At 51.2% G+C, this 543556-nt stretch overlaps 148 protein-coding genes and 3 pseudogenes across 151 annotated transcripts, besides 3 other annotated features; 78 read left to right on the top strand and 73 right to left on the bottom strand.

The window, feature by feature from the left end:
* Nucleotides 1-3203: 3203 nt before the first annotated feature.
* On the bottom strand, nt 3204-6156 carry NCS57_01251400 (Importin N-terminal domain-containing protein; the record flags this gene model as incomplete). Its single annotated transcript, XM_053062186.1, has 3 exons — nt 3204-3305; nt 3360-5987; nt 6055-6156. 3 exons carry the CDS (start codon nt 6154-6156, stop codon nt 3204-3206), a joined length of 2832 nt encoding a protein of 943 aa, XP_052908714.1.
* Nucleotides 6157-8162: 2006 nt separating this feature from the next.
* On the bottom strand, nt 8163-8633 carry NCS57_01251300 (uncharacterized protein; the record flags this gene model as incomplete). Its single annotated transcript, XM_053062185.1, has 2 exons — nt 8163-8408; nt 8460-8633. 2 exons carry the CDS (start codon nt 8631-8633, stop codon nt 8163-8165), a joined length of 420 nt encoding a protein of 139 aa, XP_052908713.1.
* A 610-nt stretch (nt 8634-9243) lies between these two features.
* On the top strand, nt 9244-10644 carry NCS57_01251200 (uncharacterized protein; the record flags this gene model as incomplete). The annotated part of the gene is made up of 2 exons (XM_053062184.1): nt 9244-9371; nt 9501-10644. 2 exons carry the CDS (start codon nt 9244-9246, stop codon nt 10642-10644), a joined length of 1272 nt encoding a protein of 423 aa, XP_052908712.1.
* Nucleotides 10645-10761: 117 nt separating this feature from the next.
* Nucleotides 10762-11680, bottom strand: NCS57_01251100 (uncharacterized protein; the record flags this gene model as incomplete). Its single annotated transcript, XM_053062183.1, has 2 exons — nt 10762-11515; nt 11574-11680. The coding sequence occupies 2 exons, from the start codon at nt 11678-11680 to the stop codon at nt 10762-10764; spliced, it is 861 nt and encodes a 286-aa protein (XP_052908711.1).
* Nucleotides 11681-12989: 1309 nt separating this feature from the next.
* On the bottom strand, nt 12990-14696 carry NCS57_01251000 (uncharacterized protein; the record flags this gene model as incomplete). The annotated part of the gene is made up of 9 exons (XM_053062182.1): nt 12990-13320; nt 13372-13556; nt 13608-13648; nt 13703-13792; nt 13847-13957; nt 14011-14061; nt 14112-14291; nt 14400-14531; nt 14603-14696. 9 exons carry the CDS (start codon nt 14694-14696, stop codon nt 12990-12992), a joined length of 1215 nt encoding a protein of 404 aa, XP_052908710.1.
* A 2733-nt stretch (nt 14697-17429) lies between these two features.
* On the top strand, nt 17430-19775 carry NCS57_01250900 (uncharacterized protein; the record flags this gene model as incomplete). The annotated part of the gene is made up of 1 exon (XM_053062181.1): nt 17430-19775. The coding sequence occupies one exon, from the start codon at nt 17430-17432 to the stop codon at nt 19773-19775; it is 2346 nt and encodes a 781-aa protein (XP_052908709.1).
* Nucleotides 19776-22487: 2712 nt separating this feature from the next.
* On the bottom strand, nt 22488-23366 carry NCS57_01250800 (uncharacterized protein; the record flags this gene model as incomplete). The annotated part of the gene is made up of 1 exon (XM_053062180.1): nt 22488-23366. One exon carries the CDS (start codon nt 23364-23366, stop codon nt 22488-22490), a length of 879 nt encoding a protein of 292 aa, XP_052908708.1.
* Nucleotides 23367-24158: 792 nt separating this feature from the next.
* NCS57_01250700 (uncharacterized protein) lies at nt 24159-24623 on the bottom strand (the record flags this gene model as incomplete). Its single annotated transcript, XM_053062179.1, has 1 exon — nt 24159-24623. The coding sequence occupies one exon, from the start codon at nt 24621-24623 to the stop codon at nt 24159-24161; it is 465 nt and encodes a 154-aa protein (XP_052908707.1).
* A 986-nt stretch (nt 24624-25609) lies between these two features.
* On the top strand, nt 25610-26578 carry NCS57_01250600 (uncharacterized protein; the record flags this gene model as incomplete). The annotated part of the gene is made up of 4 exons (XM_053062178.1): nt 25610-25691; nt 25754-26083; nt 26129-26200; nt 26247-26578. Exons 1-4 carry the CDS (start codon nt 25628-25630, stop codon nt 26576-26578), a joined length of 798 nt encoding a protein of 265 aa, XP_052908706.1. The 5' UTR covers nt 25610-25627.
* A 3213-nt stretch (nt 26579-29791) lies between these two features.
* On the top strand, nt 29792-31060 carry NCS57_01250500 (uncharacterized protein; the record flags this gene model as incomplete). Its single annotated transcript, XM_053062177.1, has 4 exons — nt 29792-30026; nt 30086-30415; nt 30471-30566; nt 30615-31060. 4 exons carry the CDS (start codon nt 29792-29794, stop codon nt 31058-31060), a joined length of 1107 nt encoding a protein of 368 aa, XP_052908705.1.
* A 579-nt stretch (nt 31061-31639) lies between these two features.
* Nucleotides 31640-32668, top strand: NCS57_01250400 (annotated as a pseudogene). The gene is made up of 4 exons: nt 31640-31775; nt 31829-32170; nt 32220-32285; nt 32340-32668.
* Nucleotides 31640-32668: a sequence feature.
* Nucleotides 32669-37763: 5095 nt separating this feature from the next.
* NCS57_01250300 (uncharacterized protein) lies at nt 37764-39219 on the top strand (the record flags this gene model as incomplete). Its single annotated transcript, XM_053062176.1, has 3 exons — nt 37764-38029; nt 38076-38342; nt 38391-39219. The coding sequence occupies 3 exons, from the start codon at nt 37764-37766 to the stop codon at nt 39217-39219; spliced, it is 1362 nt and encodes a 453-aa protein (XP_052908704.1).
* A 2778-nt stretch (nt 39220-41997) lies between these two features.
* NCS57_01250200 (uncharacterized protein) lies at nt 41998-44867 on the top strand (the record flags this gene model as incomplete). The annotated part of the gene is made up of 5 exons (XM_053062175.1): nt 41998-42126; nt 42185-42480; nt 42537-43263; nt 43315-43400; nt 43454-44867. 5 exons carry the CDS (start codon nt 41998-42000, stop codon nt 44865-44867), a joined length of 2652 nt encoding a protein of 883 aa, XP_052908703.1.
* Nucleotides 44868-45379: 512 nt separating this feature from the next.
* On the bottom strand, nt 45380-47167 carry NCS57_01250100 (uncharacterized protein; the record flags this gene model as incomplete). The annotated part of the gene is made up of 3 exons (XM_053062174.1): nt 45380-46089; nt 46140-46615; nt 46662-47167. 3 exons carry the CDS (start codon nt 47165-47167, stop codon nt 45380-45382), a joined length of 1692 nt encoding a protein of 563 aa, XP_052908702.1.
* Nucleotides 47168-48533: 1366 nt separating this feature from the next.
* On the top strand, nt 48534-50788 carry NCS57_01250000 (uncharacterized protein; the record flags this gene model as incomplete). Its single annotated transcript, XM_053062173.1, has 7 exons — nt 48534-48836; nt 48884-48980; nt 49028-49121; nt 49176-49533; nt 49581-49690; nt 49738-50218; nt 50267-50788. 7 exons carry the CDS (start codon nt 48534-48536, stop codon nt 50786-50788), a joined length of 1965 nt encoding a protein of 654 aa, XP_052908701.1.
* Nucleotides 50789-51262: 474 nt separating this feature from the next.
* Nucleotides 51263-52510, bottom strand: NCS57_01249900 (Ubiquitin carboxyl-terminal hydrolase; the record flags this gene model as incomplete). The annotated part of the gene is made up of 3 exons (XM_053062172.1): nt 52327-52510; nt 52257-52270; nt 51263-52201 (listed from the first exon to the last, which is right to left on the bottom strand). Exons 1-3 carry the CDS (start codon nt 52346-52348, stop codon nt 51263-51265), a joined length of 975 nt encoding a protein of 324 aa, XP_052908700.1. The 5' UTR covers nt 52349-52510.
* Nucleotides 52511-53188: 678 nt separating this feature from the next.
* On the bottom strand, nt 53189-55571 carry NCS57_01249800 (uncharacterized protein; the record flags this gene model as incomplete). The annotated part of the gene is made up of 2 exons (XM_053062171.1): nt 53189-55201; nt 55275-55571. The coding sequence occupies 2 exons, from the start codon at nt 55569-55571 to the stop codon at nt 53189-53191; spliced, it is 2310 nt and encodes a 769-aa protein (XP_052908699.1).
* Nucleotides 55572-56617: 1046 nt separating this feature from the next.
* On the top strand, nt 56618-58368 carry NCS57_01249700 (Phosphatidylserine decarboxylase proenzyme 1, mitochondrial; the record flags this gene model as incomplete). The annotated part of the gene is made up of 3 exons (XM_053062170.1): nt 56618-57030; nt 57094-57225; nt 57279-58368. The coding sequence occupies 3 exons, from the start codon at nt 56618-56620 to the stop codon at nt 58366-58368; spliced, it is 1635 nt and encodes a 544-aa protein (XP_052908698.1).
* A 362-nt stretch (nt 58369-58730) lies between these two features.
* On the bottom strand, nt 58731-59348 carry NCS57_01249600 (Nitroreductase domain-containing protein; the record flags this gene model as incomplete). The annotated part of the gene is made up of 1 exon (XM_053062169.1): nt 58731-59348. One exon carries the CDS (start codon nt 59346-59348, stop codon nt 58731-58733), a length of 618 nt encoding a protein of 205 aa, XP_052908697.1.
* Nucleotides 59349-61188: 1840 nt separating this feature from the next.
* On the bottom strand, nt 61189-63036 carry NCS57_01249500 (FAD-binding FR-type domain-containing protein; the record flags this gene model as incomplete). Its single annotated transcript, XM_053062168.1, has 1 exon — nt 61189-63036. The coding sequence occupies one exon, from the start codon at nt 63034-63036 to the stop codon at nt 61189-61191; it is 1848 nt and encodes a 615-aa protein (XP_052908696.1).
* A 5970-nt stretch (nt 63037-69006) lies between these two features.
* Nucleotides 69007-71498, bottom strand: NCS57_01249400 (C2 domain-containing protein; the record flags this gene model as incomplete). The annotated part of the gene is made up of 5 exons (XM_053062167.1): nt 69007-69367; nt 69523-70812; nt 70860-71164; nt 71214-71351; nt 71397-71498. The coding sequence occupies 5 exons, from the start codon at nt 71496-71498 to the stop codon at nt 69007-69009; spliced, it is 2196 nt and encodes a 731-aa protein (XP_052908695.1).
* A 2480-nt stretch (nt 71499-73978) lies between these two features.
* NCS57_01249300 (uncharacterized protein) lies at nt 73979-75701 on the top strand (the record flags this gene model as incomplete). The annotated part of the gene is made up of 4 exons (XM_053062166.1): nt 73979-74230; nt 74283-74408; nt 74462-75227; nt 75277-75701. The coding sequence occupies 4 exons, from the start codon at nt 73979-73981 to the stop codon at nt 75699-75701; spliced, it is 1569 nt and encodes a 522-aa protein (XP_052908694.1).
* Nucleotides 75702-76403: 702 nt separating this feature from the next.
* Nucleotides 76404-77611, bottom strand: NCS57_01249200 (RRNA 2'-O-methyltransferase fibrillarin; the record flags this gene model as incomplete). The annotated part of the gene is made up of 5 exons (XM_053062165.1): nt 76404-76462; nt 76513-77176; nt 77243-77313; nt 77369-77416; nt 77485-77611. The coding sequence occupies 5 exons, from the start codon at nt 77609-77611 to the stop codon at nt 76404-76406; spliced, it is 969 nt and encodes a 322-aa protein (XP_052908693.1).
* A 685-nt stretch (nt 77612-78296) lies between these two features.
* Nucleotides 78297-79240, top strand: NCS57_01249100 (60S ribosomal protein L17; the record flags this gene model as incomplete). The annotated part of the gene is made up of 4 exons (XM_053062164.1): nt 78297-78299; nt 78503-78716; nt 78845-79032; nt 79085-79240. The coding sequence occupies 4 exons, from the start codon at nt 78297-78299 to the stop codon at nt 79238-79240; spliced, it is 561 nt and encodes a 186-aa protein (XP_052908692.1).
* A 1011-nt stretch (nt 79241-80251) lies between these two features.
* Nucleotides 80252-82972, bottom strand: NCS57_01249000 (F-box domain-containing protein; the record flags this gene model as incomplete). Its single annotated transcript, XM_053062163.1, has 1 exon — nt 80252-82972. One exon carries the CDS (start codon nt 82970-82972, stop codon nt 80252-80254), a length of 2721 nt encoding a protein of 906 aa, XP_052908691.1.
* Nucleotides 82973-84449: 1477 nt separating this feature from the next.
* NCS57_01248900 (uncharacterized protein) lies at nt 84450-85356 on the bottom strand (the record flags this gene model as incomplete). Its single annotated transcript, XM_053062162.1, has 3 exons — nt 84450-84492; nt 84548-85085; nt 85143-85356. The coding sequence occupies 3 exons, from the start codon at nt 85354-85356 to the stop codon at nt 84450-84452; spliced, it is 795 nt and encodes a 264-aa protein (XP_052908690.1).
* Nucleotides 85357-86907: 1551 nt separating this feature from the next.
* Nucleotides 86908-89175, bottom strand: NCS57_01248800 (Protein CASP; the record flags this gene model as incomplete). Its single annotated transcript, XM_053062161.1, has 3 exons — nt 86908-88796; nt 88844-89011; nt 89067-89175. The coding sequence occupies 3 exons, from the start codon at nt 89173-89175 to the stop codon at nt 86908-86910; spliced, it is 2166 nt and encodes a 721-aa protein (XP_052908689.1).
* Nucleotides 89176-89577: 402 nt separating this feature from the next.
* Nucleotides 89578-93360, top strand: NCS57_01248700 (uncharacterized protein; the record flags this gene model as incomplete). Its single annotated transcript, XM_053062160.1, has 3 exons — nt 89578-89827; nt 89886-90310; nt 90361-93360. Exons 1-3 carry the CDS (start codon nt 89668-89670, stop codon nt 93358-93360), a joined length of 3585 nt encoding a protein of 1194 aa, XP_052908688.1. The 5' UTR covers nt 89578-89667.
* Nucleotides 93361-93898: 538 nt separating this feature from the next.
* Nucleotides 93899-94804, bottom strand: NCS57_01248600 (uncharacterized protein; the record flags this gene model as incomplete). The annotated part of the gene is made up of 1 exon (XM_053062159.1): nt 93899-94804. One exon carries the CDS (start codon nt 94802-94804, stop codon nt 93899-93901), a length of 906 nt encoding a protein of 301 aa, XP_052908687.1.
* Nucleotides 94805-95390: 586 nt separating this feature from the next.
* On the bottom strand, nt 95391-97013 carry NCS57_01248500 (Aa-trans domain-containing protein; the record flags this gene model as incomplete). Its single annotated transcript, XM_053062158.1, has 5 exons — nt 95391-95816; nt 95867-96268; nt 96338-96507; nt 96556-96817; nt 96867-97013. The coding sequence occupies 5 exons, from the start codon at nt 97011-97013 to the stop codon at nt 95391-95393; spliced, it is 1407 nt and encodes a 468-aa protein (XP_052908686.1).
* A 1691-nt stretch (nt 97014-98704) lies between these two features.
* On the bottom strand, nt 98705-101362 carry NCS57_01248400 (uncharacterized protein; the record flags this gene model as incomplete). Its single annotated transcript, XM_053062157.1, has 2 exons — nt 98705-100071; nt 100837-101362. The coding sequence occupies 2 exons, from the start codon at nt 101360-101362 to the stop codon at nt 98705-98707; spliced, it is 1893 nt and encodes a 630-aa protein (XP_052908685.1).
* A 13627-nt stretch (nt 101363-114989) lies between these two features.
* On the bottom strand, nt 114990-115871 carry NCS57_01248300 (uncharacterized protein; the record flags this gene model as incomplete). Its single annotated transcript, XM_053062156.1, has 3 exons — nt 114990-115166; nt 115237-115554; nt 115608-115871. The coding sequence occupies 3 exons, from the start codon at nt 115869-115871 to the stop codon at nt 114990-114992; spliced, it is 759 nt and encodes a 252-aa protein (XP_052908684.1).
* A 539-nt stretch (nt 115872-116410) lies between these two features.
* Nucleotides 116411-119245, top strand: NCS57_01248200 (RING-type domain-containing protein; the record flags this gene model as incomplete). The annotated part of the gene is made up of 4 exons (XM_053062155.1): nt 116411-116446; nt 116542-116646; nt 116727-117420; nt 117468-119245. 4 exons carry the CDS (start codon nt 116411-116413, stop codon nt 119243-119245), a joined length of 2613 nt encoding a protein of 870 aa, XP_052908683.1.
* A 1105-nt stretch (nt 119246-120350) lies between these two features.
* NCS57_01248100 (uncharacterized protein) lies at nt 120351-123282 on the bottom strand (the record flags this gene model as incomplete). The annotated part of the gene is made up of 7 exons (XM_053062154.1): nt 120351-120767; nt 120843-121785; nt 121841-122262; nt 122321-122905; nt 122965-123071; nt 123134-123161; nt 123241-123282. 7 exons carry the CDS (start codon nt 123280-123282, stop codon nt 120351-120353), a joined length of 2544 nt encoding a protein of 847 aa, XP_052908682.1.
* A 1915-nt stretch (nt 123283-125197) lies between these two features.
* On the bottom strand, nt 125198-126562 carry NCS57_01248000 (ZT-dimer domain-containing protein; the record flags this gene model as incomplete). The annotated part of the gene is made up of 1 exon (XM_053062153.1): nt 125198-126562. The coding sequence occupies one exon, from the start codon at nt 126560-126562 to the stop codon at nt 125198-125200; it is 1365 nt and encodes a 454-aa protein (XP_052908681.1).
* A 1444-nt stretch (nt 126563-128006) lies between these two features.
* On the bottom strand, nt 128007-128962 carry NCS57_01247900 (Hydrolase-4 domain-containing protein; the record flags this gene model as incomplete). The annotated part of the gene is made up of 2 exons (XM_053062152.1): nt 128007-128837; nt 128897-128962. The coding sequence occupies 2 exons, from the start codon at nt 128960-128962 to the stop codon at nt 128007-128009; spliced, it is 897 nt and encodes a 298-aa protein (XP_052908680.1).
* A 796-nt stretch (nt 128963-129758) lies between these two features.
* On the bottom strand, nt 129759-132176 carry NCS57_01247800 (uncharacterized protein; the record flags this gene model as incomplete). The annotated part of the gene is made up of 1 exon (XM_053062151.1): nt 129759-132176. The coding sequence occupies one exon, from the start codon at nt 132174-132176 to the stop codon at nt 129759-129761; it is 2418 nt and encodes an 805-aa protein (XP_052908679.1).
* A 747-nt stretch (nt 132177-132923) lies between these two features.
* Nucleotides 132924-134264, bottom strand: NCS57_01247700 (CID domain-containing protein; the record flags this gene model as incomplete). Its single annotated transcript, XM_053062150.1, has 4 exons — nt 132924-133705; nt 133757-133957; nt 134016-134107; nt 134167-134264. 4 exons carry the CDS (start codon nt 134262-134264, stop codon nt 132924-132926), a joined length of 1173 nt encoding a protein of 390 aa, XP_052908678.1.
* A 546-nt stretch (nt 134265-134810) lies between these two features.
* On the top strand, nt 134811-135756 carry NCS57_01247600 (Clathrin light chain; the record flags this gene model as incomplete). Its single annotated transcript, XM_053062149.1, has 3 exons — nt 134811-134970; nt 135027-135238; nt 135298-135756. The coding sequence occupies exons 1-3, from the start codon at nt 134928-134930 to the stop codon at nt 135754-135756; spliced, it is 714 nt and encodes a 237-aa protein (XP_052908677.1). The 5' UTR covers nt 134811-134927.
* Nucleotides 135757-136077: 321 nt separating this feature from the next.
* Nucleotides 136078-136540, bottom strand: NCS57_01247500 (uncharacterized protein; the record flags this gene model as incomplete). The annotated part of the gene is made up of 4 exons (XM_053062148.1): nt 136078-136130; nt 136199-136259; nt 136319-136403; nt 136536-136540. The coding sequence occupies 4 exons, from the start codon at nt 136538-136540 to the stop codon at nt 136078-136080; spliced, it is 204 nt and encodes a 67-aa protein (XP_052908676.1).
* Nucleotides 136541-137343: 803 nt separating this feature from the next.
* Nucleotides 137344-139518, top strand: NCS57_01247400 (uncharacterized protein; the record flags this gene model as incomplete). The annotated part of the gene is made up of 1 exon (XM_053062147.1): nt 137344-139518. One exon carries the CDS (start codon nt 137344-137346, stop codon nt 139516-139518), a length of 2175 nt encoding a protein of 724 aa, XP_052908675.1.
* A 249-nt stretch (nt 139519-139767) lies between these two features.
* Nucleotides 139768-140923, bottom strand: NCS57_01247300 (uncharacterized protein; the record flags this gene model as incomplete). Its single annotated transcript, XM_053062146.1, has 3 exons — nt 139768-140231; nt 140282-140829; nt 140901-140923. The coding sequence occupies 3 exons, from the start codon at nt 140921-140923 to the stop codon at nt 139768-139770; spliced, it is 1035 nt and encodes a 344-aa protein (XP_052908674.1).
* Nucleotides 140924-141556: 633 nt separating this feature from the next.
* NCS57_01247200 (calmodulin) lies at nt 141557-142750 on the top strand (the record flags this gene model as incomplete). Its single annotated transcript, XM_053062145.1, has 7 exons — nt 141557-141715; nt 141905-141961; nt 142033-142048; nt 142201-142326; nt 142383-142453; nt 142505-142646; nt 142716-142750. Exons 1-7 carry the CDS (start codon nt 141713-141715, stop codon nt 142748-142750), a joined length of 450 nt encoding a protein of 149 aa, XP_052908673.1. The 5' UTR covers nt 141557-141712.
* Nucleotides 142751-144301: 1551 nt separating this feature from the next.
* On the top strand, nt 144302-149604 carry NCS57_01247100 (Alpha-1,2-Mannosidase; the record flags this gene model as incomplete). The annotated part of the gene is made up of 6 exons (XM_053062144.1): nt 144302-144993; nt 145045-146181; nt 146796-147056; nt 147135-147323; nt 147380-149462; nt 149518-149604. 6 exons carry the CDS (start codon nt 144302-144304, stop codon nt 149602-149604), a joined length of 4449 nt encoding a protein of 1482 aa, XP_052908672.1.
* Nucleotides 149605-149972: 368 nt separating this feature from the next.
* On the top strand, nt 149973-150992 carry NCS57_01247000 (FAD-binding FR-type domain-containing protein; the record flags this gene model as incomplete). Its single annotated transcript, XM_053062143.1, has 3 exons — nt 149973-150119; nt 150170-150256; nt 150312-150992. 3 exons carry the CDS (start codon nt 149973-149975, stop codon nt 150990-150992), a joined length of 915 nt encoding a protein of 304 aa, XP_052908671.1.
* Nucleotides 150993-151316: 324 nt separating this feature from the next.
* On the bottom strand, nt 151317-152601 carry NCS57_01246900 (uncharacterized protein; the record flags this gene model as incomplete). The annotated part of the gene is made up of 2 exons (XM_053062142.1): nt 151317-152459; nt 152518-152601. The coding sequence occupies 2 exons, from the start codon at nt 152599-152601 to the stop codon at nt 151317-151319; spliced, it is 1227 nt and encodes a 408-aa protein (XP_052908670.1).
* A 1875-nt stretch (nt 152602-154476) lies between these two features.
* NCS57_01246800 (uncharacterized protein) lies at nt 154477-155910 on the bottom strand (the record flags this gene model as incomplete). The annotated part of the gene is made up of 1 exon (XM_053062141.1): nt 154477-155910. The coding sequence occupies one exon, from the start codon at nt 155908-155910 to the stop codon at nt 154477-154479; it is 1434 nt and encodes a 477-aa protein (XP_052908669.1).
* Nucleotides 155911-158183: 2273 nt separating this feature from the next.
* Nucleotides 158184-159112, top strand: NCS57_01246700 (uncharacterized protein; the record flags this gene model as incomplete). The annotated part of the gene is made up of 2 exons (XM_053062140.1): nt 158184-158445; nt 158508-159112. Exons 1-2 carry the CDS (start codon nt 158232-158234, stop codon nt 159110-159112), a joined length of 819 nt encoding a protein of 272 aa, XP_052908668.1. The 5' UTR covers nt 158184-158231.
* Nucleotides 159113-159552: 440 nt separating this feature from the next.
* NCS57_01246600 (Signal recognition particle subunit SRP72) lies at nt 159553-161535 on the top strand (the record flags this gene model as incomplete). The annotated part of the gene is made up of 2 exons (XM_053062139.1): nt 159553-160292; nt 160350-161535. 2 exons carry the CDS (start codon nt 159553-159555, stop codon nt 161533-161535), a joined length of 1926 nt encoding a protein of 641 aa, XP_052908667.1.
* A 545-nt stretch (nt 161536-162080) lies between these two features.
* NCS57_01246500 (uncharacterized protein) lies at nt 162081-166316 on the bottom strand (the record flags this gene model as incomplete). Its single annotated transcript, XM_053062138.1, has 2 exons — nt 162081-165907; nt 165965-166316. 2 exons carry the CDS (start codon nt 166314-166316, stop codon nt 162081-162083), a joined length of 4179 nt encoding a protein of 1392 aa, XP_052908666.1.
* Nucleotides 166317-167512: 1196 nt separating this feature from the next.
* Nucleotides 167513-169168, top strand: NCS57_01246400 (uncharacterized protein; the record flags this gene model as incomplete). The annotated part of the gene is made up of 1 exon (XM_053062137.1): nt 167513-169168. One exon carries the CDS (start codon nt 167513-167515, stop codon nt 169166-169168), a length of 1656 nt encoding a protein of 551 aa, XP_052908665.1.
* A 258-nt stretch (nt 169169-169426) lies between these two features.
* On the bottom strand, nt 169427-169990 carry NCS57_01246300 (uncharacterized protein; the record flags this gene model as incomplete). Its single annotated transcript, XM_053062136.1, has 3 exons — nt 169427-169683; nt 169742-169899; nt 169956-169990. The coding sequence occupies 3 exons, from the start codon at nt 169988-169990 to the stop codon at nt 169427-169429; spliced, it is 450 nt and encodes a 149-aa protein (XP_052908664.1).
* A 979-nt stretch (nt 169991-170969) lies between these two features.
* On the bottom strand, nt 170970-172837 carry NCS57_01246200 (DNA polymerase; the record flags this gene model as incomplete). Its single annotated transcript, XM_053062135.1, has 3 exons — nt 170970-171715; nt 171772-171951; nt 172000-172837. 3 exons carry the CDS (start codon nt 172835-172837, stop codon nt 170970-170972), a joined length of 1764 nt encoding a protein of 587 aa, XP_052908663.1.
* A 5012-nt stretch (nt 172838-177849) lies between these two features.
* NCS57_01246100 (HTH TFE/IIEalpha-type domain-containing protein) lies at nt 177850-179205 on the bottom strand (the record flags this gene model as incomplete). The annotated part of the gene is made up of 3 exons (XM_053062134.1): nt 177850-178906; nt 178959-179054; nt 179111-179205. The coding sequence occupies 3 exons, from the start codon at nt 179203-179205 to the stop codon at nt 177850-177852; spliced, it is 1248 nt and encodes a 415-aa protein (XP_052908662.1).
* Nucleotides 179206-179987: 782 nt separating this feature from the next.
* Nucleotides 179988-183974, bottom strand: NCS57_01246000 (Structural maintenance of chromosomes protein; the record flags this gene model as incomplete). Its single annotated transcript, XM_053062133.1, has 5 exons — nt 179988-180005; nt 180061-180738; nt 180789-183726; nt 183779-183872; nt 183944-183974. The coding sequence occupies 5 exons, from the start codon at nt 183972-183974 to the stop codon at nt 179988-179990; spliced, it is 3759 nt and encodes a 1252-aa protein (XP_052908661.1).
* Nucleotides 183975-185812: 1838 nt separating this feature from the next.
* On the top strand, nt 185813-187528 carry NCS57_01245900 (Glycerophosphocholine acyltransferase 1; the record flags this gene model as incomplete). Its single annotated transcript, XM_053062132.1, has 1 exon — nt 185813-187528. One exon carries the CDS (start codon nt 185813-185815, stop codon nt 187526-187528), a length of 1716 nt encoding a protein of 571 aa, XP_052908660.1.
* Nucleotides 187529-188553: 1025 nt separating this feature from the next.
* Nucleotides 188554-190496, bottom strand: NCS57_01245800 (ANAPC4-WD40 domain-containing protein; the record flags this gene model as incomplete). The annotated part of the gene is made up of 3 exons (XM_053062131.1): nt 188554-189926; nt 189982-190109; nt 190162-190496. 3 exons carry the CDS (start codon nt 190494-190496, stop codon nt 188554-188556), a joined length of 1836 nt encoding a protein of 611 aa, XP_052908659.1.
* Nucleotides 190497-193417: 2921 nt separating this feature from the next.
* On the bottom strand, nt 193418-194609 carry NCS57_01245700 (uncharacterized protein; the record flags this gene model as incomplete). The annotated part of the gene is made up of 2 exons (XM_053062130.1): nt 193418-193922; nt 193981-194609. The coding sequence occupies 2 exons, from the start codon at nt 194607-194609 to the stop codon at nt 193418-193420; spliced, it is 1134 nt and encodes a 377-aa protein (XP_052908658.1).
* Nucleotides 194610-195402: 793 nt separating this feature from the next.
* NCS57_01245600 (uncharacterized protein) lies at nt 195403-196179 on the top strand (the record flags this gene model as incomplete). The annotated part of the gene is made up of 2 exons (XM_053062129.1): nt 195403-195718; nt 195776-196179. The coding sequence occupies exons 1-2, from the start codon at nt 195550-195552 to the stop codon at nt 196177-196179; spliced, it is 573 nt and encodes a 190-aa protein (XP_052908657.1). The 5' UTR covers nt 195403-195549.
* A 131-nt stretch (nt 196180-196310) lies between these two features.
* On the bottom strand, nt 196311-197122 carry NCS57_01245500 (uncharacterized protein; the record flags this gene model as incomplete). The annotated part of the gene is made up of 2 exons (XM_053062128.1): nt 196311-196621; nt 196678-197122. The coding sequence occupies 2 exons, from the start codon at nt 197120-197122 to the stop codon at nt 196311-196313; spliced, it is 756 nt and encodes a 251-aa protein (XP_052908656.1).
* A 1148-nt stretch (nt 197123-198270) lies between these two features.
* On the top strand, nt 198271-199926 carry NCS57_01245400 (RRM domain-containing protein; the record flags this gene model as incomplete). The annotated part of the gene is made up of 5 exons (XM_053062127.1): nt 198271-198634; nt 198803-198911; nt 198985-199331; nt 199385-199849; nt 199901-199926. The coding sequence occupies exons 1-5, from the start codon at nt 198583-198585 to the stop codon at nt 199924-199926; spliced, it is 999 nt and encodes a 332-aa protein (XP_052908655.1). The 5' UTR covers nt 198271-198582.
* Nucleotides 199927-201702: 1776 nt separating this feature from the next.
* NCS57_01245300 (Sec39 domain-containing protein) lies at nt 201703-204576 on the bottom strand (the record flags this gene model as incomplete). Its single annotated transcript, XM_053062126.1, has 3 exons — nt 201703-202804; nt 202854-203010; nt 203064-204576. 3 exons carry the CDS (start codon nt 204574-204576, stop codon nt 201703-201705), a joined length of 2772 nt encoding a protein of 923 aa, XP_052908654.1.
* A 448-nt stretch (nt 204577-205024) lies between these two features.
* On the top strand, nt 205025-205550 carry NCS57_01245200 (uncharacterized protein; the record flags this gene model as incomplete). Its single annotated transcript, XM_053062125.1, has 2 exons — nt 205025-205121; nt 205195-205550. Exons 1-2 carry the CDS (start codon nt 205094-205096, stop codon nt 205548-205550), a joined length of 384 nt encoding a protein of 127 aa, XP_052908653.1. The 5' UTR covers nt 205025-205093.
* A 1085-nt stretch (nt 205551-206635) lies between these two features.
* Nucleotides 206636-207859, top strand: NCS57_01245100 (uncharacterized protein; the record flags this gene model as incomplete). The annotated part of the gene is made up of 2 exons (XM_053062124.1): nt 206636-206928; nt 206980-207859. 2 exons carry the CDS (start codon nt 206636-206638, stop codon nt 207857-207859), a joined length of 1173 nt encoding a protein of 390 aa, XP_052908652.1.
* Nucleotides 207860-208322: 463 nt separating this feature from the next.
* NCS57_01245000 (uncharacterized protein) lies at nt 208323-209824 on the top strand (the record flags this gene model as incomplete). The annotated part of the gene is made up of 3 exons (XM_053062123.1): nt 208323-209025; nt 209086-209160; nt 209223-209824. 3 exons carry the CDS (start codon nt 208323-208325, stop codon nt 209822-209824), a joined length of 1380 nt encoding a protein of 459 aa, XP_052908651.1.
* A 7894-nt stretch (nt 209825-217718) lies between these two features.
* NCS57_01244900 (uncharacterized protein) lies at nt 217719-218720 on the bottom strand (the record flags this gene model as incomplete). Its single annotated transcript, XM_053062122.1, has 1 exon — nt 217719-218720. Exon 1 carries the CDS (start codon nt 218547-218549, stop codon nt 217719-217721), a length of 831 nt encoding a protein of 276 aa, XP_052908650.1. The 5' UTR covers nt 218550-218720.
* A 4521-nt stretch (nt 218721-223241) lies between these two features.
* On the bottom strand, nt 223242-228022 carry NCS57_01244800 (uncharacterized protein; the record flags this gene model as incomplete). The annotated part of the gene is made up of 4 exons (XM_053062121.1): nt 223242-223877; nt 223928-224537; nt 224600-226558; nt 226620-228022. 4 exons carry the CDS (start codon nt 228020-228022, stop codon nt 223242-223244), a joined length of 4608 nt encoding a protein of 1535 aa, XP_052908649.1.
* A 1675-nt stretch (nt 228023-229697) lies between these two features.
* Nucleotides 229698-230406, bottom strand: NCS57_01244700 (60S ribosomal protein L12; the record flags this gene model as incomplete). The annotated part of the gene is made up of 5 exons (XM_053062120.1): nt 229698-229711; nt 229760-230084; nt 230136-230256; nt 230313-230346; nt 230403-230406. The coding sequence occupies 5 exons, from the start codon at nt 230404-230406 to the stop codon at nt 229698-229700; spliced, it is 498 nt and encodes a 165-aa protein (XP_052908648.1).
* Nucleotides 230407-230988: 582 nt separating this feature from the next.
* On the bottom strand, nt 230989-233765 carry NCS57_01244600 (Protein transport protein SEC23; the record flags this gene model as incomplete). Its single annotated transcript, XM_053062119.1, has 7 exons — nt 233535-233765; nt 233355-233485; nt 233003-233297; nt 232475-232951; nt 231323-232417; nt 231073-231272; nt 230989-231013 (listed from the first exon to the last, which is right to left on the bottom strand). Exons 1-7 carry the CDS (start codon nt 233625-233627, stop codon nt 230989-230991), a joined length of 2316 nt encoding a protein of 771 aa, XP_052908647.1. The 5' UTR covers nt 233628-233765.
* Nucleotides 233766-272569: 38804 nt separating this feature from the next.
* NCS57_01244500 (uncharacterized protein) lies at nt 272570-273589 on the top strand (the record flags this gene model as incomplete). Its single annotated transcript, XM_053062118.1, has 1 exon — nt 272570-273589. One exon carries the CDS (start codon nt 272570-272572, stop codon nt 273587-273589), a length of 1020 nt encoding a protein of 339 aa, XP_052908646.1.
* A 1194-nt stretch (nt 273590-274783) lies between these two features.
* Nucleotides 274784-278515, top strand: NCS57_01244400 (Polynucleotide adenylyltransferase; the record flags this gene model as incomplete). Its single annotated transcript, XM_053062117.1, has 3 exons — nt 274784-276960; nt 277017-277723; nt 277776-278515. The coding sequence occupies 3 exons, from the start codon at nt 274784-274786 to the stop codon at nt 278513-278515; spliced, it is 3624 nt and encodes a 1207-aa protein (XP_052908645.1).
* Nucleotides 278516-280156: 1641 nt separating this feature from the next.
* On the bottom strand, nt 280157-282150 carry NCS57_01244300 (Exocyst complex protein EXO70; the record flags this gene model as incomplete). The annotated part of the gene is made up of 2 exons (XM_053062116.1): nt 281898-282150; nt 280157-281847 (listed from the first exon to the last, which is right to left on the bottom strand). The coding sequence occupies exons 1-2, from the start codon at nt 282109-282111 to the stop codon at nt 280157-280159; spliced, it is 1905 nt and encodes a 634-aa protein (XP_052908644.1). The 5' UTR covers nt 282112-282150.
* Nucleotides 282151-282500: 350 nt separating this feature from the next.
* On the top strand, nt 282501-285300 carry NCS57_01244200 (DNA replication licensing factor MCM3; the record flags this gene model as incomplete). Its single annotated transcript, XM_053062115.1, has 3 exons — nt 282501-282573; nt 282654-285210; nt 285267-285300. 3 exons carry the CDS (start codon nt 282501-282503, stop codon nt 285298-285300), a joined length of 2664 nt encoding a protein of 887 aa, XP_052908643.1.
* A 236-nt stretch (nt 285301-285536) lies between these two features.
* Nucleotides 285537-287011, bottom strand: NCS57_01244100 (PfkB domain-containing protein; the record flags this gene model as incomplete). The annotated part of the gene is made up of 2 exons (XM_053062114.1): nt 285537-286675; nt 286771-287011. The coding sequence occupies 2 exons, from the start codon at nt 287009-287011 to the stop codon at nt 285537-285539; spliced, it is 1380 nt and encodes a 459-aa protein (XP_052908642.1).
* A 1385-nt stretch (nt 287012-288396) lies between these two features.
* NCS57_01244000 (Adenylyl cyclase-associated protein) lies at nt 288397-290234 on the top strand (the record flags this gene model as incomplete). Its single annotated transcript, XM_053062113.1, has 5 exons — nt 288397-288443; nt 288500-288776; nt 288845-289167; nt 289219-289738; nt 289791-290234. 5 exons carry the CDS (start codon nt 288397-288399, stop codon nt 290232-290234), a joined length of 1611 nt encoding a protein of 536 aa, XP_052908641.1.
* A 305-nt stretch (nt 290235-290539) lies between these two features.
* Nucleotides 290540-293044, bottom strand: NCS57_01243900 (Carn-acyltransf domain-containing protein; the record flags this gene model as incomplete). The annotated part of the gene is made up of 5 exons (XM_053062112.1): nt 290540-290579; nt 290663-290785; nt 290840-292502; nt 292571-292625; nt 292979-293044. 5 exons carry the CDS (start codon nt 293042-293044, stop codon nt 290540-290542), a joined length of 1947 nt encoding a protein of 648 aa, XP_052908640.1.
* A 1648-nt stretch (nt 293045-294692) lies between these two features.
* Nucleotides 294693-296867, bottom strand: NCS57_01243800 (uncharacterized protein; the record flags this gene model as incomplete). The annotated part of the gene is made up of 4 exons (XM_053062111.1): nt 294693-296111; nt 296163-296575; nt 296624-296692; nt 296756-296867. The coding sequence occupies 4 exons, from the start codon at nt 296865-296867 to the stop codon at nt 294693-294695; spliced, it is 2013 nt and encodes a 670-aa protein (XP_052908639.1).
* A 576-nt stretch (nt 296868-297443) lies between these two features.
* On the top strand, nt 297444-298550 carry NCS57_01243700 (putative electron transfer flavoprotein subunit alpha, mitochondrial; the record flags this gene model as incomplete). The annotated part of the gene is made up of 2 exons (XM_053062110.1): nt 297444-297743; nt 297804-298550. 2 exons carry the CDS (start codon nt 297444-297446, stop codon nt 298548-298550), a joined length of 1047 nt encoding a protein of 348 aa, XP_052908638.1.
* Nucleotides 298551-298609: 59 nt separating this feature from the next.
* Nucleotides 298610-300304, bottom strand: NCS57_01243600 (NADPH:adrenodoxin oxidoreductase, mitochondrial; the record flags this gene model as incomplete). The annotated part of the gene is made up of 3 exons (XM_053062109.1): nt 298610-299431; nt 299496-299954; nt 300014-300304. 3 exons carry the CDS (start codon nt 300302-300304, stop codon nt 298610-298612), a joined length of 1572 nt encoding a protein of 523 aa, XP_052908637.1.
* Nucleotides 300305-300691: 387 nt separating this feature from the next.
* NCS57_01243500 (uncharacterized protein) lies at nt 300692-302583 on the top strand (the record flags this gene model as incomplete). Its single annotated transcript, XM_053062108.1, has 3 exons — nt 300692-300858; nt 300920-301115; nt 301168-302583. 3 exons carry the CDS (start codon nt 300692-300694, stop codon nt 302581-302583), a joined length of 1779 nt encoding a protein of 592 aa, XP_052908636.1.
* A 308-nt stretch (nt 302584-302891) lies between these two features.
* NCS57_01243400 (uncharacterized protein) lies at nt 302892-306096 on the bottom strand (the record flags this gene model as incomplete). Its single annotated transcript, XM_053062107.1, has 3 exons — nt 302892-305824; nt 305906-306002; nt 306064-306096. 3 exons carry the CDS (start codon nt 306094-306096, stop codon nt 302892-302894), a joined length of 3063 nt encoding a protein of 1020 aa, XP_052908635.1.
* Nucleotides 306097-308461: 2365 nt separating this feature from the next.
* NCS57_01243300 (GPI inositol-deacylase) lies at nt 308462-311927 on the top strand (the record flags this gene model as incomplete). Its single annotated transcript, XM_053062106.1, has 2 exons — nt 308462-308989; nt 309084-311927. 2 exons carry the CDS (start codon nt 308462-308464, stop codon nt 311925-311927), a joined length of 3372 nt encoding a protein of 1123 aa, XP_052908634.1.
* Nucleotides 311928-312733: 806 nt separating this feature from the next.
* NCS57_01243200 (Nodulin-like domain-containing protein) lies at nt 312734-314619 on the bottom strand (the record flags this gene model as incomplete). Its single annotated transcript, XM_053062105.1, has 4 exons — nt 312734-313215; nt 313269-313402; nt 313456-314462; nt 314530-314619. 4 exons carry the CDS (start codon nt 314617-314619, stop codon nt 312734-312736), a joined length of 1713 nt encoding a protein of 570 aa, XP_052908633.1.
* Nucleotides 314620-315486: 867 nt separating this feature from the next.
* Nucleotides 315487-316971, top strand: NCS57_01243100 (uncharacterized protein; the record flags this gene model as incomplete). The annotated part of the gene is made up of 2 exons (XM_053062104.1): nt 315487-315537; nt 315592-316971. 2 exons carry the CDS (start codon nt 315487-315489, stop codon nt 316969-316971), a joined length of 1431 nt encoding a protein of 476 aa, XP_052908632.1.
* A 2001-nt stretch (nt 316972-318972) lies between these two features.
* NCS57_01243000 (Cystathionine beta-lyase) lies at nt 318973-320539 on the bottom strand (the record flags this gene model as incomplete). The annotated part of the gene is made up of 2 exons (XM_053062103.1): nt 319121-320539; nt 318973-319068 (listed from the first exon to the last, which is right to left on the bottom strand). The coding sequence occupies exons 1-2, from the start codon at nt 320363-320365 to the stop codon at nt 318973-318975; spliced, it is 1341 nt and encodes a 446-aa protein (XP_052908631.1). The 5' UTR covers nt 320366-320539.
* A 973-nt stretch (nt 320540-321512) lies between these two features.
* On the bottom strand, nt 321513-322903 carry NCS57_01242900 (AAA domain-containing protein; the record flags this gene model as incomplete). Its single annotated transcript, XM_053062102.1, has 4 exons — nt 321513-321999; nt 322047-322419; nt 322472-322736; nt 322802-322903. 4 exons carry the CDS (start codon nt 322901-322903, stop codon nt 321513-321515), a joined length of 1227 nt encoding a protein of 408 aa, XP_052908630.1.
* Nucleotides 322904-323754: 851 nt separating this feature from the next.
* Nucleotides 323755-325282, top strand: NCS57_01242800 (Csm1 domain-containing protein; the record flags this gene model as incomplete). The annotated part of the gene is made up of 3 exons (XM_053062101.1): nt 323755-324544; nt 324595-325014; nt 325068-325282. The coding sequence occupies 3 exons, from the start codon at nt 323755-323757 to the stop codon at nt 325280-325282; spliced, it is 1425 nt and encodes a 474-aa protein (XP_052908629.1).
* An 884-nt stretch (nt 325283-326166) lies between these two features.
* On the top strand, nt 326167-329384 carry NCS57_01242700 (GPI ethanolamine phosphate transferase 1; the record flags this gene model as incomplete). Its single annotated transcript, XM_053062100.1, has 6 exons — nt 326167-326353; nt 326414-327969; nt 328016-328203; nt 328254-328389; nt 328441-328549; nt 328603-329384. The coding sequence occupies exons 1-6, from the start codon at nt 326176-326178 to the stop codon at nt 329382-329384; spliced, it is 2949 nt and encodes a 982-aa protein (XP_052908628.1). The 5' UTR covers nt 326167-326175.
* Nucleotides 329385-331677: 2293 nt separating this feature from the next.
* NCS57_01242600 (Cutinase transcription factor 1 alpha) lies at nt 331678-334909 on the top strand (the record flags this gene model as incomplete). Its single annotated transcript, XM_053062099.1, has 6 exons — nt 331678-331847; nt 331909-331933; nt 332149-332166; nt 332273-332406; nt 332463-334784; nt 334843-334909. 6 exons carry the CDS (start codon nt 331678-331680, stop codon nt 334907-334909), a joined length of 2736 nt encoding a protein of 911 aa, XP_052908627.1.
* A 1533-nt stretch (nt 334910-336442) lies between these two features.
* NCS57_01242500 (uncharacterized protein) lies at nt 336443-338347 on the top strand (the record flags this gene model as incomplete). The annotated part of the gene is made up of 1 exon (XM_053062098.1): nt 336443-338347. One exon carries the CDS (start codon nt 336443-336445, stop codon nt 338345-338347), a length of 1905 nt encoding a protein of 634 aa, XP_052908626.1.
* A 361-nt stretch (nt 338348-338708) lies between these two features.
* Nucleotides 338709-340019, top strand: NCS57_01242400 (Protein ARV; the record flags this gene model as incomplete). The annotated part of the gene is made up of 4 exons (XM_053062097.1): nt 338709-338751; nt 338936-339183; nt 339344-339500; nt 339556-340019. 4 exons carry the CDS (start codon nt 338709-338711, stop codon nt 340017-340019), a joined length of 912 nt encoding a protein of 303 aa, XP_052908625.1.
* Nucleotides 340020-340294: 275 nt separating this feature from the next.
* On the bottom strand, nt 340295-340831 carry NCS57_01242300 (uncharacterized protein; the record flags this gene model as incomplete). Its single annotated transcript, XM_053062096.1, has 3 exons — nt 340686-340831; nt 340510-340593; nt 340295-340427 (listed from the first exon to the last, which is right to left on the bottom strand). Exons 1-3 carry the CDS (start codon nt 340694-340696, stop codon nt 340295-340297), a joined length of 228 nt encoding a protein of 75 aa, XP_052908624.1. The 5' UTR covers nt 340697-340831.
* Nucleotides 340832-341341: 510 nt separating this feature from the next.
* On the bottom strand, nt 341342-342311 carry NCS57_01242200 (uncharacterized protein; the record flags this gene model as incomplete). Its single annotated transcript, XM_053062095.1, has 2 exons — nt 341342-342214; nt 342267-342311. The coding sequence occupies 2 exons, from the start codon at nt 342309-342311 to the stop codon at nt 341342-341344; spliced, it is 918 nt and encodes a 305-aa protein (XP_052908623.1).
* Nucleotides 342312-343795: 1484 nt separating this feature from the next.
* Nucleotides 343796-345802, top strand: NCS57_01242100 (Amino-acid acetyltransferase, mitochondrial; the record flags this gene model as incomplete). The annotated part of the gene is made up of 2 exons (XM_053062094.1): nt 343796-344020; nt 344072-345802. 2 exons carry the CDS (start codon nt 343796-343798, stop codon nt 345800-345802), a joined length of 1956 nt encoding a protein of 651 aa, XP_052908622.1.
* A 1161-nt stretch (nt 345803-346963) lies between these two features.
* NCS57_01242000 (BAR domain-containing protein) lies at nt 346964-348309 on the top strand (the record flags this gene model as incomplete). Its single annotated transcript, XM_053062093.1, has 6 exons — nt 346964-347007; nt 347117-347198; nt 347263-347345; nt 347421-348021; nt 348077-348208; nt 348274-348309. The coding sequence occupies 6 exons, from the start codon at nt 346964-346966 to the stop codon at nt 348307-348309; spliced, it is 978 nt and encodes a 325-aa protein (XP_052908621.1).
* Nucleotides 348310-348843: 534 nt separating this feature from the next.
* Nucleotides 348844-349784, top strand: NCS57_01241900 (uncharacterized protein; the record flags this gene model as incomplete). The annotated part of the gene is made up of 3 exons (XM_053062092.1): nt 348844-349484; nt 349559-349663; nt 349721-349784. The coding sequence occupies 3 exons, from the start codon at nt 348844-348846 to the stop codon at nt 349782-349784; spliced, it is 810 nt and encodes a 269-aa protein (XP_052908620.1).
* A 406-nt stretch (nt 349785-350190) lies between these two features.
* On the top strand, nt 350191-351417 carry NCS57_01241800 (uncharacterized protein; the record flags this gene model as incomplete). Its single annotated transcript, XM_053062091.1, has 1 exon — nt 350191-351417. The coding sequence occupies one exon, from the start codon at nt 350191-350193 to the stop codon at nt 351415-351417; it is 1227 nt and encodes a 408-aa protein (XP_052908619.1).
* An 8-nt stretch (nt 351418-351425) lies between these two features.
* On the bottom strand, nt 351426-353500 carry NCS57_01241700 (uncharacterized protein; the record flags this gene model as incomplete). Its single annotated transcript, XM_053062090.1, has 10 exons — nt 351426-352242; nt 352289-352389; nt 352437-352496; nt 352561-352722; nt 352785-352805; nt 352861-352986; nt 353051-353128; nt 353182-353300; nt 353345-353381; nt 353438-353500. The coding sequence occupies 10 exons, from the start codon at nt 353498-353500 to the stop codon at nt 351426-351428; spliced, it is 1584 nt and encodes a 527-aa protein (XP_052908618.1).
* Nucleotides 353501-358317: 4817 nt separating this feature from the next.
* On the top strand, nt 358318-360425 carry NCS57_01241600 (PAS domain-containing protein; the record flags this gene model as incomplete). Its single annotated transcript, XM_053062089.1, has 3 exons — nt 358318-358345; nt 358409-358705; nt 358780-360425. The coding sequence occupies 3 exons, from the start codon at nt 358318-358320 to the stop codon at nt 360423-360425; spliced, it is 1971 nt and encodes a 656-aa protein (XP_052908617.1).
* Nucleotides 360426-361375: 950 nt separating this feature from the next.
* On the top strand, nt 361376-362419 carry NCS57_01241500 (Protein YIP; the record flags this gene model as incomplete). The annotated part of the gene is made up of 3 exons (XM_053062088.1): nt 361376-361457; nt 361540-362110; nt 362170-362419. The coding sequence occupies 3 exons, from the start codon at nt 361376-361378 to the stop codon at nt 362417-362419; spliced, it is 903 nt and encodes a 300-aa protein (XP_052908616.1).
* A 1208-nt stretch (nt 362420-363627) lies between these two features.
* Nucleotides 363628-365211, top strand: NCS57_01241400 (RanBD1 domain-containing protein; the record flags this gene model as incomplete). Its single annotated transcript, XM_053062087.1, has 4 exons — nt 363628-363990; nt 364048-364633; nt 364683-365080; nt 365140-365211. 4 exons carry the CDS (start codon nt 363628-363630, stop codon nt 365209-365211), a joined length of 1419 nt encoding a protein of 472 aa, XP_052908615.1.
* A 708-nt stretch (nt 365212-365919) lies between these two features.
* Nucleotides 365920-369488, top strand: NCS57_01241300 (uncharacterized protein; the record flags this gene model as incomplete). Its single annotated transcript, XM_053062086.1, has 2 exons — nt 365920-367414; nt 367471-369488. The coding sequence occupies 2 exons, from the start codon at nt 365920-365922 to the stop codon at nt 369486-369488; spliced, it is 3513 nt and encodes a 1170-aa protein (XP_052908614.1).
* Nucleotides 369489-370765: 1277 nt separating this feature from the next.
* Nucleotides 370766-372336, top strand: NCS57_01241200 (Vacuolar calcium ion transporter; the record flags this gene model as incomplete). The annotated part of the gene is made up of 4 exons (XM_053062085.1): nt 370766-371069; nt 371124-371262; nt 371312-371518; nt 371577-372336. The coding sequence occupies 4 exons, from the start codon at nt 370766-370768 to the stop codon at nt 372334-372336; spliced, it is 1410 nt and encodes a 469-aa protein (XP_052908613.1).
* A 356-nt stretch (nt 372337-372692) lies between these two features.
* On the bottom strand, nt 372693-375437 carry NCS57_01241100 (Nitrate reductase; the record flags this gene model as incomplete). Its single annotated transcript, XM_053062084.1, has 2 exons — nt 372693-373597; nt 373649-375437. 2 exons carry the CDS (start codon nt 375435-375437, stop codon nt 372693-372695), a joined length of 2694 nt encoding a protein of 897 aa, XP_052908612.1.
* Nucleotides 375438-376644: 1207 nt separating this feature from the next.
* Nucleotides 376645-380461, top strand: NCS57_01241000 (uncharacterized protein; the record flags this gene model as incomplete). The annotated part of the gene is made up of 9 exons (XM_053062083.1): nt 376645-376663; nt 376719-376763; nt 376834-378869; nt 378917-379208; nt 379260-379414; nt 379466-379750; nt 379802-380101; nt 380157-380298; nt 380358-380461. The coding sequence occupies 9 exons, from the start codon at nt 376645-376647 to the stop codon at nt 380459-380461; spliced, it is 3378 nt and encodes a 1125-aa protein (XP_052908611.1).
* A 1333-nt stretch (nt 380462-381794) lies between these two features.
* On the top strand, nt 381795-384243 carry NCS57_01240900 (Chitin synthase; the record flags this gene model as incomplete). Its single annotated transcript, XM_053062082.1, has 3 exons — nt 381795-381827; nt 381893-382059; nt 382113-384243. The coding sequence occupies 3 exons, from the start codon at nt 381795-381797 to the stop codon at nt 384241-384243; spliced, it is 2331 nt and encodes a 776-aa protein (XP_052908610.1).
* A 1875-nt stretch (nt 384244-386118) lies between these two features.
* On the top strand, nt 386119-388911 carry NCS57_01240800 (uncharacterized protein; the record flags this gene model as incomplete). Its single annotated transcript, XM_053062081.1, has 5 exons — nt 386119-386131; nt 386289-386350; nt 386466-386497; nt 386595-388572; nt 388639-388911. The coding sequence occupies 5 exons, from the start codon at nt 386119-386121 to the stop codon at nt 388909-388911; spliced, it is 2358 nt and encodes a 785-aa protein (XP_052908609.1).
* A 924-nt stretch (nt 388912-389835) lies between these two features.
* On the bottom strand, nt 389836-393160 carry NCS57_01240700 (Eukaryotic translation initiation factor 5B; the record flags this gene model as incomplete). The annotated part of the gene is made up of 4 exons (XM_053062080.1): nt 389836-390082; nt 390137-392097; nt 392150-392656; nt 392711-393160. 4 exons carry the CDS (start codon nt 393158-393160, stop codon nt 389836-389838), a joined length of 3165 nt encoding a protein of 1054 aa, XP_052908608.1.
* A 902-nt stretch (nt 393161-394062) lies between these two features.
* On the bottom strand, nt 394063-398485 carry NCS57_01240600 (MMS1-N domain-containing protein; the record flags this gene model as incomplete). The annotated part of the gene is made up of 5 exons (XM_053062079.1): nt 394063-395879; nt 395935-396251; nt 396312-396838; nt 396894-398024; nt 398258-398485. 5 exons carry the CDS (start codon nt 398483-398485, stop codon nt 394063-394065), a joined length of 4020 nt encoding a protein of 1339 aa, XP_052908607.1.
* Nucleotides 398486-402867: 4382 nt separating this feature from the next.
* NCS57_01240500 (Rab-GAP TBC domain-containing protein) lies at nt 402868-404318 on the top strand (the record flags this gene model as incomplete). The annotated part of the gene is made up of 3 exons (XM_053062078.1): nt 402868-403168; nt 403245-403400; nt 403465-404318. The coding sequence occupies 3 exons, from the start codon at nt 402868-402870 to the stop codon at nt 404316-404318; spliced, it is 1311 nt and encodes a 436-aa protein (XP_052908606.1).
* Nucleotides 404319-404635: 317 nt separating this feature from the next.
* Nucleotides 404636-406734, bottom strand: NCS57_01240400 (uncharacterized protein; the record flags this gene model as incomplete). The annotated part of the gene is made up of 3 exons (XM_053062077.1): nt 404636-405775; nt 405827-406221; nt 406272-406734. 3 exons carry the CDS (start codon nt 406732-406734, stop codon nt 404636-404638), a joined length of 1998 nt encoding a protein of 665 aa, XP_052908605.1.
* Nucleotides 406735-408366: 1632 nt separating this feature from the next.
* Nucleotides 408367-409405, top strand: NCS57_01240300 (Eukaryotic translation initiation factor 5A; the record flags this gene model as incomplete). Its single annotated transcript, XM_053062076.1, has 4 exons — nt 408367-408492; nt 408750-409019; nt 409147-409279; nt 409335-409405. The coding sequence occupies exons 1-4, from the start codon at nt 408481-408483 to the stop codon at nt 409403-409405; spliced, it is 486 nt and encodes a 161-aa protein (XP_052908604.1). The 5' UTR covers nt 408367-408480.
* Nucleotides 409406-410186: 781 nt separating this feature from the next.
* NCS57_01240200 (polymerase i core factor subunit) lies at nt 410187-412984 on the top strand (the record flags this gene model as incomplete). The annotated part of the gene is made up of 9 exons (XM_053062075.1): nt 410187-410306; nt 410362-410877; nt 410929-411142; nt 411191-411559; nt 411609-411851; nt 412387-412393; nt 412466-412646; nt 412734-412844; nt 412898-412984. The coding sequence occupies 9 exons, from the start codon at nt 410187-410189 to the stop codon at nt 412982-412984; spliced, it is 1848 nt and encodes a 615-aa protein (XP_052908603.1).
* Nucleotides 412985-413682: 698 nt separating this feature from the next.
* NCS57_01240100 (Protein YIP) lies at nt 413683-414702 on the top strand (the record flags this gene model as incomplete). The annotated part of the gene is made up of 3 exons (XM_053062074.1): nt 413683-413727; nt 413840-414239; nt 414299-414702. 3 exons carry the CDS (start codon nt 413683-413685, stop codon nt 414700-414702), a joined length of 849 nt encoding a protein of 282 aa, XP_052908602.1.
* A 282-nt stretch (nt 414703-414984) lies between these two features.
* On the bottom strand, nt 414985-415629 carry NCS57_01240000 (Rhodanese domain-containing protein; the record flags this gene model as incomplete). Its single annotated transcript, XM_053062073.1, has 2 exons — nt 414985-415310; nt 415371-415629. The coding sequence occupies 2 exons, from the start codon at nt 415627-415629 to the stop codon at nt 414985-414987; spliced, it is 585 nt and encodes a 194-aa protein (XP_052908601.1).
* Nucleotides 415630-416542: 913 nt separating this feature from the next.
* Nucleotides 416543-418413, bottom strand: NCS57_01239900 (uncharacterized protein; the record flags this gene model as incomplete). Its single annotated transcript, XM_053062072.1, has 5 exons — nt 416543-416581; nt 416633-416916; nt 416990-417954; nt 418033-418183; nt 418245-418413. The coding sequence occupies 5 exons, from the start codon at nt 418411-418413 to the stop codon at nt 416543-416545; spliced, it is 1608 nt and encodes a 535-aa protein (XP_052908600.1).
* A 4391-nt stretch (nt 418414-422804) lies between these two features.
* Nucleotides 422805-423386, top strand: NCS57_01239800 (uncharacterized protein; the record flags this gene model as incomplete). Its single annotated transcript, XM_053062071.1, has 4 exons — nt 422805-422990; nt 423054-423094; nt 423154-423222; nt 423296-423386. 4 exons carry the CDS (start codon nt 422805-422807, stop codon nt 423384-423386), a joined length of 387 nt encoding a protein of 128 aa, XP_052908599.1.
* A 555-nt stretch (nt 423387-423941) lies between these two features.
* On the top strand, nt 423942-425470 carry NCS57_01239700 (Protein-serine/threonine kinase; the record flags this gene model as incomplete). The annotated part of the gene is made up of 2 exons (XM_053062070.1): nt 423942-424210; nt 424270-425470. 2 exons carry the CDS (start codon nt 423942-423944, stop codon nt 425468-425470), a joined length of 1470 nt encoding a protein of 489 aa, XP_052908598.1.
* An 819-nt stretch (nt 425471-426289) lies between these two features.
* NCS57_01239600 (Chitin synthase) lies at nt 426290-431753 on the bottom strand (the record flags this gene model as incomplete). Its single annotated transcript, XM_053062069.1, has 3 exons — nt 426290-427661; nt 427715-431434; nt 431488-431753. 3 exons carry the CDS (start codon nt 431751-431753, stop codon nt 426290-426292), a joined length of 5358 nt encoding a protein of 1785 aa, XP_052908597.1.
* Nucleotides 431754-435836: 4083 nt separating this feature from the next.
* On the top strand, nt 435837-441531 carry NCS57_01239500 (Chitin synthase; the record flags this gene model as incomplete). The annotated part of the gene is made up of 3 exons (XM_053062068.1): nt 435837-436144; nt 436205-441444; nt 441500-441531. The coding sequence occupies 3 exons, from the start codon at nt 435837-435839 to the stop codon at nt 441529-441531; spliced, it is 5580 nt and encodes a 1859-aa protein (XP_052908596.1).
* Nucleotides 441532-442467: 936 nt separating this feature from the next.
* NCS57_01239400 (uncharacterized protein) lies at nt 442468-445930 on the bottom strand (the record flags this gene model as incomplete). Its single annotated transcript, XM_053062067.1, has 2 exons — nt 445756-445930; nt 442468-445700 (listed from the first exon to the last, which is right to left on the bottom strand). Exons 1-2 carry the CDS (start codon nt 445910-445912, stop codon nt 442468-442470), a joined length of 3390 nt encoding a protein of 1129 aa, XP_052908595.1. The 5' UTR covers nt 445913-445930.
* A 973-nt stretch (nt 445931-446903) lies between these two features.
* NCS57_01239300 lies at nt 446904-447876 on the top strand (annotated as a pseudogene). The gene is made up of 3 exons: nt 446904-447156; nt 447212-447480; nt 447631-447876.
* Nucleotides 446904-447876: a sequence feature.
* A 2918-nt stretch (nt 447877-450794) lies between these two features.
* On the top strand, nt 450795-452315 carry NCS57_01239200 (uncharacterized protein; the record flags this gene model as incomplete). Its single annotated transcript, XM_053062066.1, has 1 exon — nt 450795-452315. The coding sequence occupies one exon, from the start codon at nt 450795-450797 to the stop codon at nt 452313-452315; it is 1521 nt and encodes a 506-aa protein (XP_052908594.1).
* Nucleotides 452316-453208: 893 nt separating this feature from the next.
* NCS57_01239100 (3-phytase) lies at nt 453209-454863 on the top strand (the record flags this gene model as incomplete). Its single annotated transcript, XM_053062065.1, has 2 exons — nt 453209-453492; nt 453546-454863. 2 exons carry the CDS (start codon nt 453209-453211, stop codon nt 454861-454863), a joined length of 1602 nt encoding a protein of 533 aa, XP_052908593.1.
* An 838-nt stretch (nt 454864-455701) lies between these two features.
* Nucleotides 455702-456555, top strand: NCS57_01239000 (uncharacterized protein; the record flags this gene model as incomplete). Its single annotated transcript, XM_053062064.1, has 2 exons — nt 455702-455806; nt 455962-456555. 2 exons carry the CDS (start codon nt 455702-455704, stop codon nt 456553-456555), a joined length of 699 nt encoding a protein of 232 aa, XP_052908592.1.
* Nucleotides 456556-457288: 733 nt separating this feature from the next.
* NCS57_01238900 (Inositol-1-monophosphatase) lies at nt 457289-458231 on the top strand (the record flags this gene model as incomplete). Its single annotated transcript, XM_053062063.1, has 2 exons — nt 457289-457406; nt 457456-458231. 2 exons carry the CDS (start codon nt 457289-457291, stop codon nt 458229-458231), a joined length of 894 nt encoding a protein of 297 aa, XP_052908591.1.
* A 368-nt stretch (nt 458232-458599) lies between these two features.
* NCS57_01238800 (uncharacterized protein) lies at nt 458600-459930 on the bottom strand (the record flags this gene model as incomplete). Its single annotated transcript, XM_053062062.1, has 3 exons — nt 458600-458726; nt 458776-459599; nt 459652-459930. 3 exons carry the CDS (start codon nt 459928-459930, stop codon nt 458600-458602), a joined length of 1230 nt encoding a protein of 409 aa, XP_052908590.1.
* Nucleotides 459931-461183: 1253 nt separating this feature from the next.
* NCS57_01238700 (Lysophospholipase) lies at nt 461184-463667 on the top strand (the record flags this gene model as incomplete). Its single annotated transcript, XM_053062061.1, has 1 exon — nt 461184-463667. One exon carries the CDS (start codon nt 461184-461186, stop codon nt 463665-463667), a length of 2484 nt encoding a protein of 827 aa, XP_052908589.1.
* Nucleotides 463668-464052: 385 nt separating this feature from the next.
* On the bottom strand, nt 464053-465189 carry NCS57_01238600 (RNase III domain-containing protein; the record flags this gene model as incomplete). Its single annotated transcript, XM_053062060.1, has 1 exon — nt 464053-465189. The coding sequence occupies one exon, from the start codon at nt 465187-465189 to the stop codon at nt 464053-464055; it is 1137 nt and encodes a 378-aa protein (XP_052908588.1).
* A 412-nt stretch (nt 465190-465601) lies between these two features.
* Nucleotides 465602-466061, top strand: NCS57_01238500 (uncharacterized protein; the record flags this gene model as incomplete). The annotated part of the gene is made up of 4 exons (XM_053062059.1): nt 465602-465604; nt 465657-465676; nt 465742-465924; nt 465998-466061. 4 exons carry the CDS (start codon nt 465602-465604, stop codon nt 466059-466061), a joined length of 270 nt encoding a protein of 89 aa, XP_052908587.1.
* A 2516-nt stretch (nt 466062-468577) lies between these two features.
* NCS57_01238400 (RING-type domain-containing protein) lies at nt 468578-470362 on the top strand (the record flags this gene model as incomplete). The annotated part of the gene is made up of 3 exons (XM_053062058.1): nt 468578-468721; nt 468773-469230; nt 469324-470362. 3 exons carry the CDS (start codon nt 468578-468580, stop codon nt 470360-470362), a joined length of 1641 nt encoding a protein of 546 aa, XP_052908586.1.
* Nucleotides 470363-472190: 1828 nt separating this feature from the next.
* Nucleotides 472191-472646, top strand: NCS57_01238300 (uncharacterized protein; the record flags this gene model as incomplete). Its single annotated transcript, XM_053062057.1, has 1 exon — nt 472191-472646. The coding sequence occupies one exon, from the start codon at nt 472191-472193 to the stop codon at nt 472644-472646; it is 456 nt and encodes a 151-aa protein (XP_052908585.1).
* Nucleotides 472647-473654: 1008 nt separating this feature from the next.
* NCS57_01238200 (Bifunctional cytochrome P450/NADPH--P450 reductase) lies at nt 473655-477127 on the top strand (the record flags this gene model as incomplete). Its single annotated transcript, XM_053062056.1, has 6 exons — nt 473655-473766; nt 473826-473944; nt 473997-474719; nt 474770-476149; nt 476201-476397; nt 476449-477127. The coding sequence occupies 6 exons, from the start codon at nt 473655-473657 to the stop codon at nt 477125-477127; spliced, it is 3210 nt and encodes a 1069-aa protein (XP_052908584.1).
* Nucleotides 477128-477762: 635 nt separating this feature from the next.
* On the top strand, nt 477763-480437 carry NCS57_01238100 (GMP synthase [glutamine-hydrolyzing]; the record flags this gene model as incomplete). The annotated part of the gene is made up of 19 exons (XM_053062055.1): nt 477763-477807; nt 477932-478079; nt 478132-478164; nt 478215-478254; nt 478313-478321; nt 478381-478445; nt 478497-478694; nt 478749-478777; nt 478830-479217; nt 479267-479375; nt 479431-479474; nt 479526-479569; nt 479627-479638; nt 479701-479727; nt 479785-479858; nt 479912-480026; nt 480080-480232; nt 480285-480343; nt 480401-480437. 19 exons carry the CDS (start codon nt 477763-477765, stop codon nt 480435-480437), a joined length of 1629 nt encoding a protein of 542 aa, XP_052908583.1.
* A 573-nt stretch (nt 480438-481010) lies between these two features.
* NCS57_01238000 (Amidase) lies at nt 481011-482956 on the bottom strand (the record flags this gene model as incomplete). The annotated part of the gene is made up of 6 exons (XM_053062054.1): nt 481011-481150; nt 481208-481295; nt 481364-482230; nt 482289-482441; nt 482494-482616; nt 482669-482956. 6 exons carry the CDS (start codon nt 482954-482956, stop codon nt 481011-481013), a joined length of 1659 nt encoding a protein of 552 aa, XP_052908582.1.
* A 929-nt stretch (nt 482957-483885) lies between these two features.
* NCS57_01237900 (Zn(2)-C6 fungal-type domain-containing protein) lies at nt 483886-485572 on the bottom strand (the record flags this gene model as incomplete). Its single annotated transcript, XM_053062053.1, has 3 exons — nt 483886-484677; nt 484755-485023; nt 485083-485572. The coding sequence occupies 3 exons, from the start codon at nt 485570-485572 to the stop codon at nt 483886-483888; spliced, it is 1551 nt and encodes a 516-aa protein (XP_052908581.1).
* A 570-nt stretch (nt 485573-486142) lies between these two features.
* NCS57_01237800 (Phospholipase) lies at nt 486143-489307 on the bottom strand (the record flags this gene model as incomplete). The annotated part of the gene is made up of 6 exons (XM_053062052.1): nt 488973-489307; nt 488893-488920; nt 488394-488776; nt 488260-488342; nt 486413-488134; nt 486143-486357 (listed from the first exon to the last, which is right to left on the bottom strand). Exons 1-6 carry the CDS (start codon nt 489092-489094, stop codon nt 486143-486145), a joined length of 2553 nt encoding a protein of 850 aa, XP_052908580.1. The 5' UTR covers nt 489095-489307.
* Nucleotides 489308-490911: 1604 nt separating this feature from the next.
* Nucleotides 490912-491859, top strand: NCS57_01237700 (GLTP domain-containing protein; the record flags this gene model as incomplete). The annotated part of the gene is made up of 4 exons (XM_053062051.1): nt 490912-491176; nt 491231-491289; nt 491387-491505; nt 491565-491859. The coding sequence occupies exons 1-4, from the start codon at nt 491029-491031 to the stop codon at nt 491857-491859; spliced, it is 621 nt and encodes a 206-aa protein (XP_052908579.1). The 5' UTR covers nt 490912-491028.
* A 2082-nt stretch (nt 491860-493941) lies between these two features.
* On the bottom strand, nt 493942-495108 carry NCS57_01237600 (Abhydrolase-3 domain-containing protein; the record flags this gene model as incomplete). The annotated part of the gene is made up of 1 exon (XM_053062050.1): nt 493942-495108. The coding sequence occupies one exon, from the start codon at nt 495106-495108 to the stop codon at nt 493942-493944; it is 1167 nt and encodes a 388-aa protein (XP_052908578.1).
* A 2207-nt stretch (nt 495109-497315) lies between these two features.
* NCS57_01237500 (Aspartate--tRNA ligase) lies at nt 497316-500150 on the top strand (the record flags this gene model as incomplete). Its single annotated transcript, XM_053062049.1, has 1 exon — nt 497316-500150. One exon carries the CDS (start codon nt 497316-497318, stop codon nt 500148-500150), a length of 2835 nt encoding a protein of 944 aa, XP_052908577.1.
* Nucleotides 500151-500907: 757 nt separating this feature from the next.
* Nucleotides 500908-502039, bottom strand: NCS57_01237400 (uncharacterized protein; the record flags this gene model as incomplete). The annotated part of the gene is made up of 2 exons (XM_053062048.1): nt 500908-500945; nt 500998-502039. The coding sequence occupies 2 exons, from the start codon at nt 502037-502039 to the stop codon at nt 500908-500910; spliced, it is 1080 nt and encodes a 359-aa protein (XP_052908576.1).
* A 4729-nt stretch (nt 502040-506768) lies between these two features.
* On the top strand, nt 506769-509893 carry NCS57_01237300 (Vacuolar protein-sorting protein BRO1; the record flags this gene model as incomplete). The annotated part of the gene is made up of 4 exons (XM_053062047.1): nt 506769-507046; nt 507109-507538; nt 507585-508733; nt 508784-509893. 4 exons carry the CDS (start codon nt 506769-506771, stop codon nt 509891-509893), a joined length of 2967 nt encoding a protein of 988 aa, XP_052908575.1.
* Nucleotides 509894-510846: 953 nt separating this feature from the next.
* Nucleotides 510847-512545, top strand: NCS57_01237200 (uncharacterized protein; the record flags this gene model as incomplete). Its single annotated transcript, XM_053062046.1, has 5 exons — nt 510847-510912; nt 510973-511006; nt 511062-511099; nt 511151-511426; nt 511478-512545. 5 exons carry the CDS (start codon nt 510847-510849, stop codon nt 512543-512545), a joined length of 1482 nt encoding a protein of 493 aa, XP_052908574.1.
* A 156-nt stretch (nt 512546-512701) lies between these two features.
* NCS57_01237100 (AAA domain-containing protein) lies at nt 512702-515655 on the bottom strand (the record flags this gene model as incomplete). The annotated part of the gene is made up of 2 exons (XM_053062045.1): nt 512702-513140; nt 513191-515655. The coding sequence occupies 2 exons, from the start codon at nt 515653-515655 to the stop codon at nt 512702-512704; spliced, it is 2904 nt and encodes a 967-aa protein (XP_052908573.1).
* A 323-nt stretch (nt 515656-515978) lies between these two features.
* Nucleotides 515979-517715, top strand: NCS57_01237000 (S4 domain-containing protein; the record flags this gene model as incomplete). The annotated part of the gene is made up of 3 exons (XM_053062044.1): nt 515979-516062; nt 516162-516707; nt 516765-517715. The coding sequence occupies exons 1-3, from the start codon at nt 516024-516026 to the stop codon at nt 517713-517715; spliced, it is 1536 nt and encodes a 511-aa protein (XP_052908572.1). The 5' UTR covers nt 515979-516023.
* Nucleotides 517716-520075: 2360 nt separating this feature from the next.
* Nucleotides 520076-522767, top strand: NCS57_01236900 (Zn(2)-C6 fungal-type domain-containing protein; the record flags this gene model as incomplete). The annotated part of the gene is made up of 2 exons (XM_053062043.1): nt 520076-521640; nt 521687-522767. The coding sequence occupies 2 exons, from the start codon at nt 520076-520078 to the stop codon at nt 522765-522767; spliced, it is 2646 nt and encodes an 881-aa protein (XP_052908571.1).
* A 3590-nt stretch (nt 522768-526357) lies between these two features.
* Nucleotides 526358-529257, top strand: NCS57_01236800 (Xylanolytic transcriptional activator xlnR; the record flags this gene model as incomplete). The annotated part of the gene is made up of 3 exons (XM_053062042.1): nt 526358-526703; nt 526750-529061; nt 529114-529257. 3 exons carry the CDS (start codon nt 526358-526360, stop codon nt 529255-529257), a joined length of 2802 nt encoding a protein of 933 aa, XP_052908570.1.
* A 1996-nt stretch (nt 529258-531253) lies between these two features.
* NCS57_01236700 (uncharacterized protein) lies at nt 531254-532530 on the top strand (the record flags this gene model as incomplete). The annotated part of the gene is made up of 2 exons (XM_053062041.1): nt 531254-532294; nt 532348-532530. 2 exons carry the CDS (start codon nt 531254-531256, stop codon nt 532528-532530), a joined length of 1224 nt encoding a protein of 407 aa, XP_052908569.1.
* A 709-nt stretch (nt 532531-533239) lies between these two features.
* Nucleotides 533240-533937, bottom strand: NCS57_01236600 (uncharacterized protein; the record flags this gene model as incomplete). The annotated part of the gene is made up of 3 exons (XM_053062040.1): nt 533240-533384; nt 533434-533687; nt 533737-533937. 3 exons carry the CDS (start codon nt 533935-533937, stop codon nt 533240-533242), a joined length of 600 nt encoding a protein of 199 aa, XP_052908568.1.
* Nucleotides 533938-534775: 838 nt separating this feature from the next.
* NCS57_01236500 lies at nt 534776-536249 on the bottom strand (annotated as a pseudogene). The gene is made up of 2 exons: nt 535979-536249; nt 534776-535926 (listed from the first exon to the last, which is right to left on the bottom strand).
* Nucleotides 534776-536249: a sequence feature.
* A 667-nt stretch (nt 536250-536916) lies between these two features.
* NCS57_01236400 (uncharacterized protein) lies at nt 536917-543290 on the bottom strand (the record flags this gene model as incomplete). The annotated part of the gene is made up of 2 exons (XM_053062039.1): nt 536917-538037; nt 538094-543290. The coding sequence occupies 2 exons, from the start codon at nt 543288-543290 to the stop codon at nt 536917-536919; spliced, it is 6318 nt and encodes a 2105-aa protein (XP_052908567.1).
* Between the last annotated feature and the right edge of the window lie 266 nt (nt 543291-543556).

Raw genomic sequence — 543556 nt, 5'->3', positions numbered from 1 at the left:
CAGAAGCTTCTCGGGGCCTCCGTTTGGCTGTCACTTCGTCTCATCGGCGTATTGACCCGCGCCCTGGAATTAGGATCGCCTCAGCCTTTGTGTTTGAGGTCTCGATATGGTTCCAGTACCCCAACTTTTTTGTCACAGATTTGAGGGAACATGCTAATACCATGCATGCATCTGGTCCGAAGTGTGCCATATGCCTGACGTCTGCTTTGCTTCACTTCACACCTCTGGTCCCTCTGCGACTGCGACTGGAGTATGTCATTCGCGCCCTAAGTTTCACTTTTCCTATTTTTCCGGCTCCTGAATTACTCGCCATGTCTTTACCCCTTGGGATTGAATCATTAATTGCTCAAAGTCATTCCCCTTGCAAAGGGGTTCGTGAAGTTATTCCCCGCCGCGATGGGTCTCGTCTATGGAGGTGACGACAACTCGTCACTTACACCATCAACAATGCCCATTACCCCTTTTCATCTTTCCAATTGTGGTTGGACATGTTCCACGTTGCAAGAATACTAATTCAATATGTCTGTTACTATACGACTCTTGCTGATGTTCGTATAGACTACGGCGCTTATCAACCTTGGTAGCTAAACGAGTGGTTGGCAGTGTTTGATATCCTCGGCCCCTTTTCCAGTCGCCAGACTGCTCAGCGCGACTGTTGAGGCTTAGCTGCCTCTCTCGATGTGTTGGTCCAATATCGCGAGCGTGCTAAGCGCCAGCGGTTGCTGTCGCTGCGAGTTGGTTTGTTGCAGAGGTCCAACGTCTGGAGATGCATGATTGAAACTCCACAACCAGACTTTTGCCTTGGAAACGCGGTTCTACTTTTATCGAGCTTTACGCGCTTGTTTTGGTGTGTTTTGCATATTTCTGTGGGATTTTTGGCCCGTCTAGGCCAGTTTGATGAAAACCTCGTATTCCTATTCAAACCATCGCCAGCCACGTCCACACCTTCAGGAATAGCTCTGCGATTCAAGTGAGATTGCTACAAACTGACAAGTGACGGGACTAAAAGACGTCATTAACGTATGTTCTCAGAGACAGGACCAACGGATTCTTTTCCGCGTCTTTTGATAGCTTCATGTTGGGCTTCTTTTGGTGCGCTGGTTTTGGGCGCGCGTCTGCAAGGATTGACGATCACAATGGGCTACAAGTATTGGATGGATGGACTCTTTCAGTGGGTTCTATTGCGATTTTCGAGTCAGTCGTCTCTTTTACTTGTGCGGATGTGATCAAGATTGCATTAGGTTGATGTGATGGCGTGGTTCCGCGTGGGTGATGTCGTCGTCGTTCCTTGGTCAACCGGTTACTCCCAGGGGGCTAGAAGCACCATGAGGATTGACAGAGGGTTGACAGGCTCGGATGTGCTGGAAATTGGCAAAAGATGATTAATCTGCGTTTCTTTCATCTTAGAAATCAGGTTTTGATGCCGTTGATGTGATGATATTAGCGTTCCTTGCTCCTGTGCCTGGCACTCTAGACGAGAAAGGGGGAATGGGCAACTATAGCCGACAAAGACAAATGGAAAATCGGTCTCAGGCTTGAATAAATTTCAATCTCGGCTCTACTGTGAATTTCTATGGGCTACATTCCCCCTGGTGTGTTCACTAGAAGCTTATCTCCTTTGTTGGTCTTGACCGTCACTTCATAGCTTGACAGACGTTCCAGTGTCTTGACGGTCGTTTTGATGGAATTTAGCATAAAGACTAATTATTTATCGGTCTTTATGTATTTAAATAACAAATAGAATATCTCGTGGAGGCTAGGTAGCCCTGTTGCCTGGTTGGGACGTAAATCTTGATGTTTCGGCGTTGATCATCCTTACGGCTTCATGAGGCTACTAGCCACAATAACGAAGAAGGTAGACCGATGGCCGTTTCAATAGAGTTTTTTTATTCTCCATATGGCTTTTAGCATTGAAATAACAAATATCTAATGTCCCAGGGGAGCTAGGTGGCTTTATTGTCTGGTTGGGATCTTAATCTTGGTGTTGCAGTATTGATCATTTTCACGGCTTCAAGAGAGGCCACTGGCTACAATAACGAAGAAGACGGGCGAGCCTTCTACTAAAGGCAGAAGAAAGGCTGAAAAAGGGCCACTGTGTTAGCATCGGGATATGATGCTATGATGTGTTGCTAATGTGTTCTTTGTTATAGTTGAAGCCCGGCCCTTGATGGGTTAACTGAGTCAGAAGACCGAAGAAGATGGACTCTCGGTTGTTATGATAAGATCCAGAATGAAGATTCATTCATTGTAGGGCTTTATGTATTAGAATAATTAAATGTGTAATTCCTCAAGGGGTGCAGGCAGTCTCAACGTCTGGTTGCAATGTGAATCTTGGTATTTTGGTATTGACTGTTATTACAGCTTCGAAAGAGGCAACCAGTCACAACAACAAAGAATACAGGCACAGGCACACAGTGGGATTCAAACAGAGTCGCAAGACACCATAACCTAGATATCATTACCCTTCTGCGGTTGCAGCTATGGAGTGAATCTGGGTTGCAGTGTTTTGCTCGGTTACCCTATACCCCACGAGATTGTTCCGTTTGCGCCTGAACAGACAACCGGTATCATCAATTTTGAACTATCGGATCAATAAGAGTAATAAGGATACAAAGACCGTCAAGTTCAACTCGAGAGCAGATTAATATCCTTGTGGTGATAACCCTGTGGTGCCGCCCCAGGTCAAAAACACCATCCGTCACCATCACCAACCCCGTATCATCCATGAATGGCAACGCTTGCAACTCGCATCAACAACTACCCTAACCCTATCTATCTAGCTGGATCCCAATGAAATGAATGCCCATCGACTCCTCCCATGAATCACACCCCCCCCGAGTTTTCTATCTACTTTGCAAACGAGATGCGTTTCCTTCAGTTCAGTCCCAAGCCTTCCAGGTATAGTTATTTTCCTCCCCTCCCCAATAATGATTGCATTGCCTTGCTTGCCTTGCAGCCCTCCCATCATCAATTCATCCCGTCGTATCGGCATCAAATCCATCCATCCCCAGAATTTTGGTCAGCCTGCTCAAACTTCGCCATGCAACCCATACCATGTCATGCCATGCTACCTACTGCGGTTGAAATCAGTGCTATCTATAACTATGTAATAAATTTCGATCGAGCCTCCTGCTCCCACCACATCCTCCACCTCGACGGCATTCATTCACCCGCACACGGAAGCGACCGTCTGTCCTCGCTACCTATAGAGAGTAGTGTGCTTCCAGAGCCTGTCGGTCTCGCGGCTGCATCTGGTTGATAAAGTCGCCAAACTGGGGGATTATTTGCTTATAAATGTTGATGACCTGAGTAAATGTCAGTAGTTGAACAAGAACAAAGCGTTAATAGCCAAGACTCACGTTCTGGAAGACATCGTGCAACTCTTGCCTGATGGGGCTCTTCAGGCTCATATCACGATATCGGGCAATCGCCGTAAAGTAGTCGAGCAACACCTTCTCCATGGCCTGGGGGTTTCGTCCAACAATCATCGAGAACCCCTTAAAGGCCGTCGCCTTCTCTTCGGTTGCCTCAACCTCGTCCATGAGGCTGATCCACTCCTCGGAGAATGTTCCCAGAGCAGGACCCAGCTGTTCCGAGTTATCCAGACCAAGTCGACCCAGAGCCATCGCGGCATTTTCGCTCAAGCCCTTGGGCACGCGAGGGTTGGTGATGATCTCGACAAATCTCTGGAGAAGCTCCTGCACCCAGGGTCCCATGTTCGACTTGTGCTGCATGGCAATCTCGCCCACCGACCAACAGGCATTGTTAACCACGCCGAATCCACTGTCAATGTCCTCGTCCAGGACGTTATCCAGTTCGAGCTGCTTGAGCAGGATGGGGATGATGGTGGGAAGGTAGCTCTGGAGCAAGGGGTAAACGTATCTGGCGCAGTCACCCAGCAGAGCATATGCAGACTGTCGGACCTGGTCGGCAGGGTTCTCCATGCAGAAGCTGAGCAGTTCAAAGAACGACTGTTGCGAACTCTTGACAAGCGTGGCTGCCTTGTCGTCATCGAGAGCCTGAACGACAGCGCTCAGCAGATCCAGACTCGTCACGAGGAAGTCCTTGTCAGGCTGGTCGAGGGCCGGGTTGCTGGCGGCGGCCAGCGTCTGTTCCAGGTTGACGTGGATGATGTTGACGCATCGCAGGAACGTGGGCTCGGCGTAGGGAGCAAACGCATCGCCAAGTGCCATCGCCACATAAGAAAGGCACTCTAGCAGAGGGAAGAGCTCCCGGGACTGGTCGGATACGCGGTTGTATCGGTCGATAAGGGCGGGCATCAGCTGGCCTGACAGCTCAGGGGTTGCCAGAGCAGGTCCGATGAACTCAGCCAAGGTCTGAACACAGTCGTAGAGGATGTACATGTTGCGATCCTTGTACTTGCCAAAGCATCGGACGAACTGCTGGATGATGGGGCCGCAGTAAGGCTCGAGGATCTTGCCGGCCGTCTCCTCGAGGTTAGCAAACGCGGATGCGGCCGCCTCTTGGACCTTCTTGTTCTTGTCCAGCATGTGACGCAGGATGCCATCCATCACAGGAACAAAGTACTGGTCCTTCTCCTGATCCTCCAAGTTGGCAGCCCATGACGAGTATCGACCAAGGGTCCAGCAGGTGATCTGTCTCACCACGGGCTCAGGGTCCTCGAGCAGTGAGATAAGGTATGGTACTAGCTCACGAAGGTGAGGGACCACCACCTCCATGCAGCCCTCGGCCACGGCGCCAAGAGCCAGGACAGCAGCCTCTCGGTGAGGCCAGTCGTCATGCTTAAGGTTCTGGGACAGGTAGGGGAAGATGGCCTCGAAGACGGGGTTTCGGAAATCGCGGGCGAAAACGTCCAGGGCGGCGGCAGAGCACTTGCGAACGGTCCACCTCTCGTCGGGGTTGGCATCATCGCCGTCGTCGTAGTCGTCGTCGATCTCTCCCTCCTCAAGATCCTCATCCATGTCACCAAGCTTCTCATAACCTTCGCCGTTCTGGGACTGGCCCGCAGTTTCGGAAGTTTCACCATTGGCCTTTCGCGCAAGGGCCTTTCTGGCGAAGGCGGGGCGGATATCCTCCTCGCGATCCTCCTCCTCCTCATCATCTGACTGACCACCAAGTAGCGCAATATCCTCGCCGCTGTACACCATACACTCAAGCAAGACTGGGATGATCTTGTTGAGGTAGGGCTGTAGCGCGTTCCAGAGGTTCTCATGCTCGCCTACGGCCAACCAGAACTCAACAGCTTCACAAGCCAAGTCCTCGTCGTCGCTCTTTTGCTGAGAAATGATGTAGTCGACGAGTCCGCTCATGTGCGGCTGGAGCTTGTCGGGTCGGGCCTCGACGAGTCGAACGAACGCACGGCAAACTTGTCGTCGAACATCAGTGTTTTCATCGCTGGCCAGGACAAACAAGTGCTGAAGAAGGTCGTCGATCGAGTTGAGCATGGCCTGCGATTTTCGAGGGGTGAAGACGTTGATTGCCGTCAGAGCACTAGCTCTCACCTTGGGCAACGGGCTCTTGGTGGCAGCAATAAACTGGGGAAGCACATAGTTGAGAGGCCTCTGGCCATTGACCTCCTTGGTCAGCTGGCCGAGGTTGTCCTCGCAGATCTTGGCCAGAGCGGACATGGCACCCTCCTGCGCCTCGTTGGAGGTCTGCCCTGAAGTGTTGCCAACCAGGTCGAGAAGCTGAGGTAGCAGCTCGGGCCAGCCCAAGAGAGTACCGCAGCGGATAACCTCTGTGGCGATGTTTCCAGCAAAGTTGCGAATCTGCGAGTTCTTATCCTGGAGACACATGGGAACGGCCATCTTGATGAGCTGGAGGCTGGATTCGGGAATCTTCTTCCACTCGGTCCGGACATTGTTCTTGAGCATGATGCCAGCGGCGGACCGCACCAGGTGAAAGTCTTGCTCGGAGAATTGGAGGCCATCGGGAGGCGAGGAGCTGGAGAAGAGGTATGCGAGGTAGTTGTTAATGTCAGGCGAGTTCTTGGCCTGCTGGAGCATCTGCGGAGAGAAACATGGTCAGCCCTAGGGTCGGCGCAACAATTGCGACAGGTACGGGTCGTCTCACCAAGTCGGCCTGCTTCTGGGCATTCTTGTCGAAGCCGCTGAGGGAGTCCTTGAGGCACGCAGCAAGCTGCTGCAGCGACTCGGGTGCGGGTTGCCAGGACATGGCTGCTGAGGCGTCGTTCGGTTCGGGCAGGATCTTTGTTTGAGGTTCGCAAAAGAAAAAGGTGGTTGTAGCGAAGTGGAGGCGCGCAGAAGCGGGATGGCGAGTTCGAGATCGACTTTCACATCAGCCAAGGTCCGCAGCTTCTACGGTTCGAGGGTCAGCAATGCGCAGAGCTCAGCAGGACAATGAGGCTCTGGAGGCGGACAGAGGCTTTGGAGGAGGCCGAGCGGTGGGCTATGGGATAATGGGATATGGGATATGGCTGGGATGGTAGTGGGCGAGAAGCGAAGGTGCCCCTCAGGTGCAGGGATGTGCAAAGGTCGTGGGGCCACACGCTGATGGGAGCTCGACTCGAACGTACCCGACTCTCTCCTAGGTTGCTGCTGGATTTTGTCAAGTCTGCGGTTGATGCCGGGGACTGATAGAGGGCGTGAGAGTCCCCGCTGCGACTGCGACTGGGTCGGCGACGATCGCGACGGTGGGAGGAAGAGAAGCAAGGAAAGAAGATGGATGGAGAGAAAGAGGCGATTGCTCCAGCGAACCTAGGTCGAGATGAAGAAGCACAGTAGAGCACAGCACAAGCTGCCCACCAAAAGAAGGAGGTTTTGGTGTACGCAGTAATAAAGTGGGAGGACAGCCCAGGCCCAGCCAAAGCCAGACCAGGCGAAGGAGGGGGGAACGGAGACCGGTGGGCGGCAGCGACTTGCTAGATTGGGGTTAGCCGTGGCGAGATGGAAGAAGCACGGTCCATCTGGCACCATGCAGGAACAGCCAAATGCAACCTGAAACAAACATCCGAGCTGTTGGAGCACGGTGCCAAACGACCCGAGAAGAGGAGAAAAGGGAAAGAAGGGGAAAAAAAATTATTCAGTGGCGGGGTGCGATAACGATAACCCGCCTGGGTCGAGCGGGTCAGAAGGTCTCTATTTTTTTTTTCTTTGAATGCGGGGGTCGCCGCTGATGCCCTTCAAGATCAGGTCTTTTGTTTGTAGGTCCAGTATCATGATTATTGGCCGGGCTGATTCTAAACGACGAGATGCTGCTCGTTTGCCTGTCCGTTTAAATCCGGAAATGGAATATTTAACCCGTTTGACCGTGAATCGTTTCAACTCATCTCCCAAGTTATCCGCTCCTGCAACGTTCCGTAGCTACGTGGAGACAAAGTAGACCCCCAACAACATTCTCCTCTTTGTTGGCAACAGTGCGAGCTCGACAACAACCGCCAAGAGATCATGAAATTCAATCGATATTGACTCCTCCCTGCAGTGTGGCTAGCCGCGTGTGAAAAGCTGCCTGAAGCAGGGGGCCTTTCTCTTTCATCTCAACCCGTCGCACTCTGCATTTATCCTAGCAGCAGGACTTGTTCACAGCAATGCATCACTGCCAGCACACGACTGGCTTGAGTGCCACTCGATGCGTTGTTGCACCACTCTTCATTTCATATATCACAAATGTGACACAATCTCTGGCGGTGGCCATTTTCAAGCCTTTAACCTAGCAAGCCAAGTTCCGTCGATTAGCAAGAGTGGGCGTAGACATTGAAGCTATGGTGCCCAACAAAGGTCCGCTACCATCTCGAGGCCGAGCGAGAAGCGTAATGCATTGTCTGGTCCGGACTAGACACCTAATCTATCAAGGCGTAGTCTTAAGCCGAATAATCTACCATCGCCCGTCTCGACCAACAAAGGCATCATTGTGCTACACGCGCGTTCCCGTGGGATGACAAACATCTTGTCTCAAGCCACCCATCTCTGCGTGTATAACGGCGGAATCGTCCGGAGCTGTACATCGGCCATGCTGTAATCGTTCAATATCGCCCTGACAGCTCTGTCGTAAGCGAGGTGATCATGTCAAACGTCCGAGAAGTTATGCTTCTGAATCGCACAATGTCGCTCCGGCTTCTCCTGCTAAAGCTGGGTCCTTGAGTTGGGGCTCCCGCAAGAAGTCCGGGTGTCTAGTCAAGTGCTGGTAAATACAGCATTTTGAATTCCATGCTCGGCCTCAACTCAAGCCGTAGTCGATTTGGCACTGGGCTGCAGCTTCTCCAAGACAATCTGAACAATGGTCTTGAAGGCCTCCATCTCCTCCTCTATCGTGCCACCCATGCCGGCATCGGCAAAGCTCATTGAGTTGCTCACGTAAACCGGGAGCTGCGTTCTCCGGGCCAGCAACTTAGCCAGACGGGTCGTGAACTCGACTGACGACTCTGACGAGTAGAGCGTCGTGGATAGTGGCTGCACAGGGTCGAGCCTCTGACATTCTGTCAGCAACTGGATGCCAGATGAACAAAATGTTGCACTCACGTTGGGCAGGGCATAGACGAATGAGCCCATGGACGTTGGGGTAGCGAGCTCGTCTTGTGAAGCCGTCGTCAGGTTGAGCAAGACTGACTTGGCTTTTGTGGATAGGCGGAGGTAGATGCGGGTGTCCAGAGAGCGGGGAAGGGGCACCGAAAGCTCAACTGTGTCTGTAGCCATGGCGATGGAGTGAATCAGGCTAAGTATTAGTGAGGCTGAAGTGAGATCAAGGTGTGCCTTCTATTGGTGGTGTAGTTGACGAGGTGAGTGTGTAGGAGAGCTTTATCAGATCGAGGTTGGAGGCTGAAGGATGTAGGTGGCGGGGTGCTCTTTGATCGTTCGAGGAAGCACCACAGAAGGTCGATCACGTTCAAAATAATAATTATTAATCAGAAACAAGTAAACAGAGCTTCTTGAAAAATTTAGGCATAAATAGAAGCTCCTGCAGCTGTCGTCGCTATCGCAGAGTCTGCAGGTTGATTGTCGAGCTTTCCCAAATCACATGATCTGGCCAAAACCCCACGGAAATGGCAAATGGTCATTCCAGCTCCGCAAAAATGACTGTTCGAGTTGGCGGGAGGGGATGGAGCATGAGTTGAACATTATTTTCATCATATTCTTCTTCATATCAACTTTCTTCCAAATATCTGCCAGGATCGGCTTCTTTTTGAGACAAAAGGTCTTGCACAGATATCGTCATAGCCATCTCCTACTTCTACCCCGCCATGAGCCCTTCCTGAGACAACATACACACATAACATCAACACACACACGAGCATATTTCTAAGCCATGGCTGGATCCGAAGATGGCCATCACATCGAGATAGTCCCAGATGACAGCGCCTGGGGTGGAGTAGAGGACAGCATGGAGGACCCTGAGGAGGTTCGCGTCATCTTTTGCGCCTTGGATTCATTCTTGTGAGTATGGGGCGAGACCTGCGGCCACGAGGGGCGATTCACCATCAGAAAAACGTATTCAATCAGATTGAGTTCTCTTCTTGAGAGCTGCTCTATTTCGAATGTTTCCTTATGCTGAGAGATTCACAGCCAATACGCCAAAGTCTCTCACTTCAACATCACCCACCTCCGTCGCCAGTCCTTCTACGCACTTCCCCAGAACCACTGGAAACTCCTTGCAGGACCTCCCTTCAACTTTCTCGACACCCTTGAGAAGGTGGACGACGCCGTCGATGAGAATGCCGAGTTTGCTCGCACCATCGCTCGCTATGGACTCCAGTCCTTCCGGGCGATCGCAGCCGACCCCGAAGGAGGAGAGCCTAGCATGCCTCCGGAGTGGAATGGAGTAGCTAAGCACTCTGACGTCGACAAGGCTAGGAGCACCATCCGCCAGTTCTACCGCGACTGGACTGAAGCTGGAGCTGCTGAGAGACAGGCTAGTTACGGCCCCATCATGAAGGCTCTTGAAACAGAGAAGCAAAAGCATCCCGAGCAAACGTCCTTGAAGGTGCTGGTGCCAGGTGCAGGGCTGGGCCGACTAGTGTTTGACCTTTGTGTGAATGGCTACACAGCCGAGGGAAACGAAATCTCGTACCATCAGCTCCTGGCATCTTCCTACATCCTCAACAGCTGTCCCGCAGCTAAGCATCATACTATCTACCCCTGGGTTCACTCCTTCTCAAACCACCTCACCCGGGCCAACCACCTCCGAAGCTACCAGGTCCCAGACGTCCACCCGGCTTCGGTTCTGGCTGCCACCCCGAATACCGGGGAAATGTCCATGTGTGCTGCCGACTTCCTCTGCCTCTACTCAGACGAAGATCACAAGGAGCAGTATGACGCTGTCGCCAGCGTCTTCTTCCTCGACACAGCACCAAACCTGATCCGATACCTCGAAGTCATCCGACACTGCCTCCGACCCGGAGGTGTACTCATCAACGTTGGCCCCTTGTTGTGGCACTTTGAGAATAACGCCCCCGGGAACCACGGCCTGGGCGATGGAGAAGACGGCGAACACGACCACAACGCCTCATCGGGTATTGCTGACCCGGGAAGCTTTGAGCTGTCGGATGATGAGGTCATTGCTCTTCTTGAGAAGATGGGGTTCGTTGTCGAGTGGCATCAGACTGGTATCGAGGCACCATACATACATGACAGCGAGAGTCTACTACAAACGATATATAAGGCGAGCACTTGGGTGGCTCGCAAACCAGCTGATGCAGGTAGCTCATGAGGCAAAGGAAAGACTAGAATAGATGCATAAAGCAAAATGGAAGCATCAATAAACTCATTGAATGTAACTACAAACTGCCCCAACTCTATGTCTATCATACATTACCAAATACCATGACTACAGCTTCGAATCTGCTGCCATGAGCTCTCCCCGCTGCCATAGCGAACCACCGTCAATAGCAATCGACTCTCCATTCACGTGAGCACCCGCCCTGCTCGCAAGGTACACCACAACACCCGCGATATCCTCGGGCTGGCCCAGCCTTCTCATGGGGTTCGCCTTTCCAATCTGCTCGGCGCCGCCCGACATCTCCAGGAGTCCGTTGGACATCTTGCTAGGGAAGAAGCCTGGGCAGATGGAGTTGACGGTAATGGCTCGGGGACCCAGCTCCATGGCCAGGTTGCGGCCGAGGTGCAGAACTGCCGCCTTGCTGGCAGAGTAGCCGTACGTGCCCTGCTTGCCGATGGTGCCGACACCTAGACCCGCGGTGCTCGAGGTGATGATGACGCGGCTGGGGTCCTTGATAGAAGCGCTCTTCTCAAGCAGAGGGGTGAACAGCCGGATCGTGTTGAAGACAGCCTTGACGTTGAGATCCATGACCTTGGCAAAGGCCGAGTCCGGGTGCGTGTCGAAGCGCTCGCCCCACGTGGCGCCGGCGTTGGCAAAGAGGATGTCGACGCGGTCAGTGTGCTTCTTGACCTGCGCGAGGAGACTCTCGACGCCCTCAATTGTGGAGGAGTCGGCAGGCGCCGAGATGGCGACCGCGCCGGGTGAGCGGTTGGGCAGGGCGTTGAGAGCCTTGCATGCCTCCTCACAGGCCTTGGCCTTTCGGGAAGAGATGAAGACCTTGGAAGCTCCAGCCTGGAGGAACCTGTGGGGGGTATGATGTCAGCAGGGCGATGGGCGAAGAGAGAAGGTGTTCAACATACGCGGATGCAGCGTGGAGGCCTAGACCACGAGAGCCGCCGGTGATGACGGCGACCTTGCCCTTGAGGGAGAAGAGTGAGGGAAAGTCTTCAAGGTGAGATTCGGCCATTGTGTAGTCGTTTGCTATTGATGTTGAAGAAGAGAAAAGAAGATGACAGCTGGAGGGCTAGAATTGGAGATGGAAGTTGTGGTTGCTTGTTGACACGACTGAGACAGCTCACTCTCAAAGTAATACCAACGCTAAAGTCGATCCACAAGTTCAATTTGGGGGTTCAATTCTTGGTCCCAGAGATGAAGGATCCAAATCCTATATACCAAAACCAGCGGCAAATCCCCCCCTTCCATGGCCTCGGAGCTTCCTCTGAGGGCGCGACTGGGGTCGGTCTCGGACGCGTTGCGGGGAACAAGATGCCGAGGCACAGGATCCACCGAGTGGGTCTCCTCTCGGTAAGCTCCTTATTTGGGCCTGGATCGTCAAGGACGACTCGGCCGAAAAAAAGAGAGCGGTTGGAGCACATGTGCCGGGGTTCTTTTTTGCGGGGGATTATCTGGTCGTCGTGTGTCATGACGGCGTTGAGTTGTTGCTTGGGCTTGATGAAGCATGTCTACGTGGGTGCTAGGGGCTAGGGGAGCAATACATCACTAACGCCCATCTCACTTAACTACAAGACAACACTACAAAGACTTGCACCAAGAAGTTTGCTCAACGGAAAGACAGCTTTGACTAGTGAATCGGTATCTGATTGACTTTAACGAGAGTAAAGGTGTCATAACATCTCATGATATCCATTCCGAACAATCTGCCCATAGATCTTTCATCCTCCTTGCTCGTACTTTGCTCATAAGCCAACGTGCAAAAGCAGACATCCACCAACATGACCCAAATAACAACATAGAAAAATAGTAGAGATTCTGAAACATCCATTCCAAAAGCCTCTGGTTCGCCTGTGAGGCACTGTACTTGTTTGGTGAGTCCTGTTACACCTAACTTTCCTGCCGTATCCAAGTGAAATGTGGCGATGCCCCGGCGTGAATTCGTATCCAAGGAAAACGTCTCAATCTCGTGTGTACCAAATATTAGACTCAAACATTGTAAAAAGAGAGTGCGTAGAAGGTCATGTGTCGTGTTCTCTCAAGGCGTACGACTATCAGCCCCAGCGTCTGACTGACGCAGGCGGGCTTCGGTCGACGCACTCAGAAAGCTACCTGGGTATTCAGGTAGCATCGGCCATAGTCGAGGCTCCTCCCCAGCTGGACTCGATGATAACAAAATCACTTGGTCCAATTTCGCAGATATGCCGGTGGACAGGACCACCGGCCTCTGGTGAACGTATTTATGCTAGTGCCGTTCATGACACCGTGAAGTCGGGGCCCGTTTGGGTCCCGTGAACGTGTTGTTGAGGCGAGGTGTAGGCAGGCTACTGCCTGCGATGCCTCCTGGTATGGGTCTTCTTGAGCCAACAGGCATCGACCGCGTCTTTGGCGATTGGTAGGTCCTCAGGTATCACTCGGCCGACGAAGAGTACTTTGACATTGTGCTCGACAGTCGTCAGCTTGGCGTAGTTGACCCGGGATTCCTTGGAAATCTTTTCGCTCGGGTCCGTGATTTCGACTCGAACCGGACTGTACCCAAGCTCAGGCTCGTTTGCCAGATAATGTGGCCTTGACCTCATGTCATGGACGATACCGTGTTGCGAGGGCTTGGCGCCGCTCTTGGTACAGCCCTTTTTGCCGTACGTTGAGATGGGCCTGGGCAGTTAGCTCGTTTCTTATCAAGTGAGTGCGTGATGGATGCCTTACACGCACTGGCAGTGCCCCTGATCATTTGCGATCACGATGAAGCGGCGGAAGTGAGCAAAGATCTGGCCGCCATATTGATCAGCGTAAATCGCTACACTGGGTGCGCCTCTTGTTGATTCAGGGTAAGACGCCGCGCTGGGTGCGGATCTTGATCCCACTGGCTCAGGCCACAGGACCTTGAAAACCTGCAAAAGTTGTTAGCGATGTGTAGGAGTACGACCAACGGATATACGCACCTCGCCAGGTTGGAAGTAACTCGAATGCACAACCTGATACCCTGAAATGTAATTAGCTAGGACTGAACCACGTTAACAAGAAACACAAGACTTACGAGGGTCTAGCGGCTCGTATTCACCCGCAGTGCCTGCGATATGCTCTTCAGCGCGAGCTGGCGTCTCTTCAGGTTCAGCGGGTTCATAGGCTGTGTTCCCATGTATCAGTTGGCAAGCTCGTAGTTGAGGACTAGACAACATACCTGCGGGTCCACCGGCAGAGTATTGATCCCTGCTATATTTGCGGCTTTCATGATAGGCTGCCTCGAGAGCTGCATCATCACCATCCCCAGCACCATGATATCCTCCTGGATCTATCATGTATAGGTAAGTACTCGGCCAACTGTCGCATTTCAGCCAAACGCACCTTGTTCGTTCCCTGGATAAGGTAGGTATTGTCCGGTCTCATGATCGAGATCTGTTTCAGTTAGTCAGACTCGGGATGAACATGGTTTTATAAATACTCACAGTAGCGACTGGCCTGGCCGGGATTCGGCTCTTCTTCTTCTTCATCATCATCTTGGGCACGGCTCTTTCCCTTTCGATGCGATGATTTGGACTTGGATTTTGAACTCTTCGACTCCTTTTTGGATGATTTGTGAGACTTGGACTTGGACTTGTTTTTTGACGAGGCTTCTGTAGTATAATCTATCGCGGCTCGACGTTAGCCAAGACTGGCTTTGGGATGGAAGCGTCGGATAGTCACGCGTATAGCAGTGGTCTCGCCAAAAGCTTGCCTGGGATGGTATTACGTACTGGCTGGGTCGCCGTCGCCCGGAGACGGGGGATCTTGGAGAGTAAGCGTCGATACGTCCGGGACCTCGTCAGTTTCGCGAGGCGTGGAAGGGTCATTGGCGACTTCAGATTCCCATTGAATCAGGGCCTCGCCTATGGGCGTCATGATTAGTTGAGTATCCTCTCGGAACAAAAGGAGGTTGACTAGGAGAAGGATCACGCACCATTGGCATCTGTACCCTGGCGAAAGTGCTGGCCATAGGTTGGATCATAGACCCATTCGGACCATTGAACATTGCTTGATGGATACATAGACATGATGGCATTGTGCGCGGGGACTCATGTATCAAGATTCCGTAGCACCGAGCGCTAAATCGAACAGGATATCGACCGACGTAACGATAAAGTAACCAGAACAAACAGATGGGAAACAATATAGTTGGCTCGTGCAACAGTTAAAAAAGTCGCCCAAGTATAAAGATGGAGCAACTGAAAAGATCCACCAGCGTGGTGGGAGTAGACGTCAACGTTGAAACTGCTCAAGGTGACGACTGGGCAAATATCGAAACGCAAAGCCTGGCGCCAACACCTCGAAAGGCTCCAAGGCTTTGTAAACGTGCAGGATTCGAGGTTCCGGAATTCTGGGTTTAAGGCTGGAAGTGTAAAAGCACCAACATGAAGATGGTGGGTTGGGGGCTTATGTAGAAATAGGCCAACGACTGGAAGTAGGAAGAGCAGAGAGGGCAGAGAGGAGAGCCTGAATAGCACCAGGTCTTGCGGCTCAGCTGTTCCCCAAAGGTGCGAGCCGGACCTGGGAACTGCGGCTTGGTTGCACGGGGACGAAGGTCGGGGTTCCCGTTGGTCCCTGTCGTGGATGTGCTGGCGACGTATCGAGACGGAGGGGGAGTGGTGTAAATGACTGCACTTGGCGAATGCCGCGGGGAAGTTGTCTTGCTTTTGTTTCAAAGCCGGAATGGGACTTGTTGCGTATTTCTCCTGTCAACTCAGTTGAGGTGGAAGCGGTGTCCCTATGCATGCAAGCCGGTGGGATGTCAGAGTATCTGCAAAGACTAGGATGACCACTTGAAGACGCATAAGATATGCTGGAGGGCGTCAGCTAGTGGTGGTCTTTTGATATCCTAGAGCAGCTGGGGTTGGTGGTTGATGGTGGACTGTTCGAAGGTGTGGTGGTGGTGGAACAAGGCATCGGCATCTGCTCGTGATGGTCGCAGGAAGGGCTGAGCAATGAGCAGCTGCAGAAACAGCCGCAGAAGCAGCAGCGGTAGCTGTAGCTGTAGCTATAGCTGTGGGAGTTGTTGTACTGCGTCAAGAAGACAGACGGCTGTGATGTAGACTGAAGTCAACGGGCTCCAGCCAGAACAAGTCTCACGAGTCCCGCCAGCCCGAGGAGGTTATCGGACGAGACAGAGGGACAAAACCGGACGGCCGAGAGAAGAGTGCACAGCAGAGCGGCAGCCGTAGCTTATCAGTTGCTTTTTACAATGCAGCCCAGCATCTCTTATGTCGCGCATCACCCAGCGAGTAATAGAACGGGGGACAAGTGGGGATAGAAGAAGTGGAGGAGGTGGACTCAGGGAGGGGACTGAGGAGTCAACATGCAGGCTCGCATGACGACTTCTAGCCATTCTCTGTGGGAGAACCAGAGAAGGAGGAAGCGAGAGAAGTAAAACCAGCCAAGGTTGAGATAAACCCGGCGCTCGCTGGAGAACACCACACACTGGCGCCCATCTGGGGACGCTCCGAAGAGAGGGACCGACGGGTGAAGGCACACGCCCCTCCAGATGGAGCCAGCGCGCGGGAAGACATGGACGAAACACACAGAGGAGCAGAGTGATTGGACCAAGGCGAAGTGGAGGGGAGTGAGCGATTTTGAGGCATCGGGAACGCGTGCAGCTTGAAGCTGTTAGGTGACCATGTAGAGTTACAACGTCGACGAGGCTCTGGGATGGAGCAAGATGAGTGGTCAAAAATTAGCACAGTGCGGGAGAGGCACCAGTCAAAGCTCGTACGGTGGCTGCTCCAGCTTGTCCAGCTTCCTTCCAGTGATAACGCTACACAGTCCACGGCAGCTGCAGGCCTCGTGGGCCTCAAATCGCAGCCACAGAGCCTCAAGAGTCATCTCGAGATGACGGTGGACGAGTCGAAGCACGAAGCGGCCGAGTCGGTGAAGTGGACCTACCTATTCATGGCTCCAGCTCCGAGGAGGAGTGGTGCCCCGGAGGAGGGGGTCCCGCAGCCCCGTTTTCGGCGGCATCGACGGGGGACCGTTGGCCATCAAACTGCTTGGATGCATGCCCGTGCCGCTCCTTGGCCAGAGCAGGCCAGGGATGACCTCCAGTGGGCTTGACGGGCTATTTATGCAGCCCGGCAGGCTTGCGTCCACCTCACACAGTATCTCGGAGGTGTCATGGCTTGGCCCTCTCACATGAGACGCCATGTTTCCACTTGATAGGCAGGAGATTGTCCATGAATAAACTTGGGGTCTAAGCTGTTGATTGTGTTGCTCCTCGGTGAATCAGAGCAGGCCATCCAGGAACCGGGGCAAGCTTCCCCGAAAACAGGGCTAGCACTTCGCTAGGATCTACTACGTTAGTGGCCGGTCCCCCCAGACACGGGCCCTCCCTTAGTGTCACCGTTATCTCGTCTCTCCCGTCCTCTCCGGCGATTCGATTAGTGAAGGGAGAGAAGGGGAAAAAGTAACGGAGGGCCACCTAGCCTGCCTGGAAATTGGACGATCTCGCGTCGGAGCTCCAGCTGTCAAATCTCCAGCTCCCAAACTCGGAAAGTTGAGCCTGCTCCCTTCCTTCTCTCTCTTTTCATCCCCGCAAAGCTGCAGAGCCGCACTGTCATTCATTGCCTCGACTTTTGATCGCCCGCCTCTTGCCTCCTCGGCTCCCAGTTCCAGCTCCAGCTCCATCCATCCATCACACTCTCGTCATCACCCATCTATCGATGCCACCTTGGGATAGGTATGGACGAGCCGCCCCCATGAGGTCTTCTCCCTTGCCATAGCCATCTTGATCATCGTCCATGGATGCTGCGTTGGTACGCGATATCCACCAGAGCTTCACGAAACCCTTCCAAGGTCCTCATCCCCATTACGCTCAATCCTCGCCCCGTCCTGTGCCTTTGCCTGGGACTGATGCGTATCCTCGAACCCGGGTCCGGGTCGAGGGCGAGGCTCATGACTCGGTCCAAGATGCTCCGTTGCCATCGTTGCCATCCTCCAGAAGCACATCCGTATCTGGATACTCCATGCCACTCGACAGTGTTGCTTCACTCTCCAGCTTCCAGCCCGCTAGCTTCCCAATCACCAAGCCGGAAGACGCTGTCGTGTCGCGTTCCACTCCAGCGCCCACGGCCTCGGTTTCACCAACACCACATCGCCCACCAACTTCCTTGTCCCGATCGTCTTCGCAGAAACTAACATCTCGTCCTGTTCGTCAACATTCCCTTCCGCCAGTATCAAAGAGCCACGAGTCCCTTCGTCCGACATTCCTGTCCACGTCGCTGCCGTCTTTTCGACAACTCTTCGATCCGTTTCGGCCCCAGCAAGCTACGCTTCCGGGCCCCGCTCCGCCGTCACCGCCTCCTCGGTCACCGGCCGCCTCGACGCCGGGAGACTCCGGGGCTTCGGCAACGAAATCCCTGGCACATACTTCGACGCCCCACGAAAGATCCATCGAGCTGGCTGACGGTAGTCCGTCGAGGGGTCGGAGCCCCAACCCTGTTGATCGGACTGCTCATTCTGACTCGGACTCTGCATCTGATTTGGGCTCGGAATCATGGTCGGGGTCTTCCCTCGATGCCGGGTCAGAGCTAGAGCATATTGAACCCTCTGGAACCCGACAATTTCCACCTCTGCCTCCCTCAGCGCCTCTTGTTACCCCAGGAGCCCCAGGAGTGATCCGCCGCAAGGCGTCCATGACCAACCGGATCACGACATGGATCTCTCAATACGAAAGGAGCCGTACTCCGCGGCGTTGGTCCGGTACTGACACGCGGGTTGATCCTGTACCAGAGGTGAATGATGCCAGCAAAAGCAATGTCTCCAAGGCATCTGCACCCCCGGAGGATGCAGTGGAGCTACTCTGGACCAAGCTCAAAGATCAAAGGGCCAAATTAAATGATATCAAGTCTCAGATGTCGAGAAAAAGAAAAAGGCTCAAAGAGTTGCGGGGTGCCAGAGATCAGGCTGACAATGCCTTCATGGCTGTCATACGGCCTGTGCTTGTCGATCCAAATGGTTCACTTCCGACGTTGCGTGGCAGTGTTGATCGTGTTGATCGTCGTCTGGCAGAGATGCAGCGCTTGAGGACCGAATATCAGGCCTTGGAGCGTGATTACGAGGATCAAGAAATGACTCTGGACGAAGAAGAGGAAGAACTCAACAAATTGGAAACCAACTTCTTCAGCTTGCTCGCGGTGGGCAATACCATATCCATACGGCCACCTAACGAACCTGAACCAAAGCAGGACACGCCAGAGTTGCTCAGGGGCATTTCTCCCAATGGTCCTACGGATGACCCTCACCCACTGTTCCAAGAGCTCATGTCGGCTGTGGGCGATCTTCAAAATGCCAAGGAGGACCTCGATGAACTATTGTTCCTGAAGGGAGAGCACGAGAAGGAGCTGAAGATGAAAACTACGGCAAACATGGAGTTGACGATAGCCGAGAAGGAATTCTTGGCCGACTTCCCAGCGGACCAAGAGCGAATGACCGATAGCGTGTCCAAGCTACAGGATAAGGTGACGCAGCTCCGGCAACTGTGCGAGGAGAAAGGGGTAATGCAGAAGCACCTGTCGTCACAAGTGGCTTATCTTCTGTACCCTCAACAAGGGTACGAGGACATCGACCTTGATTCTGAGGACGAGTCTACCCACAGCCTCGCCCATGCCAGATTCTCGGTGCTGCTAAGCCAGCCGGAGCATCTCTTGGGGGAAGTGCCGACAACGGCTGGTGGAGCGCTGAAGGCTGCAGCCAAGCTGCCAGACAGCGACCCGAGCAAGCGAGCACGGATGCAGCTCGCGTCAAAGGAGTATTCCATCGACCGGCTCATCATTGCGCACAACGAAGGTGGCAAGACGGACTTTGTCAATCGGTGGCTTCTGCATCAGCTCAGGCTGTCACCTCTGAAGGCGCTGCTGCTCTACGTGACTTTTACCACCAGCCAAGGACTCAAGATTCGCGACCTTCTGCGGTGGCAACGCGATGTGTTGCACTATTGGTGGATTGGCGAGCGGCGAGACTCGAATCGAGCAACGAGTGAGAGCTCAGATTATCAGTCAAAATTCAGGACAAGCCAGCAGTCGAGGAGGACATCGGACGTGGGCAGTGGAGTCGGCTCACCATCAGAAGGGTGGCACCCACACTGATGTTGGGTCGGCGATGTCGCCACATGCTGCTACTGGCACCGGGTGGTTTGTGTTTTTGTTGTTTGTTTTCGCTTCTTTTATCTTGTTTTTATTGATCTGCTTGTCTGTTAAAAGATGGGGGCTGTGGCCATGGTTAGTTGGGGATGGATGGCAGAGGAGGAGAGCCATGGATACGTTATGCGGAACCAGACCGGAACCAGAACCAGACTGGTCGCAACAGGACCTGGGTCGAGCCTAGGGTGTCAACGACTTTTCTTTCTTGAAGCGTTTTTTATGGGATTTAGGGATGGATCTTTTTTGTATTTTTTTGGTCGATATTTTTGTGTGTGCGAAAGGCAAGGCGTCGTGGGTGCAAAACCTGATACCCCAAGGGCTCAATTTGTTTCCGCCCCTCTGAACGGGGGCTCAGAGGATTGGATTCGTGTGCTGTCTGTTTTGTTCCATATAGGATGTGACGAGGAAAATAAATGATATGGATTTTGGCGCTGGGAACACCTGCTCGACTGGAGACTGAAGTGGACTGGTCTGGGCTGGGCCGGGCTGGACGATGGATGGGCTGCGGATACGTTCATCCACTGAACTGAACTGATCAGATCAATACTAGGGGGGGGTTCTTTATAGCCAGCCATACCCGACATGTCCCCATTGCTTAGCTGCAGGCAGGCGGTCTTTATAGTACCCATCACGTCGTTGAATGAGAAGCAGCTGTCACATATGACGGGACGGTCAGAGTGGCGCCGTGGGCAGGATCCGTCTAAAGACCATGCCATGCCATGGATGGACGGATGTCCAGAATGGAAGTTGGCCGACCTTGTCCGTCGAGTCCCGTTCCCCCCTCCCCGGGATCGATCTCCCCTCGGGTTGTGATTGCCATGCGCTTCGTCTCGAACTATTTCTCCACTTGAACCGCTAAAAGAGCGAGCGTTAGCTCCCGTCGAGCGGCGGGGGGGGGGCCTTGAGAAAAAACGTGCCCGTTGTGGAGGGTGTCGTCTCGTCCTTTCTTGGAGGGGAGGGGGGGCTTCGGGACGAGCCTTTCACGCGGGGATCCACCAGCGGGGGGTCGGAGAGAGAGTGTGTGTGAGATCCTTGGGAAGTACCGGTACTCGAGAGACCATCTTGGAGGGTCCTCGGTTCGCCAGAAGGGTAGGGGGGAGTGTGCAGCAGCCGTGGGTCCTGCGGGAAAGGTTAGGTCCTCTGCAGCCGGGCATGTGACTGTGATTTTGTTTCGTTTTAACTGGAGCTCTTATTGTTATTGTGTGTTTTCGCGGCTTCTCTTTTGCCGGGGGGGGGGGTGTGTGTGTTGCGTTGCCGCCCGTATGGATCCATAGTCCTCTCTCTCTTCTGTTCTTGTGATTTTCTCATCGCGTAAGAAGGCGACATCATCATGCCACAAGCCATTTTGCAAATTCCAAAATAATGTTCAGGAGACACTTGCATATCATTTTGGGCTGAATGCACTTTGAGCCGGAAATACAATTGCCTAGTGTGATATGAAGGGGGGGGGGACGGGGATGTAAGTAAGCAAGGCTGTGGGAGGATTTGTTGCATTTTTGTGATTTCGGGAAGGGGGTGAGTCACTCTAAAGATGGTGTTGAAAAGTGCAGAGAGTGACACGGCAGATGACGACAGTAAAGATGTATATTTATGCGTAGGCAAGAAGACATGATACTCGAGCCATGGGGTGATGAGAATACATGGATATCCCTAGCTAGAGCAGCTATCTAGACGGCTCCGGATACGGCGTGCTACAGAAACAAGGTGTTTCAAGCCATCACTCAATACCCCAGATTTATCATCCCATGCCATCAAAGTTTCCGCGGGAGCCACATGTCAGAGAAACCACACACACCGTGGGGGATCTTCACGACGCGGGACGTCATGCGCCCATAGGCAACGACCATGCATCTTGTGGGAAATCACAAAAGCGCCGGCGCCAGCTTCACATTTGACAACCTAAGATGCTGTGAGACCCGGGGCCACGGGGAAACCGACCCGGGCTGCATGTGCACATTCTACATTTTCCCATCGTCGATCAAATCAAAAGCGGAAATTATTGAGGCTCTGCTCTTTTTTTACTTGTTCTCTTGAGAAACCAAAGTCTTGTTGACTGTTCACCGTAAGTTTACGCCACCCAGCGTTGAAATGTGAGGTTATCCGCATTGGCGTTCAGCCGTTTGAAAGGAGGGGAGGGGGAAAAGCCATGTGTGCAAGCCTGTGATGTCACCATCAACCAGAGGGCTGAGTCTTGGGTTCTACACCATGTTTGTTTTGCTTTTTATCTCACTTATCGAGGGTGGTCATCATCTTGTGGGAAAGGGTTGAGCCGACTGAACCCATCATGGTGGTTCAGCATTCTCAGGTTGTACCTTTGATACCCGACGAGCATAGATAGGGGATGATTCAATTCATAATAATGAGACTAATCCTTAGTCAACTAGTTTCTTGATGATAAGGTAGACGGTGCCGTTTATACCGTGCCAATGGTTTCACACTGCTCACTCGCCGTTCCCGTCTCAGAGAGAGGAGTGTAGGCAACGAGAAAGGAGGGCATATTCAGGTTAATAGGAGTAAAATACTTGACCTACTCTGTAGTGAAATGGATATTGCTCTGGGTAAACAAGAAAGAGTGGTCATCCTTCAACAACATTCATTGTCCCTGCCCGTAACAACCGATGACCCAGCCGGTGCTGATCTAGTACCAAGTCCATCTACTCAGTATTCCCGCTCGAATAGTTCCTTCAAAGCCTTTGGTGATTGAACGGGTAGAGACTCGCCGCCGAGCCACTCTAGCATACCGGGTCTTGATTCTGGTCGAACCGTCATCTCAGGTTCCTTGTTCTTTGGCACGTTGTAGACATCATGATGCTCTGGCTCGACAGGATCCTTCTCCTTCTTCTTACCCCACCACCACTTCCATTTCTTCTTCTTCTTCACCTTGAGCACTGTAGGATTAGGGATCTTCTCTTCAAGTCGGTCGTGCTCCCTCGCCTTGGCCAACCCCATACTCTGGCTGATCCGGTGCCAGGACATGTCGTTGTTCTTCGATTTGACCGCCACCACCTTGCTTTGGACTAGCCCGGGAAACTTGATATCTTTGGGAACGCTGCTGGAGTACTGGAACTGCTTTGTCTGTGGATCGTACCGCTGGTGCAAATGGTGACAATGAGGAGTGTGGTGCGCATGATGCAGATGATGAGGATCAGGGACGCAAAGGTGTGCTTGATGTGGGTGATGGCAGTGTTTCTGGTGATCAATAGATCGCCTGCGAGCCTCCTCGGAGTGTCTGACTTCGTTGTGTCTTCTGCGATGACCGTGTGTACCTTCGTCCTCGACCGAGGACCTCCTCCCAACAGCAGAAGACTCGCGGGCGTGGGCATGCGAAGACGGCTCGACCCGAGGATGCTGCTCGTCGGTCGAAGTTCTCTTTCTTGAGCGTACCGACGGTGGGTAAGAAGGATGAGACAAGGCCGAGTGCCTTGATGCCTCGCGGGAGTGGGCGGCCTGCTGTGAGGTAAGGGCTCCGTAACTGTAGCCGTAGCTTCCAGAGTAACCGCACGTTCCTGAGACACCATAGGAGAATCTACTCGTCATGATTGTAATGTAGCCAAATTCGGGAGAGGGGAGAAAAAAAGTGAAACTGCTAAATGGGAGCATCCATTGCTGGCGACAGCTGATGAGGAGAGTCGGTGTAGGGCTGGTTTTGGTGGTGATGAGTTATAGGAGAATTGTAGGATGCTAGATTGACTGGCCGAGCAAGAGGTCTGAGGATCATGTTTACCTAGGTGCACTTGCACGTGGTTCTTGAGATGGTTGATGTTGTCGAGGGAAGGAGTGGCAGATGGCAACTACCTTCTCTGTTCCATTGTATGCCTCCTCGCTGAGCCAACCTCTCACCTTTGCATGTTTACCAAATAATATCTTCTAAATTGGGGAGAAGTACAAATCTTTGCCCTAAGGTCATTCAAGTGTATTTATTTTCGTACTATCGTTGATACGTTCTTCCCGCGACACGGATTCAAGGTATGTTTGAACTCACCCATGAGCAGCTGATTCAAGCGGCGAACGCAGCACTTAGTTTATGAGCTCATTGAATAAATTAGTTCTCTTCGTATACAATGTACTAATCCAAATGCCCAATCATCAGGTAACAAACTAGGGGCGGTATCGTACTCCGGGAGCTGGCACCGGTATAGCTCTCCTGTCCAACAACACAAAACGCCAACTCTCGTCAACCACAAAGATCCCAATCACCCACCACTTTTTCCTCCCTCAAGATCCAAATACATCAAATATCAATCTCAGATCATCTCTCATATTCAACAACTCACAAACTGACCCTCATGGTCAGCGCACGCTTCAGGTCTTGAAGGCCTGCAGTCCCTTTCAATGTCTGCGGACTTTTCCATCCGGATAACATGGCATCTCGCTCCACAGCACCAGATACACAGGTCTAGGCGGTTCTGGCTGCCAGTCCATGTAGTCGTTCATCTTGCTCCCCATGCCAAACTCCTCAACGCACTCTTTGATAATGGACGTGACGGCCGTGCGGAGTCTCTGGAGATCAAATGGTCCAGGTCGGTCGAGATCCATCTTCTCCTGGCTGGTGTTTCGGTGCGAGATATCTTGCTCAGACTCTGCGTCAGACTCGGAAATAGCGTCTATGTCACCGTCGCTGTCAACAGTTGGCTCTCGCATACGGTTTCGCGCCTGGTTCCGCTTTGCTTCGCGGCGATCGCGACGTTTCTGCTTCTTGATTTGTTTGGCGGACTTTGGGATTGCCAACTGGCTCTCAGTGGTACGGCTTGTGGGCTTTGCGGAACGTGCCCGGCGGTTGTTTCTGCGAGACATGTTGTAGATGGATGTCGGCGATGGATGTATCTCCAAGACAATTGTGGTGATGTGATCAAGGTAGCCAGGGTGGATTCCCGTGGACCAATGTCATGATCCCCGCTGGGAGGTAGGTGTTTCGGAGAGTTTATTGCTGTCATGTCGTCTTCTTGCTGATCTTTTGAGTACAAAGAGTAGAATCCTCCGAGTTGAGAGTGAATGGTGAGGAAAAGGTAGGCAGGATGTGAAGGCCTCGCTAGGCACATCAAACAGCAGTCACTAGATATACTGGGACAGTGACTGATGCCTTGATATTTCATGGTGTTTCTGACTTCACTGCACAATAGGCAACGTCCCTCGGTGAAGTAGTGCTTGGAGGGCTGGTCTTGATCGAGCAAACATCAGGACTTGCAGCGCAAAGAAGCCATGTTCTTTGAAAAGAAAGGCGCCAGCAAGCCACACATAGACAGAGAAAACAGAGAGGTGATAAGGAAGACCAATTGGGTCATTGGCAATCTTTCAAGAAATTCGCGCGTGACATGGCTTGCATCTTCACCTGAAGATCCCAGTTCTCAGCTAGGGTCAACGCCAAAGGCTTCGATAGTTCCCAGATTGATTCACTCTATGAAGCGACATGATATCTATGCGAAGAATCCTACAGCCTAAAATCTGTGGGTTTGATGTATATACTGCATAGCCTGTCTGACAGCTATTTCTTGACAGACTTGTAACATGCCTCATCTAACTCCCCCCAAAGAAACAACAGTTAGATTAAGCTCTAAACATGCAGTGTCGGTTAATAGCTTCCGTTTCATCACCCCTTCACATTGCCGAGGCATGCAGCAAATCAGGATCGCGCTCAACTCTCAGCTGAACAGCTTGCAGTCTTGGCATTTTTGCATCCCTGACACGCCAGAGCGATAGTCAAAAACGTCCAAGACCCCCGGGTGCCAGCGTTTTTGTTTTGTTTGCATTGCCTTTCTTTTCAAATTGTTTGGCTGCGGGTATTGGCGTCTCGAGAAGTCATGGCTGGCGACATATTGACGCTGGTCCGTCGGCAAAGTACTCCACTGCAATGTTATTACTGCGGTAGGCCGAAGATCCTCACTGGACTGTTTGTATTGGAATTACTAATTCGAATGATAACGCAGAGTATGCATATCAGTATGCACGCTTGGCTGGACGGACTGAAGCGTTGTGCGAAGACAACGGTTTTTACGATTTGTATCAGACCTGCGCAAATTGTATCGAGGATGAGACCAACTCGGACAATGCCAGAAAATACATCGAGCCAAAGCTGGGACGGTTCGTCGACTATTGCGCCAGCTTTACATCGTTGACGAACTGGGCGACTATGGGTACAGCTTCTGCCACTTTGGCTACTGCCGCGGAGGATGAGCAAAGTTCTGCTACAGAGGCGGCGAGCACTAATCATGCGGATGATTCGACTTCGAGAAATGCGCCAGCTGTCACTTCAAATAGTAAGTATTGGATTCTCGCTCCTTGTCTTTGACTAACTGGAGTAGATGCTCCTTCAGTAACGGGCGAGTTAGATGGATTGGATCTACCAACTTCGAGCAACGCTTCAGAGGCAAAGGGTATGTTGACAACGCTTCTTCCGTACACTATCTGACCCTTGTCCAGACAGCTCAGGCCGGAACCAGGCCTGGATTGCCGGGCCCATTGTCGGCTCAGTCGTGGCCGTGTTGATCCTCGCAGGCGTTGGCCTCTGGTGGTACAGACGGCGCAAGAGGACACCCAAACCTCCTTCAAGTCCTCAAGATATCCAGGAGTCGGTCCATTTTGACAAGCCTCAGCTACATTCGGAGTGTATTCCTCGACCCAGCCCCGGACAAGTAGTTACAACATTGCCTGTCGACCAAGGCCAGGCTCATTCGTATTCTTATGGCGAGATGCCAGCCAATGAGGCACCCGCTTACGAGCTATCGGCTGAAGGTAGACGAAGAATGGGGTAGAGAGACTGGATCCATGCCAACCGCAGGATTCTGTTTGTCTGGCGTGACGATGTTTGATGACGGCTGCATCCAACCGTGCCGGAGCCACCTGGGTTGGCAAGGTAGCCAATTGAACATGAGAATGGATGCTGGGCGTCTCTTTGCCTGTGCTGCGTTGGTGTTGGAGGTTAAAACTTCATCTCCGGCTTCTTTTTAATTCCCATTTCTTTCCTCCATCATCCTCGTTTCGTGAGATCCTCCAGACCAAGCCTACCCCTGTCGTGTCTACATTCCGTCTTGCCATGGCTCATGATGAATCCGATAAGCCGATTGATTTCACACTCTCTTGGTGTATTCCACAATGCATGTTGTGCAAATTCGGCTTTGTTGAAGGCGAGAAGATCGTCGCGTGTAAGTGCTTGCTATGGACGCCCGATACTTCGGCTGACTGGGGCATCTGGGTATCTCTTGATCTCTCTAAAGACTGCTTCTCCGAGGAGTTTGTCTTCCACAAAGTCAGAAGCCAATACAGTATCAAGACAGCGAACAAACCTCACACGTGTGCCCCCGAAGTCTTTTGCTGGAGGAACGAGCGGGTTGGAAGGTGTTTGCATCTTCAATGTTACCGACGCAGCGCTTCCTTGGATCTCTACCCGAGGAATGTTGATGAAAACCTACGCGGATTTACGCCTTCAGCTAGCTACTAGAGACGCAGGGCTCGTTATCTTGGGGAACTTCTATCCAGTAAGCTGCTCTACCATGAAAGCTGACCACGACAGCTCCCCTGTGAGGTCTGGTGGATGATTGCCAGTTACCTTGTCCGGGAGACTGCAATCACTGTAGCACTGGGGCGAGAAAAGGTGTCCCCTCTAGGCCTATATCGGTTTTCTTATGACCCAAGTCGTCCTACGTACGTCTCTTTCATCAAGGTTGATGGTCGACACTACATCCAGAAGATACAGTCATCGCCCAGAGGCATCAGCGCCCCGCTAAACTCTTCGAGGAATGCTTCAGACAAGTCTCAGTTTATATGCCGGTTGCCGGTACTTGATGGGGCAAAAGATTGCTTTGTCGCGGCTGATTCATCGGGGATTCTGCAGATGTTCCCAGTCTACCCCCATCAGCGAGAAGCATGGTGTCGCAACTATCCTGCCATACCAGGTGCTTGGTGGTATCTCAAACCTGATCTTCCAACAACGGCCGGCGGCTGTCTACACATAATTTACTGGAAGATTCCAATGGCAAATCCTCCCACAATCATCGACCTTGGCACAATGCAGGAACCGCGTGTAAAACAGGATCTTAATGTTCGAATGCGCTGCTTCGAGTGCAACTCGCCCGATATCGTCGGCTACTCTATGGCACTCGATCATCGGGGGAATCTTCTAACCGTCTTTTCCCATAGATGGGATCAAGGGTTGAACCAGCCGAGTCTGCCTATAGTGCCGGGCTTGGAAGACATGACTGACCCCGCCGAGTTGTCTTTGGCCTTCATGCCTTTGCACCAGGGCGAACAAATCTCCGAGGTATATATAATTAACAGGAAATACCATAGACCTAACAGGAGACCCCCCTTCCCCGGGGCGACTGGAATATTGGTACGACCACAAAGCTCTCCCTGTTGTCGCGCATGACTAACAGCCATCCTTCATAGTTTTACACTGACAAAGGGCGAACTCTTGCTTTTGGGACATCCGAAGCTGGGGCTTTCAACATCCAACGCCTTGTTACAGTGCCTCCCAAGCCATGCCGTGTCTTTATTAATGAACTAGAGCATACGATGAAGATATCCAATCTCCAGTTCATTGCTTTCGAAGGAGACAGCAATCACCCCTTTCCTGCTCCTCAAGACGCTCTGCTAACTCAACCAGCGTCCCGCTTGCTGCCGTCACTCAGGAACATCGACAAATGGAAGTATTGGTATACATCATGCTCCATGAAAGATGCATCCAAAGTTTACCCCTGTATCGATGGGGTTGTCAATAGCCGTTGGTACCAAACCCTCACCGGTCTGCTTGTCGAGTTTGCCGACGGCCATCGCGATTCTGTGGGATAGGTCCGTCTAGACTGGCTCACTGAACCGATCTCACTTGATGCAAGGGGCAACATATATATTCGTCGCACAGGGAAACATATCTTCTTTGAGGGGGTCACATTTGAGACGCAAAAGCCAGCAATACGCGGAAACGAGGGGAGACTGGAAGTCAGGCAATTCGACACACTGGAATGGTGCCTTTGTATCAAACCTCGACGCAACTTTTTGTCCAATGGGCGGGATGACCTAGGCTGGCATTGATTCCTGTTGGGAAAATGATGCCACATGTGGTTTGGGTAAGCATAGTTTTGTGTTGTCGAATGGGTTCGTGGACAATAATACAACGATCAACTTGAGGCGATGGGGATTTCATGGGTTGGAGGTTCTCTTGATCCAGTCCAGGATTCAGAGTAAATTTTGGGTATGAGAGAAGGCATCAGTTGGAGATTGTAATAGCTCAACCACCATAGTTCTCAGTTGGCAAAGATTGATATGGAGTGTCAAGCACATTTCTCAACCGATTACAGGCGCCCAGCCCTTGGTATGTCTCCAGCCTTGAGCAAAGTATATTTAGCAGCAATGAGCTATCTATTTGTTTATTAGGCAATCCGAAAAATCTGTTGTCTGTGGCCGAGGCAACCCCCAAGTCAAAAGGGCGATGCCACCCAAAACCAAAGGAATACTGGCTCTACTGGGCATGGACCGAATTAACCTATGCCTGAAATTGGCAGCGTATTACACTCAAGCTTATCAAGTCATGCCACCTTCGGTCCAAGCTTGACAAAAGGCCAGGGCAGACACGAGCAACATGTGCCCACTCGAGGCTCCCCGCCGTGCATATGCAAGCGCTGCGCCCCTGCCACAAGGCTGAATACCGTTGTGAGACAACCACAACAAGTACGATAAGAAAGTCGCAAATGAGATCACGGCTAAGCTCTCATGTTCGAGATTAGTACTTTCTAAACCTCTTTAACTTACCAGTATGCGCCCTTTGGGCCTTGTATTAGATGAAGCATGCTTTATCTTGATATCCCTGCGGTTTCCCCCGCCATCTCAGGAGAGGCTCAAATCAGGCTGCGTAGGATTCAGCTGAAAAGCGATTGGGCTGTACAACACCAGATGGGAGCGACTTGCAGGATACCAGTACCAGGGTATGTCTGCAATCGCCTGTTGGCTGCTCGGTTGTTTAAAAACAGAAGATGCGTCGGCGGCAGCCTTTTTCCTTCGCGTTCCCCCCCATCTACCACGTCCGACAGGAAAGACCTTTTTGTTCAAGGTATATTTGTCTTCTTCTTTTTGGAATTGGCTTGAATATGGAATCTCGACTATGGCCGATCCGACGAGCACTTCAGGGAGTTTCGCCGGTTTGGAAGAATGCTCCTTCGGGCCTCCTTCGCCGAGACACTGCACCGGCGGTGTGCTTCGATGACTGCGGTGAGTCTGAAAGCCTTATAATCGGCGTAAGAACATGATTGACGGTCATTTCTGTATAGATGGCGCTTACAAGGTCGCCTTGTCGATCGGGAAATCCGACAAGCTGTGCGCTTCTGGAGGCTCGTTTATGGGCTTATACCAGGCCTGCAGATCATGCATCGAGGAAAATTCCGAAGGCTCCAGTCAGGACATAAATAGTTACCTGGAGCCCAAATTCGCCCAATTCGTCGCCTATTGCGAAGGAGGGGATGCAGATGCGAGTGGAGGGATCGGTGACGGAACCACGGCTTGTGATGAATGCATCACGACGGCCTTGGAGGATTACAGAGGATCTACCGTCATGATAGTTTTGGGTACCAAGACGGTGCCAACATCGTCGCTTCTTGACAGTAAGCTACAGGGTCTTCCTCGCGTTGCTTGGGCCAGGGCTAACAGTGGGACAAGAGTCGGTCTTCAGGTATGTAACAGTCAAGCAGACGGTTACGTATCACGAAACTGGGCAAGCATCGTCGACTGCCACTTCAGGGACAGATCGCAACGGTGTGTATGCACGTTATCCCTTCTCAGCATGTACTAACCTGATTCCAGAGCCAGACAGTCCACCTGGTCCTGACATTGCCACCATCGTTGGCCCCGTCGCCCCCTCGGTCGTACTCCTCATCGTCCTCATATTCCTCGGCTTTCGATGGTACAAGAAGAGAGAAAGGATAAAGGATCAAGAAGCCCAGATCGAACCGGACGAAGAACCCAAGGTGGAAAAGGCCCAGCTACACTCGGATTGCATATCTCGACCCACGTACGAGTTGGAGGGTTCAACACCCTTCATTCCAGATCCGATTCCTCCGGACGGGGCTGAGATGGCTGCAAACGAGGTTGCTGCTCATGAGATGCCGACAGACAAGAAGCTGGGGGAGAGAAGAGCTGAGGGGGGCGAGGATCAGGTTAAGACGGAAGAAAGCAAGGGCGCGGAGAGCAAGCCGGACGAAAGAAATGTAGGGAATGGAGGCAACGACACAGCAGGCGCTTCCAAGTAAAGTTGAGGTTGAGAGAGCGGCGGGTTGGCGATGCTTGTTATTCTTTTACACGTGCTCTTACAGTCTGAAACCCAAGCACATCAGCCTTGATACCCCAGAAATGTCATTTACAATACATAATTCGCCAAGCCCAAGGTTTCTCACGTTGCACTCTCCCATTTTACAACGTTGCCAAAAAAGGGTCACGTTCAAGCCTCAATGATCGACAACCATAACGTCAAGCGTGCCCACAAGGCTGATCGACATCAGCGCTAGGAACTCGGGCGAATCCTTTCAAAAAGAGACGTCTTTTGCTGGATGTTTGGACTCTCCGTTCAGTGGCGGTACTGTACGAGATCATCGACGCCACTGAATAAATCGCACAGGCTGTGTTGCTGGTTGGAGATGATCAAGGCGGTGTTTTTTGTTGGAAAACTTGGCCTTGCGATCGACAATCTTTGAAGAGGATGCTTACAATAAGTAAAAGGGAGGGGATTACCGACGAGCCGAAAAATAGTCATCTTTTGCCTCTTTGCATTTCCCTCTTATATCCTTACTTTGGTTGCTTGACATCTCCAAACATCACTTATACGATTGAAGATGGATTTTCTACTCCAATATGCAGGACGGACATGGAAGTCCATGTTCCAGCCTCAAGTCTCTGTGCAGAGTAACCCTATTGGACATCTTCATCTTCGACGAGACACAACTCCTGCAGTATGCTACGATGACTGCAGTACGGCACCTCTCTCTGACTATAACTACCCGGCAGCTGATCCATGAATCTAGACAATGCATACAAGATTGGTCTCTCGGATGGAGACAAGACCGATAGACTATGTGCCGAGAACGGTTCCTTCATGCAGGTTTACAACATCTGCATAGACTGCGTAAAAGAAAACAGCGATTCAACCAGAGACACCGTAAACGCCGACATCCAAAACGAGTTCAAGCAGTTTCTCGACAAGTGCAAAGACGCTGAGAGCGCATCCACCATAGCACCCAACAATAACGTCATACAGACAACTTCGTGTGCCGGGTGCGCGACCACGGTCTTGACAGATTACACGGGAGGGGTTATCACGGTCGTTTTGGGCACTAAGACAGGAGCGGCGACGGCTTCTTTGAGTAGTATGTTGAGATCACCAAGTCTCTGGGATAAGAGCTCATCGTGAACAAGACTTTTTTACGGTGACACGCACCCTCAAGGTCACTCAGACGGCTGACACAGGCTCTGACTCAAATGGTATGTCTAATACATCACCTTCCAATGAATAATGGCGAACTAACTGAGAACCAGACAACTCTTCAAATGCCAACATACCCATCATCGTTGGATCAGTCATTCCATCCTTTGTCTTCCTCGCATGCGCCGCCTTCTTCGGCGTCTGGTGGTGGAAGCGACGACAGAAGCAGCCCAAGGAGTCGAAACTTGCCCACGTCGAGGGTGGCAGCTCAGAAAAGCCAGAAGTCGATTACAAGGCACAGCTACCCTCAGACTGCGTTCCTCGTCCCACGTATGAGCTAGAAGGGTCAGCGCCAATAGCTCCAGGCTCTTCTTTACCCGACACGGCCGTTGAAGCTGAGATGCCGGCGAATGAAGTGCCTGCTCAGGAGATGCCGACCGAGGTGAATAATACAAGACACCAGCCGGGGAATGAAAGCTCGGATAGATAGGGTTGGGGGCTATCTCTCGAGTCAAACTTGAGATGCGTCTGCAAGGTACGGTCGAGGTAAGACGCCAGCCATATGCCCGGCCGCGAAATAACGTTGACAAGCCCAAGCCCAGGAACGAGCTAGGGGAGAAGACTCTTCCATAGGCCAGCTGGCTGTTGCGAGAAGTGACAGCTCGACTCGACATTGACTCGTGTCCAGCATGAGGGAACCGTCTTGGCCTATCTCCAACAAATAGCATCAACGACCCCCATCCCCCAAGCTCGTTCTAGAACCAGACCATCATGTTCAGTCGATTAATTCCCGGGAATAGCTCCGGAAAACGACTCCCAACTGAGGCTAAGCCGGTGAGACCTTGGGGGCGGAGCGCCGGACTTTGCGCTCAATCTGAAGCTATTCAGGGGCTACCAGGTTAGCGTACGAAACGGCTCGACAAGGCACAGCAAGGGGTCTGGGGCTGGTCTTGCTATGGTTTTAGTGTGACTGGCTCTATCTTGGTTGTTTGATAGTCCGACCTCGATAACCTAGAAGAGGGGCGTTGGAATGATACTCTGAACTCTCAGTCAATGACTGGCCCATCTGAGCATGAGCGTAGCTCGTATTCTGTAATACAACACAACAGGCATCTCAAAAGATCACGCGACAGGAGACAATACGCCGCTCGGATACGCCGTCGGGATCTGACAAATATTAACGGTACAGGGTCCAAGATTGTCGATGCAGCCGTGGTTTTCGACAATCTAGGTTCGCCAAGGTGTCAGGGGACCCTGTTTCCAGGCAGACGGTTTATGCTAGGAGGACCGAGCTCTCGTTCAGACAACTCGGGCGTAGTTTCCCCTGCCCTGCAAGGACTAGGGGAAAGGGACAGGGCATGGGATGGATAATTATCAGGATCTAGACAATGGCACGTGCGGCGACGATGACTCTGTTGAAGCCATGGTGCCATTGCCAAGAGCGAAGGTCTGGCGCGGGGTTGGTGATGACTTCGTTGGCGGCGGGGATTAGCTGTGGCAACAATCAGTCCGGGATAGCAAATGGTGTCGGACTCGAGCTTAGAAAAGTGGCCAATGGCTCTTGACCAGCTAGTTCTCCTTTGTTCTCTTGTCTCAGATGATGTTGGGTCAATTATCAAGATTCACTGTACAGCACAGTTAGCTTCAGAGTGTGGGCGCGGGCTAACAGAAACCCGACCACTCGGGCTACCCTCCATTTCCAGGTGCTGAAGGATGCGCCAAGTGACGACGCCATTGGCGATGCCTTGGTGGTGGTGATGGAAGTCCGCGGGGCCGGGTACTAAACTGGCTGGTGTGGCCCGACGATGAGGATTCGCTGGGACGAGAATTCGCAATCATTCCATCTGCCAAGAGCCGCGGTTCTTATTCCATCGAGTCGCAGCTTGTCCATCGTGAGCAGAGATGGCTACTCAGCAGACCAAGAATACCCCAGATCTCTCCGTCTTTACCCCAGAATCGCCCAGGCCCGGGGAAAATCTGGGGTTTGCGAGATTTTCTGGGTTCACAATGGGATCTGATCACTCGGCGTCGAGATAGTCGAACGAGTGGCATCACGAGAAGCTGGGGAAGCTGGCATCATGACGCTTCCCATGGGCCTGGTGTTGCAGAAGCGAGGCCCAAGATTGGGTGACTGTGCCGTCAGTGTGCATCGACATGGCACCACCATGGCTTTTTGTGCTCGGCAGCAGCAGCATCTGTAATGGATGCATGTACCAGATATGCATAAGCCAAAAACCTTCAAGGGCCGTCGACCAAGCCCAGACCGTTGCATCCTGCATCCAACAAACGTGGCATATAACACCGCTCAAGAGAGTGACGGTCTCAGGTCGTTTCCGCTGCGTATGTGGCGTCTATCGGTGCAAGGCAGAGGAGCAGACCGCCCCAAGAGATGTGACACGATACTGGTGGCATCGTGAGCCCGGTCTCCCGCGTGGCATCCAGAGTAAAGTAGCCCTCGTGGGAAATGATTTGCGGTCAACACACGTGGCCAAGACGACGGCGCGAACATGGTCGATAAAGATGGACTGAAACCTCGATGGACACTTCATTTGTCGCAGTATCAATCAAGCCGCAGGGTTTCAGTGACGGCGCCAAACGTGGACTCGAGTTACGGAAGAGGCGGCAGTCGATCCCGTAAGCAGAGCCGCCCGCAAAGAGAAAGGGGCCTGGTTCTAAGAGGCAATCTGGATATACCACCGGAGCCGCTTCTTCTACCACATGTTCCATCGCGCCAGGACGAGAGACGGCGTGTGATGAGGCGCGCCGGCGATTGCTACCACAAGCTCCGGCGAAGAAGACGACGCAAGCCCTAACGACAACAGCGCAGTTGGCGTCTGGGGTTGGACAGCCACGGCTTGAGCGCTTTGACTTCGACACGGGTTTAAGAGGGAACAAGGCGGCAAGTTGAGTCGTGGAACTGCTTGGCGGAGGGGGGCAAGACGCTGAAGAAAGGTTCCACTTGGGCTTTGTGAGCGCTGACGGATCATAGGTCCGCGTGCTTCTGGATGATGAAAAGGAGATGCTGTGTACGGCCTGTGAGGTCAGTGAAGCTTATCAGGAAGCGGTGAGAAAAGCATATCGTCTGGATACGAGAGAGATGGTGTTGAACAGGACAAGGCAAGACGCCTCCATCAACTGCTGACCTTTGCTGAATATTCCCCGGATCCTCTCCATCTGCCGTCCCCATCGCCCCTCTCTACCCGTGCCTTTTCCTCTCGCTCTTTTTCCTTTTCCCCCAGATGCCAAGCCCCGTCATACAGCAGGGGTCCCATGGGCTGGGCGTGGCTGGCCAAGAGCTGTCGTGGCGAAGAAAAACCCCGCGCCAAGCAAAGACATGGGAAAGACCAAGACAACGCGGTCAATTGGATGCTCCTTTTCTGCAGCGGGCGCTGTCGAGCTGAGAGGGAAAAAAGCTGGGGGAGGGTCACGATGGGCTTGGCTCTGGGGAAATTGGGAAAAGGGAGGGAGGTGAGCAACAGGCACCCACGTGAAGATGAAGAGCAAAACTCGAGGGATGCCGATTCCGAAGTTGCGACTTATACCGAGGCCTACACAAGACGAATTTTAATTAAAATCGATAGCTCTGTCTCGGGAGGGCGAAGATCATTGCTGTCAACTGTCTCGCGGCCGAGTTTCTCGGGGCATTTGTCATTGAATCGACGGCATCCAGTGCCGAGTCTGACAGTTAAAGGAAAAGCTTGGTAGGAGATGAAGCTCCTGGCTGGCCAGCTCAGGGGCCAACGACGACATGCAACGTAAGAATAGGGCCGTAAGGAGGGCGCCGTTCCTGGCACTATGACGGCAAAGAGAAGGCGGATCAGGAGCTTTGAGTAATGAGATAATGAGATGAAGCCAGGGACCACTCAATGTCAGCAGTAAAGAGTCAGTGCTTCTTCAACAGAGTCAGTGCTCTCCAGGGGATCTGTTTTACGTGCCGCTGGTTGCTCAGAGGAGGCCATTCCAGGGCCATTCCAGTGGGCCTGCGCCACCTGCCCACTCCTTCAGCAAGGTCTCCACTGCACTTTCTGCATCAACGGGCTACAGACGGGGGAAGGCGCGGGCTGACCAACCCCAAGATCCTCAGGCATGCGGCGGGCACCGTGGGCTTTGCTCACCAGGTTTCTCCACAAACTCCACACACATCATCTCTGCCTTCACACCTCCATCAGACAGACACACACCCACCATCGACGCCCATTATCGGCCACCCATTGGAAATGCATAGCACAGCACAACAGGCCCGCTGGCCCGTCGCCGCGTCCAACTGCCCAGCTGCTCCCTTCTCCAACGCCATTGATTCGTCGCCACCTTCTGCTCTCCGTGCCATTCTCCATCCGCGTTCCTACCTCGACGACAAGGCCCTAGAGAGCTTGGCCGAGCTGTCTAGGCCACAACGGGTCTCGACTGGCGGACGCTGCCTGTCTGTGGTAGAGCAGATACAGCCCTAATGCGAGATGGATGGCCATGCCTCTGGCTGCCATCGCCCATTGTTCCCCGTGCCATCTGCTGTCCAGTTTGACTTTGAGGCTTAATCGTCCTCCCGCTGTCGTGTTCAAGGCCGTTTCTTCTTTTTCCTGACTTTTGTCATACCAAATTACGCCACTCCGCTGCTTCGACCACCGAGATATCCGTCGACACCCGTCGACACAGCTACCCTCGATCTCTGTTACGTCAAAGCCAACCAACCCTGTGGAGCTCCATCTCGAGTCTCTCAGTTCTCCCTGTGCCTGTGGACACCTTGGAGTCTCCCTGCCCTGTTCCCCGGGGCCCCATTAATGATGCGTCCGACAGGAAGCCCACTCGCATCTCCAGCGCATCAAGCTAGCCGTCCATGCTCGCAGGGGCACCCTCGTCAACGGTTTCCGTGACCTAGACCCTTCCTTTTCCCTCCTCACCTGTCCTCTTATCCCCCTCTCTGTCGTAGCCTCTGTTCTAGCTCTTCTAGTTCCCCCTCCTCTGTTGCAGTAGCAGCAGCCTCATCTTCCTCTTTAGGATCGTCCCTCGAACCATTCGAATCCTGTTCCTGCCCCTCCCTGCAACACCCATCTACACACACCTCTTGTCTTCCTTTGTGCCGGGTTCTTGGCTGCTTCTGGGCAAGACTACTTGTATCTTGTCTTTCCCACCACACCCACCATCATCGTCCCCTCCATATTCCTTCTTTGCCATCCTGCCATGATGATCTGCGTCCTCCCCTCATTTACTCTCGCCTGTCCGTCATCACGCTAGAGTACATCATAATCACCCTGGCCTGTTTTGACTCGGTTGCCTTTTGTTCCTGGTTTTATACTTCAAGACTGGGTTGGACCTGCCTTCGTCTCTAATAGCAACCTCACAAGACTTGCCACAAGCCGGCCACGTCTCGAACAGCTATTCCAACTCTTCAAAGGATCGAATTGTGTTAACGAGAATGATACTTTATCGGTGAGAAGACATCGCCTGCTCTCACCCCGACTTAACGACCCAATTACACGACGCCCACGATACTATTACTACAACAATCATCACCCTAGGCCTCGTGCTTCTACTCCGTCGCCATGTCGTCGTCAGAGATCCTCACACCGTCGCAACTCAATTCGATAAGCATCATCGAACGAGTATGCTCGGTGTTTTCGCTGCTAGGCTCCCTCTTCGTCATTGGCACGTTTGTGTCATCCAAGGCGTTTCATAAACCCATCAACCGTCTCGTCTTTTACGCCTCGTTTGGAAACATGATGACCAATGTTGGAACATTAATGTCGAGGCAATACCTGGGTTCCCCTCACTCCGTGGGCTGCCAGTTCCAAGCCTTCTTGATCCAGATGTATGTGCCTTTCGGAATACTCCTCGACAGACACTAACATGTGCAGGTTCATGCCCGCAGACGCATTCTGGACTCTTTCCATGGCTATCAATGTGTACCTGACGTTTTACTTCAAGTTTGACGCTCGAAGACTACGCAAGATGGAAATCCCCTACCTCGTCGGCTGCTATGGAATCCCGTTCATTCCTGCCTTTGTTTACATCTTCATCAAGAACCGGGAGGGCGAGCGAATGTACGGTGATGCAACCCTGTGGTGCTGGGTGAGTCCTGAGTGGGATATCTGGCGCATCATTACCTTCTACGGTCCTATCTGGTAAGCAGCACCCAAGCCGGAATCAAAAGCCAATGCTGACATTCACAGGGTCGTCATTGCCATTACTTTCTTCATCTATATCCGCGCTGGTCACACCATCTATCGCAAGCGAAGGGACCTCGACAACTTCAGCTCGACTGATCAGGATCTCACCTCCCTTGGAGATGCCCTCGCTACTATTAAGACTACTGAGGTTTCGGTGACGACCGAGGTGATGGCCCCAAATGCAATCCACCTTCAGCCCATGGGCCGCCGAGCTCCGGACGTCAACAGCCCGCAGGACACAAACGGAGCCTACTCGGTCACTATCTCGGCAGATACTAGCTCCGGGGATATTGCCGATGTAGTACTCCCGATCCAGCAGCAGCAGACGCGGACCAGCATGCAGGTGCCCCCCGTTCAGCGCAACCCAGCTCGACGACGAAATCGCGAGCTCAACAACGCAGCATGGCAATACACCAAGTGTGCCCTCCTCTTCTTCACGGCCATCCTTATCACCTGGATCCCGTCGAGCGCCAACCGTGTGTATGCTGTGTTCCACACCAAGCACTCGTCAGTGCCGCTCGAGTTCATGAGCGCTTTTGTGCTTCCACTACAGGGCTTTTGGAACGCGCTCATCTACATGGTCACATCGTGGGGTGCATGCAAGAGCCTGCTGAGCGACCTACGCATGGGTCGACGACCAGACGTGACCGAGTTGGTGGGTGGCATGGCGCCTGAGATCGGCGTGCACCATCATCACCACCACCGACATAATCTTAGCCAGTTCCGGGCCAACACACGCTCAAATAAGTACGAGACGGAAAGTATGACGGAACTGGCCAACGAGAGCAGGCCAAACTCGGACGACGGACGGCGAGATAACATACACGTATGAGGCCAGCGTGTATGATTGGAGGAGTGGATTTTACATACTTTTCTTTTGTATCACCTTGTATAATGAAGACACAGCTTCCATGGATGGACTGCGTCTTGGATAGCGACACATTAAAGGACGGCATAGGAGGATTGGCCGGACGGATATGACGGATACCCCAGTTTCGTGTCGCGACTGATATATGTTTACGGAAAAGCCTAGGGGCTTGAATTGGGCATCTGATGGATGCTAGTTGAAGATGAATGCGAGCTAGTACATAGGAGATCAGGGAGTTGACGGTACATACATTTACTTGCACAAGCGTCTGAATAGATTCTGAGTGTATATTTTGGCATTCATCGGAAAACATCTGCTCAACATGAAGATTTCGTCAGGCTTTGCAACGCAAACTTGAGCGCCATCAAATCCATCTAAGCTTATCGGGAGAGCATTGCTTTTGCTCATCAAGTCCCCTTGTCAAATCGATGCGTCACATTTTGGTTGTTTTTTCTTTCCTCTTGCTTTTTCCATGAAACATGCAACCCGCCTCTCCTTTTTACTTTTGCTGTCGAATTCATGCGAGCGATTAACGAAGCGAAGGAACCGAGAATCCTTGACCGCCACATGCGGTGGTTGGAGAGAAGCAAAGAGGTCTGCAGAGTTTTTGAAAGGGTCTAGATGCACAAGGAAGAATGCACAGAACTTTTCCTCGTGGACTGCATACAATTTACGCTTGGACCTCCTTCACGCTGAGGGCTTTTATCCGGTACACGAGGAGAAAACGTGGTGTTCTGTAAACCACGCGGTAGGCAGGGGATGGGATGGGAGCCATGCGCGTTCTGTCACATAAAGGGGGCGTGTAGCCGCTTGTCCGGAGGGAGTGATGATAGAATGAAGGATTTTGGAGAAATTAGGCATTTCTGATATGTTTGTTGGAGAAGAGAGAGGGGGGAGATATTTTGTGCAAAAAGGGCGGAGAAGAGGGGGATGTGGATGATGAGAAAAATGAGGTGGTTGTGAACAGCAAAAACAAGAGCACATGAGCAAATCTGGGGAAAATCCGGGGATGGGCATATCAGTGGGCCATTTTTTTTCTCTTTCATTTTTCTTTCCTTTTTTTGTTTTTTTTTTTTACCGACCCCCTTTTTTTCAAGAGATGTACAGGCAGATCAGATCCTGGGGAAGAAGATTGACGAAGCGGCAATTCAAATGGTCTCTCCCAAAGTGGAGTTGGACCACGGTCTTGAGCTTCCTCTTTTGGACAGCATGCCCGGGGATATTCATTACATGGAGATCATGTGTACGAGGTTTTAATAGAATAGACTTTTTGGTCTTTTGAAACGGGAGCGAGAGCTTCTAGGCCTTGGGAGATGCAGGTCGTGAGGGGGGCACAGCACAAACCTGTGATGCCCTTTTCCGTGGGGAGTCCAAGTGGTGGTCTTATCACCTCCGACTCTCTATTCCGCTTTAGCTGCCGCCAAACGGACATGGTCAGAGAAAGAGCGTGACCAAGGACAGGGTCAGGGGATCCGGCTCTCTGCCAAGACAAAGACCAAAATGCGGGGGAAAAGAAGAGAAGCGAGATGGCTGGCTGGCTAAAGCTCTGTTTTGCGGGGGGAGGAAAGCTTGGCCTTTGAAGCCATCTTCTAAAAAGACCATCCATTTTTTTTTCTCCTCACCAACAAGCCACCTGCGGGAAGAGGTGATGGTTCTCCCGTCCATCCGATCGCTTGGGACCTCGGTTCACGGCTATGTGTTAGGCGGTTTGTTCGGTAAACTTGGGATGAACTAGTAATGATTGTCGTGGTCCGAGTGTGCAGGACTGGCACAGGCTGGTGAGTGAGTTGACGTCTTTTATTTTATGAATCCTTTATTAATCACTGTGATATCATAATCATTATGCGGGGCAGTTCATGGTGATATCGATCTCACGGAGATGTCATCTGGAGCGTCATGTCTTGATGGCTTCATCAAGTTCCAGCATTGAGTGAGTCCACCAGGTCTGCACAAAACAATGCATAGTTCACTATGAGTAACTTGTGCAGATGAGCAATTTATGCTATCGCCAAGACTACTCCCAGCTTCAAGAGGGAATGGCTGCCTCAAAGCCTTGTTCACTCACGGACGCGTTCCATGGTGTTGAAGGACGCACAAGCACGCACCGCGCTTAGCTAGGGAGCAGGTAGGCCCCTTGTGTGAGCAGGAGGCAGCCGACTCATGAACCCGCCAAGATAGAGGAAACAAGGATAAGGTTATCCCTATCCCAGGAGTTGAACTCTAATCAAGACTGGTGGTTGCTCTCGCCAAGATCCTAGGTATAGAGAAGCTTGAGCTCACGTGAGTCGGCTGGTGCTAGGTGAGGGCCCAGTGAGTTATTTCCTGCTCAAGTTCCCGTCCCCACCGAGAATAGTGGAGGTGGAGAGAGCGGCAAGTGGGCTGTGGCTTAAACATCGTCAATTAATCAAGAGCATTCGTTTCTCAGTCTCAACAACAAAAAAGCATATACAGATCTTCTCCCTGAAACAGCTTCAGCCGCAATAATAATAGCAGAGGCATCCAAACTCAGCCTACATCACCAGCGAGGCAGACTTCCGTCATGGCAGATTCTCCCTGCACCGCCTCTCACTGCGCTCTACGCGCTGAGGCTGTGTCTCCTCGCCATCTGATTGGCCTCTCAGCCCTCACCAAGAACCCCTTCTATGGCTTCGCTGCCTGCGTGAGCTGACGGACCCGTTGGTTCTCTCAATCTCCCCATTCTCCTCGCGTAATACAACCTTTGCAGCCACTGCATGTCCGAAAATGGAGGTACTCGGCGCTGTCGCCAGTGGCATCGCCGTCGTGCAGGCTCTGGAAGCCGTCCGTAAGACAGTCAGCCTGATACGCGAGATTCCTGAGATACAAGGCGATTTCGATGGCCTTATAAAAGAGGTATATTCTTATTCCTTTGCTTGGCGGTGGGAACGAGCGTCTGACTCAATTGCTCTAGTTGAACTTGACCGAGGCCATGGCCAAGGTCGCTCAGCAGATCCCGTCCAACTCGCCAATGCAGGACTTTTTGGCCAAGGCAACCGAGCAGGTCAACGAGGTGACGACTGAGCTGAACAAGGTCCTTGAGAGCTGTGCTCGCGGGACCGACGAGGCCGACAAGAAGCTATGGAAGGCGAAGAAGAGAAAGTGGCTTCTGGAGGAGCAGAGGATTCTTAAGCTCGAACGCAAGTTGCAGAACGCAAAGGGCACTCTGCATCTCGCAATGACGTCGCATGGGATATCCAGTGAAGCCGAGTCAGCCACTACCCACGAGTTTCGCCAAGACCACCCCTCGCTGATGCTAAAAGCAGATTCCGAGCTCGGTTCCAGATGTTTATGGACCTTTTCATGCTTGAGTCGACAACTAAAGCATTGGGGGTTCAGGCTGAACTGCCAGGACCTCAACCAGCTGAGGAGCTACCACCATCCTATGCCCTAACATCAGAGCCAGAGGAACTCGACGACGATCGTGTGGAGGACCTCGACAGCGATTCAGACTATCTCGGAGAAAAGTCCATCGGTCTAGTACCCACTCATGCCCGAGGAATTGTCCATCCTCCAGGATCCAAAGAAGACGAATATTCAACGCCATGGACATACAACAACTCAGTACAGTTAAGATCCGCCATGCCAGCTCGAAGAATGACTTATACACACACATGCCAGTGTCGATGTCACTTTAAGGAAAGCAGTTATCAGAGCGCACCTTGGACGCGGTCCTTGGTAGGCTCGTGGCTTCTCCGTAGCAACGACTCGAAGCAGTGCACGAACCCGAACTGCTGTCGACAGAAACGCTCGCCGCGCCTCCAGTTCCAGTATCAGGTTCCCACATGGTTCTTCTCCGGGGCTCTGAGCTTTCAGGCAGCTTATAGCCAGTTCTCAGGGCTCAACTGGTCGTTGCGGCCGCTAACCTTGATTGAGTTTACTCACGATATCTGGGGTGATCTTAGGGCTGGTATTCATATCACCCAAAAGACTTTAACCAAGGCACCTTTTTACCCGAATGACCATGATGTTTCTGGTGAAGGGCTTATGGAGGTTAGTGATGAGCCTCAAACTGTGTGACCGTTGTGTTGACAACTCTCATAGTATGCAATCCGCCGTCGACTTTACAATGGCGTTGAGGCTCTCCTTTGTCAATGGGCAAGTGTCTTGCCAGAGTCTGGACTTCCCAGGTAGGTGTTTATTATGCTCTCCTCGCATAAAAGGCAACTCTAACCTGGCCTAGGAATGTTTTATACGAGGCAAATGCCGCTCTTCAGCATCAGTTCCTCACTGACCACGAGATTTACATCCTCAACAAGGTCAAGTCTTTCGTCAAAGATCAGCCCGAGACGACAACCACCCAGGTTCATACTGCCGTCCGCCAGGGATGGGGCCTGAAACAGGCCCTCGAGGAAGAGCCTTGGGCCATCGACACCTTTGACAGCACCGGCTCCACCCCCCTTCACTTGGCAGCCCGGATGAACCGCACTAGAGATGCTGAAATGCTTGTCAACGCGGGCGCCGATGTTGACATCAAGGCTTACCACGGCCGGACGGCCCTCATGTTTGCTGCCAACTGTGGTGATGTTGACACGGTCAAGGTCATCCTCAAAGCCGGCTGCAACCCGAACATAACTGAAAACGACGGTGCTGCAGCCCTCCACTTTGCTGTACGTCGCCACTATCCCGAGATGGTGGCACAACTCCTGGCTGCTGGTGCCGATGCCATGGGGTGTGATGAGCGAAACAGCACACCGCTTCACCACCTGGCTCAGGGGTCAGCTTGCACTTTTGACGACCTCGCAAAGGTCATTGATATGCTTCTCTTGGCCAAGGCCGACATCGAGTTCCCTGATGACCTGGGCTTTACTCCGCTGCTCGATGCCCTCATGTATGATCAAGTGTCAGGCCTGAGGTGTCTGATCAATGCAGGTGCTTCCCTGTCCGTCATTGACTATGATTCACGAAACATTCTACATTTTGCCGCAGAATTCTCCTCCCTGCCGGCCTTGGAACTTCTTAACGAGCTGGACCTCCCAAATCTCAACCCCTACCGCGGTAACGAGGGTGGCTACACTCCTTGGGACTGCTTTGTCTGGATCAGCCATGCCCCGTACTGGCTAGACATTGGGTCGAAGCGTCTCCCGAGTTATGAGGAGCAGAGCTCATTCATGAGGCTCTATGGGGGTATTCGAGATCGAAACCTGCGTGATGACATTGAGACCCTTGAGAAAGTGTCGGGCTTTCTCAAGGCACGAGACGGCCCCATGGCGCGAGTGCGTCTGGTGCCCCTGATCAAGAAGGAGGAAGAGTGGGAGCGCGAGAACTATGTTGCTTGGGCTAAGGCTGTTGATAAGAGGATACAGCACGAGGAGTGGCAGCTCGCTATGGATGATGTCGAGGACTATCTCGAGGATCTGAGGGAAGAGCTGGCCACCCCTGTGTGGAAGACACCGTCAAAGTATGGTTATCTGTATGACGATGAGGTAGTGTCGAGCGAGGAAGAAGAGGAAGACGAGGAGAAGGATGACGCTGTGGAAGCCGACAGCTCAGACGATGACAAGTCAACTGCTGGTGAGGAGCAAGCTTCTGATGCAGAGTCCGACGTTGAGGAGATTCCAAGGCTGATGGATGGGATATCCATCTCGATGCGGTAACTCTTCAAGCAGCCATGATACATGGAAACTGTCGCTTCAAGGCGACTCATGAAAAGTACAGGATTGTTCATATCCAGACTACACTTGGATTATCTAGTTTAGCGCACACGAGAGCTTTCACGGTAGGCGTTTGGATATTGATTCGATAATATGGCCAACCAGCTGCAATATGATAGGTACTATATAGCTGCAAATACTTGTTATGACAAGTTATTACCATTATCCTCGGCATTTCTGCTACGTTCTAAATTTTACAAGTGATATCTCATACTATAAACAGCCAATACAAAGCCTTGGAACAGAAACTCGTGACAGCATCTCGTCGTACAGTTCAACCAAGCAACAACTCTTCCACAGCCATTCATCAGAAACAAAGTATTCTTCTCCAGCCCAGTCTCTCTCTGTACATGAAAGGCCAAGCGCCTATCTTCTCTTGGGGTATGAAGCCATTCTTCGCGCGTCTAAAGAGAAAAAGAGACCAAATCTACCATGGTCTACCTCTCTCTCTCTCTCTAGATGTCCTTGTCTTTAAAGCCCTCAATCATCTTATACTCCCAAAAAGTACCCAACTCGAGGCACTCCTTGACACAGTCTTCTTCCTCCCACCACCACGTGTCGCCGGTGACATAATCTCCCCAGACCTCCATCCACAGCATCCGCCCGACGAGGCACCTAAGCTCCGCCTTGACCTCGTTGTCATCTCGCACCCTGTCGATGAAGGGGTCGCTGCTCTCCTCGGATGATCGGCTCTTCTTGACGCTCTCGGACACCGCGTAGAATCTTGTTGATGTGATGGTGCTGCCGTAGCCGCGGAGGGAGGCTTCGCCCATCCAGTCTCCGAATAGCTTGCTTGGGTTCGTGCAGCGAAAGTTGCGCTCAAGATTGAGAAGGAGATGCTCTTCAAGCCATGTGCGCATGCGGTTTCCGAGAACCTTGGCGCAGGGGAGAGGATCGATGAGCGTCAGGTGTAGAGAGCCTCCTTGGCGTAGACACTTGCTGATGTTCTTAAGCACGGCGGGTATGTCTGACGATGGGCACAGAGCGGGAAGAGAGAGCGAGTAGACGGTTTCAAAGAGGTTCGGCGCAACGGGGAAAGCTGATGGAGATACCGATGGGACCAGCACGGGGTTGACATTTGGGAATTTGGCGTTCGAGAGCGGTGTTGCTGAGAGATGATAGATTTTCTTGCTTGGATAAAGCGCTGCGAGATATGAAGCCATAGCTATAGATGTTAGCATCTGGTCTTGTTGCTTCTTATGGTGTTTTCTTTACCTTGAGATTCGTATAGAGCCAGGATCTTGACGCTTCCGGCATCACGACTAGGTGGTAGAGAGCGAACAGGGCTCTGCGGAATAGGATCGAGGTGAAGCAGAGTAGATAGCATCCATAGCTTCTTCTCCATGACGAGCTCCCCATGGAGACTCTCGTCAACAGTGCTCCAAACCTCTTTAATCCGCGAGAGGACGACGGAGGCGTTTGCAGCTGCCATACGCTTGACCTCTCTGTGCAGCGTCTCCAAGTCTGTGCCAATATCATGACTCGTCTTTATCAGAGCTTGTGTTGGCGTCTTCATGTCTTCACTGGGGTCCTTTTCGGAGAGACATGCCCACTCTTCGGGTGGACGCCAGTTGTCTGCGCCGTTGGACTTGAACGTGATCATCATGGGTACCTTTGTTCGAGCAGCGAATCTAACGCCGGGGACAGCGTTTGATGGAGAATCAGGTCGAAGAAGCGACCCTGGGAAGGTTCTATTTCCTATCAGTGGCAGTTCTTCAGAAGGGTTGGGTAGCTTACCTATCTTCCTCGGGCGGCGTCACAGGCTGGTCGGAATCCGCCTCAGATGAGATACAGACCTCGGAAGACAAGTCATGATTGTCAGATCCAGAAGTCCGAGGGACAGACGATACTTCTGTTTGCCTTGTGACGTACGAAGCTGGTCCCAAAGGCTGAACGAGCTTCGAAGTCTCTGGCTTCGAAGTTTCCTGGCCCGAACACCTCTTTGCCCTCGTCGCCTGAAGACCAACATTAGAAATGTCATTCGACAAACCCGAGTTGCGATGGCTAGCAGTGTTTGAATCCTTGGAGCGTATGCTGTTCTTGTCCTTCTTTGAACCCCGGCCCAGGAGGAAACCAAAGGGATGGTCAGATGAGGATCGGCCGCTGTGAACAGATTGAGAACGTCTGACGATGGATTTTTCTCTTTCTTTCTGCTTTTGCTTTTGTTCGCGCTTCTTTTCCTTTCTTGCGCGGTGCTCTCCCACGAGCTCGCGGTCGGGATCGGTCCATATGACGTCGAACATGGCTGCGGTGAGGCTATCGCGAGGATGCCAGAAGAGATTTAAGGAGTGGAAATCTCGTGTGGTCTAGAAGTAGGTTCAAAATGAAATGGAACGAGTGGAAGAGTGCTGAGGTGTCTATTCTCGTAGGTGGTGCTTGAAGTGGTGAAGAAAGAAGAGAGGTTTTTGCAAATGATGAAGTTGTGGAGATCACGTCAGGCATCTACCACAAGGGACAGTATTTCTCAGCACCGTTCGGCTCGTCTAGTTGACGGCCGTTGCCAGCTGCCAACACTGGCAGACCCTTCTAGTGCACATCCGCACACAACGTGCAACGTCAGTGATGATCAATGGGCCGAGGCATGTCTCCCCCAGCATATTCCATACAAAGAGCCAAGCATGAAGGCCAAGAATGCGTTGGCATGATGGGATATAAAGAACGGAGGAATAGTCTCATCAGGTCAAGCGTAGTCACACAGATATATAACCATCACGACCTGACCCAATAGTAAAAACTCACCCTCTTCTAGAATAGTGGCTTCACCCCTCTTTGGATATGTACAGCTGGATTCGGATGCGCCATTGGACGCCTTCTCGCTTGATAAAGGCCGGGGAGGTGCAGGTCGTGTCACAGGTTCGTGCTACTTGAGGGTCGTGAACTATCTGGGTTTTAGGGATAGGTTCGTGTGTTGGTGGAGATTTATGATAAGGGACGAGTAATTAAAGGGTTGGATGTATGTTGCGATATCATCTACATGTTGATAGACCTTGACATCTCCTGACATGGTCATTACGAACAGTAAGCGTAGACATACATATTAATCTCCAGCTGCTTTATCCTCTTCACGATGGTGATACACAGCCGGCCCGCACAAACACCACCCTCCCCTTTGTAACTCCAACAAAGAAACCTCTCCCAGGGAAAAAAAAACACTCGACGTTACCTCTTCCCACGAGATGCCCCCCCCCCTTTTGGAGGGCAAACTTCACGTCGTGCCTGTGCCTCGCAACTTGGACTCGAGAAAGCACTCGAGTATCTCTTTTGCACACAAGAACCGTTTGTTCGGTAACTATGCCCCTAGTCTGAGGTCATCGACAGTTTCGCAGCTGGCTGCCAGGTGTCGGCCACTCGAGGTGCATATCACCTTGCACTTTTTCCCTCTTCCCCTCTTCTCTGACCTGATTCTTCCTCTTTATTTCATTTCCTAGAGTCACACTCTTCCCCTCTCGTTCAGTGTCACCCTCATCCTCTCCACGGCGTTTATTGGCGTCACCAGCCAAGCCTCTCTACCTCCTTTCCCCCTTCAACTCTACTTCTTTTTCTTTTCACGATCAAGAATCCTTCAATCTCTTCACCTGCAGGTCATTCACCGCGACGAAGAACCTAGCGATGGCCTCCTCTCCTCCCCCTCACGGCATGATAGACGCCAACCGTGATCAAGGCGCACCCTCGTCGTCTCGCTTCTGCGGCGCCCGCAATCTTCTCAACAAGGTCGACGGCTACATCAGTTCTTCGCGCCTGGGCTACTTCTTTCGTCTCTCTGGAAGCGGACACGCAAGTAGCCCCTCCTCTCTCCTTGATTCTGGTCTAACCACCCTTCAGCCCGACGAGATCGCTGGGTCTACCTTTTTTCGAGAGATTCGCGCTGGTTTGACTACTTTTGCGACCATGGCATACATCATTGCCGTCAACGCATGTCCCCTTTCACCTACACATCTGATTCTAGCTAACGTTTGAAGGCGGCTCTTCTTTCTCAGACTGGCGGTACTTGCGTCTGCGACTTGACCGACAGACAGGCCTGTGACAAGATTGACGAATACGTCGCCTGCAAGGAAGGCAAGTCAATAGTAGAGTCTCAGAGAACATTACTAACAAAGAGTCAGATGTTCGACGAGACCTTGTCACCGCTACCGCCGCCGTCGCTGGAATGGCAAGCTTCATGTTTGGCCTCCTCACAAACCTCCCCGTTGCCATCGCGTACGTCTCCTCCTATCATCTCCTTCAGTCCCTTGTATACTAACCCCATCACAGCCCCGGAATGGGTCTCAACGCCTACTTCACCTTCCAGGTGGTCGGCTACAACGCCAGCGGCCCTATCCCCTACCGTCTCGCCCTCACCGCCGTCTTTGTCGAAGGTCTCATCTTTGTCTTCCTCGCCCTCACGGGTATGCGACAGTGGCTCGTCAAGCTTATACCCGCCACCATCAAGACTGCTACCGGTGTTGGTATCGGCTTTTTCCTCACCGAGATTGGTCTCTCGTACTCCGCAGGTATTGGTGCCATCACTGGTGGCTGGACAGCTACGCCGTTGGCTTTGGGTGGTTGTCCTATCGAGATGATTGATGAAGTGACGGGCATGTGTGCTGGGGGTCAAATGTCCAGCCCCAAGGTGAGTTGTTCCCTATATCCAAGCAATGTCAATACTGACAATACCAGCTCTGGGTCGCCGTCTTCTGCGGTGGCATCGTCACCGCGTTTCTCATGGCCTTCCGCATCAAGTATGCCCTCATCATCGGCATCGCCCTCGTCTCCATGCTCTCGTGGCCGTAAGTCTACTCCCCTATTGTCTTCCCCACACTCTAACCTCCATCAGCCGCAACACTCCTATCACCTACTTCCCTCACTCCTCCGAGGGCGACTCCCGCTTTGACTTTTTCAAGCAAATCGTCGTGTTCCACCCCATGGAAAAGACTCTCAACAAGCTCGACTGGGCCTTTGAAGCTCCGGCCTCGCAGTTCGCTCTCGCTCTGTTCACCTTCCTTTACGTCGACATCATCGATGCCACTGCGACTCTCTACTCGATGGTCCGTTTCTGCGGCGTCGTGAGGGACAGTGACGGCGACTTTCCTCGCTCCACCATCGCCTACTGCACTGATGCTGCCTTTATCTCTATTAGTGCCTTGTTTGGGAGTTCTCCTGTCACGGCCTTCATCGAGAGCGGTGCCGGCATCGCAGAGGGGGGGAGAACAGGACTGACTGCCATGGTCACCGGGCTTTGCTTCGTCGTCTCTGTGTTTCTCGCCCCCATCTTTGCGTCTGTTCCTCCATGGGCCACTGGCTGTACCCTCATCTTGGTAGGTTCCCTTCGTCTTGGGCTTCTGCCTAGAGCTAACTCTTCCCAGGTCGGCTGCATGATGATCCGTCAAATCACCCAGATCAACTGGCGATACATCGGCGACGTCCTCCCCTCGTTTGTCGTCATGACCTTTATCCCCTTCAGCTACAGCGTCGCCTACGGTCTCATCGCGCAAGCTCCCCCCTATCCTCCCTCTCAGGTCCCAGCTAACAATACTCTCAGCGGCGTCTTTGTCTACACCGTCCTCAATGGCCTCATTGCCCTCGTCGTCTGCCTCTCCCGCGGCCAGCTCGAGCCCCGCGAGTACGACCTCAAGGAGTACTGGACCTGGAAGGGATCCGGCCGTGCCCCCTGGTTCGTCCGCGCCATCCGCCGCCGTGTCAGCGATGATGACAGTGACGACGATGACGACGACGATGACGACCGTCAGAGCCGATCCGACATTGCCATGGACTACATCGACCGTCCTGGTCACAGCAGCTCCGAGACCGCCGTCTCCTCGGGCAAGGAAGAGACCGTCACCAAGGCTGGACGTCCCGCTTCTCCTCCTGGCCACTGGTTGAACTAGCTCCATGCTTGAATGTCCTTCGCATCTACCTATGTAAGCAGTCGTTTCAGGGGAGACTACATCTCATTTTGGCTTTGCGAGAGGCAGATTTTACTCTGCATAATGATGATATATACAAGCTGTTGAGCGGCTCGGAAGAAGGGGTCGTCATGTCAACGGAATAGAATCCACTCAGATAGAGAGACAGACGGCACACCAGAGAGGCAGAGAGAGCTAGATGAGATGAGGCGACTGGCGGGGTTTATAGATGCCGTGTAGTAATGTAACTGGTTTAGAAATGAGAAATCAAAATCATGTACGCCTTGTTGAATGCTTTGCTCAAGTGTCATGATCCATACAACTCCCTGTTTCTTCGCGTCTAAAAGGCACCGCGTCAGCCGTTAAAACATCCATCATGGACAAGTGGTATCAGAAAGCTCTAGCTTGCCCTTCACCGGCCGCGAGACATGGTATCTTAATCCTCATTGCCATCACTTAAACTCCCATATCAACATCACCGTCACCATCGCCACCTCCCCCTCCTCGGCCTCTCAAGGCTTGCTCAGCAGCTTTTCTTCTCTCCAAACTCTCCTTCACCCACTTCTCACAAGCCTCGTCACCTCCCTCGGCGATCTTGCCTCGCACAACCCCCTTGAGAACCTCGCCTGCAAAGCCCACAAAGTTGTGCCTCCGCAGCGCATTCTCAAATGCCCAGTCTCGCCGCTTGCGCTCTTCTCGTGCCAGCAGCTCCTCGTCGCCAAAGTCACGAGCGCGCTGTCGCAGATCCCGACACATGGCAAGGAGGTTGAAGCGGATCTCAGTAGCGTCGTAACGGGCAATACGGCGCTGTAGCACTTCGACCACGCGGCTGGCAAAGTTGTCCGACGTACAGGCACCGTGCGAGATGGGAGCCGGTTGAAGGCCGTCCAGTTCATACAGGGTGCCGTTGATGGGCGTATAGGCGATAAAGTGGAACGCGTCCTCGGCCTCGGCGCCCGTCTTGTCTGTCTCATCGGCAAAGGGACTGCTACGGGCGAAGCTGTTGTGCACCTCGCGAATAAGGTCCGAGTTACTGAGAGCTTCACCACGGAACTCGGGCGGCAGCACCATAGTAAACTCTCTAAACTCGCCCAGCTTCTCGCCAATCTCGACGTCGTCCGTCTTGTTGAGCAGCACACTCAGCAGCGCTTGCGTGGCGCACGCATTCTGGATCGTCTGGGCGGCGAAAAAGATGTTCTCTGAAGCCGAGTGGTCAAAGGAGCCGTCGCGGGGGCCCTCGGGTGTCGCATAGGGCTGGTCGGTCGGATACTTGAACAGGAAGATGACGCCGTAGACGGGCTGGAGGGTGAGGAGCTCGGAGGGGTCGAGTGTTAGGAGTTCCTCGAACTGAACGTCTTTGACGCCGAGATTTTCGATGAGCGAGGTGAAGACGCCCTAGAAGCTTGCAGTCAGCTCTAGCACACGTCTAGGAGATATATCTATGCCGTACCGCATCGGACTCAACTGCCAAGGTTCAAGTTAGCGCAAGGTTCAGCATAAGAGGCAAGGAAAGTACTGACTGGTGTTCCATCCACCACTCATGATTGCGACAGGCCTAGCGGTGACCAGTAATTCCAAGCCAGCGCTGGCAGATTCTGATGAGAAATTCCTTTGTAGGAAACTATATGCCGAAAAGAAAGGGATAGTATAGGCCCAGTCGCTCAACTTGCCTGTTGCGTGACAAATTGACACGAGGTTGACGAGGTGAATGACGAAAGTTGAAGCTCGGAGCAAAGACGGAGCTCGCAGCCACGTTCTGATATCATCCGCCACTTTGTCTACTGATAAGATAAGCCGCCCCTCGAGGCAGCAGCAACAACTACGACGACGACAGCTCTCAACAAGGAACAGGGGTTGACATGACAATGACAATGACAATGGAAGCAAGCTAAAATACCATGTATTCGATCTTGAACAAAGAGTTGATGCAGATGCACCGCTGGTAACTGTCTAAATACGCCCTGGACATGGCCACGCAGAGAGCACTAATAAGTCGACTCAACCCAGCTCGACCATCAACCCAAACAAAGCAAAGCTCGCATCTGATTGCGTCGCTTCTGGTTAATCAATACAAGGGCCTGCGCCCAGCTTCCTTCTGAGGAAAGCGTCTTGCAAATGAAGAAGAATAAAAATAATACTGTACCCCTTGAAGAATATTGCCCCAAGATGAGAAACACCCCCAACTCCCTGACCCTTCCATCCTTTCGACGCTTGCCGTGGCAAAGCTGCCCATGCTAAACTTTTCCGCTCATACCAACATCATCTCGCTTGAATCCATCCATACCTACCTACGCGTCGCATCGCATCGCATCGCATTCATCCATATTCATTCCCCTTTTACCATATCCTCCTCCCAAGACCAAAGCGGAACACGCCCGGTACCTAGACCGCGACAAGCTGTTCAACCACTGGTTCGTTCGCCTCATTATTTTCCGGAACTCCTCGTTCTTCACGTATTTCATCACCTCCCTGCCCCTCTGCCTGTTCGCCACCTTGTCCCGTTCCCGTATCGGCATTTTCTCCTTGGGCTGATGCCTCCTCCTGGTTTTCGTTGTTTTCATTCTCCTGTGCTGCTGCTGCTTCCGCTGCTGCTGCCGCCGCCGCCGCCGCCGCTTCGGCCTCTCTACGTTCTCTCTCAGCTCGCGCTGCCGCCTCTAGGTTGGCAATGTGTCTCTCTGCAACACCCGGGGCAATACTGGCAAGAAACAAGAGACCGGCTCGCTCCAGCCGTCTCACCTGCGAGATAATCCAACTCTCTGGACCCTGATGCTGCGCCACTAGTCTTCTAGCCATGTCCTCTGGGTTTGGCTCTTGTCGAGCCCGGCCATTCTGGTCACCGCCTCTCTGTGGAGCTCCTTGCGGGTCTGCGCGTGGGCGCCTTGGTTGCTCCATGGGAATCAGATTCTCCAAATGCCGTCCCAGAGGTCGCCAAATATGATCCGGAATACCATTCAAAACACCTGTGCTGATAACAAAGATGAGCACTGCAATGGTAATGATGGTGAACCATCTCGACCAACTTGCAGTGGGAGAAGTGAAGAACCAGACAAATAGGGTGAGCCGGAACAGAAGCCACATCTGCGGCCAAAGCTGCATTAGCAGAGGTGGAAGCGCTGCTGCAGGAGGGTTGCCACGATGCATCAAGGGGGCCACAGCTGCCATTTGGTCCTGTTGAACTTGTGCCTGATTTTGGCCTTGGTCCTGGCGCGCTTGGTCCTGCTGAGGAGGAGGCACATATTGTTGTTGCTGCTGTTGTTGAAGCTGCGGCTGGGGTTGAGGCGGCACTTGAGGCTGGATTTGAGACAGTGGCTGTGGTGCCGCATGAGGACGCAGATGATGGTGATGATGGTGGTGGTGATGCCTTGCTCGCATCTGATTTTGAACATCGTGAATAGCACTAAGTGTAGAAGGGGTTCGAAGTTGCGGGAAACTCGCTTGACCTCGAAGCCGCGGAGTATAGTAAGTCTCAGCCCCCGCGTTGTTGAAGAGCAATGCTCGTGGTCCTTCAGGCGATGACAGGATGTATACTTCGGAACCTGGTCTTGACTGTGAGCTTCCAGGAGCCCCAGTGGTGAGTCGAGCAGCCGACTGGTCCGGAGTTCCTCTTCCGCTACCAGCCATTGAGCTGGGGGTAGGGTAAACTGGCGTGGTCACACCAGGTTGTGCCAAAGAGCGGTTGTAAAGAGAGGTGCTTGAAGCGCTGCGCTGCATTGCGCTCGTCATTGCCAGTGTTGCTTGATTGACATCGGCATTTCGAATGATGTTCTGAACATCTGCCGGAGTCATAGCTCCACCTGCATTGCCTTGTCCCGAGGTGCGAACGACAGTCTCAACTTGGTAAGTGTGTCCGTTGGGTCCTACATGCTCGCGGTATATGGTGTGACCTGGAGCAGGGCTCGCTCGACCGCTATTGTCGCCTGCAGGAGCATTCCCAGCTGCGGTGTCCCCAACGCCGCGCATGCCCATCTGAGCTCTGGTCCGCTGATTCTGATTCAATGCCCTCGCCATAGCTTCTCGCTGGATATTGTTCAACCACTGAGTCATGTTCTGGTGATGATGTTGAAAGGCCGCGGCTTGCTCGGGCGTGTGAGACGGTGACGGCGACGGCATGCGCGGCTGAGGAAACGGGTTTGAGGTCGGGGGCATCGAATGTCTCCAAGTGAAACCTGGCGCAGTCTGGTACCCAAAGGCATGGCCGTGGGCATGTTGAACATGCTGGCGGGGGACGTTTGTTGGGGGAGCGGAAGCAGCCGGGCTGGGGCCGCGAGCTGGAGCTGGAGCTGGAGCGGGAGCGGGAGCGGGAGCGGTGACGGGAGGCACTGTCGGAGTAGATGATTGACTATCTCGGGTATCCCTAATGACAAGATGAATGGTCTGTTGTTCGGGGGTACGGAGCTGCAAAGACGAGGTGCCAGTTAGCAAAAGTGTAGATGGGGGGCAATTGAAGTCCGGTATCGAAGCAACTTACCGCATCGGCACCGAAGATGTCCAACAAGGTATCTGACTCGCGAACAATAGCACGTCCACGATGAATGAGTCGCTGATGTTCGTCCGGAGGTCGCAAGGGCAGAGTCTGGCGAATCCTTTCCTTGAGTTGCTTAACGGTGGTGTTGGCAGCGATACCGGGGAACAGCAAAGGTCGATTCACGCCGACCGAAGGCGACACGACCTGCAGGTTGACGGTCTGGTCGTCTACTGAGGAGCCTGAAGAGGCATCATCCGGTCCCTCGTCGTTGGGACGAGCAGTGGGGGGCTTGGAAGCCATGATGGGCAAGCTGCGAGCATGCCACACCAGGCTATAGCTTCGGGGTTGGTAAGCACGGGGAGGAAGAGCTTCGGGGGCGAAGAGTTGAAGGATCAGGGATGACGAAGATGAAGCAAGGAGATGGATAATTCGGTTATCGAGAGTTGGGTGCTTGGAGTCCCCGCCCTTGCCGTGGCTGCGGCTGCGGCTACGTATGAAGGTGTTCGCGTCAAGCTTGGTTGAGAAAAAGCACCGACTTGTTGACTGACGTCGGGTCGCAGAGGTATCGTCTTACTAACACGGGTCGGGTCGCATGTCCAACAAATGGATCTGGAGACGGATACAAAAGCAATGGGGTATATTGGACAAGGGCGCGAAAAAGGAATGAGACGAAGCTGAAGCAAGTGCCAGAGACTCGATATATGCCCCTGGAGAGGCGATAAAATCGATGGGAGAAGGAAAGAGAGGTGAAAGATGTGATACTCCCCCCGTTCATCAACATGGACGGACGTCGGTGGTCAGGGTAGGTGGCCTTTTGGAGCCTTGTAATGGATGGAGCCAGTGCTGCCAACCTGCGACAGGCACAGTTGCGGTGTCGGTACGTACCTTTTTTTTCAGGTGTTCTTTCTGTCCTTCTGTGCAGTCGCTTCTGAGCTCTGGCCACCTTCCCGTTGATGGGGCGGGCTCATGATTGGCCCAGGCTGGGATCGGCCCCTGCGGTCCTGCCCGTTTGTGCTCGTCCCTTCCTTCCGTCTCCCGCTTGTCCCCAAAGTCCAGAGTCCAACGTTTGAGTGAGAGAGTGACAGAGCTCAACTCCTCCCTCGGGATATCGGCGCCTCTTGCATCCGAAGCTGCAGCCCGCCCACCCACGAGACAAAGCTGAGGGTGCGGCTAACGGCTGAACAGGAACAGCCTCAACTCAGCGTCATTGTCCTCTTGACGTCAATCCTGAGTCCATCTCATCTAGAAGAGGGCCTTTTATCCCCCCTATCAACCGCATCGCGCATTGCGCAATCAAAGCGTGCAATTAAAGAACGGGATCCGTCCGTTCGTTCGCCGCCGCCGCCATGGCACCAACCCTTGGGCCTGGCTCCTCCCAGGTCGGCAGTCACATGCTCCGCTGCTCGTTCTACGCGCGCTCTCGCTGCGCAAACTGCTTCTCACCGTCTGCCTCTCGACACATGTTTCTCAACTCGACGACAAGGTCGCGATGCCTGCCAAGGCCCTCACTATCCTCCATCCGCACCTTTGCCTCCAATTCGGGCAAGAGACCGAGATTTTCACAGCGCCTCGGCGAGGCCATGCGAAACACCAAAATCCAATGGTACCGGATCCCTGTCGGTCTGGGTATCGGATTTCTAGGCCTCGTCCAGTTCTATAAGGTCTCTTCTAGAGAGAAGGAGCGGCGAGAGATTGAGGATGGCCAGGAGAGCACCAAAGCCCCCAAGAGGCGGCCTAGAGTGCGTCCTGATGGTCCTTGGTACGCAATTCCCATCACCGCCCCTATCCCACCTCGATGCCCTCAATGCTAATTCGGCTCCAGGCAAGTCCAGGTCATGTCGACTCTGCCTCTCAAGGCTATCTCCAGGCTTTGGGGCAGGTTCAATGAATTGACCCTTCCCTATTATCTTCGAGTTCCCGGCTTCAAGCTTTATTCGCTCGTCTTTGGTGTAAAGTCGGTCTCCCATATCGGCCCATATCTTGCAAAACTTATACTGACGTGTACAGCCTCGACGAAGTTGCCGAACCCGACCTTCACGTATATCCCAACCTCGCATCCTTCTTCTACCGTCGTCTCAAGCCCGGTGCTCGTCCTCTCGACCCTAACCCCCACACCCTGCTCTGCCCGTCCGACGGAAAGGTTCTTCAATTTGGCCAAATCGAAGGCGGTGACATTGAGCAGGTCAAGGGTATGACCTATAGTATCGACGCTCTTCTTGGAAAGAACACACCTGCCCCCAGCATCTCGAGCCTGTCGTCTTCGTCGTCTTCGTCGTCTTCGGACGACGAACGAACACTCACCGAAATTTCGGACAGCGAAGAACTTGTGAAGCAGGATGAGGAGTTTGCCCAGGTCAATGGAATCGCGTACACACTGCCTGACCTTCTCTCTGGTGCCGGAAAGCAGGGCCCCTCAGACAAGGACCAGGCTATGCCCGCATCTCCTGGTGTTGAGTCCGAGGTTCGGGCTGAACTTGCCCTGGGTGAGCGGCCCTGGTACGATGTCCTCTCCCACGACAAGGCAACTTCTCTCTACTATGCAGTCATCTACTTGGCTCCCGGCGACTACCACCGATTCCACTCTCCCACCAACTGGGTTGTTGACCGACGTCGTCACTTTGCCGGAGAGCTGTACAGTGTGTCCCCTTATCTTCAGCGAACCCTCCCTGGTCTCTTCACTCTCAACGAACGTGTGGTGCTTCTGGGTCGGTGGCGCTGGGGTTTCTTCAGCTACGTCCCAGTTGGTGCAACCAATGTGGGTTCCATTGTCATCAACTTTGACAAGGAACTTCGGACAAACAGCCTGTTGACGGACACGGCGGCCGACCGGGCAGCTGAGGAGGCGGCCAAGCGTGGTGAACCCTATCTGGGCTTTGCTGAGGCAACTTACGAGGCAGCCAGTCCCGTTCTCCGAGGCCACGCACTTCGACGTGGTGAGGAGATGGGTGGTTTCCAATTAGGAAGCACGATTGTACTAGTATTTGAGGCACCAGCAGAAAAGACGGATGAGCACAAGGAGCGAAGAGGCTGGGCATGGGCTGTAGAGAAGGGACAGACGGTCAAGATGGGCCAAGCACTAGGACGAGTGATTGAGTGAGACATTGTATAAACAAAAGTAAAAGGCGGCACATGATGTCAGCATTGGATATCTAGAAATGTATAATTGTATTACAATTTGGTGCCAAGTCAATTGCTTATGTTGAATAAGTGCTTATGGTCGATGGGACTTGCGAGAGCTAGTTGGTAGCCGTCTAGTAAACAGCCAGTTAGCAAGCTCGATAGTAAGACAGATATATCGCACTTATGCACAGGTATAGTTCTTAATGGTTTATTCGTAAAGTCTAGACTATGCAATGCCGGCTCATTTCAAGCTTCTAGTAGTCTACCGCTAAATGCAATTCCAAAAACGCTTTCTCCCATGATTAATCATAGCTTCATGGCTCTCTGGTCCGGGCGTATTCAGGCACCAAAGACCTTGACACGCTCCTCGACAGGAGCATACTCCTTCTCACCAGCCTCGCCGGCCTTGGCGCCGAAGACGAGCTGGGCGTTGAGCTGCCAGGTGGCGGGCAGCTTCCAGGCCTCGGTGACCTTCTCGTCGATCAGGGGGTTGTAGTGCTGGAGGTTGGCGCCCAGACCCTCGGCCTCGAGGGCAGTCCAGAGGAGGTACTGCTGGATGGCGTTGGTCTGCTGGGCCCAGGGGGGGAAGCGGTCGGCGTAGATGGCGAACTTGGCCTGGAAGCTCTCCTGGACGGTGAGGTCGGTGAAGAAGAGGACGGTTCCGGCGGCGCCCTTGAAGCCGGCGATGCGGTTGGCGGTGGTCTCCCAGGCTTCAGGGGGGACGATGGCCTTGAGGGAGTCAGAGGTGATGTCCCAGAGCTTGTCGTGCTCGGCGCCGAAGAGGACGACGAGGCGGTTGGTCTGGGAGTTGAAGGCGGAGGGGGTCTGGAGGGTGGTCTCCTTGACAATCTCCTGGATGCGCTGGGCAGTCACGGGGAGGTCCTTGGAGAGGGCGTAGTAGGTGCGGCGGTTCTTGGCCAGCTGGAGGAGGAGGTCGGCGGAGAGCTTGGCAGCCATTGTGAAGGTTGGTTTGTGGTTTTGGAGTTGAAGGTGTAAGTAGTAGAAGCTTTGTAGAAGTTGAATGAGTCTGTCGAGAGAGAAAAGAGAAGCAATTCAAGAGGAAACACGTCGAATATATACCAATCTCTCCACCGACTCGTTCACCAACAAACCCCTCCTCCAGCCCCGCCAAATGTCACAACACATCAAGACCCTGACGGAATGTCGCAAAGCAAAGGACCCCCCACCTTGACTTTTTTGCAAAGACCTGACTAATGCAGGTCTCGGGAGAATTGCGAGCGTCGCGCGCGGTTACTCGGCCCTGGTTTGTCATGCTAGCGCGGGCATTGCCCGGAGTGTAGACAGGCTCCGTGCCTTACCGCCGCCGTGAAATTTGTGTCGACCGGCGATGAAGTGGGGCTCCCGGCCGCTTGTGTCAGGATTGATCAGCGAAAGAAATGCGGATGTTAAGTTCCGAATCAGGTTAGAGTTCCGGACGTTACCCTAGAGAAGAGAGCGAAATCTCGGAATTGCGGAAATAGATGGAAAGAACTGCTGCCATTCGACGGGTTATCCGTCTCGGATTAGTTGATCTGTGACAATTAATGTCTACGGCTTCAATAGTTGATACAGCGGTGTGTTGCTCTGTGGAATCTTTGCTGTATCTTGCATTATGCCTCCAACATCATTGCATCTGCAGTATCCCACCGTATCCCGTTCAAATGCCGACAGCACAAATCCAACCTCGCAACTCTGCACCCCAATGGCACGACCTATTTCATCTTTTGCCCCAACATGATACGATCCCAATGCACTACCCTATAATTCCCCTCAAAGACAAACCGGCTTCGCTACCAACAGCGCGCACGTGCTCTGCGCTACAAGTGGTGCCATGTCGATTACATGCCGCTGATTCAGAGCGGGTCGGCCCCACGGGAAGGTACGTACCCTCTTTTTTCTTACCCCTCCAGTTTCTGATGTATCGTGAAACCGCGCGCGGGAGCTCGCAATGATTGATAACAACGAGACGCTGATTATGTATGTGCCTCGCTCGCGTAAATCAACGTTACGTATTACAGGGCTGACCTGGCATGTGAGAGCTAGACCCGGAAACGGAAACGTCATGTCTTGTTTCGTTTCAGCTCTCCTGCGCGTCATTACCCCCGATCTGTGTGTGTGCCAAGTGTGATAATGCGGAGTGATTCCAAAGTGTCAGCGATGGAGCACGTACTTAGAAAGAGATGCAGAGGTGTGATTCCAAAGTGATATCCATATTAATGGATCTACAGCCTATTGCACATAGCCCGACTGTGCGGTGCCAATCAAATATCGTGAAATATTAATATCGAGTTGCTTGTACGGTGTAGTGGAATCTCTACCATCACCACCAAACTCAGCCAATCACACAACACGTCACAACGTTAAAGAGCCAATATTGTGAACAGATATATATCATTCAACTCAACTTCCCAGCCTGGACAGAGCAAGTCCTCAATGGTCATGGTCCGTCTCAAATCGCCGCTGGGGTATTTTCCATATAAGAAACCCGTCCACTTGCGAGGTGCCAATGGGCTTTTCCATCGCTCAACAGACATAAAAACAAACCCATATAAAATGCTTCATCCTCTCAACGCCTTGTTCCATGTTCCCAATGCTCCTCTCATCTCAAACAAATGCAAATGCTTATCCCTCTTGCTTGCGCCGCGGCCATCTAGAATGCGTCGGCTTATGTCCCTCCCCTCGTACAATGCTCATCCCCTCGCGTAGAAAACACCAGTTTTGTCCACCCGTCAATGTAACTTTTCGAGTTCCATTTGATCGTTTCGTCGTCGTCATTTCCATCCCGGAAGGCAGGCATCTACCATGTCTCGGCAATGTATCTGCCCTCCTCCTTCTTGAGTTGCCAGAACTTGTGAGCCTCGTCGCGCTCCAGGTTACCCTTCTCCATGGCGACGTCGCAGAGGGCCTCCTCAACACCCTCGCCCATACCCTTGCTGCTACCGCAAACAAAGATGCGTCCGTCGATGGAGTTGTTGATGATGTACCAGACGAGATCGGCCTGGTTTCGCACCTCCTCCTGCACATACTTGCCAGTGCCCACTCGGCTCTGCACAACGCGCTTGACCTCCTCCTCGTGGACACCCCACTCGCCGTTGTAGATCTCGTCCACGAGAGAGTCACGGATGCCCTGGAGGACCCAGACCTTGTTGGCGCAGTTGGCCTGCTTCAGACGACGCTGGACAAAGCCTCGGAAGGGAGCAATGCCAACACCAGCACCGATCAGCAGCATGGGGCCGTCAGAGTTGAACTGCTTGGCCAGGGGGTTCGCCATCAAACCCTTGAACATGGGGATGAAGACCTGGGGAGCCTTCTCACCGGCGGCCTGGGCTCGCATAAACTTGTGAGCCTGACGCTCAAAGAAGCCGGAGCCGACACCAGCACGGCAACCACGCCGCCAGTCCATAGAGTCGTGGACAGTGACGGCAATCTCAATCAGGCGACGCTGAGAGTGGTCACGAAGGGCGTATGACTCTGTGGGGTCATTGGACAGGGAGTAGAATCGGGGCATGAGCTGAGGCTGGACCGAGAGGAGTTCGTCCAGAGGAGGGTGAGAGCTGGGGAAGGCGTTGAGGATCTGGGAGAGGGTGACGTGGGGACCTCCGCGGAAGTCAGAGAAGATGCTAGCTCCCTCGTTCGAGCAGAGGTACATGAGGATCTTCTTCTCATTGGCAGCCGAGGCGTGCTCAGCAATGATACGGAGAAGCTCCTTGGTTGGGGCATATGACTGAATGTCTGTGGTCCAAGTGAGGAGCTCACGTCGGGTGGTGATGAGCTCACGAGCCTTCTCGTCACCCCAGACGGTAGGCCAGCGACCCTTGGTGGTCTTCATGAGAACGGGCTTGTCTCGCTGGAAGCGAGGAATCATGAGAGTGTCAAGGATCTCATCGACCGAGATCTCATCGTTGGGCGCCATGACACCAATGGCACCACCGACTCTGAAGTCGAAAATCTCTTCAGGAGGGTAGTCAGTGACGTCAAGGTCGAAGTGGTAGGTGCGCTTCTCAGCACCAGGCCCGGTCAACTCGCGAGTGTTGTGGATCTTGGCGGGGTAGACATGGTGAGGAGGATGAGGCTGAACGAACTGAGGAGGCTGAATTGTGGTGTCGACGGCCTCATAGCCAGGTCCGGGGGTGAGGAACTTGGTGTTGGGGGAGGAGGGCTCAGCGTCAGAGCCGAGGGAGATGGCCGAGTCTGTGGGAGAAGAGACTGGTCTGGGAATTGAGGTGAAAGAGACAGTCTTCTCAGGCATCTCAATGACGCCAGTCAGATGAGCGGGAATGTTCCCAAGTCGAAGTCCAAGAGACTTGTAGGCATCGTTGTCGGGAAGGGGAACGTCCTCATACTCGACGTTGGCCCTGTCACCCATGCAGCAGGCGCCGCCACAGCAGCGTCCCACAAACTCGGCCCTCGACTCTCCAGTGATTCGCTGGATGTCACGGGCGTTCTGGGCAATCAGGCGTGTAGATGCGCGACGGCGGCGCTCGAGGGGGATGACGGGCTCATCTTCTTGGTCATCGGATTCGTCCGAGTAGGTCAGGGAGGGAGCAATTGAGGGAGTGCCCTCGGTGATGGCCAGCTCGGCGGGGTTTGGTGCGGCGGGGTTGACGATGCCGTCAATGTGGATGGGAGAGGCGGCGGCAATCATGATGGGCCAGAGATGTGTGTTGGTCACACGGAGAAGGTGGTTGTTGAGCGAATTGAGGGTCGGGTGAAGGTATTGGTATGCCCGTCGAATTGGGAGGATCGTGGCGGTAGTTTTTCTTGGTAGAGGTGGGAATCGACGTCAGAACCTGAAGGGCATATCGCAGGGACCCAATTCAGCAAGGATGATGCTATACCCTGGATAGGATGGATGAAACTTCAAAAAACGAGTCAACGGAGAGAAGGACAGGAGACGCGATTGATAAGATCCTGTAGGCACGATAACAAGGTTTTGAAGGTTTGTGTGGGAAGGAGGAAGTGAAGGAAGGTTGGAGGGGGCAAAGACTCAAATAATACCTTAGCCCGGCCGATGGCGGGAGGTTATAAAAAATGGAAGGAACGCGCCCCCGATGCGGGTTGGGGATATTCGGCGGGGCTTCCTGGAGGGAGTGGTGTGTGCATCGGCCAAAGGGGGGTGTGGACCTATACGGGCGAGGATTTGCTGGAAGGGAAAAACGAAGGTATCTTTGCGGTAGCACTCCTGTGCCAGGATTCTTTTTTCCTTTTTCCCCGTCTATTCACTAATTAATTCTGGCATTAACACACGGGTAGGTGTGGAAAATATGCCAGGCAAGGCCTAGGGTCTACTCGTCCGGGTTCGTGTCTTGAGTTTCAATGCCTTGATTGTTTTTCCTGAACCTCGGCTGGCCGAACTCTGCAGTCGGAATCCCGAAGAATGCCCACTGGCTGCTTTGTAGCTACGACTAAGCTGTGAATAAGAACCCAAGCAGCACATGCAAGGATAGGGCTGCTGCTGCTGCTGCTGCTGCTTCTTCTTTTCTGCCAGGGAGAATGAGAAACCCGAATTCGAGGAGCAGGCGACGACACCCCCTCCCCTTGTCGACCGGCTTCAAACACGCATTCATGCGGAGTCATGTTCGCTCTGCTGCTTTTGCTTCCATGACTGACTGAGGAGCTCCTCCCCCTCTCCTCTCCATGGCCTGGCCTGGCCCCGGGGAGAAGGCCATTCGTCGCTCTTCTCCGCTCAGCTAAGCCGGGCCCCAGGTCCAGCCCCAAGCCCACCTCGAAACATTGGACCGAAGGGAGGTGGATGTGGACCCACGCACACACACGATTCGCGCAAATGCCCAACGGCTGGGATCGAGGATGGAAGCTGATGAGTGAAGGATGGGTAATTGATTGGGGATGCTGATGATGATTGAGAAAGGGGCGCGCGCGGTTGCTTGGGAATGTTTGGCCCTTCCCTTGGACACGCCTCCTGGGGTCCGTGTCCGAGACAGGAGCCTTGTTGGGTTGTCATTATCGCAATCTCGTTATCAATCAATGACTTAATCAATCGAATCAAATCAATCGTGGCACTTAATCAATCTATGCACGTGGACAAGGGAAGCCGCCTCTCGGTTTCTCCTTCCATTCTCCGGATAACCTCTGAGCTTCCCCCCCTCTCACAAGCAAACATTGTTGTCTTAGAGTTGTGCGCCAATGCATTGCTTGCTATCTGCTTCCATATCAAGCAAATCTTCTCTTTTCCCCCTTCAATGACGGCGGATGATCTAATGATTTGCCGATCCAGTGACCGGACGCCTGCCACCGGGCGTTGGACGGCCCTGACGCTCCCGTCATGTGATTGGCCACCCTGTTTATCAATCAACCACTCACCGACCGCCGCTTTGTCGTGGCACGTCCAGTCAAGGCAGGACAAATCATTGTCTGCTAAACTCCTCGGTACATGCCCTCGGCAGTACCCACAAAACGTCACCAGGTCTCGGCGCAAATCAAGAGGCAGCACCAAAAATGGGGAAGGGAAGGGGAAGCCCTCACGAGGAGTTTTGCCAACACAGACAGACAGGAATTGCTCCTCCATTCGGCTTCTCTTTCCTAGCTCTTGTGCATCTTCTGGTCAGCAGGACAACTCTCTCTTTTGTTTCCTCGCAACGTGACCTACCACCGTCAGCAGAAGAAAGGAATATCCGCCGCCACTAACCGCCACCGTCAATGTCCAACATTTTACCAAGTAAACAATTCCTTTTTTTTTTCATCAGTAAAAAAATGCGCAAATCGTACCTACCGGCCCGCCCGAGGGTGATGAGCGATCCTACACTGCACCAGTCTTCGTTCACGTGCTTTACCGTAACCGGACTACCGGTATGGACGGTGCCCTGTCTACACAGTAAGGCGCCCGGCTATCGGCCACGGTCTTCTAGCCCAGCAGCCCGCCAGAGCTCAGGCGTTTCGTGGTTGTCAGCACTGTAACACGATGCTAGATAGACGCACACCTCCCGCAGTATCAGCGAATTTCCATCCATTGTGTAAAAGGCACACGTGGGTCGCACAGGCTAATCGAGTCTCGTTCCGGTGCGCCTTCGGAGACCAATCCTTGCTGTCGATTAATCAATCAATTGGCAAGCAACGACTCCTTATTTCACGGTTTCATCCTGTTCTGTTGGGCAGCGGTGAGTCTCTCCATGAGGCTCTGCCAGAAGGAAAAAGGGACACCATGTCACCCATCATCACAATCATGGTCTCTCCAAGGGGAAAACCCGCAGGGGTTCGGTCGGGTCCATCAACCGACCACTAACCGTCTCCGTTTCCGAGTCAAGGCGTGCTCAGGTCAGGCCACTCGCGGCAGTCTCACGTCCCGGCTAGCCTCACGGTTTTCGAAGGCGCCGTCTATTCCCGCGATTGTGGCCTTTTCTTTGCTCCCAACAACCGGAAGCCCTTGATCCTTTTACCCCTGATGCTCACCGAGTCCCCAATGACGAGGCAGGGAAAAGTCAAAGTCAGCTCACTGTCTCGTCACCGGCACGGGGACGTAATTCAACGGGTAGGTTATCCGTGTATGAATCCATGGATGTATAAGGCACAGCCGCGACCTACCTACAGGACAGGCAGGTCTCCATCCGGGGTCCAGGAAAAGAAAGAAAGGCCTTGGCCCGGATCAGCTCCGGTCCCCGAACCGAGCCTTTCCGCGGGCGCCCCGGGGAAAAGGGAATCCCAGCGCGGGCCTTCGATAAGGGCGACATTCCGTATCGCGGGCTCTGCAGCAGCATCTCCGGCTCTTGTTCGAATCCATCGAATCGAGCACTACTGTCCTTGCCGGTGCAAGCGTCCTTTGCCTCCCCCACCTCCATCCTCCCCGCATTCTCTATCTCCCACTCTCGGTTTCTGGTCCTGCGTCCGATCACCCTCCTTTCGCTTTCCGAACCCGAGCCGATGCTTCTTCATGTTGGTGTGGGATACTGGAACCTGTCACTTTTGCCATTTCATTGCCCCAAAACAGCAGTTCTCTCCTCCTTACCCCATCTTTGACGTGCTGGGCATCTACAAGCACTCAGGATGACACATGCGGGCATTGCTTCCGACCACATGTCATCATCTGATCCATTCATGCTACTGTTTACAGCAGCCAGGTGCTTCCCTGGATGTACCTCATCGCTGTGGCAGTAAATTAGTAAAAGTTTGAACAGGCAAAATATCGCTCATTCACCATGGAAGAGCTGGCCGGCTTGACCTTGAAATCCATTAAAAGCTTTCGATGTTGGTGCAGACTGCTAAGCTGGACTATGTCGTCGATTCGACCCACCCTTAACATAGTTGAGGGGAGGTCTTGAAGGCCTCCAGTAAACCAGCCAGTAACTTCCCCAAGCCCATGCACGTCTTAGGGTAAAGAGAGCTGGTGCGACTCCACTAAAGAATTTGGACAGTCTCCACGGGGTTCGAAGCAGACTAAGATGGGTATATCACCAGTGGCCCCGAGTTGTGGTATAGGTTATCTCCAGACCAGTTGATGAGTGCGGCTGTGCCTACTTTTCGAGACACTCTTGCAGTAATGATGTTAGTTTGACGAATGTATTTTCTGGGTAATCATTGAGTTTCGTGCTTGAGTTGACATATCAGAGTCTTGAATATGGCAGGTGTTGGATCCCAAGATCACAGCTGCACTATTAATTCCAGGATCATCCAAGCCCAGCGGTTGACGAAACAACCCTGCGATCGACACCAGAACCACATTAACTCACAAAAAGAAACAAAGGGAAATTCGGCCAAACTTAACGAGCCAATGGTTGTCGTTTCCAATACCCAAATAATTAACTTGCAGTAGAGCAACATCCGCTTCAAGCCAATGAGCTCGCTACCGCGACCATGTCACAAGAACTTGGCTGGAACTCACTCACGAGTCAAGGTAGACAAAATCAAGCACCAGAAATCTTCCAACCTGCCTACACCTAGTCCACATGCAAAGAAAATGTGTGCCTATTTAGAAAAAAAAAACGAATATTACCTTGAGCACCCAGACATTGACACAGTAGACCGAAGTCTTTGCCACGGTGAGCTTCCTGGCTAGCCACGGAAGAGGATCCCAGATTCGACATGCACTCCTTTCGAGTTGGAGTCCAGGCATGTAAACTAAACACGCCAAACCTTGCTACTCCCGGCTGCATGGATGGGAAACAATTTGAATCCCGGCTTCATGACATACAGGAGACTATGTTAACTAACATGCTAGTCCTTGGTAGTCTGTTCGACTACTCCCAGCTTGGAATATGAGCCGGGCAGTGAAGTACGTCCGAGGCTACTGGGCTCATGTCGCCATTGACCAAGTGCAACATGATTCTTCAGATAGCCAAGTGCTTCACCTTCTGTCCCCTTCTTCATTGACATCCTAAAAGATTTGGGTATCGAAAGCCGCTCGGAGATCGATTGGGCGGCAGACAAAGAAGTGTATCTCCGAGATCTAAAGTCTTGTCGTCTCCAGCTGCTGACCGAAATGTGCGCCGAGCTGTGGAAAAGATTCGGGATTGAGCAAACCGAGGACCCAATCCTTGGCAGACGACTCAAAAACGAAGCCGCTGGGAACATCCCCGTAATCAAGTCGCAAGCTCCAGTACAAAACGGGCGGAGCCTTGTTCTTGTTGGCATCCATCTCGTCCACACCCCCCTTGGGTCAGGTTCTCTTTTGCGTTTGCCCCATCGCCAGCGCCCGGGCGTTCTTTCCTCTTTCCCCAGGGTTCCAGTCGGTGGGCCCTGACCAATCGCATGCCTCAATTGACTCGTCTTCCTCAGCCTTGACCACCCAATTGTTTTATCAGATGCAAAGACTGGAAAAATCTTATCAATCCAATCTAATCTCGGACCTCCTCCCTGTTTCTGCTGGCTGGATGATGAGCTGCAACCTATTAATGACGACGATCCCCGTACAGTAGGGACACGTAGGCCCACCGATCTCGGAACCTGGCTCACCGTGACTCGTCTGGGATTTTTTTCGCCCAGTATTTCCTTTTGGTCTCAAAAACCAACAGCCTGTTGAGTTGCCTCGCCGGCGCTTCTGCAGCTCTGCATATAGCCATGCTGCAGCTGCGTTGTTAGGGGCGCGGCATTGGAGAGTATTGCATCCGGGGAATGCAGTCAGATAATGCCTTTCAACGCTGCCTGTGTGAGCTGGCCTGTGTCATCTCTGCGCCTCCCTGATTTACCTGTTACCCAGCCCAGGGTCAGTCAGCTTCAAGGATACCTTTCACCGACAAGCTCAGTGTTACGTCGTCCAAGGCCGCCGTCTGTTTGAGCAAGGTTAATCGAAATTGACTGCCTTTTTCAACACCCTCGACATGTCCACAGAAAAACGACGCCGGCCTCAGTCCCGGCCCAGGCCCATGGGTCAGGCAGTAAGCCACGATCTGATAAGATGGATGGAATTTTTCTTTTGTGGAGAGACGGCGCGGCTCCTCCAAGTACCGACCCCTTTGCCAGGCAGGGGTGTCTCCTGTCAAGAAATTCCCCTAGTGCAGCTATTCGATCGCTTGAGCTCTGTCTTTTTGTGGTACCCGTTGTGTACCAACCATGTACTCTTTTCTTCCTTGAATCCTCCCTGGTCAAAAGTCATGGCGTTGGGCAAACCGGACCTGAGCCACCGCTTCTTGGCTCCCTGTCATCGCAGACGCCGTCTTGTTGCCCCTTACCAGACCTGAAAATCCATCTGATGCACCCGAGCTTGCCCGTCGTCGCTCTGTTGCCGTTCCAGCCATTGTCGCTGTTGCTGCCGTTGCGCCGCCGTCGCCTTGGTCTCTGCCGCCTGCCGCTCCTCATCCTCGTTCACATCTAGGTATTGTAACCTTATGCGGATCGACCCCGTTTTCTTTCCATCGCGCCATAGGCTCTGCCATTCATCCAGGTCCGGAAGCCGGCCTTTTAGCACCAACTCACAAAGGTCAATGTGCAGTTCACCAATGAGCTCCAGCATCTGGTCTCCCCACACCGAGAGCCTCATGTGATAGAACATTGGTGAATTGTGCACTTCAAAGCGGAACTCTTCGTTCCTAGACCAACATTAGTAACCATGTGCCATTCAATCTTCCAGAAGAGCCAGGGTGGTAGGGCAGCCGGCTCCAGTCCGATCCAGCAGAAATGACAATGCAGAACCGGGGACCTCCACCGTCCGAGCGACTCGGCATCCTCAACTTAATTGACTCACCAGATCGGCTTTGGCGTCGCTCTCCTCACAAGCTGGCTTCGCTGGACATTGTGCCCGTAACAAAGCACGCAGGTCACACCCAGTTTGTCGTCATCAAAGTCTGCTTCCCTAACAGATACGATCAGACGCTTTGGTCCTCGGCTGGCAGACATGAGCCCCTGCTGCAAGCCCGAACTTGTGTTGGCCGGCACAGAGGTTGGTCGATCCGGGCCTAGAAGTTCCGTTGATGACAGCTTGTTTCGTCTACTGCCCGCTAGTACCTGGCTAGCTAGAGAACCAACCATGCCATCCGTTGTTTGCCGGGTGCGTCTCAATGCTGCCAGCGTTGCTGGCCGCGGAATACTCGAGTCGTATCCGGAATCAAGGCTGCTCAATCCCGAGGTCGATTTCAGCGGAGAAACGCAATCAAAGGGATCGACTGCCTGGTCTCGAGCCGAGTGTTTGGTAATAGGGATTGGCGTAGCTGCCCGGTCCTGCATCACCTCCCTCGGCACGAGATTGCGGGACTTGACGTATCCCACAAATTGCGTTGCTGGATGATCTGGTAGCAAGTCCCACAAAACGACGGGCACAGACAGCAGCAGAAGTGTTGAGTAACTGCGATAGACGCCCTCAACACTCACGTACTTTGCCAAAAGTGGAAACTGCTTCAGCCATCGAGCGCAGCTCGCGGCATCGAGCACCTGGTCCTCCTCCAGCGCAACTGTTAGGAGAACATGTGGAGCCGCTCTCTGTCCCTTATCGTCCACCGCCATTAGGGCCTGGATGCGGTCCTCACTCGAGACGTAACTGTCTGACTGCACCTTCTCTGAGAGGTTTCCGGGAATGGATCCGGGTACGGCTTGAGATGATGAGAGAGAATAAGACTCTTCTTCAAACATGCGGCCCAAGGTAATGGAGGCGGTATGCGGGTCGGGCGTTGAGACGATGTAAGCTGGTGTTTTCTTCGACTCAACCAATGCTCCCTGAGATGACCGGTGAGGCGGCGCATGCTTGAGTCGAGTCAGGATCTCACTATGCAGCATGGCGGCGGAGAAAGGGAGCTGCGAGGCCCACTCCTTCATCACTTCGATCAATGTATGAGTGAACGACTGCGCCCCGGGGCGTGGTGTCCATGTTTCGAACCCACAGGCTGCGATTGTTTCTTTGATGTTGGTCGGCCGCTCAGTAAGCGGAGCCGCACTGGCACCAGCACAGCAGTCGAGGAGCAGGAGGACGTCGCACTTTGCCATTTCGAACAAGGTCTGGATGGCAGACCATTCTACCGTTGCATAAGTCTTGTCCCGTTTGCTATGCAACAGTTAGCTCTTGCCATTGATGATGGATTTTTCTCTTACCAAGACCAGGTCGACTGTCTAGCTTTGTTGATGACTCCATGTCCACCATAGTATACGATCAAAAGAGTGTCCTCGTTCTCGTGCTCTTCGACGAACCTCAAAGCTTTGAGGTTGAGTTTCCGGTGGGAGTTTTGACTTGGAATGAGAAACTGCTCAGTCGAAAACCCATACAGGTCACGGAAGATCTTGTGTAACTCGTTGAGTTCCCATTCCACTTCGAGTTCGTCTTCCTCCCATCGAATCAACAGCACCTCGACCCCCTTGTATCGAGAATAGGCAGAGTTGGGAAACGCCCTCTTCGCGGACTGATACATGTAAGTAATCTATTTTTCTTGAAATCAAAGCTGCCATTACCGATTGGAGATCTTCAACAAAGCGTTCGAGGTGGTCCATGTGATGGTGCGACCTTGTAGTATCGTGAGTCGTGGGAGCGGGAAGACAGACGTTGGAAGTGAGGGATAGCGAAGTGTGCGAGGATGCATCGGAAGCCTGCTGCTCGAGTGAGAGGCGAGACAATACAGATGCTCACAGCCTTACCACAAATGGACTTGGGCTTGAAGTGCTACCAGTCACAGAGCTCTGGAAGCCCTGAGCATCTGGCTCTTCGAACTTCGCACCGAGCCCCTGGAAATCCGACATTTTCAGAGTTTTGGATAAGGAGTGGGCAAGTCAAGTGACGTCGGGAGAATAAAGAGGAGTTCTGGTAAGACACATGTAGAGGTGCATGCTCTCACATATAAACCCGCCATCCTCAACACTTAGGTAGGCAATGATAACAGCCACCTCGATTATCACAGCCCCTGAAGGAAAGAGAAAATTTTGCACTCTGCAGCTGGTTCCCTCTCATTTTTCCCAGTGTTGATCATCCTCGCAACGCAGCCAAGCACCGCCCGATTGGCCTTGCAGTCGACATACGTTGATTCGGTTGCCTTTCTTGAGGTGGTCCCATTATCTGGCAAGGCAGACACAGGTGATCATGAACTCGAGTCAGCCAAAGAGGAGGCTCAGAGGATCTTTGATAGCAGGGTTCCCCAAGCATGATGCGAAAACTTTTTCGACAACGGGCGTCTGGGGTAAGCATTGGCAGATATGATTGGTGTCTGGAGATTGCTTTGGGTTGAAACTGCAGATGTGCCAGGAACCGTGTGGGGGTACAGCGGGATGAGAACGGATCGGATCGTGGAACAGTCATGCCAAGCGGGCGAACCGTTCAGCATTGTTCGCCTGGGTTGTGTTACCTGAGTTGATGGGGCTTGCTGCAGCTAGCATTTGGACTTGAGAAGTCATCAGACTTGTTGACTGTCTGATACGAGATCTGGCTGGAAAATGACGAAGGTGAGTGGTCAGAACCAACTGTGTTGTCCTTCGATACTGAAACTTCGATCATGACTAGAATTTGAGGCCTCGCAATGCCGCCCTGAAAAACTTGTCGACAATCTGCACTTGATGATCATAAGGCATCGAAGCTTATGTATCATGAAGCATACGTGTAATGAGGCTAATCAAACGAGCCTCTCGTGATGGTGGCCCGACGAGGAAGTGGAAAAACTCGAGCGGTGAGGTTTGGGGCTTAGGTCTGGGCCTTTCTCAACACGAACTGAGACAGCTGCTGGCATTTGGTATCCGGGGCAGAGTTTTCAAGTTGAATCAAATATTGGACTAGACGCTTGCCATCTGGTGACGTTGTTTGCTGATGTCGGTGGGCAACCATGATGTAAATGCCATCGGCTCTCGAACAGTAACTGCTGACAACGGCGAGCTCTTGAAGGGTGATTCAGGAGCGATTGCGGTAACAGTGGGCGCCACAAACTTGTTGCGTCCAGTGCGTCGCAATGGATCCTGCAGGGAGCTGGATCAAGTCTCATGTCTGAGGCTGGGGGCTGCCGCACTGCCGAGGGGTTCTAGGAGGAGAGCCAACCGCATGGCTGGCTGGAGCGTTGAAGGCGCACAAGCCGGCAAGCTGAGGGGTCAGAGGTGGTAATCAGGAGCTGTGCGGCCTGTCGTTGGTCGCAAGGTAGATCCAAATGTCCCAGACGCGCAGACCTCTGACGGAAGACGATGTTTCCGCTGCTGGACAATGGCGCTAGTGAATGGAAGGCCTGACTTCCGAGAGACTAGAGGGCAGCTGGAGGAATTCGCGATTGGCACCAAATACGGATTCGCGCTGAAGGATTGCCATGTTACCGACATGGATCTCGACCAGTCTGTGCATATTGAGGTCGGTGAGGCGTCTGTTGGTGTTTCTTGGACAATTCTGCTGGTTTTCTAGATGCATTTGGTGAAGTTTCTGCCCTTCGGGGTCGCTCCTTCCTCTGAAAACGGCACTTGGTGATTCCAAGGCAGGTGCCGATGTGTAAGCAGATCGCCTCCCGTCTGACGAAAAGCATGGCCTTTTTTCACCCGTCTAACGCATCTCGTCAAGACAACTGTTCATCAATCCCATCTTTCATTCCATCGGCAATCAAGATCGTCGTAGATAGGGCGGGCAATCCTGCATGTACTTTGTACGCCATGGTACGACGTTCACACGCTACCTGTACCCCAGCGGCAGGCTAAGATCCGGAGGTGGCACATCCCGAGCGCTGTTCTGGGAACCAATTTGTTTCAGACGGCACCACACAGACGGACTTCCAACAAATCCTCCGTCAGCATGGAGCGTGCTCCGGAGCATCGAAGCCTTCTACAGGTTGGTCTCAAAAAGCAGGCCGTCCCTCGCGCACTTGATGGCTCCCGTGATGTAACTTGAGGTCATCTGTACGGCTTGGTGCAGTTGCTCTACCTCTACCCTTTCAGCCCTGCCCTACACAACCAACTCGATCCTTCTCTCCGATTGGGATCGGGTATTTTCCTGTCTCGTGCTGTGTTATTAGCCACGAGTCTCGCCGAACCGGTCGATCCTTGACGAATCATTGGGTTTCACTAGGGCCCTTTCCTGACGCTGCAGAGACACGGTCTAATACACGACACTGCCCTGCCCTGTTGTCGGATACGGAGACGACTTATAACCCGCTACGACCACGGGTTACTTTGTCAATCTAGAAAACGCCAAATCTTTGAAGGGTCTTTGATTTCCACGGATCCTTCCATCTTTTTAATCCATCACCACCCGATTTCCCTCCATGTCGTCGACCGTCATGGAAAACGTATCGAGCCTCCTCGCTTCACCTATAAGCGTCGATGTCCAATTACCTCAAGTTGTCACTGGAGGGAAGCGTGCCAGCTATTACCTCACCATCGCCATCGTCCTCCTAGCCGTATGGTTGATACGGTCAAGAAGAAAACCTTCGGAACTAGAGTTCCCCTTCTACAAAGCCCCCAAGACGAAATGGATCTTCGATGCCGAGACGTTGATCAAGGATAGTTACACAAAGGTTTGTTGGAAAAGAGTATGACGTTACACCACACGTGCTTATACTGTGTTAGTTCCGCGATCGAGTATACCAGATCAAGGCCACCGAGGGAGTACAAGTATTGGTACCAGCACGGCTTGTTGGCGAGCTCAAGGTGTTACCAGAGGATGTCCTGAGTGCCACCGAAGCTGTATCAGATGTAATATCTACCCCCATGCAGCCACGCCATAACGAATACTGATCCTTCAGCAGGCTCTCCAAACCAAGTACACCAAGTTCACACCCGGCCACAATGGCGACATGCTCGCGCTGTTAGTGCGGACAAAGCTGACGCAGAACCTCACCCGAGTCATGCCTCAGTTGAAGCAAGAGTTGGAATACATTCTTGCCACTGAGTTCCCATCTTGCGAGGACTGGACGCCAGTGAAATGGCAGCCCTTCGGCCTCCGCGCCGTCGCCCGTATGAGTGGCAGAGCCTTTGTCGGACCCTCCATCAGCCGAGATGAGAAGTGGATGAACACTACCATCAATTTTGCTATTCATGTCTTCACGGCCTGCGTGAAGCTTCAGCTCTTCCCCGAATGGGCTCGACCCATTGGCCAACATTTTGTTTCGGAACTGGGCCAGATTCGCAACGATATCAAGACGGCCAAGGGGATGCTCTTACCCATCCTCGAGGAGCGGCTACGAGACATGGACATGCCTGGATGTGAGGATGCCCCAGACGATATGATCCAGTGGCTCATTGAAGGGCTGCCCGAAGAGGAGAAGGCCGACGTTACGGTTCAGGCCGAACTGCAGTTAATTCTTGCCGCGGCATCCATCCACTCGACCAACAACCTGCTCTGCGAATGCCTCTGCGACTTGGCAGCATACCCCGAGGTGCAAGAGGAGCTACGCGAAGAGGCGTATCGTATTCTAGAAGTGGAGAAGGGGTGGGAGAAAAAGGAGAACATGGCCAAGCTGAAGAAGATGGACAGTTTCATGAGGGAAGTCCAGCGCCTTCGTGGAAACATCAGTGAGTTTCAAGTTCTGCCTCATATTTCCGCTTAGCTAACCAAACTCAGCATCCTTCATCCGAAAAGTCATGAAACCGATCTCACTCTCCGACGGCACCCAGCTTCCCCCTGGAACCAAGGTGCTCGCTCCCCAAGCTGGCATCTCCGTTGATGAGAGATATTTCCCCAACCCCGAACGCTTCGATGCCCTGCGTTTTTACAATCTTCGCCAGGAATCGGATGAGGCCAGCAACCGATGGCAATTCACATCCCTCAACGACACAAACATCAATTTTGGCGCAGGAAAGCATGCTTGTCCTGGGCGCTTCTTTGCTGGCAATGAGATCAAGCTTGTGCTGGCACATTTGCTGATCAACTACGACATTCGTCTCAAGAAGGGCGAGGATCGCCCAATGCCCATGGCGATGGTCATGACCAAGGCGCCTTCTCCAGATGCAGAGCTTGAGTTTCGACGCCGGTCACTGGCAGTATGAGCGGAACAGAAATAGACCTTGATGACACTAGTATATACCCTGTTGCTGTAGATAGATAAACATCACGATAATAGATGAATACATGAACAAATGAGCTTAAACGGCTCCCAGCCCTATCAATCTATGTTCCGTTGATTCTAATAACAGCGTCACTCTCAACACAATACTCCATTGCAGTCATTTGACTTTGAGGTAAACTGTCAAAACATTACAAATTGCATTCCTAAACTATCCTCTATAAACAAGACACAACACAGGGACGCCAGGCGTGGCCATCGTATGGGGTATCATGAAGTCGTAGGCCGGGCAGACGTGTACCAGACTGCTTGCTTGGCCACATAAGCATCCATCGTCTGTCTGATCCCGTGCCATATTCGTCTCCGATCGCTCAATCAAGGACGTCCCCCCGGGGTGGCGTTGGTGCTAATTGTTGTGATCAACTGTTTATAGATTTCTTGGAGCCGTGAAACACCAAAAAAATGATTTGGGACAACATTTGATATGTATACAGATCCAACCCACCCGGAACGCCCCTCGCCGTTTGTTGAAGAAAAGCCGTCAACCATTTTTCCCTGATGCAAGCTGAAGACGCGCAAGAAATGTCTACCGGGGATCGTGAGAAACCTGGGAAACCGCATGACAAAGCAGACCATCTCTTCTCATCTTGATTCCAAGCGAAAACTCCGTAGCCGCCAAGGTCATTTAGGACTTGTAGCGCTGGTACTCGCCGGCAACCAAACAATGGTCACGCTCGAAGGGTTCTGAGGACATGTTAGTCGAGCTTCATGACTGCTGTGAGAGAAAAACTTACCCAGGGTGAGCTGGAACTTGGGCTTGATGGACTCCGCTCGCATCTTCTGGACCTCGTTGGCAAAGACCTCGGCGGCAGGCGCAGTGCTGTCGATACAGTTGGCCTTGATGGAGATGAGGACACCACCGCCAACCTTGAGGAACCAGTTGGCGTTCATGGCGACAATACGGGCCTGGTCGGGCTGGGCAACATCGGCAAAGATGACATCGACCATGGGGACAATCATGCGGTAGCGGGCAGGCTGACGGGCGTCCTCGACAATGGGGACAACGTTGGGTCGCTTGGAAGCCATGGTGATGAGATCACGGCCGGATCGCGAAGAGAACTCGACGGCGTAGACGTAGCCGGTGGGACCGACAAGGTCGGCGACGTGGGAGACGGAGGTACCAGAGGCACCACCGAGGTAGAGGACGCGGGAGCCGGGCTTGATGTAGATCTCATCGGCACCACCAGCGATGGCAGCGCAAAGCTTGCTTCGGAAGGGGTTCCACATGCGGTACTCGATCTTGGTGGTGGTGGTGGTACCATCGTCGTTCTGGACCGTCTCGTCGACAGAGATGCGCTTCTCGCCGTAGACGGACTCGCCAGGGGTCAGGTTGCGAGTCGCAAGACCATCCTCCTTACCGCCGCGGACGACAAAGACACCGGGGTGGCGGTGAGGCTCCTAGATAAGGTGTTAGATCGCAAAACTTTCAACTTTGATAAAGGCCGGGATCGCGTCTCAACGTACAACAATGACCTTGGCACCGCCCTTCTGGCCAGGCTTGCCACCGAAGCCGCCGCGACCGCCGCCACGACCACCTTTTCAGATTGTCAGTTTCCATTCAAGAGTGTAGATAGTAGGAGTCATTCATACCTCGAGCACCACCGCGGGGACCGCCACGGGGAGCACCACGGCCACCACCTTTTGCGAACAGTCAGTCTCGACATTCAGAACACGACAGCGACGCGCGAAAGCGCAATTCTTCTTACCTCGGCCACCTCGCGCACCGCCACGGCCACCGAAGCCGCCGCGATCACCACCGAAACCACCACGGCCTCCTCCGCGAGCGCCGCCACGGCCACCACGGGCGCCTCCTCGAGGGGTGAAAGGTGCCATGATATCGGATTGATTTGAAGTTCCCTGGGGGAGAATTGAAAGGGACTGAAGAAACTAGGGACGACAGAGAGCCGTGTTCGAGGAGGAATCCAAGCGAGGAGTGATCGTCGAGAGAAGGCGGACGTGGATCAGAGTCCAATCTTGTCTTTTGTGTAGCCTTGCCTGGGGGAACGCTGGGCGTTTGGGGGACTTGTCGAGAAAGAATTTTTTGAAGCTCTTGAAGCTTAGATCCACTTTGCTGCAGCAAGTTTCTCCGGTTCCGAGAGTGGGGAGTGGCTCCGGGGATGGGACGGACGAGGCAAGGTGTAAAGCTAGAAATCACGTGCAGGTGGATGGCAGAGTCAGGTGATCGGGTGCACATCAGTCTGAATTTGATATTCCCTTTGTGCAAGACACAGGAAGAGATAAAAATATTCCAAACTCATTCTGAAGGTTAAATAGAGTCTAGGTACTCTTTTTAGACTCTTTCAGAATTTTTGCGATTTTATTACGATTTACTACGTCTTTTTTCGCACCTTACACCAGCAGGGCAGCCAAACCCTAAGACCTCTCACCACCCAAATTGAGTAAGCGAGTTTGTGGTCCCTCCCGACCTGTTAGGGCAAAAGTTCAGAATTTCTCAACTTCAGCCCGCCCGAACCCACGTCGTCGTCGATAACCGTCACTCACCACCCAAGTCGCCGAGATGGTGAGTACCAATGCGCCCCCCGTCGATCGCGATGAATAGAAAGAGGAGGAATACACGCGCGAGACGGCACGAATTGTTGCTTCCGACGACCATGTCGTCGGGAGCGAGTTTTCGTGCTGTGTGCTAGCAGCGTCCTTTTTTCTCGTGATGGGAAGATTTTTGGAACATGCCACGGCTGACTGGCTTTTTTCTTCGCAACACAGGTTCGATACGCTGCCACCGAGATTCAGTCCTCGAAGTCGGCCCGCGCCCGCGGTGCCTACCTCCGAGTGTCCTTCAAGAACACTCGCGAGACCGCCCAGGCCATCAACGGCTGGAAGCTTCAGCGCGCTGTTGCTTTCCTCGAGAACGTTAAGGAGCACAAGGAGGCCGTCCCCATGCGACGATATGCCGGCAGCACTGGCCGAACCGCCCAAGGTACGACCCTCGAGATTCCCCCCGCATGCGAAGCAGTTTGGACGAGATGGAGAGATGGAGAGTGTGAATCATGGGATCACGTCTCGGTCATTACGTTGGGAACAAGATGCTGATGGATTTTCCAACAGGAAAGCAGTTCGGTGTCTCCAAGGCTCGATGGCCCGTCAAGTCCGCCGAGTTCCTCCTCGGCCTCCTCAAGAACGCCGAGTCCAACGCTGATGCCAAGGGTCTCGACACCGGTGCCCTGATCGTCAAGCACATCCAGGTCAACCAGGCCCCCAAGCAGCGACGACGGACGTACCGTGCCCACGGTCGTGTATGTTAACCTCAAGCCAGATGACATGTTTGTCAAGTACTGACCAAGACAGATCAACCCCTACATGTCCAACCCCTGCCACATCGAGCTCATCCTCACCGAGGCTGAGGAGGTCGTCCAGAAGTCCGATGCCGTCGCCGAGCGTGACCAGCACCTCAGCTCGCGACAGCGCGGTGCCCGTCTCCGCAAGGCCATCACCGCCGCTTAAGTAGAGGTCTTCCAATTTCCTCTTGGGAGCTCTCAATAGACAAAAATTGTTAAGCGCTGGTCGAGACTGGTTATTTCGGGGAACCTCTTGTGACGTGAACAAGGCACAACACAAAGCACTCCACAATGTTTTAAGGGTTTTTGCGGGGGCGGTTCGTGGCTTTTCATCTCCTGGTGTATGGCAGGCTACGGTGAGCATGGCTTTTAAAGGGAAACGCATGCAAAAATTCGCAAGGCTTTCTTGACGAAATAAAATCAATCAAGTCCTCATGAATGTTGGTTTGCGATGTGAATGTGATGGAGATAAGAGACCAGGTTATGCTAGCCCATGATGAGCACTGGCATAGAGCAGCTCCTCCATTGGTGATGACGATACAAAGCAAACCAGTTCAGGGTTCACGACTACCTATTGACGTCCAATGCTTCTTGCCATGAAGATTGACTACACGGCAAGTTATACAAGCCAGTCAATGCCAATGATGCTAGACAAGCTCATGTCATGAACTCGCCCTCCCACCACCACCTTCATAAGTTTCACCTTCACAAGCTTCACAATCGCTTCATGCCAAAGTCATAAGATCATTGCATTTCACATCGTCTTGTGCTCAAGGCTACCAGACCATCTAAGTAAGCTATTCAGCGCGAGCCTTTACTGTACTCCAACATCAATGCTGTCCAACAACAATTGACAAACACATATAAACATGGGCTCTCCCGAGCCGGTATCGTAATCCATGTAAACCCAAGCCCATCCATCCATCCGTCATCATTTGCGTGTCCAGTGCGAGGTTGTACAGTCCTGTTTTGCCCAATATCATGTCCTCGAGCCCTTCCTTTACGAAATAAAAGGAGAATAATTAAAAGCAACACCATCAACTTGCTGCTCGTCCTCAGAATCACTCTCAACGTCCATGTCTGCGTCCTCGACCTCAGCCGCACCTTGGTCCTCCGTGTTAGTCATGTCTTCATCTTCATCTTCTTCCTCCATGGAACCCATATCTTCATCCTCGTCCTATGAGAACGAGCCCAGACCTTCCATGTTGGAAAGGTTGCCCAAGTGCCCAGTTGTACCTCGAACTTCCGCATAGTCGGCATCTATTGTCCCCGAGAAGCGACCTCTCCCAGGGCTCTCGACGCCGTCAGCCACAGCATCAGAGATCGTCTTGCCATCATAGACATTCTCCCAGCCGATGTCCATGCCAAAGGCGTTGATGAGCTGGAACAGCTCGCGGCTTGAGATGTAGGGCGAAATACGGCCGAGCATCTTATCACGGCATCGTTGCATGAGAGCAGTCAGATCTTGGTTGTGGGGGTTAGCGTTACCGCTAAGTCCCTGGGCGCCATGAGGAAGAATGCCTCTCGTGTTGAGGAAGGGTGCGTCGACCGACACGTAGCCACATGACTTGAATGAGAGGCACTTCAGGGAATACGTCATCTCATCAATCTCGAGGGCGTTTACCCATGGCAGGTATTGATCCAAGTGAACCAACTCGTCGAACCACGAGTCTTCATTTGTCGCACCAGTCGAGGCCGTCTGTTCTGCCAGGATATCGCGAATCTTGATGCTGGGAGAGAAATGCTCAATGATGCCTGCCCAAGACAGCCACTCGGGTTGGTGGAGCGTCTCCATTGGCGCAGGCATCGAGTCCGGGATCAAGGTGTTGAGTTGGCTCAGCAAGTTGAGTGGGGGTATTTGCTGTGCATCTTGCTGGTCATCTTGCTGCTGTTCATCTTGCTGTTGTGGCTGTACAAGGGGCTGCATATTTTGGATCATGTTTGCAGCCCAGTTTCCGCCTGGATGAGCCCCAATGCCAATATCACCCAAGGCCGGCTGCAGTGGGTTGTGTAGCTGCAGTTGCGGTTGCGGTTGCGGGTGCGCTGGCAGCAGCGTCTGATCGGCGGGTCCATGATGCACTTGTTGGAATAGATTTAGCAAGTTTGCGGCGTTCGGGTTTGGGCCCATTCCGCCTTGAAGAAGAGGAGCCTGGGTCTGGTTTGTGGGAGGACCCGAGAGCGATACTGACTCAAGCTCTAGCTTCTCAAGTGAGGAGAGCGCCATGAAGCGTAGCATGTGCAGAAGCACATGTGGGGATGACCAGCAGTTCTTGAGCGACAAGTGCTTGACAAAGGGAAGGCTCAGAATAGAATCTCCGTGAGTCTTGGGGCTGTCCGTCGCACTCATAAGATAGGTCATTGGGAGAAAAGGGGCTGGGAGGATATAGTGGTTTCGCTGGTATGTTCCAGGCGCAAATTCTCCACCGCAAATCCATTCAAAGTGAAGACTCTCGATGTTCTGCTGGGCTCCGATGTAGGTGTTGAGGAGCTGATACACCTTCTCAACCGCCTCGACGGGGGAAACAGGTCTGTCCTCGACACAACCAGGAGCTGGTTTGGAGACTCGTCGCCAATCCGCAATCACTCCCAACGAGACGTTGTTGAGGGTTGGGAGGTTTTGCCAGAGGTCATGGCGGTTGAAAATGTACACATGGCTGCTAGGGATTTTGGCAATCGTAAGAGTTGTCAGGTTCTGGAAGCAACCGTCGCGAGCATTGTCAATCAAGCCAATAACGTAAGACTGAATCATGGCTCGGTGTGCCCACTCGAGCTCAAGGAGCATCTCTTTCTGCGCCGTCGTCAGGCTAGAGGGGATCAGTGGGTATTTCGTAGTGTCCGAGGAGGGCTCAAAATCAGCCAGCAGTCTGTTAGGCGAGAATGGCCGTCGTCCCTCAAAGTTATTGAGCATTGACGCTCTCTCGTCGAAATCAATCGCGGCCAGGTTGGAGTCCTCTGTCTCCAGGATCATGCGCACCGCCTCGTTAATTTGAGTGCCTTGGAACCCAGCATCGGTGACCATCTTCTGTAGAACAGTTTTCTTAAAGCTGATTGGGTTTTCAAAGACTGGCTTTTTCATGGCTTTGACGAGATCAGTCACCTCACCCACGGTGACGATGGGACGCTTCCGCTGATCCGGCTCCGAACCCGCGCGGCGCCAGTTTTGAGTTGCAAAGACGGGATGGAGAGTGGTTGCATTGCGAGCAATGTGATCGGGTCCTGAGAGAAAACCGAGGCCGGCGTCGCAGCAAAGCCCAAGATTTCTGACCTTGGACAAGCATTTGAGAGCATCCTTCATAGCCCCGGTTTCATCGGCGGTTTGTTCGAGTCCCTCGAGGTCTGAGTACCGGTGATAAGTGGTGTGTGGCCAACGATACACACCCCAGAAGGCCGGGACGGCTTCTTGTGTAGGCTTTATAGGCGGGTAAGCCAAGGCATCCTCGTCAAGCTCGAGCGACAGAGCAAAGCGCCAGATGTGAGGGCCAAAAGATTCAAAGATCCGCATGCCATTTGAAAGCAGAGCTGACGATGTGCGGTTGAGAACGCCGTTTCTATCGTGGCCCAGGGTACTGTAGAGCTCCGACTTGAAAGGTACAACGACATTTCGAAAATACTGCGCCGACACCTTGGCTTCGAATTCCCTGCACACGAGTCGTAGGCTTCTGACTTCGAACCTGGTGAGATGGGTAGTGATGATCTCGAAGATTTCGACGGGCAGCCGGTCGCGAGGCCAGACAATTGAGGGAGCGTCGTAGGGCCAAGCTTGAAGGTCAGAGGCATCAGCGTTTGTGGAAGCGTCGTCGTCGCAGGATGGCGGCGCCGTTTCTGGAGTCCGTTGATCCGCCTCAAAGTCGGGCGGATCAGCCAGACCAGCGGCATCGGCCATCATCATATCGGGCATGATTATGGCAGGGAAACTGAGTTTTTGTCGAGAAGTGACGGTTCAACCAATGCGGCAGCGCAGCTGACTGGTTCAGTTCGTAGGCATTCGTTCGGTCGGACGGAGTTGATGAGTTTATCGATCCGGGGAACAGCGGCGGGCGGGGAAGAAGTCGCCGAGTTAAAATAGTCGATGAGTATGCGAGAAGAGGCTCAAAGTCTAATTAAGCAGAGTCGACAAGGCGATGATTCGCAGAAAATTGGTCTGAAAAAGTCGTAGAGAGGTTGGTCGCGAAGTCCGGAAGTAACAGCAGCCAGGCTGCAGAGTGATGCAGGGTGAATGGGCGGGTTGGATCGGGTCGACGCGGCGAGTTGTGGCGAGCTCTGGGGAAGTAGAAACAGAGGTAGAAACAGGTTCGCGGACGGCGGGGAACGGGGACAGAGACGGGAGGCCCGCGTCTCCCACTGCTTGGTAGCGTCCTCCTGCTGCCGCTCTCAGCGTGTGCGTCGGGTCTAATTGGGCGACGTGATATTAGTTGTTGTCTGATTGCGGCTCCGACGTGACAAGAAGGAGGATCCAACGGGGGGGTTAAAATGATGCGTGCGGGCTGCAGTGATGGATGTTGGAGATGGCTAAGGTTGAGTTTGGAGAAGGCCCACGCTTGGGACCGAAAGACGGAGAGTGAGGGAAGTGGTTGCGCGGGGGAAAGGCAAGGTACGGTCATGTTCCGTCCCGCAATGGATGGAAGTGTACTTCCGTGGCACCTACGCTACGGCGGGAGTCCAAGTACCTCTTCGGTGCCTGCAGGGCCTGCTAAATGTAAGCAGTCGCGGTGAGTGGCATGACCCCAGCTTCAGTGGGAGTCAGCGCTGAGGAGCCTAAAAGATAGTGGGGACGGTCCTGAAAGTTTTTTGTTTATTTCCAGCTGAAAGAAACGGGCTGGAAGTCGATTTCTTTCAGCATCCGTCAAAGACAACCCACGACACAACGTGCCATGCCCAGATTCCATCCCAGATCTCAGCATCCATCTATCTATCACCGCTTCTCATGACAGGCAGCTACCCATCTCTGTTTCCCCAGTCCCAGAATAAGCGAGTGCTACGGGCATCTGGGACTCCAAGGGTCTCCTGCTGGGGCCAGCCCTGTGTCCCCGTGGGGGAACGGGACCCCCGAAGACGCGGAGAAGCTCGGGGTGTTGCGGGCGTCGGTGAGGTGATGTTTGATGGGGATCAAGGGTTGATGCGCCATGCCGAGGATCCGCACTTGAAGACCTGATCTATGGCAAGACATGACACGACTTCAATGGAAACTGTCGTAAAGGTAGGTAGGTACGGACAAAGGTCGAATTAATGAACCTACAGTACAGAGCGCTAACAACAACATGATGGGGATATTACGTGACGAACCATACTACTACGTGTATCATGAGCTTTGCTTCCATCCCCCAACAACGCCGACCAGATCGTGACTTGCTTCCCTTTCAGTTCCTCCCTTATCCTTACTCTTCATCCTCTTCAATGTCGCCAGCCCAGAACCAGTATCTAATCAACACGTCAGTTCTCAACGTCGGTATCACTCAACAAAAGGTTCACTTACACTGTCGAATATTCAACCTGGAACTGCGCATCCATTCCTTCGCAAGTGGCAGGAGGGCTACCGCCAGCCGTTGTGAGACGGTACACCTGCTTGATGTTGTGGGTGGCGCCCTCAATGGTGTCGAGCTTAAGCCAAGGCACGGCAGCCTCTCCCTTCTGTCCCACCGAGGCGCTTGACGGCGCGGGAGCTGAGTCGTTCTTCGCGCAGGGAGCCTCGCCAATGTCGTGACCCGGTGTGCGGATGTCGAAGAAGGGCACTCCGTCGGCGGTGAAGTAGTGGTGGCCCGACACGGGCAGCTCAGCCGGGCCAAGCCTGGATGAATTCGTCAGGGGGAAGTGGACGGCCATGCCAGGGATGCGCTCGAGGAGGTCAGGGTATAGGGCCGCGACACAGCTGGCGTTAAACAGGGTAGCCACGGCACCGGTGGCCTTGGGGGCAACTGAGGGCTCCTTGGGGTCGCAGGTATAATTCTGAGTGCCGCGACCAACAGCAACATGCTTGAGGGTGAGACCTTTGGCGGGATCGGCCAGGGCTCCGTCTTTGGCCACAGGTTAGTACTTGGACTTCCGGGAACAGGGCTGAAAGTTGGACATACTCAGAGGCATCCTGGCTTGTGACAGGTCGCAGACGGGAACCTCTCCAGAAACCTTGGCCGCCTTGACTTTGTATGCCAGAGAGTTGAAGTAGTCGGACAAGGAGCCTAGAGAGTCGATGGCCGAACGGGCATCCTTTGCCTTGACTTCGGGGTATGTGGGCGCCGCAGAAACAATCGCCACCAGGGCAGATACGAGCAATGTTGACAATTGCATCTTGAAGTCGTGCGGGCTAAAGATGATTGAGGTGATTGGTTTCGGGGATGTGTCGATATCGTCGTAACTCAAGAAGCCCAAGAACCACAGAAAACAGTGTCCAGATACACGGAGTAATTCGACTGGAGAGCGTGATAACAGCAAACACGAATATTCGAGTACTCAAGGAAATAAGGAAACACAGAAGAAAAAGATAAAAAGGAAAAAGAACGCCCAGCGTCCCGAAAGTCTACTATTGAGATTGGATTGCCTTTTCCTGCCTCTTCACTTTCAACAAGAAGACGGGGCGGCGACGAACCGTCTCTTATTATAACCAGCCTTCCCCCCCCTCCATCAAGCAAGCCCTTGTCATACGCGTTCTCTTTCGGCTGCGCAAGTTCGGCGGCAACTTGGTCCGCAACATCTAGAAACGCAAACATTGATTGGTTTGATGACGCCGACACACACATTAAACGGGTACGTCTGCGAGAACAACACCAACCCCCCTTCGCTTGCTCTCTGTGACTGAGAAGCAGATGGATGAGCAATATCCAATGATCGACGAGATGGTAGGGGTCTGCTGGGTTGTGATTGGTGGCATGGGGGAGATTTAAGCGCCTGTCTCGGGCGTCGGCATATGCATGGGCGTTTATGGATGGGCGCTGCCAGGAAGAGAGTTGTATGCGTGCGCAGGTTGTTTCGGTCGTTGCCATGTGGGATCTGGGTCCTCGTTAAACAAAAAGGGTCCATTAATGGACGAGACCGCAATCATCTGCTCATCAGCCATTGAGGCATTTAGACTGATTGTTACATTGCTGGGTTTGCTTGACCAGGACCAGGTGTAAACGGCCTTTCAGTTGCTCAATTGTACATTCTAAAAACGTCTCGCTCACCCTCCAATCTCTCGTACCGCCCGTCTTAACCCATCGGCCAAGACCCGGATCAAGATCCCAAGATATCTCGGCGCACTCCCGCGAACCAACCGATCAAGAAGCCAAGCTTCGCCGAGACGAGAAACAAAGTTTCTCCGCGGCAACGAGCCAGCAATGTCCAAAACGTCCAAAGCGATGGAGTCCAGGGTCCTTGTTCATCTTGCCGCCCGTCAGTGATGCTGTGATTGGACACCGCGGGTCTTGTCATGCGCCTCTTGACGGGCCGCGAGAAGCGGCCAGCGGCTGCAGAAAATAGCATCGACTGGACCCGCGCGTCCAATGACGCTTCTGATTGGGACGGGCTATTCGGGCACCCTAGAGCCAAGCTTCCGTCCCATCATGACTTGCATCTGTAGTGGAAGGTCGAGAGATAGCCGCGAGTCCTTCTTCACATGTTGGTTCTTTGACTGACGTGTCTGTCAAGTTCATTTTGACAAGCAAATACCTTGCAGGCAACATGTATTTTATAGGTGAACCCATTGATTCCATAGCGCAAAGTTCCCGAGCTGTCATCTCCTCTACTTTCAAACCAAACCCTTCCAAGCTTACGGTGGTATTACAAGACATATATTCCCATACCCTTCTTGAACCCTATACGCAGTATACGCAAAACACACCCAAAACGGGTCTCGCCTCTCGGCTACTTGGCAGGATCCTTGGGAGCTCCATCCATTGGGCTGCCAAGTCCACCACCGGCCACACCTGCTGCTGCCGCCGCCGCTGCAGACTCCAGGTGAGCGGCTCGGTCGACATCTGACGAACTGAGCCAGTACATGGATAGGAAGACCAGCAGGTGGAGCATTACGCAGTATGCTGCGAACAGGTTTCGGCTGGTTCGCGAGGCGAGAACCATACGCGTCAGCGAGTACACCACCCGCTCCGGAAGGCTCATCCGTCTGTACGCTCGAGCAGATTCTCTGCCGCGGAATGCCGCGAATGGAGAAATGTTGGACTCGTATGCCTTGCGATACCTGTCCAGGGCGATGCCAGGGTTTCCTGTCTCGCCAATCGACACTGTTGAGGGGTTCGGGTTTGCCCCGTATGCGGAGGACGTAGCTGCGCCGCCACCTCGGTTGTAGGTCGACACATATCTCGTCTTCTCGTACAGATTCAGGTTGTCCTTTTGCAAAGCTGCAACTTCCTGGCGCAGCTGCGAGACTGTCCGGTGCGTGTCTGAAAGCTCTTGTTCCAGCTCCGTATTCTTCTTCTTGTAGCGGTCACGCTGGGCCGTGACCATGGGCAGCATGCCTGAGCCACCTCCGTATACTCGCTCGCCTGGCTCACCACCCATGCGGGGGTCCATGCCGCTGATAATGGACGAGGTCGGCGAAATTCTGCCGCTCTTGCGGCCAATTGTTCGGGTGACATATGTGCCAGCCACAGAGGCTCCTGACGGGAAAGCATTGGCGCCCTCCTCCTGGAGATTCTCCAGATCACTCTCCAACTTTTGGTTGAGGTTCTGAGACCGTTCTAGCTCAGCATTTGTCCTGGACAACTCCTCCTGGAGGTTCTCCAGGCGACTCTGTAGGTCATTGTGTGAAACACGAAGAACCGTCAACTCATCGCCAAGCTTCTTGTTTCGAGCCAAGAGAAGCCTCTCTAGCGAGTTGCCCTCCGCATCCCCTGACTCAAGTTGCTCTCGTACTTCATCGTCGTCGCCCGTGGAGAACTCGATGCTCTTGAGGACTTCAAGCTCCTGCTTGATTTCATCATAGTCGCCCCACTTCTGGACCTTGGCCTTGAGAGAGTCCCTCTCGCCCTTCAACTTGTTCACTTCCCTCTCAATGGATCGTAGTTTACCATCCAAGTCTCGCTTGAGACCTTCCTTCTCCACGCGTGCAGCTTCCAGCTTGCGAATCATGGACTGGTTCTCCGACCTCATGCGCATATAGCTGGGGTCATCCTCGAGAGAGGCCTCGGGCTGTGATTGAACTGAAGACTTGGCTTGCGCCAGCTCCAGTCTCATCTGCTCATTTCGGGCCTCAACTTCGGCAAGACGAGAGCTCGTGCGATCAAGGTCGGCATGAAGCATATCAAGCTCGGCGCTTGAGACCTGGCTACGCTGAGCCTCCTGGTCATCGCCATTCTTGCCCAATCGCTGGTTGACCTCGTAGCTTGCCCGCATCTCAGTCAACAATCGTTCCTGCTTCTCCAGCTTATCTTCCAAAGCCTTCTCCTTGGCCTCCCAGTTGTCCGTCTTTTCCTCTAGCACGGCGGTCCATGATGACTCTACCTCCTTCACTCGGCTGTCGAGGTTCTCCTCCAGTTCCTTTCGGGCAGATCGTTCGGTCTGTAGTCTTGATTCGGTCTCCTCTAACTGGGAAGTGAGATTTGTGACACTTTCCTGCAAACGCTGGTTCTCCTCGGTAATTTTTGGCAAGGTGTCCTCAGAGAGGAGCATCGAGTCGACCGAAGCCTCGAGGAGTGGATATGGATCGGGAGCGTCAGAGAACGAGGTATATGTCTGCAAGAATGCCGAGTTGACCGACTTGGAGTGGTTCGTAAGAAGGTCAATGAAGGTTTGGTAGGCTGCATCCAGTCAGAATAATCCCATTATGCGGGTGTATCGATCGTACACTTTAGCAGGCCCTTGATCTCCGTAAGCTTGGTGGCATCGTCGAGCTTGCGAAACTCCTTGGTCTTTTGCGCTAGTTCTTTGCGTTGTACCGTCGAGTCTCGCTGATAGGCTACAATGTCGGATGCCGTGTTGTCTAGGTTGGAGACGAGGGTGGTGAGGTCGATGGCTGTCAGCAGAGTTAGTATCATGCATTGTGTGTTGAGGACTCCCTAGTGTCGTACTCCTCCATGCTGAAATAGCATGCTGGAATTTGTTCTCCCCTTCGAAAGTAGGAGCCGCGGGGACTTCGTTGGAAGTTGCCAGGGCGGCTTCTACGGCTGCGTCCGTCATGGCGTTGTCTGTCGTGGAGAATCAGGGGCGGCGCAGAGAGTGAATGGCCTTTACCGCCACGATGCTATGAGAACGAGTGTGTCGCAGTTGGTGCTTCCAGTAACTAGTTGTTAGGAGTCGCCGTTGACGTGGTCAAACTGGATCCATGAGATGGTGATTCCGGTGACGAGCTGAAGGAATGTGTTCCCTTGAACTTGGGGCCAGGTTGCTGGCGCGTCATCAAATGTCATTGGCTGAGCAAGCTGTCAGGCTGAGAATGCCAAGGCCGACGCCACAGGGGTACGTTTAATCCCGCCACAGCCTTGCAGTTCAGCCACTTCTTGTCACTCCACTTCCAGAAGCTCAGCAGCTGCAGCTACGTACTGTATCCACTCATGTCAACTTACGCCAGCCTAGAGTGGGCAGCTTGGACTCGCATCTTGTCTACGCAACAAGTCAGCTTGTTTGTTACCTCGAGTTTGTTCAGATGATGCTGCCGACAAGACCGCCGCTATGACATCCGATGGCCCAGGCGACGGGCCTCCAGCTTCCAGCCTGGCGCTGAACACCCGCGAAGATGGACCCTACGTTCTGCGGACCTTACTTGATGAGGTACCGCTCTCCGCGGATGGCTCCCAGGACGACATCAAGATCAACTGCGTCGACTACCTAGGTGGGTGCTCATGCTACCCGTTCTTGTCGCATCTCCCTGCTAATTCAATCGTACATAGACTCGAACTTGTACGTCGGCACATCGGCCTCGGAGCTGCTTCACTTCGTCCAGATTCCTCCCGACCCCAAAGACAAGTCCGGACAACCCGTTTACATCCTAGCCTCCCGACTATGCCCCCAATATGTGGAAACTCCAGGCACGCCAGCCTCGCGACCCGGTGTTCAGCAGATCTTGTTGTTGCCGCGCGTCGGCAAGGCATGCATCCTATGCAACTGGACCGTCACCTTCTACTCCCTCCCCGAGTTGAGCCCCGTTTTTGGATCGACGTTGGTTAAGAACTGTAGCTGGATTGGTGGTATCGACTTGAACGAACCTTTGCTTGATGATGGAAGCTCGGAAAGGAGCTCAGGAGTCACCATCCTCCTCTCTCTTATGCGGAAAATCCAAGTCGTTCGCGTTGGCGAAGACGCTCGTGCTTTCAAGGTGCGTTTATGTGGTTCGTGTCTGACATTGGCTCTGCTGACATGTGCTAGAAAATTGACTTCTCGGGGAGCACTCTGTCAGTGCGCCGAGATTCGATCGCATGTGTGGCAGACTCCAAATCTTATGCGCTCATCGATGTGGAGCAACAACTCAAGATCCCCCTAATGAGTATCTCGTCGCTCGAAGAGACGACCCCACCCAGTGAAATCGGACATGCCCAGAGCATTGCCGCAGATACATCAAGCGGGATCCTTCGTAGCTCTTCTGCCGCCAGTCGCCCATCATCAGAGGCACCAGGTCATAGTCGGAGCACGAGTTTGGGAGGCTCAATTCTGGGGAGCATACGCCGGCAAGATCAACGCGGCAATGAGAGTGAGGATCCAATTGCTCGCAATGCTTCACCGCAGCCATCGACGAGTCCTAGACCCCCTATTGAAAGGACTTCTTCGCCAAACCCTCCGTCACTAGATAAACCCCTACCTGCTGCGCCTTCGCCTTCAGGCACTCCTGTCCCGCAAGCAGATCCGAGACCCAAACCGGGTTCAGTCTTCTTGAAGCCTCATATCACCTCTCCGACCCCAGACGAGTTTCTCATCGTCACCGGAACTAGTCCTCTGGAACCTGGAATTGGCATGTTTGTCAATCTCGATGGCGACCCTACCCGCCCAACACTCGAGTTTGCTAGATACCCAAGGGAAATTGTCGTTGATAGCCCGCCAACAGACTTGACATCGTCACAGTCAGGTCTGCCGCCACAAGAAGAAGGTTATGTTTTGGCCTCAATGACTAAAGAACTCGACCACGATCTGCACCACGGACTCGAAATTCAGCGACTTGATGCGGGCTCGGCGACACATCCACAGAAGCATTGGCTCACAGCCACCCAAGCCGGTCACGATGCGGTGTATGGCATCCGTTCGCTAGCTGGCAGCGAAGAGACACGGTTTGAAGAGATCGTAGACAGGTTATGTCAGAGGAGATACACTCCTTTCTCTGTCTCTCCGTCGACCCCTGACCCGGCTTCAGCCTCCATCAAGTCTGTGGACTCGAGGACAGCATTATCGATAGAACAGCTGTCCAAAGAGAAGGAGCTTTTCGAAAGAAATATCGACTCTCAAGATGAAGAATCGCTACCAGAAGAGTGGGAAGCAAACCGCAACTCAGAAGGCGAAGAGTTTACCCGGCAACTCGCGAAATCTGAAGCAAGAATAGCCGTCTGGAGTGGGAGTCGAATTTGGTGGGCGATCCGCAACCCTCTGCTCATTCAACTTGATGCTGCTCTAGAGGCAGCATGCCCAGGAAAGGTTCTCAGCCCGTGTGACTTGGATAGGCGAGCTATTTTTGTTGCTCTCAATCAGATCAGGGGACAGGAAGCCCGGACCGAATTGGAGTTTCTGACTTTGGGATACATACGACAAAAGGCCGGGATCCTACTTCTAGTGAACATGCTCAAGTCTCCTGATGACAAGAAGTTTACAGAGTCAGAGATCAAGGCGCTTGAGGAGGTCCTGGTTGAGAGCAGCCTTGACCCGAGAGTGGTATTATCGCTGATCCCTAGCATCCGGAACGAAATCATCGAAGGCCAGCGTGGAATCTGGATCTGTGGCGGTGTGAGAAAGACAGCAGATGCCTACCTACGAAGCAGAGATTTCGAGGTGACAGCTAAGGACGGCATTGGAACTCTGGAACCTATGACGATGCACTTCCTCCGACGATACCTCGGTACGTGGCGAAAGCGAAAGGGATTTGGTAGCGTTGCCGATGAGCGAGAGGTGTTTCACACAGTTGACGCTGCCTTGTTACTCGTCCTGCTCGAGATCGATCAACATTCTCCCAAGGGACTGGGCAAAGGCGGCGTTGTCCGTTCGGAGCTGTACGAAGTGGTGGACAAGGGCGTCGACTGCTTCGACCGTGCCGTGGGCCTGCTTGAGTCCTACCGCCGCCTGTTCGTCCTCAGCCGACTGTACCAGAGCCGCAAGATGTCCAGCGATGTGCTGGCTACATGGAGGCGAATCATCGAAGGGGAGACAGACGTTGGTCAGGAACTCCGCGACGGCGAGCAACGAGTTCGTGAATATCTTACCAAGATCAGTAACCAGGCTCTCGTCCAAGAGTATGGTGTATGGCTGGCCAACCGCAACCCAAAGCTTGGCGTTCAGGTCTTTGCCGAGGACAAGGGGCGAGCACCCAAGTTTGAGCCGGCACAAGCAGTTGAGATTCTACGGGAAGAAGCGCCAGAAGCAGTCAAGTACTACCTTGAACATTTGGTATTTGGCAAGGGGCATACCACCTACATCAACGACCTCATGGCCTACTACCTCGACGTCGTCGTGACGGACCTTGAGTCGTCGTCTGTCAGCCGAGACATCGTGAGGGCAACGTACGCGGCATACCGGGCGCTCCAAGCCCCGAAGCCTTCGTACAGCCACTTCCTTCGGGATAATGCCCCGGATGACAATGAGGTTTGGCACAGCCGTCTGCGGCTGCTACAACTTCTGGGAGATGCGCATGATTATGATGCTGCGGCAATCAGAGATCGCATCTCTAGTCTACCAGATGACCTGCTTGTTCCCGAGACCATCATCCTCGCTGGCCGCGAACAGAAACATGACGACGCCCTCCGTCTCTTGATCCACAACCTTGGCGATTACGACACAGCCGTCTCGTACTGCCTCCGAGGCGGAGCTAAAACTTCGGGCGCCGCCCCTGCTGAGCGACCCTCGATTGAGGAGCAACACCGCCTCTTCCACGTTGTACTACGCGAGTTCCTCGCGATAGAAGATGCCAGCGACCGTGTAGAACAGACGGGTGCACTGCTGGAGCGCTTCGGTGGGTGGTTTGAGATCGACGAGGTCCTGGGACTCATCCCGGACGACTGGTCGGTCGACATCGTTGCAGGCTTCCTTGTTGGAGCACTCAAGCGTCTTGTCGGCGAGCGACGCGAGACTATGCTTACGAGAGCGCTCAGCGGGGCAGAGAACTTGCGAGTGAATTATGATCTTGTGGTCAAGATAGAGGAGAAGGGGCCAAGTGTTGAGGCGCCCAATTGACGAGCCAATTGCAGAGAACTGGGCAGCCATTTTAATATAGATGATATGATGTGATGGGTGGAAGAGAAGGATTTCTTGGCGGATTTGTGTACATTCGAGGTATATTCAACCCATTCAACGGCCATGTCCAGCTATGATGATGTTTGCTTTGACCTCTTACGATACATTGACCGTTATGTTCAGGTCTAGCTACAATCCTACACCGTCTTTCTACCTCTGTTACATGGCCCATTTGCTATGCTTAGTCTAACTCCTCCGTCGATCCATGGCGTCTTGTGCTCTGGGTCAATCTTACGCCCCCTCACCACCGCCATGCTCCGCCCCAATGCTGCGGGCGGTAGTGAGACGGGCAAGCGGGCAGAGAACCAATCATCCAGGGCTAACAAAACAGAGGCCGTACGGCATTGTCTTGCTCCGCCACGGGTGATACCGAGGGTTCCGGGTGTTGCGAGGGGTCTGCGGTCGTGGGTATAAATGAGCCTCTCAACCCCCCTTTTTCCCTTCTCGCTATTCCACCTCTTGACGAACCGAGTCTCCCTCACGATGTCGAAATCCACTTGAGCGAGGCGACGACAAGCCATCTCTTCCTCACGGTGACGTCGTCTTCTCTGTCGGTATCCCACGGTCTCTCCTCGCCGTTGCAGTCCCTCTCCCAGATCCTCTCGACCTCGAGCCCGACCTCCTTCAACGCTTCCGCAGCGTAAAAACCACGCATCTTTTCCCGACCCGTATGGAAGCCAGCGACGACCCAGCAACGAGCACCAGGTGTACGCCGTAGGAAGAAGGCGATGGAGCGGTGGAGGTTGGCGTGCTGCCAGGGCATCCAGAGACAGTCGGCGACAATAACACGGTCGAAAGCGTGTTGGTTGGAAGAGCTTAGGGAATCTGTCAACTCGCCCCACGAATGGCCCTCGACGACGATGGACGATGTTGGTGTTACTAGTTCGGGGGATGGTGAGAAGGGGGGTTGGATGTTACGGGCGACGTTTGTGCGGAGGGTCTTGAGGACGGGTTCAGCTGGATAATCGGTCACGACGACTCTCTTGGCGCCCAACAACCCTCCCATGATGCTAGGAAGCGCAGTTCCAGCACCGAGCTCGAGCGTATCCAACCCCTTGACATCAAACGAAAGACTATCCTGCGCCTCGCGGGGTTTTTCGAGGGGAACACCCAACGAGTCAGCCTCGATGAACTCGGCGAGCAGGAGAGATGCGTTCCAGAGGTAGTGAGAGAAGAGCTTGCGGTCATCCTCCTTGACGGGGTCGGCGAGGTCGATGAGGAGAGTCTTGGGGAGGTGCGGCGATGCATACGAGAGGGAGTGCTCTGCGTCGCCGTGCTGGTTGGTGATGTCGTCGGGGAAGATGACGCCGAGGGCCGTGGAGAGGTAGTCCTCTGGCTGGTCGGCGGTTTCCCCCTTGAGGGATATTCTCCAGGTGAGGGACATTTTTTTTTTTTGGGGTGATGAGTGCCTTGTGTGTATCTCTTGTATGAGATGTGATGTTTTTGGTGTTGATGCCTAACCAGCTCACGCGAGCACCCTGATGACTCTTCAAGAACCACTTGGTCTCATAAAACAGGCTTTAGAATGAATATGTAAGTCCGTCTAGTGTGATGAGACAGGAATTTTCAAAGAGAGATGAGTTGCAACTGTTGAAGTGCAAGAGTTGAGTGAGTGAGCGACAGCGCAGTATGGGCAGATATCTAGTTATCGATCGATCTGGTGGGGCAAACGCAACCTTTCCATCGATGGAACTAGAAAATTTGCCAAGTCCGACCGCTTTCACTGAGTAACACGGATGCCAACATGAGTCGGGGCCACGAGTTTCTCTTTAATTAAGGGTTTGAAATTATTATCATGTTTTGGCGTCTCTCTTGAGTGAGTAAACATGTTGTTTGCGTAGGCAACGTCCCGTCTTCAGAGTCCAAACCACCCTTGATATCCAAACTCGACGGGCAACTAAAGCAATCGTGACCAACCCTTTCCTCTAGAAATCTCGTAATATAGGTCCTCTAACAGTAGTATACATACCTTATACAGAGTTGGAGTTGTCGGCACACGACCAAGCCGCCGCCCCTTTCGTCTCCTTGAAAGCCTTGATGACCCCAACAACAGTCCCATACGTCCCAGCAACTGTGAGAAACATTCCCGAGACGACGACAAACACAGCAACACAGGCCTGGACAGTCCATCCGAGGGTCCTCTTCCCGGAACGGCCCCTGCTCCAGTTGTCGTACAGCCACATGCACCCCATCGGCTGGAAGCACATGAGCGTGCCTAGGAGGGCTCCCACGAGCGACACGAGGGCGTGGAAGATGGGGATACCGCTTGCAATGGCGTAGGCGCTTAGGGAGACTGTGAATGTGCAGCCGAGCCAGCATGCCCAGTGGGTGAATGTGTTGGCGGTTAGATGCCTCGATCCGCGGAGGAAGCGGATAAACGGGTACTTGCTTGCGGCCTATGACTCTTAGCAATCCCCCCCTTATAAGTTGACTCTTGTTTACTTACGTGGGCATTGATGGTTGCACCAGCAAGAAGACCAGGGAGAGCAAGTCCATAAGCAATCTTCTTAATAACAGGCCCCGCAGAACCCAGAGCCGGCGAAGCAACATAAGAACCACAGTAGTAATACACCATGATGCCGATGATGATGTACGTAGCTGTGACGGTCGACTGGCAGAGTACCAACGCCTTGGTGTACTGCCGCGGATCTCGCATCTCAGCCGCGGTGGGGAAGAAGAGCGGCGTGCCGGCGTAGGCAAACACAAAGGTGCAGATGGCAGAGATGGCGTCGGCAAAGCTGGGGTTGTTGGAGAGCTTGTAGTCGGACACCCAGACTCCCTCCTGGGGGGCTTCTGAAGGACGGTCTTGGACTGCTGCGGCGATGGTGACGATGTAGACTGACGAGTTCTAGTTGGCATAGGTGTATCAAGGGGTTACGGTTGGGGTTTACTTGCCTGCGATAGTGAGGGAGATTACGCCGCCCCAGGCAAGCCAGCTTATATTTGCCAGTGTTCGGATACTGCTGCAGGCAAAGACTGCGATGGAGGACACGGCGACGAAGACCGCGGTGCAGGCTCCGTGAGTCGACATGGCGTTTAAACTGATCGAGATGCCAAGAATCCCCGACGCAGCAACAAAGATGGTATCTACGCTTCATCAGTAAGTCATCCCATTGATGAAGATCTCTGACTCACATAGAACAAACGCAACGCCGAGGAACTCTTGCCCAACTTTACCAAACATGAGCCCAGCGGCATCATCAATGCCCCAGATCTCTCGATGCCTCAGCTTAAACATGCCAATCACATAGTCCGACCAGCTCGTCAGTGCTGCAACGGTTAAGAGACAGATGATGCCCGGGATGATGCCCAGCGCGTCAAACGCGGAGGGGATCGAGAGGACGCCGAGGCCGATCTGGGACTTCATCATGAGGGCAGCCGAGCCAAGCCATCCGACCTATTTATAATTAGTTCTTGTTAAGGGATAGTAAATATGGGATATTCACGTCGCGGTAGTTGGGTCCTTTCTCGGTAATGTTGCCAAAGACTGCATCGTGGGCGAGTGTAGGATCGTTGTCGACTTCCCCCGCTCCGGAAGGCAGAGTGGCGAGTCCCTCCTCTGTGTCTTCTTTTCCACCTCGTCTTGTTGTCATTTTGCCGACAGTATCATGTAGTAAAAGGTTGTTCTACGGTACGGAAACTTGGTGTTGTGGTCTGGACACATGTATTAAGGGATAGCAGATTATCAAGACTCGATTAAGGAAGCGTAGTCGTATGACAGACATGACAGCAAACGGCAGGCATGAATGTTTTATACCTGGGTCTTATCATTCAAAGGCCATATCCGAAGGGATTCAGTTGCATCACCATGCACGCCCATTACCGCCTCAACGAACCTTGTTCCACAATCTCCTATGCTTTCCCCTATAATGGATAAGAAGGGGCCCTTATCATGTGCCTCCTCCTGATTGAGAGGAGGGGACATGCAGGTTCGAAAGTTTACATTGAACCCCCAGTCAACTATACTCCTCGTCGACTCCGCGTTCCAGCGTTTCCCTTCTTCATACCCCAGATTCTCTGAACAAGGTATCTCCTATATCTTTGAGGGGCTTGGGAAGAGTTGATCATAGAGATTTTGTAGTGCCTAGCCAGCAAGTGCGCCAGTTGGTATACAATTACATGTTCTCGGCGAAATTAGCCGTCCCATGGTCACGCGACAGAGACTTGTTCTCTGTTAGCAGGGCCAACGACCATAAACTCTAAGCTTGCCAGGTGACGCCTACAATATGCGCCTCTTATCACGTGGAAACTATTCTCTGAGGGGATGATCCATCTGGAAGACCAGGAATTGCTTGAACAGCATAGTCGAAGAGGACTGTTTTGTGCTGGTGTCTTTCAGGGGTCAGATATGGCTTCACTTCGCCTAGGCACGTTCATGCATACGCAACTAAGCTGGTGTGAATGGAGACGAAACTAGAGCCTCGAGGCAATTGGATTAAACGATCTAGTTGCTTATGAAATTCCAAAAGATCTACTAGAGGTCAAGACCATCAGGAGGCCCGTATACAAAGTCAATAAAGCATCACCTGCTTTGCCTCGGTTCACCAACAAGCATAGTTTACCTTGAGAACCTCAAGCTCAACAATACATCTACACTCAGTTTAAGTATCCTCAACAATCACATTGAAAGAACCAAATTGTGTTGAGCATTGTACATTATCATTCATCACTATATCAGGTTGATGTTTCCTCCAATATGTGGTCCCCTTTCCATCACAACTCCTTTGCAAGTCCTCCTCCATTAATATACACCACCCCCATATTGCGTTCCAGCTCTGCCGAGCAATGCGTAAAAACTAGTCATGTCAGACAAGCCCCGAGAAGCCATGTAGACAACATATGCAAAACAAAGATCCAGGTCCATTCAGAAAGTGATTTGTCAAAAATCGTCCATTATCATCAAGCCATCAGATCGGGTTGTCGGGAGATGCCAGTCCCAAAAGAAAGAAAAAGTCCAAAAGACAAGAACGAATAAAACAGGGGTATCGATGCGTCAACTCCCGGCGCAGCAAACAAAAGCCCAATAATCCAAAGGGAGTGTTTTCCCTTTCCTGTCGTCCCATCCCGATTGTCATGAATAAAAATGTGTCCCGATCCAGAACCCGTCATAAATAGTAGTAGTCCGTACCCGTCCGGATATTCCTTTGCTCTAGTACAGTTCGCGTGCGCCGCCCTTGCCATGCCTTGCCTAGCCTAGCCTTTTTTTGTAAACAGTTTTCTGTTGCGTGTGCTTAAAGAAAGGGAGTGTTGGTTTCATAAGGTAGATGTTGATGTGTCGAGGTCATTAAACGGTCGTGGTGCTGCTGGCAAGCATCTGCTGCATCTCGTTGAGTTGCTCGGCAGTAGGGTCGTCAGAGATCCAGGGGCCCTTCTCCTCATCCGTGGCACCGTGGAAGCCGGCGGCTCGCTTGAGGGTCTGGACATCGAGATCCGTGACGTAGGACTTGCCATCAGACAAGGGGATGCGCACCTCGTGGTCGGTGGAGAGCATCATGTCGTCCTTGGCAAGGCGACGGGGACCATCAAAGACGGCCATGACTCGCTTCTTCATGGTCATCTGGCCCTTATCGAAGCCCCATGAAGAAGGATAATCGCGACGGTTCTTGCGGCTACGTGTCTTGGTCGTCAGGGTAACACCACCTCGAGAGTGGGTGACGCCCCGAGACTTCTGAACACCGTTGGGAGGGTTGCCCTTCTTGCGGGTGGTGGGAGACGTGTTGGTTCGTGGTGAGTTATCCTCGTCCTCATCACCAGTGTCGGCCTCCTCATCGTCATCTTGAGTCATGGTGGCCTCGGTAGTAGTGGGGAGGTTGTTCTTCTCCAGAGTCATGTGGACATCCTTGTCGTTCTCAACCTCAGCCAGGCGCTTGGCGTTGATAGCCTCGGCAGGATCCTCCTGCTGGACAATGCGCAGGACACAGTCGTCAAGATGCTCGTAAAAGTCCTGAGCGTTGGAGAAGGTCTGAGAGCAAGTGCTACACTTGCCAGTGGCATCGGGAGCATAGCCAGTGAGCTTCTTGGCAGCATTGACACCAGTCGAAGACTTCTTGCGGCTGTTGGGGGGAGTCTGCTCAACACCGTGAACAGCAGTCAGGTGGCGCTTGAAGACGTCGGCGCGGTTGAACGACTTCTCCGCGGCTGATCCGGATCCAGGGCAGAAGCCGCAGACCATGGTGCCTTTGTAGTGAGTAAGAGTGTGGCGGTTCTTGTCGTACTTGCGAGCAAAGCCCTTGGTGTGGTACTCGCAGGTCTGAATGGGGCACTTCTCGGGGCGCTCGTTCTGGTGTGTGAGCATGTGCGCCTTGAGGTCCTTGAAGGTCTTGCCACAGTCGGGCCAGGTGCATCGCTGCTTCTCCTTGGACTCATTGTCGCTGTACTCGCCAGGCGTCGGGGGGACAAACTGGCTCATGCTAGGGGCGCGGACGTGGTTGTCGATGGGGGCACCGTAGGGGCTGCTGGGGAAGGCGGATTGGAAGGTGCCGTTGTGGAGGAAGGGCGAGGAGCTGTTGGTCCTCATCATATGAGGCTGAGGGGACGAGGAGGACACAGAGGGAGAGGTGGGATAGGTGTGGTTGGGCTGTTGGAAGTGAGTATCATAGGAAGGGATTCCCATGGGAGGGCGGGTAATCTCAGGCTGAATGAGAGTAGGATCTATCATGGAAGGTGCATGGTCAGCAAGCAAAGTCCAAGTCTGAGTGTGAGACCGAGAAACAGTTGTGGTGGAGTTGTTGATGTGAAAGCGAGAGCGAGAGTGGGAGAGGGGGGACGGTGACAGCTGCAGCACCCTGGACTGGGAACCATTGGAGCTAAGCCCAAACGAGGTTTCCAGCTGGCCACTGCCGTGAGAAAAGCAAGCAATGTCGCGTATCGATGGCGGCGGAGGGGGACAGTCAAGTGCCGATTGGGTTGATGGGTGAAATGTCTCAGTTGGACAACCAGGCGACGGGCTAAGCCGCCGTCGCTTGCAAGACGAGGCCAGGTACGGAGAAGACGTTGACACTGGCACCGACAATGATGTGACCAAGGTGGATGTGGACGTGGATGTGGGCGTGGATGTGGACGTGGATGTGGATGCTGCAGTGGAGGGGACGGGGCTGGAAGAGGCAGGGGACGACACGGCCAAGAGACAGGATGAGGAAAGGGCAAGATGGGGATCGACACCCTTCAGCTCGCCTTGCACCGCTTGGAGAGCCGACGACGTGGTAGAGACAGACGCAGTTCGACACGTCGACCCGGCATGTCCAAGAGAGCAGGGATCTGAGGGAGCTAGGGCATGGTGGTGGTGGGGAACATGAGGCCTCGGGCTGGGGCTCTGCCTGTGCCTGTGCCTCTTGCTCTGCCAATGCCCTTGCGAGGCAGGGAAACGGGAGCGCCGAGCGCCTCCAAGCGAGGAATTGGACAATGATAGTAACTTACCGACGAAGCCCTTTGCCGCAGGGAAGTCAAAGTTGAGCTCCTCCATGCCGGGCCCAGCAAACGAAGCGAAATCGGCCCCGGTCATGAAGTCGCTGCCCACAATAGCTGGTTGAACTCCGAGGCCCTGGGGCGCCCACTCGGGCACAGCACCCATCTGGCCGTGGTTGGACTGGGGCGATCCAATCGCCGAAGATGCGGCCGAGGGAGCAGAGGCCGTTGAATGGCTAGACGAAGAGAGTCTCATGTCCGACTCGTCCGTGTACATGCCCGGCGAAGCCCGGCTGTTAAGCATGTAATTGGGAGCCTCGGCGTACAGAGGCTGTTCGACATAGCCCATCGATGAGGCGAATGCGTCCTGGCCGGCAGTCTGCTGAAAGCTAAAGGCATCCGCGGGGATGCTAACGTCCATGGGGCCCGTGGTGAAGACGGCCTGGGCACCAGAGTGGTCCGGATACCGGCCAAACTCGTCCGAGGAGTCGGTTTGGTGAGCAAACATGGCGAAGGGTTGCTCTGTCAAGGATGTCATGGTGTGTTGGTCGAAGAGGCGAGATAGAGAAGCGTAGGGATAGGCGAAGGACCCGGTGTGGGTTTGTTCGAGGCGAAGGCGAAGACGGGCTTGAAGCGACGGAAGCTCAAGCTCGGGATGCGATCACCTTTATCTAGAGTCGCAGCACCAGGCAAATGTCAGATTCGGAGCTCCAGGCAGAGCAGAAGAGGATATGTTGCAGGTGTCCAGAGTATGGATCAGATGTCATATTCCCGGGGAAGCTCACCTGCACTTCGCATTCCAGAGACGGAGTGAGGCTTGGTGTGAGTCGACGTCTCGCAGGGTCCAAGATGTTTCTGGTGGATGTGGACGCGGACGTGGACACAACGGACAAGGTACCTATTATGGTCGACTGATGGGACTTTTATCCAGTTGACGACCTTGGCGGTTTGGAATCCTGTTGCTCAAACCAAAGTGAATAGGTGAGCAATACTGTGTATGTCTGCGCTGGTGAGGGCGAAGCGTGGTGTCGGTGGTGGTGGGTAGGCGAGAGGAACACTGATGGTGAGGGAACCTCTTTTATCTCTTGTTGTCGTCAAGACGTGCAAGAGTCAAGAGACAGTGTTGTTCGTAGAGAACAATGTCGTGATGATAGGACCGGTAGAGGTTATAGAGCAACGAACTCTTCTTGGACCCAAGGAACGGGTTGGGGGCTGCCAAAGTAGATATAGACAAGGCACCACTGCAACCTGCATCCGGGCCCCGTCCGCAACGGATCGGCTCTCTCCAGTGGGAGTGACGGAGACGAGCTTGAGCCCACGACAAGAGGAGGCTGCTGGGGTAGACGAGCCCAGAGGAGAGGCGGACAGGCCTGGTACATTGGTACACTGGTAGGGCAGGGCCTAGTGGAAGTAGGGGCCAGGGGGGGAGGGTGAGCCCACGCCCCATTCGCCAGACAGCCAAAGCCCATCTGCCCTGGAGACGAGGGTGTGTATGAGTGCATGTGTGTGTGTGGTTGCAGGGGCACAGCCGTGTCAATAATAGAGTTGTGTGGGTGACTTGAGTGAGAAGACAAGGCCAAAAACTAAGGTCAAAGTGGTGGCAGAGGGCCAGCGCCAGACAGCGCCAGCCTCGAAATAGGAACCAGGGTATCCGTACAGAGACATTTAGTTGCAGAAAAAAGTTACTCACGAGAATGTCATGCCGTGCCTTCAAGTCAGTTCCAGACTCGGTATTGAATGGCAGCAGTGTCTGGGGGTCCTTGACATGGGTTTCGGGAGAATCATGGAGGGGGGAGAGACAGAGGTTGAGGCGTGTCGCCTCCCGTCTGTCTGTCGTCTGTCTGATGAGACTCGTGAGATCAACTGGTCCTGTCGAGACATGGCAACCCGTCTGCCAGGACAGCAAGTTCCTGCGCCGCCGGCCTACTTCTGGCGACTCGACGTCCGGCTGAGGCCATTCCAAAGGGGAGCATCTCGAAAAAGGCGGATGTTACAGAGCATCGCGAGGTAAGAGAAGAGAAACCCACGGATACGGAGACGGGGTGTGTGCTCTGACGGCCGAGGCGTGCGCCGCGGACACAATTGATCTGCCCATGGAGGGTGGACTAACCTGGCTCTGAAGTACCGATACAAGACAAGCAGGCCTCCCGGCATGCCAGGGTCGCAGCTTGGCTCTCCGACAGGGCAACTCGCAGGGATTCACAGAGGCAATGGCTCTGACCGGGGGCGCTCTGCCAAAGTCTCAATACAAAAAAGCAAGTACTCCTAAGAGGCGGACCAGGGGGACGCACAGCAAATCCTCGCCCAAATCGATTGTCAGTGGGACTGCCTCCATCCGCAGTCGATGGTCCCACAGCCGCCTCTCCCATCTTCAGGGGTCCCCAAGTCAATCCCGCGTCACGGGCGGCCCAATCTGTATAGCAGGTACCTGGCCGTCGAGCGACTGGTACCTCTCGTCTCCTGCCGGCCCAGGTCTTCCGCCTTCCGTGGGTGTGCGTGTTGCGGGATGAAGTTGTCTCTCAAGCTCATTCATGGCACTGTTTGTATGCTGGTAAACGGCCAGAATAACCGCCATATCAAGGGAAATTCGAGTATTTGGCCCAGTCGAGTTAGGATAGAAGCTTAACCCAAATCAAAAGAATGAAGAAAGGACGGGATGGAGCTCAAACCTTAAGGACCTTCTCCCCTCGTCCGCCCTCCATGGTCCGCCATGATCCGCCTGATGCTTGCTGCTTGCCTTGCCTGGTGTTTGCCTTTGTTGACCCCTCCTCCTCCTCACCGTCATCATCAACCATCATCGTCTTCCATTCCCCTCCCTGCCCTCCCTTCTGCTGCCCCCCATCCCAATGCAACCTCTAACTAGCCCCCCGTCGGTTGTCCATGGACTATCTGTCTAATCTGACATGGACCAGCCCGTCGGTGAGCGCCAGGTATCGAGTCTTGAATTGATGAAATTGACTTTTCAATGTCCGCGACGCTGCATCCATTGCCGTCTGCACCGGCCAACCGTTCAAGTATGGCGTTGCGAGTGTGTCGCCGCCACGAGGCCAGTCTGTACTGTAGTCCCAGGTACTGTGGCCTGACGTTAGCCACGCACAACGTTTTCTCCCATTCTCTGACCGCGCTGCTTCCAACGTCACATGCGCAGCATTCCTCACTCTCCCGAAATCAACTTACACATACATAATTCTAATCGGCTTCAGGGTAAGTATCAGGCATCCCGCGTCTGCAAGCCCCCTCCCCAGAACGTGGTGAAGGAGGCTTTGCCCACCAAGTGGTGGAGGCTCTGATGCCCTAGCTCGAGGGGATATTTTTATCCATGGATCCCAAGTTATGTAGCCCCCTGTCCTAGGGCTCGAAGGGTGCGTTGTGCTGCTGCGGTGTGCTGTGCTGTGCCTCTCGTCCTTGCCGATATGCAGGCGCGGGTGCTGTGCAAGATGTCTCCCATCGCTGGGACCAATCCGATGCCTCGGTTGCAGGATGCCCAAATCGGCCCCGAGCTCCAGAGGCACAGCCCGGCCTCGCCCGTCTTGCCCCTGTCCTGTCTGCTTCCTCTTGCCCCCATCCCCCCTGTCGAAACGTTTCCTGATCACCGTTGCTCGTGGCCGCCTGGTCGCTGCTTGTTTCTCGTTGGCTCTCAGTCGAATCTCCCGGGGAAAGCGTCTCGGGCATCTCATTCATCCCTCTGCTATTCCCAATTTGGTCACTCGTGTCTGGGGCCTTGCGCTCCCGGAAGATCACTGATGTCAATGACTGCCCCATATGAATCTCTTGCACTTTGATGACGGTCGACATGCTTGTCAATCTCCTTGCGCTTAGCCCAACTAGTCGAACGCCCCCAGATCTCTATCAACATCCAACGTCTTTGCTTTGTGGTTGTTGCTGTTGGCGCGTGTTTCATCCCGAACTATTGTCCCCATCATCCCCATCTCACCATCTCACTCCAGAAGCTCTGTCGAACAAAATTGTCCGGCCACCTAGCATGACGCCGACATGCGTTCTCCACATGGCGCCGACTCAACTCGGCGCGCAACGAGAAAAATATCGGAATCCCAACGGCCGAGGCGGTGGAGACGGGCCATTGAGGGCTCCATGATGGGAATAATCAGAGAAATGGGCTCCAAATATCTGCATTTCCGAGCCTTTCTGTGCTCTTGTCGGTGGGAAGACCGCTCAGTGAGATCCTCCACGGCACGACTGGGTTGCGCACTCGCCCTCTGGTGCTAGAAGAGCGGCTCACACCGTGGTGGTTCACATATCGACCTCCGGCCCAGATTGCAAAAAGAGCAGTGACTGTTTGACCAAAGGCGTATCGTTTCGCCAGAGTCATCCGAGGGAACTACCCTAGTGAATGTGACACGGAGCACAAGAGTGAGTGCTGGCAGTTAAGTCAAGCTTGTTCTCACAGGCGGCCGCCCATATTACCAAGGCCCCAGAAGATAGAAGGTAGAGGCCACATTCCATGCCTCGCAGCAAACCCTGGACGCAATAGGAGTTGCCAATGCTGAGATATCGACTTGTTGGCTCTCAGACAGCAATTAGATGATGCAAATCCTCTCGCCCGGAGACCCTTGTGGCGCCGGGGCTTACACCGGTTGAGGTTGGAGATGCCCCCGCCTCCAAGCGCCATGTCCGGCACTGCGTGCTGGAGCTCGAGGTGAAACGGTAAAAGACGCCTTGAGAAGGTTGAATCCCAAGCCTCATCCCCCACCAGGTCCTCCCACCGCATGTTGTGCAGAGTTCCTGCGTTTGGCGGCGGCGGTGATGGTTCGAGTCTCGGAGCCGCAACCGGTCTAGCGCGGGCTGAGCCATTGTCGACGGGCATGTGCCTCTTGTTGGATGCCGTGCGCCAACACCCCTCGCCCACTGGGCATCCACCCAATCATAGAGGGCCTGTCAGTCAAGTGGTTGAGGTTTAAAAAAAGAAGCGGGATGGCTGTGCAACGCATGTCTGGTTGCTCAATCATTCCTCGATAATACCTATGCAGCGCACCCAAGAGAGGACTCCAACCATGAAAGCATTAGGCAAGTTCATGTAGGAAGAATGATGGGCGTCAGTAACATCCTGCCGAGAGTGTTCTTATTGCCAGCCGTTCATGGATGCCTTCCTCTCTCCCAGCGAGTCAGGAGGTACCGGATGTATGGATGTAATGAAATCCATGGCCTGGCAGCATTTGCGGTCGCCTTGTCGTCGCATCTCATCGTATCGCACTTCCGCTTAAGCATTTCCATTAGCGCTTGTCATATCGAGCGCCTGTGAAAGATTCAACGTCATAGGCGGTAGGTAGTGCGCAGGCCAGTGCTCGGTACATGGAGCACAAGAAAGGCGTAGTAAGGGATAGGCAGTTCACCTACCCAACTGGGCAACCTTTCTCGACGATTCAAATGCTGCCGTCGGGCAAGGCAGCCGTCTCTCCGATGCAGACTCGGCTGCCGACCTAGGTAGGTCACATCGGGATTGCTGCCTGGGTACGGAGTATGGTTCCATTGAGATCCCAGGATTGAGCAGTGCACAGTCTCTCGGTCAGTGGTTGGGAGTACCACCTTGCTGATCAGAGAGTCATTGAATTGAATGGGCAATGGCGTATGGCTTCTGCCGCGGTGTTGGTGTATCCAATAAGGTGACCAGAACCAGGTGGTCAGTCTTTGGTTCCCACGGCAAGGAGGTCGCGACTCGAATTGACTGTCCCCTATTACATGCAGGCTCTTCGACGCCGTGGTGAAGGTTGATAAACGGGGAGATGATGATGATTTCGGGGACTGATGTGGGCGCCTTGTCACCATCGGGGACCATTCGGGCACTGGCATCCAATCGTTTCAGATTAGCTCCTGAGCCTGATACGTTGTGCACAACCAGACTTTGTCCATCCTTGACGTGGCTTACCCATATCGGCACGCCAAGGCTGCCAACGGCTATGCCTCCCCCGGCTTGCAGTGACACTTCCTGGGTGCCATGTCCTAGCTCACGATGATCCGACACCCTGGTACAGAGAAATCATGATATAGGCAAAGAAGTAATATCAGGGCCATAACTTGGGTAACAAGAAGCGAGAAAAAGCAACGATGCAAGGAAATACTCCGCCAACAAAAATGACATGATGAACGACGAGTTTTCTGGCTCGGAGAAATCTCCCATGGTGAACGGGAAGCGGAAGGGGCAGACATTGAAGGGCACTTGCAGGGTTTAACAAGTGGGTCACGAGAAACGAACCTCGAAATCCAACACAGCGGCCTGGCCGCTCATTTGCTGCTGCAATGATCCTTCCTTACAGTACATGCACCACCCGGACACGCAGTTCTGTTCTCGCATTCCACAATTAACCCCATACAGTACGTAGTACATCGCCTGGCTGGCATAACTTGCCCGCGGGCTCTCACATCTCACATTTTTCTCCTGCTCTTGTTGCTCCTGCGCTGTCTGATCCTCATCTCCGGGTTCGATGTCTTCTCCCCCGATCGCTTGGGGTCGAATCGAATCCTGCTGGCCGGTTCTGTGGCTGACTGAAAGACCCGTCGTCAGCATGCGTCAAGTGCATCGGTCAAGGCCGAATTAACTTATTCCAGCGATTTGGCAACCCAAGCATGCAGATGAGGGGCTCCCGAATGAGACCCTGCGCCGATGCCCTCTCACCAGCCGACGACGCACACCACGAACACGACGTTGAGCCAATAGCCACACATACCCATTGGCCGTTTATCGGCTATGCGCAGTGCACCAACCTTGCACACTGGTGCACCGCCATCGCGACGTGGCACCGAGGTACGAAATACTCAGCCCTATCAATCTTGATACCTGGCTTGCTACCTGCACTCCGTATTATGGTGGATGAGCAAATACGACCGAGGCTACTTCCTGTCTGACGGATATCATCGATACGGGACATGAATGGCCATCAAAGCATCGACAAGTCAAGCAGTAAGACGGAGAGACACCAACAGTCCGGTCGCCTGCCCCTGTCCCGTCCGAGCCGACTCTAGTGTCCGATGCCCATTGATCGTAGCATCGGGAAGAAACAGCCACAGGTTCAACAAGACCTGGGTCTGATCTATCGTCTTGTTCCCGGCGGCCGCTCGTTTTACCTCAACATTTAACGCGTGGGAGCCTCGCCTGTCTGAGTCGTGCCGTTGATGGCGGCTCAGAACTTGGGCGACCACTCGTCTCGTTGCTTAGGCGCGATTCCGCTCGTGGCTTTCCGCGGCGTTCATTTGCCCAGAGCGTTTTTGGCGAATGCGAGCGGCACGGGCCAGTAATGGACCGAGCTTGTTTCCCAAACAGTCAATGCCCAAACTCACACCCTCCGCCGACTAGTCCTATCCTGTAAAAGCGTGCTCTTTCCCCTGACCCCTGCTTGGAGGCTTGGGCGGCGGAGAGGACGACCCTGGGCATCACCAACAGAAGTCATCGAGGATCCGCCTTGGCGTCATCAAAATGTTTTCTAGTCACATTTCACATTATCCCGATGCTTTTTTCAGCGAGATTGTCCACGTTTCGTGACAAGGTCGTTATGGCCACATGGTGGCTCGTCTATGCTAGCCCATCAGATGAGGGTCTGTTGAGTTGGGGAATCAATGCCTCGTCCCAAGACACGGCACGACATTCGAGAGAGAGGTTCCAGACCACGCGGGACCAGGACATGTATCGCTCGACGACACAACGGCGCCATCATGATGCCGGCAGTTACTGGATCATGAATTTCCTGCCCGATATGGAAAGTAAAGACCGAAAACATCAACAAGGCCGATGTTTGTCTTGTAAGGGCGGAGCCACCGCTGCATTTGCTTATCTCTTGCATGAGGTTATGTGTCGTGGGCTCCCACGAGTTCTCCATCATGGAGCGATGCAATGCACATGCCTCAATGGCTAACAAAAGACATCCGCTGCAGAGACACAGCCTTCACCGTCTCTTCGCGATGGTGTTGCTCTGGCTTTGTTCTGGTGCACACTGAGTGGGTGTGGGCTGGCGGGAACGGCAACGCTAGGCGTGGCTGATGACGCTAATAATAAAGGGTCACATTTGGTGACCGGGCTCCTCACTTTGCTGGGAGCGAGCCGGTGTGTAGGGCTGAGCACAGACAGGGCGGGCAGGTATGGACGGTACATGTGGTGCCCTCTACGGTACCGCGATCTGAACAAGCCCGGCAGTACCGCTCGGTACGTACCTGCCTGCCTCCACACCTGCCCACGTCCATCTGATCCATCTGTCTCCCTGCAGTCGAACTCCCAGGCTGTGCCTACCAGCGATTCATTCACTGCTGCGACCCCATGTAACCTCCGCCATTTCCCCAAGGACTTCCCGCCCTCAGACCAGCGGCCAGCCCAAGCGTCCTCATTCAACCCTAGATGCCAAGCCCACACGGCGTCGTCCCCCGTCCGATTCATCCAGCAAGTATGCGCCTCGAAGTGGTAATGTGCAGCGCATCTGCCAACCGTCTGTCTGTCTGTCCATCTGTCTCGCGTCTGTGAGGACAGCATGCCACGGGGGTCTCTGTCGCATCACCGCCGTCACCGTAGCCGCCCGCCATTCATCGACGTCGCTTGACATTTGCCGCTATCATGAAAAAAAATCCACATAGGGCCAAGACCATGTCAGGCTGAGCAGCAACCATCACCTTGCGACCTGCGGCCTAAGCGATGATACCACGGGGTACGGAGGACCTGAGACGGTGAGTTGACTATCAAGATTGTTTACATCATTGGCGGTGCGATGATGTCGCTTGTCTGACATGCCTGTATCTCGTCAGAGTCTTCAGTCAAGACGCATTCCTCAGCTCCTAGTCGTCGCGGAGTTTCTACCAAACTCGGCGCTTGGAGGACCCTCACACCAAAGCAAGGTATGCATCCTTCAATGTCCCCGTGAAAGGCAAAGCGACGCCAGCAAAGCAAGGGAAAAAGCAAAACATGTCGATGAGGACAGTGGAAATACGGAGCTACGCAAAAGCAACATCTCCGGCATCCCAGTCACCGGTGCGCCAGACAAACACTGTTGGACAGCTTTCAGAGCCTCGGCACCCGCGCTCCTATCCCTCCACATGCACACCCACAGGAAACGCATTCCAGTGTCGGCCGCCCGAGCAAGCTCCCTGAGCGCCGTTACCCTGTCCTTTAGCGCCCTCTCATTGGACGCGGCCATCCTAGCAAATCGATAAAGTTGCCAAGCCCTTTCGGCCTCGCCGATGCGACTAACCAGCCATCAATCTGACTGCCCGCACCGTCCGGCGCCGCCATTTCCGTGGCCCGCCCTCCGCCTCGTCCTCTTTGAGAACTGACTTCATCACGGGTTCTTCCATATTGGGATTGAAGGGAGCCGAGGGACATACATCATCACCACATCACAATGGGAGGAGGCTGTTCATCAGTCCACCCTGGCGCGAGTCTGTCCCTCTTGAGCAAGACGAGGGTCGATTTCATTCAGACAGGTAGAATGACGGCCCAGCATGTCAGACAGACAACGAAATGGCCCCCACCCATAGCCGAGACAAAGTGACACCAACGATACGACACGATTCGGAAAAATCAATTATGCCAGCCCTTGAGATCTTGCGCCGTTTCTTTTAGCACTTGAGAAATCAGACCACTGCTGTCCCGCAATTCAGACTCCTCAAGGACACCACCCGTCTCATCACGGACGACGGGTGATTTGCAGATCCCCAATGACAGCGGCTAGGGGCAGAACTTGGGCGTCTGCCCTACGCGCTTTGGGAGATGCAAGGACCCGTTTAATCTCAGATATGGACTCGAGACTGCAACAACCCATCTCCGAAACTCAAAGGAATCACTGGGCGTCCTATCAAACTCGGGAACCGCTCCACCAGGAAATGCTCCGTATTTCTAAGCTGCATTGAGTATCGCCCGTGTTTATCACCACTTGTCTGAGACACAATGTCTCCGAGCTCCTGCTTCGGCAAGAATCACCATTCGTTTCCCTCGTGTTGCGCTGCCAAAGACAAAATCCTCTGTTGAATCTTGGCACCGGTTGACCGCCTGCAAGCCGACTTCCCGGGCGTGATCACCCAGGCCCAAACAGCACACCATTTCTTGGATCACAAGCCTAATGGGTTTGCAGTCGCCTCCTGAAGCGGCAGAAACAAGCTCAATAAAGGGTACTACTACATGTCAGTTAACCTTACATCACCACGCTTTACCAGCCATCCACGAGACACGGCACATTTTACGGACCCAGCATGGATTTTCCTCTGAAGCATGTGAAAAGACCGCCTCCCCATGTCTATCAGAGGATGTTACGCGAAGCAGCGGCACGATACAAGTTACGGTACTCATTCCTCGAGACAATATCCTCCCTCATCTGATAACATGCTTCCTCTCCCATGCACACCGAGGCTCCACTCGTCTGAATTTCCATAGGCTTGCTTAACTGTGCCTCCTGGGGTATTACATTCACAAGCGAGAAGGGGTTGCAAGCACGGTCAAGCTTTGTCGATCATAGGCTTCGACCTTGCTGTAAACATTTTTATGAGAGTGAGCGAGTGCCCAGAGACTGACCGTGGTGTTCCGCCTGACCCCCACTGCCCCAGCCTGATTTCGCTCGTCATATCATGAATGAAAGTCTGGACAGCGGGACAACTGATTTCCCGCAATACTCCGCTCAAAAGCCAACTCGGAGAATTAGACACGCCTCGTACTCCAAACTTCTCCCAACGGTGCTAACTCGCCCATAGCCCACCGCTTCTTTCTTGACAAAGAGTATGAGGTTTGGACTGGAGATGGGAGACCCACTGCCATCATTTTCCCGGTGTTCGGCGAGAAGAGATTCAACCTTTCGGCGCAGGAAGGCGTCGGCCCCATCCATCATGACAACACCGCAAACTCCACCAGGCCTAGGCCCCCCTTTGTGATGCATGGCCCGTGTGCAAGTTTGGTGTCTGTCGAAACGCCCGAAGATCGAGGTTGAAGCGCGATTCTGTTCAAGCTTCGACTTTGGTCTCTAGCGTTGGTCTAGGCGTTCGTCACTCAGGGGACAGCCTTGCAACATTGAAAAACCCGTTGCCGACCAACATCAACTGGACTAGCCTTACGCGAGCGCCACCAGCCTAACTGTCAGGCTAACGGGAAATCACAATCGCGTCGGAATATGATCGAGGCCTAGAACGTTGAAGAGATGGGAAAGGAACAATCGCTATTCGTAATCACCTTCTATCGGGCCGCCAGTACCGCTCTCCAGGAACTTGGGTCTCGGTCCAGATTCAACCACGACATCGTCACCTGGTCATAGTGTCACATCGTCTCCGCGCATCAAGGCTCTCGAACGATGTCCTCTTCAGGCCAGTGTTGCTTTGTTACCACGATATCTCAACGCCATCTTGGCCAAGCGACGCTTTATGGTGTGAAGGGGCAGGGGGAGGGTCGAACGCCATAAAAGCCACACCCAAATTGTCGGATGATTGAGGCAAGGCCCTGAGAAGCAAAGTGATGGAGCGAGATCCCCCCCGCGAGACAACCGCGGTTTAACGGTTCCAAATGCAGCAACGGTGTGACTGGGCTCTAATCGTGTCTTTGATGACATGCATGTCTCAGGGAAAAGGCACACGATACACGCCTGGCGAGAATTGTCAATTGTTGGCTTCTTGCCACAGTGATCCCGTTCGAAAGGTGCTCAATGAAGCACTTCGATTCCCTGCCAAAAGCTGTTTCCGCTGGTTATCGGCGACATAATTGCGGCCGCATTTAACACCGAGTGATCTACAATCTGCGACTCGGGTTCATCCTACGGGTACAAAGGCCGAATGCTACCATGCTCCATCGCGCGCGGACTGTATCTGAACTCAATGCGAGCTCGAGCCTTCAGAATGCTCAGTATCCTGAGGGCAGACTCGGCGCAAGACCATGGGCGCTGTCCTGGGTAGGCCCCGCGTGTCCACAGCGCTTGGAGAGGCGTGCGGAACTAGGCGGTAGAGGTTCGTTTCACGTCGATTCGTCGGCAGCAACCTCGTCCTGAGTGACCCGACACAGTGGGTGATGCGCGCCTTGCCGCTTCCGGTCCCCCCTGTCAAAGATAGAGCATCGGGGGGCTTGACGTGCCCGCCCCTCTTGTTGGCCCTTGGCCACGTGTAGAATCAATCGACAAGGAGATGGATGATGGGCCCCTTGGCAGCAAGAGACGCCTTGGGGGCCCTGCCGGCTTCAAACCCAGACGCTCTGGAGGCGAAAGCCGCAACAAGGCCTGCTGGTGCTGGGGGACGAGGATCCAACTACCAGGCCTTCGGAGGAGTGTAGGTCCTCTTCTAAACCCCGGCCCTGGCGATTGTCATGGCCGGCCTTTTCTGGCCATTCGCTGGTCTCAGCGAACAAAGAGAATGTGTGTGACAGCCTCGGACAGCCATGCATCCGAGATTATTGCTGCAAGTCGACGTCGGTCCAAGCCTGGTGTTTGGCTGCAGTTCAACCAGTTTATCCTAGCCTTCCTGCAGCCCAAGAGAATAATGCGACCCTTCCCCGACCAGAATGTTACGCTTCATCCTCAAATAGTCGCCATGATTGCCTCTATTGGAGGTTCCCAGTTGCCGCTTTCGCCTACGAGCAACACTATCGGGCTTCGACCAGAGTCTCAAAGAGGGTGTGGCTGGTCGGCGAGCCGTGGGGTCCAGAGCGATCCCTGCATCATGTGCTTGGTGGGTTGTTTGTCTGGTCGTCTTGAAGCGATTGAGAGGGTTGTGGTGTGGTTGGACGTCCCACTGAGTCCTTTCCTTTGACTGCGCTGCGACATGGCTCCAAGGGTCCGAGGTTCCCCACATCTAGGCTTTCTCGTCTTTGGAGTCTGAGTCTGCCCGCCCAGAGTCGGCATGACGCAAGGGGAGCCTGGGTTGCTGGACCTGGGGAGGCTCCCTTTTCGGTATCAGGAGCTCTCTGGTGTGCTGGGGTCGGCCGATCGGTGTGGTTCCGCTGTCTGCCTGCCAGAGGAATAACCCACGGACTTAGAAACAATCATACATGGACGACGACGGGGATCAAGTGATTTTGACCCAACGAGATCGACAGGACGAAGGATTCTTTCCGCGTCCCAGCTTCTCTCGCGAAAGCAATTGTTGGGGGATACGGAGTACAGATGGATACTGTACTCTCTGGTCCAGATTGTACCAAGTGCCTGGGGTACCCATCTCGACGACAGCCGACCTAGGCGCATCCGTCACCAGATGGTCAAGTCGGTGTTGTGGGGGTTCCTCTCAGTCTGATGAGATACATCCGGCAGATACAGTACAGCAGACCGTTGAGGAGAGTCTGACGTGGCGACCCGCGTCAATTCCCCAGGCGTCTTCAAGGTCGAGACTCGTCAAGCAGTGTCTCAACCCCCCGGCGGTTGAAAGTTTGCCTTTGCTTTGGCCACGGGAAGCTCCTGTCGATGAGATGTCGAGGGTCCCCTGCAGCGAACCAGCATTGAGCAGCATCAGACCAGGACCATGGTGTGCCCGAATTTGGCCATGGCTGGCCTCGATTGCCTCGAATCTGCGGGTAGCAAGCGGCATTAGACATTGGCTCGCGCCCCGGCTGCCACCCCCGGCGCCGCCCCTCTCCAACTCTCCGGCCCCCCGAACCCCGGTTCGCAAGCTCATCCTTTCCTCATTGCAGTTAACTCGTTTGGTCGATACCCTGGGCTAGGCGCGTGACCTCGGAACTCCAACGCCTGGATCTACGCGCAGGCTCGCCTAACTGCGGAACTCATTCCGTCCTCAACACCTTTGGCGAGCAGAGCCCCAACTGCCCGGGGAGCAGGGCAACTCAACTGCCATCGTTCCTCCACAGAGGGGCAGAGACACGGTCGTTTTTTTGCGGTCGCTTTGCACATGAAACGGAGCGCTATCCATCGTACGGGCCCGTATGAAGAATGGAACCCTATGCTTACTGAAGATTCTTTCCGAGTGAGTATGTACTACGTACGCAATAGGTTTCCTGGAATGGGCATTCGTGAAGTTGTTGCTTGCGATAATAAGATGGGTCATGATCGATTATGATCGACGGGAAGTTGCATGCATGACATATAACACTTCCGTTATTATCATGACACGCATCTGGGGTTGTACGCTGAACGTGACTGGCCCGGCAGTGTGGTCCGTCATGTCGATTTATGACACCCATGATGGGTGGTTCAGGGTATGTCGTATACATGCGAACAAGCCGTGGTCATGTCCAATGGTGCTTCATGTGTATGCTTCTATACTGTTGCGACTTCACTTCTCCAGCCCCATCCCCCGGTGGCATCTTCACTGAGCCTTTTCATACCAGATGCTTCACAGATCTTTATCACCACATCTCTGACTGCCCTTACTTCCTCTACGCTGGCTCCTCCGTTGAGCGCTCCCCGCAAGTGACCCTTGAGTTGAGGGTTGACCTAGGGCAGACCAGTCAGTATCGTGTCCAAGGTGGGCCAGGAGCAGTCCGATGAGATGTTTCTCACTCACGTCTTGTGGTATAAGACTAGCGATGAGCACAAATGAAGTTTCTGCTGGCGTGAGGACATCCGTGTTGCTGAGGACGTAGCCGTACGTCAGTCTCGCCATCAGGCCCAGGTCCTCTGCTCCTGAGCGGTCCATCTGTCCCATCACACGCCTGGAAATCTTGCCATATATCTGGTTGAAGAAGGTCTGGCCGCGCTCCAGCACCTCCGATGGCGATGTTTGATATACATCCTTAAACCTCGGGGAAGGTTTGTCCCCAGGAGTTGCGTCGAGGAGGTCCTCTGGCGTCACGGTCTTGAGTGTCAGCAGAGCATTGATGGTCTATGTGCGAAGTCAGTTTCCGGCTTGGCATTATGTCCTCCCGTCTTGCGTACTCTTGGCATGCCTCCAACTGCAGATGCTTTTAGGAGGGCCTCGCGAATGCGCCTCGATATGCTTAGCTGCTCATCCCGCCCTGGTATAGCCTCGGCTATGTCAGGACTTGCTTCAACAGCATGCTTGTAGACATTGGGCAGTTCGTCTGGCCGATTGAGCGCAGATAGTGTCGTGGCAGCAATAAAGTACCACGTATTTTGGGGTAGATTGGGTTGTTTCCTGATTGCCCCAAGTAATGCTGGTGTGAGAATCGGCGCTGCCATGGCGGATGTTGTATCAAGCTCTGCCAACAGAACTCACTTAGACGAAGCACAGCAGGCCGCAATCAGCAATTGAACAACTAGGCCGGATAATTCGGGCTCAACTCACATGGAAAGCCAAGTGTATGATCTAGCTTACTTCATACCAGACAATGGATTATCGGAGTATGTAAGTTGAAGTTGAAGTGTTCTGTTCAACCTGTCAGAAACTCATTCTTCGTCCCCGGCTTTAGGGTAGGCTTATCACGAGCAACCAAGTTCCCGCTGATTCTGATGACCAAGCGGGTAAACACCGGCAACCCGCGTTGCGAACTGAGAAGGTGCGATAAGCATCACGTGCCTCGGCCGCCACCCCTGCGTCATCGCTCGTGTGGCTCTGGCTCTGCTTAACGTGGCATCAAGAAGCACATTACAGCAGAGGCGCCTTTGTTACTCTTGTCGAAACACTCACCAAGCGACGCGCGGTTTTCGACAATGGGGATGCGGGAATGATCTGTTACCATTTCCAATTTTAGAGCTATCCCACTATCGCTGGAGATTCCATGCCCAACAAGATGCGGCTGGGCTGGTATGCTGGGGTAAGTAATGGATGGATCTCTTGGTGGAAGCTTGGGGAAGCTATCTGGAGCTATGGTAGATCACCCAGAACCCGCGCTGACAGTTGTGCATCCAGGCCTCGACGGCCCTCGCGGGCACCATCGTGCTCTCGGCCTTTTACCAGCGCGCCAATTTCTACTCGGCCATGGTCTATCTGGCCCAGAGCAACTCTTGTCTGCTGGTATGTGTCCCCCCGCGGTCCCGCAAACCGGAGCTCCCCTCATCGTGAGCGTAATCCCATGCTGATCTCACAACCACCAGGTATTGGTCAACTTTTCGCTGCTGCTGTACAGCAGCATCGTATACGGACTCATCCGGCTCTTCTTTGGCCCCCTCCGCGCCGTCGAGGTCGAGCAACTTACCGAACGAGCCTGGTTTGCGATAACAGAGACATGCCTGGCCATGACCATCTTCCGAGACGAGATTGGGGCCTGGTTCCTCGTCATGTTTACAGCCCTGGTTACGGGCAAGATCTGGGGATGGATCGGCGACGCACGAGTCGAGCTGCTCGAGCAGGCACCACCACCGAATCCCCGTCTCTTCCACTTGCGACTCAGCGCGTCCCTGTTGCTGAGCTTCGCTTACGACATGTTTATCCTCCGCTACACGGTCAACACGGTTATTCAGCAGGCGAAACCCAACATGATGTTTATGTTTTTGTTTGAATTTGCCATTCTGGCGACCTGCTCATGGCGGACGTCGGCTCGCTACGCACTCTCCCTGGTGGAGCACCGCATTGAAGAGACACAGAAGCACAGGCGTCTGGCTGCGCGGAGGGCCGAGGTTCAAAGGGAGCGGGATACTATCGTGCAGCAACGGGAGGCGGCGGCGGCAGCAGGCGAGGAGGTTTCTGATGAACCTCTGCCCAACCCAGACGACATCGAAGAGATGGATATTGAGGTGCCAGGATGGTCAGCCAAGGGAGAATTTGTGCTCTGGCTGGACCTCATAAGTGGTAAGAATTGTCGATTTATAATCCAAGTGCAATACTGACGAGACTAGACATGATGAAGCTGGGCATTTACGTGGCTTTCTTCTTTATGCTCCTTGCTTTCTATGGCCTCCCTATCCACATCATGAGGGACTTGTTCATGACCTCAAGGGATTTTATCAAGAGACTGGGAGCTCTGCTGCGATACCGAAAGGCCGTACAGGAGATGAATCGATATCCCGATGCTACCGAGGAGGACTTGGCAAGAGAGAACACGTGCATTATTTGCCGCGAGGACATGCAGCTCTGGGATCCCCAAAATAACCCAGACACGATTGACCGAGTCCGGCCCAAGAAGCTTCCCTGTGGGCATATTCTGCACCTTGGCTGCCTCAAGAGCTGGCTTGAACGCCAACAGGCCTGTCCTATCTGCCGTCGGCCCGTTAGCCTCAACGATAATGCCCGAGCAGCCGAGAACAGAGCAGCCGGGCTTCGAATTGAGCTTGGAGCTAGGGGCCCTGCAAACCAGCAAGCCCCAGCAGATGCTGGAAACGCCGCAGCTCAGGGGCAGCAGAACGGGGATGGAGCTGGACCTGAACAGCGCCAAGGGCCGAGAATATTCAACTTTGGCCCCATACGGATAGGATTCGGAGCCAACGGCCAGCAAGTGCGAGAGCTTGCTCAGCAGTTCGGTATGCCTCAAGCTGCCTTTAATCAGGGCCTGGCTCCTCCTACACCAGCGGCTGCTACTCCCAACCCTGCTGCCCAGACTGGTCCGGCTACTCCTCAGCCGCTCACCGGAGACAACATTCAGAATATTGGGACTCTGCTGTATCAAGCGGATATGATGATTCAACGCGAATTGCAGTCACTTCAGGTTGCACAGCAAGAATTGCAAACCGTACATCTGCTTCAGGCTGAGCTTCAACGCCTCCGTCAAAGGCACCAGCAGCCTCAAGAGCAATCGCAGGGTGGCCAGTCCCAGTCGGCACCCTCCTCTGCTCTTCCCACGACGCAATCTCCCCTGGTCCCCCATCACCATCACCACTATCAGATGCCACCTCAAGTGGCCGTGACCCAACCACCCGGTTTCCCCTCATTCCCCACTATCCCTCCACGAAACTCGAGCCCTCTCATGGCCCGGCACGGCGCACCTGCCAATGCCGTGCCTATTCCCGCTGGAAGCACCGACCTCCCAGAGGGTGTTGTCATCCCGCCTGGTTGGTCTCTGTTGCCCCTGCATAGGCTTGATGGGGGCCAGAGCTCGACTCAGCCCTCGCCTCAGGCTGGGCCTCAGGCGACAGTGGCTGATGGTAACAATGTGCCTCAACCTACGCCTACAGCCAGACAGCCGTCCCCCAGTGGAAGTGGAAGTAATGACGCCCAGGCCTCGACTGAACCCAGCTCGTCGGTTTCTGCCCCTGAGACCACCATCTCTCGTTCTTCCCAACCCTCTCAGTTCACTTCTCAGTTTATGCGCGCCGTGGACCCTCCTACTGTAGTTGCACCCAGCCCTCGCATGCCTAACTGGGGAGGATCGGCTCAGCTGTTTGGTGGCAGCGGCGCTCGTCTGGATCAGACTGATTCAGTACCTCGAAACGAGCCACATGCAACTGCGGGCCAAGCTGCTCCTGTTGACCCATCATCTCAGCTAGCCCACCCGGAGGCAGAGCCTCACCAGCAGATGCAGCAAGACGATTCGTCGGCGCAGTCAAGTGACTCGGACGACTTGCCAGAGACGAAGCCCGCCAAAGGAAAGGCTCGGGCTGTAACTGTTGAGGATGTAGATGACGAGGAGGGAATGGCCAGAAGTGAAGAGGGCACCAGCAGCGAGCGGAGGGAGGACTAGACGATGATTGAGCTGAAAAAGCTAGATGCACTTCCCCCTACCTCTCTCTCTCTACACCGGCATACCCACTGCATACATACATACATACTCAGTTGGCTCATCAATGAGCTCAAAACTCACATCTTTTACTCCAAGTAGCGACATGAACCCGGCGTTTTGGGGGAGTTTTTTTCGTTCCTTTTTCATATTGATTTTCTTTGCTTGATTGTATGGGGCCTGTTGTGTACACACATGACTAACAGTAGTCAAGATGATGGATGGGCTGTAGAAACGTGGATATTGGTTGTATCAGAGACAAGACATAGCAGAATGAGAAGCGTGATCAGGTCACCCACTCTTTTTTACCTGATGGTATTATTATCGAACAAGTATCACATATCCAGACTTGACATTATTCATGTTGGCTGATAATATACTGCAATACTCAAGAATACAAGTTTGTGACTGCCGAATCGAATATTGTACATCTTCCAACGCTGGACATGCGAAAGTAATCCGTACTATACATCAAGTCTCGACATGACCCAGAAACTCCTATGACGATGATGATGATGCCATTGGTCGTCGCAGTGACGGGATGCTGATTGATGAGTAAAAAGGAGATGATGCAGATATGGAAAGTCAGGGGGCAAGACAAACAATGCATCGGAACATACGAAAGCGAATAACAGAAACACACAGCAGAGAGATGCAGGATGCAATAAGGAAGAAGACAGGCGAGTCGGATGAATCCAAAAGGCAGCGGCTCAAAGGGAAATATGCTTTCTGCTCTTGATGACTCCTAAAGAGACGTTTCCATAGTGTCAACATTCCGAGACAAAATATACCCTCCCCTCCTTGCTGTTCCTCCACCGTTGACCATGAGCGTCGAAGCAAAGTAGAAGAAAGAAAAATAAAGGTGACCAAGGTAAGCCAAGAGCGCGATTGACAAAGAAAACCCGTATCCGCGGTACGGTTACCCAAGAATTCCGCCATACCTGTACCTGTACCTATACCTGCTCCCATGTTTGTCCGTTAAAACGGTGCGCATTAATCATTCCATCTCATCTCCGAAGGCGTCCATGTCTTCCAGTCCAAGAGTGTTAGTCGACCCCAAAATCACCTCCTATGTCTCGAGCACATCCAAGTCCTCGTCCTTGGGTGGCAATGGGGTCTCGCGCTCCAAGAACTCCTCTCCCCTCTCCCATGCTGCCCCGGGTCCTGAATAGCTCGGCTCGGGAATCGATGACGGTTTCGAAGTCGTAGTCGTGGCTTCAAGGCCGCTGCTACTGCTCATCTCCCGCAGGATGCTCGCCGACCTCTCGCCTTTCACCGGCTGGGGGCTGAGCACTCCTGGGACCGACTGCGCAACATAAGTAGGTGACCTTATATCCTCTGAACCAAAGGGCAATGGGCGTGATGGGATCTCGCGACTCACACCTCCCGCACCGCTCTCTCGCTCCTCGCCCTCGTCCCCACCACCGAGCTTCTTTAGCAACACATCGTGCTGCTTGGCCAACTTCTGAAGCTGTGCCAATGGATCCTGGTGATGCAGCACCAAGTCAGTCAACTCACACAGGCAGTCTGCAGGCCCCCATCGTCTCCCATGCACACATACCCAGTCAGACTGCGACGGCACCCCCTCAGCTTCCGGAAGCTGCCTTGCCCCTCCATGGCCCCCATGTTCCGTGTCATCTCCCGACCAGAATGACTGCCGGTGGATCGGCGCTGGTGTCACTGGCAAACTCGGACGCTCCGCTGCGCTGGGGAAATCAGTGAGCTTCATACCGCGAAGCCTCACACCACCCCGGTCATCTCTCCACGGTGCAGTTGATGGGCTCTTGATACGCCCGAGGGAGCCCGAACTCTTGCCACGTCGGTGGCCGCGCAGACCTTCAACATAACGCTCAATCTCTGGGACCTCATCCCAGGCATTGACACGCGTGAATGACGTCCAGGGATCTGATGGAATGATCTGAACGGTTGGCGTGACTGGCGTGGATGGCTCACTCTTTGCTTCGGTCGTGGACGAAGCTACTCCAGCGGATTCAGTCAGAACCTCGGTTGTTGCAGATGGTCCCATGGAAGATTCTACCGAAGATCCCACCAAAGGTTCTCTGGAGTATTCTCCAGACGGCTGTCCTGGTTGTTGTCCTGGCTGTTGTCCCGAATGTTGTACCGAATGCTGCCCTGAGGGCTGCCTTGAAGGTTCTCCCGAGGGTTGCCATGAAGGTTGGCTTGGAGGTTGGTGTGAAGGCCCTCCCGTATGCACCACCGAAGGCTGTGGCGTGGGCTCGACGACAGGCTCTGGTACAGGCTCTGGTGCAGGGGGCTCTGCAAAGCTTCTTGTCGGGGGTGGTCGGTTGCGCTCCCAAGGGAAAATCTCAGAAGGTGCCTTGGTGGGCGGAGCTGGAGGCTCTTTGGGAACCTCGTACCACATATTCTTTGGCGGACTTGGGTATCGTTCGGGCGGGACGAACGGGGTTGTGTCCTGGGACATCTCATAATGCGTTGATGGGAAGTTCATCGCTTCAGGCTTCGAGTCGGAGGGAGGCGGTTGTCTAATAAGGTCAGTAATTCACTCGGGGGCTAGAGGGCTACAAACGCTATGCCTACCTTTGAGCATCCCAGCTGTGCATCGTAATAGGGGGAGGCTCATTCTTTGGCTCTATATGTTGGTGCACATGCGGGGCCCCTTCATGGTGGTGATGCTCGGTGCCGTGGTGCTCCGAGTGGTGTTCATGCTGAGCTTGTTCGCCCTGGGGACCAGGAGCTGGAGCTCCACCGTGAGAGTCCTGGCCATGATGTTGTTCATGATGATGCCCGGAATCTTGTGGATGGTGCTGATGTCCATGATCATGCCCATCATGATGCGGTTGATGCTCAGGATGGTGCCCACCAGAAGAAGAGCCCTGTTGGTCATGGGAATGGTGCTCACCAGCAGGTGGCTGCCCGTGTGTCGGCTCAGGGTGCCATTCACCCTTGGTAAAGTACTGCACATACTCGGGAGCAGGAGGCCCCTTTTCTGGAGTAGACTCCTAGATAACTATGTTAGCAAACCCGGGTTCTGCGGCTCGCAAAATGTCAACAACCTACTTGGTGCCTATAGTGTCTGTCATAGACTGCCCACCATCGCCCTACCATGTCGTTGAAGGGATCGGCCCCGCGAGGGGCGTCTCGGCCAGTAAACCATGGCTTTTTGGCGCCAATAAAATGCACCATATTTATGCTGGACTGGAAGTGCCGATACGCTGGGACGTATTGGTAGTGGGCGGATGGAGTGACGTTGTAAGTGAAGCTGATGCGGTTGTACTGGTTGCCGAAATGCATGTTGATGAGACCTTGGTCGGCACCATCAAAGGAGATACCCCTCTCAGCCATTGCAATCATGGCATAGAAATCACCCATGTTGGGCGTCAAAACCATGACACCCGTGTTGAAGAGATCTGGCCATCCAATGTCGGGGGCGGCAGAAAAAGGGTGGGTGATATCGAAGAGCTCATCGGGAGCTCTGTATGCGACAATGTCGGCGTCGATGTAGACAATCTTTGAGAACTGCGTGAGCTTCCAAAGATTGATCTTGGTAAATGCTGAATGCAGATCGCCACGATTCATAAGGTACAAGTTGGCTGGGTTGTCATTGCGAATGCGCGGGACGGGAAAGATGTAGTCGTAAACCGCCTAGGGGGTGGTTGGTTAACATGGGCAAATCTGGAAAACGTAGGGCATTGGGAACTTACCTTTAGCTGGGTAATGGAGTCGGCAGACACAGAGTCGAGCGTGACCAAAACGGCCAGCTTGCGATGGGTTCCAGCATCGCGGAGGGAGTGTGCGAGAACCAGGGCGCCTGGAGGAGGGTCAGCGAGATGTCGAGAGGGTATGGAAGCTAATTGGAAGTAATTGACGGACCAGGGAGGTAGGAATCGCTCAGAAGAAGCTATCTCAGAGTCAGTTTGCCGATATCCAAGTCGGATGGGAGCTCCGAACAGCTCGGAGAGCGCGGATAGGGGACGAACCGTAGCATAGACTTGCTCCCCGCCTGCACCTGAAGCGGCCATTGCGACTGAGTTGACCTTGGCTGTAAGACAAACCTCGGGAGCAATCCGCCCAGGTCAGCTACAGGTTGAATATGCCGGTCAGCAACGCATGGATGGGAGCTCGAGAGGAGGAGATGCTGAGAGCGAGTCGGAAGGTGGAGGTTTGACGGGGTGTCGCGGTTAACGGACGGAGCGCGTCGAGAAGCCGAAGAGTCGTCGTCAGTCAAGGCAGAGGACGTCGGGAGCTTTGACTTGGTAAAAAAAAGCTAGCGAATTAACTAGTGCGTTTGAGAATATTGTAAAAATCCCCTCGTATCGACAGGTGGACTCTCGGAAAAGAGAGGAATAAGATTGGAAGCGAGACGTGACGTGATAACAGAGAGGATGGTAGGTAAAGAGAGCGGGAGAAGGTGCAGCAGCAGCAGCAATGGATGGATGGTGATGTGATGATCCGATGATGGCCCTGGAGGGGGAACCTGGCCAGGAACCTTGCGCCTGCTACCCGAGCGAGCTCCTGTGGGGCAGAGGCGCAGGGATTGCCGTTTTCTAGTGGAGCAGGCGGCCCCCACCAGCAGGCATGAACGCCAAACCGCTCCCTGCAATTTGGACAAGCTTCAGCGAACTTTTTCTCTCCCTCAGGGACCAGAAACTCTGCTGCAAGCCACGGCTGGCTAGCAAGGGGCGTTCTAGAAGCGCCGACGAGGTGAAAGTCTGAGGGTAGCAGTGCGTCTGTGATCAAAAATGAGCATAACGGATAGACATGTTTTTGGGGTTGCAGCGGTTGATATGTTGGTACGTAGGTACCTCCTTGGCAGGCTCGAGTCCCGGCCGAGATGGGCTTGGACCAGTGGCAGCGGCTCTAGCAAATCGCCACTAATTTCAACGGCTGCACGATGATGGAATTCCTTTCGCCTGATGTGCATGCTAATTATCCTGGATTAGACGACTTATCCATTTTCAATTCGTAAATTTGCAATTGCTCGAGGCATTTCCTAGTCCTCCATGGCCACCGGTCTGAGGCCGTCTCCTGCATTCATCCCAAACTGGTCATGTTCCCCTTGTAAGCCGCTGCAAGTATGCGACGCGCCCTAGCATCAAGCAACAAGGCTTGCCCGGTCTGGATACGCAATCTCAACCATTCCTAGCCATCTTTCCCTTGATCGATGTTGCAGATTGGATGTTAACACCGCATATACGACCACTGCGCGCTGCAGAGCCCCCTCTTCTCTTCATCCCTTATAAAGACATCCAATCTCCTCTCATATGCCAGTCGAAATGCTGTGACGTCTCTTGCTTGCAGATATTAACCCTGACGTCTTTTGCGCCACGCCTGAGATTCTCCTCTCCGAGACATCCATGTTTAATCGGGCCAAGTACATCCGAGAGGAGGCGTCTTTGCCCATGCCAATGCCAGTCCATCTCACTTCCTTCAGACAGGGAAGCCTCGTTCTCAGAACTACCCCGGACCCCAATATGCCGAGATCTGCAATGCGCCCACATACCCGCATCAAAGATATCTCGACGATGCCTGTTTCATCTACGTATTAGGTCGATCTTTGCGCATCACACGATCTTACTTGCATGGTCCACGTGAGCTTAAGTTGCATCAATGATGGTATCTCTTTCCTGCTTCCTAAAAAGTCGGTCCATGATTTACACACTTTGCCTGCTACAGTATCGAGCTGGCTTTGACTGGTTCGAGAGCTGCGTCTATTGATCTCGGTATGTCATCTCCCCATCTTACACTTGGGTTCTAGAGCTGAATCTGCCAATGTGTTCAACTGCAATGTCTCAGCTCTCCTGTCTCTCTTGGGTCATGTCTCAAGCCACCATGACCCCTTTAACTACACATTTCAACACCCAATACGAGCTTGTTAAACTCCTCAACCACTCTCAAGACGCCCTCGTCCCCTGAAAATACATTCCGCAGCTAGAACTACAGATCCTTCTTGAACTTGTGCTCTGGCTTGTGTGTCGTTTCGTAGTCAATGTGGACGTACGCTCGCTCGATATCGGGAAGATCCTCGAGCTTGAACTGCAGCGCCTCGGCCACATCGTGGCTCTCCTGCAGCGTCTGAGTTGGGTCCATGACAATGTCGACCTCGGCGATCAGACGCGGGCCCGAGTGGTATACCCGCACCGTGTCGATGCCCTGGATGGCGTCCGAGTGAGTGACACACACGTACGTGATGAGCTGCTGCATCTCGACAGAGCCCGTAACGCCGACGACGAGGAGGAACTCGCCAAAGGCGGTGCCCAGCCAGATACCAGAGATGAGCACCGACAGGAGGATGGCGCCCATTGGGTCAATCCACCAGAGGAGCTTGGCACCACCGACGGATGTCAGGATACCGAAGCCATTGATGAGAAGGTCGTTGCGGTGATCCTGCCAGAGAATGTTGATCTGACTGTACTTGTCCTTGAGCGCCCAGCAGTACAGGAAGAGGGCAAACTTGGTGGCGAAAGCGCAGCAGACGGCGACAACAGAGGGTAGGTAGAACTTCTTATCATCCTTCTCCTGAACCAACTCCTGACAAGCAAACGCAATGATAATGAGAGAGACAGCAATCATGAGGAAGCAAAAAACAATGTTGCCCACAGTTTCGAGACGGGCCTTGCCCGCGGGGAAGCGGCGGGGATCCACGCGGCGAATGGCCCGGGCAGAGAGGATGAGGGTGAGGTTGCTCAGGGGGTCGAATATGGAGTCGGCCATGGTAGTGAAGAGCGAGAGGGAGCCCGACGAGATGGCGGCGTAGAGCTGGACGGCCGACAGGACAATGTTGGCAGCAAAGGAGCCCCAGACGGCGATGCGGAACTTGAGCTGATCATCGCCATGCTCCTGGCGGGCCTCGTCGCGGTGCTCCTCGACAGACTTGAGCATGCGCTCAATGGCCGCGTTCTGGTTCTTGTAGAAGCCCTGGAGCTTGCGCGCCTTGACTTTGGAGCCCACCTGGTCGGGGATGCACTTGCGGCCAGCGGCGCCGTCGCGCTTCCGCGACGTGTTGGCTTTGATCTCGTCTAGGTCCGAGTCCGTCTTGTACGCCCGCGAGAGGCCATACGGGTCAGGGTCGAGACAGCTGGGGTGTCGGCGGCCAGTGGCTGTGACCTGGCTTTCGACATCTGTCAAGTGAGAGGGATTCCGGGCAATGGTCTCGTTGTCGTCCGCCGTCACGGGCTCAAAGGCGGTACTGGATGCATGGCGGTTGTTTGAGCTCCGCGAGCTGCTGCGAGCTACATTGAGGGACTGGAGGTGAATGGCGTGTGGGTGGTGGATGACGGTGCTGGAGTTGTCGGGAGACATGATGGGCGACTGCAGTTTTCAATCGACTTGGGAGCTGTGAGGAGGGGAATTTGAGAAGCTGCGAGGGCTCGTGAGGAGTCACGCGAGCGAATGGGACATATCCAAGTGCCGAGGATGGCGGTCAGTGAGGTGACGAGCTTGAGGGGAAGCTGTCCCAGAAGAGAAGACCGACACAATGCGGCTTCTTGATGTGGCAGGAGACCGGAAGACCGGGTAAGACAACGAGACTCCTGAAAGTGCAAACACAAAAGAAGAGAGATGGAAACACAAGAACCAAGATATTGTGGGAGGATGAACAGGTCCTAAAGAGCGGAGTAGTATTTCTCTCCTCCTCAAAGAGGCCTCTCCTAGCGTTGCGATGAGCCAAAACGATCGTCACCAATAACCAAGATCAGTCACATGGATTTCTTGGCCCTCCCTACCATTCTTACCCCAAAAGGAGAGGCGAGACTGATAGCAAAGCGATTGATAAACACCACAACAAACATACCCGGTCCGGTCTGGCCAACCAGCCATGTCTTCTGGCCCGCCCACGTGGGTTGGGCATGATTGCGAGTAGAGGAAGCGAAGACAAAGGGACTGGGTGTTTACGTCAATAGCGGCAAGGCCCTCAAAGATCCCACGCCGGGAGATGATCACCCAAAGTGTAAAAGGTCGCTTTCGACGGGCGTCTTAACAGAGGCCACGCAGGTGCACTTGCAGGAGCGATAGTGCGAAGGACGCGGGGTACTTGAGCGAGGGTCGGGCAGGGGTTAGTGAGTCCCCGCCCTGAGCGCTTGGGGCGGAGGGTCCTCTCCGAGCGGCGTGGGAGAGGTGGAAGAAATGGCTGATATTACGGTGGAAGAGAAACGGCAAAGACGACGTTGAATTAGGGAGCGGATGAGGTTCAATTATAGTCCACAACGGCGCCGAGAATGCCTCGAAAAACGGCCGGGGCTGGGTTCCGCGTCCCGTAGCTTCGGGCGTCTCGAAAACGTCCTGGGTTTCGGGCATCTTCGGAACCAGATATGGGCACCCGGGCCCGCCCCTGACGCAACGGGAAACGTTCATTCACCAGCGGAAACTCCATATCACAAATCGATAGCGTGAGAAGGGCCCAGCTGCAGCGTTTGAATCTATTGGTCTGTTGGTTGCTGCGTTGCCAAGAAACGGCAATAAATCTGGGGTAGTTGCTGGTCTAGCCATCGATAGTCAGATAGCTCAGCTCGCCACAGGGTGAAGTGCTGACGTCCATATAAAATCTCACCTCGTCGCTCTCTGAAATAAACGAAACTTCTCTGAAAATGCACGAAACAGGTATGACAGCATCAAGTGATGCTTCACTACATCGCTCACATCGTACAGGTACCCGAAACCCCAGAGCCCAGTGGCTCTTCTGTATCACAGGTTCCCCACCCTTGGCTTCGGTCAAGGTAGCACGAGAACCGTTGCCAGCGCAGCTACACTATAGCTTTGCCTCGATCTTGCCATTATCCGGGCTCCTCTCTAGGACCCAGTTGACGACATCCTTTGCAAACTCATCCTGACACAGGTCCAGGTGTAGCGCATGATACCCGCCCTTGTACGTCTTGATGACCTTGTCTGCGATGTCCTGGTTCTCTATGTACTTGATGGCCGCATCGTAGCTGCACGCCATGTCAACGTCGCCATGGCCAAGCCATAGCGCCTTCACCTCGCTGCCGAGCTTGACGGATCCCGACTGCAGAGCTGCGGTGCGGTCGAGCAGCGCCGCCAAGCACTCCAACGTGCCCGTATCGTGGCACAGCGGATCGTCCCGGAACCCCTTGCCTATCTCAGGCCTTCGCGTCAGGTTCTCTGGTGTGACGACATGCTTCAACTGGAAATGCGGGAGGAGTCTGCCCATCAGTCGTCCAGCAGCGATCTTGATCGAACTGGGGACCTCCTCAGGTGCGAAGCCGATGAACGGCGCCTCGAGTATCCAGCCGCGCACCTGGCTCACCAGCTCGGCGTACTGCGGATCAGCCGCGAGCGTGATGGCCTCGCCGCCGCCCATGGAATGGCCGAGGACAAAGACCGGCACTTCCGAGGGCAGCTTGCTCTGCAAGAAAGCGGCGATGTCGGCAGTGATCTGGGTCGTCGGGCCAGTGTTGCCCTTGTCAGAGGGCTTCCTGACACTGCGACCCCATCCGCGCTGGTCGAAGCCAAAGACTTGGATGCCGTTGGATGCCAGGACGCGGCAGACGTCGTTGTACCAGCCGATGTGGTCACTGAAGCCATGCAACAAGACGGCCTTGGCCCGGATGGGTCCCTCGGGCTATTCAAACATCAGCATCTCCTCTCTTGTCTCGACCTTACGTTCATGGCTCTACTTACCGTCCAGGTCTTTGTGTACAGGCTGGCACCCCCCACCTCAAACGTACCCTCGGTTTCGGTTGACATGGAGCTTGCTTGTCGGGGTACTTGTAACAAAGCTGAGGAAGAAGCGAAATGCAGCAAAAAATACCAGTATCTGATGTATCAGACGATGTCCAATATTGTTTTTAGCAACGAATGAAGCTGTCCAAGGAGGGAAATCGTGTTGCGCCGAAGCTCAAGGCAGCCTTGAGATTAAACTTGGCCGTTAGGTCAGGGTCATGCCGCTTGTCTTTGATCCGTTTGGGTCACATGTGACAGCCGTTGCCGAGAAACTCAACCTGCGATATAGTTATTGGCTTCACCACATGAACGAGGCTTGGATGGCGTCGCGCTAGAAGATTACCACTCAAATCTGCTTATTCTCATCATTTCGAGCATGGAGTATGGATATGGATATGCCTCGCAGTGATATTTGATGCAGGCCAACTCATATACGAATAACTGCTATGGATCCATTACTGCGTATGTCGGTTAGTTAGTTAGGCGAGGCCCCTGGCCAAGAAACACCATATTGAAACTCTGCCTTCTATTCACGCCCGCCCGCCCCCACCCCTTGATCCATTTTCTCCATTTTTTGGGATTAAATAACAGACCGGACCGACGACGCCAATGAAAGTAGGGTACCTGTCGAGTGGAGTTCTCTCTGCAGCTGCTGGCAGCAGAATCATCTGCCACAGAACCCAGACGTAGATATCGGGATATATAATGTACATGATTCGTCTAAAACCGGTTCTCCCCCCCCAAGTGGCCCAGAGTTGAGCCTGTGGTATTACATCCTTGCGACGAGAAAGGGTGCTTGCTCTATGCCATATGCGTCACTTCAGGGACGCTTCTCCTCATCCTTAGATTCCTTCTTCTCCTCCTCTTCAAAGATATCGAGATCATCCTCTTCTTCCCGCCTCTCCAGGTCATCCTCGAGCTCCTCTGCCTCGGTGATGTGTGCCCGAGAGGCAGCATTGCCCTTCTCGGGAACCTCACCACCGCTCATCTGCCACTCCATCAGCCTGCTGAACGCGCTCTCCTTGTCCGCCGCGAGCTGATGGTAGCTGCCGATCTCAGCAACCTTGCCTTCGTTGTTGAGAACGATAATCTGGTCAGATCGCTTGATGGTGGAGAGACGGTGAGCAATAGAGATGGTCGTGTTGCGTCCACGAAGGAGACCGGCCAGAGCCTCGTTGACTAGAGTTTCCGACTCGGCATCTAGAGCAGATGTAGCTTCATCAAGGATTAGGATATCAGGGTCCTTGAGGAGGGCTCGCGCAATAGCAATGCGCTGCTTCTGGCCTCCAGAGAGCTGGGAACCACGGGCACCAACCTGGGTCTCCAGGCCATCGGGCAGATCGCTAATAAAGTTGCAGTTGGCTCGTCGAGCGGCGGAGATGATCTCGAGGCGGCTCGCCCGGGGTTTTCCGTAGGCAATGTTCTCGGCAATGGTACCAGAAAAGAGCACAGGCTCTTGTGAGACCATACCGATCCGTCTTCGCAGAGACTTGATATTCATCTTGGAAATATCCTGACCATTGATGGTGATGGATCCACTCGTCGGGTTGTAGAACCGGAGGAGGAGAGAGGCCACTGTTGACTTGCCTCCTCCTGATGGACCAACAACGCAGACATTGCTGCCAGATGGAATCTCAAAGTTGATCCCGTTGAAGATCTTGACGGCCGGCCGTGTCGGATAAGCAAAAGAGACATCCGTAAACTTGATGGGACCCTGAGCCGACTTGACTCGAACACCAACGGTCTGGTGGATTCCAGGCTTGCGATCCTGGAGTTCGAATAGTCGACTGGCCGCACCAACTCCCTTCATGAGCTCTGAGTAGAAACCCGAGAGACCAAACAGACTGGAGCCTGCGAATGCTGTATACATCATGAATGAGGTCAAATCTCCAATTGACATGGACCCGTTTCGTACAAAGCTGCCTCCCACGACCAGCATGGCCAAGATAGTCATGTTACCGGCCCAGCCAGTCGAAGCAAAGAAAGTAGCGGCAATCAGAGACTCCTTCTTGCCGAGGGCAAAGATCCTTCTGATTTGTCGGTTATACCGGCCGATTTCTTGAACCTCACCAACAAAAGCCTGGCTAGTCTTGACGTTGCCAAGACGCTCCTCGGCAATCTTGGTCAGTGTACCCAGGTTCTTCTGAATGGACCTGCTGACATTCCGGATTGCTCGACCGTAGATGAAGGCTCCCACAGCGATAGGGGGAAACATGAGTAGCAACAGACCAGTGAGCTTGGGGCTCGTCCAGACCATGATAGCAAAACCGGCACCTCCGCTGAAAAGGGCTCGAAGACCGTCGCTCAGATTCTGAGTCACCGACTTGCCAACAATGACGGTATCAGAGCTCAGACGGGAGATAAGATCTCCAACTCGGTTCGCATCGAAGAATTCGGCGTCCTGAACGTATGTACGTCGGTAAAGCTGGGATCGCAGTCTAGCGACAACACGTTCGCCGACAATACGGAGAAGAACCACACGGCCAAAGTTGGCCATGGCACCCAGAGTCAGAATTGTACCGAGACCAAAGAAGAACTGGTTCATAGTCAATCCGAACAGGCGGATATCCTCAGCTTCGCCTTTGGTAGCAAGATCCAAGATTCGACCGACGGAAAAGGGAATAGACATGGTGACACTAGAGGAGATGACGAGGAAGACAAAGGCAATACCGAGCCATCGAAGCTCCGGGCGCGCGATCTTGATCAACCGCCAGATTTCGTCCAGACCGGCTTTGGCATGCACCTTGCCTTCCTTGGACAACTTGGCGGACAGATTGACCTGCGCAGCCCGAGCAGCCTTCTCGCTCTTGGTAAACTCATGCTTCTCGTGCTCTTCCGTCTGTTCTTGCTGAGCTTCTACCTCAACGGATTTCTTGACGCCCTCCTCGGCCTTGGTTTGGATCTCCCGTAGTAGACGGGGCGCCGTAGAGAATTGGCGCAAGGCATCAGTTACCGAACCATTCTGAAGAGGCCGAGTCTGCGCTTGCGTCTGGGAGAGCGGATTACGGAATTGGGTGTTGAGCGCCGATGATCGGAAGGCGGCGATAGAGAAGGGCGGCAGTGCGGTTTGGCGGGCGGAAGAGGCGTGGAAGAACCTCGCCTGGAGCGGAGAAGCGTCGGACTTGTAGGGAGAAGCTGACCATGAACTCCGCGATGCAGCGAGAGACACTTGTAAGGGCAGCGGGGAGGTCTCGGCGACGCGTGGGAGCAGCACCCGGCGTGCTACTCCCGAAACCATGGTGACGGCGGGGGATTGTTCAGACGCCCACTCAGCGGAGCATGTTCAGAGGCCACGCTGTTTGCCAGGGCAAAGGGGCAGAGCAGAGCAGAGCAGAGCAGGACCGAGCTGAGCCGTGAGGAATTCGTATGTTGGAGGGACGTAAGAGTGGAAAAATCAAAGTTGAGGAGGTTGCGATGCCGTCATCGCCGCGGCATTTCTCAGCTTCCGATGTTGCGACGGACGAAGCAAACCTCTGTCTGCTAAGACTCAAAATTTGAGTGGAGCCCTCTATCGCGCCTGTGGCGCCCCTCGGTCGGAGCTACGCGCTCACTGTTCCCGACCGATCCGACTGACCGAATGAACTCGGTTTCTGCCCGAACGTGAAGGGTATAACTCCGACTGAAGACGGCATTGACTGGGTATTACATGTTTCAATTGTTCCGCTTTCGTCAATGGGTCTCTCAGTCAATGCGTGGATAGAAAATTGGTCCATTACAAGGCGAGCACTTTGTGCTTCAACTCAATTTCTGACCCAGGATACCCCACCACAAACTACTTTACAACGACCATACCCCAATAACCATGAACCACAACGGATCCAATCTTCCTCCATTTCTTGGAAAATAGGAAATTTGTCCTTGTCCGGATATTAAGAATACAGTAAATCTTGCCAAGAAACCCGTGTATCGCCCATTAGTGTCCTCCAACTGAGCTTCAAAAGGAACTTGGAGTCATAACGCTGACTTCCCCTGAACTGATGCTGGATCATGACTTGGACTCCTCCTTGAGCATTTCAGCAACGTCAGCATCAATGCCGTCATCACCTCCCAAATCCGGAAAGTCGTCACCATCGTCGACCCGACGCCGCTTGTTGGATCCATTAGTTGAGATTGGCAGCGACTGGTAGGATGGCGCTTCATCCTCAGCTGTAGTAGCTGCAGCAGGCGGGTTACCCTCCGGAGTCAACGCCTCAGGGGTAGGCGCGCCGAAGGGTTCCATAGGAGGGGGAGTAAGTGCTTCCATCTCCGGTCTGTCAGGCTCTGGTGGTGTGCCAGAACCCTCTCCCTCTCCTGGAGTGCCGTTGCTGTCCGCCGGACCCAAGGCTCGCATGATGCCCACCTCCACCGCATGTTTCTTCTCCTCAATCTCCGTCTTTCGAGACGTCAACTGGGCCGCGGCAGTCTTGTCATGTTCCAATGCAGCACGATTGGCACCAAGCAGCTTCTCCAAGCCAGAGATAAGGTCCTCTCGTGCCTTCACACACTCGGCAACCGCGCTCTCAGCATTGGCAAGGGTCTTGAGGAGACCGTTGAGACGAGCAGCGTAGACAGGGGCCGAAGGAACTGGGGTTGAAGAGTTGGTTTGCTTCTCGTACTCCTGGTCTGCTGACGCGACCGTGGCCTTCAAGGGGATGCTCAGTTTGGTGACAGTCTGATGAGCAGTCACCAGTGGTGCAAACTCGGCTGGAATAGGAGCTGCACCACCACCACCACCAAAGGGAGAGCCCCCAAAACTGGATTTGGCTGTACCGCGAGCTTTGTCAAGCTCTATACCACAAATTAGCACTCACTCTGCTGGGTTGTTTTCGTACAACTGACCTTCGATACGAGCCTCAACAGCGGCCTGGATGGGCGATTCAAAAATTGTCCGGTCCTTCCAAACATCCACCACGCGCTTGAGTTTCGCTTGGAGCTCAGCGGGAGCACCCTTGTACGCGATAGACACAGCTTCCGCGATGATTGGAGCAAAGGCTATGATAAAGTCATCCTTATGTCGGATCTTGGACTGCTGGGCCACCTCTGTTGAATGGTTGTTAGCTGTTGTTGGAAACCTCATAATGAGCCATGTCAAACATACCGTTCGCGAGGTAGATCAAGCTTAACCTCTTGGTGCTGGACGAGTCCTTGAGGCGTTGCAACCAGAGCTGGACTGTGCGGTCTGCATGTCTCCTACCGACTTGCATTAGTCCATTGTTTCTTACCCAAGCCGTCAAGGCAAGCAGACATACCGATGAAACATGATCCATTGGGCAGCAGTGGCAATGCTGTCGTGGGTCTCAGTGAGCGATGAGAGCCGCGCCAGCACAGAATCATCATTGTAAGCCATGTTGACTGCGCTAGTCCTCCTTGTAGCGAGAGATAGAAACGGATGAGAATGGAGAGAAGCGCAGCCTCAAGCGAATAAAATAGGTGGCGTAGGGTATCAATTTAAGAGCCAACTTGGAGTCGTTGCTGTGGTACCACTTGAATCGTCTACGACAGCTACTTGCAGGGAGATTGTTCAGAGCTCGCGCCAACCGACTCCCTCACGAAAACAGCACCAGTTGGAACGGGTTGCGCTGCGCTTGACCTGAGAATGTTTGCCGTATGACTGAAAGTGATGCGTGACTGAGTTGTGCGATGAAGTGAAGTTTTCTCTGGTAAAACCAGGAGAGTTTATAGAACAGGAGCTTGGGCAAGTATCCAAATAAACATCCGCTAATGCGAAAATAGCTTCTATATGCATGGTTTCATGTGAGCATATGGTGTTATCGAATATTAGAGACCCACCCGCTAAGCTTCTTTTGGAACAAGACCACTCACCGCCCGGCAGATTCCACATCATCAGCTAGGATGGCCTATTTGGCAGGCGGTACCTGAATAGGAGGATCGCAACAACAACAGCAGTGAATCCCTGACGTCGTCGCTTCGCTCGTTACCATCCTACCTTTACTCTCCTGCAACTGCGCACATCTTCTTCGACAAGACAACACCCTCGCGCATCGATAAAATGGCCGACCGATTCCCATCTCTCGAGGACTTTGATTCGGGGGGTGAGTCCATGACGATGGAGTATGAGAGAGCTGGGAGCTAATGTGAAATGATCAAGCGCAAACCGATATCAAGGACCCATCCGCCGAGCCCTCGACTGATGACTTCCTCGCCCGCGAGAAGGCTCTTCTCGGAGACGATGCTGACCAGTTCGCGACCAACGATGACGCTGCTGCCTTTGTCGATGCCGAAGGCGATCTCCTCGGTTCCGGCGGCAATGAGCAGTCAACATTTGAGTCTCAGTTCCCTGACTTGACTCAGCCTGATGCGGTGAGTTGCTCCTTCCAAAGGGGCCGTGGATACAGATGCTGATACGTGTACGGATACAGGGTACTGGACTTGCGCCCGGCGGAACCGCTGTCACCGGACCTTCTGTCAGCTACAACTCGGGATACCAAGCTTATGCTGAGGAAGAGGAGGAGCCCGAGGTTATCAAGGAGTGGCGCGAACGCCGAGATGCCCAGATTGCGAAGCGTGTCGAACAATTTGCCGCTCAGCGAGAGGAGACCATCAAGGAGGCCCAGCAAAACATCGACGACTTTTATGACAACTATAACAACAAGAAGGAGAAGGGAATTGCCCAGACACGAAAGGAAGCTGAGGAGTTCCTGGCCAACCAGGAGGACACTGTTTCTGGCGGCACTAGCTGGGACCGTATCGCCAAGCTGGTGGATGTCAGCGGCAAGGGTACCAAGGGTGGTGCCTCTGGATCCGGCAAGGAGCGCTTCCGTGAGCTGCTCGTGAGCCTGCGCAAGGACGAGAAGGCGCCTGGCGCCACGGGCTACTAGAGTGAGCTCGCTTGTTTGTCAATCCCCCAATCTTTCAACGGACAGTTGCTGGTCGGTGCAGAGCACTAGACACCATCGTTGATATATGCCGGTTCCCGGCTTTTCCCGTGCTGTATTCTAGAATTTAGGAGTCCAGGTTTAATGGCAATCACGTGTGAATAGATGAACACGGTTCAGAGCACCAACAGAACACAGTGAAACGATGACAGCTCCGTGGGGATATCATATTGGGTCCATCTCCATCTATTGACACACTCTACTAGTCACATTGACCATCCATCGTCTCGCAAGCTATAGGACAAGTCGACCAAGCTCCATCCTTTAGAAGTAGGAGTTGTAGCCAAGGACCTTGCGGCCGGCACCGTAGACGCTGGCTGCATGTTGGTCAGCACCGGGGTTCCGAACTCCAACGCATGTCTCGGATTCAATGTAGGAAACTCACCGCCGAAGGTACCCCAGAGGAGGATGAGGTAGGGAGTGAGGAAGACGCGGCTGCGGGGGTTCTATCGGCTCGGTCAGCGGGAAGGTCGGCGGGAAGCGAGATGATCAATTCGGATCGTACAATCTTCCACAAACGGGTGTGGTTCTTGTAGGCGTTCTGGTAGAATCGCTGGTGCTGAGGCACCTGGTTCTTAGCGTCGACGAGGCTGCGAGAATGTCAGTGACGGATTCTCGTATGATGTGATGTTCGGTGCTGTCCGGGCTCGGCAATGGCCATTGGGATCGAAGGAGGCGATTCTGGTCACCGCGAGAGTCGGCTAGGGATCAATTGCACGTACCCCATTTTGAAAGAGGTTGATTGAGAGGCGTGGGAGATTCCGATGGTTGGTATCGTGTGGGGTGGTTGAGTGGTGAACGGAGGATGTCGATGTTCGGTAGAAGAAATGAGGCCATAACCTGATTGGAGCCGGAAGCAGAGCATGACTCAGCACAGCTTTCAGCGTTCCCGTTGGTGGGCACGTGCTAGCGCGACCCATGCATCCATTACCGCGAGCGAGGTCACTGATGCGCGAATCAAAAAAGTCTTGTAGCTCCGGGTAGATATGGATATCCATGCCGAATTCTTCGACGTTGCGAACTTCTATGCTTTTGCTGCTACGACCTTTACATGACCCAATGCGGTGATGTGAATCCAACTGGAGCTGGTGAACCCGACTACCGGCTATGTATCGAATGCTGAAGCGCATTCAACGCTTCCCGGATGCACCGACACCAGCACGAATTTCGTCCGTCTCAAGCCCCCGGTCTTTGAGTATCGCCGTTCGACTCCGATCCCGGTGCCCGGCTCTCGTACCCCTATTAGCGACACCAAGCTTCCCAAATTGCATCACATGTTCTTCGACTGCTGAGAATGCAATAACGCAGAGGAGATGGAGGTCGACAACGTCTGGGTCGCCGAGAATACGCCTTGAGGATGGAGCATTGGGGTCACGCGAGGCGAGAGTACCTACGCCTTTGGGTATACGGCTTCGTGGGAGCGGAAACTTGAATCTGTCTGCGCACAACCCTGTGCTGGACGAGGTATCTGACTGGGAGCGTCGAATCGTAACAACTCGTCACAGTCAGGGAGACAAAGGCGTATGGGAGATGTTCAAGGAGCTCCGAAAGGCCGGAGAGGTGCACGTTATAGCTGAACCTCGAGCAGAGTTTCTGCGTGATAATATTTTGAAAGCAGCGTTAACAGACGCAGATCGAATGGAGGAACTCTTCGCATTTGCTGAACAGCTTCGCGACGAATACGACTTCAATTGGCCTGAACTGTACATGAAGGTGGTTCACTTTTACCTCAGCCAGAGCGACTATGACGCTGCATCTCGTTGGCACCTGAAGCTGATGCCGGGCTTTCGTCCTGACCTGGATAGCTTCGGTGCTCTCCTGACCAGCTTTGTCATTGATTTCTCTCCCGAGATTCAGAGAACCCTGACGAGGATGTATATCTTCAGTCCATTTCGTGAGCTGTACGACTACGTTGTACCGGCTCTCTTTGATTCGGGTCAATCTCATCCGGCTCGAGTCTGGAGGAAAAGGTTCATTCTTTTCAACGACCATCCAACGTCGTCAAAGTCAAAGCCATTCCTCAGCTTTGCTTCACGATACTTTCCCACAATTGGTCTTGCTCAAGAGGAGCTGAAACTCCTTGGACCAGATGGTAGCGATCAAGGCGCCCTGGCAGATTCGACACCCAAGGACTCCCAAGCAGACCAACCCAAGGGCATATACAGCGACAAGTTCACGGCTCGATGGTTTGCAAGCTCATGGACTTCTTCAGAGTTTGCAATCAACCTCATGCACAAGCTTGGCTTGCGAACCATCGGGCCACTCTCACTGCAGTCTGTTGCCCTTCGAGAAGACGACGCTCGTGGCGTATTAGACCGCCTCACCCAGCTTCAGAAGCTGAGGATTGCCATTGCCCCCAAACTTTACTGCAAAGCCATCGTGTCCTTTGCTCAAGGAGGTAATGATGACTTGCTCAGGGATCTGTTACATTGTGACATTCACCCAGATGAATTCGACGACCCAGAAACACGGCAATTGCTGCTTGCGGCCGCTGCTCGACAGCAGGATCGGGGGCGAGAGCGGCTTCTTCAAGAAGTGGACGCTTTGGAGGTTTTCACGTCTCAGCAAAGATATTCTCATGCAAAACAGCTCAACAATCATCTCCGCGCAATGCTGGACAGGGAGGACCTCCACAAAGTGAGGTTGGTCCTTGATGAGATGGACACATCCCATGTTAGTCTGTGGCAAAAAAACTCGGCCGCGCTGCTACACCGAGTTTTCAAGGATATCTGGTACCACCCAAAGACCAGCAAACAAAAGTTTTACGGGCTCCAGGGAGATCCCCAACTTGACAGGGCCATCAACCTTGCCTTGCGGGTAGCACGCCACGATGTCGCTATCCCTATCAGGTACTGGCAGATGCTTCTTTACAACCTGGGGCGTCTCGGCCGCTTCAGTGAGCTCGAGGAGCTGAGCTATGAGATCTGCGAACTATACAACCCCGAGTATGGAGGCCTGATCCCAGTTCACTGGAGAGACCTGCCCCCTAAACCGGGCGTAATACAAAACAAGGAATCTGAGAAGACGGAGTTGTTGCTAGACCCCTCAGTCGAAGAACCGCAGAAAGGCAAACGAAGCCATTTCCCTGAAGAGTTTTGGAGAGCTGAGATGGGCCTCACAGAGGAAGAGCTCAAGGGCGACAAGTCCGAGCCGGACGAGAACACTTATGACGGCTGGCAAAAACGGGCCAAGAAGGTGAAAAAGGTGTTTCGCATACCGGCCGATCTACCCTTTACACACAGACAGCACCCAGTGCAAAAGATCTTTGACAACAGCCTCCAGCGCGCAATCCTGAGATGGGGTTTCGACAAGACGTTGGCTCAGGCGCCGACGACACTGTCCCTCATGAAGGTCAAGCAAGCAGGGGCTCAAGACTTTGACCTGGCGTATGGAGTTCGCCTCCTGGCCCTCCTACGTGACAGGGGCGTCTTCATTGATAAGCAGATTGTGCGGAGTGCCATCATCAAGCGCATTGCCGTGGCACATTTACCTGGACGAGCGAGAGCCAGGGCGAGGGACAATCGGGAGCTATCACCCGAGAACATGAAGCGTCTCGTGGATGAGGCATGGGGCTCTGAGATTCTCCCTGGAGTTGCTCAGCTATCGAAAGAGATCGAGAACCAGAAGCCCAAGATGTGGAAGAACTACCCCAGGCTCTTCAAGAAGACCTATGATAAAGATGGAGGTGATGATGAGGAGATATGAAAGGCCAAATAGCCCACACTGTTGGCCATGAAACGCATAATGAAAGCTGAATCTAGCCAGTGTAATATTATTAGACAAAAAAACCGTGACTCCAAGTACATCGGCGACATGACCCTCATGACCTGCTTTACATTGTATTGGTACATCCGTGTAGTAAAAGCTGCCTCCTTGAGCACCCGGATCGCTAAATGACCGCAGAGCGTCGGATGGCAGCGGGTATCCCTGACATTGTCAATCACTAGACGCCTTCTAGCCGTGCTTCTTGGGCTTGATCAGCAGCAGAATGAACATGCCAAAGATGATAAGAATTAGGAGAAGGATGATCTTTCGCTTGGTCGTCCTCCGCTGGTAGCCCGACGCGACCTTGAGTTCCGTCTCGGCAGCCTTGACATCGGTGTTCATACGCTCGACGTTGTAGTCGATGCGGTCGAGCATTGTGCCCTGGTCGATGACCATGGTTTGGAGATCGCGGAACAGGTCTGAGAGCTCAATGATGCCCTGAGCGATGTCCTCGATCTCCCGCTCGCGCTGGGCGATGGCGGCATCATTAGAGTGAAGCACCCTTTGTTGAGTAGCCTGCTGGAGGGTAGTTTGCGAGAATGAGCGGTCGGCATCGGATTCTTGGAGTGAGGGATCGAGATAGCCCGGTTGGGGAGTGCTGGATCTTTCGCCGACAGGGCTGAGAGCACCAAGGCCACCCATGCCGCGAAGCTCTGTGATACAGGGTTAGATCAAGACGAGCCAGAATACGGGTGTAACAAACTCTTTAAATATGCGCTTTGCTTCTTTCTGAAGTTGGCACTTGCTTCTTGAACTCTTGCGGCGAGGGAGATTTGGATATTCTTGGCCATCGTTTCCTCGGCCCTTGTAATGGTATTGGAGTGTTGAGACTCGCGCACCATCTGCTCAATCCGCTGGATACAGCGATGGCAATCATGGAAACCCTTGGTGATATCTTGCGTGAGCCTCTCTATCTGTGCCTCCTCCGCCCTCTTGGCGTCCTCATCGTTGAAGCCGGGTAGCACATGCTTCTGATGTAGCTTCTCGAGGTTCTGACCCTTAGTAGCGATATTGGCGAGCAAGTCTGTGATCTCATCGGAAACATCGGCCCAGCGAGGGGGAAGCAGGTCCATCTCAATCACGGCGTCGCCATCGTCTTCGAATGCGCCGGCCGAGAGAAGGCCGCGACGGTCGTCGTTCGCATAACTGGTGGTGTATGAGTCGGCAAGGGCGCTGCCGGCAGAAGCGCCGGGTCCATATGGTCTCCGCGGGGTGGGATGGTGCGCGTAAGACTGCCGGTAGGAGATGTATCTGATACCCAGAAGAATCAGCTTCCGCCCTGACAGCGAACAATGATGAGTTGACAATGGGAGCCCTCGTACAGGTTAGTGCGGTCTCGCCACATGGCGGACGCAGACGGGGATAGGAACGACCGTCAGAGCGAGCAAGAATGCGAAATTGGATCGAGCAGAGCGAGTTGCCAAGGGAGCGTCATGGGACGGTCAATGAAGGCGTCGTTGTCGTCATGAGCGAGGATCGCGAACCGAGTCGAATGCGGGTTGAGGCTGGTGGTATCTGTAGCTGGCTTTGGCTGGGAGCTGGACTGGAGCATTACGACACAGCATGGAGTCCCATTCGACAGGGGTTTCTGAGGAGTGTCCCTTTCCGTTCTGGGAGATGAGGTACGTACCGACCGACTGTCGCCTGGGTGGCTCACCTCAGACGGGAGCTTCCTTCCATGCAGCGACAGCTGAGGGAACTGCTGAAACGGAAACGAGAGGGAGCCGCACAGTGTTAGCAATCTGGAGGCTCCACACACGCCATCCCCTTCGGCAGTCCCCGCCACTACGGCGCCTCATGTGCCCCTTTCATAGAGCTCCTGCCACTGAACAGGCTCCCTGGAAGCCCCCTCAAGGCCCCTGGGGCACCTCCATCAGAGCCTCCGGACAGTGCAAAACACAGTGCATTCTCTTTCCCCTCTCCAGTTATCCTGTACTTTTTGCCTTAGGTACCTATTATTTCCCCTGACCTTGGACACTCCCCACGAAAGCTCCAAACCCGTGAAGCGAAAAGGTCCGACTTTCTTGGCTCGACAACCCCGCGACCTCAGAACTTGTCCAAGTCATCCTCCTCTCTCGTGCGATCGACACCCACACTTTTACTATCACGTCTTTTGTTATCACCTACGACCAACATGGTGAGTTGCGCTACCCATTCCGCCTGGCTGCGCGACGTAGTCGCCATCCATTGTTGTTTACCGCCTTGTCCCCTCTCCCCTTACTGCCGATGGGCATTGACCCCGCGGCGACTTGATGAGAGGGGCTCACGCTGATGGTTTTGATGCCGTATTTTCGAGACCATGGACTGACGCAAGTTGTCGTTGTAGGCCGACTCCCTCACCGAAGAGCAGGTCTCTGAGTTCAAGGAGGCCTTCTCCCTGTTCGTAAGTTACTCTCCCTGTCGCTCCTCTGAGCGGCCATCTTCTGGCGAGGCTGTCGCTAACCTCTTGCGTAGGACAAGGATGGCGATGGTGAGTGATGCTCCCTCCTGCTCGCAAAGCCCCTCGTCGGCCTCAGCCCGATTCTTTTTCCGAATTACATGATGCATCGAACCTCTATGCGCACACTGCTCTTCAGTCGATGCGAATCGTTTCGAGACGGTAAACTAAACGTTTCGCTCTAGGCCAGATCACCACCAAGGAGCTGGGCACCGTCATGCGCTCCCTCGGCCAGAACCCCTCCGAGTCTGAGCTTCAGGACATGATCAACGAGGTCGACGCCGACAACAACGGCACCATCGACTTCCCTGGTGCGTAGAACTTGACAAGCCTGGGCCGACAAAACAAGACTGACGCTAGTGTCAAGAGTTCCTTACCATGATGGCGCGCAAGATGAAGGACACTGACTCCGAGGAGGAGATCCGTGAGGCTTTCAAGGTTGGTGGGATTATGCTTCGCTGAAGTCTTGATGTGCTAACTCACCGCCAGGTCTTCGATCGTGATAACAACGGCTTCATTTCTGCTGCTGAGCTCCGACACGTTATGACCTCTATCGGCGAGAAGCTTACCGACGACGAGGTTGATGAGATGATCCGGGAGGCTGACCAGGACGGTGATGGCCGAATCGACTGTGAGTCTCTTCCGTCACTGCTGACGAGAAGTTGCCAGCGACGCTTCTCAATACTGACCACGACTATAGACAACGAGTTTGTCCAGCTCATGATGCAAAAATAAACGACCTGCTTGATACCTGAACAACCGAATCCCCAGGCATGCCATTTGCATGCCGACGCTGGCAGCGAGTGCGCATGGTCCTAGGGAACACGGGTACTCTTCTTTATTTAATAGCAAAACTGCAAGCGATTCGGAGGACATCTTCGATAGTTGGGCCAAAGTTGTGAGGAGTGACTAGCTTTCCGTGTTTACTCATGTCTCCACGGCTGTTGTTGTCCCATGGTTTTTTATCTACATGGCTCATGAATCATGACAACAGAGCAATTTTTCCACATGGTCTTTGGTCTTGATTCTTGATGTGATTGTGTGTGTGTCGCCAGGTTGAAATTGTGACACGCTGACGGCTGACATGTGCAGCCAGCCTCATGTTGCAAGACTGTTGAGGCACTCTGGTGAGGGGCGGCGAGCGGTCAGAAAGGCCGTTTTCAGCATGCACTGAGAAGGATGTCTCTCAGCCCTACAGCCCAGCCCACCCAGGCCTTCTCCGATAAGGGGCTCAGCAAATTGGCCGTATCGTCTAGGCCTAGACTTGAGTGCTTATCTCGATGTGCAATACGTCTCGACAACATCCTACGTGGCATTGAATGGCCAGTCACAGGGCGCCGTGTTCATGCTCCTGTTCAGGGGGCCAGATGAGCCCTTTGTTGAGAGGAATCTGGGGCGTCTAGTGGATGGCAGCTCGCAGCGCTCCTTGCTAAAGGGATTTGGCTAGACTCGGAGCAGGTAGCCGGGTCAGCTTACGAGGGACGCTATGCCCACACATGCTCCATGGATGCGAGTCCATGGTGCAAGGGAGGAGCTGGGATTGACCCCACAAGTACGAGTTGATCTCGTGAAGCAGGCTGTAATTACAAGGTATGCGATGGCGTCGGTCGAAGTTGAAGTTGAAGTGATTGCCACTCCAGCTGGTTGGAGGTTGACAACGCGAGCTGAGAGGGAAGAGAAGAAGCATACAGCAGTAGAAGCGTATTCTAGCTGACAACCTGTCCTCCAAATCTGTCCTACACTGCGGCATGGGTGTCTATATTAGGATGGACGCCAAGCAAGGGCAGCATGAGCGAGCATTGATGAATGGCCCTGTCGTATTTCGAAGGCGGCGCATTCCATTGCACGTGTTAGACAGCTCGTCGCAATTTGTGTTCAATAGCCACCAGCCACAGACACTGGCACATCAGACATAGCTGGCGTTGGGCGAGAACAGGCCAGAAGAGGGATGCCTGGGCTGCCCGTCCCTTCCCTTTATACGAGCTCCGGCAGGAAAAGCCGCGAGGTTCAGCCGCTACCAACTTAAGCTGCCTAGGCTCGGTTCGAGTTAGATGAGGCTGATTCTGATTCCCGTCCCTTTGCTCCTAGTCGAGACAGACACATCGCGAAAAAGCCCAAACTTTTCTGACAGCTGCAACGTCTCCGTCCCCGTCCCCGTCCCCGCGCCTCGTCTTCTTCAGCCTTTTCCCGTCTTGGGCCTGCCATGTGAGGTCCTGAATTACGCCTCCCTCTCTCTTGTTGACCCTGCGTCGCCTCTCGGGGGTTTGCCCGTGTAATTACTACAAAATGGTCGGCCCTCTGCGTCGTGGGCGCCTCTGGCTTGGTGTCGCGTGCGTCTGGATCCTGTGCTTTTGGTACCTGTCAAACTCGGGCTCCTTTACTCTATTCGGCGATGAAGATCCTCTCCAGGGCAAAGGTCCCAATGCCTGGACGCGACGGCCTGCAAAGTATCCCATCGCGACCGAGAAGCTGGCCACATTACCCAAGGGCGACGCCAATGTCAAGATCCCCCAGATCCAAGCTGTCCCGCCCACCGAGAACGCCGTCGCCAAGGAGCTTCGACTGACCCGTCTGGCTGCTGTCAAGAAGAGCTTTGAGCACAGCTGGAGTGGCTACTCAAACTACGCGTGGATGCACGATGAAGTGACCCCTCTGACCGGCAAGTCAAAGGATCCTTTTGGTGGATGGGCTGCCACCCTGGTCGACTCTCTCGACACGCTATGGATCATGGACATGAAGGATGAGTTCACAAAGGCTGTCGCCGCAGCAGACGGAATTGACTTTACAAAGAGCTCGATGAATACCATCAACATCTTTGAGACTACTATTCGTTACCTGGGAGGTTTTCTCTCAGCTTATGAACTCAGTGGCAGGACTCATGCCACTCTCTTGAAGAAGGCCATCGAGGTTGGCAACCTGATTATGTGCGCCTTTGATACTCCCAACCACATGCCCGTCACTCGATGGGAGTGGAAGAAGTAAGTTGCCCCTGCTCATGGAGTTTGTTCATCTTCTCACACCTGATTTAGGGCTGCGTATGGACAGCAGCAGTCAGCCTCACGGGAAGCTCTTGTTTCGGAGCTTGGCTCTCTGAGCCTGGAACTCACCAAACTATCTCAGCTCACCAACGACATGAGATATTACGATGCGGTGAAGCGAATTGGTGATCAGTTTGAGTCTACGCAGCTCAACACTCGTCTTCCCGGCATGTGGCCCGTCGTCATTGACGCTTACACGCCTGCCTTCCATGCGGGCACCGACTTCACCCTGGGAGGCATGTCAGACTCACTGTACGAGTATCTGCCCAAGCAGTATCTCCTCCTCAACGGCCAAGTTGACCAGCCGCGGCGACTATATGAGAGCTTCATTCCCGTCGCCATTAAGCATCTGTTCAGGAGGGCACTGACGCCTTGGGAGAAGCCTATCATCATCTCGGGTGACTACCAGGTTACAGATCTGCCTGGCGAACAGCCCAAGTATAGCTCAGTCCCCCGAGGCCAGCACCTGACCTGTTTTGCTGGAGGCATGGTGGCAATGGCTAGTCGTATCTTTAACCGCCCAGCCGATCTCGAGATTGCCACTCAGCTCACAGAAGGCTGCGTCTGGTCTTACCATGCTACGCAGACTGGACTTGGCCCTGAAATCTTCCACTTTATCCCATGCGGAAATGCCGATACACCAGCGACCAACGACTGTGTCTGGAGTGAGGAGAGATGGCTCAAGGCCGTTGAGGAGCAACATGCCTCTGAATTCAACCCCCCACCGATGAGAGCATCAGAGTGGAAGAAGCCTACCGTCGAGGATATCGTCAAGAAGCACAACATCCCCAAGGGAATGACGGGGGTGACTGACGGGCGATACATCCTCAGACCGGAGGCGATCGAGTCCATCTTCATCATGTACCGAATTACCGGTGACTCGAGCTGGATGGACAAGGCGTGGACCATGTTCGAGACGATTGAGAAGGTCACGCGAACAGATATTGCGGCATCGGCGGTGGACGATGTGACCAAGACGGAACCGGTCAAGATGGACAGCATGGAGAGTTTCTGGCTGGCCGAGACGCTCAAGTATTTCTACCTCATCTTTAGCGAGTTCGACGTAATCAGCCTGGACAAGTGGGTGCTGAACACGGAAGCACACCCGCTGAGCCGCCCAGATGTACAGTAGGCAGCGAGGAGACATGAATATCAGGAGGAGGAACATGAGTTGGGATGGATAATGAGAGGCATTGGGTTTGAGGGGAAGATGGAAACGGCCGAGATCCTGTAACAGTGGGCTTGGCGTGTAATTTAGTCTTTCTTATTCTTGTCGAAATTATGCGGTCATGAGCCATGGCATTGATTCTATTTGAGCCTTTCTATTTGACCCTATGCCCTATTCAATATGAATATTTTATTCATCGATCCGTCTTGATACCTTCATTAAGCTCATTGCGGATGACTAACAGAGGTACGTCGCCAAGGGGTTCAGGCTCGGGGGCAGTGGAGCCCGTGCCCGTGCCCCACGTTGAAAGGTGTCCGCCGCCGCAACTGGAACGCAAGCAGAAGCACAGCACAGCAGCACACACCGTCACTGACCCGTGACGGCGCAACCTACCTTGCCCTCTTTTTAAACAGCTGCCTTGAGCCAACAGCAAGGCTGCAAATAACTACCTCGTCCGCTATCCTCTTGTCGTCCTGCTCAAGGCTTCATCTGGATATTTGCTTCCTGCTGGACCTGATTGAGCTTTTGGCCACCTCCGCTACTTCTCGAACCGCTCTCTCGACCCCTGGATAAGCATCGACAAGACGGCCCAACCGCTGGGTCGTTCTCCTCAAGATGAGTTCCCGTACGGCGCCGACGTCCCTGCTCTACGAGCCATCCCCCCGCGACTTGACCGGACAAGGACTTACTTTGTGTTTCTACCTGGCGCAGTGAAACAGTTCATTCGAAACGTGCGTGCGGCCAAGACCATTGCCGACGAGCGAGCTGTCATCCAGAAGGAGAGCGCTGCAATCCGCGCCAGCTTCAGAGAGGAGAGCCATGACCATAACATTCGGTGGGTGCTGTGTGCGGCCTGGAGGACTGCCGGCTAGCAATGCTATCCTGGACCGTTGTAGTGCTGACTCTGGGATAGTCGGAACAATGTCGCAAAGCTGCTCTACCTCTTCACCCTCGGAGAGCGAACCCACTTTGGACAGATCGAATGTCTGAAGCTCCTGGCCTCGCCTCGATTCGCCGATAAGCGCCTAGGACATCTTGCTACTAGTTTGCTGTTGGATGAGAACCAGGAGGTTCTGACGCTTGTCACCAACTCACTCAAGAAGTAGGCCCATGCCGTAACCCCTGATGTAGCCAACTGGCTGCTAACCTCTGGCCCAGCGACCTCGGACACTCCAATCAATATGTTGTTGGCCTCGCGCTCTGCACGCTGGGAAACATTGCGTCGATCGAGATGTCGAGAGATCTCTTCCCCGAAATCGAAAACCTCATTTCCACCTCCAACCCATACATTCGAAGAAAGGCTGCCCTCTGCGCCATGAGGATATGTCGCAAGGTGCCGGATCTGCAGGAGCACTTCCTCGAGAAGGCGACGCAGCTTCTTGCGGATAGGAACCACGGTGTCCTGCTCTGCGGACTGACCCTGGTGACCAGCCTTTGCGAGGCAGACGAGGAGGAGGGCGGAGAGGAAGGAATCGTTGAGAAGTTCAGATCCTTTGTCCCTGGACTCGTCAGGACTCTCAAGGGCCTCGCGACTTCAGGCTACGCACCCGAGCATGATGTTACTGGCATTACGGATCCCTTCCTGCAGGTCAAGATTCTACACCTCCTGAGGGTTCTGGCTGTGGGCGATGCCGAGACCAGCGAGCAGATCAACGATATCTTAGCACAGGTCGCCACCAACACGGAATCATCCAAGAACGTCGGCAACTCAATTCTCTACGAAGCGGTCCGAACCATCCTCGACATCGAGGCCGACTCTGGTCTGAGGGTACTGGGTGTCAACATCCTGGGCAAGTTCCTTACCAACCGCGACAACAACATCCGATACGTGGCCCTCAACACCCTGATCAAGGTGGTCGCCATCGAGCCCAATGCCGTGCAGAGGCACCGAAATACGATCCTGGAATGTTTGAGAGACCCCGATATCAGCATTCGACGCCGAGCCTTGGACCTGAGCTTTACCTTGATCAACGAGACCAATGTCCGAGTCCTAATCCGGGAGCTATTGGCCTTCCTTGAGGTTGCCGATAATGAGTTTAAGCCGACCATGACTAGCCAGATTGGCATTGCTGCTGACAAGTTTGCGCCCAACAAGCGATGGCACTTTGACACAATGCTTCGTGTCTTGTCGCTGGCCGGCAACTATGTCAAGGAGCAGATCCTCTCGTCGTTTGTCCGTCTGGTCGCCACTACCCCTGAGCTCCAGACTTATGCGGTGCAAAAACTGTACATCAACCTCAAGAAGGACATTACCCAGGAGAGTCTGACACAGGCTGGCGCCTGGTGCATCGGCGAGTACGCGGATGTCCTCCTCAAGGGTGGACAGTATGAGGAGGAGGAGCTTGTTCAGGAGGTCAAGGAGCACGAGGTTGTCGACCTGTTCTCCCTGATTCTGAACAGCGCCTATGCCACGCAGGTCTCTACCGAGTACATTGTGACGGCCCTCATGAAGTTGACGACTCGATTCTCCGATGCCGCTCAGATTGAGAAGATTCGACGACTCTTGCAATATCACCAGACAAGTCTTGATGTTGAGATCCAGCAGCGAGTGGTTGAGTACAACAACCTCTTCAGCTTTGACCAGATCCGACGAGGTGTTCTCGAGAAGATGCCCATTCCCCAGATCAAGGAGGAGTCGCGAGTCCTTGGACCTGCGCCCACAAAGAAGAAGGCTGCCAACCGGAAATCACGAGTCATTAAGCCGACGGAACAGGATCTCCTTGATATCATGGACGCGCCAGCTGCCACGCCGTCCAACGCCCCCTCGACGACCAACACTGATCTCCTGGCTGACATTCTTGGCGGCACCACCTCCCCTCCTCCAAGCTCAACCTCACCACCTCCCCAGCAATCCAATGTTTCATCCATTATGGATCTATTTGGTTCTGCTCCTGGATCTTCTACCGCGTCTCCCGCACCCCCTGCATCATCAAGCTTTGACCTCATGTCTGCTGTTCCTTCCTCGACCCCTCAGCCCCAGGCCCCGGCAGCGCCTGCTGGCATCCCCTGCTACGACAACAACGATCTCAACGTGACGTTCCAGATCCAGCGCAACGCCGAAGGTCTCATCCAGGCCACTGCCAAGTTCCGCAACACATCGGGCGCGGCTAGCCTGTCCAACGTGTCGCTGCAGGCTGCCGTTCCCAAGTCCCAGAAGCTGCAGCTTCTGAGCATCTCTTCCTCGGACATTGGACCTGGAGCTGAAGCCTCCCAGATGATGAGGGTGTCTGGAAGCAAGGGGGTAAGTTCTATACAGTTCCTATATCATACTTTGAATATGCTAACAGTCTTTGTAGCCTCTGCGACTCCGTCTGAGGATCGGATATACACACCCTGCTGCCGGACAGGTCATGGAGCAGGTTAACTGGACAGAGCCTGCTTAGAATCTTAAGCATGGAGCTGTCTGTGTATATGAGTTGACGGGCACTGGATGTCGACAAGGTAATGTGGCTCGCGGGGGCCATGACTTATAGGAGCTGGAGCTTTGGGGGGGAGATAGAATCCTAAAACGGACGGTAAAGCATCAATTCTTGTTCATTGCAACAAAATTTCAATAATTAAACTCGTTTGAAATGTCGAGCACTGTTGATATTAAGAGACTAGCGTCTTTGGTGTTACTTGCCTTACTCAGCTTGACGATCTATTGGCTTTGGAGTCTATGGCTTGTGAACCCCCACAGTGAATGACACAAGACTGCATACAGACCAATTATTGTTGTTTGAACAACTATCACTTGAGACAACTTCTACTTATGCCTTTTAAGATACCGCTGTCGTATAGACGAGTGCTTTCTTTGTATCAAAGTTCAACGATTCGCCCAGCCAAGTCCTTCGTGGTAGCCATGTCGACCAACCGGACTACTCATCTCGAGCGAACGGCCCAAGAGCCTCGCGATGAGGTTGGTATGCCCGCTGCAATGGAGACTGAATGCTTACACGTGGTTGGCAGAGCCTTCTGCCTGTGAAACTCAGTAAGATAGAGCAGGCCAATGAGGCAATCCGGTCGTTCCGTCTACTACTCCCTCGACCGGTCAAGGTACGTTAAAGTCAAGCATGGGATACCCATGAAGAACGTCGCTTATGGTGTGCAGTTCTCTGCCGGCCAGTGGCTCGACACATACGTCCCCGGCGTCGACAAGCCAGGTGGCTTCACCATCACGTCCCGGCCATCAAACGCCTCCTCCGCAGACGAGCCGTACTTTGACCTTGCTGTGCAGGCGTCTCCCGAGAACCCGCCCGCCGCATGGCTGTGGCAGCCGCCATCTGAAATCCTAGGCTCGACGCTCCAGGTTAGGGTTGGGGGGAGCTTTGTCTTTCCACCGCAGGATGTGCCGATGGGTGGGATACGTCGTGTAGTGTTTGTTGCCGGGGGTGTTGGCATTAACCCGCTTGTTAGCATGATAGGACATATCGCTGATGGAGGACATGATGTTGATGTGAGGGTTCTGTATGCTAGCAAGGTGCCTAAAGGAGGACTCAAGGAGGTTATCTTCTTGGAGAGGATTGCGGGCTGGTTTGCTCAAGGGAAGCTTAGGGGTGATCTAAAGGTCTTTGCAACGGGAGGAGTGACCGAGGGAGCGAACAGCACTGGGTTTGAGGTGTTGACAAGACGGTTTAATGTTGAAGATATTAGAAAGGCGGTGGGAGACAGAACGGATGAGGGACTGGTGTATGTGTGTGGACCTCAGGGAATGACGGATGAGCTTGTTGAAGGCCTCACAGGAGAGGGAGGACTTGAAAAGAGACGAGTCCTGGTTGAGAAATGGTGGTAGAGTTGAGATCCCAAAGGGGATGAAGTCGTTTACATCGTGTCAAGGGTAACTCGAAATATCAAAATGGAAGCTATCCGTAAAAGGCAACATATTAAACACCAAGAGAAGCCGAGATCAGACGAGACAAGACGAGACAAGACGAGACAAGACGAGACAATCTGCCCAGACTATGGCTACTGATTTTATTGCGCCGTGGTATCGTATCAAAACCAATCTATTCACCAATATGCATGCGTGCACCAGCCCAGCCCAAGTCCAGCCCAGCCCAGCTCAATGCATCCGTATAGTTGACCCAAAGCCCCCATTTCCTCGCCCCCCGTCCTCCTAGGAGAAGAGATCCTCGGCCTTCTGCCGCTGCTTGGACCTTCCACCGCCAAACAGCTCCTTGCCCGCGTTGCTCCCGCCCAGCTTGGAGGGGAACAGTTCTCGAGCGTTAGCCCCCGCGGCTCCCTTGATGGAGAAGCCCTCGCCGCTGCCTTGCTGGTTCGCCATGCCGCGTATATTAAACGCGCTGCTGCCGCTGGGCTTTGTGGTCGGTACCGAGACGATCTTGGGGCGGTCCTCTTCTCTCAGGCCCGCCGATCCTATGGCTGCCTCGAGGTGGTCCAGGTTTCCTCCGCCAAACTGTTTAATAGACGATTTGACCGGGAACAGCTCCTTGGCGCCGTTGTCTGCTGATCTGCGATCCTTGAGCGCGCGCGCCCTGTGTCTGTTGCCGGAAGAACTGGCTCGCTCGCCCATGAGGTCATCGCCGTCACCGTCGCGAGCCGGCGAAGCAGACCGATCTCGCTGTGGCCTCCGGCCGGAAAAGAGCTCCTTTCCTCGGTTCTCGCGGGCATATGAGCGCGGTCGTTCATCTATCAGGTCCGAATCGCGCCTTCTCCGTTCCGGACGGGGCGCGTCGTCGTACATGCTGGCTTCATAAGTCTCTACCTCGTCGTCCGAGTTTCGTCTCCGTCTACCGCCACCGTTCCTATGATAATCACCATCGCGGTCCCTATACCTGGAACGGTTCTCCTGGTTGCGTCTGCGCCGCTCTTCGGGGTCGTGCTCCGGGTGGAGGAGGTAGTATCGACTTCGGAGGGCGGCGCCGGCCTGCTTCCTGTCGCTCACGACGGCGAAGCGGACTTGGAGAGAAATCTCTGGCTTGCCCTCAAAGGGCTTCGCGGGGAGGGATTCGCCGATGGCCAGGGCAGTCGCGTCGGCCACGGGGACGGAGCTCAGCGCGACAATGGCGTCGCGCGCCGTGGGCTCGGAGGGGAAGAGGAGGTTGGCGGACGAGTCGTCGATCCATTCGACCCTGTCGACGTCGCCGAAATGGGCCTTGACGTAGGCTTTGATGTCCGAGGTGTGCAGGGTGTCGACGCCCCGGATGTGAATCTTGTTGGGGATCAGGATCTTGGAGTCGTCGGTCGTGGCGGGCTCATCGTCGGCGACCTCACCAGGCTCTTCTGGTTCGTCGGGCTGCTGATGATGGGGGTCAATTCCGATTGTCGCGGAGGGAGGCAGAGCGGTTCGGTCTTACCAGGATGTCATCGCGACCGAGATCGGCAACGGGCGCGTCGGGGGCCGTGTCGACGGCGTCGTCCATCTCGATATCGAGATCCATGGTGGTGAGGCTGCGTGTGGATGTAGAGAGCGCGGAAGAGGAGCGAGTTGCGATTTGTGGTTGAAAAGAGGAGAGATGAACAAGTTAGAAGAGCATTGATGAGTTTCGCTCTGCCGTGATTAAATGTCGAGAGCAAATCTATTACACAGGCTGTGATTCAAGATGGAAGAAGGATGTGAAAAAGGCCAAGGTTGAGGCTGATGTCCCGTTTGGAGGTTGTCCCAAATGGGCCGATCGGAGTAAGAGCCCGGCTTCTCCGCCGCTAAGCTTCCAGGCGCCCTCCGCGCTGTAGGTACCCGCTGAGCCGCTACAACTTGGGACGTCCAAACCGTTCATACTCTAGCATCGCAAACAAACACTTCCCATTGGATCCAATGCCATGCCGTTGACGATCAAAAGATGGGATGAAAAAACCGGTTCTTGGCTTTTCAAAGATCGCCTCAACACCCTGGTCAACGTTTGTAGAGTGCAGACTGCCTTGTGACGATGCCCTCACAGGGATGCCACGTTGATCTCAGCCTCATCGTCTCTGGCTGCATGAAACAACGACAAGGCTCCCTCCCCATCTTACAAGGTTGTAGGACTTTGAACGGTTGAATTGCAGTTTGGCATGATGGGTTATTGCATATGGTGACTCGTCAGCAAACAAACTAGGCTTGATCCCGAACCAGCAAGTAATGAGTGTGAAGAGTCACCATGTCTCTCCCTTCATGGCCAGATATCATCCCCTTGAGCATACATATCTGCAGCCACACGTGACGACAAAGATTATCTAGGCGCCTCAGATGTCCAGGGCCTATCTGACATGAACGACACGCCGCGGTGTCTGGATATATTGGCATAGCCCTAATGCAAACAAACAAACATAGTGCACGCAGGTAATGTTTACGCCCGACGTCATGGCCGAGAGCAACTTCATGCCGGCAGATCCAATACAAACGGCCATAAGGCGGTCTGGGACATCAACGAAACGGGATGCCCATCCGGCTCTCCGGAACCGAGATAAGCAACACGGCAGTTTGATTAGAGTTCTTGGGTACAAAGAGACCCTGTCCAGCCTGTATACGCGACTCAAAGCCATGACCGCCTCTGTTTGAGGCTCACCGACCCCCACCACCGTGATAGGGCCCGTTTGACGGGCGGGCGGCATGGGAAAATCTCACCTTGACCCTCATGCCGCCTCAGAAAAAAAAGATCTAATCGGCCCAATGAGGCCCATTCCTGCGGTGCAGGGGTTCTATCTGACACCGGTGGCTGAGTGGAAGCGATACCACCCGGGGGCGGTATGGCGTTATCTATTGTCAAAGCATCTCAGTCAAGCTGTGTTGTTGTCGCTGTGGTGAGAGGAAACAAAGGAGACCAATATCATCCCAACACATGTCTTGGACCCGGGCAGATACACCGTCATCTCTCGTGTCATCACCAGCGAGGCTCTGCTTGTGAAACATGAAGCCCCTCGTGGCAAAATCGTTATCGTATCGTAGGTAGCAAGTAAGGGCTCAAACATGAGGAATCCTCTTCTTCCTATGTGTACATGTACAAGTATCGGGATGGATATTCCAACCTCTTTTCGTCTATGCTTCTAACCAAATCCAAATCCAAAAAAAAAACCAAATCCCTTTATTCCCAAGTCATACCATCCCGAAAAAGAGCGAGCCTTTCTTTTGTTTCAAAAGACGGGCCAGTGCAGTGCCCGAGGTATCTCAATAGTAGTTTCCCAAAAGTGTCTGAACGCCCCAATTATATGCCCAGTGCAGAGAAAACCAGTCGCTTTCATAATCCCTTGGTGTCCCTTTTCTAATGCCCGTGAGTGAAATCGCAAAATGGTGGTGTTTAGTTGTTGGTGCCGTGCTCTCGTCCCGATCCCTCCTCATCCTATCGCGCAGTCTCGACTCCGCGTCGCATCTCTAGTCGGGACGACTTGCACGTCCGTGGCAGTTTCGTGAGGGGTCCTTCTGTGTCGTCCAGGCTTGATGAGCATGACACTTCAGACATGCTACGCTTCAGCCCTTTGAAGGCTCCAACGATGTTGCCGGCAGGGGGTGACTCGTCACCCCCCTCGTCACCATAGTGATCTCTGGATGATGGGTCTTGGTCGTCCTTCTGGTCGAGCACGACGTCGTGCTCCCATGCAGATTCAAGCCCCTCGAGGTAGATGGGCGATCGCTTCAGGAAGTTCCACGACAGGGTGTCGTGCTCCATGGCAATGTACAACGAATCCATCTTGCCACTTACGTCGAGGACGGCACAGTGTTGTCGAAGGAAGGCCCTGTCGTATTGACCGTGGATGAAAGAGGGTTCCAGTTGTCGAAGCATGGGCAAGCCTTGAAGACGCTCGGCATCGCACAGCTTTGCTTGCAGAGGCATCCACGGCCGGCCTTTGAGCAGAGATTGAAAGGCCCGCGAAACGGCGGTTGTGAAGGCGTGGGCATCGTCACCTTCCACTGCGATCATTCGGTGTAAGCCACGGGAGAGACATCTCTTATATGAGGTGGTGTCCTTTTCAAATGGAAATGGTTGTTCTCTGGAGGGCATCAGGGAGACATGGATGGTCCATGGTCTCAGGGGTCCAATAGCTGGGGATCGAAAAGTCTGGTTAGGTTGTGGGGGGTTGATAGTTTGTTGGTGAGTGTTGGTAGTTGTTGGCGATAGGTGTAAGGGTTCAAAAGGTGTGTCGGCAGAGTCAATATCTTGGGGCGGTGATAGTAAGGGCTCAGCACTTTCCAGCTTCTCGATTCTCTCCTCCATCATTTCGTCGCTATCCAGTAATTCCAGCTGACGGTTGACCAACTCGTCCACCTGTATTCCCGTCTTTGTCATCTGCTCGTCATGCGATTGGACGGTTTCCTGCAGCTTCTTCACCGTCTGCTCCAACTGGGAGACAAGCTGCCATGCGGCCGAGGCATTGCGATAGGAGCCCTTGAGTTCAGCTGAAGCTTCCTCCTTGTTCTTCTCAACAGTCTCCTCCAACTCGCTGATGCGAGAGATCAAGCCTGAGAGGCGATCATGGTCGTTCCTGTCCAGGCTCTCTTCGATCTCCCGGACGCGTTGCTTGATGAGTTCAATTTCGGCCTTGTTCTTGATAGGCGAAGGCGCGTCCGCCGAAGGGACATGGAAGCAGGAGAGATGGCCGCAGTGGCATGTGGCACCGGGAAGCGATTTGTTGTGGTCAAAACCCATGCAGCCGCACCGCTGGCCCTTGAGCTCTGGGATCATGAGGATGTAGCGACATTGTCCCTTTGGTAGCTGAGACTCGTCGAGCTGCGGCGTCGAAGCCGGTGGGGGAGAGTGAGAGGGAGGCGGTGACATTGGGGTTCGTCGAACCTAGGCGTCGATGAGAGGGATCGAGGGCGAGATACGTCGTCCATGGAAAGGTCGGCGGCAGTGGGAGCCAGATATGAGATGGAGCACGGAAGGGAAAACCCACAGGGCAGCAGGCGGGCGGCTCTAATCATAAAGCAGGGCGATGTCGAGATTCGAGCCCCAGGGATGCTGGGTTGAGCGATTCCGGCCAACCGTGTTAGCAGAGTACGCGGGCCAGGTCTGCGGGTCGAGGCGACTGAATGTCGAGTCGAGGCGGACAGAGGACGACGGGAACGGCGATTGCGAGCGATTGCGAAATGCTGGGCGAGGTATCTCGCTAGCGGACCCGAAAGGGTGCTGCTGAATGGGATCCACTGCTGCGACGTTATCATCCGCTCTCGCCATCAACGTCGACGGGCAACCCACGAATCCCAGACCGGTTGCGCCCGCTGGCTGGCTGATGGCATCACAACTCCCACGTCGAGACCCGCAGGGCCATGGCACCACAGGCGACGACGAGGGTGGGGGGACGCGGCCAGGACACGGAGAGCCCAGTACGGTACGTAGCCCAGCGGAGCGCAGCCCCAGAACCCAGGCCAGGCAAGGCAAAGAAAGGCCCGCAGCAGCGAGGGACAAACGACAGGCCCACGCGAAGGGGCCCACGGCCAAGTTCACGGGGACGTGTTGGTAGGACCTTGAGGGCTTTGGAGGGCCGGGAAGGGGCCCACGGAACGCCGAGAGAACACCCACCAGAGGTTGAAGAAGGGATCTAGGGCAGGGCTAGGGGCACGGGGAACTCAGGGGATGCAGTAGAGCCCCAGCAAAGACCCAGAGGACCCAGATAGCGCAGACGTCTTGATTTGCTGCGACGCGCCAGCTCTGGTCCAAAACTGTCCCAGCCCGCAGGACCCTCAGACCCTGGGCGCGCGTGCACGCTCTGTATTGATGGGCAGAAGGGCGATAAATTTTTTTCTTCCCTCGGATGGACGCCCACCCACACCTGGCACTGATTGATAACCCGTCCACGCTTGCTTGGCTGGACCCCGGACACCCGACCCCCCTAGGCTCCCATGACTCTTTGGCCCCTTGCCGGTCCTTGGTTCTCGGTCCCTGGGTGCCTGTGTCTTGTCCCATGTGTATTCCCGTCTGTTTTGGGGGCCACAAAGGCAAGGACAATGGATGGATGGGTGGTTGTGAGCAAGTTGGGGGCGGCCACGCGGTGGTCGTGACGGGCGCAAGGGGGTTGACTTCAAAGAGCCAGGGCTCTTGCACCATGAGTTGCGATCCGTGGTCAGGATTGCGCTGGTGATTGATGGACGCTTGGGTCGAGACAAGAGACGACAAGGGCGGGCCGCTTGGAGCTGATTAGCAGACGCTCTCTGGCTGGTCCACCCCCACACCCTTTTGGCTGCCAAGATTGGCCTCGCCCTCCTACTCCTGGTGTTGACCTCTTGTGGCTCTTCCCGCACCCGCTTGCGCCTGTTGATCTCTCCGGTTCTCGCGGTCCCCGTTCCGTAGTATCGCGGGACCTGATTGACGGGAGGGCGAAGCCGTCATCGGTGTGTCACCTGTCACACTTCCCCCCAACGCCCGCCCAACTTTACTGTACCGTACCTTACTCAGGTCGCTCGTAGAGTCGGCCCTAAGGGCGTTATTTCTTGACTCTGCTTCCTTTTTAAAGTCTCCCTTCTGCCCTTCCGCCTGCACTCTTGGCTCCTTGGCTCCTCGAATGCCGCCGTTATCGACGCCATTGTTGATGCAGGGTTATCAAACAAACTTGCTCGTTTGGGCTCACGTCCGCCAAGGTTCGCATCAGCGGGTCCCTTTGGGATGCATTCCGAAGTCGGTATTGCAATGCGTACGTCGTAGTTTTGTCTCCATTCATCCATCCTTCCATGGATCCATGGCCATGGATCTCTGGAACCGGCTGGACTCGGTACGGTGTGAAATCCCCAATCTCTCTTGTGTGCGGATTCGTGGACACGAGAGCTTGGACCAAGGCCACCCGCCATCGATCATGATCCCCATCCGTGAATGCTCCGAGCGGAAGCGCAGTACGTAACGGACATCAGGGTGGGTGGCCGTGGGTGATGACTGTGGGCGGGAGTGGGAGGCTGTGGGCCGCTGACTGCCTCGTCCCTTGACACCCACAGCACGCCTCTCCTGCAAAAGAACTTGTTTGCGCCCACGTGCAGTCCCCTGTGGCGGGCCCCTTTGACGTCGTCTCGCGATTCTTATGCAATCTGGCGGAGCAGTTTCGGGTCTTGTTTTGTTGTCGCTGTTACTGTACGCCACGCCGCCGAGCCGAGTTGTTATTACACCATATCATGGGCAATTTTGGGGCCACTGTCGCCTCCTTGCTCGACACTTATACAGACTGCCTGTCTCTCCTCAAGCGTTTCCGCAGCAATCGTCATGAGGCAGCTGCCAGCGAGACCCGCTCCGAGCTGAGCAGCTCGCTTCGTTCTGACCGAGCCCGAATTCGCCGAGCATACTCCTCGCGCCTCTCGCAGAATGGTGCTCGGTTTGAAAAGGGCGATGGTGAGTCATGTCTGCGTATATTTGTGAAACCACATGAGCCGTGGATCTGAAGCATGCCCCAGCTCCTGCACGATCTGCTCTGAGACGCATCGTAAAGAAGCTCACCACCGCCCTGGCCAATGTCGTCCACGCCCTGGGAGGACATGAGCATCAGCCGGTCGACTACGAATCCCTCATGGCGTTGTCGAATGGTTCGAGCCTGGATGCCATTCGTGCCATGAACGACTTGTCGAGCAGAGTCGGCTCAACGGTAAGCTCCAGATCCCGGGGCAGCGTGGTTAGTAGGGGGAGGCAAAAGTCTCGCCGAAATGACCAGCAGAGAGAAATCAGATCTCAGAAAGGCTCAGGAGGGCGGTCCAAGCGAGACAAGACAAGGAGCAGGAAATCCGCAACCGCAAGCCGGCGGGGAATGCGGTCCGCAGATCGGCATCGCCAACAAACTCCCGGAGCCGAACGCACCCCGGAGGCTCCCGGAGACCGGAACCGCATCTCTATCGTAACCAGGTCGTCGGTTTCCACCAAGCTGGGAGAAGTCAGACGGCGCGGGTCAAGGCAGGGGCATGGCGATCAAGATGTGTGGAGGACGGCATATCTGCCTCGTTCACCCCATGCTGAAGAGGTGCAAGGCCGCAAGAAGTGGTGGAACCCGTTTAGAGGCCCATTTTAAGAAGAAATTCGGTTCAACACTTGTAAAAGACCTGTCATCTCGTCCTTGAGAAAACGCCATCAAACGAAGATTGAGGCAGGATAACCCAACTCAAGGATATATCTGAGTGGCAGTACAAATAGTAATTCACACGGTATGAGCCACACTGTCAAGGCTGCCACAGAACAGCTCGAATTGGCGAGCCCCGCAGTCCAAAAATGCCACTGAGCAATGAAAGTGCCCCGCCACGGACAGAACATCACGACAAGACATACGACACCATATTGAAGCTATCCGCGACCTACCTTTGCGCACCACTCGAAGACGGCGGTAGGCGGTGACGAAGACGACACGATCTGCAGAAGGACCACTTACTCGAGTCATCTCGACCACCTCGTCGCTGACATCGTCATCAACCTCGCTTCACTCGGACATGCATTCGTCTCTATAGCGCCGCCATCATGTCTCCAGATCCTGCCGCCGCCCTGAGCGCCTTGCTTCGCCAGGCCTCCATCGAAGACCACGATGAAATGCTCAAGGCCGCCAACGCTGCCATCAAGGCCAAAAAGGACGACGTCGTTAGCCAGCACACCCGCATTGTTGCCCTACTGAAGCTCGATCGTTTCGACGACGCCCTGCGCGCCATCGCAGAGGGCAGCACCGCCCTACTCTCTCGATGTGTCCTCGAACATGCATACGCACTCTATAAGACAGGAAAGCTCGAGGAGGCTACCGAGGTTCTGCAATCTGCCGGTATTGAGAGCAGCCGGAGCTTCAAGCATGTCGCTGCGCAAGTTGCCTATCGAGCTGAACGATTCGACGAAGCACGCTCTTTGTACAGCCGCCTTCTCGACACTGATGCTTCTGATGAGGAGAACGACCTCGGAATTAACATTCGAGCTACCTTTGCGCAATCTGACTGGTTAGGCTACTCGTCAGTGGATGCCATCACGGTTCAAGACTCTGATGGTTTCGAACTATGCTACAATGCTGCTTGTGCGCATATTGCTCGGGGCTCTCTTGAGACTGCCGCTGAGCTTTTGCAACGTGCTGCCAGGCTCTGCGACGCTTCTGATGACCTTACCCAGGAGGATAAGAAGGCTGAGATGCGTCCCATTCTCGCTCAACAGGCATTTGTTTATGCGAAACTGGGCAAGCTTAAGGAGGCCCTCGAGCTATACAATTCACTACCAGGCTCAAGGTGGGTTTTCTAAACTTGAATACGCGCCGTGAACCTAGGAACTAATCATCTCCCAAGCGACGAGGATATTGATCTCTCGTTGATCACCGAGAACAACCTGGTGGCTCTGGAGCCCAACGTCGAGAACCCCCACTTGCTTAAACGCAAGTTCTCATCAGTGGCAGCAAAAGAAGAGCACGCCAAGCTCTTCAAGCAACAGTCCAATATCCTCCGGCGCAACAAGCTGGCTATCGATCTTCAAGCATTCAAGGCCCCTGGTGTCAAGAGCCGCACCGAGGCTCTCCTTGAGAACGTGGAGCACCCTACGACATCTGCCGACGCAGGCATCCTCTCTGTCTTCAATGCTGCTGCAAGCTCTCAAGGAACCACTGGAAAGGAACTTCTACGGAATATTCACAACCTAACGAAGAAGCGACCTCTCGATGTCGGCCTCGCTTTGACTCTTGTTCAAATACAACTCAACAACGGTCACACCGGCTCGGCACTGTCGATCCTGGAGTCATTCCTGCAACGCCTCGAGAAGATCGAGACTCCTGATGCTTTAGATGCCCGGTTCAGCCCTGGCCTTGTCGCCCTGCTTGTAACACTCCTGCGAGCCCAGAGCCGAGAGTCATCCGCCAAGGCTGAGCTCGTCAAGGCGGCGACACACTGGCAGTCTCGTCACAGCACTGCTACTTCGCTACTTGAGGAGGCCGGTATCGAGCTGATGAAGTCGTCCAACGTTCAGGACCTGCAGCTTGCTGGTTCTTCGTTCCAGAGACTCATCAACGAACAACAGGCCTCAGATATTGCTGCTGCTGGTCTGGTGGCATCCCTTGCTCCCTCCAACCCTTCCCATGTTGAGCAATACCTCGGAAACCTCCCCGCAGTCGACTCTCTCATCGAAGGCATTGACGTCACTGCCCTTCTCGGTGCCGGTGTCGCCACCGCGAGCAGCAAGGCTTCGCAGTCCCTCAAGCGATCAGCTCCTGAGTCGGCCGAGAAGACACGCAAGCGCCGCAGAAAGATCCGTCTGCCCAAGAACTACGTGGAGGGCACCAAGCCTGACCCTGAGCGATGGCTGCCGCTGCGCGATCGGAGCTCATACCGACCCAAGGGCAAGAAGGGCAAGAAGAAGGCTGGCGAGACACAGGGAGGCATTGTCAAGGAGGAAGAGACGCTGGAGCTCGTAGGCGGAGGAGGCGTCAAGGTGGAAAAGGCGCCTCCCCAAAGCTCCAAGAAGAAGAAGAAGGGTAGAAAGTAGAATATCTCGTTTCAATGACTGTAATGATTTATGTTGATTCGCAACATTGTCACAATGTCAAGGGAAACAGCAAGACACCAATGAACACTCATCTTCTCGAACACTCTTTAGACTCTTGAACATCACCTTGTTTCAGCATCTCTCGATACCCAAGTATATGTAAATGCAGCAAGGGGGATAGTGATGGAATTCTAACGCTTACTTTTTATATGTGCTCCGCCAAGATAGATCATGAAGCCCGCTCAACAGTCGACAAAGCAAAACAACACGGGCTCAAGGGACACCGCAATATCTAAATACACATGAATCCTCATCATGTCGGCTCGGCGTCCACCATCTTGTGGGGACCACCGAGCCTCTGACCAAGGCCGTCTCTCCCCTGGTAATAACTTATTTTTCACCCATCTTTGTTTGAGCCCTTGGTAAACGAAGGAAAAGCTCCAAGCCAAAATGCCCCTGACAGCCCATTCCCAGAAAGAAAGAACGCTAAATACACACAAAGTACATGTCACACAAGAGCCTCCCGCTATCTCCTTTTTCTAATATCATGCGTTGACGGGCTGAATGGGCTGGCTGGATCGCTGCTCTAGGCCTTGCAGCGATTCCGCGTCCGAGCCGCGACTCTCCAGCTCGTCTCGTTTGATGCTCCGACCCCTTTCCTCACTGGTATCATCACCTTCCTCATCCGTTTCTGTTTCAATAGGGGGCAGGGGGCTTCGCCGCCCATCAGAGAAACTGACTGCAACCTCGCTTTCAGTGTCCGAGGGGATCGTCAGTCTTCCGCCAGCCGAAGTGCTTCTAGCTGCTTGTGCGGTCGAGTACTTCCTGTGAAGCTCTCGGAAGCTTCTGGCAGTAGCCGTGCTTGCACTCGCGACTGACTCTCTCCGTTCGTGTGATTCTATTGGCACACCAACAGCTGAGTAAAAGTCATCATCCTCAGGACCACTAGGCATAGGCGACAATGGCGGTTCCTGCTGCTGTGATTGCTTTCGAGCGCGGATCTTCTCGTCTTGGGACATGTTCTGTAGTCCATCACCGAAATTGATGACAGATGCCTTCTTGCCGTGGACCACAAAGCTGCCTGTGCCTCTGGATAGCTGTTGGTCCTGTCCCGACTCCTCTGCTGATCCTGCGACCTCCCTGCCTCGCCTGCTGTTGCGATGGTGCGACAGATGCCCAGCGCCCTCTCTAAGGGTTCGCTGAAGACTTCGGCGGATCTTGCTCCTGTCACCCTTGTCAATAGAAGTCCCACGCTCGACGGTTCCGTCTGCACCCGTCGACATGGTTGCCTTGTCCGAAGGGTCACGACTGGGTCGCGATTCGAGAAGGCCAGCCTGCTCCAAGAAATCTCGCTCATCAGCGTCAGGGTCGTGCTGGCTGCCGTGCTCAGACCGCCGTGAGGGCTTGCTAGCTCGTTCGTCATGCGATGACGGTGGCTTCGCTTGTGGGGTTGAGGGGAGTGATTTCACAGGGGATTGCGCAATACTCGAGATAGAGCCGTGCCTTGTGCTACCAGCTTCCGGTCGAGTGAATGTGAGATCCCGCGAGCTGTGGCGACGGCGAGTGGCGCTTTGAGGGGGCGTCTGGAACACCTGGTCCAGGGGCGAGTCCACATCCTCCGTGACTTCGGCTGGGTGGGGGATGTGGACAGCCTGAGGCTCTGTTGGCGTTCGAGGACTGGCATCGCTTGTTGAATGATGCGTTCCCCGCGATCCCCTGCGTGTAGTATTAGAGCGCGGAGTAGGCGAACCAGTCCTATGAGGAGGCCGGTTAGGCTGCTGTTGGGTTGGGGTATACTCCGGGGTCGGGTGCTCCTCTTCAAGATCCTGGATTAGAATGTCACGATGACACTTGCATTTCCAGATCTCTTGGCGAGTCCACTTCAGCTGTGCAGACATGCGAGCTGCAGCCGACAGGAGCTGCTCTCTCGTCCTCGGTTGGATAGGTGCAAGGATCTGCAGATGGCGCGCATTTCTGAGCTGATCGTCCAGTTGCTTCTGTGCCTCTTGCAGGTTCTCATTCGCCTCGGCAATCTTCTGTCGCATGACATCTCGCCTAGCAGCCGAGATATCTTCCGCCATCTTATGGTCTATCCGGCTCCGAGCGATCGAGACAGGTCCTGTCGGTGTTTGAATGAGCGTGGCAGCGTCAGAGCTGTCAAGCCGTCGCATGCCTCTTCGACCCTGTCCGTCATAATTCCCACCGATGACCCCCCGCATCTTGACTCCTGTTGTGCGGAAAGCCGCAGCGTAGTTGAGCTTGGCGAGCCAATCGTTCATCTCCTCTTCATTGTCCGCCAGGAGCACCTCTTCCAAGCCCCCCTGCCGCACGTAGACAAACGCATTCTTGTGTTTCTTGTATGTCCCGTCCTGCAGAGCAACGGCACCGTGAGTCGACATCAGTGCGTCCGGTTTGAATTCCTCCAGCGGTGGTTGGAATATTAGCGGGATGCCGTCATGGCCGGCCTTGATGTGATTCTCGTATTGGTGCATCAGAGATTTGACCCAGCCTGTATTGCGGAAGAAGTAGAGCTGCGCCCCTGTGAGAATGGCACCCCATTCTTGCCAAGGGGAGCGTGCCTTGCGCTTCTTCGCATCCTTGCGCCATAGGAGGCCAACCTTGGTCACCTTGATATCAACGATGCCAGGGTGGGCTTCTGCAGGGTTCGTCGCTGTCTGCTCCGTCATGAAAGCATCCGGACGGGATCGAGCTGACACGATCTGTAGCACACCGGTCCTGAAGAAGGTCTTTTGGAGGTCCTTGAGGTTCAGGCTGGTTGCAGTGCCTAGGTAGTTGTAGTGGTCCTCCAGGTCCATCGCGTCTTTCAGGTTTGGCCTCAGAGCATCCATGGCTCCTTCTAGAATCACTGTATATGGATCTATGGGCTCCTTGATGGCCCGTTTAGTAGGGTCGTTGCTTGTCGATGAGATCAGAGGGTTTCGCCTCGATTTGTGTGAAGCAAAGCGGTCGCCATTTACGTCCAACTCGTCTTCAACATGGATAAAGGGGGTATAAGTGATGTTGTCATAAAAGCATTCCAAAATGTCGTCAAAAATGCCTTCCCCGTGCGTGTTCTTCAAGTAATCCGCTTTTTGCATCTTGTGCTTGTTGTTCTTGTTGAAAACGTCAGTATGAAGGATGAGTAAGGAAAATGCAATGAAATAGGCCTGGTCTGGTGATGAGTAAATCCCCGGGTTGCACTCATGGTAGCGATTCGCAAAGGCTTGCAGACACCGGTCAATCTGCTGGGTCTCTTTGGGCAACTCGGCCTCCATGAGAAGCTTGCGAATCGCCATGTCCATGGGGTCGCCGAAGAAGCTGAAGCTACGCATGTAACTCCTCAAGACAGATGTCATGAACGTGTCTGCGCTTTTCGAAAGGGTAGCGGCAATGATGCCTCGGCTTGCAACATCTTCAACGCGGACGAGATACTTGGCTGCTGACTCGTCTTCTCGCCGCTCCGGAAGGACGAATGATTCTCTTGCGAGTTGCAATGAATTGTTTTTAGACCCAATCGATCCCGGAGTTGTTGGCGTCAGAGTGCCCTGGCGACTAAGCTCGGAATTCTGGCGCAAGCGGCTTAACCCAAACAAGTCGCCAAAGCTTTTTCGGCCAGTAGAAGACGATGTGCGAGTTGTCGGAGGTAGAAGATGATCATCTGTTGAGTCGCGGCCCATGGAGCTCATGGTCGAGGACCTGCCTCGCAAAAGATTACCCCTAGTTGGAGAGGAATGTCCTGACTGATCTCCCCCGGGCGCGAACAAGTTCCCCCCAGGCGACTGGGTTGGTCGATGGCTCTGTTCGCCCTTGGTGGTACTTCCCCCAGCCGTTCCGCCGCTCTGTGCGGACGCCGGGCGCGGAGTGTTGGAGATACCAAGGGAGGACACGGAGGATATCCCAGGGGGTGCCCTTCCTCTCTGTTGGAGATGCGCGAAGGGGAAGAGTGGTTCCGGTGGCTTCTTCGCCCTCCGCAATTTGAAGCGTCCAGTGGATTTTTTAGGCGTCGTCTCGGGACTTTGGTACGAGGAACTCTGGTGAGACAGGCGATCGTTGGAACTGGCATCCGATCGTGACGACTCGGATGGTCGGTTTCCCGGAGGCGTCAGCACAGTCCCGTTAGGACTGCTGTGCGTAGCCGTTGTAGAGGGTCGGGGAGACTCTGGTTCCTCCAGTGTTTCGAGCGCAGGACGGCGCCTCTCGTCTGTAAAAGATTTGCGAAGTGTCCTCTGGCGCCCTAAAGCACGGTTGGAACTGTCATCATCACGGGGTATGTCTGTCGAACGGCGAAACTTGGCGGCCAGGCTCATGCGGGACGGTTTCTTCTTAGGTCCATTGAAGTCGTTGGTAGGAGCAGTGGTGATGATCTCGGGTGCTAAGTCAACGTCAGCCAACTATATCTATATCTACCAGAGGAAGGAGGGATGGTTACGTCGCGGTAGTGGAGGGGGCTTCTCAGCCTGCTGCTTCGCTCGGAGAGACAGCTGGGAGTCGGAAGCATTGCGGAAGCGAAGGACAGAGAAGCGGCGATGCTTGCTATTCTCTTCCTGGATCGGGGGGGTATCCGGACGGCTTTCGGGACGGCTTTCTGGGCGGTTGTTGGTTGATTCGTCGGCAGGCTGGGGGTGGACATGCTGCTCGTTGGGACCGTCATCATCATCGGTCTGTTCGGGTTGGGAGGGCAGCGGAGGAGGGAGGTCGCCGGAAGTGCTGGACGCAAAGAAGGTATGACGGCGTATATCGGTTTCACTGGCCATGTTGCCGCGGCGGCGTAGGAAAGGCATGGCGGCGACTGCTCATGGTACGCGGCCAGCCCGGGCGTTGTCGAGATCGATCCAGGCGGCGTTTGGCAAGAGAGCGTGGCAGGGCGGCAGGCGTCTGACGACCTACCGAGCTAGAGTCTTGACCCAGGCGCGGCGGGTATCATTGAGGCAGCTCCGGCGCGTTGATGGCGATGATATGATGGGAAAGTGCGGATAGCAAGGGGAGAGATGACGAGTGCGGGCGGGATCGCGAGGCTCGTGGTCGTCGATGCTCCGAGTTGTCTTTGATCACTCTGGTACCCTGATGCAGCGCCTTCCCACCAAGGTCCAGGGGCTGGGCCACTTTACAGCCTCAATTGGCCCAACGCCTACTAGACTCCCATGTACAGTGCCAGCCCACTGGATCCCATGTGGCTGGGAGGTACCTGAAAGGCCCACTGTAAAAGGCTTTTGCGCGCTAGTCCCTCACGTTGTTAATGTGGCTGGTGTACAGTGCATGTGCGTCTTCGTGTCCTAGGGCGAGCGTTTTTGGGGGCCTGATGATGGCGCGTCTCCGTGCAATCTTAGCGGTTGGCAACAGTAAGCAAAGAATGCTTGGCTGGTGTTCCAAGTCGAATTCCTGTCCGCGGAATCCGACAATTTCAGTGCGTATCAGTTGCAGCATGTGGTGACATTAACGGTGCTGTTCGCCATTTTAATGAGGCTGTTGAAACTATTCGCTTAGGACTTAGCTTGCCGTGAGAGATCAGAGCAATCTTAAGTCTCGGTGATCATCCAGACATCCATTTCTTGTCACCACAACCACCACCACCTAGGTACCTAAGCGGGACAGGAAGCTGAGCCCAAGCGAGAAGCCCCCGCTCTCCGGACGACGGCATCATGCCAGTTGGTGCTCCTGAGTGGGAAACTCGCAGGAGAGAGAATGGGAGAGGACCAAGGACGGACCTAAGCGCTTACAGAGGGGCAGGTCGGCCGTGGCTCTGGTCAATCTCGCACTGTACCTATTCCACCCTTGCGCAGAGGCACCTGCTCTTGAGGCTGTGCATCCAGCGACCACGATCCATCTCTGATTCCACTACGACATCATACTTGATCATCCATCGCCTCTCATATCCAACTTATCACTCCCCTTGCCGAGGGCTCGGTAATCCTCAGCATCGGGTACTTTTATTAAGAAATATCAATCGGCTGCGCCGACTGCGCTCCCCGTGTCAAATATGAAGTTGAAGCTCCTCGCCGCAGCATTGTTGCTGTTGCAGGCCTCCGACGCCGCCGGCATCGATACTCAACGGGCCAGCCTTAATTCCCACGCCGATAAGACAAATACTCGACTGTTTCCTTTCCTCACGAAGCTTCGCGATAATGCGATCGAGTTCATATTCGGGCGACACCCCACCAAGGATAGCAACCAGCCGCCCATCCTCAACCAATTCCGCGCCCAGTATGCCAACCAGCTTGTCCTTCGTTTCAATGTCACTACTTCCCACGAGGAGGGCGCCCTCGCCGATGCCGCTGCTCGACTATTCCTTGATGTATGGGCGTTTACCGAAGACTACGTCGACATTCGAATGCACACCGATGAGGTCGGCCCTCTGCTCAGCCTACTCCCCAAGTCGCTTCACACTTCGCATTCTACTCTGATCCCCGACTTGGCCGCCGCGGTCTACAATTCTCTCCCAACCGATGGCAACCCCACGCGCTCCGACCCTCAGACCGTTGCCCCCATGGTCAAGTCTAATTTGTCGCCTGGTGACAACCTCTTTTTCCAGGATTACCAGCCGCTGGCGGTGGTGGTCCGCTGGATGCGTCTGCTTGAGGCCATGTTCCCGTCCTATGTGGAATATATGAACATTGGCAAGTCTTACGAGGGGCGCGACATTCCTGCCCTTCGTGTCGGTGTTCCAGTACTCGAACCCGATGCGCCTAAGAGGAAGACGATCATGGTTATGGGTGGCTCCCATGCCCGCGAGTGGATCTCGACCAGTACTGTCAACTATCTGGCTTGGTCTTTCATCACAAGCTACGGCAAGGAGCGGATGATCACCAAGCTACTTGACGAGTTTGACATTGTGTTTTTGCCAATCGCCAACCCTGATGGCTTCGAGTACACATGGCACATTGACCGGCTCTGGCGCAAGACGAGACAGCAGACGAACCTCCAATTTTGCCGTGGACTGGACTTGGACCGCGCTTATGGATATGAATGGGATGGCTCACGGGCTCAGCGTGACCCATGCTCGGAGAGCTATGGGGGAGAGAAGCCTTTCCAGGCTACTGAAGCTGTCCAGATTGCTGACTGGGCGCGCAATGCGTCGTGGAACAACAACGTTCGATTCGTCGGCCTGATTGATCTGCATTCTTACTCCCAGCAGATTCTGTACCCCTATTCTTATACCTGCTCGGTTGATCCACCAAACCTGGAGAACCTCGAGGAGCTCGCAGCAGGCATCGCCAAGTCGATCCGGCTATCGAACGGAGAGTCATACACAGTGACCTCAGCATGCGAGGGTGCTGTATCAGCACGAGAATCCAGCGGAGGCCGTTTCTGGTCTCGCATCGAGTCCGGTGGCGGATCCGCAGTCGACTGGTTCTACCACGAGATGAGAGCTCATTACAGCTACCAACTCAAGCTTCGGGATACAGGTAGCTACGGCTTCCTGTTGCCCAAGGAACACATTATTCCAACGGGAGAGGAGATTTTCAACGCGATGAAGTACTACGGTGATTATCTCCTCGGAAACAATGGAATCGAGTGGTTCCCGGAGGCCGAGAAGAACCACAGGGCAAAGGCGAATGAGAAACAGGCTATGCCCGCTAGCGAGGAAGATGTTCAATTTAGTCAGGAGCTCAGGAGGAGAAGGATGCGGAGATAATGGTAAGACTGAACTGAACTCTTGGTTAAGGGGAACGGATATGCAACGTATGGGTCGGAACACGGGCGGTTATAGGTCATGAACTCTCGGTTTTGTTTATATCATGCTACAAGGTACAAAGATTGGGGCGTCCATTGGTCACTACACAAGGCAGGACTTGGGGAAAATGGCGCAGGAATATTGTGGGTGGCCTATTCTTACACGGAATCAAGTAATATTGAAACAACAACACCATGCTCTCTTTGCAACAGCCCTTGCTTATTGACCCAGAGCGTAGCTGATGGAGGTGTAGGCGGCCATGAACTTGAGGATGGTGTCGCAGAGGAAGCTTCCAATGGATCCTCGCATCCTTCCTTGAGGGCCACCCGCCGAGTAGCCAACGGCATAGATGATACGGGAGAGAGCCCAACCACCGCCGATAGCAGCAGCGGCCACGGGGAAGCGTAGGCCAGAGATGAGGAGAGCACCGAGGAAGGAGATTTGGTTCTCAGTGAAGTTGGCGTGAGATCGTTGGGCTAGAGAACATCAGTAAGAGGGCTTCGGGGTGTGAGGTAAGAGTTTGCCACAACGTACCGCAGTTGAACTTGTAGGCGAGCTCATTCTTCTCGGCCAACTCATTGCTGGCGTAGGGGATGGGGTACTTGAGGCCGCTGGCCTTGCGGGCCTTGCTTGTGAGCACCACGTGGAGAGTGTTGATGAAGAAGGTGGAGGTGGCGGCGACGAGGACGTAGCTTGAGGCCGTGTTAGTTGAGTTTTGTTTGACTGTTGAAGATGAAGCTATCCTTACCCGTACTCCTCAGGAAGTTGGATGGTGAGAGGCATGATGGCGATTGATAGTTGTCGCTAGTTGGAGAAGAAGGAGGTTCTACAGGGTCAAGAGATGGGATTGATGTTTCAGAAAGTTGTGTGTACAGGTTAAACAGTCTCGAGATAGTTACGTGGTCTCCCAGCCTTAAATATTCGCCAGCTTGCAAAACTTGGGTCCGCGTGGACCAAGATCTCCCGGAGCGGGCCAGCCCCGGGAAGCTCCACCCAGAAGGGAAAGCCACAGAAAACCTATGCTACAGGGTCGGCCAATGCTCGGCTGGGAATTTACATGCACGAAACACTCTTTTTTCGCTCTACGTGTCGTATCAAAGCCTGCTCCGTGCCGCATTGGATGGTACGTCGTCGGATCGTCGCCCACGAAAAAAGGGGGTCAAAGGCGAGATGCCGACGCGAGACCCGCTCCGCCCGATGCCCCGATCATGAGTATGAGCTGAGGCTGGGGAAATAACCCCTCCTACCGATGCAAAAGAAGGCTTGTTACTCAGCTTTCATGTAAGCGGCCATTGGTCCCAAAAGGAATTCGGACGTTAGATAATCGCCAACTCCTCTCAGCTCCAGTCTCTAGCTCCAGACAACGGGGGGTTTCAAGCGCCAAGCGCCATATCCCACATGGTTGCTTCCAAATGGCCCCTGACGGAAGCGGCAAGGTTGTGCCGACGGCCTAACTGAATTCCGGCCAAGTTTCCGATTTGTTCTGTGGCGCTTGTTTTCTGTTACGCAGGCTCGACTCAAAGTCCGCAACTCCGTCCCAAAGTCCGCAACTATTCATGCCCGATTTCACGAGTCATGTACTACGTAGTAGGCACAGGACACGGGACGGATAGCATGATCTAATAGGAATGAGACAGAGGAACTGGAAACCCAAGAGTGCAGGGCAAACGTACGAGTTCAAATAGCCGCCTACATGTCTTGTGTGTCTCTTGCTGACTCCGGCCGAGTTCTCGGCGCCGGGGCCCCACACCTCCGCCCCGTATCACCCGGTGCATCTCTCCTCGGGCGGTCGCCACGTCAGCCCGAGTCCTTCAAACACCCTCCGTTCCGCAGTCTCCATATCCGGAGCTCCGTCTCCAGCGGGGCCCTTCTCCAGATCCACCCACATCCCATCAGACCTACGCCGGACGCCGCTACTATCAAATTTGAGCCCCTTCACCTTCTTACAGTATCGTCGGAGGTCTCGTTGGAACGTTGTTCCGCCGCTCCAGCCTAAAAGCGCACATCCTACTGTTTTCCATGGACTGATGATGATGTCGACTCGTCGATGTGGTGCGTCCTCTTGGCTCGGGTCTTGCCATACAACCATCGCCTTATCCAGGGTATCAAAGCCTGACCCGCTTGCGCCCTCGCCCTTCCATGACACTGGCCGCTGTCCTCGCTCGCTGTTGTGGAGCGACATTACGAGGTTGTGCGTGATAAACTGAGCTTGCTCAAGGCTCTGAATCAACGTGTTCACAACTCTCAGTGTCTTGTTTTCGTCCTGGTGGCTCAAAATGACATCAATGTCACCACACTGCAACTTGCCGCGTCGATATCCTCCCGCAATAATCATCTCAAAGCCAGCGTCAATCTCACGTGCATGCTTCAGTATAACGGCGCCGATAGATTCAACTTCGTCTCGTGGGATCTTGAGTAGAAATTCGTCATAGAACTTGACCCCAACCTGCTGGGAGCGGCTGAGCGAGTCCCAAGTAAAATCGACAAGGTCGTTTAGATCTCGCCATCCTATAGTCCGTCAGCCTTCGATTCTAATCCTCGGGAACTATGCCTTGTATGCTAACCCTTGCGGTAAAACTCGCGTGCCGTCGTGTCTCCAACTCCCCAGATGTTGTAGAAGAGTCTGAGTGCAGAGATCATAGGATCTGCGTCAGCTTTACGAACCTCCGTCAACTCCCCTGTCTCATTCCACTCACGCCAAAGCTCGGCAATCTTAGCACCGCAGCCCGGCAATCGCTCTACTTCTATAGGGTGTTCAGCTGTGCAATATTGCTTGGCAAGGTGAGACTCACCGTGTGTGTTCTGCAACTTGTGTGGATACGCCGATACAGTAGCAATAGAAGTAGAGTACGCCCTGACACCAACCTCGTCACCTTGAAGTTGACGAATGGTCCTGACCTCGATCAAGGCCTCAACGAAGGCCTTGTTAGGCGGGTTCATCGGCGTAGGCCGCTGACAAGAATAGGGCGTTTCAAGGAAATCGGGAACTAGGGGCAATGTGATATCATGCTCCGAAGTTGTCTGATGAAGCAAGCTGGGTACACGATCAGTTGAGGTTGCTGAAGTATGAGAACGATGTTTGGATCGATCACGAGGTGAATTGCTCGGTGGTTGCGCTTGTTGGTCTTGTCTGGCTCGCTCTAGTATGCTTGTTGTTGAAGAATGCTGGATTGTAGCTGATGTTGGCGTCGCATCTTTTGGGGAGACCTTCTTGCCTTGGTACAGGAGATACTTTTCAACGGGTAAAACAGTTCCATGCTCAAAAGAGTCCTTCAGCCATGCCAGCTTGACAACCTTAATAATATCACCATCATCTGGTGTCAATGGCTCAGCAACTCTTCTCCGCTTTGAGCTGGGAGCATCTTCGGGGTCCCTCTCTTGTGTGCCGGCGGTTGTGTACGTTTGCTGAGACTTGTTGTCATGTATTTGTGGGCTTTCGATGGGCACAGTCTCGAGTTTCGCCTTCCTCAGCTCGAACTTGGCGCGCTGCGCTTGCGAGATATTGCCCACCACAACGTTAGCCTCGTTGATGTCATATGTCAACGTCGGGGTTTGGTTCTCGAGCTCGTGTAACTCGTTGACGCTGAGGCGCGTCGAAAGCAAAAAGATGCGTGGAAAGTCGGGGGCCATGACAAAGCTGCTAGTGTCGCTCTGGTCGAGCTCGATGGGCGATGTAGATGAGAGCTCTGGGCGATTGATGGCGCTTGTATCAGAATGGTTAGGAACACTTTGTGGAGGGGTATGCTTGATGGCCGGCCCTTTCTCTAGACGTTTGGCTCGTTCATCGAGGGATTCACGGTACAATCTAAGCTTCAGTTTCGACTTCGCCTTTCTATCGCGCGTGCTTGGGCGCTCGCTCAGCGATGATCGCTGGCCGGTCTCTTGTTGTTCACCTGGGAGGGTTGTTTGGGCAGTAGAAGTGTCGTTGGATTCTTTGCTGTGGCTAGCTTTGTGGTGCGAACTGCTCGTCGGGTCAAGGCGGGAGGAGGAGTTGTCGCTCTCTTGAGAGAAGGTGCCCCTCTCTTGGGGTGATTGGAGATCCCCCTCTCCAGTGATGGTGTGTATCCATTCACATATCCTTTCATGGTTATGGTGCTCGACTTCGTCGCCTAAAGGGATCCCACATAATAAATAAAAGCTGGTTTCCGCCATTAATTCAGGGAATGGAAAAGAAGACGAAATGGGCGTGTAGCGTGCTTCCCACAGTGTAACCAAGAATAAGAGGCATGGCATGTGCTCACACACCAGAATGAGAAACTCGTTGGGTTGTGCAGATGCTAAAGAACCGTGGCGATCGTTGAAATAAGAAACAGACGAACCAACGGGTGTCTAGACAAAAGCAAACAATCGGCACACGCCTGGGGACGGCCTCTCACGGGTAGCAAACAGAAAGTGCAAATGCTTGGTTGGCCCATGGGAGCCTTGTCCTTTGTTGCTTGTCACATTTCCATCGCCCGCAACAAGGGTGGCTGCCGCTGTAGAGTTGGTTCCCTCTAGTAGATGTGTTTATTGCAATTGGATTGAATCACCTGAAAATTATATCGTAATAATTTGAAAAGAATATTAGAATACCTAATCTACAAAGACCGTCATTGTCGCTCCTTCACTCATATTATCTACAGTAGTCTTTGCGCCTTCTGGCGTTCATCATCCCTACCCTAGCCAGGGAATGTACTTGGTGATGTTCCAAGTCGCGCCACCCAGACCGTACCGACGTGGTTAATATATTCTTGCGTAACACCGCGGCCCTTGGCATGTATAGAGTGATTGAGAAAGTCGAGCATTTTCGATGTTGCCCCGAGGATGGTTGGCTTGGGTTAAGGAAAACAAGACACCAGGCGGCACACATGCTAGCTTATCCCCCCTGAATGCAATCAATGAGGGATGGAAAAATGGATGAAAGAGCTATAGAATATTATCACTTATTATGATATCTCTGAAGATTTCATCATATTCAATATAAATTTCCTCGGTCTATTTAAGAAGAGTTGGTTGACCCTCTTTGCTGTTTTGAGCTTGCGTGGTTTGTGAATAGGTGGGCAACCAAGTCAAGTACTGCGAGATAGAATCAGTTGGCCCATCTGGACAGTAGAACGTTTGTCATAGTATAACTGTCCAAACTATCTAATATCCCTCTTCTCTATTACACATAAAACTAGAAAGTCGGGCGGGTCCAGAGGAGAGTGCCGATGTAATCTTCCCAATTTGAATGAGAAACGGCGCTGTCACGCATAGCTCAAATCATCAGGTGCGTGACAACACAGTAGACCTGAGGTTTGGGTTCATGCGATTCACATCTTCTTGCCGCGAGCCCTCTCCCTGGCGAGGATCTTGTCCCTGAGCATTTGCTCTGAAGTAGCGCCCCTGCAGCACTACATTAGTTTTGAACACTTTGGCCTGGTAAGTACCAAGTCTAGGCAGATCACGAGCATCGAGACTGAACGAAGGGTACATACAGATGTAGTCGCTCACGGCGTAGCAGAGTGCACTGGCCATAGTTCTGTAGAGATGGCGCTGTTGTCGCGATTTAGGTTGAGGGACTTGATGTGACTAGGTATCGTGTAAGAAAGCGCTCCAGGTCACCAAGGTTTGGGACTTGTTGTTCTCTGGAGAGAAATATCAGGCTTGTATCTAGAGACATTAGAGGAGCTGACATACCTGTCGTAGGGAGTGCTTTCACAAAATCTTCTCTGCCATATCGCTCGAGCCCAGCATGGAACATAGGGCTTCTGGTGGCGAAGGGGTCTGACACAGGCTCATCAGGCTCCACATCAGATGAGTTGAATGAGAGTAGAGATTCTATTCGAAATATCAACCAAGGGGATGGGGAGAGTGAGGAAGAAGAGAAGATGAGATACAGAAGACGCGGAGATTTTGACGAACGCCTGGGAGCACCCTCCCTCCGGGGGAAGGGGGAAGAAGTGAACCGACCCAGCGCTGAATACATCGAGAGAAGCAAGTCACGAGAATTGGCATCACGACTGAGGGAGGGTTCTCCAAAGGATGGTGCGATTGTGGTATGTTTGTTCTACCTGCTTAGGTACCTATGAAGCCAACCTGCAGGGAAGCACCTGGGGTTGTTGAACGATCTGGGCCATGAGAGCTATCTTTTACTCGTCCATATCAACGCCAACGTCTCTCTCGGGAGTGGCTTCCTGATGGGTGGTGCCGGAGTCGTCCGACGACGTTATGTCTCCAGAGCCGGTTGCGTGGCAGTCTTCTGGTTCTGTCGACTCAGATTTGTTGCCGCTTGAAGACTCGGCGTCGCTGACATCTGGCGGATCGTGAACGGAACGGATCTCAGACATGCCACCAAGAGAATCTTGGTCGCTCGGGAGACTTGGTGGCAAGTCATGGCTGGTTGGAGCCACAGTTTGGTGCTCATGCTGGGTCTCATTGCGCGCTGTCTTCCGAACCTGTCCAGTGGGATACTATTGGCACTGAATAATCCGATTGTGAGCCTCGAATACGCTTGCTAAACTTGGTCTTGTTGATTCTCCGAAGGCGAGGATGAGTGCGAGGGCGCTTCTCCTCCTCATTGCGGCTGGTCACCTTGTCCGCAGCTTTTCGTGGCTAAGAAAGACGAACAGTGAGTGAGGGTTATCTGCAAACAGCCACAAGGTTTGGCTTACCGGTGTATGGCGTTGTGCTGTATTTCGGTTACGTCTCGACTCGGCTTCTGCATCCCATTGCCTGTCCTTCTCCTGAAGAGCCTGCTCTGCCATCTTTTCGACTTGCTCCCAGGACTCTAGTCCCAGTTCCTCCAAGTACTCTTCCCCCCAGATAGGAGGCATCACGAAAACAATCGAGCCGAAACAAGAGTTACTGTGGTAAGAGAAGAAGAAGCTTGAGAGGAGAAGCTTGAAGGAAGAAAAGGATGAGAGAGGAATTGCAAGAGCTTGGCAGTTATCGCCAGCTGGCAGATAACTTCAGTGATTCACTGTCGAGAACTCGACTATGAATCACTGCTGTGTGTACCCGGTGCTTTTTCAAGAAGAAGCTAGAGAAGGGGAGAAAAATATACAATGCTTCTGCACACAATCTACATATTTTCTCCTGGCATACCCCCTCCCCCCGCCTTTTGCTCACTTTCTCTTCATATCATCACAATATCAACACGAGCCAGAGATCTCGAGTGAACAAAAGCCGCTGGACACCCCAGAGAAGAGAGGTTATTCTCGTGCCCCCTATTCCTTTGCCCCCATTTACAGCTTCATCACCTGCCGGGTCTTACCGTCGCTGGTGCATCCCCTAGAATGATCGACTTGCCTGATCTCGCCTTCAGTCACCTGGCTGGGCTTCTACCGTGCTGGTGGAGAAGACAGGTGTCACAAACTGGTGATAAGCACCCGAAAGGGTGACGAATCGGCGGACAGTAAGCACGCCGTCTTGACCTTGGATGTCCATCTCGAACCCAGAGGCAGCAACACTGGAGCATTCGGGAACTCCAAGTGACATAAGTTTATCAGTATGCATCACAATCGCCAACCCAAAGCATCATTGCTAATCTGGACAGAGAGGAGCTAGTTGTTGTTGTTGTTATGGGGGAACTATTGCCCCCTGGGTTCTTCGATCTGAAGCTATGCAGCTTTGCCAATGCAGCTCCTGAGACAGTATTTATGGTCAAACAACTCAACCTATGAGATGTTGCCCCTCCCTCTTGCACAACAAGGATGGAGGGTTATACCGCAAGTCTCCGCTTACGATGAACGTCGGAGGTAGGACCTTGCACGACAGTGAGTGAACGAAAGGCATTTGTTACATATACCTAGGAAGAGAAACGAGAGACAGCTTTTCATAACGGCATCTGTACACCAAGGCATATATATATATATATTGAAGAGCACAAGGACTACTTTCTCGACCCTGCTTAGTTACCCACTCCGAAGGGTGAACAGCGTCACTCGACGGGAGATGATTCTCTCACACATTCACTGAGCGTTCGAGCTCTGGGACAAACGAGGAGAGGCAGGTCACCTAGAGCAGGTGTATGACGATGTCTTGGGGAGAGTCAACTGGGAGGAATTGCAAGGAACCGATGTGGGAGAGCCCTTCAAGATGTTACAGGAAATGATCGAGGGCCACGGGGGATTCGATATGTTAATATGACGTTCTGGAGTTTGGATAGGAACACAACATAACATCAATCTTATTAGAAATTGTAAGAGGACCGTCATAATATAATAATAAATCGCAGAGCTATTGCAAGATCATGATAGGGTTGTGTAACTATCAGTTATTCCTCTTTGAAAGCATGTTATCGTGAATAGGCAGGCTTTATGATATAGTGTGAATGGAATGCTCTGAAACCCTCATCGCACGGGTTGGCAGTCTCGTCTTGTCAAGGTGGAAGGAGGAGTTGTCGCTCCTTGATTCATATTGTCTATAGTAGTCTTTGCGCCCTCTGCCGTATCCCTGTGCAATGATATCAACACAGTATCATGTCCCTACCCTCGCGGGCTTTTAAAACCAATCTGGCTGGTTCTCTCCTGTCTCAATGGATCCATTCTCGCCAGTCCTTGAGATCCATCCATCCCCCTGAACAAATTGTTATTAAAACATCAAGCCAGCCTGCCCATGGCGAGCATTTGTAGCCTCTAGAAAGGAGAAAAAAACCATTGGCGTATGCAAATCTGCGCCTTTTATACATCCTCGAACTCAATCTCTTCTTCACTGTCCTCGTCTTCCTCTTCTTCCTTCTTGACTACCGGCTCAGGTTCGACCTTGACTCGCTTCGCTTGTCGTTCATCCGAGTTGTCTCCGTCTGCAGTCGCTTCCCGCTTGATTGCTGGTGTGACAGGAGTGTCCCGGCTGGATACATTGCCTGTTGGTGGCACGTCTTCAAACTCATCTTCGTCCTCGTCTTCTTCCTCAGATCCGAATTCGTCCTCTTCCCGAGCCCGCTCTGCAGCTTGTTCTGCTTTGAGCTTCTCAAAGATATCATCAATCTGAGTGGTAGCCTTGGTGTCAGGTGCAGCAGCAAGTGATGAGTTTGCAGCGGCCTCCTTCTTGATAGTCGTGGTAGTTCCTGGTGTAGCAGTTGCCGAGAATGACTCTCCGGTGACTGTACTGTTGGACATCCAGGATGGCAGCGCGTTTTGTTTGGCAATCTTTTCTTTGCGCGCTTGCTCCGCCGCCTTTTCAGCATCTGTTGGCCCATCAGAAGTCGAGATATTAACTGCGATAGACTGAGGCCCAGTATTTGTCAAGCCCTTAACCGCCATGGGTCGGTTTGCGCCGGCGTCCGCCGCGACGGTTTGGGCACGCTGATGTGTCGCATCTCGCTTCACTGGGCGAGCGTTGGCAAAGGCGCGATCAAAGTCACATTCGGGGATGTGGACTGCGTCGATCTTGGGCAGGAGCTCGCTGATGAACTTGAACTGGTTGTTGAGGCGAGTGGACTGCTCATGACCGGTCGAAGTTCGGTCTGCTTCAAACGTGAGTGTATGGTGGCAGCGATGGCACAGGAAACCATCCGGACCAACGTTGTCCAAGACCTCCATGGCTGTCCACTCCGCTTTGCAGAATGAGCAAAAGTATTCCTTCTTCTCGCTGGCCACTTGCGTGGTGCCCTGCACCTCCTTGTCGATCGTGTAGACGCGCCATTTGATCGCGTCAATGGTATTTCGATAATTGATGTAGTACCAAGTTCGATTGCTCGGTCTCGGGTTTCCTTCTCGCAGCTCTGATCGCGTGTGCCTGCACCAAGAGTCAGTGGCTTTGTTTCCCCTGAAGACTAGAGAAAGCATACACAGTCAAGAATCTATCTTCACGCAGCTTGCCGCAGATCTTGTGGAGGTCCTTTGTATTGATGGCCATCAGGTAGGCCAGGTCATCATCTCTCAGCCTGCCACCACACCACATTAGCAGGAGCCTCACACTTCTCCAGATCGAGAGACGTACGCCTCATGGAGGATAAGCGCATCGATGACAAGTATGTCGCGAGTTTGGTAGAAAGCCCGCATCACGGACTTGATGAGAGTGACTGCGAGATCCATGGTGTCGGTCGCGAATCGCAGGATGATCGCCACTGGAAGGATTTGCGCAGACGGAGAATAGAATGGTATCGGGGATTTCAATCGGGTCGATGGTACGATGGCAGCGTTTCGAGAGGATGAGATAGCAGGAAGGGGCTGCGCGGGTCCCGATCAGGTTGTTGCGGCTCGTCGCGACAAGAGCATGGGAATGCGATAGAGGTTGCCGTCTCGAACAAAGCGTGGCCCAACAACCATTTTATGGGCGATCGAACATGGCGATGGAGTAGGCCTAGAATATGCAGCCGATTGAGAGTCTTTCCAAGCTTCGCACGGGGGGCGCAAAGAGGTCCTAGTACGCCTTTGAATTCTTGATGGGGAAGAGTTTGGATATCTAACGTCGGGTTGGAGGAGTTTCTTTTGTCTCAAGACAGGCTGCCAGCTGCCTGGGATCTGGTGTGGCTTGGTCTGCATGGGACCCACCCGTCTTGCACGAGCCTAGCCTCATCTCCGCCCCAACTCTCAGCCTTATGCAGCTTCACCACCATCGATAGTACGAAGTCTGATTAAGTAGGTAGTAGGTAGAGAACAAGTTGCGCCTAATCAGCGTTCAATCCGCTAAGCGCTGCATGATTTACGTATTCGGTGTAATTTTACATGAATTCCCAGCGCAGTAACAACTCATAAACTCATATGTGACACAGCGCGTGCAGAGCTCGCAAGGCTCAATACTCCAAGTTGCAGCAAAAACTCTCATGAGTCCACCCATGCTCCACGAAAGAAAAGATTCAGAATTTCAGTTCTCATCATGCGTAATTTCTCAACTGTATCCAAAGTCAGCAAGCGAACGGAGAACCAAGTGGGTTGGGGGTAACTCACATCTAGAGTAAGGGTGCGTGAACTATTCACCTCCTGATCGCGGTATACACCTACGAGACTGTCACTGTCTTGGAAGAGGCCAGCCTTGAGACTGATGACAATGAACTGCATTCCAGGTCCCGAATGGTCCTGGATGTACTTCTTGATCTTGTCAACGTTGGCGTTATCCAAAGCGGCATCCACCTCGTCAAGGACGAAGAAGGGACTTGGCTGGTAGCTGTGGATAGCAAAGAGAAGCGCGAGTGCAGCCATCGTCTTCTCACCTCCCGACAGGTGTTCCATGTCTCGGAAGCGCTTCAGCGGTGGCATCGCATGATACTTGATGCCCGACAGGTATGGCATATCCGTATCCTCTTCAATGTCCAGGTACGCCTGACCACCAAGGGGGTATGCCTCTGATCGGGTAAGATCCTTGTAGACGTGCGATATTTGTTCCTGGATGTGGGTAAAGGCCTTGTTGAAGAGTTCAAACCTCTTTTGCTTGACTTCGTTGAAGGCCTCCTTGGCCTCGTGTGCTGCCGTTTTGGAGTCCTCATACTCTTGTTCCGTGAGTTTGAGTCTGGTTTCCACGTCCTCCAACCTCTGCATCGCTCGCATGTTGGGATTCAGCTTCTCCAGCTCGGAGGTCAGATTTGCAATCTTGTCTGACAGGCTCTCTTCAACACTCGCATCGTCCGACTGCATGCAATTAGTGAATTTGTCCAAACGAAACCCAGAGGGCCACTCACGGCTTTAAGCTCTTCGTCGAGGCTGTCAAAATCGATTGCAATTCCGTAGGTCGCCATTGCCATATCCATCATTTCCTCGTCCTCGTCATCTAGATCCATGGCATCTGGATCTTGACGAAGGAGATCGTCTTCGGTCGGCAGATCATCCAAGGTACCCTCCTCGAGGGGTATGCGAATTTGTTCCAGGCGACATCTTCTGAGCAGTGCTGACTTGCTGGCACTGTTCTTTTGCAGGGTCGTTTCGAGCGCGCTGATCTCCTTCAGGTTTTCATCGATGTCCTTGCTGCGTTTTTGCACCTCGACCTTGGCCTCGGACACCTTCTGGTTCTTCTCAGCAAGCTCGGCCTTGTTCTCCTCAAGAGTCTCCTGGAGAGCCTCCAACTCTTCCTGCTCATCTCGCATCGCGTTCTGAATCTCGTCCTTCTCCTTCACATACGTTTTGGCATCGTTACGGACGCGTCGAATGACGCCTTGCAGTCTGTTGATCCGGGCGATTGTGTCGTTGTTGCGGGACTGTTCCCAAGTCAATAGCCTCGACAGTTTCTGCTTCTGGACCTCAAACTGGTTGCGCTTTTCCGAAACCTCCTGCTCGAGCTTGCCTTGGGAAGCGTCGTAAGCACGGATATCACTGTAACCGAGTCGCGCGCAAAAGTCTGCGAACACCTGGTCCTCAACCTGTGCAATAGCATCTCGGAACTCCTGGCATGTCCTCTGAGTATTCTCCAGCTGTGCCGCCTGCTCTTGGTATTTGGGCTCCAGCTCCCTGAGCTGCCTCTTCTGGTTATCCAACTCACGCTTCTTACTTGCATGGTTCTTGTTGAAAGCAGCCAGCTCGTCCTTGACAGCTGCCAGGCGCCTCTCCAATCCAGCCAGATCGATTTGCAGTGATTCTTCTTGTGTGCCACGTCTGTCAGCCTTTGGCAACCGCTCAATCTCATCTTTGAGCTTGGAGGCCATCCGTTGAAGGTTCTGAACATCAGCTTCCTCGAAGCGCCTCTTGTTCTTTGACTCAGGCCCACGACCGCCTGTCATAAGACCTGCTTTATGGATGATATAACCCTCGAGCGTAACAGCCTTGACCGGAATCTTTTTGTCGTAGCAGATGTGCTTGGCGATGTCGAGGGTATCGCACACAATAGAGCTGCCGCATGCATAAGATACGGCTCGCTCAACAACCGAATCGAATTCGACAGTGTCAATGGTCAACCGGGCTCCAGAAAATCCCTTGACTGCAGTGTTCACAGCATTGACCTTGATGTTGTCCAGGGGGATGAAGGTCATTGGCGGGAACCTCTGCTCCTTGAGATACTGAACGCACTCGACACCGATCTTCTCCGTGTCGACCACAACCGAGTCAAAGTCTCTTCCAAGGGCGACAGAAATAGCTTCGTCAAACTTCTTCTGCTTCGGCTTGACAAGTTGACCGATGCGGCCATGGACACCAGGGAACATGCGCTTTAGAGCAGACACCATCTCCTTCATCCGGGTGTCTTTGGCGCTCTGCCGCCTGCCATCATCGGCCTCCCTGAGCTTCCGGGCCACGTCCTCAAGCTTCTCCTCGAGCTCGGTTCGTTTTTGACTGGTTCTGACACGCTCTGACTGAAGTTGGTTGAACTCCTTCTTCTTGGTATCAATTTCCTGTGAGAGTTCCTTGGAGGCAGTCTGTGCTGCGGTTCTCCTCTCGTCGATGCTCGTGAGCTCCGCTTCGATCTTCTCGATGCTTGCCGCAATACTGTCGACTTTTCCCTTAAGGTTGTTGACCGTAACCTCATCTGCCTTTCGCTGTCGCTCGAGATTCTCAAGCTTGGCTTGATTTGGACCAGAGCGAGACATGACCTGGGCACGAAGAGTGTTGTACTCCCTTCGGTCCTCATCGCTGACCTCTCGCCCTTGCTTCTTCATCTGCTCCTTGTAGTCGTTCTCGAAGACTTCTCGGGCTTTCTCCACATTCTCAATATCCTTCTGGATCTTGAGTACGATCTCTGCCTGCTGGTCACGCTCTTTTGTGACCTTGGCAATTTGGGCCTGTAGGCCCTCAACTTGTTGTGTTGATTCATGAATCTTTTCCTCGATCGGAACAAGACTGCTCTCCTTGTCTTCAATACTTCTCTGCTTGGCCCGGATATCCTTGTCGATGCGAGCAACCTGACGACTCGCCGAGGCTTGCTCCTTCCGGGCGGCTTCCAGACGCTTCTCAAAAGATTCGACGTTGCGGCGCAACTCCTTAAGTTCTTGTTGGTGGTCTTGTATGGCGTTAAATGAATCGTCAATAGCCTTCTGGAAATGATACAGCTTCCATAGGCTGTGTGTGACGATGGCCGCATCACGATCATCTGTTTTCTTCTGGAAGTTGTCGGCTTCTTTCTTTTGTTCGCGGAACTGTTTGATCTCGGAATTGATGCCACGTCGCTTGTGAAGCTGGTAGTTTTGGTTCTCAACCGCCTGCTCCGCCTCAGCTTGTGTCTTCTCGTAGTCTGTCTTGTACTCCAGACTGCCTGAGATCTGCTCAATCAAGCGTGTGAGGTCCTGAGGGGACTGTGACGCAATCGCTTCAACATCTCCCTGGAAGACGAGGAAGTTCCGGGCTTTGATAAGGATGTTTTCCGACTCGAGGGCTTCGTTGTACTGCTGAGCGGTGACGACACGGTCGTTGATGCGGTATTCGCTGGCGCCCTGGCTGGTGATTGAGCGCTTCCACCTCTGCTCCTCGCCAGCATCGTCCTCGTACACGGCCATGACCCAAGCGGTCTTGGGGTCACCTCGGGAAGCCTTGTCGTCTCCATCGGCATGGCCGTTTGCGTCACCATTGGTCTGAGCCGAGCCATCGTCGTTGATCTTGGCAGTTTTCAGGACTCGCCCTCGGTAGACAAGATCCTTGAGGTGGGCGGAGCGCAGGTGGGAAGATTTGATGCCCAGGACGAAGGAGATGGCGTCCATACTGGCGAGATTTAGCAAAGCGGGCGGCGCAAGGACGACTGCATACGACTTACGAGTTAGATTTCCCAGATCCATTGGGCCCGATGATGGAAGTGAAGTATGAATCGCCAAAGAGAAGGGTATGGTGGCCCTTGTAGGACTTGAAGTCTATCGCGCGCAAGTCAGCTCTGGGGTCCTTCGTCGCTTGACTCAACCTGCAGCGAGAGGGAATAACACACTGAACAACTCGAGACGAATGAGCTTGCCCATGGTGGCGTCGGTGGGCAGCAAGCCCGGGTATCGGTGGTCGAGGGGAGGTTTACGGGTGTGAGAGAAGAGAGTGAGGTTGGTTTAGAGGGGTATCACGGGTCGCGAAGCGAATGCGACGGAGGAAGAGGGCGCGTCAAGTGGCCGGGGACCCAGTGCGCCGGCGAGTCGCGCAAAGAAAAGGCAGAAAGGAAGCGCGTTAAGGCTAATCTCGGAGACCGAATAATGCTATGCCGCAAAGTCTTCCAATTCGATGTGACGAGCACGCATAGTCGACGGCGAGAATGGGTGGGTAAAGATGAATGTCGTTTGCCGTATTGCGACGCTTGAAAATGATGGATAACGCGTCGCGCGACGACCAAGGCTGGCTGGTTGGTACCTGAGGCGGGAGCCTCTTGGGGCTTCTCTCAGTGCGACGAGCTTGGGGCATGGCCCGTGCCTGTGTGCCGCCAATTTCATCCAACAAAAAACAGCGGATAAGGCACTACCGATAAGCGGTACGTACCGCCCAAGCATGGCCGCAGTCTGGCAAGAAAGCAAGACGGGGTGTACCAAAAGGCAGAAGAAGGAGAACAAATGTGTGTGCACTGTGCCTTTCAATAAACAGAGTAATCATCAGTTGTCTACAGTAAGAGAGCTAGAGTGACGTCCAAACCCTGACAACCAGTCAGAAGTCAACGACTGTACACGTACATCCCAACTTGGCAGAACGACCAATAATAGAACGGGTCTGGCCTAGGTCAAGGATTCACATGATGGGTTTGGGTATCGTGATACTCGCAGTGGATTTGGTTTTGAAACACACTTGGAACTAGAGTGCATCTGACTCCAAGGCATGAATGACATGCAGTTGCAGGCGAGGTGACGAAGCAGAGCCCGGATTCAAGGGCTTCGCTTGGTGGCCTCAGTAGGTATGATGCAAGCGATTCCTGCCTGGACGATGACAGCAAAGTTGTGCCCTGAAACGGCCCTTGATCGCCAGTCGATGGAAAGATCCAAGCTGATATCCAGGTTGTGGCGCAAATGCATGTGCCAGTGGCTACCTGGCCCCACCGACGGGGTCGAAGAGAGCTGGAGCTGGAGCTGGAGCCATGAAGTGACTTTAGTCCGTAGTTTCAGTATGAAGAAATATTCGTCAAAGAGTAGACTGGTTAATAGAAGAGATAAAGCGTTTCACAAATATCAATACCAGACAAGTGTTTCCAGCAAAATATGGACGAGAATGAGCCGCGGATCGACCAAGTACTCCATACCTACCCAGCTCTTCCGGCAGTGTGTGCCACACTACCCCAGCAAGCTTTCAGCCCGTCGCTTTCATCATAGGCAGCCTGGGTCTGGGGTCCAGCTTAGACGTGAGAGGTGTTGGGGACTTGAACATCCAGGCAATCCCACGTGGATGTTCCGTCACCGCTGGTGCTTCCCTTCACTTTCTGTCCCCTTTGTTCTTTCCTTTCTTTTTTTCTCACTTTATCTTCTTCGTCTGTCTTATTTGTCCTCTCCATTCCTAGTCACCGCTTCTTCAGGGTCTCGCAGAGCACAAATGACTTTCTAACCGCCAGGTCCCTCCCTCCCTTGTCTCTGGAGCTTGTGCAGCTGGCCTTGTATAAGTACTTGGACTCGCGCTGCGCTCCCTTACACCGTCCTTCCCCCGTCCGTGCTAGAGCAGCCCCTGCATCCCTCGCCTTGTGAGTATTTCTTCTCGTTCCTGGCAACGTTGTTTTGCCTTTCTGTTGGTTATTTATGATTGCTAACGTTCGTTCCAATAGCTAGGAGCTTAGCTACCACCTACACGGCAACCCTCGACGCGCGGATTAAGCACGACGTCAACCAAGAACGACACCATGGATGACGATACCAAGGCACCTTCGGGTGCCTCCCACGGCCTCAAATCCGACAACATCTCTACTGATAGCGATCCCGTCCTTACCCCCGGGCCCGAAGCTCCTGCCTCTCCCAACTCCTTGCCCGCCGACTCTTCCCTACTTGATACACCAATGCTAGGTGCCACGACACCCAGAAGCTCGCTTCATTCGAGAAATCCATCCTTCTCTGGCAGCAGCTCTAACCATGAAGATTGGGACGCTCTGCCACCTCTCGATCGATTGACAGTCCTCGATCTACTCGACAACTTCGCGCTGCCCCAGCAGCTTGAGAAGCTGCAAAAGGGCATCTCTGCTCAGACGGACAAAGTTAGGCGATCGAGAGAGGCGATCAAGTCCAAGACAGCGCTCGCTCGTGATCGCATGGTTGAGGAATGGCGGCGCCGCGTTCCTTCGGCTGACGAACAGCTCGATCGCTACCGCAAGCAGATGCAACGCCGTGTCGACAAGCTAGGAAAGCGTTGGAACGACACAAAGGTTATCAGCGCACGGGAAAAGGTGTCCTTCATCTTTGGCGTCATGAACATATTCGTCAGCGGATACCTCATCGGCGGATTCCCAGAGTACTTCCACCTGTGGTACACGGTGCAACTGTTGTACTTTATGCCTATCCGCTTCTTCACTTACCATCGACGCGGCTACCACTACTTCCTGGCGGATCTATGCTACTTCGTCAACTTTCTGCTCTTCCTCTCCATTTGGGTCTTCCCTAGTTCGAAGCGACTTTTCCTTGCCGCTTACTGTCTCGCGTTTGGAAACAATGCAGTTGCTATCATCATGTGGCGCAACTCACTCGTCTTTCACAGCTTCGACAAGGTCACTTCGCTCTTCATTCACATCATGCCTTGTGCAACTCTACATTGCATCGTCCACCTGTTGTCTCCGGAAACCCAGAGGGAACGATTTCCAGCGATCTGGACCGTCAAAACTTCGCCTCCAGGATCACCCACTGCATATGCGAACGTTGTCTCCATGCTGGCTTGGAGCACGATCCCGTACACTATCTGGCAGCTTTCGTACTACTTCTTCATTACGGTCCGTCGGAAGGAGAAGATTGCGGCCGGTCGGCCCACCTCGTTCACTTGGCTGCGAAAGTCGTACTCCAAGACATGGATCGGGAAGTTGGTGCTGGCACGACCTGAGCGCATGCAAGAAGCTTGTTTCATGATGATTCAGTACTCTTACGCTGTTCTCACCATGCTTCCTTGCCCTCTTTGGTTCTTGAGCCGCTGGGCCTCCACCGTGTTCCTCATCGCGGTCTTTACATGGAGCATCTACAACGGCGCCACATACTACATTGACGTGTTTGGTGTTCGGTTCCAGAAGGAATTGGAGGCTATGAAGGCGGAGGTGATTCAATGGCAGAACTCGCCAGAACACATGCCACACTCGCCTCCTTTGGGGCCTAGGCCGGAAGGATCCTCCGCTCCTGACCAGATTCACAAAGGAGCGACTGGTTCCGTGTCTACCAGCCAGATCCCATCGATGAACGAAGTAGCCCGCGAGAAAGACATGTTGGGCGACACCTCCCTACCCACAGATGAAGCCGCTCGGCCAGTGAGTGTGGATAAGATCCCTCTTCTCGACGAAACAAGGGGCTCGACCAGTACTGGAGTTGACGGGGAGCGTAATGACGCGACTCGGGAGAGGAAGTCGGGTGAGACACCCGCTGCTTGATGTTGAACTTTTGGTAGACGGTTACGTTGTCGATGTTCTGGGCCTTGTTGCGTTCTTGTTGTTCCGATGATTCCTGCAATCTCATCCTTGGCATGATGTTTGGGCGCTTATTATGATTGATTGGCTGTTTATTACTTTATTTGGCTGGAGGTGTATGGAGCGTTTCAAGTCCTGCTGGTTCTTAAGTTGATGAGAACCTACCGTTCATTACAACCAATATGCACGGAGAATACCCCTTGTTTTGCAGACACCTCGGAGAGATCAGACATGGGCAGTTTACAAGTTGTGATGTGATGTGATCTAGAACTACGTCGTGTTATGACCATCACGCTCTGCCCCAAGACCTTTGACCGGTTTCGGTCTCCTTTTGAAGGCTCATGTGTCGAATCGGTCTACATATCACGGCATGCATGGGACAAAGATGACGCTTTAACTTGAAGGAAGGGTATCAACCCGTCCATTATATTCATGTGGCATCTTTGTGCCCTAGCTAAACAGCCCCATTGCGCTATGCAGGCCAAATGACAAACAACAAAAGTGCAGATAAAGACAATTGCTGTAACTTCAGAGCTTGTTTCGCTTGCTTGCTTTGCTCTGCCTTTGCCAGCCGGACCAGCAATGCGCCCAAGATCATCATCCCTCATCAAACCCGTCCATTCATTCAAGGGGGCATATCCGCCTGCCCCTTCCAATGTCCCAAAATGTTCCCAATCAAAGCAACCCGACCAACACCACCACCCGTAAAGCCCTCCGTTAAGCCAGAGGAGAGCCTAAGTCCAGATGCGACGCCGTTTAATGCAGATGATGCGATATCCCTCAGGGTATTCTTCCATAATGCGTGAGATGCGACTTTTGAGAACCACTTGCTCTCCACGCCCAAACTTTTTGTAGATGGACGGCATGTAATAAATCGGCCGTTCAAGTGTACGGATGACACGTCGTCAACATGAAGAATCCAAACTGGCCAGAAAATTCGATGGGGTGACAACCAAATGAAAACATGTACTGCCTCCAAATACAGAAGCTCATCGAATAACAGCCCAGTCAGCAAGTCGACCTCCGTTGTCACCATCCTCTCGAGTTCCTGGCCGTCGACCAAATGTCGACCAGAATCTCAAAGTCTCGTCTCCAGCTCCAGTCACAATCGTTCGGCCATCCGGGCTCATAGCCAGGTACAGCACTCGATAGGTGTGTCCTGTCAGACTGGCCACCTGGGTCATGGAAGGGTACTTCCAGACAACGATCTGGTTCTGGCTGTAGCCGTGAGTCGAGACGATTTCGTTGGAGTTCTTTGACCAAGCAATATTGCAGACCTGGCTACCTGTGTCAATCTCGTTGATGACTGATCCCTTGACGGTGTCGTGGAAGATGATACGGCGATCAGCAGTACCACCTCCAGACGCGAGCAAGCCGCGCTGGTGAGGAGACCATGAGATAGCCTTGACGGCTGCGGTGTGGTCCGAAAACTTCCAAAGCGGAGTTTCTGAGAGCTTATCCCAGACCATGAGCTTGTTGTCGTTACCACCACTCGCCAGCTGCCCATCCTCGCAATTCCACTTGAGGCCACAAACTTCTTGCTTATGGCCAACGAGTTTCCTCAACCACTGGTCGGGAGCTCGCACGTCGCGGTGATAGATGAGTCGATCGCGCGATCCAGAGGTAAGAATGTGGGTGTTCCAGGCCAAGGATCCCACACGCGCTGTGTGACCAGTCATTGTTCGTAGTCTTCGTGCCTTTTCTGCATCCCAGATCTGCACTAGGCCCTTGCCGGTCCCTATAGCAAGGTGTGTGCCTTTTTGTATCCATGACACGCTTGTCACGGTGTCGTCCTCCAACGTGCAAAGTTTGTTTACCTTGCTGGTTTGCGCGTTCCACATGTAAACACTAGAACCCAGGCCGACACCAAGAATGTTTGCACTCCCCCAATCCACCAAGTTCAGATAGAAATCATCGGCCAGTTCGGGGGCGTCAAGGACCTTGTAGGGCACTTTGCTAACAGCCCTTGGCTGACGCCTAGGGCTGAGCAGCATCTGTTGGCTGCCAAATCGTACTGGCGATAGGCTGTATATCTCAGCTCTAGTATCCAAATTGGGGCCGTGGCGGCTTTGTGGTGTCTTCGAGGGAGTCGGGTGTCCAGCGACGTTGCTGTGGTGGCGTGGTGACATGTATGAGAAGAGGTTCTTGTGGGGTGTTGATGGCGTTAATGAAGAAGACGGCAATGAAGGCGCGGTTGCATTAGTGGGAGGTGTGTGAGCCCGAGTGCCATCGTTGGCGGGGATGTGGGAGGTTGTGGGGAGAGCTTGGTTCGGGGAGAGAGTTGGGGTTGCTGCTTGGGGTACTGAGTTCTCAAAGAGCTCAGCACGAAGCAGGTGTGAGAAAGTGCGGTTTGCCTCCTCCGCTACGATAGTTGTCAGTATATCAAGCACTTACGAAGCGATCGGAGGGGTTCATACTCTTTTGGAAGTGCAGTTCACCGTGAGGAGTACGCTTCTTTTGTTTCGAAGGGGTAGCAGGTGATCCATCCTCATGGAGAAGACTGAAGCTAGCTTGCAGGTCTTGGCCGGAACGAGTCGGGATGAATCTACGGAAGGGTAAGCAAGGGACGACATTGATGCATTGCATGGTTGACCAACCGATCACCGTTTATCCGCTGTCGCTTACGATGAGGACTGGCACCCGGTGTGCTCTCTCGCTGTGGTCGTTGGAACTCGCGTAACAAAGCGTTGTCGACGGCGTCGACATCGAACGGGCTCGCACGGGTGGCGTCGCTTTTCCTTGCGTTGCTACGAAGAGAACGATTGGATCCATTGTCGAGAGTCTGTCTGGGCTCCAAGCGGCCGCGATCTGAGCGGGGAGGAGGAGTAGATGCGCGAGGAGCGGCGGCATGGCTTTTGGATTCGTCCATGGCTCGCTTAGAGCGATGATGACTCGAGGCAGCGATGCCGGCGGCTCCAGGAAGTGCCGCCATGGTTGAGACGCGGTCGGGTTGCGACTCCTAGTACCTGATTAAAGAGATCGTGGGGGAAGCGGTGGGGAGAACGGGTCGTGACGGCGCGAGAGGATAGCGGAGGATTGCCAGGCAAGCGAAGCGACGCTTGATTGATGAGGTGAACAGGCGGCGAGGGCGGAGGGAGAGTCCAGGCGAGACGGTGAGGGCGCAATCCCAAGCACCGTCCAGCAGATCTCGGCTTTGTTTTTCGGAAGGCGTCTATCGCATCGTCTCGATCTCGCAAGGACCCAGCAACTGGGGGGGTTGTCGGGCACGGTGCTCGGCTGAGGGCGCTCGTTTGGCCAAGTGGTTGAAGTCGAAAAGAGATGAAATACGCAGCAGAGAATCCGAAGCCGCGATGAGAAGGAGAATAACCTAGAGAGGGGAGGCTCGTGGCGATGCAAGACGCGGCAGCTGGCGATGCGAGACGTGATGTGCGAGATCCAAGTAGCAGGATAGAGGTCGAGGTGGGCGGGTGCGGTACTGGGCTTTGCCGGGTTTACGCTGAGAGGAGCGCTGGGGGTGGCGGGAAAGAGGGTCGCGGGCTCAAGTTCGTGAGGGATGTTGCTGCTGGAGGGAGGTTGACCTAGGACTCAGAAGGGCGCGCTAACAGGCGCGTGGCCAATCAAAGGTCCAAGACGCCAGGATGGGACCCCCCTGCGCCCGGGCGGGCTCTGACAAGGAAGACCGCGGACGGCCAGGAAACGCGCGGGTCAATAACAACAACCACCACAATAATAGAGGACCGTGATCCCCTGTTGTTCCATGAATCGAGCCTGAGAATGGCATTGAAGGGGAATCGAGGGGCTGGATAATTTGGTTTGCATCCAGCATTGTGTGTCAAACCTTTCATTGTTTTGCCCATTCTACCTAGTTATACCTGATGCATGCACCTATCCTGTCCTCCCTCTCTGCCTCCCCCCCAATGCTTCTCCAAACCCGTTGCAAACATGGACCGATTGACGGGTTCTCGGTTTTTCCCGCACTTCACCTCCCGTTAGACCCCTACCTGCTTGGTCGCGGTCTCTGCCTCTCTACTGCCGACTTCCATTTGGAGGTAGTTCCCGCGTCCAAGAGCTCGGTAGGTGCCGGCGTGAGCACGCACATGGAACAGGGCACACTGTCTGCTTACTGGAGCGGCCCCAAGAAAGGATGGCTTCAGGTAGATAGATGTTGTGGACGTCTATTTATTACTCCCATAACAAATAAATACGGGCACCGGCCAGAGCATTTTAGCAAGTCTCAGTTGGTCTAGTGTTCTGCCAAGTGTCCCGTCCACCGCTTGTTGTGTCTTTGCGCGCCATTTTGTGGCATTGCCCGCGTGCATATTTGTTGTTTTTGATGTGAGTTGTGCATCCATCCATGCAAACCCGGTATGTGGTCGTGTAAGTGCGCGTTTGTGTGTGTGTTTTTTTGGCAGTCCGACGTACATGACCCTAACAAACCAACGATTCACCCTCTCAATCCTATTTATCTGAAGGGATTTAGTCCGGACATAGCCAGCGTCATCTACTTTCCCCAAGACTTTCGTCCTGTTACTGTTCTTCTCATCTCCTACCTCTGTACCAGCGTGAGAACCAATCTCGGGCTAAGGATGCCTCCAATCCCTTTCCTGACAAGACTGGCCAGCAACGCCTTATCAAACAGGAGCGGGACGTTCCGCAGCTAGCTCAGATTCTCAACCCGCAGCCCTGTCGTCAACACGATGTGAAATCGTCAGTGTGTGTGCGCCAATGTGCGGACGTCGGTGCGTGCCTGAGCGTGCCCAAGGGCAGCCGTCCTGCGTATTTGGACTGCGAGTCTGGTGTGATGATGCATTCGCCAGTGGGTAAGATGTTGGTCTGCGCTGCGGGCAAGGACACGCGCGTAAGGATAAACGTGATGCGCGGTACGTGGTGCGGCAGAAACAAAGCCTCACCCCTCCCGCCCAAGCCAGGCCGTCAGACTCGATTGGTTATCCAGCTGCCAGTCATCCAGTCGCTTGTTTTGGTGTCCCTTCTCTCGCTGGCCTGTCAACTCAAACTCCCTGGCGTGGAGACTCCGGCCAGCGTGTCACCAGCCAATCGGGACGAGCTGGCTATCGCGCACAGTGTCTGCTGTAATCTGCCTCCCCAGCCACACCAGCTCCCGATAGCTCCGTGCTCAGCCTGCACAGTGACACTAGAAATGGCACTGTCCTAAACACGAGGCCCTGGAGATGGGAATTGTGAGGGTCGCGTCAACGGGCGACGAAACGCCACTCAACGCGTCTCAGTCGCGCGCGTCTTCCCCCTCACTGCCCCCTTTTTGTCTCCCCCACCTGAATTCCAGTGCATGTTTTGGCCGGGTCTTGGGCCGCAGGACAAGAAACCTGGCCTGCGGCCGCTTACAAGTGGCCTCCAATCTACCTACCAAATAGTGGCCCGGGGAGAACACGGCTGCAATAACAGAGGAGCAGCAGGTCGCGATACGATGGCCTCACACACGTGTCCAATGAACTCGACCACCTGCAGGCCGTGTTGCTCTGCATTGTCGAGTCTGGACGCGAGTGTGCCTTTCGGCTCGCTCACTCACTTATGCGTATCAGACGCCCAGGATCATCCAGTCATAATTCGTTCTTGTGCTCGTTCTTTGACGATGTCTCTAAACAAGAGCTACTTCTATCTATCTATAGTTGTAGGATCATCCTCCCAATATCCATGCCTCGCTGCGGCTTTGTTCTCTCCAGCATGTGATCAAGCCGCCCCAGAAATAGACAAAAGAAATTGCAAGGGGTTGTGTGCAAGAAAAGCAAAAGAAACGAAAAGGATGATATCAGGTGTCTCCCCATAGACAAAGAAAACCAAATAATGATGGGGCACTATTGGCCACGGGTGATGTCCTGCACCGCCTAATATGAGTCCCTCAACTCATTCCGTCACCTAGGCCTGTGCTTCTGCTTGCGCCAGCAATCTCTCCCGCCATCCGTTGCAGACCTCTTCGAATCCGCCGATCACTTCTCCGCATACGCCTGCGCACTCTCTCTTCTCCAGTCGCTCCCCCCAGTTACCCCTCGTAAGCCAGCGCTCACCTTCCTCCCTAAGCTCTTCTTCTCTCCTCATCTCGGCGACGATCTCCTTTGCGCTCCTCAATCTTCTTGTTGCTGTTGTTGTTGTCTGCCGGGACATGTGCAGTGTGTCGGAGAGATAATTCAGGGTTTGTACCAAGTCAGAGGTGATTGAATGGAGGCCCGTCAACGAGTTGAATGCCGATGTCGAGGGTCGTGGCATCGTGTCCGAGAGCGATAAGAGCAGCGGGATCAAGTCGTCGATGGTCTCGGGGTCCGGGGGTGCGACAAGAGGCGATAATAGAGGAAATGTGAGGTTGTGGATTTGACGTGTTTGATGGTTCAGGTGAGTGGTCAGCGCAGAATGTGCCGTTATCAACCTGCCGTCTCTGTTAGCTTGGCCAAATTCCTCATGATCAATCGGATGGTGTTTCAAACCTTGAGGCGCTGGCCTCCACACTGGACTGGGACCCGAGATCCCGCAACGCATTTGTGACTCGCTTGAATACGTCGTCCGTTGGGCCACCGTAATTCTCTGTCCCCCGCCGGGCTAGCGACTCTACAGCGTCCATCTTGGCAACCAGTCCGGGCGGCATGCCAGGAGAGTCCAAATCAGACTCGGACCCGTACTCACTGCCATCGTAATTGCTCGTTTGTCGTTGGTGTTTCCGGCGTGGGGAGAGAATCGTCAGGTTCGCAGCTTTTAATCTGTCGCCGTTCTGCTTTGTTGGGCTACTGGCGCCCACCTTCTCCTCTTCCTCTTCAGTCGAATGCCCATGCTGGACCTCATCTCCCTCCGGGCCTAGCACCTCACTATCGCCATCTCCATCGATGTAGTCACCTTCGTCTCCCGAGTCCGAAAAGGCATCCGCGAGTTCGTCCGCCAGGTTACCCATGCCATTCCCGTTCAGCTCCAGAGCATCCTGTTGATTAAAGCTGTTGCGGAATGAAGCTGAGGGGTCCTGTGCTGACGATCTGGAGAGCCGTCGAGCTTGTGGGGAGCCCGAGAAGCTATCGAAAGCGGACGAGTTCCGAGAGTGCCTCGGCGTATGCGGTGAAGATGGCATTTTCGTATGTCGGAGCCGGGAAATGCGGATGTTGCTTCCCTGGACCTAGATGGTCTAACCTCGCGAGCCTGTGACTGCCCTGCTGAATACGATAGATGCGGTCTGGACGGCGGACAGAGGCGGACGGTATTGCTGCAATGGCTTTTTGGGATCGGCTCGATGAGGCTCGTTCGCAACGTTCGTTCGTGTATCTGTGCCGCGGGGTGGATGGTCTCCTTTCGAAATGGGGGTGTCGAGGGAGGGAGAGTCGGCGTTGCTCGAAATGATATTGGCTTGGGCGACCAGGGACCCTTTATTAGGTACTAACTATTGATGGCACCAAAATGGCGGCCAACAGTACACAAAGAACGGGGGAGCGAAAATACCGGGCTTCCGGGAGATTAAAGAGTACCCGATCTCCCCAGCCTAGGAGTCAAGTCAGAGGAACTTGTATGTGTCGACACGTGGAAAGATCATAAGAAGGGTGATATGATATGCCCCTTCATGCCATTGTCACAATGACTGAGGCGCTCAACGTTGTCGTGGCGGCGTGATGCTGGCAAGCGAAAACGGGTGGTGGGCCCCTTTAGCGCCAACATACATGACGAAAAGGTACATTAAGAGTGTGAGCTAGAAGTGCAGGGACTTGAAACTGAGGTATCGGCTTTGGCGAGGTTACCATGAGCCTGTTCCCTGAATGCCCCTGCCCATTGTGGCTTCAATGCGAACTCCGGTCGCACCGCCACATGACACAAAATAGCTCCCTAGCACATTCGCGGGGCAGCTTTTCTTTCCACTACCATCTTACAGAAGAAACACAACGGTTCCACGAAGGCACGAGGTTCAGCTTTCCAACAGCCTATACATTCCCGAGGAGCGGACTGTTCCTATACCAATACCACACTCAGTTGCTTGGGAGCACGCAGGGTTGGTCCCAAACGGCAACTCCTCCCCTGTGAAAATGGCTACATTTCGCCGATTTCGACCCGACGATGTGAACAAGTTCTCAAAGTGCAACCTCGATCCGCTCACCGAAACATACGAGCTCAACTTCTATCTTCAATATCATGCAAAATGGCCGTCACTCTTCCAGGTTTGCGAGGACATTGATGGGAATATCGTCGGATACAGTGGGATTGCTCTTGGGCGTATTAGATCGCTAGCTCGATGCTAATCTTGGTTTCCAGTCATGGGGAAGGTTGAATCCTCGCCAGATGCCTACAAATTCTCCGAGCATTACCTACCGTGGCACGCCCACATAACGGCCCTCACTGTTGCCCCAGAGGCGCGAAGATCTGGCATTGCCAAGATTTTGACCGACCAGTTGGAAGTTGCGGCTGATGCAGAAAACGCCTGGTTCGTGGATCTATTTGTCCGGAGAAGCAATGAGCGCGCCATCAAGCTTTACAAAAGTCTGGGCTATAGTGTTTTCCGCGTGGTCAGGGACTATTATGGTGACCATGCGACTGACCCTACCCAGTCAGGCGAGGATGCCTTCGACATGCGCAAGCCGATGAAGCGAGACAAGGACCATCAACACATTCGGGATGACGGAGAGAACCACGTGGTTGATCCTGAGGACGTGTGGTAAGCGCAATCCAATACTCGATATTCCGTTCCCGATATTCCAATCAGGCCCGATACGTCATTCTCCTGCCCACGACGCCAGCTTTTCCCAGGACTATCGTGAAAGTGTCGGGACGTAGCTTTCATCAAGGCGGTTCAGAGCCAAGCTCCGTCCACATCATACACACTCCCGCTCACAAATGTACTCTCCGGACCAAGGAGGAAGGCTATGACATTGGCGCATTCCTCCGAGGTTCCTTGGCGCTGGAAAGCGCTCGGCTCGTCGAACGCAGCGTCATCTGGTCGACTGTGGATGTCCCAGGCCTTCTTCATCAATGGTGTATAGATAGCACCAGGGGCGACAGCGTTGACGCGCACTTCCCTGTGGCCATTCTCCTTTGCAGCCGCTTTTGTCAGCCCAATTACGCCGTGCTTACTGGCATCGTAGGCGCCATGCTTGGCGAATCCTGTTCACTCTAGGTCAGAGAGAGACAGATATTGTCTGGCGGCTGGTATGGCGTACCCTTGGTACCGTGGATAGATGAGACATTGACAATGGATCCTCCATCCACTATCCTGCGCAGCTGCGCTCGCAGGCAATACATCGTTCCAGTCAGATTTATGTTGATGATCTTGTGCCACTCGTCATCCTCAAGGTCAGATACAGGTCGCACGCCGTGATGCTTGCCAATGACACCAGCCACATTAGCTGCACCGTCAAGTCTCCCGTACTTTTTGAGAGTATCGTCTAGCCAGTCTTCGACCTCGGCTCGCTGAGATATGTCAACCCGGGTAGCTGAGAAAGGGGTCCCTTGCTTTCTGAAGTACGAGGCTGCGCTCTCTCTGGCATCGGGGTCGATGTCAGCGATGCTCACAGTAGCACCTCGTTGCGCGAGGACCTTGGCCGTTGCGAGGCCAATGCCACTGGCTCCACCAGTGATTGCATAGACCTTCCCTATGAGCGACATGGAGTACGATACCGTTGAGGGTTGTGGTGTCCTTGTTGTAAAATACGCTCGTTGGTAGTCAAGGTGGGAGGCGAGATGTGCAGGATGGCTTCCCTCTATTCGGTCTTATATGCGGCCGGGGGTTCGTGGGTCGGGCCCTTGGTACCCGAGCTGCCACCCCCGCAGGAATAAATGAAGGTTGATTGGGGGGTAGAAGATGGATAATATGGACGCATTGCCGGTCTCCGTCACACACGGCACATGATAGTTCTCATCGGCGATATTGAAGGAAACGGTTGGTCTGCCCCTAGCTCGTGGCTAGCTGGATGACGGTTCCTTGTCTAGACAGGAGGCACCTAGACCCATATGCTGCAGTACTTGGCGACAACGTTTGGCTATTTGGTAGATCATATATTTTCGTGAGGCGATTCGCAGCTTGTTATTACTGTGCCGTTTCCCTTGTGGTCTAGGTTGGTAGTTGATATTAGGCTAATCACTATGTCTCTCTAGGGTAGGCATGACGAGTTCTATGGAAGCCGACACAAGCACGACCTGGTTGAATTCACATCATCTTCTCTCCTGGAATGTATGCTATAACTTCTGAACGATCACCCCTGGCTTCTTTCATTTTATAAAAGTTGCGGGCTTAAAGGTGAGAAATGCCCTACCACGAGCAATCTGTAAGTTAACAAGCCAACAACGGTGTCAAGGAATCGAAGACAAGCCCACCCATACACAGATTAGTATCCGAAACGAAGAGGGACTTCATCAGCAATGGGTCAAGGATAGGCTTTGGACCAAAGCTGAGTGATATAGAATTCGAGGCAGTCATCAACCAGGCTGCCAGTTAATCCGTAGCATGGAAGCTCGTCACCGAGATACAGAGTGGCACAGCCACCTTGGCACTAGCCACAGCACTGACGGTTGGCTGGCCCTAGCACCTGTGTTGACTGGAGACACCATGCGGGTCAGTCCTGAGCATATCCTGCGTAGCTGGTACCTACAGTGCAGTGCAGCCCCCACATATCCTCAGGTACCATTACAGAGTCGCCTCGCTGACGGCACCAACGAAATAATTCGCCAGTTGTCTGCCTGTTTCCCCAGGCGGCCGTCATCATCCAACCCTTCATCCTCCTCCCCCATGCCCCATTTCGAGCTTTCTCTTCGCCATCCGTCATCACCTGGCCCTTAACTGTGTGCCTTTCAGGTTTTCTTTGTTCTCTCAACGCGCCCGCTCATTTAGAAAGCAACCGGCGAGCTTCTTTGTTACCGCGCGCTCACGCCCTTTAATATTAGGCTTGCTGCACCTTCCCGAGCCGTTCCTTTTCCCCTTCTCCCCAGCGCCGACTTTTTTTTTCTCCCTTCTTCTTTCAACCTCACTCCCACCACACGGCTTGCGATTGAGCTATCGTCAGCCACCGCACCTAACCCATATTCGGCTCGATCTTCCACCTGGCTCATCTCCAAGAACATCTGTCGAGATGGCTACCACCGCTATGGACTACGAGGCTGCTAATGGCGATCGATACGAAGGTTCGTTGCCGTCCCTGCAGCGCGTTGCGGCGACGCGTCCGCACCACACAACCGTCGCCTGCCCATCTTGCATCACCGCCACCCATCGCTCATCATTTCGATCCTTCCTCACATCTCATCGACCAACCAGCTTCGCCATGATTCACAAATAGCTGACCCAAGATTCAGATGAGGCACCTCGCTACGAGCGCGACAACCGAAGCGCTTCGCCCCGTCCCCGTGACGACAACGAGGGAAGCCGCCGTCGCTCTGCATCGCCCGGCGGCCATGGCGACAGGTTAGTTCCCGCGCTCCTCTCGACCAACACATCAACGCCTGCTGACAGTAATGTTTTTTTTTTTTTCTCACAGCAACATGAAGGATGTTTCCGCTCCCCGAGACGATGATGATGGTGCTGTAAACCCTGGCTCTAACCTCTTCGTCACCGGCATCCACCCCAAGCTCACCGAGGCCGAGGTCTCCAAGATGTTTGAGAAGTACGGCGATGTCGAGAAGTGCCAGATCATGCGCGACCCTCACACCAAGGAATCCCGTGGTTTCGGATTCGTCAAGATGGTCACCTCCGAGCAGGCCGAGGCTGCCAAGGAAGGCCTCCAGGGCGAGCAGATCGAGGGCCGAACATTGAGCATCGAGAAGGCCCGTCGAGCTCGTCCTCGCACCCCGACTCCTGGCAAGTACTTTGGTCCACCCAAGCGAGGTTCGTAACACTGCAAAGCTACCTTTCGTTACATTCTGTTGACTTGATACCAGAGCCCCGTCCCCGATACGACGACCGCCGACGTGGTGGCTACGGTGGCGGCGGCGGCTACGGCCGCGACGATCAGTACCGCTACCGTGGTTACGAGCGCAACTACGAGCGACGATACGAAGACCGTGGTGGCAACTACGGCGGCCGCGACTACGACCGTGGCTACCGTGAAGAGCGACGCTACGAAGACCGTGCCGGTGGCTATGGCGGCCGTGACTACGACCGCGGCTATGAGCGCCGCGACCGCGATGAAGGTTATGGCCGGGACCGATATGCCGGCCGCGAGGATCGGGATCGCTACGGCCCCCGTGGAGCTCCTGGCGGCTCCTCAGGTGGTTACGAACGTGAGCGATACGACCGCCAAGGCGACCGCGACGCCCCCCGAACTCGAGACCCAGCTGCCGGCGCTGGAGCTGCCGGGTACAGCGAGTCTGCCTCTCGTTCCGAGACGCGTGACGCCTACGGAGGTTCGGGCTACTACTGAGTGCTGCCTTCTATGTATCCGCTAATCCTGCCAGGCGCCCCCGACCGCAACATCCAGTGATCGCATCACCGGCCTTTACTATTGCCTGACTGATCGATCAGTCGTCGGAGTCACGACTCCTCTCCTTACCTCTCCTAACCTCCCTGTTTTGCTCGTGCGCTTTCTTCTGTTTCACTGTTTTCGTTTTTCTTTTCCTTCCATGGACGACAGCAGATCTAAAATCAAGCTCTGCTTACACAGGAGTTTCGTGTGATTGCGACAGTTAAGGGATTGGAATCAAAAAATGGGTACTCGGCCTGCGTCACTTGAGTTTCTTGTTGCTGGTCAGTCTTGCGGCGACGAGGTCACAGAAGGACCACATTTGGCAGCTTCCGGATCATTGCAAAATCAAACACTTCATCAGTCATCCATCGCGTCTATCGACGACTACTTGATAGCATTGGCAGCACAGCATCAACCAGATGTCGACGTCGGCCTCATCGGTGAATCCCATGGATCTATAAACACAACATACATCGAATGCGGTTTCCGTTACTCGCAGCCCCCCGTGCCGTCTTCAAAACACACAAGAATGGGCTCTGCGAGTCGTCGCGACGGCGCAACTCTGAGCGGGTTCTGGCTCTGGATGCTGCCCTGCTCGCCTTGACTGACATCCTCTTTTTGTCTCAGACATACCCGTAAATATGTCGCCCATCGCCAATCAATCACCTATCGCTGTAATCAACTTGACGCCATGCAACCTTAAAATACTTTTGAACAACGCCATAGCTGGAGTCATTCGTCGGTGAGGGTAAAATGCGAAAGGGGCGAGTCCGTTATTGTTATGCTCGTGGGCTTCCCAACAACTCTACGTCACCGAGGCCCGCTGAAGCATTCCTGCGCTGGATCTTGACATACACCGGACCTCCCTTGAAGCACCCCATCGAGATGCAGCTGGAAACATGTCAATTGGTAAGGTCTGCAGGCCGGGGACTCTACTGACTTTAGTGGCAGGGAGAATCCCTTGACAGCGATGCCGAAACAGTGCGGTCCTTTCACGATTCACCCCATATGGTGGACTTGGACATGGCGATTACTTGACCGGTTCGTTGGGCATTTCTTCACCCTCCATCGCTCAGAGGAAGTCGTGGTAGACCTTGCTTCCTGAATTAGGCGGCGTCATGTACTTCCACCTGCTTGTTGTCTTGAGTGTTTGGTTGCAGTAGCTGTATTTCTGCACGGTGAATTGCTGCATCAAGTGATGCAATCAGACGCTGAGATCCATTGCCTAATAGTAGTTCCAAATCAAGATAATCTTTATCAAATGCGATTGAAACGTGTGAATCTTGTGGGAAGTCAGACTTGACCTTTCATCCTTGTACCTCTTGTTGATCGAAGTAGGAGGCAACCTCGTGAGGTGCTTTGGACTCGCCCATAACGTCGACATATTGTTGATTCGAGCTACTACCACGGAGACGCGCATTGTCTTGCATGTTTGTCTCCATGTATGCCTAGATTTGATAGGTTTGGTCAACGGCCACCATGTTGAGCAGAACTGACTACAACAAAGGCCCCATCTTTGGAGAACTGCATGACATATTAATCTCAGACGCAAGTCAAACAGGGAGCGACAGCTGCCCTCGGCATAAAACCACCGTTTAGTACATTTAATTACGTTGGTACTCATAGATCATTACATCTGCCATGAAGGCAAATCCTTTTCTTTCATAGGTAGTGAGCCCTTGAAGCTTCGAGAGCTGGGTCTGCCATCAGCTTCCACCGCCTTCAAGTCCCGTCCGCTCGAATCGCCCCATATCGTGATCATCGCCAGAAGAGCATATATGGCACTCTATCTGATTATTGCTGGCTGCTTCCGGATCGAGTTGGATTGGCCCCAAGAAGCCATCCAACACCAGAAACAAGGGTACCAGTCGCGGCCTCCCTCAGCTGGTCCCGCTTTCTCACACGGTTATGATCGTGGCCTTCCGTATCCGATGTTTCATGCTCCGGTGCTGTCTTGTCTGAAGTGAAGGAACTCTGCAGGGAACCTTGCAGGCTGGACAATGACGTAAAGTTTCTCTGTGCAACTCGCGCCGTAGCCCTCGAGAGATCAAAGAGGGACATTGGTGCTTCTTCAGCTTGACGAGCGGTCGCACTGGCGGTGATGTTGCGGGGCGGATATGCCTTGTCTGGGTCTGGAGTCTGAAATGTTCCTGGGAGGCCGGATAGATCGCCGGCAGCATTCCACGCGTCCTCCTTGGCAGCCTCTTCTTTGATGGCCGCGTCCAACTGCTCTTCACAGCGGCGGAAGGTTTTCAGTACTTCCTGAAGCTGAGGGGGAGGCGCAATGCGCAGAGAAGTAGCAAGGCATTCAATGCGCTGCTCAAGATGGCGGATCTCAGGGTTACCACTCGCCGTTCCAAGATGTGTTGGTTTCTGTGACCTTTCGGTGCGAACGTATTTTCCAGCATCTAGTGCTGCCTTCCATGACCACTCGTCACTGAAAATGGAAGACCGGGATTCGCTCTCGCTACTATGTGTGACTCCAAGACGACTGACCACATACGAGTATGCCGTTTCGAAGTCGTCCTCATGTAGAGCGGCTTCTATACACATGGCGACAATGCGCTTTTCGACCATTGATCGGATGAGATCCGGGTCATCGGGTGTTGGTGACTGCTTCCCCCGAATAGTGTATGTAGGCAAGCCGGCATTGACCATGTTGTTGCCAAGCTCGACAAACTCTTGTAGCCTGGTATATGCTTTGGGGTTCTGCTCTAGAACCTTTCCAATGATGGAAACTGGATCAGAGTGCACCCTGAGGACAACTGGACTGAAGGGCTCGCCTTGTTTGAGCACAAGCCGGTAGTCACTAAGGGCATGTGTAGCCCTGAGCAATGCCTCAATCCGTTGTCTCGCTGGATGAGTCTTGTCTATCGTCTTGGGAAACGCGCTGATGCTGTTTCTGCTGTTAGCACCGTTCTGCTCTACTGGACTGCACGACGTACATCTCATTGCACTTCTTTAAACCCCCTCTCGTCCGATTGGGATTGGACGCATTGTCAAAGGCTCCAAGAGCAGAGCTCTGTACGGTGTTGAGTAATACCGACGCCGACAGAGGGTGATTCGGCGTTGTTTCGTAGAGGGAGTTTGCAAGAGAGTACCCTAGGAAGCGTTAGAAAACGTAAATGTCAATTGGAGACATTTATGCAACTTACGCCCACTTGATAGCAAGGCTTTTAGAAACTCCGTCTCGATATACTCCACAGGGACATGCCCAAAGATGCCCCGTATAGAACCATTTACTACAGGGCCAGGCTCATTTCCCCAACTGTGTAGCCAGAGGACTTCCTGTCGTGCTCTAATCCAAAACTCATCGTCATTCTTGGGCGCACGGGCAGAGAGTGTTCGTATCAATCGCCCAAGTTCGGACTTTTGGTCCTGAACGTCCTGAATGAATGCGAGATCTCCGGCCTTTCGGACCGTGCAGGGAACACCGGACCGTGTTAGGAGGAAGGCACTTTGGATCAGGACAGTAAGGAGGTCAATTGACTCTTCCTTGGGTGTTGTCAACGGGTTTGAGGGCTGCAATAGATCGTTCCGCAAGTGTGCGGAAGCCTTTGCTCCATCGAAATCGCTGGCATCAAAAGGCTGAACAGGCGCAAGAGCTGCTACTGTCGACTGGAGGTTGCCCTCGGGCTCCTCGTCCAGGAGAGTCTTAATCTTGCTGCACATTTTGTATGCCCCCTCTAGTGCATCAACCTCGGAGTCGGGAATAAGGTATGCTGAAGCCAACACAGCTTTGGCGTATGTGCGGTCAAGGTACTGCTGCTGATTCTCCTGAAGCCAGGCACTGGTTTCTTCTCCTAGGTCGGTATCTGACGGGCCATCCCACGACTCGATCGCCCTCAGCGCTATCTTCCACGAGCCTGAAGCCTGCGATATGAGCCACTCGAGAGTTTGCTCCCAGCCGGGGCAGGACAATTCTAATGCTGCACCAGACTCGCTGGATGTGTCCTCGTTAAAGAGATCCCGCTTCCACCTCGTGTCGTTGTAAAGCCATGGTCCGATCAAGCCCCTTAAATCGCGACCAATCAAGCCATACTCATCATCCGCGGCGCCAGTCTCAGCAAGCAGGTACTCGACAGCGGTCCGATCTGGAAGATTCTCAAACTCGAGAAGCGAAAATCCTGCCGGTTTTTTGGGGTAGTATAGATGGTTTCTCCTCAGTAGCGGCAGAACCGTTGATATCATCCACGTGCGTATCGACGAGTCATGGTCGAGGAACGGTACGAGTAGATCTGGGACCAGAGAGAGCATGCCCGCCTCTTCGTCCATCCTATAGCCCCTTGAGAATAGGAAGGAGATTAAGGGGTCGACATCGGTATCATGGGGTACATCGGGGCCTTTTAGCGGCAGGAGATGAAGTTTCTTGATCTTTCTTGAAGCTTGCTCGTCCGAGAGGTTATCCACGGGAGAAGTGTCAAGTTGGTTGTCGGGTGTCGTTTGCGACAGAGGCTCGCCCGAGGTTATGGCATGCACAAAAGGCGCATAAATCGAGGGACTGACGGTTTCGGGAAGGTACGTGAGAAGAATTCGAAGTATGAGTTCCTGGCGCAGAATAGTGCCATGTTGGGAGACGAGGGAGGATAGGCTTTCAAGGTCGGAGATGGTCGCGAAATGCACCGCCAGAAGGACCACCTTTGCAGGAGAGACCGGGAGACCAGCCATGGCGAGAATCGAAATGTGCTGCTTGATCAAGCCCGAGAAGTCCCTAATGGTGTCGGATTCGTTAGATTCGCAAGGCCTTGCGGTGTGCTGGCAGAAGAAGCACTCCTTCGCATTGAATCCGACGTCGTCATATGGTTGGCGACAGCTAACAAAGTGGCAGGTGTATGATAAGATAGAGACGTGGTGGGACAGGTAGCTCCAGCCACACGTTGCTTCCAAGCTGTCCCTGGTTTTGTGTCTCAATGCGCCACGGATGGCTGAGGTATTTCCGGGGTGGCGGTACTAGCAGCCGTGACCGAGTTTTTAGGGATCATCTCATACAACATGAAGTATCCCCAGTTATCTCTCCAGCCCACCCACTCATCCAATCGCCGCGCAGCGATTTGCTACACTCGTCGGGTGAACTCATGTGCCGGAACACTTGACGACTGACACTTCAACGTCGGACGGACGCGAATTAACGACAACACATCGCCCGACCCGTAACAAGCCTCGATACATACTCAATTGGCTCAAGATGGCGTCGGGATATGGTCTGAACGGCGGTAAGTTCGACACGGCGACGCTGGTACCCAATTTCGAGTGGGCTCGAGCTGACAATTGCACCTCGGTCTTCAGGCGTCGGCCGCTGCTTTCCCTTCTGGCAGGAGGTTATGGGCTGCTACGTCGTCAACACCTCGGCCACTGACGACTCGGGCAAGAAGAAGTGCGGTTTCGCCCTCGAAGACTACTACGAGTGCCTTCACCACAAGAAGGAGGTGAGTTCGGGCCCGAGAGAAGCCGGTGCATTCGGCATCGCGGGACAGGATATTGACGATGGTGTACAGCACGCCCGAGCCCTGGCGATCCAGGCCGCCTACGCCAGAACCGAGTCTTCGACTGCCCGAGACGACGCGCCGAGCGTTAAGCAAATACGGAACCTGGGACTCATCGATAAGGAAGAAGACACGAAGAAGGTGTTGGGGCAGAGCTAGACGGCGGAATGAGGCAGATCCGATAAACGCATGTGGGAGCCACTGATGTTTTCAGTGTGTGACCCGCATCATCTGTATATGATGATGGAATAAATCTTGGTTCAATTCACCTGGTCCAGCCCGATTTGTCTTGCGACGACCGACGACTTGAAATCATCACGAGTGCCGAGATCAATGCTTGTTGGAACCTGAGACGTCACGCTGTTTCGCTACCTACTGACGCTCCTCAGCCCAAACGTTGTCCGGTCGAAACCTCAATGGGTACCTATCTTGGACGGCAAGGAATTTCGAGATGAGGCCATCCAAGATTCCTGGGTCGTCATCCTATGATGCAGAAAGTGGCATGCTGATATACATGAAAGCTGTCATAAGCGGCCGAATATCGTCCGCACAGCCATGTACATGATTAACTGGCCCGCAGTAATATGAGAATCGAAACAGAGTGTTCCCTCGGGAGAGTGCGACATAACTTATCCTATTTGAGTCCTGTTGGCGGAGTGCGCAATGGGCAGGAAGTGGTGTATGTACGGCTGGTGGCAGCTGGTCGGCAGTTCTTCCTCCAAGACTGGTCGACTTTCTACCTCCAAGCCCTGCCACGTTTTCCAGCCATCACACCCTCCTTTTCTCGATCCACTCCACATACTGACGAGCTTCTCAAGCCATCTTTGGTCAATTTGTATAGCCTCGATTTGCCGTTGCTCCCCTTTGCGGGTTGGTTCGATTAGCCAGGCTCGCCGCAATGCCCTCTTTTCGAGGTGTTGACATCTCCATCATCGCCCAACCCGGTTCCAAAAAGCTCCCGGAGTTTCCTCACTCCGACGCTTCTTCGGTCCGCATCTTGCCACCAGTCGATCGCTCTTCCAATCCGACCAGCGCTGGCTCGGCCTCTCCTGGCGCAGACTCGCCGCATATCCAGAAAGCCAGCCCTCGGGTCTCTGTTTATGTCCCATCCGTCCCAGGCAGGTCGCTCCTTGAGCTCTTACTTGACAGGGGCCCTGACACCAGTTGTAGGCGCTCAATTCGGAATTCATTACTCGCTCAGCAAGATACCTGAACCGCCATGCTACCTGTACTTCAAGATTTTTATGAACGGCCGAAACGTCACCAACTGTGGAGTAAATCCTGCCGCCCAGGCCTCGGGCTCCATCACACGCTCTCTGTGTGAGCCCAGCGACCGATGGCACTACAAAGAGAACGGGGTACTGCACAAGAGAGAGGGTATCGAGGCACGTTGCTTCTACTTCCTTCCGACTTCGAGCAGGACCTCCGTGGCAGATGACGGCGGTCTCATCGAAATTCAGGTTTTTCGAGCCAAGGGCCGCAAAAGAAGGTCGCCTATACTGGGAAAGCACCGCAATCAGGATACCTATGGCATAGCGTTTGTCTTCATATGGTTCTTCTCTGAGTTTGCGAACTAACATCATGGTAGAACCCCATCAGGGGGGCTTGTAGAGTCCCCTGAAACTGCCTGCTACTACGACTGGATTCTGATCGACCCCAAGGAGTTCCCATTTGTCTCGTTCCACTTTCACTACCGCTCTTGGGCTAATCTTTGCCAGCTGAATCTGGCGCCAGCTTTCACGGAACTGGGCGAGTTCCCTCTCTTGATCCAGGGGAGCCCGCGCGGAGTCACATCAGGTCTTTCGACCCGTGACCATGAAACAAAAGGCCAGGAGTCGATCAGATCCGAAGATATTTGTGACCGAAATGCGGACACTGATAGCGATGAGGGTCTTCTCGATGTCCTATCATGGCTAGCGCTACCACCCAAACCACCAGGTCGTCCCCTCTCAGGCGAAGAGATTCCCAAGTTGGCACCACCAGGGTGTTCTGCTCGCCCTCTTCCAGAAATCCCGATCAAAAAGCCAACGCCGAAGAAATCTTTCGAATCATGTACACCTTCTATTACGCCATCTCTTCTGCCATATATTGAGGAAGAGCCAAGCGAGGTCGAGGAGGAGGTCGAGATTGGCCTAGCAAAGTCGATACCCGTACGATCCGAGTCTCTTCGCGGCAACAAGCCCCGACCACTCAAGCTATCTGGGCTTGGAAGCCGTCCAGAGCCACTGTCATTGCCTAAAGAAAGAATGCAGTCTACTCTTCGCAAGTCGTCGGGTTTTCCAATCAAGACCCCTGGCCTCGATCACGGTCAGACCTCACGAGAGTCCACGAACGGCAGAAACAATCAGGGGTGTCAAGCTCAAAATGAACTGGGATCTGAGATCGTATCCATCGTCACGGAGACAGAGCAATCTTTCAAAACTGAATGGACCTTGAGCGAAAGCGAATGGATGAAAAGGGGTCATTGATTACATGACAGAGATATACAGGGTGTTGCGCTTCGTCCCGTGAGCCATTCGAATTCTTAGGAGGCAAACAGCGGACAATTCATGGGCTTCCTTGGCAAGGATTACGACTACGATGCACATTTGTATGAGCAAAAGATGTATAATGATCTTGAGGTTTAGATGGAGCCCTTGAATCTCAAGCAAGCGCTCAAGTTAAAAACCACCTAATGGTAATAAAGCGTCACGATTCACCTTACCTAGTTTTCGGAGCAGTCGCTACTTTCCCGTTGTTTATCTGATATACAGATTGCCACTGGCAGCCCAGCAGCTGGCAACAGCTGGCAACAACTGGCAACTCCTACTTCCTCCTTCCTGCCCTCTACCTTCTTGGGGTGATGCCCTCCCTTCCGTTGATTTGCACAAACCTTCATTCACCTGTCGAACCCTAGCAAATAGTGAATGCCGACATCACGACACCATTGACATGGCCGACTCTGGCTTGCTGCGGTTCCTTGGGGCCAACAAATCTCGCGCCCACGGATTATCGTCACCTCGGTCCGAACCTGCCCTCAAAGATCTTGTCAATATGAGTCAAAGAGACACCGACGTACAAGCCCCTCCCGATAGGCCAAGCATGGCACGCATGGCGAGCTGGCAGGGTTTGGCCAGCGCCGAGCAGGCAATACCGAGTGCTTCTGTTCCTGAGCCTCCAGTCGTCGAGCTAGACAATGTGGACAAGCTGTTCATCAACGCAAGTCAGCAGGTCTGGCACAATCCATCGATGGATCAGATAGCAGGAGCCTTACGTGCTGCATTGATGACGAATCCTTCAAACCAGCCACTCTCTGCTGAGTACCGCCCGCACGTCTTGTACCTACTAGAAGGGTACAGCAACATCCACCACAAGATTGCCAAACTCGAGAGAGACTTGGAGAATACGAAGGATGTACTTGAGAAACAAGCTCAGCGACACGACACCATTGAAGAGCACTGGATGGTTCAAGAGGCGAGATACAAGGCTGAAGTCAAGCGTCTTGAGCTGGTCATTCACGAAGTGTCCGGCAAAGGCCTGCAGGCTGTAGTGCTAGCCAGAGCCGGCAGCCTCATTAGAAACAAGCCAAGAGCTCTATCCCAGGAAAGAGTAGCGCCAGGAGGAGGTGCAGCCGATGACCATTCTCCAGGCAGCAGTAAGTGTTGACGAAGTATTCTCCTTAGAAATGTCATGTGCAAACCGCTTACAATATCAGCACCTGGGGGCTTGCAGCACAAAAGTTCAAACGAAGTATCACACGGCAGATTACGAAGCCGGCCTGGCACAATCCGTAAGTATCTATTATCGGCACATAGTTGGTTGTACAAGTCAATGCTAACGTGTCACAAACAGTAACACGAAAGCAAACCATAGACATCAGCAACGAGGTCAGGCTGAGTAGGCGTTTCCGACGACTGGATAAAATTGCCCTGAAGAAGCGTGCTGAGGGAACTTGCCGAGTAGATGAAGAGAGTGCCAATCACGGAGAGACCTACGAGGAGCAAGGCCGAGCCGAACAGCCTTTCCGGAGAGAAGCCGGCTCCCCATCAGGCACAAGCTCGTCTGGTGTTGGTGATGAACCGCCACAGGAAGGCAAAGCCAAGAAGAAGCGGCATTCCGCCGAAAGAAGAGCATCACATGGTGCCGGTATTGGCGGTCAGCCTAAGGCCGCAACGCAGACGTCGCAGAACGACAAGGCTGCAGTACATGAGCCTAGGAACGATGACCAGCGGGCGCGTGGTCATCGTCGCCAGTTCTCGTTTGTGCCTGGAGACGATGGGGCGGCAGTGAGGCTGGCAGGCACAATGGCGTCACGAAATACCGCAATGGCTCAGGAAAACTCCGAACAAACAGCAGCGTTGGATGAACAACCGAGGCCACCCCTCTCGACAAAACCGGAGGTCGAGATCGGCCGAGTGGATAAGTGCAGCAGAGGTCCTACGGCCGGTCACTGATGATACTACCGGAACCACGGAGTTTGGAGAACCCAGCGAGCAGGTCTCATGCCGCTCTCAAACCGGACCTGGAGCAATTCGACTCCGTAGAGCGGAATAGTTGGCCATCAGTCGAGAAATCCGGACAGCGAGGCTGGGACGAGCATTCTTGGCAGCCAGTGAGTGGTGGATATGCGGCCTTGCCGAGCGAGAACAGAGTTTCTCACAGTGGTCAACGGTGAAAGTTTGTTCGAGGGGTGAGGCCGAGGAGGACCCATCTGGTCACAGGAGGGGTGCCCGAGAGGTGTTGCGGCGATGAACGATGGCAGCGTGAATCCTGATGTTCCTGACAGCGGACGGCACGGGTATCCGCAATGGGGAAGTCCGGGGCAGGCAGGTTTGGCAAGACCGAGGGGCGTCGGGTTGACGAGCTCGACGGAAGAAGCAAGGCGTGTGATGGCGGACGTGACACGGGCACAGCGGGCGAGACGGGATCTAGCCGTACAAGACAAAGACAGGTTGTTCGTTGAGCAAAACGCGGAGGAGATAGGCTAGACAAGCCCGGACCTGCCTGTCATGAAGCACAAGACGCCGGTGTCGAACCTTAGATGAGGCTCAGTGTGCTGACAACCGTCAGAATTAAGGTTAAACTTGGAGCGGCTCTAGGGTGGCGCACAGTAGACTCGAGGACAGGAATGCTGTTGGCGTTGGTTTTCCATGTGTGCTGAATCGAGCGTTGGTGAATCGGCAGCGGGAAGGGAGGAATGTGACAGCCACTATTCAAGGAACCCACCGGTAGGACGGGAAGATTGAGCGAGCTTGTCCCCTTGGCTGAAGGATGGCGGGAACAGCTAGACTAGGGCAGCTCGTCTGCTGGCAGAGCTTGGTAGGCTAATAGGGCCTGGAGTCGTGTGCGAGACGGATCGCGGAGAGGTAAGTGGAATCCATGATTCGTGCACATTCTGTTCTCCCGCACCTGCCCCTACCCCTCATCTGATCAGTCAAAGAAAGTAACCTTCCCTTGCTTTCGGTTTTTCTCCTGTTATGAGTTTTTCAGGATGATCGGAACCTTGTCGGCGTTTTTCGCCCGAGTTTGCCGAATCCGCATGTTGATGGAGACAGCAGTTTGGACGCTCAACAACGGACACAGTTGGCGGTTGATGCGTTGGTCAATGAGCCAATATGCAAGTGTGTTTGAACACGGATGGGGATGGCTTCACTAGCAGCGATCGAGCCCCAACGTCTGTCGAGTGGAGGTTCAGCTCGGAGGGGGGTGTGAGCTAGTTTTGTCCAATCAAGGTGTCGGGTACCTTGACAGCCCCAGGCACCTCGAACGGGGTGATGACTAACTAGCGCCTGGAGCTGGCAGCGGATCGCGCGGCGCCCCCTCCCCTTCCCTTCCCCGACCCCCCGAACGACGATAAGCGAGAGCGCTGAACCCAGATCCCCGGGTCTTGCACCTCCTGTTCGACGGGAGCCATCCATATTCGTCGCGAGAGGCTCGCTCCCGTCCCTCTGTGTTTTGCTTCCCCCCATCGCACCCCTTCCTGCCTTTGGTTAGGGCAATCGAAATGGAGGAGCCATCGCTTCAACCGTCGAGCAACCTGTGTAGGTTTACCATGATCTGACTTTCCATCCTTTCTTTTTGTCGGCGACCATTAATTGAGGCGCCTGGCTCGGCAAGGTTGTCGGGTTTGGCTGTTGGGGCTGGATGCGATCCACGTTGCTGGGGATCAGACAGTCCCGGCAACAGGTGCAGACGGTTTTGTGGGAACGACGACGGACGGACGCGGCAACGGGAATGGGAATGGGCATGAGAATGAGAATGAGGGACCAAAGGGAGGCGGAATGCGTGCGCCGCGCGTGTTGCCTCTTGTCGCGGGTCTAGACAGACGCCTCAGGGCCCGGAAGCATACAAAGATTTGTCATTGATTGATTTTGAGGTGAGGCATGGAGATGGATGTTGGTTGCACGCGATGGGGGGCACAAGGTTTTGCGCAGTGAGCGTGAGCGACCCGATGCACCCAGCCGTGCGCGTTCTCGAGGCAGGTGCTTCCCTGCTGAAATGAGCAAGACAGTGAAGAGTTGCCGTGTCTCGATGTTTGTCCCCATCTCAGGATGGATGGATTGGATGTGCATTGCATGGCATCACATTTGCCAACTGAGTTTTTGTTTCCTTCCTTTTGCTTCGCTGGTGGTTTCGCCTCGCCGATCCGTGACCGTTTCATCAGCAACACCACCACCCGCGAAAACGCAGCACAAAGTCAAAAATTAAGGTATGGCGATGGCATCGTCAGGAGCGAGGATCCAGCAACGATTTGCAGCACGCAAGCAGCCGTCAAGGTACCACCGGTCCCAACCAACCTAATCCCCCCTCCTGGCACGCACGATCAGAGGGAAATGATGAGCGGCAACCAGATCGCAGCGGCTTGCGACGTCGTCGTGACGCAAAAGGACAGCCATGACTTGGTACCGACGGTGCACCAGGGACGGATGCGACGTCGGGATATAACACGGGTACGTACTATGCCACATGCATTCTTGGGGTTGCACGATTGAGATGAGGTGAGGTGCAACAGAAGACTCCCTGGATACCCAAGATTCGGTCTGAGACCCTCGCAACGGGCCTTGCCAGAGCGACCCTCCCAGCTAGCCCATGAGGAAAATTTGGACAAAAACGGGGTAGCACGATGCAGTCTCGGAGGGGTTCAAGATTGAAGCAGGGGCCGTCGTCCAACGAGAGCGCGATGCTGGAGGGGGAGTGGTTTTAGCCAACGGTGAGGTGCGTGAGCGGGAGCGGCAGTGGACCTCCTCGAAGCCGGATCCATGATCCATGCTCTTGATCCAAGACATTGGCATGGATGGACATCCCATCCGCCCAGAGACAAAATAACCCGTGTGTGGCTGGCCCCGATGGAGCAAATAGCGGCATGTTCTAACCCGCAAGCAGTCGAGCAGTTGTAGACAGTTTTTCAAATAGTTTCAACCGTTCAGCCCAGGGCCTCGAGGGGACGGCGACGTTGGTTTAATGACTGATCAAGGGTCTCTGAGTCGTGCACAGCTTCAAGGTTTCCAGTAGCGAGGGACTAGCCCGCCAGCCAGCCAGTCAATCAACCCGGCAGGGAGGCGAGCCTTCTCTCAAAACGTCCAATACACCACCTGCATACCCACGACAGGACCGATCCATCCATCAGAATGGATCCGATCAACAACGGCCATCGCCCATCGACAGCAAACCCAAGCCAGAGCGTGCGTCTCCAGCACAGGCGCCAGAACGGTGGAAGAACCAGGGAAGCGCAGGTTTGACAGGGGACGACAGGGTTCAAGGGACGACAGCGAGCAATCAGAGACAAGGAACGACCAGCCCGACAGGGGACAGGGCATGATTGCTTTGGCCCGTCGGCAAATCAGAGGTTTCAACGGGCGGGAGGCCAAGGGCGACACAAGGCGACAAGGAGACCAGGGGCAGCCCCCGAGGCCGAAACGCAACGGGCGCCCGAAATTCTTCGGGCACTGGCACCAGCCCCAGACACGGGCTGCCATCGTGACGTGACACTTGCAACCAGGTAGGCCCCTGGCGATCAGTAATCGTGAAAATAAAGAAACCGTTGAGACTGCCCTCCTCCTTCTCCCCATGCAAGTGCCAGCAGCCCCCTTGTCATGTCCCCTGTCGTGGAATTTCGGGCACGCATTCTCAGCGATGTTCGTCGGCGCGCCATCGTCATGGGGATCGATCTTGGGAGAGACCAACGACAGACCGACCACGACGAGGGTTGGGGGTGTGCAGGGCAAGGGCATGAGCGAAAACAGAAGCTGCTGGATTGCTTGCAGAGCTTGGGGGGACAGAGAGAATAAACTCGTTTAGTGGAAGATCGCAATTGAACAAGGGAAAGTGCGAAAGGGGCCGATGTTTCCCAAAAATCGCATGTCGCCTGTGCATGCGATTTCCAGATGCTGTCAGGGATTGTCGTCATCGAGGCTGAAATTGCCTCTGTTGGTGATGATGCTGCGACGACAGCAACACCAGCAGCTCTCCCACTGGGTCCTGGCCTGACAATTCGATGGAAATGCTCTGCCAACATGTTACGAGAAACAAAACGTATCTGCAGATTTATCCTTGTGGTTGCACGTTTGCGACACCTTTTTTTTTTTTTTTTCCTGCTCACCACCTTTTTTCCCCCCTATGTCGATCTGGTGCGTAGAAACACTGGCTCGGTTCTTCTTGGTGTTTCGCCCTCCCGTGTTTCGTGGTCGTCATCGGCAAACGTCTTGGTTTCATGTGAGACCCCCCCCCCCCCGAATGTCATCGACTGCACACCAACATCCCTGTCTAGGCCTGTTCAGCTTCAGTTCGCAAGCCAGCCTCATCGGTGATACTACCCTGTGCGCGCACCAAATTTCCAGGTCCCCTTGGTTTCGCCCATCCTTTGCCGGCCGAGGCAGTCCTCGTGCTGTGATTAGCAGCAGGTCTTCATTTGAGGCTGGCGTCTTCTTTGATTGCGATGCCTATCCATCTTTCCTTTTGGTTGCGCTCTTCGCTGTTGTATCATCTTATTTCATTGCTAGCCCCAGTTAACTCATGTCGCTCATTTGCCTCTAGCACCCCAAACCAACCTGTTGGCCAATCAATGCGGCTTCGTATCCTGGCAAGGGTCCTCTGTGAAATACCCAAGCAGCTGCCCATCCACGCCTCTCCGGGTGCAGGACATCCCCGTCGTTCAGGTCGTCAGGGTTCCATCTCCCGCAGCCCCTCCCTCCCTGGCAGCCGTTGAGGATGTGCGAGGCTACGTCGGTGTTGGCTGGCATTGGATCTTGAGCGTTACATGCATGCACCGCCCGAACAGGCATCGAACCCACGGCGGAATCGCCGTCGCAATACATACGTAACTGAGGACGCAGAAAATAGCAGCTGTGTGCAGCCTGACTCGGTGGGAGGGGAGCACAGCAGCACAGCATAGCACAGCGACGAGTTTCACACGCCGTGCGCATGTGTTTGCATGGTGCAACGCCTAGCCAAAAACTCGAAACCACCCTGCGTTGACCTGCGTCAAGGTCATCGACAAAGGCTTCCGAAGTTGTTCGGACAGTCATTCTCATTCTCGCACGGGGACGTCATAACAAAGGGCCGTTCTACAGATACAAAGGTGCCATTGACAAGAAGGGAGGAGAACATGTAGATCCCCCATCAAACCAGATCCGCCATTTTTGACAAGACATGGATCATGCGGTCGCTGGGACCGAAATTCCGCAGCGTGATTGGATCCTGGGCTTTCGGAAGATTCGACATCCAGATTACCCTGGTCCATCCGTCGGATCGGGCCAAGGAGGACCGCAACGTTGCGGGTGAGGCAGGTCAAAGCAAGACCCCAAGACCCAAGACCAGGACCAAGACCCCAACCCAAGGGCCCGTTGACTCCCGTGCCGTGCCCGCCAGGTGTGTCGAGTGCCGAATCGTGAGATTAACCGCCCTGCTCATCGACTGCAACCAAACAAAGGAAACACCACTAGTCAGAGACCTCATTTGCTGGCCGGCCTAGGGCTGTTTTTTTCTGTCTCTGAACGGTCGTGATGCGCACCTGCAGCTCGCATCGGTGGCGGTCGACGGTTCCGCGCTGCATCTCACCGGGGACAGGCTGGGAGACCCTTAGACCTGGGTCGGGGTGTTTTTCAGCGTGAAAAAGCAAAGACGATCAAGAATAGCCAATCTAATCAAATCAACCGAGCTGGAAAGAAAAAAAAAAAAAATGAAAAGCAAGCAAGCAACCAGGCAGGCACAGGGGCGCGTGCAACAGGGCGGACTGAAGAGACAAGAGGAGAACAATAAACAAGGGAAGGCCTCTACTGCCCCAATAGAAGGGAGACACAAGAGATCCAATACAGAGTAGACACCGGGGCTGGTAACGGCTCCCCGATCTCTCCACCACAAGACAGCGAATGCCCCCTCCCCTCCATATCCGCGCCCTTGGGCACCCAAGAACGGTTTGCGCTGACGGATGGGATCATCGTCAGAAGCCCGCGATGTCACCTCGTTTTGCTTGCACTTCCCTGTTGGGCCTTGTCTTCTGCCAACTCTGGACTAGTATGAGCGCCTCGAGCAATAGAGCCCCTTGTTCGGGACGCTGTCGAGCCGGTAGATGCATCCATCAATCATCGATCAGTCATCCGCAAATCATCCCCTCACACTCTCTAGCCAGTCGAGTAAGCCTGACATGCAATAGACAGCAAGCAGACGAGACGCATGGGGACCCATCCACCCAACATCACCGAGACAAACAAGCCTGGCCCGGGAATCAGGAATCCCTCCCGCTAGCAGCAAAGCGTAAATATGCCACACCAGCACCCTAAGCAGCAAATCAAAGCGCCATCCCCGGTGGAAGGGGTCCCTATTGGGTCCGAGCCGCTCCGGGCGCCAGTCCGCCGTTCTCCTTACCGCTAGGGCCGCTGTCTGGGAAGCCAGACCCTGCTGAAAAGCAAAGCAAAGGGGAAAAAATATCATCGTCGACGCTGCTTGGAGGCCCAAGCCCGTAGTCGACGCCCCTCCTCCACCGTCGGGTCGGTCGTAGCTGGCGTTGGCGCGATGGATTGATGGAGCTGGGCTGGCCTGGGCTGCTGGGGGCCTTGGCTGTGGACGCATGGATTGGATCCCAGATTCAGCCATCTTTTTGATGGCGGACCAGGGGTGCGAAATCGAGATTTTACATCTGGATCTGGCTCATGACAATGCAGTCCTCGACCCTCTGCAGATCGACGTCGATCCTGTGTGCGTGCGTGTCTCGGTTTCTCTGTCTGAGCCCGAGTCTACGTCTGCGTCTCGTCTGCCTGCAACTGTGCATGCGTCTCAACAGCCATTCACCACCGACTGCTTACATCCTGTCTCTACCCGTATTAGGTTGCTGCTGCTCTTCCCGCGTCCCCCGCTTCCGACAATGCATTGGTGGTAGGTCGACGTTAGAGATCTGTCCAGATGTGATGAAGGCCTTGCCTGCAGAGATTGGCACGCAAACAACGCGGCGGGCACAACTCTCGTTGGCCTCAACTGCCGTGCCTCCTCCTGCACAAACAAAGATGCAGTTAATAGCTAGCTAGTTAGTCTCGTAATCCAGTCCTGTGGATTTCTTCTATCGGGCATAATCCCAGGCGTCCGGGCATGCTCCTCGCTCCCGCGTCCCCATCGAGCGCCATCCTCCCCACTTACGCAGCTGGTGTCCTTGCTACATGTCGGCTGCCACATTCCAGTCTCACTTATCCCAGCTAGTCACTCAATTAATCGATCGGATTGCCCGCGAGACAAGCCATGACAAACAACGACAAATCACAAATCCTTCCCTGTACGGTTGGAACCGACGGACGCCAGACTGGAGCCGCCAAGGCCGCCTGGTTTGCTCAAGTCCTCATGGAGCCACATGCCGCTCTCAACGGCTGGAAAAGGTCTCATCTGGGTGAATGCACTGTGGTTCTTGCTTCACGGCCGGCAACGGGTTCATTCAGTCTTGAAGGTTGGGGAAACATCTCCATGTGGGGGTATTGATTCAACTCATTTAACTCGTCTTGAACACTCATCTAGCATAAAATAAACACACCTGAAACGCCATATTCGCCCCGGTTGTACAATGCTCCACCATGGAGACTTAGCCGAGCCCTTCAAGTCACCAGCTCCTTGCCTGAACGCCTGGTATCTCCCTTATGCCATTCCCAAGTGCTTCTTCCTTGTGCTCCAGGTCATACCGCCAGTTTGGCAAACCGCTGTGGAGGAAAACCAACGCCGAAAAAATGAGGCCACCCAATATATAGCTGCCTGTAGGAAATCCGATTTTCCGTGCTCCGTTACATGCACTCGCCCAGATCGGTGATTGTGATGGTTTGCGTGCCGTAGTTACACCAGAGCATGTGCTACGTGTGCTTCGACTGATTTAGTTCATCGCAGGAGAGAAGCCAGCTTCATTCGGGAGTCCTGATCCGATGGCTGCTGTCGGGTCTGTGCTTGCGGCTGCACAGGCGAGTTTGGTGCGGTAGGCAACTGCCCTTGAGGAGGAACAAATTGATGCTGTCGGGGCTGGCAGTCCATTCGGTCTCCAAAAGAGGGAGAGGCGAACTCGCTCAAGCTGGGAAGCTTAGAACCAGCTGGGGCGTGGAGGTGGTGAGCGTCCCTGATCGGCGGCAACTCGAGTGGCATGTGGAGGGGGATGTGGTGACGTCCGGGCGAGGTGGTGTAGTTGGAGCCTGCATCCGACTCGGCGGACTCGGAAGTGCAGGGCGATGGAAGAGGTGCCTCGACCCAAGGCACGGGGTGGCGGTGGTTTGTGGCCGTCAGAGGCGATAGCTGTGATGGCATGGATAGGCCTGGTGTCGAGATGGAGAGCGAGTGTCGAGAATGGGCGTATTGCTCATCGTAAGGCTGAGGGTTACGCCGACGATCCATCCTTTTGCGGCGGTTCTGGCTGCCATTCCACCAGTTCTTGACAGCATTGTCACTTCGACCATTGAGGCGGCGAGCGATCTCGGCCCAACGCTTCCCAATCTCCCGCACCAGCTGATCGATTTGGGCGCCCTCCTGAGGGGTGATGGGCTCGTGGTTAAGACTCGGCTTCAGGTTTTGGTGATAGCGCTCGCGGCATTGCTTGGGTGTCCTGGATCCAAGGGTCTGGGCAATTCGTACCCAGTTGAGGGGGCCATGGGTGTTGACAAGTTCCATCAAGTACGCATCCTCGGCGTTCGACCAAGGACCTCTCCGGTGACCCATCGACATGATTGCGAGACTGGTAGGCTGTAGTAGATGGAAAGATTCCGAGTCGGGATGCCCAGTTGAACAGCGACCCAGTGGGCGAGTGGAAGGATGTGAAGTCGTAAGCGAGGAGAGATGTCGGAAGATTAAAAAGTGTAGTAAAGAAGTGTGTTGAAGACAGTTGAGAATGTTTGATCAAGCGTTGAAGAAGTGTGCGTTGATCTGAGATTTGTAGATGTAGATGATGGGTGGGTGAGGGGGGAGTATTTGAGGCTCTGGAAAAGAGATCTTGACTCAGAAGGAGGGTTGTGAGGTGATGAAATATCCGTGGGAGACCTGGATGGGGCGCGGCTGGGCCCAACGTAACTATGGCATGAAGTGCAAAGTAGTATGGGGAAAGCAAAAAAGTCGTGACACCGGGAGGGGGTACGATGGGGAGGCCGATTACCTGCACCCCCCAATAACAAACTTTCTCGATCTGCCACCGGGATGCCGCTGTCGAGATAGATGTGCAGCCCATGGATGTTTGGGGCAGGTAGCGCCCTGGTATGGGGGCGTGCAGGTGGAGGCTTGTGAGTGACCCGGGGGTGTCAAAGGCTATTGGCAGGGGGTGGGGTAGGGGTGTCAACAAGCCCAGGACAGAACCACAGGGACAGGGGCCACTGGGCAACAGGATTGGATGGGCGTCTCGACCCGCCGCCGTCAAAGCAACACTGACTGACTTGACGGGACTCTCGAGAGGGGGATGGGCGTGTTGATTCTGGAGCCCGGCCTGGGTGGTTGGCTCTTCCTCCGGCTACCTACCTACTACCGGATGCGATGAGCTCCGACAGCTATCGTTGTGGCATCGTCCAGGGCCCAGGTCGCCTCAACCATCGACCATTGCATCGTCCGAATCCTAGGATCCAATCTGTCGGGGCCGCCTTTTTGGAGCCACCTGCTGGTAGTCGACGCCTCCAGGAACTGGCAGAGTCCCTTGCCCTGATGAACGCGGGCCGTCGTTGCTGTCGCAGACGAGCGACATGCCCTCAGCCTGCGTGCGGTGCGGGCCCCTGAAGAAGACGGAACGGGGTGGGAACTTGACAATAGCACCTGGGTGATCTGGAGCCGCTTTGCGACATCTACACTGTTGGTCACATACACGAGGAGCCACGCAGGTAGATGATTGACTTGACATGCACACTATCTTTTCACGGTATTCGTAGCCGCAGCCCTGGCAAGCTCTTCGGTGCGACAAGGTGCCTGACTTTCTAGGAGGATGCTCATCCGAAAGCGAAACAGCAACGCGGGTGTTCCCAGAAACCCAGCAGCTGGAGGTCCTCCCACCTGTCAGATGTCTCAGGCAGTGAAGTTGCGTTGCCCTCTTGCAGACGCCTCCCTCGCGACATCACCCTTGGACTCTTGCCGCTCTCTTTGTTTGCCTGTCTTGAACTGATGTCGAGCTGCAGGCGGCGGTGGGTCTTTTGGTCCCCGAGCCTTGTGCCTCCGGGCTCGTCAACGAGCCTCGCGCGTCCTCTAAATCCGGCCTCAAGACTGAGATCTCCATCAAAGGAAAACAGATGCATCATCGGTCCATCGTGGCCGGACCTTGCCGCCGACCCAAGCCACCAGAGTCTGCCTCCAATTCCAGCCTCTGGCTGCTTTCGACGACCCCGAGTTGCATTGGGTAACGAGCTCGCAAAGTAAGGTTTGATACGATATCGTCAACGACGCCGCTGGCTCTCGATCCGTCCATCCATCTGCCCGTGAGCCCGTCCCCCCACTGGGTAATTGTCATCTAACCCCTGTTAATCGAATTGGTCCAGCAGACGAGGTGGCGGGCCTTGCTCGGCCGTACATCAGTTCTTGGGTGTTAAGCTTAGAGAGGGAGAGAGATTGAAAGACAAGCTGTAGCTGTAGGTGGGTGCTACACACACGATATCACAAACAGGTGATTGACGGTGTCGCCCTTGGAGTTACAGTAGGCACAGTAGCTCTGGACAGCTAGCAACGCCCTTGGGTTGCAGGGCTGCTCGTCACTTTCACCGTCACCATCGCTGTCAGCGTCAGCGCCGTGGGCCTGTGCAGGGACGGCGAGCGGGGGGTTGTGGCCGGGACCAGGGTCTGAGGCAGGGCGATCATCGTCAACGGGTGGCTGCTGGCCTGAGCCATCTGGTTGGGATCGTCGGAGTGAACGACGGATGCGTAGTCAGCAAGGAGGAGATGCCGGCTGATCGGTGGAGGTGCTTCCGCTTCCACGTCGGTCCTTCTGGCATTGCGCCCGCGTGCATGGGCATGGGCAACGGCAGGTGCTGCGCAAGGCAGGTCTGTTGCTTAGGTAGGTAGGTAGGGCTCTCCGAATTCGTTCGGCTGCCTCATCTTTCCCATGGCGCTCTTGATTGAGTTTTGCGACGATGGCATCCATCCGTGGGAGCCAGCTGGAATGACTGACGGATAATATTGATGGGCAGAATTGCCGGGCCCCTGCTGTAGCTTCCACCGTCAGCCGACATTCTGGCGGACCCTCTCTTGCCCTCTTTTTTCCTGCAAGCCTCGGGCCAACAGCAACCATTTCGACCTGACTCGCCTGCTCACCTGTCGTTACACCAACAAGCCTATCAGCGAGGCACGCTTTGGATCAGCCAGGAGGACACGATGCTACGCCCGACGGACGAAACAGGATGAACTCGAGATTGCCAAGGTGCAGCCAGCAGACAATCAATCCTCGGACCCAACGCATTGCGTACTGCCCCGTCCTGTTCTGTACGCCGGAGCATTCATTGATGCACGCACAGCTGGGACGGACCCTGGCCCCGCGCGCAGTGCTGCGCAGCGCTACACCATTGTCGCATCTCTGTCTCTGCTACGTCACTGCCTGTTCGCCCAAGTTTGCGGAGAGGGCCGTCTTGGGCCTGGCCTGGCCCTCGCCTCGCCTGGGATGGTGACAGAGCCGGGCCCGTTGAGAAATGACGATGGACGGTAGAAACGAAACGAAACAAAAACGCTCTCGTTTAAAGGTAAAGATTGACCAGGGAGCCTGTCTCGCTCGGACATCAGCCCACGCTTTCTTGGTAACAACGCATAACGCACAGGCACAGAATAATCAACAAGTCATATTTTTACAGCCGGCTGCCCATCTTCTCGGTGACCTTTCACCGGCCTGGGAGCAGTCAAGGGTTAATGACATCTGACTCGCTTGCCCTCGCTAGGTGACATTGGCATTGGCATGGTAGGCGGTGACCAGTGCAACCTCTGCCAAACGTGGACTTGGTCCCTGGATCGATAACGCTTTGAGCTGCAGCCTCCAGCTCGCTGCCCTGTATCAGTGTGTGCTTGACGATATAGACCATTGGTACCTGGAGCATGTGGTCTGTCAGCTGGCTAGCAGGAATAGCTGGTGGTGTCGATGGTCCCGGCATGCGCCCAGCACCCAGCACCTCAGCCAGCGATAGCGAACGGCCCCCAGAGAACACCCGCTAGGACCAAAGCAGCAGAGAGGCCCGGGCGACCAGATGACGCTGCTGCCAATAGTCTGCATCTCCGCCCCGACGGTAATGGAGCCCCTAGTCCTTCTTAGTCGCCCTCGGCCACTAAAAGCAAAAACCGTTGTGGCGTCAGGCCTCCCTCGCTGTTCTAAACCCTTCCGGGCCACGCCAAGCGAGCCGAGCAACGGTTTTTCAGCTCAGCTCAGCTGGCTTCTGCTTCTGGTTGTGCTCACCTTGACCAATCATGTCGCCTTCTGCCCTGTTTGTTCCGCGCTTCCTTGCTCCATGCCCTTCTTTCAGCTGCGGCCTGGCCGCCTCTGGCATCTGTCCAAGACATGACGGGTTGCTTTTCGGAACCATGAGCGCCTGTGCCGACCTTCTCGTACATTAGTGCAACGCGTCTGCCGAATACATCATCAGCAGAGGCCATTCACTCCTTGACCTGTCGGATAGACGCCCCTCCCCCCTGGGGATGGATGAGTGAATGTCAGGTTTTGACAGCTGGACCCAGCTGGTCAACTGTACTTGTCAAACCAACCATGACCAAACTGACGGGCCGGCTGACGACCCCTTTGGCTGTTCGCTTATGACCTACCGACTGCAGGCGCCGTTTGATGCCTGGCTGAGGGAGGGGGGCCTTGGCGTCCAAGGTATTCGAAGCCTGCCAACCAAGTCGTTTTACCCGTGCCATGAACTGATTGATGCCTTTCTCCCCCATACATACCTGCTCTGCGCCGTCCGGTCAATATCCATACCTCTTTGGATACGTAAGGAACAACGGGATGGAAGTGGCCGATTGACGCTTTGGAAACAAGAAATAGATAGGTTGAAAAGGCGAGTGTGTGCTGTTATCCACCAAGACCTCTGTCTCTCAATTGTCCAGATTCGACCATGATAATCCTGTATAGCACCGGATTAGATGGCAGTGAAGCCAAGCAAGCGCATGGTGCATCCATTGACATGTCAACGCATCTCTCGTGCTTCCCGTCCACCTCTAAAAGAAGAGAAAAAGAAACCACTCCCGATCCGATCAGGAACTCGCCCCTCTCTCAAGGTCACCAATATATCTTAGAAATAGTGAATAGACACGCCAGACTCCGGTCCAAACCAGCCCTCTCCACCATGTGGTGGCTTACCGATCCATCTCGTCTACACGTTGGACGTCCTGTCTCGTCATTCAATCATTGAATCCCAAACCGGTTCTGTTTCTCGCCTTAACGGGTTGACATGAACCACTCTGCTTGCTCCTCGCTCACAGATGAATGTCACCGCCTTCGCCAGCGACCCATCGCTGCCATGCCTGCTCATACGCGGTCTCAACATCATCAACCCATCGCCGAGTATCGAAGAGCCCACAGTGCCACTTGCTATCCCAGAGCAACTTGCGCATCTCAGCTAAACGCCCATGGCCATGGCCATATCCGCTCCTCGACATGGTGTAGCTGAGACCACCAGCAAGCTGTACCGCCCGCTGTTCATACTCCTCTTCGCTGCTAGCAATCAACTCTGCTGCAGCCTTTCGCCCATCCTCTGATTTAGGTAGGGCCCCTTTCAGAATAGATGCCGCCATCCGAGAGCACATCTTGTACGGATACCTTGGGAGTGTGAGGAGAGGTGTGCTTGACCAGAGAACGTCTGCGGCTGTCGTATGGGCATTGCATTCTGGCGTGTCAAGAAATAGGTCGCAAACACGCGCTCGTGATATATGTTGGCTCTTGGGTGCAACATCAGTGAAAATTAGTCGACTGGCGACCTCTGTGCCAGCCCAAGCCTTGGCCGTACGTCGTAGATTTGCCTCCCCAAGTTCCGGAAATCGAAGCAGCCATAGGACCGCCTTTGGCACTTGTGCCAAGATTCGCAGCCATGACCTGAAGGTTGTGGGTTCAATCTGACGAGGGTTAGTCGACGGGAACCTCCTAATGCCGCCTCTCCACGTACCTTGTACAGCTGATTGAAATTCCCCATGATAATGGCATCATCAGCCAGGGTGGGAAAAAGTTCTTTCCGCATCTTCCAACGACGTCTCTGTTCTTGTTCCCATGTGACTTCGCGTTCGCCCGCATCACAGGACTGAGCATGGTCACAGCAGAAAAACGTGTCACGACAGAAGATGATGTTCTCCGAGTATATCCAGCCTTCCCCGTCACCCTCTGTCTCATCGCGGAACACGTCTTGAACTCCAACGTTGTTGCGCCAGGGGCGTAGCGTCTCGGGCGGGATGGCGGTGCTGTCCGCTAGAATGTAGTCGCACCATTCCGCTCCTAGTGTACCGGCGAAGCCCATGAAGGACATCTGCACAGGGGCAGGCCGAGCAGCGAATATCTCGTTGCGCGCCCCCCTTGTATAGCCGTTGAGGTTGACAAGAATATGGATTTCATCTCGGACGATTTGTTCTACCAGCTTGTCCGCTGGCCAGCTGCTGACGTCGCGAAAAACAGGGGCCTCACGCTCAATCTGCTGTCGATGGACAGACCGATCACTCGCTGTTGTGGCATAGCAGAACGCACGCGCGCGTCGAGGATTGTGGAACCCGAATACAGATTGCATCCTGTTAGTTTGGTTCTGTTAGCAGCCTGTACCGTTTTGGCTTCCTCATGATCAATTACTTACAGGTGAGCCAAAGGATGATTGTTGAAGTCCGACGACACATAACCCACGTTCAAGTAAGGGTTGGGTGGAGGAGGCGGGGGATAAACTGTCGATGGCAGCCATGGCAACCGCAGCGTCGAGCAAGATATTCGAATTCCATTTCGCTGGGATATAGCTCGAATGTCCTTCGCTGAGAGAGGGCAAGTAAAAGTGTGGAATGGTAGAACGGTTGGTGCCGACGGTACTGTGAGGCTGTTAGGCAGACGTAACCGTGTGTATCGGGAAGCTGTTTCGGCGCCAGATATATAGCGGTCTCGGTACCATTTCCATTGCGTTGCTCGAGTCGCACGCTCCACAAGGCGTACGATGTGTGAACCCTCCCACGGCTTCTTGCTCCATTCCCTCATTGCTTCTTCGAGTGGGAATGACCCTGTCAGGCCAAGATCCCGTAATTGCTTTGCAATGGTGGTGATGATAATATCACCGAGAACACCGCGCCCCCAATGTGATGCCTCGCTGAGTTGGCGACCGATGATGCGGACGACGCGGTCCGTAAGACCACTCTCATGTCCCGCAGAACGTGCATCAATGAGGAGACCTTTGTCGTCGACGTGCCATCGATCATATTTTCCAGACTGAAGCATGACTCCGCCCCGGCCTCTCCAGTCGCAAACAGAGTTCAAGGCGGTGGACAGACCACAGACAGCTTCAGCAAAGTCTGGGTTGGAGCTTACAGCGCGCTTGTAGTATGCAATTGCATCATTAATACGTCCCCTGTCCTTGACGGCGTTGGCCAAATTCGTCAGAGCGATATCAAAGGTCCCATCGCATGAGACTGCCTGCTCGTACATTTGAATGGCTAGATCCAGTTGACCAATATCCTTCAATAGGCTTCCGAGGTTGGTGTGAAGATGGACGTGCTTTGGGTCCAGACGCAGGCCGTAGTGGTAATACGCCAGAGCCAGAGACAGGCCACTGCCCGGGACGATGCCAGGAATGTTTGGCTGGGGGAACATTTCGATGCTTGCGTCGGGAGGATGAGAGGTGACCTGCTGCACACCTGCTAGGAGAATGCCGACATTGTTCGCAGTAGAGGGGCTTTCCTGGAGCGACAGAGAAAGATAGTAGAGGGCCAAGATGTCTTCGACGCCGGAAGGACGCCGCAGGATGTCCGGGGCAGCGTGCCCGCTGGAGAGGGCATCTTGGAAGATCTTGGCTAGGGACAGGAGCGAGTTGCTGGTGGTTTGCACAGCTGCCCTCTTTGTTGAGCCCTCAGCAACATATCGTAGTCCGGGCAATTCGCCAGTACCACCGAATACAAGATGAGCGGTATGCCGAGCTCGTTCCGGGGGTAACAGCAGAGGCCGTGAAGCGTGACGTGGTTGTCCATTTGAAAGCAAACGGGCATCTGCTGGTGACAAAACTGTCTGGATTTGACGGACAAGGTCTTGGATGCCGCTCATCCGGCGACCGAGGCTGATTAAAACTGCCTCTTCAAAGGCCGCTGATGCCCTGTTGACTTCTTTGAGACTGTACAACATGGTTCCTTTAGCATGGATCAGAGCCAGGATCCGGCCATTCTCCTTGCCTGGTAGGGCATAACCGCTTGATCCAAACCCGTGGGTCTTCATCACTTCGCTGTGAGGCCCAACTTTCTGATGTTGCGCCTGCTCCAAGTCAGTAATCTGGAAATCTCGAGTCGTGGCAGTTCGAGGATAGCCGTCGCGAGTAGCTGCTGGCCCACTGCCGTTGGCGTGCGGTAAATGTGTAGATGACGGTACTCTCAAAGCATGCTGCACATAGTCGATAATGTCCACAGCTTCCTTACTGCGCTTCTTGTAAAGAAGCCCGACTAAGTGCTCGACGGCTTCCAGATAACTGGGTTGCACCTTGACAGCTCGGATCCAATGCTGTTCAGCCTCATCTTGTCGATTGAGGCAGTATAGAGTAGCGGCTTTGTTTGTAATTGCCTCGACGTGACTGCGAATGCGTCAGACACCAGGAACAGCCACTTGACAGTTCACCCGGGGAAGTGTTTTACCTCGAGTCAAGGGTCGTAATCCTCGAGAACCATTCTAATGCCTCCTCGTATTGCTCGAGCCCATAGTGCAGGCATCCCCCGAGCATGATTCCATCAATCCAGTTCCAACTACTTTGTTCACAAAGATTGCTCAGCATATCCAACGAAGATTTTGCTCCTGCGAAGGGCGTGGCTTTGCCCATGGACGGATAGTTGCCGAATGCCCCCTGAAGCTGTGGCGCCGAGTTCCTCCCAGCGTGGTAATCCTGTCTGCGATCGCCTTCCGTTGCAAGCCTCATCCCCGCGATTTCCTTTCCATCTGGGGCATCAGAGAATTTCAAGGAGGGCTTTGGGGGTTTCGGGTATACAAGAAGTTTCGGTGATGTGTTGTGACCCGAGGCTCCCTTGGTGGGATGAGGTCTCCGGATAGTTTGGAGGTAAGACAGGAGATCAACATAGGCCTTGTGAGCCTGTGATAGCACCTTTTCGCGGAAACCTTGGGGGCTGCCGAAGCTTGCAGGCCGAGTATAGGCTTGCATCGCTAGGCTTGGGTTGAAAGCGGGAACGTACTGGGGCTCGAGGCCGGCTGTCGGAGTGAAAGAAGGCCGATGAACCAAAGACATGGGGTGCTGTGGAACAGCTCCAAAGTCATGCTGCTGGACATGCCTTGGCGGAAGGACGCCAGCTCGCGCGTGGTTTTGATAACTCCATGGAGTGTGTATGGGCACTTGGCCAAATGGTAATGAATCGTTCATCACCACTGGGGGCGGACAAAAAGCCCGGACGTTGTATTCATGGGCCCTCATCAAGGGTTGATATGCGTTGGGAAACATCCCAAGCGCATCAGGCTGGCCATGTGGTGTATAGTGTCCCTCGGCTGAGGGGAATACTTGGTGACCTCCAAGAAAGGGCCCATCATGCACTGATGTATCGTTTGGAAAGGGCCAAGGCGAAGAGCCCAAGCGAGTTTGTCGGATATCATCGCCGAGTCCCATATGTCCAGCGGAGGAGGGATGATGGTGGTCAATGCTGGCGGCATAATGGGGCTGATGTATGAGAGGCCCTGTCGGCGGGAATGCTGTGGCAGTCGCAGATCGAGGTAGGACCAAATGTTTCGAGGGAGGTGGGCCATGCGAGAACAAGGAGGGCGACCCGTCATAACCGGCATCGATGGTACCGTTTGGAGTCTTTCGGCGAAGGTGGTGCTCTGGCCGTAACGGGTAGAGGGGAGCGGCAGATGCCGTTGCACGCCGCTGCGATTGGGATGTGCGAATCGGGAATGTTCGCTGGTATGGAGAGGTAACATTTCGAGGGTAATGGTCGTTGAGCGAGGCGGCATTGTTGTTCGAAAACGCGGCGAAGGTATCGAGATTCGACGGCGGCGGCGTCACCGCATGAGGGGGCATTTGAAGGAGAGGCAACATGACAACGGGGTATATTGGCGAACAAGCAAAACGGGCTGGAAAAGCAGTACGAAAGACACTGGTAGACGGCGCTGATTCATGGCCTGCAGGTCAAAGAGCATGGCTAGCTGAACCGCTGGGTATCGAAGCGTTGAGCCGATTGCTGATGGGCATCTGGGCGGGCTTGAAGGGCGAGGGCGACGCCAGCGCCGGACCAACAACTCCAGATAATGTCGCGAAGCCTGTCGTGCTTTGAGCCGAGCAAAGCGCCCCCAGGGCCTCCGCCTGCAGCGGAACAGGGACGGCGTCAGGTGTTTGGGCCAGCGACTCTGACAGGCAGTACCGCGATCGCGAGCGGAGGGAAATCAGGTCGCACAGTTGAATCGGGCGCTCGCTTCCATGGCCTCAATGATGGGTATCGATTCGTGGGGGTTGGGTGACAGGGTCGTATGCGTGTTCCAGTGTGCCGCGTGGTCGGCCAGAGGCGAGTTGGGCGATCAAGGCAAAGAGAAGGAAGCACGAAGTCAGTAGATACAAGGTAATCGTTGGTTGGGGTATGTAGGTAGGTATTGAGACAGTCGTTAGGTGGCCGGCGGAGGTTGAAGGTAGGAGGAACCTTTGGAATGGCCCAGACGCTCCACAATGGGGCGGGAGGACGGCTGGGCTAAAGTGCCTACCAGAGGTACTTAGCTCGAGGAGCACATACCCGGCCTTAATGCCACACAAGAGTGCACCGCCCACAGCCCTCCCCCAATGGGATGCTGGGCTGGAGTGGGCTAGGGTGATGCCAACAAGGAACGGCCAGGTCTCTGCTTACCCCGTGCCAGCCAGAAACCCCAGCTTGTGGCCACCAACTGACGACGCCAGATTACATGATATGCGGGCAAAGGGTTCGGTTGCTGATGGCAATTTTCTTGGATTGGCTTCACTGAGAATCCCCTTTCTTTGAACGGTGTGGACTTATCGATCCTTGGCGCCTTAAAGATGATGCAGGTCGGCAAAGCACCTCTTTAATCGGCAACCCGCACTCTACGTCGTTCGGAGGCACAGCATACTGAAGTCATTGGACAGAGCAACTGGGACGTTCGGGCGATCACGAAACGCATAGGTACAATCCCGTCAGCCCCATGTACACGTGAGAGGCATGCTCTGATCGATGGCAGGTTTATCGGCAACACACGGCTGAAACACTATCAAGGCATAAAACAGAACGTGCACGGCGTTCGATATCTGTAGCATGTTTCGTGTGAACTGTGGTGAATTGATGCTATCTTGGGTCTTGCTTATGGAGAAGCAGGAGAAACCTGACAACAGGACGGCGCAAGGGCAGTCTCCGGCACTGAGTGGCAGACCTGCATCATGATGGTGGGAAACATTCGCTTGGCTCAGGGGACAACTGTCCAAAACAGTTTACGTGGGATAAGGGAGTGTGGCCTTGATGATGGACCGCTGCATCCATGGAGGCTAATAGCCTAGATGTCGCGGTGAGTAAGGGGCCGTCGATTACATCGCTTATTCTTCCTTGCACAAAAATAGAAATAAACCATAGTGCATATTGGTAGATTTCAGAGTGAGTCAAGGATTTGGTTCGCATCGGTCGCATGGTCACTTCACGGGAGGGTGGTTGGGTATCGTGATTGTCTTCAATTCTTTTTGGGGGGAGGCATTCGATTCTTTTTTGTCAAATGACCAACATTTACTCCTCAGGGACTGTGTGTTTGTTAGCATGGGCACTATAATGATGCCTTGTTGACTTACTCTCAATGTCACCACTGTCGATACCCTCAATGATAGTCTGAGGGGGCTTGCCGTCAACCTGGCAGCCAACACTGTAGGCAGTACCCAGAATCTCCTTGACAGTGCCCTTGAGCTCCTTGGCGAAGGACTTGTAGCGCATGGTACGGGCAATCTCGACGATCTCGTCGAGGCTGACGGACTTGTTGTGCTTGATGTTCTTCTCCTTCTTGCGATCACGGGGAGGCTCCTTCAGAGCCTTGATGATGAGGGAAGAAGCAGTGGGAACGACGGACACCGCAGCCTGACGGTTCTGGATGGTGAGCTTGACAGTCACGCGCAAGCCTTTCTGGGGTGAAATGTTAGTCCAAGTCTTTCGGTGGGCAATCGAGAGACATACCCAGTCACCGGTGGCCTTGGCAATGTCTTCTCCGACCTTCTTGGGGGAGAGACCCAGGGGACCAATCTTGGGAGCGAGAGCAGAGGAAGCACCGACCTCACCGCCAGTGGCGCGGAGGTGGCTGAGGTACGTTAGCCAAAAAGTCTTGAGATATTTGGACAATGGCGACAAACGTACATGACCTTGACCTCGTTGGGATCGAACTTGGGAGCTTTTCTCAGTGTTAGCAGGCCTGGACATCTTGACCAGAAAGGAGGGAGAACCAACGCATTGCGGCGTCGTTAAGGTCGGCAGAGGCTCGTGGTTTGCGTGCCGGGAAAGGAGAGTGAAGGAAGGTTGGAAGTGTTTGAAGAAGGTGTTGAAGTGAAAAATGGGAAGAGGAAAAAAAAAGGAAGCGAAGCTGTGTGCCCCACAAGCGTGCCCTAACTGAGCTGCAGCCGAGAAAATAGCTTAGTCATCCAGGGACCTCACCCCACCCAACCTTTCGGGATAATTACCACCTATCAAGAGCTTTATCATGACTGAATTTGTTTGGTTGAGGGAATCCCGAGACCGCCGGGATATTAAAAGGCATTCACATTTTCCCCACGTTTGCGACTTCTTGCATCGAGTTGCTGCTTTTGGTTTCTGAGACTTGTACTCCGTTCATGCTGATCTAAAGCCCGCGTCTCACGGGTGGATAAACTCTTTCTCAACTATCGTGTCCGCCACTATCACCGCGCCAGTCTATGGCGGATATCATCTTTGTTCTCAGCGCCAGTGATGGTATTTATTAGTTCTCCCGATGGCACAATGTGAGCCGTCATGCTCATGCACGGATGTACAATTCTCATGTTTGAGCATGTGGGCCATCTTAGTTGGTTCCGCTAACAGCAAGTCTAAATGTATCGTCAGTGAAAAGTGAATAATTGAGACGGGAGCTAGTGGAACGACGTACTTCATTAGGTGGTCCATAAAGGTCTGCAAAGATACGTCATCAGTGAAGATGGTTTGTGCAGTTGTAGCCCCAACACCGCCATAGGGGCCGGTTGTGTGGGTAGTGGATGGGTTGAGCTTGGATAGGAGGAAACGAGCCTGAGATCCCCCAGCATCGCAGACGATAAATCGCGGAAGGGGAAATCGGTCTGTGATAAGATCCTTCAAGGAGTAAGCAGCATGTTCGATGTGCATGTGAGGGGTTGACTTACACGAGCGTCTTCCTTGGGCTGTTCTAGGAGACCAGCAAAGTTCTCGTAGCCTTCCTGATCCTGGTATCCGGCTTTCCTCCACTCTGCAATTGTCTCTCCATGAAAGATCAGAATATGGAAGAAGGTGTCGAGGAGAAGTATGTGGGTTGGCTGAATAGAGGCCGAGTCCAGCAGCACAGGTTGACCACCATCCTGGTCAAATGTGTACGAGTCCAGAGTAGGCTGGATCATGACGAGAGAGTTGCTCACATCCTCATGGTTCAGCACATGACGGTAGAAAGCTGTTTCGTCTGGCGAGTTGTTGAACACCTGGAGGAACTGGCTTCGACGGAGGTGGAACATGAACTGTGGGTACAGAGTGAAGTTCTTCTCCAGTCGGAAGGAGGATGGGTCATCTTTGCGGTAGTCGGCAAACCTCGAACAGAGACGAATCAACATTCTATCAACCCAGCGCAGTACGTCCGGGCCATCATCGACTTCAGCCTTGAAGACGGCGATCCGCGACATGAGAACTGCGGCAGCTTCTTGGTCGAATGACTGAGCAATGGCGGGGTCGCCGGCGGGACTGCTCAAGGGCCTTGAAATCGTCGTGACACGAAGATGGAACTGGCCAGAGGAGTGTTGGTAGTATGTAAGGAATTGCATCATGCCGTTCTGTGGTGCCTGTTGATGTGTTGCAGGACCCTGGCCAGCGATTTCAAAGTAGATTCCATAGCTCGACTTCGGGTCAATGCCACACATCTTCCAGGAGCAGGTGTTGCCGATTCCGCATTCTGTTTCGCCGACGGATATGGACTTCTTATTGAGCGAAACAGCATGTCCAATCAGGCCAGTGACCTTCAGTTCCTTGGTGGTCAGCACTTCCAGCACAGCATTGAATCCCATCAACAGGTTGTCATCGCCATCCTTTTCAAAGATCCTCACGAAGGATTGCTTGAACATGGAAGAAGTGAAGCTGTCGGTAAGAATCATATGACCACCTGTTGAGTTGCACAGCCCCTTCATTTCCAGCAGGCCGACCTGATCAAGGCAGCCCGCAAAAATGTCGATGATATGCCCGTTGTGAGCTGTTCGTTTGGCCAAGTTGTCATAGAACTATGGCATTATGGTGAGTTATGGACTAAACACAACAAATGGATCCTTTAACCTTACCTTCAAGGCTTTCTTGTAGTACTTGACGTTGTCTCGGTCAATGTCATGGTGCGATCGGATGGGCTCTCTCAGTTCGGGTCCGACAACCATACCAGGACCTTCGGTCGCAGGTCCGCCAGCAAAAAGCATGATGCGGCCACCAGCATTTTGGAATGACGATTCCATGAGACCCACAGCGACACTGAGGGCAACACCGGTGCATCGAAGGTTGCGTCGATCGTTAGCAACAGGCCAGGGGTCTTTCTGGAGAGACTCCAGCGCCTTTGTCAGCTGAAATTCAGCCTGCTGGACAGGCAAGAGGAATCGAGATGCCGGCCCAGCAGGGAATGGCCGGCCAGGTTGGGGCTGCATGCCGGGCCGGAGACCAGACGTTGAGAGTCCGAGCATCTCTTGCACCTGCTTTGCAGTGTATTCCTTGCTGCCTCGGAACACGTAAGACTTGGCGCATTCTTCATAGCCAATTTCGTGCACATGAGCCTAAATCACTGTTAGAGGTGAGGCTCGAAGATGGGAAAGATCATTACGTACCATGGTGCCGTATGTGATGAGGCCAACAAGCGAGTTCTCAGGCAACAAGCTCAAGCTCATAACCAGAGACTCTTTCAGGGAGGCGAGGCTGTCTGCCTCCTGGCACATATCCACCACATATAGGAAGATCGGAGGTGCTGGGGCAGGCCGCGAGAGGCGGTATTCGATGGTTGTGTTCGCAGGGTGTAGCTCGGGAGGGATAGCGTTGGCGGTGATGTCTTTGTAGTGGGGAGGAAGTTGGTTTCGCGACAGACAAAAAGGACAGATCCAAACTCTGGCGCGCACATCGACTTGGCTGTTAGAGGCTGTCAGCGAGAGGAAGCAAGAGAGTGTGGTACCTCACAAGACTCACCAGAAGGGGTTCAACACCGAGCGACAAGGCTGTTTGCAGGTGACAGGCTCAAAGTGGAGGAGAGGAGTATCGGGCTTCTCCTTCAAGGGGGTGTAGAGTGCGCCAATCGGAACAACGAGCCTTGAAGCTTCCTGTGAAGGGAGTTAGTTGGCAAAAGGTGAGGCACTCATTGAACCCTACCATTCGAGAGCTGGGAAAGGTGTTCCAACTCAACCGGACACCATCGCGATCTTCAACCTCGCCCCATTGCTCCTTTGCCGTCTCGTAGTCCATCGTGATAGTTGTGCACGATAAGGAGACGCCAGATTTGTAAAAAAAAAAAAAAAAAAAGACGGGTATTCGATGGCTCGCGTTGTGGATCTGAAGAGATTCGCGAGAGGAGAACAAGGGAAAGTGAGAGGATGATAGCTCTTGGAGCTGTCTGAGCTGCCAAACCGACTGGGCGATCTTCGGCGCAGTTGATAGTGGGTAGGTTGTTGACAAGGTGGCCGCCCCGTTATAGAGATATGGAAGTATAGGTGACAGATATGTACCCGTTGGTTAATATGGGGCTATCGCGCGAGATGAGGTAACCTAGTAAGCAAGGTTAGCTATAAAATTATAAGATAGTATAAGGCATTAATTTCTTTTTTAAAAAATTAGTATTTTTATTTATTAAGTTTTAAAAGTTATTAAATAAAATATTTAAAAATATAAAAAATAAATTAAAATAATTAATAATACTTAATAATTTAATATTAATAATTTAATTAATATTTAAAATAAAAATTATAATTTAAGCTTTAAGATTAGTATTTTTTTTTAAGTAATTTATATATAAATTTAATTATAAAAATATTAAAATAAATTAAGCTTAAATAAAAAGACTTTTATAAAGATATTTAAAGATAATTAGTTATTATTAAATCCCTAGCAATAACCCACTAAGGTTATATAACCTATAAGATAATATAATCTAATAAAGCTAAAGCTTTAAAAAAGACTTAATAAATTAAAATCTTTATAATAATATAAATATACCTTTAATTTTTAATTTTACCTTAATTATACCTAAAGGAGCTTATCCCTTTATAATTCTTTAATATTTATTTTTATAAAAGATTAATATATAATTAAGATAAATAGGTTATATTAAGGTATACCTACCGGGTAATAATTAATAATAAAGTAATATACCCTTAAAACTACCTTAGTAAAATTATATTATAGAGGATAAATATTCTTACTAGCTTTTATTATAGGGACTAAGCTAATTAATTATTTAAACTTAAAAGGCCTTAATTAGCTAATCTAAGGAAATATAAGACCTTATAGGATATATCTTATAAATATTTTATTAATTCCTAATTAAGAGAATAAAAAATACCTAATAAGATTTTTTAAAGAAATTATTTATTTTTTAAGATATAAATAATCTTAAATAAGGAAATAAACCTTAGTAATAATATTATATAAGGTAGAAGTATTATTAAAGTATTATAGAGAATAAAAGATATTTTCTTTAAGCTCTTTATTAAGATCTTTTTCCTTAAGATAATTAAAATAATTATAAAGATAAGAATAATAATATTAATAATAAGCCTAATAAAAGGAATAAAAAGTATATATAAAATAGCTATATTTATAAAATTAGATATTAATTTAATTTATTAAATAATTAGTAATTATTTTTTAAAAAAAGTATAAAAGGCTATTATAATATAATTATAAGGTCTTTATAAAATAAATTAATATAATTAAGATTAATAATTAGGTTAAGGCTATTAAGGCTAATAATTAATTAAGGCTTAATATTATTATAAAATAATAAATTAAATAATTAATAATAAAACTTTATTATTTATTATAAATAAAATAAAAAATATATATTATAAGCCTATTAATAGATTTTTTTTATAAGAAAAATATATTATATTTATATAAAAGTAATATATTAATTCTAAAGTATAAAAGAGGTAGGCCTAAGATTAACTTATAGTTATTATATAAGGTAAAGAACAAACCCCTTTTTAATACTTTATATAATAATATACCTTTTATAACTCCTTAATAAAAGAATAAAAGGAAAATAAGAATATAATATATTACTTTTATTAGTATTTTATATTAAGGGTAAAAAAAAAGCTAAAATAGCTAAAATATCTTATAATAAGAATAAGAAATATTACTTAAAAGGCAAAATATATTTAAAATTAGTTTTTATCTTAAATAGATATTAAGAAGAAATATATATCTAATATTATAAAACCCTTAATAAAGAGGTATTATTTTTCTTATAAAGAAAGATTATAAATAAGGCTAAAAAAAAGGTATCCCTCTAGGAATTTATTTTACCTTATATCTAAGTAAAAATATAAAAATTAAAATAAATTAAATATATTTATATTAGGGATATATTATACTTAAGAAGGTAATAGACCTTTTATAATTAGATATTATAATTATAATTAAATTAATTATAAAGCCTTAGATTATATATTAAAGATATAAATTAGCGCTAATTAGGTTTCTTTATAGTATAAAAATAGAGTATTTATAATAATTAGCTATATATAAATTAAAGATTTTAATTCTTTAAAAAACTAAAAAAAATAAGAGATAATTTTAACCTTTTATTTATAAATTTAATTAAATAAGTACCTATAGGGAAAATTATTAAAGCTAAAAGACTTATTCTCTAAGGGCTTATTAAGGAAAAAATAAAGATAGATATAAGGTTATAAATTAATTTAATTAATATTAATTATATTTAAAAGCTTAGATTAAAACTTATAATAAATTATATTATATTAGGCCTAGAGTCTTTTTAAAGAAAAAAAAATAAATAAAAAAATATTTATTAATTTATTTTTTTCTTCCTTAATAAAGATAATAACCGATATAAGGTATACTAAGTCATCGCGAGATCTAAGCTTAGCTTAGTAAAGTATACTATTATTTTCTTATATTAATTTATAATATAAGAAGGCATTATTATTAATTATATTATTAATTTATACTATTATTATAATATTATAATTATAAACCCTAAGTTTATTTTTTAAGAAGTTATTAAAAATAAAGAAATAATTTATATTTTTTATATTAGAATTATTTTAATATTAAAAGAAAGAGATATACTTGGCCTCGGCGAACTTATAGATAATATAAGAGAAACTCTTAAAGAAATTTTAAAAAAACTTAAGAGCCTTAAGGGATTTTTTAATAAGGATATTATAAAAAATATACTTATATTATTAGAAGCTGTATATTAGATTAATCTTCTTAAAAATAAGAAGCGCTCTTATAGGCTATTATATTTAATAAATAAAGCTTAATATAAAGCCCTTTAGGAATATCTTATAGAGAATATAATAAATAGGTATATTAGATATTTAATTAGTAAGGTAAGAATACTTATCTTTTTTATATTAAAAAAAAATAAAGAAATATATTTATATATTAATTATAAAGGGCTATATAAGGTTATAATTAAGAATTATTAGTTATTTCTTTTTAAAGACTTATTAAATTAGCTTATTAATATAAAATAAGTTTTAAAATTATTATTTATAATATATATTATTAACTAAGTATTATAAAAAAAGATTATTAAAAAATTATTTTTTATATTAAATATAATTATTTTAAATATATAATTATACCTTTTAGTTATATTAATATATTTATTATATTTATTATTAAAACTATTATTAAAATTATTATTATTTATATATTTATATAAGCTAAGATATATATATTATGTATTTTATTAAATAAGTTTAATTAATTAAATTTATAGACCTTTATTTACCTCTAAGTCTAGCACTAAGCTTTAATACTAATTCTTTTTAGGTTTATAAAACTATAATACTAACTCTAGGAATTACTCCTTTTAAAACCTATAATATTAATAACCCTTATTTCCTAATATAGTTATACTTATAGCTATATAGCTAGATCTTAGTTAGCTATAAGACTTTTTTAATCTTCTTAGTTAATAATATAAAAGGTCTTTAGAATTATTATAAATATTATAACTTATGCCTTATATTAGGTATTATTTTTTAAGTCCTCGAGGAATTTAATATCCTTATTAATAAAATATTCCCTTTCTTATAGCTTCTTTTTAAGAGCCTTTAATAAAAAAAGCTTTTTCTTAAGAAAATTAAACCTTTTATTAAAATTATAACTAAATAAAAAGAGGCTAAGTAAAAGAAAAATAATATTATTAAAAATAATAAGTTTAATTAATAATAAATTATTATATTATATATTTATATTAATCTTTTTATAGCTTTTATTTAATATTATTACTTATAATATATATATATAATAAATATAATAATTAATTAAATATAATAAAAATCTTAATCTTTTATATTAATATAATAATAAAAATATAATAAATTAATTAATTAATTAAAATTACTTATTATATTTTTCCCTAGATATCTTAATTATTACTTAATAAGTCTTTATATTATAACTAAACTAATTATAAATATTATAATATTAAACTCTTAGTTATATTAATTTTCCTTAATTATTATATCTTAATAATTTAGCTATTATTTATATATTAATATCTATTTAATTACTTATTTTCTTTCTTTTATTATTATAACCCCTTTTTTTTATAGCTAGGTTCTTTTTACCTTTTAGCGCTAATTAAGTATCTTATTTACCTCCCGAAGGTTTTTATTCTTAATAGCTAATAAGGTAACCTAATATATAATTACCTTTATTTTTTTCTTAAGAGACCTTAGGGCTTTAAAGATTAACTCTAGGGAGCTATTTTAATACCTTTTAATTTATTTTTTAAGGTATTTAGATTAAGATTTAGCCTTAAGTATAATCCTTAGGGTTTTTAAGACCTAAGAGGTTAAAGGCTTAGATCTCTCCTTAGTAAGTATTAGAGTCTATAGCTATATATTAAGCCTTAAGACTATAATTTTAAGTTAAAGGAAATAAGGCTAGCTCCTTTAGAAGCCCCCTTAATATTTCTTTTTATTATAATAACTTTATATATAATATAAAAAGCTAAAAAGAATTTAATCTTTAAAATATAAATTATAAAATATTTAATTAGATATTTTATTTCTTAATTATAGGCCTTTTTTAATAGCCTAAAATACTTAATATTAAGAGGCTAAAATAAATAAGAGAAATAAAATAATATATAAAGCTAAATAATTTTTTTTTTATAATATCTCTTAAATTTAATTAATTAATAATTTTTATAGTTATTAAGGATTAAAAAATAATAAAAATTAATTAATTAATTAATTATATATTAGTTAAAGTATTTTAATTATTTAAAGCTAATTTTATTATTAATCTAGCTATTTTAAGTTATTATAATTACTTAATTATTTAAAAGGTTATTTTCTTAATATTAATTAATAAAGTAATATTAACTTATATTAATAATAAATAATTAGATTACTTAGCCTTTTATATTAATTACTTAAATAATTATAATCTATTCTTAGTTTTTAAGCTATATTAATTTTAGCTTTAAATACCTTTCTAAGTCTATAATAATTATTTTATTTATAATTATATTTATAAAAAAACTTATCTTATTAAAATAATAAATATTATTTAATTAAATATTATATTTTATAATTATATTTATTATAAGCTTAAATTAATTATAAATAATAGCTAGATTTTTATATTTAGCTCTTTAATAATTATATTTATAAAAAAAATATATCTTAAGCTCTAAGTATTATTTAATAAAATTTAAAGCCTAATATATATTAATTAATAATATATTATAATTAATAAGTAATTAATTGATTATTTCTTTAATATTATAAAGCTAAGGGGGGAATCCTTATAAATCTAAGTTAAAAATAAAATAAATAAAAATCTATTTCTCTAAATTAAATAGGTAATATAATTTATTAAAGGTATTATATTAAGATTAAATACCTTATTATTAGTGCTATAGCCTTATCTAATTAATATTATATATCTCTGCGGCGTATTAGAGGCTTAATCTTTAGTTATTCTTAAGGGCCTAAAGTATAAGAAATAATCTAGCTTTATTATTTAATTAAGATATAATAAGTTATTAAGAATTAATTAATTAAATAGAGATAATATAGGCCAAGGGATTTTTATTACGCTTAGTTAACTATTATATTCGCTATATATATATATATTAGCTTATTATAAGTTTTTTTATATTTTTATATAGCTTATAAATCTCCTTATTAAGGTTATCTTAGTTATATTAGAGGGTATATTAATAAGTATTAGCTATATTATTTTAATTATCCAATTAAAAGTCTCTATAAAAGGCTATTATAATTTCCTTAATATATTATTTCTTAATTAATTAATTATTAATTAATTAGCTAATTAATTATAATTATTATTAGTTATAATTAAACCTTTTTTTATAAAGATAATAAAAGTAATTTTAAATTCTTTAAGTAATTAAGAATTATAATTAAGAAGTTAATATTAGAGAGGAAAGCTATTATATAAAAGGGATTTTAACCTCTTTAATTAATTAAGATATAAGCTATTTATTATAAATATAGCTAGCTTTAGTATATTACTAAAGTTATTAATAATTATATAGATAAGTATTATTAATTTAAGCCTATTAAGACCTTTAGCTTCAAGTATGGAGCCTTTATTATTAAAATTACTAAGATATAAATTAAAATACTTTAATCTCTATTTTAAGTAATATAAAGTTAAGTTATAATAATAAGATTTTATTATTTAATAATATAAAAAATCTAAATAATTAATATAAATATTATAATATATATCTTATATTAATTAATAATTTTTAAATTTTTAAAAAATTTAATATTTTTATTAATAATATTTTTTTTTTTTTTTTTTTAGTTTTTTTTTAAAAAAATCTTAAATAAAAAAGGGTTTATTTTTAATATAATTAAACCTTTTATTATTCTTATAATTAAATAAAGAAAAATATAATAGCTATAAATTATAAATTTCATTAATATTAAATTATTAAATTATATATGTATATTAATATTTTTTAAGCTTTTATTTAATATTATTATTAATAGCTTATTATAATTATTTTTTTATATTTTATAAAACTTATAATTTTTTTTTTAATTAAGGTATATTAATTATATTAAAATATATATTAATAAATATTAAATATATTATTTTAATTATTTAATTTAAGGTTTTTATATAAAATCATTATATATTTTTAATATATTATTAATTTATTAGCTAATTATAAATTAATTAATTATAATTATTAATAATTATATTTAAACTTCTTTTTATAAAAGTAATTATAATATAATTATATATTACTTAAAATAAAAATTAAAATAGCTTACTAAGGAGTGACTTATTATATTATTAAACTTATTTTTATAATAGATTATTTTATTTTATTATATAAGTTATTTTTATAATAAGGTATATTATTTTTATAATAAGGTTATATTTATAATATTTAAGGAGTAATTTTAGCTATTAGTTATAATAATATATTTTATAGTTTTAATAACTCTTAGGTCTTATATTATAGTTTATTTAAGTAAAATATTAATATATAATCTTATAAAAATACTTATTATTTAGTTTTATCTTATATTCTATAGTTTAATAATACTAGTTAAAAATTTATTTTATAACTTTTATAAGATAAAGATATATTTCTAATATATAATTATTCCTTAGTAGCTTTTCACTTAGTATACTTATCTACTTATAAGTCTTTTAAGTTCTCTAAACGTAATATTAATAATAATTTTATCTTTTTATTTATTTATTAAGTAATATAATAATATCTATTACCTAATATAAGTAATTATTTATTATATAAGGTATCTTTTTTATATAAACTATAAGAATTATTTTTTTTACTTTAAATTTCTTAATATCTAAGTTAGGTCATTAGCTAATAATATTAGCTAAATTATTCTCTATTTCTTTTATATAAATAGTAATATAATTAAATTCTAAAAGGTATTTAACATAATATAGTTAATATTTATTAAGTTCTTATATCTTTATAAAATAACATTTTTAATATTTATATATACCTTAATTTAATATTTACTTTTAAGAAGGTATTATTATAATTCTTTAAAAGTATTAATAATTATAAGGAATCTTTTATTATAAATAAAGTAATTAAGTTTTATTTTATATAATTTATAGAAATAAAATATAATTAGGTATAAAAGTCTTATATTATCTTATTATCTAATTTAGGCTCTAAGGGCGAAGTTAAAGGTATTAATTTATAATTTAGTTTATTAAAATAACTTAAATATCTTATGTATTAATTAACTTAGGATAAGTATTTTAATATTGTTAAAGGCTATTTATATCTTATTTCTAAAGATAAAAATTCTAGTTTTCTTAATAAGGCTAATTAATAATAATAATATTTTTTTTTAAAATACCTTAAGGAATTTATAATAATACTTAATAAATCTAAAAAAGGCTTATATTTCTTTAATATTAATAAGTTTCTCTTAATCCTTAATTACTAAGATCTTCCTAAGGTCTATATATATTTTATTATATAAGATAATAATATATCTAAGGAATTTTATTTTTAAGCTATAAAAATTATGTTTCTTAAGTTCTCTTAATAGCTTAATATCTTATAATCTTTATAATACCTTATAGATATATTTTATATATTTCTTTTTTAATTTAAAAAAAAATAAAGATATTATTTAGGTAACATATAATAAATATATCTAGATATTTATATAATATATTAGTATTTATTTATTAAAATATAATAGGTATATTAATAACTCTAAAAGGTATAATAAGGCAGGGTTGTGATTTAGTCAGTGATTAATTTATTGACTAATTAACTAAGATTAGTTATAAATAAAAAGATAGTAATTTTTTAGTCTTAGTCTAACTAAAGTTACCATAAACTTTTTACTAAGGAATTTAGTTAGACTAAAGTTGAGGGCTATTTATAACCAAGAATTTTTAGTTAGACTAAATAATAACTAAGACTAAGACTAATAATTTTTTAGTTAGACTAAAAGTTATATCTTTAGTTACTATATAAATTACTTATTTATTTAATTACTTAAATAAGCTTATTAAGCTTATATTAATAATTATCTTATTAAGAATATTAATAAAAATATTTTTTTTTATTATAACTATTTTTTTTTAGCTTAATTATAGCTTTTTTTATCTTAATACTATTCTAAAAGTTAAGTCAGAGCGTTATAGAGATATAGGTTTTAATTAAATTATATAGCCCTAATTAAGTATTATACCCCTAGGGCTATAATTTTTATATATAAAGGAAAATTAGGAGTATTTTATACTTATAACTACCTTTGCTTATTATGTCTTTAAAATTATTAAAATCTAAAAAAGTAGTTTTCCTAAGTGTTATTATTATAATTATACTTATTTTAATAAAAAATCTTATTTTTATTCTATAAACTTAAAAAGCTAATTAGGGTTAGGGTTATTACGTAATATATATTCTTTTAAAGTTAAATTATATTATAGGCTTTTTTATTAATAAAATAAGGCCTTTTTAGTTTAATTATAGTATTTTTTATCTTAAGGATCTTCTAAGAATTAACTTAGAGCTTTTAAGAGATATAAGTTTTAAATAAATTATTTAGCGCTAATTAAGTATAATAACCCTAGGGTAATAGTTATTATATATACTAAAAAAGTAGGGCTATTTCATACTTATAACTATTTTTACTTACTAAGCTTCTATAAACTTTTAAACTTTAAAAGAATATAAGATACTCTTCTAAGAATTAAATTAAAGAGTTTAATAGATATAATTTCTAATTAGATTATATAGCGCTAACTAAGTTATCTAAAATTAAAAAAAATCTATATTATAATATAGAATATATAGATCTCATATCAATAATATTAATATAAGCTTAATAATCTTCTTTAATTAATTATATATAATATAAGTCATTTTTCCCCTTAACTAAAGATATGACTTTTTAGTCTAACTAAAAAATCCTTAGTCTTAGTCTTAGTCTAACTAAGACTAGAATAGCCTAACTAAATCATTAGGCTAACTAAAATAGAGTAACTAAAGTCAGCCCTTGGTTAAGACTAAGGTGACTAAAGCCAGCCCTTGACTAAGACTAAAGTAACTAAATCACTACCCTGTAATAAGGTACTTAAATAATTTATATTTAATATAAAAAGTAATTTTATATTTATATTTTTCTCTAATTTAGATACGGTTATAAGCTCTTTTAAGATTAAGTTTTATAAAATATTTTATTTTAATTTATTAATCTTTTAATTTATTAATAATAAATAATAATATTTAACCTTTAATTATAATAATATTTAGTATTTTAAAATTAATATAAAATTAGAGCTTATTATATTTTTTTAAAATGAATATAATAAGATATTTAATAAGTAATTTATTACTTTTAATATAGCCATTCTATAATATATCTTTAATATATTCTTTTAGTACTAATAATTATATTTTATTAAGTAAATAAAGTTTATTAAAGCTAGGTAATTTTTAATAATAAATTGAATTTCTAGGTTATAAAATATTTATCTTAGTAGACTTTTCTTAAGTTTTTCCTTAAAGAGTTATTTATAGACCTTATATTAATATAGTATATTCTTAAGTTAATTTTTTTCTTTCTTAGGTTATTAAGTAATTTCTTTAGTTACTTAAGGGTTTTATTAAGCTTATAAAATTATTATATAATCTTAGTAACATATTTATTATTATTATTATTATTATTATTTATTATAATATTTATATTTTATTCTTATAGATAAACAGATATCTAATATTTACCTTTATCTAATTTCTCTAGTTAATTTGATAGAAATTTAAGATCTTATATCTAAGTTATTACTTTAGGTAAAAGAAAGCTTACTATTAAAAAAAAGTATTTAACTAATCCTCTAATTAAAATATAGTTTATATTATTATAATTATAAATACCTAAGTATAAGGTTATATTACTTATTTAATATAATATTAAATATAATTTTTTAATTCTTTTTTAATAAAAACCTTAAGGTAATTAATCTTATAAGTAATACTTTTATTATTATAATTAAAAAGGGTTTCTTTTAGGTTATTAAATAAGTAAGGCTTTTATTTATACCTCTATAATAACCTATAGTTATTTAGTATTATTAAATTAAAATAATTTTACTTAGCTTTATTATTTATTAAAATACTTAATTATTTTCTCTTAGCTTATATTTTTAATTTTTTAAATATTATTACTTATTTATTTTTTTTATAAAATATAATGCCTTTAAGGGTAATATATCCTTATATTTATTTATTTACTACTATGTACTAAATAAGCTATTTTATTTTTTAATTTCTTAATAGTATAACTAAGATAATTACATTTATTTTAATACTTATATATACTTTATAATTATAGTCTTTTTTTTATTCTTTAATTTACTCTTCATAGTTTTCTTTTATAATTATATTACTTTTATTTTAGTTATTATATTTTAGTAATTATAATTTTTCCTAAGATGTAATTAAATACCTTTATATTATTCCCTATTAATAATATTTCCTTAATACGTTTCAAAATTAAATTCTTTTTATATTATACATCTTATTTATTTATAAGTACCTAAGACCTGTTTTTTATATTATAAGTATATTTCTTTATTATATAATATAGGCTCTATATAAAAATAGATCTTAATAAGTATTTTTTCTTATTGTATTATAGACTATTATAGTATAATACTAACTTAATATTTTAGGCTAATAGCTCCTTTTTTAATAAAATAAAAATATAAGATGATAATATTAAGTCTTTTATATTATTCCTTTACTTTATATTAAAAAGTCTTATTTGCTCAGTAAAGCTCAATATTAGGCTAAAATAATTAGACTAAGAAATAATAATTTTATTACTTATTTATAATATATATATTATTATAATAGTCTTTATATAACACCTAAGAGATTTCTTTATATTATAAGCAGGGTTCTAATTTAGTTACTTTAGTCTTAGTTAGTAGCTTACTTTAATTACTTTAAGTATTAATTACCTATATAATTTAATTAGGCTATTTTACTCTTAGTTAAACTAAGACTAAGACTAAGGATTTTTTAATTAGATTAAAAGTAATATTTTTACTTAATATAAAAACATAACTTATAGTAAATATAATTAATTATATAACCTTATTAAGCTTATATAAATAATATCTTTATAAAATATATATTTTCTATATTATAATTATAATTATATCTTAACTTTATATACCTTAATTAGCGCTATATAATGTAATTAAAACCTATATCTCTTAAAAGCTTAATAAGTAAAAGTTAATATATTTATAAAATAATCTTATTTTTTTAATATATAAATAAATTATAACCCTAAGGTTAGTATCGTTAATATACGCTTAATAAGCTTATTTAAGTAATTAAATAAATAAGTAATTTATATAATAACTAAAGATATAACTTTTAGTCTTATTAAAAAAATATAAATCTCAGTCTTAATTATTATTTAATCTAATTAAAACTTCTTAATTATAAATAGTTATTAACTTTAGTTTAATTAAAATCTTTAATTATAAATTTAAGATAACGTATATCACAAGTGAGTGAAACACACAAGCGAGTGAAACAAAAATCCCTCAACCTACACCTTCTCTATTTGATTAATTAATTCTCAACCACCCAGCATGTCACAGTCAAATTATGAGGCTAGAATGCTTCTTGCCCTTCAGGCCCTTCAAAATGACCCAACCTTAAAGCTCCGACGCGCTGCAACAATCTATACAGTCAACCCAACAACGCTCTGGCGTCGGCAAAAAGGCATCCAATCTCAACGCGATATTACCCCAAAATCACGTCGACTATCTAATCTAGAGGAACAGATCCTTAAACACTTTATTCTTGACCTAGATTCGCGAGGATTTCCCCCCGCTACGTAGTGTGAAAGCAATGGCTGATCAATTGCTTGCCGACCGCGACGCACCACCAGTCGGCACAAACTGGGCCTCAAACTTCGTCAGGCGATACCCAGACCTCAAGACGCGTTTTTTTTTCGTAAATATGACTACCAGAGAGCCAAGTGCGAAGATCCAACTATTATCCGCAACTGGTTTATGCTTGTGGCGAACATAATCGCGAAGTACGGCATCCGATCAGAAGATATCTATAACTTTGACGAGACTGGCTTCCTTATGGGCATGATTGCAAGCGGAATGGTCGTCACGGGCTCAGAAAGGCGTTTAAAGCCAAAATCAGTGCAGCCTGGAAATCGGGAATGGATTACAGTGATCCAAGCGATCAATGCGGAAGGCTGGTCGATCCCGCCGTTTATCATCGGTGCGGGCCAATATCACCTCGCCAACTGGTACCGAGAAAGCAACCTCCCGGGCGATTGGGCTATTGCAACGACCCAAAATGGCTGGACCGATAATGAGACCGGTCTCGAGTGGCTCAAGCACTTTGACCGGCACACAACCAATCGATCAATTGGTTCCTATCGTCTCTTGATCCTTGATGGCCACGAAAGTCACCACTCCATCGAATTCGAGAGATATTGCGAGGAGAATAAGATTATCCGGCTTTGTATGCCACCTCATTCATCTCATCTACTCCAGCCCCTTGACGTCGGGTGCTTTAGCATACTAAAGAAGGCATATGGTCGAGAAATAGAGCATCTGATCAGATGCTCTATAACACACGTTTCAAAGACCGAGTTCTTTCCAGCCTTCTACGCAGCACACGAGGCCACTATGACGAAAAAAAAAAACATCAAGGCATCATTCAAAGGGGCCGGGCTTATTCCTCTTGATCCAGAAAGTGTGGTCTCGAAGCTTGATGTGCAGCTACGGACGCCAACGCCGGTTGAGGAGGCATCTGATCAATTGACCTCTTGGGCATCAAGGACCCCGAAGACTGTGCTTGAGGCCCAATCTCAGTCTGAATACCTTGAGAGACGAATTAGAAGGCACCAAAGCAGCTCTCCAGAGTCAATTCTTGAAGCATTAAAGTCTCTTGCAAAGGGAACAAAGGCGGTTATGCATGAGATGGCTCTTGTTCGGGCAGAGGTTCAAGACCTTCGACAGGCAAATGAGATACTAAGCCGGCGCCGGAGAGCAAAAAAGGACCCGGCTACAGAAAAAGAGGGGTGATGACGGTAGAGGAAGGAAGGCAAGCAATTGATCAAATGGATGCTGATGCGCGGGTAATGGCCGAATCGTCGCGGAGTGGTGGTCAAGGGAGGTCGGCGCGACCGGGTGTTCGACGTTGTGGTATCTGCGGCAAGCCCGGCCATAATGCAAGGACCTGTCAAGTAGTGATTGAGACGTCTGGGGAAGAGTATAGTGAGTAGTTTTAATTGATCAAATGGTTTGTGGTGTTTTTATTGCGATTTTTATAAAAGAGGTTGGGATTTTTGTTTCACTCGCTTGTGTGTTTTACTCACTTGTGATGTACGTTATCTTTAATTAGACTAAGATTAAAAAATTATTAGTTTTTTTATTTATAATTAATCTTAGTTAATTAATTACTAATTAAATTATAATACTAATTATAAGTATACAAATATTATATATAGGTTATCCTGTAGGTATATTAAGGCTTAGGCTATATTAGGTTTACAGCTAGTTCCTTATAATATACCTGTATACAGGGTTGTGATTTAGTTACTTTAGTCTTAGTCAAGGGTTGACTTTAGTTATTTAGCCTTAGTCAAGAGCTGACTTTACTCACCTTAGTCTTAGTCAAGGGCTGACTTTAGGGAAACCTTATTAATAGGTAATAGATTATTATTACTATATAGCTAACTAGATATTAAAAATTTATTAAGTATAATTAATATTGCGCGGGAGTATAAATAAAATAAGAATAAATATAATATAGATTTATAAATAATAATATAATTAAAATATAATATTATAAGAAGATAAGTATAAGACATTAGTCTATAAAGAAATTAATAAGTATTATTAGCTAAGTATAGCTACTTAATATAGCTAGCTAGCTAAGGAATAATAAAATATAAATAGTATAGAGGATATTTATATACAGGCAGGGTTGTGATTTAGTTAGTGAATTAATTACTAACTAATTGACTAAGATTAGTTATAACTAAAAAGTTAGTGATTTTTTAGCCTTAGTCTGACTAAAGTTAGCTTATTATTTTAACTAAAGATTTTAGTTAGACTAAAGTCAAGGGCTATTTTTAACTAAGACTTTTTGGTTAGACTAAAAGTGACTAAAAAGTCATAGTTTTAGTCACTTATTTATATAATAAATAAATAACCTTAACTATTAAGTATATAAATATATTATATAATACCTTTATTTTATCTATATTATAAGAAAATTTACCTTATATTTTTATCTAATTTATTAAGATTATTATAATAACTTTAAAAATAAGTATTTTAAAGAAGCATATTTAGAGCTCTTTAAGAATAATAAACTAATTTAATTAATTATATCTTATATCAATTAGATAAAATTAAGATAAAATCTATTATAATTAAAGGCATATATAAGAGTAATTATAATAATTTTTATATTATATAATATTCTCTTAATAGTTTTTATCGCTATTTTTAGTAATTTTTCCTAATATATAAGTGACTAAAAGCTTAACTTTTTAGTTTAACTAAAAAGTCTTAGTCTTAGTCTTGGTCTAACTAAGACTAAAATAGGCTGACTCTTAATTATCTAATTCTAATAAGGGGTTCTAAGTAGCTAGGTTAATAAGGTATAACTAATATACTTTTAGGGGCTTAATTAGCTTATAGAGTTATTTTTATATAATATTAATAATTATATAATTATCTTTTACTGACCTTTTAATAAAGTAGGTAGCTTAGTAAGGTATAATAATTTCTCTTAGTTAGAGTCTTATTTTATTATATCCCTAATATATTATTTTAAGTATCTTAGTAATATAAATAGCTATCTAGGGGTTATTATCTTAGTTTATTAATTTTAAGTATTTCTTACTTTTTAAGAGGGTTTATTGCGGTATTAATTAATAATATCTTTCCTTAATATCTTATTATTTCTTTTTATATTTATTAACTTTATAGCCTTTTTTATAATAATACTAATACTTAATATCCTATTACTTCTTTTAGGTAGTTCTAAGTTCTATAGGTCTTAGGGTAGTCTTATATTAACTACTTTTCTTTATTTATTCTTATATCTTAAATTAATTAGTATTATTCTTATTTCCTTATATTTATCTTTTATTAGACTTTTTTATATATTATTTAAACTATTAATTATTAATTTTAATAGCTATATTAATATAATCCTAGAGGTTATCTAATTTATTTATCTTATAGAATTTATCTTTAATTTTCTTTTTAAGTCCCTTATAGAATATAATCTAGAAAGTACTTAGTCCTTAGTTAAGAAATAAGATAATCTATATAAACTTAGCTATATAAATTAAAGTAGCTTTAATTTATTATAGGTTCTTAAGTTTTTATATAGCTTATTAAAGTTAATCTATAATTTAGGCTTAAACTAAGAAAATATACTTCCTATAAGATTTTAGCTAATATATAAAACCTTATTTTTAGCGCTAATTATTTAATTTAAGAAATACTATTAGCAGGGTTGTGATTTAGTCACTTTAGTCTTAGTCAAAGGCTAACTTTAGTCATTTAGTCTTAGTCAAGGGCTAACTTTAGTCACCTTAGTCTTAGTCAAGGGCTAACTTTAGTCAGGCTATTTTAGTCTTAGTCAGACTAAGACTAAGACTAAAAATTCCTAGTCAGACTAAGACTAAGACTAAGATTTTTTAGTCAGACTAAAAAGTTAATTCTTTAGTCAAAAGAAAAAAATCACTTATATTATATATAATAAATTATATAAGCTTATTAAGCTTATATTAATAACATAATTATAAAATATATACATTTTATATTATATAATATATTTTTTCTTAATTTTTTATACCTTAATAAGCCTTATATAGCCTTATTAAATACTATATATTATAAAAGCTCTAATTTAACTCTAGGAGTATTTTATACTCTTATAAATTTCAATAATTTCTATAAGCTTAATAAGCAAATTTTAATACTATTATAAGGTAGCCCTCCGTTTTTATTATATATAAAAAATATAACCCTAGGGTTATAAGACTTAATTAGGGCTATATAATTTATTTAAAACTAATATCTCTTAAAAGCTCTAATTCGACTCTTAGAAGAGCCTTAAGATAGAAAATACTATAACTAAGCTAATAAAAGCCCTTTTTATTAATAAAAAAGACTATAATATAACTTAACTTATAAAGAATCAATATTACGTAATAACCCTAACCCTAATAAGCTTTTTAAGTTTATATAATAAAAAAAAGATTTTTTTAATAAAATACCTATTATTAGAATAATAATACTTAGGAAAATTACTCCTTAGGATTTTAATAATTTTTAAAAGCTTAGTAAGCAAAAATAAATATAAGCATAAAATAAGTCTTTATTTATAATATATATAAAAAATATAACCCTAGGGTTAGAAGCCTTAATTTAGCTTATATAAATTATTTAAAACCAGTATATCTTAAAAGCTCTAATTCAACTCTTAGAAGAATACTTATATAGAAAATATAATAACTAGGCCAAAAAAACCCCTTTTTATATATAAAAAACAGTATAATATAATTTAAATCATAAATAATAAGTATTACGTAATAACCCTAACCCTAATAAGATTTTTAAATTTATATAATAAAAATAAGATTTTTCCTAATAATAAGTTTACCCCACTTTACCCCTCAATTAGCTTTAACATCTTTTTTTCTAGCTTTAAGCTAACTATGCATAAAATAAACTAAAATATGCACCTAGAAAATATTTTCTAGACTATATAACTCGATAATATAGTAGCTTACCCTATACTAGAATAGCCTATTTTTACCCCTCTTTTATATAATAATTTATAATTAAATATTAAATAATCACGGAGGGTTATTAGGCCAATTTTATAGAATTTAGAGCTATTATTAGCTAAAAAGGTTCCTTTTAATTTTTAATAGGTTTCTTTCTATTTCTATAGCTATCTTTTTAATTTCTAATCTATTATAAATTAATTTCTAATTTCTAATTAATTTTAACTATAATAATAAGCTATTTCCTCTTATAAAACCCCTTTTTTCTATCTATAATATCATAATATTAATTACCTATTTATTATATATATAACCCTTACCCTAACCCTTACCCTAAAATAGCCACTTCAAGCTATATTAGGTCAGAAGACCAAAGCCAATCCCAATTATCTAATTCTGATGCTGTTCAGTCTTCTATTTCTTCCTCTATTACTTCTTTAAAAGATAAAAAAAATCACCCCTATTTTTCACTTCCTTCTTATGAAAATTCAAAAATTTATATTATAAAAAATCAGCTTTTTACATAAACCCTATTACCTATATATCCAAATAAGCCACGGCAAATACTTATAACTTATACTACATAAGTAATTACTAGGGTTATTATTAGGGTTTATACTAATTATTTTTAGATATAATAGAAAAAAGATTATAAAAGTAGCTGGCTTTCAAGCCTCTAATTTTACAAGGCATTATAAGCAAAAACACTCTAAAATTATTTATAGTAAAAAATCAAAAAAAACCCGAAAAAGGAATAAATTAATTTCCTATTTTATAATAAATATAATACTAATTAATTATATTTATAATAGAAAATGACCCTAACCCTAAATTAGATTTTTTTAATACAATTATAAGGGAAAAACGCCAAAAACCCTTATTTTCTCAGCAAGGCTATCTTAAGAAGATATTACACTTTATTATCCAAAATAACCTATCTTTTCGGGTTATTAATAGCAAATCATTCCAAGAGCTATTATATTATTATAATAGGTATTTTATTTATTTTTCTATTATTATTTAAAATATATACTAACTACCCTATAGCCAATCACCTACTATTAATAGGTGGAATTTTAAAAGCTTTTTAGAAGAGACTTTTAATATAGCTTTATTTCGTCTAAATTCTAAATTAGATATAAATATACCTAATTTAGGGGCTTTTTCTATTACTTTTAATATTTGGTCTTCTAATAGGCAAAATTCCTATATAGGAATTATTTTATCTTATATTTCATCTGATTTTAATTTAGAATATAAGGTTATTGGTAATTATAATCCTAACTTTAACGCTAACCTTAACCTTAACCTTATACTAATATAAATAGGCTTTAATAAGCTAAATGAAGCTCATACTAGGTTATATATTTATAACTAATTCCTTTCTGCTTTAAAGGAATTTCCTACTATTTCTATATGAAATATATTTAGGTAAGCATTATTTATTATCTATTTAAAGCTAATTATTTATAATAATAATTATTATTATTATTAATATATAAATATAAAAACGCTTTATTATATAAGAAAAAATAACTAATGCTTATTTATAGTATTATACGCGATAATATAGCGAATAATAATTGTTTTTTAAATACCTTTCGCAATATAGCTAAAAATAGCTATAGAAGGGAATTTAAATACGATATTCGCTGTATTAGTCATATTTTTAACCTTATAACGTAAGATATTCTTAAGGAATATTTAAATATTAATTTTTCTACTTTATCTAATAAAATAGATAATATATTTATAGAAGATAATTTAGAAGAAGAAGAAAATATAAAAGAAGCCGAATTTATCCCCCCGGGCTATAATAGTAAGTATAAATTAAAGCTATTTTTTTTTATATTTTATTATATTTTACTAATTTATATATAGCCCTAATAACCTAATTACGCCGTATTATTATTATTATAAAATATAATAATAATATAAAAAAGCTATTCTTAGAAGGAATAAAAAGAGAAAAAGACCGCGAAGCTTTATCTTATGATTTTAATATTTAATCTATTCCTTTAGGTATTTTTATTTCTTTTTTTCCTTTTATAATAATTATTATAAAATATACTAATTAATTATATAGATAATATAACTTATTGGAATTCTACTTATAATATAATTTATTTAGCTCTTATTTTAAAAGAGCTTATTAATTATATTATTAAAGTAGATTCTAATAAGGAATTAAAAGTTATTGCTTTTAATAACTTAGATTGGGCTGCTTTAAAAGACTTAGAATTTATTTTTTAAGTCTTTTTAAAAGCTTTAATTAAGCTATAAGGCTAATTTTATTTAATTATGCTTAAAGGGTTATTATATAGATATGAATTATATAATAACCTTAATAATTTAAAAGAAGACTTTATAAATAAGTTAAATTTACTTAATAAGGTAAGTATTTTATTATATATTTATTATATATTTATTTATATATTTATTATTAATTTATTTATAGGGTTATTACGCTAGTTATTCTAATGTTATCTTAAAGGGCATAGAAAAGCTAGAAAAATATTACCTTAAAAAGCTTATTTTTATTTACTTATGAAAATATAAGTAAGTAATTTTTTTATTATTATAAATTATATATATTAATTTTAATTAAATAGGGCTTTTATCCTTGTAACCCTATTAAACCCTAAAGTTAAATTAGCCTATTTTAAGCCTTCTAGGAAATTATATTATTATTCTAATATAGATAATAATATAATTATTCTTTTTAAGTAAGAATACGAAAAATAAGTAAAATTTATATTTAAAATATCTTTAAAAAATATTTATTTTACTTATTTATTATATATATATTAATTAAAATATATATAATAGGGTTAAGGCTGAAAAAGGCTATTTAGAGCCTAGTTAGTTTATTGATGAATTAAATGCCGATTTTACTTATAGAAGTCCTTCTTTTTCAGGGCATATAGAAGTAGACTTTGATGAGGAGCTATATGTGAATGATTTAGATGAGACTGAGGAATATGATATATATTTAATTGAAAATAGGATAAAAAGAGAGGTATTTATAACCCTATCCCTACCCTTAACTCTTATTAGTTATTAATTATTAATTTATTAATTATAATTAGGATAATATTTTATTATGGTGGAAAATAAATGCTAGTAGGTTTCTTATTTTATCTATTTTAGCTAGGCGTTATTTAGCTATTCTTGCTATTTTTATTGCTATAGAAAGGGTTTTTTTTATTTCTAGTAATATTATTATTAAAAATAGAAATCGAATTTTTTTTAAATTAGTTAGGTAGCTAATTTTATTAAAAAGCTGGGAAATTTGGGATGTAGATAGCTTAGTTAGTGAATTAGCTGATGAAGATACTGATAATGAAGAGGGTTGGAAGGAGCTAAAAGGGAAGGAAAGGGCTAATATTGCTGAAGAGGAGCCTATTGAGCTTGAAGATGATATTAGTGATGATGAATATTTAGATTAAATAGGGAAAAAAATAGCTACCCTATATTGCTTATGTAATATATATTTATTTATATTAATAGTATATATATATTTTTTTTAAATATTATACCTATTTTTTTTAGCTTATTTATAGCTTTTTTTATCTTAAGACTCTTCTAAGAGTCGAATTAGAGCTTTTTCGAGATATTAATTTTAAATAAATTATATAGCCCTAATTAAGGGTTATAACCCTAGGGTTATATTTTTTATAAATACTATAATCAAAGAATTATTTTATACTTATATCTATTTTTACTTATTAAGCTTTAAAGAATTCTTAAAATCCCAAGGAATAATTTTCCCAAGTATTACTACGTTAATAATAATTATTCTACTAAAAAAATCTTTTTTTTATTAAATAAATTTAAAAAGCTTATTAAGGCTAGGGTTATTACATAATATAGATTCTTTATAAGTTAATTTATATTATAGTCTTTTTTATTAATAAAAAGGGCTCTTATTAGCCAAGTTATAGTATTTTCTATCTTAAGGCTCTTCTAAGAGTCAAATTAGAGCTTTTAAGAGATATTAATTTTAAATAAATTATATAGCCCTAATTAAGTCTTATAACCCTAGGGTTATAATATTTATATATATTATAAATAAAGGACTATTTTATAGCGATATAACCTTTCGCTTAATAAGCTCCTAAAAATTATTAAAATTCAAATAAGTATAAAATACTCTTATAAGAGTCGAATTAGCGCTATTAAGAGATATAAATCTTAAATAAATTATATACCGCTAATTAAGTCTTATAGCCCTAGGGTTATAACTTTTATATATACTATAAAAGCAGGGCTACCCTATAGTGATATTAATATTTGCTTATTAAGCTTCTAAAAATTATTAAAATTTATAAGAGTATAAAATACTCTTAGAGTTAAATTAGAGCTTTTATAATATATAGGATTTAATAAGGCTATATAAGGCTTATTAAGCTATATAAAATTAAGAAAGAATGATTATTATAATATAAAAAGTATATATTTTATTATAATATACCTTATATAAGCTTAGTAAGCTTATTTAGTTAATTATATATAATATAAGTAATTATTCCCCTTGACTAAAAAATGACTTTTTAGTCTAACTAAAAAATCTTAGTCTTAGTCTTAGTCACTCTTTAGTCTAACTAAAAATTCTTAGTCATAAATAGCCCTTGACTTTAGTCTAACTAAAAATCTTTAGTCAAAAAAAAACGCTGACTTTAGTCAGACTAAGACTAAAAAATCACTAACTTTTTAGTCATAACTAAACTTAGTCATTTAGTCAGTGATTAATTCACTAACTAAATCACAACCCTGCCTATAGCTATATACCTACATCTTAGCTAACTATAATAAGATTTCTTTAATCCTTTTATTTAATAATATAAATAGTATTTATAATTATTATAAGTATTATAACTTATATCTTATATTAGGTATTATTTTTTAAGTCCTTAAGGAGTTTAATATCTTTATTAATATAACATTCCCTTTTCTATAGCTTTTTTTTAAAAAAGCTAAATTTTTTATTAATATTATAATTAAGTAAAAAGAAATTAAATAAAAAAAAATATAATTAAAAATAGTAAATTTAATTAATAATAAATTATTATATTATATATTTATATTAATATTTTTAAGGCCTTTTTATAATATTATTACTTATAGCTTATTATAAGTATTTTTTATATCTTTATAAAGCTTATAAACCTCCGCGCTAAGGTTATCTTAACTATATTAAAGGGGATATTAATAAATATTAGCCGCGCTATTTTAATTATCTAATTAAAGGTCTTTATAAAAAGCTATTATAATTTCCTTAATATATTATTTATTAATTAATTAATTATAATTATTCTAAATTATAATTAAACCTTTTTTTATAGTAATAATAAAGGTAATTTTAAACTCTTTAAGTAATTAAGAATTATAATTAAAATATTAATATTAAAAGGAAGAGCTATTATATAAAAAAGATTTTAACTTCTTTAATTAATTAAGATATAAGCTATTTATTATAAATAGAGCTAGCTTTAGTATATTATTTAAGCTATTAATAATAATATATATAAATATTATTTCTTTAAGCTTATTAAGACCTTTAACTTAAAGTATAAACCCTTTATTATTAAAATTACTAAGATATATTAAAATATTTTAATCCTTATTTTAGGTATTATAAAGTTAAGTTATAAATAATTCTTAGTTATTTCAAATAATTAAAAATATTTTAATTATTTTTATAAAAAAGTTTTTATTTATAATTAATATTTATTATTAATTAATTAAGAATATATTAAATATATTATAATATTTTTAAATAAATATTTTTAATTTAAATATAAAAATAAGATATTTAATATTTATTAATATATCTTTTAATATAATTAAAATAACTTTAATAAAAAATTTATAAGCTTTATAAAAATATAAAAAATAATATTAATAAACTATAAAATAATCTTAAATTAAGGCTATAAAAATATTAATATAAATATATAATATAATAATTTATTATTAATCCACCTTATATTTTTTAATTAAATTATTCGTTTTTATTATTTAATTATATTATAAATAAAAGATTTAATTTTTATAAAAAAATACTTTTTTAATTAAAAGCTATTAAAATAAAGCTATAAAAAAATAATACCTTATTAATAAAACTATTAAATTCCCTAAGGATTTAAAAAATACTACTTTATATAAGATATAAATAATAATATTTATAATATTTATAAAAATTTTTTATAACAATAAATAAAAAAAGTAAAAGATCTTTACTATAATTACCTAAGATTTAACTATATAGCTATAAATATAATATTAATAATTAAGAGTTATTAATAGTATGGGTTTTAAAGAGATTAATTATTAGAATTAGTATTAGAGTTTTATATAGCTAAGAAGAATTAGCGCTAAGGCTTAATATTAGACTTAGAGGTAAATAGAGGTTTATAGGCATAATTAATTAAATTATAAATAAAAAGAATTAATAAATAAATAAAAAACTTATAAGACTTATATTATTATAAAAAATAAAATCCCTTTTATTAATTCTTAAAAGGATAAGTAATATAAGAGTAAGAGAATTATTAATTATAGGTCTTTTAATTTATATATATTTAAAAGATATATCAGGCCTTATTTTAATTTATAATAATTCTTTTAATAATATAAAAAAAGCCTCTTATTATATTATATATACTAAGACTAAGGAATAGTAATTTATACTTATAAAAAAACATATAATAATATATATAATAATATTAATATAGCTAAATATTATCTTTATAGTAAATATATATATAAGATTTAATTATACCCTAGGCCCTTCGTATTATAACTAGGGTTATAATTTGGTTAGTAATTAATATATTAATTAATAAACTAAGATTAATAATAATTAAAAAGTTAATAATTTTTTAATCTTAGTCTAACTAAAATTAACTTAACTATATAACTAAAGATTTTAATTAGACTAAAATTAATACGTAACTATAATTAACAATTTTTGATTAAATTAAAAAAAAACTATAACTAAGATTAATAATTTTTTAATTAAATTAAAAATTATATTTTTAATTATGATATAAATTATATATTTATTTAATTAGTTAAATTAGCTTATTAAGCTTATATTAATAATTATCTTATAAATAGTATTTATATGTCTTTTTTATTATTATAGCTATTTTCTTTAGCTTAATTATAGCTTTTTCTTATTTTAATACTTTTTAAACACTTAAATTAGAGCTTTTAAGAGATATAAGTTTTAAATCTATTCCATAGCGCTAATTAAGGATAATAGCCCTAGGTCATAATTTTTAGATGTATTAAAAAGGTAGGGCTATGTTATAAGTATATTTACCTTTATTTATTAAGCATTTAAAAATAATGAAAATTTAAAAAGATATTTTTCTTTAGTATTAGTATTATTATAAGACTTATTATATTAAAAAATTCTTAATTTTATTATATAATTTTAACAAACTAATATAATTAGGGTCATTATATAATATATATTATTTACATTTTAGATTATATTAAAGTTGTTTTTATTTATAAAACGAGGTCCTTTTAGCTTAATTATAATATTTTTATCTTAAAGCTTTTCTAAAAGTGAAATGAGAGCTTTTAAGAAATATAAGTTTTAATTAAATCATATAGCGCTAATTAAGTTATAAAAAATTAGGAAAAACCTATAATTATAATACAAAAAATATATACTTTAAAATGATATTATTAATATAAGCTTAGTAAGCTTATTTCATTAATTATATTTAATATAAGTAATTTTTTTTATTAACTAAAGATATATCTTTTAGTCTGATTTAAAAATCCTTAGTCTTAGTCTTAGTTACTACTTAGTCTAACTAAATATTCTTAGTTATAAATAGCTATTGACTTTAGTCTAATTAAAGTCCTTTATTTTAAATTTAAGGTAAATTTAATTAATTAATAACTAAAAAATCACTGACTTTTTAATTGTAATTAATATTATTTAATTAGTTAATAAATTGATTACTAACTAAATTATAGCCCTAATTATAAGACTTGAATATTTTAAGAAATTAAATAGCTTTTTATATATTCTTAAAATATATTTATAATACTTAGCTAATAGAATTTTATCTTAAGTAAATCTAATATCTTATATATCCTTATATATCTAGCCCTTAAATTAATATAATATCTTAATAAGATCTTATTATATAAAAAGCCTTATTCTAAGATTATTAATCTCTCTTAAAATAATAATAATTATATAGTATTTTTATAATACCTTTTATATTTTTTAATTATTCTTTATATAATTTTAGTTAATATTTAATATACTTACTCTTTGCTTTATAATTACTTAATTAATATCTTAAGTTTCTTTAATAGTAAATAAAAACTTTTTATTTTATTTTTTAAAAAGAGTCTTATACTTTAATATAAGATATCTTATTTTAAAATACTAACCTTAGCTATAAATAAGTCCCTAGAGGCTTAAGAAGAATTTACTTTTTAAGATAATTATAAAATATTTATTTATATAGTTTTTAGTTTTTAATACTAGGTTATAATTATGAGTATTAAGTAATAAATAATATTTTTAAATATATATTTATTTTTAAAAAAAAGGGGGTCTTTTTTTTATAATTTATATATCTTAAATATATAGTATTATTATTAATAGTTTACTTTTTAACTTAATAATTCTTATTATAACCTTAGTGAGAACTTATAGAATCTTCGCTAAGATAAAAAATATATCTTTTTAAAATATTTCTCTTTTTATATAATTAAGTCCTTATAATAAGCTATTTATTAGGCTTTTTATTCTTAGAGTATATTAGGTATTAAAATTATAGGCTAAAAACTTATAGACTTATTTAGCTAATTTCCTTCTAAGCTCTTTTACTAAAATATTTATAATATTTATAAAGGCTTAATAGTTTATAAAAATAAAAACCTTCTCTAAGAGTCCCTAGAGGTAATAGTTCTAATATTATAAGTTATTTATTATAAGAAATATTTATTATTATATAACTTAATATTACTTAATATTACTTAATATCTTAAAGCTATTTTAATTAATAAGAAATTAATTTTTATTAAGAGTTTATAAATTAGGTTAAAATACTTAAAATAGCTTTAAGTTAGATATTTATTTTAATTTTACTTAGCCTAAATAAATCTTAGTATTAAAAGATAATTATAAAATAGAAGTTTTAGATATTAAAAAGTTTTATTAATGTATTTTTTTTTTATTTATTTTTAAATATCTTTATTAATAACTTATTAATTCTTAAATAATAAATATTAAATATCTAATAAAAATTATAAAACCTAAGGAAGATTTATATATCTTAAAATAAAATATATATTAATTATATTAGAATTAATTTAATTTATAAAGTTTTTATTTATATTTCTCTTTAAGTAATAATATATCTTAGGAATCTTCTAATTTATTACTAAAAATCATATTTAAAGAGTTTTTATTATAAAATCATACTTAAATAAGTTTTTAAAGTATCTTTTATAAATATATAATATATTTAAAAAAGGGATTAATAAGTATATATTTAAAATATAATTAATATATTTATTAGCTTGAATAATATAATATTATTATTAAAATAATTATATTAAATATAAAAAATAATCTTATATTAATTAAGTTTAAGAATCTTAATCTTATAATATATATCTCTATTTTTAACTTTAAAAATTTATTAAATACTATTAACTTGATCTAAGAGGTTAATAATAAGTAATAATAAATAATAATTCTTAAGGGTAATGTTATTTAAGCCTTAATAATTTATATAAATTCTTTATTTTTTAGTTTTTTTTAAAATATTAAAAAAATTAATATCTTAGCTTAGCTTATATAATAATAAACTTTATTATTAATTATGTTCTTAATATTATATTTATATAAAGATTAATATTGTATCTTATTTATAAAATAAAATAAATTATATAATTATATTTTAATTTATATTAAATCATTTTTATTAATAATTTTTAATTATTATTAAAATTATTATTAAAATTATTATTATTTATATATTTATATAAGCTAAGATGTATATATTATATATTTAATTAGATAAATTTAATTAATTAAACTTATAAGCCTTTATTTACCTCTAAGTCTAGCGCTAAGCCTTAGTGCTAATTCTTTTTTAATTTAAACTCTAATACTAATTCTAATAACTAATCCCTCTAAAAACTATAATATTAATAACTCATATTTCCTAATATTATGCCTATAGCTATATAGCTAGATCTTAGCGAGTAATAATAAGACTTTTTTAATATATTTATTTAATATTATAAAAGGTATAAATATTAATATTAAAGGTCATTAGTTATACCTTATATTAGTTATTTTATTAGCCTTTTAGAAAGATTTTATTTTTATTAATAATATCTTATTTTATTTTAACTTTTATTTAAGAGCTTTTAAGAAAAAAGCTTTTTTTTAATAAAAGAAATCTTTTTATTAATATTATAATTAAAAAAAAAAATAAAAAAATAATATAATTAAAAATTATAAGTCTAATATATTTTAAATACTTAAGGCTATTATTTAATATAATACTATAAAGAGCTTTATTTATTATCCCTTATAGCTTACTATAAGTATTTTTAATATTTTTTTAAAACTTACAAATTTTATTAATAAGGCTATCTTAATTATATTAATAAGTATTAAGTATATTATTTTAATTATTTACTTAAATATTTTTATAAAAATAGCTATTATAATCTCCTTAATATATTATTAATTAGTTAATTAATTACTTATAATAATTATTATTAATTATAATTAAGTCTCTTTTTATAAGGATAAAAAAAGTAATTTTAGTCTTATTAAGTAATTAAGAATTATAATTAAAAGGTTAATATTAGAGGGGAAAGCTATTTTATAAAGATATTAATTTTAATATCTCTAATTAGCTAAAATATAAGCTATTTAATATAAATAAAGCTAGCTTTAGTATATTATTAAAGCTCTTAAAAATTATATAAAAAAACCTTATTAATTTAAGTATATTAAGACCTCTAACTTTAGGTATAGAGCCTTTATTATTAAAATTACTAAGATATTAAATATAATATATTAATTCCTATTTTAAGTAATATAAAGTTATATAATAATCTTTATTAAGATCTTTTTTATTATATTATTTATAAGGCCTTTTTTAAAGATATATTATTCTTATTATTATATTACTTTATATTATTAAAATAAAAATTTAAGTATTTTAATTTTTTTCTTAGTAGTTTTATTAATAAATACTATATAGCTTAAGCTAGCTTTATTTATAGTAAATAACTTATATCTTAATTAAATAAAGAGGTTAAAATTATTATATTAAACCCTATATAATAGCTTAGAGGGGAATTATATATATAAATTAGTAACTAAGTAATCTCTGACTCTATTGCAAACTATGCCTAATTAGGAAAGCTATATTATAGCTTAAAAACGAAAAAGGAATTATTATTAAAAATACTAATATAAGAAATATATATAAATTAAAGTTATTTATATAAATAGTCCTAATTTATAATAATAAAGAGTCTTATATATTAATTAATAATTATTAATTAGTATATTAAATTAACTAGTTCTTATTAACTATTGCTTAAAAATAATAATAAATATAATTATAAAGCTAGCTTTTAATAATAAATAAGTCCCTTAGTTTAATATCCTTAAGGTAAAAATAAAAGATTAAGACTTATAGGCTTATATTAACCCCCTTATTAAAAATAAGCCTAATTTTTTATTAAACCTTTACCTAAAGTCAGACATATATTATATAAAAAAAAGACCAAAAGATTAAGTCTATAATTATTAAAAGAAGCCTATTAATATAAGATTTTAGTAATACCTTTTAAGAGATAGATTTTTTCTTAAGGGCTAATATAAATACTAAGTAAAAGACTAATATAACTATAAATCTATTAGTAATTAATCTATAGACTTATAACTCCTTATAGACCTTATTTAAATATCTCTTATTTAAATATAAAAACCTTAAAAGAAAATAATAAATATTTAAAATTAAGTTCTTAAAATAATTAATAAGCTATTTATTTATTAGTATTATTTAACTAATAATATCTTATAAACTAAATAAAGTCCTTATATAAAGAATTCTTTTTAATAATAATAAATAAGAAATAAAAGGCCTAAACAATATATAAGAGTTACTTAATAAAGCCTTATTAAAACTACTTCACCTCTTATTAAGCTATTAAGAAATAAATTATAAAGTAATATAATATAATTAATAAGATAACAGATATAAGCATTTAAGAAATTAAAAAAAATATATTAATAATTCTTAGACCTTCTTAAAGCCTTATATTTATTCTTATATTTAATAATATATAGTAAGCTCTTAATAACCTTAAGGAATCCTTAAAAAAAAAAATAATATATAAAGCCTTTATAATAACTAATAAAAATAACTAAGAGAATTAATAAGCTTATATAATAAAAGAGCTATATAAGAAGTATTTTTAAAAGGTAAGAAAAAGCCTAAGAGGCTAAATATAAAAGTAAATAATTAGGATACTTAATATATAATCTTTTATATATCTTAATTAATTATTATAATATATTTCTTAAGAAAGAATATAAAAGATATAAGCTAAATATATATTAAGAAAAATTAATGAAAAAGATAATCTTTTTAATAGTAATAGCATAGCTAATTATATGTAAAGAATTAAGCTAAAGATATTAGCTTAATTATAATTTATTGATTCTTATAATAAAGAGATAGCCTGATTAATTGCTAAGTAGTATCTTTAAAGAGATAATATATTATATAACTCTAAGGTAATATTATATATATCTTTAAAAATACTTTAAGACTTAAGAACCTATAAGGCATTTTAATAAAAGACCTTTTTTAATAAAAAAAGAAGTGAAATAGTAATTAATAATTATAAAATATTATTATTAGATTAATAAAAAATAATAATATAATAAAACGCTAAAGCTTTATAATATAACTTTATATATTAACCTTATTATAAATTTAATTATTTTTTAAATTAAGAAAATAATAATTAATATAATTAATAAATAATATATTAAAAATATTATAATAAGTATTTTATATAATAAATTTTATTTAAAGAATTAAAGTAATATAAATAATATTTATTAATATACTTTTTAATATAATTAAAATAATATTATTAAAAAGATATATATATTTATAAAAATATTAATATATATATATATAATAAATAAATTAATTAAATAAATAAAATAAAAATCTCTTAACTTATAGTATTTTTAATTAATTAATTAATTTATAATTACTTAATATATTATAATTTAATTATAAAGCTAAAATACTTTTTATTCTTTAAGCCCTTAAAAAAAACCTAAGATTAAGCCCTTAATATATTATAAATATATATATAATTAAGTAAATAATATTAGAATATTAATAATATAATATTTAATCTTAATATAATATTATTTAGAAATTATATTAATTATTTAATTTAAAGAAATAAATCTTTATTTATTTTATTTTTAATTTAGATTTATAAAGATTTCTTTTTTAATTTTATAATATAAAAAAAATTAATTAATTAATTATTTATTAATTATAATATATTATTAATTAATATATATTAAGCTTTAAATTTTATTAAATTATACTTAGAGCTTAAGATATATTTTATTTATAAATATAATTATTAAAGAGCTAAATATAAAGATTTAATTATAATTTATAATTAATTTAAATTTATATTAAATATAATTATAAAATATAATATTTAATTAAATAATATTTATAATTTTAATAAAATAAGGTTTTTTATAAATATAATTATAATTAAAATAATTATTATATACTTAAAAAGATATTTAATATTAAAATTAATATAACTTAAAAACTTAAAATAAATTATAATTATATATATAATTAATATAAAAGATTAAGTAATTTAATTATTTATTATTAATATAAGCTAATATTATTTTCTTAATTAATATTAAGATAATAATCTTTTAGATAATTAAGTTATTATAATAATTTAAAATAATTAAATTAATAATAAAATTAAATTTAAATAATTTATATATTTTAATTAATATATAATTAATTAATTAATTAATTTTTATTATTTTTTAATATTTATTAATTATAAAAAGTATTAATTTATTAAATATAAGAAATATTATATAAAAAAAAAAAATTTAATTTTATATATTATTTTATTTATTATATTTATTTTAATTTCTTAATATTATATTTAATATATTTAAAAAAAACTTATAAATAAAAAATAAAATATTTAATTAAATATTTTATAATTTATATTTTAAAAATTAAGTTTTATTTAATTTTTTATATTATATATAAAGTTATTATAATAAAAAAATTTTTAAAAATACTTTTAAAAATACTAATTTTATTTTTTTTAATTTAAAAATTATAATTTTAAAACTTAATATATAATTATAAATTTTAATATTTATTAAGGAGAGAATTAAGCCTTTAATTTATTAAGTCTTAAAGATCCTAAGGATTATATTTAAGGCTAGATTTTAATCTAAATATCTTAAAAAATAAATTAAAAAATATTAAAATAGCTCTTTAGATTTAATCTTTAAAGCTTTAAAGTCTCTTAAGAAAAAAATAATAATAATTATATATTAAGTTATTTTATTAATTATTAAAAATAAAAATCTTTAAGAAATAAATAAGATATTTAATTAATATTAAAAAATAAAAAATATTTAATTATAAAAAAAAATATAATAATAAAAAAATAATTAATTAATTAATAAATATTAATATATAGATAATAATTAAATTATTATAAAATAATAATTAAAAAAGATTAATATAATTAAGTATTTAATATTATAATATTTATAATAAACTTAAATATAATATAAAGATTTATTAAAAAATAATTAAGATATCTAAGGAAAAATATATTAAATAATTTTAATTAATTAAATATTTTATAATATTATTATTATAATTCTTATTTATATAAGTAAAAAAAGGTAATTTATTAATTTAATTAATATATTTATTATATATATATTATTATTATTATAATTATTATATATATATATTTAATTAAACTAATTTAATTAATTCAATTTATAAATCTTTATTTATCTCTAAGTCTAGCGCTAAACCCTAATATTGATTTCTTTTAAGTTTAATAATAAAACTCTTATATTAATTTTAAGAATTAAGATATTTAAAATTTATAATATTAATATCTTTTATTATTTAATATATTTATACTTATAGCTATATAATTAGATTTTACTTAATTATAATAAGATTTTTTTAAATTATTTATTTAATATTATAAAAATTATTAATATTAATAAAAAGAGTTATTAATTATATATTATTTTACTTATTTTATATATCTTTAAAAAGATTTTACTTATATTAATTTAAAAATTTTTAAATTTTATTAAAAAGCTTTTAATAGAAATCTTTATTTTAATATAAATATTTTAATATTAATAATATAATTAAATAAAAAAAATTATTTAATATAATATTTTAAAAAAAATTATTTAATATTATTTCTTATAATTTATTATAAATAATTTTAATATATATATATATAAAATTAATTAATTAAATAAATAAATTATTTTTTATTTTCTATAAATAAAAATTATAATAAAGATATTAAAAAGTATTTAATTAATTAAAATTATTTATTATATTTTTTCTTAGATATTTTAATTTTTATTTAATAAGTCTTTATATTATAATTAGGCTTATTATATATATTATAATATTAAATATTTAATTATATTAATTACCCTTAATTATTAATCTATAATTATTTAGCTATTATTTATATATTAATATTTAATTACTTAATTTTTTTTTTATAATTAAGTTTTTTTTATTTTTTTATATTAATTAAATATTGTATTTATTTCTTAAAGGTTTTTATTTTTAATAATTAATAAAATACTTTAATATATAATTATTTTTTTCTTTTTTAAAAGACCTTAAGGCTCTAAAAATTAATTTTTAAAAGCTATTTTAATACTTTTTAATTTATTTTTTAAAATATTTAAATTAAGTTTTAATCTTAAATATAATCCTTAGGGTCCTTAAGAGTTAAAAAGTTAAGAACTTAGTTTTTTTTTTAATAAATATTAAAATTTATAATTATATATTAAGCTTTAAAATTATAATTTTTAAAGTAAAAAAAATAAAATTAGCTTTATTAAAAGCCTTTTTAATATTTCTTTTTATTATAATAATCTTATATATAATATAAAAAATTAAAAAAAAAAATTAATTTTTAAAATATAAATTATAAAATATTTAATTAAATATTTAATTTTTTATTTATAAGTTTTTTTAAATATATTAAAATATTAAATATTAAAAAATTAAAATAAATAAAATATTATATAAAATTAAATACTTTTTTTTTTATATATTATTTCTTAAATTTAATAAATTAATAATTTTTATAATTATTAAATATTAAAAAATAATAAAAATTAATTAATTAATTAATTATATATTAATTAAATTATTTAAAATATTTAAAATTAATCTTATTATTAATTTATTTATTTTAAGGTATTATAATAATTTAATTTTTTAAGAGATTATTTTTTTAATATTAATTAATAAGGTAATATTAATTTATATTAATAATAAATAATTAAATTACTTAATTATTTATATTAATTATATATATAATTATAATTTATTTTAAGTTTTTAAGTTATATTAACTTTAATATTAAATATCTTTTTAAGCTTATAATAATTATTTTAATTATAATTATATTTATAAAAAACCTTATTTTATTAAAATTATAAATATTATTTAATTAAATATTATATTTTATAATTCTATTTAATATAAGCTTAAATTAATTATAAATAATAATTAAATCTTTATATTTAGCTCTTTAATAATTATATTTATAAATAAAATATATTTTAAGCTCTAAATAATACTTAATAAAATTTAAAGCTTAATATATATTAATTAATAATATATTATAATTAATAAATAATTAATTAATTAATTTTTTTTATATTATAAAATTAAAAAAGAAATTCTTATAAATATAAATTAAAAATAAAATAAATAAAGATTTATTTCTTTAAATTAAATAATTAATATAATTTCTAAATAATATTATATTAAGATTAGATATTTTAATATTAGTAATATAATACTATTTAATTAATTTTATATATATTTATAATATATTAGAGGCTTAATCTTAGAATATTTTAAAAAACTTAAAAAGTAAATAATATTTTAATCTTATAATTAAATTATAATATATTAAGTAATTAAAAATTAATTAATGAATTAAAAATAATATAAATTAAGGGATTTTTAATTTATTTACTAAATTAGTTTATTTATTATATATATATATATATTAATTTTAATAATAAATAATAATATATAATATATATAATAACTAAGTAAAATAAATAAATAAGTAAAATAAAAATCTTAACCTTATTAATAAAAATTATAATAAAAATATAATAAATTATTTAATTAATTAAAATTACTTATTATATTCTTCCCTAGATATTTTAATTATTACTTAATAAGTCTTTATATTATAACTAGGCTTATTATAGATACTATAGCGCTAAATTACTAATTATATTAACCTCCCTTAATTATTACTCTGCGATAATTTAGCTATTACCTATATATTAATATCTATTTAATTAATTACTTATCTTCTTTTTTTTATTATTATTACTCCTTTTTTCTATAATTTAATTTATTTTGCCCTCTAGCGCTAACTTAACATCTTATTAGCCTATTAAAGGTCTTAGACCTTTGCCCTTATAAGAGCTATCTTATATATGATCGCGTTTATTCCCTTTATAAGAGATTTTAATACTTTAAGAATTAACTCTAGAGACCTATTTTAGTGCCTTTTAATCTATTTTTTAAGGTATTTAGACTAAGATTAGGCCTTAAGTATAATCTTTAGGGTCCTTAATGCCTAAGAGGTTAATTAATTAGAAGCTTCCTTAACTAGTATTAGCGTCTATAGCTATATATTAAGCTTTAAGATTATATTTTCTAAGTTAAGGAGAATAATATTAGCTTTTTTAAAAGCCCCCTTAATATTTCTTTTTATTATAATATATATGTATAGCAAATGTGATAATCAACTGAGTGGGATAGCTAGATTATATACTAAAACTAGGATTTTTAATCTTTAAGAAAAACTTTAATAAAATAGCTAGAAACTTATAAAGAGTATTTCTAGCTATTTAACTTATAAATAAACTATATTTAATTTCTATAGATTTTTAAAAAATCTCCTTTATAGAGAAATAGCTAAGTATATAGTGCGAATAAGATTTTCTCTAAACTACCTTATAAGAAATTTCCTTAGAATTTCTTAGAGAATTAAATTAGATTATCTAATATATAAATAGTATTTTATTAGAATCTTACTTATTTTTATTAAGATTTTAAATTTTAAGGTATTGTTTAATTTTCTCTTTTAAGGTAAAAATACCTTTATTACGCTCGGTTGATTATTACGTTTGCTATACATATATATTAATATCTTTTAAAATTAATAAATTAATAATTTTTATAGGTATTAAGAATTAAGAGATAATAAGAACTAATTAATTAATTAATTATATATTAATTAAAGTATTTAAATTACTTAAGACTAATCTTATTATTAATCTAGCTATTTTAGGTTATTATAATAGCCTAATTACTTAAAAATTTATTTTCTTAGTATTAATTAGCGAGGTAATATTAACTTATATTAATAATAAATAACTAAATTACTTAGTTTTTTATATTAATTACTTAAATAATTATAATTTATTTATAATTATTAAGCTATATTAATTTTAGCTTTAAATACCTTTCTAAGCTTATAATAATTATTTTATTTATAATTATACCTATAAAGAAATTAATTTTATTAAAGTTATAAATATTATTTAATTAGATATTATATTTTATAATTATATTTATTATAAGCTAAAATTAATTATAAATAATAATTAGGTCTTTATATTTAGCTTTTTAATAATTATATTTTTAAAAAAAATATATCTTAAGCTCTTAGTATTATTTAATAAAATTTAAAGCCTAATATATATTAATTAGTAATATATCACGGTTAATAAGTAATTAATTAGTTATTTCTTTTATATTATAAAGCCAGGGGGGAAATCCTTATAAATCTAAGTTAAGAATAAAATAAATAAGAATCTATTCCTCTAGATTAGAGAGCTAATATAATTTCTAGAGGGTATTATATTGAGATTAGATGCCCTTTTATTAACGCTAAAGTGTTATTAGGTTAATTATATAGATCTCTATAGCGCATTGGAGCTTTAATTTTAGGTTATTTTAAAGGGCCTAAAGGGCAAGAAGGATTTTAGCCTCTTTATTAGATTATAATATACTAGATAATTAAGAATTAATTAATTAAATAGAGAGGATATAAGTTAAGGGATTTTTATTTTACTTACTTATTTATTTTACTTACTTATTATATATATTATTAATTAAACTTATAATTTCTTTATATTATTTAATATTTTATTAATATTATTTATTTATACTTAGGCTAATAGCCTAAGTATAAAAAGATATAATTATTATTTAATTTTATATTACTTAAAATAAAAAATTAAAATATTATAATTAATATTTTAAAAATTTAAATAATAAAAGCTTTATACTTAAAGTTAGAGGTCTTAATAAGCTTAAATTAATAATATTTATTTATATTATTATTAATAGCTTTAATAATATACTAAAGCTAGCTCTATTTATAATAAATAGCTTATATCTTAACTAATTAAAGAGGTTAAAGTCCCCTTTATATAATAACTCTCCCCTCTAATATTAACTTTTTATTTACTTTTATAATTCTTAATTACTTAAAGAGGTTAAAATTATTTTTATTATCCTTATAAAAAGAGGTTTAATTATAACTAATAATAATTATAACTAATTAATTAACTAATTTATAACTAATTAATTAATTAATAATATATTAAAAATTATAATAATTACTTTTTATAAAGACTTTTAATTAAATACTTAAAATAATATAGCTAATATTTATTAATATACTTTTTAATATAATTAAGATAACCTTAGTAAAAAAGTTTATAAACTTTATAAAAATATAAAAATACCTATAATAAGCTATAAGAAATAATATTAAATAAATACCTTTAAAATATTTTATTTAGTAAAGACCTTAATAATTTAAAATATATTAAATTTATAATTTTTAATTATAATATTTTTCTTTTTTTATTTAGCCTCTTTTTACTTAGTAATAATATTAATAAAAGAATTAATTTTATTAAAAAAAAGCTTTTTTTTATTAAAGACTCTTAAAAGAAGGCTAAAGAAAGAATAAGTTTTTATTAATAAGCAAAATTAATTCTTTAGGGACTTAAAATATAGCTACTATATAGTATAGCTTATAACTCTTATTATAAATATTAATACCTTTTATTATATTAAATCAAAGGATTAAAAAAGTCTTATAGCTAGCTAAGATCTAGCTATATAGCTATAGGCATAATATTAGGAAATAAGAGTTATTAATATTATAGGTTTTAAAGGGATTAATTCTTAGAGTTAGTATTAGAATTTAAACCTAAAAAGAGTTAGCGCTAAGGCTTAGCACTAGACTTAGAGGTAAATAGAGGTCTATAGGTTTAATTAATTAAATTTATCTAATTAAATATATAATATATATATCTTAGCTTATATAAATATATAAATAATAATAATTTTAATAATAAATTAAAAAATTATATAAAATTAAAGTTTATAAATATAATTAAAGTTTAAGATTATATTTATATTATTATAAAAATTTAAATTAAATTAAATTAAATTAAATTAAATCTTAAATAATAATTAATTAATTTATATATATTTATAAATATTAATATTAATATTTTATCTTAAATTTAATTATTTATATTTTAATTTAATAAAATTATATAAATATATATATATTTAATATTTATTATATTATATTATATTATATTTAGTATTTTTATTTTAATTTAATAATATTATATTTTTAATAAAATAAAATAAAATAAAATATATTAAATTATAATATTAATTATAATAATTTAATTATTTATAAAATTATATATTTTTTATTTTTATATATTATAAATATTAAATTAATTTTAATTAAAGAAAATTTTTTTTTTCTATAAATACTCTCTTAAGAGGTACTACTTACTTAATTATATTCACGTAAGCATTTAGGCACCTATATGCCATTACCTCTCTAACCTTCACTTCAACCCATCTTATCAAGCTAACAATGGAGAAAAGGAGACCAACAAGTGATCCCGACGCCGGTGGCGATTCCCATCACCTGGAACATCAGGGAGCGCCTGCGCGAAACACAACACCACCACCATATTCAGGCCCCTCCACCTCGTTGATCGCCTCAGCCTCATCCCCCCCCGAGGCCGAGACAGCTCCGAAAGGCCCAACACGATACCCTGGATTGCCGCGTCTCGATTATCATCTTTACTCGCCTCCTCTCTTCAAGCTCTCCAATGACTTCAAGACGCTCTCATCTCGTGCCGAATATCTGTCGTCCAAGCCGACCGCCTTGGTCTCACTCATCCGCGCTCAAGCCTCGGTGCCACCCAAGCCCCAGATCCATGTCCGAGGCAGCCGGGGTCGCAAAGTTGACTTCGACATCAAGCTGAACCTGATGAGCCTACTAGTCCCAGATGATGAGAAGCAACGCATCGACTACATCCGATGCGTGGGTGATGGAGAGCTGGCTTACCGCGGAGGCGGGAAACCAGATGTGCTTCCCGAGGTTGGCGATGGCGGGCTAGAAGAATGGTGTCGCCGCTTCGTGGAAGACACGGCTTCTGTCAAAATGTTTGCGCTTGATCGCGTCGTGGCCAATCTTGACACGTCTTGGATCGAGGGTCAGCTTCGAAGCCTAGTTGCAGCGCTCAACTACCGCGGAGTGGTAGATGTGACGTTCGTCGTCACCCATAGCCGCGTCATGGTGCAGAACCCGGACAAAGTGAACCCATTCTTCACCAGCGTGACCAGCCTATTTTCGGGCAAAAACAAGTATGAAGTGGTCAAAGCGGTCTGGCCCTTTGCTACCACCAAAAACGGCGAGCCAGGTCGACGATGTGTTGTTCAGAGCGAGGAAATCTGGTGGAGAGAATGGAAAGACCCCATCAAATATGCCATCTCCCAGAAGCGCCATGGCTGGGTCACTGTTGAAGATAAACTGGAAGCGGTCATGGAGGGTAAGGGACACGAGACGGGGACAATCGACTGGGGGCCTGACAACATGGCATCATGAGGCATGAGCGGAGATGACTGTTGCCGAGTTTCGCAAGTTTATAGAGTCTCAGCGGGACTGCCCTGAGAGCTAAACCTCCGTGGTACTCAGTGACGTCCTCAGTCGAGATAAAGTCGTAAGTCATTGATAGTCAGGTGTCTGTTGTCTTCTGGGAGTAAGGCGATGGAGGCAGAGAGTTTGGTCACGCATTTCAAGCTTACCGTCTACATTTCTCTCGCTTGAGGTAGAGCGCATATGGGCGGATATGTTGCAAATATTTTGTAATTTGTGGTTCTGGTTCTATCAATCGAACCACGTCTAGAAAGAGTAATACAACGACATTCCTTCTCGAGCATGATCAACAGATACAGATCGTGATCCAGGTCACCGCGAAAGCTCAAAGCTACCCCAGTGCAAGACCAAGCATCGCTAGGAAGACAATGATAAGTAGAAAAGGTGAGAATAAGGCCAGACTGAGTCACATATGCATGTTGTTTGCCTATTTCTTAACCAGTGTATTTGCTCACCCGGTTTAGAGTGACCTATTAGACATTGCAATAGCAAAAAGGAAGATCGATCTCCTCCAATATTAGAAGTAATTTAATACAAACTTGTTTAAATAATAAAGGAACTACCATAAATTTTCTTTCCTTGCGTCTATTGTACCTCAGCCTTGGGGGAGGATATGCTGATGCCATTTTTCTGCTGTCTTGGGCTTTCCTTGGCCCGCATGACAAAGTAAGCGGCTACTCTCATGAGTCACGCCGTCTGCACCGCCGCAACTTCTCCTGAGGCCCGTCGTCAAATCACCCAGGGAAATAACAAAGAGTGCCTATGAGTCAGTCAGGCATATTGCCGTTCACTAAGGCCTCAAATCATTAGAGTCAAAATACATACATATGGATGCTTAGCCGCATATCTCTTGCAATTGAAGAAGACGCAAGCACCTCCCTCTCTCGTAATCATACATCGAAGAGCCCTTCGCCAACAAGTACCCCTCGCTCGTGCCCCTGTTAAAAGAGGGGCTGCTTCACTTCCGCTCAAGTACCTTTCCTTCCAGCACAAGTACCTACCCCAGCCACTAAGAGACAAGGGTCGAACCGGCATTTCCCACTTTACCTCACTGGGTAATAGATTCTCGATTTTGCTTCCCCAGTCAGCAGCGCTCTCACAGAACCTTAACACATTACGCCATACAGCGTCTCACTCACAAACATGACGAATCCCGACCCCACGTCGCAATTCGCATTCAAATCTCATGAGACCGCGCTCTGTCTTATCCCGCCACGGCATCTTTGGTCATCAGTTGATCAGTTAAGAAGCCTATATGATAAGGCTTTCAGTGCTTGGCCTCCTCACATCAATCTTATTTACCCATTTGTCAGACCCGAGGTCCTCCCCGAGGCAACCAACCTTCTGCAGGATCTTTCGATTGAACATCAACCTCGCATCACCCTAGAAGGGGCGGATACGTTCAACCACAAGCATCACAACACTATTTTCTTCCGCCCATCCCAGGATTCGACTGCCGATATCACACAACTTCGACGCCGTATCTGCGATGCCCTTGGCCAGCCGCGGACCAACCATGGTAGCTTCAAACCACACATGACCATCGGACAGAGTGAAGACTCAAATGCTGCACCTCACCACTTTCTTGTTGAGAAAGTTCGCTTGCTGCCTCAGCTAGCTTGGGATGTGGACTCCATTGCAATTCTGGTTCGAGACGATGCAGCCTCAGGCTCCAATGGATCGCGACCGATGAGGCTTTGGGGTACTCTCGACCTTTCATCCCGTCTTCTCACTCGACCAACATCACCTCAGGATTTCAGAGACTCCTCTGAATCTACCTCAAATATCATTTTCCAACCGCCTTATCATTCACCTCAGCCATCCGGACCCTGGACAGTCCTGACGCCGCCTGCCCCTGTCACCAATGACGAGGAACTCATTCTGGATCGATTGGTCATTGCATCATATAATGTCTTGGCCGAGTTTGAGTGGCCTCCTCGGTCAGTTCGACACTCGGGCTTAGTGGATAATCTACTTTCCACCCGTTCAGCAGCCGATATTCTCGTGCTCCAGGAAGTCACAGATCACTTTCTCCCTGTCCTGCTGGCCGACCAAGAAATCCGACGTCGCTATCCATTTGCCACACACGGGCCTCCAGGCCAGTTTGGCATTGGACCACTTCCCAGCCTTCTCAACGTCGTTGTCTTGAGCAGATTCCCCCTTGAATGGCATCATCTGCCCTTCCAGAGAAGACACAAAGGCTGCACCGTAGTCCGGTTCCCGACAATAGGCATACGTGACCGCGACGCGTGCTTTAGACCATGGATTCTTGCCGCCTGCCATCTCAGTCAAGGCCTCGCCGATGGTGCCATTACTGCGAAGAAGCGAGAGGTTCAAAGGATGCTTGATCATCTGTCTGCTCACTTCCTGCAACATCCTTGGATCCTGGCTGGTGATTTCAACTTGGCAACTTCATCTTTCACCATTGATGCGGCCAGGAAAAAGCAGGATATTTCACCACAGACCGTTGATCACTTGCAGAGCGTCGATCACATGCTCCTAGATGCCGGTTTCACGGATACCTGGCTGGCAACAAGGCTCGAATCTGGGGAATCTTCTGACGTTGTCAATGACAAGCGGAATGTCTTGGACTCCTACCAGGGTGAACAAGGGGCTACATTTGATCCTCTAACCAACACTCTGGCATCTGACCTTGTGGGCAGTGGTTTGAACAATCGCCCTCAGAGGTACGACCGGATTTTGGTCAAGGTGAATGACCAGTACCACCCATTGGGATTCAACATGTTTGGCCAGGACCCTTTGCAGCCAACGGAGCAAGGTGGGCCGACGTATGCCAGTGACCACTGGGGCGTACGCTGCCTTCTGCTACACTCTCCGTCTACCGAGATATCACGGTCTTCTGTGCCAGCGATGACCGTTCAACTGCAACGGGCCCCACCGAGCCTTGCCGATAACGAGGTGCTGGAGCATTTCCTAGAGAGTCAGGGGTTTCTTCCGACAGCCCATGAGAGAGTTACAAGGGCAGAAGCTCTCAAGGCTCTTGAACATGCGCTTCTGGATGCTACGTCTTCGGTTTCGCAGGGCGATGCCCGCTCTGGGCCTGTCCTAATTCTGGTCCCAGTTGGCTCGTATGGTCTTGGTGTTTGGACAAGCTCATCCGACATTGACTGCCTGTGCATTGGTTCTATAAGCCCCAAGACTTTCTTTGCTTTGGCCGTCCAGAGGCTGAGACGAGCAGCAACAGGAGGCATCAGGATCCTGCGACGAGTGAAGGCCAACTCGGGATACATGCTGGAATTAGAGGTTCACGGGATCAAGATGGACCTTCAGTATTGCGCTGCAGCATCAATTGCAGAGAGGTACGTACAACAAATACGCACTGATGTATACTCATCACCCTAATCGTCACTCTTAGATGGCCTGAAGTCATGAAGCGTCCTGCAAGCGATCCTGCATTTGCTCTGCCCTTTCAGACTCTAGCAAAGCTGAAACCTGTTCGTGATCTATTTTATTTGCGTCGCTCTATTCCTGACATGGTTCAATACCGCATGGCCCATCTGTTTATCAAGGCATGGGCCCAGTCGCGAGGTATATACTCAGCCAAGTTTGGGTTTCTTGGTGGCATTCATATAAGCGTCCTCCTTGCACCGTTATGCAAGATGCTCGCCAACGATGGTGCAACCGTTTCCACGGCCGACATTATCGTCACTTTCTTCCAGCACTATGCACGGTTCAGCTGGAAGACTGGCCTCGTGTTTGATCCTTTCTTCCACAAAGACTTGCGATACAACCGGACCTTTCGAGAGCCCCTCTGTCTACTGGGCTGGCACGCCCCGGCACTCAACACTGCCGTGAACGCTTCTGTTCCCACTGTGGATGCCATCGCCGCCGAGTTCGAGAGAGCCGAAAAACTTCTCTCCATGGAAAGTTTCTCATGGAGTAACCTCCTAGGCGTCGAGCCTGACAGCCCATCAAGCTCTTTGAGTGGTCCTGGCGCTACAGAGTTTCTTCAGAATTACAAAAGCTACATAAAAATTGACGCACACTACTGGGGCCCTTCCCAGGAGAAGAGTGGTCGGTTCATTGGATGGCTTGAGTCTCGATGCGTAATGTTGCTAGTTGGTAAGACAGATAGCATTGCTGAGTCTGATAGACAAGCTAACTTTGAACACAGATCTTGATAGGAAGGTGAAGAACATCCATGCGCGGATCTGGCCGGCCAGGTTCTTGGATATGACCTCAAGCGTCGAAGGCCCCGGCACTGAATACCATGGGCACTACTTGATTGGTCTCTTGCGAAACGGTGAGGAGCCTAACAAGAACGATGCCAAGGCAACGCAGGTTGCTTTGCAAGCAGCACTCCAGGAATTTGAGGCGAGGATCCGTCGCGACGAGAAATACTACGATGCGCAATTCTGCTGGATGAGCGCAGCCGTTGTCCGAGCTCCTGAGCTGGGCAACCTGGCGCTCGATCAAAGTCGATGGGGCGAATTTGCGGGTGATACGGATGACGAGGATGAGGACGATGAAATGGAAGAGGAGGAGGAGAGCGACAGCGACGGAGAGTCCCAGTCGACAACAAAGAAGAACGTGGCATCGTCTCACGGCACCAGAGCTGCTGTTGTGAGCAAGACGCCGGGACTGGGTAAATTCCGTACTGCTGCTGACGTGCTCAACCGGCTGCGATGGGATGCTGGCTTCGATGCAAACGACTTCATTGTTGGCTATGAAGACCGCTTCCTTGGACCTCGTGAGAGGGCGGTGGAGCAGTGGAAGAGTGAGCAGACAGACGAGGAATTCATCCCGCAGCACCGGATACTCTACTTCAAACGCAAGAGCGACAGGGTTGTCGTGTGGGAGCGACGGAGTCGGATTGACGACATCTTTGGTAGCGGGATAAAGACCGACGGATGATGCTCGTGGCTGTGGCATCCATAGCCGGCGCCTAGCGCGCCAGGGATCCTGAAATCAAAAGGGCCACCCACCCAAGGACATGGATGTGCCTGGATGGCTAGATGTCTGTGATAGACTCGGTGAGCTGTCAGATTAGGCGCAGATAGATTTCACGTCTGCAATAGACTCATCGTGCTGTTCGATCAGGAGCGGCATGCTAGCGTCCAAACTCCTTGCGCTGCCACGTATTGAAATTTGCAATGAGGCTGATGGTTACTCACTCGGTCGATTGGAAACTGGGAGGCTATTGAACTAGATATCAGGGTACAGCATAGGAGACAGACACCACACTCTCGGTCGTGATACGTCCGGAGCCCAAGGCAATGACTGCCTGTCGGTAGCTCAGCCAAGTCGGGCGGTTTTGATGCCCAGTCGGAGGGGTACAACGCATTATAGAAGTGGAGGGAGGCCAGACGGATTCTCGAAACGGGTGCCAGGTGACAGGTGCCAGCTGCCGGGGTCTGTGGCATGGTTCCGAGTGTCGGGATTCCAAGTTCCAGGAACTTGGTGCCAGGTCTTCAGGGGTCAGAATCACGTCGTTTAGTGGTTGCAGCCCATGTGCCATGGCAATCTTGTTGGGCCGTCGCCCGTCGAATACGCTCGCTCTGGCTCGCACTCAAGCTGGTAGAGGCAGTGTCGAATCTGCGCATGATGACGCGCTCGTTACCTACGTGGGGTGTGGGCCTGTTTCACGTTTCAATCCATCCAGAGACCGAAGACTGCAGAATCCCTGCCCGAGTGCCCGAGTGCTGCCACCAGACCGTGGTTACCTCAACTGGACATACCATCAGCCTCACTTTCGGACCCACGGATGAGACCGTCGTGGCATTGCTGCCCCAGACCCCTGAAGATGGCTCAAGTATAAATCTTCGAGAACCGTCGATCAACTCCCCGTCGAGGAAGATATGAGCACCATCATCTCAATTCCGCACCAAGAACCCAGTCCACTGGACCAGACTTCTCCCACCAAACCATCCAAGAAGTTTCTCCCCCTCTTTGTCTTCAACATGGCCATTTCCGAGCTTCAGCCACTTGTCGACGGTTGCTGCACTGCCTGTTGCAAGGCCAGTGACCTCGGCACTCACGACTATTGCGGCACTTGCCCCAAGTGCCCCTGATAACCCGGCATACAATTCGCCACTGTGTCTGCGTATCCAATTCGATTCAAGCATGTGAGAGGACTGAATGACACCGAGGTCATTTACTCGCCCGTGCCCATTCTCTTTCATACATTGCATTCAAAGGTTGCAGCGACGAGGTGCAGGCTCACCTTGTCGCGCGGTGTCGGAGGAGTCGGGAGTTTGGTAGGGAAAGCTGTTCTTTGGGCTTGGCGAACGCCCAACAGAGTGAAACCAGAAGGGGTATCATGGTGAACAGAGAATTCGCGGTTTGGTGTGTCATTGGAGATGGTTTACCGCGTTACCACGAAGCGTCGCATTGATATGAAGGATCCATGCATGGGCAGAATAGAGTACAAATAGCAGCAACTGCATCCATCCAAATTGGTAGTACCGTTCATTTGCACACGGGGCAGCGGGTTGCGCTGGCAGTCGTGAACAAGTCGTCAGTAGTTGAAACCATCGCGGTTCAGAATGAGCTTCGTTATGACGCCAGGCTGAGGAAAACGGCAGCAATCGAAGACTTGTCATACTTGACATATTTGCCTTTGCCCTTGTCAATTTCGTGGTAGCGATCCCAAAAGCGGTCGTAGAGTGGCTGCAGTTTCTGGCGGATATCCTCTCCGAACATCTTGCGGACCTCACGTTCCATGCTGTATGACTTGTGCCGGGAGACCATGTCGTCAAACGCACTGTTGAATTGCGTAAACTTCTCCTTGATCTTGTCCTTGTCTTTGCTTCCGAGCGCCTTGATGATGGACGCCGAATCAACGGGTCCAGAGGTGGGACGGTGTGAGCGATTTGTGTGGATAGTGTCAAAAAGATGCACTGAGAGGTCTTTGCAAATATCCGTGTATGCTGCTGTGCTCTTCTTCCGCCATTGATCGAGAACATCCAGCTTCGATTCCAACAGGGGCGATAGATCGGAGTCACGCACCATGCGTTGGATGATGATGACGGTGTTGGCCATGAATACTCCCGCAACCGCTCTTGTCTTGAGGAGCAACCGCGCCTTTTGGTCCAGACCCGAGAGAAGCGTTTCGATGGTGTCGAGACAGTAGTGGGCAAAAATGTCTCGGCCATCTGCCCCAATATCGAAAGACGCGAGGCTCGGGATCACATCTGCCGATCGGTTGTTGGATCCCGCGTTAGATTTCCATCCACCATCGCCGATAGAGATCATGATGCTTGAGATCGGTCGCAGGAACTCCACCATGGCCTGTAAACGCTGCATCGTTTCCGAAACAAGTGGTATCGGTGCGCCATCTGACGGCAACACCTGCAAGAACGCAACCTTGCGTCTTGTATCCTCCAGTAATTCGGCAAGAGACGACTTGGCGGTCTCTCGAACGGGTTTCAGAGCAGCGGCGAGAGCCCCTTTTAGCTCGCCGGTTCGTGTGTCCAGGTTGCCGGACAGCGCCGAAACAATCTCGGTGACTTCGTATCCCAGATAGCAGTCTGTATTGAGGTGATTCTTGATGTGGGCATTCAGTTCGCGCAAAGTGCGTGCCAGCTCGGCCAGTGCTGCCTGGCATGTAGCCTGAAAGACGACGCCCCAATCCTCCCGGGTGAAGATGCTGCACACATTGTCATACTCTGCTAGGAATAAACCCTCCATAGCCTGTGCGTAGGTCCCGATACCGTTGGTGCCTGCTCGATAGATAGCATCGGGATTCTTCTTCTTGGCCGTGTTGACGCTCGCAGCCGCTAGGTTGGCGAGGGATCCAGAGAGGTATGGCCCACGTACGTCAGCATAGATTCTAGCAACCGGGGACTCCGGTCCTCCTTGATGCTGACTTCCTGCCACGTAAGAATAGACAAGACCAAGCCGAGCGATCTTATCCTGAGGAAGCGCAGGGAATGGCTTGTCCTTGGTGATGAAATGTAAAGGCTCGATGGATCGTGGTGTTTCTGCGCGAAGGAGGGTATCGAAGTGGCTTTCGAGCTGATTGTTGCCCGTTTTGATCAAACGGGCCAGATCAGCCATCGTTTGCTGGTTCGCGCGCAGGTTAGATGCTTGCATCTCGTTCAACGCCTTGTTCAGACGCTTTATGGAAGCCAAATAGTTGGGAAGGCCGGCCTTTTCAGGTCCCACCCGAATGATCTGTTCTTCGTCATTCTTGCTATCGGCAGGTTGGCGGAGGCGCTCGATCGCAGCGAGGACAGAATCAACGTCTAAGCTATGTCAGTGTTGCGCACATATCAGGCCTTGTCGTACCACTCACTATTTCCCAAAGTTTGTAGCCGCTTGGTTTCCCCAGTTAGTGGGCCAGCAACATCGCGCACGCTTTTGCCAGTAGTTTCAAGCCGGTTGAGACAAGACTGGATTTTTCTGGTCAACTGTGTTGTCTTTTCTAGACGCGAGTTAAGAACATCGACCTCGGCCCTCGCCTCCTCGTCCAGCGTGTTGTGAGCACTGTTAACAAGTCCAACCGACATGGCTCCACGAATAGATGATGGCAAATAGAAATGGTGGCGAGTTTGTCAGGACTCGAAGCTCTCAGCAAGTGTCAGGAGGTGACAGGACGAGGTCATCAGCGTTGGGGGTAGCGACATCAGGTAGGTAGGTACGCAGTCGGGAAGGTGCAGAGGTCATTACGGTATCAGGACTAGCTCAAGTCTCAGCCACATGTCAAAGCCACGGGCCATTCGTTGGCTCCACTCAACCACTTTACGCGAACAAGTCGCGTCTGAAGAAGCGCGACAGCAATTTCAAGGAGCCCCAGCAACGCCCCGCCAGGTTCAGATCTGCCCCTCGATACACTGTTCGCATCATCGTTGTGAGGATAGCTTGTTGTGAACAAAGGCATCACACACGAACAGACATCATGGATTCTTTCATGCTTGGGGATGAAGGCGTACGCGATCGCATTCGCCAGGCCGAGGAATTTCTAGATCCCAGTATGCCCACAACCCACCCATGTTCCCGAGGCGGTGGTCCTTTGTTTGGTTCACTCCATGGCTAATTTCTGAATCTCCAGACGACCCTCAAGTGCGGAGTTATCGATCAGACATCATATTGATGCTACAGAAGAACCAGCGCCGCTTGACTGTCAATCTCGACCATGTGCGCAACCACAACGCAGATCTCGCCCAGGGCCTGCTGGAACAGCCCTTTGACTACACCCTGGCCTTTGATCAAGCCCTGAAGAACATCGTGCAGGCGCTTCCGCAGGCTCGGCCTGACCAGTCAGCAAAAGATACTATGTACTATTGTGCATGGGCTGGCAGCTTTGGCCTGAATGCTTGCAATCCCCGCACATTGTCGTCACATCTGCTCAACTACATGGTTTCTATCGAGGGCATTGTCACTCGTTGTTCGTTGATTCGGCCCAAGGTTGTCAAGAGCGTTCATTACAATGAAACCAAGGATAGGTTTCACTTTCGCGAATACCAAGATCAAACCATGACCAACGGCGTGACCACCTCGAGCGTCTACCCTCGCGAGGATGACGACGGCAACCCTCTTATCACCGAATATGGTTTCTGCACTTACAGGGATCATCAGACAATCTCTATTCAGGAGATGCCCGAGCGAGCACCGGCAGGACAACTCCCCCGCGGAGTGGACGCCATCCTCGATGATGATCTTGTCGATCGAGTGAAGCCAGGCGATCGCGTACAACTTGTTGGTATATACCGGACCCTGGGCAACCGAAACACCAACCACAACAGCGCCCTGTTCAAGACAATGATCTTGACCAACAACGTCGTTCTTCTTTCGTCAAAGTCTGGTGGCGGTGTGGCAACTGCGACTATAACTGATACCGATATTCGCAACATCAACAAGGTGGCTAAGAAGAAGAACCTGCTCGAACTGCTCTCTCAGTCGCTCGCTCCCAGTATCTATGGACACGACTATGTCAAGAAGGCTATACTTTTAATGCTTCTAGGTGGTATGGAGAAGAATTTGGAGAACGGAACACATCTTCGAGGAGACATCAACATCCTCATGGTCGGTGATCCCTCTACCGCCAAGTCCCAGTTGCTCCGTTTCGTCCTCAATACCGCCCCTCTTGCCATTGCAACGACAGGTCGTGGCTCCTCCGGTGTTGGTCTGACAGCGGCCGTCACTTCGGACAAGGAGACGGGCGAGCGGCGACTGGAAGCTGGTGCCATGGTCATGGCTGACCGTGGTGTCGTTTGTATTGACGAATTCGACAAAATGTCAGATGTCGACAGAGTTGCAATTCACGAAGTCATGGAACAGCAGACTGTAACCATCGCCAAAGCCGGCATTCATACATCCCTCAATGCTCGATGCAGCGTCATTGCTGCTGCCAACCCCATCTTCGGCCAGTATGACCCACACAAGGATCCTCACAAGAACATCGCTCTTCCCGACTCTCTTCTTTCACGATTCGATCTGCTTTTTGTTGTCACGGATGACATCGAGGACACGCGTGACCGCCACGTGTCGGAGCATGTTCTCCGCATGCATCGATACCGGCAGCCAGGGAGCGAGGAGGGCGCACCTGTTAGGGAGCAGGGGGCGCAATCTTTGGGTGTCTCCGTCACCAACCAGGCAGATTCGCAAGGTCCGACAGAGGTGTATGAGAAGTACGATGCCATGCTTCACTCGGGTGTCACCGTCACATCCGGACGCGGCGCGAACAAGAAACCCGAGATTCTGAGTATCCCGTTCATGAAGAAGTACATTCAATACGCCAAGACAAGAATCAAGCCAGTCTTGACACAGGAGGCCTCTGATCGAATTGCGGACATCTATGTCGGGCTTCGAAATGATGAGATGGAAGGCAACCAGCGACGAACAAGTCCCTTGACTGTGCGTACCTTGGAGACCATCATCCGTCTCGCGACAGCACACGCCAAGTCTCGACTATCCAACAGGGTTGAAGAGCGGGATGCAGTTGCTGCGGAGCGCATTCTAAGATTTGCTCTCTTCAAGGAGGTTGTAGAGGATGCCTCTCGCAAGAAGAGGAGAAAGACACAAGCGGTCGACTTTGCTTCTTCCAACGAGGAGAGTTCCAGTGATGACGACCAGGACGGAACTCAAGCCGATGGCACACGGTCAAACAGATCGACATCCCGAGCGACACGTACCAGCAGCCGTCTTCAATCGACCGCCTCCCGGGCAGCACGTAATGGAGGCGATGCGGCGTCCTCTAGCAGAGAACCAGACTTGGATGAGGAGGACACTCTCGCACAACCCACACCGCGCCGCTCTGGCAGACGAACACAGAACACCTCGCAATCGCAAACCTCATTCGCATCCTCCATACCCGCATCCCAGTTGCCATCCCAGACTCAGGCGGAGTCGCAAGATGATGATGAGTTGGCGGATGGCACAGCCGGACTGGCAATCGATGACACGCCCATCAGCACCCAGCGTCTTGGAACATTCAGGACAGCGCTTGGTCAGCTTCTTAGCACGAATCTGTTCGAGGACGACTCTGCCGAACTAGATGCCGTGGTGGAAGCGGTCAATCGCAAGGTTGGAAACCGTGACGGTGGCGCTTTCACCAAGGGAGAGGCCACCAAGGCCCTACAAAAGATGGGAGAGGCAAACCAGATCATGTAAGTTTCTACCCCTGAGTAAGACTTTGAGCAGGTTCAACTAACATCAATGGCAGGTTCACCGAGGGAGATCTTGTGTACAAGATTTGAGACAAGATGTTATTGATAGATAATTCAACGAGTGTCGGGAAGAAGTGTCAGTTTATTACGAGCATCTGCAGGTCAGGACCTCGGTAGATTCGATTGAGACATGATGATTATGCTGGTTATGAACGGGATCTGGTCGAATTAAATAGTCAGATGAAAGCAGGTAGACCCAGGTACTTTTCTATTCAGATTAATCTACATTGCACCAAATCGTGCATCTAGCCAAGGGGCGACGTTATTCACAAACGCTGGCGGAACTCCTTTAACCGAGCATCAACATTGTGCCCATTCCATGCCTCGCGGCCGTCCGCATCCCTACCCAAGGTGGGAACGCCAACCTGTTCGATGGCGAAGCTTGCGGCCACAGCACCCCAAATCACAGCATCCTCCAGACTCTCGCCTCGCGCAAGGGCAACACCCAGGCCACCGAGGAAGGTGTTTCCGCCACCCGTGGGGTCAACAACGTTAGCCGGGTCTCCGTGGTAGGCGGGTATCCATCGCTCGATACCGGGATCAACCTCGATCTCCTCGCGGGCGACGATTCCATCTTCATCCTGGAGCAAGCCAGCGAAGAGGGCTTCCATGTCGGTATCTGGCCGCAAGCCTCCTCTCACATAATCCTTCTTCCGCCGTTTTGTCTTTGACTTGGGATCTCGCTGACGCTTCCTCCCACCGTTCTTTGCGATGTAGCAGCCCTTATCGCCCGCGCGAACAACTAGCGAAAATGACTGCAGAGGCATGCTCGCCAGTAGTTGTTCACATGCACGCTCCACTGCTAGGGTGGATATCTCCCCCGTCTCCGGGTCCAGGCCGTCGTCACCCATGAAGCCAGCCAGCTCGGCGTGGTTAGGACTGCAAACGTCGACAAGGGGCAAGCAATTGGTGCAATTCAACAGCTCATCCGGAGTGCACAGATCAGGGACCGGCTCCCAGATGAAGATGGGCTTCGTGTATGTCTCTGGGGGAACAACCTTTTTGCGGAGTGATGTTATCTCAGACACAAGCTCCCGGCATCGGTTGGGGGAGCAGATGAGGTGAAATGAACGCGACTGGAGCAACGCTGGTGTGAGGTCCTGAGCCGTCAGTCGCTTCTTTGGAGTCAGATACTTGAAGGCACGCTTTTCAGCAGCGCCCTCATAACCGTTCCATCCACGAGTCGTGAGTCGAAGGCCATCATGACGAAAGATGGCAGAGGTGGTCCAGCTGTCAACAAGGGTCGACAGTGACGGAGGGAAGTCGGAGCCTTGATCAATGATCCAACCAACTGAAGTAGACAGCGGTGGCGGAGAAAACAGGCGAGCTCCTAGGGCGGAATAGGTGCCAGCACCACCGAGGATGTTCTTGACAGGCGGCGTAGGGGGGACAAAGTCGATATCATCTTTGAGGTCAGGTTAGCTTTGTCTTACGATACATCCATCTCTAAAAGAGCAGCAACCGCAAGGTTCAAGAATGGACTGAGGAGGCTCCGCTAACCAATGATAAACATGCCCAAAGTGACAAAGTCAATCGTGGCAACCTGGTCATCTGGTGTTTGAGTGTCAATCACCGACGAAGCTTGTTGATCTTCTTGTGGTTCATCGTGGCTCGGGTCTGGGACTTGGTCTTGATCTTGGGTCTGCTCTAGATCTAGATTCTTTTCACCCTCTGCATGGGACTCCTCTTCGCCATCGATGGGCAGTTCTGACTTGGGCCGATCATCGACAACGGCCTCCATGACGCTGGTGATGGTGCAACCTCTCACTCAGCGGGTTGGTGGACGACGCGACACGTAAAGAGCCGACGGCAATCCGATGAGCGCAACAGCAACACAGAACCTCAAATTCAGGCCAGTCAGGCAGGGGAAAGAGGTTGGCTCAAAGGAATAGCAGGCTCGGCTGTGGCCGATCCTAGTTATTGCCCACGGACTTGGAAATTCCCAATAGGTTGGTGGTGGAGATGGTGCCGGGGATGGATGTCAAAGACCTGAGGGATCGTATTGCAGGGGTGGAAACGCTCAGGCTCAGCGAAGCGAAAGAGTTTATTCCGGTATTGCGAGGACACTAGACGAGAGCTCATGGAATGCGCTCTTTGGGCACTGTTCAGTAGGTATCTAGCGAAAACGCAAGGTGGAATTGGGAGGCCGTGAATGATCTGTTGGTGTTGTTTTCAGGTTCAAGTTCAAGCGGTGTCTGCGTTGGGCTGATCGGAGCTGCAGCATCTGGCGTATGGCCTTGAGCCTCCACCAGTACCCAGTCTATCTTATCTAAGGTACCTACATACCTCCCCTGTCCTCCCAAGGCAGCTCCCGTTCTTTATTGGAAACCAAAGCCATTAATATTTTCCGTGTTTTGCCGAGAATAGAGGCTTATATTTTAACTTTCACTCTATCAATATGGTGGTCGAGGTGCGATAAATCAATCCGGTTAAATGCCGTCAAGTTCCAAAGATAGGGTACTTTGAGACCAAGATGACCACGTGGCTCACAACCAACTGCGTGCCTGCCCCTGCGGGTACCTGGGCACCTGCAAACCTGGAAGACAGAGGAGGCTGCGCCGGAACCGGGCAATCCAGCGCCGAGCAGCCAGGCTCAGGGGCGCTGGAATGGACGGAAACCTACCTAAGTATTTGGAGGCCAAGGTCATGGTGCTACCTTACCTAACGGGCTTGCAGGGGAGTGAGAGCTAGGCCAGCTGTACCTACAAGCTACCCACACTTCGCACCTAGCCAGGCGACCCAAAAAGTCGAGTTCAAGTACCTCCAAACCTCCTTACCACCTGCCTAGCTCATCCCTATTCCGCAACCTCCTCGGTCAAGCTCCCATCTCCTCACCTCGTACCATCGCATCGCATCCTCGCTGAGCTTTTGACTGTTGCAACATATTCATGGTCAAGGTAAGCGCCTAACCGGCAGTTTTTTTTGCGTCTGCCTCTTGTGATGCCATGTCATTGACTCGTTCTCGACTAGGTGGCATAACCCTCGACGATTACGACTTGCGCAATCCACCAGGCAGAGCGAACTATTCTGTTGCCTGCGCACGTCGCCGTTCGCCGCGTACTGTATATATAAGGAAGGATTCTCCCCAAGCTCTCCCAGTGACCGGAGCGAACCGAGACCGACACCATGGCCGCCACAAACCACATGCATAATCTCACCACTCTGATCAAGCGGTACAGATTGCCAGAGTCTTGGTTTCAACCGCCGCCCATGCTGATAACATCTCCAGGCTTGAAGCTGCTACCTCTCGCCTCGAGGATATCGCTGCTTCTACTGAGCTTCCGCCCGATGCCCCCGCTACTTCGTCTTCCAACGCTGCCATCGCAGCACCTCCAGCTCCAGCCGCCCCTGCTGCGCCTGTCGCTCCTCCCAAGCCCGAGCCTGTCCCTAAGCCAGTCGCCGAGCCACTTCCAGAGTCTATTGAGGAATTCGATGCCTTCCTGAGCTCCGCCGTCGAGAAATATGTTGAGCAGAGCCAGGAGCTTGGTGGGCTCATCGCTGAGCAGGTACAACCAATTCCAACAACGGGATCTCTTCGAGGAAGGCCAATAGCTGACATTGCCCTAATATCTAGGCATTGGAAGTCAAGAAGGGCTTCCAAGAGCAGCGGAAGTTTCTCCTTATCTCGACTAAGGCTAAGAAGCCCAACCTCTCGGGCCCCGATCTGCCCATGTACGAAAGCCTTCTCAAGCCCATCACCGACGCTTTGTCGGCTGTCACCACCCTCACGGAGGCCAACCGACCTGACCCCGCTTATAACCATTTGAGCGCTGTTTCCGCCGGTATCACGGTTCTGGCTTGGATCACCATTGACACCCGCCCCTACAAGCATGTCGAGGAGTCTCTTGGTTCGGCTCAGTTCTTTGGAAACAGGGTGCTTAAGGAGCACAAGGAGAAGTAGGTCGAATCCTAGGCAGGCACGTTTCGCAGTACTGACTGGATGCGCAGGGATAGCAGGCACGCCGATTGGGTTCAAAGCCTGTACCAGATCTTCCGCGATCTCGCCGACTACGTCAAGCAATACTTCGCCAATGGTATCCCCTGGAACCCCAACGGACAGCCAGCGCAGGAGGTCGCCAAGTCACTTTCCAGTAGCCCCAGCACTGCACCCGCTCCGCCTGCTCCGGCTCCTCCTGCTGGTGGTGCTCCCCCGCCTCCCCCGCCGCCTCCGGGCCCTCCTCCGGTTCTGGATATCAAGACAGAGCCCGCCCCTGCTGCGCCAAGCGGTGGTTTCGGTGCAGTCTTTTCGGAACTCAACAAGGGCGAGTCTGTCACACAGGGTCTCCGTAAGGTGGACAGGTCTGAGATGACGCACAAGAACCCGTCCCTCCGCGCGGGCTCAACAGTCTCTGAACATCACGGTGCTACCCGGGGCAAGAGTCCAGCGCCAGGAAAGAAGCCCAAGCCCCAGAGCATGCGCGTCAAGAAGCCTCCCAAGAAGGAGCTGGAGGGCAACAAGTGGACTATTGTATGTCTCAACCAGTACGATTAGGCGAAGCAGGCCACTAACTTGAGCTTAGGAAAACTACGAGAAGGAGCCCGAGCCCATTGAGATCGAGGCCTCCCTGACGCATTCCGTTCTGATCAGCCGATGCAACAACACCACCATTATAATCAGGGGCAAGGCTAACCAGGTGACGGTTGAGAACTCGACCCGCTTGTCCCTCATTGTCGACACCCTTGTCTCTACGGTTGATGTCGTCAAAGCCCAGAACTTCGCCCTTCAAGTTCTCGGCACCATTCCTACAGTCATGCTGGACCAGATCGATGGGGCACAAATCTACTTCAGCAAGGAGAGCACAGGCACCAAGGTTTTCACGAGCAAGTCGGCAGGTATCAACCTCAACGTTATATCGGGCGAGGATGAGGACTACAAGGAGGTGCCTCTGCCCTCACAGATCTGCTCCTACTACGATGAGGCCAAGGGCGACTTGGTTAACGAGATAGTGGCGCACGCCGGCTAAAGTAGTCGAGTTTCATCCACTGCTCGGATCTGTCAGTTTGTAGGAGTAGGATATACCGTAGTACCTTCATCAGCCATGTCATAAGTCTTCTTATCATGTCCATCTAGACTTGTTGCGGTGACATGAGAAATGACAAGACTTTTTGACCTTTTTTTTATTTATTGTTGTAGTTGTCATCGCTCCGACTTTTGATCTACAGCTTCCTTCTACCCTCCAATGCGTAAGCTCCAATTCATCGCTTTCAAATAAATCGCCAGGTCTTCTCTCCAGGCGGTAACAATATCATGTCTAGAATACATGCACAATCAGGTGAGAACGCCACTCCTTCTCAGCCCGATACCATATCTAAACTACCCAGCCATAGTATTGTGTCATATGTAAACTTGGCATAACTCCGTCTAAGAAACATTGAAGATGCACATTCTTACAGCTTAGCCTTGGGAGGCTCAAGAGTGGGTGTGAGCAGTTCGCGCATATCGTTGGCAGCCTCGTTCAAGTAGTGGCTCATGCGGTCACTGCCCAGACCCTTGGAGACAACGTTGAAGTTAAGGCTGTCGTATGCTGTTAGTACTACGCTCTAAGAAGTCAAAGATCTGGTTACATACCTGTTCTCATTGATCATGTACGCAATGCCAAAGCCGGCATCGATGACCTGGCTCCATCCGTAGCCGTTGAAGAACTCAGAGCTCAGCTGAGAAGTGGACAGATGCCATGAGCTGGAGTAAGCATAGGCAGGGTCCTTGTAGATAGCAGGGACCTCCTGGCCGGGCTCAAGAAGCTTCTTGAGGCCAAAGAGGTGTCTATCAACACCCTTACCGTCTGAAGCGGCGGAGATATACTCGAGGTGGGCGTTGATGGCCTTGCGGAATAGGTCGACACGGGACTTCTCATCAACTGAAGCATCTTCCATGGCCTTGCACCAAGCCGTCGATTCATCCGAGACAGTTCGGCATGTCTCGGTACGACCGAGCTGGAAGCGGCGTGTGGCAGCAGACTCGTAGGTAGGGCGGTTCTTGCCGTACATCTTGAAGTAGGCAAGCTGGATGATCATTTGGACATAGGCGTCGGGGGAGCACTTGAACTTCTTGATGAGGCCCTTTCCATAGCCCTGGTAGGCCTGGACGGCAAGCTGGTGCTTGCCGATGACTTCGTTGAAATCCTTGGTCGCCCGGTCAATTTCGGCCTGGACTTCATTGTTGATCTCGAACTTGACGAGTTGAGGGTCGGGCAAGTTGGATCGGACACTAGGGTTGGAGTAGTCGAGCTTGTTGCCAAAGATGAGGTCGTTGACGTAGTCGTTCAGGCGGTGAGTAGGAGTTCCGTCCATCATTGAGTGCTCGCCCATGAAACCAGAGGTGCCGTTGTCATTGACAATGAACTGCAGGGGCTTGTCATACCATCGGTTAGCACCATCACCGTGCCAGTATTGGTGAGCGCGCTCCTCAAGAGTAACGGGGGAGGCATCGTCCAGACACACGACGAAAGAGGCTGACTCGATAGCCTCAAGAGCGGCCTTGTTGTTGGGGCTGGCCTGCAGCAAGATGTTGCGCGCATCAGTCCAGATATCTCGGTTCTCCGAGGTGAGAGCGCCGACAGCTGGGACGCGTCGAGCAACCTCGTAAACGTGCTTGAACTGCTGTTCAAGCTCCGAGGTGTTGAGCTGTTGGCCGTTAACCTCGTGCTGGATCTTGAAGAACTGGTTCTTGCGAATAGCAATGATGTGCTTGTTCTCCTCGGCAGAGAACTTGACGGGGTAGTCGGCAGGCTTGGCAGCGACACGGGAAGCGTTAAACATCCACTTGTAACTATCCATGCAGATGGGGAGCTTCTTCATGTACTCGGGCTCGAGGGTGCCAGCATCGACCTGCTTCTTGAACTCAAGAACTGAGGTGGTGATGGCAGCGGCGCGCTTTGCAGGATCTCGTCTGCGTCGATCGTCGCGGTGGGAATAGAAGTAGCTGACATAGGGAACAACCGGGTCGCGATAAGACAGGTAGGCCGCATCATTCCACCACTCGTAGATCCAGTTCTTGGTCTTGGGGTCCTCGCGATGGGCGACGAGCTTGTCTTGGAGCTTTGAGCCGACACCGCCAGGACGCACAAACTCCTCGACAGCCTTCTTGCTGTTCTCGTACTCGGCGGGTGTAAGGAGCGGATGAAGGGACTTGAGATAACGTCGGGCGGTCTCATCGAGCGATGGCACAGGCAAACGAGGGAGGGAGTCCTGCCACCTAAGCATTGGGCCCTTGGACTTATCCTCGACGTAGCCTAAGACCGCGGCGCATCAGTATTCCGGTTCAAGACACAATCGCTTTTTGACACTGGGAGTGGCATACCTGAGGCAGAGGAACTGTTGGCTCGCTTAGCTGGGGCCATGATGAGAGTCTGTGCCTGAAGGTGAGTTAGCGAAAAGAAAGGTTTGTGATTATAGAAGATTGCTGCTAGACGACGAATATGAAGATATGCAAAACGAGGAAAGGAGCAAAAATGGCCGTTCGGAAAGCGACCGAGGCATCGCTGGGCGGCCGGAGCCGTGGTGCGGCCGATCACAAGCACCGGCGGGATGGGTGTAGTTCCCGCCGCCCGGCCATGACTCGGTATCCACCTGAACAGAGAATAGGAAGATGACAGAAAAGCATTCATTCTATTCCATGTCCTAGATGGAATCCGAGGCATGTGAAAGTCTTCCATGAAGAGCAGAAGTAGATCGGTGTAGGTTGCATGGCAATGGAGGGCCAACTTACGGCGCGTGCTGATGTCAAGTGACGGAAGCTGTTCCTCAAGGCGGACGAGCGGGCTAGAGTCAACATGGCCGGCGCGAGCAGGAAAAGGGTCTGGAAGAACCGAGAGGCAGGAGAGGGCCTTTTAGGGCGGAGGCGGCGATGTCGGCCTTTTATACAAGAGTATCCAAAGACCGGTTGACAGTCGACACGGACGTGGGACAAGCTGCGCTTATCACTTCGGCCTCGGTTGAGAGCGGTAGCAACTGGGGAAGAGAGACGGACCCAGGAGGGGAAACGGCTAGACAGATTCAGACGAGTACCGACAGTGGAGGCAAAGCCAGGGGCAAGGCGGGAATATCTCCGGGGGGGCAGTCAATGGTGCGCAGCAACGAGATGGGCGTGGTGAGCTCGTGGTGGAGTATGGAGTCGAATGCGACGACGTCCCATGGGCAGGGGCAGGGGGCACGTACTCCGCGCCAATGCTCTTTCCTGTCCTTGGCTGCTTGTGACCTCGACCGAGGACGTCACCCCGCATCAGCCTTGGGCCGAGGTACAACGGCAAGGGCCGCCAGGGCAGGTGCAACCCACGGTGAAGGTACGTACATGCCTTTGTCGGGCCACCTCGAGAGGAAGGAAGGGAAATCGGCCAATCATGCGGCTTTATCTCGAACGATCTAGATCCACTCTCTCCGAGGCAAGCTTGAGGCTCTTCTGGGGTATGAACTATCCCTTTTCCAACTACAATATCTGAGAGGTTATAAAGTGCTGTAAGGATTATAGTTTGTCAATGCTCGACTAACATTAGACCACTTTCCTATAACACTCGTCAGGTTTCACTCTTCTTCTCTCATAACAATTCTCTATCACTATCCCCATCCCAATCGGCTCTCCCTGCTGTGAGTTCACCACCACCTTGTTGAAGTGGAGTGAAATCCACGTCCCTTTTGCAAGTTCCGTTGGTCCACGTCCCACGCAAGCCTGCAGGATCTCTATTATATCCACGACCTCACGGAGGGTCTCCTCTACCCTCCATAGGCCCAGTACCCTACGTGGGCGTTCTCGAAACAGCTGCACTCACATTGGTACCGTCCCGCTGGCCCGACCCCGTCCGGAACTCGACCGAACCGATTCGACAGATACTCCCACGGGGTCGGTAGTTACCCGCGCTAGTTTCGGCACCGCATGCAATGATCTCACTTGAAGGCAATGCGTGGGAATACGTTGTGGCAGGATGGGGATCCTGAATCCTGAGCATAGTGTTCAACGGACAAAACAGACTGCAAAACAAATAGATCAACTACATATGTAAATCATTCCTATTCGCCCCATGTTCACAAACAAGGACGTCAGTAAAAAACAGCCGGGGTAGCAAAAAACAACGATCAAGGCATCTATACCACATAATAGTACACCCTTTCGCAACTGATTATATCGCATGCATGCCCATTGCCTTGGCAATGCATCCCCGGATAGCCACCCAGTCGGTATTTCCAACTGTTTGACGGCTTGCAACGGCTCTTCTGATCTAGACCTCTGTCACGGCCTGTCTGTGACAGTGACTGCAAACCAGTGGCGTTGACTCCGTGACAAGTTGGCACCTTTGGACCAAGTCAATCAATACACTCCGATCCCCCGCGCCAATCATACGCCATCATCGGCATTGAACCCAATCTGTCCTGTCACATCAGCTTTTCCCATTTCCTGTCTCGTGCTGTGCCATTCTTAACCCAAGCTTCTAAGCCTCGTAGCTCTTCACTTGGCCATCGTTGCTTGGAGGTGGAACGGCTTGCGCTCCAGGTGCCGGTTGGAGGCTCAATCGGTCACCCTCGTTCATAGCATCCTGGGCCATGCGTACACCCTGCTCGCCGCCAACCGCTGCCGCAGCCTTGAGGCCTTCTTGGACCTCACGCACTCTTCGGCGGAAAGCCAGTCGGTCGAGGAATAATTGTTGACGCGCCCGCTCAAGCTCTCGTCGCTCTGCGCGCAGTACAGCCTCCATCTCATCAAAGTACTTCAGCTTCATTTCCAGCTTCTGGAGAGTCACATTAGATGCAGCAGACACCAATCGTGTCATTTCTCGCTCCTCATGTGATGCAAATCCTGCCGCCCGAGCGCCAATTGATGCCAGAGGGATCGAAGCAAGCGCGCTTGTCTTTGTCGTTGTTGTGGTCGTCGTCGTGGTTGTGGTGGTTGTTTCTTGACGGACATCAATGTCCATCGAATCAGCCTTGGTCTTGCCGTCGCCGTTAGCCTTGGCTTCATCGCCAGCCTTTTCGCCATCCAGCTGCTTGCGAAGCTTTCGCTTGAGTTCTTCAGCGGACTTGCTCGCCGCCGCAGCCGTGCTGGCTGGATCGGCTAGACTAGCCAGGAATCCAACGACCGACATCACAGGGTTATCCACTTGGCTGAAGGGAAGCTGTCCCTGTTGAGGACCAAGCATCGACAACCCAGTAGGACCACTGATAGGGGCCTCCGAATCAAGATATTTCTCCTCAATATCCAGCTGCAGGAACTGAAGGACACACTCCTCCCGCGTGCGGGTCCCGACATGCTCGGCAATCTCACCCCAGTCATCATCAAACCGCTCAAGACCTTCGAGCAGTCGCAAGATCTCGGCATCCGTCCACGGGGCGTCCCGGTCGAGAGTTGATGTGTATGTGGGGTTTTCCATCTTCACATACATGTTGCTGGTATGGTTGGCAGGCAGGCGACCCTCAGTGAAGCAGTTGGGGCAAAGATCGTATTTGGCCTTCGGGTTCGCGTCGGTGTGGTTGCTGTGGTAGTAGATTCGGGTACAGTCGTTTCCACACTGATGGCAGTGAACCTTCGCAATAGGGGTCTTGGTGGCATCTTCAGCCCCAGGAACACCATTAGTAGCAGGAGTCTCTCCATTCGTCTTGCCCTCCGTCTTAGTGATGAGAGTGTTCTTAGCATTGGCTTCGTAGATGTTACGTCCAATCTCGAGATTCTGATCGGCCTTCGCTGGCGCGGTCGCATTGGCCTTGTTGTCGGTATCTTGACTCTTCTTGCCCTCCAAGACCACTGGGTCAGCAGAGGGCTGCCATGCCTGAAGACCTCGGGGGGTGTCGCAGATGATCTTGAAATGGCCGGTGAAGGGGGGTCCAACATGCGAGGGACGTTGATCAGCATCAACCTGCTAAGAGTTAGAAACGATCACGATAAGTCGCCAAGCCACATGTCCTACCTGGTAGTTGATCAATCCCCATTGCTCCAAGAAAGCATGAACGCGCATGATGGCGCAAACATCACCAGCCAGGTTTCGGCGACAGGCGGTCACCGTCAAGTATTCGACGGGGTTAAGACGATATGTGTTGATCATGAAGTCGCGGTAGTCCTTGTAGACAGCGGGTGTCTTGCTACGGTTTCGGTTGTTGAAGAACTCGGCCATCGCCTTGCGCTCGATATCGTGGATGGTGTTCATGTCGAACCAAGTGCTGTAACTAGGAAGGACAATCGCGTGTGTCTGGGTCATGAGGTGCTCACGAGCAGCGGACTCGGCTGTCTCCTTTGACTTGTCCTGACCATCAGTGCCTCCAGCCGCCTCATCTTTGCCCTTGGCATCATCAGGCGCATCGTTCATCTCCTCATCGCCGCGAGCTAGCAATCTTAGCAAACTCTCTGTCAACTATCATCAATTCGTCCTACCTGGAGCAGGAGTCGTGCTGTCCTGTTTAATGTTTGAGTCGGTTGCCAGTCCCTCTGACATCTGGACATCTAGATGACCCATCAGCAACATGAACGGGGGAGGCTCAGGGACAGAGCGTAATGCGCGCGTACCTTCACCATCGCCAGCGCTTGGGTCTGGTTGCAAAGGAGGTTGCGCAAGGATTGGATTGCTGTTGGGCGAAGCACCGTTGCCGGGCGAGCCGTAGGTCGCAGTGTCATCCATCTTGATGAGGATCGCGATCGGCCAAGGGTCGCGGGCGACGGGTTACGACAGACGGTCAATCGAGCGCGCGCGAGGAAGGCGTTGCGCGGAGACAGGCGAACAGGAAATGTCGCGCAACAGCAGACGTGACTGTTGGTTGGTGTGCCGTTGGGAAATCGATGCCACTAGCGTCGTGATGTTGATGGAGTCTGGCGATGGATGGGATGGGTCGCGTCTTGGAGAAATTTTGGCGCGACAGTAACGGGGAGATTGACTGGCATTCAGCTTCCTGGCTACTGCATCCTGAACGCGCAGCGCCAGGCAGGGGATCAGCTATATCACGTGACTTGTGTCAGTCACGTGCTTCGCCTCTCTTTGATCATGTGATTGTCCTCTCAAGTCGGCTCGGCATTTCCGTCGCACCTGCCGTCAGTTCCCGGCGAGTGGCCGATGACGGGGGCGCCCCAAGAGCGATCAAGTCGGCCGCTACCTCGGGCCGTCACCAGCCGTCGCCGACTCACAGAGTGCCTTAAACAGCCATCATCTCCTCCTAGAGTTGGCAGCTGGCCAACCCAAGCAACCAATTCCACCGACAAGATGCTTCCGACTGCGAGACGAGTATTGGCGAAGCAGGCCACTGGCCTCATGGGTCGCGCCCATGCCTATAGCCTCAACGCACAAGCCCGCCAAAGACTGTTGTCGACCCTGGCCATTCTGGAGCAGAAGGATGGACAGCTCAACCACAGCTCATTGAGCGCCTTTACAGCTGCCAAGAAGCTCGGTGGAACGGTTCATGGCTTTATCGCTGGCAGCAACATCAAGTCTGTTGCAGAGGAGGCCGCCAAGGCTGAGGGCGTCGAGAAGATTATCGCCGTGGATAACGGCGCCTACGACAAGGTCAGCACCGTCGCAGAGTACATCCTCGATCTCATAGGCGCAGACTAACAACTCAACCAGGGTCTCCCCGAAAACTATGCCCCTCTCCTAGTTGAGAACATCAAGAAGGGCGGCTACACTCACGTCATCGCTGGCCACACCGCGTTCGGCAAGAACCTCCTCCCCCGAGTTGCTGCTCTTCTCGATTCGCAGCAGATTTCCGACATCACGGCGATTGAAGGCGAGAACACGTTTGTCCGACCCATCTACGCTGGCAATGCGATCGCCACCGTCGAGTCGTCGGATTCCATCAAGGTGGTGACTATTCGAGGAACTGCTTTTGCCGCTGCTGCTCTTGAGGGTGGCTCTGCCACTGTGGAGGAGGGTGTTGACCCCAAGACCGAGTCGCCCACTGAGTGGGTGTCTGAGGATCTAGCCAAGTCGGACCGTCCCGATCTTTCCACTGCCAGCCGCGTTGTCTCCGGAGGCCGTGGTCTCAAGTCCAAGGAGGACTTTGACAAGGTGATGCTGCCTCTGGCCGATTCTCTTGGAGCCGCCGTCGGTGCCTCCCGTGCTGCCGTCGACAGTGGTTATGCCGATAACAGCCTTCAGGTTGGACAGACCGGCAAAGTTGTTGCTCCTCAACTATATATGGCTGTTGGTATTTCAGGTGCTATTCAACATCTTGCGGGTATGAAGGACAGCAAGGTCATTGCCGCTATCAACAAGGATGCGGATGCACCCATCTTCCAGATCGCTGATGTCGGTCTTGTTGGAGATTTGTTCGAAAAGGTCCCTGAGCTCACCGAGAAGATCAAGAGCTCTTAAGTATCTATGATGTACAGAGTGATGTGATATACAAATAGTTAAAAACGTCTTTTTGAGCGTCATCCAAGTACCGCGAGCATGTCCGCAGTATTAGTGAACTTTTCTCTCTCCTTTCCGTTCTTTTGCCCTCGTTCTCTTTCTGCCTGGTCGATCCGACGCCAATCATCCCATGCGACGGCTTGAGAAGCTGATGGCCCTATCTCCTGCCTCAGCCCATCCCAACCACTCACGCTCGTCTCATCGGATGCGTTCATGAATTGGCCACCTGAGAGCCAGTCCTCTGCGATTGCCTCGCCCGTAATGAATGCATCTTGCATGGTTGATGCAATGACTCCAGTCGGACCTCTCTTGACCCAGCCTGCACAATAGACTCCTGGAACTCGCTGGTTCCGGATACCTTCAGCGTGTGTATCAGACACCATTCTCGTGACTCTGCCAAGTCCGTCGTTGTCAACGACACCCCGACGCTCATCAAATTGAATGCCAATATCCTCAAATCCAGGTAGGGCCACAGACTTGTAGCCCACAGAACGGAAGACTACGTCGGAGGGGAGAAAGGCGGTTTGCCCAGTTGCCTTGACGGATGACTTTGGGTCGAAAGGATCTGCAAGCTCTGTGACGTCGAATTCGGTGCTCGCAACCTTGGAGGGTGCGTCCTGGTTTCCGAGGAAGTGCCTTGGGGAGAGACAGCTGTCCAGAGACCACACCTTGGACGCACTTTCAGCCGGTGTCGGCGAGCCCTTGACCAAAACTTCCATCAACCGCTTGGAAGCACGGGGCAACGTCTTGAGATCTTCGGGGACTAGGGATCGGTTGAATGGTAAGAACCCAACTTGGTCGAGTTTCATCAGCTCTCGGACCTCCTTGATCGTGAAGGCAGCCTATACAATTTGACGTCAGCGTCTCATTCGTTGCCCTTCAGGTGTCGCTTAATATTCAACGTACCTGCATAGGTCCTCTTCTTCCCACAACGTGCACTCTTCTGACCCGACTCCGGGATAGCGTCTCGAGTGCCTGCTCTGTGATGTCTGTCTTTTTCAGAACATCAATGTCTTCCAGCAGCATTCTCGCAACATCAAGGGCAACATTTCCTTGACCGATGATGACGGCCTCCTCAGCCTGTGATAGATCCAGGTTGAGGTTGGAGCAGTCAGGAAGGCCATTGTACCAGCCAACGACTTCACGGGCAGAGTAGATTCCACTCAGTGTTGACTCGCCAGGGATCCCAAGCTTCTTGTCTTCCGAGGCTCCGTATGCGAATAGAATCGCATCATAATGGCGCATCAAGTTTTGCAACTCTATAGTACAATGGTTCGCGGAATGACCAGGATGGCCAATGGAGACATTGCCAATAAAGGTGAAATTGGGAGACGATGCAATCTCATCAAATTTCTCCTGGCAATTCTGGGGGTAGAAAGATCAGCTGCGATCTTTTTTGCTCCATGTCTTGTAGGGTAGCCAACCTTGACCTCTGGATGATCGGGAGCGACACCATGACGAACCAAACCAAACGGCACTGGAAGACTCTCATACATGTCCACTTTTGCTCCTGGGACTTTGCCCATCACCCGGTATGTGGTGTAGAATCCAGCCGGGCCGGAGCCTACTACCGCCAGACGGAACGGCCCATCCGGGGATCGGCTCCCATGCCAGCGGACTGTCGATGAGAACGAGCGGCTTGAGCAAGCTACCCGGGACAGCTGAGGTACCGAGCTCAATCGGCTGAACTGCCGTGTTATAGTCAATGGCATCATGATTAAAGCCAATTCAAGAGATCATGACACGAAGAACAAGCAAGTGGCAGAGATGTGACTCTTTGGATTGGCCGGCCATTTCCTCTTGGCTGGTTCTGGCTGATCGGCCTTCACCGGGGTCCGACCTCCGACCGTTGCCGTGACAACCCGGTCGGCCCCCCGCGTGTCCACAAACTAGGTATCTTCACCAGAGACGATTGCTCTCGTATCCATCCTAACAGCTGGGCCTTATTTCGCTCGGATAACTATCGCATTCCAAGTCCCGGCTCGATTGTCGGCTCGCCACCGCCGACTCGATATCCCGTGAACTCACATCGACATCGCTAAACCACCGTTGATCAACAATTCATTCAACGCGCGAAGCGCATTGCCTTGCGACGCCCAACAATGCCTCCGTCGCAGGCACCTTTCCTCTACAGCGCTGTCCAGCGCCACGACTCTCGCTTCCCGGAGCCCAAGTTCGATCCCAAGGCTGTCACGAGAGCAAGCTGGACGCCTCCGAAGCCGAGAAAGAAGCCATCTGGACCTCTCGTCTCCTTCAACAGGCACCCAGAGTAAGTACTATTGAGACAAGCGCCATGTTTCGCAAGCTGTCGATCTCTAACGGTCTTGCAGCGCGCACGAGGTTCTCACACATAGATCAACCGAGTATGCTTCTATGAGCCCTCTTACGAAGAGCTTCATCAAATGGCTACGTCGACTCCAATGTGCGCTGCGTGTGTTGCAGCTCATCGCCGCGGCTGGAATCTTGACGCTGATGATTCTCATCACCAAGACTGATGCGCTCCAGGGCTGGGTCCTCCGAATCACAGTAAGCTCCGGAACTCACTGTAGCATGGACATGGACTGATCATTTTGTATAGCCTGGCGTTGTAATGATCCACTGTGTCTATGCCATATACCATCTTGCGCGTGACGCGGCTTCACGTGCGCCGGCCTCTTCTTCCGCTTATCAACTCTTCTCTTTCGTCTCGGATCTTGGAACCTGCTCGTTTTATGCCTTTGGCGCCCTTTCGGTATACAACAATGGTGATAAATGGCAAACGCGCCTCTCGGACCAGAGCCTCATGAACTATTTCAGGCCTACCGTCTGGTACACCCTACTCGGGTCTGGCGGAACTCATGTGATTACGCTGTGCATCGCAGGTTGGCTGTGCTGGACGTTCCGCAAGATTAGCCAGATGCCACCAGACATGAACCCCCTCGAAGATCATCTGACGGCACGCCCCAAGCACAAGAGAAACAAGTCGTCAATGGCCACATTCAGCACCGTGGACCACGAGAGCCGCATGTCTACGGCTGCAAGCGATCGCCGACAGTCTATCATCCCGCACCAGGGCATCCATGATGGGATCGAGCCGCCGCGTGCCGTTCCATTTACCCACACGCGAAATGGATCCAGCACCACTGTTGGAAGCAGAGCCTCTCGAAGCAACCCGCCGGCCAGCCCTCAGTATCACAGAGTTCCAGTTACGCCTCGTCGTGAACGCCGTGACTCGGCCGCATCAAAGGCAACCACTCGAACATCAGCCACACGCTCAGTCTATCACGATGCCTACATGGAGATCCCGCTGGATGAGCGTCCCAGTTCTCGACCAGCGAGCAGCTACAACAGGACAAGCCAGCCTCGACCTGCTAAGTTCACTGAGACGTGGATGCCTACGGATTCGCTCATCTCCCGAACTAACCAGCGGAATCGTCAAATGGAAGCGGCCAAAACCAGTGCTGCAAACCGAGAGAACAAGTCGTACGAGGCCTTGGCCCAGCGCTATGGCAACCTCGACGATTCCGACTCTGAATATGGTGACGAGAATAACCCGTCATACGGCTTTGAGTCAGATGCAGCTGACGATCTTCGACCCCATCCTCTTCGTCTGAACCCACTGACAGCCGTGCGAGAGACTCCCCCTCGTGCCCAGACGCCTTACTTCCCCTCTGCTAACTCACTGTCTGAAGTCAGTTCTAATGCCAGACGAGTCAGCGCGAGCAGGGACATTGCCGATGAGAAGCCTGCATTTGCGCCCCGTAATCGACAGAGCTCCATCCAGCCCGAGTCCGATTTCTCTGCCAGACCCTACGGCGATCTCAAGAGCGCGACCCCTCCGGTGATGATGGTGGGCAACACTCGCAAGGTGTCGACTGGTAACGACTACAACACGTATTCGTCAACGACGTACGAGCGACGTGTGAGTGGTAAAGTGGTCGAAGAGGGCCGAGGCGGCTTTGCAGGAAACAGGTTTTCCTTCCTTGATGGACGTAATCCGCTCGGGGAGCGATGATTGATTGGGGATCTTGGGATTTGCAATTTTGGGTTTGATGAATTTCTGTCATGAGTTTTATGTAGGATGGTTCAGCTTTGATATCATGGGTCAGATACCTGTTCTGGTTGCGATGCGGTTCTTTGGCGGACACGGCGTGATCGGATAGGTGTTGTAATTAGGTAGATATCTAGGTAGTTACGGTGTTGGGATGCGATGAAAAAAAAGTTTTGAAGCTTGGAATTCTTTAATCCTGTCTCGCTGTGAATGATGCACTATTGTACCTATCATGAGACATCCTAGCCTCCTCGTAATCTAGCCTACTTGTACTATTCATCGACGTATGATCGCCAAGATATTGGTGCTTGGTCTGCCTTCCAACCTCTCCCGTCCCAGGAGTCCAACTGACACAGATGTCTCATCGTAGGGCGTCCATGAGGACAGTTCCAGGGCTTGTCCAAGTCTGCCATGTGACGAACCAGCGTCTCCATCTGCCCCTGTGTCAAGGGCTTGCCGATCATGACACTGCTCCGACATGCTCTCGAGGCGAACATCTTCCTGACCTTGGAAGGTCGAGGGACATGTTTCGACTCGGACGACTCTTCTCCGAGGAGGGCTATTAGCTCCTCGAAATCTGTCAGGGTGAACGTCACCTCGCGGCTCATGGGAAGGGCCAAGACTTGGCATCGTGAGCCAACGGGCTCGTCACCACTCATGTCGACATGGACCTTGAAGCCATTGGCCTCGATGGCTGAGATGTTCTGCATCACGATCTCTTCTTCGAGAGCGGTCAGCTCGAGCCGTTTCGGATGAACCAGTCGCTGTGATTGCACAGTTTGAGCTTGTTGCAATCTTTCGAAGTTGTACTTTTCGTCAGTCGCGTGCTGGTCAACAATGAACAGCTCGTCATGCTCCGACAGCTCCAGTTCATCATCCGATCTCGCTTGTGCCGGCCGGACTGCAATGATGAAACCCAGATTAAACTGTCCAGCAATTCTCATCTTCAAAAAGTCTTTCCTAGCAATAGTAAGAGAGAGCTTTTCTTCGGCATCAGCTGCGCCGAGATCTGTCACTTCACCATCACTTAGTGAATGACCGGTGTCCATTGGGAGGTGACCAGCCCAACTTGCCAATTGCGATCTGATTGATCGTTCGCTTGTCCGTAGGTGCTGGAGAATCTGAGATGTTGCATCCTTTTTGCGTACACCGGCCTTGAGAGGTTGACTTTTCTGCTCCGCTGTCAAGATTTCGCTGGACATAGGTGCAAGAGGGCTTGTGAGCGATGCATTCTGGGGTTGGTCGTCCATCTCCTCGATACTGGGCGAAGGATCGGCCAACCCGCGGTCCTCTTCGTGATCACTTGGCGCGTTGGGTACTCCGGGTGTGTCGTGGTCCCTGATGTCACCCCTATCCCCATCTTCGCTATCAGAATCAGGTTCAGGTTCAGGTTCAGGTCTAGAATCATCAACACTTTCATCATCCGAGCCGTCTTGAAGTGGCACTCTACGATCCGTCGCCACTTTGCTTCCAGCGGCAAAGATTTGTGTCAGCCTGTTTCCAAATGATGGCTTTGGCTCATCGATGTCCATGTCTTCAGCGTTGGCTGCTTCCCTCTCGTCCACGTCGGGCAGGGGACCAGTGGGATTTTGCACTTTTTCGTTCCCAATGATGACTGTAGTGACTTCTGGGACTGCCCCTCTTTGGGTCGATCGTACCGGGCTGACGTGGTGTTGGTCGTCCTGTCTACGTCTCAGGGGCTGGACGGCAGGAATTTGAGGCTCATCTTCAACTGCTGGTGGAGAACCAATAGCCTCGGCGGAAGCTTTAGGCCTTGTGGCGGTCTTTTCCTTTAACCGTTTGTTGAAGTCTCTGACGGGCAGGGGCTTGTCAAAATCGTTGCCATCACTTTCTGAGGAATCCGAGGAGCTCTCAAGGAACAAACTTGGCTCCTCTTGTTTGCTGGCCGACGCTTTTGAATCCGGTTGACCCTGGGGTCGAGACGTGGGTGCTGCGTTGCTCGCTTTTCCTGCTCGGCTGGTGGTTTTCCTTTCCACCCAACCGCTAATCAGATTTTGGCCACTTGTGTCTTTCGATAAAGACCTGGACGCACGGATGGTCCTTGCCTGGCCTATTTGCACTCTAACCATCGGGCTCTCATGTTCGCTAACTTCGTCTTCTGATCCCGAATCATCTTGGGGACCACGATGGGAGTTGCTATAAGGTTCAGAGAGCGACCCTGCGGGTGTGCCTCTGTTGGTCTGTTTCTCGAGGTTGGGTTTCGGTGTCAGGAGCTGTGCCGTGGGGACCGAGTAGTTCTGCGAGTCAAACAAGTCTGTGAGAGATGTGCGCAGATTGTCAAGAAGCTCGTTCTGGTCGTGTAGTAGGATACTCCGCTTGTCAGGGCTGACATTGACATCATACATATGGGTATCAAGTTGAATGTCGGCCAGAATGAAGGGACTCTGAGAGGCGTTGTAGGATCTGTAGACTTCGTTGAATGCTTTGGCGAATTGTGGCAAACCGCAGGGTCTCCCGTTGACGAAAAACATCTGACGGTCTGGGGTTTGTCGGCCGTCACCATGGGAAGGCCGCGACACATGGCCAACGATACGGACTTCCTTTGAGCTTGCCGAGTCTTTTACATCTAACTGCAAGGCAGGGCTGACCTTTGAGGGTTGCATCTCGAGCTTCAGGTCCAGGGGAACCAAGACGGTCATGGTCTTTGCCCCAAAGATGTTGATGATGTTATCCCGAGTGGTTGGATTTCCTTTGGTAGAGAAGAGTTGCATCCTTTTACCTTTGGTAGGTTGTTGAGACACGGAAAATTTGAGGTTGGTCTGGATGCAGGCATATTGGTTGAGCAAGGCGATTACCTTGTTCCACTCCCGCTTAATGTTTCGTTCAAGCTCTCGGCGCCGGACCGGTAAGTTGTGAAAGAGACGCTCGACTGAGACAGTCGTGCCCTTCGATGCCGCCACAACAGCTGTCCCACTGAGCTTTCCTGAGGGCTCGAAGCTGAGCTTGCTCCCCTTAGGAGCATCGCCAGCTTGACACGTTGTCACAGTGAGGACGGACAGGGCGCACAGGGAGGCCAAAGCCTCGCCTCGAAAGCCGAATGTCTGAAGTGTGGATATGTCTGAATATGAAGAAAGCTTCGAGGTATGATGCTTCAGAGCTACTGACGAGTAGTTGGCAGGGGCAATGCCACTTCCATTGTCCGCCACCTCGATGAGGTCAAGACCTTGGTTTTTGAAACGAACATCTGCAGACACCATGTGAGAATGATATATAAGAAATGGGCTTCTCAAATTGGCAGCTGAGAAAGGGCTGGTGGTCCACAAACCTATACTAGTTGCGCCAGCGTCGACACTGTTCTCCACGAGCTCCTTCACAACAGAGCAGAGGTCAACAATAACCTGACCAGATTGTATTTGATGAACCTACAGACGTAGTTAGAGACACAGTTATGAAGATGTATTGATTCAATATATGTGAGCCTACCGTGCGTCCATCAATCTGTTTAATGGTTGCCATGGCTTGACATTCACTAGCTGAGGCCAGGCATCTGCGTGTAGACGGTGGTGTAGTAGCTAGACGGACCCAGCTACTTGCGATCGAGGCTTAATTGGCAAACCTGCATTCCGAAATCGCCAAATTTCGAATAAATGCGCTTTCAATATATGAAACGAGTTGTTCTGGTCAGTTGCTCTTCGCATAGCTGGGTGCGTGAACGTGAACGCGACTGGGATGACAGGGGTCTTGAGCTCCCTGATAGGGGATAAGCATTTACAAGATCTAGCTAACTACCGAGCCACGGTATTCGACTACCGGGGCTGTTACCGAGACAAGATTGAAGACATGAAATCCTGTAGCATCCACCTCGATATGTAGAATGGAAATCGTATAGCCAATGGGGAAGATCTGATGCAGGCCCATTGAGTTGAAGGGGTCGCACAGCATTGAAAATGCCCGGGAGGGCCATTATAGATGCAACCCTCGATATTGCGGAACCCCCCCCGAAAAGGACGGAGCGATAGCTGTATGACCACAAGTCGGCGCATACTCCAAACTGATTTGTCCCATCGTAGAGGACCCATACTCGGCTCCGGAAAGAGACAACTACGTACCTTTGAAGGCGACAGGGAGACTGGTCACCGCCTGTGCGAAGTAATCAAGCTAATACGAACGGCGTCCCCTTCAAAGAAAAGACGCTATTCAACAGCATTGACTAGCGTCGTCCGCGCTCAATCAGCCAAAGAACAAGGTAAAGTGATGCCTCTGTGCGCTCGTTGACGAGTGGTCAGGGATCGGCGGGCAGTTGGACGCACGCGACGCAACCTCTCGAGCACCTACAGGATGCCTCGAGCTCCCAGCCACCACATTTCCAACCAGTTTTGGGCCGCCGGTTGCGACCATACAGCAGGTAGTTGCAGGAGCGAAGGCGCCGGCGCTGCTTTCCAGCAGATAGACCGCATTTGATCCCCACAAAGGAACGATAACCGCCGATTCCGCGTGAGAGCTTCGATCGGAATAACATCTCCAGTCTTGGCTCTCCAAACTTGGCTATGGTCCAAGCAAAGCAATCCACGTCAAGAGGTAACTGGAAAGGGAGAGGCGCCGGCGGTAGGGGCGGGACCACAGTGGATGGCGCGGTGACGCGGAACGTGGGAGCCGGGCTCGACGTGTGAGCTTTCATCTATTTCAGGTGACGCGGTTGGTGCCGCCGTTGGTACATTCACAGGCAAGAAGGTTGCAAGTATGCGTAAAAACAGGCGCATCAGCCTGCTTCGATGACGCAGATTTACGAGGACTCAACGCTCCCGTCCACCTAATTCGAAACCGAAACAACAGCCACGTAGCTGAGTCAAGCGGCTGCGTCTTGGTACATGGGCGGACCGAGGTACCCAAGGCTCTGAAGGAAGGGTCTTGGACCAACATCTTGGATGATTCTGCCTGTGGAGTAGATGGGTTGGGTCTGTTGAATGCAGATTGAAACAATCCTTCTAAATGGCCGGCATGCCTGTAATTAAACAGCAGCGGGAACGAGGCCGACAACACGAGCCATGTGTGATGAGGGATTCCCTGCTTGTTGGGATTGACCTACTTCCTTGAAACTCTAGACGAGAAAATGGCAAGCGATTAAATCATTGGATGGCTCTTGGGGCGACAGTTCTTCTAGAGTGTGGCGCGGGAGCAGATGGAAGGGTGCGCGCAGGGGGAAGAAGGAAAAAAAAAGGGGATACGCAACGCTAAGTGGCTCCGACTCGGCTGACAGAGAAGCCATCAACATCCAATTTCCCACCCACATTCACTGGCTCCAGAAAGGACCGGGGAATCGGCATGTATCGCCTTGCCCAAGCGTTGCGGCCATCTTCTTGACCATCTCTTTTTGTTCTTGTTGCTGTACGGATAGCTAGTCGCTGTGGTGTTGTGCTAATGTGGTTGTCACCGTTGTCGCTGCCGTTTGATCTTGTCAGGAGCCTTCGACCGCAAACGCAAACGCTGCTGCATGGTACCGAGGTGAGTTAAATCGCCAGCAAAGTTCAATCCCGGCCACCCCGGTTGCTTCTGCTCGCGACCGGGCACCCAGGCCTCTCTCGGGCTTCCACTCAGACGTGCTCAATTGCGCCTTTAACAGCCCCCGTCAGACCCCTGTTGTCGTTGGTCTTGGTGGGTGCTTCTCCGAGCTGTGCCAGCCTGGCTAACCCTTCCAAGCCTTCTCGATCTCAATCTTGGCTTTGACCTTGACCTCGACCTCGTCCTCGATCTGACCTCGCTTCTGCCGACTTCGCGCCTCGACCGTCAGATCTTTGCGAACCTCGTCCGACACTGGTCGATATACCTTCATCCCCTTTGTACTTGGTCAGAGGCTCGCGGCGAGTCTTAACGCGCCTTCTCCATGAAGAGGCGCTCCTCTGGGTCGGCCGATGACGGTGACGAATCCTCCCTCGAGTCCGACATCCCCGACCCTGATTCTGGCTCAAAGACGCGTTCTTCACCTACACGGAGCCGGCGACCCGATAGCCTGAATTGGAAGCCCTCGAACGGCCGCAATGGCCACAACGGCCATGCTCGCGAAGAGCCTCAACCAACGACGACCCTAAAGCCCACCTCTCTTGCCGCTCCTTCTACTCCCGACATGGCTCTCGCCAGGACGCCAAATCAGTCTCCCTCTCCGAGTCGTCGCACACGCCGATCGTCGCGCTTCTCCCCCGTTGTCTTGGTCACATCAGCCCTGGGCATCGCGCTCCTTATCGGTATTCTCAGGTCTCTCGTGACTCGCCAACTCGATCCCAAGGGGTGTCGAATGTCCTATATGCGTCCGTCATATGTGCGCTTCACCGAGTTCGACACTGAGCACACGCGCTTCGCAACAAAATACTCGTTGTATCTCTACCGAGAGCAAGGAATTGAGCAGCCGGACAAGGTATATCCTATACAATCCCTCTACTTCAGCATGCGGTCGACAGTTTTTATTCTGGACTACTTTCGACGTCAACCGCTAATTCTCATGTGTTTAGTTGCGAGGTATTCCTGTGCTTTTCATTCCTGGCAATGCTGGAAGTTACAAGCAGGTTCGTCCGATTGCTGCTGAAGCAGCAAACTATTTTCATCATAATCTCGAACATGACCACGCCACTCTCGATGCTGGCATCCGGAGCCTGGATTTCTTCACGGTAGATTTCAACGAAGATATAACTGCATTTCATGGCCAAACGCTGCTCGATCAAGCCGAATACCTCAACGAGGCCGTGCGCTACATCCTTTCTCTCTACTCCGATCCCCAACGCGTCTCTCGAGAGGATCATCTTCCCGACCCAACTTCAGTAATCATTCTCGGGCATTCGATGGGCGGCGTGGTAGCGAGAGCCATGCTTGTTCAGTCCAATTACCAGGCAAACTCTATCAATACGATTATTACGATGTCGGCACCGCACTCACGTCCCCCGGTCACATTCGATGGACAGATCGTTCAGATTTATGACGAAATCAACGCTTATTGGCGTCGAGCATACTCGCAAAAATGGGCCAACAACAATCCCTTGTGGCACGTTACTCTGGTTTCAATCGCAGGCGGCGGCTTGGATACGGTTGTGCCATCAGATTATGCGAGTCTCGAGTCTCTTGTCCCTCCGACACATGGCTTTACTGTCTTCACTACGGGCATCCCGACCGTCTGGACAAGTATGGACCACCAAGCCATCCTTTGGTGCGACCAATTCCGAAAAGTCATCGCGCGAACACTTTTCGACATTGTTGACGTCCATCGTGGCTCACAAACTAGGCCAAGGGCCGACCGGATGAGAACTTTCAAGAAACGCTTCCTTACAGGAATGGAATCGACCATGGATAAGGATCTGCCTTTCAAGGAGGCAACGACACTTCTCACACTCGGTGACGATTTCAACTCGATTCTCCCGGCCGGAGAACGCCTCGTTCTCAACAAGATTGGGAAGCAGTCAAAGCCAAGAGCACACTTAATTCCCGTCCCACCACAGGGCTCGCCTGAGTCGAAGCGTTTTACTCTTCTCACGGATGCCCCCTTGGATGAGGCTGGCGAAAACGGAAAGCTCGAGGTTCTGTTTTGCAGTGTGTATCCTTTCCAGTCTGGACAAGCCAACTCACTCTACCCCTTCCAAATCGACCTCTCCAGCGACGACAGTGGCTCGACTAGGCTTGCTTGTAAGAACGCGGCTTCAGACCGAATTCTGCTTCCAGCGTCTACCCCATCGACAAAGTTCCCCTTCTATCTCGACCGCGAGAGAGAGATTGCTCCCTTTTCATACCTTCAGTACGACCTCGACCTGCTCTCGGAACATCAATTTGTGGCAGTTATAGAAAAGGCTAGTTCCAACACTCACGGTTTCCTGATCGCCGAGTTTAGCGATCAGTCTGCATTTTCTAGAAAGCAGGACATTGGTCTTGGCGGGCTGATTCTGTCTGGAGTATCAATCGACCTCCCGGCAAACCGCCCCATGGCAGTCGAGGTCACCATTCCCTCGCTGCAATCGGCTCTGCTCGCTTACAAGCTGGAAGTTACAAGCCCAAGCTGCAAGGTTGAAAAGGCTCTCTTCAGCCCCTTGGTTCGCCAGTATCTCGACCGGCCGTACGAGTCAAAGTACTTTGTTAATGCGCAGTCTGCCGATGTTAGCCTTCATGGCGTTGCCCCCTATCTGCCGCCTCCTCTGAAACAGACGCCCGAGAATGGTCTCACGTTCCAGCTATGGGCCGACCCCTCTTGCGAGTCCAGTGTCCATTTGGAGATCAAGCCGGATATCTGGGGCAGCTTGGGCAAGCTCTACATGAGGTATCGCACTGTTTTTGCTGCATTCCCCCTGTTGACCGTTGCTCTTGTTCTGCGCAAGCAGTTCCGTGTCTACGACAGCTCGGGTGTCTTCATCTCTTTCTCAGAGAGCTTGGATTTGTGTCTTCGCCAGTCAATTCCGCTGTTGCTGGTGTCATTGACACTTCTCTCCATGTCGCTTGAAGGGGTTTCATTTTCTGGACTCGGCAAGTTTCTCGAGCAGGCGCACGCGGCTCCCTCGAGCGTCGACTTTCATCGACATGACATCTTGATTGGAACGGACGACCCCTTCTTTTGGTTCCTCGTCCCTCTCATTGGTGTCGTCTGCATCGGCGTTTGCACTGTTCTTCATTACATGACCAAACTCCTGACCCAGATACTCGGTCTCTTCTATGGATTGCTTAACCTGCTGTCTCTGGCCGGAGCGTCCGATGAGCAGGGGCTTGCGAGATCTCCTGCATTTGTGCCATCGACTCCTAAGCGGCGTATGATCACGACGGCGATTCTCTTGTTCCTGGTGTCGACCTTTATCCCTTATCAGTTTGCTTACCTTGTGGCATGCTTGGTGCAGCTCTTTACCGTCATCCGAGCGCTTCGTATCAACAACACTGCCCCTTCAGATGCAAACTCGAACTACTACCACTACGCCCATTCTGTTCTCCTCCTAATGCTCTGGATTCTCCCTATTAATCTACCTATCCTGGCGGTCTGGATTCGAAACTTGGCAGTTCATTGGCTCACACCCTTCTCTTCGCACCATAATGTTCTTTCCATCATGCCGTTTATTCTTCTCGTGGAGAACTTGACGACAGGGAAGATGGTTCCTCAAGTCAGTAGGGGATTTGGCTATGTTACTAGCCTACTTCTTTTCGCCACGGCTCTTTACGCCGCCATGTATGGCGTCTCCCACGCCTACATGCTTCACTATCTGGTGAATATTGTGGCGGCCTGGCTGGTGGTACTACATTCAACAAATGACCCCTTTTCACTCAGCGGGCTTGGCGCCATATTCGAAAGCAGCTCGAGTCCAGATCGAAAGGAGGGCAAGACGCCTCGATGATCAGGCTTGCTTCGAGAAGAATAATCGCCTACGGCAGTGCTTGTAGCAGGTTGTTTTTCGCCAACACTTTTGTGTACATCACCAGAGGACGTAATGCAGGCTGTCACCACCTCATTTCCATGGCAGGACACGATCATTTCCCCGAACCATATACTTGTTTCCCACCATCCTAGTCGGTTGTCTTTCTTCCTTTGTTTTCAGCGCGGGCCCGCCCGATAATACCACTTTTTCTGTTTTGCATGGTTCTGGAGTCAACGTCCTTTTGACATCGGGCGAAGGAGGAATGCGCCTAGAGTTGCGTGCCTCGCGTTGTCAGTTGACGATTTGAGCATTATTTCGGCGTTCCACAGGTAGACGGCATGATAAAGACAAAGATTGAGGAGCCTGGCTTCACTGGGCTTTTCACTCCTCACCTCAGTTCAACACTTTTCTTCCCATTTTACTTTGGCTGGGTCTGTTTTCGTCGTCCCTGTTTTTCCTTGCACTGGCATGCATGATGGCGGATTATAATGTCACAAGGCAATGTGGACATGGCGGTCCGGCGGCTGGGATAAGGGCCTTGAATATGGAACTGAGGGTTTCGTGGTTGTGGATGACGGATATCCTTTGGCATATAATCTAATAACTAGATTTTTCCGCGATGCATTCCTTGTTTCCCCATGCGCCAGACCGTTCCATCTATGTTAAACATCCATGAATCAACACCAAGCAAACTTCATCCAACGCCGTAGATCACTACCAAACTGACTAGCCACAATCTGATCCAATCGAATTGTCAAGCCTTTGTATGGGTGCCAGGCACATGACTAGTCCTCCTCTTCGCCCTTGTTATGCTCCTTGAGGAGCTTGGCATGCTGATGGCGGATGCCCCAAAGAGTGATGCCGCTTCCGGCAATACAAGCAAACAGAGTAACCCAGTATGCCGAACGATAGCAGTCGAGACCTTCCAAGCATACCCTCTCGCCGTTGGGTTGAACAATGCTGTGTGAATCGTAGACTTTACCATAGAAAATGTTGAAGATGTTGGACGAGATAACCGGAGCCATGGTCAAGAAGCCCCAATTCTGGCTCAGCCCGCGGATGCCAAAGGTTTCGGCCACAATCGAAGGGGAAACGCCAAACAGGAAGCCATAGGCGAGACCGGACAAACCCGAGACTAGGCCGAGCAGGTTGGGGTTCACGATGAGCAAGGCAGAGACTTGAGCGAGGAAGAAGACGACACAAGCGACGGCAAGACACCAGAGCCTGCTGGCGTGAAGTCGGTTGACCAAGAAATCGGAGCCAACACCTAGATGAATTGTGAGACAATGAAAATACGGGGTATGTCGGGATCGGACTCACCGCTGAGTAGTCTACCAAGGAAGCTGCAGATGGAAAGGGTCGACACATGCATTTGCTGGCGGTGGATGAGGAACTCGTCGGTAACCTTCTTGTCAAAGTGTTTCCAAAGAGCCTTGGCGTCGTTGCCAATGTTGCTTCAAAGAGGTCAGCCGAGCTCATTCCCGAAGTGGAGGGAGGGGTGCCATACTTGATGGTCATGAGACCCACGCCAGCTAGTATTCCCATGATGGTAAAGAGCTGCCAGAAGCCGAGACTGCGCATGAGGGCGAGACCTCGGATGTCTACACGGTGAGATCGATCGTTATTAATGTGATTGTTTCCAAGAAGGGCTTCGCCGGTTCGTGATGAGGGGCGAGACGTTAAGGGGGACGTCTCGCCGGCCTCGAGGTCCTCGGGGTTCTCGTGAGTGACCACACGGCCACTTTCAGGCTCGAATGGAATTCCAGGAGAGGCCGTCAGATCCGGGGCGGGGGCGGATGAAGATGCCAGGGCGGGCACAGGGGAGCTTGTGCTTGTGCGAGTGCTACTACTACTACTACTACTACTAGGATTAGTGAACATACCGGGTTCAGCAACCGCCCGAGAAGAGCGGTAGACCTTGGGCTCATCCGAAGAGCCCTGGCGAGAGTGGCGGGAAGAAGTCGATTGTCGGCCGTGGTGGTCTTCTGAGTCGGGTACGGCCTCATAGCTGGACTGGTGATGGACCTTAAGGAAGAAGAAGCCGCCAAGAGTCATGCCGCATGTTCCCCAAGCGAGAAGTTCCAGAAAAGCACTTGGATCGCCAGGGAAGAAGACGGAACCGAGAAGAGAGAAGAAGAAGGCGCTCAGGCCAAACGCAGCGAGTGGGAAAGCCGTGGCAGTACCTCGATGTTGGGGCCAGTTGAGAGCAGAAGTCTTGACAGCAGCAGCAAAGGCCATGCAACCACCCAGGCCTGACATGTACGAGAACAGGCACAGGAGAGGAACAGAGCCAGAGGCGCTGTCGTAGGCCTGGTGAAGAGGAAAGTAACCGACAGCGAGGAGAACAGCGCCACCGAGAACAGCAGGTCTGGGGCCGCGCTGGTCGACGAACATTCCAATTGGAACTCCCATAGTATACTGGCCCAGGTTACCAGCAAGACCGATAAGGTTGCTCTCCGTGGATGATAATTTCAACCGCTCGGCGAATTGGGGAGCCCAGGCCGAGTAGACATACTAGATGCGTTGTCAGGAACTTATCGCCTCCCACATCTCAAAGTTCATGATCAAGATAGGAACGAACATTTGTGCCACAGGCGAGGGAGATGACGGTAGCAGCGACGCTCGCAATGATGCGAGCATGATGAAGCCGCTGCTGCTGATTCTGATGCATCTTGGCTATGTGGAATGTATCGAAGATGGAAAGGTAGTTGGAGGGAGTGAGTGAGCTTGGTGCTCGAGGTTGAGGGGAAACACTTCTAGGACGGGAAAGTTAAAAACATTAGTAGTGACAGCGATGCTGACACACTGACGAAACAGATAGCCAGCAATTGAAAGAGAGGAGCAAGACGATAGATAGGAAAGAAAAAAGATAAGTTATGAGATAGGAATAGGAAGAGAGAGTAGAGGATGCTGCAGCACGTGTAGCTACGAAGGAACGGGAGAAGATAGATCCTAGGATGTAACAGTCCAGGGATGGAAGAAGGGGGTCAGGGAGCCGAGTTCGTTATCTCGTGGCTCTGGAAGCTGATAACTCACAGCCAACAAGGGGCACGCAACACGCAGTGTAAGCACGCACGCGGGCCGAACGCGGAGGGGGGTCCCGAGAGGGTCCGGGCTTCCGAAGGTGGGCCTTGTGACTGGGCCTGGAACCTCCTTACCGGCAGTGTGGGAGAACCCCGGATCACCAAGACTCTACAGACAGCCACGCCCCGCTATCTGAATGCTCAGCCACGCAGAAGTCCAGCCACAGCTCCAAAGTGCCTGCCTGCATCCCACTTCCGTTTTCGGTGCCCGGCTACGGTTGGCGACGTAATCTCACGTGGACTAGCTCGCCCAATCCCAGCCTCAATCATCCCATCTCCTCCCATCTTCAAACAGACTCCAGGCTAGGCACAAGACCTTCAACGGCCAGAGCAACACGACTCTGAACTTTTGGCTAAACTACACACCCGATTAACTATCAGGGCGCAAGTCTCGACATCGCGCCCTTTCCTAGGAGACTCAAACTCAACTCAGTCAACCTCTTCGCGCCGTCGCAATGGGTGCTCTGTTATCGTTGCCACTGCTCGCGGTGCCGAGCGCAACCACCGTACGTCAACTCTGCTCTCCATCAATTTCAGATGCTAACATCGGACGCCTTTAGATCATGTCCTTCGCGGCCAGCTGCTGCGGCGCTGCGACCTGCTCCATGGTCTGCAGTGCCTGTGGCAAGTGCGGCAATAGTGTCGCAACCCGTATCGCATACGCGCTCCTCCTCCTCGTCAACTCGATCCTTGCCTGGATAATGCTCACGCCGTGGGCGATCAAAAAACTTCAGAAACTCACCCTCGACTGGGTCACAATCAATTGCCCGACGGGGGCATGTCACGGCTGGTTTGCCGTGCATCGAATCAACTTTGCTCTCGGTCTCTTCCATCTCATTCTCGCCGGCTTGCTTTTTGGTGTTGCGACATCCAGGAATCCTCGCGCTGCCATCCAAAATGGCTACTGGGGCCCCAAGATTATTGCTTGGCTCGCCTTCGTTGTCCTCTCCTTCCTCATTCCCGATAGTTTCTTCCTGGTCTGGGGCAACTATATCGCGTTCGCCTGCGCCATGCTCTTCCTTTTGTTGGGCCTGATTCTGCTTGTCGATCTTGCCCACAACTGGGCCGAGTACTGCCTCGCCCAGATCGAGGATACCGACTCGAGATTCTGGAGATTTGTTCTGATTGGATCGACCCTTAGCATGTACATCGGCTCGCTTGCCATGACCATTGTTCAATACGTCTTCTTCGCCAAGCACAACTGCTCCATGAACCAAGCTGTCATCACTATCAACCTCCTCCTCTGGCTAGGAATTTCTGTCATTTCCGTCAACCCCACTGTCCAGGAGTATAACCCCAAGGCAGGACTCGCGCAAGCAGCAATGGTGGCTGTCTACTGCACCTATCTGACCATGTCCGCTGTGTCTATGGAGCCCAACAACGAGTGCAACCCTCTCATCACAGGCCGGGGCACAAGAACAACCTCGATCATCATTGGTGCTGTCGTCACCCTACTCACCATTGCCTACACGACAACCCGAGCCGCCACCCAGAGCCTGGGCCTGGGCAACTCGAACGGCATTCGACTCCCAGAGGACGACGAGCATGATTTGGTTACGCAACAGCCGAGTGCTCGCCGCGAAATGCGAGCCGAGGCTTTGCGCCGAGCTGTCGAGGAGGGCAGCCTGCCAGCCGATGCTCTCCTTTCGGATGATGACGACAGCGAGGCGGGTGATTCCCCTGCTGGTGATGACGAGCGATCCAGGACCCAGTACAACTACTCCGTGTTCCACATCATCTTCTTCTTGGCGACGGCATGGGTGGCTACTCTGCTTACCATGAACTTTGACGAGTCGACCAAAGATGGTGACTTTGCGACTGTTGGCCGTACATATGCGGCAAGCTGGGTCAAGATCGTCAGTGCCTGGGTCTGCTACGGCATGTATACCTGGACTCTGGTGGCGCCCATTGCACTGCCTGAGCGTTTCGACTTTTCCTAGGTTCGTATCTACATGGGTCGGAGTTTTTGAGAGAGCGCTTGCATACACTTTGTTAACTAGTTTGTCCGTCGATAACCGTAGCTTAGTCTAGCTATATGATTAAGGTACACAGTTCGTTGATACAAAACCCGCGCCTGCGTTTAGAGCATGTTTCGGAGCGTGACACTTTGCGTGATGTCTTCTCAGCTGATCCAGCTTGAAGCGCCTATCCTCTCACCGGGTAAGCCAAGCAGACGCATCTACTAGGCATGCCCGACGCAGGTCTCGGGGACCGACTCCACGGTGACAGATGTGAAATGGGGGCAACAGGCAAACAACACCTTCAGGCCCTTGAGCCTATACGCACCCAGCGCCGTGGCATGCATAGCGCGGAGATTGCACACCAACAACAGGCTCGCAGGTGGTCAGGTCAGTCGACGGCTTTCGCTCTGGAGGTTGTGCAACACCGGCGAGCTGCGCACGGCCGAGCAGAACAGACAGGACAAGTGTGCCCCGGCACGTGGATGGGTTCGGGTCGAAGTCGAGATAACGGGGGGCGTCACCGTGTTTGGCTGGAGAGCCGACGGTGGCGTTCTTCCTCCTGGTCGTTCTGGAAGGCGGTCTGTAGGGCAATATGTGTGGCGCACGTCACAGTGTCGATGAAGCTATCGCGAGATTCAGTGGACGAGCTGGGCAGACGAGACGCGGACAAGGCCACGGCATTCGATGGCGTGAGACAGCACACAAAAGATCAATTCTGAGGAGCGATTGGCCTGGAGAAGCTTTTGGTCTCTCTGATTCGCTCTGTCCGGCTTGGCCGTTCTTGTTGTCTCATCTCTCAACTCCGCTCTACTCATGCCTCCATCACCACAACCCCCTTCGAATCTCTCTCACCGGAAATCTGCCCCGTGCAGCCGTGCTCACCTGTGCCACCTCAAACTTCCAGCCCTCTCTCCGCAAGAAGGGCACATCAGATACGTTACACCAGCGTGACCTCGCCCGTGACGACGTGCGTGATGCGCCCAATATGAGATGTGATGGAACCCCCTTTCCTCTCTTCCTCGCGACGCCGTCATACCCCAGAGGCATGGGCGCGATTCTCAGGTCCGGCACCCAGGGCTCGCGTAGTCTCGGCCAACCAGAGACGGCAGGAGTGAGGCCGCACCGAAAGGCTTCGGCCCCGAGATGATATCATGACGAACGAGCTGGGAGGCGGCTCCGAGGCATGGACATCTGCAATGCGATGAGGTCCAAGCTGCGCATCTATACACGGCTGGAGGTCCTTTATGTGAGGGATATATAAAGACTGAGGAGAATGGGAGGAGTTGGAAAACAATAGATGTTGAGAAGGCAGAGCGAACTACTACCTTATAATTAATACTCTTGATCTTGACTACAATGGCCAACAAGGCTGAAGCCAACGACACAGATGCTCAAAGGTGTCTAAGAGCTTATAGTCTTCCCACAATCTTGATAGCCTGTACTAACAGTAACTGCCAGCATCATCGCCATAGCCGGCTCATTCGCCTCAGTTGAGGACTTGTCAAAGCCAACGGAGTCGAAGCCGAGCAAGAGCACCGAAAGGCTTGCCGCCTGGGTTCATGAGACCGAACGACAACACTTGACCATCACCGAACTTCTTCATCAACAGGCAAACATTGCTGTAAGGCCCTTCCACACTTTTTGCATGTATTTTGGGGTCAGTCTCCAACCTATTGCAGGTCATCCCAGAAACAAAAAATTCTAACTCCATAATCGTGTCTGCCAACGCCAGCTTTGGATGATGATACAGGTCCTTCCTTTTTCTTCTTTTTCATAATATCGCCAATGAGGCGGTACGCCATGGCCACCCCTTCTTTGTCATTCCTCCTCCAGGCACACTCGTGGCAGGGCTCATTGCAGAAATGGCGTTCAGTAGAACTATCGGACTCGCTTGCAGAAATCAATACGTTCCCTCACGGCCCCAATGGCCGAGACTCAAGTACTTTCTTCATAGTTTCAATATGGAAATCCACACGTGCCTCATCGAATGGTGAGAGGAGTCTCTCCCAGCTCCTTGGCAGCTCCGGCTGCGTGGAAACCATCCATAGTCACAGTCACAGCGCCGGCTTGGACGAGCTATGGCTGGTCAGCGTCTTGTTCACGGTGTCGTTGAGAAAGAAAAACTTACAGCGCGGGAAAGGTCCTCAATAAGATCGTTAACATCCTCAATTCCAACGCACAGTCGGATAATATCCTCAGGCATCTGTCGCTCTGCTCGTGTCTTGGCATCGATACTGGCATGGCTCATCTGGCAAGGCATGCTGATCAAGCTGTTAACACAGCCAAAGCTGACGCTGATGGCCCAGAGTCGGGCAGCTTCTACAATGCGCTCCGAAACAGCGGGATCGCCAGTCTCAAAAGAGAGAACCGCACCGGCACCACGGGCCATGGACCAATGCAGGTCATACTGGGGGTGAGACTTGAGGCCAGGGTATCGGACTCGGAATCCACGAGACTCGAGGAACTCAGCAATGGCTTGAGCGTTGGCTTGCTGCTTCTCCATTCGAATAGCCAGAGTCTTGACGCCCCGCATGAGGAGGAATGAATCATTGGGTGACAGACCGCAGCCCGTCGAGTTAATGACGAAGAAAAGCTTATCTCCGATCTGGGTGTCATTCATGGCAATCACGCCAGCCATGATGTCGTGATGGCCCGACAGGTACTTGGTTCCGGACTCGTAGACAATGTCGGCGCCGACGTCGAGAGGGTTGAAGAGCATAGGCGAGAGCATGGTGTTGTCGACAACGACCAGGGCCTTGGGGTTGACCTCGTGAGCCAATCGGGCAATGGATGGGATATCGACAACCTTGATCAGAGGGTTGGTAGGGGTCTCGAGCAGGACCATGGCAGTCTTCTCTGAAAGGCGCGCTCGCACGCTATCAACGGTGGTGGTGTCGACGTGGTGAACAATAATGCCCTGGTTGGCAGCCAAGTAAGTGAGAAGACGGTGGCTGCCACCATAAAGATCGTCGCCGGTAATGACCTCGTCTCCAGGACGGAGCAGGCGGGTAATAACATCGAGAGCGCCCATGCCGGAGCTGATGGCGAGCGCCCGGGAAGCGTTCATAATCTTGGCTAGGTGTCGCTCGAGGTGGGTGCGAGTAGGGTTTCCGGACCGTGTATAGTCGTATTCCTGCTGGCCGCCATTGGCAGAGCTCTGCTTGAAGGTGGCAGACTGGTAGATAGGGACGCTGGAGGCGCCATACTGGTCCTTGCTATCAGTGTAAACGAGTTCCGTGGCGAGGGCATAGCGCCGACGACCGTTGCGGGGGCTCGAGGGCGCGGGGGAGGGAGGCAAGTCGTGGCCTTCGTTGTCAACTCGCTTGAGCGGGTTGCTCGACTTTGCGGGCTCGTTTGGAGATGGAGCGGACATTTTCGGTCGAGGCGGATGGAAATTGGTTGAACTGCCGGGTTCAGTGCGAGAGGTCGCACAGCTGTGAAGTTGTATAGACGAGAGGCGATAGCGGGGAGAAGGGCGAAGGAGGGGTAAGACGCCAATTAGCAATTGGACTGCGCCAAAAGATGCGACAGGAAAGACCTGATTCAGCTAGATCGAGGGATAGTTGAAGAAGAAAGAATTGATTTTCAGCTTTCAGGTGAGGAGAAGAACATTGGTAACGAGTCAGCGGTTGGGAGAGGCGGGAGTTCGGGAGTCGGAGTCATGCCGCTCCTCGGCGGTCTGAATGGAAGTCGTTCTATTTTTTTTCTGGGGCAATTGGATGCAACCCGCCCCTGCAGTGCAGCACAGCGCAGTTTGCAGGGCGTCTGCAGCGCCTTCGCAGGGGAGAATCGCAGCATCCTTCAGGGCATGCAGCGCTGTTTCAGCCCAGCCCAGCGGTCTAGGTGAGCCGCCTGCCGCCCACCGCCATTCCTCTGGGTCATCCGCCCGATTTACGGAGGTCGATTGATGTCCGGGTACCTGTGCTTACGCCGTATCAGACCACCGTTGTCAGGTACCCGGCTATCGCAACCCCGGAAAGAGATGGTGGGGTATGCCAAATGACGTGATCAGACACCATCATGGCCCATCGTCTGCAATGCCGTCCCTTGCGTATGGAGTGCACTGTACGGAGAACCGGAGTACGGAACCGCGCCCCGACTTCACCTTGTTCCAGTTGGGGAGAAACCAGTTTCAAGGTATCAGGTTGTCCTCCTCCAAAAGGATGAGTTATCATGAAAGAGCCCTGTAGCATCGCCATTTAACAACTTATATATATATTATCATTTTAGTGTCTTATATGAATTATGATGTCATAAAGGAGTTGTATTTGAGAAGAGTTGGAGCATACTTCGCTCCTTGGGTATTGATCTCGTGCGTTTCTTGACCTGCGTATCTGACCAGACATTCGAGAAGTGCGGATTGTGGGGAAGCGGCCAGACAGTGCAAAGAGTACCGTGAGGTCACCGATAGCCCAGAAACAGAAATCGTAGTGTTGCTGATTGGGCAGCGAGAGGTGATGTGATGGCCGGGGTTTGGTGTCTCTATTCAAGTTTATCGGTCCCCGTCAGTATTTGCTTTGCTAATCCTGCTCCTCCGGAATAAGCTCCTCAACCCCCGTCCTGGCAGGTCGTCGGGTCGGTTGCAACTTGATCTGACCTCCCTCCCGACCTAGAAAGTCGTCCGACCTGATGCCCCGGAACTGCGTCGGGTCCACTGTCGACATTGCCTGGCCGCTCTGTCGGTGCTGTCGCATATACTCCCGCACAGGCACCATGGCGGCATCTCGGCAGGCCTCCTTAATGTCACTTCCCGAAAGTCCAGCAGTGATATTTGCGATGTAATCCAAGCTAAAGTTCTCGGGGTCTGTCTTGGTGTCCTGCAAGATAAGCTGCAGGATCCGTCGTCGCTGCGCAGTGCCGGGCAATGTGACAGGGAACTTCTTTGGCATTCGACGGAGGATAGCCTCATCGATGTCGTTGATGCGGTTTGTGGCTCCGAGAACCATGATGCGAGCGGGCATTCCCGACGAGTTTGCAGACGTCAGTCCATCCCAAAGGGTCATGAATCTGTCGGGGGTTAGCAAACGCTTTAGTGCCGAAGATAGAGGACCTACTCTGCTTTAACCATGCCGCTGGCCTCATGCTCGCCGCTCCTTCGGATTCCGAGCACTGCATCAATTTCATCAATGAAAATGATAGCGGGCTGCATCTTGCGGGCAAGGGAGAAGACAGCTCGCACAATCTTATTTGAGTCTCCATACCACTTCTCAGTCAGGGTCGAGATATGCAGATTGATAAAAGACGCGCCGCTCTCATGGGCGACGGCCTTGGCCAGCATTGTCTTTCCACATCCAGGCGGGCCGTACAGCAGCACGCCCGAGGGGGCAGAAAGCAGTGGCGCAGCGTGTGAATAAAGATGAGGCATCGTCAAGGGATAGATGACTGATTCCTTGAGTTCCTCGATGATGGTATCCAATCCACCAATGTCTGCGGGTGTTAGCAAGGCATGAAACACCATCTCGTTTTCTGTCTCTCTTACCATCGAATCCAACAGAGAGGTCCTGAGGCGGAACCATCTCAAGCGCAACCAGGTTTTCATATTCATTCAGAACCAGCTCCGGCCCCCGTAACGAATCGCTGCTCTCGTCGTCGAATTCGCCTCCATCTCGTTTTTGTCGGTTTAACCGCTCTAGATGTGCCTTCGCTTGGCGTCTCGCTTGCTCGTGCTTCTCCTTGTCGGGATCGGCGAGGTTGCTGAGGATCGGGTTAAGAAAGTTTCGGGCGACGTACAGGCCAGCGGTCATCTAAACAAGGGGATCAGTATGAGGGCTATTATACGGCCGGAGCAGGTTGACGAGTATCTACTCACCATGCCAGCAAATAGCAAGATGTCCATGGCGACATCGCCGAGCTTGCGTCGCTCCCCCATGCCGAGGACCCAGCGCAGCCAGGTGGCTGACTCGGATGGCATGAGATGGCAAGGGACGGAGGGGATTGAGGAGGATTTCGCTCGTCGATTGTCAGCTATCGATCGTCATCGATCTATTTCGGTTCGGTCTATCGCGGTGTTTCTTCTGGCAAAGAGGCTGGCCGACGTCGGGGACGCCAAAAGTGTATTCGTTGATGGAGGCGGAAGAGATCAAGAGCCGTTCGGACAACGAAAGACTGATATGCGCGTCGCGGCAAGAATAGCCTGGCACATGCATTTAAAGCGATCAGCCGTAGGTTTAGGTACCTGCCCCAGATGCTTGGTGGCGGGCTGACAATAAGATTGCAGCGATCGTGCCGCGTACATGCAATGAGTTATCGGGCTCAGTACATATACGAAACGTTGATTGAGGAGTTCAATAACCGATTTAATAGTACAATATGACTTAAGGTCACTTACGCCGTTTTAATCTAATTTTCCTCCTTCATTGCAGTTGTCTCATAGCTCATCATTGTCAAAGCAGTTTTAGATAAGTAGTGATCGTATCTTTCTGTCACTCTCAGATGCTTGTACAGTACTTCAGAGCGGCTGGCGCCAAAAGCGAGGCACGGGCCACGTCCATGTCGCTTGCCGCCAACACTGATGGACCGATTGTTTACATGGATGGGAACCCGGCGGGTTCCTCAAAGCCCAGGAAAAACAACCATCATACATATCCCCGCGACAAAGACCTTCATACCTTGGAATTGCACCAGCGCACGCCGAATACTCGAAGTTTAGGGTCACAATAAACCTCAGGCATATCGTTCACTAATTTTTCCTTCGCTTTCACCTTGCGCCGCCTTTTGCGACACCTCTGGACCACTCAGTAATCGGCCATCACTACATACTCGATGCCACCACGCGCACGCGCAAAACCCGCATCGGCCCTTGCTGGCCTGGTGGGATCTGACTCGGAACCCGATTTGGATGCTTTTGACGAGGCTGAGATTCAAGCTGCGCGCACAATGAGTGCTACGAAGAAACCCCGCGGCCGACCTCCACGCACTGCAAACAAGGTGACAAAGACCACGGCTTCATCTACGCACCGAGGAAGCGGCATGCTCTCGGCCGTTCCCGAGTCAGCGACACGACCAAGTACAGCGACCAAGACAAATTCTGGCATGGCGGGAGCGGGGCGCAAAGCCCAACAAAACGTCCAGGATGAGACCGTCACATTCGATGATATCGAGGCGCTCCCGAGTGTCATGTCGACAGTCACGAAAAAAGGGACACGCGGTCGACCTAGAAGCGTACCTCCCTCAGCTTCGAAAAATGCCAACAACGATACGTCAGTGCTGGTCCCGCCAAGCGCAGCAAAACGACGAGGCCGACCGCCCCGACAAGCCGTGAAGCCGCCCGAGGAAATCCCAGAAACACAACAAGAAGATGCAATGGAGTTGGACGTCGTAGTAGAAGAGGAGGAGGAAGATATTAATGGAGACGTGGCGCCGGTTACTGAGCCACTTGAATCGTGGGCAGGATATGATGGAAGCGAAGTGTCATTGCGCAGGCGACTTGGGGAGCTCTCAAAGAAGTACGAGAATCTGGATATGCGTCACCGTGATCTACGCGAGGTAGGGGTGAAAGAGGCTGAGCGCAATTTCGAGCGGCTCAAGAAGCAAGCTGAAGAAAGGACCGCAGGTAAGTCTCCCACTTACTTGCTATTAATATTGTAAGGCTAACCCTGACAGCCGCAAATCAATTGATTGCTGAACTCAAGGCTGAACTTGCCGCGCAGACCGCTCTTGCAGAGGAAGGCGAGCAACTACGACAGCAACTAGAAGAGAGTGAAGCAAAGGCTGAGGATTTAGAGGCTACCATTGAGGAACTGACTGGTTCTTTGTCAGAAGCCAAGTCGGAAATCAAAACACTCTCTACGAAACTGGCCGCTGTCAGGTCAGGAGACGTGAACTCCAGGGTTCCAGGAAGCGCTATGAAGGCGGGTGGGTTGGCAAGCCGCACAGCACAGGCCGAAGCGGCACATGCGACGCAAGCCACCGCGCAAGCCAAGGAAGATCTCTACGCAGACTTGACAGACCTGATTATCCGTGGGGTGAGACAAGAAGAGATGGAAGATGTTTTTGACTGCATCCAGACTGGACGCAACGGCTGTAAGTTTCGGTGATGAGTGTGCTGTTTGATCGATTACTGACTCCATGTGTAGCTCTTCACTTCAAGTTAGCGGTAGAAACCACTGAGGCATCAGAAAGTTACGAGGATACGCAGTTTACCTACCGACCACAGCTCGATTCTAACCGCGACGGGGAATTGATGGATATGCTACCGGATTATCTTGTCGAGGAGATTACCTTCCCACGGCCCCAGGCTTCTCGATTCTATGCAAGGGTGGTCAAGTCTCTGACTGAGCGGATTGAATAAGTGAGGAGGAGTGGTAATGGTGGTTCTTGTGGCAGGATTATTGGTTGTTAGTGATACCCCGGGATGCCATACTTACGTTGAAGATATACATCTGTCAGTCGAGCCACAGCTGGATAGCTCTGGGTTCGCAATGGTCGAATTACCTAAATCCAGAAAGAGGCTGGCTGCCGTGAGAACCTTGTTGGTGACCGTATGTGCCATGGCTTGAATGCGGTTATTTGTTCATCAAGGTTGCGAAGCGCTCGATCCGTCAGGGTTCTTGTGAATAAGCATAACCGATGTGGCGCTACGTGATGAGATGCGAGAAAATATGTTCAATTTAAAAGACTCACTTGTTGGTGGGAATTGGACACTTGCTTGCTTCACACAATGTCTTCAAGGTTCAGGGAGGTCCCTACACCAGAGACACGTGCAGGCTGAATGGCTGTCAAGGCCAACTCCCCACTATCAAGTGTGGCTGTTTCGACGTCACATTTGAGTGAAGCTTTTGCGCAGCCAACCGGATTTAAACAGGCCCGCTAGCGCAGGGGAACTGGAGCGCCACGGGGGTCCCTGGCTCAGAGACAGGCACTTCCAATTCGTCCCTGCAAGTGAGAGCCCCAGAACGCGATGGCCACCCTCGCGTCCATCATCAGCCGTCACATCCCTACTGGCCACGGTATTTCATTTCGTCCTTCGCGTCGCCATTAAGAGTATACGAGGTGTTCTTTGCATCTGCCTTGGGTTCAACAAGGTGTTTCGTTTTGTTGATATTTTGGTCTTTGCCCTTCCATCGTATCGCAGTTGTTTGCTGCGTCATGGGCTCTTTCTCCTTGGTTTAACTTCAAATAGTTTTTTCCTTGATCATACGCTGACTTACACCTGCGCATCCTGACGCTTTCAAGCCCCTCGCCATGGCTGGCTTTAACCGCTTTGGCTTCATGGCCATTGCGGTCGCTTTCCATATCGTCTATATTTTCTCAATCTTCGATGTCTACTTTGTCAGCCCAATCGTTTCGGGCATGCGACACTTCAAGGTCGAGCGTCCTGAAGCTGCCAAAGCCCCTGCAGACCGGCTCGTTCTCTTCGTTGGTAAAGCACCCACGGCGCATACTCGAGTTGTTAACCTTCGCTAATCAACTACTTCGCAAGGTGACGGACTACGCGCCGACAAAGCCTTCCAACAGCACCCCGAGCCATACCCCGAGTCCGAAGAAGACCTTGCCCCCCGCCATCTCGCTCCCTTCCTGCGTTCGCGAGTCCTCGAGCATGGAACCTTCGGTGTTTCCCACACTCGTGTCCCGACCGAATCTCGCCCAGGCCATGTCGCTCTGATCGCTGGATTATACGAGGATGTCTCGGCTGTTGCAACTGGGTGGAAGATGAACCCTGTCAACTTCGACAGTGTCTTCAACCGCAGTCGCCATACCTGGAGCTGGGGCAGTCCCGATATCTTGCCCATGTTCCATTATGGTGCTGTTCCAGGCAGAGTCGACGCCTCCTGGTATGAACCCGAGTTTGAGGACTTCTCCATGGATGCTACGGAACTCGATTACTGGGTGTTTGACCATGTCAAGGACTTCTTTGCCGAAGCCGCCAAGAACGAAACCCTCAATGCTGCGCTTCATGAAGACAAGTTGGTTTTCTTCCTTCATCTGCTTGGACTCGACACCAGCGGGCACGGTTTCCGACCTTACTCTAAGGAATACCTCAACAACCTGAAGGTGGTGGATCAGGGCGTCAAGGAGATTACCGAGCTCATCCAGAACTTCTATGCCGACGATCGCACTGCCTTCGTCTTCACGGCTGACCATGGCATGACTGACTGGGGCAGCCACGGTGACGGACACCCCGACAACACCAGGACTCCTCTCATCTCCTGGGGATCGGGCGTTGCGCCTCCTGAATTGTACCCCAACTCAGTTGCCCCTGGACACGACGAGTACTCGGCAGACTGGGGTCTGGATCATGTACGCAGGCATGATGTTGCTCAAGCAGATGTCGCCGCTCTCATGGCATACCTAATTGGCGCCGAATTTCCAGCTAACGGTGTTGGAGAACTTCCTTTGGAGTTCCTTTCAGCAAGCCCCAAGGAGAAGGCTGAGGCATCCCTCGTCAACGCCCAGGTGATCCTTGAGCAGTATCGAGTAAAGGAAGAGAAGAAGAGAGCAACAGAACTCCGCTACCGACCTTATGGACCTCTCAGTGAGGAGAACCTCAGCCCAGAGGAACGCATCAGCCGTATCCGCGCTCTAGTCGAAGCTGGACAGTACGAAGAGGCCATTGAAGAGTCGGACGCCTTAATCGCCATTGGACTTCAAGGTCTCCGTTACCTCCAAACATATGATTGGTTATTCTTGCGTGCTCTTATCACTATTGGCTACCTCGGCTGGATCGCCTACGCTCTTACAACTGTCCTAAGTCTGTATGTGCTTCAACACAGTGTCCCATCCCAACGCAATCTTCTGGGCTTCTTCTTCTTTTCATCTGTTCTCGTGGGGCTCTACGCATCTTTCATTGTTTCAAAGTCCCCTCCAACTTATTACTTGTATACTTTTTTCCCCGTCCTTTTCTGGGAAGAAGTGTACGCTCGCAGAAACAGTGTCTCCCAGGGATGCCAGGCTCTGTTCGGACACATCAAGTCAGGAGGAGCGGTGGCTGCGCTAATCTTCAACATCGTTCTTTACATCGGTATCATTCAGTCTTTGGTATGGTCCTTTTCCCGCCATCTTGTCTCTCTCTAACTCGTATCAGGCGCTGGGATACATTCATCGCGAGATCTTGACTGGGCTGTTCGTGCTGGGTGCCTTCTGGCCTTTGACATGCGGTATCTCATTCTTGAGATCGCATCTATTCCTGAGCTTGCTCTGGTTCCTGTCTTGCCTGGCCATGAGCACTTTTACGCTCTTGCCAGCTATGAAGGTTGAAAATATCCCTCTCATGTAAGCTGCGACCACTCTCACTAAAACAGGGTTTTCACTGACGGTGACAGTTTGGTTGGTGGTGGCCTCATAGCTCTTGTTGGTCTCGCATACTTGGTCCTCGAGGACTTTATCTTGTCAGACTTTTCGTCTTTCAAGACCAAGTCGAAGCGTCTTCACGGTAGCAGGACGGTACTTGGAGCACAGGTAAAACACGTTTCCTCAGTTGGTAGAAGCAAGGATGGCTAACGTGCGCAGATCGGACTCATCATTCTTTCGATGATAGTTACTCAGTCGAGTGCCATGTCACTACAGGCTAGACTAGGCCTTCCACGTGGGAACCAAATCATGGGTTTCATCATTCTATGTGAGATGAACTCTTCTGAGCCATGTTAATAGTTATAAACTAACGAGTGCCAGTTGCATCTTTTCTTCTGCCCTTGGCATACCGATTGCAGCCCAACAGTCACTATATGCACCGTCTTGTTGTCATCTTCTTGACTTGCGCCCCGACGTTTGTTATTCTGACCATCTCCTACGAAAGCCTTTTCTACGTGGCTTTCAGCATTACTCTACTGGCCTGGGTTCGTTTAGAATACGCTTACCAGGCTTTCACACAGGGCAAGGCCAAGCGAGGTGTCGTTGCTGAACAGCAGAAGCGTGAGCTGGGGGCCTTCCGGCCTTTGACTCTATCAGACGCACGAGTCTCGCTCTTCTTCATGGTGTTGCTCCAGTCAGCCTTTTTCAGCACGGGCAACGTTGCGTCCGTGGCCCAGTTCAGCTTGGAAAGCGTGAACCGGCTGTTTCCAGTCTTCGATCCTGTCTCACAGGGTGCTTTGCTGATTCTCAAGCTGATGATTCCTTTTGTGCTGATCTCAGCCAACCTGGGGGTCTTGAATAAGAGACTGGGAGTGGCGCCATCAGCACTTTTCATGGTGGTTCTAGCAGCAAGCGATATTCTGACGCTCTATTTCTTCTGGGTTGTCAAGGATGAGGGCTCGTGGCTAGAAATTGGGTCCACCATTAGCCACTTTGCCATTGCAAGTGGCTTGTGCGTGTTTGTCGCGGCACTCGAGGGAGTCAGTGCCGTCTTCATCGCTGGAATTGAGATTGAAGATGGAGAGCAAGTGTCAACAAACGGAGTGCCAGTGTCGAGTCCAAAGACGAATGGTAAGGCGTCGTCGGCAGTAAAGGCAGAGTAGGTCGACTACAATATTAGAAATGATAGATTAATGCGTCTTGTTACTCTGGCCGTTGAGAGCCGGAAGAAGGCATGTCTTGAATAACAACTTGGTCAACCAGGATACAATATGAACCATGTGACCGGGGCGGAGCGTTTAACGTTGTAGGGCTGAGGTTGGGGACAGCACGGAAGATGCCCGTAAGTCCTGGTGACTTTGCTCTGAAGAGGTTGCATGAAGGGGATTCAACCGTTTCTTGGCGGCATCCATTTGTCTTGATGTGCCTCAGCTCTGATCACGTACCAGGAACACGATGATGCGAGTCCGGGGATTGGGGCCGAAGATGCGGGGCACTTGCCCGGTTAGGAAGTGCGAGATGGCGGCCTGATTCACATGTGAAAGTGCTCCTCAAATTTGAATGACACGACGGTAGCTTCCGGTGAGACACGCCGGAACAGGGCTTTGCTGCACGAAGATCCATCCACCTGATGGCATGGACAATGTGCTGCATGGTTTCTCAGTTGAGGCATCAGGTCAATGGTGCACCAAAGCCACAGCTGCCAGCCCTGGGAGTTTATGACGATGAGCGGCCAGGGGTAAGTAGAAGGCCCGTCTCTTAGTTGAAGGCCGGAGATTTTATAGTGACATAAAGTCCGCCGGGACGGGGAGAGTGAGAACAGGTACACGGTACATCGGCCCCAGACAGGCGGCTCTTCCGCTTCCCCAGCTTTTTCACGAGACATGTCATGCTCGAGTGAGTCCTGCTTCACAACCAAGCCCACTAAGCTAAACTAGGGACTACCGCCGCCGCCATCGCCTGCCAGGGTCCCATTCACATGTCATGAAGCGCCAGGACTCCGTGTCTGGTTCGTTGCTGATGTGTGTCGATCGATATTGCAACTTTATGCACATGCCTCTGGCTTTCTTGTGTGACGAACGTGTCGCTCTACTCGAGATCGTCAACGCAGGCACGCGGTCTAGGGAGCACATCACGCGCGCAAGCCGCAGCTCACCAAGAACCCCTCAGAACCACGATAAGCGTCAAAGTGATCTGGCATAGCTCCCGTCGACCCGAGCCGGGGTGGCTTTTAGGTGTGCTGGTCGACGTGACGAGAAAAGTCGTGGTCTCAGATGACGTCGATGTCGCCAAGTCGCCCGGATCTATCACCGATGATGGACAAGTAGCCTGCGAATGCCACGCTCTCGTTAGATGGTTTATAGAGCCTGGCCTCCCGCCCGTGGGCCTTCTTGGTCGAACGTTGCATCCCCTGCCTGCATCAAAATCCTCCCTCAGCTGATTTGGCATCAGGTCCTCGTCTGGTCTGATGCTCTGGAACCTCTCAGCTGCGCTTTGATGTCCAGACCCTTCCGCGTCGACCACTTACACGACCTGTAATAAACGCGTCTAATTCCACACCTGAAGAAGTTCCAAGATCACCTCTCGCCAAAGTGCCCAGCCTCACGGAGATTGTGCCTGATACGGCATCAATCATCAACCCAGCACACGGCCGAGTATAGAGTACAAGGAAGGGGTGGCAGGCCCGGAGCACGGAGCCACAGTGGAGCTGCGTCCTCCACCATCTCCGACGTTGCAGGGCCGCCATCATTACTGAAAATCTGGAGTCTGCTCCCCGACGATCCCGCGATTCTCTCCCTCCCCCTTTGAATCTCTTTGCTTTCCTGACGAGAGAAACATCGCAGTCTATTGTTCTCAAAGCTTATTCCTCTTAATCATTGCCAAAAATTCTCCAGTTCCAATCCGACTTTCCGCATTCCATCGCTTTTCCCTTCCAGAGTTGCCGAGTTCCAGATCTTCAACCACCCCCGCTAATACGCACCTTTTACCTGACCATCGATTGCTCTACCTAGCGCGAGCTGCAAAGTGCCTTACCCACGTACGAAAAAAACCGACGGACAAGCTGGCTTGCTTACATTCGTCCGACCTGACCTGGTCTTGTGGATTCGCGAGGCTTCATTGTTCATTTTTGCCTGCGGTGGCTCAGAGGCAAAGCTGAGTAACACGAGCTGGTGGGAGACAAGGTACCCACAGGGTATTTCCCGCCTGCCAAGGAAGGCAAAGCCGCAAGGTTAAAGGGCAAGAGTGTGACCTGGCCGGTACTTCGTACCTGCCCTCTTGGTTGGTGCAGTGGTGGTGTCGGTGTCGGTGCTGGCTGGCTGGTGCCTCAGTCCGTAGGTGGCCGCGCGCAGCAGCCCAGATCGCAACCTCCTTCGAGTCCTCCCCCTCTCTCCGATCCGACGATCCTCGACTCCCTCTACTTTGCTTCGCATCCTCGCCGTGGGCTGAGCCGACTTGATGGACGTGGAAATGTCGTCAGGGGACGCGCCGCCGCAGGCGCAACCGCAACCGCAGCAGCAAGAACAACCGAACCAGCAGTCGTCGACACCAGCGCCCTCGGCCGCGCCCGCACCGCCCGCTCCCAGCACATCGACGTCAACTTCGACCGGAGCGATGAGCTTTCGGAGGTGAGTCGTTCGGATTCTGGCTCAGGTCTCAAAGTGCTGATCCCCTCTTTTTAATACACAGACAACGAGCGTCACGCGCATGCGAGGTATGCACCTTTTCTTTCAGACTCGTCTGCCGAACCTTGGCCCATGAAACCCCCCCGTTCCCCTCAACATGAGCCGAGGCATCAGCAGGCACCTCCACCTCATCATGGCTGTCCATCGCGACTCCCGCCATATGACAACGACAGCCTTTCACGCTCTCTTTTCCTCGGAATTGTAATGAATTGAATCAAATGATGCTAACGGCTATCATTCTTAGACATGCCACGCAAGAAAGGTACATCAACTTTTCCCTATGAGCACCGGCGCTCATCAATCCGCGCCACTTTATTCGTCCTCGGTTTAACCATCAACTGTGATGCTAACCCACATCTCCCATCCAGGTTCGATGCGACGCGGCGAGCCTTGGTGTGCCCTGCACCAACTGTGTAGCCTTCCAGATTGAATGTCGCATTCCAAACCCTAAGCGCAAGAAGACTCAAGGTACAGGTAGTCAAGCCAACAAGGATTCAGATAGGTAGGCATCATCACCTAGCCTCATCGTGCCCTGCTAACCACATGATCATTCAACAGTGACCGAGGCGATGGCACTGAGGATCCTTCACCTCGTCCTGCCGCTCCGACTGCGACCAGCTTCGCCCCTCGGACGCCCTCTGTCTTCCACTCGCACAATGGCACTCCACCAACCACATTGACAGAAGCTCAGGCTCGGAAGGAAGAGGTTGATAGTGGCACATATCTCGATCTTGTTATGAAGCCCAAGTTCACTCGTGCCCCGATCACCGAAGCTGGGCGAGTCGCATACCTCGGCGAATCTTCCAATCTCACCCTTCTTGTTCACGATCGTCAAGGCTCGGCCGATGTTGTTCACTACCCGCTGCCCGAGAACGTTCGCGGCTCCCGAGCCCGTCTCACTGAGCTCGACAATGTCGAAATCGACATTTTACATCAAAGAGGAGCATTCCTACTTCCTCCACGCGCACTCTGCGACGAACTCATCGACGCCTACTTCAGCTGGGTGCATCCCATTGTGCCCGTCATTAACCGCACCCGCTTCATGCGGCAGTATCGAGATCCTAAAAACCCTCCATCGCTGCTACTTCTTCAGTCCGTCCTCCTTGCCGGAACTCGGGCCTGCAACAACGCTCAGCTGATGGACGCGAATGGTTCTACGACACCAGCAGCCCTAACTTTCTACAAGCGCGCCAAGGCCCTGTACGATGCAAACTACGAAGATGACCGTGTAACGATTGTCCAGTCGCTACTCCTCATGGGCTGGTATTGGGAAGGACCTGAGGATGTCACCAAGAACGTCTTTTACTGGAGCCGTGTGGCGACCATTGTTGCTCAGGGCTCGGGCATGCATCGATCTGTCGAACAGTCACAGCTAAGTCGCTCAGACAAGAGGCTGTGGAAGCGCATTTGGTGGACGCTCTTTACTCGTGACCGATCGGTGGCCGTGGCATTGGGCCGGCCTGTTCATATCAACCTCGACGATGCGGACGTGGAAATGTTGACGGAGGATGATTTCATCGAGGACGAACAGGACCGCGTGAGCGAGTATCCGCCCGACCCAATCCACGTTCAGTTCTTCCTCGAGTATGTTAAGCTCTGCGAGATCATGGGCTTGGTGTTGTCACAACAATACTCGGTAGCCTCCAAGGGCCGGCAACGAAATGCCATCGATCTCACTCACAGCGACATGGCACTGGCCGATTGGCTTCAGAACTGCCCCAAGATCGTCTACTGGGAGGTGCCACGCCATCACTTTTGGTCCGCTCTCCTTCACTCGAACTATTACACGACGTTATGTCTTCTACATCGAGCCCATATGCCGCCAGGTGGCTCTGCACGGTTCCCCGATCCCTCGCCATACCCATCGCGAAACATCGCTTTCCAGGCGGCGGCCATGATCACATCGATCGTCGAAAACCTCGCCGCTCACGACCAGCTACGATACTGTCCAGCTTTTGTTGTTTACAGTCTATTCTCCGCTCTAATCATGCATGTTTACCAAATGAGGTCACCTGTGCCTTCGATTCAGCAGGTGACACAGGACCGGTTGCGCAGCTGCATGTCGGCTATGAAGGAGATATCGCGAGTCTGGCTGGTGGGCAAGATGGTCTATGCCCTCTTTGAGTCCATCATTGGAAACAAGGTGCTGGAAGAGCGATTACAAAAGGCCGAGGGCAAGCGACATCGAAAGATGCGTCAGACTCTCACAACACAATTGGAACAGCATAGTCGACAGGCAGAAGCGCCCAAGCGCAAATACGACGAGATGGCCATCGACTTTGGCACCAATACTCCTCAGCCTCAGGAGTCATATGAGAGGTCACGCCCACAGACGCCGAGTGCCGTCAAGGCAGAAACAAATTCGATGCAACCACCGCCTGTAACCTCACCAGGTGCACGACAGAGTGCGGCAGACACATTTATGGGAGGGACGAACTCGAGACCACAAACCCGACCAGCGACACCTTTTAACCCCTCATTCTCGGTGCCGCCAACGCCTCCAGATCTGTACCTTGTGACCAGAAACTCGCCGAACCTATCTCAGTCCCTGTGGGAGAACTTCCAGCCAGATCAGCTGTTTCCAGACAGTGCTGCTATGCCAGCATTCCCAAACCTATCGCCAATCCAGACGCACACTTCCCTCGATCACAACGCGATGGGGCCAGTACCAGGCAACGGGCAAGGCGGGATGGCTAACCAGCAGGCCGGGCAATTTCAGCAGCGAGGAAATGGAATTCTGCCACAAGGCTTCCAAGGGCATAACAACATGTGGCAACCAAATCTTGATCCGAATTTGCCGGAAGGGCAGAGTCCTGATAGCTGGAGCAGCACCTCGGGCCAAGGCCAAGCGGTCCCGACTACACTTAATGTGGAAGACTGGTAAGCACTCATTTGCGGCGTTTGATTAAACTGTTCTCAGGCTAACCCTTTTCAATAGGTTCCAATTCTTCGGCATCAATGGCACTGATCCAAATCATCTCAATCTTGATATACCACTGGGCTGAGGAGATACACAGGGGCAGGTCTATAGCGTTGTCTGGGTCAGCTAGTATCGCGAGGGCATTTCCACCGAGATGGAGCGTGCCGGTGCTCAGCAGTTGACATGTCTTAGGGGAGCCCCTTGATATGTTGGATCGGTTCAAGCCCAGATGGTATCTAATGATGGGATGCTGGAGACCCAACACCTGGCCGGGGACAACGCTGGCTCGTCTATCACATCAAAGGTGCCCCTCATAGAGCTTTGATGGATGTTCAGATTTTCGAGTACCAAGAGTACGGCACCTTGGGGGCTGTTTCTGGAAACAGGTGCTACTAATATCGAAAATGGCTGGGAGAGTGTCTGAGCTGGCCTGGGCGGGCAAAGGGGCTGCATGAGACCAAACAGAGTCTCAAGGAAGGTCGGTGAAACATTAACCAATCTACCTAGTTGGATACTATGGCCTCCATACTATATATATCAAACATGCATGCAGCAGTTGACTTCCATGCTGGGCCATGATGGATGACGGCAGCTTTGCGGTGACTGGCTTGGCCGGCCACCTGGTCATATCGGAGGAGGTCAAGGCGCCTTCTGGAAGATTTTCAGATTTTCAGGGGACTTAGGGACAGTTCTCAGGGGCTACAAGCGGCCGGGTTAGTGGGGGTACACGTTATCTTGAAGCCAGAGACAATGATGCAGCCAATCCGCTACAGTCAAAGTTTGGGTCGACAGTGGACCAAGTTCCGCCTCCACGCGGCCCTGTTCACCCACCTAACTCGTCACCCTCGTCACTTTGGAAGTCCCTCGATCGTTATGCATAACTTTGTATCCATTGTCTCCATAAGTAGCAACCGTTATTGACCTGCGCATGCTGCTCCGAATGACAGCAATTTAGCCTTTCCAGGGCAAAGGTCAAGACACTGCGCGGGCCGGACTGGAATGGATTGGCTCATTTACAGTTGAAAAGGTGCTGGTCGAGTCTAAAGACAGCGCGGCCGCTTGCATCATTTTCGGTCGCTCCCATCGCTTGGTGCTACTGTCCAGTGCGACTGCTAGGCTGGCCTTAGCTATTCCCGGAGTTTGGCTGGCGGAGGCCCCGTTCCAAGCACAAGGAAGCAACCTTGTCCCGACCGACCACAACCACTCGAATACAACCTCGACCGAAGTGTCCGCGACAAATCTTTGAGGCCACAGCGAACAACGGCCACGACGCAGCAGTTTCAATCCTTCATTCATCCATTCTTGGGGGCCACAGGAGCAGATGTTGCGCTGAACCACCAGCAGCATTGGCTCTGGCACCTTACTCATCCTCCGTTCTCAAGTCTCCGCCAGCAAACGGCACCCCCCTGGCCACCGTCTGTCCCGCCGTCCATCCATTTCCGTCTCCGTCTGCCTCGTCATCTCGCCTCCTACGTCCTTTGCCGTTTCTTGATACATTGCCCCAGACTGAATGACTGCAACTACGACGACAGGAGAGACGCCTTGAGTGCCACGCACTGATGCAAAGCCGCGAGTACACGACCCGCGAGCTTCCGTCGTCGCCGAGTTGGTGGCTATCATGACCGAACCGAGACGCTCTGCGAGGCCCTCGCCGCACAGGTCTTCGTCGGCCCTGGCGCCCGCTTCACGGTCTTCAGATTCCGCCTCCGTCCGGCCACGAAACCGCCGTCTTATCAGCACGGCAGACGGCGACGACGACACCGCCACGTCCACCAACCTCCACGATCGAGGAGCGAGCCGCTCCCGCCGCGGCCGCAATCCCAACAACGTCCACGACACGGCAGCCTCGCCCTCCCCTGCGCGGAGTTACGGCCTCTTGTCCGCCTTCAGCCCCGCCAACAGCAGATCCGCGAGCCCTCTACCTTCAGAACGAGGCGGCGCCAGCCCCCATCGCACCAGCAGTGCTGCCAACCTGACAAACTTCTTCAATGACTCTCTGACCCAGAGCTGGGCATCTGTTCAGGGGTTCGCCTCCTCCCTCATATCGGGCGACGAGGGCCCGGCAAGGAGGTCCCAGTCCCATAATCGAGCGGGCACTCGACCTGGGAACTGGGGCATGGACTTTTCTAGCACCAGCAACTCGAGAAATGCCGCTGCATGGGGTCCCGCGCCTCCCAAGGAGCCAGGCCTGGGTGACGTGGGTGCTGGTTCGCGGGAGGAGCGTGAGGCCGCGTTCAAGGCTGCGAAAAGAGCCATGGTGCTGGAGAGTCACGACGGCGTCAACGGGGGACTCGACACCAGTGGGAAACACAAGCGCCGCAATTCGGACGAGTCCGCCGCCGAACAAGCTCAACCTCAGGAATACTTGGTCTACATCCACAAGGTTGAGCCCAGTGACACTTATGCCGGGCTCATCTTGAGATATCAGTGCCGGGAGGACGCCTTCAGGAAGGCCAATGGTCTCTGGACTCGAGACAGCGTACAGATGCGCCGATGGTTAATGATCCCGGTTGATGCTTGTGACGTCAGGGGGCGGCCTTGCGATCCACCTTCATGGCAAAACTCGCAGGGCGTTGACTTGCTTGCTCCAACTCCTGCGGCTGAAGAAAGTACGGCAACAGGGGCAACACATGACGATTTCTTTAGTCGACCTGCGAACGGGACGTCTTCGGAGTCTAGAGTGACCGACGAAGAGGAAAAGCGATGGACACATGTTCGCTGGGTCAAAATTGACTCGTTCCAGCATCCGGTTGAGATTGCGCGGGTTGCGCGAAACGCAATGGGTTACTTTCCTCCTCGACGGAAGAAGAGCATTCGAACTATCTCAACATTCTCGACGCCACGGCAAAGTCTCGATTTATATAGCAACCCCCCTGGTTCCGCGGGTACTGCGTCTCGTCGTCAGAGCTCCCTCGGTCACAGACCCCAGTTCTCGGGAACAATAACTTCAAGTCCTGGGCGGGCAATCAGCGAGGGAGGCGAGTCTTTGCCGTCGTGGATGCGGCGACCTGGAGGAGTAGGCTCCATGGGCCTCAATTCGCGAGCACCAGGACCAGATAAGGACTATCTTACTACGTGGACCAAGAAACATCTTCCGGGGCTTAATCTGGATAGTCTCCCTTCCATGTCCGTCATGGGCTCGGAGACAGCGCATTTTGGATTTAAATCAGGAGAATCAGCGACTATTGTCGAAAACCACACCAAGGAAGGACATGATACCAACTCAACGACACAGCAGGGAATTGGGTTAGATAAAGCTGCGGCAGCTGTTGAGACTTGGCTCAGGGGCGCCCTCTCTCGAAAGCCGAGCACGCAATTGGAAAGGATCCGTGGCAGGCCTGAACGAGACGGCGATCTCATCGAGCTGACGGACACGGGCAGCGATGATGGCAGGCAGATGATGGGAGGACCGACCAGCCTGATGGAAGCACTATCAATCGGGACCACCAGCCGAAGTGAGGGTGATGGAGCTCTCCGAGGACGGATCGTGGCATCAGGAGCCAAGGGTGGCAAAGATGATTAAACAAGGCCAACTGTACCCAGCCGGTTCGATACTGGTGTCTCACACACGGAGTCATGTTGTTCAAAGTAGAAGTGCTTGGGTCGGATCAAGATTGACGGCGTTTAGTTGCTGGCAAGTTAATCACCTTTGGGAGGCTTGACTGGGCTGTCTGTACAGGAGGGCGTCTGCATCCATGTTAAACTACCTTTAAGCTGCGAGGCGTTGGGAGGGCATTCGCGATTCTTCAGGATATTTGATACTGCATAACTTATAGCAACTTGACAACCTAGCAAGAAACAGGTAGCAGATTTTACAACATTGGCAAACTACATGCCTATTATCTCGGTGTCCAATAAGATGAGCATGTCAATTCGCGATTCGAATGCAAGCAGGTGCATCTGGAGGTGCTTGCTGGGTTGCATGTGGTATGTGGTCCCTTGCCTTAGTGCATGCGCATGGAGATTGATCCATCCCCCCCCCACGTCATCCTCTCGCCCAATTATTCTGCGTGGCCGCTTCAACACCAACAAAAACCCCATACGTAGCTTGATATTGGATTTACTCATCAGCCATATCATGCCCGCCACAGACAGCGCCTAATAAACACAGCATCTATCATCGTTGGAGTAGCTCAGCTCAGCTGCAGCTGCTGGCGAGCCGCAGCCGAGATGCCCATCTGCATCGAGTGCCGACACCCCGTCAAGACGCTCTGGACGCAATACTCTGGAGCAGGGGACAAGGCTAGCGGGCACAACATCCGCCTCACTGTGTGTCGCAACTGCGGCCAGTTCTGCGACAAGTATGTAGAGCATGACTTTGTCGTGCTCTTTATCGATCTGGTGCTCATAAAGCCCCAGGTGAGTTTCCCTTTGTCCCCCTTACTTGTTATCAAACATTGACACACTCATGTCAGGTTTACCGTCACCTATTGTATAATACTTTGACGAGCGATGATGATCGTTTGGATGCATGTCTTTAGCCCTGAATTTATGAACTTTACTAACTGTCAACTCATAGCCTTCCATAGTTCGTCTGGGGATCCTTTTACTTCTATTCGACGTCTACTTGACCTGGGCTCGCATCGAGAAGCAGACGGTGCCTGATGCCGCGCCAGGCGAGAGCAACCTCGGAAAGCTCGCGCAACAGTCAATTGTCTTTCAGTATCTCTTCTTCCGTGAGCAGTCTCCCCTATTATCCATCTTCTTTGTGCTGAGACACAATCCCTATAGTCGTCTTCTGCGCCCTCTCCACGGCGGCGTTCCATGTGAGCATCCGCTTCCTCACCTCATCCACCTTTTCACCTCTCAACGCCCTCGGCATCCTCCCTCGGTACTCACGGCCAAACTCGGTCTCGACAGCCCTGCTTGTCTCCTCCTACTCCAAGCTGTTCCCCATTCTCATGGTCATCTGGGAATACGACGTCCCTGCCGCCGCCAGGTCACTTGGCTGGGCCGTCGTGGCCAACAACGTCGAGGCACTGCGCATCCTCCTCGACTGTGGCTACACTACGGCATGTCTTCTGGCCATCGCAGGCGCGGCTTCGCGCTGGGTTGTTGGCCGTGTCGTCCTGTACGCCGCTGGACTCGCCGATGTGGACTCGATAGGCGGGAGCAACATCGCCGAGGACGGGAGAGCATTATGGGCGCTGATGATATACGCGAAGGAGTGGGCCAGTCGGCTTGCTGTCGGATAGGGCCGTCCGCAGGTGGAGGATCATCTGTTGGTTGAGATTCATCCACAGGTAGTAGAGGATTACAGCATGGGCTCCCAAGAGAAGGATTGGGTCTGTCCAGCGCATTTCGGCTTGATTATAGAAGCGACCAACTCCGTTTGTAAAAAGACATGATACCTGTACGGTGGTAAAACAACAATATAAGATTACAGGCGTATCCCATCAGCCCTTCAGCGCGCAAGCAAGTCCATCAATCCCGTCCGCCCAGCTCTTCCTGACATGTTGTATGTATGGATCTATTCATCGAGGTACTCTTCGCGAATGCCGGTTCGTCTCGGCTGAATCAGGGGGTGCAGCTGGGCCATGAAGGTGATGGCCCACATCAGGTAGCAGCTCACGATGGCGAGAATCAGCGATGACCTCCAGAGCCTGTAGTAGTCCAGCGTTAGCAAATCCGGATGTTATGTCGTAGGGCGACGGCGATCGCAAGGCGACCGAGACGAGAACTGACACTTGGTTTTCTCCCTTGGGGGCTAGGAACCACGACGCAACGCACAGGGCCGCGATGACAACGAGGCCGATAAAGACGGCGTATCTGTGAGCATTGCGACTCTTGTTAGCCAACCCATCCACGCGTCCTAGGAGCAAGCTTGGACAAGCAGGGGGAGGTGACGGATTGCCATTTACCCTTGAGCCATGTTTGCGGTTTGCGCTTCTTCGAAAGATGGTCGAGTCGAGCTTGATCCCGCCGGCAGGAGAGCTTCGTTTGGGGCGATGGGGCGGACGTTGAAATCGGGGGCTTGGGGTGAGCTTCTCTGGAGGTTCGATGTCGGCGATGGTAGCTTGTTGCTGGATTGGTTGCATCACTGCGAAGCGACACGCAGGTCCAAGCTGAGTCAGCCAATTAGGCAGTGAGACTTACCCTGGAGCAAGACAGAGAGTCTTGACGGCAAGGATGAGTGGCAGACGTGCAAGCTGTAGCACTTGGGAACTACAGAATAATTAATGTTTACCGGTTGGATTAAAAGTGTAAGCGTGCTTCTATTTAGATGTAACTCCTAGGTATTTGTTCCTGATTGTTTGTAGTTTTGATGCTGTAACTTCTTCACTTACACCGCACTTCCAACATAATGCACCAACAAGCTACCTTTCACGCAAAGCTTGACGAGTTTCAGTTGCATCCTCTACAGAGGGAATATGTTTTTACCAGACAGGCCACGATTCACGCTCTATTGGCTTGCTTACATGAATTACCCACAATGTAGATATTGCACATTCTGGCAGGTGGTCAGGGTGTATGAACCATCTACGTACAGTAATTCTCTATTGAATCAATACCTTTGCTAGTTAGTCTCATATTTAAGTCCGGCTTCCTTCCGCACCGCTCCATATATTCCAGTCATATCTACTGAAGGTCCGGCATGCTCCTTCAACTGGGCCAGATGTGCATCGACTGTCTCTATGTTGTGTAGAGTAGCACCAACATCCTTGGCCAAGCTCAGTGCATGCTTGGCATCCTTTCGTGCTAGATCAACAGCAAACAACGGCTCCTTCTTATGGTAGTCGCCGCTAAGCATCTGAGCGCTACAGGCGGCGTACGCACCCCCGAATAGAGAGTCGACGAACTGGTGGAGGACGTCGGTGCCCAGGCCTGTCTTCTCCGCCACAACGTGCGCCTCGGCGAGCTGCTCAACCATGTTGAGGATAAAAGTGTTGCCCAAGACTTTGAGTTTCAGAGCCTTGCTGTAGGGTTCATCCGACATGTCGATCTCAGCCACCGCGGTAACGCCCTTGAACCAGACCTTGGCCTTTGTGACACTGGCAGCGGGTCCGGCGAGCACTCCGATGAGGAGGCCCGCGTCCGCCATGACGGGAGTTCCAAAGATGGGAGCGGCGACAAACTCGCCGCCCTTGGCCACGACGTCCTTTGCGAGGGCCTCGGTGGTCTCGGGATGGATAGTTGAGCTCTCGATGAAGAGCTTGCCCTTGACGTCACTTTCGAGGATCGCCTTGTATGTCTCCTGGACGGCCTCATCGTTGGCGACGCACGAGAAGATGACGTCCGCTCGCGAGATCCCCTTAGAGAGGGTTGTGACAACTTCTGATTTACCCTGGGGGAGGCTGTTGCTGTGGTCGATGGCCCGCTGGGCTGAGCGGTTAAAGAGGAGAAGAGGACCGTCGAGATTGCCCTTCTCGACTATGTTTTTGCTAATTGCCTGATTCTAGTTAGTTTCACTCCATCTATATATCATTGCTATTAAAACTCACCCTCCCCATATTGCCAAGGCCAATCCATAGAAGCGTAGGAGCCATGATGACGGTGTAGGTTATGCAACCGAGTTGAGACGAATGGTTCTAGAAGCTGGTCAATTACCTCGATGCCCTCTTAGAGTTATTCTCCCACTCTCGAAGAAGCTCTGTCTTTCTTTTATACTGCATTTTAGCTGCCCAAACCGACATAGGCGAGATCCAGCGCTTGCACAAATTAGAAGGTAGCTCGACAAAATACCTCCAATCGCCAAGCTCTGAGTGGAGGAGTATCAGGCTCACGGCCAATTGACTATTTGTCCGTTGGCTCCTTCGAGATGGATAGAGAGGGATAAAGCGGGATATTCTCGGTCTCTTTCCCACTGCTGTTGGTTACGGGGTTGAAAAGTCATGTAGTTTGTTCCTTCGCGCGAATTTTCTCGGCCGGGGGGTTTGCGTCTCCGTCAGACTGGGTATATTGAACAAATCGGGGGGAGAATATTGCAGGTTACTTTGGCTTGACTTCGCACGTCATTGTCGACTTATAAATGACATTGTTAGCATGTGATATCTGTACAATTACGTGTTGTTTGCATAAGGGCCTTTTTCCTTCAACAACATAGACATTTCTTTGGCTCTCGAGTGGAATCATAGTGCGTAGATTTCCCATAGTCAGTACCGAGCCAAGCCATCTATTACCCAGTTTACATAGTCTAGATGCATCGAATGACTCCATTCTCAAACTCCCAGCACCTTAGTCCAACTGTAGAATAACAAATCACATCAGTTATTGAAGAAGGGCACAGCGAGGACAGTGCAAATCCACCTACCCAACCAGATTGGTGCTCGCTGGAGGGCTCGACGTGCTGCGGAGAGACACCCCAGAGCGATGGACTCCTACCTGTCGCCATCACCCATGCCATGGAGCTCGGCATGACGCAACTGCCGAGCTGGGGTAGCCGGAGCTCCCATCCCCGGTCGTCTGAATTGACTCAATTGCCTGCCGAGTCCTCGAATAGGTACTTGAGTACTCTAACGCAATGCCCACTGTCCAAACATACATTTCGCCTCGGTTGAAAAGCCACGACAGTCTAGAAGGTATAAAGCCCACGTTCAACCCCTGTCAAATTGCTAATAACCCCCTTATTATGGTTTAGTCTTGCCAGAGTACCGACGCTCTGCAGCATCAACAAGGCGACATCGGCGCAGGGCCGAGAGCTTATCGGCTTATCGGCCACATCTCTCCACCAAAAAAGTTGCTTCACCCCCACCAACCCACGTCCATCTTTGTAAGTCGCGCTGCTTGCTTTTTGACTCACGAACCCCAGGGTTGCATCCTGCCATCTTCCTCGGCCCCTTGAGAAAAAGAATATTGGCCTGGCTGTCCCTCCAGCTATGCTCTGCAGCTAGCATTGATCTTACTCCCCCTCAAGGCCGCTCCTAATCGCTCTGATCGCAGGTCATCCGGGGGAGCTGCTGTATATCAACCCTCGTCCACTTATTATTCCGGGCTCGCCCGGGGATCGTCATTGCCCATCGTCACTGGCATCATGAGTTGGCCTCGCGTATGGGAGAAGGCCTCTCGCTGCGGTAATTGTCGCCCAGTTCCCGAACCGCGCATCGTGGTTGCTTCACACGTCGCGAGCATCCTGCGGCCCCGGTGCCGCGGCTTTGCTTCACAAGCCAACAGCCCGAAATCATGTCTCGGCTCCGGCGCCGCTCGATACATGTCGGCGGCATCCGTAGCCCGTGCCAAGAAGAAGGTTCTTGACCGAGTATGTCAACCACCTGGTGACCACTTGACTTGCTACTGACTCATTCATCAGGACTTCATAGTCTCTGTTCTGGAGGTGTCACCAACAAAGCGAGACGCCAAAGGTTATCTCCAGAAGTATGCCGACAAAAGCCCCAAGTCTCTTGCCGAGGCGCCCAAGTTCTTCCAGGGTGATGAGCAGCAACAGACATCATCTACTCCGTCAAAACCCTTACATGTGGCCATCATGAAGCTTCGTGCTCCACAAGAGCTCGACACAGAGACTCTTCGTGGGGTCGCAAATACCTTATCCCAACTACGCAAACTTGGCCTCTTGAGTGTCGTGGTTATCGACTGTGGCGCCGATGAGAACCGCCTCACCTTCGAAGATCAAGCATTCCGCCTCAGCGAAGCCATTGATGGGTTCGGGGATATCGGAGCACGTCTGGTTAATAACGCCATTGTGCGTTCAGAGGACAATTCGCCTGCCGACGTTCGGGTAGAGGACCGGGGCTTTATGGACCGCATTCTTCGACACCGCATGATGCCTGTTATCCCATCACTACTCAGCCGTAGTGAGACTCAGGCCCCTCAGCCGATTGATTCGAACAAGGTTGTTCTGGCTCTCACTAGGTACTTTGCGGGTTTGCAGTCTAGTGGCACAGTTGACTCGGCGGGCACGAAGCTGTCACACCCCAAGACTGTTGCCTTGGTCGAGAGAATTATTATCCTCGATCCGCTCGGAGCCGTTCCAATGACAGGCCGACCAGGCGCTTCACATCGGTTCATCAACCTTGAGCAGGAATATGGATCTATCCTGAAAGAGCTAATGGGCCCAGATGGCTCACCTCTTGCGGAAGAGAGCCCACTCCGTGCCTCAATCACAGCGCATGCTGCGAACTTGACTCTAGCTAGGGATGCCTTGGCTATACTGCCGTCCACTTCGTCGGCTCTCATCACTACGCCTGATGCCGCGGCAAATGTGGTCGCTACTACAAATAGAGCGAGCCCAACGCTCGAGGATGAACCGTCTTTCGAATTTGGTGGCATGGTCACAACCCGACGCAAGAAGAATCCCCTCCTGCACAATCTGCTCACGGACAAGCCCGTCTTCTCATCGTCGCTCCCGATCACACGGGCCCCAGCAAATTCTGGCAAAGCACCAGTCATCGGGGTATCAACGGGTTCGACACTGCTCAAACGAGGCATGCCCCTGACGATATTCCCAAATCCCCGCGAGAACCCATGGCGTCCACCTGAACCTGGAGGCCCCAGGCTTCGCCTGACTGACAAAGACATCGATCTCCCCAGGCTGGTTCATTTGATCGAAGATTCTTTTGGACGTAAACTGGATGTCGACGACTATTTGAAGCGGGTTAACGAGAACATTGCTGGTATCATCATCGCTGGAGAGTACGAAGGTGGTGCCATCTTGACATGGGAACGCCCAGAGGGTTTGGACGATCAAACTGCACACGAACAAGGCCGCTATGTTCCGTATCTGGACAAGTTTGCCGTTTTACGAAAGAGCCAAGGTAGTGGTGGTGTAGCCGACGTTGTGTTCAACGCAATGGTTCGGGGCTGCTTCCCTGATGGCGTCTGCTGGAGGAGTCGAAAGGACAACCCGGTGAATAAGTGGTACTTTGAGAGATCAACGGGTACAAGTAAGCTGTCGGGTTGCAACTGGACAATGTTCTGGACGACGCCAGAATTGGATCCCCGACATCCAACGCTTCGAGATTATGAGAGCGTGTGTCGTGGTGTGGAGCCTTCATGGGCGGACAACAAACACATATTGGACTGATTGGAGGGGGATACCGGTTTGGGACCAAAAAGACAGAGTAACGAAGGGAGGGAGAGATGGATTTCTGGCTCAGAATGTTGCCTACCTATGCTGAGCAATAGGAAATGGGTCTTGAACAGATGTAACGAATCAAGCATAACGAATTAAGAGAAAACACCCATTGTCAATACTTCTTGGGTAATAGCGTGAGTATACCGGCTTGTGTATTGTTTCACGCCCATTTGTGGTTATCAGTCAGTGGCTTGTTGTGTACACCTCGTTCGAGGCCGACGTAGTTGAGCATTTTTGGCCTCCTTGGTTCTTCGCAATTGTAGATAGTGAGGGAGGGAGATCTCCTTTTGCTATCCCCGTGAAGGGAAAGGCAGGCCGGTCTCGACAAAGGCTTGTCGAGAGTATTAATGGTGCGTTGCTCTTGACAACCCTCGATGATCTGCTTTCTCTATCTGAATCTTTGGTTGTGTTATTGCTGTATTATTGCTGGGTTGCTTTGATCCCCGATTGGCTCATAATTGAGGTCCTCATCTACGGTACCTACTGTCGATGCCTTAGGTACCTAGCGTTAAGTAGGTGCCTGGATCCTAGGCTCAAGATGACCTAGTGGTGATGCCGTTACGTGCTCATCAAGACAGGAGTGACTCGTCATCAAGGTGGCTTATTGTCCATGAGCAAGGGCAATCAAGTGGCTGATTATGCCTTCCCCTTTGGTGACTGAAGGCTCCCCAGGGATGAATTCCACGTGACTCTTCAGGCGTTACTCGTACGGCGGGCAGGTGCGAGCGAGTCCCGTACAGCGTACCTTGCTGCAGCAGCAGAGCTAGGGCCACCTTGCGGATCTGCAGGTAGGTCGTCGGCCCGTCCTGGCTGGAGCCTTGGGGCCCGGGGGGGCAGCAAGCCCCTGGAAAAGGGAAAAAACTGGCTCCTGCTGCAGCTGCGACAGGGCATTTCGCTTCTGACAGCGCTCCAGGCCCATATCTACCTGCCTGCCTCGACCTGCTCCGTACCTACGCTGACGCAAAAGCCAATTCTCCAGCTTCCATCATCCTCCCTTTCCCCCCCCTTCAAACCTCCAGATATTCACCTCCTCGACCTCGAGAGCGCGAGCGCAAATCCCATTCCGACAGACCATTCATTTTCTCGAAGCGATCCGGAAATACCGCCAAGATGGATTTCAGCAAGAACTTTGGCAACATTGGCAAGAACCTCTCGTAGGTGCTCCCCTGGCGCCCTCGATGACAGCAGAGCTGCGCAATCTCCCCCTCGAAGCTCTACCAGCGTCCCAATTCCACCCGACCATGGCTCACCACGTCAATATAGCAGCTTTGGGGCTCAGATCACCCCCTTCGCGTCGCGCACCTTTCAGTATACAAAGGAGCAGCTTGGCCAGGCTGAGGACAAGGTGGGTTGCGCCGTCTGCGCCTTATCGCGCTCCCGCCGTGGCTAACCTGACATGTGGCATACAGACCCAGCTCCCTCCCGACTACATTGACCTCGAGAAGCGTGTCGACGCCCTCAAGCAGGCTCACCAGAAGATGCTTGCTGTGACGTGAGTTTATTGCTTCTACATCCTTGCCCCGGCATGGCTTCCCTTGGGCGTGTTTATCTGACACGGCGCTTATAGCTCGCAATATTCCAACGAGGCCTACGATTACCCCCCTAACATCAAGGAGACCTTCCAGGACCTTGGTCGCACCGTCAGCGAAAAGGTTCACCTTCTTTCCTCTGCCACCTCCCCCGCCGAGGCCCAGGCCGCTCTCGTCGCCCCCCCTACTGCCAAGCCGCAGCCCAAGACCTTCAGCCATGCCGTCGCCCGCGCCAGTTTGTCTAGCAGCCAGCTGCTTCACCAGCACCATACCGGTGCCGGTGAGGACCCTCTGGCGACCGCTCTGGAGAAGTATGCGCTTGCATCTGAGCGTGTTGGTGAGGCCCGTCTTGCCCAGGACGCCCAGATTCAGAGCCGATTCCTGGCTGGCTGGAACACCACCCTCAACACCAACCTGACCTTTGCTACTCGCGCTCGCAAGAATGTCGAGAACTCCCGCCTTTCCCTGGATGCCGTCAAGGCTCATGCCAAGGGCACCACCTTCAAGCTTGGTGGTAACGCGCAAGGTGGTGAGCAGCACGACGAGCAGGAGCTGAGCCCCGAGGCCCAGGAGGAGATTGAGAAGGCCGAGGATGAGTTCGTAACCCAGACCGAGGAGGCTGTCGGTGTCATGAAGAATGTGAGTTCTGTTCCCGAATGATATCCTTGAAGTGTGGTCTTGCTAATCGGACTAGGTTCTTGACACCCCTGAGCCCCTACGCAACCTTGCCGAGCTTGTTGCCGCTCAAATTGAGTACCACAAGAAGGCGTACGAGGTGCTGACTGAGCTCGCCCCCGTCATTGAGGGCCTGCAGACTGAGCAAGAAGTGCGTCGTGCCTCTGCCTTTTAAGTAAATGTAGATGCGTTGAAAGGGGCTGACATTCTGTCCAGGCCGCTTACCGGAAGAGCCGCGAGGAGTCTTCCTAAGTCAGCTTTGACCAGCTCGTGAGTAGTGACTTGGGATAGTGTTGCTCAGCAGCTGCGTGACGGGATTGCTGGATCGATTTTGCGATGGACTGTGTTTGATCCCGCAAGTGCTGCTTGTATTGTGCCTTTTTATTTATTTTTTTGTTTCCCTGTGTCGAGATTACTTGCTATTTCTGGCAGGTATCAGGTATTGTCTTGGCCAAGGTATTGAGATATCAACCAACTCAAGATGAGGGTTTCTTTTTTCATCCTTATACGTGTACCAGTCCCGGGATTTAATAGTTGTCCAGGACCAAGACACGCAGTGATGTGTGATTGCTTGAAGGCTGGATGTGAGGTCTGTTTCGACCAGTTCACGAGTATTTGGATCCCTTAGAATAGACCAAGTCTAACGACTTTTACTGACTGTTATTATGCCATCCGATGCCAATTGTTGAACGTATCAGTACCTCCAAATGCCGGACCGCATGGTAGCCGGACGAGACTCGGAGCTCCGGGACTCACGTGATCATACACGTGCCGACCGGATCGGCAATGCTGGGGCTGGAGTCCAATGAGGTCAATTCAATTTCCTCTGACCATTTCATCAACCTCGAATCCACGACGAAGCCATTGCCAATTGACCTCGCCAGCATGCGGCCGACAGCTCGTGTGTTTGCGCGCTACCTGGAGGCTGGTACTCCCACCGGCCTCACGGGTCTCTGGACTCATGCCACGCCCCGATCGACGCTTCTGTACCTGTACGGAACGACCCTCAGCAAGCTCCAGAACATCCCCGAGACGTCCATGTACCGCCAATCCGTCGAGGCCGTGACCAAGCACCGCATGTCCCTCGTCGAGCAGCTGGTCCCCCCGGGCTACGAGGAGTGGGCGGTCCGCGCCAAGGAGCTCGTCAGCAAGAACTCGTCACAGTTCCGCGTCGCCAGCGGCCGAGTCGACGGCAGCGAGGCTCGGACGGTCAAGATCGGAGACAAGGTCTTTGTGGTGGGCCGCAAGCACGAGGAGGGCGATATCCGGCTCGAGGAGTGGAATGGAGAGGTCAACGAGGGCCCCGAGTACGAGGGCATCCGGACGGCGGCCGAGCGAGAGGACCAGGTCGTCTGGGCGGAGCGCAAGCCCCTTGAGAACCACGAGCAGGTTGAGTGGGAGGATGAGCCCCAGCTCACTGCTGACCAGTGCGTTTCCCCCCGTCTTGGATATTCGTCAATTGGGAGGTATAGAGTTGGGCTAATTAATTCCCGCGGTATAGGATCTCGGAGCTCGAGCACAAGATTGGCGCTGGCCTCATCGAGGAGGTCATCCAGGTTGCCGAGGGCGAGCTCAAGCTGATCGAGACCATGGAGAAGACCAAGGTGTAAGTTCTCATGCTTCCATATCGCCTTTTCGAAGCCGTGCTGATTGCCAATTGCAGCTGGGAGGACCTCGAGGAGAAGCCCGTTGAGGGCCAGTGGACGTACTTTGACCGAACCAACTAAACCGGCCGGGAGGATGATTTTTTGTAAAAGTAGAGGGGGGGCTGTGTACATATGCTGATGGAGCTGGGTTATTGGTCTGGTCAATAGAAACGAGTTGAGAGCTCTGATTGATCTTGAATGTTGACGCAGCTCGTAACGAATCCCATCATTGTATTGCCTCCAATGCTATGGCATTTGCTGGATTGGGCTTGACGGCCAAAGTAAATGCACTTTGGTACTCATGCGTCCTCTGATCCCTCCACAATCGGCAATTGGTCATCTATCCTTATCGTTCTCAATGTGTCCATGAGATCATATCGTCCACATGCAACTCAAGAGCCGAGATGGTGGGGCAACATTGAAGAACTTCAAGGCTTCTTCAACTTCACCTCTCACAACACAATTACCCTACAACTACATAAAAAAAATGTCTCTTCTAGATCCGCCATCTTTCTCACAGCAGAGCAGGTCAAACAAACGCAAGAGACTTGCATCTTCTCTTGACGATGACTTCCCCAGCTCACTTCCGGCTCATCTCCCTCGCGACTCCATCAACCCTCACAGCCACACCCCCGGCATAGTCGCCCAGTTTGCCATCGCAGGCCTCTCAGAGACAGATCTGGACCCGGCTCAGCAGATTCCCGACTTTCCTCACCGGGGTCTCGACCGCAAGTCCGTAGGCCGCATCGAGATTGAACCAGAGCCTGAGGAGGATCCGGACACAGAAGCTGACGAGGATACCGCACCCGCAAAGAAGAAGACGACCCAGCGGAGGCGTGGCGGTCACTTTGATGTTCTACTCCAGTCCATCCACCATTTTCTCGATCAGGGAGAGATAGAAAAGGCCTCGCGCGCTTATGGCGTGCTCCTTCAGCTCCGACCCTCAGGAGGACCAGTTGATCTCCGCCACCACAGCCTCTGGGCCATCGGCGCCGAGATCCTCATGCGACAAGGCGAGCATACTTCCCCCGAAGATGACAAGCCTGAAGATGAAAAGAAGACACTGCCAAAGAGATGGGTTCGTGCAGCAAACATGAACAAGGTCAAGGCCTACTTCGACACCCTGATCCAGCAGCACCCATACGACTATAAACACCCACAGAGCACCTCGGCGCTGGACTTTTGGCTCGCCCTTTTGAGCTGCGAGATCTACAACACGCACACGGAGCATGTGCTAGCCCTGGAGCGCCTGGCACGGGATGCAGACCAAGATTCTCGCCGCGGGTCGTTTGGTCATGACGATAGTTTCGGTAGTGACGACACAGAGACTCAAGAGGCCCGGTTGGCGCAGAGAAAGGAGGAGCTTAGACTCCAGGCACTGAGTGCCATGAAGGATGTCACCAAGAGAATGGATGAGTTGATGCAGGATATGCCTTACTCAAGGAACCAACACTATCTTCGACTACGCGCCATGGCTTCACTCTACATCGCTGATCTGGTCCTCCCTACAGGACCTACCTCGGCTGCGAGATTTCAACATGCACAAAGAACAAGGCAAATGGAACAGAAAACGGCCAGAGATGAGCTGCAAAAGATTATTACACATGGAGGCGAACTAGACGAGGCTGCAATGGCCGTCCTCAACCCCTCTGAAGATTCTGAAGAGGATACATCTATACCGCTATACTCGAGCCTCCCCATCCGAGGGCTCTAATTATCGCCTCAATGGTCTGGATTCGGGGTATTATGAGCCGTCCCCGAGGCCTTGGCCGTGGGCTTGGTCGCCCAACGTTGGAGGATCAACGCCGTGTTCGAGCTGCCCACAACCACACACCACTCACCTCCTGGACTCCACGCCGCCTGTCTGCCCACAAAGTTGGCTGATGAGGACTCGGTCTTGTGTGCCTTGAGAGGCTCATGAGGATCTTCCTGGCTATACCTAGATGCCCAGGTTTCCAGAGTCTCAGCATTATACTCTCCAATCTCCTCAGTCGCAGTCGACCTAGCCCCATCACTTTGGCCGGCAACCGATGCCTCCTTGTCAACGGCTCCATGTCGAGATTTATTCCCTTCCGCCTTACGACGCGTCACAGGTCTCATCCAACTGGGATGGGGTAGGGGCTTGCTCTTGTCTCGAGCAGGATCTTTGAGTGCTTCCATGAACTCCCGGTATGCCATCAGCCGCTCCAGATCCCAGAAGAAGACATTGCCGCCAGCGTTGCAGAAGGCCAAGACTGGGTGCTGCCCGGGCACGAAATGCAGCTTGAAGCGCATGAAGAACTGCGGGCCACAGTTGGGGGTATGGAACTGTAGCAGCATGGTATACTGGGATGGGCATTGTGGTGATATAGTAGGCACGAAGGCAGATCGTGTAAGTCGGCTGGCTTCGTCGTAATTAGTCGGAACGGTGGTCTGAGCTATAGGAGCTATGCTCTGAGGCGGAGGGGGGTTCTTGGACGAAAAGCCCTCAATCCTCCAGAGCGCAATGACGTTGTCGTGGCAGGCTCTGGACAAAATACAATCGCCATAAAATGCCACACTGTTCCTTGTTAGCTGTGAGACTGATCAATCAATGATAACCTTACCAATCGATGATGCCACTATGCACCGCTGATGTCGAGAAGTGAGGATAATGGACGCGAATGGGGGTAGTAATAGGCTCAGTAGGGAGGTCAGGAAGAGTCCACTTCGCTGTGTTAGCTTGTTGGCCAATGAGCTGGGCATGTCAGTTACCATATTAATGATTTGGTCATGGCCAGCGGACAGAATATAGCGACCAGTGTCATGAAATGCCTATCCAAATAGAAGATAGGTGGTCAGCATTGCATAAAGACGTCAGGGATTAACAAATACCAACCAGACTCAAGAGATCCCAAGAGTGACCTTCGCCAGCGAGAATGACAAGACATGGGCGTTTGCTGTGGACTGGGTCGAGACTCCAGACACGGACACTTGTATCACCTGATGCTGAAGCGATGATAGATGGGTCGACGGGTGAGGTCACCAAGTCGTTGACGTCCTGTATCTTATAAGTCTATGCACGAGTTTATGCTTGAGCTGAGAGGGGGCATATGGACATACACCTCCATGGCCAGTGAAGCACTAATGTCGGCAAAGTCAGTACCCTTCGCGTCACACATTGAATAGCATAAAATACCCTGTAAAGCTTTCCGCTAAGAATGTCGTAGATCTTTACTTTCGCATCAACTCCGCCGATGCAAAGATAAGGAGCCCCCGTGACGGGATCTTTGGTCCATGTGCAGCAGCACGCGGATGCCTCAACCTGAGTGGCTATTAGCTACGAGGGCCCTTGAAGAGTGAGCATAGACAGTCAAGTCAGAACTCACATCGTCGTCTCTTATCACCGACAACACCTCGCAAGGGGTGGTGTCGTTGGAGGTTTGGTTGAGTCTGCAGATGACGACCTAGAGGAAAATCAGGAACTGATCTTGCAAGTAATAGCCCTTGCATAACTGACATGCTTTTTGCTGACTGCCGCAAACACGGGGCTCGCATCCAGGGGTTGGTAGGGACAAAACTTGACATCAAAGAACTCTGATTGCAGGAAAATAGTCCCTGAGTTAGCGGTATGCGAGACTGTGCTGGCTTGTACCAGTGTTGGGGAAAAGGGGGAAACACACCTGCGACATTGTCATTTTCAAGATACTCGGTGTCGTTCTAAAACGCCTTCATTAGCCTATGAAATCGTAAATGACAGAGTATGCAAGACTCACCTCGAAGCCGAATGATGAGCGTAGCTTGGGGAGCTCAAAGGCATTGTCGTCGGCGATGGCCATGTTGCCAAGCTAGATGAGCGGCTACAGCCGTTACCGACTGGGTTCCTGGGCAGAGATGGGGTTCCGCAAATATGTCATGTACTGGGGTAGACGGCCCTGCGCTGCGTGCTGCGCGGTTGATTGCTGGTGTGGTGGAGGCTGCTGCTGTCTGAGATGGAGGATTGAGATGAGAGGCTCAAGAGGTAAAGTTGATGGCTGGACGCCCCAGGGAGAAACTGGAGCGGCGTTGTCCGAAACAAACACGCAGGAAGATCTTCTCCGTCGAAATCTGATTCGTGAATGTCTGGGCCTGGCCAAGAAAAGAGTAAAGAATGAATGACGGTACCCCTAGATCAGATCAAATCGAATCCCTGTGACAAAAACCGAGACGCGATGCGATGCGCGTGTGGTCGAGAATGAAGTCTGGGTCAATCAATGTCCGCCAGAGAAACAACGGCAAGTGGGGTCAAGGCAGAACTGCCTTTGCCTGTACTAGGGTTAGTGGGCAACGTTAGGTACCCCGTACCTGCCTGAGGGAATTGCCCGGCACTGCGAACTAAGGCAGCTTGCACGGGCTTGAGTCCTTGACCAGCCAGGAAAGGCAGCTTTAGCGGGTGGGTGCCACCCAAAAAGCAACGGCCAATCGCCCTGCCGTTGAAATGCTGCAGCAAAGGACCGTGATTGGCCTCAATGAAGACAAAAGAGAGACAAACCTGCCTGCCATTGTACGTAAATATAACCTCGCAGCCTTGGGCTGTGATGGATGTCAAATTAGATCTGGGCTAATTATCACCTCCTCTGGATTCCAGCCTCTCCCCCCCTCCCTCGTCTCGATCTCATCGCTATCATGCCGTAGGCCCAACGAGCTTATCACACCTAAGCGAGTGCGGTAAACAATCATTCCGCGCCACGAAGGCCCCGCCTACTCGACTGCCCGTATTGATACAGACCAGGTCCGGCTCGAGCCAGCACTGAGCAGAGCCTGTCCAAGGCTTTTCGTAGACCTACCAACCAGGCTGTGGGCTACGATGCTCGGGATCCTGAAGGGTTCCACAGGTTTTTGCACGGAAGCTCAGGACATCTGCAGAAGCAGCACCCATGAGCCTCGAGAACGCGGAGCAAGGGGACTAGGGTTGCCGGCATGCATCAATGTCACCTACATCATCACAGCATCGTACGGGCGCGTGCTCGATCTGATCTGGTCCGATCCGGATCTGGTATGATATATGAGCAGTTAAGCACGCCAATTCTGAGCGTGCCAGCCCCGGATCTCAGTCAACAATGGAGCGCTGCGCCATCTTGTCTCGTCTCCTTCTTTGACGTCATGAGTAACAGAGACGGGAGACTGAGAATACTGGATGTCTGAACCAATCCGGTGCCACAGCGCCGACGCGAGTCCTCGTTCTGTCGAACCCGAGCACTTCTAGCCTTGTCTTGTACGGCGAGACCAGGGCCAGCTCGGCGCGTCCGCTTGTCGAGGTCAACCGGAATGACCGCATTGCTCAACTCGAGGAACACGGATACCCCGTTTGGACGAATCTGAGCAGTCATGTCTGAATCCCCGAGGCGTTTCGGGGTGGACATTGTCCAAGTCTTCATCGTTCTAAGGACGTTGCCGATACCCTAGCCGTCGATCATGCCAGGGCAGGACGAACAGGTCCGGCTCTAGTCGCGGGAAGCAGCCGATGGTGTTGGAGAGTGGGAACGCGTGTAGTAGGCGTGCTCGCAATGTCTTCCTGACTGGTCGAGGGTTACTCTAGGGTCACTGTTGTATCCGCTACCGTAGATCCCGTACTGGCAACTTCATGGTCACAACACGTACGTTCGTCTGTCCTCTGTATCCCATGGACAAGGAACGAGACAATTATGCCTCCATCCGCTGGCCCATGTGGCTTGAAAATGGACGAAACTAGCCACCGGCCACCCACGAGGATCCGCAGTGCTACGGGTGAGGCGCCGTCGGCCGAGGCCATCCCGCGTTCTCATCACGGTTCGGGTTTCGGTCCCGCAGAGAAGAAGGCGTTGGGACTGAGTGATGAGGTTGCATTGAGGCGTTAATGAGTTACGGAGGAGGCAATGTCCGCCGCAGCAAGGGCGTAAAGCAAGCACCTAACAGCCTCGGAGAAAGACAGTCAAATTGGGCAAGTTGACCGTGGAGCAGGCATGTGTAGGCAGGTTGACGAACATCCTGGCTGCTGCTGCTCTTGTTGCTCCTGCTGAGACGGACAAAAAGGTTTGTGTCTTGTACCACTCTACCACGCCTCCATCCGGCTGAACATGCTCCATCCCTGGAGGTGCTTGCTTGCCCCAACAACACAACTGGATGCAGACAACAGTCTCTAGACTGCATGGATGGACTGGTTAGATGCGGTGTAAGATGCAGATGCGACTGGGCAGGCTGGATCTGTCGTAAAAGATACTGCGGGAGAGCCTTCACCGAAAGATGGGCCCGCTTCGTCTTGTTCGCCCTTGGCTTGGGTCTCGTCTTTTCTTTGTCCATCTCGATGCAGAGTGGTAAAAGACGCATGCCTCATGCTGGGATGGGAAGGTCAAAGTGCAGCAGCGTACATGATCCGAGGCATTGTTGCGTATTGCACATCATCAATCACAAGGCAATTGCATGGCAGGCTCTCGATTCTGGTGTAGATTTGGGGTTGTTGCGATCTCGACAATCTCAGTCGTCGTCTACCGTAACATCGGCGGTTTTAGGCCGCCCCTCCATCAAGCCATGATCGGCCTGCCAATTCCGTCTTGTCTCGTCATTGTGCTCAACGTCATTGCTCATCCCCCATCCCCATCCATCCATCAATCCACCCATCCATCCCCCGCTTGTCAAGGCCAAAGCCAAAAAAGACGTCCAATTACTAGCGAGAAGTGGAAGCGAAAATGGGATTTGCCTGCTTGTCGATCCTCGCTTGCACGGGCCCTGCCTGGATCATGAGAGCCGTCGCAGAGCTGCTGCCAATGGTGAAGCAATGAAGCCGTGCTCTGGTGCCCTTGATCCTTTTTGCTAATAACAGGCCGTTGACCTTGCTCCTTCCTCCTGGCAGCTGGCGTTTTATCTTGTCTCCGACTCCCCCCATCCGAATCCATTGATTGATTGCTTCTTTGCTTTTCCCAAACGACGACGCAACGCACCCTGATGGGACCTTGAACATCCCCGCCCTCCACTTACAAGCTATCCTTGACACCCTCGTTTCTGTCAAGCCACGAAGAAAGCAAATCCCCCTGCCCTGCAGCCTCTCGCCGTTCCCTAAAGGCTCCAACAGCCCTTCGCCGAGCCCGGGCTACGACCAAGCGTGACGAGGGTCGAGGGTGCATCCGAGAAACGTCGGGGCTTCCTCATCATCGCTGCAAGCAACATCCTGTGCCTTTGTGGGTTGTACCTTGCACGTAACGCGCGCGAGCGCTTGCGTACATAGTACATGGCTGGAGGTGGAACCTGCTGGCATCCATCTATATGCTGCTGCCGCTGCTTCGTATGCTGCGCTGCTGCTTGACATGACGATAGCCCTGTCGTTGAAGGCGTTTTCAGACGTTTTCTCGACACGGTCGTCTCTGGCGGGTAGCAAAGAGAGGGATACGGCAGCAAGCCAGCATTAAAGAAACAGAACAGAACAAAACAAACAAAACAAAACAAGAGACCAGACTCGAGACGTCGAGGTCAAAGGCGTGCGACCTTGTCAACCGACCGACCCTTCGCCCTGTCCAGCTGCACATTTCCGCGACCGCAATTTCCATCTGACTTCTCACTTGGCCGACCAGGCCCTGGTCGAGCCACGAACAAAGATCTCATTTTTCAGATTTTACTCCCTGTTGACAGACCTCATTTGGCTGCTCTCCTACTTGCTGCTGTCGTCTCTCGTCCCCCGGATGCTCGTCGCTCCGGCTCTGGTGTCTTCCTAGTTACCTGCCGACATATTTGGATTCCCACAGACCCCGGTCGTCATCAATTTCGCTGCTGGAGGTGTCCCCGCCATCAATCATCCTTCGCCTCCATCTCTTCCTGTCTTGCTCAATTATTGTTGTTCGCTGCGCTGCGCTGCCCGCACACGCGCAGACACATAAACCCACTCTCATCTCCCCATTCCCCTGCCCTTCCCTTCGCAGACGCCGCGAGAAAACAACACTTCTCGGACAAGCCACCACCACCCTTTTTTCCTCCCCTTCCATCCAATTCCCGTCCCGTACTGTACCAAGACTTTTCCCACCCCAAGACTGCTAGACTCGACGATTCGACGTCCCTTGAGCTGTCACATTGCGGTAGCTTCGTCCACCTCCAACCTCCCGTACCCGCAGCCCGCACCGCCACGGATCAGTAATCACCCTGACCATCCCCCGACGCCGCCCACCCTTGCTTGACCCTCTGGCTTCTGGTCCCTTTTCCCGCGTCTTCCGGGGTCTCGGCCGTCATTGCCTGCCCCTGTCACTCAAACCCTCCCCCTGCCAGGCCCGTCACGTCCCTTGTGCCCAGAAGCCTCCGGGCTGGTCCTGGTCCTACTGCCGACTGGATCCACTCTTGGCAGTTGACACCAAAAGAAACAGCCTTGGGTTAGCGGGTTATACATATCCATGGTTGGAGCTTCAACCCACTTACACCACATTTTCAAATCCTCCCTCGACTCTGGTCTTATTCGTTGCCGGTCGAGTCCCCCGCGTTGCGTTGCGTTGCAGCTTGCTTTCGCCCTTAATACCTTTTGAGAGAACGTCTCTGGAGGTCGAGCGGTATAAGCCAGCACCTGACACTCCTCCCTTTGATCTGCGTCGGTGAGGTACTACAAGGGCAGACCACTTAAACTGTTTCCGCACAGCTCGCAGCTGCTGCGCCATCACCCCTCATGGAGCAGACTTTCATGACAATACACAGTGAGTCGCGTCGGCCACTCCCAGGCCCCCATGATGCAACTTCTCTAACACACGTCCCCCAAGACTTGGGTCCGGATGCAAATATCCTCTATGCGTCCGAGTCCGTCATCGACATCCTTGGCTACACTCCACATGAGGTGCTCGGCAGGTCCAGCTTCGACTTCTTCCACCCCGACGAGGTACCTTTTGCCCGATCCGTGCACACTCGTGGCGTCTTGCTGGACAAGGCTGCCGTCCTGCACTATGCACGTATCCTCTCTCGCGATGGCCGCTGGGTAAGCTGCGAATGCTGTTTCACCATCGTCCACGATGTCCTCGTCGCATGTACCAGTATCTACCGCCGGGGTGAAAAGAGCGAGAGTATGTTTCTTGATGGATCAAGCTGCCATGCTCGGTCAATACTGTCATGCGGCAGAAACTAACCCGAGATACAGGGCGTGCTATCGAAGCACCGCAGATTCGACGCATCTTTTCTTGTTCCCCCCGAGACCCGCGTTACCATATGTTGGAGCACCTGTCGCCTAAATTCAAGATGTCACCGATGGAGCGCGAGCCTCGAGCGGCCCTTATCTTGAACCGATTCACCCGGACCCTGACTGTCATGTTCGCTACCGAAGCCATTGCCTCTATCCTTGGTGTGTCTGCCGACCAAGTTCAGCACAAGAGCTTCTATGAATGCATCCGAGAAAGCTCACTGGACGACGCTTTCAAATGTCTTGAAAGTGCCAAAGCCAACGACTCGATTGCGTATCTGCGCTTCTGGTCAAGAGACCCTCGAAGACCGGAAGACTTTGAGAACGAAGCCAGCGACGACGAATTAGACGACGGAGATGACGCTGAGGAGGAAGAGGAGCAATTTGAGGAGGACTCTATCACACCACCTCGAAACCAAAGCACATCAGGACACGGGTCTTTAACACCAAAGAAACCAAACCATCTGCCTGAAAGTCGACGGTCCAGCGATTCGGAAGGAGGTGGCGTGAAGTTGGATAGAGCCATGGATCTTGACTCTAACCAGCAGCCAAGCCCTCCGATCAAGGTCGAGGCAGACGTCGAGATGCAAGACAGTGGTTCCTTGAATGACGAGTCATCATTCGAATCACGAACTGCAAGCTCAGCAGCTATGGCTTCCATCTCCCAGACTGACGGCTACCGAACACCTCCCACACCGCAATCCCCGAGACCAATGGAACGCTCTACTCCTAGCCCTCGAAGAGCGCGCAGCCAGCCAAGACAGCGGCTTGCCCCGTCTGTCGAGTTGGAGGCGGTTGTTTCGTGCACTTCTGATGGGCTTGTCGTCATCCTGCGTCGAGCAAGACCCCAGATCCCGAATCTACACCCTCCCTTAGTCCCCTCGCATTTCGACAACGGCCTCTTTGCCGCTCCGTGGGGCCAGCAACCCATCCAACCTCAGTGTCCACCAGAAGTGTTGTACAACTTTCGACCTCCACTGCTGCCGCAGCACATGCCACTCCGAGAGAACGTCAAAGCTGCGGGAGGTCCCCCGATCGACCAATTGATGCGGTCTATTCGAGATGTCGCTGTGTTCGCCTGGGCTCTCGTGGGAATAAATGGGAATCTGGCCTCATACAGTCACGGCCAACCAATGGGAGAGTCTCAGCCACCAGATGGTCTTCCCGTTTGGGATCCTGCTGCAGCGCAAACATCCTATCAAGGCCCTGAGAATCAAGCCGCTCAACGTTGGGCGAGAGAGCGCCAACAACAAGGGGTGCAATTCATGCGACGTGATTCATTATCTACAGGCTATCATGCGGATGGGCCTGGAAGTCGCAACACATCTGGCATGGGATATGAGAACTATTCCCTGAATGGCTATGGAAACCGTGGAAACCAATGGTACTCGCAACCATCAGCCTTTCAGCAAAGCCAGGAAGCGCTGGCACAGGATTATTGCTACAGAGAGCAGATGGACCCGAGAGCGACGGCTCCTTCGGATTACATGGGTACAACACTTCCGCCACTGAACGGGTGGAGTGACGTGCACCAAAGACTGGGGAGCTCTCAGATACCCTCGACACTGGCCGAGGACCCCCAGCACCATCGTTACAGGTGGTATTAATGCACAATTTTGGAAAACAAGAGGTCAAAGGACAAGGAAGGTAATGTAATGAAGTATGACGAGCATAGAAGTTGGCGTCTTGATGCTGCTCCTCATCGTCCCCAGCAGAATTGGAAACCCTGGATTCGAGGGAGCTGCCCGGGACGGGTGCAGTGTTTGTTACAAGTGATGAACTCTTAGAATTTGTCCTAGATACCCATAATATTCGAGCGATAGCGGAAATGATAATTGTGTGTTTTAAGTATTTCGTTCCTGGGAATCGATCGTGATGTGAGACGGAGTGGGTTTGCTGTCGATGTCCATCCTCCACCAATACAGCCCTACCAAGAAGGTAGCCAATGAAATATCTAGCTAGCATTGGTCTCCGTGCTGTCTCTTTGACTGCGCGAAGGCTCCCACACGGTACCAGTCTCCACTACTAGGTCACTATTTGAGTCGCTCTGTAGCTGCGTGGTAATATGTTAGTCCTATATCTCGATTTGGGTGAGGGAAGTGAGATGCCATTTATAATTGGCTGAGATCCCGGCAAGATACCTAATGGGAGCCTTCGCGCAGTCAAAGAGGTAAGGCGCGGATTCTTTGGTTTTGGTAAGGCACTGGACTGGAGTACAAAGTCTTAGCATTGGATTTCGAGGGATGATGGGAATGTACGTACCGTGTCCCGTTTGGGTTGGCGGACGCATGTGATTGGTTGTGGCCAATTAGAAGCTTGGGCCACTCTTCGTCAAGGGGTTGTTTCTGTAGAGGCAACCGTGGAAGTTTCGCAGAGGGCGATACGTCAGCTCCACGCTCAGCAACTTTCAACCATCAAAGCCGCGACATCGTCGAGCGTCGACCGCAGCGAAAAGCCGACACGAGGAGAATCGCGAGACTCTGAAGACAGCCCCGCGACCGTCTTCAACCTACGAATCATCACCGAATCTCCACCACCCTCACAGACAGCTTAAACCATGTCCGCGTCCAGCGCTCGAGGGCACTATGCCAACCCACCCCTGGAGGATGAGGACGACGATCTGATTGACCCCGATGATGGTATGTGGCTACTATCTTTGCTTCAGCTAGATTTTGAAGCAGGGGATTCTTTGAGTGCTTGTGGAAGCTCACACCAGCATAGCCGATCTCAACGATTTCGACGACCCCCTTGCGACCAATTCATCCCGTCAGCCTCTGTCAGGCAACATCGGCTCCAGTTCATCATCGCAACCACTGAACGAAGGCTATCTCACCTCCCGAATCCCCGGAGAAGACCGACGAGCCCCCCAGAACACAATTGACGAGTCAGTTTGGGACACCCTGCGTCGCGACCTACTTGCCGTATGGGCCAAGCTGAGGGAGGTTCTGTACCCGCGCTACCTCTTGGGCGGCACCATGTTCGATTCCGAGGGAGGTCTGCGCGGCGCGTACTCCAACATCCGTGGTGCCGGTATCTCGGGCACGAGAGAGGAGCTGACCGGACTGGCGAGCCGTATGGTGGATGCTGAGGCTCTGCTCCAGAGCAACATGACCCCTGGTCTACGCGACTGGGACCTCTGGGGCCCTCTCATCTTCTGTCTTCTTCTCAGTCTTCTCCTGAGCTTCACTGCTCGCGGCGATCAAAGGGATGCCGTGTTCAGCGGTGTCTTTGCCATGATCTGGCTGGGCGAAGCTGTGGTAACATTGCAGATCAAGCTTCTGGGAGGCAACATGTTCGTCTTGACCCAAGTTCCCTTTGCATGTGTTGTGGATTTGCTAACATGTCATGCAGTTCCTTTGCCCAGAGCGTCTGCATCATTGGTTATACCCTATTCCCTCTGGTCCTCGCCGCGTTGATGTCTGCCCTGGGCCTCCACTGGATTGCCCGCATCCCCGTCTACATTATTCTGATTGCCTGGTCCCTTGCCGCCGGTGTTAGCATCCTGGGCGGAAGCGGTGTGGTGAAGAACCGAGTGGCCATTGCTGTCTACCCGCTGCTCGTATTTTACCTCGGCCTGGGTTGCTTGTGCTTCATCAGCTAAACCCCCCCTCGTCTTTGAGAGGATGCTTGCTTCTGGTTTGTCGGGGCACGGAAAGGGTGGTTTCGAGCTCTCGAGGTTTAAAATCTGGCTCATGTACTTTTATTGTGATGAAAAGGGATTCTACTAGAACTGTGGTGTTGGACGCGGTCGAACAAGTGTCGTCAGATGACAGACACCAAGGACTTTCTGTATCTCGTTGGGAATTTGTATTCATTGTTATCTCGTACCTACTTTTAGAATTTGAAGTGAAACATGCGCATGTTATTTTCCGAGGCGCAACGCATCTTGGTGGACACGGTATGCAAAGGGAACAAGCTTGATCGTCTGTGAGAAGCTCAATGACGAGCAGGTCACTGTCCATGCTGCTCCACGGTGAGCTTGCCACTGACTTATTCAAGCTTGCCATCTATCCCACACCGCCCTGTCTCCCGTCTTCCCCGGCGAGCTGCCTCCATGGATTCAAGGATCCAAGCATGCTAGAACCCCTGCCGCAGCAGAAGACGACGAACGGGCGGCTTGGAGATTGGCGATGTGAGCCATTCACAGCCACTGGCCATGGGCTAAGGCAAGGGACCCGACGAGACGCCCTGGCCGAGGTGCTGGGGAACAATGGACGGCTGGTAGATTAGCTCAAGGTACATACTCCCTGTGTCGACCTCCCCCTCCCCCCGATCTCCAATTACGAGTACATCCATCTTTCTTAATGTCTGCCCTTTTATCATACATAGAACCAAACGATCTATCACCCTGTTGTTCGTCCCCGTTTCCTCTTTTGGGGGCTGAGATTGATTACCCCTCCTTCCGGCGCAGGCGCCAGCCCAGCCAGGCCAGGCCAGGCGTGGGCGGTGAAGGTCTAGTTTGGTTTTGGTTATTTTGACGTCGGCGACTCTACATTCTCTTGATTGGAGGAGAGCGCTCAAGTCCTCAACCGCCAGCCGACCTTCGTACCTAGTCCAGCATTGACGAAGACCCAACTCACACAACCCGCGAAGCCTGGTCTCGAGACCAACACATCGCATCATTCCTTGACTCTAGCAGGAGCACGACCAAACCCCGTCTGCCGCTTCTTATTCGATCGCAGATCCAGTAACGAAACGAGCGTGAAACCATCTATCTCTGCCGTACCCGATCAGCTAGCAATCAATCTCGTTCGTGCCCTCGTCAGTCCCGCCGTCATCACGCCCGCCGAGCCGCACAGCCAGCCCGCCATGGCCGACGACGCACCCGACGCCAGCCCCAAGAACGAGCCCCTCAACATCGAGACCAAGGAAGACGCCGAGACCCGCGCTGCTCGTCGGGAGCTTAAGCAGTCATCCATCTCCGATACAACACCGTCGGCTGCAGATGGCTCCGACACGGCCAATGCCTCTGATGCGCCAGACAGCGACCTGAAGGATCAGGTTGCGTCGCCCAAGAAGAAGCGCGCGCACGACCAGCTCGAGGGCGGCAAGGAGGCCGAGGACAATGATGCGAACAGCGTTGCATCGACCGATTCCGCCAAGGACAGGGCCTCGCGACTAGAGCCCGAGAAGAAGCGTCCTCGCGATGAGGACTCCAACGACGCAGAGCCGGTATGCCGCCTCGAACGTCCCTTGAAGCGCGCCAGGCAGACCGCTGACTCTACACAGACCTCAACAGCTGCCTCGAGCCAAGAAGCGACCAAGGAGAACGAGGCCGGCAAGTCGCCAGCCAAGAATGCTCAACCACAAACCTCTGCCAGCGCCTTTGCCGCCTCCGGCTTTGGCAAGCTGTCCTCTGGATCATCGCCGTTCGCCAGCCTCGGCGGCTCTCAGGGCGGCAGCGTATTTGGCTCTGCTGCCGCTGGCAAGCCCTCGCTTAGCTCATTTGCGTCTCCGGCTCCGTCCACAGATGCGCAGCCCCCCGCCGCACCGAAGTTGACCTTTGGCAGCACCAGCGGCGCATCGCCCTTTGCCGGTCTGTCTTCTGGTACTAATGGTTTTGGAAGCGCATTCGGCTCGAGCGCCTTTGGATCTGCCCTGGGAGGTGCCAAGCCCCTCTCGAGTTTCGCCGCCCCTGGAAAGGAGCCTCTTAAGAGCGAGAAGCCTGCCAAGCCGTTTGGTGCTCCCGACAGCAGCGACGACGAAGATGAGGACGGTGACGAGGATGGCGACGAGAATGAGCCCCAAGAGGTTGAGCGCGCCCTGTCCCCAGAGAAGGATTCCGATGAGAAGAGGAAGCTCAAGCTTCAGAAAGGTGGGTACTTATCGTTCATAACGTCAAACTTGATACTGACAATAACTAGTTGAGGTGAACGATGGCGAGGACGGCGAGGCTACGATCATATCTGTGAGAGCCAAGATGTTCTATCACGACAAGGAAGCAGGCTGGAAGGAGCGTGGAGCAGGCATGTTGAAGATCAACGTACCCCAAGCTTGTGTCGAGTATGATGACAACGGTGCCGTCGTCCCGGGATCATTTGATGCTTCTGCGCTAGAAGTCGATGACCCAGAAAGCGCAAGCACTCACGGGCACAAGGTTGCTCGTCTTATTATGAGACAGGATCAGACTCACCGAGTCATTCTCAACACGGCGCTTGTTGCAGCCATGAAGTTCCAAGAGAAGGCTTCGCTGAAGTCAGTTGGAATTCTCTTTACTGCCTTTGAGGGTGAACAGGCAAAGCCTGTGAGCATTACCATGCGGGTGAGTAACAATGTCTTGACCTCGTCTGTGTGCTGTGATACTGACAATCTACCGCTTAGATGACTGCTGCCAATGCTAAGGGCTTTATGAATGAGATCGGCGTCATCCAAAGGGAACTCCGGAGCAGCTAGAGGTTGCGACAGGATATATTCTCGGACACCACGCCGAGCCCATAATGATGCAACGTCCAGTCACCCAGCCCATGCGGGTTCGCGAACAAAGATTTGTGTGGATGACGGCAAGGACAGGCAGGCTAGACGCCGATGCTGGAGCAATTGGCAGGGCAATCATCAGCCTGAAAGGATACAGGGCACCGCCCGGCTTGGAACAGGCGTGCTGTGCAAGGGAACAAGGGATTTGCTTGCGCTACACTTCAGCTTGGTAACCGGAATCATGGATAGAATTGTGTAATCATAGCTGGGAGCATTGCTGGACCATATGGGAGCTATAGTACAACTCCCGGGCGTAGAAACAGACGAACGGGAGGGGAAACGCAGCCGTGTGCTGGTCATGCAGTCGTATTCACAATATAAATGCAGTTTGTATCTGACGAAGGTTATAGACCGATCGAGTTCAGTCTAAGAAGAGGTCATCTACCACCTACTGAGGCTTGGCCTTGCCACGTGCCTGCCAATATTCGTTGCAATTGAAGTTGAATTAGCGAATCAACCGCACGTGATTTGGCGTTGATTCCGCGAATGTCTGGGTCTGGATGACGTCGCCACTTTCACGTCTCACGTTCTCCTTTTGGGACGACTCGAAATAAGGCACTATTGATTGGCAGAGCCTCCACATATCACTTCTTGAACACCAGTGATGATACCCCATTTTGTTACAACATGACAGACTCCCCTGAGCCTGGCATGGCTGACAGGCCTCCTCCTTCGGCGAGCAGAGGGAAACGAAAACGTGAGCCTGAACGGGAACCTGGCGATGAGAGCTCAGCTGCAAGTGAATCGAGCGGATCAGGATCTAAACGAGGCGCCAAAGGAGGTAAAGGAAAGCCGGGCCTCAAGAGGCAAGCCAGCAACATCGTGGTGCCCTGTGTCATGGAATGGCCAGAAGCGTTCAAGCAACTGGAGCGGACACATCGTGCGCTCAACCTTGTGTATACCTTTTGCACCACACGAAAACACCTCGCTACAACCTTTGATATGATAAAACCGGCCGTGGAAGCTCACACGAAACGAGACCTCTCAATTGAAGAGATTGCATCGATGGTAGCACTTCGCCCAGAGGGTATCTACTTCGCCTACGTTGACGAGATCATGCTGCAACTGGACATCAAAGGATCAGAAAGGGATGATGTTTTCAGAAACGGAAGGTCATCAAGGTCACAGGCACCAGCTCACGATGCATCGGTTGGTGGTTATTCCGGCATGGAGAGTCTTGACAAGCAACACGATCGGGAACTTGAGCCTACGGGGCGGGAGGTGCTGTTTCTCGAGTTTCTCGATGGCGATCTGAAGCGTCAGGTCCCCAGTAAGACGGGGGAACCGACGGACCCAAACAGAAGGTTGAGAGCAGAGCAGCTGAGGATGCCTGTCTTCAGCCAGAAGCAGATGACGAACCTCATTGAGAGGCGGAACCAAAAGTTTGCGAATGCCATTAATGTCTTTCTGAACAAGTGTGTCGAAGACAAACTGGACCCGCAAGAGACCCTTACAGAACGAACAAAGAGTCACATCCCGATGCCATCAACGAACGAAGAATTTGCCCCAGAGAAGGCAGCAGACTCCATACCGGAGAGTATTCCAAAAGAAAGGAAGTCAATACCTGAGATTGTTCAAGATCTCAAAGACAGCCCGTGGTATACGGGACAGATCGTCCCAGACGGACATCGAGTATTTGAGCAACAGGAACCCGTCTATGGCGATCTTAACTTTCTACTGAGTCAGGATCTGGTGAATGCTCTGTATAACGCCAAAGGGATCACTCAATTCTATGCACATCAATCAGAAGCTCTCAACAGTCTTCATGATGGCCAGCATGTCGTTGTGTCAACTTCAACAAGCTCTGGAAAGAGTCTTATCTACCAGCTTCCAGTGCTCTACGCCCTTGAGCAAGATTGCAACTCCAGAGCCATGTACATTTTCCCGACGAAAGCTTTGGCACAGGACCAGAAGCGGAGCTTGAAGGAGATGATGGGTTACATGCCTGGTCTCGAAGAGACCATGGTCGAGACATTTGACGGAGATACTCCCATGACTGATCGAAATATGATTCGAGAGCAAGCGAGGATCATCTTTACAAACCCGGACATGCTTCACATCACCATCCTACCTCAGGAGGAGCGCTGGAGATCATTCCTGAAGAATCTTAAGTACGTTGTTGGTAAGTGCCTAAGACAAGTGCTTATGTGGTGAGGCAGCACTAATATCAGCTTACAGTGGACGAGTTGCACTACTACAACGGTCAAATGGGATCCCACATGTCATTTATCATGCGAAGGCTAAGGCGAATTTGTGCTGCCGTGGGAAACCGACGCGTCAAGTTTATCTCTTGCTCAGCCACGGTAGCCAACCCGGAGCAGCATTTCAAGACGATATTCGGCATTGACAACGTCCGCCTGATAGATTTCGATGGGTCCCCATCTGGACGGAAAGAGTTTCTCTGCTGGAACACGCCCTACAAGGACCCTGGTGACCCTGCTTCTGGACGCGGCAGTGCCAAGTTCGAGTGTGCGCGTCTCTTCTGTGCCCTTATGTTGAGGGGTGTGAGGATCATTGCATTCTGCAGGGTCAGAGCCCAATGTGAGGTGCTGGTTAGCGCCATCAAGCAAGAATTGGAGGCCTTGGGGCGCCCAGAATGCATCAACCTCGTGATGGGATACCGTGGCGGTTATACGGCACAGGACAGACGCAGGATTGAGACTGAAATGTTTCAGGGTCAGCTCCTGGGAATTGTCGCGACTACGGCGCTGGAACTAGGCATCGACATTGGCTCATTGGACTGTGTCATGACCTGGGGTTTCCCGTATACTATTGCCAATCTGCGTCAACAGAGCGGCAGGGCGGGACGCCGCAACAAGGATTCGCTGTCAATCCTGGTTGGCGACGGGTTTGCTACCGACCAGCACTATATGCAGAACCCGGACGAGCTATTTACAAAGCCCAACTGCGAGCTGCAGGTTGACCTGGAGAATATGCTGGTGCGTGAAGGCCACATCCAGTGTGCGGCTTACGAGATGCCCATACGTCCAAATGAAGACAGAAAGTACTTCGGCAAAGACTTGCCGAAGATCTGCGACGAGCGCTTGCTGAGGGATGAGATGGGGTTCTACCACTGCCACGATCGATTTCGACCAATCCCTGCAAAGTACGTTGCTATTCGAGACACGGAAGATGAGCATTTTGCTATTATCGACATTACAAACGGCCGGAACGTCGTGTTGGAAGAGCTGGAGGCCTCCAGAGCGACATTTACCATCTACGACGGTGCCATCTTCCTTCACCAGGGCAACCCGTACCTTGTACGAGATTTCCTCCCTGACAAGAGGATGGCCAAGGTGGAAAGGGTCAAGGTAGACTGGACAACTGTGCAGCGCGACTATACTGATATTGACCCTACTGAGACGGAAGCCATCAGGACTATCCCGGGGTCACGCTCACATGCCTACTACGGTACTATCAAGATTCAGCAGAACGTATTTGGTTTCTTCAAGGTTGACCGGAAGGGGCGGGTACTTGACGCAGTGCAAGTGGACAACCCGCCAGTAATTCGTTTCAGCAAAGGGATGTGGCTTGACGTCCCCAAGAAGGCCATTGATATCCTTCAGGCAAGACGGCTTCATGTGGCAGCGGGGATTCATGCAGCAGAACATGCCATCATGAGTCTACTACCGACGTTCGTCGTCAGCATGCCTGGCGATGTACGAACCGAGTGTAAGATTGCGGTAAAGGAGTTTGCAAAAAAAGAAACTCAGAGAAAGCGGCCAGCGCGGTTGACATTCTACGACGCCAAAGGAGGCGCAGGAGGGTCAGGTATCAGCACCAAAGCTTTCGATCACATCGACCAGCTGCTGCGGGATGCCCTGCAGCGAGTTGAAGGTTGTCAGTGTGAGCGAGGCTGTGTGGAATGTGTAGCATCAGAGTTGTGTAAGGAAGCTAACGAGGTGATGAGCAAGGCGGGAAGCCAGGTGGTCCTCAAGACTCTGCTAAACATGGAAGTGGACGTGGACGAGCTACCGATGGGCCCAGAGCTGAACACGCCGGTGGGGATCGAGACGGTGGTGGTCGCAGAGGCTGTGCCATACCGGACCAAAGATGCAGTGTTTGGGAACAAGCCGGCAGTGCAGGAGGGCCAAGGCGAGTCTGGGGACGTTTCTGGGGACGCTGCCAAGCCAGGAGGTTCTGGAACTCCAGATGGCGACGGGGGGTTCGAGAGGTGGCTTGGGGGTTCAATGTAAGCATATGGACTTTTGGGGGGCACCAGGGCGAAGCTAGCGTAGGACGGACGGAACACGGCACGTTGGTACGAATGAGACGAGTTACCCCTGTCGAGGTTGAGGAACAAGCTTTTTTGAGTTCCGGTGCTAGACACCCAAGGGATGGCGGGCTAGTTGGCGAGATATGATTTGGTCTAGACCTTGGGATTAGTGTAGAAACAAGATTGAGGTTTGGAGATTGCAGTAGGAGAGCGGCGTGGAGAGAAGAGAGTGATGGATGAAGCGATCAAACACAAGTTGCTAAACATGCAATGATGTCGTCGTCGGGCGGTAGTTGATGTACATGTTCCTTGTCGGAGTGAGATTGTGACGTAGCGCTGGCGATCTCGCGTATGCCCAAAAGCCAAGGCTGTGCCAAGCAATCTTAACCCAGGACCCGAAAAACAACGGCTGGGCCCGCTGTGGCTGGTCATAGACGCCCGCAGATTTGCCCTGGCGCCTGTTGCTGGAAAGATGGAATGAGGAGCCGAGACGAGACAGCTGGAGATGCCGAGCTCTGTGTTGAGTTGGGCTCTATGCTGTGGGGAGAAGGAGAAGGAGAAGGAAAGGATTCAGAGCCCTACAGGAGGACGTCGCCGGGCGGTCCATGCAGCTAAACTTGGCAGGGACGGGACAACAATTCGTTGACCGCATCCACAGCCTCGAATCATCCCAACGTCCTCCCATTGGCATCGGATCTATTGGACCAAGCCATCATTGAACTTGCAGGGGCCAGACCCTTTGACCCGCCAAGACCCAGACACTGCGCCCAGAAAGGGGATCAAGGGCCAGCGCAGGATGGGGGCCCCAGGGTGAAACAACATTCAGCTCGGCAACGAATGGTCACTCAACGCAACCAAAAAAAAAGACCAAAGTGCATTCATGCCACATGGTGGTGCCGTCTTGGCATCTAAGCATGGGCTAGAGTTAAAGATGGGGGATCCAAAAGTCAGACTATCCTTGCTTGCGCCTTCCTCGGGTGAAGCGGCCTCCTCCCTCCTGCCTGCCCTGCTAGTTATATCATGGACGAGGGCTGCACACTAAAGCACGCTTTCGTTCCAGCCATGGTGGTTGTCCTCTCTTAAGCTTAACAAACAAGAATTCGACCGCCACAACTCAAACACGGGCGCTACGCATCCCGGAGCGGTCTGGTCTACACCTACTTTCGTCGTGTCTCGAAACGACTGGCCCCAGAATCAGGCCCGGCTCCCTCCCATCCCCTCCCCCCGGAGATTGGCCCGTACATATACCAAGTCGTCATGCCTCAACAATCCCCGCCCCCCTCGCCCTCGCGGGAGGCATATTACCCCCTTACCAACCTGCGAGACACTGGGAGTGAGGACCGCACTCTTCCTGCACCCACCACCTACGACGAGTTCAAGAAGAGCAAGAAGATGGACCACTACACCAGGACCACGCGATGGATCAAGCCTGCTGGCGAGAGTGGCCGCAAGGGCTTCCATCCTATACACTTTACCAAGATCTCGTTCAAGTCGGCGAGTCGAGCTAGTTTGCTCTGCAATTTGTTCTGGCCTGTTGTACCTGCTGCCATTGCTGTTCGCTGTAAGTCGAATTTGGTGATGGTGTTGAGATCCATTGTTAACATGTCTCGACTAGATGCTCTTCCCGACCACCACACCCTCATCTTTATTCTCGCCTACATCGCCATGGTCCCTTGTGCCAACATGATTGGCTTCGCTGGCCAAGAACTCGCCCGAAAGCTGCCTCATGTCTTTGGCGTCCTCACTGAGATCACGTATGGCTCTATCATCATTTCCCCCACAGTTCATACTAATTGCTTCCAGTATCGGTTCCATTGTCGAAATTGTTCTTTTCATGGTCCTTCTGAACAAGGACATGTACTTCGTTATCAAGGCTGCCATCCTGGGTTCCATCCTTGCCACTATGCTTTTCTGCTTGGGCGCCTGCTTCTTTGTGGGTGGACTGCTGGAGGAGGAACAGACATTCAACGAGGCGATTAGCGAAGCCGGAAGCGGTTTGCTCTTCACTGCGTACGTTTCACCGGAGCCATGTTATATCCTGAATTACCAGCAACTAACACGCCACCAGCGGTGTCGTTCTCGCACTACCAACCGTTTTCGAGCATGGTCGATTTGCCGGCAACAACGACACGGATGCAGAAGTTGAGCACCAGACGCTGCAGATCTCTCGCGTCATCTCAATCCTTCTCATCATTGCCTACATCGTCTACGTCTTTTTCCAGACGCGAACTCACCACGGTATCTACGACGCCATCTTCGAGCACGACGAGCACCGTGACAAGGACAAGCACAAGGACGTTGACAAGGCCAAGCTCACCCTGACCGAGTGTGTCCTTGCGTTGGCCGTCTCCGTTGCTCTTGTGTCACTCATGGCCGTCATCCTGGTCTTGCAGATCCACCATGTTATTGAGAGGGGAGATGTGTCTGATGCCTTCATGGGTCTTATCTTAGTGCCTTTTGTCGAGAAGTTTGCCGAGCATCTCACCGCTGTCGATGAGGCCTGGGACAACCAGATGAACTTTGCCCTCTCTCACGTTCTCGGTGCTACTCTGCAGACCGCCCTCTTCAATGCACCCCTGGCTGTCATCGTCAGCTGGGGTCTCGGCAAGGAGCTTGATCTCAACTTTGATGTCTTCAACTTGGTCATGCTTATTCTTGGTATCCTCACCGTTGGCCGATTCCTTCAGGACCAGAAGAGCAACTACCTGGAGGGTTTCCTGCTCATGATTCTCTACGTGGCCATTGCCGCTGGTGCGTGGTACTACCCTGACCCCGTCGAGCACGGAGCTTCCGGTGGAAGTGAGGGTGCAAGCGAGGGTGGTCACTAATCAACAACGGAACGCCTCGCCATAAACCAGACGAAACATTACATTACGATATGATGACTAGGAATTACTTGGTGTTTGCAGTCATCTTTGGACAAGCGCGTGAGCAATTACGGTAGTAGGACATTGGATTCTGGTAGCGGGAGCATTGGAATACTGGTGACACTTTTTGATTCTGGGGAGTTTTGCTCAAAATATTCTAGATTGCGGTTTGGTTACCTGCAATAACTATACAAGAAAAGAAACCTTAACAAACACCGTTTTATCACTCAAGTTATCCCGTTTCATCCCGCCACGCAATATCTCTTAATGAGTTGTCTCTCTTCTCGTCATGAAGCCACTGAACCTCGACTGTCTGTTTAGAAAAAGACAAAATCATCTTCCTTCCAGCCCATTCCTGAGAATATCTCTTTGACACTCTTCTCCATCGGACCAGGTCCGCATACAAGTACCAGTTCATCGCCCTCTCTATTGTTGGCGAGCTGGCCTATGTCTCTCTCGCACAACGCCTTGTTCACGCGACCAGTCACTCCCGTCCACGATGGTGATGGGTTGGTGAGAGCATGTATGATGCGGCACCTCTCAGAGTTGGCCGAAGCTATCTCATCGAGCTCTGTCTTGCAGAGAATGTCTTCCTCGGCGCGGTTACCGTCAAAGACGAGACAGGGCGTTGGATCAGTGGGGTCGCGCATCACGGCACGGAGGACCTGACGGATCGGGGTGATGCCAGATCCGCCGCAGACCATGATGAAACGGCGGACACGGCGTTCTTTGCCGCCGATGGAGCAGAGTCCACCGCCGAGATACTCAAACTTGCCAACGGGACCCTTGAACTCGACAAAGTGTCCTAGAGGAAGAGCGTCGAGAGCCTGTGTCATGACGCCGCCCTTGCGTTGGGGCGTGTCGTAGTAGATCTTGATGAGCACATCGAGCCGCCCCTTCTCCGAGCCATCTGAGTAGGGTGTGTAGGCACGGATGATAGCATCGCGGGTCGCCGGGTCACGGAGGCGCACCATCAGATGCTGACCAGTGGGGAGACCAATCTCCTGATTGTCATGGTTAAGCTTGAAGGTGAAGATCTTTGTGTCAGACGAGATGGTCGTCTTGCGCTCCAGAATGGCTTTACTCCACGTCTTAGACTGGAGGAAGACGGGGCGGTTCAGATCCTCTTCTGCCGAGTCGTCGCCGCTGAGGGCGGCACGGGAGGCTTCGTCAAGGGTGCCGATGTGGTAGGCGGGCATCATTGCCTTGGCATTTTCACTGTCTAGTAGGACTGTTAGTAAGTGAAGCTGTATGAACCATTCAAGTAACTTACGAATAGTCATGAATTCTTCAGTCACGTCTTGGCCAGCAGCACCAAAGATGGACGCCGCACCACCGGGATGGCCTTCTAAGAAAGGCGTCCCGTCAAACACCTCACCATTGACAACAAACCAAGGATCGACCTCACCATCGTGCTGCTTGAGCTCAGCGGCCGTGATCTTGCGGTCGACCTTGGGGTCGGTCAAGCAGATCTCCTTTTCAGGCTCCTGCTCCACGGCATCTTCTGCTTCACCAGAGACCTTTTCGCCCCAGAAGCCGTTGGCGAGGTTCCCGCCGGCCTTTTTGACGCGGTCCATCCAGCCTCCTGGCATCAAGGCCGGTTGTGTAGGGTGCTCGAACCGGAGTGAGTGGGCTTCCTTATGGATGACGACGCGGAACCAGGGGTTATTCATCATACCGAGGACGCTCCAGTACATGTCACGAGGCTGGACCATCATGGATTCATCCATTGCCCGGATCATGATATCGTCTGCCTCACGGAGCTCGTCAATAGGAATGTCAAGTTCCCAGAAGCACCAGCAGAAACACGTCTCACGCCACCACATGTCGACTCGTCCGCCATACAGAGTGTCTCCCTCAGGCGCGAATCGGTAATCGTCTTCGGGATATCGGACAGTGGCCAGCCGCCATGACTTGCCCTTGTCAAGGGTAACTTCTGCCCTAGTGACACGCTTTCCACCGCCGGCATAGGCGTATCCTCGGACTTTGTAACTTGATGGGGCGTCCAGGAACGGGACAGTCTCATCATGGGCGGGATAACATATGGCGCTGTTCGTGTTGAGGTCGTAGATGGCATACTTTTCATCCTTCCACACATCGGGCAAGTCGGCACTGGCCTCAGGGGTGATCATCGTTGGTAGGACTCGGTTGTCGAAGATGTGGTACCAGTTGTCGCTGGGCTCCGATGTGACAATGATCCTCTTGAGCCACTTCACACTTCGCCCACCGATCTGACCGGGAATGATGATTCGAACAGGCTTTCCGTGATCAGGGTGAAGCTTCTGTCCGTTCATCTTGTGAGCGACCATAACGCCGCGGTTGGGATCCATGCACCAGTTGAGCTTGATGGAAGTTCCATAGTATCCGTTAGGCAACTTGTCTGCTCCTTCGAAACAGACATATCTTGCTCCTCGCTTCGGCCTCGCAGCAGCAAGCAAGTCACCGATAGGGACGCCCGTCCAAAGAGCCGTCGATAGACCAGCAGCGCCCCAGGAGAAGCCTTTTGTTTTCCGAACCATGTTTTGCTCCTTGCGGCGGTTTCCGGCACAGACGAGGGTGACGGGATAAGTGGCTTGCTCGTAGTCGTTGAGAAGATCCCTTACTGTCATCTTGATAGGATTATCGACAAGGCCCTCGACTTGGAACTCCCAGTCGAGCATATCGGCGTCCTCGCACTTGGGGACGGCTCCATGGTTGCGGACATAGTGAAGATCCTCGTTGGTGAGGAAACCCTGGTCGTATAGTTCGCTTAGGGGTGCTTCGACGTTGAAGGGATGAACTCCTGTGAGGCGGATAAGACGGGGGTCACGCTTGACATAGTTGTCGGGAGTCTTGAGATCCTCTGGTAGGACCTCTTTTGATCGGAACTTGGGAGGTAGGGCGTAGGGTTTGATGGACTCTATCGATGGCAACCCGATTGGGGGGATCTGTTGCAAGTCGTGAAAGCTACTTATTCGAGATGGCTTCGCTGTATCTGGGGGTGTAGGAGGAAAGCTACCGATAACTGAAGATTCAGAGTTTTCCGGGATGCTCTGAAGAGCTGTTGTTGGAGGAGTCTCCATGTTGAAGAGATGATACAAGTGACGATTATAGACAACAGATACGAATTCAGGAGGTTTGAGTGAACAACTACAAGTTCATAGTAAGAAACGGATGGCGCTCAATAATAACCACTATGGCTGTAGATGGAACGTCCATTTGCCCGTTACCCGGACCCGGAAATCCCCCTGTTGGGGGTCGTCGGATCGGACCAGGCTTTGCCCATGGTGTCGTGTTGCTGGTGTCTCGAGCGAGGAGATGCAAATCACGAATGAGTGGGTGCATAGTGTCCTAGGAGGATCCGCGGAGGTTGTGGCATCGCCGTTATCAGGAGATGCCGGTGGTGGACGAATCATGGAGGCTGATGAGGCGAATCTGGCCGGAGATGTCAAAACCGCTGAGGGTCCGCCGTCGCAATTCGGACTGATAAGAGATAAAGATGGGAAATGGAGTGATTGGGGTCCATTTTCGGAATCCATGCCCTTTAAATTGATTGCGTTTGTCTGGAGAGGCCAATGGATCTGAAGATGATCGTCATCTGTTGCGGGAAAAACCTCACCACGGTCAGGATATGCCGAAGCGTGGGAGGTCATGCCGTGGCTTCAGGGCGTGGGGAGTCCTTGGGATGACGTCTGTGCAAGATGAAATAGACCCCCCATTGTGGCACAAACTGAGGTACCCCAGGATGAGATGATAGTAGGTTGAAATGTCAAAAGGCTATAGTGCCGGGAACCAATGACACTCTATTCTTTCGAATTACTTGGCAGTGTAGGAGCATGAAAGCATCATCACCAAGTCCAACTTAGATGGAAGTCACGAAACATGGCCGCTATAACATTGTTCCGGCGCATCCTCTCAGTGGTTCAGAGAGCAGCAATTCAGAGCCTCCAATCCCCACATCCTGGCTACCAGGTCAGGTACGTACCGGGCCTCATGTAGGGCACCCGCCAACCTCTGACCGTATGCAACCCGAAAGTCAGTAATAACATCAAACTTCAAACATCGATCGACGACTCGCCCTGCCTCTTCGCAATTCCTCCGTCCTGGCCTGACGGAAGCACCCATGTCGGCTCTGTTGCCCTGTCTGCAGTACCACTTTCTGGGAAAATACATCCCTTAGCAGTCCGCGCGCGCCGAATGTAGCGCCGCCCTCCACCCACCTCAGATACGACATACACACACCCAACTACCCCAAGTCGCGAATCCCCTCCCACTCTTGTGTGGCTAGCCATGGATCGCGCAAGGAAGCGTATGTCTTTTTCATGCTTCTCCTCACTTGGGCAGAGAGCTAATCATATTCCTAGGCGAACTGCGCGCTTTGAACGACAAGGCATGGGATGGCGAAAAAGGTGTGAATCACTTCCCATGTCTACCCCACCACTCCCCCCCGCTCCCGCCTGTTGACATCAGATAATATAGATCTCTTCCCTGTTGGGAAGACGCTCGACTCGTCTCTCAAGAAGAATACCGCTTTTATTAAACGATTGCGAACCGCCATCACCGCTGCTACCCTCAGCACCTTCCTCCAGGAAATCCGAACTCTCAGCTTGCACAAGTACCTCTCCGAGATTATATCCGCCTGTTATGAGGGACTATGCAGGCTCAAGTCGCCCGGCGAGATTGAGGCTGGCGTCGAGATCGTCAGCGCTCTACACCAGCGCTTCGGTCCGAGCGAGTTCACGGAATACCTAGCTTGGCTGCTTGGGAAGGGCATGGCGACACCCGACAAGAGTATCCTCAAAGCTCTGGCTCCCGAAGCTCGCGAGAAGGAAGAGAAGGAGCGCATCACCCGCCAGCGCGCATTGCTCCGTGTGGTGACCGAACTCTGGTTGGTTGGTGTTGTAAGGACTCTCGACGATGTAAGCCGACCCGACGATGCGACAAAGGGAGCAGCAGGCAAGGTCGCCGAACTCAAGACTCGGACGAACAAAGGTGCTGGCGCAGACCCATTCCCATTGGAAGTGCTTAAGGACCTTCTTGGATACGATCGCGAACACGCAAATCTCCCGCTTCTCGTCATCTTTGTCAAGTCATTCAGCTGGGATATCCTAGGGGTCAAGCCGAGCGGTGCGGATGGGCGAAAGACGGTTGAGGAAGACGGTACAACTGAGGGCAATGAGGACACCAATGATGAAAAGGACGAAAGTGGAATGTCTTCCGACTCAGACCAACCATTTACCGAGCCCGAGATGCGAGAGCGCTTCAGGAGTGTCCTCAAGAAGTACTTCGACGACGTCAAAGGGCACATCACTCGAGATCAAAAGTCGATTCAGTCACAAGCTCGACGCAATGCCGAGGCATACGTCAAGTCTGGCGAGGTTTTTGAAGATCGACAGGCAAATTATGAGAAACAGGTTAAGGCCCAGGAGCGCCTAGTTTCCAACGCCCAAGTTATCGCAGATGCCATTGGGGCTGAGATGCCTGACTTGAGGGATTCGGACGACTCACTCGGCGCGTCCAATGGGTCAATCGGTCTAGTAAAGACTGGTGATTACTTGCGCTCGATGGGTGACGGAGCTGGTATCTGGGAAGATGAAGACGAGCGCCGCTTCTACGAAAACTTGGTCGACCTTAAGGGCAAGGTCCCGCCTATTCTGCTCGAAGACGGCAAGAAGAAAAAGACCGACACGGATGAACAAGTTGGCAAGAAGATTGATCCTGCCGAGGCCGCTGAGGCTGCCAAACCCGCTGATAGTGCTGATGATCAGTCAACGGCAATCGCCAACCGAACCATTGGTGCCCAGGTTGATGCTCTCCTCGCTCGCCTGCCAGAGCTGACCAACAAAGATGTTGTCGACCAGACAGCGATTGACTTTTGCTTCCTCAATTCCAAGGCTTCCCGCAATCGTCTTGTCAAGGCTTTGACCGAGGTGCCCAAGGGTCGAAGTGATTTGCTTCCATCGTGGTCTCGCCTTGTTGCTACACTTGGACGGTACATGCCAGATGTTCCCAAGGGCCTTGTCGACTATCTCGATGCAGAATTCCGAAGTCTGCAAAGGCGAAAGGAGAAGGACTTCTTGGGCCAGGTTCGACTAAGCAACATTCGGTATCTCGCCGAGCTGACCAAGTTTGGCATCGTCCCGGAACACGTCGTCTTTCACTGCTTGAAGGTCAGTCTTGACGATTTCTCGCGCATGAACATTGAGATTCTGTGCAATCTCATTGAGAACTGCGGTCGATATCTTCTTCGCAACCCTGAGACGGCTCCCCGTATGGTGAGCTTCCTCGAGACTCTTCAGCGCAAGAAGTCTGTTCAGCACATTGGACAACCTGAGCGTATGCTCATCGATAACGCCGTCTACTATGTCGACCCGCCTGAGAGACCGGCTATTGAACAGAAGGAGCGGACACCAATGGAACTCTTTGTTCGCAAATTGATCTATGTTGATATGACCAAGAGAAATTACAGCAAGATCTTGAAGCAAATCAGAAGACTCCACTGGGAAGAGACAGAGGTCTGTATCCCTTGCTTCTCCATATACCAGAGACTGACATGGTTTAGGTTGTTGCCATTTTAGAAAAGGTCTTCTCAAAGCCTGGCAAGGTCAAATATGGCAGTGTCCATCTCCTTGGAATTCTGCTGAGCGCCCTCTATCGCTATCATCCTGCATTTGTTGTCAAGGTTATCGACAACGTCATCGAGTCCATAACCTTTGGGCTAGAGCAGAATGACTACAGATTCTATCAGCGACGCATAGCGGAAGTCAAGTATCTTGGCGAACTCTACAATTACCGCATGCTTGAGCACCCAGTCATCTTCGACACCATGTACAAGATCATGACATTCGGATATGGTGGGCCTATTAACTACCTATAAACAGGATATATGACTTATTGCTTCACAGGTGGTCCGCCCATCCCTGGGAAGTTCAACCCGCTTGATCCTCCGGATGACTTCTTCCGCATTCGCCTTGTCGCAACTATGCTGGAGACTTGCGGAATGTTCTTCAACCGAGGTGCAGCAGGCAAGAAGCTGGACTACTTCCTCTCTTTCTTCCAGGTATAAACTTTTCTATTCGGTTGACAGCGTCTTCTTACTGACTCGAACAAGTATTATATCTTCACAAAGGGGCCTCTGCCTATGGACATCGAGTTCTTGGTGCAAGACACGTTTCATCTCACACGTCCGCAATGGAAGCTCGCTGCTGGTTTGGATGAAGCCGTCAAGGCATTCCAGCTTGCTGTCGCCCAAGATCAGAAGTCGGCAGGTGTTGACAAGACAGCCGATATGGATGACGCCACTAGTGATCCTTCGTCCGATGATGACAATGGCGACAATGATGATGTGGATGGTGATGACAACGACGAGAGCGCTTCCGAAGAGGAGGATGCAGATGTGAGCCAGGCAAGCACCAAACACCATCGTTTAGCTAACAAGCGGTTCCAGGACGTTGAAGAGGAGTCTGACAGCGAGAGCACTTTTGAGGAAGAAGCTATTGTTGTCACTCGACAGGAAGAGGAAGTTGACCCTGAAGACGAGGCTGACTTTGAACGAGAGTATGCCAAGCTGATGGCCGAGAGTCTGGAGTCGCGCAAGTTTGAGCGCAAACAGCTCTTCGACGTGCCACTTCCAGTTCGAGCCAAGAATCGCGAAACACCGTCCTCGGCGGAAGGGGCCAGCAGTGAAGCCCCTCCCAGCCATACTATGGCGTTCTCGCTACTCACCAAGAAGGGCAACCGGCAGCAGGTAGGGAGGTTTCCATTGGCTGGGATCATGACCGTGATGGCTAATCCCGCATCAGACACGAACTGTCGAGTTGCCATCCGACTCGACTTTTGCGATCGCTATGAAGAACCAGCAGCAGGCTGAACGGGAGGAACAGCAGCGCATCAAGAACCTGGTGCTCAACTATGATCTTCAGCAGAACGAAGATCCGGATGGTGGTACAGACCCTAGCTCCCCAGAACTTATTCGCAACGTCAATATTCACATGTCAACTCAGGCAACGAACGGCCGGCGACGTACTACCACAACCGTCTGGAAAGGTCGAACAAGGACCGCGGGCAAAGGTCCAGGAAACTTCAGCTCAGCGATGTCGATTGGTAGACGTGTGAGGATGGGTAAGGTTCACAACTAATCTAGCCTCGGGCTCTCATCCTCCTTGGAGAATATGAGAAAGATGGGGACTCTGATGAGTATCCTCCATCTTCATTGTGCCTCTATCTACAGGTCAAGATCATTCACACGGTCAACGCGCGCCCGATTCGCGCCACGCGTACACGCTCACCGAGTCGGATAGCACCACTCGCCAGCTAACCAAAAAGCACCTGGCATGATCCGTTCCAAGCGTCATGCCTGAATCGCCATCAATTCGAGGACAGAAAGGGCTATCTCCATATCCCTTGGGACATGCTCAACGCCTCGTTTGGCAATGGCCAGGCAAACACACCCTTTTACTCGTCACCAGAGAGCTGTGAGAGTTTGCGCGGTTGATGATGTCAGAGGGAGGGTGTACTTGTCAGGGAGCCGTCGCGACGAACGAAAACCTATCAAACATTTCATGGGTCTGATGATCTTGACAGGCTATTGCCGTGAAGACGCCGCATATTGCTTGACACCGCGAAATGAGATTTAGGTATCTGCGAATACGTCAGGTCGCTAGATGTGTTAGTTCGCTATAGCCGAAAAACGAAACGTGCTCTATAAACGCTATTGATTCAGATTTATTACTGCATTCCTTGGCTAATGTGGTGTGAGTGCTTCGAAGGCCGTGTTGGTCTGCCAATAATGGATACTCACGTTGTGTCCAATCTTTGTTTGCCCTGATGGAGAATTGTTTGCCTGCTCAGATGCTGCATACGCTATTATCTGGTCAATATTCTTCATTTATGCCCGTTCTAGCAGTTGGCTGGTAATATTCATCTTGATTTGTACATCCATTCCTTCAAGCGCAAACTTCAATGTGGTCATGGTGATACCTACCTTCCCCCATCGTGCCTTCTCTCTCAAGCTTTCCCGGCACCTTCCACACTTCAGTTCTCCCAGGTCAAATCATCCCCTTCCGTACTCATCTTGAGCGACTTGACATCTGTCAACTCGCTCCGTTTGTAACACCCTTCGCATCCTCTCATTCGAGACTCGCCATTACATGCGGGCAGCCGTCGGGCGCTCACTCGCTCACGGCAGCGCCACAGTAAGGAGGTGGTCCATTGGAAGAATTCGTCCATCCCTCTTGGCTCCCGCGAGCTGTGAGGCTCTGTGGTGAGCTTGCAGATTCTCGCCCTTCAGGTGCCTAGGGTGAGGCCGTCCATCAGTTCCGCAACTTGTTGACCTTGGCCGTTCTCACCTTCTCCCAGCCTTTGTCTCTGGGGAAGCACTTCCCAGCAGGATACAACCCAGTCAAGAGCTCGGAATTCATTGATCCTATCCCGTTGCAGTCATGGCGGTGCTGGATGACTGGCCTTTGGAAGATGTACGTATGCATGCATCCGAGTGTTGCCCACTCTTCCTATATCGAAGCTGATCCGTTTCCGAAAGATTGTTTATACGAGTATCGTGGGTGTGGTTCTGGTGATGGCCTGCCTCGAGTGGTTTCTCTGGCTGGCAGCTTTTGTTTACTGCCTTGTCAAGGTCTTCCAAAAGGCAGAGCACTGGTCCATCAGTGTACTTTGCGTCGTTGTTGGTGTCGCATTTGTTCTACTCCGGTAAGTTGACGGCTTCTACTTCACATCAAAGAGCACAGACTAACTCATTCCAGCGCCATCTTCCTTCCAATCATGGTAGTGACGCTGCCATTGCCGAGCCAGGTTACCAAGCTATGGCCAGAAGAGATGGTGACGTTTCTCCAGTGGTTCGCCTTTTGGAGCTTCGCCATATTGCTCACAGTCCCTTGGCTGTTCTGCATCTATCAGCTCGTGACCAATCAACTCGGCCGGACGAAGCGCATCAAGCAGGTTCTCGACGATGTGACTGCGCCTAAGGTCGTTGTTGTGATGCCCTGCTATCGAGAAGAGCCCGAAGTCCTCATCAAAGCTATCAATTCCGTCGTCGATTGCGATTATCCAGCCGCATGTATCCACGTTTTCTTATCCTTCGACGGCGAGCAAGAAGACGAGCTATATCTCAACACCATCGACCATCTTGGCGTGTCACTCACGATGGAGTCGTATCCTAAGAGCATCGACGTAAGCTACCGCTCGGCTCGTATAACTGTTTCTCGATTCCCTCATGGAGGCAAGCGTCACTGTCAAAAAGTGACTTTCAAGCTCATTGACAAAGTGTACGAACAGTACCTCAAGCGAAACGACAATCTATTCATCCTTTTTATCGACTCGGATTGCATCTTGGACAAGGTTTGCCTTCAAAACTTTGTCTACGATATGGAGCTCAGTCCCGGCAATACTAGAGACATGCTGGCCATGACTGGTGTCATCACCTCGACGACGAGAAAACATAGTGTTATCACCCTGTTACAGGACATGGAGTACATACATGGGCAATTGTTTGAGCGGACTGTCGAGTCCGGGTGTGGCTCTGTTACTTGTCTACCTGGTGCGCTGACGATGTTACGGTTCTCGGCCTTCCGGCGTATGGCCAAGTATTACTTTGTGGACAAGACGGAGCAGTGCGAGGATCTGTTCGACTTCGCCAAGTGTCACCTAGGGGAGGATCGCTGGCTGACACATCTCTTCATGATCGGAGCCAAGAAGCGGTACCAGATCCAGATGTGCACGTCGGCATTCTGCAAGACGGAAGCTGTTCAGACCTATCGGTCCCTGATTAAGCAGCGGCGCCGATGGTTCCTTGGCTTCATCACCAACGAAGTATGCATGTTGACAGATTGGCGCCTGTGGAAGCGATACCCAATCCTCATTCTAGTTCGATTCATGCAAAACACCATCCGGACGACGGCCTTGCTATTCTTTATCATGGTCCTAGCCCTGATGACAACAGTCAAGAAAGTGGACGATCTTCCCGTGGGATTCATCGCCATCTCTCTAGGCCTCAACTGGATGCTGATGCTGTACTTTGGAGCGAAGCTCCGACGGTTCAAAATCTGGCTGTACCCGCTCATGTTTATTCTGAACCCGTTTTACAACTGGTATTACATGGTGTACGGGATCTTCACGGCAGGGCAGCGAACATGGGGTGGGCCGCGAGCAGATGCTGCAGCAGCAGACACGCACACGACCGCACGGGAAGCTGTAGAACAGGCCGAAAAGCAGGGTGATGAGCTGAACGTGGTTCCAGAGACATTCAGAGCAGCACACGAAGCTCGAAGAGCAGCGTCAAAGCGAGAGTCAGCCGCAACGAGCAGTCTCGGACGGTCCAGGAGCGTGGTGCGGCCGCCAGACAAGATTGATGGCAAGTTCTCAGCTCGTCAGAAGACGGCATCGGGAACATATCTACATCCAGATGAGCTGGATGTAAGTGCAGATGATGTCGAGTCAGGGACATACACCAGACCCCAGTTACGGGAGCGAGACTCTTTTGACAGCATTGTATCTAGCGGAAGCATAGGCTTTGGGGTGTGCACACCACGACGAATGAAGCTTCTCATGGGTGAAGAAGATCGTCGCAAGTACGAGATTGCACAACAGATGCAAACGCAGGCTTCAGAAGTGGGCAACATGCAGGCGGTTCTGCCCGGCCGGAAGCTGTCGGATGCCCCTCTGAGACGAGCAAACTATCTGGCCAGTAGAAATGCAAGGCATCTACATGAACAAGGGCAGTACGGTCGAGTTGCCCAAGGCGAGCCAAATGAGGGGTCCAACATTGGCTCGACGGAGGAGGTGGCTAGTCCAGCCCAGGAGAGAGGGCAATCCAGGCTTGGTGAGAATATGTCGTTTGCGAGCCGGATGGCGAGAGGATTGAAGCAAAGCAGATAAAAAGATGACGACAGATTACTCGAGATTGGCTGCAGCATATTAGCCGGCAGGTGCTGCAGATGGGGGTTAGATAGGTCTATGCTAGATGAAGCTATTTTGGTGGAAGAGTTGTGTGGTGCAGATTGTTGACATGCCGATCTTGCATGGCCATTGACAAGTCAGAGTGGTACGGTCTACCCCGCAATATTGGAGCCGAATTGTCCATGACAAGATAAGATGAGAGGGAAGTCCGGAGATGAGGATGAGCGGGCGTGACCGGGGTGGGTGCTGAAGGTGATCCAGGCGTTGTGTTGTTATCCAGGTGGGTGAGGTTGCTGGTGTGGGATAAGATGAGGCAAAACAGACCAGACCAGACCAGTGGGCAGGAGGACAGGTTTGACATGAAACGTGATGCATGGGTGGACGGTGATTTAGAAACAGGTTCTGCGAGCGGGATGGTCCATAATGCGTTATCATGACAAGCTCTTATTATTGAGGCCCGCATGAATGGATTGCAACTCGGTCCGCTTGTCCAGGGTAAAGAGCCCAACGATGATCACAAGGAAGCATCTGGTTTGTCGGTGAGCCAGCGGAGCAAAATGTGCCTGATGTTAGTTGTTAAAGGCTTGGCACGAGTTGAAAGGTTGTGTCAAAGTCATGCAAATTAATGTTGAGGGCTGGGTAGTTGTTAGTCATGGATGGTTAGGGAGAGTTAGCCGGATTTAAGGCCGCAATCCACGGGATGGAATTCAGGGTCTGTGAGGTTTGTGTGTGTGTACCGCGGAGTAGATATTGTCGAGAGAACATGCTTAACAATGGATGTCTTGATGCTATTGCACCCAGGAGTCGGGTCGTTGCTGGGGTCTCGCCTCGCCTGGTCACCTCTGCCCCTCTATCAACAACAACTTGCCTCACCTTGGGGAGCGGGGGAGGGGCAGCATCTCTCGCCTGGGCACTTTTCCCCTCCCCTTGCTAGCACATCACTCATTTTTTTCTGCCAGACGAGGCGAAGTCTAGGTTGCCTTGGACGCGAGTCAAAAAAAAAAAAAAAGTACATCTGACATGCAATGACCCAATTGCGACTTTGATTAGGCGCCTTGTGCTTTGGCTCGGTGGAGATGCAAGAAGTACCACCCCTGTAAATTGCCTACCTCTTTTTTCTTTCTTTGCCTTGCAGCTGGAGCTGGCGGAATCGCAAAGAAGACTATCGTCGTTTCCAGATTCTGATGGATGGCAACAACGGGGACCCTGGACGTTATATCTATTCCCACTCTGTTTTCTAGGCAGGAGGGGAGATAAGTTGAAGACTGAGTAGAATAAATAGTTTGCCTCGTGCATTACTCGTCTGCTCTTTGTATCCTTTGTTCTGAAAGGAAAGAAAAGGAAAAGACGCATCTTCTCGAATCGCCTCGAATCCAAAATCGCAAGTAGACCATACCTGGTTTACATCATCGCACTACACTGCGCCTACACCACGTCGCACATCGACCCGCAGGTACCCTCTACCTGATTCATTCTTCCCGGCTACCGGGAAATCCACTGAAAGGAAACCGAATTTTCCAGTTTTAGCCACTGTTTTTGGGGGAGAAAAAAAAAAGCTGAGGTCCAGTCTCTCAGTAAGCGGCTTCCCCGACCCAAGGCTTGGTTGCCCCTCCCCTCCTTCACTTCCCCCTCCACCAAAGGAAAGGAAAGGAAAAAAAAAACCACGAGCCAAACCTGCGGCCCAACTCCCCCCCTCCATCCTCACGATCTATTCCTGCCCTTGCGCTCGCCCTTCTCTCTGTTGAGCATTTGCGCGCATCGCTCATACTCTTCCCCCCCTCTCCTCTTATTTCTTTCCCTTACCTTTAATACCCTCAGTTTGTGTGCGTGGGCAGATTCCCACCAGTCGAAATCATGAGTGTCGTTGGTAAGTTGCTTGTTGCCCTCTTCTCTTTTGCTTTCGCAGCCCGTCCCGCAATCCGCTATCGCTTCCTACCTGCCGCCCACCCTCGGTCTGCGGGAGAGATAGCCTCATCTTGTATCCCGGATAAGCGTTGCTGACCATGGCGCCTTGCCTTCTACAGGTGTCGATTTCGGAACCCTCAAGACCGTCATTGCCGTCGCCCGAAACCGCGGCGTCGATGTGGTGCGTATACTCCCCGTCGTCCTGATCGACCGCCCGCTGTCCTGTCATCTGTGGTCGATGGGATAAACACACAATACAATGTTCACCTTTGGCTGACTCTTGCTCTCCCATACAGGTCACCAATGAAGTCTCAAACCGATCTACTCCGTATGTTATCCCCCTCCTCTTGACTCCGCCGTCAAATCAAAACAACCCCGCCATCATCAATCAGGAAACATGTTTACTGACAGCTCTCGTTCTATAGTTCCTTGGTAGGCTTCGGCCCCAAGTCTCGCTACCTCGGTGAGGCGGCCAAGACCCAGGAGATCTCCAACCTCAAGAACACCGTCGGCTCCCTCAAGCGCCTCGCCGGCCGATCTTTCAACGACCCCGATGTTCAGATTGAGCAAAAGTACATCACCGCTCCCCTTGTCGACGTCAATGGCCAGGTCGGCGCCGAGGTCAGCTACCTGGGCAACAAGGAGAAGTTCACGGCCACCCAGCTCGTCGCCATGTACCTGAGCAAGATCAAGTCGACCGCCGCTGCCGAGCTTAAGCTGCCCGTGTCCGACATCTGCATGAGCGTGCCTCCGTGGTTCACTGACATCCAGCGACGCGCTCTCATCGATGCTGCCGACATCGCCGGCCTCAAGCTCCTCCGCCTCATCAACGACGGCACCGCCGCTGCCCTGGGTTGGGGTATCACCAAGCTCGACCTCCCCGGCCCCGAGGAGCGCCCCCGCCGTGTTGCCTTTGTCGACATCGGCCACAGCAGCTACACCGTCTCCATCGTCGAGTTCAAGAAGGGTGAGCTCGCCGTCAAGGCCACCACCTGGGACAAGGACTTTGGTGGCCGAGACTTCGACCGCGCCCTGGTCGATCACCTCGCCAAGGAGTTCAAGGGCAAGTACAAGGTCGATATCATGACCCACGGCCGTGCCCTCGCCCGCACAATCGCCGCCGCCGAGAAGACCAAGAAGATCCTGTCCGCCAACCAGCAGGCTCCCGTCAACATCGAGTCGCTGATGAACGACATTGATGCCTCCGCAATGATCACCCGCCAGGAGTTCGAGGCCATGATCGAGCCTCTCCTCGTCCGCACCCAGGCTCCCCTCGAGCAGGCCCTGGCCCAGGCCAAGCTCACCAAGGAGGACATCGACATCATCGAGGTTGTCGGTGGTGGTTCCCGAGTCCCTGCCCTCAAGGAACGAATCCAGGCCTTCTTCGGCAAGCCCCTCTCCTTCACCCTCAACGCCGACGAGGCTCTTGCCCGTGGCTCCGCCTTCAGCTGCGCCATTCTCTCCCCCGTCTTCCGTGTCCGCGACTTCTCCGTCCAGGACATCATCAGCTACCCCATCGAGTTCGCCTGGGAGAAGGCTCCCGATATCCCCGACGAGGACACCAGCCTGACTGTCTTCAACAAGGGCAACGTCATGCCTTCCACCAAGATCCTCACCTTCTACCGAAAGCAGCCCTTCGACCTCGAGGCTCGCTATGCTCAACCCGAGGAGCTTCCCGGCAAGACCAACCCCTGGATCGGCCGCTTCTCTGTCAAGAATGTCAAGGCCGACGGCAAGGACGACTTCATGATCTGCAAGCTTAAGGCGCGTGTCAACATCCACGGTGTTCTGAACGTTGAGAGCGGCTACTATGTCGAGGACCAGGAGGTCGAGGAGGAGATCAATGAGGAGGGTGATAAGAAGGATCCCGATGTGAGTTTTCTCGAGTCCATGTCACGTCCCAACATTCCCGCCCCGGGCCAGAGCCCGGAATCTCCTTCATCATCCGCGTCGGTCGGAGATGGAGGTGGTAACCAACCCGCTAAACGTCAACGTCTCGACGAAGATGTACGGGTCAGCTCGCCTCAGCTCCCGACCGTTGTTCCCAAAGTCTCAGCCGAATCCGTACCAGAACCCCAATCGCTAACATCTGCTTCCTTCAAGGCCATGGAGACCGACAAGGATGCCCCCAAGAAGACCCGCAAGGTCAAGAAGCAGGTCCGTAAGGGTGATCTGCCCATTTCGACTGGCACTGCTTCGCTCGACGAGGCTGCCAAGACTGCCCTGCTCGAGAAGGAGGCTGCCATGGTGATGGAGGACAAGCTTGTTGCCGACACCGAGGAGAAGAAGAACGAGCTCGAGGCTTACATCTACGACCTCCGTGCCAAGCTCGACGACCAGTACGCCGACTTCTCCAGCGAGGAGGAGAAGCAGACTATCAAGGCCAAGCTCGAGGCCACCGAGGTATGTTTTGGATCCCGATTCTGGATTCTGTGATCAACAAGACAATGATGCTGACCATACCCTCAGGACTGGCTCTATGATGAGGGTGATGATACCACTAAGGGTGTCTACATCGCCAAGATCGACGAGATCCGTGCCATGGCTGGACCCATCGTCCAGCGCCACTTTGAGAAAGTCGAGGCGGAGCGACAAGCCGCTCTCGAGCGAGCCGAGGCCGAACGGGCTGCGAAGAAGGCTGAGGAGGATGCTCGCAAGGCTGAGGCTGAGAAGGCCGGCGTGGACCAAGAGATGAAGGACGCCGATGCTCCGCAACAGGGTGGCGAGGCTGACCCCCAGTAAGTTGTGAGAGGAGGAAGATCATGACACAGCTGTCCGGTACACCTTGGCTGTGGTCACGCACATGATATGAGATGAATGACGCCCGAAAAATATGTTAAAAGAGGCCACGAGGAAAGAAGCGGAGGAAGAAATAGAGCATGTTAACGGTTGCAACGGCTTTTTATTGGGAGAGGGAAGAGGGAGGGATCATCATGACGGATATGTTACCCGCTGTTAGACCACTTTTGCCTTTAGTAGCTAGGATCCATACACTCAGGCTTGGTTCAAGTCTTGGAGCCTTTGGACTTTGCGCGTGTCATTCTTTGAACTGTGCCATGTCGGTGAGAGAGACAGGAGAGGTGAGGTGGCGTGAGGTGAAATGACGGTGAGATGAGCGAGACAAGGGGGGGCCAGTTCAGTCAAGTGTGTTGTGAAGTTGGGTAGTTAGATAAGAGACGAGACGAGATAAGATGAGATGAGTTGAGATGAGTTGAGTTTATTGAATAAAGTATTGATTACAAAACTGAGCCATACATGCATGAAGCCATCGACGGGTGGATGATGGATGTTAGTTGCAACTCGCTTTTGGATATAATCCTCTATATAAGACCTTGGACCCTCTCGCGCCTCCGTCTGATGCGTCCTCAATCTTTTTTTTGGTTCCCCAAACAATGCAACCGGCATAACATACATGAATGACGTGGATTCCATTCTTCGTAACAGATGCAATTTCTTTTCTCCATCCCCTCCCCCCTCCACATGCGCAGCAGCAATCTTCCTCTTCCCAACGGGAGCTTGACCCGACGCCTGAGCTTTATCTTGGAGATTCAAAAGACAGCTTCTGCGAAAGAGTCACTCGGGCCAAGCTCCCGGCGCCAATGGATTGGGTGGGAGGGCCTCGCGCCACCAGGTGTTGCAAGCTCTGCCCAGCACTCGCTAGCCAGCTTATGAAATGTCAAAGAGGGGCTTGAGCTTGATGATGAGCTGCCACTCCTCGTTGCTGACCTCCTTTCGGTAGAACTCCTTGAGGGTGTCGATGCTGGCTCGCGAGATGAGACTGTACAGAGTCTCCTCCTCCTCGAGGTGACGGCCGTACATGGGCTGACTGCTGCCCATCTCGATCTTGATGGCAACAGAAGGCTCCTTTCTCTTGCACACAGGGATCTGCTTGTGCTCTCGCTCGATAGAGGTTCTGTGAATTTGTTAGCAAACGTTGGCCATGTATAGTCAGGATCGTTAAACTTACACTCTACCCAGCTTGATGATCTCCTTGGCACCTGTTGTGGGGTTGCTCCTCACGGCGGCGATGGGAGCGTTGATTCTCAGCTGACCTTCAGTGACATCCACACCAATGACGATGGGGTCATTCTTGTTGAAGACCTTGACGGGCTTGAGCACGCAGGGGAAGACAGCCAACATCTTGGACTCCTCCTTCTTCTTCTCCAGCTGCTCGTCCATGTGCTTGGTGAAGGCGTCGAACAGGTGGTAGATAATGTCGGCCGTAAAGATCTTGATGCCCTGATCCTCGGCGTACTGTTGCGCTTCCTTGTCTACCTTGACATCGAAACAGAGCATGATGGCGTAGTCAGGAGCCTTCTCCAACATGATGCCACACTGCATGACATCACGCTTGTAAACTGGGCCGATACCAACGTTAGCCACGGGAATCTTGCAGTCCTTGAGGAAGTCGAGCAAAGCCTCGAGCGAACCAAGAGTCGAAGCCTGGACACTGACACCACGACCCGACTTCTCGACTCGGTTGAACAGAACAGCGAGATCGGACTCGACCTCATCCTCGATGTCATCCTCATCATCATCAGGTCCGACAACCATCAGACGAGAACCGGCAATGGCGCCTTCAAGGCCAGGGGCACTGATCTTGACACCCAGAGCGGCCTTGACCTCCTTGTTGTGAACATAGGCAGACTTGAGACGAAGTTCCCTGAGAGGTGCCGGGGTGAGCAGAGCTCTGATGTTTGTCTTGATAGCACCTTCTGTACCGCAGAGTACGATGCGGTCGCCTTCACGCAGGATACCGTTGGAAAGGACAACATCGATGGTCATACCGAAACCCTCAATGGCCTTGACTTCGAGAACGGTGGCCTGGACCTCAGACAGGTACATGAGGGAGCCAACCATGCGCTCCTGGGTGAGCTGGACAATGAGCTTCAACATGTCGGGGACACCCTCACCCGTGTGCGCTGAAGTGGGCACGAGCGAGACGTACTTGGACATGGACTTGTTCTGGTAGAAGAGCTCAGAGTTGAAACCCTGCTCGGCAAAGGCAACCTTGGTCTTCTCCAGACGAGTCTCAAACTCGTTGCGGACGGCCTTGCTCTGGAGAGCCAGACTGTCCTGGAAGCCGTTGTTGTCAACCTTCTTCCAGCCGTAGAGTCGATCAATCTTGTTCAGGGCAACGATGAAGGGGGTCTTGCGCTCTCTCAGCATGCGCATAGACTCGAGGGTCTGAGGCTCAAGACCGTGCATGATATCGACAACCAGGATGGCGATGTTGCAGAGCGAGGAACCACGGGATCGGAGGTTAGAGAAAGACTCGTGACCGGGCGTGTCGATGACCAGGAGACCGGGAACCTTGAACTCGAACTTGCCATCCGGGTTGACGACAGCGGTCTTTTGTCGGATGGCCTCGACAGGGAAGTATGTAGCACCGATCTGCTGTGTGATACCACCGGCTTCGCCCTCCTGGACGTTGGTCTGTCGAATCTTGTCCAGAAGCTTCGTCTTTCCGGTATCGACGTGTCCCAGAATACAGCAAATAGGGGATCGCAGGTTGTCCTTGGATCGGGCAGCCAGAGCAGCTTGGTGAGCCTTCTCACGGCGCTCAGCAGCCTCTCGCTTTCGCTGGAGCTCAGCTTGCTGGGCAGCTGTGGCGGCCTCATCGTCCTCAGACTCCTCCTCAGACTCTTCTTGCTCCTCGTCCTTGGACCCAGCGTCGGCCTTTCCGTTGGCCTTCTCAGCCTCATCCTCGGTGTCAGCATCCCAGCTATCCTTGACATCGCCGTCGGAGGCGGCAGCGGCCTCCCAGTCGTCCTCGACATCACTCTCGGCGGCAGCCTTCTCAGCCTTGGCCTTGGCCTCGGCCTCGGCCTTCTCGCGGGCGGCCTTCTCTTCAGCCTCCTTCAGAGCCTTCTCAGCCTCCAGCCTGGCGCGCTCAGCAGCCTCAGCAAGGGCCTTCTCTTCGTCGGCCTGGTTACGGTCAGTACAAGGCAGATTCATGAAACTTCAGATGAGTCCATACCTTTTGCTGAGCTCGGCCCTTCTTCTTCCTGTCTGTCGGCTTGCTCTTAGGGGCCTTCTCTCCACCCTCCGAGGGGCCAACCTGGATACCAGCGGCCAACATCTGCTGGAGCTTTCGCTCATTGCGGGCCTTCTCCTCCTTTTGAGCCTTGGTGAGGTACTTGCCCTCCTTCTTGAGCTGCTCAATGCGCTCCTTCTCCTTCTGCTTCTTGAGGGCCTTGGCCTCCTCGCGGCGCTTCTCCTCCTCAGCTGCTAGTCGTTCATCCTCCTCGGCCTTAGCCTTGGCCTCGGCCTCGAGGCGGACAGCTTCTTCTCGCTGACGTCGGAGCTCCTCCTGTTGCTTCTGGAGCAGAGCAAGGTGGGCAGGAATCTTCTTCTTCTTGCCACCGGCCGCGGCGGCGGGCTCGGCGGCCGGCGCAGGGGCGGCCTCCTCCTGCTTCTCGGGGGCAGCAGCCTTAGCAGGCTGGGGGGCCTTTGCGGCGGCGCCTCCCTTCTTCTTGGCAGCGGCCTGTTGCAGGCTGTCAGTAAGGGGATATCAATAAGTAGATATAGAATCACGTACCTGTTCCTTCTTTCGCTGCTTCTCACGCTCCTTCTTCAGTTTCTCCTTCTCGGCCTTGGTCAAGATGCGGCCAGGCTCGGCACCATCGTCGGCGGCGGGCTCGGGCTGCTTGGCGGGCTGCTTGTTCTGCTTGCCGCCCTTACCCTTCTTTTGGGGCAGATCGAACTCGTCGTCCATGGTTGCCTCAACAGGCTCCTTGTTCACAGGCTCCTCGGCCGGGGCCTCCTCCTCGACGGGAGCTGTGTCGACGATGCCCTTCTTCTTACGCTTCTCCTTGTTCTTGCGTAGGGTGGCCATCAGGCCGCCAGCGCCGCCATCGTCGTCACCGTCGGCGTTGTCATCACCAGCAGGAGCATCGTCGTTGGTGGCAGGCGGGGCAATGCTCTCGCCAAGCTCGGCCTCCCAGTCATCCTGCTGGTTCTTCTTGTTTCCCTTCTTCTTGGGCGGCATCTCGGCGGTCTCTGTCGGCTGGTTCGAGAGATGCAGTCGTCGGAGGGGCTCGCGAATGGGCGAAGAAGGAGTTATTGGATTTTTTTTCGGGGGCGAAGTAGCCAAAGAAACTTGCCTGCAGACGGACAAGGCAACGGCTCTATCACACAGACAGACCAGGCACAGCCAGGCACACACAACCTCAGCGCCTTAGGTTTGGCTTCTGTATGGTCGGTTTCGCTGCTCGTTCGGCGGGTGGGAGTGGGTTGGGCTACGGGGTTTAGGCGGGGCAGCCCACTACTGTAGGTATCAAGTCCAACGGGAACAGGGCTTCTTGAACAGCTGCGGCGGTGGCGAATCCAGCGCAGGGTAACGTCGTCGGGCTCGTGGGAGTAGCTTATGCGACATGCTCCGTCTCCTCGGGTCTGCAAGGAGATGTGTCGCAAGTCGAGTCGAGTCGAGTCTGAGCAATCAGCCAAGAATTCTCGTGATGCTGTTCGCTTACATGAAAGTTCCAGTGGAGGTTGACGATGAATCAAATCACTTGACTTCCTCTGCGGGGCACTGAAACCCAGCCCAGTGGAAGGAATATTTTGTGAATGTCATATTATGTAATCACCCGAGCCTCCCACAACATCACCTCTCAAGAGCCTGACAACTCCATGATATAGCATCACCAAGAAGCAAGGGATGATTGCTATCCTGCTTTGATTCGCGAGTATAGACGACTAATTTTGAGTTCCTTAATAATATTGACAAAACTCTTTTTAATACAACGTGATCCCTAGGCATCACTTTATTCTTTCCATCTTGTGACTGGCTACACTGCCTCGTACACTCAGCAGCAGATTCCCTTCAGTGCAAAACTCCAACTCAGCATTAAAGCCTTAAATCCTGGCTCCCAACGCTCATATATTCAAGCTTCAGATAACTGGCGCTAAAATATGCTCCAAGATCTCGTAGCCCAGCTCGAGATACTTCTCATGTCCATCTTCCCCGTCAGTTCGGAACGCCTCTGTGTGTTTTCCTTCATCGATGCCATCTAGATACTCGCAAAACAAATCCAAGCCATCCCCCATGGAAACCAGCGTTTCCAAAGCGCGTCGGTCAAAGCAGCGCTTCAGCACGTTGCCGTCAACGTGCATATTTTCCGGAACCATCTGGGGCTCGAGATTCAAATACATGTCCTCATCCTCATCCCTCTTCTTCTTTGAGTCGTTGCCGGGCTCAAAGGGGCAGATGTCTTTGTCGTGCTTTGCCAGGTTCTGAACAAGTCGTAAGAATCTCCACAAGTCGAGGCCTATCAGTGCAAAGTGCTGTAGCGAGCCATCGAGGGACACGCCCAACACCTCGGCCTGGTCAACCGTACTGAAGAGGGTGTTGTATTGCCGCTGGCGGTTCGCAGCCACCCAAAATGGGCGCGTGTGCCCGCGCTGGAATCTCCTTATTGATGTGGGCAACTTTCCAGAGACGACAACCTCGAATTCCCTGTTCCGTTGGCCCCGAGGAACCCAAAGCCCAGCAAAGTTTGCGTGGCTGGTCGAGAGGAGATTCAGTGGCCACTCGCCAAGCTGATCCTCTGAATCCCCCATCTCAACCATATGAGACGTGTACCGCACTACCTGATCACAATGGATAAGGGAGGCCTCCGCATGCTCGGATTCAACGTGGAGGTCGATGACCAGCATGGAATGCATCGCTGTCAAGGCAAACACTTTGCTCCTCTCCACACTCAGTGAGATGGCAGGAGAGTCTAGTCGGAACTCTTTCATCGGTTTCAGCCTCTTTTCAGCGAGGTCGAGAACCTCCCAGTGCAGCGTATCACCGACGCAAAACAGGAGGCCCACAGCGTCTCCCACAGCCGAGTAGACGGGTGCTGAAAAGCCCTTCTTCTTGTACCGGGTCCAATACTGCAACTCCCTTGATGGCCCGTTCTCCGTCTCAACCTTCTTTTCTTTCACAGATACAATCATCAAGCGGCCTTGTTGCGTGGTCACGATGAGGAACGGGAAGGTCTTGCCATCCTTGACATAAAGCCATTCGTTCAAGCCGAAGATCCTGTCTCCTGCATGGCCTAGCCCAGAGATGTGCTGAGATGGTTTCTTGTTCTTGTCGGAAGCACTCGAAATCGTGGCCCCTGAGTCAGGGTCGATGAAAGAAAGGGTCGAGCGATCTTCCTCGTCAAAGTGCGCCACCACCAAGCACTTCCAGGTCTGGGAGTAGATGACTCGCACCGGTGTTCCGGCAAGGGGAATGCTGCGGGGAACGGGGCCGACGTGAGGCCAGATATCCACGAGAAGGATCCGTGTTCCAGCCAGCAACATCAAAGACATGTGTTGGGGATAGTTGGAAAGGCTGTCTGCGAGGCAATAGACTGCGTGAATGGGCGGCGCCGGCAAGGATGGATCACTGGAATCAGTCGGCCAGATAAGGTTCTTTGTCTTGAACTTGGTCTCTTGCTCCGAAAAGTCCGTGATCACCCATAGACTGTTGTCACAACAGACGAAGAAGGCAGGGCCTCCGTCAAAGGGACCTGAAGCAGGAGACACCTTCGTAGGTGCCAAGCCAAGCTGCTCAACAGTCATCGAAATATCTTCAATCCCATCGTTTGAGATTCGAACGGTGGCTAGGTGACCGCTCCTGGTTCCGAATACGAGTATGGCCTTGTTTGGACCATCATTGACTGCCGAGATGCTTGTGAAAGCCTCCATTCGGAACTGGAACGGCTGAGCACCATATCCTAAGAACCAATTAGTTTCCGTGGGCAACACTGCAATCCAACACGGGGACAATACCGCAATGTGACTCCATACTGTGGCTTCTAACCTCTTGGCCATCCAGAGTATAGTTGAAAATCCATGGTGTACCGTCGATAACGGAGCCTACCACGATATATGTGTCGCCTAGGAGGGTGAACAGAGAAAGACATGTAACCTCTCCAGCTGTGTCTACCGAGGCAACTTTTGTCACATTCATCTGGTCGATCCGTAGGACATCCAGACGTGATGCTTGGCCGTTATGCGAGGAGATGACGACGATATCATTCTCGCAACATGCGTTATCTGCAACCAGAGAATCGAGTCCGCAAACATCGCCGTGTGTATGCCGGGAGCTGAAGTTGGTTAGCCATCCCTTGCGGATCTCACATGTAGATTATAAGAGTGCTGGAAACAAGGAGAGTACTTGCCTTTGTGAGGAGGCAACCAGGCTAGTGGATGTCTCTGTGACCTGTACAATTGTTCCTTGGTCGTTTTGGCAAACTGATATCGTTCGCGAGCTGGTATCAAAGGGTGAGACCTCCGAGGACAAAGCGCTGGCATTGCTGAGATTAGCAGGAAAGTGAAGGACATCAGAAGAATGTGGCATTGAGAGGATGGCATAAAAGCCTCGCTCTCCCTGACTCTCCACGGGGAACATCCATGACTGGCGGACAACCTGGTCGTAGTCAAATTCTAGTCCGATTCTGGCTTGAATGCCCCATCTCAGCTCCGTTAAGCTGGACCGGGGCCCACGGCCCGAGGTGCAGAAAATTCGATCCGGCTTTTGAGAAAGATTCGGCGACAGTTTAGATCTACCCGAACGATCCCGGAGTGCCACCCCGTCTGTCCAAGAATCGTTTCCGTCTGTCGTGGCCATGTCGACAACGGGAGACCAGTTGGCGATCGTGCTTACTTGCTGGGGGTCACTTCGAGCGGCAAGCTGTTGTACAAGGTCAGTCGCCTGCGATCAGGGGGCTCCTATTAAGTCAGTTTACCTTCCAGATGCCCCCTGGGCCTGATTCGCTACCAATAATGAACACGTCTGAGAAGACATCATAGGCCGTTGTAAAGGCGGTTGAGATATTCGTGCTGATCGTTCCAACAGTAGTCACTGACGGAAGAAGGTCTGCTGAGTCGAGCTCGATATGGGCAATGACGCCGTCTTCGCGTGCCAGATAGATGATGTCCGTCTTTTCAAAGTACTTGTTGAGGCGAAAGGGTCTTGCCCAGGCGGTCCAAAGGGGACCGGCAGCTCCATGATGCAAGTTGGTCTGGCTGGGAGAGTGCGTTTCCAGAGTGTCAAACGAGGTATGCCCCGTAAAGGCGTTCTTGACAATCCCAATGGCGTGTTCGGAGACAGCGATGAAAGCGGTATTGATCCTCAAAGGTATGATCATTAGTGGCATCCGATGTTCCTTTGGAAGTGGCGTTCCCGACTTCTCTGCTTTGAGAATGGACTCAACATCATCGCTGAGCTCCCAATCATACACCACCATTCGGGTGGTGTAAGACCCCCGGATCGCCTCCCGCCGGACGATGATGATGAGGAGGATGATGTGGTAGTCGTCCTCAGGTCGCGGATACAGAAACTCCAGCTTGTGAATGATTCCATCGGCAATTCGGACCTTGAGGTTTTTGACAGGTTGATAATATCCTTGGAGCTGGTACTGAGTGCTCATGTTTGCTAACGTTTCCAGGTAGTATACGATGAATGCGCCCTCGGCAGAGCCAGCAGCTATGTAGCGCGAAGATGGGTTGATGATGAAGTGGTATCCCAGGAACTTGAGGTTCCTAGGGCTCTCATACTTGGTGGTGACGAATTCGAGAGTATGATCCGGGAGCTCTCGAACGAAGAGGAATACCATATCAGAGGATTCGAGGATCAATACGAGAAGTTGGGGAGGAAGCGGCTGACGGACATTCCCTTCATGTGGCTTCGGGGCGTCTTGCATGAGAATATCGGCGTCTTCGGTCTTGATAACGCTGGAAGCTGTACCATCGGGGCCGCCCTCAGGGGGTGTTCCGAGAACAAGGGCATTTCGGATTCTGGAGCCGAAGTCGGCTTTTCTTATGACCTCATGGGCTTGTCCATCGTCGCGAAGCTCACTGATTTGAACAAAGTGATCCTGTTTCCATTAGTGACAGTCCATCGGGGTAAATGTAAACAGCAGAAAGGGCGGGACATCTCAACACATGGTGTTCAACTTTCGACCACGAGGGCCACTCCAAACAGTGAGCACACATAATGCCTCTTGGTAAGAGCGAGATTGAACGTCTAGGTTTAGGAACAAAAGCACCAGCCCCAGAGTTCAGAACATTTAAAGTTGTCGCAAGATTCGCACAAGGAGACAAGACTTACGCCAACAAAAGCAACATCATTGTGAGAACGGGATCGTATCCAGACGGGAAGAACCCAGTGGACAACGGGGCTCTCGATTAGGGTTCTAGTTAGAACACCACAGACAGGAGGCTCGGCACGGGGCTTGGGATTGGTCTTGGGCGCGGTGGAGGCCTTCAGGGCATCTTGGAAGTTGACCGTCTCTGTCACCCACTCGCCATCTCTGAGAACACTGCTCTGGAAAGCCATGCTGGCCGCTTCATGGCATCAAGGGGCTAAGAAACTGAAGAAAGGGCGGTGGCCAGAGGAGCAAGATGAAGAGCGTCGGTGAGGGTAGAGAGTCCGAAGGCGGAAAGAAGGTTGCTGGTAGAGAAGTAGGCCACGCGGGGCATGCGAGTCGCCCCCAACACTGCGTTACTGGGTGGGAGAAACGAGTATCTAAGTAACGACGGCTTGGACGAGACGAGGTGAATGTCGGTCTTTGGTGGCTCGTTCACACGGCGCTTGCCTGGCTTAGTTCGGGCTGGTGTGGTCCTCTAGAGGGATAAGGTGAGGCGGCACTGGTCCAAGCACGCCAACAACACTTGATGGCCTCGACGAAACTCGAAAAGCTGGGTGCCTTGACCAAGCAAGAGGGGCGGAGGGGCGTGAGTTGCTCCCGGACAGAGCTCGGAGGATCTGGACAGGCGCGGACAGGGTATATGGGCAGGCCCAAGGCAACCTGCAGTACAACTGGTTCACAGCTGGTACAAGGGATCCAGCGACTGGGAACAAGTCGAAGTCAGAACCAGCTGGTAGCAAGGCCGACGTGTCGATCCAGGACAATGCGTGGTGCTGGCCTGGGCTGGTTTAGAGAGGCCGAAGAATCTCAGACCAGACCCAATGTTTTTCCTAGAATAAAGTTTCTGCCAAGTAAAAGAAAGGGGTGTGCCGAGTAAAAGAGCTCGGTCGATGTTGTTGCTGTTCTGTTCGGCTCCAGATGCCTCTGAAAGGCCAACAGGTCTCGCTTTTAAAGGTTGATCGACCTGGGCCAGCTGAGGGCGCTCGCTCCAGTCACGATTATTGATCAGGGCGGCTGTGGCTGTCGTTGGACAGAACACTCGCGGAGGCAGGCACAGAATCAACCAGGTGACGACGCTCGCGGTATGGATGATGCTGCCACCAGAAACGAAAACGTGATGGAAGGATTGCAGTTTGTCTGAGGCCTGATACTGCTGAGAGAGGTTGTGGATGGGCGGGAAGTGTGAGATTTAGAGGCACCTCAGATTCTAGCGCCCGACAGCACCCGCCGTCCACGGGTTAGGAAGGTCCCGAGTACAGCGCACCCTCGGTGACAATAGCGGGCGGGCTGGCAGAGAGGCCAGGTAGTTCGAGGAACGTGCTGAAAGGCGGACGGGCTGGCAGAGAGGCCAGGTAGTTCGAGGAACGTGCTGAAAGGCGGACAGGCTGGCTGCAAGTTTCCTTGGAGGCTTGGTGCTTCGGTCCTCTGGATGCCCCCCAACCCATGGATGGATGGATCCATTGCACTCAAATTCACAATGAAACATTGGTGTACCTGCGACGTGGCGCCGAAGTACCTATGGTGCACCAAGGGCGGTGGAGAGCTGCCTCCACTGAGGCTTGCACCAGCCTGCACCAGCCTGCACCACCAAGATTGCACACCCACAAAGCCCAACCCCCAACCGCGAGATGGATCTCAACCACCACCGACCTGCCTAGCAAACACACCAAACGTCCATCATGCCACAAAGACCGCTGCGCTGCGGCTGAAGAATCCTCTCCTTGTGCACCTTCCAAATTCAACCCTGGATCCCTGCCAGCTTTCCCGTTCCCCGTAGATACCGTGACGATCCGATACCCGAGCTCACAAAGGAGCAGCATCATCTAGCCTCGGAAGATTTCGACTGGACAACCGGACCATCCACAAACACCAGCTTCTCGGTATCCAGAACAAGACGCAGTGCACATTATGGATGATCTTATGGAACGCGTCATTACTCTGCAAGCAGTCAGCCAGCCGGCAGCCTGCTCCTGCAAGCTGATCAAGGTGCACATCGCAGCCTGCTTTCGAATCCCCCGAATGGATGCCCAAGAACCAGGACCTTGGTAGTTGGGGGATGCGCTCCTAGGGCGGATTGAGCCCCGATCAGTCGCGCAGCTGTGAGCATCGTTCGCAACCCCTGCTGTCGTGGAGGTGATCGGATCCTACAATCCCTTCATGCAGCATGCCTTCACGCACGTCTCACCCTGTGTCAGTAGCAAGGTCTGCTTGTCCTTGGTCAAACCTGGAACCGTTTGTGCTTCGACGGGGAGTTGGTGTTCTGAGAAACGTTACTCGTGTTGGACCGGTATCTTACACCGCACTCCCACGGATAGAATGTACAACTATTCTTAGCAACCTATTAAACTAACTATGGGTATAAACAGGCAATCGAAGCCCGTATCTGCCGAGATCGGAATACCGGATCTGCCACCCGACCCCAGAGAGGCTGTAAAATGTCCTTGCCGTCATTGACCGGTCTCTCCAGGCCAACCAACGCATTTGCTTCTTGTCACTCTCCCGCAGAACATGCATGTCCTGCTGTCACACCGACTTGCCTCGCCAAGGTTGTGGCTTCTCTCGTGATGACGTCTGTCGGCTCTGGTCACGGCTTTTGTGCTTTTTCCTCTGGTCTCGGTTGTCTTTGGCGTCTCAGGAGGCACGCTCCGTGAGTTGTGAGATTGTTGGTTGCCGCACTCTGGTGTTGTGAGCTGAAGCCGAGAGCAAGTCACCATCACATCTTTACTGTGTCATCTCCTAGATCTGTCTATATCAGGATATCTATATGAAACATAAAACAACAGGAGTGTCGCAGTTGGCAATAGTTTATCCTATGGGTATCGGCACCGGGCGTGTGGAAGCCGGTCTCGCTTGGTGGGAACAACAGGAGCGCGGCTATCTGCTGTGCATCCTCGCGAGGTCCGGTGGCTGCATTTCAAGAACCAAGAGGCCTTTAGGGAGGTGAGAAGGAAGACCAGTGTGGCCAGGGCATGCCAGCCAGCTTTGTGCAGCCCACAACACCCCCATCCCATCGTTACAACAGGGTCGGGGCCAGATGACCATGGTCCAGATCGAAACTGTAGCCCAGTTGGTGGAGTCGAGTATCGACAAGGATTCGATAGTTCCTTCGCCAGTCTTTTAGATCTCTTGTCCGCCATCTTGTTAATATCTCGCCAGGAACGGAATGCTAGCCGAATGACTCGTATCCGAGACCGTTATTGAAGACTCCAACAAAAGGCACGAGTCAAAGGCGCTACGCTTTCCTCCCCTCCCAGCTTCACCTTTCTCGATGATGTGCTGTAAAACAGAAACAGAATGGAGGTCGCCTGTGTAACGCGAGCTGTCAACTCTGCCAAGCCAAGCTAGGAGAGTTTTTGCTCCTCCCGACTTGACACCTGACAGGTCATCAGAAACTATTCGACGACGTTCTCTGTAATGTGAAGACTACCTTAGCTCCAAGGGGTCGAGTGTCGCTGCGACGGCTAAACAACCTGTAAGGCGGCAAGACAATGTGGGAGAGGTCTGTGGGGGCGGATGGACGCTTGGGCATTGACCGCTGGCGATCTGCGACCCATGATGTTTCCGGTTTGCAGGTCTCTTCTGATTCGCTGCGTCCGACAACTCTAGAACCGGGGAACATGAAGCACATATCAGCCATTCTTCAGAGTGCCTTTGCTGTCTCAGAAGGTCATGGGCCGAAACCCATCGGACTAGGATTCTAGCGTCGCAACCTTGGAGATAGTAACAAGATTGGACCGCCAGACAAAGGGTTTCTATCATGGACACCGAGCCTAGAGAGTCTCAAGGCAAAGAAAGGCAACATGGCATGTCTCAGCCAAATCACCTAGGCCGTGTAATTGTCCAAATGTGTAGTTAGCCTTCCATATTACTTTTCCAATCCCCCGTCACCCCCATGCTGCGATCAGCCCGACCCCCAAGACGCATCGATTGACTGATATCCGTGACGCATTTTAAAATGAGGGAGGAGTTGTGGCTGAAGCAGGTGGGAGGCCACCCATTATCAGCAGGAGCATCGACGATAGGCTTGATCGTGTCTCTGAGTACGTAATAAACATGAGATTTAGAGTTGAAGCAATTGATGAATCCATGAATGCATCTGATAAGAACAAATGAAACTACAAATCGTGGTCGAGGCAGAGAAAGTTGACGTGGGAGTTGGGCAGGTACGTACCTTGCCGCTAGCTTGCATCAGCTGGGCAGGGATCAACCTTCCAACGCAGCCACTAAGAGAAGCTTCTGCAACACTCTCGTGCTTCACTCACACAGCAAGTGACACGAATCACTCTCTGTCTGGCCCCTTGCGACGACGCCCAAGCTCATCAACAGCAGAACCCAGATTCGTCACATTTCATTTCGTTTTAGGGAAGCAGGAGGAAAAACTCTGAAGCAGGGGGGCTAAACTACCTATATCGGATCTGAGCCAGGCCAGACCAGACCGTTCTGTCTCTCGGCCATGGTGTGAATTGGCTTCCAGGCCATTCATTTTTGCATCCGTCCGATATCCCTCCCCCATCCGTCCACATCCACCTTTTTGTTTTTCCTGACACACCATTTGCCCGCTCATGCTCTGATGGACCCAGCCATGGACAATCCCCGTCGAGGAGATCCCCCAGCGCAATCGCCGTCGCCCTTGGTCAGCGGCCGCCAGACTCCGGCCGCCATCAGTCGCACCAGCAGCAGCAGCCTCAACTCCAGGTCAAGATCGGGATCATATGCCGGCTCCAGCCACGACCGCAGCCAAGACGATGCCTTGTCGGATCCCAAAGCCGCCGAGATTCTCGACGCCTGCAGATGGAAAGACATTGGCCGTCTGCGATCCCTAGCTGAAGCCAGAGGTGGATTCCTGTCGGATGTCTTGCGCAGGCAAGCCTGTATGTCTGTCTTATTTCCGGCTGGAGCCACTGCCTTCCTAGTATCCGTACTCCATACTTACACGACGTCTACTAGGGCCCATATTGCTCGGTCTCGATGCCCCTTCTAGTTGCCAAGAGGATCTAGCCTCGTCACAAGATGCCTCTGCAGACTGGAAAGAATTGCCTCGTCATCGCGATGAAGATCAGGTTCAGCTTGACGTCAACCGTTCTTTCATTTACTACCCAAACAGTATGTATCCGCCTCTTGTTTCTCTGAGGATCACAACGAGAGCATGGGACTAATGCCGTGATAGATGTGTCCGATGCAGAGTTGAGTCTGCACAAGTCAGAGCTATCCTCCCTCATCACCGAAGTTCTCCGTCGGTACCCTTACTTGTGCTATTTCCAAGGCTATCACGATATTTCCCAGGTCTTGTTGCTGGTGCTGGCACCGCCATGGAGGGCTCGTGTGCTTGCCCGCCTCTCCGTCCTGAGGATACGTGACTTCATGCTGCCGAATCTGGGCCCAACAACCGCTCAACTACGCCTTCTTCCCGACATCCTTCACGCTGCCGATCCAAAGCTGCGACGACACCTCTCGGGCGTCGAGCCTTTCTATGCCCTCGCAGGCACCCTAACCATGTATGCCCACAACATTGAGGGTTATCGAGACATCGTCCGTCTGTTTGACGTTTTCCTAGCTCGGGAACCCGTCTTCAGCGTGTACGTATTTGCTCAAATCATCTTGGACCGCCGGCGAGAGATCTTCGAGATCGACGAGCCGGACATGCTACACGTCATCCTTGGCAAGGTTCCCTCCAAGATGGACTTGGACGAGCTCGTGGTCAAGTCGGCACAGCTCTTTGAACGTCATCCCCCCGAAACACTTCGGTACTGGAGACAGATATCAGATTCCAGTGCTCTCAAGACGGCCCGCGATGTCGAGGCCTGTGCGAGGCAGACGATGGAAGACGGCGAGGAGCTCTTTGAGGAGCAGCTCCAGGAGCTCCAATGGGCGGAAATGCAAGACCGTATCAAGTCGGCACTGTGGTCTTACCGGCGCCCAGCAAAGGCTATCGGTATGGCTCTCATGGTGGGTGCTTTGGCTATCTACCTTCGCCGCAACCCCGCCATTATGCATCAAACCGCGGCCTTCTTCTCTCGATAAACAGTCGAGCTTTGTCTCGTTGACTGTATAACTTCTACTTTGCTTCTTCTTCTTCTTGGGATTGGCTAGGGTTGGGGTACAATGTGGCATAGAATCTGGGCAAAACTGGTGTGTGAGTGTGTGTGTTCATTCCGGATGGTCATAGACTTTTATAAATAAAAAAAGGGGCAAGCTCCGTCTAGCACGAGACCCGTCATCTTCACCGAGACGCCATACAAATATCTTCCCATGATTACGCTCAAATCAGCAATGGGGTTCGCAAATCCTCATGCTCCCGTTAACCCGTCTTTTCCCTCTCCAGATATCACAAAGACCCTCTAGGCTGCCTCCTGGAACTGAGCTTTGAGCTCCTCAAAGTGCTCCTGCTGCTCCTCGGCCAGCGTCCCGCTCTCGTCGCTAATGATGGTGAGGATGAGAGAGTAGTTGTTGTAGAGGAAGCGCCCACTCTTGCGCTTGTCGCCGTATGACTCGGCCTGACGACCGAGGAAGGTCTCCACCTCGGAACGTAGACGACGAAGACTAGCAACGACAGGCCCATCGTCACCGGCATCAGCGCTGAGGGCTAGGAAACCATGAAGCAACTGGCCGAAGCGCTGCGTCACAACGTGAGGCGCAGCGGACAGCTTTGCCTGGTCCGCGCGATTGGGCTTCGAGGGCACAGCGTTGGTCAGGTGGCGGACCGAGTCGCAATGACGATCCATGATGACCTGAAGGCGAGGCCATAGGAGCATGGTGGTGGCGTTGATATAGCCGTCAACAGCGGGGACCTTGCGGCGCTGGAGCTCAAAGGCAAAGTGCTGGTTGAGGCGGATGCAGAGGAGCAGGCCGAGGGCGTCGTAGGATTCTCCGACGAGAGACCTAGAGAGGGTCTGGCCGAGTTCAAAGGTGGGTTCAAAGACATAGTTGAAGTTCTTTGAGATCTGGCCAAAGGACAAGGCGGGTGAGAAAAAGGTGGCCATGAAGGTGTATTCGGCAGTGGCATTGTCGATGAGAGCGACATTAAAGTTGCGGAAGGGGACCTCGAGGTAGTGTGTCGACTGGTCCTCCTCGGCGAGGTACGAGGACAGGGCGGCTTGACTGTTGGTCTTGAGGAGGTCGATGCGACGGCCAAGGTTGAAAGCGTCATGGGGCGGACCTGGAGCCCGGGAGCTCGAGAGGACGGTGGCCTTGCGAGTTATGTCCTCGTGACCGAGTGTGTCGTTCTTATCCAGGATGTGTAGTTTTATCTTGCCAAGTGCCTTTTCATACCGGGTGAACTGGTTGAGGTAGTACCATCGCATCGTGTTCATGTACGCCAAGGCGATCTCATTGGCAAGGGTAGGATGATGCTTGTGAAGAAAGGTGAACAGGTCTTTGAAACGGAGAAAGTTCTGTTGTTGGATGATCTGCGCATTGATGTGAGGTGATCGCAGAGCCTTGATCTGAGCGACGATAAAGTCGCGAATGCGCTCAATGGCCTAGTTGGGTCAGCAGGGATGGATACTGCGAGCATTGGGTCGCATTCGTACCTTGAGTGTGAGTTTCTCCAAGATCGGTTCAAGATCCTTGGCCGCCTTACTTGGCCTCGTCTCAGACTTCTTCTTGAAAGAAACAGTTTTCCGATCCAGCTCTGCGAGCATCTTGGCCCATGTCTCGTCGATGTGCCCCTCAGAGATCTTTGAGATGACTTCCGGAGACAGGCTCAGCTCTTCGACCAGGGGTCCCAGAGCCTTTTCAACCTGTTTCCGATTCTCTAGTCTCCTATTCAAAGCTGTCGATCGGGTTTGCAGAGACTCGATGTCGGCCGATACTGTAGCAAGATCATTGCGGAAACTCGCTAGGTTGATCTCGACCGAGTTGAGGACGTCGTCACATGCTTCTATTGACCGATGGAGATCCTCAAGCTTGGATCGTTCATTCTCGCCTGGGGAACAGTCTTAGTCCATGATTCTCCGTCGCAGAGCTACAACATACTCTCTTCTGCGGTTTGCGGCTTGCGCGTGTTGAAGGTGGCCGGCTCAGGGGCTTGCGACGCAGCTAGCTCCTTTAATGATAGGCCTCCAAAGTCCGCTTCGAAGTCAATATCATCCTGGCTTATGGTCTTTTGCTTTGTCGCTGAATCGCTGTCTGTCGAGAATCCGGCCAGCAATGTCTCTAATACTTCAAGAGAGTCTGGTCCCGTCTCGATGGTGGAGGTTTGCCTGAGGTTGGAGCCGTTCGGTCTTCGCGACGAGGATAGGAGGGATGAGGAGGAATCATTGGAGACGAGGGACAGCGAAGAGCCACGGGGAGAGACACCGCCACGTTGGGATGTGACATATGGGCTCAAGGAACTCGAAGTCCTCCGGGGCAGCGGCGAATATGCTCTGTTCCCGGGCTGGGGAGTGGAGGGTCCGGGGTTGCTGGCCGGCCCTCCGGCCAGTCGGTCGAGCCACATGGCGACGGAGGAACGGCGGTGATGAGGACGGGCAGGAGAGGAGAGGTTTATTCGACGAAGCTAAGGACTCGATTCAGGACCAAGGCATTGTTCATCGGTATCGATAGGGCTGTCGACAAGTCCAAGGGTGAGATGAGTACACAAGGCTGTGCTGGGCGCAAAAGGGTCAGCAGCTTGTCGCCAGCTTGCAAGCGAGGCTGTCAACGGCCAGCTTGAAGGAGATGTGATTGGACAGAGGATAAGGAGTTGTTGAGCCACATCCCAAGCTTGCCTCGTGTGGCTTGAGCTCCATGGGCCAGGTCAGGTTCTCGGCCTTCCGAGAGCCGCCACAGAAAGCGCCACAAGCGCCACAGGCCAAGTGGGGTCTCTCTAAGCGCACGCACAAAGAACTGACACCCGAGATGCAGCATAAAAAGATGGAGACGCCACGAGAAAGCTTCATCTGCTTCGCGGACGCTGCGGATGATGAATGATGCTGCAGCCTGTCTTGCAGGCGGGACCCTCATCCATAGCAATACTACATGTACGTGGTAGTATGTACATCCGTTGTCGCGGCAATGGGATGGGTTTTCTCGGAAGGCAAGCTGCAAGTCGCGGCGCATTTCAAGGATGATTCTGAGTGTGACCCCGCGCCACGAGAGCATCCATCGGGTATCGATGAGACAGGTTTTGTGCGAAGGGAGGGAGGGGGAGCGAGGATGACAGGAGGCAATGCTCCCCGCGTGAGCACCTGCTGCAGTTGCATGAGGTTTAGTAAATGGACACCCCCTGCGGACCTTGACGCCTTGATGACCGCCGCCGTCGTTGTGCGTTGTGTGTTTGAGTGCTTGGTTTGTTTGGACTGGCAAAGCAAGGAAGCACCCAACCATTCGAGCGTGGACTCTCGTGACCCTTTGTGGTTGACCAAGCAAGCAAGGCACGGCAGATGCATCCGGAGCTGAAGGGTTTGCCGCCAAGGGCATTGCATTGCTATTTTCAATCCGAATCCGAATCCCCTGCCCCGTGGTTTTTTTTTTTCTTTCAGGTCTACCTGACGTTGGAATTACTCTGTACAGAATAACCCCGTCGTGTGACTGGCTCCGGCAATGTTTACCTTTCAGTTCAACCCCGCCGCTGGAAGCTGGTCTGGCCGGCGACATCAAGTACATACAAGAAACAAGACCGGGCTGACTGTCCGGGCGGCAAATTAACGCTCGCTCAGGCGGCTTCCGCTCCACCCCGCCGCCAATGGTTCCAGCGGATAGATGCCCTGGAAACAGGGACCCCTCTCTTCCAGCCCTCCAGGCTCCCTGGGCTGGCTGCTTGGAGGGGCAAAGCGGGCTGTGAGTGACCAGGCTGGCTGCGAGAGAGCTCCATCGAGGCTCCAGACCCCTCCCCGCCCTCACCTGCAAAAGTAGACACACGGGCAAAGACTCAGCGGCCAAAGAGCAGAGAGGTTGATCCAGTCCTAATTAATTTTGGCATCCCATCGGTAGAGTCCGTCCGTCCATCCATCCACAGCCTACAAAAGCGTGTCCACTGCCGCGCCCATTGAGGCCCAATCACAGCGCCGAGAAAAAAATTCCGTCGAGGGCCTCGCACCTTTTCTTGCCCCCTCCATCTCTCTTCTCCCCGAGTTTGGCCCTTTCCTCTTTCTTCTTCTCTCCATCCCACTCTCAACTTTTTTCGAGCCATCCAATCCCTTCCTCCTCTCCCTCACTCCTTTCTCTTCTTCAAGACCTCGGTTTCTTGTCAAATCCCTTCACAATGGCTGACGATGTGAGTTCTATTCCGTCTCTTGCGCTTTCCTAGGTCCAGGCGCACGCGCCCACGAATTTCTGCCCTTGCGCCCATTTTTCGCCTGGCGAAGTCCACCCCGCATTGTGACTCGTGCCCCACGATACAATACTGCTCTCTCGACGTTGCCCTTCACCAGCCATCAGCGGGCCATCGCCGGCGAGCGCTATTCCATCTCAGCCATCACTGTCATCTTGGGTCAAGAATTTTGCTAATTGCCGTGTTTTCCTGCTCCGCAGCACCATGATGTTACCTTCGAGTCGGCCGACGCCGGTGCCTCGCTCACCTACCCCATGCAGTGCTCTGCTCTGCGAAAGAACGGGTTTGTCGTGATCAAGAACCGCCCTTGCAAGATTGTCGACATGTCCACCTCCAAGACCGGCAAGCACGGTCACGCCAAGGTCCATCTCGTCGCTCTCGACATCTTCACCGGCAAGAAGTACGAGGATCTTTGCCCTTCCACCCACAACATGGACGTTCCCAACGTCACCCGCCGCGAGTTCCAGCTGGTGCGTGAACCCTTGCCCCGCTCGCTCCCAACAGGGGAGGGGGAACAACAACCCCTCCCTCCCCCTCCAAGAGCGAGCTTTGACCCCGGCCATTCCCGAACGCAAAGCTAACCAAGATGCGCAACAGCTCGACATCTCCGACGATGGCTTCCTCTCCCTCATGAACGATGATGGTGACACCAAGGACGACGTCAAGATGCCCGACGGTGAGATTGGCGACAAGATCAACAAGCTCTTCAAGATTGACGAGAAGGACACCAGTGAGTAGCCCACAATTCTTGTGTCGGAATATCTCCTAACCCCCCCCGTTCTTAGACGTCGTCATCCTTACCTCCATGGGTGAGGAGGCCGCCGTTGAGGCCAAGGAGGCTCCCGGCCAGAACTAAATCGCCTAACCTTTAATCCGCACCCGACTTGAAGTGGTCCCTGGCCCCTCGGAACGCCATCGAAAGATGACATAGACTGGGGGATCCCTTTTTTGATGAAATCTTGGCGCATCAATATCCATGGGCCATGAGTTGGGCGTTGCGCAGAAGGATTCTATCTGGACAGGATTGTCTGCTGGTTATGATAAACGGCAATCCTTAACATCCGAGCCTCTTGGCTCAAAACTATTTCCCTTTGTTCCTAGCTCACAAGCTGCACATGCCATCATGTCACGAATTCGTAGCGGCAACTTTATGAGAGAAAAAAAAAATGGGAGAGCTTTGGAGTTGACAAACATCTGTCCGGTAGAAGGCTATTAAAACCTTTGACAGGATTGATTCTTGGAGATTTGTGTGAAGTGCTCGTGTGAATTTTGTGTGATGATTTGAAATTGAGAGGATGTGAGTTCGGTGTAGTTGGGACCGCTGGTTGATCCACACAAGCGACCCTTGTCAGATCTGAGAGCATGTGAGTAGAGGCAGAAAAGATCAGATTGATAAGTTGATATTGATTTGGGAAGATTCAAGGGAGTGCCTCTGTTAAAATATTGCCTCTAAGGAAGATTTATTTCGCCTTTGTCGTATAAGGTAGCTTACATGCTAGCAAACAGTGGCAAGCGAGAATTCCGAGCTGGATAACTTTTTCTCAAGACAAACAAATTTCACCGTGAAACGCGCCCTCGTACCTCAACGCCTCACCACTTCAACCCATATTATCGCCATGCTAAACTCATAACAAGCCATGGATGAGCGGCGAGACCTTCGCAAATTCCCCCGAGGGGAGAGATGCCCAGAATGTGGTGCTCGGAAATGGTACCTGGAGAACGGTCTGCGGTTCTGCTCCAATGGACACCAGGTTGAGGTACGGCGTCAGTGTCGAGTCTCGTGAGAAGCACATATACTGACACTGAGAACAGGGCTTTGTCCAGTTTGACATGGGCGATGAGCAAGATGCGGGCAAGATGGGAAGCGTCGCGAGGCGCGAGAAGGAGACCAAGGAAAAGGAGCTACGACATCTCACGGGCCAGGCGGGAAAGAATCTCTTTCTCGAATCCTTACAGCTAATCCTGAGGAACCAACTGCTATGGCTCATAAAGGAGAAGGGGCATCGCGAGGAGCTCGAGACTGTGGTGCGCGACCTATGGGATCTTCGCACCCGCGGTTCCAGCTCGCTCGTCATTGACGACGCCCCAGCAGCCGATCTGGAGATGTTCAGTTCGCAGCCAACAAGCGATGAGAAGAATGCTGCGTCGACCAAGTCAGCCTCGAGGGCTCAGAGCTGGGACCCAGAGAGGGGGCCAGATTGGCCCATGCCCAGGATGCTCGATACACTTGCCCTATGTTACTTGGGATGCTTACTCCTAAGAATACCAACGTGGATCGGAGAGCTATGTCTTTGGGTCAACAATGGCCATATGCCTTACAAGAGAGCAGTAAGTGACGGGGTCCGCGATGCTTGGACTAAGTGTTGACGAACCTCTCAGTATTATGATCTACAACAAGAGATGCAAGACCGTCTACCTTCTGCTTATACAAAAGCACTCAAGCTGCCCCTTCGCTCATCTCTAAAAGGCTTCGATCTTCACAACGCTGTGATGGACCTGGCGCTTTCTTATCATCACAACTACGGAATCATCTTTCCAGACATAAACGAAACACCAACTCTTGTCCATTATGTGAGGCAATTGGCTTTGCCAGGTTTGTTCTCCATGCTTCAGTCACCGCCCTCTTACTAACTATGTCTAGTTGAGACACTCGTCACAGCCAGAAGTTTACTGTCAGTGATGGAGTGTTCCCTTCAACTCCCCCTTGAGAAACCTCGACGATTCCTGCTCGACTATCCCGAAGTCCAGATCCTTTCTGCTATTCTTGTTGCGACCAAGTTATGTTTCCCTCTATCAAGAAACCGACCCCTGCTCCAAGTTGGCAACGAACAGAGTATGCAGTTTAGTTGGCCGAAATGGCAGAAAGGCGTCAACAAACTGGTAGATGCGTCACAAGCGTCAGGCAAAGAACCGGATTTCAGCAGCGTCACCGTTGACCAGGTCACATCCATGACAATGGAGGAACTTGACAAATATCTTGCTCACGTTGCAAGTTTGGTTGACAGAAAGAGTGGGTAGGCCGAGCAGTTGATCGACGACAGCAGGCTAACAAGGAATAGACGATCAGGCAATCACCAGGTTCTTCCCGTCCGAGGAGACCCAAGTGATAGAAGCGCCTTCAAGTGAAAATACAGACCAAGAAACAGATGTCTGGATACGACGTGTCCTTGGTCAAGCTATCAAAGTCGCTGGGGAAGAGGACTCGGATTCAGACGATGGTCCCCCAGAAGAGCCGAACTATGAGGCTTTCCGTTCAGTGGAAGACCTGACAGATACTGCACAGGCATTGTATAGAGCTTCCAGTGAGTTATTCCTCACAACTTCAAGGAGTCTAAAGCTAATGAAACCCAAGGTCATGTAGCAGGCTTATCACTTGATGAGACGGTGCAGGCAGTTTACATGTTGGAGCAGAGAATTTTGGCTTGGCAGATGGATCAGCGCAGGGAGTCAGAATATGATGCTTTACAAGATGGTCCCATTCAAGAATAGAAACATCCATTGATCTCGGGAGTTCTGCTCCGTCGTTGTAAAGACCATGAGCTCATCATGATAGCTCCGATCTGCGTGTAAGCCGCGGTCCCACATTCGGCGTTAGGCCACCCTGCCTGTGCCTGCCCCCACACAGGGCTCGCATTTTAGCGGTGCGATGCAAAAATTCACGTGACTCGCTAGGGTTTCCTTTCCTTTGAAGGTTGCGCCCCACCAATATTGAGCGCGCAGTTTCGGCTTCTCAATCCTCACATCGTCAGCGTCACAAAAATCAGTCAAGAGTGAGTAGACCCCCCCGGTGATGGCCACAGATACACCATGAAGATGTGAATACTGACTTCCTCGCAGTGCAGATGTAAGCCCGATCCCGCCGATGCCGAATTTTCGAAAATGTCGTCCCGAAATCCGTACTAACAGCGCAACCCAGTTTCGTGAAGACCCTGACGGGCAAGACCATCACCCTCGAGGTCGAGTCCTCGGACACCATTGACAATGTCAAGTCCAAGATCCAGGACAAGGAGGGCATCCCCCCGGATCAGCAGCGACTGATCTTCGCTGGCAAGCAGCTTGAGGATGGCCGAACTCTCTCCGACTACAACATCCAGAAGGTGCGTGGGAATGGGCGGCTGAGATGAATCATCCAGGCTGCGGGTTTTGTGCTGGAAAAAGAGGTCAAATGCTTACGCGACATACAGGAGTCCACCCTGCACCTGGTCCTCCGTCTCCGTGGTGGTATCATTGAGCCCTCGCTCAAGGCTCTCGCCTCCAAGTTCAACTGCGACAAGATGATCTGCCGCAAGTGCTACGTACGTTAAGACCACTGACCTTGCTCCGAGAACATGCGCTCACATCCTCATAGGCTCGTCTCCCCCCGCGTGCCACCAACTGCCGCAAGCGAAAGTGTGGCCACACCAACCAGCTCCGACCCAAGAAGAAGCTCAAGTAAACGATATCTCCATGGATGTGGCGTCTGGGTTTTGGCATTCGGGGTCGATGGCAGGGACAGAGGAGCCTTCTTTTGTTCACGAGGCAGGTTGTTTTTACTTTAGCATGTGCAGCTCAGGCAATACATTCTAGATGATGCCCATGAAGATGTGCCAGAAGGCATCCAAGCCAAGGGCCCCCCTCAAAAAAGCAATAAATGCATTCACGCTTCGAGTTGCTGCTGTGCCGATGGGTATGTGACGGAGATTTGGAGTTGCCTTCTAGGGCACAAGGGTGCAGGGTCGATCATGAACTCTAGAAACAGGGCTCCATGAAGGCGATCTAAGAACTCTCTATTTTTGAAGCACCAAACATGGTCTTCAGATCATCAGCCGGAATAACTTCTAATACCTCGCAATTATATCCAAACCTTGATTCTAATTCTCGATGTGTCTCCGTGCTGCCTGCCCTTGGATCCACTGATGTCAGGAAGGAGCGCATGTGAAGCGCCGGATAAACCCCGGCCCCCTGACACGCCGCGCGCGCTCCTGAATTACGACAACTGCCAAACTGTCCCAATTAGAAGCTGACAGCGACCACTAACAGCAACTCTCCCTTGTTATACTGTCCAACTCTCGCGAGCTCCCAGCGTCCTCTCCTTTGCTTGCGCATTCTCCTCGAGTCGATCGATCAGAGGGAAAAAGGGAAACTGAGCTCATAATGGCCAGCTCCGGTTACGACGCCGTCGTCGATGTGGATGATGAGGTACGTCTTCATGATGTCTCTCTAGCTACACCAAGCTTCAAGCATCACCAATTCTTGGTCGCCTCTCTACTCAAATGCATCCCCAAGCTGACGCGACTCCTCTTTCATCTAGGGCGACCTCGGCCACACCGATCTCCAAGAAGACCTCGAGTTCCATACCTCCAACTTCAACGACACAAACCCCAACACCCGCAAACCCCCGTCCGGAGGAAGCGGCCTCCCTGCGCCAGCTACAGCTTCCAGCTCGGGCTCGTCCAAGCGCTTCCTCTGGTCCATGAGCTTCTATGCCCAGTTCTTCGATGTCGATACTTCATCTGTGCTTGCGCGCTGCTGGGCCGCGCTGTTCCCCCGGGCCAACTTCCTCGATGTGCTCGAGGGCAACCCTGACCTGTACGGGCCCTTTTGGATCGCCACGACCGTGGTTTTGATTCTCTTCCTGGGTGGAACTATCAGCCAGTACCTCTCCGACACCGGAAAGGGACCTTTCCTCTATGATTTCAAGCTGCTCAGCGGTATGTTGCTGTTGCCAAGAAGCCCCCCCTGTATCTTGGATGCTAACATGATGGTCCAGGCGCTGCCGGTCTTATCTACGGCTACACCCTCTTCATCCCCATGGGTCTCTTCCTCGCCCTCCGCTACTTTGGCAGTGAGTCTGCCAACCTCCTCGAGTGCTGGGCCCTCTACGGCTACTCCAACCTCATCTGGATCCCCGTCGCCCTCATCAGCTCGTCGCCCATCTCTATCCTCAACTGGGTCTTTGTCGCCGTCGGCTTCGGCATGTCGGTCGCCTTCCTGCTGCGCAACCTGTACCCCGTGCTCAGCGCCACCGATCGCCAGGTCAGCAAGATCCTGCTTGTCGTCGTGGTCGTTTTGCACGCTGGTCTGGCGCTTGCCATCAAGATTCTCTTCTTTGCCCATGGTAGCCCCGTCGCGAGTAAACCAGACGATGACAAGAAGGGCGGTCGCATGTTTTAAGTCAGGGAAGTGGGAATTTTGTAAAAGAATGTATGCGGTGGAATGTAGGAAGGGGTTTGAATGACACCTGTAAGAAAACGTGTGCTCTTGAGATGATAGGCACGGATGGACCAGAAAGGAGTCTATGGGGGAACAGATCATTTGGCATTGTTTGTACAATAGAGGGCGCTTCTATCTGGCCGGTACTTTTTTTCCTTTTACTTTCAATTGGTCCTCTCGATCATATTTGGACAGATGTTCCATTATCATGACCTCAATCTTCCATGGGCTCGTACACTCGGCTTATTGAGAGTTGTCCAAATAGCCGTCCTCCTTGCTCTCAACCTTTTCAACCGGTCCGTTCTGTGCCTCCCAGTCCAGCCAGCTGCCGGGATACTCGCCGACGTTCTCCCAGCCGGCGTGCTTAGCCAGCCCGGCAGCAGCCCTCGCGCGCACACCAGCCTTGCAGTAGAAGAGTAGCTCGGCATCCTTGGGGGGCCGCTCGAAGCCGTACATCTCCTCAAAGTCCTCTTCGGGGATGTGGAAGCTTTGAACGGCGCTTGTGATGGGGATGTTGATGGCGCCGGGGATCTTGCCCGTCTGGAAGAGCTCGCGGGGTTCACGGACGTCTAACATCACACACGCAATTCAGCTCAGATATTCAATTGTAATCGGGGGAATCAACGCACCGACAATGACAACCTTACCCCCCTTGCCCTCCTCAACCTGCTTCTTGATCTCGGCAAACTCCCAAATCTTGCTCCCCGGTACTGTGTCCTCGGTCGAAAACCACCGAGCGGTCCTAGGCGCTACGGAGGCGCGGGGCACCAAGGGTTGAATGCGCTGAGCTGCTGCTGCTCGGCAGGCGAGGGCGAAGACGGGCCGCGCGGGGCGGATGGCCGAGGAGGCGCGGAGGGCGGAGGAGACGAGGGCGCGGCGGGACGCCATGGCCGTGGTTGTTATATGTGCGAGCCGGTTTTACGGGAGGGAATTGGGCGTGCGGGAGGCGGCGCAGATGGAGGAATGGACGACGAAGTTGAGCTAGTTGATGGGTTGAAGTTGAGAAAGCTACCTTAGTCAGGGTGTTTGCCAAATCGGGGAGCTTGGGCCCGCCGAGATAGGAATGATGTAAGGCCTGCTGAGAGATGCTGATGAGGAGCGTATTGCAAATCAGTTATCAAAGAAGGGTTAGTTAGATGATATATATTACCTCTGGTGAGGTATTCTTCATAGAATTCGCATATGTACAACTGAGGCTTGCTGTTGCTGGACATGACGTGGATGGGCCATGACCTTGAGCTGGTAACGTGACCATGATGGACAAAGCCCATGCTGATCATCCTAGACCCAAATCTAACGTAACTTCAACCAGACTCTCAACGCCATGGCTTTTCTCAGCGCCCTTTCCCATCGACAATCGTTATCAAGTCAAGTTTAAATCATTTTCTTAATTCGCTGTCCAAAGGCCTTGTTCCTGGCCACCATCATGCTTCTATGACCTTGAGGTCCCAAATCCCTAACTTCCAACTATATACACTCCGAAAGGGTATTACAACTGATATCCATCATGTCTTTTCGTCTACTTGTCTTGGAAACATTTTGTCTCCTCAAGCTTTTTTCGAGGCTCGCTTCAGTAGCTGCCGGGCTTATCCATACCCCGGCAGCGTTTCGTTCAACCGAAGGCCAGATACTGTTTCTGATCCGTTTTTAGCCATCCTTATTGTTCTCTTTCTTTCCAGAGTCACAACATAACCCAAGACAGGTGGTCTATCATCACCAGTTTGGGCCAGTCCAAGGGATGGTCGAATCAAGGGTGTTTCAAAAGTCTCACAAGCGTGCGACAACGCTCGTTAGACACCCTTTACCACTTCCTCTCCTCAAAGGTAAGAGGGCAGTCATCCTATAACATGTCAGTCACGGCGTCATTTCAATACACAATTACGGCACGTACCATGGGGAAGATAGTGGCAAACACCTTGATCTCCTCAGATCGAGGGGTAGCGTGGTGCTTCCAGTCGAGCATCACCGAGGCCTTTCCGATCATGAGAGCCAGGTTCAGCTGCGCATACACCTGGCCGAGGCAGTAGTGAGGGCCAACACCAAACACCAGGTAGTTCTTGGCACCCTTCTCCTCGGCGTCACCCTTGTAGTAGCGGTCGGGGTCGAAGTAGTCGGGGTTCTCGTACACATCGGGGTCGTGAAGAGCCATGTAGGTGGTGGGGATCAGCATGGAGCCTATCGTCATATTGCGGTCAGTTTCTATTGTCGAGGAAACACGGACAAGTGCATCCGTCACGGATCGACTTACCCTTGGGCACAGTGTAGGAGTCGGTGATGGGGAAGGCCTTCTTGGTGACATAGGGGACCATGATCACGGGAGGGCGGTATCGGAGAAGCTCGCGGACAACAGCACGGGTGTAAGTGAGGGACTCAAGCTGGTCCATGGTGATAGCAGCGTTAGGGTCACCGTTGCGGACCTTGATGTTCTCCTCTCGGACGCGGTCGAGGACGTCGGGTCGCTGGGCAGTGACCTGGAAGAGCCAAGTGGCGGCGCTGCTGGTGGCATCCTGAGAAGCAAACAGGAAGGTGAAGACAGTCTGGGCAATCTCGTAATCGTTGAACATGCGAAGGAGGGGAGTGGGCTTCTCCATGCCGTCGGCCTCGCCCTTCTCGTCGGCCTCGCGCCATCGCTGCGACTGAACCATGGCCAGAACCCAGGCGTCCATGATGCAGGTAACTTCACCACCTGCAGCCATGCGGACCTTGCTCTTAGCAGCACACTTGGAAAACTCGTGGAGAACCATGTCGGCGGCCTTCTTGCCGTACCAAGACTTGGTCCAGGGGAGAATAACGGGGAGGTTGACAAGCTCGAGAGCGGCCGTGATGAGATAGTAGTCGTGGGCAATCTTCTTGACAGCCTCGTCGGAGATGTAGTGGCCGACAAAGGTGCAGCAAGAAACGGCGCACATGACCTCACGGAACTCGTGCATAAAGGGGACGGGCTTGCCGCCAGCCTCCTGGGTCATCTGCAGGAAGTGCTTGAAGTAGGTGTTGTACGACTCCTCCTGACCGGGCAGATAGCTCTCGAGGGCCTTGCGGGTGAAGAGGCCGTTCAGGCCCTTGCGGAACTCAACATGGGCCTTGCCGTCCAAGAAAACCCAGTTGTCGTGGCCAAGCAGCTTGGGAGCGACGTCGACGACAGTGGGCTTGACATATCCGGGGGAGTTGAAGACCTTGCGAGCCATATCACGGGTGGACGCAATGACAACGAACCTGAAAACACACATCATGTTAGTTTTGTCCTGGCATCATGACTGGTTTCCCAGCAGGGGTAGTTGGCGGACGACATACTTGTGGAAGATGGAAACACAGCTGAGAGGGCCACTCTCCCACTTGGCGTGGTAACCATCAAATCGGGGGTCCATAGAGTCGAGGAATGGGCCGATAAAGGGCATCTTCCAGGAGGGGCCAACAAGAGAACCCTTTTGCATGATGTAGCTAACTGCAAGACAGGACGTGGTTAGCGATGCCGGCTTTGGCGCAGACAAGAGTAGAAGACGCACTCTGATCATATACGACGCAAATAGCGACGATGGTGGCGATCCAGGTCCAGATGCCGGCATTGGAAACAGCATCGATGACAAAATCGAGTTGAGGAGGGATGCCGACATTCGCATACTTGGAGTTGGCGAGGACCGAGGTGAAGCCCCCGGTAGAGTTAACGGCGGCCATTGCAGCGGTGATTGCGACTCGCAAGAGTCAAACCAAGGCTGAACTGGTACAAATCGAAGCAAGGTCGGGAATAGGTTGAATCGCGTCGCGAAGCCGAGTTCGGGGACCGCCTATGAGGTAGATGTTGGTCTTGGTAACCGGACCAGGCCAACCTCGATGATTACTCTTTCAAGCAATCAATCGATACACTCTCTGCGGTCGGGGAGTGTAGTAGAGCGAGGGGTGATGTGGATGGAAAGGAGGAGAGGGGAGGAGAGAGGAGGAAGGGGAAGGGGAAGGGCAGAAGTAATAGTGTTGTATCTTGTCAGGGAGGTACCAGACGGGAGGGTTAGTAATTGCCCGCCCTCTGTGCTGCTTCTGGAGACGGGTCGCTCGCTGTGGTCCGCAAGCGCCGAGACGAGAAGGGTACGAGCCAAGTTGAGATGCCCGTTGAAAAAAAATAAAAGAGGGCCCTTCCGGGGTTCAAGGTCCCAGGGTGTGAGCGAGGTGAGGTGTGAGGTGTGAGGTGTGAATCCGTGGGTGCAGCTAAGAGCGGAGAATAAATGGATGCAAGGTGAAGGATTCCGGCGGGCTCGGGGAATATGATGATGCCGGTATAGGTGCAGTATTTTGTTTTTGAATTCAATGGCAGATATTTAGGTTGCTGGTGCGAGAAAGAGAAGAACTGTCGCCCGTCTACATTGTTTTCATTGACGTCTGTCGTGACTTCTCTGAACAAAGTGGTTGACTGGGGGGCGTGAGATGGATCTGGAGGTGGACCTGGATGGTTGAGAATGGTGGGGAGGTCAGAAAGCCACACACCCTCACAGAAGCGAGACGCGCTCAACTGGGCTGTTTGGCACAGGGCTTACAGCTATTCAACCAAGCTGTTGCAGCTTTCTGGGGCATCAATTGAGTAACCATGTTCTTCTACTAGGTAATTGATCCTACTCAGTGCCGTTTCCCGTCAAGCCGAGACTGATCTGATCTACCAGCTCCGAGATGGTGACCGGCACCTCGCAATTTGGCGAGCTCCCCATGTCAATCAATTTGCTTGCTGGGCCTCTCATTTCAATTCCATGTGGTGCCAATTTTGCTTTCACTCGCTCATCATCCCCACCGCGTGCATTCCTATCGCGGTTTAGTCTCCGATGTTTAATTGGGATTCAGAGGCCGTGTCTGGGTGTGATGTAGTCGGCCGGGTGCGTCGCTCTCCGGGGCCTGGAAAAGCAGGCCACTTTGCGGTGCGGTACGCGGTACGGTACACCGGCCGGCGACAAGAAGGGAAGAAAGAAGGGGGGCCGCTTTGCGCTTTCCGCATCTCGCACCTTTCTATCTATGTCGTCGCCGCTTTTAGCAGAACTTGTGACCACCCCTACAGTTATCCTTCAACAACCCTTCACCTTACTCTCAGCACCAATTGTTTACAATCCGACAGCCAGCAACTCGCAATTATCGTATCCGTACTGGCGGAGCAGCCCTATGCCTTACCCGCTTCTCCTGCACTCCCATTCCGCTTGACGCCCACCGCCTCGAGCCTCTTGTCCGTTAAATCCGCTTCGTTACAGATCTGAGCGGGTCTCTTCCCTTCCTCTCGGGACGGGCATCCTCGCCGTGTTGGAAACCCCGAATCTTTTCTGCATCGTACGTTTCTTATAGACGGCTGTGCCCTCTGCCTGCTTGTCCCCCTGACGCACGGCACTCAACAAACTCCCCGGCAGTATCCGACAAGCTTGTCAATGGGTGGCTTGGGACTGGCACCATCCATCCCATCTGCTTTTTGTCAGCTGTCAAGCGCCGACATCCAAGGTCAAGACGGCCGCGACATTGCCTGAAACAGTTCCTATCCAACCCGCCTATCCACTCGGACAACTCAGCAACCCATATCACACATGGCACAAGTGCAAGGTCCGTGTCTCCACGGCCGACTCACTTTACCAGTCCAGCTTGGTCCTTTCTCAATGGCTCCATCATCTGACCGGCCGTTCGAATCGCCCAGCCCCGTCAACAAAGTCGTAGTCAATGCACATGAGGCTGATGGATGTTTTCATCTTGACAAGCCTTGAAGGGTCTCGACTGTGCTTAAACCAGCATGTCCCTGCTGATGCGGGGAGGTGGTCTATTCATGGACCAGGGAACGGACCTCTTGAGTTTTCAGACATGAAAATCATAGAGAAGCCATTGGATGAGACGATGAATACCCATTGTCGGCATGTGGGAAGGGGACATTCCTTTCCGCATTCTTGAGTTTGCGATGGCTCACACGACTCATCATGAGCAACACTACGCTCTATCGAGGTGTCATGGAGACTCAATAGCGGTTGTCATGGCCCGGTCGATCAGGAAATGCACAAAGGCGGCGCTGCAGGCTAGCCTCACTTGGCATCGGCTTTGTGAAATCCCAGACTTCATTGTGTTCACTCCCACCCACTCCAAGAAGCACCATCCGACAGAAGGCTGTTATCCTATTGGTGCATCTGGGGCATTCAAGCTCACAGAGCCAGGGGCACTGCCAGTCAGAGACTGATGGATGGCAAAGATTCATCTCCAGGGACCTACCCTAGCTCGATTGCTCAGATTGGAGAGCTCCATCCCGTCAAGAACCAATCCACGGAGCCCCACCTGCGAGGAACGGCAGGTATCGTCGGTGCGACGCCAAGCACCCGGGAATACGACGTATTCGGTCGCCTGGAAATATCCCGGCATTATGCTGGCCGGCCTCAGTTGTTTCTTTCTAGGATACAAAACCCTGAGGGGTGAATTGTATTCCGAGTTGAACCTGCGAATACGCTTCCACGTATTACAACAAGAGCAGACCCTTTGGATCACAAACGAGTATCTGTATTTCGGGCATATCACCCCTTTGCCACCCGGATCGGGAAATGAACCACATGGCCGGGACCACTTTTCGACGCCTTTAGAATGATCTTGTCGTCGTTGCTCCTCAACATGTTTTCCACATCGGCAGCCTCGGGGCTTGGAGGTTGCTCTCCTTGGAAGAGTATCGCCCAACTACGGGTCATGATTGGACAATCGAGGCTTGCACGGCCAATGGAACTTGACCGCTTTTCAGATGACTAACCAAGTGGGTGTGGTCTTTGCTTTGAATCCCAGCTCACGATGGACGGACCGCGGTGGGACATGCGAAACTTCGATTGTCGAGACCGGATACGAATACGAACAAGGGCAACGCGACGTGACTGTGCCGCAACCCCCAGTCGTGGCGTGGCGTCCTGACTGTGCATTCTCCAACAAGCAAGTCACTTACAGCGTCACGCTGGGGACCTTTGTGCAGCTGTACCTATCCCAAAATCTGGAGGACAATGATAGGGACAAGGTCTGCACAGTGTTGGGATGACAGTCCCTGTTATGTGCCTTTCCGCGCACCGAGCTTTGTCTGATAACAATACAGTACCTACTGTCACCTCCCAAGATTCAAGTCCGAGTTGGCCAAGCAATCTGCCAAGGCTGTGCTGGATAAGCTTATTACAGGGCACTCTGGCGTGCGTTTGCCATGCTTCCGTTGCCCACGACCGACGTCACAACCCTCTCTCCCTCTCTTCCTTAGCGTCCGACGATATGACGGAGTGCGGACCGGAGCCCTCAGAGCGAGCGGTACGTACTCTCTGAAGCTAGAGGTGGGGGATCATCTCAATCAGGAGGGGTTCAGCATCACATCATTTGGACTTTTGCCTACCCTGCACTTCGACCTCCTTGATGATGGACTTCTGTCTGAGCAGCATGGTTGATGGGCCCAGTTGTTACCCATTTGACACTTAGATGTGCGTCTGATGGTCTAGGCAGTGTGCAAAGCTCAGGGGTTTTCTCAGTCTACGGGGTGTTTGAAGGTTTAGACTTGCCGCCCTCCCCGCTTCCATCGCCTTGACACTTGGTGAATATGCATGGTATTGGAGGGGTATATCAGCATCCGTTCTCTCCAATGCCTTCTCCTGGACAGAACAGCCTGTGCCCCTTCGCCTAGAGCCGGATAACTAGTCCACGAGATGGCACATGCTCTGGACCTATATCAAGATACAGCACAACAGCTGTCTTTGTCGTCTCAAATCTCACAACCACGTCATCGACTACCACATGTTTCACGGCTAATCCTGCGTCACACGCTTTACTGGCGGCACTTTTAACCCCTTGAAAACCTGGCCGTCGCCGGCAGATTGCGTCATGGCCTCACAGAGCCACGAGCCATGAAGCAAGAGTTACCCTATAGCATTCCAGGACTGCCATCTTGACTGGCACGATCCAGAAGGGGCAGCTGGAAAGGAGGGTATTCATTGGTATTCGTTAACTTGGGCATGAAAGAAAGTGGATTTCCCGGGCGAGCTACGTAGGCCTGCGCGTGGCTGCTTGCGGAACAATCTGAAGTAAGCCAGTGCTGGCAGGCAGTTTGAGTTAGAATGGGTCACGGTCACGCCTCAGGCCGACTGCGGTTTGTGGATATAATACTGGGCAGCATCCGCAACCGCAGCATCGTCAACTCCAAAGCTACATATACAACAACGAGATCCCGAGAGAATCATCAAAACCACCAAGACAACCTCAATACCCATCAACGAAACCACATCACCATGCCTACCTACATTGTGAGCTAGCCTCTGGAACCACAGCACCTGGACGAGAACGCCAAGCTGATATCTCCTCTCTAGGTCACTTGCAAGGACGACGCCAGCCCCGAGCAGGTCGAATCGTGCGTACTACGATAATGATATCTGTTTGGAAGTGAACTGACAGAGGATCCACGAACAGAGCCAAGCAGCACGCCAAGGACCAGGGCGGCAAGATCACCCACGAGTACTCCCTCATCAAGGGCTTCGCGTAAGTTCCCACTGGAAAGCATCCGAGCTGCCATGTCTCTTGATGACCCCGAACGCTGACAAACTGTGCGCAGAGTCGAATACCCCAGCGATGCCGTCCAAACCCTAGAGAGCCATGAGCACGTTAAGGCTGTCGAGGCTGACCAGGAAGTGAGGACGCAGTAGATGCAGGGAAGCGGCGATATACCAGATAGACGGTCGATGTGTTTAGAATTCACAGAGATCTGCTGCCTGCTGGCGTCTCGATAGAAGCACAATATCAATGAACACCGTTATGAGGACGTTGATGCTGTCTCCCATGATGGGAGACTGTCGTAGTGATCTGCGAACCAACAACGAAGCCCACCGCTGCTTGTAGTCAAATCCAAGCTACTACCCCTAACCATATACCCTCGCGACAGATGCTACCAAGCACCTTGATATCTCGACATGGCGATGCCCCTCGGCGGAAGTGGGGGACCGGGCCGGTAGGTGACGTATTGTCACGGCCCCGCGGCCCTTGGATAGCCTAGAATAACCCCCGCAGCATCCCGTTCCCGTCGATAAGCCGGCCGCAAGCGCGCTAACGCTCCGCACCTTCCCCGGACGACAAGAGTCATTCATCCCAGTCCCAACTGCCGATCGACATTTGACACATTCACACATACACACACATCGAGTTCAATTGTATTATACACATGAGTGCATAAAGAGGGCTACATCCCCGCCCAGAATGCCGCGATGAATGCAGCATCCCACGCCAGGTCAATGACCCGTCGCGTCACTCAGAGGCTTCAATCCTGGTCCCGGTCCCCAGCAACAGCAGCCCACGGCCCTTGGCAACGGCAGCATCTGTCTCAATGGAGGGCATATAAACAACTGCAGCGAGGTTCTGGCCTTGCGAAGCTGTCGACGCGGAGATACATCCATACGCAGCAGGTTTCGGACGACGAGATTGCAACCTTGGCTCGACAGCATCAACATCCGCTTAGCCTTGCTGATCTTGTGAGGTATGTGTGGCCTCGAGGCTCATATCTACCACTATGATTTCAATACTGACATAACTTAGACATGGACGTCCTCCCCTCGCTGCCGATTCTCTTCTATCGTCTGCAAACTTTGCCCTCTCCCTCCTCCCCGTGCGCCTCGCCCACCGCATCCAGGCCCTCCGCAACCTCCCATACATCGTTGTCGCGAACCCAAACATCTCGCGCATCTACAACAACTACGTCCATTCACTATCCATCCTACTCCCCTACTGGCATGCCACACGCGAGGGTCGTCCCATATCGACAACCGAGGATGAGGTCCGCTTCACAAACGTCCTTGCCGAGCTCGTAGCAACCCATACAGATACCATCCCCATCCTAGCAAAGGGCTTCCTCGAGTGTCGTCGTTATATATCCCCCGAAGAGGTGACTCGGTTCCTCGAGCATCACCTGCGCGCTCGAATTGGCACTCGTCTCATCGCCGAGCAGCACATCGCCCTGCACTTTAGCTCGCAGTCGCACTTCAACCCATCGGCCAGCCCCACGCCCTGCCCTGAGCATCCGTCCTACATTGGCGTTATTGATACCGCTCTTCGACCTGCTCAAATCGTCGAGTCATGTGCGGGTTTCGTTGCCGACATTTGCGAGCTTCGATATGGCGTCCGACCTCTCTTATATATAGACGGCGAGCCAGACACCACATTCGCCTTTGTCCCTATGCATCTTGAGTACATCGTCACCGAGCTCCTCAAGAACGCCTTCCGCGCCACCGTCGAGAGCAAATCCAAGGAGCCTGTAATCGTCACTATTGCCCCTGAACCCGCGAACCACCAGAACCCCCAACCATCGCCTTCAGGCCTCCCGGCCAAGGAGCCCGCTCCTGTTGTCCTCCGTCCCTCGGAGGACGATGATCGCAGTGCTTTCCGCAGCGGAGCTATAGCGCCTCTTGATGACAACGCACCCGGCGTGACGATCCGTATCCGCGATCGTGGTGGCGGCATCCCACCAGACGTGGCGCCTAGCATCTGGTCCTACTCCTTCACCACCTTCACTGATGACCCAGACAACGTCCCAGGTTCCAGCAGCGGTAACGACGGGCTAAGTGCCATCTCGGCCGCCAGCACAGGCGGAAGCTCCATTGCAGGCCTAGGCTATGGGTTGCCCTTGAGCAGGGCCTACGCAGAGTACTTTGGTGGCGGCATCGCGGTGCAGAGTCTATATGGCTGGGGCACCGACGTGTACCTTCGACTCAAAGGTGTAGGAAACCTGGATGGCAAATAGGAGACCCCACGTTGGCTTGAAGGACCTTCTATATCTGTGGGCTCACAGGACCCGACTGTTGACCGAACGAGGAAGTCAGGCTTTGAAATGGCATTGGATGATCTATGGAGACAGCAATGACTGTCTACATGTTATGAGACAGCGAGGTAATGAGAGGATTAAATTAAAGAGCGCATGACAAGATCAATAGGATAACCAAACAGCGAATGAACAACAAGACTAGGAATATCTAGATAGTTGAAAGGTAATCGATACTATCTATAAGGAGTGTGTTCGCTTGACTGATATCATCATCCACTCACCAAAGCAAGACCACGCACTAACAACACCGATAACAGGAAGGAAACAATGTTAAGCAGAGTAGATAGCATTAAGAATATTGAAGCGAGGGCATTCTCTTCCGAGTCCCAGCCAGCCCAAGTCCTGCCGTTGATGCCATTAAGAAAAAAGAGACTGGGACGGATCATGGATGTTTACAAGAAAAGTTGCAAAGTATGAAGACTTCTTTCCAAGGAATGACTCCCGTTCTGCCCAAGGTAGATAAAAAAAGAGAACACGATATAACGCCGCCGAGAGATTCTTCTTCTCACTTTCATTTTTGGAAAAACACCCAAAAAGCCCTTTCCTTTCTCTTCTTTCCCCCCTCCCACCGATTTGTCGCCAGCAACTCTATTCAAGAAATGAGTAGAAGCGCTTGCTGCGAGGCGCTGTATAGACACCCAGCCAAAGGTATGTATGTGCCAGTATTAGAACAAGTAAATAAAAAAAGACATCTTTCCAAAAATTCCTTTCTTTCCAATTCAAGTCAAGTCATTCAAATCACATGTTCTCCAACTCGTGATCGATCTGGCGATCCATGAATGTGCGGCGCTCGCCAACCAGCTCTGTCTGGAGACGCTGTTCCACGAGGGCCCTGACCTGCTTCTTGGTCACCGTGTCGAGGTCGACCTCGGCCAGGACAGAGCGGATCGACTCGACAATGGCCATGTCGTTGGGTCCAGAATGGCCTTGTTGGAAGTCGAACGACGACTGTGATCGCATGGCGTCAGGCATGGGAGAGGGAGTACCACGGTTGAAGCCGAGAGCAGTGCCCGAGCGGCTGTGACCGCCCATGGCAGGCGAGAGGTTAGCCTGGCCTCGGAGGTTGTTCACGCTGGGTCGCTGTCCGGGGAAGTCTTGGTACGGCGACTGGCTGCGCATGTCATGGATGCCCGTGCCCATGGACATCATGGACTGGCGGTTCTGCATGGGAGAGTCCTGGTAACCCATAGTTGATGTCCGCCCGTGGCCGAAGGCAGGGGACTGAGGAGGCTGGTAAGGGTTGCCACCGGGCATGCCAGTTAGGACAGAGCCCTGGGGTCCAGCAGAGTAGACAGACTTGATCTCATCCATCTCATACTGATCTCCGAAAGAGTAGTCATTCTTCTCCTGGTAACCGCCACGACGACCGGGAAGGTTGTTGGCAAGGGCGTAGTCGTCCCATCGCTGCAGAGGAATGGAGCGAGGGTCGAAGCCTTCTTCGTCGACAGCAACAACCTGCTTGTTACCCTTCTCTCCAATGACGATACGGGTGTTACCCCACGAGAAGTTATCCTGGTTCCAGAAGGAGTAGATGGGGAGAATGAGAGAGAAGACGGGGAAAGCGAGCAAGTAGATGATCATCCATCCGATGTGCTGCCACTGTCTCTTGAGGATGAAGATGAGGGCCTGAAGACCATACACAGCCGCAATCATGGCGAGCGAGATATACGGGATTGGGCCCGTCTTGGTCGCAAGCGTGTAGATGAGGTAGGCGATGTAGGCACACATGGAGGGAAGAGTGATGGTACCGAAGAGATCAACGATAACGACGAAACGCATACTGAAGCAACAGAAACCACAAAGCTCCTTAAGCTGGATCAGCTCGATGAGGTTGTGGATGGTCGAGTTGATCCATCGTCGACGCTGGGACAACAGAACGCTCCATGACTCGGGGGCTGCAGTCATACACTGGGCATCAGGAATAAACTTGTAGGCCATGGAGGGGAAGTGCTTGGTCATCAGGGTCGTGAGATAACGATCCTCACCAAGAGCCAGAAGGTTCTTCTTGTGAAGGGTATCCACGTCGCAAACACTGTAGTCCTTGATGATAGCGTCAGAGATGATCAAAGGCTTGCCCTTGTCCGCAGTCCTGAGTCGATACATGGTGAAACTGGAGATGGGTTAGTGAATGGGACATTGGAATCGGGGACATAATTGACATACCATCCGGGCAAACAAGTAACGCTGCCAAAGAGAGACTCGAAGGCCTTGGCAAGGTGATGGGAGATGTAGTATTCGTAAACCTGGATCATGGTCCACCACGTCTTCTCATCGTTCTCGAGACTGGTCTCACCACAAATACCGGCAATCTTGGCGTTGTGGGCACAGGCGGAGACGAGACGGTTGAGGGAGTCCTCACTGACGCAGGTATCGGCATCAACCATCAGAAGATACTCGTACAGTTCAGGATCCACGCCGATGATGTTGTTGATCTGGTGAAACATCTCAAGCTCGAGGGGAGACATAGGAGCGCGGTGATGGACGCGGTTGAGGAAGCTCATGAGAAGAATCTGAGAATCACGCTTGCCACGGTTGCCAGGCTTGGCCTTGGACTGTTCAGACTCCTTGCCAACCTTGACGACGACCAGATAAGGGACGACATTGCCCTCATACTCGTACAGACCCGAGTAGACCTTGCCGTAGTTGAGCTGTTCGCTAGCGGTACCGACCGACTTGAAGGGAAGCGCAGGAGGGTCGACCTTGGGGTCAACACCGAGGATGTCCAGGACGATCTTGGGGGTGGGACGGTCGTTACCCTGACCGACAATGACACCATCACAGATGACACAGATGAGCTTTCGCTTGTTGTCATACTGAAGGGCAGTCAACGAATCGAGAGCCTTTCGAAGTGAGTCTTCACCTTCGGTATAGGCAGGGACCTGACAGATAACGAATTTGTCCTGAGGGGAGGGACGTCGCTTAGAGCCGAACTGAAGGGCTGAGATGAACTTGACGGCGATGACGGAACAGATGATGGCGGCAAAGGCCAAAAGCAGGTAGTTGTTGACTTGGCACCTGGCTGTGTCACGGAAATCGGTCACACCCTTAAAGCCAATTCTCTGGATGCAGGCCCAGCTGTTGACGATGTTGGCGTGCTCAGTCTTGTTGCCAGTCGAGTTTTCAATCAGAGCGTCCAGCTCAGGCTTGATGTTCTTGCCAGGGTTGTTCTTCCAGAGGTCAGACACATCCTTGTTCAGGAAGGTATACAGAGAGTTGTCGTCCATCAAGTCGAGGGTATGGAAGTAATCCGTAAGATCGTAGAGCTCGTTGCCGTACTTGGCCCATGGCTTCTGGTTGTTTTCGCCCTCATTCTTGATCTGCTTCTCCTTCCAGACAAGCTGGCCGTGGTAGTATTCCTTGATGCTGGGCTCGAAGGTGTTCCAGTACCATTTTTCATCATGAAGCTTGCTGGTGGGGTCGGGTTGGAAGTATCCGGAGGTATGGATAGCAGTGCGGTCGTCGATTGTCTCGTTGGAGATGAGCTTGAGGGTCTTGGTGATTCCCAGTCCCTGGCAAGCGACGTTCAGGGGGAGTGGGAAGTAACCATCCATCACCAGTCCAGCAAGGGGCATCATGTTCGTCTCCGTGGTATCAATGTCAGTGTCACTGTGCTGCTGGCGCCAAAAGTCGCTAATGTCGTAAACCTTGCCATAAACAGCAACCCAAAAGTCCTTCTTGCCACTGTGGTTGCCAAGTTCCTTGGCGGTCCACGCCTTGTCGTTGTTCGGGCACAGAAGTCTACCAAAGCCGATGATCCAGAAAACGATCATACCGTTGAGAATTGCAATCAGGAAACACAGGACAAGCTTCTCACGCCAAGCCATCCGGACATCAGGTCGCCTCATACGACCGATGTACGTGAGGAGCGGGGAAGGAATCCAGAAAGTGAGTGCCCAGACAAATGTGACCCAAGCACGTCGACCAAAGGGCAGCTCCTTGGTCTCAATCTTCTTATCCTTGGCCAGTTCAGGGTCCAACATACCTGTGAACTCGCCGTCTTCGTTGTAATAGACCTGGCCCTTGTAGGTGTCACCCTTGGTACCGAGACCGTAGTCACCGGCGCTGATGTTCCGTGATGGGGCAATGGAAGGTGCAGAGTTGGGATTCAGGTTAGGGTTGGGGTTGGGGGCCAGGTTCGGGTTCAGATGAGGATTCTGACCAACGGTGACCTGGCTCATGTTGCCCTGGCTGAAGTTGCGGTTGTGCACAAGATGGTCGTTGCTACCATTGATGCTGTTGTCCATGGCAGGAGCAGGGAAGAATCCGCTGCCGTTGTTCGAGTAGCCGGTATCAAAGCCGGTGTTGAACGGGTTCTGGCCGATGCTCTGCAGACTGTGTGCGGGCTTGATATCGAGCATGCTCTCAGCCTCCCACCACGGGCCCTCACGGACCCAAACGCGCTCCTTTCCGATGAAGATTTCGCCATTGCTCCATCCCCGCTCCATCATCCACGTCTCGATGCCGTCCTTGCCATCCTTGCATCCCAGAGCACCATAACGCTGGACAAACTCGTCGACATCAAAGTCGGCTGTGTAGTCGAGGTTGCGGTTGCGACGGTTGGCCCACTCTGGAAGTCTCCAAGAACGGAGCTGTCGTGAAACTGTGCCAGCTGACCAGGCGGATGTGATGGCGGGCAGAGCAGCCAGGTTGGCCGGGGAGTCATCAGTGGGGTGGAGTGAAAGGTGGTACCAAGCACGGCTAGAGCTCAGCACGGCGGGCAGATCGAAACGTCCAGCCCGGCCCAAGTTGATACCCTCACCTGGGATGGGGAAGAGCAGCTTCTTCAAGAAACCGTCATCTTCTGAAGCATAGGCAACCTTCTCCAGGATCACTTCCCGCTTCTCAAGCTCATGCTGTCGGTCACGGCCCTGGGGACCGGTCATGATACCCAAATCAGGTGCGACCTCAGCGACAGCCTGCTGCATTTCCCGAACGACAGAGGATCCTGCCGAGTGAACCTCAACACCATCCTCGATCATCTCGGCATTGATTCCGAGAGTATCATCAAAGATGGTGCGCATAGCCAACGCCTTACCGAGAGCGGGATCAGGCACCTCAATAACGGAGATGGAAACGGTGTCGCCGGTATCCTCGTTGGAGTTAGGGGTACGAACACCGCGGCCGTCAACGGACTCGTCGCCGTCTCGGATACGGAGCATCTGAGCTGAGATGGCGCTGTTGGCCTTGGAAATAACCCAGTCAACGAGAGCCTCGTAAAGGCCGCCGACCAAAGTTTGCCTGTCCTCAGTGCTGAGCTGATGCAGGAGAACCTCGGGCTCCATTCCAAGTAGTCCGCTAACATCTTCGCAAATCTCTTCCAAGTCATCTGAATCGGCAGCGTAGTCGAGAGTGTTGCCGAGCTTCAGGAGACCGGCGAGTGTGGAAATGAAGTTACGATGGGCTGATCCCTTAATACCAATCTCCTTAAGAGCCTGACGGAAATCATCCGCAGAGGCAGCGTCATCAGCAGTCAGAAGATAGGATGGTGGATCATAGGTGCCAGATCGAGCCAGTAGAGCGTATGCGGACGCCGACTTGAGGCCAAGGAACTCTCGCTCCGCAGGAGTGGAAGCTGAGGTGAGGAGGTAGTAGAACACATCGAAGGCTCGGTAGCCAGCCTCGGCAGGAATGTTAAGCAGACCCTTCTTGGTGTCGATGCCGCCCTGGGAAAGAGCTAGTGTGGCACCGGTAACATTTCCTGTGAGGTTGAGGGTGAGGGTGACACCGAGGGCGATCTGCCTCGCGGCCGAGGGGTTGTTGGGCGTCACGCATCGAAGGAACGGCCGGACAGCTTCCAGGGACTTGTGAACAGACGAGGGAATCGCGAAAGGAAATGTGTTGAGGAATGGCACGAGGAGAGAGGGGGTTGATGGGTGGAGTGAACTACAACATGTTAGCCAGGTGAACGAAAAGCCAAGCCGGCATGTTCAACGTACCCCAGAATCACACAACCATCTTCGGCTCGTCGTCGGGCGTGCTCCCAAGCACGAGCAGCGAGGGAAGCATCAACAGTAGGACCAACTTGAGCAGCAGTAAGCCAGGTGTTGACGACGAGGCTGGTGCTGGCATCGAGTTGATGAGGCTGAGAGGACAGGTAGATATTGTGGATGGCATTCAGGAGAGTTGTGGTGGACACCTGGGTGGGTTGAGCACCACCCAGGGCCTCTGATGCCATCGAGTACATGGACATTCGGTTCGCCATGGTTGATGACAGTGATGTCCTCACGGGACGATCACAGGAAGCGGCACGTCGCGATGATTATGTTGGACAAGAACGGTTTTCGGATCGAGGCACCGATGCTCAGTGAGACGAGGGAGACTTGGTGTAGAAGGGTGTCCAAGGGAACAATGAAAGCGACAGACGGTAACGGGAGAATAGCGAACGGACGGGACAACGGTCGACTGCAGGCGATGCGGCTGAGCGGCTGTAACGAAGTTGGCAAAGTCGTGACAAGAAGGTTTGGTCGCTGGGCAACGCGGCCCTCCTTTTCCAAGTCGAGCAAGTATCACGGCCTTAGTGGCTGCGAAGTTGAGGGGAAGATCTGGGGAATGACGATATTAACGATTGAGAGGACTCAGCCAGAGCGAGTGAGGCTGGTCAATGAAGCTGTAGTGAAAGCAATGGAAAAATGCAGAACAACGCTCAAGACGAACGCTTTCCAAGAAGTTGAAGAAGCGATGGGGTCTTGGTCTGGCGAGGAAGAGGTAGCAGGCGTAGGTAGCGTGGTCGTAGCGTGCCCCAGCAGAAGGGCGAGGCCGAGAATGGATACGCTGACACTGGCGGCTGACAAGGCGCACTGTGTACGGCCGACCGGGCGGGCCATGTGCGCAGAAATTCAGGGCCAACGGCCCATCCGTGATGGTTTTAGCACCGGGGACGTGGCGCTTCAGGCGGGCTCTAGGGGGTTACTGCGGGGCGGCTGGCGGATGGCCCGATTCGACTGGACGGGACGGTCAGCTCTGCGGGACGGGCTAGGTGGCCATCAGAGGGCTCCCGGGGCTACAGGATGCTGCTTTGGGCTGCGAGCCACCACACCCACACTGTAGCGTTCATGTCTAAACTTGGAACAAGGCGGGTGAGCCATCGCCTGTAGGGGCAAGGGGGTGCTCTCGACCCGAGGGACGGAAACCTTGAGTGTTTACTAAGGGCGGGACTGGATTGGATTCGTGGGTTGTGGTGGTGGGCCTGTGATGGCCAAATACGAGCCTGAAGGCAAAGTGCTCTGTGTTGAGGTACGCGTCCAAGCCCCGACTTTTTTGCGATGCAATGCACAAATGCCGGTTTCGAAGTTGATGTAAGGTTCGTATCATGGTTCACTACGACGTTACGTGCCCGTTAGCCGCGAGGGAGCGGAGGCTGTGTTGTCATCGAGGTCGTGTGTGATCTTTGACCGTGATCCATCTTTGTCACCTCACAACATTTTTATCTGGTGGTGCTTTTTGCTGACATATGCCATCCTCTATGCGTCGACATGTGCTTAATGGGCGGGATCCAGACCAGCATTTTGAATGCGTGGATACGTGGTCCTATTCTAAGACCTGACATGTTGTGTACCGTTGCATTTTCCCACTCAGCCCTCTACATGTGCAGGGTGTTGCACAAGCAAGAGGAACAGCAGGATTCTCACAATCACGACACCTAAATCTGGACAGAGTCACAGATGATCGATGGATCGACTGTGCGAAGATCTTGTCTTTATACGTGCGTCAATTCAGGAGGTCTTCCGTCACTGATCAACACAGAGCCTTGTTGCAAGCCAAGTTAACCCTACCCTATGCCACTGCTGATAAATAAATTTTGGTTTGCTTCTCTCGCTTATACTTGACGCGGCCGTTCGGAGACGGGCGCCCATGGCGCTTCCAGCTGGACGTCTGAGCTGAACCCATTTCAGCCAAGCCACGCCTACAAGCCCACCGTAGCCATCTCCTCAGCCGCCAGTCCGCTGGCCAGTGACGCTGAGTGAGTGTAATGATGGACGGCTGGGGCAAGGGCCAAGGGGGGCCAGCGCAAGAGAATTCCCCCCAGTCCCATGGCCTCATCACGTCTCGCAGATCAGTGAATGGGTGTCTCGGACATTTCCACACACAACACGTCTTTCCCACACATGCACGCGTCTCAAAGCCTAGATTTGCTCCATCGTGGGGGAATCGGAGAGCCCAAGGGATGAAGGGCAGCCCAGATGGCATTTCATGGAGCAAGATTATGGGCTTGATGGACCGTCTTCCGTCATCGTTCACACTCTGGCTCCCAAAATAACAGCAGCAGGGAACGGCTTTGGCCCAGGCTAGCATCTCCGTCCTCGCATTCCAGAAGCTTGATCAGGGAGGATCGATCATTAAGGCCAGCGCTGATCCTAGCGAGACGAGGATGTGCTGACAGGCCAGGCCCTGGCTTGATCATGTCCAGCTGTGACGGGGTAAAGCGGGCTTTGACTTGTCCGCAGTGGAGCAATGCAATCCCCTGGAAAATACAGAAGAGATTGCCATATCGTCCATATGTCCGCACTGGCCGAAGCATTTTTTTCAACCCCTTTGATCTTGGGGTATTCCCTTCCCTTGAGTGCCGTTTGCCACGTCTTGGATCCTGCTCATCAGAGTCGTGGAGGAACCCATAGTTGGGATGGAAAGGCAGTCGACCCGCTGCTGTCTCACCCAGGAACCCGATCAGCCTGTCATCCTGTCTCAATCCCTTCATGTTGTCTCGAATCACCCATCTCGAATTCACCCGTATCACATCACACATTGAGCTGTGGAACTCGGTACGCCATGTCTAGGGCTCTTCCCCAGCTCAGTGGCCATGATGGAAGAGGTAGCGGACTTGCGAGCCCTCGGTTGGTTGAGAATTGCGGAAAACCAGACGCCAAGTCTCAAGCCTCACAGTCGAGGGCCTCGTTGGAAAGAGCCGTGTCCCAGAGTCCGTCCCGACACGGTACGGAGCATAAACAGTAAACAAGCCTTTTGCATGACCCGCCGCGTTGTCCCTGATGCGGGACAGCATCCGGTGGGTGCCGTTTGGGGAACGGCCGGTTGGTTGCTGGGCCAGAACAGACAGACCAGGGGCACTTTTCTTTTTAGGGCCTGGGTTCGTACCAACCATGATGGATCCATGACAAGTCGCCCGTCAGCCAGAGTCCCCTGATGATGCAGCCATCACGAGAGGCAGAGTACCGCCTCTCTCTTGCGGTCTGCTCCTCCGTAGCCTGGCGGATGAGTGTGTCTGTCTGACGGGAGACGATGGCTGACTAGACGCGCCATGAGGAATGCTTCCTAGACATTCGATCCTTTGGCTATAGACCGTTTGTGGCGCGGGATCAAAGCCAAGTGAGACCGAAAAAGAGAGACATCCATTATTAGAGGGGAGCCACCACGCCTTTGTCGCTTGGCTGCAAATCTGCCACACGGCCATCTCGCGTACAGTGCGTTGATCTCATTATGATTGCAGATTCGATTAGTCCCCAAAGCGCAGTTTCAGAAATCTCTAATTTTCCGTAGTCTTGGATGATATGACCGTTAAACTTTGGAACTCGGTCATCTAGATGAGGCTCTCCTGTTCGTCTGACGAAGAGCCAGTCTCCGCTTAGTGCTGTAGCAAGATCCAGGCTCTGACAGACTCGAGATCGGGGCAAGGCAGAGGAAGAAGAAAGAAGAGGGCAGATCCAGGGGAATACGCTGCCGGGCCTGCCGTGTGGCTATGGGCAGGGAAAAAGCTCGTATGGCGTCCGTTTTATGCCGTGGTCGTGGGACAAACATAGCAATGAAGGCCAAAGTGCAAAGGGGGCTTGCTGCGCCCATGAGGTTCCTGCGCCACTGGCCCTTGCAGTCAGCCGTACGGAAAAAACTGGCACCTCCCACGGTGTACGTACCCTCCTCCCCGTATCCAGCGGAGGCAGGATGGCATGTGGTCTGCCTGTCCCAAGAAAACAATCCCTTTTCCCAGGCTGTTTTTATTGGTGTTGCGAACAGTTAGTAGTGCCGACAACCTCACGACTTGGTGAAGGCTCCTGATCGCCTTTTTCCTCCCTTTAATTCTTTTCTTGTTGTTTCTGACGCTCGTTTTGTCTACCCGCACCCTTACTCTCGCTCAGAGTGCCCGTTGACCGTTCTCATTTGACCCGGTAACGTGGCCGACGCCATTCCCAACAACAGATTGTACCACGACTCGAAGACGGTCGATTTCCCATCCCCGATCCCCGAGCCCGTCAAGTCATCTGCATCGACCATTGAACGAACCCTTACCGAGCCAGCTACTTCATCGAGATAGCCAAATTTTGGCTTCTTGTGCATCATGGCTATGAGCCTGCCACACCTGGGCAGCGGAGGGGGTCCTCACACCCAACCCTCGCTGCCTTCGCTCCCAGCGCATCTCCAATCCGACACGCATCTCACTGCCCATCTCGCCAGTCGTTTCCATGTCTCTCTTCCAACCGCCCAGCTCTCTTCTCACGCTCTCATCTCTCTCAACACCTACACTTCCTCGACTAAGGGCCCTGATGGCGGCAAGGAGGGAAGCGCCATGGCTGGCGCTGAAGATTTGGCCGACCGCGCATACCTTCGATTAGGCCACCGATCCGAGAACCAGGCCCTTGTCTTCCTGTATGTGATATTTCATGATATAAAATGCAACATGTAATGTGTGGACACTAACAATGCCAGGGGTGAATCTGGTTCTGGCAAGTCGACTGTTCGAGCCCATTTGCTCACAGCTCTCCTGAACAAGTCATCAACGCCACTGTCCACCAAGCTCTCGCTGGCCGCCTACGTTTTCGATACTCTCACGACTACCAAGACGGCTACGACCCCCACTGCTTCCAAGTCAGGTCTGTTCTACGAACTTCAGTACGACACTTCGGCTACAACCAATCCCATCCTAATCGGTGGTAAGCTCCTCGACCACCGACTCGAGCGTAGTCGTATTGCCGATGTGCCCACCGGCGAACGAAACTTCCACGTTCTGTACTACCTGCTAGCTGGTACCAGTGACGCTGAGAAGTCCCACCTGGGTCTGGAGGATTCTACTGGCCCAACCGGCACCTCGCAGAAACGATGGAAGTATCTCGGTCATCCCACTCAGCTCAAGGTTGGCATCAACGATGCCGAAGGCTTCCAGGTCTTCAAGAATGCTCTGCGAAAGCTCGAATTCCCTCGCGCTGAGATTGCCGAGATTTGCCAGATCCTCGCCAGTATTCTCCATATCGGCCAGCTCGAGTTCGAGTCAACCAGCCAGACCAGCGTCACCGGAGACGACAGCGGTGGCTTCTCTCACGAGGGTGGCAGCACAGTCACCGCCGTGAAGAACAAGGATGTTCTTTCCATCATCGCCGCCTTCCTGGGTGTGAGCGCTGCTGATCTTCAGACCACATTGGGTTACAAGACCAAGATGATCCACAAGGAGCGAGTTACTGTGATGCTTGACCCCAACGGCGCCCGCGCTCACGCTGGTGAACTTGCTCGCACACTCTACTCTCTTCTCGTTGCTTGGATCCTTGAGACCATCAACCAGCGCCTCTGCGCCCCCGAGGAATCCATTGCTAACACCGTTTCGATCGTGGACTTTCCTGGTTTCTCTCAACAATCCACCACCGGATCCGCTCTTGATCAGCTTCTCAATAACGCTGCCACTGAGAGCATCTATAACATGACTCTTCAGAACTTCTTTGACCGCAAGGCTGATATGCTCGAGTCTGAGGAAGTCAGTGTGGCCCCCACCAGCTACTTCGACAACTCTGATGCTGTCCGAGGTATTCTGAAGCCCGGCAACGGTCTTCTCAGCATCCTGGATGATCAAACCCGCCGTAACCGATCTGACATGCAGCTTCTGGAGTCTCTTCGCAGACGCTTCGATGGCAAGAACGCTGCTATCGAGGTTGGTGCTGCCACTGCCAAGCTGCCTGGTAGCAACTTCATGACCGAGAACACCTCTGCGTGCTTCACTGTCAAGCACTTTGCCGGTGAGGTTGACTACCCCGTCAAGGGCTTGATCGAGGAGAATGGTGAGATCATTTCGGGTGATCTTCTCAACATGATCAATGGCACCAAGAGCGAGTTTGTCGCTCGTCTCTTTGGCCAGGAGGCTCTGCAGACCGTCACCCACCCCAACGAGCGCACTGCTGTTATGCAGGCTAGTGTCAGCTCCAAGCCCATGCGAGCACCCAGTGTCATGTCCCGAAAGACACACAGAACTGCCAGGCCCAACACTGCTTACCGACGCCAGCAGCAGGATGCTATGGAGGATCTCGAGCAGAAGAGCCAAGCTGGGGAGTCAAGGAAGAACATCAAGATGACCATCGAGCAGGGAGCTTCAGGCCAGTTCCTGTCCTCTCTGGAGAATGTGCAGAAGGCGGTCACTGATCCTGGTACCAACGCCTACTTCATCTTCTGCCTTAAGCCCAACAATCGACGTATTGCCAATCAATTCGACAGCAAGTGCGTTCGAACCCAGGTCCAAACCTTTGGTATTGCTGAAATCAGCCAGCGGCTCCGGTCTGCTGACTTCAGTCTGTTCCTTCCCTTCGGCGAGTTTCTCGGCATGGCAGATGCTGAGACCATCCTGGTTGGCAGTGAACGCGAGCGTGCCGAGATGGTCATTGAGGAGAAGCAGTGGCCCAATAACGAGGTTCGAGTCGGTGCCACTGGTGTCTTCTTGAGTGAGCGGTGCTGGATGGAGGTTGCCCAGCTTGGCGAGATGGTCTCCGTGTCAGGCCGTTTCGGTGGCTTGCCATCGTCTGATGCTGGCGATGGTCTTACTCCTGCCGAGTCGACGCCCTTCGGCGCCTCCAAGGAGCACCTTGTCTCTGGGGGCAACACTCCTCTCATGTATGGTGAGAAGGCCAAGGGCGGTTACTTCACTGATGACAGCCGCTCTGAAGCTGGTGTCTCCGCCTTTGGTGGTGGCGACATGTTCAAGAACCTTGACACCCGTGAGCAGATGGCTGAGCGAGGCAACGAAAAGTCTCTGGAGGAAGTCGAAGAGTACAGAGACAAGCCCAGTCGAAAGCGATGGGTCGCCCTGGTCTTTGTGCTTACTTGGTTTATTCCCGATTTCCTCATTAGGTTTGTTGGACGCATGCCTAGAAAGGATGTTCGTATGGCCTGGCGAGAAAAGCTGGCTATCAACATGCTTATCTGGCTGATGTGTGGTATTGCCGGGTTTGTCATGGTCGGATTCCCTATGCTCATTTGCCCAAAGCAACACGTCTACAGCACCGCCGAGCTATCTTCGTACGACGGCAAGAAGGGTAGTGATGGTGCCTATGCCTCTATCCGTGGCTTCGTTTTTGATATTGGCGCCTACCAGATCAACCACTTCCCCAACAAGCTGGTCTCTGAAACAACTTTCCTCAAGTATGCCGGCAAGGATATTAGCGCCCTCTTCCCAATTCAGGTTTCCGCTCTGTGCCAGGGCAAGGATGGCTCTATCCGTCATGAGGTTCTTCTTGAGAACAGAGACACCAACATCACTGGCCAGCCTCAGCTTCTCTTGCAGAAGGATGTGGATCTCAACTCCAAGTACCACGATTTCCGATGGTTCACCAACGACAGCCGACCTGACTGGTACTTTGAGCAGATGTACATGCTCAGGCACACCCACATGAAGGGTAGAATGGGTTACACTGCCAAGTACGTCAAGAAGCTCGCCGACACCCAGAGCCAGTACATCGCTATTCTGAACGGCCGTGTGTACGACATGACCATCTATCTGAACGGTGGCCTGCGCATGAAGGGCAAGAACGACAAGGACGCCCCAAACATTCCCGGTGCTACCAGATTCATGGACTCCAAGGTTGAAGGATTGTTTCAGAACAAGGCTGGTAGTGATCTCACCAAGTACTGGGATCAGCTCCGGCTGGACGAGCTCACCAAAGCCCGTATGCTCACCTGCCTGAACAACCTTTTCTACATTGGTGATGTTGACACGCGAAACTCGACTCGTTGTCAGTTTGCCACATACTTCATCTTGGCTATATCTTGCTTGCTTGCCTCCATCCTGGTCTTCAAGTTCCTTGCCGCTCTTCAATTCGGAGGCAAGAATGCCCCCGAGAACCTCGACAAGTTCGTCATGTGTATGATTCCCGCCTACACTGAGGATGAAGACTCGCTCCGCCGTGCCATGGATTCGCTCTCGCGTATGAAGTACGATGACAAGCGCAAACTTCTCGTCATTATTTGCGATGGTATGATTATTGGCCAGGGCAACGATCGACCTACTCCTCGCATCGTGCTGGACATTCTGGGCGTCTCTGAGACTGTTGACCCCGAGCCTCTCAGCTTCGAATCTCTGGGTGAAGGTCAAAAGCAGCACAACATGGGCAAGGTCTACTCAGGTCTGTACGAGGTCCAGGGCCACATCGTTCCCTTCATGGTCATTGTCAAGGTCGGCAAGCCCTCCGAGGTTTCTCGTCCCGGTAACCGTGGTAAGCGAGACTCGCAGATGGTCATGATGCGTTTCCTCAACCGCGTTCACTACAACATCGCCATGAGCCCCATGGAGCTCGAGATGTACCACCAAATCCGCAACATCATTGGTGTCAACCCGACCTTTTACGAGTACATGTTCCAGATCGATGCCGATACAATGGTTGCCCCCGACTCAGCCACTCGCATGGTTTCCTCCTTCATCGATGACACTCGTCTGATTGCCGTTTGTGGTGAAACAGCCCTTACCAACGCCAGATCCTCCTTCATCACCATGATTCAGGTCTACGAGTACTGGATCTCTCACAACTTGTCCAAGGCCTTTGAGAGTCTGTTCGGTTCCGTCACTTGTTTGCCCGGTTGTTTCTCCATGTACCGAATTCGTGCTGCCGAGACTGGCAAGCCCCTCTTCGTCAGCAAGGAAATTGTCGAGGACTATTCCACCATCCGCGTCGATACCCTCCACATGAAGAACCTGCTTCACCTTGGTGAGGATCGTTACCTGACGACCCTGCTTCTCAAGTATCACTCCAAGTACAAGACGAAGTATCTCTACAGCGCGCATGCCTGGACCATTGCTCCCGACTCTTGGGCCGTCTTCCTTTCTCAGCGACGTCGTTGGATCAACTCTACCGTTCACAACCTGGTCGAGCTTATCCCTCTTGCCCAGCTTTGCGGTTTCTGCTGTTTCAGTATGCGTTTCGTCGTGTTTGTCGATCTTCTGAGTACCATCGTCCAGCCCGTCATCGTCATGTACATTGTGTACCTGATCTACCAGGTGGTCGCTAACCCTGATGTTGTTCCTATCACGGCCTTCCTGCTGCTCGCTGCTATTTACGGTTTACAAGCTATCATCTTCATCCTGCGCCGCAAGTGGGAGATGGTTGGCTGGATGATCATGTACATCTTGGCTATTCCCGTCTTCTCCTTTGCCCTGCCTCTGTATTCCTTCTGGCACATGGACGACTTCAACTGGGGTAACACTCGTGTTATAGCAGGCGAGAAGGGTCAAAAGATTGTCGTCTCTGACGAGGGCAAGTTTGACCCCAAGTCCATCCCGCGCAAGAAGTGGGAGGAGTACCAGGCCGAGCTTTGGGAGACCCAAACGGCTCGTGATGATGTTCGATCCGAGGTCTCTGGTTACAGCTACGCCACCAAGGCTCAGGGTCCCTTCTCTGAGTACGGCGGCTACCAGCCCAGCCGCCCTGGTTCTACGGTTGGCTTTGCTCCTCAGAATATGTCTCGCATGTCTCTGGCTCACTCTGAGATGCCCGGCAACCGCATGAGTCAGTTTGGCGGATCACAATTCTTCTCCCCCGAGGAGATGGTTGGCATGCCCAGCGACGATGCTCTGCTCGCCGAGATCCGCGACATTCTCAAGACGGCCGATCTGATGACCGTCACCAAGAAGGGCATCAAGCAGGAGCTTGAGAGACGCTTCAACGTCCCTCTGGACGCTAAGAGAGCCTACATCAACTCTGGTAAGTTTCTATCGTGCCTCACCTTTTCTGACCTCTCACTAACATGTTACCGCAGCCACCGAGGCCTTGCTTTCGGGTCAATTGTAAACGGCGTTTGAAACGACGATGCACAAATGGAGCGAACACTATAATGTCACAGCATTGCAATAATTTTTTCTGGATTTACAGAGGCGAATTTGGACAGGACGCTAAAACTTGAATAATTGCTCATGTCAAAAAACAAAAGGGGTAACATTTCCTCTTGCCCTCCTTTCTCTGCCAAAGAGGAGCTCACAAGACGGCTCGGGCATTGGTTTTCTATACAATATCATAATAATGCGCGCGTGTGGAGGAGGGTGTTTCTTGATCTCGGATGATCCATCGTGGAGCGAGCTTTGTGGTTGGGGATATCAGGATATTCAGTCCCTGAGTTTGGGGCGTGCTTTGCGTTTTTCATGGTGTTTATTCATTTTTTTTATATCGAGGTAGATGGACAGGACATTGTACATATTGTACACCGAGTTTGAACAAGTTTGACGTCTCATGCCAATATTCCCAAGTAGTTGCTTGATACCCTGTGATGACGAGCTGTTGAGGCGATCAACCTCATAATGTTAATTACCTAGGTACCACCGCGGTCGAGGAAAAAGAGAGACGCCAGTATAAACCCTTTAGCCTACCCTCCCCTGAAGATAGTGAATAGAGTATAATAAGAATACGCAAAGAAGCTCTAAAGCTTTATCTTTATTCCAGGATGCCCTCACTTAATTATTACACGGTACTTGAGAGGAGCTAGGTAAGTAAGCCTCTTAATGTTCTGGTGTCTTGTTTATTTCTTGGCCCGCGTTGTTCAAGTTGACATGTCCCTTACTACCTACGTAGGAATGAGTCTGCAAGTTGGAGGTATTATAAATGGGCGACTCCCTCGGAAAGAGTCTAGTTACTTGGATCACGCGGTAGTTTGCTATACAGCAGTTCCGTGAGCTTTTTTGTATCAACGCCGGGTATATATCAATGCCTATATATCTACGCACAACAGCCGCTCTACAGCACATGACCCTTAAGCAACCTCTCAACTCCGCCCTTGCTCCAAGCCTTGACCTTTTCCTGATCGCACGTTTCCCATATCCTCCTCATGAGGGCTGCCAACACATCAACCTCTTCGCCGCCCTCAGAGGCCGCTCGCTGCGCATCTAGCCAACCTAGAATGCCGAAGCGAGTGACGAGCGTGGTGCTGCCACCCTCGATGCATGACGCGCGGTAGATTATCCTCAGGAGACGAGTGCGCAGGTTAACACGCAGATAGGGGTTTGCGCCGAGGGCGAGAATCTTTTCGAACCAGCGCTTGCGGTGGAAGATGCCGAGGTCAAAGGGCGTGCGGAGACTGTCGAGGAGGTAGATGAGCAACCAGGTGATCTCGGTGTAGTACTTGTCGTCCTCTGACGGCTCGCCGTGGAGCACATCGTGGGCGAGGGGTAGCTTGTCCGGGGCCCAGAAGGGGCTTCGAGTGAGGAAGCCGTTGACCTTGGGGTAGAGCGGATGAAGAGGGTTCTTGAGAATCTCGAGGGCGTGCGTGGCAAAGGCTGTAAAGGCCGAAGGGACGGGGCCTTTATCTACCTGCTCTCTTGAGGACTCGGCGAGCTCAGAGAGGAGGAGCCAGATCTGGTCTTTTTCTTCATACGAGGATTCCTTGAGCTTGGCGGCCATCTTGAGGATGTTGGTGAGAGCTTCCTTGCGGATGTTGATGTGGGTAGAGGATAGGAGGCGGATTAGGCCTGCTGCCCAGCCATCTTCGACGAGGTCCTCTGCGTTCTTGCCAGCCCATTTGGTTAGAGCAGTGGCATCTTCATCCTCAGAAAACGGCACGTGGAGCATTTCCTCAAGCCTTGAAAGGTCCACGGACGATTTGGTCTTCTCATCTTTACCGGTCTCCGCCTCGGCATCGGGCATCTCCTCATCAGCATCCACATCCTTAGACTTGTCATCCTTGAGCTTCTTCATCTTGACCTTGCTTGACGAAAACTGATCGCATATCCGCTTGTACAAGGCCTTAGTGAGCTGCTTGCCGTGTTTCAACCGATACGAGGCGGTAAAGTAGGACGACAGGAACTTGCCAAGTGAAGCTTGCTCGGTGCCATCGGCAGAGCTTGTGGCGTACGACAGCTGCTCGACCATTGTCACATTGACCAAGGCAGTGGCACCATGGGATGAGGACAAGTTTCCTTCCTCAGAGTATTTCTCCAACAAGTCGAGATACTTGATAGGTGACGAGGCACATCTGTTGATGCAGTTGTCGACAAATGACCAGACCTTCTCCATGTCCTTGGGCTTGACCTCAGCCAATGTCGTCTGCAACGCTTCATATAGAGGCGTCATCATGGTTGCCTTTGTGACCAGCTGGTTTTCAACAGCCACCTCGCCAAGAACCTTTTTGAGCTGGTGAAAGGGAAGATCTCGCTTCTTGTCACACAGCAGCCGCAGGAGAGCCGTGTACGGCGAGGAAGCTGCTCCATCGACAAGGCTGTCGATTCTTGAGAACCATCGCATGCCAGGGGAATAGCTGGCGATGGACACAAGGTTCTCGAGCTCCATAACACCAAGAGATTCATCCTCAGTCTTTTCACTTCCTTGATTTAGTGTCTTAAGAACTTCGGTGAAGAAGGGTGACACATCAAAGTTGGCAGCAAGTGCAACTTGCGGAATAACCTCATAGTACAGTCGTAGCAAACGACTGGCCATGGTCTTGTGAAGGATGTTTTCCGCAGGTATTCCCTTGTAAGCCCGAACCACTTCCTTCATATCGGGGATCCGTTGACAGAAGGCATCGATCAACCGACGGCTGGCTTCACTCCAGGCGGTATCCTTGGATTTAGATGCCTCCTCATGCATCTTCAGGGCTTCGGCAAGTTTCTCGAGTGCCACGATGAGGATTCGGGTCGCAAAGAAGGATGTGAGGTGAGACTTGGGGGAGAGGCATCGGATGAGGACCTTTTGATTAATGGGAAGAGGAATGATGTTGCCGAGCAGGATGGAGGTGGGAGGAGGAGCCTTGGCGGAGCGAGCGCGGTCTCCAAAGCGAGGAGGTAGAGGGATCTGCATCGTGTTGAAGAGGAACGCGGCATAACCAATCCATGTCATGGATAGCTTTGGCTCAAAGGTGAAGGATTGGTTGCTGAGGAAGTACTTGGCAGTGAGTTCAGGAGCAGCGGTGAAGATGGCAACCAGAAGTTCGTTATGCTTGAGGCTTGACCAAGGACGGAGCTTCTGAGCGAACTCGGCGAGGACAAAGTTATACACGGGGATATCATCCTTGTATCTGTCGGTCACAAGTGCTCCATGAGCGCCGGCCTTTCGTCCACTTGGCACTGTATCGTCATCTGATTCCTTGGGATAGAGGCCTGTTGATGGATACAAGACACCAGCACTCGAGTTGGTGCAAGCGTAGATGAGGAACTGGTGGGCCTTGTAGCTCACTGTCGACTGCTCATCGACATCTTCACTGTCGGCGTACGAGTAGAGGCCCAAGATCCGCATTAGAGTCTTGGTGTTGAAGCTTCTGAACTTGATATCCCGAGGAATCTTGTCGTCCATCAAGACATGGGATTTTAACGAGTCCAGGATATCCCGGACGAGATAGGGAGGGTCGGTCTTTATCATATATGTCAAATGTGACAGAAGCTCCTTTTGGGACAAAAGTTCCTTTCTCCCATCGGAGCTCAAGAACTTGAGGAGGCTCAAGAAGAACTTGACCGCGTTGGTCCTCACAGATGCCTTGCGTACATCCTCCTGGGCATCTCCAATATGTCCGATCTCGAGATTTCTCCCTAGAGAGGTAAAGGTGAAGTTGCGCGCTCGGAAGATGCGCTTCGCGTAGGCGCCGCCGTCCAAGCAAGTAGCCTCTCGAAGCAAGCGGAGAGTAGGTGATAGAATGAATCCCTTGCTCTTCTCTACCGATAGGTTCTTTGCGAGCGACTTGAGCTGTCGCTCCTGGAGGAGCGTCTGGCAGATGCCCAGACCGTGGCTGACCAGCTGCAGAGAACCCGAGAGGACCTGCAGCAGCAGGGCCAGAACAACCGCGACGGAGGACATGACGCCATCGTTGTTTACTTGGACAGCAAAAGACCACATCTCCATGATATCGTTGAGGTAGACGGCATCTTCAGAAGCATCCCTCGGCTTCACGGCGTCGAGGTACTGGTGTAGGATTTCGAGGTTTGCCCTTCGATCGTCATCTTCGGAGACCAACTTGTCGAGGAGATTCTTGAAAGATTGAAGGCCTGAAAAGTCAAGATTAGTCCACGCAGAGCTTCAGAAGCCCTCGTCAAGACTTACCATGTCTGGCGCGGCGCAAATCCTGGTCAAATGCCAGGAGCTTGCGCAATTGGTCGCTCGACGTCACGTCCTCGCTGGTGGGCGTCTCGTGGGTTATCTTCTGGCGCTTCCTAAAGGCGGCGGCGCCGTCTCCGGTGTTGGAGACTCGTTTTCCCATTTTGAGGACCTGGTAGCTCGTCGCGACTTGGATGTCTCGTCCATGAATTTCCTCGAGATTTTGGAGTTCTGCCGCCAACGACCGCTGTCCCGCCTGCCAGATTCAGCGGCTCGAGTGGGGCGTCGGCGTATTGATGATCCGCAAAAGCAACCGATTTACTTGAACTCGGTGTTAGTGGAATTGTTATTGTCCTTGAACCAGGCACCACCAAAGAAAGATATCGTGATAGTAACCCTTTTTGCTGTTGAATGGACTTCATAACACCATTTAATGTCATTTATAGAGCTGCCGTACCTAAGTGGGCTGAGGTTTCAGCCAAGTCGAGGTTCATAACATACCACACCACAAGTCAACCCCGCATGGAAACTTATATGCCCTCGACTCCCATTGACAAGGCATCTACAGTGCCTTCCTACATACTCCCTGGCCATCTTAGCTTTCAATCAATTACATCAACATGAATAAGCTTCCTTCAGAGATCATCTCAGTTATTGTTGGCCGCCTCGGCAACAAAACTCATAATCCTCACCTCATCGAGGACATCTACCGACTTGCGTTTCCATACCGAGATCGGATCTTCAACAATTCAGTAGCGCAATATGCCTCCATATCCAAACAATGGTAGCGTATTATCGAGTCTACAACATTTCGCCATTTGTTGTTGACACCGGCAAGGCTTGAGACGGCGCTCCAAGTCATGACATCCTCTCGTCTTTCACGCCTCCGCCTTGTCAAGATCGACGGCATATTGGATGTGGATGGATAGAACGATCTCGAAGTGAGTATGCCTGAGTACACCGACCGTTTACACGAGCGTGCCGGAAATATAATACTATCTCTTTTTCGTCTCCTCGAAGCAACACCACCTGCAGCAAAGCCCCTGACCACGCTTTATCTATCTATTCCTCTGCCCGACTACGTCTTCATGGCCAGTCTTCAGGAACATCCGTGGTATAGGGTCCCTCGTCCAAACAATTTACAAATAGTGAGCATGGATAGAAGTCTGGTTGATGCTGGGAGCAAGTCTGTCATGTACCTCAAGCTTGCTCAGGAGGTATATCAAGAGCTGCCAGCCCTGCCGATGGTGTCCGCTTTCATGCTCTCACTCGACGCATATAGTGCTGCCTTTGAGCATCGCTTCATATGTCTCCTTGCAAGCAAGATGAGCCGCCTGGAAGTAGTGCAGTGGCAGCTCAGTGATGCCGAGAAGCGTGACCGTGAGCTTCGGATTCGACAGAGGGATGGTATGTTCTTCCTTATCGCCCCCAAACACTAAACTTGACAACTTACTCGTACCAGGGCTTGCCGAGAACATCAACAAACTGCCAATGCCGTTGAAAGATTTAGCCATCTGGCATATCAGGGAAATGCCAAGAGATGATACCGTTGAACCGCCCAGTATGGTTCCTGCCGGCCAAGTCGATCGTCTCAGCAGGGCACTTCGTCAGTTCAGTCTGAGACCCAATGTCGACCATTTCTTCTTTGACGGCTGCGTGGACTCGGAGATTCTGTGGCCGTCCAATATTGATGACGAGCTTCCTCACTGGCCCAACATGAAATTTTTCACAGTCAAAATGACGGGCGTACTGCCATTAGGAAAATGAGTTGCTCTTCCTGATCCCCATGACAAAGAGAGGCGGGCCGGACCTCGGCAGGTATCCAACTCGATCCCAGGCGAAGGTAGGCTCCGCCAAACGCGCAGTCTGACGGATCTGCAGATATTCGACGAGCTCTGCCTGGCTGCCGGAAAGGCCGCTGGACAGATGCCAAATCTCGAACATCTCTACATCAAATTTAGCGGCGGAGACAACGATTGGAGCAAATGGGCGGACACCAACTTGTCCTTTGAGCCACGACGGCGGCCTCGGCTTGAGGAAGCGCCCCTCGAGATCAAGGCCGAGCCTGTGCTAGATCCAAGCGAAGAGACGATCAAGGTCTGGCGCGAGACTAGTGCGAGCCTTGGTGTAGGCTTTTGGATGAGGTCGGGGTGTTATTATGATGATGACAAGGGCAGAGATGTCAGATAGTTGCAGTTGTCGTTTGAGTACCTACGGATAGACAAGATGCATGTATACCTAAACCTCAATACCTTTGCGAGCCAAGCTTCAAATAGAACCTTGAAATGGCTTCTTTCCTAACCCACCTCTACTCAGCAATCATCTCGGTATTGAGCGAGTCGAGGTCAACTCCGACTACGGAGTCGACTCCACCAAAAAAAGGTCATGAGAGGCCGCCGTGATGGCATCCATCACCTTGCGCCACACCCACATCCGCCGCAGCCGCTGCATCCACCGAAATCAAGTTCTCGTTGCATCCCGCAGCCATACAGAGGTCAAGGAATGAGACAAGATGCCCTCCAAAGCTGAGAAGTGCGCCCCCTCTACGGATGGCATGACTAGAAAAAAAAAGAATCCCCATGGATCCGGCGAGAATGAATGACCAGGGATCGTGGGATCGCCACTAAATGACTTGCACTGGATCTTGGCCTTGGCTTTATTGATGAAAAAGATGAAGGCAAAACTGCATGTGAAGAGAAAGGGAAATAAAACAAAAAAAGGCCTCCAGAAGGGTCCGGCAGGCTTCTAAAGGTATCCCTGCTAGAGAAATGCATCATGATGGGCTGAAGCTGGTCGCTACTATTCTTAGAATGGAGGGGGGGCAAAGTCAGGGGCACCACCATTACGAAAGGGCAACCAAGCAGCTTCGACAGCCGACGATGGAACGCACCATGTTCGCAGGAGCAGAGAGGGAGAGCAGGGAACGGTCCGTCCGTCGATCAGGCTCAACTCTGATTTTCTAGAGGGTCCCGAGGGAACGGAATTGGCCCATTCTCGCATTCAGCCTTGATGCAGCCACAGAGGGAACATTCCACGAAGAACAAAGCATGTCTGAAGCCCGTACTGTAACTCGTCGAGACTGAGGCAACCATTAATGGCCGCTTACAGAGTGAGATGGTGTTGTCGGAGGGCCGAGGCTGATTTCTCCGTCAGCGTCGGAAGACAGACAAACAACACGAAGAGCAGAGCGTGATGATGCTTTCGTGAGTCAATCTCGTGTCGTTCACGCGGCGAATCGAATCGCGTCGCGTCCGTCCCGTCGTGTCAGCTCATGCCCAGGAACACACGGCCACGACACCAGAGGCCATCTGCTCGCACGCTCTATTCTTATTACGGGAGGCATGAAACTGCAAGACGACCGCTTTGGGAACTCTGCCTGGAGCCCAACTTGCCCAAACAAGACTCCAGACTGGCCGAATCAACAGGCTAGGCCGTTGTAGATGTATGCTCCCACGTTTCAAAACAGCTCAGACCCCGAACACGCGTCTACCCGTCTGTCGCGACTGAGCTACAGTACAGGAAAACTAAACGTGCAGGAAACCGATTTGACAGACGGAGAGATGAAGAAGTGACCATGTCCCGGGGTGCATCTGCCAATCAGCCCGGGGAGACAGGGGTCTTGTCTAAACGGACGGGAGGGGGAGACGAAAAGGAAAAAAAGTTGGTGTGTGAGATGATGAGACGTCAGATATCGATTGATTGAATGAGAAGGAGCATTGAGAATTAACAATGAAAGGAACGAGGCCAAGTTTGAAACATGGGTAATACCGACGGCGGCTTCTTTCTCTTGCTTCTGGACGGCTACAGGCGTATTGTTGCACAGGAATACTTGTGTCATGTTACTCGAAACCGGCCTCTTTTTTTGCCTCATGATTGATAGCCTACTACGAGATCTCTAGTCCAAAATCCCCTCGCCAAGATGCGGGTTCACACCAGTTCAACAGCAGAAATACGCAGCGTGACGACACACAGCCTCGACCATCCAGAAAAACAAACAAGGGGCCTCAAACCCCGTCATCTCTCGGAGGCGTCCAATGCCGACTCAGCACGAGACCCTCGACTAGAATGCACGACATCAACTTCGGGTCTGTCTTTTTTTTTCCTGGGAACACCATTTTTCGATGTGATCCAGTCACAGCTGAGATCCTCTACTGCCTTGCCACGGTGGGCGGCGCTAGCATCGTCGCCGACGTCGAGGAGGGCCGTCTTCTAAGCGCCGACTGGCCCGGCGTGACAGCCGACCCCGGTCCGTCACCTGCGCCGTGTGGTTCGCCGTCGCTCAACCTCGTCCACTCGATCTGCCCTGACGGCCCTCCTTGACGTCCGTCATGGCCGGGACCATCTAATCCTAATCCTCTGCTTCGTGATGGATGCCTTCCCTTCCAGAGGATTGGGGTGTGTGGGTGTGTGTGGACCTGGAGACGGAGAGAGAGATCTCGTCGTCGTCGCGGACCGGCCGTCCCTCCTCCTCTTCTTCTGCTCGTGGCTGGTCCGTTGCTTTTCCCTCTTCATCTGCCGGGTCCCTTGTCCTCTTATGCAGCTTTCCCGTCGTGCTTCTGTCCTATCCCATTCCTCTCCTTCTCCTTCGCCTCCTCTGCCAGGTTTCTATTCAATTCACCCCCTCCACTTCTGTACATTCGCTGCGTGCACCGATACGAAGTACCGCACATGCATATCAGTGCCATATATATGTATTAAGCATCTTTCTTCCTCCTCTCTTTTCACTGCCTCGTCGAATAGCGCACAGCCGCTTCACCCGCTCGCTTCCTTCAGCTGCCCTATAACCAGCTCTCGCCTCCCTCTCGCCATCCTCGGTATGACGTGAGAGCCTCGCAGCAAGCAGCATGACAGTAGCCGGTACTGGTCACGGCGGCGCTGAAGAAGCCGCATGGTCGTCTTCCTCGTGGCTCTCGTCCTTGCCCCTCTGCTGCGCACCGCTGGCCACTTGCTCTGACAAGAGGCCGCGTCGTAGTAAGTTTCCGTCTACTTGCACTTCCACTACCGCCGTTGCTTGGGCCTCAGATTCTTCTTCTACTTTGATGAACATGCCCGGCGTTACCTTGAGCGACGAACAGTTGCTGATGGGCCAAGTCGATGAGAAGCATTCACACCCAGTCATCTACGACCAACCACTCTACCACCCACGCCCTGTGGCCGTTCCCATGGGTTCATCTCATCGCAATGTGCTGGAAAAGTACCCCAGAGAAACTGTTGCTCCCAAGAGGAAAAGATTCTGGTCTCTATCTTCCGGTACTTCTGGTACTTCAACAACCTCGCGCCGGCCGCCCATCTCAGCACCTCAAGACTTTCGACACATTTATTCAGCCTCTCCCAAGATCCCCGACTTTCCTGAGCCCACGCCATCAAGAGCCTCCAACTTGAGGCCTGCAAAGCAGCTTCCGCACCGCCCATATCGGCCTCTGGAGTTGAGCATCTATGAGCCGGAGAACCGTGTCTCTCCTATTCTACCTCACTTTGATGCGCCTCCCTTTGTTCCTACTTTCTCTTCGGAAGTGTCTTCTGGATGCATGTCGGCTCGGTCAGGATGGCAGTCAGATGGAGGGAATCGCCCGGTTGAGCACCAAAAGAGCTTCTCCGACTCTCCCATGTCCTTCCACTTCCCCCGTAGGCAGGCTCTGGAGAGTTCGCCCTCTACCTCACAGGACGATGAGATCCCACCCTTGATCCCTCCCAGGGCCCGGAGCCGTCCTCGCGCATACACATCGCCAGACTCCTCCCCAGACTCATCGCCAAACGTGGAAAAGATCAAGGAGCGGGTGGCGAGCGCGATGCTCGAGGTTGAGAAGCTCCAGAAGCAGATCGACGACGTTATCGAGAGGCAGAGCCTCTACACGCCCAGCCGGCCGTCAACGCCTCACTCCACGGCCCGCACGATGCCTGGTATGAATCCTGCGCCTTGGCTTGCTTCTGGGCGTCTTTCGCTGACCGGCGTAGAACTGGAGCCTATGCCCTCGATTCCTGCTCTGCCTCCAGCTGCTCCGTCTTTTGCTGAGAGGCTCACTTCTGATATTGACCGCCCTCATACAGCGCCCATCAGAACTCCTCCTACCACTCCTCCTACTAGGGTCCCTGCCAACCCTCCTCGCCGAGCGAGGACTCCTGGCGCCCCTTCAACTCCCACGAGCACTCCCCCTCGTGCCAAGAGGGCTGATGTTCCTCTACCCCCTCCTCTACCTCTTGTCCTCAGACCTCCCCTGAGGAAGAAAAAGTCATTTTCCCGGGTATCGAGCTGGCTCTTCCCCGGGTCGCAGCACAGCCGGAACCTGAGCTTCGACTCTGTCACCAACGCGCCCCGTCCCATCAAGGGCAACGAGGGCTTCTACCAAGTCTCGCTGGGCGAGACTTCAGGCCGTCGACGGAGCACAGACTCTGTCGACACGGTCAGCACCTGGGAGTCTGACGACGAAGGCCGGACTGTTCCCACAACCTGCTCTCTGGGCAGCACGCCTGCGGTTTCGCAGGACGAACCACTCATTTCACGGTTTGCCACGTTTGGCAGAGGCGATGCCCGACCCAACCGGACGAGCGTCGGGGTCGCCATTTGAACAAGAAGATATGCTTGGATGTATTCACTGACTGACTGATACCCCGTTTACTTTTCCTTTGTCCTGTTCTTTTGTGTATATTCGACGATGATACCACCTGTACCATATCAAGTCGCGGCTAGCAAGACTACGCTGGCGACGGTTTTGGATCTACTTACTCTGTGAACGGATTCTGGGCTTAGAGCTGGTTTTGACGGATTCATGGGATGGAATGGTAATGAATTGGTCATGTTTCGCTGGATGAAGCGAAGACTTGCTCTGATGAGAGGAGGTAGGAGTTTTAGTTGGGATTAAGACTGCCTAGAGCAGCTTTTTAAATACGAGTCGCCTAGTGCGATCTATTATTCTGAAGATATTTATTGACTCACATGAAGTTGTATGAGTATAGATGTATGAGTGAATCATGCATGCGTGGCCGAGACATTGTGTGGTGCAGGGTATTTGCTAGCCAAGCGATGAATGCATCTCACTCAGAGTTCAAGCCAATTGAATCTGCTCAATTAATCAACCCCGGTAGAGATATCGGACATATTCTTCAACTGACTTTTAAGTATAAAATCAAAATAACGGCACAAGACGCCCTTGTACACTCACTCAAGTGCAGGGTGCTCAAAGTGGCTGACAAAGTGCCTCATTCGTCGACCAACCACGTGGTCCACCTCGAGGCCATGTCTTGAACGTCAAACATTCAGGGATAGCCGAGCAGCTCGTTCATCTCGTTCACCCTCAGCCCCGCAACCTGACTCGACTCGATGGAATTATCCCTTGACAACATTGACGCACACGACTCTACAGCATCTTTTACTGAAATACAATCAGCCAGAGCTGCTGAGCTGATGGGTCTCGCCAGCGGGAGCTAGCATATCCCTGTCACGATTACCGAATCACTGGAGATGGTGCATCTTGGGCGGCGCGCCGGAGACGAGGACGACGCGCCTCCCATCGCGGATCACCGGGACGACGACGACGACATGTCTGATTCTGACCCCGAGAGGGGACGCCTGCTTCATCATGACGACGATGATGGTGTTGATACAGAGAGCCGCTCGGACGCTGAGCGGCTTGAGAGCTGGCATGAGGAGCACCGCCGTCGTGAGACGAGACGATGGAGCTACCTCGTCATGGTCATCAGCACCATCGCATTAACTACAGTCCTCGGCTTCTGGGTCCGCAATGGGTGAGTAATATGAGTTGATGCTCATCTTTAAGTCAAGCTGACACATCTGATAGAACTCGACCGGTTGGGTGTGAGTATGATGGGAGCTGTAATGACATCTCTCGGCTCTGGGGGCAGTACTCTGCATACTTCTCAATCCCGTCTGAGCTTGATGCTTCAACCCCAGGCGAGTGTGATGTGACGTTTGCACTCGTCTTGTCCCGTCATGGGGCCAGATACCCAACCGCCAGCAAGTCTGCAGCATACAACGCTACCATTGCCCGCATCCAAAAGTCTGCCACTATGTATGGCAAGAACTACAAGTGGCTCAAGGAATATACCTACACCCTGGGTGCTGAAGACCTGACTGAGTTTGGCCAGCAGCAGATGGTCGACTCTGGCAGGGCCTTTTATGAACGGTACATGGGACTCGCCGAGAAGACGGAGCCGTTTGTTCGGGCATCGGGCTCGGATCGGGTCATCATGTCGTCTTACAACTTTACACAGGGCTTTTATGCATCGCGAGGAGAGTCTGGAGACGATTATACTCGGGATGTCCTCATCATCCCTGAGGAACCTGGCGTCAACAACACCATGTCGCATGGATCGTGCGCCTCATTTGAAAGCGATAAAGTTCCCAAAGACGCAGACGAAAAGGCCGAAGTTGCGTGGGGAGCGAGATTCCTCCCCGAGATTCGAAATAGGTTGAATCACCACCTACCAGGAGTCAACCTGACGCTGGAGGAAACCATCTACATGATGGACATGTGCCCGTTCCACGCGGCCGACACTCCCGACGGCGCTGGTCACTCGAGGTTCTGCGACCTCTTCACTAAGGCAGACTGGCGAAGTTACGACTACTACATGACCCTAAGCAAGTTCTACAAGTTTGGCAACGGCAATGCCTTGGGGCCGACACAAGGTGTTGGATATGTCAACGAGCTCGTCTCACGCTTGACAGGGCAGCCTGTTGACGACCACACCACGACCAACAGCACATTGGACTCATCACCAAAGACGTTCCCTCTTGACCGGGCCCTTTACGCAGACTTTAGCCACGACAACAGCATGGTCTCCATCTTCTCGGCACTGGGCTTGTACAACTCAACCACCCTGCTGCCAAAGGACCACATTGTGCCCGCCATCAAGGCACACGGCTACTCATCAACATGGGTAGTTCCTTTTGGAGCACGAATGTACGTCGAGAAGCTCGAGTGCGGCGCCATCAGGAATGATAAGAGGGACGAGTACGTGCGAGTCCTGGTCAACGACCGTGTGATGCCGCTAGAGACCTGCGGAGGCGACGAGTACGGTCTCTGCAGACTAGAAGACTTTGTGGAGAGTCTGTCGTTTGCCGCCGCGGGAGGTCACTGGGATCGATGCGGTGGATAAAGGTAGAAAGACAGGGATTAGATGGATATCAATTATTTGCACGAATTGAATTGGCGAGGCTGGTGGTGTCCGAGATGGACCGAAATAGAAACCAGACGGGACGCAAGGGAGTAATACAGGAATACGGGATTGCTTTGAAGGAATGCTGGCGGAATGGAATGATTTGATAGCATGCACTTGAGAATTGGTACAGACATGAACGATTGCTATGCTCACTTAATAAATGAAGCTATATCGCATTCACAGGTGAATGTAACCATGAGAGATAGATATGCTTACGCTCAGGATAGTCGAGATGAAGCTGACCAGTCCGTGCATCCCTCCAGCTCCCTGCAAGCCCAGATCTCTGACCTCGTCCCAGCGGAGCCGGGGACCTGGAGCATGCACTAGCGGGACTCCACTGATGCTAAATTCAGCGCTGAGCATCAGCGCCAAGCCCACTGTAATCAGGTCTGTCTGTCAGCGGGCTTGAAGCTTGAATCCCCCCCATCCCCTCCAAAGTCCGAGAGTTTCGTAATTGATGCGAGCAGAGTTGAAGCTTTTCCCGAGTAAGCACCGCCACCTTCACTCATCCAACAACCTAACAAACACAGAAATTCGGCAGCCTGGCGGGAGACAAGGCGCCCTTTTTTCTCTCTCCGAACAACTCATCGCCTTGCCAACTCGCCTTTGCACGACGCTGGTAATCGTCAAGGATTCAGCTGCGCCTTTCGATTACCGACTGTGCTTCCCACCCCCAATCACGCGACCGAACACGAGGTAGAAATCAACAGCTTTGCTCACTCCCCCCCGAGAGCTTCCAGAGCCGGGTTGAAGCTATCGCCGCTCGTCGGACAAGATGGTGTCGACGGCTGGAGGCATCGTCATTGCCATCTTTGTGCTGCTGATTGCAGCTGCTGTCGGATGGGTCGTCTTTACACAGCTGCGCGCCCGCAGACTTGGGGTACGTTTGATTGTTCTTTTCCGCGATAACCACTCGATTTCTCTATTCCTTGCTGTCCGGCCATTGTATCTCCAGCTATGCGCGCCTCGCCGCGACATCGCAGCTGGTCCTCGCAAAACATTTACCCAATTCATCATGCTGACCTCATCTTGTAGCTTCCTCCCCCGAGCCTTAAGTCATACCTACCATGGCATAAAGAGGAAAGTCCGTACGGGCCGCCGCGACCTGCGCCCGGCGGCATCGTCGGCTGGTTCAACGACCAGGTCCGCAAGTTCAAGAACCGCAACAACCGGTCCGCCGCCGGCGCCTACGAGCAGAGCCTCGGCGGCGGTGCGCCCCGCGGACGTCGTGGGTTCGGACCCCTCGATCCCGATGAGGCCTGGGACACACGCGTCGGTCATGAGGCGGATGCGTACGGATACTACGAGGAGGATGTTGGTGGTCGGGGCCGGGATACCGGGTACGGCGGAAGCAGTGGTGGAGGCTACAACATGAACCTCGCGGCTACGCCGGGGCTTTCGGGAGGACGATTCGACGACGAGGAGGACCGAGGCCGAAGAGCGAGCAGGAGCCCTGCGTCCGGACCTGGTGGGCGAAACCCTTTTGACGACGACGCCGGCTCGAGCCTGCGGGGAGTCAGCCCGCGACCGATCGACACGGGTGTCCCGTCGTCGAAGCCCAAGAACAGGAGTGGCAGCGCAGACAGCAGCCCGACAGAGCGGAGGTCTGTGTTTAGGGAGGAGGTGTAGCCCGTCTGATGTTGACGACTGGGTGAAGCGAAGCTGCCATCTCGACGGAGCTCGCCTACTGTGCTGTGGGATTACGAGGAGACAAAAAAAAGCTACATGGGGATATGAGTCTTGCCGATTTCCTCTTGTCTTTTTCTCTCGCGTTGTTAGGTCACTTTTTCTTGTTTTTACTGGTCTGGGGAACCTGCGGTTCGAGCATGGCTGTGTGCCGGTCTGGGTATCGCTGGGCGGAACTCTGATATATCATGACTATCTTCTCTTTTCCTCCCGTTACCGTGTCCTCCGAGATGCGACTGTTTTCTGTCATGGATATGGGAAATACTATAGTGTAACTTGCAAATCAACGGCGTTTTATGATGAAAGGACCGTCTGTGGATTCCACTTCTGTGGGGGGTTTGGGGATTTCCTTGGTCAACAGTCCAATGGCAGAGGGCCAAGGGGTCAACGTGCTCCTTGTTCCCTGTCTGACAGTTTAGTTCTTATCAATGGCTAAATGTGACATCCTCTTTACGGCAGTTTGATGCTACTTCCGGCTGGGGAACCTCCGGACGGAGCTTGTTCCGGCCCGGCACCCCGGCCTTTTCGGCCCCTCCTTACGTCGCCGAGCTTTGCCCCGCCAAAACTTGTGCCCCTCCATAAATCACTCCTCCACCGACATCATCATCATCGTCGTCAGCAACTGACCACCTTTTGGTTTTTTTTTTTCTCAATTGACCTCTTCTGAAGCTACACAATGGCGGACCTCGATCTCAAAGCTGTTCATGATGAGATGATCTCGGTCGCTTACGAGGCCGGCGCCATGATCTTGGCTGCCAACCCTGCCGAGCTCGACACGGACACCAAGCTCAACTGTACAAAACACCCACATCTGGTACATCCTCAAGACTGACCTCTTGCTAGCTGTCGACATCGTCACCGAAGCCGACAAGGGTGTCGAGAAGATGGTTTCGACCCGCCTCTCCTCCGCGTTCCCTTCCATCTCCTTCATGGGCGAAGAGACATACAAGCCCGGCATGAGACTTGGCCCCGAACCGACTTTTGTCGTCGATCCGATCGATGGAACCACAAACTTTGTCCATTCCTTCCCCTCGGCCTGCATCTCCCTCGGCCTCGCCGTCGACCGTCAACCCGCCGTCGGAGTCATCTACAACCCCTGGCAGGACACCCTCTACACGGCTATCAAGGGCCAAGGCGCCTTCCTCACGCGAGGTCGTTCCTCGGAGCCTCAGCGTCTCCCCCTCGCGCGATCCCCGAGACCAATTGAGGGTCTGGGAAGTTCGCTCGTCGGTGTTGAATGGGGTTCCACGCGCGACGGCCCCAACTTTGACCTCAAGGTCGAGACCTTCCGACGACTGGCCGGCAGCAAGGAAACGGGCGGAGCGATGGTGCACTCTCTGCGATCGCTGGGCTCTGCGGCGCTCAACCTCGCCGCTGTGGCAGCAGGACAGCTGGACCTTTACTGGGAAGGTGGATGCTGGGCGTGGGATGTGTGCGCCGGATGGTGTCTGCTGAACGAGGCCGGCGGTCGCATGGTGCACGGGAACCCGGGGGAGTGGGATGTAGAGCTCGAGTCGCGCGTGTACCTCGCCGTGAGAGGGGCGCCGAGTGGCCAGAAGGAGCTCATTGAAGAGTTCTGGGGAGTTCTCAACGGTGGCAAGCTGGATTACTCCGTCTGAGCGAGAGGAGATATAGAAATGTGATACTTGCGTAGAATGGAATCTTGGATAGAGAAAAAACAAATGAATAATGAATGACGATACATGTCACATCTGAATAGCCTCACTCGACTTTAGGCGCGCACACGGTTGTAGCCATAATCAATTGTCATCAGGAAATTATGAGCCATTGATCAGATGACGGCACGCATAATAAAGCAAGCACCTCGTTGCTCCGGAAAAAGAAACCCATAATACAGTTGTAGTGGATCGATCAGTCCCCTTCCCTTGTTTCATCCCGTGAATCCCCTTTTTAAATATGTGTTGGTATCGGAAACTGTCACGCCGTTTGTTGTTTGTATCCATCTCCTCCCCGCGACTGTCACCATTTAAGCGGCATCGGCCTTGACGTCAACCTTCTTGGCGACAGGCTCCCCGGCGGGAGCATCATCTTCCCGAGCTCGCTTGCCGTTGGTGTTGGAATCGTCGGCGGTGGATTGGATGCGAGGCATGGTGCTGTGAACATGTTAGAATCTTGTCGTGGCATCAGGGACATGGGACTTACTCATTGCCATTGTGCTTAACCTCCTCCTTGCGCTGATCCCGATCGCGGCCACCGTCACGGCCTCGGTCACCATCACGACCACCCCGGCCGCGACCACGGCCGCCACGGCCACCGCCTCGTCGGTCCCGGAAGCCGTTCTTCTGGTCGTTCTCACGTCGCTTCTTCCAGTCGTCCTGGTCACGACCCCGGAAGTCCTTTCCACCACGTCCACGGCCTCGTCCACCCTTGTTACCGGACTCGCGACCTTCGTAGAACTTGCGGGGGTTGCTAGCATTGGGCTCAATCTTCCCCTGTCGGATGAGCTCATTCTTCTCGTCACAGTACGCGCGCTTGCTCATGATCTTGAGATCATGCTCCTTCCACTTGGGGGAGGGCTCGAGCTTGATGAACTTGTTGGCCTCCTCCTCGTCGGCAAAGGTGACAAAGACGGAGCCCTTGAAGAGGTTCTCGTTGGTGCGTCGGAGCTTAAGACCCTTGACCTCGCCAAACTGGGCAAAGAAGGTCTCGAGGTCGAACTGGGTGTTGGGGGTCTCGTCACCGAAGCCCTTGACGTAGACTGTGGCGGCCTCGACCTTGGCCTTGGAGGTGTTCATGGGCTTGTAGGGGTACTTGCGCTTGACCTCCTCCTCACCCTCCTCGCCCGAGAGCTCGAGGAACTTGCTGTCCTTGATGGCGGCGACGACGGCGGTGTAAGGCTGGAAAGTGCGCATGCGCTTGAAGGAGTGGATAGTCTTGAGCTTCATGGGCTTGTTCTCGGCTCCACCGCACGACTCCCACATAAACTTGTCCTGGGGGAAATTCCAGTCGCCAAAGTAGAATTCGACCTGCGAGGTGTCAGTAAGAGCGCAATTCAAAGCGCATGGTGTCTGTCTTTACCTGCTTGCGGATGGCATCGGGATCATCCGTCACCTCGCGGGTGCTGGGGTCAAACTTGCGGTTGTTGCGGTGGTTCTCGTGATCGATCTTGGCAGTGGTCTTGAGGATGTTGGTAGACTTGGACTCCTCAGGCTTGTTCTCGGATGTCTCCTCAGCCTTCTCTTGGGGCTTCTCCTCAGTCTTCTCCTCGGTCTTCTCGACAGGCTTCTCCTCAGCAGGCTGGGCAGGAGTAGCCTCGGGGACAGCCTCGACGGGCTTGGGGACTTCAGCGTCGCTCATGTTGACGGCGCGATCGAAGATGGGAGATCAGTATTGATATGCGATCGCGTAATTGGAATCTGTACGACCCGAGGATTGCGAAAAGATGATTTGGAGGAGAAAAATCTAGAGGCAGAGGCGAGGTGAGACGAGTCGCGACAGAAAAGAGGTGGCGGGGTACGATGAAAAAGAGTCACCGGTGTGCGGTGTAAGCCACAAACGGGTGCCTAAAGGGGAAGTATTGCTCAATAGGTTGAAAACTTACAAAAAGGGCAAACAAAGAATATCTTTGTGTTTGCAGACTTAAAATTTCCCAAGTTGGAATTGAGGTAAGGACATGGAAAAAACGCGAGAGATTCTGCCGGCGCTCGAGAAAAAAACTGCATCAAATTCAAAGGTCGACTAGCTCTTGCGATTTCACCGCCCACCGCATCTGGCGCCTGCCGCACGCGCATTTCACCCCCCCACCGTCGCCGTGAAACCCCACTTTCTTGCCGCTCCAGGTGCCTTGGCGCCAGATCTTGACTTCTGAGAAGCAATGTTCCAGGGGGCTCGGCCACTAAAGTCCAGTGAGAGTCCAGGGCCTTGATTGAGATGAGGCACCCGTGAGGGGATTGGGGAACTCGAGGGTGGGCTGCTGATTGGCTGCTGCCCGGTTTGGCTCTTTGGAGCGGACTGTCCGAGTTTCCCATGTCGCAGTGGATGGGCTTGGAGATCCATGGCACATGGGAATGGGATGGGAAATGGTTAGAGGAAAGGATCTACGGCATTGAATGCCATTGGATCTCTTCATCTGCCAGAATCTCCTCATAATCGAGTCAATAACACTTCCATCTTGATCAAACATCAGTGGGACGATGCGGAACTGCCCGACGTGCTTGTGACCCGGGGAGTGATAGGGCAGTACTTGCCGGATGCAGCAGTTGTGCTGTCACCCGAGGTCACCTCCTAATTCCGTCCCTCTGCGCCCCTCTTCCCACTTTTGCCAGACGCGACTCTGAATGACATCAACGGATCCGGCTGAGCTGGCTGTCCGAGCCGTTCTCAACGAGTTGCGCAACCTCGGGCCATTGCAAACCTCTTAACATCCGATCTCAACTTTCTCTGTCACACCTGAGATCCTCTTCTAGATTCAATCTCTCTTTAAACTTGATTTACGACCTGTCTCGTCCAGCGACAATGCTCTGAGTTTTGGCTGGCCGCCACAAAACGCATGCGCCCAGTCAAACTATGATAAAACCAACCGCCAGAAACACCAATTGCTCCCTGAAACAATGAGACATTCCCGAGCCACCTTGAAGGGTCTGACTAGACTCTCTTCGAGGCTTCACACTCGCGCCCCTCGAAGGAGGATCTCCCGCTTGCCGATCCTCCCGCATCGACAGCACCGCCACCTCTTTACGTCCTCATCCAAGCGCGATGCCAAGCAGGACCAACAACGATCTACGTTGCCCGTTGCAGTAATCACCGGCGGACTTTTCATCTGGTGGCTTTACCCTTCTGACGACTTTGCACAGCTTTCAAGCAAGAAGGGGAAGGGCAGGCAACGCCAGGAGCATCAAGAGCAGCACCAGGATACGCAGAAGAAGCCAGATGACGCCTCCAGCCCTGAAGATGACCAGCCCGCCTGGACCAACTTTGCCCGTCGCTTCGAGGCCTTTTGTACGATAAACGATGTCGAGTTTTCGACCTTTTCCGACAAGATTGTCAACTACTTCCTCCCAGAGTGGTCTAGAATGATACCCGGCTATGTTCGAAAGCTTCAGCGCGAATTGTCCATGTCACCAGGCTCTCTGGCCGATGAGATTTGGAAAGACGCACATGATCCTTTGGTCAATCCTGAAATCCGGTACTCTGCCGAGGTTCGCGTTTCATCCGAACTTTGCGATGAAGAAAAGGCCTATCTGGCGAGACGAAAGCGAGTCGCCCGGATAGGCTTGGCAAGGTACCTCGGACTCGAGGAGGATGAGGTTCACCCCGACGATGTTCCAACCATTGCCATGTGCGGTTCCGGCGGAGGTTTGAGAGCACTCATTGCTGGTACTGGTTCAATACTGGCAACTGAAGAAGATGGACTGCTTGACTGTGTGACCTACACCTCTGGTGTGAGTGGTTCATGCTGGCTTCAGGCACTCAATCTTACTTCATTCAACAAGGGAAGCGTTAGCAACCTTTTGGAACACCTCAAGGCCAGGGCATCAACGCACATTGCCTATCCTCCAGTGGCTTTCCAATCTCTCGCCTCGATGCCAACCAACAAGTACCTCCTCAGCGGTATGGTAGAGAAGCTCAAGGGTGATCCCAAGGCTGATTTCGGCCTGGTCGACGTGTACGGTGTCTTGCTAGCTGCAAGATACTTGGTGCCCAAGGGAGATCTCGGGGTTAACGACCGCGACTTCAAACTCTCCAACCAGCGTCAGTACATTCAGTATGGACAACTTCCTCTGCCCATTTACACTGCTGTGCGTCACGAGATACCAGACCTGCCGGCATCCACGTCGCAAAACCCTATCGAATCTGAAATAGCCAAGGAAGAGGCTAAGAAGGAGGCTTGGTTCCAATGGTTCGAAATCACTCCTTATGAGTTCTTCTGCGAAGAATTTGGAGCTGGAATTCCTACCTGGGCTCTTGGTCGCAAGTTCAACGAGGGCAAAGATGTCCCTCCTGAGCATGGCTTCCACCTCCCCGAGATCCGATTGCCTCTCCTGATGGGCGTCTTCGGTAGTGCTTTCTGTGCCACGCTCAGCCACTACTATCGAGAGATCAAGCCTTTGGTTCAGGGCTTGGCTGGGTTTGGAACCATTGACGAACTCATCTCAACTCGTGATGACGACTTGGTCAAGGTTCACCCCATTGATCCCGCGAGGATACCCAACTTTGCCTACGGCATGCATGGCAAACTTGAAAAGACCACTCCTACTAGCATCTACGACAACGAGTACATCCAACTCATGGACGCTGGAATGTCCAACAACCTGCCCATCTACCCCCTGCTCCGACCTGGCCGTGACGTTGACGTTGTCATCGCATTCGATGCCTCAGCCGACATCAAGACGGACAACTGGCTCTCTGTCGCGGATGGATATGCCCGTCAACGTGGTATCAAGGGCTGGCCTGTGGGAATCGGTTGGCCAAAGGAAGGGGAGACCGCCTCTCAAGTCGCTAAGGAGCTCGACGATGCCCAGGCCAAGTCTACCTACGAGGCAGAGGCCAAGCTTCAAGAAGCTAAGCAGGAGCAGAAGGAACTCCGCAAGGAGGCTCATGAAGAAGGAAAGGCTGTCATGGCCGAGGATGAAAAGACCAAATTTGAGCACGGAGACCAAGAGTCTGGTGACTTGGGATACTGCACCGTCTGGGTCGGAACCAACCAAGAGCGTAGCTCCGAGCCACCTCCTCCATCCAAGGCCATCTCGGGTCCGACATCGTGGAAGCTCATGGAGCCCGATGCTGGCATTACCGTCGTCTACATGCCCCTCCTCTCCAACGAGAAGGTGCCCGGTATTTCCCCTGGGTCTACCGACTTCCTGAGCACCTGGAACTTCATCTATACCCCTGACCAGATCGACAGCGTAGTCAAGCTGGCACGGGCAAACTACGAAGAGGGCAAGCAACAGGTCCGAGACACTGTCCGGGCAGTGTATCAGCGGAAGAAGAAGCTTCGTGAGGCTGCTGAGAAATCTCAGCGCCAGGACAGGTATAGAGCTCTCATGCGGAGAGGCGAGGGAGTCCGATTAGGCCAGGGGGATCATTTCAGTTGAGATGGGAGTAGAGAATTCAACATTCCATGACAGAGTGACAGCTGAGGACATGGATACATATGTAATATACCCGAGACGGAAGCAGCAGGGCAGAGCAGAGCAGTGCGTAAATGTAAATCTTTGATTTTGACTCGCCATTTCTCGAGGAGTTTTGTCATTGTTCTACATTGTATCTTACATTGACATTTCCCATCCCGATCCTCTGGGGACCTTGTGCTCCCATGCATTTTTATACACGGCCCAAAGAGTTTTTGGGCCAAGAATTTGTTTGTGTTGTCATCTCATTATCCGCACATACAGGCAGACGCCATGCACCCATCACCGACATCCCTGTCATGAATACGTAAGGTATATATCCAACGCGGAGGCACTCCACTCCTCAAGTTTAGATGATCTCTCCGATATCAATGTGAGGCGCCTTCCAGGGCTTGGCGCCCTCCTCGAGCATGTCGCTCGGTACCCGCACCTTGTTGCTGGGGCTGTACAGGTACCACGCCTTGAGGGCGTTCATAGAGGCGTTCCACCTGGCGATGTCGAGGCTGGGGCCTGAGCCCTCGCCGAGCTTCTCGGGGCCGCTGTACACACCGACGACGAAGACGGGGGTTCGTGAGAGACGACCCGTCTCACTCTCGAGACGAGCGATAGGGGCCTCGAAGCCCTCTCGCGCGCAGAGCATGGCGAGCTCACGTGTGGGCAGCTGGAACTGGAACATGGAGGAGACATCGACGTCCCGGGAGAGGATGTGGGACTTGACAAAGTCGCGGGTGGCATCACGGCCGCAGTGGGTGTAAATGGCGCCGACAACGGCCTGGACAAACGAGCCATATGCCTCGTGCTGGTAGTATTTGTAGCCCTCCTCGCCCGTCTTGGGCATGGCCACCTTGTCTCCAAACTCATCGTCGAGCACCACTCGGCTGCTGATGCCGCGACGTTCCTCATACCGGTCCGTGATATCAGAATTGGCGCGGACGTAGCCCCATCGAGTCTGCAGACCCGACGCCTCCGGCTTCCACTGCAGCAGACCTGGGTCGACCTCCTCGCCAGGTGCAGCGGCGGCTTCGACACCCCAGCGGCGGGCTATTTGGTGGAGGGACTCCTTGCCGGCGTATGCCCGCAGGGCCTCGTAGAGGAGGGACATGGGCAGACGAGGCCACTTGCACACCAGATACTCGAGGACATGGTAGTTGATGAATGTGCTTCCGAGGAAGGCGAGGTTGGAGTTGTTGAAGCTGGGGTTTTTGTCGGCGGAGGGGACGATGAGGGCCCGGGCGAGAGTCTCCAAGGGGATCTTGCTGGAGAGGGATAACCGGGCATGGAGGGCCGCGAGCTTTGCGGACTCTGCGGCGCGCTGAGGGGCAGGAGAGGGGAGGGATGTGCGCGCCTGGGGGTCAATGGGGATGTCGTCGATGATATCGTGCGAGGCAGCAACCGAGGAGGCCTGACGTCTAGTGGTAGCGGTCGTGGGTGTCGTTGTCGTCAAGGCCGAGAGGACGAAGGGTTGCCTCGCCGCCGGTCTCGCCATGGCGGCGCCGGAGCGGGCACGCAGCAATTGGCCGCCCCATTGATCGAGCCGTACCCGCTTCATCGAGCCAGAATATTCCCTCTGTCCCAGAGTTCCCAATTCCCGGCGTTGTAGGTTTGGTCGGATCTGTGGTTTGTCGCGGAGCGGTCGAAGGGCCGGGAGCGTGGGCGTCGAACTTCCGAAAAACTTCTGCGGGCACCAAAGCCTCGACTGGAGTCGTGTGAGCGTGGGTTCAGCCGGGGGTGTGGTGCTCCGGAATAACTGCCGGCCCGGGTCGACCTCGCCTGGGCGGGCCGCGGGCCAGCCTTGACGGGACCTCATCTGTCGAAACCGGGACCTCACGACAACCAATTCAACGTCGCAATTGCGCTCTCTAACCCTTTTCTCAACGTCCATTGTCAAGTGATTCAAGATGGTATGTGAACTCCTCACCTAGATCGGTGATACGGCGCTGACAATTGATCTAGGGCGGCGGCGGAAAAGTCCCGTAAGTTGACCTCCCGACCGAGACGACGCACCGAGATCGAGCGATTCTGACCCCATTCCCAATAGCTACCCCAAGCACGTCTGGTCCCCGGCCGGTGGTTGGTACGCGCAGCCTTCCAACTGGCGAGCCAACACCCTGATTGCCGGCGTCGTCATGGCCGGCATCGTCGCCGTGACCTGGAAGTTCAGCGCCGAGCGAGAAACCTGGGCGCACAGGCCCGAGCCCGGACAGTGGTACGCCAGCCGACGGTATGTTTCGAACTCCTTCACAGCTCGACCGACGATCTTTTGTCTCTGCAGGTTACTGACGTGATGGGTATAGCTGGTCGAAGCAGCTGGTTCAATGGGACAAGGAGGATGCGGAGAAGGCGGAAAAGAGCTCTTAGAGGCCAGACATAAAGGCACTGTGTATAAATTCCCGCGTCAGATGAAGAACCTCATGTTTTGAAAGAGAAGCGCTCATGCCATGGCCCTTCTGTGATGTCTCCCTGAATTGCGACACTTACCTAGTCATGGCTAACCGGCAATCTAGCTTGTAGAGCCTCTGGCCAAGCTTGGCTGCTGACTAGATGCAATTGAATAGTCAAGGTACTTGCTGGATAATATTTCAGACTATGAATTACTCCGTTTTAAGGCCAACTGCTCGTAGAATCGCTTTTCTATCATCGAGTTGATGGGCAAATCAGAACATCTCTAAATGTGCTTATGGTGGCGCGTATAGCCGTCTCATTTCCGGGACGATTGCTTTGGCATTTACACAAATTGCCCTGAGCCCTTTACCTTTACCTCCAGTATTGAGACGCGCTTTCTCTTTTCCTAATTTAACCATAGGAGTTTGGGATGTCTTTGCAAATTTTGGCTTTGAAGTACCTATGGTACAATCCCTCACTACCCACACTTCTGCACCCCTCCCTCGAAATCAAGTGTCGAGATGCAATCAGCACTCCTTGCACAACTATTCACAAGGTGTGTTTCAATGTAACCCTTCTGGGAATCTCAGCAACCCATTTGCTTGTAGAGGAAATAGATTTGCAAGGCAGATTCAAGGCATAGTTGACGGTTGTAGTGATACTAAGATTGTGAATTGGAGAATTAAACCACCTTCACAGAATGTGTTTTCTGAGCTGTTCTTGAACTAATGGGTATCTTTATGGTGTACGGTGTATTACCCAGGCACAGCCTGCCAATATTGGATGACATCTACAACCATCCGTTTGTAACTTGAGGAAATCTACGAACAAGCCCCCAAGCCACTTGAACAACAAACAGCCTTACATATGGATTCCTTATTGGACAGCCTTACGGCGAGATGGGCACATCATGCAGGAGGTATACTCTTTGTTTCTATACAGAGGATTCGATACGGGTTATTCAAGTGGGGAACGGAATTAGACAGAGAGCAATTCTGACTTGTGATAGAACCATGCCGCTTACATTCGAATGAATCATGGGTGATAACCAAACAACTCGCCAACGGCTACCGATGTTTAAACTTTGAACCCGGCCACCGAGTACTTGTTGCATCATCCAGATATCCTAGACACCCTCGGCAGTTGTAACTCTGATTGCCCAACTTCCAACTGTTACACCAACCTGAAATCCAGCCTGACTACCTAATGCACCTCGCGATAACGGGAAGCCATAGCCTTGTGCATGTTCCGACACAGCCCATCTTGCGCGCCCTGGTAGAGTGCCTTAGGCACTGCATATGCCCGATAATCACTCATTCATGCAGAGCCTTGCACATGACACACCGAAGAAGCGAGCGCAACTAGCAGAGGTCGGCTGTGAATCATTGGGCCGTGAGGCTCCTTTCAAGACAAGTCGAGGTGGGGGCAGTGCAGAGCCAGCCTGCTTCAGTGAACCACAGTGAACCACATGGACGAACCAGGCCAGGTACAAGTCTCAGGGTCCAGGGGTACTTTGTCAGGGCAAGGATTAAGCTGTCCTCCCCCACTTTGTCCCGCTGCCACTGAGGTACTACCGGCCTCAAGCTCGGTACACCAGCTGGCAGTGGGCGAACTGTGTGTTTGATCTAGAACCTGTTTGCTCTGCCGTCATGGACTCGTAGAAGCTGCCTCGTTGGCTGCTTGCTGAAGCGATGTTTTATGTGCAATTCCCCCCTCTCTTCACCTCAAACGAAATACCTATTTGCAGGGCTGTTGTCTTGTTGACCGATGCCTCGTTTGCTCTACTCTGAAGGTCCATGCGCGGGGAAACCTCAGGCTCGTCGTCATCTCCAAACGAAACGAGGCTCCGATCTTCCTCCGGCATCCATTGTCTTCCAAAACAACTTGATCACCGAACACCTAAAAGCTTGATACCACCTATCCTTTTGTTTCTCTCTCTCCTCCTACAAAAGTATTGGGATCTTCCTCTATCTCTACACACCTTGCACACCCTACAGCACCTCTTGTTGCGTCTGCGGGAATCCATGTCCTAGCCTGTCTTAGCTCATCTGGGCCTTGGCTGGCAGCGCATCACTCACTGGCACCTTTACCTGCTTGGGTCGCCTCCTCGCCACCGCTCTAACATCACCGTTTCCAACCTTACGTCGACTACACCTCCACGCTCTGGCAGCTCTGTCTGGACTGGGAATCGGATCTTTTGATACCCTTTCTTTCTCACCTATATCGCTTTCTTAATTCCTTGATACTACTTTCCCCGCCTCATGAACCGATACCCTTCCTCCGGGCTGCGTTACTAATCCCCAACGCTTCTCGACCATCGACTTACGCAAGACCTATTGCGATCGCTCTCACCACACCCGGCTTCCATCTATTTCGGTACTCGATTCGCAAGCTCATCTTTCAGTCTGGCTTCTCGCGCTTTTCGCCTCGCCGGCCTTGCTGTCGGCCTTGGTTTGAGTGCCTTGACTGCGTACCAACGCAGCCAAGCGCAGATGGCTTCGCAAGGCGAGCATCACGTCCACCTCGATGCAACCGCAGGCCGCGAGGTTGTATTCTGCCACGCCTGCTCCCACGAGTGGTATCGTGACGATCACGGCTTGACGTGTCCGGAATGTCACGGGGAGATCACCGAGATTGTATGCTACCCGTCCTTACTGCACTATCCAGACTGCTCACTGAATGCCCAGATCGATCCCGACAACGATCCTCGCGACCTTGAACACCGTTCTTCTGCCTCCACCTCGCCTGAAATTGGCCCGTTTCGATACCACGATGACGACTCCGATCCGGAAGAAGGCAATATCGATGAGCACCTCGGGCCGCATGGCTTTGGCTTTCGGCGCAGTGTTCGGGATGGTCCGGACCCGCACCACCATAATCCTGCAGTCGACCCAGTTCTCGAGCGTTTCCTCGACATGATCCAGGGGTTTGCTCCCTCTCGAAGACCTGGTGGACCCGGTGGCTCATTTCCTTCAAGTCCCGGTGAACGACCTGGTGATCATGACCCCTTTGCACCCCGCATACATCGGACAACCTTCACTTCTGGGCCCTTTGGGGGCGGCACAACATCTGTGACCATTGTGTCAGGGCCGATCCAAGGATCGCGAGGTGGTCCTCCCATGCCAGGCGCCGACCCATTCCAAATGTACGCACAACCCCCTCCAAGTCGCCCCCAGGGATCAAACGGCCTACGGGTCATGGCTGTGACCATGACAATAGGAGCTAACCAACGTGCCAGGCTCTTCTCAAATATGATGCGTGATATTGGGCCACCGGGTGAGGGCAACCAAGGAGGCGATGAAGGGCCTGGGGGAGGACCACCTCCTGGATTCGCTCGAAGCCTGCACGACATTCTAAGCCTCCTTAACCCCGCGAATGCCATGGCTGGCGATGCTGTCTACTCTCAAGAGGCTCTGGATCGGATCATAACTGGACTGATGGAGGCAAACCCTCAGTCAAATGCCGCTCCGCCAGCCACAGAAGAAGCTCTCCGGAATTTGGAGCGGAAACCAGTGAATAAGGAGATGCTGGGAACTGAGGGAAAGGCGGAATGTACTATTTGCATTGACGAGATGAAGGAGGGTGACATGGCTACATTCCTGCCATGTAAGCATTGGTTCCACGAGGATTGCGTTGTTCTGTGGTTGAAAGAGCACAACACTTGCCCGATTTGCCGCACTCCGATCGAAAAGAATGATCCCAGCGGCAGTAACAATAACGCCAGCAACAACAACAATAGCGGCAACAATAGCAGCAACCGACCTCAAGGACCGCCGTCGGGACAGAGTTCAGGTCGGCCGAGTCCATTTGGACCACCCCCTGGATTTGGAGGAGGTTCGGGCTGGTTTTCTGGGGGCTCACCCGGCTGGGGAGGATCCGCTGAAAATGCTGGTGGTCCCCCGTCAAGGCCTGTTCGATACTCACGCCCTCCAAGCCAGAGTCAAAGTCGTCTGAACGAGGCTTTACGGAATATCTCGTCGATGCAACGAGAGCGGGAGCGTGATCGTGACCGAGATCGAGATCGGGGAACATCATCTGGATTCAGTTACGATACCTCCCGTATGCAGAGGCGTAGTTCGCACTCTCCCACAAGTCCCCGAGCGACGGCCCCTGGTGAGCATGGAGCGCGGATGAGGCAGAGAAGTCCTTCAGAAAGCAGTCGGCGGACGGAAGATTCGGATCAACGGCGGCAAGGCCACGGACCCATAAGCTGGCTCCGTGATCGGTTCGGCAGCGGCTCCGGTAATGGGTCGCCGCGCGACGGAAGACGACAGTAGGGCTATGAATCGCCCTTCCGTTTAGGAATTGCTTTGGATGCGATTCCAGATGAACTAATTCTTCACATTCTCTGGTTGACGGGGTTTCGGGGTAGTACAACACCTGATGAGGGTAGTCGCTAAGCATACGGCATCTCAGTGCACGTTCCTAGACGACTCGGCCACGAGGCTTGGGACTTTTGGAGAGGGGCCTGAATAAAGACAACAGCCCCCCTGTTGGTTTTATGTATGGGATAGAGAATCATGTTAGAGGATCGACAGGACAGGAACAGGGAGTGGACAGGCTTGGAAGTGAGCCGTGAGCGGCATTGGTGGTTGGTTGAATGAACGAATCAAGATTAGGGATACCCACATTGAAACGAAGATTGCTATTGTCCTGATTCTTGACATGATGTCTGTGTTTATTGTGTGCCAAAGGATAGTGTGAAACCTAGGATGGTGAACAAATGATGTTGGATGTTGGTCCTTACCTTTCATATTGGCGGCATTGGATATCTATAGATCTATACGAGTTACCCCTAGCTATCCATCCACACCTTTTAGCTGAAGAAGGTTAAGTGTGTGGTATGAACCTACATGAGCAGTGCGTCCTGAAACGCCAGGTTAGCGCCTCTCGATACGTCGTGCAAAGCCAGGGGACACGCGTTGGACATATTCACGTAAATACGAACTTCTGTATGAAGCATTCTAAACTCAAACCGGTTATGCCCTCATGAACCCGTTCAGGCCACCATGCCGCTGAGGGAAACCCCCTAATATCTTGTGTGCGGGAGGCAGACTCCCGATTATGCCATCCACTTAAGCGGGATTTGCAAAGAGAAGATCGCAAGAGATAACCGGTGGTCCCACAGGCTTAGAAGAGGTTTGCTTTTGTGCTGACACCTGTTCTGTGAATGCGTTTTGGAAAGTGAGAATACGTGAACTCAGTTGTGAGGCGAGTTGATGAGGAGGGAACAAGGAAGCATCGGAAATTAAAGAGAACAAACTCTGGCTAGAGGAACATGTTTACAAAAATAGACCAGCAGTCACAATTGCGAATGTGATCGTATTCCGGTTACCGAGTGCTTACAAGTAGAACTGGCAAGCAGCAGAGGCAACTTGTGGAGCATCATCCTTCGCGACTCCATCTCGGGAGATGAGGAAGTTGTCGATTCACAAGGCTGATTCGGCAACAAGTGCCGTGCTTCGTCTCGTCCCTTGCACCTATAGCACATGCAAGTTGAAGCCTTGTTTGTGATATCACTGCGTTTTGTTTCAAGCGGGCTGGTGGACCCGGGTCTCAGTTGGGATGGATCCCTCGGGTGGTTTAGATCTCAACGGCACGAGTCAGTGGAGGGGGGATTCAGATGCAATTTCCCCTGTTGGATGCATCGGATTTCGTATAACAAGATTGGGCCTTTTTGACGACGGGGACTTTGTTGGGACGAATGCTATATCCGAACGAGCCTCCTTATTCGCAGCGCCGTCTAGTTAGTCTGGACGGAAACCCACTCAGTTGCTTCTGTCTAATCTTGGGCCTTGTCGGATTCGATGAGGCTAGTCCGTATGCTGCTTCACGACTTGCCCTTTCGTATCGTTCTTGAGGACTCGGACACTTAAGGGATCCATTTCGGTTCCACGCCACCGCAGGCTAGCCCTGTCGGTAGTCCTTCTGAGGCGTTGTTTGACAGCTTCCGCACAGCGGGAGAGGCGCACCGGATTCTTGTCAAAAGGAGACGACGGGTATAAGAGGAGGCCGTGACAGCCGCAGAACTCTAGAGTTTGTCTCTCAACGAGCAATCCAACTCTTTACACTCTTTCCAAGCTCGACTCTTACGCTCTTTTCATCATGGTTTCTTCCAAGACTTTCTTCGTCACTCTGGCTGCCCTGGCCATGTCTGGGGTCCAGGCCAGCCCTTGCTACCCTCCCAACAAGAGCAGCTCGACTGAGGTTTCGACCACGGCCACACTCACCTCTACTGGCGTTTCTACCGTTGCCACGACCAGCACCACCGCCGAGGGTTCGACCAGCACCACTGAGGCCAAGGTCACCACCACCTTGTCTACTAGCACCACATCAGCTGCTGAGACTACCACCACGGCCGTCGAGACTACTACCACTGCGGCTGAGACCACGACTACGGCTGAGAGCTCCAAGGCCACGACTACTTCGACCCAGCCAAGCTCTCCTCCCTACCAGCCACCTTCTCCTTACAACCCTCCCTCTCCCTACAACCCTCCATCTCCATACAACCCCCCTTCTTCCCCTTACAACCCTCCCAGCTATGAGTCTCCTAACTACTAAGATGGGAGGGCATAAACTGTTGTGAGGTTGAGTTGGAGTTGATACACATTGGGGAAACGGACCTAGTTTAATATTTCATTCTTTGGTTGGTGTTTGAAGAACGGACTTTTTGACAAAATGTCAAACTCCGGCCGCGGCGGTCGGAGCGTAAGAGAGACGAAAGCCGATGGAGAATAATTGTGGAAGAGTGGAAGAATGTCTGTAAGAAGAGAGATCGGCACTTATTGCAAATACATGATTGGCTGTAATTGCCCGCTCGGACAGATTCTTGACACCGCCACACATGGTCATGCACGCCTCGGCTCCGGCCCCCCAGACTGTGGCGCTGTCGGTCGGAGGACCCATGTGGCCCGCCTCCCCGCTGCGCGAAAAATGGGACATGCCGAGGCATCGCGAACAGCGAGACAGCGACAATCTTAAACGCGGCGTCGATCATTGGCCAGGGGGGCTTGCCGCCTGTGGCTCTGCTGCAAGACGGACGTAACGGCGGTGATGCAGGCTGGCAGAATTGCTGCAGCTGCAGCTGTAGCTGCACTGTAGCAGCGGACTGCCTGAGACGATGACCTCCGTGTCCGGTCGGGATTCGCGAGACGAAGATGGCGGCGCATTGCGTCGCCTTGACTTCTTGGCCTCCCAAATCCGTCCGTGTATGACGCAAAGTGAAGTAGGCGGAAAGTATAAAGGAGGATCCATTAAGGTGCTCGGTTAGGTTGATCCCTACGCAGGTCAGATCAGGATCAATTAACCCAGTAATATCAATTCTTTTCTCTATTATTGATTCTCTCATCCATCTTTTATTTAAACAAGCCGTTGTCTCGTGGCATTCTTTCCTTTTGACAGGATTCAGGGTGTTCCTTCCCGATCTTCAGCTACGCGCGGACCTTGAATAAGTGGGAAAGGACAACGACGAAGCACCTTCTCTCCGCACTTTCGCGGTGTTTCATGTGATCGCCGCCAAAAACCTCCTCATCACCCCATCTTCATCGTTCTTCACCTCAAATCGTCACCATGGCCGAGTCTGTTCCTATTCCGGAACCCCCTGGGTATCCCCTCATTGGAAACTTGGGCGAGTTCACCACCAGCCCGTTGGCTGACTTGAAACGCCTGGCCGATACCTATGGTACGCTTATTCTTACCCCCAGGGAATTGGCTCAACAACTAAAAACTGACCCCCTCAAGGCCCCATCTTCAGACTACGCCTACCTGGCAAGTCTCCCATCTTTGCATCATCCAATGCCTTTGTCAACGAACTCTGTGACGAAAAGAGGTTTCAGAAGACGCTCAAGTCTGTCCTGGGTGTGAGTAGACTTGATCTTGGCGCCAAAACTCCCATTGACACGATGCAAACAGACTGTTCGAGAAGGCGTTCACGATGGCCTCTTTACGGCTTACAATGATGAGCCAAACTGGGGCAAAGCGCATCGAATTCTGCTCCCTGCCTTTGGACCACTCTCCATCCGCAGCATGTTTGATGAGATGCATGACATAGCTACCCAGATGTGCATGAAGTTTGCTCGCCACGGCCCTCAAACTCCCATCAACGCCTCGGATGATTTTACCCGCCTCGCCCTCGACACTCTTGCCCTGTGCTCGATGGGCTTTCGCTTCAACTCATATTACCGCGAGGAGCTGCACCCATTCATTCAGGCTATGGGAGACTTCCTTACTGAGTCTGGTGTGAGAAACAGACGCCCGACCTTTGCCCCTAACTTTCTCTACCGTGCCGCAAATGAGAAGTTCTTTGCCGACATCAAAGTCATGAAGGACCTGGCCGCCGAAGTTGTGGCCAACCGGAAGGAGAGGCCCAATGATCGAAAGGACCTACTCACTGCCATGCTTGAGGGGGTTGATCCTCAGACTGGCGAGAAGCTCTCGGACGAAAACATTGGCAATCAGCTCGTCACATTCCTGATTGCTGGCCATGAGACGACCTCGGGTACACTGGCATTCTCTTTTTACAACCTACTCAAGCACCCAGAGGCCTATGAGAAAGCACAGCAGGAAGTCGACCAAGTCATTGGCCGTGGTCCCATCACTGTTGAACACCTCACCAAGCTCCCGTACCTTTCTGCTGTAGGTTCCCAAGGACCCGTCTTCTTTGTGTCTTGCTAATGGTTTCTTAGATCCTAAGAGAAACCCTACGACTCAATTCCCCAATCCCCGGCTTTGGTGTAGAGGCCATTGAAGATACGTTCCTGGGAGGCAAGTACCTCGTTAAGAAGGGGGAAATCGTGTCTTGCATGCTATCTAAAGCCCATCTTGACCCTGTCGTCTACGGCGAAGATGCTGAAGCATTCCGCCCTGAGAGAATGCTGGACGAGAATTTCGAGAGGCTACAAAAGGAGCACTCTAATTGCTGGAAGCCTTTCGGAAATGGCAAACGCGCCTGTATTGGAAGACCCTTCGCCTGGCAGGAGGCCCTTCTCGCCTTGGCAATGCTCTTGCAGAACTTCAACTTTACCATGGATGATTCCAACTACCAGCTCCAGATACAGGAGACGCTGACAATCAAACCAAAACACTTCAACATGCGAGCAACTCTTCGGCACGGCATGACGCCGACTGAACTCGAGCATGCCTTGGCTGGCCGAGGCGGTCATAGTCATGCAACTTCGGGTACCAAGGCTTCTGCAGCTTCTGGTGCTGAGGGGGCCGGCGGAAAGCCCATCTCAATCTACTATGGCTCCAACAGCGGCACTTGCGAAGCCCTTGCTCAACGATTGGCCTCAGATGCGCCAAGCCACGGCTTCGCTGCTAAGAACATTGGCCCTCTGGACCAGGCCAAACAGAACCTCCCTGAAGATCATCCGGTTGTCATTGTCACTGCGTCCTATGAGGGCCAGCCCCCCTCCAACGCTGCTCATTTCATCAACTGGATGGAACGGCTGAGTGGACAGGAGATGGAGAAGGTTTCCTACGCCGTTTTCGCATGCGGCCACCATGACTGGGTTGAGACGTTCCACCGAATTCCCAAGCTCGTGGATGCAACTCTGGAGAAGAGGGGCGGAACTCGCCTTGTCCCCATGGGCAGTGCTGATGCCGCAGTCAGCGACATGTTTAGTGACTTTGAGGCATGGGAAGACGAAATCCTCTGGCCTGCTTTGAAGGAGAAGTACGGAGGCGATGAGGTCGATGGCAAAGCTGGCTCACAGCGAGGCTTGCTAGTGGAACTGTCGACTCCGAGAAAGACGAGACTTCGACAGGACGTCGAAGAAGCCTTAGTGGTTTCGGAGAAAACCCTCACGGCGTCAGGGCCTCCCAAGAAGAACATCGAGATCCAGCTCCCCACGGGTATGACATACAAGGCCGGCGACTATCTGGCCATCTTGCCCCTGAACCCTAAAACCACCGTCGGACGCGTCTTTCGCCGATTCAAGCTCGCTTGGGATGTCTTCCTCAAGATTCACTCAGACGGACCGACCACTCTCCCAACGAATACAGAAATCTCTGCGTATGACGTCTTCAGTGCGTATGTAGAGCTGTCACAGCCGGCAACGAAGAGGGTAAGAATTGTCAAAACATTGGCCACGGATATTTGCTAACATGATAAATAGAACATTCTTGCCTTGGTAGAAGCCACCGAAGACAAGGCTATTATTGAGGAGCTTGAAAAGCTTACTGGGGATGCATACGCTGAGGAAATTTCGGCCAAGAAGGTGTCGGTCCTTGATCTCCTTGAGAAGTACCCGGCCGTCGCCCTCCCCATCAGCTCATATCTTGCCATGTTGCCTCCGATGAGGGTCCGTCAATAGTAAGTCAACATTCTCTCTCCTCTTGAAGGATCCTTGACTAACTCATCCAGCTCTATCTCGTCTTCTCCGCTTGCAAACTCTTCCAAGCTCACACTTACGTATTCTCTGCTCGACGCACCATCACTTTCTGGCCAGGGTCGCCATGTCGGTGTTGCGACACACTTCTTGTCGTCACTTTCCCCTGGAGAGAAGCTTCATGTCTCAGTTCGTCCTTCAGTTGCAGCTTTCCATCTCCCAAGTGATGCCGAAAACACGCCACTTATCTGCATTGCGGCTGGTACTGGCCTCGCGCCGTTCCGTGGTTTCATGCAAGAGCGGGCCGCCATGCTTGCTGCGGGACGAAACCTCGCACCAGCCATGCTCTTCTTCGGTTGCCGCAACCCCGATATCGACGACCTCTATGCTGATGAATTTGACCGCTGGGAGAAGATGGGGGCAGTTTCGGTACGACGGGCCTACTCCCGAGCGACAGACAAGTCAGAGGGATGCAAGTACGTGCAGGACAGGCTCTATCACGACCGCGCCGACGTGTTCAAGTTGTGGGATCAGGGCGCCAAGGTGTACATCTGCGGAAGCCGGGAGGTTGGCAAGGCTGTGGAAGGTGTTTGTGTCCGTCTCGTCGTGGAGTGGTCAGAGGAGCACATGAAGTGTGCTTCAACAGAAGAAAAGGCACGCGAATGGTTTGAGAAGCATCGCAATGAGCGATTCGCCACGGATGTATTTGATTGAGTGATCATGAGGACTGGGCATGATAGGTTGGAGTGGGGGGTTTAACGGAGTTGTGGTCGCTGGATAAAGAATGTCATGTATGAGTTTGGAAGAACTATGCCGGATTCGTTTCAATGTGCTATCTATTACTTTCGCAGAGTGTTCTATCCTGTTCTTTGACATTGGGTTGGGTCATTGCTCATGACAAGCTCGGTTTCCGTGTCCTAAGATGGATTTATCACTCCCTCCGTCAAGTCTGGTTGACTGGGGAGGAGAGGCCTATAACATCAAGAACCAAAAAGAAAGGAAGCAGAAAACATAAAACACCAGGTAACAGTGTAGTCAGGGCCTTCAATTCAGCGCAATTATTAGTGCTATGAGTTGAGTTATCAAAATTTTATTCGCATTTGCTTGGACAGAGGGCGGTACACGCACCAGTCATCATCATTAGGTGCACCGTTTGCATTTGAGTCACTTACCGTGGTTACCCACTTACCCGAAAGAGATTAGCCCCGCAGCTGATAAACTCGATAAGATAAGCCTGAGTCGAGCACTGAGAAGGAGGGGTGGAGGGGTCGTTCTTTTTTTTTTTCTTCAGCACGAAGACAACTTTGCGAATGCCACCAATCTGATCGATACGCCGCTGAAAGATCACAATGGCTTCCACTCTTGAGGACGAGGTGCCTCATAAGAACTTCGACGTACGTACCGCCACTACCCTGTAGAAGTCTAGAATTAGAGCTTTGAGGCACCCCAGATAAAGCGTGCAGGGGCAGTCGATGTACAGTCGCAAGAAGAATGGACTAGCTGACCCTGTCTTTCTAGACCATCCTGGTGCTCGACTTTGGCTCACAAACTAGCCATCTTATTCTGCGACGGCTTCGAGCTCTCGGCGTCTTTGCTGAGCTACTTCCGTGTACCACCAAGGTCGCTGAGCTGTCATGGAAGCCCAAAGGAATTATCTTCTCTGGAGGTGTGAAATCTCTTGATGTATGACTTGTGCTGAGGTCTGACTGAGCTACTAGGCCCTTCCTCTGTCTATGACGAGGGTTCACCCCGTATGGTTTCCGTCTCCCAAACGTCCTGTTACATGTGCTTATAGGTGTAGATGTTGATCCTGGTGCTTTTGAACTTGATGTACCCATTCTGTGAGTGTTTTCTACCCTTCCTTCAAGTCTCTGAACCTAGATTAACCCGGATGTACAGTGGTATTTGGTACGGCTTGCTCCAGCATGCATCGATACACGGCATGACACTAATATTATTGACCCCAGCTATGGGTGCCAGGAGATCGCTTGGCGAATTGACTCCAAGAATGTGGTTCGCGGAGAGGCACGAGGTTTGTGATGTTTGAAACACCATCTGAAATACTTCTGACCCTTTCTCATAGAGTATGGCCACGCGGACGTCACCATCACCAAAGTCAACAGCCATGCCGACAGGCTTTTCGCCGGGTTGGGAGACGGAATTTCTGTCTTCATGTCCCACTTTGACAAGCTAATCAGCTTGCCCAAGGACTTTGTGGTCATTGCTGCCACCAAGAACTCAGAGTTCGCCGGCATCGCCCACAAGGAGAAGCCTATCTTTGGTTTGTCTTTGTCTTTTGTGGCTCAGTAGGGGAGGATGCTAACCAGATGACTAGGTGTCCAGTTTCATCCTGAGCTCGAACACGTTCGTCCCCTCAAGGCCTTACATTAGAACTCCCTCTGACATTCGGATCTAGACCCCCCGTGGAACCGATCTCCTGCAGAACTTCAGCGTCAACATCTGCGGAGCTAAACCAAACTGGAAAATGGGCAACTTTGTCGAGCTCGAGATCGCTCGCATCCGGGAACTTGTTGGTCCCAAAGCTCTCGTCATTGGTGGCGTAAGTGGCGGTGTCGACAGCACTGTTGGAGCGACTTTGATGCGTGAAGCCATTGGGGACCGCTTCCACGCGATCGGTGTCAACAATGGCTGCATGCGTCTCAACGAGTTCGAGGAGGTCAAGAAGAATCTCAGGGACCACCTTGGTATCAATCTCCATGTTGTAGAGGCCGGCGAGCTGTTCTTGAGTCGTCTTGAAGGTGTTTCCGATCCTGAAAAGAAGCGAAAGATCATTGGGTCGACATGTAAGTTATCTTGGATGGGTTCGCGACAGTGATGCTAACTACACAAAAGTCATCGATGTGTTTGAGCAAGAGGCCATCAGGATCGAGAAAGAAGCAGAAAACACACCGAATTCCGGGAGGGTGGAGTGGTTCTTGCAAGGGACACTATACCCTGATGTGTAAGTCGTTTTTGAGCTTGCTTGTAATGTCGAGTCCAAGCTAATGTCATTTCAGTATCGAGTCGCTCTCGTGGAGAGGTCCTTCAGCGACAATCAAGAGTAGGTTTTTGCAAGTCGTGCAAGAAGCGGGCACCAGCTAACTAGAGATAGCTCACCACAACGTAGGCGGTTTGCCTGAGCGAATGATGAAGGGTGTAAGTCAAACACTGCTTAGCCAAGTTTAATCACACTGACCAAGACGGCTCATTTAGCAAGGCTTGCGTGTAAGTGCACTTCTGTCTTTCATAACGCAGTGAAGTGAAATCTGACATGACTTCTACCACAGCTTATCGAACCCCTCAGACTTTTATTCGTGAGTCTTGTACTTATCTTAACCACGCTCGGTCATGGAGCTAACAATACTGTACAGAAAGATGAAGTGAGGGCAATTGGTCGGCAACTCGGCATCCACGAGTCGCTGGTAAACAGGCACCCATTCCCCGGGTATGTTGATCACCCTCCAGCTGTGAAGCGTCTGCTGACTAGATCGAATGCAGACCGGGAATTGCCATCAGGATTCTTGGCGACGTTACTCAGGAGCGAGTTGAGATCGCCCGCAAGGCTGACCATATCTTCATCAACATGATCAAGGAGGCTGGCCTTTACGACCAGGTAGGACGCGTCACACAGGTCAAGATGGGTGCAAGCTAAACATGTCCTCCTAGATGTCCCAAGCCTTTGCTGGTCTTGATACCAGCCGTAGTGTTGGTGTTTTTGGTGATCAGCGTGTTTGGGGTTACATCGTAATCCTCCGCGCTGTCCGTACCAAGGACTTCATGAGCGCCGAGGTGTTCAACTTTGACAACTCCTTCCTCGGGGTAAATCACCCAGTCTTTGTACCGTTCTTTCGCGTACTAACCACTTACCTAGGATGTCGCGCGTGCCATTTGCAATCAAGTAGATGGTGTGTCCCGTGTCGTCTACGATTTGTAAGAAACTGATGGCCCCTATGAATCTCGAGCTTGGTGCTAATACAGTCTTTCTAGAACTTCAAAGCCTCCTGGCACTATTGAGCTGGAATAGGCGGCATGATGGAATGCCTGCCAGCGTGGGCTGGGAAGAAGAATAGAAAGTGGCAGACCTTGAAGTCATTCAGTATGACGTGGTCCTCATGGGAGAAGCTGGCACACTCATATCCAAGTGTGTCGCAGCCGTCACAGAAGCTATTTGATGATTTCTAGATGCACGGAACACCAGTTTTCTCACACTCGCTGCGCTTGCCTTTGCAAATGCGCAGATGATCCCTCATAGGGTTGTTCGAGAATGTCCTGTGGGTATAGCTTCATGCGCTGGCCCAATGACATGCATTTCTAGAGATGGAAGGTTCTAAAAATTAGAGGAAAGGACATCCAGTAATGGAGGACATTGAGCGATATAGAAGGGCTTGACGGTTTCTACGAGCTATGGTTGTATGTGACAGAACCTCGATCAGCTGCAAGCCAGGGCCGTTAGAGAGTGTTGAGAATCCAGGATGGGTCTGCAAGTATGTACCTATGAATCTTGGTTGCCGAGTCTAGACAATGCGCTATACGCTATCTATATGCATCTCCCTCTCTAGACACCTTCCATCCAGGAGGTATCTTTCAGCTGCTCTCATCACATGTGAGCAGAAGCAATCTGCTGCCCTTTGATATCCCTGTCGATAATAGCCGCGGCTGCAAGACACTCCTCGTCCCTCAGTGACAGGGTAGCTACTTGAATTCCACAGGGTGCACCATCCTGTGCTTCAGGGTCGTCTGCATATATACTCAGTCACACTGTCAGGTGTGTTTCTTCAGAAACAATTCACTTACAGTCAGGAGTGAAGCCCGCTGTTACCTTGACTGGCTCTGGGTCCAGGTGTTTGGAAACCTCTCCCGTGGGGATGAGGCATGATGGGAACTATACAAGAGGGAACTGATTAGTTTTCTTCCGCTTTCGCTGCTAAATGAATTTCCCATGTGACTCACATTTAACAAGTTGAACAGACACGTGTATGGCATCATGCCATATGTATCATGTGGCACAGCTGTCTTGTCCGCACCGGGCGCCAGGATAGCATCCAGGCTGTTGTCGAACCACGTCCGCTTCCACTCGGCGACGTAGGCGGCCCTCAGCCTATCCAGCCTGTCTAGCTTATGCAGAGGATCTGTGTCCAAAGGCACAAGCCTCGAGACGTTTGTGAAGGGGTGTGCACTTGCCGCCACTGACTTGACCAGGGGCTCTCCTAGTATTGCCGCGAGGTCTTTGCCTGGCTCATGACCCAACTCGTAGTACTGGAACGCGATGAGGAGACCCTTCTCGACACCACGTGCTGGGTCGTGCGGTAGGCGGATCACTTTGTGGCCAGCACGGGTCAGGCTTTCGATGGTAGAGTCCATGACTCTTCGGATAGGGGGGTGAACCGGGTAAGCTGGGTCCTCGGGAACAACTCCAATGCAGAGCTTGGAAGGTAGTCTCGGGGTCCTCCAAGCCAAGTCCAACGCTGTGCTATCGTACTTCGCTGGTCGTCCGTTTATGACGGCATCCATAAAGAGTTGAATATCCTCGAGCGAGTTCGCCAACGGACCTGCTGATGGGTAAGGACCTGGGAGGCTCAAGAAGACTCCCTCGGACTGCTTCCCATAGGGTACTCGGTTGTTGGTGGGCTTGAAGCCATATGTCCCGCAGCACATGGAAGGGATACGTATCGAGCCGGCAATGTCAGTACCAACTCCAAGAAGAGAGCCGCGGAAGGCTACGAGAGCGCCCTCCCCACCTGAGGAGCCGCCGGCCGTCCACTCTGTGTTGTGAGGGTTGAGGGTTCGGCCAAAGATGTTGTTCTCCGAGTCGGCTGTCTGTAGGGGGCTTTGTCAGCTAGAGCTCCATCTACTATCTAAAGAGCGGGTTACTAACCATCATGGTTTGCGGGACATTCGTCTTGACGTACAAGACTGCTCCTGCACTAATCAACAAGTCCACCAGGGACGAGTTCTCCTTGGCGGGTCCGAGTTTAAGGCCCGCCACGTAACCTGCGGTGGCATCGTGACCGATAACCTTGAACGTGTCCTGTGATGCAAGAGTCAGGGATTTGATTCAGTATATAATACAGCATGCTCACCTTGAGACTGATCGGTAGACCGTGCAAAGGGCCAATGGGCTTACCATTTGCTGCGTAATATTCGTCCAGACGTTGAGCATACTCAATAGCTTCTTGGAAGAAACTCTCAGTGAGACACGAAAGCTAAACAGTATCAAAAACAGCTGCGCCCAAAAGTCAACTGTGTTTCACTCACGAGCTGCTGAGCGATAGCCGCCCTCTTGCAAAACGCCGTCACCACCTCGACAGCCTTGAGGTCCCCCCGCGCCATTCTGCTCACTAACTGGGCCGCAGAGTATTTCTCGGTGATTTCAATCTCGAGGTCATTGAGGATTCCTGACTTTCTGACGGGGTCGAGAGCCATGAGACGACTATTGCCCGTCTCGGTGAGGCTCGCCAGAACGTCTGGGTTGAGCCTCCATTCTTGGGGGATAGAGTCCCGGAGGCTTTCCTTTTTCTTAGACACAAGTTGTTCCCAAGACATTCTTGCAAAAGGTGGCGATATAGTCACGGAGTAGGTAGATATCAATATAGGGTGATGAGAAACAAAATGAGAGGGAGCAACGAGATCAACAGCTGCGGAGGCATACATGTATACCCTCCAAGGCCACCCGATTAGACCTGGTCGTGAAAGCTGATTGGCTCTTATAGATGCCCCTTTCGGGATAGTCCTCCCCGCCACCCCGGCTTAGCGTCCGGGCCGGAGGAGCATTCGGCGGGGAAGGTAACATCCACCCCTCACGACGGGACAGGGGCATCTAAGGAGGCACCTTGATAAAGACTTCGATGATCAGAGAGATGACATGAGTTTTGGTTTATCAAGTAAAATACGAGACTATCGATAAGGAGGGGGCTAAGAGAGAAATATACGGAGAGGCCAGTAATGTGTTGATGCAACAATGCAAGTGAAGCTCTGGGGCATTCGTTAATTCCCTAGCCCGCCAGAATGTGTTACTACCAGTAATTCGATACGATCTGTGATAGTGACAATATCATTTACTTAGAGAATCCAAGTCTTGACTTCCAACGGTATCCTTCAGGCGCGATTCACGCCGCCAACCTGAACCGGCAAAGCTTTGTACTTGGGCGTCATGGCAGCACGGATCCACCTCCCCTAAACAATGAGCTGAATGAAGAGCAGAGCGAGGGCCGTGTTGATGCATCCGCTAATAACAAAGATCTTTGTGAGGCTCATGGTGTTCATCTACGGGACGACCCTAAACGGGAGGCCGACCATAGTGAAGCCATCACCAACATAGAATATCACCGGCGGCTACAGCAGCCTGTTCCGGTTAGCGCAGGGCCCAGGGGTCGACCGTCAACTTTAAAGATTGGCGATCTTACTCTGATTGGCGTGTCAAGATGCCAACTTGGGCTAGGCAAAATATCAACGATGGTTTATTCTGAGAAGGGTCAAAAGGTCGCAACTTCAGTGTTCCTGCGTCTGGCCTGCTCGTCGATATCATAGTCGTCATCACCCTTATCTAGCGCCTCATCCAGCATCTCATCAAGGGTGCAGAAGTTGGCCGTCATAGCGTACGGATCGCAGAGCCTGACGAGCCGACGCAGTTCCTGGGCCCAATCAGGCCGACGACCAAGTACCGCGACCTCGAGCCGTGCGGCTGTGTAGGGGTAGAGTATCGAGTTGGTGGCGAGTGACTCGGAGTACTGTGATCGCCTGCAGGTTTCGCATAGAGCATCTATGGCGGCCATGAGCCGAGACATGAGCACCTCGGTACTAGGGGATGCCAGGCTGGTGTTAATCATGTTACTGCCGTCGGAGTTTGCCATGCATTTCCTCAATCTGCGTCCCGTCAAGACCCCCGCAAGACGATATGCTTCCCAGAGATGGCAATGTGGTACATCTCCCACCTCGCCGGGCCACATCAAGAACAAGTCGTCAGCCTTTTCAGTCTGGATTTCCGCAAAAATATCGAGGAGGCTGCGAGGTAGACCAGTCACTATCTCGACTCCAGTTGTCCTTCCACTTGATGAGCCATCTTGTGAAGCTCGGTAGCGAGACCATATCCCAAGAGTGACAGTTCTGCGGCCCCTGACAAGGGTTGGTAGGTCCATGACTCCCATTATTTCGATTGGGAACTGCAGGTCTTGTGGCATATCTCTCAGGTGTAAGAGATCAGACGTGAGGCCGTACACTCTAGTCATGAGATCCAAGTGAGCCGACCACGGGGTCCCTTGAAAGAGCTAGCATTTTTGCTGTTAGTCATTGTTTATGGGACTTGTCGCTGTATGTTCGAAGAAAACCAAGGACTTTCACTCACATTCAAGGTGCAAATAAATAACCCTGCGCACATGATCCCCATGTTAAGGGTGCCATCATACGAATCAAGTTGCCCGCGAAACAAGCGAAGACTGCGGTTGTAATATTCCTCAAAGTCAGGCGCTGGATCTTGGGGGTTTAGCGTGTAGAGATGCGTGGCAATGAGGGCCGACAGGAGGGCCTCTGATTCATACGCCAGACGGCAAAGATGCGACTTGAACCAGTCATTGCGGTCAGTCGAATATAGAAAGAACATTGTTGTTTCGCAGACTGTAGAGTTCATCAGTATTTGCAAAACAAAAAGCACAGTTCAGTATAATTCAACGTACACTGCTTAAACAGGAACCTCTCCCTCTCGGTTCTTCCTGGCCAAGGTTGATGCCATGTTGGAGTCTGAGGAGAATCAACCGTAGATAACGATTGGGGTGAAGACTTTGCTGGCGAAGCGTCGAGGTTTCCGACTCCTCGGGTCAACCCTGTTGACAGGTCATTGGCCGGCGAGAGAGATTGCGAATGCGATCGTGTAGCAGCGTCTAGTAACCGTCTCTGTCTCACTGGAGACATCTCAGAGTCTTGAAGCTGCAATTCGCCCTCGTCAATCCTGCGCCTTTTCTTGCTGCGGTCTGGCAATGGTCCTGCAGGAATGACAGCCCCAACCGAACGGCGTTGTGATGGTATTCCCGCATCCCAGCGAAGCACAAGGTCATAACCCTCGCAGACTATGTTTTGAGCCCGACACTGCAGGCAACTTGGCTTTGTCTCATCGCATTTTCGGTGGCGTCGCTTGCAGGTTGCACAGCCAGATCTGGATCGAGACATGGATGACGTGTTGCTGTTAGTGTTGAAGGAAGTGAGGGGATACAACCACCAACCCCCAATGTGTAGATATCTAGAAAGCCCCACGTGATCTTATCAGGCACATGAACGAACCTTTAACTTCAGGCGGATTTACATACCTACCAAATAAAGCAGTAGTTGTATCATTCAGATGGAGACGGTAAATGTTTATCTATCGTGTTCAACTCAATTATCTTTCGTCAATCAAGTCACTTACCCTTCACCTGATAGCCATTCATAGTTGCATACTTATCGGTGCTCGATACTAGTCTTAGCGCCGTGAAACAGAGTTCAATAACAAAAGTTGATTCGGAAAAGCATCAAAATCATAATAACGAGCCATCACATCTTATCTCGATACAACTCTAGGGTCGTTGGTAATGAGGGCACCGGATGCATGTCCAACCTAACTACCCATGTTATCAAAACACCACTAACAAACATCTCGAGAGCATTAAGCTCACCAACGCGCCATGATATTTTCCCATTACCCCTCTCGTTACCTCCAGTCGTTACTCCTAAACTAAGAAACACATAGGCGTTATAGGCGTATCAAGTATACACGGACTCGGTCCACGAATTGACCTGCAGTCCTCGCTCCGCCATTTCAGCGTCCCTCAAGAACTCAAGCGGAAACCACACTAGGTGACCCTGAATCTGTGCCAGCTTTTTCTTGCAGTCCTCGGGAGGCATGAATTGGTCAAAGACGTGACCGGCCTTGACGCCTCGTGGCGGAAGGTAGCGATCATAATCTTCAAAGGTTTTGACTGTGACGAAAGCAATTAGACAACATGAGCCGGTTATGAGAAAGGGAGTACTTACTGTGGTCATCTGGGTCAGCATGAAATATATGTCTGAACAACTCCGTGTTCTTGGTAGCCTGGCCGGTCCACTTCTCCCAGAGCTCATCGCTAAGAGGGTCTTCGACGAACTTGTAACTCTCGTCATCCTCATAGATGTTGTTCTCGGGGTTAATGGTTGGGGGCATGGCGTTGATATCCTCAGAAGCATCATGCGGCTGCGGGGGCAGCATACCCATGTGCTCGCGCCATAGATACCGCCGGAGGGTGGCCGCGTGGTAACCAACCTCGAATGGCTTACCGTCCATGGTACTCGGGATCATACGTGTGTCTTCCATGACAATGCTGAGTTCGCTGTCATGATCACCTTGCTGACTTCGGTCGTTAAGGTTGCTGCTTCCACACACGACGATTCGGTCGTCGGCAATAAGAAGCTTGCCGTGGATATAGAGTTCCTCCTGAATCCAGTTCTTAATCTCAGACTCAGGGTCCTCCTCATCCCAGACTTCCGTAGTCAAATCACCACCAGCCATGGCGTGGTGAGCAACGGAAGCCGACGTCTTCACCTCCTCCTTTGGCAAAGCATCCTCGAAGATCTTGCGTGCTTCCATGGTCCTCTTGATAGATTCGTCCAACTCAGACTGCTTCTTATCTCCGCGCATGTGCTCGTCGCCCTCTGAGTCTTCGGGGTCATAACTGCCGTGGATACCCTCTGCCATGATTTCCTCAGCTTCAGCACGTTGAACTTGCTGGTAGCTGACGCCCGTCTCCTTCTCAGCCTTGATGATGCCAGGAGTCTTGTTCAAACGATCGTAGGATCTCAAGTTGAAGAAGAAAATGTGCTTGGTGGGGTCGACACCTTGAGCGCGACACTGGCCAAAGATTGAGTGCTCGCCTCTGCAAATCGACTTGTACTGATAATCCATAATGGCTCGTGTACCCGCAGCCGCATTGTCTCTAAGGTCTCCAGCAAAACCAGGCACGGCAGGAATCAGAACAATGACACGGAATTTTCGTTCTTCCTTGGCGGCGCGTACCACGGCATCGACTATGGCGCGGCCGATTGTGTTGCGAATAGGGGGCTGTTGGTCTCCAGTGGCCGTGATGAAGAACTGGTTCTCAATATAGACATAATGCTGAGCCTTGGAGATGATATCGATATAGGCGTTCTGGATACTCCGGTCTGTGAGGATGCCGCTGGACCAATCTGCGCTTGATCGCACAATCTGAGCCTTGATTGTTCCTCGGTTTTCGAGGTTCTTGGTGCTCATAGGGCTGTAGGGATGCTTGACGTATTCTCCGACTGGGTGCTTGGGGCGTTGGACTCCGACTAGGTCCTCGTCCTCTCCTTCACGGCCTTCGAGTAGTAGCCAATCGAACCGATCATCGCGCTTGTACTTGTCACGCTTGACAAAGTTCCAGCGCAGGATGAAATGTTCGGCAATGTCGTAGACACAGGGTCCAATGACAGCCATGGCCACGTCATGCCACGGCATTCGCCCATAGTCGGCCTTGCTCAATTCGTTATCCTGCCACTGAGAGACATTCTGAAAGTCCATGACTCGGTTGTTGTTGAAGTCTTGGCCCGGAAAAGTCTCATGAATAACGCCTTCGGGGTGAATATCCGACAACACATGCTGATGGTTATCCCATCTACCGAAACACAGATCCAGACCTCCAATGAAGGCAAGGGAGTAGTCGATTACGATGAACTTTTCATGATGGGCCCAGAATAGGGTCATGTCTAAGCGTCAGACCGTTAGTTATACTCAAACGTCGATACCGGCGCGACGGGCCTCCGGATCCCCGGGATCCACTCCGGGCCCGGCCCGCGCTTCGGAAGAGGAGAGCCTCAAATTGAATACTTACCACCTAAGTTCTCAAAAACATTGTGATCTGGATGGCGTGCAACATGAATGTTTCCATGACCAGGGCTACCCTTAGGGCAAAGTCTGCACATGGGCGGTCAGTTTCAGCACGCCTCAGGGTACTGCGTAGCATACCTTCGCAATGCATGCTTGGAGTGAGCCGAATTGCAGGTCAAGGCCTGCTCGACCTCCTTGTAGATGCTCACGTAGATCTGGACGCCCTCCTCGGCCTTTCTCTTGATGAGCTTGTCAAGTCGGTACTCCTGGGTCGCGTGCGGTGGGCGACGGAGGAAAAGCTCAGGAGAAAGCCACCAATCGGTAATGTAGATGGACTCCTTGGCCTGCTCAAGGGCCATGGACACGGCCCAAAAGTAATCGCGGCCGTCGACATACCACTTTACCAGGTTGCCTTCACGCTCGGGGAAGTAAGACTGGAAGCGGTTCTCCTCACACATCTTGGTGCGCTTCGCGTCGCACCGTTGTTCGTGTTCTTCGTCATGGCGATGGTTCTTGTTGAACTGAGATTTGTGTGTTAGTTTCCTCTTGTAATCGGTGCGCAAGTCGTGTTTGGTGTTATTGTGATTGCGACAAGACACATGATAGTGGGGCCAGGATATTGAAGTTGTGGTCATACCAGATTACCTAGCTTTCCAATCTTGTGCCTTGGGAGCGTCAGCAGCGGCAAAATTGAAACCAATATTTGAATTGACTGACTTTTGGTGGATGAGGTGAACTTTGGCGTCCTGCAGTTGGTCTGGAATCTTAAGCCCCTCAAACATGGACGACAGACGCGACCCTTTGCTACTCCCACCACCATCCTTTTTGGAGTCGGACATGACCGCAGATCTCGAGATTTCGCAGGGGTCGAAGGGTGCGTGCGACAGACGAGCAGGCTTCAGGGTCTCGGGCGCGCAGAAGAGGATCAGATCGGAGAGTTGAGTGAGGGGACGTTGATTGGAGTGGAGGGGCAAGTCAAGGCGCAAAGAGGGGCAGAAAAATAGAAGAGGAAGAGGAAAGAAAAGAGGCTGGGAAGAGGAATCTTGAGGATGACGGTCGCTTTTTGAGTTTTGCTACTGGGTAGGATTTTCGTCTTAATTGCCTTGGCTCCCTCTCACGCGACAATGGATGCAGCAGCTGGTGAGACGGGAAAGAGCAGAGCAGATGGGGGAAGGTAAAAGACGATGTCATCGACCCCAGGGCCAGGGCCAGCTGAAAGAATAGGAAGGGCAAGGGGGAAACCCTCGCCAAGCCGGGCTTCACGGCTGCGCGCAGGCAACATTTCATGGTCCAACTGTCCAACAGACAGGCGTGGCTGACCTTTGCCCAGGAAAACCAAGAAAAAAACAACTGCTTCTGACACTCTACGCGCTGCCCGGACGCACATCCCAGTCGAGGCAGCCAAGCGCATCACGGCACCTCATGGCATCCATCGGCCATACCTAGCCATGACCCGCACCGCACAGCGAACACGTAAGAGGCCACGCACAGGGCTGAGAGCAGATGCGGGAGGCTGGGCTGTGGGCACACACTTTGTACGTACGGGCCAATTGCTGCTTCTCGAGAGGATGCGAAGCTTTAGACTCTGGGTTTAGAGCTTGATCGTGTATTGCTTGTTAATTGAGCTGTGAGAAAAGCTTCCCCTCTAGATCTTGACCTGGACCCTTGGTTGCTGTACCTACATTGCCTATCCCTATCCGCGTATGGCTGTAGCAGCTTGAACTGCATGCAACGTCCTGTGCCGCGTCTCTCCCTGCTTGCTTGCTTGCTTCTTCGAAGCTGATCGTCGGGAGCTACGCGGTAGCATCAGGGCGACATGACGTCACAAGCTATATCAGCGCGGTCCGAGATGCGTTTCAAGATGATTGTTCCGATTCTTGGAAGCTTCCAACCTTCTTAGTAACCGTCTTCATAATATTCCTCGATAATCCCGAGATCATGCAGATAGGCATTGAGAAGACTGACCATACTGGCCACCTCAGCTGCCAAGACCATGACTGACCTAAGATTGGCCAAGAGTGAGCTTGTTGAGCAGGGTGGAGGAATGAGTGGATTAGCTTGAGGGAGCTCAAAACAACCAGACCTTCATGTCGCACAATAAAACTCCAATTGAGGATCGACAGGACATATATAGATACTATCGACCAAGTACAGCTTGCATTCATCACATACGAGCCCATCTTATGACTTTTCAAGTCTCAACTCCAATAACCGTACCTCAACACCATGGCCCCGCCAAGGATCTAGGTCCCTCCCTTGGCGGTGAGCTTCCGCCATGTGTCTCTCGTATCAAAAGCACTGCGGGTAAAACACATTGTCTTTCCGCTCAGCTCAGGTTCCGCTCAAACTCGTACCATGGAGCTTCTGTCTCCGCCCATTCTGCGAGCCGCTCAAGGTGGGAATGCGTGGGGTTCCTGGACGGTCCTCTTCGGAGGCTAAAAAAGTCCGGCTCCGGAGAAACACAGTGTGGGGTGCGCCATTGCCCCTCTCTCCCCCTTGCTGCACGCACTTTGGGCTCCCTATCTTATCGATCTGCACTGTGCTGTGCCCCTCCGTTCACCGTCTCGACCCCTCTCTTAGTGGCCCCCTGCCTTACCTTAGCCAGAGCCTAGACCCCTCCTGTACCTGCCTCAAGGGGACAGCTTGACCGCTCCGCTACCGCCACGGCAACCTCAAACGACCTCTCCTTTTTCCCATCTTATCTTCTCCCTTTCATCTTCAGCTTCTCAACTTTCCTCCAACTCTATCAATCACTCCTCGTCCATCCTTCATCATGTCTACTGCTGCGTACCCCCCTGGTGGCACTATTGTGCAGACCCTGAAGCGTACCTACGCTGATGTCCCTGTCGATGAGGCCAACGGCAATGCTGTCTCTACCACCGAGTTCCTCGAGGCTTCCGAGGCTATGACCACCATCTTTGGTAAGAATTCATGCATAAAATGTTGATCTACACATCTAATTGCCCTCTTCTTAGATGCCATCGGTGGTGTTGCCTTCGGCCCCGTCAAGAAGGATATCCTTTTCAACATCGAGGTCCGTAACCTACCCCTTACTCCACGACTGCATCGACAGACCTACATTCTCCATCAAGACCACATCCTACAAGAATATGCCTAACAATACTGGGTAGAAACTCCGTGCCCGTCAGGCCGCTGCTCCCGCAGAGTCTGGCAACATCCAGGACCTCTGCCGAAACGAGCTCAAGACCAAGAAGCACGAGGCTACTGAGGGTGCTCTGTGGCTCATCCGGTAAGGGATATGTCCTCCTGCCATAGTAGAATCATCGACTAACGTGCCAATTCCAACAGTGGTCTCGATTTCACCTGCCAGGCCCTCGCTCGCAACGTCGCCAACCCCTCGGAGGAGCTGGCTGACTCTTTCCGCACCTCATATGCCGACACCCTGAAGCCTCACCACAACTGGCTTGTCAAGCCCGTCTTCAGCGCTGCCATGAGTGCCGTCCCCTACCGCAAGGACTTCTACGCCAAGCTTGGCGAGACTCCTGAGCTCGTTCAGAAGGAGCTCGATGTCTACCTTGCTGCCTTCACCAGGATTGTCACCATCCTCAAGGAGTTCATCAACAGCAAGGAGGCCAAGTGGTAAACAACCCTTAGTTTACTATGACGATCGAAACCAGAATCTCTGCACGTACACTACGGCGGAGCTGAGCATGTAGCGACCAGCCATTTATCTGGAAAACACCGTGATTGGTAGAGACGTCCTTCTTGCAAGAGGGATGTCGAGATATTTAAACAACACAAAACAGCCCTGGCAGGCTGTAACAGCATAGAGCTGCTGCCGCCGAGTTAATGATAACGAATCTACGTTTGTGCAACCATGAATCCCGTCGATGCAGTGTTTGGCTTCGTGAATAACCGTGCTGGACCCCGAAATGGCGCTTCAATGTCTTGGAGGACAAAAGAGGAAATTCGCATAAGCTTAATATCATGTGAAGAAGGCCGATGTTCGGATGATTGGATTCAACTCGAATGGAAAGGAGCTGAAGCTGGTCCGATCTTGGCGTGCCAATGGCCCCGATATCGCTCTCTTAAGCTCAACCTTGAAAGAGTTGCCAAGAACAACATCATTTTGATGATGACGAAATCCAGTGATGAGTGAGCTCAACGCTACCATTAGTGTTGAAGCAACAACAAATCGAGATTCGTTTGAAATCCCATCTTGGCCAGGTTGGCGGTCATGATAATCATGAAAGGTTCAGGCAGTGCCCCCTCGTCATACATACTGTGCGGGAGAGCAGATCCGCCCGTCTTGAGGCTAGCCAGTCGGCAACCCGGAGCCGAGCACACCATCTCACGGCCGGGAGGCGTGGATCATTTCAAAGAAGGATCGGCAGAAGGGAGGCTGATGGGATATTTTGAGATGCTTACATGAAGATTGTGAGAGGTTGGTAAGATATAGACTTGGGAGGAAATAGAGTTGGTTTATGCTCATGGGAGGGGCGTAGGGATGAGATGACCGCAACTGCGCATAATATGATGGCACCCACCGGTCAAGTTCATGATGGAAATGGCAGATTTCGGCAGTTTTTGTCAAAGGATGACAATTTGTATTCCGAGACATGGGGATCACGAGCCCGATCGCCTCCGCAAGTTGCGGAAGAGTAACAAAAGTCCGCGGCATTGCATTGTTGTCACTTACAAAATAAAAACCTTTTTTTACGGAGTTGCCGGGCTCCACGGAATGCGGACACGTCAAGAAACCCGGTCGCGAAAATGGGATGCTTACAAAGTCCGAAAGGGAAGTCCAGTCACAAGCCAAAGGATCTTTCTTTGAGAAAAGATGCAGGTGACCAACTTGAGCCCTCTCCCCACAGGTCTAGATTCGCTCGCTCCCGTCGTTTATCGCTATCGCTTTTGTTGCAGTAACGAGAAGAATCGTGAGATTGTCGAGAGCTCGCGATGACGAGAAGTGGAATCATTATTCGACCACGTTTCTGTCGATAGCATGTCCCTTCTCAGATATCATTTGAAGTTGAAGCCAAGAAAATAAAAAAAGAGACACAAGGTGAAGGAACCAGTCGACGCCCGCCGTCTAGCCTCCCGAGACCTTCACACACACCTCCGACGCTTCCGAAGGTGGGCAGCATGCCTTTAGTCCCTGGACCCTTGAACCAGACCAGCGGATTCCTTTTTGTTGCTTTGAATGCAGATGTATCTTTTCGGTGGATACAAGTACCTGGTTCTTCAATGAAGAATATCGCATTCACACCCGTGAAACAGACCGATCAGTCGGCCGCCGAAAAGAGCGGGCGCCGATGCCGAGATAGGGCTGGGAATGCTTGTTTGGCTTTGAGTTGGCTCCAGAGGTTTTCTGACTCCTTGTCCATGTGACGATTCTTGAACCGCCACTCCCCCGTATCCTAAACTGATATGCTTAAGCATGTTTTTATTCTGTATCGTGTAGTGTATGTGCCATCAGTCTCGCGCCCGCAGAGTATAGTATATACTGAAACGCAATCAAAGCAAATCGAGCGCCACCGTCCGTCTATCATGGAGACTCCTCCTCCCCTGCCTTTGTTCTGTTGAGACCTCCGTTTCTTGCGAGAAAAAGCGCCACGCTACTTAAACCAGACAAACCAGATACCAACGCCAACAAGAGCAGAATCAAAAGGCAAACTAGAACCATTATCAAGATGACGCCCAAGCAGTAGCCTGCCAGGGGCCACTACCTCCCAGACCAGGACTTGAATGAGAGATACTTGGGCCGTTTCAGCGTCGGCCGCTTGAGTTTCATAGACCGCATCGACTCTGTGTCGGTCTCACACTTCTTCCCAAACCAGCTGGCCATGGCTTCGACAGCCTCTTGGTACTCGATGATGACGCTCTCTTTAGGTGACATGGGCGGAGGACAATCCCAGGCATGTCGCTCGCCCGCAACTAAACGCATAGTGAACCGTTTCTCGGCAGCCTTGAGTCGATTGGTGAATTTGAGACCTTCAGCCAGGAGCATGTCATACTCGCACAAGACGATGTGGACCGGGGGAAGCTTTCCCAAGAGCTCATCAGGCATCAGACCCGGAGACAGGCGTGGGTCTGATCTATCCTCTCGGGGAATGGCTGGATAGATGAAAGATGCATCTATGAGATCTGTAAGCCCCTTGGGCAGTGTGAGGTCCGGCCGTGAGCATGTGAGCCGCTTCTCCGGACGTGAGATGGTCCAGTCAAGAACAGGATAGAAGACAGCCAACCCCGCAATGCGGGGAGGCTCAATGGAAAAGTTGTAGCCCCAGCGGCCGGGATCCGTGAGGATGAGCCAACTCGCAAGAGCATTGGTGGCGCCGGCGGAGAAGCCCGAGAGGATGATACGATCAGGATCAATGCCAAACTCTGCAGCGCGGTGTTTGATCTGGAGGACAGCATCGACACAATCCTCCATCGGGGTTGGGAAGGGACATGACGGTGCCAGTCGGTAGTTGACAGTAAACACAACGGCGTCTAGGTTCGCCATGACAGCGCCGGCCCATCGGGCATCATCAGTGCCTTGCCCAAGAATCCATCCGCCGCCGTGGAAGTTGATGACAGCTGTCCGAGCGCCGAGGGCGGGACGGGGCGGGATCCATACTTCGGCCTTGATCTTTGTCTTGGCCCGATCCGTGCTGCTGGGCGAAGCCTTGGCGAGCGTGGCATCGAGCCAAATGTCCCGCGTGGGCGAAGGTGCAGGAGGATCGGTGCGGTTGGCGATGCTGAAGCCCAGGCTCGCGGCAGAACGGATGGCCTGGGCACGGGCAATCAGGTACCAGCGTGAGCTGGATTCAAGAGGGTTGACATAGTCCGGGGGTTCCGGTATAGTTGGATGTGACTCGGAGGGTGTGGCCTCGGTCTCCATCGCCATTTCAAGGGCAGAGGTGTGGTCCCAGCAGCCCGCGGAACTCGGCTGAGTGATATATGCAGGAGTGGTCTGCAGTAACACGCAGGGTAGTCTGGTAAGGATAGATAGGAATAAGGAGAGACGATGAAGCACAAGCGACCAAGCCAACCGCCAGCCAAGACGAGGCCGGTTGCAACGGCGAGGATAGACAGGCAAGCACCGCCAACGGGGAGCGGTGGAGGGAAACTGCCGCGTTCAAACACGTGGTCTAGCTTCTAACAGGACAGGGAAACAAGCCGGGGATTGGCTGCTACCGATGATCAGGAGGAATGAAAAGAATGATGGTTTGATGATGGGTGTCTGGAGACTTGTCGAGGAGGATGGTAAGCAGAGCCAGAGCGCGCCCATATCTACCTCAGTACCGCCCCTCGAGACTCAACGATAAGAACCGGTTTCCCCCTTGCACCTGTATCTCTAGAGGGGCCACCGAGCGGTTTGCGAGCGATATGATGCGAATGGCGTCGAAGATGCGAGATGAGACGAGACCCTCAGGCTCTGGAAGGTTCAGGTTCCTTGGAGTGACAAATGACAATGACGTCGGTTGGCGGCTGCACGGGAAAAGTGGGGGCCGTTCAAGGAAAGTCGACAGGAACAAGTGAGAAGAGGCTTAATGTGGGTCGCGCCTTCCTAAGACCCGACGCTTCCGATCCCAAGTTCGATTGTTGACGTCACATGTACGAAAAAAACTCGAGCAACTTTGGCAATCAAACCCTCCCGCCCCTGATTGTTCCTGGTGCTCTATCCTGTTTTGGTGGTTGCATCCATGTTGTTGCACGGGAATCATGACAAGAATAGAATACATGCTTTTTTGCTGGCTCGTTTTGTTACAGTAGCCGCCAAGAGATTGCCGGTCTGTGTCAGAGGCTTGGCCGATTTCCCGCGGGCGCCGGAGCTTCTCCACCGTTCTTCCAATCAACGACCCCCGCTCGGCGCCGATGCTGGCCCCGGAAGTCCGGGGTGCGGCATGAGAAGCGCGAACAACCACCCTCCATCGCTGGTCACGGAATTTTCGCATCCCCCCGAGCGGGAAACTGTGGGCTTCTCGACATACTGTACACGGTACTTGGGTGTCAACTGGAGGGTACTCTGCAACGTGCCGAGACGGCAAACGGCAGCTCACCCTTGGGTGGCTTGCCCGTTCTGGTCCAAGCCAAGAGCCAGCATGAATCTCTAGACATGGCAGCATCTCTAATGCAGACCCCAGTGCCGAGTTTCCCATCTCCCTGTCTCTGACTGGCCTGAGTCGTGTTCCACTGCCGTCACGCGGTTGCAGGTGATGCGGGATGGTTCAGCCACCAGGTGCCCAGTTCCGCGATACACGACGATTTCCTCGAGATACTTGGATGGTAAGAGCAAGTGTGAAGGTCGTGTCTACGGTAGCGTCGTGCCGGAGATAACAGCCATGACGCATCGTGGTATTCGCTGTGCCCGCACGCCACAACTACCGACCCCATTTGAATTGTCAGCACACCCGTCTCCCGCGCGGTCTAGGGCTGCTAGGCCCGAGTCTAATGGCCCATGCTGACAATACCGCATAGAATCTAGGGGATATCTCGGTACCGTCACTCATAATTTTCTTCTCCACGAGATGCCGACCTAGTCATTCTGCATGCACCCTCCACCGTCGAACGGCCTTTGCAGGCCGGGTCCGAGGCCGAGATCCACGGGCTAGCTGTGTAAGCTGAAAGAGTTTTTTAGGGAAAAGCAGGCTTCTAAGCAGGATCCCCATCGGACCCCGAGATGCCCGGTAAGCATTGATGAATGATATAAACGCCACTGGGCCTCGTCTCAGGAGAGTGAATGACAGAACATCATCATTGACTGCCAGCCATTCACACTGCCTTGCCTTGCTTCCTTGGCACACGGTATCCGTACACGTGTATTAATTCCTGATCCTCCTTTCCGCCTTGAAGAATTCCAAGACAACAAGACATCATAGCCGCCTTCGAGCAGACTACATCAACCTGTCGTCCCCCCGGCCCTGATCCCCCGACCGGCGCCAGTTTAACCCAACCCCAAGAGGAGCCAGAGCAACCAAAAGCAGCCCACCCGATCGTCATCGACTCTCTGGTAGCACTGACAACCCAGCTTTTCCAAGTGTGGCTCGTTTCCTCGCAGACCCCACCGTGCCACACGCGCACGTACACCCTCCACCTGCACCAGACCGAGCTATGACGGGCATCCTTGCTCCCGTCGCCTCAGCCTTTGGCATCCCGCTGGGACCCAAGCATCGAGTTGTTAAAGGCTCGTCCTCGTCCTCGTCTCCCCCGTCTCCAGTCTTGGCAGTTGCTACTTCATCTGCATTCACTTCTGTTTCCACCTCCTCCACCATCTCCTCCTCCGACTCGACCACCATAGACTCGGTTCTGTCCGAGGCAAGCCTTACATCATCACCGACGTCGATCCACAGCCCCGTGCCCTGGATGGCGAATAAAAACACCAACGTCGCCGTCGCGACTTCCCAAAGCGGTAGCACCACCAGCACCGTCACGTCACCGCCCAGACACTCGACCACCGCCAGCATCCTCCGTAACAACATGCGCGACAGCGGCGTCGAGCTCCACAACAGGGACTCGGCCAGGTCGAGCATGGATGGTTCGACCAATCGAGATGCCGCCGTTAGCAGCAGCCGGACGTCTCTCGACAGCGGCCGCACCAGCATGAGCGCCGACTGGCCGGTGCACCCGGGAGAGATCAACACCGTCGCCCAGCTCGACTCTCTCCCCATCGGCACCGAGGTCACATTCCGAGCCCGTATCGAGACTCAGCGACCGCTGTCCAAGGTGCTTGACTTCCTCCTCCTCCGAGACCAGACGCACTCTGTCCAGGGCGTCCTCGCCCGCGATGCAGATAACGCCGACTTCGTCAAGTGGGTGCGCAAGATCAGCTCCGAGTCGCTCGTCCAAGTGTCGGGTATCCTCAAGCAACCCCCATCGCCCATCCGATCGGCGACGCACTCTGGAGTCGAGGTCGACATCTGCTCTGTTCACCTTGTCAACCCTGCTCAGAACCTCCCCTTTAACAACTACAAGCCTCCCGAGACCCTGCGTAACCGCATGTCCTCGCGCATTCTCGATCTTCGACATCCCTCTAACCAGGCCCTCTTCCGCGTGCGATCTATGGTCTCGCGCGTGTTCCGAAACACCCTCGAGCAACACGGCTTTGTCGAGATCCACACTCCCAAGCTTCAGCCTGCTGCCACTGAGAGCGGCGCCGCTGTCTTCCCCGTCAACTACTTTGGCCGCCGAGCCTTCCTCGCTCAGAGCCCTCAGCTCGCCAAGCAAATGTCCATCTCTGCCGATTTTGGTCGTGTCTTTGAAGTCGGCCCTGTCTTCCGCGCCGAGAACTCAAACACTCACCGTCACCTTACCGAGTACACTGGCCTCGATCTCGAGATGGCCATCGACACCGACTACCATGAGGTTATTCAGTTTATCGATATCTTCCTGAAGGAGGTCTTCAGGACCGTCTACTCCTCCCGAGAGCTCGAGGTCATTCGCAAGCGATGGCCCAGCGGAGAGTTCAAGTGGCTCGATGAGACTCCTATTATCCCCTTCAGCGAGGGTCTTCAGATGCTCCGCGACGATGGCCGCGACGTCGAGGAAGAGGATCTCTCTACTCCTAATGAGATCCGCCTCGGTCAGCTCGTCCGCGAAAAGTACAATACCGACTACTACGTCCTTGACAAGTTCCCAGCCAACGCTCGTCCTTTCTATACCGCGAAGGACCCCGAAAACCCCAAGTGGACTCGATCCTTCGATATCTTCATCCGAGGCCAGGAGATTTGCTCTGGTGGCCAGCGTATTCACAATGTCGAAGAGCTCCGAGCCAACATGGCTGCCACTGGCATGTCTGAGGATGGTATGGAAGACTATCTGACGGCGTTTGAGCTTGGAGCTCCTCCCCACGCCGGTGCCGGTCTTGGTCTCGAGCGTATTGTCGCCTGGATGCTCGAGCTTGGCGATGTGCGATACGCCTCTCTCTTCCACCGTGACCCCAAGTCTCTCCCAACCAAGGCTCCTGGTCTGCCTCACCCTGAGGCTGATACCACTAAGCCTCACCACGCCGACTCTCCTCCCGCCTTGGAGAAGCTTATTGCCAACTACGGTGACGCTTCCAACACATCCTGGCTCGATGATCGCTTCAAGATCTGGCGACACGAGACTGGCGCTGCTGTTGGTTGGGTTCCCCAGGACAAGTTTGCCATGATTACTGGTGATCCCCTTTGCGACCGCAGCCAGTACCAGGAAGTCATCCGTGCCTTTGTCAAGCACGTCACCGTTGACCTGCGCCTGACCCCTGTCTGGATGCTCGTCTCCTATGAAGTCCAGAAGATCCTCGCCTCCGAGCTCCGCTGGCGGAGCTTGTCCTGCACTGAGGAACAGCGCGTCGATGCTGATAAGCACAACCCCTCGCAGATCACTGGTCTTGCCGCCAAGGCACGCCGTGTTGAGCGTGAGGGTGTCAAGATTCATGAGGTCAAGGCCGACGAAGACTTTATGAAGCGCGCCAACCCTGCTATTGAGGAGTGGAAGGCTTCCCGCAAGGGCAAGCAGGTTCACTTGACCGAGGTGCGCCCCTGGGTTGACATGGAGCACCGACGATACTTTGCTGCTGAGAAGGACGGCAAGGTCCTCTCCCTTGTGGTTCTGGCCAAGCTTGCTCCCCGCCACGGCTGGCAAGTCAAGTGGGCTCTGGACTTCCCCGGCGCTGTCAACGGTGCCATTGAGGTTCTCATCGGCCACGCTCTGTCCAGCGTCACTGGCCAAGTCACCTTCGGTGCTGGTGTCTCTGAGAGACTCACACCTGGCGAGCATGTCGGCGGTCTCCGTGCCCGCTTCCTCGCCGCTACCTACCGATCCATCGTCGACAGCCTGGGCCTCCGTCGCAAGGCTAGCTTCCGATCCAAGTTTGGCGCTCTCGGCGAGGAGGTCTATATCTGCTACCCCAAGCACGGTGTCGGTCTGCGCGACCTGCAGCAGATTGTCAAGTTCTTCCAGGACTAAGCAAGACTGTCAGTTGACCTGACTTGGAAACGCATAGAAGGCTAGGGAAAAGGGTGGTAATAGCAATAAGGGTGGAGGATTCAAAGATACCATACGAGCGTGGGAATTATGAATGACGCACACGGCCTGCACTTGATTTTCTTTTATTGGAACAGTCTGGTTTTGTGGATGGTTGGTTATAGCAGTTGCGTGGAGTTTTGCTCTTCTTTTTTCTTCTTTGTACGAGTCTGCGAGAATGTCTCGTTACTCCCCTTTTAGATACCAAACCTGGATGGAATACCTCTCTAGACGGAGCATGACGGCGGGCTGTGCTTGCTGATGTATACTTATACCTCGATAAGAACTTTATACATGTTAAAAATCTCTTGAAACTTGGCTACCGATGTTGACTGCAGTGGAGCATAATGCGGAAAAGTGACAATAGCCCTGTTTCCAGGCAATTGATACTACACCCTTAGATTATGCTTAAATCGTGAATACAAAGTCAAACACTATTCATAAAGTCGTTCAAAATGTCTACGTAAATGTTCTAACAACCCATCTCTCGGCCGTCATGACTGGAAAGCCAACGAAGATTAATATGTGCTGTCATTCTGCCCAGTGTGGCCAGCAAAGAACAATATCATTACATTCATTCACCTCATTATTCAGCTCTCCCAGCCCCATCCCGATGTCATTAAGCTCATAAATTGCCCAGCCTAGGCCAAAAAGCATGAACACCCAAATGCTCAAACACACCCTCGTCCCTTGCGCAAACTCATGGCTCGTTGCCAACAATGAAGCCTCTCCGGAATGCTATAGACCATAAGTCAACAATCTTCCGTTCAACATAGGCAGAGAGACTTACCTCCTGGGATCAGAGCCGCCGCATACATGACTTGAGAAATCGGCCTCAAGCCATCCCTGTCATGCTGCTCCAGATGCTTCTCCCAAAATCCCATCAACTGGTCAATCTGGGCCTTCAGAGACTCATCTGCCCCAACACACTGAACTCCCAAGCAAGCGCCAAACTCCCTAAACGCCAATCTGTGGGAAGCACTGCCGCTCATATCCGCAGAGTCGCCGTCAAAGATCTGGTCGGCAAGTTCCAGCGCCTCCTCGGTGAAGGTGTCTGCCCACTCTTCGTTCTGGTAGAAGTGTGCGATCCACAGTCCCATTCCCAAGTCCAGTGGATCGCCACTTGGATTCACGGAGCCCTTTCGGCTCATTATCTGCTCGTAGTCGCTGATCTCTTGTTTGAGGAGTTGATCTTTTCGACCTTGTCTCACTGCCGCCTCCTGAATCATTCGGTAGATGGCGTAGCCCGTCGCGGCGTCCAGGTGGCCTTCAGATGGTACCAGAACCTTTTGCATGTCCATGGATATCTTCCAGACCATCTTCAATCTGTTCGATGACCGAAAGACAAAGTGAGGATGGATCGATCTTGCAAGCTGAATCGCCAAATCGTTGAAGGAGGGATCTCCGGTCGCCCATGAAAGACGGTTCAAGGAAAACATCCAGAGGGTCAGATAATGATGATACTGACCATCTCCGTCACTCCCCGACGCATCCATCTTGCCTATTCTCAACCCACCCTTCAGCGGCTCTTCATCCGTCGCACCAGGAAGTCTCGCTGACCCATCTCTCGTGCGGCCGAGCACATCATGAACAGTATGAACGAGCCGCCTCGCCAAGATCAAGTACTTTTGTGTAGTCGTTGCTTCAAAAAGAGTAATCAAATTCACGACGCCGAAAGCGTCCGTCCAGAGGTACCGGCCGCGGTGGCCTCCGGCTCCGGGATCATCGGGCGGGACCCACCTTTCGGCGTCGGCGTCGGACAGTTTGTCATAGTTGCCGTAGACGACGTGCATCGCTTTCGCGAAACGGCGGATTGCGATTTCTTGTGGCATTGTGCGTATTTGGTCTCAGGGTCTCCCTAGTTTCCTTCAAGGTTGTAGTGCCAAGTGTTGTTGAAGTGAAGTTTCGCCAACAATGGGTGTGGGCTGTGAGCCCCTCTTGCTACATCCGATGACTTCATCATACTCCTCTTCTCTCGTCATTTCATGCCACGGCCCGCTACCTTATTTTTCAGTGCTATCGAGTGAGTGAGAACTTTACTCGGTGGGAAACGAACGACAACGGATATTGCAATATACTAAACTGCTTGCACAGCAAGGGGTCACTACCATATCTACAAGCCACAACAACTCAACCACTATATATCAAACTTACTCATAGAGGCAACATCTAGGTCCCTAGGGAACTGCAGATACTCGAGTCTCAAACATGAATCTGTGAGGAAGAGAATCTCACCTGCGAATAAACGCTGGTCTAGCTGTTTGTCTCTAGGGTAGGTCATTCATGCGTGGGAGACTCCAGTTAGAGATTGGCAACTCTTGGAAATTTTGTTCCGTATCGCGGGTTCAAGCCTAAACCTGTTCGAATAATCATTTTAAATAGCTTACCAGCAACGAGGCTCTTCTACGGGTTCACAATTAGCACAAGCTGGGATACACACCAGTGATTGATCATGGTCTACACAGCCGGGTCGAGTTCAGCTTAATGGGCTGCTTCTTCTTTCATGTCAAGACAACTTTAATATTACCTGCAAGTTTAGGGGTGTCTTTGACAAAAAACTAGGATAAAACACAACTCACTATTGGTGAGTAGGAACGGAGTTAGGTTAAAATATGCAGCTGCCACTCGCTATGTATATATCCCATAGCCGGTCGGCATTGTAAAAGACTCATTTGGATTAAAATAAAAAGGTCCTATAGAGCATAGAACTAACTGCATGGAATAAAACACAAGATCATACATAGACAGACGACAGACAGTCAATCCGTCATGGAGAGAAAGCGCCGTAATAACGCTGAACGGAGACACCACGAGCAAAAAGAAATCGTATCTCCGGTACAGGGAATCGAACCCTGGGCTCCGCGGTTAAGGATCTCTCAACTGAGTTGATGAGAGCGCGAAATGTTAGCCACTACACCATACCGGATGCCGAATTGTTGAGAGCCGGGCTGCAATTGGCGGTTCAGAATCCTGCCGAGTCTGTCCAGCCGAGATGTGAACAAGTCATCAAACCCTCGGCCCTGCCCTCTAAGAGATCGTTGATATGATTTGCAGGAGTGTGAGTGAATTTCGACATAGGTAGAGTTTTAGTAAGTAGTTTCCTGGCCTGTCTCCGTTCGAAGTCCCGGTCTATCGGCCCCACTGCCGGGCCACAACAGAGCGTTTCGTTAACCTACAGTCGAAATGTACGGGCAGCTTGTAGTTTGAACCGTAAACGGATGCTAGCAGTCCTTCGAGTCAGATCGAACATTCCGGTAACTATAAACTGAGTGGAATAATTATCTATAGAAACAAGGCAAACGTAGAATTCATGTGTCATGTCTTGCTCCAGCCGTGCTGTAAGCCAGAAATAGTCTCTGAATAGAGGCTAGTTAGAAGGATATCCTTGCTAAACTTCCCATCAATTGAAAGCTGAAAAGCACACCGTATCTATGCCAAGAGCATCGGTTCTGCTATATTCACCATGCTCCATCTATCCGCAGGAGCACCCGCAACCCATTTAGACAGGGCCAACCCTCTTGGTTAAGCCTGATAAGAATAGGTGCATACAACACCGCAAGTTCTGGGCTGAATGACGTCCCGTGGAGCAGCATGTCGTCAGTTCATGTACCAGGCAACATGACCCCACTGCTTCCCGGCTCCCAGCAACGAATCAAACCAGGACAACTACTCCGAGACACTCGACGAGATAGAAGGACCCTGGGTCATGCAACGACAGTTGATATTCGAGTCATTATAAGGCCATACGTAGCAAGCTGACCTTGGATCGCAACACGTGGATATTGAATGCTGGACGGGTTTAAACTGGGAAGAGGCACCCTGAAGCAACCCAGCTCGGCGAAGGCGACGGGATGGGCATAACCCCGTCGCCAATCTTGAATCACATCACTAGAAGCGGTCGGTGTTTGACAGTTTGCGGTGTGACAAGCGAGCCGTGGCTGGCTGGGGTATGGGCTGATGCAACTCTGTCAGTCGATTCCCGCAGGGAAACCCATCTGCCGTCTATGACGATAGCCAGCTCGCATGGGTAGAGCCCGCGTATTATGCCCTGGTATCGTGATACGTGCCGAGCATCTCCTGTTGTCGTCACATCACACTTAAACAAGAGGGTCCGGTGCGATATCGAGGTTCGTCGGATGTCTTATATCATGGCCGCATCTCGGCCCCCATGGCGCACGTTCCGCAGGCACCACTTACGCAAGAGATCAGAGATGCGGCCGCATAATAGGTCGCGGCGACCCTTTGAGAGGGAGTAAGACCCCTGCAGCAGCGGGCCGCTCGCTGTTGCGGATTGGGGCGGGACCCCGTGTTGGTGGTCATGGAACGGGCCAATAACACGTGGGATTGTGTTCGTGGCTGGGATGAGGCCAGTGTCACTTGCATTAGCTCCGAGTCATCAGACGAGGGTGAACGATGTCGAGAGCAAGACAATCGAGGACGGGTCGTGATTGTTGAAACTTGGAGGTCAAGTGGCCTGCCGGGGCTGTGCCGTGATAATGCGAGATGGCGGTGTTGTCTTGGTGGGACATGGTAGCGTATTTTGCTAGAGGGGACCGGGCAACCGCCGAGAGCAACCTGTATTGTCAACTGCAGAGTGTCGAGGCTACAGTCATGATGAACTGTTCATATTGATTCAATATGCGCTCTCGAGTTGGTGTGACCAGGGCGCTTAAGGCGGCTGAGGCCTTCTTTCTGGGGCACATGGATAGAAAACTCGACATGTTTATACCTACTCCGTCCGGATTGCAAGATGTGATTCTCGGCAAGCTGTTTAGCTTGGCGTCTGGAAAAGTGACGGGTCTCTTTCGGAGGCGCACCTTAGGCGAATGTCATTGATGGGGTCGGCCGGTCAAGGGATCTCCCTGCAGTTGCTGATCAGGTCGGTAAATATGGGCTTGGTGAGGCTTTTTGGGGTGAAAGGACGCAGAATCCATAGTGATGATTCACTGAGACGACGGTGAAGAGGCCATGGCTTTCATCAAGAATTGTGATGCCTAGAGATACGAGGTTCAAGTGACGCGGCACCACGTCGCCCGGTTTCTCGACAGGCATCAGCGTTGCGCACTCTCCGCGTAGCCAATGCGTTGTATGCCATAAAATTTGAAACAAAAGAAACGAGACGGCGTGGTTAGCTCAAGTTGTGGCAGTGTGAATGGCATCCATCGTCGGATGATGAGCGGTGATGAAGAAGGAAGAGGAAGTTGGCGGGCGGTTAAGAAGGAGAGGCTTGGACAAGGCGGGAAAGGTCCAGCCACGAGGCACGGGACATGAGGTGGCTCATAGGGCACTTCAGCGACGTTACTGGCTGCAGGACCTGGGCCTAGGACAGACCGTCAGGCGGTTGTTAGTGTGATTAGGCACTAAAAGCTCCTGCCCTGGGGAGCCGGGTGGAGATTTAGATGTCCGGGCCATGGGTTGGAGAGGGCATGGTGGTTGGGATCCATTGACCCTGACCGAGGGACATACATGCGGAGAGGCCTTGGTGACATGCAAAAGGGCCCAATTAGTGGGAATCTCTGAGGGACTGTGGAAGAGGGCGGTGCGGTGCATCTTTAAGCTTAGATATTGGCTGGGCAATGGGCGGTTACCGTATCTTGACTGGACTGCTAATTCTGGCGCTTCCAAGCCTCACCACTTCCAGGTTCACTCTTCAGGGCACCCTCCACTGAAGGTTGCAGTGCAGCCCGCCAACCAGCAGAGTCAAGCTCCAGCTGGCCTCCAGCTCGTGGCAACCCAACCAAGAGCTTCCCATCCTTTCCCTTGGACACGCCGTGTCCCAAGAACTTGGACTCTTGCCCTCTCGTTCTCGTCCGATGCGGCGTTTTCGTTTCCCTCTTCCTCCTCTCCAACCCCGGTGACATTCTCCAGCCAAGGTCCAGCGTCTGGGGCCCTACCCCTACCCTTTCCAAAAACTATTTCGTCACCGCCGTGCGCCAACTGGGCCTGGGCCAGGCCTCGTCACTTTCCCGTCCAGTTCAGACCCCGCTCCCCATCAAGTCAACCTCGACCCTCGACCTCGATTCGGACCTTGATCGATTCCTCTCTCCCTCCCCCTCCAACCCTCACAACCTCCTTCGAGACCGCCAGTGTTCGACTTGCGGTACCTCATCCTAGGCCACAAACTTCGGTGCCTCGCCTGACGCCCCCTGTTTACGGCGCAGCTGCACCTCGTTTTCAAGCTCAGCTCCCGTCCCATCACGGCCTGTCCCCCGCTACCGCCCCCAAATCATCCATCGTCCAACGACCCGCCGACTCGTTCCCGCTACTGCTACGAGAGATACCTAGATCGGGTCGCATTCTCCGCGACCAGCCGTCTATAGACCCTGCTTCCCGGGAGGCCCGATCTCGTCATTCCCCCGTCCGTCCTTTCGGGTCGCTCAGTCTTAGCTCAGCTGCAACCATCACCTGCATCCGCCCGACCTCTCGCCCGCGACCTCCTCCCGATTCCTCCCCGCGAACCCGCATGCCCTTGGCTCCCCGGCCACAACTCGTCGGGCTTTCAATTCGCCCTTAACAAGCTTCCTTTTCGTCTATTCGGTTGCGCTCCAGCTGTCGACCGTCATGTCGCAGTCTCCAATGATCTCGGTGCCTCTCAAGGCCACCAACGAGATTGACTGGATTGCGCCCCTCAAAGGCTATATCCGCGACACATATGGCGACGACCCAGAGCGCTACGCGGAGGAATGTGCCACACTTAATCGGTTGAGACAAGACGTTCGAGGCGCTGGCAACGACAGCACGTCTGGGAGAGATATGCTGTACCGTTACTACGGCCAGCTTGAACTTCTGGACCTGCGATTTCCCGTCGACGAACAACATATTAAGATCTCTTTTACATGGTGCGCTTTTTTCGACGACATTTCTGGCCTATGCATTCCAATACTAACATGGTCGTGACCAGGTTTGACGCCTTTACCCACAAGTCCACAGCGCAATACTCTCTTGCTTTTGAGAAAGCATCCATCATTTTCAACATCTCCGCTATTCTCTCCTGCCATGCCGCCATGCAAGACCGAGCCGAGGAGTCCGGCCTCAAAATGGCCTACCGTAACTTTCAGGCCTCCGCCGGCATGTTCACTTACATCAATGAGAACTTCCTGCACGCGCCTTCGTCCGACCTTAGCAGAGAAACTGTCAAGACCCTTATTCACATTATGCTTGCCCAAGCACAGGAGATTTTTCTCGAGAAGCAGATCGCAGACAAGAAAAAGATTGGTTTGCTCGCCAAACTTTCTGCCCAGGCTGGATATTTGTATGGCCAGGCTCTTGAGGGAGTACAAGAAAATGTGAACAAGGCTATTTTCGAAAAAGTGTGGTTGTTGGTGGTTCAGGTAAGGCATGAGAATGATATTAGTTTGACTAAGCTGACAAGCATAGGTCAAAACTAACCTCTTGAACTCCATGGCGCAATATTATCAAGCCATGGCAGACGATGAGGCCGGCCAGCATGGTGTCGCTGTCGGACGATTGCAGGTTGCCGAGTCTCAAGCAAAAGAGGCTGAAAGAGTTGCAAGGAACTTCCCCAGCTCTACGCCCTTGAGTTCTAACCTTAGTGCTGAGTGCGGCGGTGTGCTTCAAGAAGTAACCAAGCGACACCACTCAACCGTACAGAACCAGTTGCAGAGCCTTTTGAGAGACAACGACTATATCTATCACCAAGAAGTACCCGCTGAAGCGAGCCTCGAAGCCGTTGCCAAGCTGCCAGCTGCCAAGCCCATCCCCGTTAGCGAATTGTATGCTGGCCAAGACATCCAGCACATCACCGGCCCCGATCTCTTCTCAAAGATCGTCCCATTTGCCGTGACGGAATCTGCGAGTCTGTATGATGAGGAGAAGGCGAAGTTGGTGAGAGCCGAGACGGAACGAGTGGATACAGCCAACGGCGAGATGGCTGCCAGTCTGGATTATCTAAGGCTCCCTGGCGCATTGCAGGTGCTGAAGGGCGGCTTCGATCAAGACATTTTGCCCGACGAAGATTTCCGGCAATGGTGCGAAGATGTTTCAGACCATGAGAACCCGGTGGCTATTTTTGGGTCCCTCAAGACGGAGAAGGAGTCTATCATCTCGATTCTGGAAAAGAGTACTAAGCAGCTGGATATGGAGGAGGGTGTGTGCGAGAAGATGCGGTCCAAATATGAGACCGAGTGGACACAGCAGCCTAGTTCGAGGTTGACGACAACACTCCGAAGCGACATCCGCAACTATCGCGAAGCCCTCGACGAAGCCATGAGAAGCGACAACCAATTGGCAGGCAAGCTGCGGCAAAACGAGATGGACTTTGATGAGATGAGGCGGGCTGCCCAGACGGGTGAGGTTGACCGACTATTCCAGCAAGCTGTTGCAGAGGCACGGGCGCGGTCAAGCAACGCAACTAGCCCGGCTGGCGGTGAGCCCAACCTGTTGGATGACGATTTCGATGAGGGACCCAGCGTGATGGATCAGATCAACAAGGTCGAGGATATCTTGAAGAAGCTCAATCTTATCAAGCGGGAGCGAAACCAGGTGCTGAAGGACTTGAAGGACAAGGTGAGTGCATTACTGACAATCAGCTCGATACTGTAGCTGACCTTGACGAGGCTCACAACGACGACATCTCCCAAATTCTCATCCTCAACAAGAAGTCGATAGCAAACTACGAGACGCAACTGTTTGAACAGGAATTGGAAAAGTTCAGACCTCACCAGAACCGACTGATACAAGCAAACCACAAGCAGTCGGCCTTGATGAAGGAGCTTACAAGCACCTTCAACAAGCTTCTGCAGGACAAGCGGGTACAGTCGGAGCAGAACAAGTACGAGACAATTCAGCGACAGCGATCGTCGGTCATCAACCGGTATAAGCGGGCATACCAGGAGTTCCTGGACCTGGTTGCAGGACTGCAGAGCGCCAAGAACTGGTACTCGGAGATGCGTGAGACGGTGGAGAGCCTGGAAAAGAACGTCGAAACGTTTGTCAACAACCGGAGATCGGAGGGCGCACAACTCCTCAACCAGATCGAACAGGATCGGTCGACGAGCAAGAACTCGCATGCCGAGATGGAGCGGGAGAGGCTTCGAGAGCTCATGGACCGAATGTCGATGGACCCGAGCAAGTCGGCATCACCTCAACCTCAAGCCACGAACCGACCTACACCAGCGCCCGTATTCCAACAGGGACAGGGTCCTCGATACACGCAGTCGAGCTTCACAGGACAGTATCAGGTGCCCAGCTCGCCGCCGCCAAACCAGCAAACAATGCCAGGGCAGCAAGGATACCAGAACTTCAGCGGTGCACCCACAACGCAGTCGTTTGGACCAGCTCCCATCAATACGTTTGTGCAGCCCACGTACAACCCAAGCCAGTACGCGACATCTCCGCCACCGAACCAGACGTCGTTTGCGATGGGTGGTTATCGAGGTGCGGCGTCACCACCTCCCAACCAGACAACGTTTGGACACCAGGCGCATCAATCATTCGGCGGATACGGAGCATCGGCGGCACCTCAACAGACGCAGGGAGGATACGTGCCTCCAGGATTCGTGCCGCCACCTCCTCCCCCAGGTCCGCCTCCGTTGGGACCCCAGCAGACGTTCCATTATGGAAGCCAAGAGTTTCCAAACAGCGCGCATCCTACTAGCGCGGCGCCCCAGTCAGCAGCGCAACAGCAGCCTCATGATCCATGGGCGGGCTTGAACGCATGGAAGTAATGAATGAATGGATGATGGAAGCAAAGGGACATGAGGATTGGATCACTCGGCGGTTGCATGAGTACTCGGTCACTTGAGAGGCACTGAAAGTGGATGTTCAGGGGCTGACTGGGACAAGTATATATCGTTACCGGGGATACGGCCAAAGAGATGGATGGGAGGGAGGAGGGGAAAAGTTGTGGCGATTTAGCACTGCAGTGGGCGGCAGGAGTTGACTTTGAGCAATACATGTAGACAAATCGGAACCCACGTTTGCCCTACATGCTATGCAATGCCATGCAATATCGAGCCGTGCAGTGCAGTGCAGAGCAAAGCAGAGCATAGCATAACTAATAAGTAGCCTCGGTGGCTTTTGCAGTCGCCTTCGCGTGTCTTTATACCGAGAGGAGGTCGGGATGCGGTTCAAGACCCTTTTATGGAGTAGCTCGACGGCTGCACCCCGCACGTCATTGCCCCGACGGCCGAGCTGCGACCCCCAACGCTAAGCTCTAGCGGCGAGCCCACTGAAGGAACACCGCTAGAGGTGCTAATCCAGGTGGTTCTAGTGGCTGTTTTGGGGTCTTGGAGTGGGGCTCCTCCCCCGCAAGAGCGGGCCATCTCTTTCCGCCGTTTGTTGCTGCTTGCTCTCCCGAGTCGGTTCCGCTAGAGTCAAGGTCCGGGTCCGGAGGCAGCGCGGCTATCTTGTCCCTTTTTGGGTCTTCTTCTTCTTCTGCTGCTTCTGCTTCTCTTTCTTTCCTCTTCTTCTTTTTTGTTATCGTTACTGTGAGCTGTGTCGTGTGTTTGGATACCTCAGCAATTGAACAGCACCGGCCAACCCTTGGACCACCAGAGCCGAGCATTTCGTCATTCAACCTCGGGCCAAAGGCAGCACCTTTCTAGTCCTGCCACTGCCTTTTTTTTGTGCATCGCGACCAGACTCGTACCTCTCTACACACACAAAATCATTCTTCATCATGGTGTTAAAGGGCGCTGAAGTTGCCGAGCACAACAATGCCGACTCGTGCTGGGTCATTGTTCACGTTAGTAGCTGCGGTTGCGTGCTTGCGCTCGCTCGACTGATTTACTTACTGGGGCGATAGGGCAAAGCGTATGATGTGACAGAGTTTCTGCCAGGTACGGTCAACAAGGGGAAGACTCTGGGAGACGAGATGGACTAACAGAGCTATAGAACACCCTGGAGGTAAAAAGATTATCCTAAAATACGCTGTACGTCTTTTGCGCTTCAATCTTTACAGTACACTTCTCTAACATGCGCAGGGCAAAGATGCCACCGAAGAGTACGAGCCCATCCACCCTCCCGACACCCTCGACAAGTACCTCGACGCCTCCAAGCACCTCGGCCCCGTCGACATGGGCACCGTCCAGCAGGAGGAAAAGGAGGAGGACCCCGACGAGGCCGCGCGCCTAGAGCGCGTCGAGCAGAAACCGCTGCTGTCGCAGTGCTACAACCTGCACGACTTTGAGGCCGTGGCGAGGAGGGTCATGAAGAAGACGGCTTGGGGATACTACTCGAGTGCCGCCGATGACGAGATTGTACGCCTTGTCTTGTTCTTACCTGCTCTCTGGAGTTGCTAACTTGTCTAGACTATGCGTGAGAACCACAGCGCCTTTCACCGCATCTGGTTCCGCCCCCAGATTCTCGTCGACGTGGAGAACGTCGACATCACCACCACCATGCTCGGTGACAAGACCGACATCCCCGTCTACGTGACCGCCACTGCCCTCGGCAAGCTGGGCCACCCCGAGGGCGAGGTGGTGCTGACCCGCTCATCGGGCAAGCACAACATCATCCAGATGATCCCGACTCTCGCCTCATGCTCGTTTGACGAGATCATCGACGCTGCCTCTGGCGATCAGGTGCAGTGGCTGCAGCTCTATGTTAACAAGGACCGCGATATTACGCGCAAGATTGTGCAGCATGCTGAGAAGCGTGGCTGCAAGGGCTTGTTCATCACGGTTGATGCGCCGCAGCTGGGACGTCGTGAAAAGGACATGCGCTCCAAGTTCACCGACCCGGGCTCGCACGTCCAGGAGGGTCAGGATACGGATAACAGCCAGGGTGCCGCCCGTGCTATCTCGACTTTTATCGACCCTGCCCTGAGCTGGAAGGACATCCCCTGGTTCCAGAGCATCACGTCCATGCCCATCGTCATCAAGGGCGTCCAGCGTGTTGAGGATGTGCTCAAGGCCGTCGAGTACGGCTGCCAGGGTGTTGTCCTGTCCAACCATGGCGGTCGTCAGCTCGAGTTTGCCCGTTCCGCCGTTGAGATCCTTGCCGAGACGATGCCCGTCCTGCGGGAGAGGGGCCTTGACTCTAAGATCGAGGTGTACATCGACGGTGGAGTGCGGCGCGGAACAGATATTCTCAAGGCGCTGTGCTTGGGCGCTCGCGGTGTCGGTATCGGCCGACCCTTCCTCTACGCCATGAGCGCCTACGGAGAGCCTGGTGTCGATCGCGCCATGCAGCTGCTCAAGGATGAGCTGGAGATGAACATGCGTCTCATCGGCTGCAACCGCATCGACGAGCTTCACCCCGGCCTCCTCGACACGCGGAGTCTGTTCCAGCACTCCTCCATCCCCTCCGATAACCTGTCGACGACAGTCTATGACCCCCTGGCCGTGCCAGCCCAGAGGCCCAAGGCCAAGCTGTAGAGAGTTCCCTTTTGACGAGCCATGTTTAACATTTCTTGGATACTGCTGCATGTGTGTTGGCATAGATGTATAAACTGTTAGAATACACGAGCGTCTTGATATAAATATTGATAAAAAAATCTCATTCGCTACCTATGCACCTTGGCCCCTTATTCCTTATAGGCCTCTCATAAACTCCTGCAACGACATGGGTTTCCTCACAGCATTATTCAACCCTTCGTGGTACGTTACCCACACCTTGCGCTCCTTTTCCGTCTTGCGCGCTCTCTGTTCCGTGCTCTCCTTGCCAGTCTCTACAACTGGCCTTGCCACAATGATGCGGCCAAAGAAGTCCCGCTTGACGGACGATGCGTCCTTGGCAGACTCCTCCTCGACAATCTTCTTGTGCCTCTCGCTGGCAGCCTTGGTCAGGCTCTCAAGCCGCCCTGAGGTGCTGCCAGCTTGGAACCGTGCCTGACGAGCAAGGGCCTCGCGCTCTGCATTCGTCCTGCGAAGTTCTTGGTCAAGAACCTGTCGCACGGCGTAGCGCGTAGGCGCCGCCGAGGGGAGGAGCAGTGAAGCAGCAGACTCGAATGTGGCGAGAGTGTCGAGATCCCTATAATCAGGGTTAGTGGTGATTCATATGTTGAAGGAGACATGACTTACGGTTCCATTCGGTAGACGTACTGCGCCCCCCGATTGACCAGCGATTCACTCTCGATCTTTCCCTTTTGCAGAGAAATTCCCACCTCGGCGAGTACCTCGGATGCACGCTTAACCATGGCACGCTCGCTCTCCTTGCGTACACTGGCCGTGGTCCCTTGACTTCCACCCACGACGACAGGCTTGACGTCAGGGGACACAAGACGCACCAGGTACGGGAGGAATTCAGCAGCCACATCCTCAGCGCTGCGGAACGATCGCATGAGCGTGGGGGTAAGTTGACTCTGCAGAGCCTGAAGCTGGGCTCGATTCTGTCTCTCAGCTTCGTTGGCTTGATAGTCAGCGCGAGGGCCCGAGAAGGGCATAGGAGGCGCGGTATCCTCCTCGGCTTCACCACCCCAGCGACGGTCGTAGCCCATATTGGGCAGATACCGCTTCGGCGAAGCGAATAGGTGATGGCATGCCAGTACAGGTTGGCTGAGATACTGCGAGAGTTCCCACTCCTGACTGGAGTACAGCCGTGACTGACAAGTATCGTGGAAGTGAAGCCACTCATACGCCTGGTTAGGCTTTGTCAGGTAGAGGTCATCGTTGAACTCGCGGTTGGGATACTCGGCAAACACCTCGGTCATGATGTGACTGATCTCGCCGCTCGTGTCAATCATCTGCCGTAGACGCTCCATAGCATACTTCTTCTGGTACTCGCCAAAGCCCAGTTCCGCTTTTGGCTGCTCGTGCTTTGTCTTGGATTCTGAAAAGTTCATCGCCTGCTTGGGAAAGCCGCCGCCTTCCTGGAACAGACGTGAAATGATGTCTTTGACACCACCACGACCAATCCCACGAGCGCCGCCAGCGCCGTTGGCAAGATCTTGGAGAACATTGCGTTCGATCCATTGTCGAGTAAGGCGGCCTGAGCCATCCAAGGGCGATGCTCGGAAACGCCCTGCGACCCATTCACCAACCACCATGACACCTCGAAGGTCACCCTCGACAGTGCTCTCAGCACCTCGTTTGGCATCAATGCCACTGGTCATGCCCCAGGCTGCCTCGCAAAGCTTCCGAGCGGCGTCCTTGTCACAAGGAATACCCTCCTTCTCAAAAACAGCTTTGAGACGACCGACAACTGAGTCGATGGTGGGCTTGCCGACATGGATGATTTCCGCTAGGCCCGATTGTCGGAGTGGTCGAAGTGCTGGGGCATAAACGTCATTGCAGATGAGAATCAGGGGACGCATGAGTCGAAAATCGTCACCCTTCTTCTTGCGCCCATGATGGTTCGACGTCGCAGCCCCTGAAGAGTTCTTCTGGTCCAGAAGGACAAGGTCTATAAGCGCCTTGACAAAGCCACCTTCCCCTGAGCCTCCTGAGCCTGACACGACACCGTCGACTTCGTCTACCACGACACACGCAGGCTTGGCCACCTTTTGGGGTCCATCGCCGTCTTTGCGGTTGCTAACCGTCTTGACACTCTCTGTGCCCAAACTTGTCCGAATCCGATTCTTCACGACATCACGACTTCGGTCGTCGCTGGCGTTGATCTCCATAACCTCGTAGCCAGCCTGTCTGGCGCACACATGTGCCAATGTCGTCTTTCCCAAACCGGGGGGTCCCGTAAGCATCAGAATCTTTCGGTGCGGCTTCTCTTCTTCGTCTTGTTGCTTCATTCCCGGCCGTCTTGCGATTGGTGGCCTCGACTTGGCCGCTCCTGGAAACACAATGGGATCCCATTTCTTCAACCACCGCAAAACCAGTCGATTGGTACCATCGTCGCCGCAAAGGTCCATAAAAGTCCGCGCTCGATATTTCTCCGTCCATAGTAGTGTTCGCTTAGGCCTCTTGCCGGTTGTTACTGGGGCCTCGATCGACTGTACCGGCACACTGGGCTCCTGCGGTCGTGTTTGTTTCTTCGCAGCGATTTCAGCGGAAGCTGCACTCATGAGATTGTGAATATCGATGCCGTAGTAGCTTCTCTTAGCTCGTCCTTCCTTTGTCTTTGACCGAGCTGCAACCATTGACTCGTATGTGGGTGCCGAGCTTGTCTTTCGCTCCTTGATCGTTGTCGTGTTGCCTTTACATGTCCTAACTGTGAATGATTTGGACGACAGTCGGCTGAAAATAGATGTGGAATAGAGATCTTGTTGAATTGGGAATACTGGCCGCCGGGCTTCCACGTCGATGATTTCTGGTGTTGGCTTAGGGTCGTTTCCGGGCTTTGCAGTCGTCGACTCGACTTCAGGGCTTGTCTGTGAAGGCTTCTCTTGGGGATCCTCAATCCTGGGACGCTTCGCTAGAGGTTGTGTATCCAAAGATTCCTCAACATCATCGTTCGAGTCGGAGTTGGAGTCATCGGCCAAAAATGGTCCAGTTCGGGCTTTGGGTTTAGGAGGGCCATGGTCGTGGGGTTTGGCGCGCTTCGGGGGAGGAGGAGAGCTTTTGGGGAAGGTGATGGGTGAAGAAGCAGACAACATTTTCAATATTATTCAGACACAAAAAGAAGGAGAGAATCAACAGTCAAAAATGAGAAACAACAATCTGCGGTTGTTGGTGTTGGTGGGCTTGGTCCATTTCTCAAGCAAGTCAAGATGGTCTCCGGGTTAGCGACGCGTCGTGTTTAATTGAGTCGCGTCTCCTGTCCGTGGCTGCCCCACTATCGAAAAAGGTACGTACCTCTGACCCTCGCACGTCCGATTATGTCAGCATTCAGCCCACCACCAACTTCACATCGGAGCGGCGGGATAATCCGTTGGCCCAGAATCGGCTCGAGACCAAAAATTTGGCTCCTCAAGCTCACCAAGACGAGCCCAGTTCCCAGCACCGTGGGCCTCAATTCGTCAAGATGCGCAAGCCGTGGAGATTCTACAGTCTCAACCGCCCAGTACGTTGGCCTCTTTTGCTCCATTGACAAGTTTCAGTCCGATTTCGCTTTGCGCCCGCTCTCAATTTCAACATCGGCTAACCGACCCACGCGATATAGAAACTGAGGCAATCATGGAACAAGTACAACCTGTATAATATCGCTCGTGCGGCTGGCCGAGAGCCTCTCGTCAAAGGCCGAGCGACCTTTTTCCAGCAAAAGTGGGCGGCCAAGTCGAAAACCCGAGGCTACCACGGCGAGCACATCCCCGAGAAGAAATGGGTGCGACTCTTTTCCCGACGTCTCCTCTCCTCCGTCGACCTCCCCCCGGAGTATCTCGCTGCCAATGATGGTTCCGAACAGGCGGCTGGTCGTGGTTCAGGCTTGACCACCTCCAAGGTGACGGCCGAGTCCTACTCCCGAGTCTCTCAAGGCAGCACCAAGGTCCGGAGTCTCTCCCATCCTGCTCAGCGGAAATCTGGCTATGGCGATGTCAACGAGATGCTGTCTCAGCACTTTGAGAACATGACACCATACATGCAAATGACTTTTGCGCCCCTGGAGCGAAGACTCGACACAGCTGTTTTCCGCGCCATGTTTGCCAGTAGTGTGCGACAGGCCCGCCAATTCATTATTCACGGAGCTGTCAAGGTCAATGGCAAGAAGGTGGGTTTCTGATGATGTTTGGAAAATCTGATACGAATTACTGACATTATGTGATAGATGGTTCACCCGTCTTATGCCTTGAACCCTGGCGATATGTTCCAAGTCCAGGTTGAGAAGGTTCTGTATGGAACTGGAGAGCAAAAGAAGCCCGATGAGTCGGTCAAGCAGAGCAGGGAATCCCTCAAGAATAAGGAGGAGAAGACCAAGGAGTGGGGTCTCAACAAGCGCTCTCGAATTCTGGAGCATCTGGCTGCCAAGGAGGGAGAGTCTGCCAAGCCCAGCGATGCGCAGCTCGCCGACGAATCGCTCGACGAGCAACGTGCTGAGATGCAGGTCCAATGGTGCCGTGTCAAGAACCTTCGAAGCACGGCTCGAGAGATTCTGAAGGGTGGCAGTGATCTCAAGAACCTATCCGCTAAGCAGAAGAAGGAGCTCCGTTTGTTCCGTGACACTGCTCAGCGTTTCCTCTCTCTGCCAGAGGATAGCAAGCTGAGCGCCAGGGACCTCCTCAACGAGATTCAATCTCAGATTGAGAAGCTGGGCTCTGTAGAGAGCTTCCGAAAGGCTGACCCCGCCCCCTCCGCAGAGGAGACCGAGGAGCAGAAGCTTCAACGAGAAGAGAAGGAAGAGAAGGAGCTGCAGTTCAAGACAAGGGTCTTGGAGGAGGGTATGGATGGTTTCAAGGACGACCGAGAGCGTGCCCGTGCTGCCCGCATTCTCGCCCGAGAAGACCTCACCCAGGACGAGGTCCGCCGCCTCGCCGCCATCATGAGGAGGGACGCCGAGAACCCCATCGACGATTCAAAGCCTTATGCCACCCCCTGGCGACCCCGCCCCTACATGTCGGCCTTTGCCTTCATCCCTCGCTACCTTGAGGTCAACCCCAACATCTGCGCCGCCGTCTACCTGCGCCACCCCGTGGCGAGGAAGGGCATGGCCGAGGTTCCCACGCCTTTCAGCTACCTGACCAGCCAGCTGGCTCACAACTGGTACCTGGGACGGGGCTGAAGAAAATGATAGCATATGGTTTATGAGTGAGGATTCTGGCTGCTGGGCGGATGGGGCCGCCCGTGTAATATACCATCTTTTGGAGTGTACGGTAGACAGCCGGATGTACCTTGTATGTATCACCACTGTTAAAAGCATGCAAAGTGTGGATGAAGTCTTGAAGTGTTGAAACTTGGAGCAACTGTTGAGCTGTGTATGCTACGAGTCCGAAATGCCACATGTCCAGGTCAGATGCTCCGATAATGGCCTATATGAAATGTCATAAGACAAATGACTTGACGGAATAGGGTGTTGGTCAATGACTCCAGATTTCATGGTGGCCTGACACAAAGTCCACACCAATACAACGAATGATCTCCCTTGGACGGCCTGGAACCAGCCCTATCGAAACCTCAATCAACAAAGAATTATGCTGCACGCCCAACTAATATTGTAATGATGGCTGAAGGCTACCCAAATTGTAATGGGTGGAAGGTATGTTGGCGATCTGTTACCTAACTTCCACGTGTGTAACGTGGTCAACAGGACCCCTAAGACGTTTTAAGAGTGGATTTCTAGCGCCACCATAACATGGAAATGCCGTCACTGGGGTTGGGTTAAAGGCAGGCGGTATACCTCGTTTGAGCATTTATGGTTGGCTTGAGGGAGGCCCGTGGGAAACCAATGTAGAGAAACAACACATCACCGATTTTGCCTTCGTTTACCGAACAATTCGGAGGATTTCACCAAGTTGTCTCATGCCAGGTAAAGAATGATCATGGTATATACTGCAAATTCTAGTCACCGAGATCGCAAACCTCGGCGACCTCGCCCTTGCATGGCTTGAGCTGGACGTATGAGGCTCTCTGTGAGTTTGCCCCTGTGGATCCTAGTGCATGATCCACATCTGGCAACTCTGGACGGAGGCTGAATCTTGTCGTTCCTGGACCTCTCAGAGGCTGTGAGATTCCAATATTTGACTGTTTCTTCTTAATATCTGGTAGCAAGGTTTGGGCTCACATGGTTTAATGCTCTCGTCGTTGATCTGTCGGTCCCTCAATGAATGACTCGACAACACCAGAGCCCCAGAGTGCGGGACCCGCAGGGTTGGTTCTCGATGCGCGCCATGGAGCGGCACGGATGGGGAAGCGTTCGGTACAGAAATCAAGCTCAGGAGGAGAAAAGAGGGCAGCAGCAAATGCCGAACTGATACACATTCCAGGCTTCTTGATACGTCCATGGCAGCCAATCTGGGGGCGTTGATGCGACCTTATCAAGAAGGGCTCTCTCTGTTATCAGGGATCCCGGGTCCCCCGTTGCGCTAGGAAGAGGAGCCACACCCTTGGCTGATCCGATCGATAAAGATATGAGCTGCATGGGCGTTTGTCCCACCGGGATGCTATCGCGGGGAGGGGCATCTGGGGGAACTGCTGTATCTGTACCCTCGTAGGCAGGGCTTTTGTGCCTGGTGTTTTGAGGACGGGAGTGCCGGCTTCATTCCCCAAGAAGCCGGATACCGAGCTACTCCGAGTTAGTAGAGTTCCAGTGAGAAGGAGTTGGATTTAGGTGGTGGCTCATGGCACAACCAGTTACATAACGCCTTGTGCTGTGAGTCGCCAGAGGGGTTCAGAAGGCGGGACCCATCCAGCAGTTTCCCTGTCACGGCGCAGGAAAAAAGCCCTCCTCCACGCTGGGCTAGGTACCTAAGGTCAGGTTCCTTCCTCGCAACGCAACGTCGTCCCAGTTGCGTCCCTCCTTCTTTTCGACTCTGGTTCTGGATTCTCGTCGAACGTCCAATTGCCATCAACCTCCACAGGCGCCGTTCTCGGCTTCTGTCAACTCCATCTTTCATCCTCCCAAAAAAGATTTCGTCCCCGCCCTAAACTCTTACTCGTCATCCTTTTCGCTCATCGCCTCTCACGCGTCACCTTGATACAATACTAAGAAGAACCCCTCGCCTCCCTCTCTCGGTACTCGCTTTGACTTGACAGCCTGACCCCTTCACTGCTCTGGGCCCAACCATGATTGATTACCAAGCACTAAACCGCGGGACGGATTAGTACCTACCTATCTACGCTCTGGTTCAAATAGCCTCATTGCCTTCATTCACATCAACCGACCGTCGGATCGCCGTCCAACCGCAACGGGTTTATATTCGCTTAGCTCCCTGATTAATTGCTGATCCCCGTTCGCCCCGTAACCCTGATTCCTAGTCCCCCACGGGTGCTCGTGTGGGCCTCTCCCGACAACCAGCGCATCTTGAGTGTCGCGTCATACCATCGTCCCGGAGCTGGCCTTTCTCATCCCCCATCTCCTCTGGCGCCTCTCTCACATAGCCTGCCCACATCTCATCCCTGGGAGCGCGCTTCATCACTGAAACCATGGAGGAGCCGCGTCTAAGCACGCCGCAGCAGCCCGGCCCATCGGCCCCCAACCCGGGCGCAACACGGAAGAAGTCACGCAGAGGTGCCGATCCTTCGGGCCAGAAGCGGCGATGCGTCAGCACAGCCTGTATCGCCTGTCGGAAACGCAAGTCCAAGTGTGACGGAGCTGTTCCTAGTTGCGCAGCTTGCTCCAGCGTTTACGGTACCGAGTGTGTCTATGATCCCAACTCGGATCATCGGCGCAAAGGCGTCTACCGTGAAAAGGTCGACAGCATGAAAGCTCGAAACTCGACTTTGCAGATTCTTATCGAAGCTATCCTGAACGCGGAGGAGGAAGAAGTTCCCGAAATTGTCCACAAGATCCGAACCTGCAATAGTCTCGATGCTGTTGCTGAGCAGATTCTCAAGCAGCAACAAACACCGGAGCCACAGGAGCAAGAAAATGAGGACAACGATGACTTGGATCACTCGAATGACAACTATACCACAGAGCCTGTGCAGGGTGAGAGGGATCTCGCTCGGAAGATGGGTGAGCTGAGACTTGAGAATGGCGCCGTTCGCTTCATTGGTGGCACATCTCATCTCATTTATCTGGGTGATCCGAATCATGAAGAATCCGATCCAAACCCGGAACAATTTGTATCTGGAGAGGACCCCATAACATCCTGGACTCGCGTCACTCAGGACACTCAACTCATCACTCACCTGATCAACATGTACTTCAACTGGCACTACCCCTACTTTACTACTCTCTCCAAGACCATGTTCTTCCGGGATTTCATGAGAGGCAAGGCTGGACTGGGGAGGGGTACTGCGTATTGCTCGTCGCTACTGGTCAACGCCATGCTTGCCCTTGGATGCCATTTCACGAGCGTTGCCGGAGCCTATGGAACACCGGGCGATAACCGGACAAAGGGCGATCACTTCTTTGCTGAGGCGAAGCGCTTGATTGTCGAAAACGACGAATATGAGAAACCACGGTTAGTTACCGTCCAGGCCCTAGCACTTATGTCGGTTCGGGAAGCTGGTTGCGCCCGTGAAGCAAAAGGTTGGGTATACAGCGGTATGAGTTTCCGTATGGCAGAAGACATTGGCCTGAACCTGGACGTTGGCCAGCTTGACAAGGAACGCATGAGCGACTACGAGATCGATGCCAGACGAATTACCTTCTGGGGTTGTTATTTGTTCGACAAGTGTTGGTCAAACTATCTTGGAAGACTCCCGCAGATCCCCAAGAGTTCTTTCAATGTCTCCAAGTTTGATGTCTTTCCTGACGAGGATGCTGAATCGTGGTCACCTTACACCGACAGCGGGTTTGATCAGTCATTCAAGCAACCGTCAAGAACCCGAGCCATCGCCCTTCAGATGTCGAAACTTTCCGAGATTAGCAGTGATCTTCTCGCATTCTTCTATCATCCGAGCACCATTGGCAAGTCCAGTGGCAAAGCCGTGGAGCTCAAGAAGCTGAGCGAGTTGCATCGCCGCTTGGAAGAATGGAGAAAGGAACTTCCAAAGGAGTTTGAGCCCAAGGACGGCCAATTACCAAATGTGCTCCTTATGCAGTGAGTAGAGCGTCCGTGACTTGGTGACACAACTGACCATATACAGCATGTTCTTCCATCTTCAATACATTCACCTTTTCCGACCATTTTTGAAATACTCACCGGCGGCCTCTCCCCTCCCGCCGCACGTTTCACCTCGGCGCATATGCACGGCAAATGCGGGCGCCATCTCAAAGCTTCTCCGGTTATATAAGAAACTCTGGAATCTGCGCCAGATCTGCAACATCGCCGTTTACATGGTGCATAGCGCGTGCACAATCCACTTGCTAAATCTCCCCGAGAAAACCGCCAGAAGAGATATCACACATGGAGTGAAGCATCTCGAAGAAATTGCCGAAGATTGGCTTTGTGCAAGACGAACTCTTACCATCCTGAGCGTTCTCGCTAGAAAGTGGAACTGTGAACTTCCTGAGGACGCTGCATTTGTGCTTCAACGAGCAGATGAGAAGTACGGAACTTACAGCACATCTGATGTTCCTTCACCTCAATCGAACATGGCTGCTTCGCCGCTTTCGGATGGTGGCCTGGGCCTCAAGACAGGAGGCGACTATAGCCCCTTGACTCAGTACTCTCGAACACAACTCGCCCGGCCCATGCAACAAATCCAGCAGCAGCAACCACAGCGATCTGTAACGGATCCCATGGCGACGAGTGCCCCACCCTCGAATGCTGGCTTGGCTCAGCAACAAGGGGTGTCGGCAAACGGATCCAACCTGGCTTTCTGTACCGATTCGATGGGTGGATGGGGACCTGTCCCTGTATCGACGTCGATGCCATCCTACCAACCAACGTTTGGATCTGTCAACCGCAGTAGCATACCGACTAGCAGCCCGGGTATGTCTTCTGGCAACCAGCCAACTTCAAATCGACCAATGAGGATGGACGGCCAAGAGTGGTTTTTGAATGACAGCGCGAGGTGGCACCAAAGCTTTGAAGCCTGGCAGATGGCCAACAGCGGGCAGGACAACTCGGTGTTTCTGTTTGGCGATTCTACCAACCAAGATACGCCTGCCAGCAACCCAGAGAGCAATGCTAGCATGCAGAACGAGGTCAACGACCAGATGGCAGCATTTGATGGGCTAGGGGCGACACTATCAGGAGGCGGGTGGCTCCCTGGTCTGGACTAACGGATGGGACATTCTTTGTCCTCTTGTTGCAAGTAATGACAAATGAATCGGCCGCCTCAATTTAATACGGAATTTCCTGGAGGTTAGAGGGTTGGGCTCTGCTATCAAAGGCATCAACTTCAAATTGGAATATTCGAGTTGGAATACCCATGCTAGCCGAATCGATAGATTTTATGTATATTAGACAATCAATAATGGCTTTTTTGGATGAGTATCACGGTGTCGTGTGGTCGGCCCCTGAAAAGTAGTATAACCGAGGCATTTAGAGGGCGTCATTCACATCATGGTGTCTGATATAGAGTGCTATGTTGCTAGCTCTCTTTCTCGGATATGATATCTGTATGATATTACTGAAAGGTAATAGTCTCTCCTGCAAAATACCTGCAATCTTGGAGACTCAACGCGAGCGTGTCATGGCACTTTAAAGCTGGCGGACCGACCATGCAGGTGGCTCTCCATTGGGCATGATACGCAGCACACATGTAGGCTCGTAATCGGACACGAAGCATTTGTAACTAGCTACACGGAGCTTTGTCAGAATGGTGGAGGTTGCTCTTGGGCAAGCAAGCACGTGGTAACTGGGAACAGGGCACGAGCAACCACATCATGACAGTTGGCTGAGAAAGCATCAGGACTCGAGTCTTGGGCTGTCGCAGGGGCTGTGCGGCACACACACACGACAAAGGTCACGGCCAGGAGGTTGAACGATTGCCATGAGAAAAGACATGGGCTTCGCGACAGTCGCGCCGTTGAACTAGGGTTGGCGGGATTTGGTTGGAGAGGTTGCAAGGATGCACGAGAGGCGCATTGAGAGGAGTGTGGGGAAATCGGGCCGGCGTCCGTGGATTGACTGATGGTGTCGGCGCCACAAGCAGGACATTCCGGCGGTGGGCGCGTCATCCGTCAGAACATGAGCTTTGGGGGTTTTGTGATGGATGACTGGACTGTCCGAGGCGCTGAAGCTCGCATCCTAGCCAGACTCTGGCCATCCCATCCCTTCCCAGCAGCCTCTGCAGAGGGTGTCATGTCGCTACCCTGTGTGCCGCGCCGGCATCCATCCGCCAGTATCCGTCAATTCCGCAGGTCGAGTTGCGAGTGCGGGGGGAATTGCATGTCCAGACCTGGCCAGGCCATACAGGGCCATATGCGCAATGCTATTGGCGCGCGAGTGCGGCGTCGACCATGCCAACAACAGCAGGTTACACAAGGGGCGAGCTTCTTTCGGTGTATTGTTCGGAAAAGTCATTAGTGAGAGGTGGTCGAGATGGAAAAGAGGAAGAGTTTGCGTTGGTGTCGGGCAGGGAAGATGAATGAAGAAGGAAGTGATGATCTGAGCGACCTGCTGGTAAGCGCCTTCCAACAGTGGGATTGAGGGGATGGGGTTGGATTGGATCTAAGAGTTTGGGGGAAGGAGCCCCCAATTGGCATCGCGTCCCGTCAAGGAAGGCGCGTACTGTACCAAGTCTGGGGTTTCTTCCGTCGCGTCTCACTTGAAGCTTGGACACACACACTTACCGGCTTCCCCTCGATGAATCTTTTCTTTTCCCAGCCTCGATGGAAACTAAATTGACTACGGAAGATCCCCCATCGTGAAAATCCGGGGATGGATAGCGACGGACAATCTTAGGGCCTCCCACACCCTCTTCTCACCCATGCACCACTCGCGCGGATATGGAGATGGATGGCTCCGCACAATGTTCTGTTCAGGGCTGCCACGCCCAGAGTCGAAACGGGTCTGCGATGGAACCAGAGCGGCGACGATCCTTAGTTCTTCTATCGGGCCTTGTCAGGCAAGCGATGCGATGCGATGAAACCCAGCGAGAAATCAATGTCAGATCCTCCCCGCTCAGCCGTTTAAGCTTTCGCTCCTTTTGGGTGCGAACGAACAAGCTGGAAATTGGTTCCAGCGTCGGGGCTCGGTTAAGATGGAGCCGAACGTCAGGTCGGCGGCGACGCGCTAGACGCCACCAAGTCCAGAGACCCTGACCCTGAGAGGAACGCTTTGGTTCGTTCATGCGAGTCGACTAAACAATCTTCGCTGCTGAAGAACAGACACAAGCGTGGAATACAGCAGCTCCTTGCCTGGACCGGACGCAACTGACGCCATGAGGTTGTGGAAACCAACTCTCGTGTCCCCACCCCGTCTAGTCGTTGAATGGTTCTAGACGAAGAGATCCCTGAGATGGATGCCACCACATGGTTCTCTCGACGGCTATCGTCACGGCTTCTCCAGCTTCAATTCGTCTGACAACCCAACTCCTGACATCCGCGGTTCGCCTTGGCCCGCATAAAGGAGAAGATTCCTCGAACGAGATCCCAGTCCAAGTGTCATTCTCTTCGGAACAAGAACCGACAACGCCCTCGAGGTGTGAGTAGTACCCATGCTCAAAATCCTCCACCTCTGACCATACTCCACATCTGCCCATCAACCCACCCTCGGCGGGACCTCGCTCCCAGGCTTGCGAGCTAGGTCCTCACTACTCCGTACGGAGTAATAAGCGACCCATTTGGCATTCGGCAGCTGCCTGGTCACTCTGGGTTAGCAAATGCACTCCTCCCCGTCCCCTACAGGCCTAGTCCTGGCCACGCCCGACATTTCGGTCACGAGCCGCCGTTGGGGTTTCTCCAGAAAAAAAGACGCCCATCTCTCCTCCCTCCTCCTGCCACCGACTAATTCCAAGGAACCATTGACATTGACAGTTGAGACAGAGTCATCCAGACTGTCTTCTCGCCTCTCCATCCAGCTGGTTCCATCGAAATCGCCATATCGACCTTGAGAGACTCGGCCCTCAGGAGCCCCTCGGAGATCCACCACCACCGTCTTCTGATCCGACCTGGCCTGGCCTGACATTCTATCAACACAAGTATCAAACTGGACAACTCAGCTATAGGACCCTCCCCACGGCTCCCAGCCATAACCCAGGTTCACCACTTGAGCTACAGCAAACGACGAGGGTCATCATTGCCTGAAACGCTGTTGGGTGCACCGCAGGTTGGAATTGAAAGCGCACTCAGCAAGTTACGCGAAAGCCCAAACTATCTGGTTACGGTCAGCTTCTCCAGTGCCTGCTAGGGCAGCTGGAACCCTTTTGCCGGTCAGGGTAAGTTTATCTATTTCTCTTTCTCTTTAGTCGCGTCGCGTATCAGTCGTTCCTCCACCCCGCGTACCCTCTTCATCAACTCGCCTCTTTCAAGGAGACTATGATCGCCTCCACGTACAACGACACTACCGCCGTCTCTATGCCAAGGGACTGTCAGATGTCTTGTCAATCACTCTATGGTCCCCGCTTGCCGAGGTCTACCCCGGCCATCAACATGGTTGATCTTGTACTATTCTGATACCTCGACTCTTCCCATGCCACCGTCATCAGACTCAAGCCCCTGTCTGCTTCATCATTTCCCCGCAGAGCTTTGGGATCTGCTTACAGAGGCAAACTGACCATGTTTATCAAAGAATCTGCTCCTGCCATCGGTAGGGGAGGGGGATAACTTATTCCACCCTTGATCCAAGCCACCAAGACCTTGGTCCAACCGCAGAGAAAGCTTCATCCCCCATCTTGCAGAAGACGTGATAACACGCGCGTGGCAAGATGTTGTCCAACCCTCTTCAACGTTTTTCTCCCTACCAGAACATTGCCTCTTCAAACATCTCACCAGATGGCAATGTTCAACAGACTCAGATCCAAGGCAATGGGTTAGAGACACTCGGGCAGAACCACCAGTATCCAATTCAACCACTTTCACAGCCAGTATCCATCCAGAACCCTCATCTGGCGAGAGCAGGCCCTCAGACGAAGAATCGACAACACCCTTACGGAACTACTGCTCGTGGATCTGGGGCGTCAGGCATTCGTAGGAGGATTAGCCGAGCTTGTGATCAATGCAACCAGCTTCGGACAAAATGCGATGGCCAGCACCCCTGCGCACACTGCATTGGTAGGTCCTGAAGTCGAATGTTAGGAAGCGTTTCTGACTTCAGTAGAGTTCGGCCTGGGGTGCGAATACATTCGTGAGAGGAAGAAGAGAGGAAAGGCCTCCCGAAAAGAATTGGCCCAGCAAGCTGCTGCTCAGGCTGCGGCGGCTGGAAAAGGCCAAAACCCAGAGGAAATTGCGGGCGAGAACAACCAATCCTCCAACAAAGGACTCGAGACTTCCAACATCCCCCACTCTGGCGAACGACAACCGAGTACAAGCAGCAAATCGAGCAAGGACCAAAGCGACGATGTTATGCGACACACCCAGGGCCTGGAAGGTCTTGAGAACCTCGGTGGCATGAATGAACAACCTCAGCTTGGACGCCCTCCGGCCATGGACGGCGAGCAAATGGAGAACCACGGAGGCCTAGATCTAAATGGATTTGGGAATATGGCGCACAATTACGATACCCAAGGTCTGGAGCTCAATGGCCAACCGTATGGCCCTGGTGGCCGAAACAGTATGTCGGGTTATTCTGAGTTTCCATATTCGATGCAAGCCCAGAGCCCACCGAACTTTGGCAACAACACGACCTTTCGAATGGGAAATAGCCCACTCGGTTACTCGATGGGTAAAGGAGCATCCCCTGGCTGGGGAATCTCGATGGCTTCGCCACCAAACCAATACCAATCCCAGGTCCCCCAAGCGAGCTTTGGCAACTCGAAACTGCGATATCCCGTTCTCGAACCTTTGATCCCTCACCTCAACAACATTCTACCAATCTCTCTTGCCTGCGATCTCGTCGATCTTTATTTCGCGTCTTCGTCATCAGCTCAGATGCATCCGATGTCACCCTATGTTTTAGGATTTGTCCTTCGAAAGAAATACTTCCTCCATCCCACAAAACCGAGACATTGCCAGCCGGCCCTTCTGGCGAGCATGCTGTGGGTTGCAGCGCAAACGAGCGATGCCCCTTTCCTGGCCAGCACACCTTCAGCTCGTGCTAAAACGTGCCAGAAGCTCCTCGAGCTAACAGTTTATCTTCTTCGGCCACTTATTCATACAACTTCAGGAGATGCTCCAAGCCCGGTGGCTGACGGAGTTGCGCTTGGTGGATTGGGTGTAGCCATGCCTGGGTCCATTAGCCTGGATGCTCTGACGGGCGAGTCAGGGCCATTCGGTGCCGCGGGAAGCCTGGACGATGTGATCACCTACATTCACTTAGCAGTTGTTGTCTCGGCAAGTGAGTACAAGGGCGCTAGTATGAGATGGTGGACTGCTGCTTGGGGCCTCGCGCGAGAGCTGAAGCTGGGACGCGAGTTGCCGGTTGGCCCATCGCCCACAAGCCAAGAAACGAGTGCCATGGACACTGAGACTGGGGACGATCAGGATGGCAACAGTGGCGGATACGTGACAGAGGAGGAACGTGAGGAGCGGCGCCGGATATGGTGGCTCCTCTATATTGTCGACAGGCACTTGGCGCTGTGCTACAATCGCCCCTTGTTCCTCCTGGATATCGAATGTCAGGGTCTGCTGCAACCCATGGATGACAAGGCATGGCAGAATGGGGATTTTAGCAGCCTTTCCAGCTCCAATACGGATCCAAGTCTACTCAACACTGGGCCCGAAGGATACGTCTCGGATTCGTCGCAAATATGCGGGCCCCAGTATGAGTGTCGAGGTCATAGTATCTTTGGATACTTTCTCCCCCTGATGACAATTCTGGGCGAAGTCGTGGATCTGCACCACGCAAAGAACCATCCACGATTTGGCATGGCTTTCCGCCCAGGGCACGAATGGGATGCCCAGACGGCAGAAATTACTCGGCATTTGGAGATATATGAGCAAAGCTTGCAGGCTTTTGAGCTGAAGCATTTGCCACGCTCCGGAGACGACAAGGTTGATGGGCAACACGGCGAGAATAACGAGCTCTCTGGAGTTCCTGAAACCACCACGCCGTCAGTTCACTCGGTGCATTCCAGTGGATCAGGTCGACTCACAGAGGGCAACATTCAGACCCGGATTGTCATGGCATACGGTACACACGTGATGCATGTGTTGCACATTCTCTTGGCTGGGAAGTGGGATCCGATCAACTTGCTTGATGACGACGACCTCTGGATTTCGTCACAAGGGTTCATCACGGCAACGAGCCATGCGGTAGCGGCGGCCGAAGCCATCAACCAGATCCTCGAGTTCGACCCCGGACTGGAGTTTATGCCCTTCTTCTTCGGTATTTATCTCCTTCAGGGATCGTTCTTGTTGCTTCTTATTGCGGATAAGCTGCAGTCAGAAGCATCGCCCAGCGTTGCTAAGGCGTGCGAGACCATCGTGCGGGCTCACGAGGCATGTGTTGTGACCCTGAGCACAGAGTATCAGGTGAGTAATGTGGACACGACTGTATCGGGAAGGGAAACTAACAAATCTGCAGCGAAAATTCAGCAAAGTGATGCGTAGTGCGCTCGCCCAGGTCAGGGGTCGTGTACCTGAAGATCTAGGAGAGCAACAACAACGGAGAAGGGAGCTTCTGGCATTATATCGGTGGACGAAGGACGGAACAGGCTTGGCCTTGTGAGCAGGGCTCTGGTCGAGTAATGTACCTGGCGTATCGGGATGTTTGGATTGGAATAGGGTTGACGGCCTTAATGGTTGTAGTGAAGGGTCGGAACGGTGGGCGGCATGGCTGTTTTTGAAAAGATACCAGGAAAGCGAAGAGCAACTTTGTGGTGAAAAAACAAAGAGGCCGGCGCAGGAACTTGGTTGTTTATTGATGGGATTTACTTGGGGATGTCTTGGTGAGCGAGGCTTGATGGGATTGGATTCTTGGGCGTTGTTTAAGGTCGGAGGGTTATTTGAGTCGACAAATCAGCGAAGCGGTCGCGGGTATTGGTTTTCTGGAAACAATTCAGGGTGGCTAGCGGACTGCTTGAAAGAACGGCAGAGTTGAATGTATTGTGTTGTCTTGTTCCACGTCGACTGAACAAGGGGTCATTGTGTGAGTGGTAGGATGACGACATGTTCTCGCACTCTTGTTCGAGGGCGAAATACTCTTCTTATTGATGATCCCAAGTCTTCGTTGCTGATGCTTCTCAGAGTCAGTCGGGGGTAGGTGAATATGAGCCTCGTTGCTGGTGGTGGCAACGTCTGCCTTGATGCTGTATATTCACGTCAGGGAGTCACCGTCAAGATGCACTGTTGCCCTCAAACAAGGCGATGGGCATGATTCGCGGCGTTCGAAACCAAAGCAGAGCCGCACGAATGGCACCTAGATGAAGGAGTCCGCACCCTCAGGCTACACAATGATAAATCCTACCCCCGCGAGTCCCTTTCCACCCCCGGAGAGACCATGTAGCTTGGTTAGTGGATGGCTAGGACACAATTATCTAGAGTTACTGCGGTGTACGATGCAGGACTCCATTCGCGCTGATCTGTGAGTTGATGCTCGCATCAACCGATGAAGAATGACAACTTGAATCACGGATAGTGACGCGACGAACAAAGGAGGCCACCTCGATGATATCGAATACCCGACCTGATGACGACGAAGTCTAGAAGTTAGCAAAGAATACATGAAGAGAACGATACTTAACAGGGCGTGGAGAGTTTGTGACGAGCGAGCTTGGGGTTGGCGGTGATGTTTTTCGCAAGTGGTCGCGTGACGACTGACGAACTGTCAGCCAGAGGGAAATGTCAACAGCATCACGTTTTCGTGTGACTTGCGAAAGGGAAAAACAAAAGGCCCTGCCTGCATCAGTCAAGCCTCGAGAGAAACAGGTTGCGTATGAGTGTCGGAGAGTCATACCTATGTCCCTTGTGCACCCCTAGCGACCGCCTTCGCTTGACAGCCTATTGGTCATTCAACTCGGGGGACGTACCTTGATAGTTGATGACGAAGGGAGTCAAGGACGAGGAAGTGTAGATTTAGACGCCCATGAACTGCAGTAGGGAGGAGATGCAGTTTGGGGTCATGTGCGAGAAACCTGATCAGGGCGTTTAGTGATTCACCTGCAATGCAGATAGGGGGAGGCTCCCCGTCTGGCAGTGTAGACCGGCTGCCAGTCTAGGGGTTTGTTTACTGGAGGCGGGCTACCTATTGTCGTTGGGATTTTTGAGCATTCACCTCGCGAGTGGGGATGCGCGGCACCATTGTTAGCTATTGTTATTTCTTGGGCTGCACTGCACGAGCTTGGCCTCACTTCTTCTTCTCCTCTGCATCATCCTCCACCCTCCACTCTCTCTCTCCTCCAAACATCACCACCACTCGCACACTTTTTCTTCTACAAACCTTCATCTTGGAACTTGTTCGTTTCTATCTGAAAAGGTATCTTGATTCCTATACACGCTGCTGCATCTATCCATCACAGGCACGTATTTATTTTCTCTTCCTTCGCGGTCGCTGGGCGGCATCGTCACCACAGCGATTCGACATTCACCATCCTGATTCCTAACTTCATTTCCTTTCTGCCACTCCCCATACACTTCTACAATCTTCCCGTCGTCTAGTGCTCTCTTCTAGCTATCGTGGTCATCTCTTTCATTCACTCTTGTCACATCTTTGCACTTCCGCTACCATGAACTCGCTGCCCAAGGGCAAGCGGTCCTACGACCAGAGCAATGCCGGTCAGCAGCATAAGTACCAGTGGGTGAACTACAAACGAGCGGACGATGCTGAAGGAAGCGTTGCGACGCCTCCCAACAAGAAACGTTACGTTCCCAAGCCTACTACGACTGCGCAGCTCAACCTCGCTCTTCCCGGCAGCTTCAACTTCAACGCTCAGGGTCCTGTCAACTCTGGTATCCCGATGTTGGGCGACAACCCTACTATCGATCCTCGTCTTACGCAGTGCGAGTCAGGTCCTTCGGGTCAGCAGATGGGTGAAGCCCTCACTCTTAACCCTCGCCTCACGCAATGTGAGCCAGTTCACTCCGGTGACAACATCGCTGTTGACACCCAGTTCTCGCAATTTGAGCCGATTCTCTCTGGTCTGACTACCAGTGGTAACGTCACTCCTGATGCTCGTCCAAAGAAGCGCCAGCCCGATTGGTCTGGTCGAAAGATCGCTGGCTACCCCTTCGAGAAGGCCGGCTTGACCATCCCAGACGTGGGCTCCGAGGCAGACTATGACAAGATCATCACCTCTATCGACTTTGAGCTTGCTCACCAGGAGGCCAATCCTCCCGTTCTCCCTCCATCTGAGCTAAAGGAGATGGCGGCCAAGCCTCTGCCTGAGGCCCCCTACGAGATCCCTGAGGACAACCCTCGGCTGGCCGAGATTCTTCGAGCCAAGAACAAGCAGATTTTGGAAAAGGGAAAGATGCTTGACAAGGAGCGAAACAATCTTGCGGCCAAGGCGACGCGAGACCGTCGTAACGAGGTCATCTTTCAAAGCCGAGTCCTCTTGAACGACCGTGAGGCGGAGCTCAACTGGTGGAAGCTCCGCGCCATCACTCTTGGGGCTGAACCCAACGAGTTCAAGGACCTGCCTTATGAATTGAAGAAGGCCATCTTGTCTGTTGTCGAACAGCGAGTAAGCGAGGGAGACGCAAAGAGGTCTGAGGACTCTGCGAAGAGCAAGTCGCAGAGGCAGTCCACCCGCACTGCCAAGAGCAACGTAAGTTGAACATATTCCACCTTCAAGTATCTCATGCTAAGTATAAATCACAGAAGCATGTCCAAAAGGACAAGGAGGCCAAGGCCAAGGAGGTCGCCCGGCTCAGGGCCGAGCTGGAAGCAAATGACGCCGCGGCTCTTCAGGCCGCTCAGAACGCCATGGCTCAGCAGCCAGTCATGGAGCCCTTCCAACACCAGTTCAACCAGCAGCCTGGACAAGTTGCTGTAGCCGCCTAGAATGCGTCTGCTGAGGAGATGTCCTCGATGGCTGATGACTGGAGCAACACCTTTACTAACAACCCCATTTGAACACGATCCTTTTGGCAATGGAGACGAAGAGTTGCTCTGTCTTTTTCTGGTTGATCATTGAACAAGCACAGAGAATGGAGATTTTCCTTGTCTGCTGGTGCTTGGCTTCGTCCTTTCTGGTTCACTCATGCATCGCGGCGCAGTTTTCACCACCTATACTAGACCACCATGGGCAAGACAACAGGAGCAACACACCGTCAGGCCAAAGGATTTATAGAATGAGTGGGATTTTGGTGGCTTAGTTCACCAGTTTCTTTTTCGCTAGAGGCGGTACTATCACGATCGACGTCTTTGCTTCTCTGGGCTTTGTTTCTTCTTCTTCTTTCGTCTTTCTGGTCATTTTCCCCGTCTCTCAGGTTCCTTTTTTTTTTTTCGTTTCTATCAGGGCAGATAGCAGAGGCGTACGGGGAAATCGCTTTGTATAAACTCATGTAAGATATCTAGAATCAAGGCCTCTACAGGCAAATCAAACACGTTGAAAAGCAGAACCGTCCTTCACCATTACACTCCATCACCAACCAAGCCCTGCCAAAGCCATCACAGGGGTCATAGACCCAGGGTATCATAGTATTTCCTTTCGCCTTTACCTCCTTTGTGTAGTCAATTGATATTTCTCGGAGCAGCTTGGCCTATTCAACTAAGCATACTGGGGCTGGGAAACGCCCTCTTGCTTGGGAGGGCCCATCTCGGGGTCGGTTGGGGCCCTGGGGGAGAAGGAAGAGTCTTGGGGAGAGTCCATGCAGGCCTTGACGAAGAAGACGGTGATGACGATGATGACGACCCTTTTGACAGTCAGTTTCCTTTCATGAGGAAAGACACAAAGAAACTCACCAAGTGAAAGCGCCCAGAACAGAGCCGGCAAGCATAGAAGCACCCCAAGCCTGCAGCTCGGCATACAGACCAAAGCCAGCAGCGTTGTAGATGGAGTAGTAACTTGAAGTCCAAGAAGCAGCCCAAGCCCAGGCAGACAGCCAAAAGATGGCGTCAAGAATGAGGGCGCCGACAAAGAGGAGGCGGAGGTACATGTGAGGCGCAAAGAACTCTGCAGCCAGCATGCCTCCGAGGATGAGGAATGTAAAGATGGACTAATAAGAATGTTAGAGATCTATCAGAGAGAGTGTGTGTGAGACTTGCGTCAAAGATGAGGAAGCCGGCTGGGTTGGAGCCGACGTAGTACTGGCTCCAACCGCCGAGGAGGGAGAGATGGTAGGCGGCTGCGATGAGGACGCCGAGGGAGAGAACGAGGGCTACGATGCGGAGGATGGTGAGCCAGAAGGGCATCTTGGGGACGCCGGTGACCGTGAGGCCGTGGGTAGAGGTAGTAGTGGCCGACATGGCGATATGTTGGTTGGTGGTTTACTTGGAAGAGACAAAGATGGTGTTCTGGATTGCTACTCTCTACTACTCCATGGGGAAGGGGGGACTCCCCCTCTTCTTATGCTCCCACTGACGATGCAACAATAGACGCCCAAGGACCGTTGCAGCACGGCGCCAAGAGCGCAGGGCTGAAGGGAAACTGTCTCTGCCGTGGGCAGGGATCCGCACTTGACAGGGGCCGTCATTGGAGTCTTGCAAGCCATGCCAAGGTTCTGAAGCATCATGAGTCCCAGTCTATTCAGTTTATCGCCTAGTAGACGCATTCAGCTGAAAGATGAACAAGTTGGAAAAATCTGCCTTGCGAAGATATGTGTCTTGTGGTTTATTTAGCTTAGAGCTGAAGAAGCTCCAAGCTTCCAAGTTTGATATTAGACTTGTATCTAAGCCACTGCCAAAAAAAGCCTTTTTTTTTTATCTTTGTGCTTCAATGATGGATCAACGCCCTTGGCGGCGGCTGCAGCACCAGTCAAACGTCAGACGGCAACATGTTTGGCCGGGTCTTGCATGAGAGAGAGATGATCCCCGTTGGGTTGAAACATCCCACGGCAGATATGCAGGGGTCGAAGCGGTTTTTTGTTCCTTTTCTTCGTGGCGCACCCTCTACAAAACGAAAAACTGCTCTTGGAATGCGAGATTAAGTGAAACGCGGTGGACATTTGTAGGGCTTAAGCCACGGGCAGATACGACTTTCACTCCCTCTATCAGCTGGAGGCCGCCCGTCTTGAGGCCACCCTTCCCTTTCTCTTGGCAGATATGCCGAAATAGCCTCTTGTTCCTTGGCTATGAGAGAAGAAGTTCACCGCTCGTGAACAAGTCTCCCCCTCACCCACACCTTCCTCACATTCCGATCATCCCCGTTAAACAGCCACTTGGCCATCCTCTCCTCCCACGTCTCCCACCCAAACACGTCGACGTTGCCGTCTTGTCCCATGCCGTCCTCGTCCACCTGTCCCAGACCGATCAGCTGCGCGTCCCACTCCATGCCCTCCTCGAACCCGCCCACGCGGTCCCCCAGGCCCACAACCTCGGCGCCGCCCCGCGTCCCCAGGTACAGCACCTCCTCCGCCGTCAGCTTGCTCCGCTCCCGCTCCGCTCCGGCTGCCACGCCCATAGCTACGTGACGGCTTACCAGAGCCGCCTGCCGTGCCGCCTCGAGCACCGAGGGGCTGTAACCTCCGCTCATGTCGGTGCCGAGGCCGACCGTGATGCCCCGATCCCACATCCACCGCACTCTCGCCGCTCCGCTCGTGAGGGAGCTGTTGCTGCATGGGCAGTGAGACACCTTGCTCCCCCGCCTGGCCACGAGGGCCGCCTCCTCCTCGCTCAGATGCACCGCATGCGCCAGGATCGTTCTCCGCGTCAAAAGGCCATGATTATCGTAAACCTCTGCGTAAGAGCCAGACTCGGGAAACTGCTTTGCCACGAGCGCAATCTCTCCTTCGTTCTCTGATATGTGCGTCTGCACTGGCAGGTCCATCTCCCTCTGAATATCTGCCAAACCCCTCATGGCCTCGCTGGAACACGAGGGCGCGAAGCGGGGTGTCAGGATGGGGCAGATGAGCTTGAAATCTGGGTCAATGTCTCGGACATGCTGGATCGTCTCCCGCGTCCTCTCCAATGACTCCTGAGCTGTCTCATCGCGGTAGTAAGAAGGGCAGGTGGTCGGGTTGTCCATGCAGACACGCCCTACAAAGGCGCGCTGTCCAATGTCGAGACAGATATCGGCAAGGAGGTTCGTGGCGGCCACATCGATGGTCGCATAGTAGGCCGCTGTCGTTGTTCCATGGGACAGCGTCCGTCTCACGCATGCGGCATACACCCTGCGCGCCTTGTCCAGATCCTTGAGGCTCGACTCCATGGGAAAGGTGTACTTTTCAAGCCACTCCATGAGCGTCGTCTTGCCAAAGATGCCCACGTTGGGATACTGGGGCGCATGAACGTGAGAGTCTAGAGCTATCGTCAGCAAGCGCATTCCCACAGTCCGTTACGCAAAACTCACCGATGAAGCCGGGGAAAAAGAACTGTCCCGGCTGTGCCACATAAATGTCCACCTCGCTCGCAGCCCATCCAAGCGTCTGGAGCGTCTTCTCCAGCTTGCTCACACTGCCAGGCTCCTTATCAACCCTGGCGATCCTGCCCTCGCCGTCGACGCAGATGAGGGCATTGTGCAGATAGTTGAGTTCCTGTGGGCTCTTGCTGGAGATGAAGGTGCCGGCAAAGACCTGCTTCCTCAAGCCCGTCATCTCGGGGCTGGTGCTGCTGCTGCTGCTGCTGTTGGTTGAGTTTGTTGTATGCGCTTCCTCGGTTCAAGTTGTGACGCTTTGCCTGATTGATTCACGTGCCAAGAGCGAAAGTGAGGGCGATGATGATGATGTAATGCCGAGACCGGACTTTATCAATTGCGAAGAAGAGAAGAAAGAGCAGGAATTCCAGCTCAACTTGAGTCCTCTGTAGTTATTATAGACAAACTCATCCCCCTATCTCCCTCTCTGTCCACCAAACGCCTACACTACATGTAAACGAGTTAGCGGCCAACCATGTCAACTCGTGTACCTCGGAGCTCGGAGTAGGCCTAACTCCCCCTCTGATAGGCCACCTCCACCTTGTTTGCTATCTCCCCGTTCACCGGCCGTCGCCGGCAGCCGACCCACGGGCCTGCCACCAACCGGTGCCTCATCTCAAGCAAACGCCTTCGCCCCCGTCACTTGGTCACCCGGCACTGGCACCTCCGCTTGGTGAGAAATTACACAACATTCAACATAATAGAGTCTAACTGCGCAGTAAAAGCAAACGCCTCTCTAAGTAATACGATACATCGTGATATAGTTCCTTCGTGTAGTAGTAAACCGGTCCCGTCCATCGGGAACCTGTAAAACCTTCTTCATAATCGTCCATGACTGTCCTCTTCAGTCGTCTATCCTCTATTCATCCATCCATTTAAGCAGCAGCGCCGGGGCCCTCGTAGTCACCGCCTGAGCTGCTGTCGCTACCATCAACACCGTTGGTGGCCGCCTCATCCTGAATGTACTTGTCCCAGTTGGCCAGGACAGCACCAATCTTGGGAGAGTTGGTCAGCTTGTACACATCCTCAAAGTACTCCTTGGTCAGCGCAAACGGCTTGGCCGTCACGTTGGGAATGTACTTTCCGACCAGCTTGGAGGGATCAATCGATGTCTTGTTGATCTTCTTGAGCAGGAAGGATCGGAAGGGCTTGACGCCCGATCGGAGGAAGGTAGAGTGGAAAGGCACGTCGATACCGCGGAGAGGGATCGTGGCGAATCCACGCTCAAGCTCCAGAGGACGAGGCTTGGCCAGAGTCTTCTCGGCAGAGCCGCGAATGATCTCGCGGAGGTGACCCTTGGCCTCCTCAATGTTGTTCTTCATCTCCTCAATGTCGATCTTCTGCACCTTGAGGAAGTTGGTCACGCCGGCAAGCGTGTCAAGAGCCCGCAGGTCACCAGCGCACACGTACTGCATATTGGCAATGTTGTAGTTGACAATCTCCAGGAGCCAGCCAGTCTCCTCGGCAATGTTGTCCACCACAAACTGCAGAGCAGCCTCGTTGAACGTCTTGCTGATGCGGCTGGGGTTAACGGCGCACATCGAGTAGTTGGACCGTCCGGCAGCGTCACGCTCCACGGCCACCTGCATGGTGAGACCACGGTAGAACACAACCGACACCAGACTCTCAATAGGCATAACCTCGGCCAGGGCAGCAAGGGCCGAGTATTCACCGAGCGAGTGACCGGCAAAGGTGCTGTTGTTGGGAACCAGGCCCTTGGACTTCATGTCCTCGAAGCTGGCCTTCTCCATCAGGGTAAGGGCGGGCTGCGTGAACTGGGTGGCAGAGAGCAGACCAGTAGGAGAGCGGTAGGTGTACGAGGTGGTGGTCTCGTCAATGTCCTTGAAGATCTTCTCCGACTTAATGCTACCGTCCGCAGCCACAGTCTCGAAGGTCATGGCAATGTAGTTCTGGCGGATAGCCTTACCACGGGGACCACCGAAGTGGATGGTAAGCTCCTTGGGATTGTTCTTCACAATGTTGGTGATGGAGAATCCTGGTGACCAAGTCAGTATATGCATTTTATAATTCGCGGATAGAGTTTCAACTTACCGTAGTTGTCCAGGAGGTACTTGTCGGCGCGGTCCCAGACCTCCTTGGCAACGGGGCTGCTGGCGTACAGCTCCATACCCATACCCTGCTCCTGAGAGCCCTGTCCAGTAAAGACATAGGCGGTGACGGGCTGCTCAACCTCGGCTTCACCCTCGAGAACCTTGTCCTCGGTCTCCTTGTTGCGGACCTCGACCTTGATGATCTTGCGACCAGAAACCATGCCAGTGTGCTGGAGCTTGACCTCAAGATCGTCGTTGGGCAGGACCATGCCAACCAGGGAGGCATGGAAGCTGCGAACGCGGCCAATGTTGTTTTCAGCGGCCCAGGTCTCGACGAGACTTCGCACAGCAGCGCTAGAGTACATGCCGTGGGTGATGGTACCGGGCAGGCTGGCGTAGCTGGAGAAGACACGAGAGACGTGGATGGGGTTGTAGTCGCCAGAGACACGAGCGTAGTTCTCGTTGGAAGCGGGGGCTCGGAGAGCCAGAGGAGTCCTGCCGCTGAGAGGGATGGGGTTCTCAAAGTTGATGGGCTGGTCAATGGTCTTGCCATTTCGCTCGAGGTAGTCAATGACAGGGTTGCCGTGGGACTCGCCGGTCTCGTAGTCAACGCTGGCAACCTGGATCACCTCCTTGGTGGGAAGCTCAAGCAGGACTTGACCGCGGGTCTCGATGCTGCTGAACACGTTCTTGTTCTTGAAGCGAACCAGGCTCTGGAGTCGGAAGGTCAGGGTCTGGCCGAGGAGCTCAATGTCACGAGGGAGCTCATCGAGGGAGAACCACTGCTTGGAGCGGAGGACAGCAACATCCTTGGTGGTAGCAAGGTGCACTTGGATAGGAGTCTCAACCTTGCGCTGGAAGGTGTTCTCGTAGTCGGTGTAAGTACCGCGGTACAGGAACTGAGAAGTGACCTCCATGACAGGCTCGCCGTCTCGGACGAGGGTGCCACAAACCTCAACCATCTTACCAGCATCCTGGTTGATGACGGCGTTGATCTGGGCAGTGGTGGTGACCTCATCGCCCTTCTTGAGAGGCTCCGCACCGGGGATCATGCGGAACTGGTTGGACAGGTGGACAAGCTTGAGGAGATCGCCGTCAATGGTGCGAGGGAAGATAGGCTTGGTGATGGCCTTCCAGCCAATGACGATGGCAAAGTCCATAGGAGCGTAGACAGTCTTGCCGGGTCGGTCAACGAAGGCCTCACCGGTGTTGCCAACAGCGTGGACAAAGTCGTTGATGGCCTCGCCGGTGATGGTAGTCTTGCCACCATCAAACTTGGCAGTAACATCAGCGTCAAGGTCAAGAGCGTCCTCTCCGAACCACGCCTTCCAGTAGAACTCCTTGATGCGGTCGTTGCGGCCCTCCATGACCTCACGAATGGGCGAGTAACCAGCCTCAGGGTGGTAGGTGAAAAGGAGAGGGAGGGCAGCAGGCTTGCCAAGAGCGGTGGTCTCCTTGATCATGTTGACCTGGATCTTGTTCTCACCGACCAGCTTGACCTCGATCACATCAACATACTGGTTGTGACGAGGCTGCTCGCGAACCACGATGGTGGTCTTGGCAGGATCGTTGGGGTAGGAAATCTCCACAAACAGACCGCGGGAGGGAGCAAAGATGCGTCGGATGGGGTTGGTCTGGAACTTCTGGCCCTGGGCGACGACGTCCGACATGAGCAGGGCGTGGCGCCAGTTGCGGTTAGCACCAGCCAGGAGAGACAGCCAGGAGTCGAGCTCGGGCAGAGTGGCAGCAGCAGACGACGACAGACGGTAGGTGTTCTTGTAGGTGTCGTAGCTGACAGTCAAGCCCTCAACGTCCAGAGGGATCTCAGGGTCAACCAGCTTACCACCGAAGTACTCGGTGTAAGGAATGGAAGCCTTGTTGTTGCTGTACTGATCCCTGGTCAGGAACTCGATATGAGACTCGTGGATGTTGTCAAGGATCTCCTTGATAGGCTGGTCAATGACAGTCGAGAACTTGGCAGCAGTGGGTCCCTGGAGAATGCAAGTTCGGCCAACGTCCTGGTCAACAACCGCATCCAGATCCTCAGACTGCCACAGGGAGTCCTTCTTGAAGTAGAACTCGAAGTTGTCATCAAAGGTAGGAATAAAGGTGACAGGCTTCTGGGTGGGGCGCATGCACATGATAAGGAAGTGCTGGACATCCTGGGCGTTGATGATCTGGTTCTCGGCCTCGGGGTAGGCGGCGATGACACGGTCAATCACACCGAAGGGGTCGCTGAGCTCAGAGTAGCTCTGGAGAAGAGAAGCCTTTCCAGGAGACGTGGTGAAACGCTCCTCCAGGCGGTGAATGAAGTCACCAGTCAGAACGGTGTACGAGCGGTCAATCCAGCGAGACTGGTGCTTGACATAGAGGAGCTCGATGAGACGTCGCAGAACCTCGGCATAGGTCATGTCATCCAGGTCGACGGCCTTGCCCTCCTTGTTGCGGCCGAACCAGACCTTCTGGCAGTCATCGTTGAGCTTCTTGATGATGTAGTCCTTGTTCTTCTTGAGCTCAGGAACACGCTTCTCCTTGGGAAGGCTGAAGATCTTCTGGTCCATCTCGGCCCAGAAGCGAACACCACGAGTGGCAAGCTTGTGGATGGGCTCGCCCATCTCAGAGCGAACGGTGATGACACCACCGGCAGGTCCCTTGTAGGTCTGCTCCCACTCACCGTCCTCAAGACCAGGAGCAGCGACAATAGCCTCCTTGGCAGCCTTGCTGGTGTGGGCCTCCTTGGCAACCATCATGCGGCTACCGAACAAGCAACCGTCGAAAGGCATGGGAGGGTAGCCGTACTTCTTGGCCCACTGACCAGTGAGGTAGGGGTAGGTGTCATCGGCACCACCGAAACCACTACCGGCAACGAGGATGAGGTTCTCCTGTCGTCGAATACGGCCGTACATCTGGAGGATGGGCTGGTGGAAATCCTCGAACGAGTGGTGACCACCACCACGGCCACCGGTCCACTGGAGGATAACAGGGAAGTGGGGGTTGGCCTTAGCGATGTTGATGACAGCCTGGATGGCATCGATGGAGCCGGGCTTGAAGCTGATGTGCTTGAGGCCAAGAGTCTCAATGTACTCTTGAGCAACCTCAATGGAAGGGACACCAGCACCAATGGTGAGACCCTCAATAGGAACACCCTCAGAGCGAAGCTTGCCGATCAGGGGAATTTGCCAGGACATAGCACGGGGGTTGACGTAGATCAGGTTGACAGAAATACCGCGACCAGCAGGAATGGCCTTCTCGATCTTCATGATGGCGTCAGTCATCATGGGGCCGATGAAGTAACCACCACCAGCAAGCTCGATGTGGTATCCAGCGTTCATGGTGGCAGCAACGAAATCCCACGGCACGGTAGCAGGAGTCATGCCTGCAACCACGATCGGGGGGAGACCGAGAAGTCGACTCATCTTGGTGTCGAGGTATGTGCGTCCACTCTTGGTCGTCACGAGCTTGGGACCGAACTCCTTAACCCAGTCGATGGCATACTTGACGGCGTTCTCCTCATCCCGGTCGAATATCTCAGGCTTGTAGCCAATCTCGCTGAGTCCACCGTCGACAGTGCCAGCAACGATGACACGGACACCGGTACCCTCCTTGTTGCGGCTGGTCAGGACACCGAGACCAGAGATACCACCAGGACCAAAGTCCAGGATGTGAGTGGCATCAGGGAAGACAGTAGCCTTCTCCCAGTTGACGGGATCCCGAGTGATGAGGCGAACAAGGGCGGGAACAATGTTGCCCTTGACCTGCTCACGGAGATCGTTACCGGTGTTGGTATCGAAGACGGCAATACCGAGATCGCTGGAATCGATGGTGATCTCCTTCAGGTCCTCATCAATCATAGCAGTGGCCTCAGCGAGGTACTTGCTGTGGAAGGGAGCCGTGATGGGCAGGAATCGGTTCACGAAGCGGACCTTTCGCTCGGTGTAAGGAATTCGGTTCTGGTCAAGACCAGTGGGAGCCTTGACCTTGCGCAGCTGAGAGTTCAGACCGTACAGCGAGGTGGGAGGACCAGTCACAACCAGGTTGCGAGGGCTGTTAATGAGGGACACGCTGATGTGGCGGTCCTCAGGAAGGTACTGGTTGGTAGCATCGATGTGCTTCTGGACCTCAGACTGGGAGAGATCGCGGATGCTAAGCATAGGAGTGGGAGAGCCCTCGCCGTGCTCTGATGACTCCCGGAGCATGTTGGGGGTCATGGAGGTGATGGGGAAAGCCTGCTGGCTGCGAGTTCCGATCCAGAAGAGCATGGTGAGGACGGAAGTGGCAATCTCGCGCCAAGAGTCCCAAGAGTCAGCGGCAGCGGTAGCAGCAGCCATCACGATACCCTGGGAGTGACCAGTGGTACCGGTGATTCTGTCACGGAGCATACCGGGGTGCACGCCGAGAACCTTACATGTCACCTCGTAGTGAGCGAGCTGGACAAGACCGATCAGAGGGAAGCTGACGGGGGCCGAGATCAGGTAGTCGACATCGGGAGTAGAGTCGGCGTGGTGAAGCCAGTTCATGACATCAAGACCCTTGGGGAACGACTTCTCGGCGGTGGGGTTCTTGGAGAGGTTCTGGAGGAGCTCGGCTGAGGAGCTGATCAAGTCACCCACAAAGCTAGAGTAGGTCTTGTAGATTTCCCGCAGCTCCTCGAAATACTCCTCGATGTTGCCCTGGCCACCGAAGATGGTGTAAATCTCGGCATCGCCATCCTCAGCAGCCCGGAAAAGAGCTGAGGCATGGGGCTTGATCGGTCGGTTGATAACAGAGCGAGCCGTGTAGTAGCTTCGGATGAAGTCGAGCTTCTTGGACTCAATGCCGGGCAGAGTGGCGGCAACAGCGTGGGCCTCATTGCCACGGAGGAAGTTGCGCTCAAACTCGTTGAGGACGAGCTTCAGGACCTCCTCGTAAGAGCCCTGCTCGTCATCCTCACCCTCGTCGACCTCGTGGGCGATGAGACCGAGGTATCTGGCGACCAAGTCGGGGACGGATGAGGGCTCGTCATCCTGGGCAAGCTCGTCGGTGGCTTCGGGTAGGCTGGCGATGAACTTGTCTTTCAACTGGGAGGCGTGGAAGTGAAGGTTGGTGGGGATGAGGAAAGAGGTCTCGAGAGAGCCGTGGGAGAGAGTCAACGGCCGGAGAGAAGAGCTGGATCTGGGAGTGGAAATGCCCGTCTGAGGGCCTGCTCCGGTGCCGTACATGGTGAGAGAAGGGGTATCGAAGAAAATCTGCAGGCGACGAGGCAAGAGCGAGCGGTCAGTTTATCTGGCCGATCGAGAGCGAGCTTCAACAAGAGCCAATGGCACACAAACCTATCAATTCAACTCGTAGCACCAGATGAAGATCCGATGCTTTCCCCAAGGACGCTGGTGAGAAGAATCCGGCGGTCCTGGTTTTGCGCGGGAGCTGGCTGGTCCCCTGGAAGGTGGGAGGGGGGAGGAAATTAGTAGAGAATAGCTTAAGTGTC

Source organism: Fusarium keratoplasticum, chromosome 10 (assembly GCF_025433545.1).
Source record: "Fusarium keratoplasticum isolate Fu6.1 chromosome 10, whole genome shotgun sequence".
Lineage (NCBI taxonomy): Eukaryota > Fungi > Ascomycota > Sordariomycetes > Hypocreales > Nectriaceae > Fusarium > Fusarium keratoplasticum.
Note: the sequence above shows the minus strand (reverse complement) of the source record. Positions and strands in the feature narration are given on the sequence as shown.